Source organism: Podarcis cretensis, assembly GCF_951804945.1.
Source record: "Podarcis cretensis genome assembly, chromosome: 1".
Lineage (NCBI taxonomy): Eukaryota > Metazoa > Chordata > Lepidosauria > Squamata > Lacertidae > Podarcis > Podarcis cretensis.
This window is the reverse complement of record NC_137170.1, coordinates 72,496,050-73,072,765: the sequence shown is the minus strand read 5'-3', so window position 1 is coordinate 73,072,765 and position 576,716 is coordinate 72,496,050. Positions and strand designations below refer to the sequence as shown.

The 576,716-nt window shown below is 42.2% G+C and overlaps 6 protein-coding genes and 4 long non-coding RNA genes across 13 annotated transcripts; 6 read left to right on the top strand and 4 right to left on the bottom strand.

Moving 5' to 3' along the window:
• Positions 1-153,183: 153,183 nt before the first annotated feature.
• On the top strand, positions 153,184-548,630 carry PSMA1 (proteasome 20S subunit alpha 1). 2 transcript variants are annotated; one of them, XM_079966882.1, is made up of 10 exons: positions 153,184-153,187; positions 539,940-539,985; positions 540,743-540,844; positions 541,876-541,979; positions 542,671-542,759; positions 543,586-543,656; positions 544,702-544,831; positions 545,769-545,848; positions 547,028-547,132; positions 548,298-548,630. In XM_079966882.1, coding segments are annotated over exons 1-10 (786 nt in total). In that variant the 5' UTR covers positions 153,184-153,185; the 3' UTR covers positions 548,355-548,630. The 2 variants fall into 2 exon arrangements, with proteins under 2 accessions (XP_079823008.1, XP_079823007.1); XM_079966881.1 differs by lacking the exon at positions 153,184-153,187 and adding an exon at positions 537,558-537,851 and having other exon boundaries at positions 539,941-539,985.
• On the top strand, positions 261,796-264,750 carry LOC307211072. The gene is made up of 2 exons (XR_013836273.1): positions 261,796-262,597; positions 264,547-264,750. It is a non-coding gene; the product is annotated as an uncharacterized lncRNA (long non-coding RNA).
• On the bottom strand, positions 267,230-416,124 carry INSC (INSC spindle orientation adaptor protein). Of its 2 annotated transcripts, XM_079966447.1 has the most exons (14): positions 416,023-416,075; positions 412,690-412,740; positions 368,750-368,820; positions 330,526-330,871; positions 329,068-329,120; positions 328,624-328,747; positions 327,616-327,729; positions 320,819-320,944; positions 291,458-291,629; positions 283,851-284,029; positions 272,795-272,861; positions 272,539-272,694; positions 270,767-270,843; positions 267,230-267,917 (listed from the first exon to the last, which is right to left on the bottom strand). In XM_079966447.1, exons 3-14 carry the CDS (start codon positions 368,782-368,784, stop codon positions 267,789-267,791), a joined length of 1,578 nt encoding a protein of 525 aa, XP_079822573.1. In that variant the 5' UTR covers positions 368,785-368,820; positions 412,690-412,740; positions 416,023-416,075; the 3' UTR covers positions 267,230-267,788. The 2 variants fall into 2 exon arrangements, with proteins under 2 accessions (XP_079822573.1, XP_079822574.1); XM_079966448.1 differs by lacking the exon at positions 412,690-412,740 and having other exon boundaries at positions 416,023-416,124.
• On the bottom strand, positions 429,201-437,412 carry CALCB (calcitonin related polypeptide beta). Of its 2 annotated transcripts, XM_079985806.1 has the most exons (5): positions 437,338-437,412; positions 435,635-435,730; positions 434,968-435,090; positions 431,809-431,993; positions 429,201-429,676 (listed from the first exon to the last, which is right to left on the bottom strand). In XM_079985806.1, the coding sequence occupies exons 2-4, from the start codon at positions 435,718-435,720 to the stop codon at positions 431,834-431,836; spliced, it is 369 nt and encodes a 122-aa protein (XP_079841932.1). In that variant the 5' UTR covers positions 435,721-435,730; positions 437,338-437,412; the 3' UTR covers positions 429,201-429,676; positions 431,809-431,833. The 2 variants fall into 2 exon arrangements, with proteins under 2 accessions (XP_079841932.1, XP_079841931.1); XM_079985805.1 differs by lacking the exons at positions 429,201-429,676; positions 431,809-431,993 and adding an exon at positions 433,655-434,066.
• Positions 440,204-443,285, top strand: LOC307211539. Its single transcript, XR_013836515.1, has 3 exons — positions 440,204-440,283; positions 442,152-442,316; positions 443,032-443,285. It is a non-coding gene; the product is annotated as an uncharacterized lncRNA (long non-coding RNA).
• Positions 451,105-465,425, top strand: CYP2R1 (cytochrome P450 family 2 subfamily R member 1). The gene is made up of 6 exons (XM_079966444.1): positions 451,105-451,387; positions 456,112-456,253; positions 458,369-459,001; positions 459,851-460,180; positions 460,994-461,822; positions 462,195-465,425. Exons 1-5 carry the CDS (start codon positions 451,160-451,162, stop codon positions 461,170-461,172), a joined length of 1,512 nt encoding a protein of 503 aa, XP_079822570.1. The 5' UTR covers positions 451,105-451,159; the 3' UTR covers positions 461,173-461,822; positions 462,195-465,425.
• On the bottom strand, positions 473,841-528,441 carry PDE3B (phosphodiesterase 3B). The gene is made up of 16 exons (XM_079965972.1): positions 527,164-528,441; positions 497,980-498,030; positions 493,520-493,768; positions 492,876-493,015; positions 490,517-490,623; positions 488,826-489,030; positions 488,178-488,254; positions 486,150-486,250; positions 483,965-484,102; positions 482,356-482,467; positions 480,407-480,520; positions 478,859-479,058; positions 477,449-477,652; positions 476,516-476,677; positions 475,610-475,856; positions 473,841-474,964 (listed from the first exon to the last, which is right to left on the bottom strand). Exons 1-16 carry the CDS (start codon positions 528,190-528,192, stop codon positions 474,738-474,740), a joined length of 3,363 nt encoding a protein of 1,120 aa, XP_079822098.1. The 5' UTR covers positions 528,193-528,441; the 3' UTR covers positions 473,841-474,737.
• LOC307211076 lies at positions 530,011-531,720 on the top strand. The gene is made up of 2 exons (XR_013836274.1): positions 530,011-530,086; positions 530,787-531,720. It is a non-coding gene; the product is annotated as an uncharacterized lncRNA (long non-coding RNA).
• On the bottom strand, positions 532,045-537,447 carry LOC307211031. Its single transcript, XR_013836248.1, has 2 exons — positions 536,814-537,447; positions 532,045-536,775 (listed from the first exon to the last, which is right to left on the bottom strand). It is a non-coding gene; the product is annotated as an uncharacterized lncRNA (long non-coding RNA).
• Positions 548,631-551,133: 2,503 nt separating the features above from the next.
• Positions 551,134-574,415, top strand: COPB1 (COPI coat complex subunit beta 1). Its single transcript, XM_079966035.1, has 22 exons — positions 551,134-551,311; positions 555,437-555,587; positions 556,519-556,748; positions 557,058-557,227; positions 558,625-558,739; positions 559,748-559,840; positions 560,595-560,732; positions 561,466-561,585; positions 561,832-561,939; positions 562,115-562,261; positions 563,135-563,280; positions 565,432-565,528; positions 565,934-566,094; positions 567,660-567,780; positions 568,110-568,337; positions 568,466-568,645; positions 569,576-569,720; positions 569,813-569,932; positions 570,408-570,553; positions 571,095-571,184; positions 571,775-571,930; positions 574,085-574,415. Exons 2-22 carry the CDS (start codon positions 555,497-555,499, stop codon positions 574,142-574,144), a joined length of 2,862 nt encoding a protein of 953 aa, XP_079822161.1. The 5' UTR covers positions 551,134-551,311; positions 555,437-555,496; the 3' UTR covers positions 574,145-574,415.
• Positions 574,416-576,716: the final 2,301 nt, after the last annotated feature.

Here is a 576,716-nt window from a genome sequence, read left to right as displayed (position 1 = left end):
GGGTCCTCCTGCCCGCTGGGGCACTGCCCTTTCTGGACTCTTCCGACGCTGAGTCGCTTAGCTCCTCCCCCTGCCTCCTGCGGGCTTTAGGACCCGGTTCCCAATCCTCATTCTCTGCTGTCCCATGCTCCTGTACATTTGAACTTGCCTCTTGCGCCAACCCAGTGACCTTTCTCCTAACCGTTACACTACTTCGGTCACTGCTTCCCTCTTCCGGGATACTGGCCGGATCTGACCTCCCCTCCGTTGTCCGACTTTCTGATGGAGGCGTGGTCAGCCCTGCCTCATCTTCTCTCCCTGGTGGGGAATGCACTGGCCCCGATCCTTGGGACTCTTCCCCCCCACTCTGCTCTGGTGGGGAAGCTGGTCCTGATTTCCAACTACTGCTCTGGGAGTCCCTGCTGCCCCCTTGCTCCTGGGGCGTTCCCCTTGGGAACCCCCTACCCCTGGCCACTGGTGCCCCCTTCTGTGAATCTTCCGATTCGCTGGAGAGGCTCATGGAATCCCTCGGTCCACTGTCCTCTTCTCCTACGCTCCCCTCGGATTCTTCCCCTTCGCTCTCCATCTCCTCTCTTCCCTGTGCCTCTGCTCCTGAGCCCCTGACATCCATCCCCCCTCGAAGCCCCCCCTTCCCCCCTCCCCCTCTTCTGGCGTGGGTTCTGGGTGCTCCAGTGTTGTGGGGGTGAGTGCAGGATACAGTTCTTCCCCCATGGTGTGCCTCCAGCCGGTTAGATCCGGCCAGTCCTCAACGGGCTCGTCGACGTCGATCTCCTCAGCTTCCATCTCTCTGCCGGTGTGTTCGAACCCCGGATCCTCCCCCAACACGTCCATGACTCCCTCTCCCCCTGTCGCCTGGGGTGACGCTGCGTGTGCGGGCCCGCTCGGCAGTTCTCTGCGCCACCCCACTTCAGGTTGATCTTCCCACCAATAAGAGCCGCCTGTGCCAAACCCTGAGAGGGATCCCTCTGGGGAGCTAGTCTCCGGCGCCGTGTCCTCAGCTGAAGAGAAACCCCGGAACGTGCTAGCTGAAAGTGTGGGTGTGAAAAGATATTCGTCGAAATAATCCTCCGGCGTGGGCCTGTGTGGGAAAAGTGCGTGGAACTCGTCTTTGAGGTAGTGCTCCTCCACCGCATAGTACGGTACCCAGCTGTTGGCGCTGGCCGGGGTACCTTCCCTGGCGAGGAGATATTCAACCCCCTCTTCCCCCCAACTTGAGTCCAAAATCTCCGTGACCTCGTTCGTGGGTGCGTCTTTAAGCGGGCTAGGAGCTGTCCCTGGCGCCTGAAACCTGTGAGGTGCCTTGTAGGGCATGAGCACCGATCTATGAAAGACCGGGTGCATTCTGGATCCCTCCGGTAGTGTCAACCGGAAGGCCACTGGGTTGATCTGTGCCTCGACTTGGTAAGGGCCTAGCTGCTTGTGTCCGAGCTTCTTCTTAGCTAAGGATCTGGCCGGCACTGCCTGGGCTGCTAACCAGACCCAGTCCCCTACCCGTATGTCCTCCCCAAATCTCCTGTGTCTGTCTGCCTGCATCTTGTAAACGTGTTTAGCTAGCTCTAACTGCCTTCGGAGCTGTTCGTGGACCTCCTGTAACTCCGCTGCCAATGCCTCTGCTCCCTGCGGCTCCCCCTCCCCCTCTTTCTCTAAGCCCGGGAAGGTCCTGGGATGTCGCCCATTGTTGGCGAAAAACGGTGTCACCCCCGTGGACACGTGTTTCGTGTTGTTGTAGGCAAACTCGGCCAGCGGTAGGTAGTCCACCCAGGTCGAGGGCTGCTCGTTCGCGTAGCATCTCAGGTACTGCTGCATGATGGCGTTGACCCTCTCCGCTTGTCCGTTGGTCTGCGGGTGTCTTGCCGACGCTAGGTTGACCTTGACGTTCAGGATTCACATCAGCTTCTGCCAGAAACTCGAGATGAACTGGCGCCCCCGGTCGGACAGGATAGACCGTGGTAGGCCGTGCACCTTGAACACGTGGTCTATGAACAGCTTGGCTGTCTGTTCTGCTGTGGCCACCTTCGCGCAAGGAATGAAGTGCGCCATCTTGGTGAACATGTCGACTACCACGAGTACTGCTGTTTTGCCCCTCGAGCTGGGCAGATCAGTGACAAAGTCCAAGGCCACCCTCTCCCACGGTTTGAACGGGGTCTGTAGCGGTTCCAACAGTCCCGCCGGCGGTCTGTGTACTGGCTTGGCCCTTTGGCATGTGTCGCACCTAGTGACGTAATCCGCGACTTCTCCCCGCATCTTGGGCCACCAAAAGTCTCTGGCTACTAATTCCACCGTCTTGTCCTTGCCGAAATGTCCGGCGCTGGGTGCGCCGTGTAACTGTTGCAGTACTCTCACGTGGAGGTCGTCTCCCGGCACGTAGATGGCCCCTTTGCGGAGGAGCAGTCCGTCGCGTATCTGGAACTCGTCGTCCTTCGCTGTGCCGCTGCGCACTTCCTCCATCTTGGATCGTGCGAAGGAATCCGTTCGCAGCTCGCGACGTATTGCTTCCAGGTCCACGGTGGCCGAAGCGCATGCCCACGCCTTAGGTGCCAAAAATGTTTGGCCGCTACCGGTGCTGCTTCCTCCAGATACTGCGGCTTCCTGGATAGCGCATCAGCCATGATGTTGTTGTCCCCGGGGATATATTCTATCCTGAAGTCGAAATCCGCAAAGAACTCCGCCCAGCGGATGTGTCTCTGGTTCAGGAACCGCGCCGTGCACCAGTACTCCAGGTTCTTATGGTCCGTGCGAACTTGCACTGTGTGTTTGGCTCCGATGAGGAAGTGCCGCCATGCCTTGAAGGCTGCATGAATGGCCAGCAACTCTCTGTCCCAGATGGTGTAGTTCTGCTCCGACTTGCTGAGTTTCCTGGAGTAGAAAACGCACGGCCTCCAGTCCCCTTGCGGATCTTTCTGCAACAGGACTGCCCCCACGGCTCTGTCGGAGGCATCCGTCTCAACCCTCATGGGTTTGCTGGGGTTCACATGTAGCAGTTGTTCTTCGGAAGCGAAGATACACTTGAGTTTCTGAAAGGACTGCTCCGCCTGCTCCGTCCAGATGAACTTCTTCTTCTTGGAGCTGAGGGTGTCCGTGATGGCCGCCGTCTGCATAGCGAAACCCTTGATAAACTTGCGATAAAAGTTGGCAAAGCCGACAAACTTCTGGACCTCCTTCCGATTGCACGGGCTTTTCCAGTCCAGTACCAAGTGTACCTTGGCGCTGTCCATGGCGATTCCCTTGTCGGACAGCTTGTAGCCCAGGAAATCCACCTCCGTCATGTCGAACTGGCACTTCTCCAGTTTGGCGTAAAGTCTGTGCTCCCGTAGTCTCTGCAGGACTTCCTTGACATCTCTCTCGTGATCCTCTTGTGATTCCGAGAAGATCAGAATGTCGTCCAGGAAGCAGACGCACTTCTTGTAGAGGAGCCCCGCTAACACGTGATGCATGAAGGCTTGGAAGCAGTGGGAGCCATTTTGTAAACCGAACGGCATAACCCTATATTCATAGGTGCCCAAGGGCATAAACATGGCCGTCTTCCACGTCGCCCTCCCGCATGCGTATAAGATTGTACGCCCCTCGTAGATCCAACTTGGTGAAGATGCGTCCCTTCCTCACCGTCGCGAGCAAGTCGTCGATCTTGGGCATCGGGAAAGCCGTGGGCTTGGTTTTCGAATTTAAAATTCTGAAATCAACTACCAACCTCTTTTGGGGCGTGTCTTTTTTCTTCACGAAGAACACAGGACTGCCCCCCACTGCTTTGGATTCCCGGACGGCAGCTGAGTCTTTTTCCCATCCCAGCGCGTTGACCAATGCAAAAAAGCGGGAGTGATATTGTCTTACAGTGGCTTTGCCTTGTCTCAGTCCATGTATCTCTCTTCTGGCGACATCTACATCTACTGCTAATAAAAAACAAGCGTCCATCGCCTTAATAAAGGCATCCGCATTTCTGAGGGCTGGGTCATTATCTCGCCACAGATTGCGCAGCCACGCTTTTGCTTCTCCATGGAGATGAGTTAGTATGAAGCCCACTTTTTCCTCCTAATCTCTAAAGTCCTTCTGCAGTAACTTGAGCGCATAAACTACGTCTGCTCTGAAGTTAGGATACTGCTGCAGGCTCCCATCGAAATGAGACACGAGGCTGCCTCCCCTCTTTCCTAGACCAATCCCCTCTGGTCTGGCACCCGGTAGCCCCTGTTTGGTCAACATTTCCAGCCTGGTTTGCAGATCCCGGCAGGCAGCGGCTGCTTCATCTTCTCTCTTTCTGGATGCTAATATCTCCATGTTAAGCCTTGTCACTGCGTTTTGCAGGGCTGCCATTTGTTCTTTGGTCGTCATCCTGTCCTGCTTCCGTGAGCTCGCGAAGCACCAATCTTCGCCCCTCGCTGCGTCCACTCACGTTGCGAGGTATACAAGAGACGGGACTTACTGTCAGAGCTGCCTCTAGGTCCCAGCTCACAGAGGACCAACGCTAGGTTGTCGTAATGTACAAAAGTCTTTATTGAAGTTCAATTTCCATTTCAAAGCCGCAGCGCGCAGCCCTACATCTTAAACCCTAGATCGGCGAAGTCCCGTCTGAGTCTCCTCCCCTCTGACACCAGTTTAAGATCCTAGCCCTGCTCCACCTTTTCCGCTGCTCTCTCCTCTTCTGGGTCCTCCTGCCCGCTGGGGCACTGCCCTTTCTGGACTCTTCCGACGCTGAGTCGCTTAGCTCCTCCCCCTGCCTCCTGCGGGCTTTAGGACCCGGTTCCCAATCCTCATTCTCTGCTGTCCCACGCTCCTGTACATTTGAACTTGCCTCTTGCGCCAACCCAGTGACCTTTCTCCTAACCGTTACACTACTTCGGTCACTGCTTCCCTCTTCCGGGATACTGGCCGGATCTGACCTCCCCTCCGTTGTCCGACTTTCTGATGGAGGCGTGGTCAGCCCTGCCTCATCTTCTCTCCCTGGTGGGGAATGCACTGGCCCCGATCCTTGGGACTCTTCCCCCCCACTCTGCTCTGGTGGGGAAGCTGGTCCTGATTTCCAACTACTGCTCTGGGAGTCCCTGCTGCCCCCTTGCTCCTGGGGCGTTCCCCTTGGGAACCCCCTACCCCTGGCCACTGGCGCCCTCTTCTGTGAATCTTCCGATTCGCTGGAGAGGCTCATGGAATCCCTCGGTCCACTGTCCTCTTCTCCTACGCTCCCCTCGGATTCTTCCCCTTCGCTCTCCATCTCCTCTCTTCCCTGTGCCTCTGCTCCTGAGCCCCTGACAGTATGTAATTGACATGATCTTTTCCTCCCTCTTATTGCATAAGTAAATTCCTTGTAGTTAATGGGGAAGGAGTTAACTGTAACCCTTTCTCTCCTAACCTTTATTCTACAAGGAATTAACCCGGCATCATAAATTCATTACTGTCAACTGTTTTCACACTAGGAATTGATTCATAGTGTTGCAGGAAAATGCTGGCATGCATTGAACATGTAGCCACTTCGTCATAAGTCCCAGATCAGCCCACTTTCAGTGCTATGTGAACAAGTCCCCAAACCCTTCTCGTAGACATCTACACCCATCAGAATTATCTTTAAACGAATTCAAATGATACTCTATGGTTTGACTAATTTGGAGCATAACATCAGATTCTTTGGAATTCATGTTAGCAATACAGGGGTTTTTTCTTTACAAATTTTATTCTCAAATGCTTGCATTTATTACATGGAAATTGTTGACTATGGTGGTTCTGAGACAGAATGTATTTCCGATTACCAAGCATCCATTTATCCTGCTAATATTTCCTCGTAGCGAGTAAACATTAAGTTGAATGTAGATTCTTAAAAGGGAGGGGGGAGAGAAACAGAGTCATTAAAAAAGCATAAAGGATATGGCTTATTCTACTGGGGGGGGGGGAGAGATAGTAAATTTTTACAGAATATTGGAAGCGCTTTTCAGTCTCCAGTGCATAAATACAGGCGTGCATACACCATTCACGTCTTTTTCTCCCTGCCTAAAAATCCACAATTATGCTTCTGTATTAACTTAGCATTTAAACTCTATGTATTCAAGATGTGTCATCAGCTCTGCATGAGTATGCGGGCCACATCCTCGATCTCTCTTTCTCCCTCCAACTCTTTCTCTCTCCTGCCCTCATTATTTAGATTGTTGCCTGAGCTTGATGTAAAGCATTTCTGATCTCAGATGTTCTAATCAGGTGATAATCTTAGTTTTAACAGATGCAAGGTGATTCCCTCTAGCGAAAGGAGGATGAATCTAGATTTAGCTGCTTATCGCAACCTGCTAGAAAAGGAGCTGTCTACAGAATAAGATTTTGACATGTAATAAGAAGAGCAAAAAACAAAAACAAAAAAAACACCTTGGGAGCTCTTCAAGCTCTTGCTTTGACTATGTGTATACTAAAACTCACACCTGAGGGATACCAAAAGGAAAGCGTTCTTCTCAGATGAAAGGAAATGGAAGTAGCTCATTGCAAAGTCACTCATCCTGGAATAAGAATAATGTGTATTTACTGGTACATTGAGCTATTCAGTTCAAAACCCAGGAACATGGTGGATGGCGTTGACATTGAAATTAATGTAGCCTGACAACTGAAATCTATAATATTGATAAAACGTATGTATACTTGCAACTTATTGAAATAAATGGACTGCATTAGGGATTTTAGAGAGCAAATACTGACGGAGATGACCAAAGAGTCCACAAAAAAAAAACAACAACCAGATTTCATTAGCAAGGATATTATGCTTTTAATTTATCACTTGATCTTTTATTCTAGACGCAGATCAAGAGCAGTTTAATCAAAGGATCGTATTATTAAAATCACTCTTATTATGATTACTTTATTCCAAATATACACTGTTGGTAGAGCTAAAACTGAGAGGAAAATAAGGCGTCAGAAGAAATAAAATTAAGGAGCTATGGTGCTCTAAAACCGCTTTGTATAGTATAATGTATCACATACACTTCATTTTGCTCAAATCTGCATCGGTGACATATTGAAGATGCGCCTTTGTAAAATAGCCTGATAGGGCTTGTTGGATTACTGTCATGTCAAAGAATCACAAGAAGGTCTCAGTCAAAGATTCCATAAGTTAAGGATGCTGTAGGTGAGGAAATATAACTGGTTGAGATACTCCACTTGTGACAGATATCAGCATCCCTCTGGCAAGTTTCCTACCCCACAAGTGTATTATTTAATCAAACACTGCAAACAGGTGTAAAAACTGAAAGCCAGTGAGTGCAAGTAATATTTTATTGCCAGGTAAAAATCCCAATGCATTTTGAATGTGGCATTTCTTCCTCAGGGCAAAAGTTAAATTTAAGGCTGAACTGAAATGGCCCTCTTCAGTTTTTGCCATCGTTCACCAGAAAAGGGGAGGGGTAGGATATTTGACAGGGTGGATATGGTGTGCCTTTGGAATGGGGTTGAACTCATTGGTGTTGGTGGTGGCAACAGCACTTTCACCAATGACTCTTAAGTGATACTGAAGTGGTAGCACTGGGGGGGGGGGGTGTATATTGAGGGACTGCACAGAACAGGCAAAGCGCATTTCTGAGTGTGTGTGTGTTACGCGGGAGGCCAAGTTGCATTTTTAAAGGCATGGAGATGTGAGAAGGCAGCAAATGTTATCTTGCTTAAATGAATGGGTCATCTGCAAGAACATTTACTGTGATACATCAGAACCATATCAGAGCTTTCTCCTCATTATTACATTTTCCTGCAAAGCCATGTTAACAATCATAAGAAAAGTGCACACTCAAAGCCTCTGAAGGGTTTGGCACAAAGTCAAATCTGGTGTTGCCCTCCTTACGCTGGTTTTGTGGAATTCAAAAGCAAATTTTGACGTGGCCATTTGAGCAGACTGCAGCCAAACATATGGAGATACAAACTTTAGTGTAGGAGTGTTCAAACGTGCCCCGCAGCGGTAGTAGGAATGTGCCTACTGCCTTCACCTCCTGCACTGCGATGTGTCCAGTGGCCACAGCCCCCCGCAGTTGTCATTGTTAACAAGTGACACATATACAGTGGTACCTCGAGTTAAGAACTTAATTGGTTCTGGAGGTCCGTTCTTAACCTGAAACTGTTCTTAACCTGAGGTACCACTTTAGCTAATGGGGGCTCCCACTGCCACTGAATGATTTCTGTTCTCATCTTGAAGCAAAGTTCTTAACCCAAGGTACTATTTCTAGGTTAGCAGAGTCTATAACCCAAGGTACCACTGTATCTGTGTGCATCTGATAGTGAATCCAAGCCAATCAGAATTCACCAACGGTATTTGGAATTCTGATTGGCTAGCCTTAGGCACATAGGGATTTTCCACCTGATTAGAAATCCGAGCCAGTCAAGATTCCCAATAGTTGGAGAAGCCTACATACAGGGGTGCGTGTGTGTGTGTGTGTGCGTGTGTGTGTGTGTACAGCCTCTTTCTTATGGACACCAAATGTGTGGCTGTCAAGGACTGTGACCAGTGGGTACACTGGCATAGAAGGGGTGTGCCTAGCATGCACGTTTCCACTACTTCCACATGTGTTCATTGAACATGAGAATGGTTTCATTTGACTAAAGCCCCCTACCATACTTCTTTGTGATTCGGTCACAGGATTAGGTCACAAGTTCTCTTGCCACAGTTCGCCGGAAAGTTATTATAGGAAAACGAGTCCCGTTCTTTAGGAAATCTAAATATGGAGCAGATATGATCAAAATGCTTTAAAATATATACATTTTCCCCCAAAACAGAATACATTTGTTTTCATGTTAAAAACAGGGCCCTTTTTATAGGATAGGAACATGAATCCATTGGAAATTCAACATAAGCAGCAATATCCACAGATGCACATTTCTGATTTCCCTAGAATTGATGTAAAAGACCTTTCAACTTACAGTCTCTTTTGCGATGGATTCCAAAAGCAACCATGCACAGTAACATCAATATACTGTGGTACTAGAGGATGAAACCATGCATTTGTGACTGATGGACAAAAGAACATTCTGCTGAAGACTGTATGTATTAAAATTTTATGTGCATGAAGCTGAAGAACGAGGGATAAAACACGGTGTTGATGCAATAGATTTACTTGACAAGACAGCTGATCCCATTGTGGTACCATTAAGTGAATATGATGTTCACTGACTGTTAACATGGATAAAGAATTATTCTTTTATACAGAGCCATATGATAGAATCTGATAAAAATATTCATTACATAGAGCTATCTAGTTATCTACAGTACATTTTCTTTAATTCTCAGGGGCAGGGAAGTTCTTTCTTTCTTTTTCTTTCAAGATCCATGTTGTTTTTCTGGCCTCACTCAGATAACTGACAAATTTGCACAAACATGTACTTGATGGGCTTAATAAACAAATGCTAGTCACATTAACCCTTCATATTCCAGATGGAGAGCGCTATAGATATTCTCCTAAATGTTAGTGGTGATATTAAAAATACTGTGTAGCACAGTCCCATCTATCTGAAGGCCTAGAGGATATCCAATTGCTCAGGTAATCAAAAGTTTGGATCTACTGTTAAGGGTATCATGAGACTCTGTTAGTACAGCTCCTACAAGATGATTAGAATGAGTACACCAGATGGCACTGGGACTGAAAATTTCATGGCTCAATTTGAAACCTGCTGTGTTCTTACCTGCTCCTCCACTGCCATCTTTTTCAAGTCCTTGCAGTGATGTGGTCAAATGCATTCCTGTATTTAAGAATTTTAATGGGGTGGTTGACACTAGGAATGGACAAATCTGTCTAAATCCTGTTCATGTCACTTTTAGCCATTGGGAAGGTGGGGTTAAACATTTACTTTATTTATTATTAAATATTTGTTCTGTATAACCTTCCTGGGAGGTATGGCATGTCCCCACATCCTGTCACTCTCAGAGACATTCATTTGTGGGCTCCATCTTATTAGGCCTGCCTGACCACGACCTCCACACACCTATTGACTTTGCATGCAAATATATCATGTGTTTGTAGGCATTTTTCCTGCTTTTTATAGCATCTCAGTTCATGTTGACCAAAGCTACATCTGCACAAGTTGTTTGTACACGGACTCCATGTTCACAAACCCAAAAAACATGGGGTGTATGAAGACAGAGGGTAGAATCCCCCCATCTGTCTCTCCCTCTTCCCACACCCAAGAAGGAAATAAGCAGCAGAAGATTCTGTTCTGTTTTAGGACTTGCCTTTATTAGAACAATGCAGGAAGATGGAAAGGAAAAAGCAAACAAACCTAGGATTACATGGGTCGCCTTTTTGAAAGATCTAATTTACTGTGGCATTGTATTGGAAAATATCCAGTTTGGTACATTTCCTAGCTAACTGTGCATATCCTTCTTTTGTCATTTAGTGTCACAGCTTCCACATCCAGTCAATGTTTTGCACATGACATACTGTTCAGCTCTTATGATTAGACACATGGGACCAAAAGTGAAATGAAAACTAATATTATCTTGGTGGGTTGTTTTGAAGCCATTCCAACCGGGAGCAATAATTCTTACAGCATGGGATCTCTACGTTAAATACTATGTCAGTTGAAATTACTTCTGAGACTGGTAATTGACTATGCAATGTCACAAGTAAAGGAAGATTTCATTCTGCCTTATCCACTTAGAATTACAGCTCTCTGAACCCTTTTATGATTTTGCTCCCTTTGAAAATCAGTTTGTATAAGGCTGTCGTCCCTGAATATTGGGGAAGAAAAAAATGAGTGTGATATATTTTGCTGAACTTGCTGCAGGTTTGTGGGATTAGGATTCTGGCTACAGGGCTGGGTTTAAAATGGAACACTAAGATTAGAGAAATGATGCAAGATCAGAACTACAGTACATAACAGGGTGATTATTAGTCATCAAACACCTTGCTTTGGGACGCAGGGATCTGGGTTCAGATTAGTAACATAACATCACAGACTTGGTATGGCTCAAAAGAGTATTTAATCTAACCGCTTTAAGGCAGTTCCAACTACTCATTGCCTCCCTAATTAGAGGTGATTGAAACATATTGTGTTTGGGGAACAGTATTATACTGTTGTTGTTTGTAATAAGTGAGGTGGTGGAAAGGAAAAAAAATAAACAGAAGGAAGAGGGTGGGAGGGAGTAGAGGTACATAAATCCTGTGTCCTCTGCAATGGTAAAGGTAAAGAGACCCCTGACCGTTAGGTCCATTCGTGACCAACTCTGGGGTTGTGGTGCTCATCTCGCTTTATTGGCTGAGGGAGCTGGCGTACAGCTTCTGGGTCATGTGGCTAGCAGGACTAAGCCGCTTCTGGTGAACCAAAGCAGTGCACGGAAATGCCGTTTACCTTCCTGCTGCAGCGGTACCTATTTATCTACTTGCACTTTGACATGCTTTCGAACTGCTAGGTTGGCAGGAGCAGGGAGCGAGCAACGGGAGCTCACCCCGTCGCGGGGATTCAAACCGCCAACCTTCTTATTGGCACGTCCTAGGCTCTGTGGTTTAACCCACAGCGCCACCCATGTCCCATTCTGCAATGGTATTCCCCCCATATAGTATTGGACCTAGTTTGCTAAGCCATGGGCAGGCATGACCAAGCAAGCAGGCAGGTGCGCACATTAGAATTGGTGGCCGCTTCACTCCTGCCCCAGTCTTGCTGCTGCTGTAAAGCAAGTAAAGCTTTGCTACAGCAAGTAAAGCTTTGCTACAGCTTGGGATTTGTCTGGAGCAAGACAAATCATGAGTCCAGGATTGAATGCAACACTAAACCAAACCATGGCTTAGCACTGGGTAGTGCAGCAGCAGGTGAAGAGCAAAGCAGTTGTGTTTCTTCCTCTGTATATCTGCTAGTCTGCTCATTTATGCTTAGCCTTGGTTTTGCTTAGCATTGTGTGCATCCTAGGCTGGGTTTCAGACTCAGATCTCTGTCTATTGCAAGTAACATGTTTAGTTGGTTTGCAAATCGTGTGTAATACTTGCTAAGTCATTTCCAGGAAGAACTGAATTTAAAATTGATTTTTAAAAAACGATTTTAGATATTCTTGAAGAACTAGTAGGGTCTGAAATGCAGTAACCCACATTCTTGTCTACCCCACTACATTTGGGGGGCTTCAGTTTATAGCTCCTCTTTGGGTTTCCCGTTTTTGTTGCACCTCAGTTCCAGAAGAGACTGGGTGCAATGTTACAGATTGCAGTGCTACAGGTATTATATTTAGGGTGCAATATATTCTAGGCATGCTTTTAAGTAGGCATGCATAGGATTGCATCCAAGAAAGAAAGAAAAAAGACAAGTGGACATAAGCAATAGATGTCAACCCAACCTCACTGTCTTGGTTTTTCAATTTATCAAGTGGAGGATTGCTCCTAAAATGACAGGCCTTTTGAGAAATTCACTGTTCTTTTATAAAAACTTATAGCCATTGTTTTCTGTTTCATTAGCTTCTTGCGTAACAATGAGTTGCTTACTTCCTTTAACAATAGTATGCTTAACTTTTATTCTGTGAAGCTTCGTTTTCTGCCCAGGCTCTTGGCAAGCTTCGATCTTGCACAAATAAACACTCTTCAATGATTCCATGTGGATTTTAATGCTTCCAGTTTGTAACGTTACTTTCCCCATGCCGTGTGATTCAGTCACAAATGATCCAGCCTAGCTGCCTCACTGTGGGAATATCTCTTGGCTTCCATTCTCAGGACTTTGGTCAAGAACGTTTGCAATTCTATTTCCTCTGAGCTGGTAATACCACTCCAAGGGTGAAAATGAGTTACATCTGACATTCCTTGGCTTTTAGCACTGACATTAAAATAGCAATCTGGATAAAACCCTGAGTTGCAGCTTTTGTCATTTAAAATATAGATCATGGCATATATCCTGCTTAGGCCAAATTTTCTTGTGAGGTAAATAATGGCTTCATTCATTCTCTGCCCAGTCACACCAGCAACAAATTTGGCCCGAAGCGTTCCTCTTAATTGGATTGTATTTTATTAAACGCAAGAGACTTCTCAGTCATTTGGGTCACTTTGGCACAGAGTTGATGATGGGCTGTAATTAATTCCAACAGATTGTACATGGCATGAAGAAAATGATATCAAGTCATCATATGTCTTTCTTAAGTTAATGTCAGAGGCAGCAAATACGTTGACTCTTCTCTTTTGACTTTGGTCAGAAGTTAGGACAGCTTAAATAATTATATAACGGATGAGTTGGCTGATAAAGCTCTCCCAGAAGAGATCCTCCAGAAAATTCTGCTTTAGTCATGCCATGTTCAGAACAACTCCCATTTCCAGTCTGAAAAGTAGAAAAGCACAATTTCTCTTTAATGCATGTTCAGCTGAGACAGGATGAATATGAGCTGTGCAGTGAAAGAATAATGAGAAATACCCCCACGTCTTACTGGGTTGCCCCAGCCTCTCTGGGCAGCTACCAACATATATAACAACATAATAAAACATTAAACATTATACAGGATTGCCTTCAGATGCCTCGGGGGTCGGATGACTCCATACCCTCCAGTGAAAATGGGGACATCCAACCATACCCCCCCCCCAACATTTCTCCAATAAAAAAGGGATGTCCTAAGAAAAAGCAGGACATTCCGGGATCAAATAAAAAACCAGGAGGGCTTCTCTAAATCAGGGACATCCCTGGAGAATAGGGGCACTTGGAGGGTCTGCTGTTGCAGTGCCTCTCTTTGGTTCATAGTGTGGGAGAGCTATTCTTTACCATCCACCATTATCATCAGTGAAAGTCATCTCCCTTTTCTGCTATTGGTCCCTGAGGGGAAGCTGGAAACTCAGGCATCTGAGTGTAATTAGCACTTTCCCTTTCTAATCTAGAACACACTCCTTTCTAGAACATAAGCATAATAATAATAATAATAATAATAATAATAATAATAATAATAATAAAACCCCCGGTAATTTATATACCGCCCATCTGGCTGGGTTTCCTCAGCCACTCTAGGCGGCTCCCAACAGAATATTAAAAACATGATAAAACATCAAACATTAGAAACTTCCCTAAACAGAGCTGCCTTCAAATGTCTTCTAAAAGTTAGATAGTTGTTTATTTACTTGACATCTGGTGGGAGGGCATTCCACAGGGAGGGCGCCACTACCAAGAAGGCCCTCTGCCTGGTTCCCTGTAACTTGGCTTCTCTCAGTGATGGAACCGCCAGAAGGCCCTCGGCACTGGTCCTCAGTGTCCAGGCAGATGGATGGGGGGAAGATGCTCATTATTTCTTACCTCACAGTGGGACTTACCTTTGGTTACCTACTTACCTACCTGTGTCTTTGAAAAGCTATTCACATAGCTTAAGAAGAATTGCCCTTCCTTCCTTCCTTTTGACACAAACCTTTTCCTGTATGACTTCAAGTTAATTTCTGGACAATAGTTGGGAACAGCTGTCCAAAGTGTGAACTGTCATGCTCAGTAATATTTGCTTAACCTCATTTTCAGGACTCTGAATGAGGTACATTTAAAAAGAGAAGGAAGTTAGCCCCAGATGCATAACTGTGATTAATTGACACCAAAAAAAACCTTATTGGAAATATGCTCACTTTATTAAGAAGAGTTATCTAATCTTATCCTTTATTCTGTAGAATCACTCATGTGTGACCCATTACCATCCTACTAACACAAAATGGAGTACAAGTATCTGAGAATTATTCTTACCATATTGCTTACTGGAGTGTGGGAAAATAGGTAGAACGCGTATTTTCATATTTTAATCAGTTTAAGTTGTGATTTATTGACAAAGACAATATGCTTATGTATCTCTCTTTATATTATTTTTTTCGCTGCTGTAGACTAACACTGTGAACTCTCTGGAAGATGTCTTTGCTCCTGTGTCATATTCTTTTTCTTTAAAAACAAAAAACCACCAAAACCATAATTACTTTCATTTATCTGGAGCATCATCCAACCTGCTCAGGTTTTAAACTTGCAGACCATCCTTCATCAGACTTACTTAAAAGCAGTAGAACATCCCATAAAAACAAACCCAAGCATCATGCTTTGCCATTGTACCACTGGAAAATTAGAAAACCTTTTCCCCAGGCTAGTGCTCACATACATTCAAATCCTATCATCTCTTCTAACTTCTCCACTATTGTGTGACGTTTTGCTTGGTCCTAAGAAAAATATTGCCCCCTCTTTAGGATTTTTCATACAAACTAACACGGCTTCCTTTGCTTGTCAGCACTTGATGTCTATCATCTGAACATGTGAATCAGTTGCATTTGCAAATATGCTTGAGCTGACAATGGAACACATTGTTTTACGGGGAAGTCACTGCTTGTGGTCCCCCATGGCTCAGATATATGGCTTGTACTCACCAGGAGCTGGTGTGTTCAATATTGTGAGCTCAATTCTACAGAACTCTCTCCCAGTTGAGGTAAGACAGACCATCCCACTGTTGAACTTCTGGTATCTCCTGAAAATTTACTACTACTACTACTACTTCATTTAAACTGAGTTCTGATGTTATGGTTTTAACATATTTTCACTTTCATTATATTGAGTTTCTGTACACTGCTTAGAGACAATTGTAATTAAATGGGAGATAAACAGTTGGAATAATAAAAAAAAAAGTTTAACTTCCAATTGCTCAGGCTGCAATTCCATATCCATTTACATGGCTGTAAGCCTAACTGGGACTTAGTTCTCAGTAGACGTGTACAGGATTTTGTCATTCACAGAAACCACCACTTTTAGAACTGCAATCAGCAAATGATCCGTAGGCTCCTACACCTCAACTGAAATTGTGCAGTATTTTATGTGTGTAGTGCTGATGGGTGAATGGAGATTTATCTCTACTGGGAACTTGCCTCCCTAGTCCTTGATGTTAATATAGAAACCTGGATTGAGTTGCTGGAGAGACTAAAGACTCTCCAAGCAAGCGAGAGAGAAAGGAGTGTGATTTCAGAAGGAGTTAGAACGTTAATGGACAACACTTAAAACAGACTTTGGTGACATCATTAAGAAAACTGTACAACAATGAGCCTATTATAAGACGCTTGCACTGCACATTAAGGGGTCATATGTAAATAGATCTAATCAGTTACCATTTGCAAAGGAAATCTATCCTCAACCTATACAGAATGCATATAGCCCCAAATCATTCCCTAGACAGCACTTCTGTAGCTGTGTATGACAAGTAGGGGCCTGGAGTTGGAATGCAAGTTCCTGTCCATCTCAAAAGGGGCAGCCAGAGATTGCCTTGTCCTCCTTCCTGGTTTGCAGCCACATTACATCAGCACCCTTTCAACCTATTGAATCCTAACTGGTTCTCCTTGATGAAGGAACAAGCTTCCTATAGGTAAGAAAAAGTGGCAATTCAAAGAACTGTCAAATTAACTGTAGATGGATGAGAGACCATTTGGTGTAACAGCCCTAATTAGATTTAAGCAAACTGAGAGTGACTTGATCATTTGTGATGGAAGGAACAAATTTTAACAACAGAAGTAATTTGTCAGATTATCATTATATGCGACAAGATAATGCATAGAACAAATTGCCACTATTGCTTCTTAAAAAGCATTAAAACTGGTATGTTGAACCTTCTGGTAAACTTTGTGCAGTTGATTAGACTGTGCAAGTCTGGAAATAGCTAAAATTCTTCTCTCAAACTTGAGAACTAGCTCAGCTTATATTTGACCAGTATTTTGTTTAATAAATTAATAAATGGATAATTCCTGAGCCCACAATTCCAGCTAGGGTAAGTACAAACATGTGGTAAAACACACACCTTCTCTCCCCCCCCCCCCATTGCCTGAAAAAAGGCAAAGGTCACACACACACACCATACACTTAAAACACTCTTATACCACTTTAAAATTCATGGCTTCCCCCACAAATCCTGGGCACCTCTCCTCACAGGAACCAAGCCAGACACTGAGTGCAATGGGGGCCAACACGAGAAATGACCTTTGGGGTTGCAGCTCCCTGTCTGCAGAATGCTTTCCCCAAGGAAGCATGCCTGGTCCACCACTGTCTGTTCTTAGGTGCCGTGCAAAATCATTCTTATTTACCCAGACTTACTTTTTTTAATTGGGAGAATCGTTAGATATGTCCATGACCTTTGTTGTGCTCAGCGTTGAAGCGAGGTGGATCAGACTTGCTCCTTTTACATATATCGTGAGGTGAGTGTTGCAGTTTTTGTTCATTGCCCTTTTAATGTAATGTAAACGTATTTGCTATTTTATTTATTACTGTGTAAGTCGCTTTGAGGCACTTGAGTACAAAAACGATGAAAGCTGTTCACTACCTCCAGATTCAGGGGCAGCATACCTCTGAAAATCAGCTGCTAAAGAACTGCAGAGAATTCTTTTGCCCCCAAGTCCTTCTCGGGGGCCTTCCATAAGCAACTGGCTGTGGCTCACTGGGAATGCATCTGCTTTGCATGCAAAAGATCCCTGACTCAGCTTCTGGCATCCCCAGGAAGGGCTGGGAGAGACCCCTGTCTGTAACCCCAGAGAGCCTCTGGTAGTCAGTTTAGACCAGGCACCCCCAAACTCGGCCCTCCAGATGTTTTGGGACTACAACTCCCATCAGCTAACAGGACCAGTGGTCAGGGATGCTGGGAATTGTAGTCCCAAAACATCTGGAGGGGCGAGTTTGGGGGTGCCTGGTTTAGACAGTACTGAGCTGGATGCAGGAATGGTTTAACTCAGTTTAAGGCTTCCTATGTTCTTGTGGCTGGCCTTTCTTACATTCTTAACATCTGAGCTTCATTGTATAGCAACACTCACTGGGACATGTTGTAGAAAGCAGCTGCCTTTCCATGAGAACTACCATCCCTAGACACAAACATAAATACTAGACCTTTCATAGGGTAGAGGTAGGAATGGTTAGGAAAGTAATCACACTTGATCTTCTCCCTAACAGGGGTCTGCAACCTTTAAGACAAAAAGAGCCACTTGGACCCATTTCCGAAGGGAAAAAAAATTGGGAGCCGCAAAACTAGTCATTATAAAAATAACTTTTTTGTCACTTTTTTATTATTTCTTTGTTTGACCCCTCAGAATTACTCCTCCTCATAGAAATAAACGTTAAATTAACAAGTTACCTTTTTTGTTTGTGTGTTCTTCACTCCCCTTCAAAACAGTGACCAGCGTACATGCCCCCTTTCAATGCAGTGACCAGCGTACATGCCCCTTACAATGTAGTGGGCGGGCGGGAAGGTGACGTCGGGACGGTGCGTGACTGACGCACGCACCGCCCCCATGTGACGTCACAGCCAGTACAGCACCCGCCACAGTGGGGAGTGTCGGGGCGCACAATGCGCCTCCTCCCCTCGCTAGTATCCGCCCCGGAGCCGCGGCAAAGGTGTAAAAGAGCCACATGCGGCTCCGGAGCCGCGGGTTGCAGACCCCGGCCCTAGAAGAATGTTAAGACAGTTAAGGAACGTTTTCCACTATCATCAGTCCTTGCACACTTTGCAAGTGCTTCAAGTACTTGGTTGGGTTTTTAAAAGAAACTGCTCTCAAGACAGTGATTCAGTATGATCTGAACCATGAAACCACATCTCTCCCATCCCTCTTACTTGGCTGGATAATTGGAAAGTTAGGTCATTTAAAATGCCTTAATTCAAAAATAAATAATAACCATAGCAACAACATAACTCATCAAAACAGTCAAGAGTATGCCTGTCTTTTGTACTTTTCCTTATAGGAATTTTACGCTCAGTCTTCAGAAGCACTGCCTTACATTTTTCTGCCTTACATTTTTGTTTGCATTACCGTCTGACTGTATTTTAGCAACAGACTGTGGCAATGAGGGAACATCCATGAGGCTGAAGTGTCTTTGGTCTCCTTCAAGTGTTTTTGTGATTCATTTTGTGTCAATTGCTTTGATTCCCTTTCTAACAACTTGGCATGGGGTGATCTCATAGAACCAATTTATCAACATGGTTGCTGGAAATAGTGTGAGAAATAAAAAAATAAAAAAATCAGGCATAGCCAGCAACAAGTTTCCACAGGATCGTGTTCCATAAAGCTGCATGTAAGAAGTTTCCACAAGATTGGGGTCCAGCAGGAAGACAAGCACAGAGGGCAGGAGCAAGCTCAACATCTGAAGCCTAGAAAATATTTCCCCACAAACTGAAGCCACAGTGCATCCTAACATAGTGAGGCCACCCTTCCTTTGTAAGGTGGCCAACTTTTTATACAGCTTCTGCCTCTGGTTTGTTAACACTGGCTTGATCTACAGACATTAGTGTATGAAAGCGAGCTGCATAATGATTTCTGCGCATCAAGCTATCATTTAAAGACACAAAAACACACCCCAGACTGTCCAGGATAGGTTGTTGTTGTTTTGTTTCCTGGTCATTTGGCCACCTTGCTTGTTGTGTGCTCTCCAGGATTTGACTTAGGGCATGCAGAGCATGAATTGAGACACACATTATCTGAAGCTGGGGTTTAGTCTTTTACAGTCATACCTTGGTTTTTGAACAGCTTAGTTCTCGAACGGTTTGGCTCCTGAACATCTCAAACCCAGAAGTGATTGTCCCGGATTGCAAACTATTTTTGGAAGTTGAACGCTTCTGTGGCTTCCGATTGACTGCAGGAGCTTCCTGCAGCCAATAAGAAGCCACGCTTTGGTTTCCGAATGTTTTGGAAGTCGAACGGACTTCCGGAAAGGATTCTGTTCAACTTCCAAGGTACGACTGTACATTGCCCAAAACTGTGTGCTCTAAACCATTCTCTGGGCACAGAACAGAACAAGGATGCAACAGGCAGTATGAAGCCTCTTTATTGCCAGAGCAGTTGTAGAGATTAGGATTTGCCCCATCTGCATTTCCTTGACCATCAGAAGAGAGGTCCTGCTTGCTGCAGTCCAGACTCCAAAGATGTCTTAGATCCAGTTCCAGCCCCTGACTCTCCTTCGAGTTATAGCTGGCCTGACTCTGGCAATTCAAATGTTACCCAAACTGAATGTGTTCATGAGTAATATTAGCCCTACTCACATGTTACTCAGATATTGTGCATAAGCTTGTAGCACATGTAAAAATTGGAGTCTGCCACCACTCACTGGGATTATCAGAAATCTCTCCATTTGTGATTATCAGCATTTAACCCCAAGCCCCTGCATAAAAATTATGTCAACTGCAACAAACTTATGACATTCACAGCAGCTTCACCAATGTTTTTTGTTATTGATTTTTCCACTTTTTTGTTATTCCACTTTTTAATCATACCAAGAGGTGTAGAAAATTACAATTTGGCCAACTAAAAATAAACAAGTAGGACACAAATCTGGAAAACAATTCAGCATAGAAATGTCCTGAGGTTTAGAAGGCTGCAGTAGGAATAAAGCAAGATTCTTTTATTCCTTTTTTGACACAGTAAAGATGCACAAGGTGACTTTTAGCTACTAGTTTTGCACAGTGAGCAGTTCTTTCAAAAGCAACTGCACGTAGTGAGATCTGAGATTTACTACTTCCAGACAAAACATGCTACACCCAAAATTACTGAGTAAAAGGCATGTTGTGGTGAATTTACTGTATCAAAAATGAAAATGAACATCTGGCCTGAGAGAGCTGCCTTGGTGTTCTGCTCCATTATGGCTAATTCAGGCTGCAGGCCAAGAATATAGACTCTTGGCTAAATTCTGGTCTAGTCGGTCAAAAGAGAAAAGAAAAAGAAAGACCCATCTTCATTATTATCATAAACATCCTTGCTCCGAGCGCTTGCAGTAAGGCTATATATTTGGGCACAATTCTTCTGTTCTCCAAATTACAAATAATTGGAAATAATTGCCTGTCCAGCAGCAAATCGGGCCCTTCCTTAATGAGGGCACGCACTGCGGTGAGACCTGGAAACCAACACCCTGTTTTTGTGGGTGTGTACGATTGGTCAGCCACAACACCTGATTGGTAGGTCCCTCATAGCTGGGTGCAATTTGGCCAATGGGATGCAGTCCAAATGGTTCGAGGGACCTATTTATGCCCATGCACGTGACCCAGAGCTTCCTCTTTCAGTGCGTGCATTTGGAACACCCGCCCACCTCTCCCTACTTTTAAGGCTTTGCACTTGACCTTGCTATGCCATCGTATGTTGTCTGTCATTGGGACAGGGCACAGCAGGAATTTTCCCCACTTGGCTGATTGGCTGTTGCCATTTGGGTTTCACCTGCTGCATAGCAAATCGTCACAACTTGTAAGGTTGCGGATAGGCTCTGGTTCAGGTGATAGGGATGGGAGAACACTCTTACCATCCCTATGTGAGGGGTATTCCGTTAAAGGAATCCAGGGACTCGATGGTTTGGTCAACCCCTGAGAGGGGATTGTGCCCATGCCTGAGTCCAGGGGGACATTTGGGTGGCGGAGATAGCCTGTTCCCAACTTTCCACCTATCCAGGTGTTCACCCTTGGCTGACCTATGCTGGAACCCGGGGTCAGCGCTACCTGCATGGCAGGAAGCTATGCAACCATTCACTTTCTGTAATCAATAAAGTTGTGGTCTAAATTCTGCCAAAAACCAAAATTTGAGTCAAGTGTGAATTTATTTAGGGGGGAGGTTTCTGGGTCTGAACATGCAAATGATGGTTGTGACCTAGTAAAAATAAACCAAAGATGAACTGCTATGGTCACCTGAACCATACAGTGCACACTTCCATTCCTCCATTGGCATTTTGGACAGCTTTTGCATTCCGGTTCAGACTAATGACCACTGCCAGTTTCTATTGTTTACCTGTACTCATCAATTGCCTTCAGCTTACCAATAAGCACTTCCAATCTGTTAGATTCTGTTGGTTTCTAATGATCAACAGGGTTTGTTTATAATGATCAGATTAGCTTTTCTTTAATCATTGTCTATTGTTTCAACATGTGAGAGGATTTCACAGCTCATTGACTGTGCTGACTCGTAATCTGCATGGAGGAAACAATGTTGCAGCTCATCAAATGTAATCAGCTACTAATTGAAAGGAAATGAAATTTTACAATTATGTGGCACCTTTCAACCACACAGGATCACGTAGCCTTGCGAGAGCGGCATGCCAGAAGCACTTGACAATTTCCCAAGTGCTGTCACCTCAGGGGTGGAACTGAGGAGCTAATTTATACCAGCACATGCTGTTGAAAGTACAGCAAAGATGGGGAATGTAAAGCATGTTGCACGCACAAAAAGAAATCACAAGGACTTCAAACCTAATAACAACAACAACAATAGCTGTGCCCCCTGGTTCAGCCAGAACACTAGAAAGAGCAGTTATTTTCTATTTGGATACATTCCTTTTTGGGTTTTGTATTTCCATTACAGCAAAACAAGTTGGTTCCAAAAATTCTTCTCAAAATTTCCCCTTGCAAAAAAAATTATCTGTGGGATATTCTCGAACAATGCAAATGTTAATGGCCTATGGAAACCCAAAGATATTTTATTTGATTGTTGATATTTATCAGTATTTAATAGTTTTCATGAAATGATGCACAATATTTCCCCCCAATATACTCAATGGCACACCACTCTAGTGTCAAGCTAACTTTCAGCGAATAATTTCCATATCCCCCATGCATTGCTGAGGATTCTGCTGTTTTATGGTGCATATGGTGACATTGCTGGGATTCCATCACCTATTGTGAATTGAGAGATTTCTCTGAAGCACATCCAATATGCACATCCCATGGCAGTGCATCGCACAGACATATTTCATCTGACAGCATGGATAGACACCAAGAATTGATACGTAGCCATCAACTGCATATGAAATTTCATTGTTGAAATCTGACAAACTAACCGTCAAGAGTGACATTTGAATGGACATGTTGAAGTTGATATATCACACTTAAAATTTGAATGATGTAAATGAAGATGTTGCCAAACCCTGAATGTTTGTAAATATTCATATCAGTTCTTATTTCCATAAAATGTACAACCATTTTCCGGCGCAGATTCAGAAGAACAATTTCAAAGTCTTAATTATTCAAAAGCATAACTAAAATGCTTAATATTTAAAAATCTGTAAGTGGCAATCAAAAATACAACAAAAAACACTAAAATTATAAACAAGTGAGAGAGTTTCACAAGCAAAGGGCTTCTTTCCTGTAGCCACCTTTTTCGTTCCAGATTACAAGGGCGCCCAGAGAAAGGACTGTGAGGAAGAGCTTAGCATATGGGGAAGTAGATGGGGGATATATTCTTCCCAAGTATCCAAGCTTTAAAGATAAGCACCAGCCCTTTGAAAAGGGTCAAACCCACACAGCTAATTATGTCAATGGATTTCACCTGAGGTTGTTTTATAGAATCATTGTGAAAGAGTGAGGAGGTCATTTGGGTTCTCATAGCATGATGATCTTATGATTACCACCACCATAAGCAGAATACAACATTGTACAAAAGTCCAGTACAAACCAGAATAAAAGTGGCCAGACAAGGTTTTGCTGTGGTTTGGTGAATGTTTATTGAGCTGTGGCATGTGCTTGTATTGAGGCACTTTGTGAGAACCCTGATGCACCACTCTCACCTCCTGAAAAGTGTTGTACACAACCACTGCTTGTGAAGATTAATGAAGCTACTTGGATCTGGCCATTTGTAAAACAGGAGTTAAGAACAATTTCAGTCAAGAACCTGACAAACCATCAAAGGTAAATAATCTTTTAGGGGGCACTTTTTCTGTTTTACTTTGAGATTGCATTTTACTTATATCCTTAATTGAACAAGGTTTCAAGTTGAAGATTCAACACCAGATAGTCTTGAAAGAATCCATTTCCTCAGACTGAAAATGAACATAGATGCTGATGCTCAGTCATTTCCCTCAACATTCCAGCCAGTGTATGAGAAAAAAATAATATGGGTTAGTTTGCTAGGCAAAAGCACTCCGTTGCCTTTGACCTTGTCTACAAACTAAATTTCCAGAAACCCTTTTTATTCTGAGAATGCATTAACAATGAGTTCTGGTCTATATCATTCTGCAATGCAGCTCATCTTAAAACGGGAATGAAAACAAAATCCTTGATTCACACTGCCATTTTCTTTTTTGTTCCCATGGTCTTTGGTCTTGGTTAACAGCCTTATCAAAATAATGTTGGAATGTCACCAGCTTTGCTGGAAAGAAGTAATATCATATTCTTAGAAGAAGTCAGACATGGCTGTTTTACTCTTCCTTTATTGTTTGAAACTGGTACTTAGGCCTAATTGCCGGCTTGCTAAAAATATTGTTGGCAAATGTACAAATGGATTAATGACCTTCCCAAGATGATTGTGCAGCTCATGAAGACAGTCTTCTGCTACATTTGGGGGGGGGGGGTTGTAAAGAATGCACTCAAAATAGCTTGTTCTTTCGTACTAAATTATACAAAATATAACAAAAACCCTCTATATGTGTTTACACTCAATAATCACACCCTTCATTTGTTATTATTTTTGAATTTTAAAAACTCTCATATATAGGAGGAGAGAGACAAAGAGGAAGCAGTGGGGAACATTTTTCAACCTGAGCGTCATATTCCCTTCCAGCAGCCAGATGTCAGTTGTGGGAAGGGTGAAGGGAAAAAACTAGTGCAAATTTTACCTTTGTACATTAGGTTTGTTTCTACAGACATTCGCATAGCCCTCTATATTCCATCTGTGCAGGCAAGCAAGAAAGAGGCATTAACAGAGTCCAAGGATACATCCCAGACAGGCAAAAATACTGAAAGTATGAAGTGGCTCTGGAGGAGATGTGGCCTGGAAAAGGTCCTGAGGACCAGATAGAGAGCCCTGGAGAACCATATTCAGCCCCTGGTAGCTGAGCTTCCTTCCAGACATCCATCTGGAACAAAACTGAATATATCTGAGGGCACAACATGCTGGAAGGTGGAAAAGTGTGGGAGATGTAGGCAAAGGACTAAAATCATAGCAAACAATTTCAACCACATCTCCCAGCCTTTTGGTCTTCTATGAAACTCTCTGTGGCTGTTCTCTATCTGAATTATCTTGCTTGTCATTTTTCGGAATCCACACATAATAACAATAGCCACGAAAAAGAAAAACATCAGCTGTAATATGCTGAACAAGAGAGAAAAGGCACTAACTGTCTCTTCAAAATAGCAAAGATATAATGACAATCGCATTGCTGATTACTGAGGGTCCTAGACTCTCCATAAGGTGGGTCTAGTTTTTCAGGTTTTTAGTCTTCTGTTTTTATGCTTCCACTGGACCTCTGCCTGGATTCTGCTGTTATGGGAGCAGATGATCCAGTTATTTTGCTCTGCCTTCACCACTCTCTCCTATGTCACACTTATTTCATCCTGTCTCATAGGGCAGTTTTTTTCAGGCCTATATTTAAGCAATAAGACATGACAGGCTGCACATTTCTGGATGATTATTGTATGCCTTGGGTGGTGTTCTAAGGCAAGAAGCTGAAGGCTTTCCTTTAAGTGTCTTTTTTTGCTATTATGAAATGGAATTTATAAATCAAAATATAGGGGGGAAAGGAAGTCAACCCCCTGCACTTACAGGGCGTTATTGACATGGCCATGACATCACTGACAGTTAGTTAGAAAGCTCCACTTATATTCAGACTTTTAAAGCCATTTCATAATTTATAGTGCAACAAGGAAAAGAATTTTTGCCTTCAGAAATGTATACCAGCATTGCAGGGATTATCTCCAGAAGACACTTTAGTTAATTGATTTTCAAGAATTATCGTTTCATCTGAACACTACCTGGGATAAAGCTGGGACTCTCGGATGTGATATTTGAAACAGTTCAGAGTTTTAGCTGAGTTTCAGTGCAACTGAGTCAAGTAAGAAAGAGAATCCATAACATTGCACAATTACGGCCAGTGTATAACTGAGTCATCTGTCTAAACTACGCTGTGTAGGCTTCAGTGACTTTACTCCACACCCAATATATTTATTTTGGGGGATTTTAACATTTAGTTCTATTAAATAATTGGCAGTAAATATGTACAGCATTTGATGTTAATAAAAACCAGAGCAGTGCATTAATAAATGGCCGGATAAGGTTCCTCTCTCTTTCACTCTCTCTCACACTTGTTGGTTTCTTGCTGCACAAAAACAAAGCCATTTAATCATTGCCTTGTTTTGAAGTTTTGCCCTTCATCCTTTTCTTTGTTTATTCACCCTTATTCAGTTTAGGCATACATGGTAGTGTTGTGTTATTCTCCAGACCCCATCATTATGGAAGGGGAGAGCAGTAAAGTGAATTGATGTTAACTTTGATCCTCCAAGTTTGATCCTTTAAGCAAAAATAAGATACTTGGAAGATAAGAAGATCGCTCAACAGAGGTTTAGCGATGACTAATGGTTCCTCACTGGTCTGGCATATACCAGATATATACCAGTTTGACATAAAAACGCAAGTCTGTGCATATGCAGGTTTGTGTATGTTCAACTTGCTCCAAAAAGCATTTGCCACTTTCCAATGCAGCACACACACACAGAGCTTTCATGAACATGCATGTATAAAATATTTAAAAAGTTGAACTGCTCACTCTGGTTTAGGCATGTAATATTTTCATGCTGGAAATCTAGAATTATATTTGTGTGTGTAATTTTACCAAAGCTGATTATGCTTTGAGTAAAGCTAGATTTCTTACGGGCTTCTGCAACCATTACAGGATGCTTAAAAGGTAAAGGCAAAGGGACCCCTGACCATTAGGTCCAGTCGTGGCCGACTCTGGGGTTGCGGCGCTCATCTCGCTTTATTGGCTGAGGGAGCCGGCATACAGCTTCTGGGTCACGTGGCCAGCATGACTAAGCCGGTGAACCAGAGCAGCGCACAGAAACGCCGTTTACCTTCCCGCTGGAGCGGTACCTATTTTTCTACTTGCACTTTGATGTGCTTTCAAACTGCCAGGTTGACAGGAGCAGGGACCAAGCAACGGGAGCTCACCCCGTCATGGGGATTCAAACCGTTGACCTTCTGATCGGCAAGTCCTAGGTTCTGTGGTTTAACCCACAGCGCCACCCATGTCCCAGCTTACTTCCCCACAAAGCTAGATTTGTATGCAGGACAGCCATACGCATCCCACAGTGCCAACACTCACCAAGCCTATGGGTATTGGCTGTTCTGAAATGATCCAGAGTGGTCTAATAAATTTGCTAAAAAAGCTTTCGTTGTACTCTGAGCTGCATTTTAGAAAAACCTAACCGAACTCCCTGAGGTGAGACCAGTATTGCTGCTAGATGTGTGAATCCCCCCCACCACAGCACTGCTTGCTTGCTCTTTTTTTAACTATGTGAAACAATGGGAGCTTGTTTTCATATCTATGTGCACCCTTTAAAAAAAAAGTGCAAGGCCAGTCTCTCTCCCTCTCTCAGCAGTATCCCACTATTCAAGCAGGAAACTGACCCAACTATAGAATGCTTGAGCTGGTCTAGCCAATTTTGTAATTTCTTTTTATGAGACTTGGACAGGGGTGGGGAACCACAGGCCCAAGGGCTATATCAGACCCTTTAAGTGTCCCTATTTTCCAGGGACATTTCTGATTTAGAGAAGCCATCCCAGTTTCTGATTTGATCCCAGAATGTCCCACTTTTCCTTAGGTAAAGGTAAAGGTACCCCTGCCCGTACGGGCAGTCTTGACAGACTCTGGGGTTGTGCGCCCATCTCACTCAAGAGGCCGGGGGCCAGCGCTGTCTGGAGACACTTCCGGGTCACGTGGCCAGCGTGACATCGCTGCTCTGGCGAGCCAGAGCCGCACACGGAAACGCCGTTTACCTTCCCGCTGGTAAGCGGTCCCTATTTATCTACTTGCACCCGGAGGTGCTTTCGAACTGCTAGCTTGGCAGGCGCTGGGACCGAGCAGCGGGAGCGCACCCCGCCGCAGGGATTCGAACTGCCGACCTTTCGATCGGCAAGTCCTAGGCGCTGAGGCTTTAACCCACAGCGCCACCTGCGTCCTTTCCTTAGGACATCCCTATTTTTATTGGAGAAATGATGGAAGGTATGGAATTAGCCGACCCCCGAGCTGTCTGAAGGCAATCCTGTATAGGGAAGTTTCTTAAATGTTTTATTATGTTTTTATATATGTTGGAAGCCGCCCAGAGTGGCTAGGGAAACCCAGTAAGATGTCTAGGGTATAAATAGTAAAAGTATCATTGTGGAATGGAATGTCCCTAGTTTCATTGGAGAAATGTTGGAGGGTATGCTATACCTAACTCTCTCTCTCTCTCTCTCTCTTTCCAAGCCTTGGGACTCGTCATACCCATACCTTTTCACCTCACAGAATCTTTACTTTCTTCCTCAAATAACTGTAAGAGTGCAGTTCAAATCCCAATGACTGGTAGAGCTATAGTGAGTGGCAAGGCCACTGATCCACCCACAGCCCTGCTGCAGATGGTGACTGGGGCAGGAGGTGGGGTGAAGGAAGATCTCCACAGACGGTCTTTTTTTATTTCTATTCCCATTTCTTGCCTTGGACATTCAGTTAATTAAGACGAAGCCCATCATGAGAGGCTTCCTTAGAATATCCTGCTAATTTTCTGCTCATGGAAGAAATTCAGCACAGAGTGCTGTTGACAAATATACAATGCCTCTCCAAGCAGTCTAGGCAGCAGAATGTATAGGAAAACACTCCACTGCTTTTCAAAGGACTGCCTGAAATGAATGGTGTGCCAAAAGCGTGGGATAGAAAGATTTATTATCACTCAGAACATGGTGGTTAAATGTTTGGAGTGTTATAACTATTTAAAAGTACCCATTTCATAGGTAAACAGTCTGTAACATGATGGTTCCAAACCAAGGACTCTTGAAACTCTTATATGTCTACTCAGAAATAAGTCCTTGGTTCTGATTTAAAGGGGGCTTACTCTAAACGGTTGCAGTCTTAGGTGCTGGGCTGATACTTAAAGACTTGGGCTCACGGGATGAATGTGCAACAGCATATACTAATTTATATAAATACACACTTAGGCCAAATTTCAGAGAGAAGGGAAAACAAGCTCTGGCTGTTGCTGCCAAGATTTAACTCTGAATTATGGAGGGCCAATAGGTTCTGCTGGGCCCAGTAGACTGTAATGTGGATTGGGCTGTCTGCAAAAGAAGATGGTGCCTGGTTGGGTTCTTTGGAGCATGCCCAGTTGCCCCATAATCAAACTAAAGGGGGGAAAGGGACTTCTTCAGCTGCACCCTAACCATCTCCCTGCTATGATGCAATGCTATATTCTGAAGCAATTGAAAATTCAAGGACATAGCCAATGTTAATCATGACTCTGTCTCTTAAATGTTAGTCAAATGATATGATAACTGTTCTAGTCCAGAGAGGAAACCAAGCAGGCACACCAACTTTAGGAGGGAAAGGTGTCTTTGCCCCTCTCAATATTTGTTGGAAGGGTGCTGGGCCGTTTCGATGTTGAGGGAGCAGAGGAGGTTGAGTGCGGAGCCGAATGTGACACAGATTCACTGGCTGGCTCCTCTAGAGCACCTGGCCTCCTCCAAACACTGTGACTCCATGTACACATCATGCGTCGGACCCCCTCAATCTTGGGAGCAGTTTGGCGCTTCTGAAACGAAGGGAACCGCTGGATCAGTGTGAGTGGCAGAGTCCACAGAGGTGCTGGACTGGGGATGTATGTAATCCCACATGTTCAGTTTACAAAGGAAAGATGCCTTTTCAATTCAGCCCACCCAGACTAGCAGGTAGGTAGTGCTGTTTGAATCCTTCTGGGTAGCTTTACAGTTGTGTCCATTCTCTCTCAAATCCTTGATATGATAACTAAATGAAAATGTTAGAACTAATGGAAAATGTCGATCTAAATGTTTGATATATGACAGCTGGTATTTTGCAGTATTAGATCGTTGGCATAGGGCAGCAGTTAGCATTTGACAGCATTGATGGCAATACCTCTGATTTGCAACAGAATTTATTAAAACCAAAAGCCACCCACTAGACACTCAGCCCACCTGGGTCAGTAGGTTACAAGATTCCAGCAGAGCAATGGAAACCAGCAATCAATGAAACCTACACTGCATACTGGGTAGGCGGGTGAAGGCCAGGGAAGATTTGGGGGTCATGGTGGATAGCTCATTGAAGATGTTGACCCCATGTGAGACAGCTGTGAACAAGGCAAATTCCATGTTTGGGAACATTAGGAAAAGGATTGACAACAAAACATATCTTTCTATCTGGCCTACCCCTTGCCACCCAAAGCAGACTAGAAACATGGTTTCACTTGAAATCTGCTGTACCTGATAACACGAGTGTCAACAAGTTCTCATCTGGTTTTATGAGACAACTGCCAAGGTTTACATTCCATCTTTCAGGAGATCTATTCCATTCGTAGAGCCAACATCTTACAGAAACCTGGCAGCAATAGCTACTACATCTGCAGTGGTGATGTAACTTCTGCCGCACCACAGAAGACGTGTTAAGAGCCTTTCATTGAAAGATCTGTAGTGTTTTAGGCCACATGGTTTAATCTGAATCAAATGTTTTCATTGCTGGATTGCAGATTTTGAGGCTGAATTGCATACCCTAACAAAACAAAGCACCTTGAGAGTATGTAAATGGATCGTATTGTTTTCAGGATTTTCTCTGAAAGAGAGCTAAACTCATGCAATGAAAACACTGACTAAATCATGTGTAAAATGGGACCACCCAACATTTGTCTATGTTGATTTGGCAGGCAGCCTTATATTCCTCTACTGTAGGCTGGTCTTGGTAGGAATTTTATACCCAAGGCATGGGTGGGATAGAATCTTTCCTGTTTATTTAATCACATCCAGGGCTGAGTGGTGATCCATTTTGGCTCACTCTATTATTCCATCTAAAAGTAACTTACATGTGACACTCTAACAAATGTAAAGTGTTATTTAACCAGGCCTTTTCAATATTTAAATTATTCAGTCAGAAATTCTGACGTTTTCTCTAAAGAGGAAAAGAATTGGACTGGTGACAAAGCTTAAAGTGGACAATTTTTTTTGGTTTATCTGTAGATTTTGGTATTTTTTAAAAAATGAGTTTATGATGACATAATACAAATAAGAAAACACTAGATAGGTCCTTCAGCCCTCTTTCTTCTCATTATTCCACATAATCACCCAGCCATCCTGGCTCATGAATATATAAATCTCCAAGTCAAGAAAAAATAATTGGGATCAAAGGTTTCAATAAAGCAGTAGAATTCCCTGGGATTGACTGTTAGATTATTCTGAGGATTGTAGTTTGGAGGGAAATAGACAACTCTCATCCCATTTAATAAACTACAGTTCCCATAATTCTTTGGGGCATGAGATTATTGTGGCAGAGGGGCAGGGAACAATGGCAACACTTGTGACGGAACACACTACCTGAGGGCAGCACACTACCTGAGGGAGCACAGCTTAGTTTTCCGTGTCAGACAGGGTGTGTGTGTGTGTGCTGGTAATGTGCCATCTTTTGCTTCACTCAAGGGAAAAAAATGTATTGGCCAGCCTTAATGTTTGACTTCATTAAAAACTGGGTTCACCCATATCCTTTTAGGTCAATTATTTTCTCAACCAAATTTCCAGCTTCCACAGATTTCTCTTGTGTGAATTTTCTCATCATATAAATATGGACACCAAAATACTGCACATGTAAAACTTATCTTACATAATAGTGCACTTTGCATCCTGCAGCGGGGTTATCCAACGGCAATCGCCAATTCAAAATAGGAATTTAAAACATGCCATTCCTGATATCAAAAGCAAAACAACACATTTGCCGGCACACACAAGACAACATTCCTAGAAAGCCCCTCAATATACTGTGCCAAAAATGATTACACCATTCATTCTTATTCATTAATTAACACATCATTAAGCAAGTGTTGATGCCAAGAATTAGTGTGAGCTAAACATTTATTTTCTTTGAAAAGGGAAGGGAAAAAGGAACAAGTACAATTCCTTTGAATGAGACAGGAATGCATTTTGGTCAAAATGATATTAAGAGCCACCAAGCAAATCCATTGGCGTAAGACCATGCTACAATAAACTGACACAACAAACTGAATAGATGAATGGGAGAGATGGCGCGTGAGCTTTCCCCAACCTGGGGCCCTCCAGATGCTGTTGGACTACAACTCCCATCATCCTTCACCATCCACCATGCTGACATGGGCTGATGGGAGTTGGAGTCCAACAACAGATGAAAGCACTGGGCTGGGCAAAGCGGCCATATATGTTTTTCTTCTTTAGCATATATTAAAGCAAGAGCTAAGCTACAGCTAGTTAACTTGATTTTGTATTTGATGGAGAGTGTAGGAAAAAAGCACCTCTCATTCTTGGCAATTTTGGTTGTTGGTAATGCATTCTTTTTTGTTGTTTTGATGTTTTCATTTTAGCACCCTTCCCTCTTTCTTTCTTTCTTTCCCCTGCTATGGTTAGTGCTTCCCCCACCCCATCCAGTGACATCACACGGCAGCATCTGATGTAATACTATGATGGGTGCTCAAAGCCAGTCACAGCCAATCTGGCTAAATGCAAGAGAGGGCAAAATGAAGCCGAGGACTTTATATGAAGGTGTTTATAAAAAGTAAAACCATGCCATGGAGCAGCAGCAAGATACTCATAGATCTCTGAATAGCATCAAAAACATTCAGTTTGTTGCTTAGGACCATTTGGCTATATTAAAATTGTCATTTTGGAAGTGAATACTTCAACAATTAAATCCTCGCTAGAATTAGAAGGCATACAGCCTAACTGCCTTGCCCCGTCCACCAGCAATATAAACAAAAGCTGCGCTTGCAGCCTAACTCTAATTATTTAAAAATGCATTCATAGTGATAGACAAACAAAACAACTTTACAGCAGGGAGGGGTGTGTGATCCTGTTTCTCTTATCTAATTTCTCAGTAGCTTTCCCAGAGAGTAGCATTTGAAGACTATTCCACGGACCCACAATGGTTATGGGTCCCGCAAGGCACTATTTTGTCCTGAGTGCTTAGTCTGTCAAGTTATAAAAACTAAGGCTTCTATCCTATGCTTAAAGGTAAAGGTAAAGGGACCCCTGACCATTAGGTCCAGTCGTGACCGACTCTGGGGTTGTGGCGCTCATCTCTCTTTATTGGCCGAGGGAGCCGGCGTACAGCTTCCGGGTCATGTGGCCAGCATGACTAAGCCGCTTCTGGCGAACCAGAGCAGCACATGGAAACGCCAAATACCTTCCCGCCGGAGTGGTACCTATTTATCTACTTGCACTTTGACGTGCTTTCGAACTGCTAGGTTGGCAGAAGCAGGGACCGAGCAACAGGAGCTTACCCTGTTGTGGGGATTCGAACCACCGACCTTCTGATCAGCAAGTTCTAGGCTCTTTGGTTTAACCCACAGCGCCACCCTATGCTTACCAGGGAGCAAATCCCATTCATCCTAGTGAGTTTGACCTCTGATAGACATATATTGAAAAGGGAGCTTTGAGTAATGCTGAAAAGGGAGTTTGGAGTGCATGAATAGCTAATCCTTAGCAGCCATTATTACAAAGGGACAATTTTTGGCACATTTGAACACCCTAACAGCTGAACACCAAATACAGCATTCCATTGATTTAATTTATAGAATAATTTCACATAAAATGCCCCAATCTAGTGAACTGGGAGCACAGCAGAAGATTCCATGAGTTACCTCATTGTTGGGTGTGGTCTTCTTTCCTTGTGCAGGAAAATCCATTTTCTGCATCAGCTACTGCGGATCCTACAGGAGGTGATTATAGTCTGGAATCCAAGGTATTTTGCATCAGGGTATACAGATGATCCTTATATATACATAACTCTCTCTCTCTCTCTCTCTCTCTCTCTCTCTCTCTCTATCACACACACACACACACACACACACATTATTAGTGGTTAAAATCTGCACTGCTCTCTTTAGGCTGATACCGTCTTTTTCCAAGACATGTCCTCTTTTTCACAGGTAGACTCATCATAGTGATCCATAGTTAAAAGTAGAAGTTGGCAAATATGTCCTCTTTTTTGCTCTTCAAAATATTGCAGCCAAATGCCAGGGTGACTATGTTTCCTATTCTACAGAGGAGGGTCCTCTATTTGAAGGAATCCTCTAGTTTAAGTCTTGTCTGCTCCAAGTTCAGTTTAAAGATAAAGAACCATAAGAAGGAATAACAATTGCCCTTTAACTTTTAGTACTTGGAAAACAAACAAACCCAGAGTCTTCCCCACTATGCTAGGTTGTTTTGTAATTCTATTTAGATTAGAGTAATTATTTTTAACTTTATGCAAATCTATGTCTTCTTTTGTCCTCTTCTCTGACAGTGCCTAAGTTGGCCACTGTACTTTGCACATGAGTTACAGGCCATGGTCTACACTCCTCCCTAAATCTTCTGCAGGCAGCCTTAAGCCATTTCCATTCTGAACACAAGCATGCCCCTCTTGCAGAATGGATCTAGAGATCAACTTTTGTAGAAGCCAATGGGGAATAGAAAAGGCACATCCATCAGCTTCTGGGTTAGAGGTCTCAACACTAGCTATTTCTAACAGATCAGAGAGCTGGAGGAAGTGGGCTGAAGTTTCTCTCAACAGCACAGTGAAGTGGACAAAAGAAGTCAAAGAAGTTTCTCACTGCTGTTTCATGTCATGTAAAGTCACATGGCTTCCAAGAAAGAGACAAATTTTAAACAGAGAGAAAATTAAGAAATCTGCAGAGGGACAATGTTAAAGGGAAGATGAGGAATCCTGCCAACATGTCAGGGTGAGATTTATAACACAGAAACACATCCTGCTAGCATCTATTCTATTTCCTGTTACAAGCATAACCCTCTGCCTTTTGGACAACATCCTTTTTTTGGAATACATTCAGATCTGTGAATGGCCACTTCCCTCTGGTCTCTATGATGACATAAGAGAGCTTTGCATAATCATCATATCCATAAAACCTTTTCATGTCAACTGGACATTTAATAAGAACCACAGCCAAAAACCACCAACAGTGATGGTTCAGATTTCCATTGTAAAAATATTTACTGATCCCAATTACTTATTAGATGTCTTTTTATGAATGAGCAGTGTTATGTTACTATGATAAATTTGAGATAAGAAAACCACAAGCTCCTTGGCAGGAGAGCAGTATTTTATTTTCCCTATTAAAAAAATTGGAAACTTTGTGATTAGCTCAAGATTACCCAATGGACTTCAGAGTGGGGAATAAACACAGGCCTCTCCAGTCTAACCACTACACCACCCGGGCTCTCAAAGGCAACAGCTTTGGAGCATTAGTTATTAATTTATCCTACAGTGGGGAAATACTGTATTAAAAGGGAACGTAAGATGTGCTTTGCTCTGCCTGCACAGTCAGTGGCAGTAATGCTTCTAACTACCAGTTGCTGGAAACCACAGGAGGCGAGAAGGTTCGGGTGCTGCTTGTGGGCTTCCCATAGGCATCTGGGTGGCCATTGTGAGAGAAGGATGCTGGGCTAGATGGGCCATTGGCCTGATCCAGCAGGATCTTATGTTCTTATGCTCTGCAGTCTCAGGCAGAAACCTGTGTGGCGTAGTGGTTAAGAGCAGTAGACTCGTAATCTGGTGAACCGGGTTCGCGTCTCCGCTCCTCCACATGCAGTTGCTGGGTGACCTTGGGCCAGTCACACTTCTCTGAAGTCTCTCAGCCCCACTCACCTCACAGAGTGTTTGTTGTGGGGGAGGAAGGGAAAGGAGAATGTTAGCTGCTTTGAGACTCCTTCGGGTAGTGATAAAGCGGGATATCAAATCCAAACTCTTCTTCTTACCTGAGATCCTTTTAATCAGAGATGCCCCAGGAATGAACCTAGGAATTTCTCCATGGAAAGTAGGCAACCACCATCAGTATTTTTGAAATGCTGTTTTTAAGAGGCAGTGAAAAGGCTCCTTTTGAAAAGTTTCTTAGAAACAGAAGCTTCTTCTCGTCACTGCACAATATACACCTTATAGGCCTTTAAAAAAACAACAACAACCCTAGTTGTGCGAAATTACAAGGTTATTAAGCAAATATCTATGCCTGAATTTTCTGTTACTCATAGAACCTGCTTTAATTGTGGTATTTCCAGCAGATCTTTTTGTTCATTGGAATATTGGATTCCTGTGACCCATCATAGCATATATTTCACCTTGTGTTTGATCTCCCATTCACTTTTGCTGCAGAGGTTGACTGCAAAGATCAAAGATTTCTCTGTTTCCCCCTTCTATTTTCCCTGATGACAATTCCTGCACAAGAGTTTCTTTGTGAGAGAAAGTGGGAGGTGGAGAAACAAGTTCAGACAGGGGAACATTTGATCCCAAATTTGGGAGGCTAAGGCTGCAATCCCCTACACACTTACCTGAGAGTAAACCACTTTGCAGTTGGTGGGTTTCCTTTTTTCCTTCTTTTGTAAAATAATTAAGTGATTTGGAAGGCAGCTTGAGTAGCTGACACTTCCAGAAGAGTAGAATCCATAGTATAAAAATCAAAGTTTCAGTAAAATTGTGGGAATGGCAAAAATAATGAAAGATAAGAACAGGCTATCTTATGAACATAAAGAAAGTGCTAGTGTCCCCTGAAGTAGATCTACATGTTTGAATGAAATTTGTACAGGCACGCAGCAGTGGCTCATGGGAGCAGGGAAGAAGTGTTGTCTGGCCACCAGTGGCGCTGCATTCACTGGGGTGGACATGGGGTGGGGCAAATAGGATATGGGGAGCTCTGGGGTGCAGGGGCCCCAGAGGAGTGTGTGCACCTGTAGGGCCACTGTCACCAGCCCAGAGCACCTCCAACCTCATTATCACCACCTTGCCCCATCCCATCATTGGTGTGAAGAATGCAGAACTGCTGGTGCAAGGCTGCCACTGCCTCACCCACCCCATGAGCTGTGGGAATACTAAGGATAGTAGGAAAGTATATATTGGATAAGTAGTAAGTGATGTAGCAGAGCAGATTCCCCTCAATATAGCTGGAAGCTACTTTGCAGATTTGTTATAATCTCTTAGTTAAGATTATTCCTGGTGTCCCCTTTAATCCCTCTGAAAGAATAAAACAAGAGTAAAGTAACAAAAAGTTTCTGAGTAAAGTAACAAAAAGTTTACTCACATTTCAGTTCACGATTTGATCCCTGAAAGGCAGACTTTACTTGGTAGTTACACAAATAAACTATGAGTTCATCTCATATGGAGACTGAACTCATGCGCTGCTGGCTGAGAGCCAGCAGACAGCAAAATTACATTAATAGAACAAAATGGCTGCAGGAGAGCAGCATGGCAGCAAAAGTAGAACAAGACAAGTGATCAGGACAAATCTGCAAGTGAAGAAAATGGCTGCATGATTTGGTTCTTTTAAGGAGTGAGCCAGGGCCATGCCCATATCCCAGATCACATACAGGGGGAGGAAGCTCCAGACCAGTGGAACAGGAAGTTCCACTGACTGGATGTCCCCCTGCTTGTGCCCACTCTAGAGAAATAAGGACTGTTGCATTTGACTGCACCAATGGATTACATCCCACATGAGCCACCACTGCATGCAAGGAGATGAAAAGCAGGACGAGGAGATCCTTGTCTTATACCAACTGGATTGAGTGCATGATGGGTGGTTCAAAGCAAGGTCTCAGCTTGGTTCATCTGGAGTTGGAATTGTTCAACAGTATGTTTCAAGCTACAGATAGCAACTTCCAGAGAGCCAAATCCAGGAGAGAAATAAAGTTCTACTGGAATGGGCAGTGCTCCAAGCAAAACCAATGTTCGTTCAATGGGGTTCTGGGTTCATGAAATATCAAAGCAGTCAGGTGCTCCAAAAGGGGTGGCAACAGGACTTTATGGCCCAGTACACTGTAGAGGAATTGGACCCTCAGACCCACCCGAGAAAGAGGACACAGATTTGCATAATATTTGCATATGTTTTGTTGCACAGGAGCAGCTGGCCTGGCTGCACACCTATGGGACTGCAAGTTTAGCATTACTGGTGCCCTTGTGCTGCCCTGGCATTGCTGCTGCCCTACCCTGCTGCCAAGCAATCTCACTATGCCGTAGTGCTGCTGCTGTCCACACAGCATTGCCCAGCCCACCGCTCCTGTTCAATTGTGTTTTGCAAAAGCACTAAGAATAAAGAATCACGGTGGCCCTAGATCTTTTTTTCTTTACAATTTCCCTTACAAACAGAAGACATTTGGTAGCTCATTTCCACCACTTGATTTGTTCATCTAAATTATATGATCCTTGCAATTGGAATATGTGTTCATGCAGTCTCCTTCTTTTTAAATGAATGATTGCATCCTTCCAGGAGATTGATCAGATTGACAGCTGTTCAGCGCCAACCACCGCTGCACCATCAGGGACTCTCAGGCCATTCCTTGCAAGCTCATAGAATCAATGTTTGCCACACTTTGAACAGCAGTAAATTAAAAGGGGGGAAGTGTTAGAAATGTGAATGAAATGTAAAGTACACAACACTGCATATTTAAAGATCAAACTACACCACTGAAATTTTTGATGGTTCATGTGTTCCACATATTAAAATGCCATCATCATAGGCCATTTGTTTGTTTGTTTGATTGAGCTTCAAACTCATCCCATCCCTAGAGTCGGAGCAGATTACCATATAAACACGCACAATGAAATGACCAGTTGAAAATCACATTACATACACCCATTAAAAACTAGTGATGGAATACAATCTATATCTTTTCTAAATCGTCCAATATCATTTGCTGATGGCTTGCTTCTCAAAAGCTTTGCTAATGTAAACACAGCACCAACAAGTTGAAACAATTCACGGGGGGGGGGGGGATCTCTATTAAATAGTGTCAACATCAAAGGCAACAATAAGCAATTTTCTATAAAGCATGAACTGAGAAACCTTCTGAGCCAGTTAAAAACTGGCAATTATTGATATCATTTTGACATGAATTGTGGTGAGGAGGGCTGTTTGCGTGTGCTTTAATCTTCTAATATGCAATTTCTAACAAAACAAAACAATTTATGCTATTTTTTTTGTCTGAGTTTTTAAATACAACTGAACTGACATATGTATGAGATTGCCCTGTGAGGGGAAAAGAAGACCTCTGCACTTCACACATTCGGCCTCAATTAGAGAGTATTTGATACTTCTCTTTTGAATCACGGAGCTGGTAAGCATATTAATAGAATAGGCAGACATGGTTCAGCGGGTATTGAACTTGCATGTTCATTGCTTTAAGCATACAAACAGACTCATTTCGTGGCATTCTGGCTCCATGAAATCAATAGCTTGTCACTTTTAGGCGTCTCTAGGTACAATGCTTTATCCCAATGTATTCCTTAATACCTCACAGAACATATTCATGTCATCACTGTATTTTTTACAGAAACATTATGCCACTCCCCCACCCGTCCGGCAACTGTTCCTCAATGAAGCTGCTGATATCATAATGCTGCTACGCCAATCTGTGGTGTGACTGCTTTTGGAATATTGTGTTCAGTTCTGGTTGCCTCACCTCAGAAAGGATATTGTAGAGTTGGGAAGGCGTGACCAAAATGGTCAAGGGGGTGGAACGACTCCCTAGGAAGACAGCATTTTGGAATTCTTAGTTTAGAGAAAAGTTGACCAAGAGGTGACATTATAGGTAACCTATTCCAAGAAGTGTTGAAGGTTCTAAAATCAATCAGAAGCCAATGAAGGGGTGTGTGTGATAAGATAATGAACAAAATAAATGACCTGCAGAGTTAAGAATGGAGGAGAGAAGGTGACTCTGGGAAAGGGGCAAAGAAGAAAATTATAGTAGTCAAGCTGATAAAGTACAAGAGATAAAAAAGAGCATCTTTGCAGCAGGAAGAAATACAATTTTGCTTTTATCATCATCATCATCATCATCATCATTTCATTGCTATACCACTTTATATTTTTAAGAAAAAAACCTCAAAGCAGTTTACAACATACATTAGGACATCCAATAAAACAATGCAGAATAAATGCCAAATATAAAATATACATTCAAAGCAGGAATGCTTTAATAGGAAACAAAAATATTCTCTTAAATATTTCAAAAATAAATACATTACCAAGGAGGTCAACTACAGAATGCACATTTAACGCATTAACGTTAACAACAGCAAAAATTATCTTAAACATTTCAGAATAAAACATTATTAATTTGGCTGGCTTTACCCACTCTGGAGGGACTAGTATTAGTACTGGGGGGGGGGGGGAGAGATAACACCAAGAGAGAGACATGGAATGACCATGTGTTAAATTTCCCAACAGTCAATGGAGAAGAGAGAACAAAGAAGACTTGGACCCTCAAGCTGGATAGGGCAGCTCCAAAGTGGTCTGAGTTAAATCAGACTGTTTTAAATGCAAAAGGTCCCCCCCCTAAACTGAGTATTGGAGTTGATGCACATCCCTAGAATAGCCCCTTTGTGAAAGCTGCCAAAAATGCTTTTTACACATGCAAAAATTGCTACACTTTTGCATGCATACTAGCCTTATTGCATGGAGAACTCAAACATCACTGGTTGCCAGTGAGAGATGATTTCCAAACCCTTCTTCCTTGTAGCCCACCATGCAGATAAACTTTACATTTCTGTGCAAAGGACTCGTTTTGCATTTTCCTCCAATGTGTGGAAGGAGAGCGCCTTTCCTCTGGGTCCAGTAGCTCAGGGCTTTATTCCTATCCATTAACAAAGAACTCCGAACAGAAAAAGAGTTGAATGATTCCCAAAGTGTGTCAGAAGCCGAATTACACAATTCCATTTCAAGAAGCATTACATTTCCATTTAAGACTAGTAATTTGTGGCCAATTTAGGTTAGGAAGCAGCAGTAACTCAGCACTGTCTCAAAACATATTCTATTTTCAACTAGTTTCTTTTTGAGTCTCTTTGTGTAGTTACCTCCTCATTATATTTATGCTCACTAATTGAGTCTCTAAGGCTCTATGCTCTGATTTATTCACACAGGGAGGATGAATTGGAGTAACATGATCAAGTTTGACATGCAAGTGTCCCCAAATCCTATTATCATTTCCAACAACAAAACATCTGTTGTCTGTACTAGTCACATTCATGCACCCTGAGCTTGTAGGGCAGTGGCTGAAGAAGGAGCAAATTTGATCTATCTTTAGATTTAGATTTAGGGGAGCTAGTCTCAAACGTTTGTTGGGGGAGACCTAGGGGTTTTGGGGGGGGGAGTTACTTGTCCTGTCTGCACGCTTCTTATGATGGAGGACCACTGTAGCCAGCCCCAACGACACGTTCTCAAGATGGAGAGTGAGGGAACAGCTGCAGTCGCCTGCGGTTCCTGTACAATGTTTGCCATCTTGCCAAAGGTTGCAGGCAGCTTTACTTGCAGCAATTGCATGTTGATTGCCCTCTTAAAAGACAAAGTCCAGCAACTGGAGGAACGTGTGGCTACGCTCCAAAGAATTAGAGAGCTGGAGCTCTTCTTGGAAGCAACAGAGCACACCGTCTCCACCAAGGAGGAGACAGGGGACTCCCCTGAGAAGGAGGCTAGTTCACCAACACAGGAGCCAGATATATGGAGAAACGTGACTCAAAGAAGTAGGAGGCCCAGGGTTCGCTCTGATTGTTTAGAAATACACAATCGCTTTGAGGTCCTCTCCCCTAGAATGGAAGACGAAGAGCAGACTCCATTTGAGGATCTCTCCCTCGTTACAGTCGATCAGGTATATGAAGACGAGCAGCAAAGTCAGTCCTCAGGGAATGTGCAGGCGACCTTGGAACGGACAGATCATGGAAGAACCCCGACCAAACCTAAGAGGAGGCGTGTAGTGGTGATAGAGGATTCCCTACTGAGGGGAACAGAAGCAGTGATCTGTGGGCCTGACAAGATGTCTCGGGAAGTGTGCTGTCTCCCCCGGGCTAAGATCCAAGATGTAACTGAACGACTACAATGAATCATAAAACCCACTGACAAATACCCCTTCCTCTTGGTTCATGTGGGAACCAATGACACTGCAAGCAATAGCCTCCAGAAGATCAAAAGAGACTATGAGGCTCTGGGCAGGAAATTGAAGCAATTAAATGCACAAATTGTCATCTCATCTGTCCTCCCAGTTGAACGACGTGGCCCAGGGAGAGAGAGAAAAATAGTGGAAGTGAACAGCTGGCTTCGCAAATGGTGTAAACAGGAACGGTTTGGATTCTTAGATCACGGACTGCAGTTTCTTGAAGATGGACTTCTGGCAAGCGATGGGCTGCACCTCACAACGGTTGGGAGGAATGTTTTTGCCAAAAATCTCAGAAACCTCATCAGGAGGGCTTTAAACTGACTAATGTGGGGGAGGAAGACAGTGCTCCTGAAGGTAGGAGTCTATCAATTGATGAACATGATCATCCAAATGTCATAGACCAAATGGAGCAAACAGCACGCAAACCTAGTGGTGGGAGGGAAAAATCCTTAAATAAGAGACACGGGGGAATGATTAATGGACTTCAATGTCTGTACACTAATGCGCAAAGCATGGGTAATAAACAAGATGAGCTTGAGCTCTTGGTACAGCAAACTAAATATGACATAATAGGCATCACTGAAACCTGGTGGGATAAGTCCCACGACTGGAATGTAAAAATGGAGGGTTACAATCTCTTTCAGAGAAACAGACCAGACAAGAAAGGAGGAGGAGTGGCGTTATATGTCAGGGATGTGTATACCTGTGAAGAGATCCAAGATTTAGAACCTCAAAGCCAAAGTGAGAGCATTTGGGTCAAAATTAAGGGAGAGATGAATAACAGGGACCTCATTGTGGGAGTTTACTATAGATCCCCAAGCCAAACAGAGGACATAGATGATGCCTTCCTGGAACAGATGGCCAAGCATGCAAAAGGAAGGGAGATAGTAGTAATGGGGGACTTCAATTACCCGGATATTTGCTGGATGTCAAACTCAGCCAAGAGCATAAGGTCAAACAGATTCCTCACTGGCCTTGCAGACAACTTCATTGTCCAGAAAGTGGGAGAAGCAACAAGAGGAACAGCCATTTTAGATCTGGTCCTAACCAATGTTGATGACCTGGTTAGTGGGATAGAAGTGGAAGGATCATTAGGCATGAGTGATCATGCTCTTCTGAAGTTTACTATACAGCGGAAAGGAGCAGCCAAGCATACTAGGACTCAATTTCTTGACTTTAAGAAAGCCGACTTCATAAAACTTAGGGAAGTGCTCGGTGAGATCCCATGGACAGTAATACTAAAAGGAAAGGGAGTTCATGATGGCTGGGAGTTTGTTAAGAGGGAGATAGTAAAAGCACAACTTCAGGCAATACCAATGAGACGGAAACATGGAAGGTGCCTAAAGAAACCAGGGTGGCTATCTAAAGAACTTTTAACTGAGTTAAGATTAAAAAAGGATGTGTACAAAAAATGGAAAAGGGGGGAAACCACCAAAGAGGAATTCAAACAAATAGCCAGCACGTGTAGACACAAAGTCAGAAAAGCTAAAGCACAGAATGAACTCAGGCTTGCTAGAGAGGTTAAAAGCAACAAAAAAGGCTTTTATGGGTATGTTCGTAGCAAAAGGAAGAACAAAGAAACCGTGGGGTCACTCAGAGGAGAAGATGGTGAAATGCAAACAGGGAACACAGAAAGGGCTGAACTCCTCAATGCCTTCTTTGCCTCAGTCTTCTTCGATAAAGAAAACAATGCCCGACCTGAAGAATTTGGAGCAAATGATTCAGCAGAGGAAACACAGCCCAGAATAACTAAGGAGATAGTACAAGAATACTTGGCTAGTTTAGATGTATTCAAGTCTCCAGGGCCAGATGAACTGCATCCAAGAGTATTAAAAGAACTGGCAGATGTGATCTCAGAACCACTGGCAGTCATCTTTGAGAATTCCTGGAGAACAGGCGAAGTCCTGGCAGACTGGAGGAGGGCAAATGTTGTCCCTATTTTCAAAAAGGGGAAAAGAGAGGACCCAAATAATTACCGCCCAGTCAGTCTGACATCAATACCAGGGAAGATTCTGGAGCAGATCATTAAGCAAACAGTTTGTGAGCACCCAGAAAGGAATACTGTGATCACCAATAGTCAGCATGGATTTCTGAAAAATAAGTCGTGTCAGACTAACCTGATCTCGTTTTTTGACAGAATTACAAGCCTGGTAGATGAAGGGAACGCAGTGGATGTAGCCTACCTTGATTTCAGCAAGGCATTTGACAAGGTGCCCCATGATATTCTTGTAAAGAAGCTGGTAAAATGCGGTCTTGACTATGCTACCACTCAGTGGATTTGTAACTGGCTGACTGACCGAACCCAAAGGGTGCTCATCAATGGTTCCTCTTCATCCTGGAGAAGAGTGACTAGTGGGGTGCCACAGGGTTCTGTCTTGGGCCCGGTCTTATTCAACATCTTTATCAACGACTTGGATGATGGACTCAAGGGCATCCTGATCAAATTTGCAGATGACACCAAACTGGGAGGGGTGGCTAACACCCCAGAGGACAGGATCACACTTCAAAATGACCTTGACAGATTAGAGAACTGGGCCAAAACAAACAAGATGAATTTTAATAGGGAGAAATGTAAAGTATTACACTTGGGCAAAAAAAAATGAGAGGCACAAATACAAGATGGGTGACACCTGGCTTGAGAGCAGTACATGTGAAAAGGATCTAGGAGTCTTGGTTGACCACAAACTTGACATGAGCCAACAGTGTGACGCGGCAGCTAAAAAAGCCAATGCAATTCTGGGCTGCATCAATAGGAGTATTGCATCTAGATCAAGGGAAGTAATAGTGCCACTGTATTCTGCTCTGGTCAGACCTCACCTGGAGTACTGTGTCCAGTTTTGGGCACCACAGTTCAAGAAGGACACTGACAAACTGGAACGTGTCCAGAGGAGGGCAACCAAAATGGTCAAAGGCCTGGAAACGATGCCTTATGAGGAACGGCTAAGGGAGCTGGGCATGTTTAGCCTGGAGAAGAGGAGGTTAAGGGGTGATATGATAGCCATGTTCAAATATATAAAAGGATGTCACATAGAGGAGGGAGAAAGGTTGTTTTCTGCTGCTCCAGAGAAGCGGACACGGAGCAATGGTTCCAAACTACAAGAAAAAAGATTCCACCTAAACATTAGGAAGAACTTCCTGACAGTAAGAGCTGTTCGACAGTGGAATTTGCTGCCAAGGAGTGTGGTGGAGTCTCCTTCTTTGGAGGTCTTTAAGCAGAGGCTTGACAACCATATGTCAGGAGTGCTCTGATGGTGTTTCCTGGTTGGCAGGGGGTTGGACTCGATGGCCCTTGTGGTCTCTTCCAACTCTATGATTCTATGATTCTATGATTTGTTGCCTCAGATTTGAGCAGGATGCATTCCAAGCGGTTCACACATTCACATTCCTAAGCTGGTGACTGTAGCATCAAGTGCTGACTTGAATGTGTGAATGAGCCATCACAGGTCAAAACCCCTTCAATGATTTTTCATTGGGATTGTTCACCCATTCAGCTGTGAGTCAGCCAGATTTATGAAATGATTTGATGTATTTGGATATGTGATAGAAGACAGGTGGACTAAAATACTGATGAATTTCCATGGGATTTTTTTTTTTTTTTAAATTGCACCACTGATAACAGTATTGTGGTGAACTGAACTTAAGAATGGAAAAATAGTGGGCAGTTCCCATTCCCTCTATCTTAGTTTTATTAAATACAGGTATGAAGGGAGAGCCATTTAAAATGCATTTTAGTGTAGAGGCTCATCCCTTTCCACCAGCATTGCTGGAACTAAAACCACACATCCCTACCTTGCTCCCAGGGGCACCAATTCGAACATCCCCAAATTCTAAGGAGTCGAACTGTCTAATTAGAATGCTGTCTGGGACAGAAGTGTCCTACCAGCCATTATCTGCTGTCAATCAGCCCCCAGCCCAAGTGGCAGCTAGTTCACGAGGGCAAACAAGGCACCTCGCTAAAACCCTACCTGCCTGTAACCCCCTGTCAGCTTCCTCCACCTTAGTCTCAGTGTTGTTCTTATAGAACTCTGCAGGAAGGAAGAAGGGTGGGGGGAACCACACCAAGATTAGTTAGATTTGTTGGCCATTGGCTCTGGCTCCACCTGTTGGTCACTCTGCCTTCTGTCCTACTATTGCTAACAGGCACCAGCCAGCACAGGTCTGAGGTCTTTTGCCAGTTCTGAGTCTTAGCCTTGTGGTGGAACGGGCAGCAAAGTTCATAGAGCTTGCAAGAATTTCACTGTGACTACTGCTGGGCCTCGAGTGTGTTTCAGCAGCACACTTTCTGAGCATCAGGAGCTTTCTATCATTTGAAAGTATCTTTTTTGTATTTTTAGCGCTAAATCAACAAAGCTGTTACTGTCATTTTTTTTTCAGTCAGACCGTCATCTAGTGGGAATGCGAAATTATACTCAGCTGCAGACTATTGACACTCCCCTTAACAAGAATGGTTTTAATAAATCTTTACATTAGCCTCTGAGATAGAAAAAAAAATCTTTACCATGAAATATACAAGTATGTAAGTGTTTTATGAAAAGTTTTATTAACTTTACAAAAGAAGAATTGGCAGCGAACCATGAACATCCTGTACTTCTAACACGTGGTTATAAATTACATGTTCTTTCCAATAACATCTGAAAGAGAGACTGTAATTTAAATTTCAAAACCACTTGGCATACCTACTATATAGTGCTGACATGAAGTAAAGGGAGGATCTGGAGAGACTCAGACAAAGAGTGAAAATATAAAGACATCCTTAGCTGAAAAAGCTGCTGATGAATACAATTCCTTTCCAGCTGGACAGGGATCAAGTACTCGCTTGTCATATCATTCAATGCACTGTTCAATCAGGGATTCTTCCTTTCAACAAAAAGGAAACTTAAGTGCCGCTAATCATCCCTTGTACAACTTTATCTTGCAGATACCTTCTTTATGTCAGGAGATTTTTTTTCAATGACCAATTGCCAGCAGCCGAGGGATCAAACTTGTTATTAAGGGGGAGAAATGCAAACATGCATTTACCGACTTGGGACATGGGGAGGAGAGCACGATCGTATGCACAAGTGTCATATTGCTACTGATAGCTTGAAAATGTTTAGGATGATTATATATAAAAAAGTCCTCAGTCCTGGGGCCCCCAGAGGCTATGCTGAATAAATTATGACCATTGCTGGTTTGATCCACCAATATGGTTGGTTGGTGGGATGGGGCTGTGGGAGGTGGGAGAAGAGTCATAATTCAGAGCCCTGCCCCACCAGATAAGCAATAACTGGGGCAGCTTCAGAATGAATACACAATTCAAAAACATAGCAAGTCAGATCCTTGGTCCATCTAGCTGAGTGCTGCCTTCAGAGAGCTAGACAATAAGCTCAAGTGAGCTAGTCAAACACTGGCTACATGGACCAAGGATCGCACTGATGGGAAGCAGCTCTCCAAGATTTCAGTCTTTCCCAGCCTAGCCGTTGAACCCAGAACCTTTTGCACACAAAGTATGTGCATTTCCTCTGAGCTCTTCCCCATAAATGAATTGCTAAGATCCTTCCACATTGCAGGGGTGATCACATCCTCCACATGGCCCTCCTATGGAAAAAGGGAGGAATCCATAGCTTGCTTTTGTGCACAGATTGCTTTTCCTGGATTTGTGCGTTTGTGAAATGTGTAATTTCTGTTCCAGTCTGAAGAATTCCTTTTCTCTCCAAACCTTGATATTCAGGTTGCTTGAGTATCTGAATTCATTACTCCTAACCAAGGTAGTGTGGGAATGTTGAGGGTGGCAGGAAAGGATATATTGATTTTTAATATCCTTTCAAACTCACACTAGCAAGTTGCTTTATATAGCAGAGTTACATTCCCCTTCTTACACAGCAGAAAGCTGGTTGCAAACTCATGTGAGTCTTTTAAGACAACAAGCAACTCAATCTGGCTTGCCCAGATTGAGATATAATAATAATAATAATTTATTATTTATACCCCGCCCATCTGGCTGGGTTTCCCCAGAGGCTTCCAACAAAATATTAAAATACAATAGTCTATTAAACATTCAAAGCTTCCCTAAACAGGGCTGCCTTCAGATGTCTTCTAAAAGTCTGGTAGTTGTTTTTCTCTTTGACATCTGGTTGGAGGGAGTTCGACAGGGCGGGTGCCACTACCGAGAAGGCCCTCTGCCTGGTTCTCTGTAACTTGGCTTTTCACAGCGAGGGAACCGCCAGAAGGCCCTCAGCGCTGGACCTCAGTGTCTGGGCAGAATGATGGGGGTGGAAATGCTCCTTCAGGTATACTGAACCGAGGCCATTTATGTTCTATCATTCCTGGTAAGACCCCTTTGATCCCTCCTAAAACAATAAAGACACAACAGTCTTATTCATAAGTAACAAAAAGTAGTTTTATTCACGATCAGGCAGAGCACAGTGTGATTCCTAAAGGCAAGCTTTAGGTTTGAAGTTACAAACATGTACAAACAGGTTTACCCCATATAGGAGATAAGCTGGGGGACTGCTGGCTGGCTGGAAGCCAGTAGTACAGTCCAGGTGAATCAGGAAGTTCGTAGGACGAAAAAGAAGGACAAAGAGAGGGAGGTGGCTGCGTGACAACCTTTTACAAGGTCTGGAAAGGTCACGCCCACCTACCAGTCACATGCAAGGAAGGATGCACCAGCCAGGTGTAACAGGAAGTTTGACTGGCTGGACCAACATCCCCTGCATGACCACTCTAGCAAAACAATGTTGTACTTGACTGCTCCCAGTAGATTACATCTCACAGGTAGGTCAGTACAGTACTTGCGTCTGTGTACTTGATAATCCCCACATTTCAGATGCCTCCCTCCCCAGTATATGTTGTTTATGTCATTTTTCCAGTATTCAGTGCCATCATGTTAAGATCTGATATCACTGGACGTGAATGTGAATATGTTAATACATTGTATGTCTTTCAGTGGCAAGCCTATTGTTTTCCATACATTTTTTAAAAACCCTTAGAACATTTGGATATGTGGTCACAACTAAATCCAGCATTCGTGCTAGAATTCTGGAAAAGCATTTAACAGCCGGCTCATCTCTAACAAGGGAAGCTGGATAGAACTAGTTTTTCCACTTTGCAGTGCTATGTAAAAACCTAGCAGGCGATGCCAGCCCGTTTAGTGGCTAGAACTGAATGCGAAACCAGATAGAGAAAGCCAAACCACAAGACAGTCATGAAACACTGACATTCCTTAAGACCAGTAGCTAAAGCAAGAGAAACAGAAAAACCAATGGAGAACATGAAATAAACTTGGAAGGGAGGGAGGGAGGGAGGGAGAGAGAGATTTGGGGGGTGGGGATTGCAAGCATATGTACAGAGGACATCAAAAACGGAGTCATGCTATTTTAGAGGGAAGCACACTTGCAATCAGTGCCTAGCTTTTAGAGAACAAGACAAAACCTATAAGAACATGGTGGATTATAACTAGAGAAGATTGTGCTTACCGGTATATCAAAGTGCATTGGCAAGGAAATTTGCATTAGAATGGATATCTTCATGGAAATAGGATGCGCAAAGGTCCCATTTGACCAAATTCTCACCGGCTCACTCTAGTGTTCACATTATTCTGGTGAAATGGACAGCCTGGGTCCATGAGAACATAGGAAGCTGCCTTCTACTGGTTCATCTAGCTCAGTTTTACTGACACTGACTTAGCAGTGACTCTCCAGCATTTTAGGGAGTTCCTCCAAGCCCTACCTGGAGATGTCAGGGACTGAACCTGGAACCTTTTGCATGTGAAACATATACTCTACCACTGAGCTACGGCGCATCCCTCTAGCATGAGTTTCTCATGGTATTTCTTCTATGTTTAGCGGTAGTAGCTATATGGCTTGGTGCCCAGTGCCCATGTGGCTTTGACCAATTATAATTTGAAGTCTTGTGGTACCTTAAAGCCTGTTGGTTTTTATGGTGCCACCAGAATTTATGTTGTTTTCCTTGCAACAGATAAACATGGTGACAACTGTGGATCATATCTGATATATAATAAAGATATGAATGTCATCATGCTGCAGTTTATGGAGCTACCAACAGGTGGCACTGCAAACTACTGAACAATGAGAAACTAGGCTCTCAGAGCTGCTGGGCTATGCAGTAGCACTGGAGGGTGAGAAGGAGGAAACGAAATGGAGGCGGCTAGGTGAGTGCTCCAGGCTAACAAGTGGACAAGCAGCTGGCGAGTGAGCAGTCCAGGCAAACTGTGGAGTTTTAAAGAGGTCTAAAGGGAGGGCTGGGTTTTGCAAAGTATAATTGGAGGAGATGGATGGCTTTGGTGAGGAGGAAGCCAGTGTGGCATAATGGTTAGAGTGTTGGACTGTGACCTGAGAAGTCAGGGTTCAAAGCCCTACTTAGCCATGAAGCTCATTGGGTGACCTTGGGCTAGTCGCTACCTCTTAGCCTAACTTGCCTCCTCACAGGGTTGTTGTGGGAAGGGAGAGAGGAGGGGGAGAACCATGGCAACCACCTTGAGCTCCTTGGAAGAAAATGTTGTAGATAAATGGAATAAAATAAATAAATAATGAATGTCAGGTGGTTTGGGCAAGGAGTAAATGGAGTGGCTGGGTGGCTTTGCTAGAAAGGTGTTATACAGCTAGTTGGAGTTGGAGAGTGAAGTGAGCCGAGCTGCAGCCTCTAGTTGTTTACATTTTTAAAGTTTCATTTAAGGTCTTGGCCCCTGCTCCTTTTCTCGTAGCCCATTGCTTCTCTCATCCAACAATATGAACTAAGAGCAGAGTTTCATTCAACACTAATGTCCTCAGAAGATAATTTTCTGAGAGAAACTGTGGCAGAACTTGATCTCCTCAGAGTAGAAATATTCAGCTGTATTACTGAAACCAGAGCCTTGAAAGCAAAGTGTGGTGCTCTATCTAGGTAAAGTATTTGCCACGCCCATAAAAATCAACATTCCCTTCTTTGACCCCATTATGACCTCTGGTCAAACAGGTTCTGCAGGTTTTGTGTAGTGTTTGAAACCTGAAAAACCTATTCAACCAGTGATGATCACGAGACAAAACAAACGTTATGTGAGCAAAATTGTGCAACTGTGACTCAATTATATCACTTGCAGCTAGTTTTAAAGAGAATTAAGAAATGTTGATTTGTTTTGCCTTCCTTCTTTATGGCACTTTCTGTCTACCTGAGCTTTCAGTGGCAGGTCAATCATTTAGTTTGATTTGTTTCCCTCTTCCCCAGTATTTGAACACAAGCACAGAGGCCCCAGGGGTTGATCCTCGTGAGTCCTCCTTCATTGGGTGACTTTGTCATTCTCTCGTACTTAGTAGCACAGCTGCTGAGATCAAGCCTTTAATCAGCGAATGTTCCATTGCAATGTAATTTTGTGACCCATGTTAGGTGTTTTCCCTCTAGTTTGTCTCCTTTGCACAGAAAAGCAGCCAACGAAAATATCTGTATAATAATCCATAGATTCGGCATTATTTTAAAAACACATTAAAATAGTGTTAGGTTCAAGACATTCTCCTTGCCTTTTAAAAATCTTTCTATTTAAGAAAGAGGGGAAATGCTATTGGATGATATCCCAGAATATGCTGTGCATTCACCAAGTGAAGTATAAAAGAGATTATAAATATTTACTTATCATGCCACATCTGCTTGTCTCCAGCATCACTTGGAGAATCAGAAATGGCAAAACTGTAGTTGTGAATTTTTTAGCCAAGAGTTCTGTAATGGGACTGGCTGCACTTGGCAACTTATGTGCAAAGTTGTCCATTAAAGCAGGGCAGACTTTTCAATGGTTTGGGATTTCCAACCAATTGGGGGTGGGGAACTGAATCCAGTGGGTGGGCTGTATTGATAGTCACCCTTTCCTTCACAGGTCAACTCTGACAATTGGGTAGGATCACCTTCAAAGGAACTTGCTGTAACTGCTGATCTGTTGATCAGGGGTTACAGGAAGTCCACCTGAAGCCCATTTGGGGGGAGAAGCTGTTTGGATTCAAATCATTTCTCCTCTGCATTGCCATGTTTAAAAATAGAGCATTTCTCCATCTGTAGAAGAAGCACTTTGGATTCAAAATACCTCCCCCAAACAGAGTGTTATTTTCTCCTTTGCAAGGAAAAAATGCCCTGTTCGGTGGAAGCATTTTGAATGCAAAGTGATTCCTCCACCCTGCCTGATTGCACTAGGGAGTTCAACAGGTACAATAGAGAGTTCAACTTTAAGCTCCCAATTGTTCTTTCGTAGCTGTATCCATACCTGCCCCAAACCTGATGTCACATATAATGTCAGGTGTGCAAAGGTTGTGGGAAAGGGCATTTGAAAGATGAAGAAGTAAAGTCGGTTATGATACACTGGGCCAAGGATTTTGGGTATAATATACAGTTAAAAGATTGGGAAAAACTGTGGAAAGAAGGAATAAAATTTACAGCATGCAATGCTTTGAAAGAAAATGTGATGAAAATGATGTACAGATGGTATATTACACCAGTGAAATTAGCTAAAATGTATAAAACAAGTAATAAATGTTGGAAATGTAAAGAAAAAGAAGGATCTTTTTATCACATGTGGTGGAAATGTAAGAAAGTGAGAAGCTTCTGGGAAAGGATATATAATGAGATGTTGAAATATCCATTTATTAAAAAACCAGAAGCATCTTTACTTGGCATTGTAAGTGGGGGCATTAATAGACAGGACAATAAGCTGTTTTTATATGCAACAGCAGCAGCAAAAGTATTGTTGGCACAGAAATAGAAACAAGAAGAACTACCAACGAAGGAAGAATGGCAGATGAAATTAATGGACTATGCAGAATTAAACAAGATGACAGGAAGAATCTGAAACCTGCGGGACCAGAGATTCTCAGAGGACTGGAGTAAATACATGAATTATTTGAAAAGCAATTGTAATCAACAGATTACGCTAGTAGTTTTACAATAGGTTTACTTACATATCAATGCGGGCAGCAAATACAATAAAGTCATGTACAGAAAAACACTTACAATAATAATATTTATACTAATAGTTTTTTTTTAATTTATAGCCCACCCATCTGGCTAGATTGCTCCAGCCACTCTGTAACTTCTAAGTTACAGTAAAATAAAAGTTGGTAGTCTTAGCTAATATGGCTGAAAGCAGGAGTTTTAGCCATGCATGTCTAGTCAGCTTGGAGGCATGGCAGAAGGAGAGAGTCTTCTCATAGGCAGAAGGATATTCCTTTGTTTCAGAATTCCCGCCCAGAGGAGGCAAAGGAAGTGGCCACACACAGAGGGTCCTCTCTAGGAAGCTTAAGAACTCTCTGTGTTCTAGCCCTGTTCTTGTCTAGCAAAACATGCATTTGTGATTTGACTACAAACCCCTCACAGGTGGGCATGGTTTCCAAGGAATGGTTGCACTGCTGCAGGCAAAGCAGAATCACATGATCTGGGGTGTCAGAAAGAGCTATCTGGCCAAGACCTGTTTTGGAGTCCTCCCCACTACCATGTAAAATATGGAAATGGGAGGAAGTGTCACTGTTTCCTTCTGCATCAAGTCATTACGGTGGCCCTACCACAGTACAGCTGGCACTACAAACACAATATAGCTGAAGACTGTCCAGTGCTCAGTGCCATCATCAAGGGGCAAGCCATTCCTTGCAGTGGTCCTAGGACTGAGTGACAAAGTGCGGTAACTCCTAGGATTGGGACCTAAGTTTTATTTCTAAAAGAATAAATGAAATTCTAAAAGAATGTATGAAACCAGCTGGCTGTGAACGCTGCATGCACAGGCTATTCAGATCCACAGCTCCCTCATCCTACTTCCTGACTAGCTGGCTGGTGGAGTTCCAGATTCCTGGCTGTTGCCTTGCGCTTGGAGAACTGAACACCAAGAAATCCATTTGGTTCCTGCATTGCAGGAGGTCCGACTAGGTCCCTTCTATGGTTCTGTGATTTGCACATGGGATTCCCTACTCGGCTAGAGGTGTGCATGCTTAAGCCTGCTTGCGGAGCATGGGGCAGAGTGCAGCAACTGACTCAGGTGGCGGATGCTAGGGAACGGCATCCAGATGTTGGTGGAAGGAATTGTGTGGGCTACACAGCCTACATATGCACCCGGTAAGCCACTCTGCCACCCTTAGGATGATGCCGTCCCATTGCCACTTTTGCAATAAGGTTCAGCTGCTAATCTGATCAGTTTTTATATTGCAAATTTGTAGATGGAGGTGCCATCTTGCCTTACATCACAGGCAGGAAAACATCCCGGGCCTTTTGTGAATCTAAGACTGAATAATTCACATCGGTTTTAAGGATTTTGTGCTGATCTGTCTGTACATTAGCCCAGAATTGGAGCGGAGGGGAAAGAGAGAGATTGCCATTCATTTTTTCCTCATTGTCCTTGATGGAGAAGAGGGGGGTGAATCTTTGACCAAATAAATTATTTTTTGGTAGTTCAGAATAAGTGATACTCCCTACAAACTAGGACTTGCCCTTCTAGCAAATGTGTTAAAGGAAAATGGCATGTATATAACAAGTCTATGGAATTACAAGGGCATGATGCTAATCTTAACAGATAAGACTGTGCTATCGCATGGAGGGGGGAGAATAAAAGGGGTAAAGACAAGGAGGGACATGTATCACAATTTAAAACAAAACCCATAAAATTGCAGCAACATCACACTAATGTATTAGACAAGCAGAACCTCCAGCAAGTGACCTATGACAGTTATTATACAGAATGCCACACATAGCAGGTTATGAGAGTAGTTTGCTTAGCATAGACTGTGAAAATCTCTGTGAGAGACATGGGAAAACTTCAGAGTAATTCCGTTTTAGTATTTACATAATCACAAACCGTTCTTTTACTAACTATTCATGGACAATTAGCTGGAAACCAGCAGAAGTTTTCAGAAGGACTTAATGGCCCGGGAAGCAAGAATCTCTTATCCACACTAGCCATTGTTTCTGCAGTCCCATAGAATTGTAGAATTGTAGTGTTGGAAGAAACACCAAGGGTCATATAGTCCAGCCCCCTGCAATGCAGGAATCCTGCCCACAGCCATCCCTGGGCGGCCTTGAACCACCAACCTTCTGGTTAACAGCCAGATGCACTGACCCATTACACCACTTCATTTTAAGGACCTTAAGGACCACCTGTCCCAGGTCAATCACTGAGATCATCTAGGTGATCATCTAGGTTCCCGAAGGATCAGAAGCACATCACATATCAGGAGTCGTCGCTTTAGTGTAGTGAACTCCCTCCCATTAGAAATCAGAGAGGTGGGTGTGTGGAGCTAGTCCTCACTGCTGTGCCCTCATGTGCTATATCCCCCACATTTTGTAATGCCTAGAGAGGCCTTTTGTAGCTTTGTTATGTTGTAATTTGACTATCTACTGGAGGACTGTGGTTTGATTGGTTACCCTCTGGTTGATTCTAGAATTTGATGAAACATTTCACCATGTCATACTTACCAACCCGCTGCCTGCATTAAGGTACTCAACATAGCTCATGCATACCTTGTGTACACACTGGAAGTTGCTGGATCAGGGCATCGAACTATTCTAGCCTCCAATTAATTATTCCTGAATGCTTTTGTTGAAGTACAGGAGGCGGATGATCTTTCTCTCTGTCTCTGGGTTCCATCTCTTTTTTTTTTTATAAATTTTTTATTAGTTTTCCAATTTTTAAAAAACACAACAAGAACAACATACTAACAAACACATAAATTCATAATTTCTTAACCTTATTTTCATAAGCCTCTTTTCTCGGACTTCCCCATACCTTCCCCTTTTTGCATCCTTTTTTGTTTTTAACAATTATTCAACAACCCTTTTAACCAATTAAATTTAAATTCATTCTCCTTTTCAATTTCACCCTAAATCAAACAAAATTTACCGCTGTAATTCTACGTCTTCCTCTCCCTTAGCATTTTAGCACTCCTCAATTTTATAGTAGCTCTTAAGATATATTTTAAACTTCTTCCAGTCTTCTTCCACAGTCTCTTTCTCTTGGTCACGGATTCTGCCGGTCATTTCTGCCAATCCCATAAAGTCGATCACTTTCGCCTGCCATTCCTCCAGCGTGGGTAGCTCTTGTGTCTTCCAATATTTTGCTAGAAGAATCCTTGCTTCCGTAGTAGCGTACAAAAAAAAGTTTTTATCCTTCCTCGGCACCAATTGTTCTTCCCTTCATTCGGTGCATAAATTCCAAATATCAAAATTTTTTCTCCTTGAATTTGTATCTCAATTGCCAAGATTCTTCCATGTTCATCTTTAAAAATCAGTTTTGGAGCCAGTTTCTCTTTTGCATAAATCACCACTCCTCTTTTCTTAACTTTATCTGATGAAATAAATTCTTGTCCCAATCTTTTATTTATAAGTAATCTTCTGTGTGCCCTTGTCACGTGGGTTTCTTGTAAACAAATCAAATCCAATTGTTCTCTTTTCAAAATATGAAAAACCTCACGCCTTTTTCTGGGAAGGTTCAGTCCATTGCAGTTCCAGGTTAAAAACCGCAGAGACATTATTGGTTAGTTCCCTCCAGTCGCACCCTGCGACTGTTCTTCTTCCGTTGGTGATTTAAGTCCAAATGTCAGGTTCCCCAAGTCTGTGTCTGATGTCGAGTTTAACACTCCTTTCACCAGGTCCTCCTCGTATCTGTCCAAAAATTGTTCTTTATCTTGTACTGTTCTTATTTTAACTTTCTTTCCTTTAAAGTTAAAGGACAAACCCTGTGGATATTCCCACCTAAAGGGTATGTTGTTCTTCTTCAGCAGGTCAACCAAATTCTTAAAATAGGTTCTCACCTCCAGAATATATTTTGGGATATCCCTGTAGATTTGCACAGAGGCGTTTTCAATCTGGAGCGTCTTCTGATAATGCAAATTTAATATCTTGTCTCTTTCCTCTTTAGATCTCAATGTTATCAGGCAATCCCTTGGAATCTGGGTTCCATCTCACTCTACCTAGTGAAGAAACAGAATTCAGGGCATAATCATGAAAATGCAAATGAAAGGGGCAGAGATGTTCACCTAGGGGCTGAATCTACTTTTAATAGTTCCTGTTGAGCTCTATAGGAGACTAGTAGATGGGCTGCAATTCTGGACACAGTTGAAGTGGGCAAACATTTCTTCCATATTAATGGATGGCTGCTGCCCACCCCTGCATGGAAAGTAAATCACTGCACTTGGGTGGACTCTATGCACATATAAAAAACACTGTGAAAATGCTTTTTTAAAAAAATGTTTTGAAGAAGACATTGAATTTTGGGGGGTTTTTGAGCTCACTGTCGTCATCTGGTGTCACATTTGCGCTTTACAACAAATGTTGCGCTTTACAACACATTTAAAACGTTTTATTTGCAGCTGTGTAGCTGAGACACTGTTGCAGTGAAGAGGAATATATTTACGCATTTATTTCAGATGGACTTGAAAGTGCTTAACTGTTCTTGTATGTTGTACTGAGATAATGTAGGAAAGGGCTTTTTTATGACATCCATGGGCCTTTCTGTACATTTACGTCATTGGCTTTTGAAAAATGTTTTTTAAAAGTCTCTCTTGAATATGTTTGTACGGTATCAGATCCTTTTCTTTTACCTGAAACTGCGATTATGCTTCTCACATAGTGCTGGACACTGATTCCCTATTTTCTCAAGCATGTTACAAATGAAAGCCTAGTAGTGCCCAGGCCTTAGACACCTGTCATATCAAAGCAGCGACATTTGTCAGCAATAGAGAAAAACTTGAGCATGACTCCACCTCCTCTTGTTTGCAGAAGATGTCAAAACGAATGACAGGGAGCACAGAAAGGCAACAGTGACTGATAGGGCTGATATGAAAAATGCGGTGATAAAGCTTGAAAGCCATAGAAGAGCTCTTGTATATAATAGGTATTTTGAAACCTGAATTGGAACACAGCAATAGTGGAATAAATCAATTTCCTTGTTCCCTTTACAGTAAAATCTTCTGCTTCCAATTTTGGCCTTAAATGGCTTTTATATAGGAGGTAAACAAGGAGGGGGATTAACACACACACACACACACACACACACACACACACAGTACTTCAAATATAAAATGAAAAAAAAGAGAAATATTTGCAGGACAAAAAAAACCAAAACATGAAAACAACATCTGTGTCATACATATATATAAATATCAGTGTGGAGCTTTGATTCACATGTGATGTTCCAGTAGATACACTGACAGCATATTTCAATGACAGAAGAAGTTTCATATTTGTATCCCATTTCTCACTATGTGTGCATTGGAACATCCCCAGAACTTTGGATCAGATTGCCAAAGTATTTTACATCTTCATTTGCATCATGGGCATACCTCTAACAAACCAAGCACATCACTGCTTCATACACCTAGAGCCTAGAAGTGCCTTTTAATTCCAAGTGCTGTGCTGAAATTTCCTCCTGCATTTCTCCCCAAACCACTCTCCATCAATTAATGAGAAAAGAAAGTGCATTTGAAAATTATGTGTGTGTGTGTGTGGGCGGGGAATATAGGTGGAATTCTTATGAATATGCATTTTTCATCGCAGTCACCTTACTTTTGAGATAGATGGCTTAGGGGCTTTCTGAGTGTCCTCACTTTCAGTCACCACCATGGCAGAAGGAAACGTGAAAAATTGGAGGACTAGTTTTGGCACAGCCCTAAACTGTGAGTGAGAGATCTTCACTTCAAAAGGCAAACAACCAAGCACGAGTAGGGCAAGCCTACAGAATATCAACTTCTCCTTTTCTCTTTCTTTGTTTTCTCCCTCCCACTAACAGATGTGCACCTACTACTCATCCAAGAGGTGGAGGCTGGTGAGTGACGAGTCCGACGGGAGAGAAAGTGTGCAACCACTCACATGTTTCTCCTCAGTCCAAAGAAGACCTGTGTTGGTTGAGCACTGAGCAAGAAAAATGCCTAGTTATTATTTTCCAGATGCTGATTTAACCCTCCACAGATGGCCATGCACAATTCAGTGTATTAATACTAAAATAATAAAGCTCTGCATGACTTGGGGGGACACCTCTCCCTCTATCTGCTGACCCAGTCTTCGAGATATGCATGAGATGCCTCAACCAGAGCCAGGGCTTTTTCAGCTATGGCTGTGATCTGGTGGAACGCTCTGTCACAAGAGACTAGGGCCCTGCGGGACTTGACATCTTTCCGCAGGGCCTGCGAGACAGAGCTGTTCCACCAAGCCTTTGGCCAGGGCACAGCCTGACTCCCTCCTTTGACAATCTTCACAGAACTCTAGCCCAATGGTTGCCATCAATTTGAGTTGAATTAATTTTATAATGAAATGATTTTAGAATGTTGTATTATTTTATTGTTGTTAGCTGCCCTGAGCCCGGCTTGGGCTGGGGAGGGCAGGATATAAATAAAAAAATATTATTATTATTATTATTATTATTATTATTCTTCTTATTATCCTGTTGGTGGCCAATGCCCATGATGCAGTGACCTTTTTTGTAATAGTGCCGCAATTATGGAACACCCCCCCCCCTCTGAAGGGCACCAATCACCTTCTGTGTGCAGTTTTAATTGTCAGCTCAAAATGCTAAGGCAATGGATGATTGGGTGACTGTCCCTGGTTTCTGGGACACCTTGAACCAACCAGTTGTCTTTGTTATTGGGAGTTAATCATTCTTGCCTCTAAGGTATTTTCTTTGAATGATTTTATCGATATTAATTGTATGATATTGTTTTCATTATGCATTGTAAACCATGCTGTGATCTTTATTGATGAAAGACGGCCTGTAAATGGAATAAAGGAACAAACAAACAATTTAGAGAATGAAAAGCACTTTCTGAAAGCCCAGTTACTGCACACCATGAGATTTCAGATATTCCTTTCTAGAACATACTATGATTTTGAGTGGGGGTTCTTAGTTCCGGTTCAAAAACCTGACTACTTTTTGGCTATAGATCGTTGTTTTTTACTAAACGTCTTGGACTGGACACAAAAATGTTTCATCATGTTTTTCCTTTATTAGCAAGATGCAAACTAAGTTCAGAGTTCAGATAACAATCCCTATGATTTAGGCCTGAGAAAATAAGCTTCCTTTATCTTGTTTATGTCTGCTCTTTTCCATGAGGCTCGTCTGTTTTTTGACAATGTCAGGACAGGCAAATGTGTGGACAAGTCATATCTGATATCCTGGTTAATTCTATGAGGAAGGGGCAGAATGGAAGGATGAGAATGAAGCCAAGAGGAGGAATAACTTATTTATAGAACAATCCATTTATATTTGACCTTATTATGAACAGGGTTCATTTCTGAGAAATAGGATGAAAACATCAAATGTGACTTTGAGTATGTGAAGAGTGCCATGCCCTCCACACCACAGTCTGTCTCTGTAAGGGTTACAGGTTAGGTTAACATTTGTGATCTATTTTAAGGGTCTTAGTTAAGGGGTAAGAGCCACATAAAGGTTTGCGTGCATAGATTTCAACATCTGTAACTTTCTCATTGAAACCAGCAAAGTTTAAATGTGCTTCTCTTGGACTGGGACCTGCCCTAAAGGATGCAATGTAATGGAAACCAATGTATGTTTAATTGGAAACGAGTCCCACTATGTTGAATCATAGAATCTTAGCATTGGAAGTGACCTTGGTCCGCCTAGTCCAGCCCCCTGCAATGCAGTGATCTCAGCTAAAACATCCATGACAGATGGCTATCTAACCTCTGTTTAAAAACCTCCAAGGAAGGAGAGTCCACCACCTCTCGTAGGAGTCTGCTCCACTGCTGAACAGCTCTTACTGATAGAAAGTTTTTCCATATGTTTAGTCGGAATCTCCTTTTTTGCAACCTGAAGAGGAGGAGAAAACAAGCATGCTCCCTCCTCCATGTGACAGCCCTTAAGATATTTGAAGATGGCTATCATATCTCTTCTCAGTCTCCTCTTTTCCAGGCTAAACATACCCAGCTCCTTCATCTGCTCCTCGTAATACTTGGTTTCCAGACCCTTACTCATCTTGGTTGCCCTCCTCTGCACACATTCTAGCTTGTCAACATACTTCTTAAATTGTGGTGCCCAGAATCGGACACAGTATTCCTAGTGTGGTCTAAGGCAGAATAGAGTGGTACTATTACTTCCCTTGATCTGAACACTATACTTTTGCTGATGGAGCTTAAGATTGCATTAGCTTTTTTTTGCTGCTGCTGCATCACACTGTTGACCCATGTTAAGCTTGCGGTCCACCAAGACCCCTAGATCCTTTTCACATGTGCTGCTGGTAAGCCAGGTGTCCCCCAGCCTATATTTGTGCATCTGGTTCTTCCTGCCTACGTGCAGAACCTTACATTTGTCCCTATTAAAATTCATTTTGTTAGCTTGTACCCAGTGCTCCAACCTGTTAAGGTCATTTTGAATTCTGATTCCCCTCAATTCCTTCATTCAAGTCCTTTATAAAGATGGTGAACAACAATGGGCCCAGGACAGAACCCTGCAGCACCCCCACTTGCCATTTTTTCCAGGATGACAAGGAACCATTAATGAGTGCTCTTTGGGTTTGGTCAGACATTTCAATGCATTCTTGAAGCCTTAGTGAGGCCCACTTCACACTGCTGCATCAAACACTGTATAGAACTGTGGAACCCAAAGGTAGTGGGTGTGGCATTGGCCACATTTCTTCTTTCTACTCCCCATATCACTGAAATACATGTGCCAAACCCAAGTGCCAAATGTGTAAATTATAATGTACAAAGTAGCTCATTGATTTCAAAGACAAAGGACTGATGCCTTAATCTATGACTTCCTTACCTAACTTGGTCCAAATTTACTGGAAAGCAAACAGAGTGTTCTAAACTGCCAACATGAAGGAAACATAGATGCACACGTAAAATGCACACTTTGCTACTTCTGCTTCAGGGTTCTCTTTCATAAGCCTTCTGTTCTCAAAATACTCTTACAATAGCAACTGACATATGCTGTGGTTTGCAGATGTAGCAGCAGTAACACAGCTGGATATAATGTTATAGACATCTGGTGCCCAGATGTCTGATTCTGTAGTTGGTAACTAGCCAATGTTTTGTAGGGTTTTAGATGCTTCAGCTAGAAAGCACCAGAGAACAAGAATACAGGCCAGCAAACTTTCCCCTGTCAGTTCCATAAGACTCTGGACTCTGGAGTTGTGTGAAAGCACAAGTGCTGCTTGCTATCTCATGAAAACTCTTTGCTCTTTGAATTCCTTCCTGGTCTTGCAATAGTTTGCTCAGGAAGGACCTACTTTAAAATATATTGTTGACAAGAGAAAGCTAACAAGATTCTGTCTGGACCCCAACTCAGTTCTTCGCAAAACAGTCCAATTCAGTTTGGACCAATTCAGAGACCACTCAATTCAGCGTGAAGGTCCAAGTTTGCTTCAACTCCACCCCAATTTACACTTTGGAAATTTAAAATAACCACCTAGGTTTCCCTCCCTTTCCCAGGAATGGATGAAATATGCAGGCACAGTAGCTTCCCCCAAATGTATAAAGCTTACAAAACTATAGGCCAGGCTTCCTCAACCTCGCCCCTTCAGATGTTTTTGGCCTACAACTCCCATGATCCCTAGCTAACAGGACCAGTGGTCAGGGATGCTGAGAATTGTAGTCTCAAAACATCTGGAGGGCCAAGGTTGAGGAAGCCTGCTATAGGTAAATAGGTACAGGGGCATTTGTGCAGGATAAATCTTAAATATGTGCCCCCCCCCCAAAGAACCATCTGTAGTTTTTTTTTAAGTGGCCAGGATGCCTGAAGAGTTGCATGGATGATTTACTTGTCTCCTAGAGGAAAACAATGATATGGCTAGAGGCACCTCAGCATGCAGACTGTACCACAGATGTAGCCAGCCACTGAAAAGATCCTTTGTACAGGTTTTCATGCACTACTGAGATGTTTTTGTTTCATTAGATCATCTGCTAATTTCTGTCCTGTATAGCTTTGGCTTTTTAAATGGATGTGAATTGAAGTTTTATAAGTGCTACATATTTAAAAATAATAACATTTTTTATTTTTGTGTGTGCTCCTTTTAGTTATTTTTATTGCCATAGTCTTCAGGTGGGTTGTGTTACCTTTTTTAAAAAACAAACAAATAAGTGAGACAATAATAAGTTTCTGTACATTAGGATTCCCATTTTTGATGTGACAAAAGGGTACTGGAAATCCTCGTCCATTTTAGAGCTATGCCAAATCACCAAAATATTCCCAAGCAAACTCCCATATAATTCAAATTTGCTTGGAGAGGAAAGCCAGGTCATTAATATTCTCCTTATAAATGGCTTTTTGTTCTGAACATTGCCATCTATCTGTTGGATTTAAAAAGTTTGAGGTAAAAACCACCACCAAAGGGTGATAACCAACCAAGTCAGAGCAGATCTACTGAAATCAGTTGACTGCCGTGACTGAGTAACATTGGCTATCACTCAAAACAATGGTAGCAAATGTGGCCAGAATAAGGCGATACAGTTTCCTTAAAATCAATCAAGATTAAAACCACATTTAGAAAAACAAAATTTAGAATTCGAAAAGATCAGTTGGGATTCTGAATCTGTGAGAAATCTCGTTTCAGTCTGACCCTTCCATTTTCCTGCAAATGTTGCTCTCTGCTAATAAGGTGGAATGCTAGTGGAACGACCATGCCCTAAGCGACACAAGTATGCTGGCGCTTCTCTCTCTCTCTCTCTCTCTCTCTCTCTCTCTCTCTCTCTCTCTCTCTCTTGGCAAATTCTAGCTGCATGTCAGTGTTGATTTTCTGAGAACATTCTTGATTTGTGGTTTGGTATTTGCAAGTTTCCTGCTGCATGAGGAAATGACAGCTGATGAAAGGCTTCACATTTTGCCACTTTGCAATATCAGTGAGGTCAAATAAGGTAGCATTAGAAAGTAATCTGAAAGCCTGAACTGTTGGCCACATGTCTTGATTTTCATGGCTGCATGCGCGCATATATATATATATATATATACACACACACATACTGAGTTGCAAAAAATTGAGCCCAAATAAATGTAGCTTAATGGACTATATAATTTAATAGGTAGCATCGAAGGCTTTAAAGCAAATGTCAGGATGTTTTGCAGGACCTTACTTGTGACCTTTGAATGATTAGGACTGCCAAGACTTCAGGGGTCCCATTATAGTTGACATAGGAAGAGCTGATATTGGAGAGAGACAGAGAGAGCTCATGAAAAGTTGAGGTAAGTTCTGGGCATTAAGATAACTAATTATACTTTTTTCAGAAATATTTGGGAAGCTATTAGCTTCCTTGCCTTTGGCAACATTTTCTATTCTGTAACAAAATCTCGGTCAAGTTTTGCTTTCCGGCAGGAATCCTGGCAATCTATTCCTCGAGGCACTCCATTGATGCAGTCCAAATTCAGTGGGGCTGGTGCCGGCTGGGGTGCTTTGAGGACCCAGCTGAGACGAATCCAATTGTTACCATTGTAAATGAGAAGAAAATTCAGCACACTCTGTTTCAATTTTCACTCATGCTGCTTTTGTGCTCCAGGGCTAAAACATATTTAGTAGGTGGGAGAACATAGAGAAGGTCTCAGACTGACAGCACTGGAAACACCATTCCTCGATCAGACGGTGGAAAAATACAGCAAGGTAAAACTGTTAGATTTCTAATGATGGTCTGTTGACATATATTGAATCTGAATGGAAGACATTGGGGGGTTTTGTTTGCTTGCTTGCTTGCTTGCCTGAAAAAGCAGGGTGCCAAAATTCGGAGTACTTTTAAAACATTTCACAGAAGTTATTACTGAATTTCAAAGTTGGGGCTCCATATCCTTTTTGTGCTACAGTGACCAGAATTGCGTCCGTACCATATATTTGTGTAATGACATCAAGATATTGGCCATTTTATTTTCAGTCACTTCCCTAATGGGATCCCTAAGGTGGAATTCACCTCCCCCCACCCCCAGCTTCTGCACACTGGGTCAACATTGCTAACATAGCCATTGTGATAAAAGGTTATATTTGTTAAAATATAACACAGACAATCTGCAAATAAAACCAATCAACTAGAATTAGCCGAATCAAAATAGTCTAGGTAGGGAAGTTTTAAAATAAGGAGGGATATACTTATTCCTATCTCCTGGGCATGTAGCAAAGGATTGGATAATAATAATAATAATAATAATAATAATAATAAATTAATTATACCCTGCCCATCTGGCTGGGTTTCCCCAGCAACTCTGGGCAGCTCCCAACAGAATTAATGATGATGATGATGATGATGGTGATGATGATAATAATAATAATAAATGATAAAACATCAAACATTAAAAACCTCCCTAAACAGGGCTGCCTTCAGATGTCTTCTAAAAGTCAGATAGTTGTTTATTTCCTTGACACCTGCTGGGAGGGCATTCCACAGGGCGGGTGCCACTACCAAAAAGGCACTCTGCTTAGTTCCCTGTAATCTCACAGTGAGGGTATCGTCAGAAGGCCCTCAGCACTGGACCTGAGTGTCTGGGGTGAATGATGGGGGTGGAGATGCTCTTTCAGGTATACTGGGCCAAGGCCGTTTAGGGCTTTAAAAGTCATCACCAACACTTCCTCTTCCTTGCTATGGGAACTTTGGGTTTGTGGACCTGACAAGTACACTGTATCCCTACTGGTCAGCATTTCCTCTAGTACGCATGCCGACTCTAAAGGGCACCCCAAGTACCCTGAAGCCAAGGCAGCAGAAAGTGACCAAAGAGTGCTCTTAACCCAATAATGCCTCAGGTATTTGCCCAACTAGTTCTTAAAATTTTCTTTCCTGCCTGGGCTAAAAGCCAATTAACCACAATGTGAAAATGCCACTCCAAACACACAAGAATTCTCAGCAGTGTGAAGAGGAGTTCCAAAAACCAGTTGGGGGTTCCCCCCCACCCAATTCTTACTCACCTCAAGCAGGTAGCTAGCAGAAGCCCTCACTGCAAAGGCACAGCAATGAATAATAGTGGAGTTTATGTGACTTATAAAGCCTGGTCCTCACCTTTTCCTGACTGACCAGTCCACCCCCATGTGGCTATCCCTGCTTCTCCCTTGGGTAAGACCATTTGAACCTTCTTCTTGAAGGAGCCAGGATATGGCCAGTTCAACCCCAGTTAACAGCAAGAGTGGCATTTTCCTGAAGCGATCCACTCTGACTCCAAGGTCTCTTTCCTGATCCCTCACCTGGTTCAGACCCCATAAGCAAATATGTAAAGTTATTATTTTCTTGTCCCAATGTGCATCCTTGCTTACATTGTCTCACATTTGCCATTTTAATGCTCATTCACCCAGTTTGGAGATATCCTTGGAGATTTTGCTCTTACCACCTGGAACAATTTGTTCTGCACTTGTGTCTGTGTTTTCGCAAGTATATCAACTCTGTAGAGACGCATGACTGATTTCGAGTGACAATAGTGCCAATATTGCCATGATATGACATAAAGAGACACTTTAGGCTCTACTGGGGGATGCTCTCAAATGTTGTTGTTTTCAACTAAGAACTGGTGCTCCAACTTTGTCTTCTATTAAGTTGTTCTTTTTCTTTTCTCTGTGATGGTTGTTCCATATTTTCCCAACAGTAGTATAAAGTACAGCTGTTCTGTGCAAAACCAGTACACACACCATGGAGTACTTCAATGTAGTGTAAGTACTATATAACAGGAGTGGGAGAACTGCAACTCCCATTGTCCCTGACCACTGGCCATGTTGGCTGAGAACTAATGGGAGTCTGAGTCCAACAACATCAGCTGCCCCATCCCTGAGCACTGTAGCGGATTATTAGTCTTAGCTGCTCAATGCCATACTGGATATGTAAAGGGATGGGACACGACTGTGTGCATAAACATCTCCCAAGAATGTTTTAATTTTTTTTAAGTGAAGCTGTTGCATATATTTAAATACATGAAGCATTGAGCAGGCTTTGGGATTTTGACTGTAGCTGCTATCAGTCCACACTGGTAGACAGATGCAAAACGGTAAAGGTAAAGGACCCCTGGATGATTAAGTCCAGTCAAAGGTGACTATGGGGTTGCGGTGCTCATCTCGCTTTCAGGCCAAGGGAGATGGTGCTTGTCCACAGACAGCTTTCCGGGTCATGTGGCCAGCATGACTAAACTGCTTCTGGTGCAACGGAACATTGTGACGGAAACCAGAGCACACAGAAAAGCCGTTTACCTTCCTGCCACAGTGGTACCTATTTATCTACTTGCATTCATGTGCTTTCGAACTGCTAGGTTGGCAGGAGCTGGGACAGAGCAACGAGAGATCACCCCGTTGTGGGGATACGAACCACCGACCTTCTGATTGGCAAGCCCAAGAGGTTCAGTGGTTTAGACGACAGTGCCACCACCGTCCCAATGCATAGATGCATATACCATGCATGCAGTGGCAGGTGCAGATGGGCTTCTTTATTTGTTGGTGGTTTTGGACAGTAGGGAACTTATTTTAGAGATTTGTTACATGGTTCTTCTTCTGTGTTTTATACTGCAGTCCTATACCCACTTTATGTGGGAGTAACCTTCATCCATCTCAATTTAATTGGGTTCTGACTAGACATGCATACATTTGTTGAAGGGCTTTCCATCCACTAGATGTCTCCACTTATGGAAAAAGAAGGGAAGTAACATTCACTGATTTCGCCATTCCCCTAGAGCTCCCTGCACTACCCCAAATCTGCTCTAGAGTGTTGTGGGATTCTCTAGAAGAGCGTGGAATGTGACTTGAGGTGGGCCAGGGTCGGCCCTTTCAGGAGTTCAGCCTACATTCGAGTAGGACCCTGGCAGAGACACATGCCCGACTGGCATGTTCTCTCCCTCCTGGTCTATTGTTCAGGAGCTTCAATAGCTTTCTTCAGCCCAAACATCACAGTGACCGATGCCTACAGAGACCGGCACACTTAAGGATCCTCAGAGTCTTCGCAGCTTGCGTGACAGACCTCAGCAACTCAGCATTTTGGCTAATCTACTTTTATTTGCATATAAACACACACGGAGCACTGCAACATGGCTCCCTCTCTCTCTAGCATCAGACAGCAAAGAGAAAAGAACAAAGGACAATATCACGGAGCAGGAATTCTAACAGGTCCACCCACGAGGCAAGGTGAAGCAACCACCCCAGGTGGCAGAATCCACAGGGGCATCAGATCCAGCCTCCAAGGAGTGCACTGCTGGCTGCTGTCGCTCTTGCTTTACTGGCAGTGACAGCTGTGGTGCAGTCCTTGGAGGCCAGATCTGACACCTCCTTGGCAACACCACCCCTCGCCATGCCACTTCTATAGCAGCCTCTTGGTGAACAGGAAGCTCTGCTGCTCTCCTCCCAGCCTGTTCCCAATGTAGATCTTTATTCCCACCTTGTTCATGATATATAGATCTTCACTCACCCTTTCATCCCTGGCAGTGTGTGTGTGTGTGCCATTTTGTAGTTTGTCTCAGGTGCTAAACTGTATTGGGTCAGCCCTGGGTAGGGATACAGGGTGGTGGGGAAATCTGCAAAAAATAAATAAATGAAAAGTCCCCTCTTCTATCAGCAGAGGCACCTGCAAGATCAAAGACTCTGCCATGAATAGAAGGACTCCTTCCATTCATAAAAGTGAGCAACTGGATACAACCCACTGACAATAACAGACCTGCTCTCACCTGAGTTGTGTTGTGTTTTCTTTCTTTTCAGACAAAAAAAGACTCCACTTTTAGCCTTACTCTAATTAATGATTGTGATGATAGGGGAAGATGGGGAAAGGTACCATGGGGAGCAGTGTGTGTGTGTGTGTGTGTGTGTGCACACGCGCATCCTTCTGTTCTTTCAAAAAAAACTTTTGTGTCCATTTTTTACTAAAATGAGAAGCGGCATGCTCCTCTTTTGAGCTATTTGAGTCTCCAATTCATTTGAGAACTGTTCCTTTTAAAGATACAGAGAAACCTAGCAAAATACCAGATGTTTAATCAATACTCTTAACATTCTGAAAGTCTAGAGCATGGAAACAAAATGTCAATTGAATCACTCTGGAAAAGTAGATCTTTTGATTTCACCCATCCGCAATGCACCGTATTGACACTCAAGGAGCATTTACATTTTTGAAAAATGCAAACAGGTTGGCAGAGGGGGTTGCGGTCAATAAAGCCAAAGTATAGCTTGATGGCATGAAGAATAGAAGAAAGCTCACGCGTCTCTTCTGTTGTTTTCTATAGGGACATGGAAACCTGAAATAATTAATATATGGTTTTTGAAAAGCAAGGGGGAAAATACCTCAGCTCAGATTTTTCTGGGGCAGAATCCAGCCAAAGCCAATGATTATTTTGTAAAAGCTCAGCATTTTAAAGACCCATTTAATACCTATTTAAAATACCCTTTTTAAAAGACCCATTGGGAATTCAGCTGTGCCCCTCTGCTCAATTCTAATCTCTGTTGGAAGCTGCCCAGAGTGGGTGGGTAAACCCAGCCAGATGGGCAGACTATAAATACTAAATTTATTATTATTATTATTATTATTATTATTATTATTATTATTATTATTATCAATTCTCCTTCTTAAAACAGGTAGGTAGCCATGTTGGTCTGACGCAGTCGAAAAAATTAAAAAATTGTCCAGTAGACATGACAACAAACTACTTTTAGCTAAAATCTTAATTCAAAACATTTTTCTTCCTCTTTCATAATTCTAGAACCCAGGGCCAAGCAATGAAATGGAATGTTCGAAGATTCAGGACAGAGTATAAAAATTACTTTTTCACCCAGTGCATAGTTAAATTATGGAACTTGGGTAGCATGAAGAGAGGATTAGCCAACTTCCTGCAGGTTGGGGCTACCAATAGCCTTGATAGCTATGTTCTACCTCCACTGCTAGAGATAGTCTGGCTCTGAATATCAGTTGCTCAGAATCACAAGTGGGGAAAGAGCTGTTGCCTTCATGCCTTGCTTGCAAGATTCCAGTGCACTTATGGTTTATCATTGTGAGAAGCGGATGCTGCAGTAGGTGGACATTTGGTCTTATGTAGTGTCCTTGCAGAGAAGAGGAAGTGCATGAGGCCAAGGCTTGGGTATGGAATGCTAAACTAGAGATGAGGAACCTGTGCTACCACATGTTACTGGACCCAACTCCCATCATGCCTGACTCTTAGCCATGCTGTCTGGGGATGATGGTACCTGGGGTCCAAAAACATCTGGAGAACCATAGGTTCCCAATCCATGTGCTAAGCCCCACTTGAACATTACATTCAAATCCAGCTATCAACCAGATGGTGCCCTTAGTGTTTTATGCCTACGGTAAAATATAGTTCCAAAATACAATTGTCCTAGCAACTCATGCCATGGAAGAATTATGGCAAAATTATTACTTTTAATGCAATTCACCTTAAGTTGCTTAAACTCATAAAACAGATACTTCAATTTCTTTGGATGAGGCACAGGTCTGGTTTGGTTCTTATGCTTATTTTAGTCTTGTGCTGAAGAAAGAATCTTCTGTTATATGTATTTCAAGGTATAATAATAATAAAAATGTTCAAATCCTGGATATCTTGTTACCTATAATGGCAGCACAGCCCACAATGACTCAGAGTAGGGCTGGAGAACTCCAGTGTTCTCTGGGCCTGAGCTCTTCCTTTAACTATTTTTAATAACCGCTAAAACTGCAATTCCAATAGTTCTTCCTGTCTGTGTTTCTAAAAACACCCTACATCTCGAGCTTACCTTCATCTGCACAAATTGGTATGATCACGCACCTTAGAGAAATAAAAATGGAAATACCTTGAACAGACCACTGTCCATGTGTCCATTCTCATGCTCTCTTCCCCCATATGTATGGTGTAAATGGGTATCCCTCTCTGCACATACATAGTACTATATACGTATCCTCACTAATACCATATGTATTTTGACTCTATCCAAGAACCACTGTGCACCACAAGAAAACTAGGTTTGCAAAGGCTGCATTCACACAGTACATTTAAAGTGCCAAGATACAACTTGCTGGGAGGTGTACTGTATTTTTCGCCCCATAGGTCACACCTGGGTTTTTTTTTGGGGGGGGGATAAATAAAAAAAATTATCCCCCCCCCCCAGGCACGGGGCTGGCGCGGGGGAAGCCCAAGCTTCCCCCGACCCCAGCCCCCAGAACAGCCTGCTATTCGCAAGCCTAGGGAGCTGTGCCGGTCTCCCCAGGCTTGCGGAGAGCTGCGTGAATCCCAGGCATGCTCTTCAGCGCACACCAGGCTTCGGGATGCAGGCAGCTCTGCACAACCTTTGGGAGCCTGACGCAGCTTTGCGCCGGGCTCCCTAGGGTTGCGCAGAGCTTCCTGAAGCCTGCATTTGCCCCATAGGACGCACACACATTTCCCCTTCATTTTTGGAGGGGAAAAAGTGCATCCTATAGGGCGAAAAATATGGTAGTTTAAGGATGCTGAGAGTTGTTAGGAGACCTCTATTCTGATCCCAGAGCTACAATTCCCAGAGTTCCCTGTGAAGAGGGATTGACTGATAACTCACTCTGAAAATGGTTTACAAAGCCAGGGTCAGCCACCCTGGCATTTAGAAATAAAATACCTCTTGTTCTCCAGGAATCCAGGAAAAAAAAGAGAATGCAATGGGGGACCATTGCTAAGCCCCTTATGGGTTCCATTTGTTAGCATGATCACTTAAATAATGCAGATGGAATACAGAGAGAGAAAAAATCCTAAGAACACTTTACTGAAGAAACAGAACAAAAAGTATGTATTTTGAGACGAAAGAGAGGTTTTGTCATCAGGGCCTTCTTACCCATAGGCGCTAGGGGTTCAGGGTACCCAGGCGTCGGGCTCTCAGGGGCGCTAGACTGAGAGTCCGAGGCCTGAGAGTTGAGTCTGGGGAAGAGCCCGCCCATCGGTTGGAGTGCCGCGATGGGCTCTTCTGCTGCAGGAAGCTCTGTGCCGCGAGTTTGGGGGTGACTGAGCGAGCAAGATGCTGAAGCGGCTGGCCAGCTCCGCTCTCCTGCACGCCTGGGACTGGGTGATATGGAGGGGGGCACCGGGTGGATCTTTGCACCCCGGCACCGCATATGTTTAAGACAGCCCTGTTCACCATCCTGAAAGAGGCAATCAGCCAACCATAGAGAGGAAAAACTAGTTGGCAAACTAGACGAAGCTGGTAAAAGACACTCCTAGCCACAGACACTTGGGCCTCTAGTGATGAAGATGTATCCAGGAGTACGTATTCACAAAGGATCTTCTTGCTCCTTCAGAAGACGTGAGACCTGCGGGTATAGGGTGGTATATAAATTCTAATAACAATAATAAGGGGAATCCCATCCAGAACAGGTAACTTGCCAATTTCCCAAACATGAGAACCACCCACCCAAAGAGCCCCTGTCTTCACCGGACTTAGAAACAGTTTATTGGCCCTCACCCACTGCATCCTGACATCGGTCCAGAGTTTTCACAGCCTCTCTTGATTCAAATATTGCCAAAGTTATTCCCAGCATGACGCTGAGTTGACAGCACACAACTTTCCAGCACAAATAGAAGTTCTCCTGCTGCCCTTGGTGACTCTATAGATTAACTTCCTCCATGACCCTGTCTTGATTGCTCCCGACTCCTTCCATTCCAAGGGACTAATGACACGTGCCTGTGAGACACCAGGCCTAAAGAATAAGACGGAAGAGGATCCAAGAGTTTTCAACTCTGTACTGTTGGTTTTCAAAGATTCTCTACAACTTTTTCGCCTGCTGTGTTATGACAGGGTTTAGACTTTATATCCGTGCTTATAAGGCCTACAAAGAAAGAAAACAGAGCATCAGTCACCTGGTAATTATATAGCAACTGAAAGGCCATTTAGTTACTGTGGGATAAGCAATAGAATGATTAATAATCTAACCAATTACCATTCATTATAATATCTAATTTGGCATTTGATGAGCCACAGGGGTCTCGCCTGCCTCGTTACATGCCTAATGTTTAACAATTCTGCACCAGGTCTGTTCACACCTCTCCACCTCAACGTGTCATCTTCTAGTTTAAACACCTATTTTTAGGAAATAGCAGGATTGGTTTTTACAAAGGAGGTACAAATTATATAATGCCCTGTGGAAGTCATTTACACAGCTTCCATCTAATCTGACAGGTATATTATTGCCTCTTCCTGGGCACAACATTGCCTTAAAGGTAGAGTTTAAAAGTAAAAGAAATTCAGCCCCTGAAAAGCAATGAAGAATTCTGATCTCTCATAAGGCAGGGCAGTTCTGAAGTTCTGTGCTGTGCGTTGTTTCTTAAAAATCCAAACTGAACATTATCTGTTTGTTTTAGAAGCTGCACTAATAGTGTCTTAGTGAGCAAACAATGCTGTCAATTAGAGATCAAATGTGAGGGGGGAAATGTACAAAACTCATAGGTAGAGATACTGCTCACCGTGTTCCTGAGAGAAGAAAAATACCCTTTGGAGTTCTGAAGTAAGAAAATGAACTGACCCAGGCCCTGTGATTGCCATTGGTGGCCCTTATCCCTGTGCACACTTTCCAGGAGGCCAAGGGGCAGCAACATGAGAACAGGCCTTTGCAGTGGTGGCTCCCCACTAGTGAAATTCTCTTCCCAGGAAGGCACACACTTGGTACCATCTTTATCTATTTTAAGTGCCAGACATAGCATGCAGGAAACCCCCCTTTTTAAAAAAGAAAAAGAAAAAAGAGAAGTGTTTCTAACTCTTTAATTTTCTACCAGAGTGGAATGTAAGCTGCATGATGATTCCTTCTAAGAGAACAAAGCCTGCCAAATTTAAGAAATATAGGTGCAGCAGTGCTTTATCCTTCTGGGGTAGGAAACTAGAAACCATGCTCCTGCCCCCCTTTTTGCAGGGGCAATCAGTTTGAAAACTGGAGACATAAGAGAGGTAACTCCTGTTAAGAAACCTGACAATGTTCAGACAGATGGGTCCAGAGGCTGTCATACTACTACAGAGGTACCTCGGGTTACATACACTTCAGGTTACATGCGCTTCAGGTTACAGACTCCGCTAAACCAGAAATAGTGCTTCAGGTCAAGAACTTTGCTTCAGGATGAGAACAGAAATCGTGCTCCGGCGGGAGCGGGAGGCCCCATTAGCTAAAGTGGTGCTTCAGGTTAAGAACAGTTTCAGGTTAAGTACGGACCTCCGGAACGAATTAAGTACTTAACCCGAGGTACCACTGTAGATGATTTTACCTTTGTTATATATAATAAGCCTTTCCTGTAAGTGCCCTCTGTGAAGAAAGAGGGAAGGAACTGGAGACACAAATTGAATTACTATTCTATGTTGATGACATTGCCTACCAGGTGGGTACAATTCACATGGAATGGTGCCTTCAGTTGCATAAGCGCCATGTGTATATTCCAGTGAACACTTGGATCCACCACTCTGCCACTGACAGCTGACTCCAAGGTGAAGCTGGGACTAATCAGAGGACAGGACACCGTACCATAAAAAGATTTTCCAAATAACACATCTGTTAAAGGTGTGGCCCTTAGCAGCTGTAATTTCCCAGCATTTGGGACCTTGAATGAACATGGAAACCCCTTAACACACTTTAAATCCAATGGTTTTTGTTTCTTCGTTAAATGAATATTACCTTGGGGTAAAAACTTGTAAAGTCTGTTCTTTGTAAAGTGTTCTAGACATGGCTGATGAGTTAATATTCTTATTAAGCAATAATTACTCTATGTTTTATTTTCTGTTGGAAGCCACCCAGGGTGGCTGGGAGGCCCAGCCAGATGGACAGGGTATAAATAATAAATTATTGTTATTGTTATTATTGAAAACCAATGTTTAAGTCTTCAAAGCACCTCTAGGGCTGGATCTAGACACACCAAAGAAGCGTTTCAGTTTAAAGCGTTGTAAATTTAAGCAGGGAAAACACGTAGAGAAAAACGGAACTCCAAGTCGCCATCTGGTGGCAGAATGTTATATCGCACATACAACGCATATAAATCGCTTTTTCTTTACCAGTCGAGCTGAGTCCTAACTCAAGCTCCTGTGCAATGAACGGCCCTTGCCTGGCTGAGTGCTTTGGCGATCGTTTCCTCATTTTGGCTCCAGAACTGATACCAGGTGGTAGATGCAAGACTATGTGGTTGTGGTAATCAGTCAGATGATCAGAAGTTTTGCTAGACCTTCTTAAATGGAGTGTGCCTCTCTGAGGTACCATAGAAAGCAATTATGCCAGGCACTTAAGCAAATGGTCTGTTAATAACCAGGTAGAGGTGGTGATCTAGCATCCCAGAGCAGCTGGAAGAGTTCATTAACAAAGGGATAAATGAGTTGTCCATAAGCAGACACACTCTGGTATTCATACAATGCTTGCACCTGTTTGCACAAGATTGTTGCTACAATCTAGAAAAGTCCTTCAAAACCTTATAAGGCAACACAACTTTCCTCTTTATTTACACTTCAAGCTAGGTGTGTTATTTTCTTTTCACCTTTAATAGTCACAGAAGGGGACATGATGTTTTAGAAATTTAATTTTGATTTCTGATTCCTCCTATGTTCTTCTCAGCAATATGCTAAGCAGTACAGGAGTTCTAAACTTGCTGTTCTCTCTCTGAAAACAAAGCAACAGTCAACATCAGGATCCGGTAGAATCCTAGATTCCCAAACATGGGATTTGGCCAGATTGGGCTGAGGTAGTCACAGATTGCCCTGGGTCAGATCAAGTCCACCTGCAGTGATCCAGGGCTCTCGAAAGGGAGGGCAGTTTGGCAGTAGGAGGAGAGAAGGAGACACACAGCCACCCGGCATGTATCTGCCCTGACCCCACTATGAGTAGAATTTTGAACATACTTGAACAAGGAGCAAGTAAGGACTATCATGCCCCAGCCCTTGAGAACTTTGAAATGATATGAAGGACATTCTGGGAAAATAGAGTGACCACCATTTACTATTTTGGAAAAATAAAGGGAGTGCCACCATTCTACTCAATGCATGGCCAAAAATGAAATGCCCACATTGTACAGCTTGACATAGCAATGGTATGGCACATAGAAATAACAGAGAAGGAATGAGATGAGGAGCTTGTGGCTAGGGCAGAATGGCAGGCAGGTTGTGGCCATGAATGTGCAGAGAATCCCCTGCTTTTGTGCAATGCTACCTTTACTGTTAGGGACGCAGGTGACGCTGTGGGTTAAACCACAGAGCCTAGGACTTGCCGATCAGAAGGTCAGCGGTTCAAATCCCCGTGACGGGGTGAGCTCCCATTGCTCGGTGCCTGCTCCTGCCAACCTAGCAGTTCGAAAGCACGTCAAAGTGCAAGTAGATAAATAGGTACCACTGTGGCGGGAAGGTAAACAGCGTTTCCGTGCGCTGTTCTGGTTCGCCAGAAGCGGCTTAGTCATGCTGGCCACATGACCCGAAAGCTGTACGCCGGCTCCCTCGGCCAATAAAGCGAAATGAGCGCCACAACCCCAGAGTTGGTCACGACTGAACCTAATCGTCAGGGGTCCCTTTACCTTTTTACCTTTACTGTGCAAAAAACGACATCACAAAGCCTTTTCTTGTTGGGGGGAAACACAAGTCATATGTTCTAGAATTGTACTTCCAGAGCATTGCAGAGCACTTTATAAAGTAAGAAAAGCCTGAAATGCTGGATAATTTCAGAGACGTAGATCTGGTCTGTTAATATGCCAGGAAGAATGAGCAATTATGATTCCCCCCCCCCCATCTAAAGCAACATATGCTGTTTGCTGTCCTGTTCCGAACAGCTGTAGGTTAGATGCTGTTAAGATTAAGCCCCCTCTCTCCTCAATATTTCAAAATTGAAATTAAACTAAAATAACAGCACCTGCTGAACAAAACACTATTTCAAAATGTGTACTTGCACACAATTACTATGAAGACGCTGGCCACCATTGTTACCAGTCTATTCTTTTTGAATGGAAATGGCAGTGAAGTTTTTCCACGCAGCTGCAGCTCCTCAATTGTATAACTAGTGCTGGCCCCAAGCCAACCCTCAAGAACTCAAGTGGCACCAAAAGATACTATATTGATTTGCAATCGAACATAATAGGCCATCAGCTTAATTATTACTGAAGTGACAAGGTTCTGGATATTTCATATTTCTATTTCAGAGGCCTGGGAAAGATGAATGCAAATTTTTTAAATGCAGGCATTTGCCTTTCTTCAGAAAGGTAGAGCGCTCTTACTGTATTCAGAGGCTTTAAAAGACCAAAGGGACTGGCTATTCCTTGATCGCACGGTTACCCCTCTGTACAAATAGCTAAAAGCTACAAAACTCACTGCTCCCCGTGGCCAAGTGCCCTCTGACCCCTTTTAGTCAGTAAAAAGCAAACATGGATAATTAATTTCAATTGATTCCATAGCAGGGACTGTTTTATTCTAAAGAAACGATGATTTAATTGAGATGAAAGGAATCATTGGCACCTCTTTCCACTCTGAATATCAGCTGGGTCTACCAACGCTTCACACCAAAGGACGTTTCCCAGGGTTTTTCTTTGGCACATCAGAGACTACAAGCTGTCCAACTTAAAGGTGCCTTCCACTGTCATATCCTATGCCCTGCTATGTTGTTCTCTGTGTTGTTGTTGTTGTTGTGTTTTTAAGTTTGTGTTTTCCCATCTGTTGGAAACAATGGTAAAGATTGTGGGTGGCGAAATTTAGATCTGCTCTTGCACTATATAAATTTCTTCCGAGTTCAAGGGTGTGTCAGGAGACCCCTCTGGGTTTTTTGGATCCAAATCTCTTCCCAGTTCTCCCCCAGCCATGCCCCCTCACTACATCCCAGAGTCAGAACTTCAATGTCAGTTCTGCGAGGGTGTTGTTCGAGTAACAGCTAATCCCATTCACATTTACTCAGAAAGAAATCCCACTCTCTTCAATGGTACTTACTCCCAGTTAAGTGTGTGCAAGAATTCACATCTTCCCAAAGCAGTGAGTGAGCTTAACTGCAAGCTAATACGAATCAGCTCTCAGAAAGAGAATGCTTCTATACAAGGGTTGTTCTGGGCAATGCCAAGCTTTCTCCTTGGCACCGTGGTCATACAATTTATGGGTGCCAAGGCTGCCTTTAATTACCTTTGCAAACAGAAGCTTGTCTCTCTTATATAGAGTGCTGATTTGCATACTTGCATACTTTACAATTTCATAGCATATACCAGACACTTCCGATTTATGCAAGCTCAATACAGAGTCGATCATATTTATTTTCTAATTATATTGTACCAGACAAATCTATTTTAAAAGTTATCTATAACCAGCATCAGCCATATCATTGCTCCTTCTTTCTCTTACCCTATACTATTTTTATATTTGGTAGCATAATAGCAGCCCTGCTTAGGCCAGTATTATTCAGGGAGAATGGCAGAAATGAATATGAAATATGTTTTCTATGAATGATTATCTCCCACGTTAAATCTCAGTAAAACTCAATAACTGCACTTAGATGTCAGAAAAGGACCATTACTGTGGATTGTTTGCTCATATGAAAGGATTAAATATTGTTCTTGGGCAACCAAATCTCAGACCAACTTACCCTGTATTCACTGAATATGCTCATCTTTCCTGTTCCATAGTTCTTCCTCTCAGGTGATCCAAATAAGATCCCATCCCTTTATTGCTTTTTCTCTTAACTGCACCTGGAATTCGAGAGTCTTCCTACATGGGTCTTTCCCCTAATTACATAAACCATAGTTAATTATATATGCTGATTAGTTAGCATATATTAAGTTTCTAATTAATACAATGTATTGCCTTCATCCCCCCCCCCCCCGCCCCAATACAGCCACACATATAGATTTCTAGCCAGCAGCCGTGTGTTGGGGGATTCCATAAAAACCATGAAACTGTACAATGAGGGAAAAATGTTTCAGACCTGACTATTTAGTCTTCTATTGCAGAGAGGACAGATTTCCATAGCGTGGTTTTCATTTTTTGTATTCTACAGTACAAGCTGTTATAGTTAAACAAAAGAAGAAACAAAATGTTTTCATGGGAGACGTTTTAAATAATACCCTTAAAACTGGATTTCTGCCACAAACAGCAGCAGCAGAAATGAAAACTGCTCTTCAAGAGGGTCTCAGATGTTTCACCTCAGATCATAGGGGATGGGGAAACTTTTTGAGCCTGAGTGCTGCTGCACCAGGCAAAAACATTTCTGTTCTTCCCGGCCTTTGGCTAATTGATCTATTGCCCTCTAAGGTGGGTTATTGGTTTTTTTTTCTTGTTTGTTATAAGTCAGTGAGTGGCAGGACTCTAAAGAGTGTGTGGCAGACACAGGTGACCAGGGGAGTGACCCAGGAGAGGGGACCAATGATTTATGGGGTGTTACACTTCTTGTGGTCTAAACCACTGAGCCTAGGGTTTGCCAATTGGAAGGTTGGTGGTTCGAATCCCCGCGACAGGGTGAGCTCCTGTTGTTTGGTCCCAGCTCCTGCCCACCTAGCAGTTCAAAAGCACACCAGTGCAAGTAGATAAATAGGTACCTCTCTGGCGGGAAGGTAAACGGTGTTTCCATACGCTGCTTTGGTTCGCCAGAAGTGGCTTAGTCATGCTGGCCACATGACCCGGAAGCTGTTTGTGGACATACGCCGGCTCCCTCAGCCTATAGAGCGAGATGAGTGCCGCAACCCCAGAGTTGTCTGCGACTGGACCTAATGGTCAAGGGTACCTTTACCTTTACATTTACAGGCAGGAACCAAGAGAGGAGGGAGAGTCAGGGAAGTCCAAGGCAAGGGAAGGCATGCAGCACACGGCAGAAGAAGAAGGGATGGTTCAGGGTCTGTAGATTCCCCACCTTCCCCAGCCCCATTGTCTCCTAGAACCAGGAGTAGCTTGAAAAGGGAAGAGCAGTAATGGCATCTGTGCAGGAGAAGTCTCAGGTTGCAGGCAGGGTATGTAAGCCAGAGGAGAGCCCCACTGTTGCTGCAGCTGCTCCATAGGGCCCAGACCTGTGGACAGCTGCCTAGAGGCTAGAAGTATGTGAACATGTGTATCCAGAGCACCATGGAAGCTGCTGTGTTTCTCTTGCCAATAAAGAGTTAACTATTTCTCCCTTATCTAGGTTGGGCCATGACATTATATTATGTATATTTGTGTTTTTCTACTGTAAACAACCCTGTGATCCTCAGATGAAGGGTTGGCATATAAATAAATACAAACAAGCCTCGATATCTCCATTGGGTGGAACTGACCTCCTGATAGGATGGTATCCGCAAGAGGCCTTCACATGCAGAGCACGATAATCAATTTGGTATATAAGACAATCTTTTACATATCCTGTTCTTCAGCTCTGTAGGGTTTTATGGAACAACACCAGCACCTTGAACTCAGCCCGGTAGCTAATATGTAAATATGGGTTAACCAATTGCAGAGGAAAACACTTACAAACAAACCATGAATAATTTTCTTGTTTCACTTCTCCCCCCAAAGCATTTCTTTTCCCTTTTATCTCTCTTTCTTGCTGTCAATTAATTTACTACACAACAATACAACAAACCACATCCAGTTAGTTGCTCCAGGCAGAATCATCACAGCCGCACAATAAGAGTTTCAACGGATGCATAAATTAAAGAAAAGAAAAGAAAATTATTAATATGATTTCCAGTGGCTCTTGTTGGTACAGCAGCGGGGGTGTTTACTGTGTTGTTGCTGCATCATGCATCTACAAGTAACCCAGAGCTTTTGGGTTTGAGAGATGGGTAGCAGTGCCTCTTTTGGAAGAAACACGTGAGATCCATTGTACTACTGATATCCCCTAGTGAACTCATCTGGGTAATCAAAATGACACAGACATGAAGCCACCTTCTGTCTCTTTTATAAGGTAAAGGTAAAGGTACCCCTGCCCGTACGGGCCAGTCTTGACAGACTCTGGGGTTGTGCGCCCATCTCACTTAAGAGGCCAGGGGCCAGCGCTGTCTGGAGACACTTCCGGGTCACGTGGCCAGCGTGACATCGCTGCTCTGGCCAGAGCCAGAGCCAGAGCCGCACACGGAAACGCCGTTTACCTTCCCGCTGGTAAGCGGTCCCTATTTATCTACTTGCACCTGGAGGTGCTTTCGAACTGCTAGGTTGGCAGGCGCTGGGACCGAGCAGCGGGAGCGCACCCCGCCGCAGGGATTCGAACCGCCGACCTTTCGATCGGCAAGCCCTAGGCGCTGAGGCTTTAACCCACAGCGCCACCTGCGTCCCGGCTGTCTCTTTTATAGGCAGCACTTATTTCTTAGTACTTTCAAGAAATAAAAGATGGGTTGAAAACCTGGATAACCTCAAGAAAGATAAACAAGGCTTTGCATTCTTCCTGTGACCAAACAGCTTATGAAAATGATAAGTAACAATCTACAGGCTGGTGTGATCACTTGGGGAAAACATATTTGGAAAGGAACTACTATAGTTCATACCCTTATTTGCAAGTAAGTAGTGGCAGAAGGGGTGGCAAACCTGGGGAGCCCGTAGATGTTGACGAAGTCCAGTTCTCATGAGCCCCAGTCCATATGGCCAATGGTCAGAGATGATGGCACCTGCAGTCATGATGAAGCCATAGACTTCTTGAATGACCTAAGGCAAAATAATTGTGTCTTGGTTTTCAGTCTTTGCCAGCAAAATGGGAATGATCTCTACCTCGGAGGACTCATCTTTGTCAGGCCTTCAGGGGCTGAGTATAGTCATTTTAAAGGATACTGATCATTATGTCTTTATGTAATGTCTGATAATGCTTTTAATATCTTGCTTGTTAGGTTATACATGACCTTGTTTCTGCAAAGTGCCCCATGACCATATTTGGTGAAGGATGGTATAGAAATCTTTTAATAAATAAATAACTAAATATAAATGAGAAATCTGTTAGAAGTATCAGTTTATTTGTGTGTGTGTCCCCCACCCCCGGAGTGGAAAACATTTAATTAGGAGAGTCTAGGATTCAAACTGAGAGATTCTCGTACACTAGTACTAGAGGTCAGAATGAACAAAAGTCATATTGACTTCAGTGGATAATGTTTTCAGCAGTGTAAGGAAGCTGAAAGAAGTGGCCATTTAAATTAGGCACTAGCTGTTCTTTATACCTTCAAAATCAATATTTGGAAAGACTGGAAAATGATGAAGAAGAGGGGGAAGAAATGCTTTAACCACAGTCAGATCCACAGTATACTGGGAGCCAGAACAGTCTTGGGGCATTGACAAGAAATGTATGACCAGGAATCTTCAATAGAGGATTTTGGCATAGTGAGCTCTCTACAAAAACCAACAAAGAAGAATTGATAATATTCGATTGCACGATACTTTATAAAGGAAGAAATAGCAAGCACCTGCTCAAGTAATTTTGAAATTAGAAAAAGCATGCAAGGATAGAAATTGAGCAATTGTTCCTAAGTATATGAGAATCCAGCTGAACATTTTTTAAAAACAAAGAGAGGACCAAGATCAAGAAGAAAAGGCTTTTCTTTTTTCTTTCTTTCTTTTTTGTATAAAGGCAGATGAGAAGAATCCAAGAATCAAGGAAAATATGATGGCATATTATGGAGCCCAGATCTTAGATATATTTTGGATGTAATAAAATTATAACTTGGAAATATTTAAGAACTCTCTGAGCATTAAAAATGTCTGCCATGTATGTAATATCATCAATGCTACAGCAAAGGCTATGCCAAATTTTTGCTGCCCACCCCATTGTGGGTTTTTTTTTTCAGGCTAAAAGTGTTCTTTCAAGTGCAAAAAGCAGGCTGAAATCAGTTCCAATTTCTCAGTGTGTTTCATACCATTTCATAGTCATTGTTACCCATTCTCCTGCTGCTTTGGTCCCACGCTTTAAATTTTTAACACTTCTTAAAAACTTATTTCTGCACATACAAGAGTGAAAGAAGAGCGGCAGCTTTTTATGCAAGGACTGTTCTATGATTTTCAGTGACATTTAAAAATGCACCTCTTCACCCCAGACCTTTGGGAAGAAATGGATTCAGTAAGGTACAATAGATGAGGCCTCTCGGCTGTATTGATACCATTTTTTAAGTTATAGTTTTAATGTTGCTATATTTATTGTTGTAAATCCAAGCGTGGAATCCAAGTGTGGCATTCAATGAACTACCAGTAGTTGTGCATGGGCAAGGAGTACAGCTAGCACAATCCCCTCTTCTCCCCCAGTGTGTGTCCTATTGCACCCCCAAAACTGCTCTGGAGGCTTGGGAAAAACCACAAGATGGATTTAGAGGATATGTGAGAAGGAAGGGGGAAATTGTTCTGTTGCGCAAAGAGAAATCTTTCTACAGATGGAACCAGTGACAATGCTCTGTTGAACACAAGCCCAAGAGCCTTTGCACACGTACAACCATTCTCAAAGTTTCAAGAAGGATATTCCACCAGCCAGTTGTTGATGCAAGCAAACCTCTGATGACTTTTCTCATTACGAAAAAGAACAGACGGAGGAAGATGTGTGCAGGAGGAATGTCAGAATGTAAATATCTGTATCAATTGTTTTTCAAAACCAACAAGGAAATAGCATCATAAACACTCTTTCTTGGGTTTCCGTAGCTTGAGAGGCAACATATTAAAAAAGCCAAATATTTAGGGGTTGGGAAGCGGAGAGGGGAAGGTACAAGAACAAAAAGCAAAACATTTTGCAACACATCTAAAAAACACTCAAATCACAAATGTCAGGAGTGATTTTGGCTAAGGCTTTCTAATAGCATCGCTACGGTGGAACCTTTCTATACAACTGAAATTTCTGTTATCCTTCATTAATTGTGTCAAAGTCTCCTTAAACGAGCCAACCAAGTGGTTTGCAATTTCCAGGAAAATATCCCAGATGAAGCTGATATTTTTGTTGCCAAAAAATTATGAGCTGAACTGTACCTTAAGCACTGATTTGCCTGGTAGAGATGTGATATTGCTAATTGTCTAAAACCGTAGCAGCTGTGTAGCCATTTTAAGAACTCCAAAAAGGATTGAGATGATTGTAATTTTGAACAGCATTTTGACATCATTTCATATCGCCAATATTTATTTACTTACTTACTTACTTACTTACTTACTTTACTGCTTTAGAGCGCATACTCCTGGAAATTTTCTGCGAGAAATGTTCTGACCTTTCATTTTTATTTAACATCAACCGCTAAGTAGCACTTCGGGGCAATTGTACCACATCAGCTTTGTAATCATGAAGTGAAGTACTTTGGTCCAGAGCAATTCTTCGCTGCCAGGGTTTGTCCTTCAGCACTTGCTCACAGTTCAACGCTTGACTTAACAGTCCGCACAGAACCAGGTTCACACGGCCTATCTCTTCCCTTGACCACATTTTCTATGAGCCCAGGGATAAAGGGGAAAGTGGTCAAACCGGATCAGTAGCAGTTGGCAAGGTGGGTCAGAGAGGGGCTGTGCTGTTTACCTGGCTTCCCAATATTGGGGGCATTGCCAGTTACTGAGAGAAAAAGTGGGAGGGGTGAGATGATGGCGAGACTGGCATGATGTAGGGACATGGGTGGAGCCAATCTGCTGCTCCCGCCCACTGTGTCCATGACCATGCTGACCTCCCTGCCACCTAGTCCCTTTCCCTCTTAGTAACCAGCAGTGACCCCAGTACAGTGGTACCTCGGGTTACATACGCTTCAGGTTACATACGCTTCAGGTTACAGACTCCACTAACCCAGAAATAGTGCTTCAGGTCAAGAACTTTGCTTCAGGATGAAAACAGAAATCGCGCGGTGGCAACGGGAGGCCCCATTAGCTAAAGTGGTGCTTCAGGTAAAGAACAGTTTCAGGTTAAGTATGGACCTCCGGAACGAATTAAGTACTTAACCCAAGGTACCACTGTATTGGGAAGCCAAAGAAGCAGGGTAGCCATCTTCACCCTGCCCCACTGACTGATACTGAACCAGATTCGTATCAAGCTCTCTCTCTAGACAGGACTTCCCCACATCTGTAGATGAGGTGACGGAAACAAAGAGATTGTAGTTTGTCCTCCTACTTCCTCTTGAACAAGTAAGTAAAGCTAGCCAGAAACACACCCACATATATACACATATGTTTAAAGACAACATGAAAAGACAACTTATTTCCCTTTTTTCTCAGGTGTAGCTTTGCTCACTTTCCCCATTAAAAAACTAAAATTCCTTTCTAAATGTTTGGTAGGAAAGAGTTATAGCCAATGTAATGCTCACCAGGGTGCTCTCAGCACAAGGATTGCCACTAGTACAAAGTGTTAGTTTCTGTTCTTATCACTGTGCAACTGCTTGGAGTCACAGGACTCTGTTTACATTCCAGAGACCTTCCAGGCTGTTGGAGTCTCATGGGAAAGGAGATGGGATGGGATGTTAGTGGTTTCCTGATTCCTTTGTTCCTTTGTTCCTTTGTTTCAGTATCTTCTCTGCTTCCATAGAGAGAGGATGTATTTTCTGACTGCGTAGCTTAGAAATAAAACTCTTTACAATGTAGCCCAAACCTCTCGTCTCTTCCCTGTGCTGGGAACTCTGCTGGATGGAGAATGTGCCTTGGAGCCTCATCAAAGCCTCGAGGTCATTATACGTCGGGAAGCGATTCTGAAGGCTCGGCTGGAGGCAAATGAGGCTTTATCATCTTGGCCAAGCGGAGATGCTGATACAAAGGACTGCCTCCTCTCTCCCCCGACCCTGTTGAGACAAGTTTGATATCTTGTTTTACTAACTGGTGCCCTGCTTGCCGAATCATGGTTCTTCTCTGTATGTTTGTATCATTCTGAGATTTTATTTTCTATGATATTTCAGTTTTACTATGGCTTATGGTCAAAGAACTGATGAGTTCCATCAGTGGAAGACCTTGCAAGGACTTCCGTTTCTGCAGCCCCATCTCCTCCTACTGTGTGCCACCCGCATCCCCCCAAATTGGCTCAGAGGGTCATGAGAAACCCCAGGACAGAACACAAGAGATGGAGAGGGCAAATTGTTCTGCCTGGCAAGCTGAAATCATGTGGATAATACAGTGGTACCTTGAGTTAAGAACTTAATTTGTTCTGGAGGTCCATTCTTAACCAGAAATTGTTCTTAAAAGAGGTACCACTTTAGCTAATGGGGCCGCGCCGCTGCTGCCGCACTGCCAGCATGCGATTTCGGTTCTCACCCTGGGGCAAAGTTCACAACCTGAGGTAACTACTTCTGGGTTAACCCAGAAGTTAACTAACCCAGTTAGCTAACCCAGAAGTAGTTACCTCAGGTTGTGAACTTTGCCCCAGTGTGAGAACCGAAATCGCGTGCTGGCAGTGCGGCAGCAGCGGTGTGGCCCCATTAGCGAAAGCACGCCTCAGGTTAAGAACTATTTCAGGTTAAGAACGGATCTCTGGAACGAATTAAGTTCGTAACCTGAGGTACCTGAGGTAACACAGTGGTACCTTGGTTGTCAAGCTTAATCCATTCTAGGAGTCCGTTTGACTCCTGAAACCATTCGAAAACCAAGGCACTGCTTCTGATTGGCTGCAGGAGCTTCCTGCACTCAACCAGAAGCCGCGGAAGCCACTCACTTCAGGGTTTGCAGCATTCGGGAGCCGATTTGTTCGAGAGCCGTGCCGTTCGACCACCAAGGTACCACTGTAATACTTAGAGATTTTTTATTTATTTATTTATTTATTTATTTATTTATTTATTTATTTGGTAATAAGTAAATAGTACTGATAATATTAAGACAATGTGTTTGATGTACTTTGAAATACTCCAGCCTGTCATTTAAATGCTAAGTATTACCATGATCACAGCTCGCAACCTAGCATTGTGCTGTTCTCTTCCCATCCCACAATGCGTGGAATGAGCTAGGGCAGAAAAGGCAAAGAGGCATTTTTATTTTATTGTCCCTGTAGCACATACTCAGTAGAACTAGGAAGAAGAAGAGGGCAAAGCAGCTTCTGATACCTAGGAGTTGGAGAAGGCTTTTTCTTCTTTTCAACAGCTCACAAGAACGGTGTATTGGGGGGGGTATCATTCTAGCAATGACAAGGAACTAAAATATAGTGGCAATTTGCCTCGAATAACCCAAGTTGACACATAGAGAACAGTCAATTTTGAATTTGCAGGGATACTAAAAATATGCTGACATGAGTATCAACGTGGAAATTGCTTGATCAAAAATCAAGCCAGAAAGGCAAAAGTGTTTTCTAGTTGACATTCACCTGATCTTTCAATAAATAACATAGAAAGGAGATCATATATCATTGCCTTTTAATTTCCTCTTACTCTAATGCTCTTTTATACATCTTGTGGCTGACTCGGGCAGAGACCAGGCAGTGACATTCTAATAATTTGGATGTATATATTTTCTCAGATGTCAAAAATCATCTGAAAGTGTCAAGAGGAATAGGGGAAATGGTGTGAGACAATAAGAAGTGAAAAAGTATTCTAAGATGTAGCCTGCAATCACAGGCAGCTTTGTGGATGCCTGTGATTCAGATGAAGAGCAGAATAAAGGATTAATTGCATCGCTGAAATGACACTGTCTCGCATAAAGCAAACGGAAGCGCATGAAGGTATGAAAGAAAGGTAATATTGCCAACTTAGGGAGAAAGCAGTTTGAACACAGATGAGGGAACTTTCTCAGCCTGCAGAACAGGCAGGCTGCAGTTTGCATATGGACATGGGTTTCTACAAATGTAAGGATGAAACAACTAAGCATTAAATGCCTTCGGAAATATAGTTTGCTACTTCTACTTTTAAATATTTCCTTAGCACCACTTGTGTTAGCAGCTTGAGAGAACATGGGTTTTGCCCCCAGTCCTTCACAAAGATTTACATAAGTTTACAGAAAATGCATATATCATCCTGCAATATGATTTGGGCATGTGTCTCTTTGGCCATATGTATGTTGTTGTTGTTGTTTAGTCGTGTCCGACTCTTCGTGACCCCATGGACCAGAGCACGCCAGGCACTTCTGTCTTCCACTGCCTCCCGCAGTTTGGTCAAACTCATGTTCGTAGCTTCGAGAACACTGTCCAACCATCTCGTCCTCTGCCGTCCCCTTCTCCTTGTGCCCTCCATTTTTCCCAACATCAAGGTCTTTTCCAGGGAGTCTTCTCTTCTCATGAGGTGGCCAAAGTATTGGAGTCTCAGCTTCAGGATCTGTCCTTCCAGTGAGCACTCAGGGCTGATTTCCTTAAGAATGCATAGCTTTGATCTTCTTGCAGTCCATGGGACTCTCAAGAGTCTCCTCCAGCACCATAATTCAAAAGCATCAATTCTTTGGCGATCAGCCTTCTTTATGGTCCAGCTCTCACTTCCATACATCACTACTGGGAAAACCATAGCTTTAACTATACAGACCTTTGTTGCCATATGTATATGGGAGCTCAAAGTCAACAACGATTTCCTAGTATGTGTACTATGCAGCGAAGGAGAGAGAGAGAGAGAGAGAGAGAGAGAGAGAGGTATTTAAATACATAGCGATATATAGATATATGCAGGTGGGGAAGAATCATAGCTCAGTGGTAGACCACATGCTTCATTTTCTGATTGTCCATATCCAATCCTTGGCATCTCCATGACTGAAACTCTGAAGAATTGTTTCCAGTGAGTGTAGGCAATAGTGCACTAGATGAAGCAGTGGTTCGACACAGATCAAGGCTGCTTCCCATGCTCTTAATGTCTGCTTTCCCCTTGCATCCATATATTTCAACAGAGGACATTCAGGGAAGCTGAATGTTGGAAGATTTAGGACAGATAGACTCTGGAACTCGTTCCCATGGCAGGCACTGAGGACCATCAACTTGGATGGCTTTAAAAGAAATGAATACGGCCTCCATGGTAGGAGGAGATAATGCTTCTGAATACCAGGTGCTGGAAATCATAAGGGAGCGAGCTCTTGTGTTCGAATCCTGCTTGCAGGTTTCCCACAGGCATCTGACTGACCACTGTGAGAACTGGACTGGAGGGCCATTGACCTAATTTGGCAGGCTTTTCTAGTGTTCATTGCTGTTGTTTATTGTTTTGAACCTGCCTCAGTTATATTCTAAGTAGAAATCCAGAGTAGAAATTCGAGAAATCAATCAATGAATAAAGTACCTATTGTCACAGGAGTGTGCTGGTCAGTAATCACATGGTTCACAGATGGAGTTAACTCTTTATTAGCAAAAACATGAGCTCCACAGACTTGGTTGAGTGTCATGACTAATGAGCAGAACTGCTCATTTCCAGTGGTCTTCCTCCCTGAAAATCAGTTACCGAGACTGAAAGTCACCACTTCCTCAGGGCTTTCTCCCAACAATTGGAGACTGTGCCTCTGTGCAGCCAACCTCTGACCTTTTCATGCCTCTTCTGGTGCTGGGAGTTAAGGGGTTAGGCGAGCTTGATTCTTCATCTCTGCCTGTTGACATTCATCCTCCCACTTTCCTGCTTCAGCTTCTGCCTCGGATTCTTGACTACTCTCTGCCACAGACCCTCCCAGCTTACTAAGCCCTGTTTCAGCTTCTGACACCTCCTCTTCCCAGTCTTTTCCATCTGACCGCTCATTGTCATGCCACCACCAATCCCTGGGCTCTGAGCCTTCTTCCTTTGGTGGTTCCCCAGTTGGTTCCTCCCATCATTCATCTGTGTCCAGCCAGTCCATGACACCTATATTGTAAGACAATTTCAAACAGAGTATAAGCACCAAACCCCTCCTAGTATAAACGAACATTGTTTGAACTCAGTTATTGAGAGCCATGTTAGAACAGACTGAGGAAGAGTTATAGCTCAGCGCTAGAGCACATGTTTTGTATGTAGATGCTCCCAGGTCCAGTCCTTGGAATCTCCAACTAGGCCTGGAAAAATACCCTTCTTGAAATCAAGGAGAGCTGCTGCCAGTTGCTTTAGAGAATATTGAGCTTCCTGTATAATTGTAGTTCTGTGGACACTGTACATTTAAAGCACATTCAAAGCACACAAACACACACCCCTCAAACAATTTTGGGCAGTGTTGTTTGTTAAGGGTTCCTGGAAATTGTAACTCTGTGAGTGGTAACCTAAAGTGCCCAGGATTCTTTGAGGGGAAGGATGTGCCTTAAATATACAGTGCTTAGCAACCCATGTGGTCTATGGCCTGTCATATCGCCTCCCACACTGCGCTATGGCAGGACATCTTAAACATAGTATGTCCCTGGGGTACAATTGTATAAAGCATACTACAGTCAAAGAAATAATATTCTACAACATCTCTAACTAGCTTGTTCCATTAGTTAATTCCTATTTTGGTTATGAAGTTCTTCCTGTTTCTGAACATAAATCTACTTCCCTGTAGTGAAAAGAATTACCCTTTGTCATATAATCATTGAATAGGGTGAATGGTTGTTCTCCATTTGACTTCCTAGGGCTGTTAAAATAGTTGAAAACTGGCAACATATTCCCACATGTACAATTTTTCACCGTGGGGTAAATGCACATAGTTTCTAAGTGTGGTGATGTGAAGTTTGGGTTGTTTGGATCCAGCTGCCTACGCCACAATGCCACCCTTCAACTAATTTTATTGCCTTTCCCCTCACATATCAAAGGACTAGTTTGTAAACCCAAAGCAAGATCTACAATTTCAAGCATGATTCCTCAATTGCAAAATGCAGGCAAACGTTTAATATGCAGTGTATTGACTCCTCTACAAACAATTTCATGCTTTGTTTTCCAACTCTATTGCTACAATGGATAGCTTCATGAGGCATGAAGCAAATCTCTGGTGTTAAGTATTTATTATGTAGTCTCTTTTTCTAGTCCTTTGACCATCACAATATTTCTTTGATGTCCCTGTATTTTTACATTTCAAAGGCTAAGATAACAATGTGCTTTAAGACGACTGGAGGGGGGGATAAAAACAGGATGCATGTCTATAATATACTAAAAGGAAGCTGCATTCTACCACAATTTCTTCATATTAGTTCAGTTGTCTTCGTTTTGGATTTATTACACACACACACACACACACACACACACACACACACAAAATGAGAAACAAAAAGGCCATGCAAATCACAATCATTGAAACTGAAAGAGCAATATCCTTTTAGATCATCACTTGCATTTTTGGTGCTTTTCAGATCAATGAGATTGTGACAGTGTGAAGCAGCTCTTTTACTTCATTTTCAATCCTTTACAGCCACCATGATGAAAGGAATTCAGCAGACACAAGGGATTCTCTGCTTTCCATACAATACTTAAAAATGGACTTTCTTTGTGGAGCCTAACTTGAGACTGCAAGCAAAATAGGAGAAAACTAGGAACTAGGACATATAGTGGAGTCCCACATATACTGATACTTACCACACACACACACACACACACACACACACACACAATGTTCCATGTGTATGTGTGATGCAGTCCACATAAGCAGGCCTCCTGAAGCACTGAAACTTCCAAGTTCTAATCAGGTTCTAATGAGATCCTGGGTTGTTGTTGTGTACTCCTGTCACATACAAACCCCAGATGCAGACCCTTCAAGTGTCCCTGTTTTCCAGGGACAAGCCTGGATTTACAGAAGCTATTCTGGTTTCTGGTTTGATCCCGGAATGTCCCGCTTTTCCTTAGGACGTCCCCTATTTTCATTGCAGAAATGTTGGAGGGTTTGGAGCTATCCGACCCCCCAAGCCATCTGAAGGCAGCCCTGTATAGGGAAGTTTTTTACAAAAATATTTAATATTCTGTTATGGTTTTCTATATGTTGGAAGCCTCCCAGAGTGGCTGGGTCAACCCAGTCATAGGGGTTGAGTATACCGTAAATATGCAGATCTACACCCATGTTCCAACAGCAGCTCAATTTGGCATCATGGTGATGGGTACAGAGTGGCAAATCAATAAAGCGTTGGACGACATGTGCAGGACATGTCCAATACAGCTTAGTTTTAGACTTGTGGCATATTTCTGTAATATACCACATAAATATGGTAACCTTTGGTCCATGGCTGTAGTGCGCATTTTACTGTTGCTTTATTTCTGCTGAATTCCCTTCGCGGATTATGAGTTAACGAATAACGACTGTTGTGGTGACGCAAGAGACTTAAGCGCTGCTCAAGGCCTATACATTGCAGCCCTAGTTATGGCCTTGAACGTGTCAGTCCGGTGTTTTGTGAAGAGAGGGAGTGCACAGGGAATAAATCCAGCAGGGGCGCAGTCAGGCTGGTAGATGAGGAAAGGGAATTGTGTACACAGCATTTGCATGGGATGCCCGTTGCCCTGATCCACCTAGGGATGCAAGTGCAAAGGCCAGTTGTTATATTCCTATGTGTGTTTCAGTTTAACACGTTGTAAACTTTGTATGAGAAATTGGGTTGGCAAAAACGGAACTCCACAGCGCCATCTGGTGTCACAGCATTAAAATGCATATACAACACAGATAAAGTGCTTTTTCTTTGCCAATGTAGCTGACTCCCTGGAGATAAAAATGCCATTTAAGCAACATATAATGCTTACAGGAATCATGTTCATTTCAGTGTAAAACACTGCACAGAACTGATAGAATGCTTCATTATAGATTCCTTCCCCACTCCCTAATGGAAAAAACAAACAAACAACCACCACGTACCCCTGTGATTGTAACATAATCATATACACCTCAGGTTTATAGTTGATTCCTCGGATTTATAGTCTTCCTAGACTTCTTTTAAGTACTGGATTTTGTCAATAAAAGAAAAAAGCGTGTCCTTCCCAAATTCAAATATACCTTTTAATAATAGATTACAAGCAAAAGGCAAGGGGAATAGGCACAAAAGGAGAAACTGATCAGTCAAAGTTTTACCCTGACAAAACAAAGTTAAGGCAACAGGAATCGTACACAAGATTTAGAGCTCGATACAGAATATCCTCATGCCACAAAGCCCTTTGTTTCAAATGTTAATAATGATTCTGTTTTCTACAAAACACACCGTAGCAGTCAGGGGATTGAATGCTCAACGTAGTTAGAGAAAAGTTTGTATAACGAGCTTCCCTGCCCCCTCATAGTCCAAGGAATTGCATTAATAGCTACAAATTGTATTTCTAAACCAGGCCTATTATAAGAAGACCCAACAGCTCACGACAGCAGGTACTGTACTTTGATGGGTTTCACATAGTCCCTGAGTTATATCAGTCCTCATCCTACCAATAAGAAGAGGAACAGAGAGTTGGTCATTCCATTATGCTCTTCTTTCACACTGATATTCTGTTGCATTGCAACATCATAGTTCAAGTTCCAATGAAACTGCAAAATACAAAAATACAATGAAGCACCCAGAGCAGTATACAGTGGTACCTCAGGTTACATATGCTTCAGGTTACATGCACTTCAGGTTACAGACTCCGCTAACCCAGAAATCATGCTTCAGGTTAAGAACATTGCTTCAGGATGAGAACAGAAATCATACTCCGGCGGCGCAGTGGCAATAGGAAGCCCCATTAGCTAAAGTGGTGCTTCAGCTTAAGAAAAGTTTCAGGTTAAGAACGGACCTCCGGAACAAATTAAGTACCACTGTAATGGTTAGATTGTTGGATTATGACCTGAGAGAGGAGAGTTTGACTCCCCATGTAGACATGAAGCTCATCTCCAAGTAAGTGTATGTAAGTTTGCAGCCTTAGAGCTTTATAGGCCAAATTTATAAGCACATGCATGCTGAATAAAAAAACCAAAACAAAACAGAGCTTCCAATTAGGTTGCAAAGAGAACTGAGAATTCAGCACCAACATCCCAGCTCAGCTATCTACTCACTAAGACAAGTGAACCCCAGGAATGTTGGTATCTTGTTTTCATGTGTCAGATGGGAATCATGTGGTCTTTTTATTGAAACAACCATTAAAAGGGAGGTTATTCCACTGAATTGAATGGAAGCTGAACAAAATATGTTACTAAAGAGCACTACAGTGCTCCAGTTCTGGATGGTCTCCCATTCACTTTAATGGATATCATGCAGAGTAATTAATGGTTAAGGTCCGTATAGTTAAAGCTATGGTTTTCCCAGTAGTGATGTATGGAAGTGAGAGCTGGACCATAAAGAAGGCTGATCGCGAAAGAATTGATGCTTTTGAATTATGGTGCTGGAGGAGACTCTTGAGAGTCCCATGGACTGCAAGAAGATCAAAGCTATGCATTCTTAAGGAAATCAGCCCTGAGTGCTCACTGGAAGGACAGATCCTGAAGCTGAGACTCCAATACTTTGGCCACCTCATGAGAAGAGAAGACTCCCTGGAAAAGACCCTGATGTTGGGAAAGATGGAGGGCACAAGGAGAAGGGGACGACAGAGGACGAGATGGTTGGATAGTGTTCTCGAAGCTACCAGCATGAATTTTGACTAAACTGTGGGAGGCAGTGAAAGACAGAAGTGCCTGGCGTGCTCTGGTCCATGGGATCACGAAGAGTCGGACACGACTAAACGACTAAACAACAACAAATTAATGGTTGGTTATGACTAGAGAGAATGCAACTAGTGTAGGATCTCCGCTGTTCTATGCATGTGCCAGCCAACACATTACGCTGAGCAGTTGTTAACCCATTTAGACCATTTGACTGATCCTGACACAACAAAGAGAGCATGATTTCCTTCTTTCACAAATAGTTTTGGTTTTCAGAGGATTCTTGAAATGCAACTAGGCTTTCCTCTTCGGGCATGCAACATTTATTTATTTAGTAAAATACACACCACTTGATTGTAAAAGAAATCCCTATTATATATGTTGTATACCTCAACCACAATATTCATCTCTCTGTATCTGCTGCACTGGGAAGCAACCAGATCCTCTCTGTATCATTCTAATTCCGTTGTTTATTATTATTATTATTATTATTATTATTATTATTTGGATCAAAATAATTTTTGTTAAATCCACAGTTCCTCTGCCCCTGCACTGACTAATTGGGAATTTTTAAATGGCTTTTTGTGTTTTGTTTTCACAGAAGTGGATGGAATTTTCAGAAAAAAGAGCCCTACCAGAGTGCCTTAATTCTGCCAAATTGCAAGCAGATTCATCCAAGAATTTTTGTTCAGGGAACCTTTAAAACAGGTTTTTTTAAAGAAAGAAAAATACCCCAGCATGTTAATTTTCTGCCAGACTTGGAAGCAAGTTGCAGGCATGGTTGCCTCCCCTGAAGGGATGAAGCTTGCAAACTTTCTGAACGACAGACTGGAGTGGAATCTACACACACAAATTTATAAAAAAACCCTGTGAAAATGCTTTGTTTAAAAACGTTTTGAAAAATATTTTGAATTTGCCATAGCATACTGTCACCATCTAGTGTCACATTTGTATATTGCAATTTAAAATGTTTTATTTGCAGCTGTATAGCTGAGTCCATAGTTGTTCTCCTGCTAGGGCAGACTTTACCATTTTGAGGTGGGTGAAAAAAAAACTTGCCCTCTTCTAGTGTTTTGTGAATGGTCTGAAAACTGGTAACATTGGTGCAAGACCCCTGGGTACACTGGTAAGAATTTACTGGGAATGAGCAAGATATCTTGAAGTGTACTTAAAGGGAAAGCAGGCTTAGCTGAATTAGGGGAAATGTACCAGATCCATAGAAGGAAGGGAGAAAAACATCCATAAAAATATTAAGAGTACTGGTCAGCAAGAATTCCAATTATATAAATATATGAAAACTTTTGAATTTCCCCCCCTGTCTTTTTTGGTATATTGACCTTTTTTTTGTAGAGTAACAAAGAGCACTCTTCGAAAGGGCAGCCAAAGCTTCATGGGACACGAGGATCCATGATTTACTGAGCTGTGAAACAGAGTCATTCTTTTACGGCTATTATCTGGCTTCCACATTAGAAAGTTCTAAATAAGATGAAGCAGTCAGTTCTTGTAGCTAATGCAGGAAGAATGGGCCTGGCAAAACAAGAGAAAAAAATGCAATTGATGTTAATGGAAGCCAAACCAGAATTAATAAGTCATTTATGAAAGTTTTAAAAGTTCTGTTTCGTAAGTGATTTCTTCAGTATTGTGCCGGAGTGACTCATTCCTACGTGAAACCATTTTACTATAGTCTGAAAAGCACAATCCATTTCACTTTCATCAGCTGAACCTTGGAAGTGGCTGAAGGGGTACTCTATATTTGGCTCGTATATGCCACAAATTTACTGCTGTGTCTCTAGTTCCACTTCTGGAATGATCCCATCTTCCAGTAAGAAGTGAGTAGGTGGAAAGGATTCATATGTACGTCCCTTTACACTGAAGCAATGTGACTGGTATCTGCACTGCATTTGCACAGCTTAAATTGAAGCACAATAGTATGTGGCCCTGTACCTGAGCAACTGTGCCTGAGAACATGGTGAGTGGAGGTAGAAATGTGGCAAGACTGGTGATCATCTAGCAATCATCCAAGAATTGCTAACCCCATTGCCCTGAACACAGCACACACAAAACAACAAAAAGGCTACAACACTATTAGTTGCTGTTGACGTTAAATTAATTAAATTTATATACCAACCTTCACAGGGTGGTTTGCAATTTAAAAAACAAAATACAGTGGTACCTCAGGTTACATACACTTCAGGTTACAGACTCCGCTAACCCAGAAATAGTACCTCGGGTTAAGAACTTTGCTTCAGGATGAGAACAGAAATCGTGCAGCGGCGGTGCAGTGGCAGCAGGAGGCCCCATTAGCTAAAGTGGTGCTTCAGGTTAAGAACATAACATTGTCATAGTAAAATGCAGGGGGGAATACAACACCCCTACCACTTTAAAAGGCCATAAATTGATTAATGGCTGAAAGCCTGGTTGAAGAATTTTTGCCTGGCGCATAAAAGATAGGAGCCAGGTGAGCCACCTTAGGGAGAGCATTCCAGAAATGGAGGGCCATCACAGAAAAGGCCCCTCTGGACCTTCTGTGGAGGGGGCAAATGAAGAAGGGCCTCAGATGATAATCACAGAGACCTAGTTGGTTCACACGGGGAGAGGCAGTTCGTAGTGCATTGCTCTAGAGTAGGGGTAGCTAAGCCAAAACCTATGGCCTACACCTGTCATCTCCCCACCCCAGGTTCTTTTGCATCCTACAGAAAGGATGGCGGTTGATGAATGTGGACCTGCGTGTGCCAAATCACTGCCCTGCAATCACTGTTTGGCCATGATATTACAGTCAACTTCTGACTGGTACTGTTGCTAGCATATCCGGGATCTGAATGTTTCAGGGTGTTCTTCCCTCTTGAGAGAAAAGCACACCAAAATACCTGAGGGACCAATTCAGGTAAAGAATCACTGAAACAGAATTTTCTAGGGAGTCACACTAATTCCTTGACCGTTCATTTTTCCTGAGAGAAAAGCAAAGCATTATTTTAACCGGTCACCCCAATAAACCCACTAATTCCCCATTTTAACCTGCCTCATGGGTTCTTCTTCTTTCGATATTTTGCCGTCATTTATGTTATTTTATGCTGAAAGTTTTTAATGAAGGGAAGATTTGAACGAAGAGCACCAGTGTAAGAAGCTCGCGTCTACTTACTGGATTCCCTGTCTCTCCAGGGAGGACATGCAAGAGTCATCCTGTATTTTGCCAATAATGAAGACTCTGTAGATACTCTGTGTTATAAATAGAAACATTAACTTATAGCAGAGCTCGATTAAGAAGAATGCTTGGTATGCGGCAGCTGTCATAGAAACCCTTTGTTCTCTACTGTTATTATATTTATTTTACAGCTTTTTAAATGAATACATACAACAATCATAAAAATCAATGTGCAATAGAAGCCCGTCTCTGAAGAAAAAGAGGAGGAGTATCAGTTTCCTTCCTTTGCCATGCCTGGCAGTAAAAGTATCCATTATCTATTGGCTGGTAGGTATGCTATTTTGAGAGTTTAAATTAGTTTTTTTTTTTAAAAAAAAGGATGGATTGCCTCCAGGTGGCTATTTATTTATTTTGTATTAACCATGTTTTGCTGAAAGATTTGTTTAAATATCCTTTATGATGTTTATCTGAATTCCTTGGGCTGGCAGTCCATAAAGACAAGGTCCCACACTGCTGGTTACGTTGGCATAAGGTACAAGAAAAACATCTCACGGGTAAGCCCATAATCTCACATTAATTTCCTGTCTCACCCATCATAGTAATGTTTCATGCTAACTAGTTGCAAAAATAAAATACAGGTGTGTTTCAGCCAGCAGAGGCAGTTCCGAAGAGTCCAGGGAAAGAAGGCAGAACAAAACAACAGAACTAGCAACATGGATGGTGGTATTGGTGTGGAATGTATTATTACTAGAGCAGTCAAGTCCAACATTTTCCTGTTCCCTAGAATGGACACACAGGGGAATGCGGCTCCAGACAGGGAGGACCTCCTGTCATACCTGCTCTGGAGCTTCCTCTTCCTGTGTGTGACCAGGTAGATGGTTGTGACCCTAGTTGACCAGATGAAAGCACTGGCCACTTAACCATCTCTCTCTTGGACTTTTACTTTCTTACTCTTGGACTCTCCTGGCTCTTAGCTAGCACATGGCTCGACCTTCACAAGGGATGGAGCCCACAAGCAGAACATCAGAGATGTAGCTCAGACTTCTTTTCACTGTAACCACAAGATAAAGCCTGCTTTCAGATTACTGCTGTGAACTGAATGTGAGTAAAACTTTATTCTTACTTTTAAAGAACGCTCTGTTGTGTTACTTTTATTTTAAGAGGGAAATCAAGGGGAAACTTACCAGACACAATCCAGGCTGGATTGCTTAATTAAAGGATTCTAACAAATCATCAACTTTCTTCCAATAAGTTGCAAAGGGAATGTGCTCTGCTGTTTACTCACTAGCGTGAGTGGTGAGGGATAATATCTAAACAATATATCCTCTCCTACATTCCTTAACATTCCCACAATTGGATCCAGACATGCCCTTCCATTGTGAAAGGAGATGTTCCCTGATGGAGGGAGAAAGGTGATTTTCACAGAACCCTTGCCCTCTTCCCCTTGCACCCCCTAAAACGATCTCCCATGCTGATCAATGGGGTTTTAAGAATCCTTTAAATCTGCAGTTGTTTTTAAAGGCAAGCAATAGCAAGGAACAAAAGTGTTTTAAAAGGAGTCTTTTAATGTGTATTCACAAGAGTATCAGCTCCCAGCAATGAAAAAGAAAGCTCCCAGTGAAAAAGAAAGCATCAGCAATGCCCTTGGAAGTTGCAGTGAAGGAGCAGCAGATTGGATGGACCATGACCAGAAACAGGCACAAACACTGTGAAAAGACGGAAGGTATTTCATGGACCTTCTCACACCCTTCAAAACATCAATTTCCACAATGAAAATGGAACATCATGGGCATTTGGTGTAGCAGGATTACAAAGCATGGGAGACAGACGGAAACCTGCAGGGAAATTCCCATAGGGAAAAGCAGCAGTCTGCCAGCACCACCTTCTGGAATCTGCCATCCAGCTTGCAGTAGAACCACTCTAAAACAATGCCCCGACTTCCATTCCACAATGGTGGCTCAGAAAGATTCCATGGTCAATGGTATCAAAAGCGTCTGTGAGATCCAAGATACTTATCAGGCTCTTTTGGTCTCTTCCGAGGTCGTCCAAGAGGACAACCCAAACAATCTGCTTCCCAAGCCCTGATCAGAAGTCAGACTGAAATGGCACTAGATGAAAGTAGCAGTAGAGGGTCATGCCTGCCTGGATGTTCCCAGCCCCATTGACCACACATTTTCATGGACATTTGTGGAGGGGAAGCTTTCATAGACCAGATTCTCAACCCTAACTGTGCAAAGTTCTAGAATCTGGAGATTATTGGAGCACAGGAAGCTACCTTATATCCAGACAATCGGTCCATCTGACTCAGTATTGTCTACTCTGACTAAATGACCCTCTGGTGTTCCACACAGGGATCTTTTCCCACCCTATGTGGAGTTGCTGGAGATTGAGCCTGGAACTTTCTGCCTGCAAAGCAGATATGTTCTCCCACTGAGCTATCACCTTCCTGTCTATCCCCCATTTGAATGAGCATGGCAAATGATCACAGTCCAAGAGCACATTCCAGCCAGGCAAAACTACCTGCGGAGTGCCCACAGCAGGGCCAGTGAGGGGTGTGGGATGGGGGAAGGGTCCAAGGGCCCAACAGAGAGGCCACATCTGGCCCCTGGTTCTGAAGTTCCTTGTCCCCGATTTAAAGTGATGCTGTGTAGCAGCCCTTGCCAATCTCCCTCCAGATGTTGCTGTACTGCAAGTCTCATCAGCCCCACTAGCTGATGGGAGTTGTACTCCAAACATGTCTGGAGAACATAAGGATGCTGAATATGGGGGCGCAGGAACCATCATCCCATGACATGCTGTAGCACTGGGTTGATTTAATCTTTTTGCAAAAGTAGACTGATCCAGGTAAGGCAAAAATGTAAGAACACTGCTTCTATCAATCTACCTATCTGGAGCATGAGGGGGAGACAGAATCATAAAATCATAAACAAACTGTAGAGTTGCAAGGGACCATGAGGGTCATCGAGTCCAACCCCCTACAATGCAGAAATCTTTTGCCAATGATGGTTTACACCACCTAAACCAGTGGCCAAGAGTTTGGCCACAGCTTTGCAGGTTAACAAGGAATTAGTTCTTAATGATCCCCCCCCCCAATTATTTTATCTTGCCTTTCCAAAAACTCAGGGCAGCTTCCAGTCCGGCTTTCAAACACAATAAGATCATCATCCGAACGCCTTTCTTTGAACAACAGCCTTGTGAGAAAATTCCTGCATTTGTAGCTAAAATTTTTGGCTTGCCTAAAACAACCTAATAAGCATCTGCTTATTTCCCTCCAAACCTCCCCCCCCCCTCCCCACCGGACAGGTGCCAAGAAATCATTTGTTATATTGTTGCTGTAGCCGTTGTTATTCCCAAATGTGAAACATTTGAAGTGTGAATATTTTATGCTCCAAAATGCAGGCACAATACAAAGATAGGCTTCCTTGATTCAGCTTCATTCTTGCATTCCTTTAGAATCGCATAATGCTGTGAAAGAACATCCAGGGCTGTGTGCAGGTTTATAATTCCCCACCACCACCACCATCCAGCCATTCTTTATGCACACAACAAGGAGTGGAGAGAGATATGTTTCCCCTTGCTTTATCTTTTTTAAATACATCTCCAACCTGCACATACCCTCCCCCCCCCCCCCGCCCTGCACCCTTTCACTTAGTCATTTGGTACATGAATGTATTCTAAATGTTTTCACAGCTGCTTGGGAGGTGTTGATTCTTAGTGTCAACTCATTCACTCAGCTTAACATAATCACTCTCTTTTAATGGAACAGTTAACATGAAAATGATGTCTATCATTTTTGCTGCTGGGGGTCCAAATGTGGGAAGAGGGAGAGGTGACAGAGGCATAATTACTGGGCCCGACACTATTTCTTCCACTTTTTAAATTTTATTTGAGACATACGAAGCAGTGTTGTGCAACGTCAACAATCAAAAAACGGAAATGAAGGCAGCGTGAAGACCCAGGTGAGTAATTACCAGGAGGGTTGCAGCCCCAGAACCGCTTCCCAAGTGCTGGGGCTGACAAGGTGCAGATTGTTTTTATCCTCTGGTGTGAAGCATACTGATTTGCTGTTGATAGATCCAGGCGGCAATATTAATTAAAGCAGAAGCAGGAGCTAATTGAGCTGTTGACAATGCATTTGGGGAGTGTGGCACTGGGGGCGAAGTCTATCCTGTGTGGCACACAAAATACCAGCTAGTGCTATCAGTGCCTCTTGCTTTCAAAAACACACATCGTTGGGGATTTTATATTGATGCTTTAGCAGGGAGGGGCGAATAAATACCCTACAGAACCGGGTAACGAAAACCAAAACAAAACAAGCTCAAAGAATATTGATTGACTAAAGTTCTCAGTGTTTTCTATTTCTGGGCCAGGCAAGAAGACTATGCTATTTTTCGCATGTTATTTGGAAAGCAAGAGAAAAGCACCTCTTAAGGGTCCAAACTAGACAAGGTGCAAGGAGACCCAGGACTGGATCTTCCAGGGCTCCTTACAACACAACAACAACAACAACAACAACAACAACAACAACAACAACAACGTAGACACAAAGCCCCCTTGGGTTGGAGTTTCAGCACTGGGGCAGGGGCTCCTTCTCCCATGCAGGTGTGTGCTATGTGCAAAACCTGCAACAACCACCACCTATGGGTATCTTGGCCTCAAACCAACTTAGAGGTCTCTGAGCCATGAGTCCTGCCATGCTTTTGGAACTGAGTTTGGAACAGAAGGCTCTGAAGCAGCAGCAGGAGGAAGAAATAGGGTGTGTGCACACTGAATGGTGGTAAGAAGAAGGATCTTCCCTTTTTGCACTGACTTCAGCGATTTTGGAAGGAACAGAGATGCCAGCTCCCCCTCCCCCCACTTTCCTGTCTCCACCCCCATGGTCCAGGCTGGAAACTGAGGTCCAGCTCCGAGGGCCTTCTGGCGGTTCCTTCGCTCTGAGAAGTGAGGTTACAGGGAACCAAGCAGAAGGCCTTCTCGGTTGTGGTGCCTGCCCTGTGGAATGCCCTCCCATCAGATGTCAAGGAAATAAACAACTATCTGACTTTTAGAGGACATCTGAAGGCAGCCCTGTTTAGGGAAGAGTGGCTGTGGAGGCCCGACCAGATGGGCGGGGTATAAGTAATAAATTATTGTTGTTGTTGTTGTTGTTGTTGTTGTTGTTGTTGTTGTTGTTGTTATTATTATTATTATTATTATTATTATTCCTGTGGAGTGGAGAACCCCAGTGGAGGCTGGAGAGATCTTGGGCTCAGCTTACATCCCATCCCTCCAAATTTAGAAATCAGAAAACTACACATTATAATGCATTGTTCATTAATGTGTGCATCAGTTCCCTTGGAACTACTTCACATGAGTAGACAAAACTTTATATTAATAAAAAAGGAAGAAGCAGACAAAAGCAAACAGGTAGCACTTGAAACTCTGATGTCCAGATTATCTGCTTCAGTGTTATATATGCAAAAGCAACCTAGTTTCAGTATTGCAAAGCACAAAAGTTCCTCTCTTAAAACTTTGCACTCCATTGGAAGAAAAATAATAGTGTTAGGGAAAAGCTAATCCTGTGATTCTCCTGCAATAAGTTGGACCATTTCCAATGAAATCCCCCCCCCCCGGTTGCTATCTAGTCAAATAGCTACTGAGCTAGACATGATGTGGCCCCCTTGAATAAAATAAAAATCTCCCTGTTTAATTGAAAGCTCAACACCCTGGAATGAGCGGCTGAAACAAGACTGTGCATGTTAGTGTTTGAAGCAATGTGAAAAAGAGACTATCGACTGGCAACACACAGAAACCTCAAACAACAAAAGCAAAAAATGATGGCTGAGGACTTCTGGTAATAGATATGAGATCTTGTCAGAGGCGATGCAAATGAAATCTAGGCAGGAATGCAAAGAGAAAGAAATAATTTTACACCAGCAACCTGTAATAAGGTCTTTGATTATTAGTATTACACCTGTATGTATAGCCTTGAACCAGGATGCCTGAAATTCTGGGACAAGACTAATATAAAGTCAGAATTGTTGTAACTATCCTGTCCACTGAAGAAAGACAAAATAATTTGCTCTTACTCAGACCAACACTTGCCTTCAGTGGGGTGGAAATTCAATTCAGAAATACATCCAAGAGTTCTCAGAAAAGTCAAATGTGAAATTGTTGATCTTCTAGCAAAAATTATGCATCTTGTCCCACAGAGCAGTCTCCATAATTGAAGGCTGGAAAGTATCCAGTGTAACACCAATTTTTAAAAAGGAAATCAATGGGGCAGCTTGAAAATTACAGGCTGCTTAGCATGACATTTGTCCTGGGAAAACTGGTGAAAAGTCCTGTTAAAGATAAAATAACTAATCCTAGAGAAGAACAAGCCTTGCTGAAGCAGAGCCAGAATGGCTTCTGCAAGAGCAAAATCTTCTCACTAAGCTGTTAAGAGGACTTATAAAGTTTCAACAAACATATAGATTGAGGTGATCTAGTTGACATTGTGCACTTGGACTTTCAAAAGGCTTTAAACAAGGTACCTCAGCAAAGACTCCTGAATAAACCTAACTGCCATGGGATATGAAGAGAGGATCTGTTGTGGAACAGGAATTGGTTAAGTAACAGGAAGCAACACCAAGGATTGATATAGGGACATGCACTTTTAATAATGTTCAAAATAATCTGGATTTAGGGTTTAGGAGTGAGGGGGCCTTGTTTCCTGATGCTACTTAATTGTTCAGGGTCATTAAACTCCAAAACTGAGTGAATGTGCAGTAAAATGGCAAACACAATTCAGCATAAACGAGTGTAAAGTGACGCTTGTTGGGGCAGAAAGATCTTAATTTCATATGTAAGCTCTTAGGGTCTGAACTGGCAGTAACTGACCAGAAGACCTTGGGGCCATACTGGTTAGCTAGGATATGTCAACACAGTGTGTGGAAGCTATGAAGAAGGCAAGTTCCATGGTAGGAATCATTAGGAAATGAAAATAAAATAAAACTGCCAATATCGCAATGCTGTTATACAAATATAGGGTGTGACCGCATTTGGAATACTGTGTACAGCTCTGGTCACCTGATCTTAAAAAGAATATTGTTGAGGTGGGAAAGGTTCCAAAAAGGAGCAACTGTTAGGAACATGGCTGAATCGAACGCCTGGGAAGAGTCAGACTCTGGAGATGAAGGAATGCCAGTACAGAAGGAGCCAGAATCTGACTCTGGAGACGAGGGATTGCAGCCCCAGACAGGGCAGGAGTGGGTTAGCTCGACCCCCCTTCACCAAGAGTTCCCAGACTCAGATAGAGCAGTAGACTCGGACAGTGAGCAGGCAGGGGGAGGGGAGGAGATAGATGGCATTGAGGGAGTTGCTATGCAACCAGGAGAGAAACAGCGTTTAGAGGGCTTTTCTTTTGAGAACGAGCTGGGGGGTGGGAATTCCACCCACCTTCTCCCCAAACCAGAAGAGCTGAATGGGTTAAAATGCAATGAAAGTGCAAGAGAGGAAGGACTGGATTTGGTGCCCTTTGTGCTGTGACAGCGACGGAGACTCTGAGTGACCAACTCGTAGCTAAGAGCGGCAGGCTTGGAGCCGCTCTCTGTATGTTATGTTAGTTGAAAATAAACGTCCATAAAACTGCCAGAGACTCGTTAATTCTTACCGGAGCTTGCTTGCCTGCCTGAGGTCATTACAGCAACTAAAATGATCAAGAGGAGGTAAAGGTTGCAGTGTTTGAGACTTTTTCATTTAGAAGCGACACGATGAAAGTTTATAAAATTATGCAAGGGGATAGAGGAAAGCTGTTCTCCCTTTCTCATGGCATTAATGGACACCCAATGAAGCTGCATGTTGAAAGATTCAGGACAGATAAAAGAAAGCATTGGACGGGGGAGGCTATCAATGTCCACTGCCTCCATGGTCAGAGGAAGCAATGCTTCAGAATGCCAGTTGCTAGAAACTGCAGACGGTGGAGTGCTCTTGTTCTCAGGTCTGGCTTGTGGGTTTCCCATAGGCATCAGATTGGCCACTGTGAGAACAGGATGCTGGACCAGATGGGCCACTGGAAGTACTCAGCAGGCTCTTCTTATGTTCTTGGCTAAGTTGACTGGGTGGGAATTTTTGGCCAACAACATATGGGGACCCAGTGCTGAAGAACACTGCAATAAAGAGCCTGCTTAAGAATGCAGCTGCTGTCATCACATTTCCTTTCTTATGGAAGATAAAGGAAATTCCTGCACCCGCAAGGCTCTAGATTGCACCATTACTACAGTGGTACCTCGGTTTTCGAACGTAATCCGTTCCGGAAGACCATTGGAGTTCTTTTTTTTTTTTTTAATAATTTTTATTAACTGGCCAATCACATCAAATTAAATCACATCATATAAATTCCGAATTACAAAGCCAAATTTTTAAATTTTGTTGGGGGAACCCATACTTCAAGATCCAAAGGGGAATTCAGATCATCTTCTTATTACTGCGTTAATGTCCAAATCAGTCCCAATCAGTCCAAACAAAGTTCATAATTCTATCCAGTCTTATCTTGGTGTTGCCACATCATATCTTGTTCGTATAATTTCTCTTTTTCCTTTACGATCTCTTCTGTTAGTCTCCTTAAGCCGATAGCAAGTGTAATAATCCTGTGTGGATTTCCCGTTCCTCCACTAAGTCCAGATGGTTTCCATATATCTCCTTCATAGATAACATCACTTTTTCCATCGTAAATTTTGGCATTTGTCGCTCTTAAGTCCCACCGAGGAGTTGATTCACGATATGTAAACAACTCTATTTCTCTCTTTCTCCTCCCAGACCCAAGAGCTCCCACAATGCCTCACAAAATGGCGAACGGCATTTTTTCCTGACTGCGTCACTCCAAAACTCTTAGCTTTCCAGCTTCATCTTGAAACATTGCTTTGGATCGAAAGTTTATCTCCACACAGCCTTAAATCCACACCTTAAGTCCTTAATTTCTGACTCATTAGGGGAGGGGGATTCTTGTTAAGTCACATAAAAAGGTAGAGGCAGGTTTTTCCCCCCTCCCCCCTCAGTCATTACTGTATCTTGACTTTCTTCTCGTATTTTATTGTTCTCTTGTTATCAGAGATCTCTTCTGTCAGCAGTATTTACTCCCCTTTTTCCTTGATGTATGTGCAATTAATCATGTCCAAATTATTTCTTTTAAAGATCATTGCAACCAGCGGCGCGAATCGGGGACGGCGTCGAGGAGTGCCGAAAATCCCACAGGAGGGCTTTGTGCCTAGTGCCCCCACCCCCACAAATTCGGGGGTGGTATAGGGCACAGCAGGCAAGGGCCGTCCCCCCCATAATCCTGGGGGGGTTAAGGAGGCTAATTACCCCCATCATAGCCTCCAAATTACCTCGTGTGGGTCGGAGAGATGTTATTGTCAGCCATCTTCTGATGCGCCACCTAGTGGCCCCCCGACCATTAGAGTTCTGAAACGTTCAAAAACCGAAAACTCAATAGCCAACAGCTAGGCCTCAGGATCTTGCACTCAGCGGAAGCTGCGTGGCATGTTCAACTTCCAAGGTGTGTTCAAAAACCGAAGCATTTGGCATTACCTCGTTGCCTTCAGCTGGGCAATCACTTACAGCTGCTCCACTACCAGTTGGGTCAGGAGAGGCTGAGGCGGCCTCTGGGTCTAGTAACCCACCAACATCTCCCGAGCTGCAGAGACTGAGGTCTGAGAGAAGGAGAGACCTGAGTACTCGCAGGAGGAGTGCTCGCCTTCAGGTGAGACAGGGAGGTGAGTCACCAGGGGATCAGGACCGGCTGTTACCCAGACAGAGATAAAAGGCTGACGGACCCCACCCCAGGTTGCGGGAGCAACGTTGCTGTTTGCCAGAACCTGCCTGTGATCCTGTGCCTGACCTAGCCTGGTTTCCTGCGTCATGTCCTGCCTTGGCCCTGTTGGACTGACTCCTCGCAGAACCCTTGGATTTGGGACCGGACCTGGACTGCGTTACTTGGGTTACTCCCGGGTCCAGCACAGTTCAGAAGGCAAATCTAGAGAGGCGGGGGTACTGATACATTTAACTGGGTGTTAGAACTTACTTTCTTTTTGCAACCATATGACTTGCCATGTTAGTTCAGGAGTAAGGCAGAGGCATTTCATGTTTAAGTTCATCTGAAAGTGTATGTTTCTATAAACCCGTTCTGTAGTCTCACTTGAAGCAAGTCTGCTTTGATTTAAAGCCCGTATATTTAATCAATCCCATCACTGATTTTGTTTGAAGACCTGTTGAAGCAGAAGCCGTTGAAGTTATCACCAATATTTATTGCATGCTGAGTTTAAGATGTCACAGGGCTGGCTTAGCATGCTAGACGACTAGAATAGCATCTCTAGGGTGGTGATCTCATTTCAAGAAAGCTAACCAGAACCACAAAGGAGGAGCACATGTTTCCAAATCAAACTACAATCGACCCATTGTTCTCTTGGGAAGTCAATGTCTAGGAGGCTCTGACCTACCAATTTTGGTGGAACAGCTCGTCCATAGTTCATTCTAGCAAAGTGCTTGGATTTCAGATGCTTTGTGCTTTAATCTGAAATACATTTACATGGAACTGGCTGGAAATGGACAAAATGGCCTTAAAGCTATTTCACAAAAATATCACTCTAACATATTTGCCCACCACAAATTTACTCAGAAATTGGGGTAGCTCCAGTGGAAATTTCTCCAGCTCTTTTATACATTGTTTCAGTGATCCCAGGTTGATTCTGAATTTAAAAAGTACCTACTGCACCTTTCCTTCTCCAATTCAGAAAGGAAAATCTCATCTTTTACAATGCAAAGAAATAAACCTGCAGTAAACATAGCCACATGCACAATAGCAGCTGATCACATTTTGTTATTTAACCTTACCGTTTTCCTCACAACAGTGCTGATTTAGGAATGTGTGCCATTACACATGTGCAGAGTGCCACTGTCTTCTCACTTTAAAATATCAATTATTCTTTATATATCTGTGAACTGGGGAAGAGCTTATATTTAAGAAGGTCTAAGTATGATTTTCAAGCAAGATTGAGTCCGTGCCTCTTATATAGAAATTAAGCAACACATGTCACATTTTTTTGGAATACGTTTATTTCCACCTGAACATCCATTGACAAAAACTAAACAAACACAGAGAAACTGTTCTAGTTTCATACAGTTTTCCTCCCCAAATAATCATTTTAACTTTTCATTATCCAAAACAGTTATTTCTTTAAATGCAAAGAACAAAGTGTTCCAACCAAGAGACATACATTGTTTCATTGGAGCCATGACAGATCAAAGCACATCAGAACATATTTGCAATGTGTGGCTCAGTCCTGAAAGTGTTAAGTAATAATATAAATAGATAGTATTATAATGATGGAGGGACGAGGGTGGCGCTGTGAGTTAAACCACAGAGCCTAGGACTTGCCGATCAGAAGGTCGGTGGTTCGAATCCCCGCGACGGGGTGAGCTCCCATTGCTCGGTCCCTGCTCCTGCCAACCTAGCAGTTTGAAAGCACGTCAAAGTGCAAGTAGATAAATAGGTACCACTCTGGCGGGAAGGTAAATGGCGTTTCCGTGTACTGCTCTGGTTCGCCAGAAGCAGCTTAGTCATGCTGGCCACATGACCCGGAAGCTGTACGCCGGCTCCCTCAGCCAATAAAGCAAGATGAGCGCCGCAACCCCAGAGTCGGCCACGACTGGACCTAATGGTCAGGGGTCCCTTTACCTTTACTATAATGATGGTGCTCATGGGTGCTTCTTGTCCGGATGAGATAGTGGAAGGTTTAACTTCTGTTTGCACGTTGGAAAACTTCCATAACAAGATGTGGTCCTACATCAAGTCTTCTCATCTGTGGCTACACCTCTTCCCCACCACCTGGTTCATCATGCAGAAGTACTAACTCCTTGGCCTTTAATGCTGCCGGATTCTATTTTGAACCTGTGACATTTTGTTTCTTAGGAAACTCTTCTCCAGTGCCTAACTATTATATGCTTGTTAAAACTCTGACATTTCCATTTGGAAAAGCTATTTCAGTTTTTGTCATGATTTTGTTGAAGTCAGGGCTGCAAACAGAAAGAGCCGGGAAACGGCTTAGTATATTATGCCCATCACAGGGGGAGAGAAATGGATAATATTCATTTGAGTTGTCACTTGGTACAGCTTATAAATGTCAGTGATTAAGCAGCTTATAAATAGCTGGAGTTAATTAATACATTATACAATCTTTAAAATAACCTAAAGTGTATTTTAAAACAGTGGGATGGGATGGAGTATCCCTTCTGCAAATGGAATGGCTCCTTCCATTTGCAGTAAGGGCAAAAATCAAATAGAGACTTCCACTGGAGGAAGGGTGGAGCTGATATTTGTTGATTCCTGCTTCCTTGTGTAGGCCCACCGCCCACCATGCCAGCTCCAGCAACTTTTCAGGAGACTTCAGGATGAAGGAGGAAACACCTAAAATGGCCTCCTTCCTCTTCTGTCAGTGGAGTTCCACTAGTAGAGGATCCAGCCATTATATGAAACCAAATGTTTCAAGAAGCTGTGGTGCTTTGTTACAGTCATATATTTGTGTGTAGAATGTTTCAGAATGAAATGCTATATGCGGCCCGGTTAAAATGTTTGGCATGGTTTTACAAGTCTCTTCCTATCCTTGTTTTGTAAATGCGTGAAATAGGATATGGTCCAGCCACACTCAATGGTGTTCCATTTTGGCCTGGACTTCCACCTGGGGAATGGAACTTGCCTGCCTTCTCCTCTCTCCATGCCCCCTCCTGCACACACTCCAAATCTGCTCCATAGAGTTGGGGAACTCCAGAATAGATTCAGGGGAGTACATTGGGAGGAGATGGGGAGAAACAAACAGAAGCTGTTCCACAGACTGGTCAACTGCATTAGGTACAAACTTAGGGTTTTATTCTTGTATGTTTTAAAGGACCTCTTTACTTTAGTATGTTGTGAACTGTTATGATCTAGTAATAATCATCTGCCTGGAAAAACATGCAATACATTCTAGGCTTGAGGAGTTTTGAACTATACCAGCGGCATGTTTTCTGAGTGACATAGAGTAGGAACTGCAGTGCACAGGCATCAAAATGGTATGGCTCAGTCCCCATTCTTAAAATACTTGTGAAAAAGGTCATAGAGGAAGGAACTTAACCAGTGCTATTATGAACATTTTAGAAATTTTGTATTGTACATTGCTTTCATGTTTCTGTTTTTAATTGGTTTTATCTGCTTGTCTTTTATTTTGTTAAGTCACTTTGAGATTTTTTCCCCTTTTCCCTCCAATAATTTTTACTAAAGTTTGAAAGAAAATATTAAGGTTACTATCAAATATCCATTATTTTTCTTTTGTATAAAGCAGCTATTATTGTTAGCATCTGTCTGACTCAAGAGGCAATGAAAGTGTGATACATCTTGTGATCTCTTGCAAGCCACAATACAGACAAAGGATATAGCAGGCATACTAATAACTTTTGTTAATTATTTTAATATTGCAGCTCTTTCAACAAACATTCTCTTTAACAACTCGGTACTCATAAGAAGACCTATATGCATATGTAATCCACTTTTGTATATCTTGGCTCAAGTTTAGTACTGTTAATATATGATAGTAAACCATCTCAGGCTTACAGTGAAATAAACCTTTTGCCTATGTCATATCAGTGGCATTTTGTTTAAAACTTTTTTTAAAAGATAATGTGTAACAACATAAATCTAAAACGTATTGCAACTTCAAGAACCTGTTTACAATGTCTGCATTCCTGAAATGAAAAAGAACACAATTAGACTAAAGGAAGATACATGTTTTTGATAGCTAGACAACCAACTTACAGTATGTACATTCCAAACAATTCTGCCACAGTTAAAAGGTATTTATATTCTGATGCAGATAAAATTGAACGTGTCAACACTAATGCATTTTTCTAGGAGAATCACTACTTTCACAATAATTTCCATGGAAAATTTGTGTGCACATGCTGTAATAGACACATTTATAACATCAAAAGTGTTCAATTTTCTTTTCAATCATACCACCGTATGAATAGCTTTTCCTATTGAATTTAACAATAAGGCACATTACCAGAGTCTAAAGGATGGGATACTTCTGCTTGCTGTTATGAAAGTATGTCAGACAATATATAATATACCCCACAATAGATCTGGGTTAACGGCTCCTTTACATAGGTTTTCTTCCTAATATACTTGTGTCAGCAGAATGCCATTTTTATTTAAATTTGCCTGTGAGATCAACTACATTTCAATCTGTGGTTAACTCTCAACGTTATTAAAAGAGTATTCAAATGTTATTTAAAGGAGACCCAGGGCATTTGTATCAAGAAATTAACATAAAATGTTTCTCAGAAGAATAGATTTCAGTTCAGAATTAGCAGGCGTTTTTTTTCCTGCTCTTGACATCACTTTGGAAAACAAGGTTTTACAAATTATGGTTTTAAAACAAGGCTCTTCTGCAATTCAAACTGCAAATGGTGTACTCAGAAAGGTGCATTGCATAAGTCTCATTTTGCTTGTGGAAAGTGGAAATATAGCTCCCTCTTTGGTGGAGTCCTTCTACCTCTGTATGGGTTATGTCTACAATGGGCAAAAGAAGGGCAAGTCATATTTGACAGTGAATAAATCGTCTTTCCTTTCAGACAGGAAAATATGCTCTTCTCAAGTCTACCAGATATATATTATTATATCCTGCCTTCCCTCCAGGGAGGCCAAAGTGGTGTACATTGTTGTCCTCACCCCCACCACATTTCATCCTCATAATTTTGGAGATACACTACAGTGGCTGCTTCGTAATTTGGTTGAAGGTTAGGCAGAAATACAATGAGGGGACCACAGTGAGCATCATGGCTGAGTGGTGAGCTCCTCAGCCCTAGCCTAATACTCTTACCACTACACCACACTAGATAGAACCCCATTTCTCAACACTTTACAGGAGAATGAGGGAAGAACCAACATGGCCTTGTTCTTGTTCTGGTTGAAACCTGTTGGAACTGACCTACAGCTGTACTTCGGCTGTGTTCATTCTGGTGTGTTTTAAGTGACACTTCAGCACCAGCATAATAACAAAAAGCAGTGCTTGGGGGGGGGGAGAGCTATGATGGCCATGCCCTTCTGTCATCTGCAGAGAAGCTGGATTATGAGCCATAGAAGCTGTAAGCAAAGGGAAGGGAATCCAGCTGCAAGGAAATGGAGCATCTCTCTTGCTCAGAGGTTCCAGTAGTACCTGTTTTTCTCGACCTTGTGGCCTATTGTCTGACTGACTGAATTGTGACTAGCAATCTCTGAAGGGAAGCCTCCCCACAGAGGATCTTGCCATTACCTCTTTTTCTGTAATCCCCCCCCCCCTTTCAACTTAGGTTTGTTGTCGAGCCTGGCTGCTGAAAGTGGCTGTGGCTTCACAGAGGCATACATGAACTCAAAGGCAACCATTAGAGGCTTGATCCAGGACCTTTGAAGCCAATGAGAAATGGGCCACTAATTCAAACAGGGACTAAAGCTGGAGTAAATGTTCAATAGACTAAAAAGAAAGGGGGAGGATCGAGTTCATAAAGTGTACTTGGCGCACTCTCTCCCTTTGTGTGGCACTCATGGTGTATTTGCATTAGCTTCAGTTATTTCATTTTATTTTTGCCTTCTGGATGACCTTGCCGATCATTTCTGCCTTTGGAGGCAGAATAACTAACACAAAAAGCAACTTGATGGCATGCAGATTTTGTTTATAATGACAACCCTTTGCATTTATAGAACAAACTTCAAATGGTCAGAGCACTTCACATCCCATTTATCCCAGTAATCCTTACTGCAGCCTTTTAAGGCATATTAGTATTATCCTCATTTTGCAGAGAGAGGAGGCCAAAGAAGGAGTAGATGCAGCCCAAGAGCTGTCTGTTCCTCGCAGCACAGGAATTGACTGCATGTTTCCAGTAAGCAATGGCCTTCCTCTACTGTTGTATTCACTGGGAACCTGCTTCCAAAACTGGGAATCTACATTTAGCTAGGGAGACTGGAGTGGCTGGTGCAAAGGAGTGGTGTGTGTGCATGGTGCAGTCACCAGGTCTCATGGCAGTGACATCACTACTACGTACCAGGTTGGAACTGAGTTCTGATGAGTTCCAGCTGAACAAAGCCCTGTCTGGACGGTACCTCATTGTCAAGCCATGCCTTAACCCATTGTTTCTTATGGCAGTGAACGCCATAAATTATTTGTGTGTCACATGAAATTTTTTGTCTGCCCTCAGTCTCATTAGGAGACTGCTCCTTTTCTCCTAATTTATGGTGTTGGAAAGGGAGATGATTGACTGACTGATTGATGATAGACTTTCTACACCATGTACCATCTGATAAATCTCTCACATTCATTTTAGTTGTCTTTTTTATATATAAAAAAAACTGAAAATCCCAGATGCTTTAGCCTTTCCTCATAGGAGATGTTCTTAAGCCACTTGTGGTCATCCTTTTTTGACCAGAAACATACACAGTATTCCACATGCAACCAACTGCAGATTTGTATAATACTGACCTCTTTTTCATTCTTTCAGTTTGGATAGAGACTTCAGAGTCTGCTTGGGTTTTCACTATCTTGAATAAGTTTAATAAAGAAAAGGAATAGATTAACTTGCACTTGCACATGCCTAGTCTATGGCTTCCCAAGTCATTGTCAAATAATGTTATAGCAGCATGAATGAATGAATGAATTTATTAATACGGTCACAGACCAGCATCACACACACAATATCACAGATCATAAAAATATCAGAAATACAAGGGACAATATGAATATAACAAGGCTCTAAATATAAAAATTAAAATTAATTGTTAGCGTGTCCCCAGTAATTAACATTTAGGGGTTTGAACATTATGGGATACCACTTGCTTCTTGCGGTTGATTGCAGACGCACAAAATTTAGCTACATTTAATGTAGTCTTGGGATTCTTGTCCTCTAACAGTAGTTTTAAACTATGGTATTCCAATTCTTTCCTGGACTTTTGCAAAACAGGTGTAATAAAAGTCAAACGTATATCCTCATAAAGACAACAACGTAATAGTACATGTGAGGCAGTTTCAACTTCCAACGAACCACAAGGACAGACCTGTACTGTGTAAGGTTTACCCTCAAATCTGCCCTGAAGTAAGGCAGAAGGAAGAATGTTAAATCTGGCGAGGGTAAAAGAGCGTCTGTATTTGGGTACCTGAAGACCTGACAGATAGTTAGCTGGAGAGAAACCTCTTCCATAGTCCCTTATTGCCGGATGTTTGATCATTTCGCTCATGTGGCATTGTAATTCTACGTCCAGGATACGCTGGCGAATTGTAGTCCTAGCTTTCTCGAAGCCTGTCGCTATCAAAGTCTGCTGTGGGATCCCTAAGCTTTTCCAGCAGTGTAGCTTTCCATCTGGATTGGTAGGTGTCTAATAAGGTTAAAGGTGCCAGCCCAACCGGGAAGAAAATAAGCTTTAGCCAATAATGGATCTTCAATATCCACATCCGAGTACTGATAGGAATTTGACCAACCTCCAACCGGACCGCTATGTTGGATACACAAGAGGGGATCCCCAGCAGGCTGCGGAAAAACTTAGTTTGGAATGCCTCTAAAAGAGTAAGGTCTTTAAAGCTGCAGATCTGAGAACCATATAACAATTGTGATAGAATTTTGGCAGCAAAAACCTGGGAGGCTGCCGGTATGTATTGGCCCCCTTTCCCATAAAAGAATCTTATTAACGCTTTGGTAGATCTTTCTGCATTTGCAATAGAATTATTAATCTGAAAACGCCAGGCCCCTTTCCTGGAAGGTTACACCCAGGTATTTAAAGGTTGCTACCTGTTCTATTGAGCGATTGTCTATTCTCCATTTGTGCCTCCTCCTATTTTTAGAGAACACCATGACTTTAGATTTGTTATAGTTAATTGTTAGTTGTTCGATGCTACAGTATTTGGTAAAAGATCTTAAAAGTTTTCTTAATCCAACACAAGAAAAAGAAATTAAAACTGTGTCATCCGCATACAAAAGGACCGGGAGGGGCGTTATAGCAGCATATATTCATAGGTGAATCACAAAACACTTTGCATCCTCAGTAGACTTCCACATAATCTGGGTTTCTCAGTGCATCCATGCCAATAACAGGTAGCATAAACACAACAAAGAGTTGAGTAAATAAGTTCCCAGCTGAAAAAAGGCTGGGGACCACTGTTATAGTTTTACATGCAGTCGCAATACAGGAGCAAATGGAAGCAAAAGAGGTCTCTATGGGCCAAAAGATCAAAAGGACAAGGACAGAGGACCAGAAAAAGCACTATATTCATGGCACACGGTATATATGCCTCTCAGAGAGATGGTTTATGGAAGGGGGTTAGCTTAGACCTAAGGGTCAGATATAGAGCCCATAGACTTGAGTTCCTCACCCCGGGTTACATTATGAAACAATGGGTGTGATGAATGATACCAGAAACTGGATGGAGTCTTTGACTGGATGATGGCAGGAAGGAGGAAGGAAGGAAGAAGTTCCTCATATGCAGAAGTGTCCCAAGTTAGCTGGAGGGGATTTCAGGAACTCTCAATTCCTGGAGCTGTTCTTTTTTCCTATACTGAAACAGCAGCTGCAGTGCTTGGGATGTTCATTCTAAAAAGGTTCCAGTTCACCCCTTCCAAGAAGGAACTAATTCACAATTCAATTCACAATTCATTCATACGGGCCTTGGCATTCCCCCCACCTCCCAGCCTTCAGAATTTAATGTGAAGAAAGGTAGAAATGCTATACAATCTCTGTCCCAGCAGATTATATAGGAGACATGTTTGCCAACAAGATATTTGAGGTATCTGGGAGGGCAACATCCAACCATTATAAACATGAGATATTGAAGAAGAAGAAGAAGAAGAGTTTGGATTTGATATCCCGCCTTTCACTCCTCTTCAGGAGTCTCAAAGCGGCTAACATTCTCCTTTCCCTTCCTCCCCCATAACAAACACTCTGTGAGGTGAGTGGGGCTGAGAGACTTCAAAGAAGTGTGACTGGCCCAAGGTCACCCAGCAGCTGCATGTGGAGGAGTGGAGACACGAACCTGGTTCCCCAGATTACGAGACTACCGCTCTTAACCACTACACCACACATGCTCTACTTTATGTATCTATTATACTTGTGTATCTTTGAGGGTGTACTCTGTATACATTGTTGTTGTTGTTGTTGTTTTCTTTCTTGTTCCTGGGTCAGCACCGAACAGGTTTGGATCTGTATCAAAGGACCTTTTCTTTGTGTTTAGGAGAATCCTGCACTGTATTGCAGCCAAATGGGAACAGAACAGAGCTCCTCAGTTATCAGACTGTTTCAATAAAATACGGAATATATTATCTGAACTGACAAATGATAAATGGGTGTATAAAGATCAACAGTCAAGTAAGCTTATAGAGTGATGAAGTCTATTTGTAGTGTTTTGGAATGACACACTTCCGGTTACTATCCAACCCTATACATCCATTACTTTATTGTGCTTATTTTGTTCACCTTTTATTGCTTCTTTTTATTGCTTTACTTTTCTCTTGCATGTTTTTGCTTTTTCGCAGGTCAATTTGCTTTTTTTTTTTTTTAAGTATCCTGCATCTGCACACAGGATATAGTAGTAGCTGTTACACCATGGAGCTCTGCTTGTTTTCCAGCAAGCTACATGGTTTAGGGGCTGTGGAGAGGGTCTAAGTTCAGGATCATCTCTGAAACTGTGGGAGTTGTATGAGCAAGCAAACATGGGGTTCTGCTTGATTCCCGTGCATGCAGAAACCTAATAAGAAGTCAAATCAAATTTAAAATAATTTAAAGCATGCAAAACTCATTTTGCTTCTCCACAAGAGAGTCATCCTATGGAAAATGAGCAGGAATTAATAGGGAAAAATTGCTGTTGAGTGAAGAAAGTGGATTGAGGGTTTTTTTAAAAAAATAATATATATATATATAATCATTTTGTTATTCCCATAGCTGGAAAGCATGAAAGCTCCTGGTTGATTCTAAATTGGAGGTTCTTAAAGCACAAGCCCAATTGCCATGTTGCTGACTCGTCAAGTTTGCCTCTGCTATTGTTGGTCAGAGAGCAATCAATGAAATTGACAAATGGCACTGAATGCAAAGTCAGCCCTGTGGAGATTTAGATCAGGGAGATTTGTATACGAAAGAGTCAAAGGCGAAAATGTAGAAATAAAAAGCTCCTGACGGAGAAATGTATGCAAAAGCAAGCAATGAAAAGGAATGTGGTGGAGGACATCAAGGGCCAGCTGCATGACAGAAAGAAGCCCTTTCTCTGCTGCATTTTATGGGCTGTAATTTATGGCAGGTTAAACACACTAAAGCACATGATGACCTGCTTCAGTACTCAAGGGGAGCACGGAGAGAAAAACAGCATGCTTTTCAAGTTCTCACTGTATAGTACTTTAAGTCTGCTATAGGGCAGCGGTTACCAGATCACCATCTGTTTCTTTTATTATTATTATTTATTTGAGGTTTTATCCGATATGGCATGTGCAATAGGACTTCCCTTTCCTTTCCTCTCCCTTCTCCCTCATGTGCCCTCAAATACTGCTCTGGAGGATCCTGCAATCCTCTGGCACAGAGAATTTATAATCACAAAAACAAGGTGAAATATCTATCTTTCTATCTACCTACCTACCTATCTACACACACACACACACACAGAGAGAGAGAGAGAGAGAGAGAGAGAGAGAGAGGGAGGGAGGGAGGGAGGGAGAGTATCAAAAGCCAGGGTAAGAGAAGTGTATCTTCAGCATATAACAAAAGCTATACTTTTACAAAAGCAATGAAGGTGCCATGTACACCTCTGCGGTGAAGGAATTCCACAGCTAAGGGGCCACCACAGAGAATGCCCTGCAAGCACCCTTGGAGGGTAGAGATTCCCACGCAGTGGTTTGCAAAGCAGTTTAACTTATGAGTTGATACACATCCTCTTTTTCATGGGTAGAGTCGTCATAGCTATCCACCGTTAGTAGTTTTTGCTCTTCAAAATACATTTTCAGTTTTTCCACTGAAGACATTTAATCTTGAGCGGGGTGGGGGTGGGACTTGTCCAGATTCCCACAGAGTGCCTTTGCACATTACTACACACAGTAATGGGTGGCCAGATTGCACTCTTTAAATTGTCCTCCACAAGGAAAGCACTGCATAATATGCTACATGTAATATGCTTGATGGGGACGCAGGTGGCGCTGTGGGTTAAAGCCTCAGCGCCTAGGACTTGCCGATCGAAAGGTCGGCGGTTCGAATCCCTGCGGCGGGGTGCGCTCCCGCTGCTCGGTCCCAGCGCCTGCCAACCTAGCAGTTCGAAAGCACCTCCGGGTGCAAGTAGATAAATAGGGACCGCTTACCAGCGGGAAGGTAAACGGCGTTTCCGTGTGCAGCTCTGGCTCGCCAGAGCAGCGATGTCACGCTGGCCACGTGACCCGGAAGTGTCTCCGGACAGCGCTGGCCCCTGGCCTCTTAAGTGAGATGGGCGCACAACCCCAGAGTCTGTCAAGACTGGCCCGTACGGGCAGGGGTACCTTTACCTTTACCTTTAATATGCTACATGGCCCTCAGTAACTATGGGTAAGCATAATGGCTTTCTAAAAGGAGCAGTGTCTGGGCTCAGTACTGTTTTCAACCTGAACCTGTGTCTGTGTTGTTCTTAACAACTGGCTTGACTCTGCTTGCTGACTCTGTTTTGCAAGTACAAAACTCCACTTGAGACACAGGAACACCTATCCACCTGCAAAGGTAGGCAGCCTGTAATCACTCTGTTTTTCAAAGCTATATACGTAATTTCCTCTCTCTCCTCTTTTGAAACTTTCCTGTTCAGTTAATTGCTGGATCTGGTGGTCAAATATCCTTTCTGAGTTAGAAGCGGGGCACCCTAACCCAACACCATAGCCCATACCTTGCCTTCAGAGGCCTCTCTGTGTCCAGTCCCTGATAGCTTCAGTGTAAAAAAAAACTTTAGGAGGACACACACATGTTGGAATGCAGTGCTTGCTTTTTGTATTTGTCTCCCCTCACCCTCAACTCTAATAGGCAGTACGTTTCCAAGCACAATTCAAAGTGTTGATACTGACCTTTAAAGCCCTAAATGGCCTCGGTCCAGTATACCTAAAGGACCATCTCCACCCCCATCGTTCAACCCGGACACTGAGGTCCAGCTCCAAGGGCCTTCTGATGGTTTCCTCACTCCGAGAGGTGATGTTACAGGGAACCAGGCAGAGGGCCTTCTCGGTAGTGGTGCTCACCCCGTGGAACACTCTCCCATCAGATGTCGGGGAAATAAACAACTATCTGACTTTTAGAAGACATCTGAAGGCAGCCCTGTTTAGGGAAGTTTTTAATGTTTGACGTTTTATCATGTTTTTAATATTCTGTTGGGAGCCACCCAGAGTGGCTGTGGAAACCCAGCCAGATGGGCAGGGTATAAATATATTATTTATTTATATATTTGTTTATTTATTTGAACATAATATTTATTAGTTTTCCAACAATTTAAACACTACAAACAACAAAGATAAAAAAGCATAACACAAACACATTAAGCAAAACAGAACAAAAACAGTTTAAAACACATCAAACAATTTCAATATCTTATCTTTCATTCACTTATTTCAACGACCTCCTCACACCTCCCTTTTTGTATTCCACTTCTGTTAATTGTTTCAGCAATTCCTTTCCATCTTCCTCTGTTTTCTATCCTATAATTATCTTAACACATTCTAACCTTATTTTTTCCTTTAATACTCTATTAATCTGTTTATATTTGATTCCTTATAACCTTTCTACTGAAGCCATATAACTTCATTCTAACATTTTTCTAACATTCATTAATTTTACAGTATTTCTGTAAATAGTCTTTAAACTTTTTCCAGTCTTCTTCCACCGACTCTTCTCCCTGGTCTCGGATTCTGCCAGTCATTTCCGCCAGTTCCATATAGTCCATCAACTTCATCTGCCATTCTTCCCAGGTGGGTAAATCTTGTGTCTTCCAATACTTCGCGATGAGTATTCTTGCTGCTGTTGTTGCATACATAAAGAAAGTTCTGTCCTTCTTTGGCACCAGTTGGCCGACCATGCCCAGGAGAAAGGCCTCTGGTTTCTTCAGGAAGGTATATTTAAATACCTTTTTCATTTCATTATAAATCATCTCCCAGAATGTCTTAATCCTTGGGCATGTCCACCAAAGGTGAAAGAATGTACCTTCAATCTCATTACATTTCCAACATTTATTTTCGGGCAAATGATAAATTTTTGCAAGCTTGACTGGTGTCATGTACCACCTATAAATCATTTTCATTAAATTCTCTCTTAAGGCATTACATGCCATGAACTTGATACCTGTGGTCCATAACTGTTCCCAGTCAGCCATCATTATGTTATGTCCAACATCTTGTGCCCATTTAATCATAGCTGATTTCACCATTTCATCCTGAGTGTTCTATTTCAACAGCAAGTTATACATTCTTGATAAATTCTTGATTTTTGAATCTAACAATTCTGTCTCCAATTTTGATTTTTCCACCAGGAAACCAACTTTTTTGTCCAAATTGTATGCCTCCATTATTTGGTAATAATGGAGCCAATCTCGCACTTTATTTTTCAATTTTTCAAAACTCTGCAATTTTATTCTGTCTCCATTTTGTTCCAAAATTTCCCAATATTTCGGCCATTTGGCCTCCCTATTGAGTTTTTTCTGTGCCTTCGCTTCCATTGGTGACAACCATCTTGGGTTTTCTTTTCTAACAAATCCTTATATCTTATCCAAACATTAAACAATGGTTTTCTAACAATGTGATTTTTAAACGCTTTATGTGCTTTTACCTTATCATAGCACAAATATGCATGCCAGCCAAATGCATTATTGAAGCCTTCTAGATCCAACACGTCAGTGTTTTCAAGAAGCAGCCATTTTCTCAGCCAGCAAAAAGCAGCTGATTCATAATACAGTTTAAGGTCTGGCAGGGCAAATCCACCTCTTTCTTTGGCATCAGTTAATATCTTAAATTTTATTCGAGGCTTCTTGCCCTGCCAAACAAATCTGGAAATATCTTTCTGCCGCTTCTTGAAACAATCCATCTTATCCAAAATTTGCAATGTTTGAAACAAAAACAACATCCTTGGCAACACATTCATTTTTATCACAGCAATTCTGCCTAACAATGGTAACTTCAAATTTGTCCATATTTCTAAATCCTTTTTCACTTCAATCCAACATTTTTCATAATTATCCTTAAATAAATTCACATTTTTAGCAGTCATATTAACCCCTAAATATTTCACTTTCTTAACCAATGTTAATCCTGTCTCCTCCTGAAACTTCTCTCTCTCATTCACAGTTAAACTTTTCTCTAAAACCTTATTTTTCATCTTGTTCAACTTAAAACCTGCTACCTGTCCAAATTCTTGAATCAGTTCCAATACCCTTTTAGTACTAGATTCTGGCTCCTGTAATGTCAATACCAAATCATCAGCAAATGCTTTCAATTTGTACTGTTTAGCTCCCACTTGTATACCTTTAACCTCTTGGTCCTTTCTAATCATATTTAACAAAACCTCAAGGACCGATATAAAGAGCAATGGAGAAATTGGGCAACCTTGTCGTGTCCCTTTCTCAATCTTAAACTCTTCTGTCACTACATTGTTCACAATTAATTTTGCCTTTTGTTCTGAATAAATTGCACCTATACCATTTTCAAAACCTTGACCCCATCCCCTGTAGATTCTTCTTCATAAAACTCCAAGAGATGTTGTCAAAGGCTTTCTCTGCATCCACAAATATCAAGACTGCCTTAGTATTGATATTCACTTGTAGTTTTTCTAAAATATTAATTATATTCCTCATGTTGTCAGACAAATGTCTGCCTGGGAGAAAGCCCACTTGGTCTTTATGAATTTCTTCTACTAACACCTTTTTTAATCTTTTAGCCAAAATATCTGCAAAAATTTTGTAATCCACATTAAGCAGCGATATGGGGCGGTAATTCTTGAGCTGTGTCTTTTCAGTCTCTGTTTTCGGTATAAGTGTAATGTAAGCTTCCTTCCACGACTCTGGTGCCTTTCTCCCTTCCAAAATTTCATTGCAGACTTCCTTCAATGGTTGTATTAACCATTCTTTCAAAGATCTGTAATATTTTGAAGTCAAACCATCTGGTCCTGGAGATTTACCTAATTGCATGTTCTGGATGGCCCCTTCCACCTCCTGATCCGTTATTTTGTAATTCAACATTAGCTGTTTTTCCTGAGAGATTTTGTGTAGTCCATTTATTTTCAAAAATCGATCAATGTCCATTTCTTTCTGCTTCTCCTGTGTATAAAGTTGTTTGAAATACCTCTGAAAACACTTTCTGATCTCCACTGGGTTCTGTATATTATTTCCTTCCACTTCCAAATTCGTAATAGTATTGAGTTTTTGTCTTTTTTTCATTTGCATTTATTTATTTATTTATTTATTTATTTATTTATTTATTTATTTATTATTAGATGTGAGATCCACTAGGACTCTTCTTATGTTTCTATTGAAATCTACAGGGTCTATAAATGCTAAACTTCGGCAAGATGATGCGCTTTGTCAACTCATCCCCTCAGTTAATTCCTTTTCAGAGCAACTTTGTTTCATTGCTCTTAACTGCTTTGAAGAAGAGTTTCTAGTTCACTTGTGAGCAGCCCCGAGAGATGATGACGCTCCCACCCAAAGCACTTTCAACGCTGCACTACTAAAACAATCTGAACATCTTTGCATTGAGAAGATTTGTGATATCTTATGGGAATTTTGAAAGCAGGTAGCCAGGGCCAGAGGCACTCAACACAATGCGGCCTCCATGTTGAACAGAACGAACAACTTCAGGACACATGAAAAATGCAGCAAAAGAATGTACACTCTGCCTTCTTTCAAATCACAGCTTTGGCTCCTTTTGTCACTCTGGCTGGGTTCACTGTCATCATCACGGCGCAGACTTGGCAACCGGCAGGTGACAGAAACTGACATTAATGCAGTCAGCATTTGCTCTCCTTACAGAGGCAGCTGTCAAAAGCCATCACACATTAAGCCAAAGTACTAGTCGCCGCGAAGCTTTCCCAGCATTAACATTTAAGAATATTCCTTTGGAGAGTTTAAAGTAACTTCAGATTGTCACTTTGTGATAAAGAAAGAGACAGATGGGAAGTCAAAAGGATAGTGCTGTGGGTTGGAAGGGTAGTGAAAGCATTCTTTTTCTTTTTCTTTAAATCAAACATGTGGTCCCTGCCAGTCTTAATCCCCAGAAGTTCAAATTGCTTAACAATTTTGGGCAGATCCCTTTGAAATATTCCATATGTTGAGTTTATGTTGGTCCAATGACAATGTCTTTGTAGGGCATAGATGTCTGAAAAGAGGAAAGGACAAATCAGTCTATTTCCAGTCTGTTCCACCTCATTCCATCTCTAAATTTGGGGTGTGTTTTTTTAAACCCATAATTGCAAATCACTCCTGCCTACAAGGGATTTCCCATTCACTTCAGTGGTGTGCAGACGGCACCTCCATTGAAGTAAATGGAGAAGTTGATTGTGGGAGGGAGATTGTATGTCAGAGAGTAAACAGAACACTGGTTCTTCTGGATGATTAGCTCTAGGAAAGTTGCAAAGTGTCTTCAAATTTGATTAGGCCATGGCAATTTGGGTTGGTTATTTGTTTATTAAAGCCCTTAACGTACACTGTGCTTTCCAACGGTCCTACCTTGAGGAGCTTAGAATCTAAAATTCAATGGATGGTTGAATTCTGGTTTCAACAGAGGAAGGGAACAAACCAGCGGCATGGGGGAAATTGTGGTGATGAGGGGGATATGATCATTCCAGTTACTCTGATTTGGTTGAGGGCATCATACAGAAAAAGTGTATTTTGGAAGTGGAGGAAGAAAGCGGTTTCCAGTTATCCAGTTGCATACCACCTTTTGTTGTATGACCGCTATATAAAAATATTTCTTTTCCTCCTGCCCCTTTAGAGCTTTGTGTGTTATGGTGACTGGGAAATAAAATCTACAAAACTTGCTGCGTGAAATCCTTTGCCATCCTCTTCTACTCCCCGCCCACCCACTTGATGTCTAGGAGGAACCCTGTGAAACAGAAAGTACAAATCTGAGTGCTGATGTTATCCTACAGTATCCATGAATATCAAAAAGTGGTGACAATATATAGAGGGACAGGAAGACTATTAAATATCCATCATGCCACTTCAGATCAGGCCTAATGCAATCAGAAACACATGACTACATCAACTTATCTCCTTTGATCAAATGTGATTAAGTAAGTCATTAATTTTCAAGACAAATAAAATATGCAGGATCATTTTATTATAAATGTAAATGCCTGTCTTCTTAAATGATTTTTTTCTAAAGGAAACCCTTCTAATACAGAACTTTGTATGCTTCAGAGAACAGTTGTTTTAACATTGATTTTAATTTTAATGAAAGATTATGTATTTGTATGCATGTCTTCTTTCCTTTTTTCTCACACTGCTCATGTTGTCAAGCAAAATTTGTGCATCAGCTTGATCAAGATAATTTCATTATACCATTGTTACCATTATGACTTGGGCAATTAGTAGTTTATAAGAATAAATTTATAGCAATCAGTGATTGAGGCACATTTGCAGTAGTCAGGGTGTAATAAAGCCCAATCAATTTCTTTCATTTAATATGTAGGCTGTGACCCTAGTTTTGATGAGAACTCTTAGCTATTTCATCTTTAAATAAAAAAGAATGTCTGCAAGCAATTATAGTGGTGTGTTAATTAGATATTCCTTTTTATCTTTTATACTCCAGAATGCATTGCTAACGAAATCCTTGTTTTCTTTCTCATTCCCTTTCTCTCTTTCTCTCCGTAATAAACTGACATTGACTGGGTGTATTTTTGCTAAGACAATGGGCCAGATTTTTCATTTTTCTTTACAGTGGGGTAAATCTGAAGTAGTTCCATAGAAGTAATTGGCATTATTTGAGATTTACATGCACATAATTAACGGCAGAATCTACACCACCGGTTTCCCTTCTCTCACTCTTTTCTTTTTCTTATATTCATACATATATATATATAATATTAGTTGACTCGGGCACCATTCTAAAGCCTTCCCTCATGTTCTAGTCTACAAAGCACTCATAGGGTCTGCCCATTTGGCTGGTGTCATTAGCACAAAGGTAGATTTGGGTGTTGGCCAAGGGCACCCTGGGAAAATTCATGCTGCAAGGAATTCACTTGTTGGAAGAAACAACTCTCAAGATCAGTAGGGCTTCCAATGTTTTATTCTATGTGGAGAAAACAGACTGTGACTCAGTTGCACATCCTCTGGTTACATCCAAGACTAGACTTCTGTGATGAGCTCTGCATGGGTCTGCCTTTAAATACTGTTTAGAAACTTCAACTGCTAGGATTCTTGTGACAGCCAAGCATCCAGAGTATATCATGTCACACCAGCTGCGTTAGTCTAATTTAAAGTTCTGGTGGTGACCTTTAAGAATCTGCCTGGGATCCCAAAATAAGTCTCAGAGGCATTGCTTTCAGTCCATCACCCTGGTGGGTAGCAGAAATGGGGCCTTTTTCATGGTGGCCCCATTTTTTTGGAATTCTCTCCCTAAGGAGGTGTGCATTGCTTTATGGGGATTTTTTTCGGGGGGGGGGTGTAGTTTGGATTTGGGATAGGATTGCTTATATGTGTTTGATTCACGTAATTTTTTAAAAGAATTATTCTAAACTATGTTGGGAGGGTAATTTTTATAAATAAACCAATAACAGAATGGTGACACAGGGGCAAATGTACTAAAACAAGATCCAGGAGAAATTTATAGTCATGTTTGCATTTAAATGATGTTAAAATTATAGTTTTTTCCCTTCTTCCCCCCATCTAGAGCTAAATTTCTGGATGGACACTAAAAAGTAGAAAATGACACCTCTTTTGGAATCTGTGTTTGGAAGCTACTGCTTTATCACATCACTGGCCTTGTTCCTTGCTCTTCTGACAATCCTGATTGTGTGTGAGCTTCACGTTGTACCCAACAAGTAAATGTAGGGTAGCCGTTTACTCCGGGTCAGTGAATACGTGGCAAAACAGAGTTGAAAATAGCTTACTTTTGACAAGGGAAAAATGTTTTATTGACTTAATTAATTTATTCAGTTTATATCCAGTCTTTCCTCCCAAAGGGAGCATGCTTGACTAAAGGCTGATGCTTGGGAGTTGAAATTAGCAGAAAGGAGGTTGGGATATCTTCTCACTCGTACTACCAAAGATATCAAGGAATCATCTGGGCAATGGATAAATATACCTCTCCACACTTCCTTCTTATCCCTTCCATATAAATTAATTTTGGTTTGATATCCTTATGGGCAGAGCTTTTTCTGGGTAATAATAATAATTATAATTATAATTATAATTATTATTATTATTATTATTATTATTATTTATTTATACCCCACCCATCTGGCCAGGTTTCCCCAGCCACTCTGGGCAGCTCCCAACAGAATTAATGATGATGATGATGATGATGATGATGATGATAATGTGATAAAACATAAGACATTAAAAGCTTCCCTAAACAGGGCTGCCTTCAGATGTCTTCTAAAAGTCAGATAGTTGTTTATTTCCTTGACTTCTGATGGGAGGGCATTCCACAGAGCGGGCACCACTACCGAGAAGGCTCTCTGCCTGGTTCCCTGCAACTTCACTTCTCGCAGTGAGGTGCCAGAAGGCCCTTGGCACTGGACCTCCGTGTCTGGGCTGAATGATGAGGGTGGAGACGCTCCTTCAGGTATTCTGGGCTGAGGCCATTTAGGGCTCCAAAGGTCAGCACCAACACTTTGAATTGTGCTCAGAAATGTACTGGGAGCCAATGTAGGTCTTTCAGGACCAGTGTTATATGGTTATATACTCAAGGGTACGCAGCAGTACTGGCACCTTTTTTTCTAGAAGAAAAGCACTACTTATGTGCAGCAAGAATCAAGGACTCGTGAATATGTAGTTTAACTCACATAATCCATCTGAGATTGAACATCTGCTGGTGTGACATTTTTTAGAAACTCATTTGTAGTAACAGAGTCTCGACATCTTCTGGTAGCTTAGAGGGCAGTGCTTAGACCAAACTGGAACTAGTCTGAAGGTAGTAAAGATTTTAATCTCACAGTCCGATACTTGTTTACTCAGAAGTAAATCCTGCTATGGGGTTACAGCTCTGTGTTTTGAAGAAGGTAGGATGATTCGTTGATATCATATTTATTTATTAAATGTTTACCTATCTGCCGCAAGAAGCTTGTTGTATGGGCTATTGGTAGCTCAGTGCATGGAGGAAAGGAAGTTACTTCATGGTAGAACATCTCCTTTCCATGGAGAAGGACCAAGTTTCAGTCCCCAGCAGGTAGAGGTAGATCTGGGAATGTCTCCTTCCTGCAATCCTGTAGGGATGCTGCCAGTCAGTGTAGACAATACTGAGCTAGATGGACCAATGGTCTGATTTAGTGTAAGAAAGCTTCCTATGTTCCTCAGTTTCCACAGTAGTGCTATTGTGCTATACCCAAAGGCTGTGGCTCTGTTTTCTTCAGAGCAGGAACATAAACATCTCTCAACATGGATACAAGGCTTAAACCTATGCTTTGTTCATGCTCCACAGCAGAAGACAAAATCCTTCATCTTTCTAAGTGTGATCCCAGATGTTGGCCAAGAACTCTGGGAACTCGAAGAACAAAAAGGATAGGCCATCCAGACTTGCACAAGTGCTAATGCAATGGAGCACCCTCTCTATTGCAACCCCCCCCCATAAGGCAGCTCTGAGTATTCTTAGCAGAAAATGTCTCAGCCTGATTTCCTCCAGTTAACCAAACATGCACACACACACTACGAATCTCTACCCCCCCCACGCCATTATGTTTCAGAAGGTGCCCAGGCCTTCAGGGGCAGTATTTGGGGAGTCCAAGGGGATGCTGTGAGGATGCAGGAGTAGAAAAGTCAATGCCACACAAGTGACCTTCTGGTTATGCCTATATCTTGTAATGTGCAAATGGAGTTGGAATCTCTCAAAACAATGCGACCAGAACAATATCATGAGAACCACATCCTAGTTCCTTTGGAGCCCTTTCTGCCAACCTTCCCACAAATAAAGTACTCTGGTCATCACAACCGCAGGTTTGAATTTACACTAACTGTAAGAACAACTTGTAGTCTGGTTATAAATGCTTTAAAAACAATTCAAAGATTGGGCGGCTCATTGGGATGCTGACAGCTCAGGTCTGTTTTTAAAGGCAGGATTTCAATAAATACCTTTGCATGGTGTTGTTATGCGATTGCTGGAGGTTATTGATTTAAATCATTCCTCTCTCCCCCCCCCCCGCCGCCCGAAGACAGGAGGAAACAAAACCAGCTTTCCCATTGTCACAGTGATTTTGTGCATTGATGTGGTAGAGCAACTTTCCATGTGGAACACTGCAAAGCAGTCACCACCACTTAATGGAAATGGAATGCTTTAAGAAATTGCATGCATAAAAAAGTATCTAGGTGTTTAAATCTCTGGTCAAATGAGACAATTTATAATGCTAACAAACTTAATTCCAGAACAAGCCGTATCACAATTGGACCTGCCACCCAACTCCAAGTAGCTGTCCCTCATGATTCATTATGATCCAGCCTGCTTGACACGTGGACACAGTAGGGCGAGTGAGTCGGGAGAAGGGAGATAACAGAGATAAATCTAAATTCATTCTGGAAGCAGTCACACTCAATGACATATTCACTGACTTCTTCAACAGCTCATTTGATAATGTTCTTTCTGCACTATTCATTTTTCTGAAAGATGAAAGCTGGCTGAAGATCTCATCTGCTCACTGATGCAGGAAGAGGATTTGAAATTAACACAAAATAAAAAGAGAGAGAGAGAGAGAGCAAGGGGAGGGGGAGGGGGGCAAAGCAAGCACTTTCTGATTAACAGTGTCTTGGTCCTGACTTGGAAGGCTAAGAATCCTACTTATCAGGTCACCTTTAATTAGATATGCATTATAACTCCATAGCGGAATAGCTGCGCCTGGCAGAATTGTGTTTGGGAAGTGGGGAAGCGCATTCATCATGATAATTAATTGCTGGAAGAACAGAAACATTGTTTTCCATCTTGGTCTGTACTAGGACGTATATGTGTATATGTTTTTGATTAATGTGCTCCGAAAGCCTTAATCGAGGAGGTTAACAATGCAATTACATGAAAATTGTACAATGTATCAGTAATTGTGGGCACTTACCCTTGTAGAAAGAGAAGGATGGTGGCATTATTAAACAATGGACCAGTCAGAATGATGCACTTCAGTATATGGAAGCAAGAGGCCATAGCTCCCTATGTCCCTGAGTGGTCAGAAGTTCAGAGTAGTCTTCACAGTGCCTGCTTTGTTTGGTGGTGATATGGCTGCAGATTGATGCTGCATTTGTGCGAACCAGTTATGCGTGGATGTATAAATCGAAACGACATTGCAGAGAGTGCAGAACCAAATGTACAAGCAGTGTCAGCTCAAAAGCAATCTCAGCACCACAGAATCCACATCTTTGATCACTAAATGCTGACCATCCACTTCTCTTAGCATTCAGCCAGTCAAGGCAAAGCTGGTTTCAATGTCACTTTTCAAGGTGGGTGGAGCTTCCCAGATAACTCTTAAGGGATGATAGCAAAAGGCAGCCCCAAGTGCCAATTAATCAAGCACTGGCAGAACCTCCTCTGTTACCAAGGCCTGAAGGGACTGTGGTTATGTGGTTCTGCATGTAGAAGGCCCCAGGTTTAGCTGCTTACTTCTCCTGTTAAAAGTTTGAAGGTTTCAGGTGAGAAGGAGAACTGCCATCAGAGTAACCAAACCCAGGCTATATTGACAATGATTACTTATTGCATTTATGTCTCATCTTTCCTCCAAGAAGCTCAAGGAAGCATAGTTCTCCCCTTCCCCTTTATCCTTATAACCGTCTTGTGAGGCAGCAGGTAGGATGGGCTGAGACCTAGGGACTAGCCCATGATCACTCAATTAACTTCTTGGTGAGATGAGGATTGCAGCCTGGGACCTTCTCAATGCTAGTCTCTTCATGCTGACTCTCCATGATGGAATATGATACAAGGCAGTTTCTTATATTCCTAGGTTCTAAAAAGCTCAGAATGGCACGCCTCAAACAGAAGAAGAACCAGCTCTCCAGTGGTACCTGCTTGGGCTGATCCCACAAGTATTTACAGGGGGTGGCCAGGACAAGCATATCTCTTCCATTAAAGCAGGGAATGGAAAACCTCTTGCTCTTCAGGTATGCTTAATTATAACTCCCATTAAACCCCTTTTATTAGCCATGCTGCTTAAAGAATCTTATACCAGGCATTCATTTATAATATTAAGTTAGGGATATGCACATAACTGCAACTATATGGTTCTCATGGGAGCACAGGCTCTAAACATGCAAAAATCTTCGTTGGCTTGTTTATTATTGCAGGGTCTTCAAGTGTCCCTCTTTTCCAGGGACAGTCCCAGATTTACAGAAGCCATCCCGGTTTCTGATTTGATTCCAGGATATCCCAGTTTTCCTTAGAACATCCCTATTTTCATCGTTGAAATTTTGGAGGGTATGGAATAGGATGTCCCCGTTTTTTCAGCCAGAACATGCTGGAACACAGTTCTGGCACCTCTCAATTGTGCACCATTGCCATTATAACAGAACAACATTCATGGTGAGTTCCATTATCTCTTCTTCAAGACAAATAGCACTGGATGTCCCTATTTCCATCAGAGAAATGTTAGAGGGGACATCTCTATTTTCATCGGAGAAATGTTGGAGGGTATGTTATTGCAAGATTTTTTACCCTGCTCCTCAGCCAATATGGCTCCCCGTGTGGCCTACATAAGATCAATCACAAACAAGAACATGCTTACCCAAAGTTTTACAAGCCAAAAGGCAACTAGTATTCATTCAGGTCATGTGCTATGTTTGGAATAAGAGTGTGTGTGTAGCACAAGGGCACATATATTCAAAGGATCATGGTAGGCTCTGGGAGACAAATCATTCCTATTCAGGGACAGCAAATACATTGAGATTAATAGGCCTAGGCACATTGTACTGTGCAGGGAACTGCAGCCTTTGAATCCTGTTGTTCATGGACCTATCTGCTACACAGGTATAAAGTCCCAACAGATTTCCTTCAAGCATATCAAGTTTTTACTTGTCCATGCACTAGATTGCACTGTTCCAGCTTTTGTATTCTCTTCCTAGATAAGGCAGGAAACCATGTCTTGCATTGCTCAATTGCACAGATGCCACTGCTGTGGAAACTACCCTTCATGTGCCAATAATAAAGACATTCCATTGATGTACAGGAAGTAACAGCAGTGCAAAGCAGCATTACTTTTTAATTTTTTCCATTAAAAATCTAATATGAATACCTGAAACACTGCTTCAATGCATAATGTATTTCCCTACCAAGACAGTCAAGATATTCCCTTTCCTCCTCAGCTTGCTCAACTGCTGTTAAGTTATTTTCATGAAGCTGACAGCTTATTGTCTGAGAAGTACAAAAGAACATTTTGCAGCTGAAGCCAGCACACACAAACAAACAAAAAAACACCACTCTGCAATTGCTGCTTGTCTGCTTTTAAAACTGAGATGAGGACCATCTCATTCTGTTCAAATATGCTCAAAACCCCTGAAACAAACTTGACGTCCTGAAAAAGTGACTTTTACCATTTGGTAGGCTGCATTCAGAAAAGGATAAACAATTTACTTCTCGTAAAATGCTGATAAGGAACATTAACTGAGGAAAGGAGCATGGTTCAGAGGTAAGATCATCTGCCTTGTCCCTGATGTCTCCTGGTAGGATTGGGAAACCCTGGAGAGCAGTTGCCAAGCTATGTAGATAGTCCTAAACTAGATGTGCCTGTGGTCTGATGCTGTACAAGGGGCCAGATTCAACTAAGCCAGTGCACTATATCAGTCAGAAAAATTGCACAGGCAGTAAAACTTGGCTTGGTTAGAAAGTGATGAAAGTTCCTAAATTATTAGTATAGGAACTCAAGAATGGCTGGTGAGAGCTGGTGAGAGCTATGTGGTCTGAGCTGGAGCAACCACCTCAAACCTCTTCACAAATTGAGCTTCTCAGGTAGACTGAGAGAGAGATTACCTAGTTCTTCCCTAGGGGGAGTGGACATAGCTAAGCCTGGCAGGACGGCTTAGTCTATGGTATTAACCCCTCCATGCATTAATTAGTTTCAAGCATGTTGGATTTGCATGTGAAGACCCCCAAAACCACCCCCAAAATAAATACACAATAGACACAGAAATTTAGTTTTTGGCAATAATTTGGCCACAACTTTATTGAATTACAGCATGCAAGTGGTTGCCTAGGCATTGGTTCCCTACTACCTGACCCTGCACCGTGGCAGGGCAGGACTGAGAACTGGACTCCACCAGAGGTCAGTAAGGGAAAACATACTGGGGGAGCATGGAGTTGAGTGCAGGCCCTAACCCCTGAAAGGGGATTGGACAAAAGCAAGGCGAGTCCCTGGATTCCTTTTAACGGAATTCTCTAGCAGCAGCAATGGAGGGACAGGCACAGCCAACCAACCACTTCCCCTCCAAAAACATTGAACCAATGCCTAACCACCAACTTTACAAAGTTGTGATGATTTGCTACGCAGTAGGCAAAAACCAAATGGCAACACACAATCAGCAAAATGGCAAAATTCCTACCTGGCCCCTGCTCCAAAACAGACAACCCCTAGACAGGCATAGCAAGGCCAAAGAACAGCCCTAATTATAGGGTGGGAGGGCAGGTGATCCGATGCACGTCGCAAGAAAGAGAAAGCTGCTAGTGATGTGCAGCAGCTTAAATAGCCCCTCAGTAGCCAATAGATGACCCAACAGGCCAAATTTCTGCCCCAGCAATCGAGGGGCAACCAATGGGGAGTTGTGGCTATCCAAACGGTCCTCCCCACAACAGGGAGGCAGTTTAGGTGATGTCACCGCAACACTGGTTGGTTATCCCACAAGAGCTCTGTACATGTCCATCATTGTACCCGTAAAGTCTCTTTGTGTGTTGGCTAAATATGATGAAGGTGGGAGGTGTATGGCCACAGCGTGCATCATCTGAACCCCATTTTGGGGTGTTTAAAACGTCACGTTCATTTTTCCAGAAATCCTTATTACAGCCTATTAAGGTAGGCCAGGAGTTTCATCATCCTAATGCTTGTAACAGAGATAGCTTGTTCCCCACCTCTGTTCTGGTGGCCAGCACTCTGCAGCCTTTCTGAATGCCCACATTTCCTGAAAACCCCCACTGTGTCCTTAGCAGGGTTATCTTACAAATTGAAATCAGTAGAATGCAAGCACAATCTGAAGGGCAGCATACAACTAACTCATCTCTCAATGCAAGGATTTCCACTTGTGCAACAGAACTTGCCTTCCCTCCCTTCTCCACCTGTGCCCTCCTCACCCTCCCCAAATCTGCTTCAGGGGATTGGGGGAACCGCCAGGACAGATTTCGGGGGTTCATGTGGGATAGAATGGGGAGGAAAGTTCTGTTGTGCAAGCAGAAACCCTTCTGCTGACCAGAAGTTACTAAACACTACTTTGAATACTTCCCGAAATCTTTTTTATGAAGAAATTATTAACTGCCTTGAGAAGGAGGCAGAAAAATTGAAGCCTCTTTCAGAGGGGAATAAAAGTTTGGGGAAACTGAAGGTCAGATTTCAGCAAAGTACTCATTCATACTGCTTACTATTCTTCACAATGGCAAGGGGCAATTTACCTCAGAATCATGTCCCCAGCCCTCACTTAGGTGTGGATCATTTGCCATTCCTCCTTTCAGATTCTATTAGGAAGTGTTTACAGTCAGAGACAAATCCAAAGCATGGAGTTATCCAAACCAGTTTAACCCATTTGCAACAGAGAGCACAACTTCATTAATACTTCGAGCACTTTAAATCAATATTTAGACATTTAATAATTGTGCTCATTTTACTTGAATATATTAGTGAAGCTGCGTGGAACTATTAGAACTCCCTCTGATTAACATACTTGAATCAGCAAAAGGTGGCAATTAAATAAAAATCTACTTGCTTCTTGGTCTACCATAAAAATTTACATAATTTAGCAATTATTTTATCATTTTGAATATATATTAAGAGTGGGTTTTGAACATTTTAATTGTGGCCTATATTCTGCCTAGTTTAATGCTGGGTGACTTTGGAATATGCTTGGAGTCAAAATGTTAAAAAAAAATATTTCTGGCAGTTTCAAATTTGTAAACTTTGAATCATTTATCTGCGAAAGGTGGCCATAAAACAGCGATTATATGATCATTCACTCATTAAAACATATTTTAAAACCACATTATAATTTTTAAGCTTTGTGGAAGCAGAATATTTATTCAAAGTTCTAAATATATATCTATAGCTGGAGTAGCATTGTAGAATGAGATTTCTTGCTGCAAACAGCTTTACATTTCCTTTTTTATATAATATACATATATAGATAAAAGCACAGTCATATGAACTTTTGCTCAGAACGTATTTATCTGCTGTGCTCAATGGGGCTTTACTTCTAGGAAAGTGTTCATAGGTTGGTAATCTTAGGTTGGTTAGAATCCCTTAGCAGGTGAAAGGAAACTTAGTGCTCATCAACTTTAACCCTCTGCTCCAGTGCTCTGTTGGGGTAACTGGGGAACCACCAACCTCAGTCTCTAGTCCTCACCTGCCTGTCTTCTTACAACTAGTCCAGAGGGTGGTCAGCTTCTTCCTTCTCCTTAATCTCAATGTTGCCCTTGTTAGTCACCTTAGTCTGGCATAGGCTCTGGCCCCACCTACTGTTGGCCTCCTTGCCTTCTGCCCCACAAGTCCAAATGGGCATCAGCCACTCTGGCCTGTTCAGTGCAGGATGCAAATACTGTCTAGCCTCCAATTCACCATCGAACAACTCAGATTATGTAAGTGAGCAAGTTTTTCAGGAAGGAAACAGTGGGCCCTTCCACATGTCCTTTTATTGCATATTCATGGTGATTTGTGATCAAGATGCTATCAGGGTGTTTTCACAATATCTCACTTTTCATACTGTCTGTGCCTGCGCTGCAAACACTGTGGGATGCTCACACTGCTTTGCTTCCAATCAGTGCATATCAGTAACTTCCTGCTAAAATTCCATGACTTCTTATACCACCAATGCCCTGGGGTGTCCGGCTTTTACTGTCCTGCTATAGCCCCTTCTGACAGCAATAAAAACTCAGGACTCGATGCCTAAAGGACCACCTTGCCCTATATATGAACCTGCCCTGAGCTGAACCTGCCCAGACCCTGAGCTCATCTTCTGAGACTCTTTTCTGCGTCCCACCTCTGAGGGTGGTCTGGAGCTTGTTGAAGAGAGAATGGGTCTGATCTGTTGCAGAATGGACCTTACCTATTCCCAGAATGCTCTCTCCAGTGAGGTCCATCTGGCATCAGTCTTGCCATCTTCCTGGCACCATGAAAAGATAGTGTAATATGATACTGTCTTGTTAAATCTGTTAACATGTTTGTGATTTTAATATTGCAGGAGCCTTTTTAAAAAAAAAAAAAAAACTTGGCTGTAAACTGCTTTGGAACTTTTGAAGTGGAAAGCCCTACCTAAATTTAATAAACCTAACCTAACACAGATCGTGAAGGGCAGATCGTGAAGCTGAGGCTCCAATACTTTGGCCACCTCATGAGAAGAGAAGACTCCCTGGAAAAGACCCTGATGTTGGGAAAGATTGAGGGCACAAGAGGAAGGGGATGACAGAGGACAAGATGGTTAGACAGTGCTCTTGAAGCTGCCAACATGAGTTTGACCAAACTGCAGGAGGCGGTGGAAGACAGGAGTGCCTGGCGTGCTCTGGTCCATGGGGTCACGAAGAGTCGGACACGACTAAACGACTAAACAACAACAACCTAACACTGTTCAGGCTAGAAAAGATTGCTGCAGACTACAGAACATTATTAGGCAGAATGACCATATGCCCTACTTTACAGAGGAAAGCCATATTATCAAAAGGCTGCCAGAGGACAGTTTTCTATTTAAAGGACTGTCCAATCCTAGCCTGGTTCACAGAACCATCAGAAAGGGTAACTGTGGGTGGGCAACTTCAAGTTGCCCACCAACAGCTAACACCTAGACAGTAGACTGAGCAGGCACACAGATCACCTGGAGGCAATCTTTCCCGCTATGGTAGGTAATGGATTTCTATGCAAATTATAGTAATTAAATTTGCATCTATACATATAAATTAACATATGCAAATATTCTGCAACTTGGTGCCATCTTTTTCGGGGTGATATGTCAGCAGCCATCCTTTTATTAGGACCCCCAATACACACACACTATTAAGTCTGTTGCTGGTACTATAAAGCTATATGGCCATTTCTGTGTTCTGTAAAGTTGTAACATCAAGAGGCTGGGGCTGACCTTGGCAGTATATTAGAGCTTTTGCATAGCATTTATAAGGTGGAAGCATCTCAGCTTCAAAAAAATGTTCTGTAAAGATATACAGTATGCATGATGAGACAGAGGCCCACTTTGTAGCTGCAGCTCCAGGAAATTAAGCCATTTGAAACATAATTTAATTTCATTGGGAAGAAATATACCATCAGACCTTTGCAGGATTTGTTATCACAGATAAAAAAAAAGTTATAAAATGTTGGGCTGTAATGAAACCTGTTATATCACAGGTTGAAGCCTCTAAATATGAATTTGCTGTTATTTATTTAAGATGCAAAGCCTTTGCATATGCATCAAAGTCCTGAGCTCTGTAAAACTGTGCCGGTTGAGATGGAACTCTTGAAGTTGGGCTGTTTATAAATAAACAATTTCAACACAGTGTTCACAGCCAGGAAGCAGTGACTAAAACTGGTCAGAGACCTCTGGCAGCTATTATGGTTAAGCATTTACTCAAATATTTAACAGTTGCTCCCAGTTGCCAAAGGCAAGGAAAAGGGGGTGGGAATGAGAGAGATTCTCCCCTTTGCCATCTCTTAATACTAGGATCAAATGAAATAGATTAGCAGAAGTTTCGGGACAAAAGGAAGTTCCGTCTTCAGGGAGCTCATAATTAACATACAGAGTTAGTAATTTAAGACACAGTGAAGTCATTAGTCACTTTCCATGCCACAGAAATAGCTCCCACAAAGTAGTCAGAGTTGGTCACTTCCTGTTCAACAGTTGACATCATGCTTTGTCCAGATTCAGAAGATCAAGGATACTCAAAACTCCAAGAACTGGTTTGGAGGAAGGCCATAAAGATAAATGACTGTAATGGTTCAATCCCATATATGTATACTCAGAAGTAAATGTAATTGTTTTCATTGGAGCTTATCCTGAATTAGCCCATTAGTCTGTCTAGTTTAGTCTTGTCTACACTGACTGGCAGCTGCCCTTCAGGGTATCAGATAGCGGTCTTTTCCTGTCATACCTAGAGATGCAGTTAAGGGCTAAACCTGGGACCTTTTTGTGTGCAAAGTGTGTGTTCAATCACTGAGCTACAGCCTTTCACTATTTGTTCATGTATTACTTATTTCAAAATTAAATTATATACACATTCATAGTTGGGCCTTCTTCTGTAGAAAACGTAACAGCAGCCTAGATGTTTTCTAAAAAGGAGTAAAACCCCTGGTAGTTCAATCTGTTGACAACTATTAGCAATGATGGCTAAATGGAAACTCCATGTTCCGAAGTAGCATGAGCCTAAGCACTAAAGTTGTTGTCATCGTACTTGCCCGTGAGGCAATGGGTGGAATTCAATGTCACCTGACACCTCCCTCCAGAGCTACTTTTGGGGAACACATGGACAAGAGGCTGGAAAGCCCCATAGCACAGGCAGAAGGACTTCCACTGATGGGGGTTTGTTAGGTGAGTACCGCCCCTTGTGGAACACAATGGCCAGGTCTATGTATAGCTTGCCCTTTGAGCAAACTAGAGAGTTTACGTTTTCACTCAGGTCTGATCACGGCCAACATACCCTCCAATACTTTGAAGCCAAAATCTGGGACGCCAGCTTCCTGGATGCCATCTTCCCATTTTTTATCATGAGAGCACGGCAACCATTTTGGTTTCCATGATATCATGTGATTTTGTGGCGTGGTTTCTGCCCCCTCCTCAAAAAGTGCTTTTTCAGGAATAGCATCCTAAAACCTGCATTTTGGGGCACTGCATGAGATTGCTTCAAAAAACAAGGTCACAGCAATCAAAGTGGTCACTGTGCTCTCATGATAAAAAGCAGGATTTCCCAGTTTTGGGGGGACACTTGTGGGTGTGATAGGCTAAGGACTGGAAGCCATAACACACCAAGGCAAGGGCAAAGCCTGCTGCTGTCAACTGGCTACCTTGAGTGTAGAGTAACCAGCAGAAGCAGGGATCCAGCCTTAGGGTGAAGATGGAAAAAGAAATTCCACCCAAATAGTGACCACAGGAAAGGAACTCAGTAGATTGTGATGATGACTTGGCATATAGAATAGAGAGGGGGAGAGAGAGACTTCATTAGCTTAGTCTGAAACAGGAAGAATTAAAGTCTCTCCCAAGCTGTGATAAAGGAAGTACAGACTGCAAAGGGAATACGAAAATGCCTTGTGAAATTAAACAGTGCTTCTCTCCCCCACCATCACCAACGCCCATATCCTTGACAAGAGAGGAAGTCAATGAAAATGATAGACTGATGTTCAAGGAACATAACTTGATTATTCTAGCAGCCGTGAAAAAAGAAAATGTTGCAAATAATTTATCAGGATACTGGAGAATAAAAAAAAAGTGTAAAAGAAAAGCCCATGACAATATATGCTGTATATTTTGGCATGATAAGTCACTTTGGATAGCAGATAATTTATCCAGCTGTGCGATACATCTCATTAAAGAAGCAACCAGGAAAAGTAACTTCTGATTTGCAGCGTGAAGCTCCATCTATCAAAGAACACCCCCCTCCCTGGTTTCCTGTAACCTAGGAGGCTTATTTGGAGACACCTTGTAAAACGGTGTATTATTCTGCACTACAAAATACATTGTTAACTGAACAACAGGATCATTCAGAGTGCACTTTAATCAATGCAACAAAGAGGGACACTTTTTGTTTTCTGCAAGGTGGAGGAGAGCACTGCATGATCAGGTGTGTGCATTTAATGTGTTTTGTCAGATAAGATCAAGATGTTGACACGATCCTGCCTTTTCAATGCCTCATTAATATGATGGATTGGAAAGGGTTGCACAATAGCGAAATGAGATGCAATAAACCAATGGCATGGGGTTTTGATGAGACATGAGATGGGGTGGGGGGGACATATTGACTACATAGAAATAGAATACCTTAGGCATGAAATGCATGATTTCTTTTCAAGGTCAACACTCTTGCCCAATCCAGCGCAGCAATTTGGTGGGAGACAAATTTAAAGTAATCACTTTACATGTGTGTGCATTCTGGATAGCCATGAGTGAAGCAACAGGCTTACTGATATTTCTGCTATGCTCAGGATACACTATGACCCAGTCTTATGCATTGCAGTTGTAGGGATGTCCCATATTATTTTATTAGTAAATAATGTTTGTGGTATGTTTCCCCATTGCTCTCTGTGCTTTTCCAATGTCAATTGTAAGAAAACATTCCCAGTCTTGGGATCAATTCCCACTTTTCTAATCTATTTTCATGGAGTTATGCATGGACCTACGCTATTGAGACAGTCTTGTCTACATAAGCATGCTTGTGGTTTGCCCTGTGGATTTAGATATTATCTGGAGAAACCTCAGATTCCTCAGAGCTTATTGACGATCCTCAATGAGAAGATCCAAAATGGCAAAGAGTAATCATTCAAAAAATAAAAAGTTCTCACCACTCTTCCACTCCCTCTGCAGTCTGTAGGGGAGTATTGCATGTGTTCAAGGGTATAAACTCGTGTGGTCAATGCCCTCCTTGAACTGGATTTCCTAGACTAGACACGGGTGGCGCTGTGGTCTAAACCACTGAACTTCTTGGGCTTGCCAATCATAAGTTTGATGGTTTGAATCCCCATCACGGGGTGAGCTCCCATTGCTCTGTCGCAGCTCCTGCCAACCTAGCAGTACGAAAGCACGCCAGTGCAAGTAGATAAATAGGTACCCCTGCGGTGGGAAGGTAAACGGCATTTCCATGTGCTCTAGTTTCCATCACGGTGGTCTGTTGCACCAGAAGTTTAGTAGTTTAGTAATGCTGGTCACATGACCCGGAAAGCTGTTTGTGGACAAATGTCAGCTCCCTTGGCCTGAAAGCGAATAGAGCGCCACAACTCCATAGTTGCCTTTGACTGGACTTAACCGTCCAGGGGTCCTTTGCCTTTTACCTTACCTAGACTAGAATAACACATCCAGAACCTTCTTCAACATAATCAGGCTCCTCATACACACCATCTTCAGTTGAACTGAAGGCATATGAGAGCACATGTCCTGCAGGTACATTTGAGGAGTTTGATCTTGGGAGGAAGTGGTGGGACTGAATTTCATGTAAAGCACACAAATTTGATACAAATCACATATTGATTTGAACTAACTAGTCAGGTTTTTGGGGGGCAGCAGCCTTCTAGTGTGGATTGAAAGCATGCCCCATATTTAATTAAATGTGATTTTTCAAAATGCAGCTTGGACATATGCTTGATGGTGCATGAAGGATGCATTACTCAAAATACATATTCCAAAGAAGTATCTTTGGAAAGCGATGGCACTACTCCTTACACAGTGACCTGTCTGAGCTGTAATGGCAACTCTCTTGCTCCATAGACATTAGAGCAAGTCTAGAAACAAATTTATAGCCCTGGTCTAACTGAGACACCCTGTGGCTGCCCTGTCAAAGGGGCTTCAGCAATGAAAAGCTTCCACATCATAACATTTGCTGCTAGTCACATGCCTCATGTTGGCGGATTGCATTTCTCTTCTCTGACTCAGTTACACACTGAGAACAAAATACTTGAAACAAATAAGACTTCCAGCTCCTCAATTTGTGCATATGGCGTACAGCTTTGCTTCCTTATATGGCTTGCTTTTTGTTACAGATCAAGCTTTGCAGGGAAAGTGCAATTGAAGCTTCCATTATGTTCAAAAAAATCAAGACTTTCAGTTATGAAACATAGAACATATAATTAACTTTATTGAGCAGAACAAAGCATTTTATAAAAACTCACTCAAACTGAATTAATATAAGGATACTTAGCATAATGTGTATAGTTTAAATTACTGCCTACTAATCATCAGGCAGTTGAGTGGTAAAGTTGTTAGACTTTCAATTTGCAAACAGTATCAAAGAAAAGCCCTGCTTTACTTGTTGATGATTTAATAGCAGATAGCACTGACTGGTCTGTCTGGCATCATTTTTGACCGAATGATATGCTTCTCTATCCTGTAGAATCACAGAATCATAGATCCAGTCCGGGATTCTGAGTGCAAACAAACATCCAAACCCAGGGTGAACATGCAGCAGCTTTGCCAAAATCCTAACAGTGCTGGATTCAATTTTCAATAATTTTTGTAATCTATGCCCATAGGGCCCAGGCTTCGGCCTGTGATGTTACCAGAAACTACCAAGGCAATTTCTGTGAGTGCGCAGCAGTGTGTCAATGGTTAGTGGATCACTCTACTCCTTTGGAGAGGCCTGGGTTCAAATCCCACTGACTGCAGTTAATTGGTTTCTCTTACTACCTCTAAGGGACGCAGGTGGCGCTGTGGGTTAAACCACAGAGCCTAGGACTTGCTGATCAGAAGGTTGGCGGTTTGAATCCCCGTGATGGGGTGAGCTCCTGTTGCTCGGTCCCTGCTCCTGCCAACCTACCAGTTTGAAAGCACGTCCAAGTGCAAGTAGATAAATAGGTACCACTCCGGTGGGAAGGTAAACGGAGTTTCCGTGTGCTGCTCTGGTTCACCAGAAGCGGCTTAGTTATGCTGGCCACATGACCCAGAAGCTATACGCTGGCTCCCTCGGCCAATAAAGCGAGATGAGCGCCGCAACCCCAGAGTCGGTCACGACTGGACCTTAATGGTCAGGGGTCCCTTTACCTTTTTTACTACCTCTACATTTTTCCATTTAAAGTATTAAGTACTTAATTCAATTAACCCTTTAATTAATTCTTGTTACTTCTGACAGGCAAATGCATTATAAAAGGCAGGTCAAGCTGAAGGGAGAGGGAAAGTGTGTTCTCCTTCATGGAGAGCACGTGTTGCGGTGGGGGCTGCCAGGACACTCCAAAGTTGGGAGGCGGGCTAATTGATCGTTGGCCACTGATGCGATTGGGGCTTCCCTTGTTGTTGGGAAGAAGTTAATGTTGCCATTTATTGATTGACAGCCAGAAATAGTAAAACTCCTTGCACGAGGCTAGGGCTTTCTCTTTTCGCCAGTGCATTGGATTGCCCGTCCCTCCCTCCCTAGAATAGGGTTGTTTGCTTTGACCTTGCTATGCCTGTCATGAGGTCGTCTGCTTTGGAGCGGGGGCCTGGTAGGAATTTTGTCCATCTGGCTGATTGGCTGGGGCCATTTGGTTTTTGCCTACTGCGTAGCAAATCGTCACAACTTGTAAGGTTCGCGGTTAGGCATTGGTTTATGGTTTGGTTGGTTGAGGGGCATGGATTGGCTGTGCCTGCCCCTCTAATGCTGCTGCTGCAAGGGATTCCGTTAAAGGAATTGGGAGCTAACTATTGCTTGTCCACTCTGTCAAGGGGGCTCGGGCCATAGCAATGAGCTCCTGGTTGCATTTGGGGTGAGGGCAGGTTCCCTGCTCCGCGTAACCCCCAAGTGTATTCCCCCATTCTGACTTTCGCATCGTGCGGAATGTCAGACTGTCCCCCATGGTGGGGGCAGCTAGTCGCAACCAATGCCTACGCAACCACTCACAAATTTGTATTTTAATAAAGTTGTGGCCAAAATTATGCCAAAAATCTTAAACAAAAATTTCTGTGTGATGTGTGAGTTATTGGGGTGGACCTGGGGACCTTGACACGCAATGACAATTTTTTTTTACAATTTGTCAGGATCAGAATTTGAATACAGACCATACATTCATAATGCTATACTCCAGACTACTGACCTATTAGGATGATGTTACAGAGGCCTATTGGCCATGGTCTGGAGGCAATGCAGGTGAACAAGGATAATTATTGATGCAACCCTACACCTACTCACCTGTAAGTAACTTCCATCAAAATTAATTGGACTTACAGTGGTACCTCGGGTTAAGAACTTAATTAATTCCAGAGGTCCGTTCTTAACCTGAAACTGTTCTTAACATGAGGTACCACTTTAGCTAATGGGGCCTCCTGCTGCTGCCGCACTGCCAGTGTGTGATTTATGTTCTCATCCTGAAGCAAAGTTCTTAACCCAAGGTACTATTTCTGGGTTAGCAGAGTCTGTAACCTGAAGCGTCTGTAACCTGAAGTGTCTGTAACCCGAGGTACCACTGTACTACCAAATAGGCATGTATCAGATTGTGCTGGAAGTGTTGTGAGCAGAACTGCAGATGATTTAGATTCAAGAGACTATTGATCCATTTTACTGAAACTGCAACTGAAATCAACACTGGTAGTGACACATGCTGATTTTTTTCTCGTGAGGTTATTTGGAAAAGTTGCACTTCTGCTACATAGCCTTTTGCATGAGTGCATTTTAGCTGCTGCATCGCTAGTACTTTTTGCATTGTTGATGGAGCGCCACTAAAAAGAAGATTATTATGAGTTATTTGCATTGGGGCAAAACGAGGTTGAATAGTGATGGATCACCCAATTGTAGTGATGGATCGCAGATGGATCACCCAGTTGGACTTCTGCAATTAGTTTCAGTTCCAAACTATCTGGAAGATATGTCTATGTTATTGGATTTTTTTGGCCTTTAAAAATAAATAATGTATATGAACACACACACCCTAAAAAAATCCCATAAAACGTTCACAGCATTGTTTAACTTTAAAGCATGGCTTTAAAAATTATGGAGTCAAGGCTGTCTGTTGTGATGTGCTGCTCACACATTTTAAGCAGCAGACAATCAATGAGCACAGTTGCAATTCTTTTGTTGCTGTGGCAGTCATGGGGCAATGAATGTTCCATGTTATTTTGCTTGTTACATTTATGTAAGGAGCAATTTACATGGAGAACATTACTGTATCTGTCATGTTCCATCCAGAGGCACTGATGCAGAACCGCTTGGAGACAGGCCGCAAAGCACTATTGATGCCCATGGCAGAAGAGAGTCAGATACCATGAAACGCTAATGGCGTTAACGACAGAATTCCTCACTTTACCTCAGTAGGAAGAGAGTGTTTAGAAGGATGACTTGTTAATAATGGGAGAGAGATTTCAGTGCTCTGAAATGGTGAGAGTGGTTATGGTAGCAATCATGACCTGTCTTTGGAAAGGTCTAAAGGTTTAGACCAAAGGTCAAATGCTTTAGGCTACCGGAGGGTTAGGGTAGACAACATGGTGCCCTCCAGACATTGCCCTCCAGAGCAGCTAATGGTGAATGTAGGTGGGAGATGGACAGCTGGAGGACACCATGTTGACTACCCCTGGGCTAGACTGTCAAGGAGAAGGGCTCTATTATTATTATTATTATTATTATTATTATTATTATTATTTATTAAATTTGTATACCACTCTACATCCTTAGAACACAGGGCAGTTCACAACATAAAGATTCAAAATGAGAACACAAAATACATGATAAAGAACAAGAAGAACAAAACAAACCAACAACAAACCCTCTACTCCCACAAACACATATAAAAGGCCATAGAATGTTAATGAGCCAAAGGCCTGGTTATAGGGAAATGTTTTCACCTGACGCTTAAAGAGATGTAATGAAGGTGTCAGGTGAGCCTCCCTGGGAAAAGCATGCCACAAATGGGGAGCCACTGCAGAAAAGGCCTATTCTCATCTTGCCACCATCCGGACCTCTCATGAAGGGGGCACATGAAGAAGGGCCTCAGAGGATGATCACAGGATCTGGTTTGGTTCATATGGGGAGAGGCGGTCCTTGAGGTATTGTGTTTGGGAGCCATATAAGGCTTTATAGGTCAAAACTAGCACTTTTAATTGGGTCCAGAAGCTAATTGGCAGACAGTACATTCGGGCCAGGATCAGTGTAATATGCTCAAACCATCTTGCCCCAAGGAGCAAATTGGCTGCCAAATTCTGCACCTCCTGAAGCTTCCAAACCGTCTTCATGGGCAGCCACACATAGAACATGTTGAGGTAATCTAACCTAGAGGTCACCAGAGCATAGACAACAGAAGTTAGCCTATCCCTGTCCAGATACGGGTGCAGCTGGGCCACCAGCCGAAGCTGATGGAAGCATTGAGGCCAACAGAACCTCAAGTGACAGCAACAGATCCAGAAGTTTCCTCAACTACATACCCACTCCTTCAGAGGGAGCGTAACCCTCTTCTGAAAGTTTCTGAGCTATGAATTCCTTACTGATATGTGCTACAGAAACTGCACCCCCCCCCCGAAGAGGCTGGGTTACATGGAAAAATACACTTCCCTGAGAAATGGCTCTTGAGAAACCAGAACTTGAACAGCCCTTTCTCAATAATATAGGCGAGACAAGGAGCTTGTGCCAAGAACTTGACTGATTACTTTAAATCCATGCTATTAGTCACTATGGCTATGCTCTGCCTGTATAGTCAGAGGCAGTAATGTTTATGAATACCAGTTGTTGGAAACAGGAGGGGAGAGGGCTCGTGTTTCTGGGTCCTGTTTGAGAGTTTCCTACAGGCATCTGGGCGGCCACTGTGAGAACAGGGGAGAGCATTGTTTTGTCTATGTGTCATATATTTTTGTGTTTTGATATCATCAACTGCCCTGTGAACCTTAGATGAAGCGTAGTATAGACATTTAATTAATAATAAATTAATAAAGAATGATAATGCTGGGCTTGATGAGCCATTGGCTTGATCCCTCAGACTCTAATGTTACTATGTGGCCTTCCAGATGTTTCTGTGCTGCAGCTGCCATCATTGGCCACAGCCACATTTTGGTTCTGAAGCTGGAATGCTGCCTCAATGAAACAGCCTTGTGAAAAACCATTGTTTTGCATGACTGGCCTTCTGTTTTGGGTTTTGTGGTTTTTTTAGGTTTTACTTTACTTTTTCGAACGGGCAAGTTTTGATGGCAAAATCCAAACCCATGAAGCTTCTGCTCAGTCAAGATCCAAACGGCCTCTGGCAATTTGTGAAAACCCTAAAGCTCAGCATTGCTTTTTTTTTTTTATTAGGCATGAGACAATAATTCTTCAATGTCTTTCATTTGGTTATCAATCAACGCTATGTAGGGAGACTGATGTAATAATTAGCTCAACATAAACAGCGCTCGGTGGTGGTTGTTTTTTGCTAGTCTTTCACTAACATTCTATATTTTATTACATTTGTTCAACGGCTAGCTCATGGGGGCCTGATCCCCCAGCTGAGACCTCTAGACACTAATGCAATTAAAGCAGAGTAGAGGAAGGAGGGGGGCTTTAATGTTTACACATCAAAGGGAAAATGAACTTCCAAGCCTGAACTGAATCAGAAAAGACAACTGTTCTATGGATCCTGTCCTTTCAGGTAATTGCCTCCTGCACTCCACAAAGACTTTGAATAAAATAAACATTTCTGCATTTAATATCAACATCTGCCTGAATATTTGTGACAAATCAGTATGTTGTAAATTATGTATTTTCTGGCATACGTTCTCAGCTGATTGCCATATTTCCGTGTTATCTCTGTGAGGATTTCAGTTCCTCTTTTACATTCTCGCATCGTCTTTCTCACTGTAAACATATATTTTGATCTATTTAATTATTCCATTATCAGATATCATATACAGTAGCTGCCCCTTGTAAACTTCGGGGATTGTGCTTAACCCATGTATATTTTCAAGAAGAGACCACTATAGCTTGGATATATATTCCTTTTCCTCTGAAAAAAGAAATTGTGGTTTTAACCACTAATCACCACTAATGGAAGATGCACTTTGCTATTCCTGACTACAATGACATGAAAAATTTCCAAGGGAAGTCAATATTAGATCAATTTAAGAAAGGCACTCAGGAGGGTGTAAAAGGCACCCAACAGGGTTTTATTGTGTAGTACTTTAAGTACCATGGTTGACCAGGGAGCATTTAAAGCTATTTTCCTTTGACCTATGAAGACTTTTAAGTGGAGAAAGAGAACTTTGCAACAGGTACAGTCTTTCTACATTAATTTTCTGATGCATCGTATCATTCCAGAGGACATCAGGACAAATGTTTAAAGTTAATGGAGGGCATGCTGTGGTGATGTGTATCACACTGGAAAGAAGCAGCCGAGGGATGGCACTTCCTAGAAATTACAGCAGTTAGGCAGATATATTCCACCTAGGTCTTATACAACCATAGAACATCCACAAGGGTGTGCAGAAATAGTCAGGGCAAACTTCAGAGACTAGCATCTATACAGAAGATAGGCCCTTTCATCTAATTGCAAAGTTTCCCTTCACTAAAAACAACTCTTTAAATATTTGCTTTGATGAACTCTGGAAAGACACAGTGCACGAGAAATGTGTACTTCTGTCTCCTCTTACTTATTTAGTATCTGACTTCACATTATATCATATGGAATGTGGGAAGGTGACTGGTCCCAACAGTTTTTCATCTGGCTTGGAAAACTGTTTGGTGGGAAAATATAAAACCCCTTCCAGTAGTGACTGGCGTGGTTGGGTAGAGCTGCCTTCCCAACACCGGCAGTGCTGCAGTTTGCCTAGCCAAGGCTGGGCTGGGAGAAGGTGGTTGTGTGGTTAGGGCATCACAGATGAACTCAGGCCAGTGTGTCTGCACAGCCCCAACCCTGGGACCACTCTTCCCTGCCCCATTCAAATGCGCAGCACACTGGTCTCAGGAAAGTGGCTGCTACTGCCCTCTCCAAGTGTGCTTGATGCAAGTTAAGTAACTATGTGAGGGAGGAAAGTGGGGACAAGTGCCCCACCTCCACACCCACCCTGTGACTCTTCTGGCCATGCTCCACATGTTGGCTGGACAAACTTCTGAACCAGAGTGTCTGCTGTACTCATGGAAGCTTCCTATACATTTTAGATCCTGGATTTTCCACTTCACAAGTTAAGACAGTGATAGGAGACAAACATGCTGGTCCATGCTACCCTCCCTAAGTCTTATTAAAAGAACTATAAAGTGCTGACAGTTCGTTCAACAACTTCAATCCTAAAAAAAAGCTCAACAACTTTGCATGCATGTTCACTTCATCAAATCTGGCGCTCTTTGAAAAAGTTTGGGTACCCTGATTTAGCCTGTTGGAAGGAAACAGAGAGACAGAGCCTCAAGCACAAGAATGAAGGTCTCTTGTCCCAGTGCATTTCAAAAAATACTTCTTCCTCAGGGGTGCTTAGATGCCTCCAGGTTTAGTGCTACATGAACACCCCCTGGAATATATGATTCACCCATCGTCCCTTTCCTCATCTCTTCTGGAGCATCTCCAAGGAGAATAATGGAAGCATTTACTTCGCTTTGCAAATAGCTACAACATTTTTGCAATAGTAGTGTTTTGCGGGACGCAGGTGGCGCTGTGGGTTAAAGCCTCAGCGCCTAGGACTTGCCGATCGAAAGGTCGGCGGTTCGAATCCCTGCGGCGGGGTGCGCTCCCGCTGCTCGGTCCCAGCGCCTGCCAACCTAGCAGTTCGAAAGCACCCTCGGGTGCAAGTAGATAAATAGGGACCGCTTACCAGCGGGAAGGTAAACGGCGTTTCCGTGTGCGGCTCTGGCTCTGGCCAGAGCAGCGATGTCACGCTGGCCACGTGACCCGGAAGTGTCTCCGGACAGCGCTGGCCCCTGGCCTCTTAAGTGAGATGGGCGCACAACCCCAGAGTCTGTCAAGACTGGCCCGTACGGGCAGGGGTACCTTTACCTTTACCTTAGTGTTTTGCAGTGTGATCATATGTGTGTCTATTCAGAAACAAGCCCAACCAGTTAAATAGTACAGTCGTACCTTGGAAGTCGAACAGAATCTGTTCCAGAAGTCCATTCAAGTTCCAAAACATTCAGAAACCAAAGTGCGGCTTCTGATTGGCCGCAGGAAGCTCCTGCAGCCAACTGGAAGCTGCGGAAGCTCCACTGGAAATTTGGGTTCCAAAGAACATTCGCCAGCTGGAACACTCACGTCCAGGTTTGCGACATTCATGAGCCAAAACGGCCGAGTACCAAGGCTTTCAGGATCCAAGGTACAACTGTACTTGCATGTAAATGTGTATGAGATTATAGCCTAAGAATGTTCATGGTCTTTGCAGTATTATTCCCACACAGTAGATGTAGAGCTATCCTCATTGCTAATCGTGACTTTTCTTTCTTCCTCAAAACAGGACTTGTAAGACACCTTTAAAGAGGATTTTTGTTCAGATTTTGCCCTGCCCTACAAACCCTATTTAAATCAAACAAATATTGTTTCTTTATATTGATTTTCCTCTTATAATAATTCCACCCTGCTATGCTATTCTGGTTGCTTCTGAGTAGGTGCCATAAGCTCCACAGGTTTGCAGACAATATTAATTTCTCCCTCGGGGACGTTTGATTTGCATTAAGAGGAACAATGCTTACGTAGCTTTCTCTGGGGCTCTAAGTAAATGGGAGCATTTATGGCAAATGATGCCATCAGCTCAGTTTTTAAGTAGATCCACCTGTGCAGCAATGTCCACATAAGGGACAATGGCCTGTTAACAGCAGCAATAAGCCCATTCATTCACGCAGGCTGTGCAGAATGGAACAGTTGGCCGAGTGCATTCAGAAGAACATAGTTTAAATAGGAGCAATATCAATAATTGCAGGTCAGGCATCACAAATCTGGTGTGGCAACAGGGCTCCCTCCATTAGCATGTCAGCACAGGTTGTTATTCATTAGCATATTTCATCGAGGGAAACAAGGAAGGGATGTAGACTGGCTCCATTGATTCTATGTGTTGCTGCTGGGGGTAAATTATTTCATTGGATAAATAAATGAAGGCTTTGTTCCTTGGGAGTTAAGTTCCATTGAGCTCCTTGGGACTGGATTCTGAGCCGATAGGCATAGGATAATAATAATAATAATAATAATTTTTTATTTATACCCCGCCCTCCCCAGCCAAGGCCGGGCTCAGAGCGGCTTACAAGCAATAATAACAAAAACAAGATGAATGATTACAAACTTAAAAACAAAAATAAAATACAACATTAAAATAATGGAACATTAAAATATTAAAATGTAGCCTCATCGCAGGAGGAGAAGGAAAAGAAAAAGAGAGAGAGAGAGAGAGGGAAGGAGGGAATCAAATTGGCTCCAAGCCAAAGGCCAGGCGGAACAACTCTGTCTTACAGGCCCTGCGGAAAGAAATCAGATCCTGCAGGGCCCTGGTCTCATGAGGCAGAGCGTTCCACCAGGCCGGAGCCAGAGTTGAAAAGGCCCTGGCTCTGGTCGAAGCCAATCTAACTTCCTTAGGGCCCGGGACCACTAGGGTGTTGTTATTTATGGACCTTGAGGCTCTCCATGGGGCATACCAGGAGAGGCGGTCCCGTAGGTACGTGGGTCCTAGGCCGTGAAGGGCTTTAAAGGTCAAAAGCAGCACCTTAAATCTGACCCTGTACTCCACCGGGAGCCAGTGCAGCTTGAAAAGCACTGGGTGAATATGCTCCCATGGCAGAGACCCCGTGAGGAGCCTCGCTGGCTGCAGCATTCTGTACCCGCTGGAGTTTCTGGGACATCTTCAAGGGCAGCCCCGCGTAGAGCGAATTACAGTAGTCAAGCCTGGAGATGACCGTCGCATGGATCACTGTGGCCAAGTCAGGGCGGGAAAGGTAAGGGACCAACTGCTTGATGCGGCGAAGGTGGAAAAATGTCGCCTTGGCTGTTGCTGTAACCTGCGCCTCAATGGAAAGGGAGGCATCAAGGATTACACCCACACTCTTAACGGAAGGCAATGGCACTAATTGGGCCCCCGCAAGAGAAGGGAGTTGGTCCCTTATCCCCATGCCATCCCAACCTAGCCATAGGACCTCTGTCTTCGAAGGATTTAGTTTCAATCGGCTCCCACGAAACCATCCAGCCACAGCTTCCAAGCATCTGGTCAGTGTATTCGGGGTCGAGTCGGTGTGGCCATCCATCAGCAGATAGAGCTGAGTGTCATCAGCATATTGGTGACAGCCCAGCCCAAAGCTCTGGATAATCTGGGCAAGGGGGCGCATAAAGATGTTAAAAAGCATCAGGGAGAGAATTGCGCCCTGCGGCACTCCACACACCAAGGAGTGGCGCGATGACATTTCCCTCCCTAGTGCCACCCTCTGTCCCCGACCAGAGATAAAAGAGCACAACCAGTTACGGGCTATGCCCTGTATCCCCACGTCTGCGAGGCGGTGGTCCAGAAGATCATGATCGACCATGTCAAAGGCTGCTGACAAATCTAAAAGGATCAGCAGTCCTGACCCGCCTCGATCCAGTTGTCTATGGAGATCATCTGTTAGGGCAACCAGAGCCGTCTCCATCCCAAAACCAGGACGGAAACCGGACTGAAATGGATCTAATGCCGATGTTTCCTCCAGAAACCTACCAAGCTGTTCAGCAACCGCTCTCTCAATTACCTTACCCAGGTATGGAAGATTTGAAACTGGGCGGTAATTGGATAGGTCTAAGGGATCTAATGAAGTTTTTTTTTAAGAGTGGACACACCACTGCTTCCTTCAGTTCCCCTGGGAATGTCCCCGTGTCAAGGGACAAATTGATAATTTCAACCAGGGGGGTCCGCGCAACATCTGGACACTCCCTAATCAGCCAAGACGGGCACGGATCAAGGAGGCAGGTGGTGGGCCTACCAACTTGGAGGAATCTATCCACATCAGTAGGGAGTATCTGATCGAAATGGTCCAACACTGGACCTGAAGTCAGTCGAGGGGCCTCCAGTTCAGTCACTGTATCTAAATTGGCAGGGAGGTCATGGCGGAGCAATAGGACTTTCTCCGCAAAAAAACTCGCAAATGCCTCACAGCTGTGGGTCGAATTTGTGCTTAAATTTGGTTGTCCTCCTAAGGACGTCATTGACCTAATTATTCTAAAAAGTTGTGCCGGGCGAGAGCTAGCGGATGCAATGGAAGCTGCAAAGTAAGATTTCTTAGCAGCTTTCATAGCCATCTCATAGGCTTTCATAAGATGGTGATATCTATGTCTGATAAATCCATGATATTTAAAAGTAAACAAATACCCCAGCCAGTATAGTTTTTAAACAGAACAACCTGCTATATTGAAAAGAATGTGTTCCTTGCAGTCACTCTCACTGAAACCCAATGGATGGGCAAATGATTTAGCTGCAGCCAGAGAAATTGTGGGCCTCTGAGTTGACTGTGAAGAAGTGCAAGCCTTATTTTGCCCACAAGACAACAAAGTTATTTTTGAAATACCCCCTGCTGTATTATGACCTCTTAAAATGTCAGCAATGAACAGCAATTCTCTGACATCTGTTTCGATGATGCATTTCTTCCTTTTAGGCAATGTGTATGTGGCCACCTTATGCTTAGGTAAATTTCTCAAATAACTGAGAAGGAGCACGCCTAGAGCTCTTGGGGTGTTGGGGATGATAAGGTAAAGAAGATGAGTCAGAAATTAGAAGGAAGAAGCTGCTGAGCACATTTCTAGGCCTGGGCGTGTATAATGGTTGCAAATGCACAGAAGGCTTGGGAAAGTTGAAGGCGTCTCTCACATTGCAATGAGCTTTGGATTCAGCAGAAATAGACCTTATCTAACCTGCATTGTGGGGTAAGATAACACCCCACCAAACCAATTCTGGGTCCTCTTGCTTATGCAGAGGATTTGGGTGTGGGTAAATGGTGACTACAAATAATTTCTGGCTCATAGATCCAAGTCAGTATTTGTGTATCCCGGTACATTTCAATTTGCATCTAGTTCTGAAATTAAATCAATGAAGATCCCCCCCCCCCTTTACAAACACCTTCTTGCCGTTTTTAGAAGTTAAGCTATTTTTTGCCTGGCTTGAGTGTGAAGGATTTCCAGCTAACATATGGCAGCATAGCATTGCAGAGATATTTGTTATTCCCTTAATGCTCCAACAGAAAATCTCTTTTAAAGGCCTACACTAAGCACATGACATAACTATCACATGTTTAATGCAGGCAAAAGGCTTGAAGAGTACTATTGGGGGAAACCTACAACTCTCCATTTTATGTACATATTTCCATTTAAAGGAAATCTTATTATACACTCAAGGAGGCTAGACAAGCAATGAAAATGCACCAGCCGACATTACGCATCAATCGTACAAATTATTAAATTTTTTATTTAAAATCATCTCCTCCAACAACCTCAGGAGGGACTAAGCTTTCAGTGGTAAGTGTTTGATTTTGGATTTCTTTTTCCTCCCTTCAAAATATTATTCCTATTCAAACTAACTTCCGAATTTTTTTCTTCTAAAAATTGTAAGGAAAAGTATGATCCAAATAATGTGAGACAAACTGAGGGACTCTCTTACCTGAATGCAATCGAGAGGTCAAACCAAAGCTGAAGAAGAACCAAGAAATGGTCTGAATTTTTATATTTTCATGAACTTGAAAAAAAACCTGAACAATCTTTGTTGATCCTGAACTTGAAACTTCTGGTCCATGGGAGTGGGGACTACTTATTGTGTTCCCCAAGGTGATCTCAGTGATTGGCTGGAGACTTATGGAGTAAGGTAGTCCTTAAGGTGTCTTGGGCCTAAGTTGCTCAGGACTTTGTAAACTAATGGAATCTTGAACCTGGCCTAGTAGTAGATGGGAAGCTATTTCTCCAGTTTTCTGCTGCCTTCCTGACTGCCCACCTGGGAACATAGGATGCTGCTCCTAAACTGACTCAGACCATTGGCCCATCTTCTTTTCCAGATCTACCTGGAGATGTCAGAGATTTTATCTGGGATCTTCTGCATGCAAAGCAGATGCTCTACCACTAAGCTATAACCCTTCCTCCTTTCCTGACTGGAAATATTCCTCGTGGAAGGAGTTACCTGATGATGCCTTCCCCCTGGGTTTTCACTGAAGTGCAGGTACCCAGGAAGGATACAGCATGCAAACCACAGGTGATTTATAGAATGAAAGGAAACTCACAAATGCCCCACGACCTCCTTAAAAGCCAGTTGTGTAAGTGCAACTGAAACCCTGTGCCTATGAACATTTCATCATAACCCTTTGCCCCGCCAATAAACATTTCACCAATTTCCTCGTTCTCATTTGGAAGGTTTTGAATGCAATTTCTTTTCCTCAATGCTTTTCTCTTTCTACAGTCCTACAGAATCAGTGCAAGTCCACCCTGATTTGTACCTGCGTTCATTTGCAAAAATATTGGGGGCTCATCCTGCTTCCACCGATTTGTTGAATCTTTAGTGAGTTCAGCGAGAGCAGCCAGATAGGATACATAAATGACAGGGATGAAGCTAGCTGTTACAGGCTTGCTGACAACTACGGTTGTTGAAAAAACTAAATAATTCAGAATGATCCCCATCATGTATTGATTGAGCATAAAAATTATTGCGAGCAAAAAGTGTTTTGCGAGGGGAGGGAATATAATATGCATGGAGCAAAAAAAAACCACCAAAAGTTCTTTGTCATTCATTTTTTCCTCACCTCTAGCCCAAAGCTTTGTCTTCAGGGTTAGAGTGAGATTCATTCTCCTGCAGGTAAGTCTGCTGAAAATTCTAGCCTGGGGCTATACTTTTTTGCTTTGTATTTAATGCTGTTTGAAGCTACTTGAGTGAAACTTGTGAAATCCCTAGTATCACAGGAGAGGTTTGTGTTTTCCACTTAACCCCTGAGTTCTAACTGGTGTTCACAAATGGTCTGAAAGACCTGCTGTATGTATCTGTTCCCACATGCTAGGGAAGATCACTTCACCCACTGTAGACCTGAGGTACTCTCAGTTGCAAGCCGTCCTTCACTCTGAATATCTCTTTGGCCATATATAGAAAACTCAAAACTATGACCGACTTTTGTGGAAATTAAAGTCTGTTCAAGGAACTATTTTTTTCACACTTGCTGTCAGGAAGGAAAGAAAGAAACAAGCTAACTGTGAATCAGCTGTTAATGTCAAAGAGAAGAGTAAAAATTGCAAGGCAGGTTGCATTTTTAGCCGAGAGGCTTTGGGGCATGGGGAAGGGGCTTATTTACACAGACAAGACTAAGAGAGGGTCATCAACAATCAAGAAATGAACGTGATAGCTACATTCACCAAACGTTAAACCTGGAAATTAATATATATTTTAGCACTCATAAAACAAATGTAATTTCCAAGATTACTCCGCGCGCTGAATCTACTTGGCATTCTCTACAGCTTCTTTGCTGCTGTAAGATTCGCATCGTATAGCTTTTGGCAGTCCCAGCAGAGTAAGCTCTTTCCACTAACAAAATACAAAATGCAAAATTAATAAAAGGACCCTTTGAAACTGACAAATGTGCCTGAGGCAAACTATCTGCCCAGCAGCTGGTTAAATTTTAATCAGTTATTTTTTTTCTTCCCCCTAGTCCTGTATATCTTTTGTATAGAGCTCCCTTGCTTGAGTGTGGCCAAAGTTTGTTTAAAAAAAAAACATTGGTGGGTGAATCCCAATGTCTCTCTCCCACACTCCTTTCTGTTATCTCTCCCTCCACTACGTACATGAGCTGAGAGCTATTATGATTATGATTCAAAATTAAACAATGACTTCAGACTACACAGAAGCAGTACAATTACTTATTACAGTGGTACCTCGGGTTACAGACACTTCAGGTTACAGACTCCGCTAACCCAGAAATAGTACCTCGGGTTAAGAACTTTGCTTCAGGATGAGAACAGAAATTGTGTGGTAGCAGCATGGCAGCAGTGGGAGGCCCTATTAGCTAAAGTGGTTCCTCAGGTTAAGAACAGTTTCAGGTTAAGAACAGACCTCAGAACGAATTAAGTTCTTAACCCGAGGTACGACTGTATTTGTTTTAACTTGAAGAAGGGGGCAAGTCCTTTTGTCCTGGCAGAGCCTGCTGGTGCCTGCTTGGCCCTCCCTGTCATCTCCCACAAACAGGTTTACCTGGCAGCGGCATATGAAACTGGAAAACTGACCGCCATGTTAGAATTCCAGACCCAGGCACCACCTTGGAGCATCCAGTATCACTATGTCAGACTTTCTGGTTCATTTGTGGGCAATGCAACACGGCAGGAAAGTTTCCAGACCCAAACACTGCTACCAGGTAAACCTGTCAGTCAAGGAGGGCCCAGCCAGTGGTAGTGCCCTCAAGTATAGTGCTCTTGGAGAGGGGCCCTAAACCTGAAGAGGCAGGACTTTACAAATAAAGTAGAAAGGTAGGGGATAAATAAGAAGGCATGTAAGAAGGAATTGTTTTCCATTCCACCCTGTATTTGTCACACGCAGCATTGTTTCCATTCTGCTACAGTTCATTTCCCACCAAGAACTGTGAAATTTGTATAGCTTTTCACTGTGACTTAATTACGTAAGTTACATGATTAATTACATAAGTTACATTGTCATTATCTTATTCTACCCCATTCATTTCCTGTGCAAAGGAAACACAAGGCAAATGGGGTAAGTAATCAATTACATATCGTTTTCAGACTGAAAGCAATATCAAGGGTGAATACCGAATCACTGCATTGATTTCTGTTTGACATGGGACAAACAAGCAAACATTGGCAACTTCTGCTCCCATTTCTGTTTTTGTTAAAATTCTCTGACATCCCTAGGTATAATTATTTAAAACAAAACAAAAAGAGTCTCACCTTCTTTGTTCTTTGCACTTGTTCCTGTGTTTCTACTGGGCTTCTTTGGAAGAAAGGGCAGGTTAGAAATTTAATAAATAAAACAAATAATTTCTGACATGCCTTCTTATTATATAAAGGTACCAACAACTTTTTAACATCAGCATCACCCTCTTATAACCTGCTCTGTCTCACAATTTAGACACATAAGAGCAGTCATAAAGACATACAGTGGTACCTCAGGTTACAGACGCTTCAGGTTACAGACACTTCAGGTTACAGACTCTACTAACCCAGAAATAGTACCTCGGGTTAAGAATTTTGCTTCAGGATGAGAACAGAAATCACGCAGCAGCAGTGGGAGGCCCCATTAGCTAAAGTGGTGCTTCAGGTTAAGAACAGTTTCAGGTTAAGAATGGACCTCCAGAACGAATTAAGTTCTTAACCCGAGGTACCACTGTACTTGAAACGTGAACACTTTCCGAATGAGCAATACAACCTGATCTATAAGAAAAAGAAAACCATTTTCTGAGTGTCATTTCTTTGTTGCAATGAAATAGAATTTTTTTTATTGTTATCTAGTCAGTATAACACAGTATTCAAATGATAAAAAGGAAGAAAACACAAAGTATTTCAACATCTTCTTAAATGTAGATTTTCTGTTGCCTTCCTAAGGTGGTGGGGGGAGGGGGCAACATGTCAAGTTTAGAGTTCAATTGTACACATGATTACTCAGAAATAAACCTAATTCAGTTCAGTGGGGCTTACTCTCATGTAGAGATGAATGAATCTGACAATTTCAGTTTTTCTTAGTTTCCATTTTCCCCCCATATTAAGTTCAGCATGTCCCATTTCTGCATTGGTTTGTGAATTTTTTAAAGTTCACATGAAAAATCATATACATTTATTTCTGCAGGCAAATTATTCATACCTAATGCATTTTTGTGCTATTTCCACTACTACCTGCATATACAATTTGTGATCACTTTCCCCCATGGGCATTTGCACTGGAGTCCTGCATCGCCGAAGAATTGATGCTTTTGAATTATGGTGCTGGAGGAGACTCTTGAGAGTCCCATGGACCGCAAGAAGATCAAACGTATCCATTCTTAAGGAAATCAGCCCTGAGTGCTCACTGGAAGGACAGATCGTGAAGCTGAGGCTTCAATACTTTGGCCACCTCATGAGAAGAGAAGACTCCCTGGAAAAGACCCTGATGTTGGGAAAGATGGAGGGCACAAGGAGAAGGGGACAACAGAGGACAAGATGGTTGGACAGTGTTCTCGAAGCTACAAACATGAGTCTGACCAAACTGCGGGAGGCAGTGGAAGACAGGAGTGCCTGGCGTGCTCTGGTCCATGGGGTCACGAAGAGTGGGACACGACTAAATGACTAAACAACAACAACCTGCATCGCAAAATTCAGAGAAGAGTAAATAATGAACGATAGTTTCATTCCAGTTTGTGCATTGGTTACAAAAGAACAAATTAAGTAAGTTTGTATTAAAGTGTGAACCAAATGAATTTCTCCCCAGTCAGTACTCTCAGCCAAATATGTAGGGGTGCCCTATAGTGTGATCATATGCAGCTTGACTGTTTATTCCAAGGTAAGTGTGGTTAGATATCAAGTTTTTCTGACCCCACTTTCAAAGCTGAATTCCAGTGTCTGAAGGAGAGGGGGCTGCATGCCATTGCTCCCAGGCCTATGTTGTATAGGACAAAAAAGCTAATAGTTCCTATGAACTTTGATGTGTCAAATCTGAATTGCCCCAGGAACAGGTCCTTGAATCACCCAGACAAAACTGTTTGATAGGGAGAAAGAGTAAGTACCACCACCAACCTTTGTGACTTTAACCAATAATGCCAACGCTTGCAAAGAGTGGATGCAGGTGGTGGAAGACATGGATGAAGTCAGGTCTAGAGCAGAACTTTTGATCAGGAACAGGATACATCTGAAATTAGGAAAGCAAGTGAGAATTCTAATAAGTGAACACAAGCTGAAAGGTTTCACAAAACCTTGAACCTCACCTGGCCAGCAGAAATGGTCCTATCTTTTTCAGCAATCAGGAGCAGCCAAAGAACCCAAACTGATCAAAACTACAAATTTAACCATGTTCACTACTCTCACGTTGCTCACTATCTGCTATTTTCTTGCAAATACGCATGGTATATTATTGTTGTTTCATTGGTTATATGCCAAATACAAAAAAGTCTTGCAGCAACTTGCAGTATAAAATTACTTTACATTTCTAATAGCAACAGACAGAAACCCCGCCAACTTCCGGTCACAGTAACCAATAAATTGTATTTATTTACATTTATAAACCATTTAATATTTTTTTTTTTAAAAAATCTCTAAGCCGTGTACAACATAAAAACAGTAAACCATATATCTGAAACAAAAATATAATATAAAATCAATGAAGCATCACTATAAAGGCATTTTGTTGTTGTTTAGTCGTTTAGTCGTGTCCGACTCTTCGTGACCCCATGGACCAGAGAACGCCAGGCACGCCTGTCCTCCACTGCCAGAGATCCAAATAAGAACAGGAATTTGGGCTTTTCCTGCAAATGACAACAGGGTCCAGCTAAAACACACATGGAGATAATGAAAGGTTCTAACACTCCAATGCTTGGGAGAAAGGGAAAGTCTTTGGCACTGAAAAGCAGTCAATGTCATGTGTACTAATAATTAATAATACACACAGAAACTAATTTATTTCCTCCTTGGGGTTGGGGGGAGACCTAGCCTCTCAATCTGCTCCTAGGAGTTGTAGAATCTGATGCTAGCAAAAAGGGTCTTTTGTCTAACTTGATGAGGTACATTAAATTAACCGTGGCAGGGCCAGCTCTAGATTTAAGGACATACACAAACACATGGCAAAGTGCCATCTAATGCATCTATTTGCACGCCTCCTTTTTGCAGCACTCCAGGGTAAACTTAAAATGGTGGGCAATTCACAGCCACCTGTTGCAAGGTAAAGCTGAGCAGAGTGAATGGGCATGTAGGGTCCAGTCCACAAGCACCACTAGCTCCTTGCACCTGCCTGAAGATGCCCTGACCTGACCCCTGGTATGCAGATCTAGGTTGGGGCAGGGCCAGATTTAGGTTTGATGAGGCCCTAAGCTATTGAAGGTAATGGGGCCCTTTATATGTCCAGCTGTCCTTTGTCAACAACAAATTGTCGCTTTTTTGTGTTGCACATATGCTATATGGTAATTTATGGACCTAATTGGTATCTAAAGCCATTTGCACATAACAAAATATGTCTTTTATCAAATTAATTGTTGAACTGAAATACAATTAAGAAGAAGTATATTAATAGTGAAATTTTTGGAGGGGCCCGAAGAGAGTGGAGCCCTGAGCTGCAGCTTGTTTAGCTTATACGTAAATCCAGCACTGGGTTGGGGGAGTTGTTGGTACATGCATTTTAGAATAAATAAAAGGATTGTTCTTTCTAAAAGCAACATATATTTAAGTCTTCTTTATAATAATGAGTTTTATTAGGGTTTATAAAGAGAAATACAAAGCTTAATATTAAATATATTTTTTATCCAAACTAAAACATTAATCTAAATAAAATAAAAACAAAGAGGGAAAGAGAGAGGGGGGTATTAAAAGAGAGGGGGGAAAGTTCAGGAACTAAAGAACATCTCTCTAAGTCCTGAAGAATACCTTCTTCTGAGTTCAGAAGAAGAATTGAGATGCTGTTGACCTATTATCTCCCTTTCCCATCCATGTGCTGGTTCAATTCTGTATCCAAAGAAGGAATGGTAAACCTGTACGGATGGCAGTTTAGTGCAGGCTCTCCCCCCCCCCCTTTTTTTTTTTTTTTTGTCTCAGAACAGTTACTTTGAAAGACAAATAGTATCTGGAATTACCCTGGTCATGGTATTCGTTCAGGCTCTGTTTACTGAAAATGTCCCATTTAATTTGCCGTCTTATTCTACCACCCATTCATTCTCAAGAAGTTTTCTTATGGTATGATCATCTTATTAGTTGAGACCTCATGTCCCCTTGGAACTGGAGTGATATCAGTGCAGTTCCTTGCGAATCCGAGGGGTCATGAAGGTGTGCCATCTTTACTAGAGCAAAGGCTGCCTTTGCTTAATGTAACGACTTCATTATCTGAAAACCACATTTTGATTAGGAAGGGAGATATATCTGCAAGGATTCTGGAGCTGCCAATTTAGCTGAGCAGCCCCCAGCCCAATACAACAAATTCATGAGGAGACTTGGTACTGGTAATTGGTTTATTAGACTTGGCTGACTTGTGTATGTTTACCCTAATGTTTTCACAGCAGCAATGAGCAAGCTTGTTTCAAAATAGGATATTTCTATATAATGCTGTGCCTGAGGCGTTACAATAAGCCCAGAACGCCCCAGGCAGGACACAACTACACCTCCACATATACACACATCCAGCTTCAGGTGGAAATACTTACTACTATTCGCCTTGAGTAACCACACGTCTTTGTCTAAATTACCCTAATAAGATGGCCCATAAAATCTCACTGTATAGTTTATTCACCAAGAAGAATGTTCTTAATGTCTGATCTTTATAGCTATAGTTCTGGGCTCACTTTCAATAAAAAATTTTATTAATTACAGATTGTAAACATCAACAATTAATTCCTTTAAGCTAGAGATTCAGGGAAATATGACTAATTCTTATTCACCATAATTACAATAGTAGAATGAGAATAAATCTAACCGACAAACTTTAGTGCTACGCCAAAAATGTCTTCCACACATTTTTTTGTTATCATTCTCCATCAATTAATGATAAAAGGAACTGTATTATCAAAGAGAAGAGCAGATTATGGTGGAAATGTCATGGCCAAGGGGTTTTGTGAGTAGGGATATTAGATAATTTAAATGGGGGTGGGAGTGGAAATTGCCATTGTTTGCTTATTTATAATGAAAACCGTTTCTCAAATTTGGGGTGGGGAGGGCTTATGGCCTCAGTGGCACCCAACCTTCAAGCTTCTGCACAGAAACCTTAATTATGTGTCCCTGCTTCTATCTTGCCTTGCCGATTTGTGATCCTTGGGTTTTCTTGCCCAGTGCCCCCTGTGAATGTTTCAGCAAAGCCTTCTGCTTAACCCAAATTCCCAGTTACAGTCTTTTATGATTGCTTGCCTCCTGTCTGTCTGTCCTGTTTTTCTTGGCTTTACCAAGACTTTGACCCTTAATCATGTAAATTTTGGACTTCCGGGTCGGCGCCATCGCCGAATGGCGGACTCCCTCCGAGCTCCGGAGGGAGTCGGCTGGGTAGGGGTCGGGTCCTGCCGTGCCGGCGACGCGGGGACCCTCAAAAACCATGGGCGGAGATGCCCATGGACTTGGTGACTCGGCGGGCACAGTTTGCGCCCCCCGACCCGCGAAGGAGCCTTTTTAAAGGCTGCAGAGCGGGTGACGGGGGGGTGTGGTGCTGTGAGTCCAATGCTTCCCCTGCCCAGCAAAGCCGCATGCCATTCGGCGGAGAGCAACGACTTCTTCTTTGAAAATTTCGGATTTGGACTAAAAGGAACAACCCGTGAGTAAATTGATTGGACTTAAAAGGGAAATTTGATCTTTGAATTTGGAGCGAGCGGGGGGAGTGCAAAAAGGAAGTCCGCCCCCGCCCCCCGTTGTAGATGGCTCAACGCAAGGATTTGACAACTAAGATTGAGAGATGAACTTGTTTACCTGAAAAAAATTTTTAACTTCACGAAGGGAAATTACAATAATTGTGCTGGAGGAGAAGACTGATTTGTGGGAACTAAAATGCAACCCCCCCCCCCCCCGGGAACCGGGAACGATCCGCTATGAGAGACTGGTGAAGAGACACAGAAACTTTGACAGCTGTCAAAGTAGCTGTCAAAGCAGGAAAATAAAAGAGAACTTTGTTACGATGGCTTTGCTGGTTAGATTTGTTACAATTTGGACATAAATTATTGGAAATAAAGGCAACAAGTTATTTGACTTTTGGGTCTGATTTTGAAAGAAATTAAGTTACCATATTCCCTCTAGAGGGAGGCTGGGACATTGCAACAGTAGCAGCAAGTGGAAAAATACTATGAATTTGAGCAGGATCTGTTATCTCTTGGGAAAGCTGCAAAAACGAAGCATTATTTTGTCTACAGAGGTTTCTATACTAAAGGAGACAATGGATTTATCTATTGAAGAAAGGAAGGGACTTGACGCAAGTTATGTTCCTGAATAACAAAAGCCTCTGTGGAGAACAAGACGTTTCTGAATTAGAAGGTTTCTGCAGCAGAACAGGAAAAAGCAACCTGAGGAATAAGAGCTGGACCAAATTTGAAGCCGGAGTATTTGGAACATCCAGACTTTAAAAGGACCAAGAAATAGAATTTAAGTTAGACTCTTAAACATAGAGGTCTGGATGGAAGAACAATGACTTTTTCTGAGAGTTTTTTCGAGATTGGACTTTCTGAAATTAAAAGCTATCAAAAGACGGCAAAGTGGAGTTGAGATATAGACGTGGATACACCAGGCTGGCAGTAGACAATGGATGAACTTTGGGGATTGGAACCGGGGAATGGGGGGGGGGGGGAGATTTGGAATCCAAAGGCTGTAAAATTATATATTATTTCTTTCTTTTCTTTTTTCATGTTTGTTGTTTGAAAATAGGGGAATTCATGGAAGGGAAATGGGGTCGATCTTAGGGAATTATATAAAATATAAGGAGAAATGGTTCATTAAGATAAATAAGATAAATTAATTTGGAATAAATGGGTTATTTAAAATTACAAATAAGGTTTTAAAATTTGGGGTAAGAATCTGTGGAATCAATTTAAGGGAAATGGAATACAAGAGGGGGAGGGGGGGGAGTCCGGGAAAGATGCCACTGAAAACAAGTGTAAATCATATTTGTTTTTTCTTTCTTTCTTGCTATCTTTCCTTTTTATTCTGGAAAATTTTTAATAAATATTATTAAAAAAAAATCATGTAAATTTTGTAAATAATGCTTTTGTCCAGGCTGGTCCTGGCAGTGAGTAACTAGCCATCTGAATACTGCCATGCAATCAAGCACTTTCTCATTCCTTATTGCTCAACTCAACTATCTCCCCTCCCCAGAAAGGTGTTGGTTGCCATTTGTTCTGCACCTTGAAATGCTGATGGCTTTTGAAGAGCACTAATCCTTATGTCAAATGAATGGGAGCTTGTTTCAAAGGAATTAAATAATTTCAGAGAAGGGGATTGAAACGGCTTGAAAAGTATAATGATAGGCTTGATGGCTATGCGAATTATCCTGTATTATAACCAGAGGTTGAACAGCTACAAACCAGACATCCCCTATGAGATCTGGAAGTTTTGTGATCAGATAATTATGCAAAAGATGGTTAGGTTAATGCATTCACTTAAGCTAACTGATGATTTATCTGAGGAGTGTGGTGATCCTGAACACACACACAGGTGAATACAATAAATGAGTGTCTTGATTAAGCAAATGTATAAAAGGTAAAATTATAGAGAAAGTAAATACAGAGGTGCTGATAGGAGTGATCCCATGAGGGATCTATCAAGATGTTTTATGCTGCAAATCACAATAATTGTTTCTGAGCAAGTTCCTGGGGCGGGGGGGGGGAGTGAGTGGGGAGGGGGAAGCAAAGTGTCTCCTGGACTTCACAGACCCTGCGCATGCTGCTTCTCTCATTTGCGAGCGAAAATTCGGACAATTGCAGAAGTTGCTTTAATATCTTCATAAAAGGTGTCTGTGTGAGAATCATTCTTATAGAGAATGGAGTTTGTAGAAAATGATAACCCTGACTATAAAGCTAAACTTCTAGAGGCCATAGTTAAATGGCAGGAGTCACAGGTATTACCCGTTAAAAGGCTATCGGGTAGAATATTCTGGCTGGTTTGGGCCTCCTCCTAGACACTGGATCCGAAAATCGACTTGGGGCACACCTGGCTTGCTTGGATGTGCTAAGTGGAATATTTTGCCTTCATTAATGGCAGACACACACCCCACCCATACCATGTTACAAATAGCTTTTGAAGCATAAAATAGTGTCCATGGGCAGCAAGAGGCAAATCTGATGTTCAAGAAATATAAACCCATAACAAGTCCTTGGGAATATGGAATTAGTCACATAGTTATTTGAGCATATCCCAGAATGCACTTACTGCATTTGAAAATATATACTGAATTGGCACCACACTGGATATATATGGTGGATTTTAGTACTTGTACTAACTGTGCCTTGAATAATGGGAGCCTTGTTGTATCTTAGCTTAGATTTGTTCTTAATTGTGTATGCATGGATAAGGCCTTGGTCTATCTAGCCCAGTGATGGCTCCTTAGAATGTCTCCATTGTTGTGGGTTGAGGTTGTTCCCAGGATTGCTGGCTGAGATTCTGTGGTCTTTGGGCTGAAGCACTGTCTGGTATTCAACTAAATCATTATGTGAACAGAATGACTCCCACTTATGCCATGTGACTTCCTCTCCACCACATACCCTGAGTTATCCCCAAATCAGCTCTAGAGCATGGGGGGGGGGACCCGGAACATATTTAGCAGGTGTGCAAAGTGAGGAGAGGGAGGGGAGTCTGGTTGTGCAAACAGAAGTCATTCTGCTTGTGCATGGAGCTGGTTAGTGCTATGTTGAATACAGCCCATTGTTTCTGAGATTAAATGCCTCAGAAGACCAGGACAGGCACAATTTGACCTTAAATTACAATTGTGTTATAGCAAATTAGATGAAGTATCTGCTTTGACTCACCACACAAGACAAAGTAGGACAGCTTAACTGCCTATTTCTCCATATTTAATATTTTCCAAACTTAAATCCTCACTACAGTAATGCTGTTGTATTTTTTTTAGCCTCATTACTCCCACCCCCACCCCCAAAATTACTCTACTCAATATTTTACTTTGCTTGCCTTTTACATCTTGTGTGTAAATAGTTCAGGCATAAATACCAATAGCAGATAAAATTAGTAATATAGTAATTTAAATGCAGGGAGCATTAAAAATGAAAATCAAAGAATACAGCACAGCCTTAATCTTTAAACTGTAGTGGTTTTTATCCAAGTTTGCCTCGGTAGGCGCCGCGACAGTGCCTAAGAGATGTATATATTCACATTCAGCAAAGTACTGGAGGTTTTTAAATATATATATAATTTTGCCAGAAACCATAGACATTTATTTTTATTAGCATATCTGAGGTATACATCCCTTTAGTCACCAACTTTTGCCTGTAATGCAAAAGAGACAGGTATTTAAGGAACAATCTAAAAGTATAATTATGGAAAATTTGCATCCCTTTCATGCTTTTTCTTTTGTAAAATAAGGCAGCAACTGCCATGGCATGAATGACTGCCAGGAACCCAACTCTGCCCTGTCTCTCATTATATATATATCAAGACTTGCATTCCAATACAGAGTGTAGCATGCTGAAGCCCACCAAATTCAATAGACTTCAGATACTGAGTTCTGTGCTGGATTGTGGCCAGGCTGTGAGGTCAGTTATAACCCATGCTGTGAGTGTCTCCTAAGGGAGTTTTGTCTCGTGAGTTGCTGAAGAAAGATACAAGTGTGTGAAATTTACAACTAATCCAGAATGCGGCAGCGAGACTGGTGACTGGGAGTGGTCGCCGAGACCATATAACACCGGTCCTGAAAGACCTACATAGGCTCCCAGTACGTTTCCGAGCACAATTCAAAGTGTTGGTGCTGACCTTTAAAGCCCTAAACAGCCTCGGCCCAGTATACCTAAAGGAGCATCTCCACCCCCATTGTTCAGCCCAGACACTGAGGTCCAACTCTGAGGGCCTTCTGGCACTTCCCTCCCTTCAAGAAGCTACAGGAAAACTAGGCAGAGGGCCTTTTTGGTAGTGGCACTTACCCTGTGGAACACCCTCCCATCAGATGTCAAGGAAATAAACAATGATATGACTTTTAGAAGACATCTGAATGGAGCCCTGTTTCAGGAAGCTTTTAATGTTTAATGTTGTTGTTCTTTTTCCTGTATTTTTGTTGGAAGCTGCCCAGAGTGGCTGGGGAAACCCAGTCAGATGGGCAGGGTATAAATTATTATTATTATTATTATTATTATTATTATTATTATTATTATTATACAAGCAGCAGCATTGTAGGGATCATATTGTGGGAGTGTTTAATGGGTTCTTCATCTAAGCCTCACCTCTGCTACACATATAAAGCAGAATCACACCACTTTTAAAAAAGTAATGGTTTCCCCCTAGAACCTTTAGGGTGCAGCTCTGTGAGGAGAAGATGGGTCTCAAAACAACTCTCAGCACCCTTAATATGCTAAAGTTCCCAGGATATACACGGCTTGAAATACTAAATGAAAATACAAACAAGTGTGAAAGAATAGCAGCCACCCTAACATGTTTTCCTGAGTCCTAGATTTATGAAAGGGTTTCTGCATCAGGGACACGTGACGTCCAAAAATATATATATAACCTCATTTCTCCCAATTAAAACAAGTGTACATTTTATCCCTTATATATACATACTTACAATATTAAAAATATAAATATATTTATATTAAAGGGGGCACTTTACAAAATGTAAGCATCGTTTTTCGATTTGTAAACCTCTGCTGCACCACGGGTCCTTTCCTTTGGGATCGCTTGTTTTTCCTCTAGTCTTTTGAATCTTTTAAAGCTTCTCTCATTATTTTTGTTGTCTGAAGTTGGGCAATAATGTTACTGTGATTAATTAAGCAAAAAGACATGGAAAGGGGGGTGGGGTAATCATCAGATAATAAAGCCCTTTGGGTTTTGCAATGCATGAGGTGCAACCAGGACCCTTTATCCCCAGAGGTCTGATTATCTCCAGGAAAACTACACCTCCCTGTACTTGCTGTACAGTTATTATGGAATATCTTTACACTTTATAAAGTAAATTACTTTAATCACTGAAAATTGCCAGTGTTGTGAGGTTTCAGCTGTGAGGTTCACAGAGCTTAATCTGCCCATTTCAAGTCTGAAATAACCAATAATTGTTCAAATAAAAGCAGGGATAAACCATTATTTAAATGGTGGGATCATCCCTTCAGAGTGGCAAGGACACCTTTTGAACATCTGGTGACATGGGACTCTGATTTAACAATAACTCCCAGAGTTACAAACCATACTGTTACCCTTCCAGGAAATCCTTTTCATGTTCATGTTTATTAAGGCAACTCAATGCATGTTCATTCACCAATATTTGTTTAAGAGGACAATGAAGCATTTTTGATAGCTTGTAAGTAGAGGTGTGAAAACAATTTTAACTGGCAGAAAACGAAACATAGACTTCTATGGACTGGGTCTGTCTTCCAACTGCACAATACATTAGCTATGTATGTGAATCAGGTTTGTGTGATGGAGAGGTTGACCTGATGGACTGATTCACAAATGCATGAACATCTCTTCAGCTCTTGCTATTTGATGCCTGAACATTGGATTACTCTTAGCCAGATGTTCAGGTATCTCTATCAAAAAGTGTAGTGTCTCAGCTGAGCTCCAGTTATATGATAGCTCTATCTCTGGTGCTTAATTTTGATGGATGATTCACCCATGCAAGCCTATAGTCTTTAAATTATGTACAGGCATACCAGGAATTGGTATATGTCTTTTAGATAAGAGGCCTGTTATGACATCTGTGGCTTGTGCTGTGCCCAGGGCTTTTTTCAGCTGGAACCCGCTGGAACTCAGTTCCAGCACCTTCCAGGTGGGCACCATTGCCATTATAAAAGAACAAGGGAGGAATTCATGGTTAGTTCTAGCACCTCATTTCCTAGAAAAAGACCACAGTGCCTGACATGTTGTTGTTTAGTCGTTTAGTCATATCCGACTCTTTGTGACCCCATGGACCAGAGCACGCCAGGCACTCCTGTCTTCCACTGCCTCCTGCAGTTTGGTCAAACTCATGCTGGTAGCTTCAAGAACACTGTCCAACCATCTTGTCCTCTGTCATCCCCTTCTCCTTGTGCCCTCCATCTTCCCCAACATCAGGGTCTTTTCCACGGTGTCTTCTCTTCTCATGAGGTGGCCAAAGTATTGGAGCCTCAGCTTCACGATCTGTCCTTCCAGTGAGTGCTCAGGGCTGATTTCCTTAAGAATGGATAGGTTTGATCTTCTTGCAATCCATGGGACTCTCAAGAGTCTCCTCCAGCACCATAATTCAAAAGCATCAATTCTTTGGCAATCAGTCTTCTTTATGGTCCAGCTCTCACTTCCATACATTACTACTGGGGAAATCATAGCTTTAACTATACGGGCCTTTGTTGGCCAGGTGAAACATTAAATAGGAAGAGGAGCGAGATCCAATATTTTCTTACCATGTCAGTTCATGGAGGGGCAAAGGGGATCAACCCTACCACACCTTTATTCAAATCCAAAGTATTGGAAAAATCCATGTTGACATGCCAGATGAGCTCTGTTTCCTCCAAGGACAGTACTTTGACCCAGAGTTGCCCTTCCACAAAGAGAATGGCTTCTTCCATTCATGGCAGTCCAGCAAAGACTCCCACAGGCTTTGTTTTGATTCTCCTTTCCTTTTAAAGCCCCTAGCACTACTTCTGGTGCTGTTCCAGAGAGGACACCAACCTTACAGAGCAGTTTTTCAGGGGGCTTTTCTGACATTGGGCTGGTCCAAAATGACCTGAAAATGGTTTGGGTCCAAAGCCTTTTCAGCCACTCAGCACTTCTGCAGCCCAATGCTTGCACATGTGCGAAACAATATACCTGCATCTGACAGACAAGAAGAAAAATATGTGGGCCAGAATTTCTCCCGTGGCACAGTTCTAAAGCACTTCAGTTGGCTTAGACATCCTCTGGAATAGCTGGCTGGAAATTGTTGAACACTGCTTTCCTCACTTAAGCTTGTGCTCCTCAGGCAGGAGGGAAACCCAAGCAAAAATAGCACACTGCAACCTTAGGAGGAAGCAATGAAACTTCCTCCCACCACCAGCAGTAACTCTTTGTGCAGCTGCTACACCAGCCCACCACACAAAGGGCATGGAAGCCACTCAGTGCACATTCAAACTGGGTAGAGATTTAGACCACCTCAGGAACTGGCCTAAATCCTTCCCAGTAATTTCCCTCTGATTGTTCCAAATGAGACAGAAACTATTTTAAAAGGGGTGTGAGGAGGGAAAAGGAAGGAGGAACGCAATACGTCTGCCCTGCTCTGCCAGGGAGACAACCTTTACAGCAGATACAATGAATAGTTTAATAGAGAAAAGGGACTTGCACTTGGTTTAACTTGAACTTTAAGCAGGAGATTGGTTCAGGAGAGAAATGTACAAGAGCTCTGAATTGTGAAGATTTGGGAGAGAGGGAGGGAGGAGTGATGCACTTCACGTCACATCTCAAAGAAGAAAAGAAAACGTGTGTATTTGTTTTGCATCACTGTAGTAACCTTGTGAGCAAAGCCCATTAAGGGGCTAATTGAGGGCCAAAAGAGTCGTTAATGTTAATGTGCAATTTCTGTAAAAAAGGAAATGCACCAGCTTGGGTGTGTGATAATCATCAGGATCACAGCAGAAACCCCACCCCCCACCCCAAAAGCAAATAGCAGTAGGGAAAGAAGGGGTTAATTCTCCATCCACAATGGCTGCCAGCATAGCAATGATGATCACACCCCTCAGCTAATGCTATTTGCAATTTTCAAAATTTGCATGTTAGATGTGAATATGCATTAATGTAGCAAGTAGTTTGGCCCTGAATCAGTCACTCATGCCTCATATGCACCAGGAAAGAAATTGAAGTATAGAGGGTCAAAGGTAAGCCGGTTCTTTCTTATAAGAATGGAAGGCTGCTTTCTACACACACACACACACACACACACACACACACACACACACGTGTGTATATCTGGAAATTAAACTCCTATAGCTCCACATGCGAGATGCAGTACTAAGATGCACAAAAGATTAGAACAAGATCCCCAAGACAGAAAATTAATAGCTTCATTTGAAAAGACAGTATTTAATGTATGTACCATTTTAACTGACATGTCAAAGTGGGAGAGTCCACTTAGTGACAGAAAAATTATACCCTGCAGAGAGGTGAAAAGCCAAATCTACTAGGAGGAGAAACATGGCGTGGGATGCCATCAATCCTACTTTTAAAAGAAATGTTTAAAATTGTTGCACCTTGCTTGAAGGATAAACTCTAAATATGGTTTTAGATAGAGTGTGCTATCAACAGTCCTCAGAAGAAATCTGAGTTATTGTGCCAGAGGCAATTAACCCTGAGTAATGTGAATTTGTAGCAACCTGAAATGACAACCTGATAGAGGAGGCGATGCTATTTTTCGGGAGGGGGGGCAGAAAAAAAAGATATCGTTTGCTACTGCTCAGGCTTTCAACCAAAGCTTGAAAGCTCCCCGCAGTAATTTGTTTACCAAGTTGACTAATGAGAAGAGTTAATCAAAAGAGTTTTCTTAGGAGAAATATGACCAGTAGCCTAAGCTCGAATAGTACTACATAGATCAGCCACAGCATATGTTTCTGGAAGGATTCCAAGCAGAAATATTGAATTTGATTACAAGGCAAAGGGTAACGATGTTCAGGGGCATTTTGTAGGAAGGTAAACATAGATTCTTCTTTTTAAAAAAGCAAATTATAAAAGTATTCTGTGGCATCCTTTCCAAACAAAATGAAAGATTAAACGAATCTTAGAAGGGTTGGACTTGGGCACTTCTGTTGATGTTATGTGGCACACAATTGAAAGAAATGAAAAAAACACCTGGGAAGTCGGGCTCTCAGGTGGAAGAGGGAAGGTGTCTTTTGATACACAGCAAACAAATGCTTTTCAAAAGCTAATGGCATGATCTTACACATGTTTTGTGAGTCAAGGACCCACCACCCGCATAGGATTATAATAAGACACAAAGACACATTATTTTAGGTTAATGGGCAAAATTAGGCCACAACTTTATTGGTTATAGCATGTGAGTAGTATTGGCTTAGGCACTGGATAAAACAGTAATACAGTGGTACCTCGGGTTAAGAACTTAATTCATTCTGGAGGTCCATTCTTAACCTGAAACTGTTCTTAACCCAAAGCACCACTTTAGCTAATGGGGCCTCCCACTGCCGCTGTGCCGCCACCGCCCAATTTTTGTTCTCATCCTGAAGCAAAGTTCTTAACACGAGGTACTATTTCTGGGTTAGTGGAGTCTGTAACCTGAAGTGTCTGTAACCCAAGGTACCACTGTACATGACTCCACCCCGCTCAGCAGGGAGTCCTTTCAGGGATAACAACCAGTGGGAGGAGCTTATTGATGCAAATACAACTGGAAGCTTCCCCATGATGTCACCAGGGGTCGTGCCATGGCCCTAGCCACCAGCAGGGCATCGGACAGGATCCACGACCGCTGGATTCCTTTAACGGAATACAGTGGTACCTTGGGTTACATACGCTTCAGGTTACATACGCTTCAGGTTACAGACTCCACTAACCCAGAAATAGTGCTTCAGGTTAAGAACTTTGCTTCAGGATGAGAACAGAAATCGTGCTCCGGCGGCAACGGGAGGCCCCATTAGCTAAAGTGGTGCTTCAGGTTAAGAACAGTTTCAGGTTAAGAACAGACCTCCAGAACGAATTAAGTACTTAACCCGAGGTACCACTGTACCCCAAAGAGGAGGGGTAGATGATGGCCCATACCCAATCCTCCAACACAGCACACATATTCCAATGGGGGAGAAAGCGCTGCCGCGGCTTCTTAAATGCAGCTTACCCTGCCCACCAGCCGGTCCTATTGACCGGCTGAAAGGCTTGGCCACAGCAGCAGAGGCACTCAGAATCAGGGAGCCGAATACGCCTCCCTGCCACTGCGGGAAGCTGCTCCCACTCACAACTTCTCCCCTCTGGGAGGAGGAGAGGCTTTCTCAGACATAAATCCCTCTGTGTTTAGTGGGGCTTACTCACAGGTAAGTAGGATTAGGATTGCAGCCTAAATGACAAACTACACTAATAGCACAATCCAATATATGTCTACTCAGAAGAAAACCCCATAGAGTTCAATGGTACTTACTGCCATGAAAGTGAGCACAGGAATGAAGCCTTAGAAGGAAAAGTTCGTAATTTTTTTGGTGAAGAGCTCAGATGAATTGGAGCTAAATCATATACAGTGGTACTTTGGGTTAAGTACTTAATTCATTCCGGAGGTCCGTTCTTAACCTGAAACTGTTCTTAACCTGAAGCACCACTTTAGCTAATGGGGCCTCCTGCTGCCGCCACACCGCCGGAGCACAATTTCTGTTCTTATCTTGAAGCAAAGTTCTTAACCCGAGGTACTATTTCTGGGTTAGCGGAGTCTGTAACCTGAAGCGTATGTAACCTGAGGTACCACTGTAAAGTAAGACTGGATCACAGAGAAAGGTGATCCCTGGTCCTAAATGATGTTACTTAATGTCAAGCTAGAAAATACGTTAAATGTTATTACAGTGGTACCTTGGTTCTCGAACTTAATTCATTCCGGGAGTCCGTTCGATTCTTGAAACCGCTTGAAAACCAAGGCATGGCTTCCAATTGGCTGCAGGAGCTTCCTGCACTCAATCGGAAGCTGCAGAAGCCGCGTCAGATGTTCGGCTTCCGAAAAACGTTCGCAAACTGGAACACGTTCTTCTAGGTTTGCAGCATTCAGGAGCCGATTTGTTCGACAACTAAGGTACCACTGTACTGGGAGCAGGGAAGATTAGCCCTCCCGACTGACAGCTCTTTTAAGAAGACATGAACACAGCCATTTCACGTGTGCTCTGTCATTTTAGGAACAATTGATTGGGTCCAGTGTCCATTCTGTGAAAAGGTGCCAAAGTGAGATGGAGAAGAGGCACCCACTGGAGGAAGACAGCTTTTGCTGATTCCCCTTTCAGCTCCTCCGCTCACAGTGTCCTTCCCCAAACATCCAGAGCAGTTTTTTGGGGAGCCCCGGGGCTTGCAGGGGAAAGAAGGCATCTGCAAAAATCACCTTCCAACCCAATTCCTCTAGCAAAAGCATCCCATAAGCAGAGCTCTGCTCACGGGAACTCTGGAACCAAGCAATGTGTCATGCTCAGAAGCAAGTATTCCAATATATTAAATTATGTGGGGGGGGGGGGAATGACTAATTAATATTACCGCTGAACAACCCCATAGCATGTTCTAAGGATGGCACAGAGAGAAGATAGTTAGTGACTTGGCAATAGCTACCAGGAAGACAGATTGATTAAACCATGATTTATATTTCTTATAGGAAATGACACATGTACGTTCTAGATATCAAATGAGCGGCACATCTGATGAAGAAACTGAACTCATATATCATTCATGCAGAGATATCTTAAACAGCTACAGTAAATATGATCAAAGTATATAATTGTAAATTAGGTTAAATATCTTATGAAAGGGTTTGGGAGATAAGCAAAATCTATAAGCTAAATCTGTAGTTACCTAAAACGATGGAGATCTTTTGAGGTACCAAACTTTTAAAACCTCTTGTGCTTCAAAACCTACCATTTTCAAAAACCAAGCAGAGAGCTTTGAAGGCATAAAAATCTTGAGGCTTTCAGCATATTTTATTTCATGGAAGAATAAATTGCCTAAAATTATGAAAAGCGCAACGAACGGAATTACAGAACATAGGGCAAAATGCATCCATGTGTTTGTCCAGATATTGTAATAATTAATAATCATGGGGGATTTTATAGTTTTTGTTATTTCATTTTCTTAGCTTGTTCACTTTTGAAACAATAATCAGAAACAGAGACAATATTCCCATTTTGAAGTTTGGGAACTAAGGGTGAAAAAGTAACTGAATATGCAGCCATTCGCATGCAGGGCTGGTATGAGTGTTTTCCACTGAACATGTCCCCAAAAGGAGATGGAGGAATCTTCCTCAGACATTGAAAGGTAGTGTGGTGTAGCAGTTAGAGCATTGGACTAGCACTTGGGAGATGAGAGTTCAAACCCCCAACCTGCCATGAAGCTCAGTACTGTCCACATTCAACTGAGCTTGTATGGCTAATGAAGGCTTTGTTGTTTAGTTGTTTAGTTGTGTACGACTCTTTGTGACCCCATGGACCAGAGCACGCCAGGCACTCCTGTATTCCACTGCCTCCCGCAGTTTGGTCAAACTCATGCTGGTAGCTTCAAGAACACTATCCAACCATCTCGTCCTCTGTCATCCCCTTCTCCTTGTGCCCCCCATCTTTCCCAACATCAGGGTCTTTTCCACGGTGTCTTCTCTTCTCATGAGGTGGCCAAAGTATTGGAGCCTCAGCTTCAGGATCTGTCCTTCCAGTGAGCACTCAGGGCTGATTTCCTTAAGAATGGATAGGTTTGATCTTCTTGCAGTTTATGGGACTCTCAAGAGTCTCCTCCAGCACCATAATTCAAAAGCATCAATTCTTCAGCTATCAGCCTTCTTTATGGTCCAGCTCTCGCTTCCATACATCACTACTGGGAAAACCATAGTTTTAACTAAGCAAACAGCTGCAGTTTCATTCCCATTTCTTTTGGAATTCTCTGATAGTCTTATCCCCAAGGCAAGTTTACAACACCTGATAACATTCTTTCATAATGTTTTATCTATATCTCAGAGGGTTATTTTTCAATCCTGTTCCATTTCATAAAAACAAACTGTTCTTCCTTTATTTACTTATATGTTTTTAACCTGTTTTCAGAAAGGATTAACAGGGGAAATATATAGAAACCCCATTCCAACTGCAGGTGACCTTGGTCAGAATCTTTGCACTGATAATATCCGCTCACCTGGGACTTCAGGGGAGTGGGGGTGGCCGTTGCTGCATGGCGCAGCTGTGGTGGGTTCAGGGAGGCTGCCATCTTTCCAGGCACAGCCGGGGGAGGGGTGACTGGCAATGCCCACCTTGGGCCATGTCAGACCCACAGGTGACGGTGGGCAGTGCCCGCTCAGCCGATCAGAGTCTGGGTCTTGGGGCTGTGAACAGCCCACACCTCAGCTTATTTAAGGGGGTGGCCAGGTGTCGGCTACCCTCTTAGACAATCATTGTGGGATTTTTCAACCCAATCACTCAGTCTTCAGGGACCTATCCAGAGAGGGGAAGTGGGCATGTTGCTTATGGACCTTGCTATGATTAATTTGGTCACTGTATTTTCAGGGCTAGGGAGGAATTTTCTCCTCCAAGCAAACTGGCCGGTTTGTACGTTTTTGCTCGCCTCGTAGCAACCGTCACAACTTTGGCAGGTTAAGCATTGGGCTGCATCCTTCATCACAGGGCTACCCCATTGGAGGGGTCCCAAAGAGGTGACTCTGTCCAGGAGTCCACTGGTGGACTAACGGGTGACTACATCTCTCCCAATGGCAGCCTGTGTGGGGTTGTGGCATCTAATCCATTGTGGGGACGACTCTCCAGCACAAGTTTGACCCCCGCCAGGTTCCTATCTGGTAGCAGGTAAGCTGCTTGGTGGAGGATGCATGCCCAATGCCTTAGCCAAAACCTACTCTTTCCTGTAATCAATAAGGTTGTGGCCTAATTCAACCCAATACCAGTCTCCTGTGTTATTCTTGTGGCACTGCCTTCCCCTACCAAGGCCATTAAGCACCTGTGCCAGCAATCAGCTTTTTCAGTAAGGCCAGTAGCTGAAACATAGAGTGAAAAATGCAGGCCTACACAGGCTCATTATACATTTCACTATTCTGTTGTGGTCATATGTGGTGACATGACACATAACACAGGTTATGACACTTCTAAATACAGCCTACTTACCCACTCCTAATTCTGAGGAGTCATTATTGGAAAAGCAATTGATATAAATATCTGAAAATAAATTATAATTCAGGTTCCCCTGCTTGTAATTAATATTTTCACTACCAAAGCTTTTATAAATTGAAAGGCCATGGAACAAGAATTATTTTACATCTGTGGCTTATAAATGTTACTACCAATACATTATGTATATCATTCTTTAAATGCCATATCCAAATGCATTTTTGTGACTGATCTTAATTTTGCATATGCTTTTAAAGTAGCATTCATTAAAAAATAATCTTGGTAAATTGATGGCAGGACCATCTTTCATTTCATCAATCAACTATCCAAAACCTTTTGTGACAATTTCTTGCACATCACTTAACTACAGTGAGGAAATTATTGTTTTATTCTCTGTTGGAAACTACCCTAAAATACGAAAAACATTAAAAACTTATAAAAAGGGATTTGCTGCGATGTCTCCCAAGCTGCCATTTAAAGTCACTGGAACAAAGTTTGAGAGGGAGTTTATTGTGGGAATTCAGTGGCTCTTCCCTTATGGTACAAGCATCATTTCTGATTTGTGCAGGATCTGGAAACTGAGAGTACAATGGATGAGATCAAATGCTACCATTCCCATCACATGACAGCTCTTGAAGCAGCAAATGCTTTAACTAATGGAAGAGGGGGGCATCCCCTTTCCCTTGAAGCCCTCTGAACCATAGCACTCCCAGAGCATTGTGGGAAAGGGGGAAACAGAGGAAGTTTGTGGAGGCATTATCAGTGGAACAATTGCGCATGTGGAATGGCAGCACTGGGTTTTACTTTTTTAACAAAAAGGTTTTGTGGGTAAAATGACCTATACATACAAGAATAATACAAGGTTGTTATCATGCTGTAGTTCACATGGTTGCAGACAGATGGCGCTGTGAACTACAGCATGACAACAAGCAATGAATGGGCAGTCTAGGCGAGTCATGGAGAGATATTCAAAACAGGTCAGGACAACTTCATTGCAGCCCTCCCCACCACCACCACCCCTTGCTGGCTTCTCTTTCTACCAGCCCCCAGGGCTCTGCTCTCAGGATCCAGATCTCTAGGCCAGCCATCACTGCTTATGGCTGTCTTCCTCTTTCCCACACTGCTTTTCCTCGCACCACCTTCCACAAACCAACTCTTCATCATTCTTTTAACTATTATATCAAATTAGTTAATCACTAATGGTTATATCTTTTAACTATTATATCAAATCAAAGTTGTCACTAACAAGACCAATTGTCCAAATATCTCCAACACTATTATCTGAGTAACCCAAGAATAGGATTTATTAATGGGTTCCCGAGTAGAGGCCTGCCCTTGAGGTGGGTGATAACACAATACATAAAAATGACAATCACTTTTGTTTACATGCCAAAAGAATAGAGACATTTCTACAAGGGCATTAATTTAGTTACAAACTAGTCTTGTTTCCATTATAATTTTCTGTTTGCCAAACCTGGTACACGAGGAACATTGTCTTTACATAGAGCAAAGCTTTGTAGCTAGGAACATTGTTTTATGTTCTACTGGACAGAATGTATAAAGTGTACATGTTTAACAGCCAATGTTCTCTACCTTTTGTTTAGCTGAAAATGTTGGATGAAATGCACTTTTTTTCTTAGCTTACAGCAACTATTACTTTATAGGCCAGTTCTTCCATACTGAAAGAAAATGCATTAGTGAAGCCGAATGATTTAATGCAAAACAGCAAATGTCCCATAACCTTTCACTTTCAAATGTGAATTAAGCTGAAATTCTATCATGCCACATAACTTACATTGTTTTATAGTCTAGTTTAGATATTATGAATTCCTGGATTTATAGCCTAAAAAAGGTTTCAGCTGACAACTGCATGAAATATACAACACACACACACACGCGCGCACACACACACTTTTGCTTTTTGTATTCAATATTCCATATTCCAAGAGTTTGCTAGTGCATCTAGAGCAGTGGCACCTCATACAAAGTTTTGGTTGGCTTTGCTTGTGACTTTATCAGACACATTTGTAGCCCTCTCCATTCCAACAACATTCATGATTTGTGCTCCTGTGGTTTGAGAACAATAAATCTTAATATAATGGAGTCAACTATATTACTTCTAATTGAAGACAATCTTGATTGCAGCCGAAGGGCACCATTAATACTCCGAAGAAATGACTAAGATTTCGGCATTTGAAAATTGTAACAGAAAATAGAACTAATTAGCACTAATTTGACTCGAAGATTAAAGACGATTCCTTTTTTAATTTTTAATTGAAGATAAACTCTCAGAACAAAGAAAGAATAATAAGTACTTTTTCCATCTGAAAGGCATTAAAAAAAACTTTTGCATTATCACATTAATATGGGACTATGGGAATCCTGACCCCATTAAAGATCAAATAATAAGCATTTAATTATTGACAGCAAATACATTTTTAATCATGATACATGGGTTTTGCTGTATAAAGAGACAGACAACAAAGTACCTCTGACCCAGAATTTCTTTCAGGAGCCCACGCCACTGTATAATCTATAGCCTAATTTTAAATGGAAAGGTTCACAAAGGGACATGTCATTTTTCTTTCTTCTGTACTACAGATTGAGATACCGTAAGTATAGTGTCTGTGAAAATGCTCCCAAGAAGTACCCCAGTTCTTTCTTAATCATGCACTTAAGCTAAATAATACATTGAATGTGTCATAACCAGGAGGACAGTCATGATAAAAAGTGATTTAACCCCTTTTTACTCTACAAAATAATACTTTCTTTTCTTTACCTTGGGACTAGTTGTCATTTATAATTTCTGACCCAGGAAGACATAATGGATTTACAATGAAACCCTGATGCTTTTCCAAGGAACATGGAGATGCAGAAAATAAGCACCCATTACATTAGTAGACAAAAAAAGAAGTACTCTCCTCAGAACTCTAGAGCTTCATTCTGATGTTGGCAAATAAATGCAATGTTTGTATGGGTTCTGAAAGCATTTTGGGGAGGGGGAGTGCTAATCACAGTGATTGAAGATAAAAGAAGAAGAACTTATTCTGAACCTTCTGCTCGGTGACATGAAGACAAGGAATGTGGGGTGTTGTTGTTTATCCCAGAGAGAGAGAATTTTTCTGCCCTGTAGGGTGATGGACAGAACCACACAACTGTTAAATTCAGCAGTCACGACTAGACACAAGACTGGCCGAAAACATTTTGCTGCCTGAGACAAAATTCCATGTATAAAATCCAGCTGGACTGGCAGCTGACAGGACAGCATGCTCCAGCACACCTGAGCATGATAGACTAACTTATGGGGTACACAATAAGTCACATGCCATGCCCAGCTTTGTCCTTCAACACTTCACCACCATGCCCCCAACCTTAGTGTTTGCTGCCTGAGGCAGCTGCCTCACTCTGCCTAATAATCATGCTGGCCCTGTAGCCAAATAACTACTTTGTCCAGTGAATCAACAACTTCTGTTAGTGAAACCAACTTGGACCAACAGATCTTGGACCAACAGATCTCCCACAAGCTTTGAATTTAGGCTGAAAGAGGCAGAATAAGTGATATGCTTTGTGTTTCCTGCCCATACACTACCACATGATTCTCTGTTTCTCAGAACTACTACTTTTTAATGTATCCAATACTTTGGCCACCTCATGAGAAGAGGAAAAGACCCTGATGTTGGGAAAGATGGAGGGCACAAGGAGAACGGGACAGCAGAGGACGAGATGGTTGGACACTGTTCTCGAAGCTACAAACATGAGTTTGACCAAACTGCGGGAGGCAGTAGAAGACAGGAGTGCCTGGCGTGCTCTGGTGCATGGGGTCACAAAGAGTCGGACACGACTAAACGACTAAACAACAACAATATATTAATGGGCTGCTTTTTTTAATAAAGGAGATCCTGTGTACCAAATATTAGATCCTACACAGTAAACATTTTCAAGTTATGGGAACAGGCAGAACTTAGCCTCAGACAAAACTCAGCAGTCCTGCAACCTGATTTCATTAGGGTTGGGGAAAAGTGGCCTCCCAAAATCCCACAAGCATTTTGTGGGGGAGGAATTTTGCCAAATATTTGGAGTGGAGGTCAAATTCTCCAACAGTCCCCCTCCCAATAAATTATTGTTCTTCTTTGTCTTCTTCTTTTTAATTAGGAAACTTATCTTCTGAGAATTTCACACTTAAGTTGAAGGGAAACCTGCTGTTCATTCATATTGGTAGATGAAGGAACAATGAGCTACAACAGGAAGATTAGGCCAAGGCCATATCTTCCTTTAATGTTGTTAAAATATTTAGCATTAAATAAAAATAAAACTGGATCCACAGTTTGGTCCAAAATTCATGGGTGGTGAAATTGTGGAGGCCATTACATCAAATATCTTTACTGTATGAAGAATGGAGGTTTTCTAGCAGGAAGAGCTCAAAAACAGAAAGGTGGCCAGAAATTATATTTTCTGAGGAATTTTGGCTCAGCCCTTGTTTTCATCATTTGAGTCCCTGCAACAATTAATAGTGCTAAGTCCAAATCCCTTCATCCAAACAATCCATTCCTCTTTGCTAGAATTCATCATTACATGAGCACAATTTGTTCATACAGTTTGTATATGATTTGGGTATACTGTACACAATTTGCGTATGGAGCTGTCAGAGTTATATTGCTGACAGTATGCTGAATTGCTGTGGTACATGTCTGTTTCATCAGGTCATACTTCAACAGCAAACATGTGCAGTGTTTATAATATGAAATTTACTATTTTGATGTGCACCCACATATGCAAACCATGTGTTTTTAAAGCAGCACTGCATCATGGACTTCATCACAAAAATGCAAAATCAGCTTTGCTATAGCAAGAAAACAAAACTCCTCAGATAATCATGAAGCAGAAGCAACAAAAGACTGCAGATTTTGTATAGACTACTAAAATTTTCAAAGTAATGTTGGGGTGGGGGGGGTATCTAGAAACAGAACTGCAATATTTGACCTAATTTCTGCTGTTGTCATATTTTGGTGAATGCAAAAGGCATAAATGCCTTTGCATAAAGATTCCTCCCAGTCCTATCTGTTCAAGCTGCTTCTACCCTTAGGGCATTTTTGTACAGATATTTTGTTTTGTTTTGTAGTTATGAAGTGCTGATTCAATACATTCAGTCCCTGCAAACCACACAGAAGTAGGCTTGAATTTCAGATTCTAGCCTCATAGAACTGGGTCTGGAGCTGGGAGGAGACTTACAAGGATCTTTGGCAGGTTTGGACTGGTTTTGTCAGCTTTCTCCAACCTAAAGCTAAACATCCTGGACTGGGATCTATGGATAATAACAACATCAAACTGATAAAACCATATGCCCTTCCAGTATCCCCATAGGCTCCATAGTAATATTCTGTTGTCTGCAGGGTAATCCAGAAGGACATGCAAGGTCAGTGTGGATTGTAGAGGACAGATGGGAAAGATCAGGCAAAACCATGCACAACTTCTTCCCACACTGATCAAGGCAAGTGCCCCCATATGCTGAGGGTAAAGCTCAGAGAACCCTAAGGGCATAGTATAACCCTTAAGTATATAGCACAAATGATCAAATCAATGTAAAAATTGTTTGCATTTTTTTCTGCCAGTGAAATAGAAGGCATAGCACTGTGTAAATGGCAGGAGTATTGTAAAGTCTGTCATATATTACAAAACACAATAAACATACATTGAAACTCTATAGACTTTCATTCGGGGTGACAGATGACATGAGCTAACCGAGTCCCTGTGGTAACTGACAAAATATTTTGACTTGACTTGCAGCCAGTATAAAAGTTTGTTCTACTACTGTGGAGAAGCTGCAGAAGGAATTATTTCTAAGAGAATATTGGAAACAATTTTTCACTGTAGTGTAAAACTTGCACACACACACACACACACACACACACACATACACACACATCTCAAATCACACCTGGATTCTCATTTTGAAGCCCGTATTTGGTCCTAAATATCTTAGTTAAGGCATGAGTAAGTGCTCTAAAACCACACTGTCTAAAGTGGTTCTCTCCTTGAATACTGGAAAATGAGGAAGCTGCCTTATTCTGAGTAAGACCTTTAGTCTATCTATCTCAGTATTGTCTACAATGACTGCCAATGGTTCTCCTAGATTTCTGATGGTAGTTCGTCCCAGCTCTACCGGGAGATGTACAGGACAGATATGTCTGGGTAGGTGAGGCATGGGCTGACTCAAAACATGCCAGAGGCAATGGGCTTTCCCCCACCCCATGTACAAAAGCCAATCAGACAAGGGTCTGGCAATATTTGGAGAGCACTAGACCTTCCAAGTATCCCTATTTCCATGGGACAGTCCTAGATTTACTTTCTGGTTTCTGCTTTTCCTTGTTGTTGTTTAGTCGTTTAGTTGTGTCCGACTCTTCGTGACCCCATGGACGAGCACGCCAGGCACTCCTGTCTTCCACTGCCTCCCTCAGTTTGGTCAAAAACACTTCGAGAACAGTGTCCAACCATCTCGTCCTCTGTCATCCCCTTCTCCTTGTGCCCTCAATCTTGCCCAACATCAGGGTCTTTTCCAGAAAGTCTTCTCTTCTCATGAGGTGGCCAAAGTATTGGAGCCTCAGCTTCACAATCTGTCCTTCCAGTGAGCACTCAGGGCTGATTTCCTTCAGAATGGATAGGTTTGATCTTCTTGCAATCCATGGGACTCTCAAGAGTCTCCTCAAGGACCATAATTCAAAAGCATCAATTCTTTGGAGATCAGCCTTCTTTATGGTCCAGCTCTCACTTTTCCTGGTCCTGCTTTTCCTTAGGACATCCCTATTTTTATCGGTTGTTGGAGGGTATGGAATAGGGCATCCCCATTTTTATCAGAGAAATGTTGGAGGGTGTGTCAGGTTGGGAAAGGCTGCTATATAATAAACCTGAGGGATATAGTGTATCTCTACTTTGCTTTATGTAAAGCACCAAGCAGCAGACGTTAAGGAAAGCAGCAACAGTAACTGAGTGAGTTTGTTTAACCAAATAATCCCTTTTGGCCAGTGGTTTTCAGTAAGCAGTTTAGGAATCCATTTCCAGACATCCTCATACTGTATATTAAAACACAAGTCTTTATATATATATACTTCTGATTCCATGTATTCCAAGTAAATCAGTATTCATTTAAAGCATTTCAAGAAAATCAGAATTAAATTTAACATATAACCTGCCCTTACCACCCCCATGGAAAGCCCAGTGGAATTAGAAGGTAGACTTTCATTTGGCCTATACTAAATAAAAGCCTTCACAGTGAGGTCTCCTCTTAGTTTGCTGTGCATTATCCTATCTCTGCTCTGTGTTTGGTGATGTCCTCTATTATTAAATGAGCAGAACCACCATTTTCTTCCGGTTAGTTAAAAGAATCACAGAAAGAGTTTCTTTGAGAAAACAAAGGAATGATTATTTAAGAATGTTCATTTAATAACACACTGCACCCTTTACTTCTGCCTGATGGTTTAATTATTACTAACTCAGTGCAGTTCATTAGGGACCTATTGTACTGCTGTTGGCAAAACAGTAATGTCACTGCATGTTAAATAATTAAAAAGAGTAAAAACAAACATTTTGTTTTGCACCCTGAATTTATAAATTGCTGCAGCGTGTGCATCCCTTTAATCAATAAGTGCTCATCTACTTTGTTTTGCAAAGACTACGTACAAACTATCATCTTCATATTTTTTAAAAATGCGGGTAGGTTTTACTTTTTTATGTAATTGCACTAGAAAGGGTTGCATTTTTGTTTTTTCTGTATATTTTTGTAAAATGAAAAACAATAGAAGGCTAAAGAAGCTGAAATAGGCTCTTCTATATTGGTGTTCCCCATCAGATCTAGAATGGTAGAAGATAAATCTGGGTTTAGACCAACCTGATATTGAACCAAATCAAATAATACCTCCCCCCTCCCAAGGGGAAATGGTATCAAAGAGAAGTACGGACAATACTGCATCCTAAAACTTGCTAAAAAATAATGCCTAAGCCTGCCCTTGGTGATAGTCGTGGAATTCTACAGCACCCTACCTAAGGAGGTAGGTGTTTCTGTTGGTCCACTTAGCTCAGAGTACAGAGAGTCTCACTCAGTAAACAATAAAAGAGGCTGCAACTTGATCAGTTGGGATTCAAATCAGTAGCTTTATTAATTGAGATATGTGGCCCTTAGTGATGAACCACTCCTGGTTACGATGGAAGAATATTAGGTCAATTTTTCATAGCTTCATTATCCATTGAGGGAGATCATCTTGACCTAACCTGGCCACAAATACTTTCAAATCAGGCTTGGGTCTGTGTGTGAGGACAGCTCTCCTAGCCTTGGGCTAGGTATTTCTTGGCTTGTATTCCCTTCTTCTCAGTTCCTACTGTCTGATCCCAATTCTCACTAACTGGCTCTTTGTCTCAGCTCAGACCTCTGGCTCTGATTACCCCTGGGACTGGTCACTTTCTATCTTTGGACTATCTGCCTCAACTGCTCCTGAAGTCAGCTCCAGTTCTCTTCTTAGGCAGGCTGCCTGCCCTGTTCTGCTCCAGACTTTGGCTTGTAACTATCTTTGGCTCTATGATGGACTTCCTGTGAATTTGCACCAAAGCCCTATCTTCTTGGTTCATGTTTCAGACCATTTGTTCTCAGTTCTCAATGACCCAGAGAAGCTAAGAGATGCTAAACAAATACACTGAACAGCCTAACAAGTATTGAAAGTAACTTCAGAATTTCAGATTCAACATTCCCCAAAGCTGCTGGATTTGGGCTCATCTGAACCCTCAATCCCACAGAGCCACTAAGCAGATCTTTTTCTTTCTTTCTGTTTTCTTCTAATTGAAGAAGGAAAGTAGTATAAATCATGGTCAGGGACCCTTAGGCCCAGGGGACATTCCTCAGGTTACATTTTCTCCTCAGCCATACCCTTCTTTTCAGGCCGCACCCCTCATTGGTCCTTACTTTGTACTCTCTTTGAGTGTTTTTGACTGGCTGGAATCTGTCATTGAGTTCTGAAAATTATGTTTGTTCGCCTGGATACAGAGGTGGGGGGAGGGTTGAACACTTGGGAACAAACCTGCTGAGCAACAGTACAACTTGCATTTCTTGATCTGCCTACTTTTGCCTTTGGGCTCACACATCACTGGCATGTGGTCCTTGGGAGGATAGCTGAAAGGGAATGCCACCCTCAGATGAAAAAAATTACGAGCATGTGCTTAAACTTTTCCCATGGAAAAAATAAGCACATATACACTGAAAGCACACAAACAATTGTTTACCTTGATTGGATTGGCCATTCAGGGGCTTGGAAGAAGTCCCTTCAGTCAGCTACATTGGGAGGGGAGAAGGGAGATAAATGCAGTAACTGGTATCTGAATACGGTAACAAAACTTTTTAAAGTGTTGGCTCTAGAAGTGGCAGTGCCATTCAGGCTCTGCTTCAGATGGCAATCTGTTGCTTCTTCAGCATATCTTTGCCGATTTACTCCTCCCTCCCCCCACCCCCAAAAAGAAAATGAGATGCATTTGGAATTTTGATCAGTAATGCAACTTATCACTAAAGTCAACACCAACACTCCAAACAGAGGCAAAATATAGCCTTTGATGTGCCCAGCCTATAACATGGTTATATAACACAGAGTAATTATGCAGTTGTACGGATGCTGTGCACAGAAGCTCACAGCTTGACCTGCATCTGGCAATTATTTTGCAAAGTTTTCCAACTCCACTACATCATCTAAAGCAACATTAACACTCTTAAAAGAGAGAGAGATTTTGAAAGCCATCTGTTTTTTGCTAATGTGGCCTTAAGTCTTAATTTTGCTGCTGCAAAGTGGAGTTATGTCAGAAGTGTTTTATTAAAAGCCATGGCTTGCTAAATCCTGCCCCTTGCTAATTAAAAGCATGAGTCTGAAGCATTCCTCTCATGTGCTGCCCACTGCAGAAGCAGCAAGCACTAACTTTGCAATTGTATGATACTGAGCGGATCTTTCATCTACAAAGGAATGAATATTATTTTGCGGACATTGCTTTCCTTCTTTTTCTTTTTTCTTTTCAAATCCCATCTAGCCAGGAACATTGAAAAGGAATTTAAAAGTTCAGAAACATCTGTTTATTCAGAAGTCAAAATGAGCCATCTAGAAGAATCCTCCAAAGGCTGCAGAGGTCAGGCAAGTAATAATAATAATATAATAATAATTTATTATTTATACCCCGCCCATCTGGCTAGGTTTCCCCAGCCACTCTGGGCGGCTTTCAACAAAATATTAAAATACAGTAGTCTGTCAAACATTAAAAGCTTTCCTAAACAGGGCTGCCTTCAGATGTCTTCTAAAAGTCTGGTAGTTGTTGTTCTCTTTGACATCTAGTGAGAGGGCATTCCACAGGGCGGGCGCCAGTACCAAGAAGGCCCTCTGCCTGGTTCCCTGTAACTTGGCTTCTTGCAGTGAGGGAACCGCCAGAAGGCCCTCGGAGGTGGACCTCAGTTCCCGGGCAGAACGATGGGGATGGAGATGTTCCTTCAGGTATACTGGGCTGAGGCCATTTAGGGCTTTAAAGGTCAGCACCAACACTTTGAATTGTGCTCAGAAATATACCGGTACATAGTAACCAAAATGGGTAGGTGGAAGGAAGATGTTGAAACTTTCTTCCATCCAGACTTAGAGCAAACCTTTCTTTCAAGGAACCTAGAGAGGTTCCTCCACTGATTTCCATCATCACAGGAAGCCTTGAAGGAATGTTAGGCAGAGAGGTATCTGGCCCCAGGGCACCCGGTAAGATGCATGGCTGAGTCAACATTTAAGTCTTAACCACTAAATCCCACAGGCTTTGTATTTTTTCAGGATAGAATCCAAAATCAGAAATGAGTGGCTTGGGAGTGGAGATAACAGCCTGGGGAAAGTAATGGGCAGAGGAAGAATAGGGCACAAGGGAAAGACCAAGCTGGAGATGGGGTGCAGACCTGTCAATCTGTTAGTGAAGAACTTCTTCAGAGGCTGTGCTCCAGGTTCCCTTGCTGCCTGAATCATGATGGGAGAAAACCCAGGACAGGGCACCAAAGCTTTTAAACTATTTTTAGGGCACACCTTGTTTTTGTAATTTTCAGTTTTTACTTTGTTTTTAATATTGTGTAAAATTATGTTTTAATATTAATGTTGTGTTTTGTTGTATCCTGCCCTGGGACCTTAGTGTGAAGTGTGGGTACTAAGTTGTAACAACAACAACAACTCCAAATTTTTGTTCTGTCTCCACTGACAGAAGAAGACTCAGCTGTTTTGAAAGACTTCCATTTCCTGAGTGAAAGATTGCTTTCCCTTTGCTGTTGTGTTAAGATCTCTTTCTATATACAGTGTATAGGTTTTAATTGTGCTTTGTTGCTTATCAGACTGTTTAAGTTCACTATTAGTTGTTTTTAACTGTTGCTGGTCATTTTAATATTGTGAGCTTCCCTGAGGGTACGTTTATTTTATTAAAGTAATTAATAATTTGAAGACACAGGCCACCATCATGTGTGCGTCTGTGACACATATTCAGACAGTGGTAGACACTATAGACAATATTTAAAACCTAGCCTGCAATCCTAAAACAATTTAATCCTGAAAAATGTATTTGAACTAAACAGACCTGCTTGGAGAATTCCTCCAGCACATTTAGAAACTCTTTCACCTCTGAAAGTAGGATGATATGTCTATGTAGAGCAGACAGCAATTTATGGAGAACAATAGAGGTACGTTCAATTAGCAGTGATTTAAGATGCTTCAGAACCAGATTAAGAGTGTGAGACCTTTCATCACTATGATAAATTAAAACAATATTTCACTGCATGATAGTTAAAAGGCAATGTGTACAATTTTTTCACTGATTTCTAACTTCCAGTTCACGTGCACACATATTTCTGCCATTGATTTTCTCCATCAAGATAACCCTTGGGCACATATGTGTCTGCAACCACACGGCAAAAGTACGCTTTTCACAATACAGTGGTACCTCGGGTAACATATGCTTCAGGTTACAGACTCCGCTAACCCAGAAATAGTACCTTGGGTTAAGAACTTTGCTTCAGGATGAGAACAGAAATCGTACTCTGGCGGCGCGATGGCAGCGGCAGGCCCCATTAGCTAAAGTGGTGCTTCAGGTTAAGAACAGTTTCAGGTTAGGAACGGACCTCTGGAATGAATTAAGTACTTAACCCTAGGTACCACTGCAATAGATTTTGCAGGATAAGGCACGGCAGTGCTTTTGGTGCAGCTGAAATTGCTGGTCATCACTGTAGAGCTTATCTGCTTTCCTCCTCTGTAACTGAGTACATACCATGAATTCAAACCACATAGCTCCCCCCAGAAGAATCCTGCAAACTGTAGTTTGGTAAGGGTGCTGGGAGTTATAGATCTGTGGGGGTTAAACTACAGTTCTCCGGAATCTTTGGGAACTTTAAATGTGCTTTCAATGAATGGTGGCCACACAGCCTCAATCCTATGGTATGTGGGTAGGTCCAGTTTACAAGGTGGCATTCTCTGTGTCATGGTGTGCTCAGGGAGAGTGTGCATGTATGGGGTCCAAAACAACTGCATGAACTGGTCCTTTTTGCACAATAGTACAGTGGTATCTCGTGTGACGCTGTGGACTAAACCACAGAGCTTAGGGCTTGCCAATCGGAAGGTCGGTGGTTCAAATCCCCGCAATGGGGTATGCTCCCGTTGCTCGGTTCCAGCTCCTGCTAACCTAGCAGTTCGAAAGCACGTCAAAGTGCAAGTATATAAATAGCGGGAAGGTAAACGGCATTTCCATGCACTGCTCTCGTTCGCCAGAAGCAGCTTTGTCATGCTGGCCACAGAAAAACTGTCTGCGGACAATCGTCGGCTCCCTCAGCCAGTAAAGCAAGATGAGCGCCGCAACCCCAGAGTTGTTCGCGACTGGACTTAACCATCAGGTGTCCTTTACCTTTACCTTTTTACCTCGGGTTACAAACTTAATTTGTTCCGGAGGTCCATTCTTAACCTGAAACCGTTCTTAACCTGAGGTACCACTTTAGCTAATGGGGCCTCCTGCTGCCACTGCGCCGCCGCCGCGTGATTTCTGCTCTCATCCTGAGGTAAAGTCCTTAACCCGAGTTACTATTTCTGGGTTAGCAGAGTCTGTATCCGAAAGTGTTTGTAAGCCGAGGTGTTTGTAACCCGAGGTACCACTGTATATGCACAATACTTGCACACATTTTCACAGGTATCAGGAAAAAAGAGAGGAAAAGCATAAATTGAAGACATGCCAAAGTTTTAAAATAAAGCAATCATACTGATAAAGCAATCCCCTTTATTTGAAGTTAAAGAGCAGCAGCACCAATTTTTAAATGGTTGCATTTCCTGCTTCAGCTCATGTGTGAATAGATCAGCCTGAGCAGGTAAAAAGAGGTTTAAATCTGGCCTGATGAAGTAAAAGCAAGTTAAATGTCAATGAAGTCAAACTAGCCATAAGTATAAACATTGAACCCTTTAGCAAGGCATAGATCTTCTTTAGTTTATATTTATCATTCACAGGAGTGTTTTATAGTCCTGCATAGAGGTTGCCATAAAACAACGTTTTAAGGATCTCTCTCCCATATTTCAGCCATAAATGTCTTACCGATCTGAGAGGTAAAACTACCAAGGTTCAATATTAACAAGTTTATTACAGATGACCTCACCATTGTGTTCCCTATAAAGAAAAAATATTACAAAGCATTAACATATTTTGAGCCTTATATTAATGGAGATCATATCTGGATGTAAATTTCTTTACTTGCAGCGTAATTATTTTTCTATGATAATTTGGTTGACAACGCCATTAGCGGACATCAGACCAAAAAAAACGTCAATGACATGTAATGCCAAGAGAGTGAATTTTCCAGTCGGGCATGCTGTTTGCAAATATAAATCCATCTACTGCCAAGTTTGCAACCAGAAATTTTGCAGTGAATTTAGTATGTCCAGGAACTGGGAAATAAAGTAACACTTGTCAATGTACAAAAAGCACAACACAATAAATCCCTCTAGTCCCAAAGGCCCTTTCTTATTATTAAATGGAAATCTTAAATTTAACCTGCATATCTGCTGGCCTATAAAAGACCTTTTATTATGCAGATTTAGCATTAGTCTTAAAATTTTAAAGCTAATGCTAAATTTGCATATTTTTTCACTTTAGGAATTTTCTTAATGATTTCAAATTAAAAGAACTATTTTGTTTTTATCATGAGCATCGGCTGTCTTGAGCACCTGTTCTGACAAATAGAGCATCAAATTTAAAATTAAATGCAATCCATCGGCTCAAAGAGCTGCATCCAGATGCTGACCAGGGCTAGTCATAGGTAGCATACAACTCCCTTGCTACAGCTCCGCTGGCTACTAGACTGTTTCCGGGCACAGTTCAAAGTGCTGGTTATAACTTACCAAGCCTTACACAGCTTAGCTTCAAGCTATTTGAAAGACCATATTCCCTCATGTGAACCTGCCTGGGCTTTGCAGTCTTTGGGGGAAGCTTTTCTCTCGGTTCTGCCAGACTCACAGTCATGCTTGGTAGGGACATGGGAGAAGACCTTCTCAGTGGCTGCTCCCAGACTTTGGAACTCACTCCCTCGAGAAGCTAGGTGGCTTCCTCCTTGATGCCCTTCTTCGGGCAGATGAAGACTTCCTTGTTCTGGGAACTGACTTTCTATGAAAGGGTTGCCACTGTGCTGTTTTTATTGAACTTATTGATATGGCTTTAATAGATTTTGTATATGTACATAGTTTTAATTCTATCAACATATGTTTTGAAATGGTTGTTTTTTCTATGTTTTTAGCAGGTCTTATTTTTATCTGGAGTCCTGTCAGGGGAAAAGGTAGGGCATCAATATGTTAATGTATAAATATGTCTGTGCTCTGGTAATCTCTAAGTTAGATTACTGGAATCCGTTATACGTGGGGCTGTCTCTGAAGACGGTTTGGAAACTTCACCTGGTGCAGAATTCAGTGACCAGGTTGCTCAGTGGGGCAAGACTGTTTGAGCATATTACACCCATCCTGGCCCAACTGCAATGGCTACCTATTAGTTTCTGGGCCCAATTCAGAGTGCTGGTTTTTACCTATAAGGCCTTAAATGGCTCGGGATCGCAGTACCTCAAGGACCGCCTCTCCCCATTTTTGTCACCAGGCAAAAATGTTCCTCTTCAAACAGGTCTTGGGCTGATTAACATTCCACATCCTTTTAAATATGTTTATGGGAGAGGGAGTTATGGGTTCGTTTTGTTTTGTTTTTTCTTACTATGTATTTGGTGTTTTATATTGAATTTTGATGCTATACAAAATAAATAATCAATCAATCAGGACCTGAGTGCAGCAGCAGTCTCCCCACTTGTGCTTCCTAGCCTCCAACAATGGAATCATTCTTTCCTTAGCAGGTAAATGGACCATTGGACACTAGGAATAGCTCAGAAACCTTTCCCCAACCAACAAAGAATACAACCAAATCAGCCTGTGTCCTGCTAAGCCCCCACATTTCCTTGAGAACAGCCTCTCTCATAGTAACATTTTCCACAGTGTCTCCACCCCCCTCACCCACAACAAGAGCTGACAGAAAGGCATTATTGGTCATTGCTTTGCCACTTGAGAACTCTAAAGAGCCCCTCCTAACCCCAACAAGCCAACACATTTTCCTAAAGCAGGAAATAGAAACGGCTATTTAATCCAACGTCAGATTTCCCACCCACCTACCCCACTACTCAAATATTCTAGGCCCTGTTTGCACAGATGAGGCAGGCCTCACAAGGTAAAAATTATGCTGTTCCCCCTTTTAGTCATTACTATAATTCAAACGAGGAATGCAGAAAATCATGTTTCAAGATGTTACATTTTTATGCTTGCGTGCATGAAAGACGTCCTGAAAAGATAGGCACGATACGGCGCTGCTAGGCTCTTATTATTCACCTTCATAGAGGCTTCTTCTTCTTTTTTTCTTTTTGGGTACATTGTGCTCATCACAGCTCAATAGTACCTGACAAACATAATGCTAGTTTTCAGCGAGCACAAGCTTGTGATGTTAATAAGGAACTATGTGTGGATGTGCTTTTTAAACACTACCATGCAAAGAATGAGCTGTTTTCAGCTAACATTGAGCTGCTAATGATTTTAATGAGAGTGCCTTCTGGATTCATATTTTTTTCATAAAATACATCACACTAAAACAAAAATCAATGAGAAACATTAATTAGGGCCTTTTTAGACGCCTTCTGTGGCGTTGTTTCTCTTTTGAGAAGCACCAGATGAAGAATGCTGTGCTTTATTTAAGCTAAGTTGTTTGACATTTAGATGAGAGAGGAAAAAAAGGGGGGGAGAAATACTAACAAACACAGGAACAATTTTTGACAGCTCTTTGTCATGCAAGAAAGAAAAAAGGAGGCCGACTGCGAGATGCTACTTTGAAGCCCTGGAAATTTGTAATGAAAAATTTAAGATACAAGAGAGGAAGAAAGATGAGCTATTCATTTGGTTCTGCATATATTAACACTTGTAATTCAAACTAAAGGTTTGCTATGTGTTTTTGTAATTTTGACTCTAATAAATATCTTGGAGAATTGCTTTGATATTCCAAGTTCACGCATGTAGCTTGCATCCATTAAGAAAACGGGTAACAATCATCATCAGGCCTCTTAGTACTAATGAGAAGGTCATTGCTCTTTAATTATCACAGACATGAAGCTGAAATATTTCAAAGGCTTTGCGGATTACTCTGGCTATGGCAAGGCTGTGTATCTGTTTATAAGGCTCCCTCCTCCCTCCCTTGTGCCCTCCCTCTCCCAACTAACCTCCTCCTCTTCCCCAACACAGAGTTCTTCCATTCCAAAGCCCTCTGCTCCTATGTACATTTCATTTTCAGGTTAAGTCTGTTGTTCCTTGCACGCTGGATTCATCAGGGAAATTTAGACGAGTGGTTGTTAGCAGGGGGCAGCACAGAGTGGAAGAAGGGTGAAAGGACAGAGAGGTAGAGGGGATGTGAGAATGGCAAAATGCTCCTCATCAGTGGGCGCTGGGAAATAAATATCACAAGGTTATGTGGTCTTATTTCCCTCAGCAGGAGTGTTATCCGAGAAACAGAGTGATGGTGTCTTGTAGGGAAATGCTTGCAAATTAAAATGTGGGTTCTCTTGCATCTAATCCCAATGTTTACAGCTCCATTAGGAGGAAGGGAGTTAATGCAGGCAGGGGGAGAGGAGCTGGAAGCAGTAAGAGATGCTACAAAACTCCTGGCTGATTTACCACACAGAAGCATGGAAATGTGTGGGGTGTTATATCGCAGGGAGCAAACTTTTTCTGGAAGTAACATGTTGCAATGGCAGGTTTAAATAATGTGGATTGCCTTTGTAGGCAAAAGGCCATTAAAAGTTTCACATCCAGACAGGTAGTTTTTCCCACCCCCTGCAAAGCTGTAACAGTCACCATAACTTCTTCATGATATAATTTGAGACAGGAGAATTAAGAACATGACTTTACTTTGAGTTTCAGTCTTGACCACTGGCCATGCTGGTGAGGAATGATGGGAATTGTAGTCCAATAATATCTAGGAACCCTAGGTTGAGAAAGGCTGGTCTATGTCATTGTGGTACTGACTTTTATCTTCCATCACGTAATGATTTCCAGCATTCATTCTGGGTGACTGTCTCTGTCAGCAGTTGGACTGTGAAAGCTCAGCATTTTCCATCTTTCCTGCTCTGCCACACTCCATGCTGCAGTCCCAACAGATCAAGTCAGTGTTTTTTCCTTAATGCCTTTCGTAAAGGACGTAGAATCATAGAATCTTGGAAGGGACCCCAGGGGTCATCTAGTCCAACCCCCTGCAGTGCAGGACTCTCAGCTAAAGCATCCATGACAGATGGCCATCCAACCTCTGTTTAAAAACCTCCAAGGAAGGAGAGTCCATCACCTCTCATGGGAGTCTGTTCCACTGCTGAACAGCTCTTACTGACAGAAAGTTTTTCCGAATGTTTAGTCAGAATCTCCTTTCTTGCAACTTAAAGCCATTGGTTCGAGTCTTACCCTCCAGAGCAGGAGAAAATAAGCATGCTCCTTCCTCCATGTGACAGCCCTTAATATATTTGAAGATGGCTATCATATCTCCTGTCAGTCTCCTCTTTTCCAGGCTAAACATACTCAGCTCCTTCAAGCGCTCCTCATAAGGCTTAGTTTCAAGACCCTTGATCATCTTGGTTGTCCTCTCTGCACGCGTTCCAGCTTGTCAACATCCTTCTTAAATTGTGGTGCCCAGAATTTGACACAGCATTCGAAGTGTGGTCTAAGGCAGAATAGAGTAGTACTATTACTTCCCTTGATCTGGACACTATACTTCTGTTGATGCAGCTTAAGATAGCATTAGCCTTTTTTTTTTTTTTTGCTGCTGCTACTGCTGCATCAAACTGTTGACTCATGTTAAGCTTGTGGTCCACCAAGACCCCTAGATCCTTTTAACATGTACTGCTAGTAAGCCAGGTGTTCCCCATCCTATATTTGTGCATTTGGTTCTTCCTGCCTAAGTGCAGAACCTTACATTTGCCCCTATTCATTTTGTTAGCTTGCGTCCAGTTCTCCAATCTGTTAAGGTCATTTTGAATTCTGATTCTGTCTCCTGCAGCATTTGCTACCCCTCCCAGTTTGGTGTCATCTGCAAATTTGATGAGCATCCCCTCAATTCCTTCATCCAAGTCATTTACAAAGACATTGAGCAACAACGTGGCAGAACCCTGCGGCACCCCACTTGTCAATTTTTTCCAGGATGACGAGGAACCATTAATGAGTACTCTTTGGGTTTGGTAAGTCAACCAGCTACAAATCCACTTAACAGTTACCTCATTCAGCTCACATTTTACCAGCTTCCTCATGAAAATGTCATGGGGGACTTTGTCAAAAGCCTTACTGAAATCAAGATACACTATGTCCACAGCATTTCCCTGATCCACAAAGTTTATAATTCCATCAAAAATAGAAATAAGATTGGTCTGGCATGACTTATTTTTCAGAAACCCATGCTGGGTTTTAGTAATCACAGCATCCTTTTCTAAATGCTCACAGACCGACTGTTGAATTATCTGTTCTAGGACCTTCCCTGGTATCGGTGTCAAGCTCCTTCAGCTTTTTGAAATTGGCCTTCTTAAAGTCCAGAGTGTGTGGCCAACTACACTCAGTATTCCCTTGCCTCTGTTATCCTGAAACCCAGGAGAACATGATCATGTCCTCTCAAGTTCTTGAACACTTCCACTTAGTCGATCAGTTCCTCCCTATTGGTGAGGACCAAGTCCAAGATAGATGATCCCCTTGTTGGTTCTTCCACCTTCTGGGAAATGAAATTGTCAGCAATACAATGGAGGAATTGTCATATCTTACACTCTTGGCAAAGTTTGACTCCCAACAGATGTCGGGGAAGTTGAAGTCCCTGATGATTACTATTTCACTCCTTTTTGAATGTTTGGTAATCTGCTCTAGTAAGACATCATCCAAGTCTTCCATCTGGCTTGGTTTATAGCAGACACCCACAATAAGGTCACTGTTGTCTCCTACAATTTTTACCCATATACTCTCAATCTGCTTTTCATGCTCCAGTTCATGGATTTCTTCACAAGTGTAAAGGTAAAGGTAAAGGTACCCCTGCCCGTACGGGCCAGTCTTGACAGACTCTGGGGTTGTGCGCCCATCTCACTTAAGAGGCCAGGGGCCAGCGCTGTCCGGAGACACTTCCGGGTCACGTGGCCAGCATGACATCGCTGCTCTGGCCAGAGCCAGAGCCGCACACGGAAACGCCGTTTACCTTCCCGCTGGTAAGCGGTCCCTATTTATCTACTTGCACCCGGAGGTGCTTTCGAACTGCTAGGTTGGCAGGCGCTGGGACCGAGCAGCGGGAGCGCACCCCGCCGCAGGGATTCGAACCGCCGACCTTTCGATCGGCAAGTCCTAGGCGCTGAGGCTTTAACCCACAGTGCCACCTGCGTCCCTTTCACAAGTGTACACATACTTTATATACAATGCTACTCCTCCTCCCTTCCTGTTTGGCCTATTCCTTTTGAACATATTATACTCCTCAGTTGCTACATTCTAGTCATGAGTCTCATCCCACCAAGTTTCAGTAATGCATACCAGGTCATATTTGTCATCCTGTATTAAAAGCTCCAGTTCATCTTTTTGTTTCCCATACTCTGTGCATTTGTGCATAGACATGTCTATGCATGATGTACTATTAGAAGACAACAACAACAATTATTATTATTATTATTATTATTATTATTATTGTTATTATTATTTATACCCCACCCATCTGACTGGCTGGGCAGCTCCCAACAGAATATTAAAAACACGATAAAACATCAAACATTAAAAACTTCCCTAAATGATCTAAATCTAGATCATCTATTCCATCCGATTAGAATGGGGACTCCCTTCTTTGAAAAGAGATTTTTATTTGATTGGCCAAAAACTAGAGCAGTTTTCAGCTAACTGAAATGCGAATAATTGCTTCCTTTGACACTGACATACTACCGGGGGGGGGGGGGATAAAATAGAGTGATTATTATTATAAATAGGGTATTCCAATGTAACTAATAATTGAGAAAGATTCCCCTCTTATTAGGATTAAATAAATTACATAGAACCATCAGCACATTCCTGCTTGACACTTTTGCTCATAATACTCTGGCAAAGTTAATTGCTCTAAAGTAAACTTGCCTCTTTCTCAATTTTACATGTTCTTCATTGCCACCTCTTCTACCTAAAATATTCTCCTAAAACAAGCACCATCTTTCTTATTTCAAATCCTTATCAAATCACATTTTCTCCTCACACGAGTCTCTTACAGCTTCTTTCTGTAGACCTTCTACCCAAAAACATGTAGCTTCCTAGGAAGGAAGGGCAGGGGTTGTGAACTCAATGGGTTTTATGTAGGACTGCCATTCAAAAATGTCTGGACGCTGCAGATTGACCACTGACTGGAACCATTTATTAGGAGGTGACTCGCTTGTTGCAACATCTTCACCAGCCTCCCAGTCTGTTTCTGAGCCCAATCCCAAGCCCTGTGAAGCGCCATACAACTTGGGACTGGGATGTTCTCCCTTCTCACAAATGACCATGTATTAAGATCTTTAACTGTGATTCCTGCAGTTCTATGACTCTATGAATCTCTCCCCTACAGAGGTTTTCTTATGTGTCTGTCCTGCAAACAAATGTGGTATGTTTGGGATGCATGGATATTTTTGCATGGCATGCTAAAAAATCTGATGGCCCTCCATTCATGTATGAATATTTTCTTTCTTTGCAGGCATTTGTCTTGCAGAATAGTTAATTCCAGTCACCCAGATGTGTTTGTTTAAAATGTGTAGTTTTTAAAGGTTTTTTAATAATAATAATAATAATAATAATAATAATAATAATAATTAATAATAATAATCAGGTGCCTCTGCCACTTTTCTTTGAGTTTAGATATTGTTTTTAATTGCATGCTATTTATTTAATGATTTTTTGCATGCTATCTCTCACCCTCATCTTCCTTACAGAAGATGAAGATAAAATGAAGGGGGGAACTGTGTGTATCACATTGAACAACTTGGCAGAAAGCTGGGATATAAATGCAAAAAGAAATAAATAAAGGGTTTTCTTTTTCTTTAATCCTCAAGCATTATCTTGTAAGCAAAGACCAAATTTCTTGCCCAACTCTAATTCAGGGATGGCAAACATCTCTCAGCCCAAGGGCTGTAGGTTAAATAACAGTCACACAAAAGTCAAAGTGTTCTAAAAACATTCACTCTCTCCATCTTCCATCCAGGAGAGCAAGAAGCATTACCCATCATAAGGACACATATCAATCAAGCAAATGCCTTCAGGGAGGGTACAGAACAGGGGCAGTGAGAGGTGTGTTACAGGTGAGTCCTGAGGGCCAAATGGAGAGATCTAGGGGGTACATTTGCCCTCAAGGTCCCAGGCTTCTCACACCTGCTGCAATTAATGCTATGAATCACTGAAACATTTGAGCGCTCTGTTGTTTTTTTTAATTGAGCAGAGCCTGGGACTGAAGAAGCCATGCATTCTATGCAAACTAAAATATATTTATATACCAAAAGAACAGCAAGAGGCAGCTAAGCTTTTAGCATAAGGTTACCAGGTTTTTTTCAATGAATCTGGGGACACTTTTCAACTTCAATGGATTTTGTATGGGGACTGATTTGTAAATCTGGGGACTGTCCCCGGGAAACGGGGACGTCTGGTAATCTTACTTTAGCATGACTAGAAATCATTATTATTCTTCATACGCCATACTTATTGGACCCTTTTCTGTTGAAAGCCCTTAAAACAGTGTACAAAAGTAAAACACAAATCACGACAAATACTATTTAAAAAACCAATTAAAGAGCAACTGAGCTCAGGCTGTAACTCTTGGAGTTACAACTGACATGGAATAAAAATTTACTCCCATTTCCAGCAATTCTATGCGTGTCTCCAGTGGTACTATTTAGAGAACTGCTGCTGCTGTGTTTCTGTGTGTTTTTCCTTCTGTGGTGTTTTTTCTTCTTCTTTTCTTTACAAACTTTGGGGAAAAGATACAATGGGAGATATTATTCATTGCCTTGGACAGTTATTTACATATGCCTGTGCAAAGCTAAACACACAGAGAATGTGTCCAGTCTGTTCAAGGGAGTATAGGATAGTAATGAGGATAAAGAAATATTGTTCCACCCAGGAGATTAAGCTAACATATAAGAAAAATATCAATAAAGGCCGCATATTAAAGGAAGTGGTCTTGAAGTAGAGAGCTGCATCAAGAGATTCCAAAGGCTGCATTCACACAGCAGTTTTTATCTCCGTTTCCCCAACATTTCTGAGCTTTCAGATGATGTAAAAACTAATTCCATGGTATAATATAAAGCCTTTCCACCTCCCAGGAGGGGAGGGGTTGTGATCGGGAGATGATTCCCGCATCATGCATGGGGGGCTCCGCCCCCTGCTTCAACTCCAGGGCTGGCACCACACCCCTCCCCAGTTGGGCACCCAATAGGGAAGCTCGATGGGGGTGTGGCTTGCTGCTCAAATGCAGCCGCGCCAGCGAATCCCAACATTGCACACACATTTTCTTCGAGTCACCCACCCTCCACTCCCTTTAGATTAGCTGTTCCTGAGACTTTGCTATGGACCTCTGGTTGGTCGCCCTGTTTAACCAGGGGGCCTGGTAGGAGTTTTTTCCAATTGGCTAAATTGGCCCGGCCTCTTGGTTTTTTTCGCCTACCTCATAGCAACCGTCACAACCTTCGTGGTATTTGGCGGTTAGGCATTGGAATGTGTTGTTGGTGTTTCGGGTGGCAAGGTGTGGCCATCGCCTTCCCCGACAATTTTGGGTATTCCGCTAAAGGAATCCGGCGGTCGTGGATCCTGTCCGATGCCCGTGTGGCGGGGGGGCCATGGACGACCCTCGGTGACATCAGGAAGAGAGCCTATAGTTGGATTAGCATCAACAGGCTTCCCCTACTGGTGGTTAACCCCTCCTCAGACTCACCCCTCTACGAGTGGGTGGAGTCTAATGGTCCAATGCCTAAGCCAATACCTTCTCACATGCTGTAATCAATAAAGTTGTGGCCTTTACCTTACCGATTAACCTTACATTCTGTGTCCACGTGTCTTTATTCCCCAAGCAGGGATCGGGTCCTCGAATCACAACACAAATTTAGCACTCATTTCTGTGTTACTTGCTTCCAGAAAAGGAAAAAAAAATGCTTGCAAATAACAGACATAAGCACTAAAACTCATGCTATTTTCCACTATATTTCTGGAAGTGGTTTTTTACATTTTGTGAAAGTTCAGATATAATGCAGAAATTAACAGGGAAACGTCAGGGAAACAGTATAAAACTGCAGTGTGAATTCAGCCTAAGGCACCTGAGGACAAATCTGTGACCTTTGATTTGCCAGACTCAATTGGTTATCTTCTCTATTATTCACTATCCTCCTTCATTTGCTCAATGTTGGCTGAATTTATGTGCTCCAGCTGGATATACTTGACAAACAGGATTACATGTGCATAAAACTGTTGCTGTGCATGTTCCTTAAGCTCATATTGGTTTTTAGCTGAAGGAATATGGACTTAAGCTGTTGTATATCAGGCCCTCCACTCCACCTCTGCCTTGTCCTTTTCAAGCTTGAAAATAAGTGGTTGGGCCGCTTGCTTTGGCATATAATTCTCAGCCAATTAGGTAGCACGTTCCTATAGGTGACATTGTGAATCAATAAATATTCATGGGGAAGACCAAGCAATGATAGGCACACTTACTTGTGAATAAAGTTTCAATGAACTCAGTGGGGTTACTTCAGAGTAGACATGGAAGGTCTGGGGTTGCATGGAATGGCAACTGTAGCATGGTTTTCGCTTGAGAAATTACTAGCAATTAGTATCATAAGATATATGTATCAGACATGTTTGAAATTCGAGATATGGTAGCCTTTATGAAGAATCTTGTTAAAATGTTTTCCTTTTCTCTTCAGCCCCTCATTGAAGTGTATTTTTAATTATGCATCATCACCCATACATAAATTCATTTACGTATATTAATTTTTGCTCCACTTAGCAGAGTGGTCACTTAATTAAATGTCTTCAGTTGTTTTAATGAAATGGGCTGGGCGGGGGAGAGGGTGGGAGGAAAGCTGAGTTTAAACAGACTCTTCTAATGTTGTACATTTAAGCATACTATTTGTTGCCTTTATTTTAGCCCATTTGTAACACTGATACCAGGACATTTGTGAGTGTGAAATTAAAAAGTAATATCCTTTTCTAAAGGCTCTAGACTGTTTAGCGGATTTTTAAATGAAATCAAAATTATACAGATTTTTCATTCTGATAATTTTACCAATTCACTAATTCTTTAATCTTTACAGGTCATTGAACACTTTCCCATTAATGAGAAGTAGTTAAGAAGGAATTTTACAGTTTTTCTCCCCCCCCCCCTTCTTCCCTTCTCTTATCCCCCCCTTCCTTTTTTGAAAAATGTTGCATATCATTTGCAAATTAGAAAGAACTTGTTCCATTTATGGTACATTTATTTAAAATAATCGAAAGCATGAGATCTGGCTGAACACTATGTGCAATGACGCTTTAAAACAAATTACCATTTATTTATAAGCAAGAAATAGAGTTTTTAAAAGCACACAGACTGCGTTTCATTATTAATGGTATTCTCCATGCAAAACTGATCTCTTTCACTGTGATGACGCTAAGAAGAAAAATAAAAACATTCTCCTTATAGAAAAAGTAACTAGAAGAAACCACAAGGATAACTTTCTGCACCTCCAAATGGCAAAGTAAAGGGTCGGAAGCAGATGTTCCCTTACTCTGATGGAGGAGTCTCGGCACTGATAGAATGTTCTACCATCGGAAGGTAAAATATCCATTCTATCAGAAGCAGGAAACTTTGAATCCAACTCAGTATGTATTTATTTAAAAACTACTCTTCAAAATTAATTCTAAAGTTGAATATATCAATGATAAGGCATAGTATTCAACGAAGTTTTCATTAGCATGACTAAGTTAGGCCCATTTGGTAACAAGGCTAAAACAGATTTGAAAAAGCTGTAACAATTTTTAAAGATCTGGAGAAGTATAATAGGTCTTCCCTTGTTCAAAAATTCTGAAAGAAAATTTTAGGCTCCCATGCAGAAAATAGAAAAACAGGACAGCCACTGTAACTTTCTTTAAAATGCTACCAGTTCCACATGCAAGGCCAGCTAAACAGGCCCAGCTGAGAGGTCTCACATACATGGATAGACCTGATCCAGTAGACATCCTGTAACTGGACTTTGAAAGAACTCTTTACAGAGTCTCTCACCAAAGGCTCCTAAGAAAATGTAGGTGTCATAGGATTAAAGATTGTTTGAGTTAGTATGTTGCTTTTCGACAATGAGATTTGCCCAGAGTGGCTTACAATAAACATTGACTTATCAAAAGTAAAAAGCATTATAGAGGGTGAGGAAAATCAGTTTACAAAATATATCAATAGGTTCAAATAGCACAAAAAGTAGCACAAAAAATTAGCAAGCATAGGATAAATTCAATATGGCAAAGAAGCAATCTATATTCATGAATACAAATAGAAAAGGAAATGAACACACAATACGGTTCTTCTTGTGAATGGGCACCAGATTAAACATCAGGAAGCAGGGAGTAAGAATAATAATAATAATAATTTATTTCTTATACCCTGCCCATCTGACTGCCACTCTGGGCAGCTTCCAACAAAAATACAGGAAAAAGAACAACAACATGAAACATGAAAAGCTTCCTGAAGCAGGACTGCCTTCACATGTTTTCCAAAGGTTATATATTTACTCATCTCCTTGACATCTGATGGGAGGGCATGCCGCAAGGTCAGTGCCACTACTGAGAAGGCCTGGTTCCCGAGGGGCCACTAGGGGCGCATCACGAGGTAATTTGGAGGCTGTGATGGGAGTAAATAGCCTCCCTACCCCCCCAAGGATTGTGTGGGGGGGACTGCCCTTGCCTGCTGTGCCCTATACCACCCCCGAATTTGTGGGGATGGGGGCACTAGGCACAATGCCCTCATGTGGGATTTCGGCGCTCCTGGACGCCGTCTCTGATCTGCGCCACTAGCTGCAAGAACTTCAAAAGAAACAATTTGGATGAAGCGAATGCACATATTTCAAGGAAGGAGGGGGAGTAAAGACTGCTAACAGAAGAGATCTCTGATAAAACAAGACGAGTCGGAGGAACAAGTATAAATCATGAGAAGATACGCCAAGACTCAGTATGGCAAAGGGACTGATGGGGGAGGGGGGGAAACTTTCCATCCTTTCCTTTATGTGATTAAACAAGAATCCCCCCCTCACAAGTCAGAAATATCATTTTAAGGACTTAAGCTGTGGATTTAAGGCTGTGTGGAGATAAACTTTCGAACCAAAGCATGTTTTAAGAAGAGCGTGGAATGTATAAGGGCTTTGGAATGATGCAGTTAAAAATACCGTCGCCATATTGGGAAGTTCTGTCGGAGGACTTAAGTATGGGAGGAGAAATAGAGAAATAGAGCTGTTTTCTGTCGGAGGACTTAAGTATGGGAGGAGAAATAGAGAAATAGAGCTGTTTTTATATTGTGGGTGAAACTCCTCAGAGGGACTTAAGAACGACAGTTCTGTAATTAATGATGGAAAGAGCAATGTTATTTATGAAGGCGATGATATATGGAAACCATCTCGATTTGAGGATTGGAAGAACGGAAAAATTCACACAGGATTATTACTGGTGTTTATCGGCTTAAGGAGACTATCAGAAGAGATCATAAAGAAAAAAGAGAAAATATATGAACAAGATGTGACTGGATAGAATTATGAACTTTGTTTGGACTGATTTGGACATTAACGCAGTAGCAAGAAGATGATCAGAATCCCCCTTCAGATCTTGAAATATGGGTCCCCTCAACAAAATTTAAAATTCGGCTTTGTAATTCGGAATTTATGTGGTGTGATTTGATTTGATTTGATTGGCCGGTTAATAAAAATTATTTAAAAGAGAAGGCCTGGTTCCCTGTAGTTTCATTTCTCGCAGTGAGGGAACCACCAGAAGGCCCTCCAAACTGGACCTCAGTGTCCAAGCTGAATGATAGGGATGGAAACACTCCTTCAAGTATACAGGACCAAAGCCATGTAGGGCTTTAAAGGTCAGCACCAGCACTTTGAATTGTGCTCAGAAACATTTACTGGGAGCCAATGTAAATGGACAGTTCTCATGAGGCAGGGATGAAAGAAGTGGTGTCTCCCAAGGATTTGTATTGCGACTGGAACTTGTTAACTTGTTCATGAATGATCTGGAGTTCAGGGTGAACAGTGAGTCGATCAGATCCACAGACACCAAACTATTCAGGGAAGTAGAAACAAAAAGATATTTCATTAAGCTCCAAAAGGATGTCTCTAAAGTGGATCATTGGGCAATGCAATATAAGTGTAAAGGGATACACAGTGAGGTAAATAATGTTCTTAATTTCACATCGATGGTGATGGGGGTCTGAACTGGCAGTCACTGACAGGGAAAAATATTCTGAGGTTATGGGGAATAGCTCATTCAAAACATCAAGCGTGCAGCAGATATAGAATTGCAGATGGTTTTCTAGCTTTTGGACAAAGATGACTTTGCCACACCACTCCATGCTCTGGTAACTTCCAGATTAGATGATCGTAATGTGCTCTACATGGGACTGTCCTTGAAGAGGACTCAAAAACTCCAACTGGTCCAAAATGCAGCGGCCATATATTACTGGCTGTCATTGCCTTTAGAGCTCATAAAACCCCTGTTCTAAAACAGCTGCATTGGTTGCCGATTTGTTTCCAGGCCCATTTCAAGGTGCTCACATTAGTGTTTAAAGCTCTCAATTACTTAAGCTCCGGATATCTGAGAGACTGCCTCCTTGCTTACAGAGCCTCTTGGATGCTAAGATCAGTAGAGGGAGGACTTTGGTAGTTCTGCTGCCCTCCAAAGTTTGGAGGGGTTGCCCAAGAGAGGACATTATCTGTGGTAGCCTCTACATTGCAGAATTCTCTCCCCACAGACACATGCCTTATACTTTCACTTTACAGTTTGTGGTGAATGCTGAAGATGCTCATGTTTAGCCTGACCTTGGGCACTTGAGATATATATTTTTAGGACACACAATACTTTTGTGATTGTAAGTTGTTTTAAATTTTTTAAATGCTCCTTTTAAACTGTGGTAATCCACCCTGGGATCTGCTTGTGAGGGGGATAATTAATTTATTAACATTAATAATAATAATCCTTATGAAGGACTCCAGCACCCAGGATAACTGTTTCCAGGATTCCTGATTGGTAGGCTCCTACTGTTGCCATAATCAAACTGGCAGACGGAGGGAAGGAATCGGGGCATTACAAAACAACTTCCCAATTCTCCATTCTCACTCCCACCATCACCAAGTATGTTTTATGGGAAGAGGTAACTGTGATAGCAGGTGATAGCAGTGTGAAGCACACTAGCTGAACCCTAATACTCAGCTGAATTTGGGCTCAAGTAATAAAAAGTTGGAGATGGAGCTAAACCAGCTTGCCATTGTGAGCGCCTGCCGCTGCTGCCACCAATTATGAAGTTCAACACCTTCATTAGCATGCAGTCCCCTGGTGTTCACATCTGGTAAGTTGTGCCCTAGTTTTCATCATTTGCTAAGGTTTTGACCTTGGTTCACATCTCTTTGGCATTTGAAAATATCAAGATTTCATTTGAAGAATGTTGGAACCACCTCTTTGTTGTATATTTTACCTGCCATATAGGCTTATCCTTTTTAGCAAAGAAATATCTGTTGAACAGAAAAGACACAGATACAATGTGATTCTTTAGTTCATTTTAAAGTGAGCTCATGGCATTTGTAAAATAATAATATCAACAACAACAACACCATTTCTTTGAGGCATTTAAGGATCTTGTCATAACAGCTTCTGAAGGGTTTAGTCCAAAGCTTGTAGGTAGCATGCAAACTAAAGTCTCAGGAGTTCATACCAAATGTATCAGCTGAAATGGAAAGAACAAGGCAGTTGCTTTCTCTGTCCCAGTGAGCATGTTATCTGGAGGCCCTGTGAATATTATGTGTTCAACATTCTATGAAAGAATGAACAGGAAAAGCTTTCAAAATGAAGTCAGTTGTAAATGCATACCATTTCTCAAACTTAAACTGAACATTCCCATAAACTGAGCTTCTCCCTTACAAAAAGAAAATAATGCAGGAGAACTACAACTTTTCAAATAACCAGGTGTGCACTTGTATTTGAATTGTTTTAAAGATGTATTACATTTTTGTTTTGTTTTGTTTTATCACTTGTTTGTCATCCTGGGCTCATTTGGGAGGAAGGACTAGATATAAATTTAATAAATAAATAGCTGTGTTAAAATCTAGAGTTGTGAAATGTACATTAAGGGGCATATCTATACCCCGACATGGCGATTTGAACTGCTGACCTTCTGATTGGCAAGTCCTAGGCTCTGTGGTTTAACTAGTTTATTTCTTTGGTGATCACTCATAGCTGAGTAAGATTGTCTTCCATGAACTTGGTCTTAATGGTGAGTCCATAAGTGACTGTGGAGACCAATTCTGCATCCACACACCCTTTCACAGTGGGGTTTTCATGTGGGAGTTGATCATGGTGAGGGTTTGCCAAACATGCCTTCCTCTTAGCTCGTTTCTCCTTTTTGCCCTGAGTTCATGCTTCTTCAAAGTCCATGACACCTTTGGTAAAGCCTGTTCTTTAGTTGGAGTGCTTGCAGGCCAGTGTTTCCCATTTGTCAGTGTTTATACTACATTTTTAAAGATTTGCCTTGAGAGAATTTTTAAACCTCTCTCTCTCTTTTTTTACCACCGACATTATGCTTTCCATTTTTAAGTTTGGAATAGAGTAGTTGCTATGGAAGTTGACAATCAGATATCTGAACAACATGACCTGTCCATCAATATAGATATAGCACAACAGGCTTGTGAAGAGCTACTTGCTCAGTAACCTATGGTGAGCAAGAATTTTGCCTAGGAGACCATGTGTGGAAGTTATCAGGGGAGAGTTGGCTCCTTGTTCTTTGAGGCCATTAGTGTGTCACATGTAACCAGCACAGGTATGTGCAGGAAGACAGATGGCTAACTCTTCTGAATTTTTTTGCAAAATGATAGCCTGGACATTTCATCTTCTACCTAAAAGCTTCTAACTTTCAACCACAGGTAAATAATGAGTGAAAGGTGAGTTGTATGTCCCATACAATGCTGTAGTATTCCAAATAGCACCACGGTTTCACAAAGTGACAATAAAGCATCATACTCCAGCATACTTGCTGGTGGAGGAGAGAATATCAAAAACAAACATTACGCACATTCTTGCCCACATGGCCAACCATAAAGGCCAATTCAATGAACAAATAAATAAACAACTATCTGACTTTTAGAAGACATCTGAAGGCAGCCCTGTTTAGGGAAGTTTTTAATGTTAGATGTAAAGTTGTTTTTAATATTCTGTTGGGAGCCACCCAGAGTGGCTGGGGAAACTCAGTCAGATGGGCAGGGTATTAATAATAATAATAATAATAATAATAATAATAATAAGTAGTAGTAGTAGTAGTAGTAGTAGTAGTAAATTTTAGTCAATCAATCCTGCAAATATTTACTCAGCTGCTTCATTAAATTTCCATGTGAACAAAAACAATGCTAGCATTAAAATAAAGGCCATCATTATCTGTAAAATAAAGAAGTGTTGCAGCATTTAGCACGTAGCCTGCAACCAGAATTTCCAGAGTCCTGTGTAGGGATCCTGAATACTATATTCATCAAGAAAGGACAGCACAATGCCCAGCACCTGCCCTCCTAATAGTAGCGTTGCTACCACTCCTTGAAGAGTGAGATGGTGGGGAGGTGGGTGCTGCTTGGATGTCCTCACAAGAGGGCTGGATTAGCTCCACTGGTGTGCCTGCACAGCGACAACCTTCCCACTGCCTCCCTCTCCTGATAAGCAGTAGTGATGTCACAGCCCATGGGGGGGGGAGGCAGATGCGCAGTGATGACCCTTCCCACCTGCTGCTTTTGGATGTCGGTTGTTTCCCAGGCAGTCTGTGCTTCCTAGTACAACTTCCTGCCCCTTCATTTGAGTATTTCGTCAGGAGAAAGTTCATAGTGAGGGTTAAAAGTGGAGGTTTCAGCTGGAAAAAAATAATTTATGTAACTCATTGCCACATTGACAGCCATGGGGCATAAAAAAAAAAATAGGTAAAGGACCCCAGTCATGTGGCGCTCATCTCGCTTTACTGGCCGAGGGAATTGCCGTTTGTCCACAGACAGTTTTTCCAGGTCATGTGGCCAGCATGACTAAGCCACTTCTGGTGAAAGCAGAGCAGCGCACGGAATCGCTGATTACCTTCCCGCCACAGCAGGACCTATTTATCTACTTGCACTTTGACGTGCTTTCCAGAACTGCTAGATGGGCAGGAGCAGGGACCGAGCAACTGGAGCTTACCCAGGGATTCGAACCGCTGACCTTCTGATTGGCAAGCCCAAGGTTCAGTGGTTTACACCACAGCGCCACCCGCGTCCCCGCCATGGGGCTTAGATGGTTTCAAAATGGCATTATAGAGGTTCATAGAGAACCAAGCCTGTACAAAAGTGGATCCTCGAAAACTGGGCACATTATTGCTTTGAATACCATGTAGTGGAGAGAATGCAGTTGCCTTCGTGCCTCTTCCTGTGAGCTTTTCAAAAGCATCTGTATAGACACTGTTGTGGATAGAATGCTGGGCTCTTGGTCTATTGATCATCCAGCAGGGCTCTTCTTAAGAAGATCAATGAAGAAACACTGAATTGGGATGGGAGGATGAGGTCAACATTGGCCTTGACCCTGATGGTGATGTCAACAAGCCATGGAGAAGGAAGTCTATTTCATCACTCAGGTAGCAACAGGTGTCCTTTTAAAATCAAACTAGATGTGGCATTCAACATGCATGTTTAGGGTTCTTCTCTTTTTAAAAACGAACAGCAGCTGTGGGTGGCCCGGATCTAGACCAGGGCTTCTGTATACTGGAAGTGAGTTAGCCCTTTCTCTCAGACCTTTTCCTACTGAAAACGATCCCTCCCACCCCTCAGGCTGCTATTCTGCTCCTGAGGTGGCAATTTGCAGCATGGTATGGAGTCTCTGCTTTCAAAATTCTTCCTCGGAATAAGAGCTAAGTTTTTAAAAATGCACATGCTGTTTATGCCATAAGATCCAGGTTTTCAGGGGACCTGCTATAGCTGAATTGTTTGAAAAGACATATGGTATCCCAAGTTTAACAGATAGTTGAATCTCAAGGGGGAACAATTGTTCATTCATCTGGACCAAGTGACATTCTTTATGCAAGAATAATTCCTGATTAAAGGGTGAGTTTTAATGGAAACTAATTAGGCAACCTCTTTAGCCTGGGCATAATGATCAAATGAGCTGTCACCCAGTACCTGATACAATGATCTCACTTGGTACAAGATTTTATTCCTTAGCAATTACACTCCCACATTGCACTCCATGTGTTTATTGCCTGGAGCACACATGTCAAATTAAAGAGCAGCTTATGCACCTGATATTTAATTATTGCCTAGTACTACAGACAACTGGGAAATGTCAAAGCGAGCAGTCCTCCATAGGAGCTTATAAAACTGATATCTTCTTTGGCAAATTAAAAAAAGAAACAGAGAGATAAAATATGTATAGGGCAATTCAGTTGTTGCACAATTTTGCCGTTACAAAATATGGCTCCCTAAATCTTAAATAATTTACTATTGCGATAAATACAGAAGGTTCTGTCGTGGCAGAGGAGCATGGCAAAATGAGCTCATCTATTTCTATTAAAAGGCAGCCATGCCTAGTTAAAGGCTTTTACAAAACACGGTCACATCCGAGTTATTTGTGTCTCGTTCATGAGACTAAAGAACAAGTAGGATCTGGGTTATTCAAACAGGTACAGAGTCATACGCAAGTGTTACAAGGAGCAGCTGCATGCCAGACAAAATACTTTGGCACTTCCATTATGCTGCATTACCTTAAAAGCATCCTTAGCTAATTGGAAGTGGTCCTAAATTCCTTCAAAATCAAATCACTGCTTTAATTCCAGTTATAATACATCTAAAATGAAAACCTACAGGGATTTTTTTTTTAAAAAAAGCAATTCCAGAAAATGAAGGCATATTAATGGGAAAAGAAAGTTTTATAGCTAGGCAGAAATCGGAAAAAAGTTAAGAAGGTGAGAAAAAAATCTTAAGCTAGCCAGTTTTGGAATGTCATCTGATTTTATTTTATTTTCATTTCTAAAAATGCATTCAGTGAAAGCATTCCTTTAAACTTACTGCCCAGCAAAAGAACACCCAAAGAGGAATCCGTTGGTGTCCTGAAAAAGGAAAAGTTGTGCGAGTGCATCTTGGACAAATCCTATTCCAAAAAAGGAATTTAATTACCCGTCATCTTAATTGCACAGTCTAATACTAAAAAGGCTTAATAAGAGTGCTTTTGTATTTACAAAACTGCACAGCTTGTGAAAGAACCCTCAAAACATTTGGCAGGAATCCCAGTCGAGGTATGACTGACTAGAACCTCTAATGACTACAACATGTAAACAAGTGTTTTGTTTTAACTGATAATCATTAACTTCCAGTGTCAGACTTATCCCACAAGGTTTTGTTCACTGTTTCACCAGACTGCTTTACAAAGGCATCTGGGGCTAGGGGAAAAAGCAGGAGGGGGGGGGAACCCGCAGAGTATAACTAACACTCTCTCTCTCTCTCTCTCTCTCTCTCTCTCTCACACACACACACACACACACACCTGCAGAGTGCTATGAAGTGTTGTCACCCTTAAACTAAAATGGCAGTAGGCAAACGAAAAGGGTCATGAGGTAAAATTATTGTAACAAGGAACAAGATGCCTTGATGATTCCTGCAATTCTCCGATGGGTCCACTCGCTGCTTGATGTAGGCAATTGTGTAAATATGCTAGCTCCCCTGTACTAGCATTTTTTAAAACAGCAGCAGCAGCAAAACTGGTTTTTAGACACCCAGCCTTATGCGCGTTTGTTGTTGAGCAATAGAAAGAGACTGAAAAGCAAATTGTTTTCCCCAAAGTGGCAAGCACGTTGAAACAACTGACAGCTATGAAGACTATAAGAAGTCTCTAAACACTGGATTTAAAAAAGGAAAGGGACAGTCAGGGGCTATGAGAGTGATACCGTAACAGCTTGTTAAGATGTCACTGATACACACACACACACCCTACTTCTATGGTGTCTGACTAAGGGCATAAATTGAGCTTCACTAATTTGTCATGATTGAGGATTGGGCCCAGAATTTTAAAACAGGGAGAGGGAGAATTCATCCATTCAATGGACATGAATTAAACACAGAAAGAAAGAAAGAAAGAAAGAGAGAGAGAGAGAGAGAGAGAGAGAGAGAGAGAGAAATGCGGGTAAATTCACCATCATTGCAACAAGGGATAATATGCAAGGCATTTTCACAAAACAGGCTTAAAGCAGATTTTGCTTTAATCCAGTTTGTAATGTCAGCTGAAAAACTTCATTGGCCAAAATGCTGATTAGAACTTAAGAGCCTGCTGGAAGAGGCCAATGGCCCATCGAGTCCAGCATCCTGTTCTCACAGTGGCCCCCAGATACCAGTGGGAAGTGCACATGCAGGACCAGGGTGCAACAGCACTCTGCCCACCTGCCATTCCCAGCAGCCAGCAGCCAGAGGCATTTTGACTCTGACAGTGGAGGTAGAATACAGCCGGTGTAGCTAGCAGCCATTGATTTGTATTACTGACCCCTCTCATCTGCTTTCTCTTCCACGTGGCCAGATGTAAACATAAATATCACAAAAGTGGTTTGAAGACACACGATTTAAGGCTTGTGCATGGAAACATCCTAGTGGTAGATTCTTCCCCACAATCTAAAAATATTTCTCACTAAACCATCATTAAGGCTGTAATCCTAAACATGCTTAATACTGCACTGTGAAAAAAACCCAGTGGAACTTACATCTGATGAAACATGCAAATGATTACTCAGCAAGAAAGCACATTTCCCCAGAATTATTGTTTTCTTTTCTATTGGTATATAAATAGATGTTTCTCCAACAATGGCTCTTAGAAGTTCATCATTTCACTGAATTAACCTCTTTCACTATCTGCAGCAGGTTGGATAATACATTTTGATACAGACAGATTTTAGTTGCACAGTAGCGAGCAACGAAGTTCAAAAAAACCCCAACTTTGTTAAACTATTCTGGGTCAGCTCTGACTTGGTTGAAGCACTGCTTTGAATTCTTACATATAGAAAGGAGGTTTTGAAATAGGATAAATAAATAAGTAATGTGGCTTGTCCAATTTAATGGAATTGGCATTTCATCCCTACATAATAAGGTCAGTAATAAACTCAGCATGTTTACTTGTTAATGAAGTACACCAGATTTTAGTACCCAGTGTAAAAATCTATTTCATGCTTGGTGAGATTTGGTTGCTAAAATAAGTTGTTGTTTTTTCCAGGTACCCAAATCAGGAAGATGAGTTCTAAAAGAATTCTCTGCAGTGACTTTTCTATTGCATGAAAGGGTTTATTCATGCTACTCATACTCTTTGATATAACTCCTTGGGACCGGGATAGCAGAGGAATGAAGAATGCTGGATCCATCATTTTAAATGCCTTTAAAAAAATTAAACGACTGATCTAGCAAGTCTTCGATTGTTTAGTTTTATTTTAAGCAACTGCCACATATTAGTAATTTCCTCCCAGCTGTGCTGCATGTAAAATGGAATTTGTGTCTTTATGCAACATATAGGAAAGGTCAACAACTGACCATTATGCTGCACGTAAATATCATGCTCTAACATTGTTCATAATCATTGACCATAAACATGGTCAATGATTATTAACAATGTTCCAACATGATGTAACACTGAGACATTTGCATTAAATAGTCAGATTGTAATTACACGGCGAAAAGGAAAATTCACTGAAAGAGTTCTGCAGTGGCAAAATGCAAATGGGAGGCAATTAAATTACTAAAGTTTTGTTTTCTTTTTTTAAGAGGAAGCAGGAGGAGGTTAGCTGTTTCTCGATGTTAGTAGCCTGGCTTCTGGTGACATCAGAGTATAGAGAGACAGGATAGATCTTGAAGAAAAAGCTTTTACCTTGCCGGCTGTCCTTGTAACAGAAGTTCTTATATTTGTATTAAATGTTTGGTTGCATGGTCTTGCTGGTTTTCAGTGTTCTGGAATGCATTGGAAGAGTATCCTTTGAATAAAAGTGTGTAGATAGGCATGTTGGAATTATTTGTATCATGCAAAACAAAAACAAAAAACACCACTTCAGCTGCAGTTCTTACCACACTTACTTAGGAGCAAGTCCCAATGAATTCAATGGGACTTGCATCTGAGGAGACCTGTTTAGGACTGCAGCTTTAAAATCAAAGTACAGTGGGTGGCAGAAGGCTAGACAGCAATCGCTTCCTGTATTGCTACAAATATTTATGTAGTTCTTGGCAAAGGTGCATCATTTTAGCTGCATAGGACTGGTCTGATCAAATTCAGTGGAAATGAGTAAGATGAGAAGTGTGAATTCACACTGTTTGGATGTGGTGAATCCCTTCATTTTCTGTCTTCTTTTTCACTTTTTTAAAAGGACTTGCGTATTTAGAGAAAAATCTTTACACGATGAATTTATTTAAAGCTGTAAAATTGCTTTAAAGGATCAGATAGGAGAAGAAGGACCAAACGGCTAGACAGAATTTGACAGTTAAATAATTGCACTGAGGCAGGGCAAGAGGTAGCAAACCCAAACAAGTATGGCAAAAGTTTTCTTTGTATTAAAAATTATCCATCGGTAGTCAGAATACACTTTGGTGGGGTTATTCCTATGAAGAACAAAAACTGGTGGCTATCTTTGTCTCTTTGTGATTAAAGTAATGATGTATATTCATTTTCTTAGATAACACATTTGTCCCAAAAGAAAATGTTATTCATACGGGTGCTGTTCCATACTTAGAATCAAAGTCTTTTAAATTATTTCAAGCTGTCAATATGCAATCAGAGCTGTTAGGACACATTTTTAATCCTCTTCTAACAGCATTATACAGATGACAAAATGGAGCATACATCCATCTCTCCCTCTTCCCTCTGAATTCCCTACAATTGGCTTTTCCAAGCAAGTAAATTTTGTAACTCCAATTTACAACATAGGACTGTCAGATTATTTCGAAAGATTTGTTTGATTAACAAAACATAATATATGAACAGAAGATTCAGAGATGGTTTTAACTTTAAACTTTAAAATGTTGTCTTTCAACCTCTTTGCAGACTCGTGAAAAAGTAACTGAATTTTAAAAGGATGCATTATTTCCTCTTAAATGTATCTGAGCTATTATTATTATTATTATTATTATTACTCAAAGCGGTAGCTGATTTTCAGTAAGCTTTGGCATTTAATGCATATACGTGTACAATAAAAACCTACAGAACAAAAGTCTTAGCACGGATGTTAAGTGGCCCAATTAATTAAGCTACTGTAGCACAACTTGATTATATATATATATATATATATATTTTAAAGAGAGCCGTATCCTAGGGGCACAAAAACATTTTGGGTCAGGCTAATCACATTTAAAAAATAAGCCAAAATGAGACAGAGCCATTCTTTATCATAAGCACTACAAAATTATTTTTATATATAAAAAAGAATCACACAACTATTTGAACTAGTTGCTGGGTCTATTTGCACTGCAAATTATTTCAGGACACATTTGAAATCTTATTTCATTCCCTATATAGAAAATGAAACCATTATCTTCTGCTGAATATTCTGATTGCCTGGCACCACCCAATGGCAACAATCAGAAATGCAGATAGAAATTGTTGCAAAACTAGAGAATTTATCTAACAAACTGGTAAGTAATGGCCTTTGAATTTGGAAGCATAATTCCTAATCTATATCAGTCAAGACCAACCACTTTTGGATAGCTTTGTTTTTTTCAGGTGACTTCGCACAGATTTCAGGGATCAGATAACGGATTATGACTGTGGCCCCAAGCAACTAGAAACTAATGTACATGTGTTCTGCGGTATGTCTGCAAAGATACAATTAAAAATCATACAATATCTAGCATAGTGCATTACAATTTCTGTAACTGGCGGAAAAATAATTAACAGGACCCTCAGCAATTTTCAAGTGGTCCATGGGAGAAAAAAGGCAAGGGAACCACTGTCCGATATGGGAAGAAGACCTAGTTTCCAAGACCATTACAGGAAGAAGAAGAAAAGCATGCATACTACATCTCTTTACCCTAAGCAGCAATCACAAATTAATTAATAAGAATTACCTGGATATAAGGAGTGACTATGAAATGGAGGCAGTGAGAGATTTTACTTTCTTGGGCTCCATGATCACTGCAGATGGTGACAGCAGCCACGAAATTAAAAGACGCCTGCTCCTTGGGAGAAAGGCGATGGCAAACCTAGACAGCATCTTAAAAAGTAGAGACATCACCTTACCAACAAAAGTCCGTATAGTTAAAGCCATGGTTTTCCCAGTAATGATGTATGGAAGTGAGAGCTGGACCATAAAGAAGTCTGATCGCCGAAGAATTGATGCTTTTGAACTATGGTGCTGGAGGAGACTCTTGAGAGTCTCATGGACTGCAAGAAGATCAAACGTATCCATTCTTAAGGAAATCAGCCCTGAGTGTTCACTGGAAGGGCAGATCGTGAAGCTGAGGCTCCAATACTCTGGCCACCTCATGAGAAGAGAAGACTCCCTGGAAAAGACCCTGATGTTGGGAAAGATGGAGGGCACAAGGAGAAGGGGACGACAGAGGACAAGATGGTTGGACAGTGTTCTCGAAGCTACAAACATGAGTCTGACCAAACTGCAGGAGGCAGTGGAAGACAGGAGTGCCTGGCGTGCTCTGGTCCATGGGGTCACGAAGAGTCGGACACGACTAAACGACTAAACAACAACATGAAATCACTCATTTCGCAGTTTGCGTTAGTATGCCTAAGAAGTGGATGGAAGGTAGATTTAAGGGTGGTGGGAAAACGAGACCCTCTTATATTGCTCTGTGTACTTTTTACAAGGATGGTTCCAAAGGATAAGAACAGCACAAACAACCCAAGGGAGGGAATTGTAATGTATCCAGGGTTTTTGTTAATGTTAATGAAACTTGCCAGTCTGCAGTCTTAGCAACCAAGTCCTACAAAACCCCTTATACAGCACGCAACACTTCCTACCGAAGAACTGAGTGCATCCACTCACATCACGTTGTGGTCCACACTGTGAATAAGACATTCTTTTTTCTTTTAATCTATATTTCAATATGAGACTAATATAACTCTACTGAGTAAAGCAGGGCACTGGGATACAAACCCTCAGTCGCTTTATTGAATGAACGGAAAGCAAAGCACATCTCAGTTCCCTTTAGCAGTGATCTCGAGAGGCATCCACGACCAATGTGAGTGCTTTTCTTGCAAGGGCACTAGCTAAGAGACGCAAATCAGTCACTCAGCCTAACAAATTTAGCATGAACTAGGTCTGCATATAGATATAGATATACGATGGATGAGTTGATCAATGGCAGCAGATCCAGGTGAATCACAGAAACTGTGAGGGTGCGCTGCACTCAAGGCCATCTTTGCCATTCCTGTCCATACTTAGGTGTTGCCAAACTGTGTTTTTTTTCCTGCACAGGCAATGACTGTGTTTGCATATTAATAATAATAATAATAATAATAATAATAATAATTTTTTATACCCCGCCCATCTGGCTGGGTCTCCCCAGCCATTCTAGGCGGCTCCCAACAGAATTGAAAGCACAATGAAACATCAAACATTAAAAAACCTCCCTAAACAGGGCTCCCTTCATATGTCTTCTTAAAGTCAGATAGTTGTTTATTGCCTTGACATCTGATGGGAGGGCGTTCCACAGGGCAGGTGCCACTACTGAGAAAGCCCTCTGCCTGGTTTCCTGCAACCTCACTTCTCGCAGGAAGGGAACCAGCAGAAGGCCCTCAGAGCTGGACCTCAGTGTCTGAGCTGAACGATGGGGCTGGAGACGCTTCTTCAGTTTTAGTGAGCTCCAGGCCCCACCCCTATCCTATTCTCTCTGTTCTATCCTCTCTGTTCTCCATTGTGGCTCCAAAGAGGAGCTTGGAAGTCTTTGCTTAACTTCAGTTTGTCTGGCATCCGAACTAACAAAGTGTACTTAATGTTAACTATGGTTTGCTTACAACAAGCCAGCTTGAACAAGCCATTGTCCCCTCCATATACTTTCTCCATGCCAAGTATGATTTTATACATCTCTAACATACATTTCTGTTATACATCATTTAAACATCTCTGCTCCGGAGATTAGGACTCAAACCAATGGATTCAAGTTACAAGAAAGGAGATGCCAACTAAACATCGGAAAGATCGTAAGAGCTGTTCGACAGTGGAATGGGCTCCCTCAGGAAGTTGTGGACACTCTTTCACTGGAGGTTTTTAAGCAGAGGTTGAATAGCCATCTGTCATGGATGCTTTAGTTGAGACTCCTGCATTGCAGGGCCTTGAACTAGATGGCCATCGGGGTCCCTTGCAGCTCTACAATTCTATGATTTTATCATGTTCCCTTCATGTCTCCCTTTCCAAACTAAAAAGCTCCAAACATTGTGACTTCCCATCACAGGGGAATTTCTCCAGTATGGTGCCAGTGTGGTGTAGTGATTAAGAGCGGTAGTCTCGTAATCTGGTGAACCAGGTTTGATTCCCTGCTCCTCCACATGCAGCTGCTGGGTGACCTTGGGCCAGTCACACTTCTTTGAAGTCTCTCAGCCCCACTCACCTCACAGAGTGTTTGTTGTGGGGGAGGAAGGGAAAGGAGAATGTGAGCCACTTGGAGACTCCTTAGGGTAGTGATAAAGCGGGATATCAAATCCAAACCCTTCTTCTTCTCCAGTCCAATGATGATGACAATGATGTTTAATCAATTTTAATTCCCACCATATATTACATACATTCATTATATATACAAAGCAAGTAGTAGATTTAAAGAATACAGCACATATCATGTAAGCAATTCATTAGTAATTAAAAATAAATCGTATTGGCATCTAATGAAGATGCTGATTTTTATAACTTTATCCTTCTTTCTAGTTCCTGTCACAGCTAGCATATTTCTAGTTATTTAAAATATTGTCTAACTGTTTGCTCATCAAAACATATCAAAGTCATACTGAGCATTAGGGAGATCATGACTTCTCGAGCAATGTGATATAAAAGGAGACCATATTTCCATGAATTTGTTCTGTTCAATACCTGTTTCTCTTGACCTTACCTAAAATGCTACATCTGAAATTACCGGTAGTGCTAATTCCCAGAGCTTATTTATCCAGCCATTGGAGACTTGGGGAGTTTAAGTTTTTGAGCATACAGCAATTGTGTTGCTACTATCATGCAAAATGTTAGTTCTGTATGGTCATAACTTGTTAAGTGAGGCATATCATTCCATAACAAATGAAAAAGTTTCACTTCTATATCCTCTTGTACTGTTTCAGATAGTGCTTTTGTGATTATATTCCAATATGTTTGTGTTAAAAGAACATGTTCACCACATATGGAAGTAAGTACCTCAATCCTTCCTGTATTGCCAGCACATTGCTGAGTAATTTTTCTTAATAGTATTAATTATATAACACCTTGTCATAACTTTATAACTGCTTTTGCTTATTGCTTGACTTTAAAATATATTATGCGCTGTTTCCCACAGATTCTCCCAGACTTCCATAGAAATATTGTTACCAATATTGTGAGCCAACTTTATCATATAATCTTTAACTTGTTCTGATTCACAGTTGCATTTTAATAGCAGGTGATACATTCTAAATAATCAGTACTTTCCTTTTTTATTATTACTTCTTTAATTTGGTTAATTTTCTTACTCTTCTGTTTTCATTTAAATATTTAAAAGCCTCAAATAGCTGAAATATTATCTCTTATCTGAAAATATTCAAAGCAGTTTACATTTTCCAGATATAACTTGTTCCTTGATATTGCATTATTAAGCGTTTTTTTCCATTTTCTGATGAGTAAGTTACTGTTTCTTTGGTCAGTAATTTATAAAATTGTACATAATTCAGGGGGGATGTTGATGGACTTAATAACCTTTATTGTGGTCCCATTTTAAAGACATTTGGGTACTTTAAAAATTGCTTTTTCATTGTTGCTTTTCTGTACCTCCTGTCTGCTCACAACATTTTGTGTACTGTTAGTTTAATAATTTAATTTCGATTTGTGAAATAGACAATGAGACTTCATCTAGGATCCATTCAACCAGAGGATTTGTGTACCTTGTTGCTCAGAATTATTTTAGATTAGGATCAGAGAGACCACCTCTTACTCTCTCGTTGTATAAAATGTTTGCTGTAATTCTTGTTTTTTATTATTTAATATTTTTATTTATTTATTAAATTTATATATTGCCCTTCATCTGAGGATCACAATGTGCTTTACAATATAGCAGTACAAAAATGCATGGCATAGTAACAAACCAAAAATAACACACACACACACAGTTGAACCACATTTGCCATTTCCTTCCCTACTTATTCATTTTGGGCAGATGCTTCTGGAGAACTTCGCAATCTCTTTTTGTTTTTACTACCCTGAGTAATTTTGCATTATCACCAACATACATGGCCATTTCATAGCTAATCCCCACACCCAGATTATTTATGGGCATCTTAAATAAGAAAGGAACCAATACAGATCCTTGAGCTGCTCGCCTACTCTCTGCTTTCTTCTCTTTAACCACTCATGAGCAGAATTGCTCTCATTTCCTATGATTGCCAAACATATTCAGAAGTCCTATTCAGAAGCCTTTTGCAAACCTAGTTCCACAATTGCACCACCTCTATTCACGACACACTCAAAGAACTCTAAAAGCTTAGTTAGATAGGACTTTCTTTAGTGGAAGCCATGCTCCATCTTCTGTATGCTTGTTCTCAGTGCTGGATTTACGTATAAGTTAAACAAGCTATAGCTTAGGGCCCTACTCTCTTGGGGGCACCCAAAAAATGTAAAGGAAAAAGCCAACTGGATGTACATTTCCAAAATATAAAAACAAATAAAATAAAACCTACATACAGCAATGGTGTTTTGTGTTCTGTAGGCTCCTATGATGTAAGTAGTGGACCCCACCTGCTAGCCTGCTCCCTAAAATATCTCTGGTTTGCTCATCTCAATATATAGGGTGCCTACATCCTGTGTGGACTGGTTGCATGGCAACGTGCGCAGATGGCTTTAGATGTCTATTAGGTCCATAACTTACCATATAGCATATATTCAACACAAAAAACAGCAACAATTTGTTGTTCACAAAAGACAGCTGGACATATCAAGGGCCCCATTACCTTCAGAAGCTTAGGGCCTCATCAAACTTAAATCCAGCCCTGCTTGTTCTCCTATATGCTTGGTAATTTTATGTTAAATAATATTTAATAATGGGAAACCCAACCAGATGGGTGGCGTATATTATTATTATTATTATTATTATTATTATTATTATTCCCATCCATTTCCCCAGAACAGACATTAAGCTGAGCAGCCTGCAATTTACTAGATCTCCTCCAGATCACTTAAAAATAAATAGTGTTATGCTGGCCACTTTCCAGTCCTCAGTTATAGATGCTGATTGGAAACAAACTTTTTCTCCTCAGAATATGAACAATTCCACACTTGGAGAGGTGGGTGCCAGCTGGACCCAGTAATTTTGTTTGCTTTTAATTTGCTCTTATCTTCAATAATGCTTTCCACCCATTTTCTCAGAGCAGATGACCTGAACAGTTCATCCCTATCCCTCTTTAAATATCGTCGTTAGACTCTTAACTTCTCGATCCTCTTGTTGTTGTTTAGTCGTTTAGTCGTGTCCGACTCTTCGTGACCCTATGGACCAGAGCACACCAGGCACTCCTGTCTTCCACTGCCTCCCGCAGTTTGGTCAAACTCATGCTGGTAGCTTCGGGAACACTATCCAGCCATCTCGTCCTCTTTCGTCCCCTTCTCCTTGCGCCCTCCATCTTTCCCAACATCAGGGTATTTTCCAGGGAGTCTTCTCTTCTCATGAGGTGGCCAAAATATTGGAGCCTCGGCTTCAGGATCTGTCCTTCCAGTGAGCAGTCAGGGCTGATTTAGGGAGGCTCATATTAAAAATGACAGTGTAAGCATAGGTGAAAATATCTCTGAGCGAGTGCAGGGTGCACTTCACACGCCAACCTTGACTAACTACATATTCCCACACATCAGGGATTAGGGGGAAAGCCTGCCGGGTGGGTAGTTGTTTCAGATATGTTTGAGCTGTCATGTAACACATTTGTCTTTAAAAGAAGAAGAAGAAGAAGAAGAAGAAGAAGAAGAAGAAGAAGAGGAAGAAGCATCTTGTTTCCATTCAGTTATCACCGTATACAGGAGGGGTTGGCAGGGAGGCACAGCCATCCTAACCTGGCTTCCTGACACCACAGTCACTGTGGGAGGGTGAGGGATGAGACAGGGAGGTATATGCTGCTCAAGCGCACCAGCAGGCGCACCAGATGAGCTTAGCTGGTGCCTCCATGCCGCACCAATCTCTTCCACCTTGCACCTCTCTCTCTCTCTCTCTCTCTCTCTCTCTCTCTCTCTCTCTAATCTGCAGCCACACCAATACCAAGATTTCTGGTAGGCTTCTGTTGACACCATCCCTACCTGTTTCTTTCACAGTATATTCTTTCACAGTGGTACCTTGGTTCTTAAACTTAATCCTATTGTGGAAGTCCTTTCCAAAAGCAAAGCGTTCCAACACCAAGGTGCACTTTCCCATAGAAAGTAATGCAGAATGGATTAATCCGTTCCAGACTTTTAAAAACAACCCCTAAAACAGCAATAAACAATGTACTGCAGTCACACAATCAATCAGTAGCTGAACTGGGTTCCACGCAGTCACAAAAACAAAACAAAACAAGAGCCACAAAAAAGCAAAACAAATATCAAAAACAAACAGACGTTAGTGTAACACTCAAAACGAAGCACATTCAGCTTCCAAAAAAAAGTTCGCAAACCAGAACACTTACTTCTGGGTTTGCAGTGTTTGGGTTCCAAGTTGTTTGAGTACCAAGGCTTTTGAGAACCAAGGTACCACCGTAGTTTTCAAACTTAGTACTGCAGACTCTGATTTCCGATTAGTCACAAGCCACACCTTTCCTTTGCCTTTTTAAAGGCCTGCTTCTCCTTATGTCACATTGTTCCCTGTTTTGCCATGCAAACTACCCACAACCCACCAGTGAGACTTCATGCAACATCTGGAAGCCACTAAATGTATGAGGAAGATCATGTTTCAATATGGGTTCCATTAATTCAACTAATTTCTTATTTAAGCATTCCGTTTCCAGCTACTGCAAAAACCTTTCAACTCTACATGTCTCCGAATGACTATTTAAAAGCTTTTTATTTACCCTCTATGGTGTGTTTTTTTAAAAAATGTGTTAATTAAAGTAATCTCTTTTATACTTATTAAAAATAAATTACTGCACATTTTAACATTTTCCTCCCTGCAAATTTTCTTCTTAATTAGTTATTTAAACTGTGCTGAAAGTCCCAAGCCAATACATTTCAATATTCATTTTTCCATTTCAATTTTTTGAACAAGGGAACAGTTCCCCTCTTTTAGCCTGAAATTTTTATTTTGAAAAAAAGAAGACGCAAATACCCAGTATAAATGATGGAGGATGCACCAGAGTACCAATGAGTATCTATGGTTGTTATTTTTTTACTTTCCCACTTTAGCTTTTAATGCAGGACAAAGCAAAATTACAAATCAATGCAGAAAATGCCATTAGTCTGGGGAAAGAACGTAACATTTTTTGCTTTCCCCAAGCTACAGATTGTAATCACAGTTCAGAGGTATGGGCATCTATCCAGACATAAGTCATACTGAACTCAATAGGGCTTACTCCCAGGTAAGTATTATTAGTTTACTTTACTGAATTTTGTAAATCTCCATTTATAAAAAAAAGAAAAAGAAAACTTTAGGCATATAAGAGCAGATTAAAAAAAACACACATTTTAAACAAGATAATGCTATGAAATAGTATTAAAATTTATTATTGTTATTGATTTGTTATTGTTATTATTTACCCACTCTTCACCCTAAGGTCCCAGCGTGCGTAAGTTAAAACTCAGTTACAAAAAATGCAACTGCAAAAAGAACATGCAATAAAAAGTAATAAAATTCAAAGAATTGCTGATATTATATTTAAATTTCCAGTCGTTCTCCATTAGAAATCTCCAAGGCCGCTTTCTAAAAAGAAATTTCCCATATCAAAACTGTACCGAACATGGGACAAAACATTAGGGTCAATCAACTTTTAATAAGATATAGAAACGACCATCTCATCCTCTCAAATGTCTGGAACTGCATCTTGACCTGGTTGTGAAAGATGACAAAATTGACACCACACGAGCCCCACTGGGGGTGGAGGGGGGGAACTACTGAAAAGGCCCTCTCCTTTGTCACCACCATCCAAATCTCACAACTCTGTTGTGCAAGCAGGATGCCACAACTGGATACCAACTTGTGAGTGCACAGGTACAAAATGTGTGCCTTGATATTACTCAAGATATTACTCAAGAAAGAAGGAAGGTGTCATGAGGGGGCTTTTTAGCAGCAGTCACACATCTTCTATAATCTTTTGTTCAAGTGATGATGAATGAAAGACCTGTGGTTTAGCCCTATGTATCCCAACAGGGAAAGATGAAGAGGTCACAAGACAGAAAGCTGGAATAAGAATCACAAAGAGAGCATAGAAATTGCTTTATACTGAGTTAGACTGATAGTCCATTGAGCTCAGCATTGCCTACAATAACTAGCAGGGCTTCTTTGGGTTTTAAGCATAAGTTTTCTTTTCCAACCCTAGCTGGAAATACCAGGGATTGAACCTCAAACTTTTTGTATGCAAAGCACATGCTTTTCCATTGAGCACCAATAAGCCACAACCTGTTCCCCATAGAGTCCCCTCCCCTGGCAATCACCCTCATCACATCTTACATCAACACAATTTATCCCGACTCACATTGTTTGGTTATTAGTCTGAATGTGATACCTATGTCATAAGAACAGGATCATTATCAACTGAGTTGAATTAGGGGGTGATGTGGGACCCCTAATAATTGGAATCTAAGGCCTCCATGCTGGAAATATGCTATGTGTGCATCCCAGACCCGAAAAGATGAAATGGGAAATCCCACGTTTATTTTAACTAATCCCAATAGCTTGTTCTCAGATGTGATCTACTTTCTCATAATGTTACATGCTGATGTTGCATGCAAAAAATAGTATTAATTATTATACCCCCAGGATCCCCAAACATGGATATGGTCCCTCTTGCATGAGAGAAAGTACAAACAAATACAAAGTGCATACATTAAAGTATGCAAAGAGAAAAGGATTCATACACTATATACTCTATATGCAAATCCTCCAATTGCAGCTAATTATAGTGCTGGAAAGCAGGACCAAGAAATCTCTACAATCATGCCCCTTCCCGGTGGGAATAGGGAATAAAAAAAGGCATTTCTTTCGCAAAAGAATAAAAGTTTGAATTAATATTTTTATGTAAATGAGCTTCACTTTTCATGTGTTATGTGTCTCTCCTTGGAATGAATATACACACATACACCATATTTTATACGTCTCTGATTAAAATTAGATGACAGGCTGGGATGCACTTCCAAACATGTCACCCACGTACAAAAGAACAAAAGTTATCGCATGCTTTCCCTGTTCTTCTCCTACAGCAACTTTTGCAATAACAAAAGTGTTAATAAATTCAGTTCATTTTGTAAGAACTTCCAGGGCATTCAGAAACCGTCATAATTCAGGAGGCAGCTGCATAGAAACAAAGCCTTGACAATATTTAATTGAGGCTTTTTTTAAAAAAAACAAAAACTGCTAATAATGGTGACTGTATTGTTGGGATACTGTACTATCTGTATGTATTTCATGGCTGAGATCCAAACAGTTCCGTGCACAAGCAGAAAACACTTCTCTGCATGCTCTGTGGGAGGAAGAATGCCAATTTTCTTCTCCAGCTGCATCCCCTCACCCTGTATTGAATGCTGCTCAGGAGAGTCCTGCAACCTTATGGAACAGCTGGGGGGGACGACAAATGAGAGGCTGTGATGGGAATGGGTGGTAAAGCCATAGCATGCATCCATGCGATGAATTGTGCCCTTTAGGTCCCATTCCTTGCTTTGAGGCTGCAGTGCTAGACATGCTTATACAAGAGCAAAATGGGACTTACTTCTGAGGAAAGATGCTTCAAATTGCTCTGTATTACAACCCCCACCCACCCACCCCCACACCTGCTTGTTTCCATTTTCAATATACATATTTTTCTAAGTACTGTCTGCCCCAGCTGCAAAATAATGTCTCTCCTATATCAGGTGCGATAACTCTCCAACAGTTTGGCTTTCCCCCCAAAGCTGCATTCCTCCATTGTCTCCCCAGACAGATGGGTGCCAACAAAGTGTACATCCCATGGATTTTAATCTAACTTTCTGGTAACTTTCTGGTAGCCCATTATGTTTCTGTGATTTGGTGTGTTATAGAAGCCTAACTCATCTTATGGCATGATGTAAAACATTTTTATGTACAGTGGTACCTTAGTTTTTGAACGTAATTCATTCTGGAAGATGGTTCGAATTCCAAAACATTCAAAAACCGAAAACTCAGTACGGAAAACTCAAAATGGAAACCACCTCGGGTTTTCGACATTCCAATTTCTGAAACATTCGTCAACAGAGACGTTCAAAAACCAAGGTACCACTGTACAGTAAATTAGTGGGAAAAAATAAAAGAACAAGGGGATCCTTAAGCAAAGGGAGATAGTTGGAACCTTGGATTACAAGGAAGTCAAAGATGCTTTAAAGGAGGATAAGCAGACTGTAGAGAAGCTGAATGAATTCTACACACCTATCTTCACTAGGGTAGGTGTAGGCCAGATCCTTGTAACTGAACTAATGTTGCAGAATTTAGGCAAATGATGGTGACGGGAGACAAAGTTCTAGGACTCAATGACAAATTAACAATGAACAAAACTCCGGGTTCTGATTTTATCCACTGGCTACTGCTGAAATGAACTCAAATGTGAAATTGCTCGTCTTCTAACAAAAACACTTTAACTTGTTCATAAGGTCAGCCTCCATAAGTAACAACTGGGAACTGGCCAAAGTAGCACACTTTTTTTTTAAAGGATCCAGAAAGGTTCCAGGAAATTACAGGGCAGTTAATATCTGTTCAAAAAAAAAAAAGTGGTGGGAAGCTTTATTAAAGATAGAATTAACAAGCATATGGAAGAACAAGTCTTGCTGAAGAAGAAGCATGGCTCTGCAAATGTAAGTCCTATCTCACTAACCCTTTGAGAGTGTCAATCAGCATGTGGATGGGGGGGGTGAAATAGGCACTTTGCGCTTAGTTGTTCAAAAAGCTCTCAATAAAGTTTTTTCAGATTAAATTAGCAGACAGTTCTTTAACCACCAATTGCTGAAGGTCAGAGATTAGAAATAAATGGATAGCTATCACAAGTGTGTCGCCCGAGCATTTGTTTGGGGACTAGGGATGGAAGAGAAATTTGATCCCATTCATATTTAAAGACAGACTTACCTAACGTGTACAAAAATGCTAATGTAAATTGTGCATATAAAGGCATACATTAGTGAAGATAACAAAATGCTATATTAGGGGGAATGGTTTGCCAAAATACATATAAAATCAAACTGCATGCAAAATTCATGAGGATTATTTAAACTAAAATTTGCAAATTGCTGCAGAAATATGGAGAGCTAAATTTAAAATTAGAAAATGAGGGAACTGAAATTTTGTTGTATCCCAGTAAATTCCACTCATAATAGATACCCTACATTTAACAGTCCTAAAGTCATCATGTCCATTAACTTCAATAGGACTACACGTAGAATGACTAACATTGGTTCCAACTCCATTTATTTTAAAGATTTGGGATTGAATGGAATTGTGGCCTACCATTTTCAGGGGGCCTTTGGATCCAGAAGATGCCTCTAATAAAGGAAAAGGAGAAGAGACAATGTCATTGACACCCCTTTCCCCTGTTGCCACCCAGAATCTCCACTATATTAGACTCTTCCATGACTACAAGAACTTCTTTTCATAGAAGGGGACCATTCAGTGGCAGTTGTTTGGGCAGTGCAGGCAGGATACCATTGCTCATTTGCCTGACAAACATTAAGTATTGTTGCTAGTTACTGAGAGAGGGGAGGAACATGGCAGCAGGACCATTGGATTGGTGGTGCTGGCAACTTTGCACCTGTCCTTCTCAGGGACCAGCAGTGATACCGTCTGCAGTGGCACAACAACCGCTACTGGGACCATTGCACATAATCTTCCATCCTTATAATGGTCTAATCAAGAGTTAACCTCTTTCAAAAGGAATATTTTAACACATTTTTCTGGGTATGGATGAAATTTAGGAATGAAAACTTCACTGCTCCTCTTAAATTCACAATCTCTTATTTTCTCCATCAGAATAAACTATAGCATTGGAGATTACAATAATACACTGAACTGCCACCATAATACACTGAACTGCCACCCAGAATTTTGAACTGAATTGCTCCAGAGCTTGTGAAATATGGCTACAGACAGCAGTAACAAATGTACAAATTAGCATCCTCCTATATAGCTCGCGCCCAGAGTCTATGGCCAGACATGCTGGATAGGAAAATGGATGTACCATATAATTGGCAACATAATGCCTATGGCATTCAATTCCATTTAGCCTGCAGGCTTCTAAAAGTATGGGGCAATGCTAGCTGATTATGGAAGACAGTATTAAGATATGAATTGCCAAAGAGAGCAAGGTTTTGACATGTGTATTAGGTTTATTTTATGTGAACAAACTGATTTACTGGTCACAACATCATCTTGTGCGCAACAGACTGATTCATTAATGTTACTTTGGGTAACTATAACTTTAAGTACTTTGTATGTCAGACCTATGACAAGGGGCTGCATTCTAAAGGTCAGCTATTGTGCTGTGAAGAGGCTGGAGTACTAATTGGAAAGATGCCCTCCCTTTCTTTACCACTGGCTAAGATTCATTCCTGGAGTTTATAACATGTTGCAAGCCTCTAGAAGCATCCTGGCTTTCTTGGATAATTAAACCTGGAAGAAATAATGCACCCTAAAGTTGTTTCGAGAAACGGTCTTGTGTTTTAAAGCATCTCTGTTTTCTTTCGAGAGAATTCTACATTTCTATGATTCTTTGTTCTCTAGTCTCTAGAGTAGATTCTATCCATATCTTCAGTTAAAGAGGTTTCACAATTAGCTTTCCTTACTTCTGGGTCACATTCTTTGGCATTTTAAAACCCTCATATCCATCAGACATATAATTTGCAAGCTCCTTATATTTTAAAGGTGAATTGCTGATACTGAAAAAATTATCTACTTTAAGCTGCTTTGAATCAGACTGTAAACATTGATTCGAACCATTTCTTGCATGCTTCTTTGGGTCCATTATTAAACCCAAACTTCACTCCAGCTTGGACCCAAGAAAAGGTGGGAGTTGGGGGAGATTCTCCTTATATTCCAGTTTTCTTTTTTCACAGTGTCAATCTAAATCTGACTTAGACTAACAACAAATGTATACCCTTCTCTTGCATCAAGCTACTTGCCCCTTTGCTCTTGCCCTTCTTCTCATGCCTCCTGCAAGCTGTGGGGCTAAGACGGTGGCATAGCATGGGTTGCTAGTGCCGGGGTTGAATGGAGGGAGTGGGTGGGTGGGAGGGAAATGGAGACAGTATGTATGTACATCCAACTGCCTAATGGTGTCAGCATCACCCAGGAGATCACAGCTGTAGAGATAAGCAAGGAAGAATCATTCCGTTCTCTGGAGAGGCCACTTCCTGGTTCGCATGGAGAAGCTGTATTCAGCAGAGAAGCTGGGTGTTGACATTTCCTGCATCTAACAATTTTGTGCCTGGGCAACCGCCCTTGTGCCCCCTGCACACTACACCACTGGGCTGAGATACCTGTGAGAAACTGTACACTGTGTGAATAAGTACTTCCCTTTGTCTATCCTGCATCTGCCAATTTTCATCAGATGACCCCAGAGTCTAGTAATATAGAAAAGATCCTAAAAATGAGAAATCAAACTAGTTCCAAAGGTATGTAGTAGCTGGGGTGTAAGCCAAGTCAGAAAAGTGGAGGCTGTAAGATCACTAAAGTGAGGATTAATGAAAGCAAATGAATTATTTCTGACAGAATGGTTTGATGTTCAGAGTTTGGGGAAGAACTTATACAACTGATGCATGTGGTTTTCACTGCATGGATGCTCAGCTGGATTTGGGAGCAGGGTTCCATTTTTAGACATCCCTCCACTCTGCACAGGAACATCTGATCCTGATTTATTTTTTGCTAGGAATCAGCCTCACACAACACAACATTAGGCCCTATAGGAAACAGAGGCAAACAGCAAAGAAAGGCATATAGTGACAGAATGTAGGACCAGAATGGCAAGATGCAAGTACCAGAACATAGTATCTATTTATGAAAAATAATAATATATTTAATAAAATCATTTACGTGTACCCTTTCTGCTTACAAAAACACCCGAGAAAGTTTACAAAGGGTTGGGGTGGGGAACCCTAGTAATGCAAACTTGTACTTAGGGATGCCTATTGAAAGTGAGACTATCAAGGTGTTTTTCTTCTGGTCCATGTAAGCCCCATCACAGACTCTTTCTATAAATGCTTTTCACATTAGTTCACGTGTTCCATCTAATTATCTCTCTATAGTCTATACAGTGGTACCTCAGGTTACATACGCTTCATGTTACATACGCTTCATGTTACATACGCTTCAGGTTACAGACTCCGCTAACCCAGAAATAGTGCTTCAGGTTAAGCACTTTGCTTCAGGATGAGAACAGAAATCGTGCTCTGGCGGTGCGGCAGCAGCGGGAGGCCCCATTAGCTAAAGTGGTGCTTCAGGTTAAGAACAGTTTCAGGTTAAGTACAGACCTCTGGAACGAATTAAGTACTTAACCTGAGGTACCACTGTACTATACTTTTGCAAGAAAAATGGTTGGCACACTGTAGTTTGCATGACTGCTGATAGATGGTCAATGCCACCTGCAGCAGATGATAACAGGAGGTGGGCAAGCAAGCAAGAGGAGCAGTGGTGGGCAGTCCAGGTGAGCTGTTGACGATGGACTGATGTTTAAAGGAGATGGTTAAAGCGGTCTTTAGAGAGCAGTTTGGCACCCCACTCTCAGAAGCATCCCCCCTCCACTAAACATCGCTGGAGCAGTGTATAGAGGAGCACTTTGGCAAACCTGCTTTCTAAAGCACTCAGCCGCTCTCTAAAGCACTCAGCCCTCCTGCTAAACATCTTCCTGGTAGGAAAGGGTCTGGGTGAGATGTGAGGAACATTGGGGGGGGGGGAGCTGTGAAGGAAGCAGATTGGGGTTTGGGTTGAGCTGAGGAAGGAGTTTGGGGCCAAGCTGGGTAGGGTGGGGTAGGGATGGGGGTTTCATCAGATGTAAATGAAGGGGTGGGGGTTTGGTGAGGTTGGTGAGCAGAACAAGCAGGTGCAGCAGCCCCTAGTACATTATAGATTTTTAACATGCACACATTATGCATAAATGGATATATCAATTGCTCTGCAATGTATGTTATTTCCATATTCACTAATTCTCTAATTTCCCCTGTTCTAACTGGTGCCTTGTTGCTTTTCTTTTTTCTGAAGTGTTGTTTGTTGATTTTGTATAAGTTTTATAACTTATATAAATTTTATATAAGTATAAGAGAGCCAGTGTGGTGTAGTGATTAAGAGTGGTGGTTGCGTAATCTGGTGAACCGGATTCGATTCCCTGCTCCTCCACATGCAGCTGCTGGGTGACTTTGGGTCACACTTCTTTGAAGTCTCTCAGGCCCACTCACCTCACAGAGTGTTTGTTGTGGGGGAGGAAGGGAAAGGAAATTTTTAACCACTTTGAGACTCCTTACATAGTGATAAAGCGGGATATCAAATCCAAACTCCTCCTCCTCCTCCTCCTCCTCCTCCTCCTCCTCCTCCTCTTTTTCTGCAAAAGGCACGGGGGGGGGGAAATCTACATACATATAAAAACCGTTTTGAAAATGCTTTTTTGAAAAAGCATTTTTAAAAATACATCGAATTTCCTGTAAGGCTCACCATCGCCATCTAGTGTCACATTGTATATTGCATTTAAAACACACTAAAAAAAGTTTTATTTGCAGCTGTATAGCTGAGTCTGGGGGCTGAAATCCTAGCTATTTCCACTCAGAAGTATGTCCCATTTAATTCAAATAGGCTTACTCTGAAGTAAGCGGGATAGAATTGCAACCTTACTTCACTTCTTACAGTGAAATGTATAAACAAACAAAATGTATTGTTTAGTATTGTTCTTTTCACATGTAAAACAATGAAAAGAACCAATAACCAAAACTACAAAACTGAACATTAGATCAAACTTACTGTAGATCATAGCATTAGCTCTCCTGATTTTTTTTAAAAAAGAGAAGTATCTGCACTATCCAAATTTATCCATGAGTGGGTAAACCAAATGTCTCTAGCTTGTGCTAGGAAGACAAACTACGTTTTTTTTGGGGGGGGGGATATCGGGGAATGAAAAACAAAGTAAATGTTACATGAAATGAACAGCTGTCCACAAAGAAAAGGCAAGCAACCACACTACCAAAAGTGCAGAGCAAAACAAGACCACCAAATTGTGGTACAAAAAATATCACCCTCATGGATTCAGTTCAAATGATGAAAGACCCTGTACAGATGTTACTTTCCATCGAGAAATTAAAAACCCTGTAACTGCCAGTTGCTTTCCTGAAAATTCTCAATGTTCTATGTGGTGTCTAAGTTTACAATAGAGGAGAGACCCTGAAAATTATTGAGGTCAGTGACATGGGTCCCTGTGCCATCAAAGAACCATTAGTTTCATTTTGATATTGTAGTCAATCTTTGAATCGATCTCCAGATATTGAGACTCACATCCATGATACATGATCTTGTGGAGCTTATAGTTTGGTTTCTATAAATCATCTAGACTTTTTGCTCCGTGGGTATTTTTATCCAGCAAACCCCCTCTCGTTTTGTAAATCATTGTGGTCTGGATTGTATAAATTGATCTGAAGTGGGGATTGCAGGTACATGGATGGGCCTGTCTCACAGCAAGCCACTTGTCTTGGTACCTTTGTTCATTCAACCTAAATGATCCTATAGGTATTATAGGTAAATGACTGTAGCACAATGATACAGCATGTGTCAGGGACCGTGCTGCGGAGGGCTGCACTGAGGAGGAATGGTGGGAGCCAGCCCCTCCCCTCCCCCTCCCCCTGCTCCTGCTCAGGATCCTGAATCTTTCCAGGAGCAAGAGGACAGTATAGATTTGGAACAGTGGTTTGCAGAGGGACATAGTTCAGAAGGCAGAAGCTGGGATATGTTGGATGGTGAACAGCTAGGAGAAGAAACACTGGAAGGGAGAGGGTCAACAGATTCACAGTCTCTAGACAGCATTCCTCCACCGCCCTCCCCAAAGTCGAGAAGGGCTCAGAAAGTGGCAGAACAGAAAGCACAGAGGGGACAAGCTCAGAGTATGAAATGTAGAAGTGACGTAGGTTCATAGGGACCGAAGGGGGTAGGGTCTTTAATTGGGAGCACCGCCATTACTAGGAGATGTGTTCTCTCTCTGTGATTATTAAAGTTTCTAACCGGTAAGAAGACTCCTTTTCCTTTGTTCTGCTTATCTACGGCCACGGGGGAGGAAGCCGATTCCCCAAAGCCTGACAACATGCTTTGTATCATTATCATCATCATTTGTTAGTCACTTGTTACATTTGTTCATCCAAGCAGCTTACAACTTACCGGTATTTAAAAACATACACATAGATAAAATGCATTATAATATCGACCCATTCATACAAAAAGGCATGCAATTTATTTATTATTATTTTTAAAAAATCCAAACACCCTTCCTCCCTAACATTCCCAGAAAACTTTGGCAGCACACTAACTGCAAAAACAACATCATCACACAGTCTACCCAAAGCTTAGAAAAAGATGTATGTTTTTACCTAGCACCGCAAAGGTGTCAGAAAAGGTGCCAGGTGGACCTCACTAGAGAGAGGACTCCACAGATGGGGAGCCACAACTGAATGCTGCTCTCCATGCAAAAAAAATCCCAGGTTCAGTCCTCAGCATTTGCAGTTAGGCTGGGAAGATTCCTGCATCAATGTAGACAATCCTGAGCTACAAGGACTGACGGTCTGACTAACTCACTTCCCTGTGTTCCTCTGCCCTGTGGGTACAAATTGAAATGCCACATACTTGTAATTTGAAGGGTGATGGAATAAAATCAAGGCGTCTTGAGGAAATACACTATGCTTTTTTTAAAGTGGCAAATAAAGCAGAAATTTTCATTAAGATGCATAATGTAGTACATTCTGTAAATTAGAAAAATTAAGACTGGTGTATGGCTGGAGGCTTTAGAAAATGTACACCATTAATATTTTAAATTATGCAGTCGCTTCAAGCTCTTTCTCCATCTTTTCCTCTGTAAGCCTGATACAAAACTTTCATTAAAAATAAACTTCAACCAACATCTTTGCAAATAACTTGCAAGCTAGCTTTGTACAACACATGCTCCCCCCCCCCCAAAAAAAAAGCTGCTCTGTTTGCTAACTGGATGAAGAGAAGTTTGGATATGACTAGCACTATAATGAGGTTGAATGAGCTTCCTTTCCAAAGGTGCAGCTACTGGGTAAGACAGAAGAGAGCCATGATTGGATCACCTATTGTTCGTTTGTTTTTAAAATTATAAGCAGCCTCAGGAGATCCAGGTTGGATCAGGGCCACAGTATTGGGGGAAGGGGCTTAGCCCTTCTGTTGCACCATTTTCCCAACAGAAATTTCCGCCAAAGCTTCTGCTTCTGTTGTTGACTGCATGTGTAAATGCTGAAGGGACAAAAGAAAAGGTGGAAGTCCTTTATCCAACCAACGCATCCCTTGAACCAATCTGGTCTGAGGGTCCTGAAGGACATGTGGACACCCACCTACACCTACTATCAACAGGTCTGATAGAAGAAGAAGAGGAGGAGGAGGAGTTTGGATTTGATATCCCGCTTTATCACTACCTGAAGGAGTCTCAAAGCGGCTAACATTCTCCTTTCCCTTCCTCCCCCACAACAAACACTCTGTGAGGTGAGTGGGGCTGAGAGACTTCAGAGAAGTGTGACTGGCCCAAGGTCACCCAGCAGCTGCATGTGGAGGAGCGGAGAAACAAACCTGGTTCACCAAATTACGAGTCCACCGCTCTTAACCACTACACCACACTGGCTGGATTCTACATCACATTGGGAGCCCCTGCCAGTAGATCAGGCTCCCTGATGCAGAGGTTACCACTGCAATATCAGCAATGGCATGCATGGAGTGGGGTGGAACTGCCCTCCTGACACCAGCATCACTGCTGCTTTATCTACAAGCTCCACCCCAAGCTTGTTCAGGTATGCAGCAGTGATGCTGGTGTTGGGAGTGTGATTCTGCTTCACCACATGCATTTCTGCTGTCCAACAGGTGAAGGGCAATGAAGGTGAGGGACAGGAGAATGGCAGAAGGGGTGGGGCCAATGAGTGTGACCTCACATGCCCTTCATGTGGTTCTAACTACATGGGTGAGGAGGTTAATGACTGAACAGGGCTATAATGTCAACATTATTATGAGACCAGGACCCCATCTGCACTATACATTTTAGGCTGTAAAATACCACTTTAAACAGCCATGGCTTCTCGTGATGAATCCTGGGAATGGTAGCTTATTAAGGGTGCAGAGAGACCTCCTACTCCCCTCACAGAGCTACATTTCTGAGTGGTCTAACAATCCTGCTCCCAGGGAACATTGGGAAATGTAGCTCTGTGAGGGGAAATAGCAGTCTCCTAACAATTCTCAACGTACTTAACGAACTACATTTCCCAGTAGTCTTTGGATGAAACCATAACTATTTAAAGTGATATGCTAGTGCTTTAAACACATAGTATACTAGCGACTCAGCTAGACTGTTAAAGAAAAAGCCGTTTCTATGCGTTGTATATGCGATATAACATTGTGCCACAAGATGGTGACATAGAGTCCCGTTTTTCTCTACCTGTTTTCCCTGTTTAAATTTACAACCCTTTGAACAGAAACGCTTCTTTGATGTGTCTAGATCCAGCCTAGGTATGCTGTGGACTGCTAGATTTCCATAATACTTCTAAATATAGGTACAACCAGACCATGTTCAGTCAGATAACAATGTCCTTGCTAGTTGGTCACTCAAAATCTGTGCAGACAAGGCCTTAGTATTTACCTCCAGAATATGTTTCACTGCCTAGTGTTTTTGACTAAGTTACTAAAGGCTCTCTTTAAAGAAAGCCTATACTGGGCCTTTTACTTTCAGGGATATCCCTAATCTTCAATGCCTGCATTCCAAAGAGAACACCCAGAGCTACATCATGGCTATTCTTACCAAACGTTTCATTTGTAAGCCCTAATTTGCCTGGCAAACTCCCTCAGGTTTTCACTTTGTTTCTTTGCGGTGACTTTCTGAGCTGTCATTTTTCAATTTTCTCTTTGGATGTTGGTTTCACTGGAGTTTTTCCTTCTCTCTGGCTTTTTTCCTGCGGAAAACATTGAGTGCTGCCATGCAAGAAGTAAAAGAGAAATCACGCCCACCGTAACTATACTGGTATTGTAGCTGAATCCTGTTTTTATATTTAGAGGCCACAGAATGTGACTGCCTCCTAAATCCGCTTCATCAGAAGAACTCAGAACATTCTGTTCTTTTTCAGTGCCACTTAGAAAAGTCCCAGTTTGGAATAAGGTTACGCTCCAGGAAAGCATTTCAGCATTATGTCTGTCAACAAGAGGGTGGGGGAAACCAATTTTAAAAATCCAAGATGCATTCCTGTTGTAGTTGGGTAGCATGTCCCAAAATCTCTAGGATAGGAGAGGGGTGCCATGAAGAGGGGAATCTGGAAAGTTCTTTGGAAATGGACTCCACAGAGCCCGCCTTAAAGGGGTAGTGCAGAGCTGTTCCTTAGACCTTTGTGTCACCTCTGCAGGAAGGAGTTCTCTAATTCACACAACAATTTCTCAAAATTCCAAATGTGCTCACTGACCCAAAAAACCTGGTGACCCCTGTGCCAGGATATCGTTGCATTTGACTAATCTGTTGGGAGGCTGCCTTCCTGTCCAGTAGATGTGGCTGCTTTGTGTCTCTCGTGGAGTTCCCACTTCCATGCAAGGTCGCATGTAAAGTGGTCAAAAGAATGCCTATAGCGGCTTACTTCAGAAATGTAAAATATAGACGAAATCTAATCTTATAATTTTGAAGTCCATATGGAATGCCTGAATAAGATTTCGCACTGCTCATTTTGTAGGCTGATGTCTTTACAGAGCTGGGAGTCTCCAGCCAAAGCTGCCTTTGCCCACCAGAGAACCTAGAGATGGACACCAAAATTGTGGCATCCTCTCTCTCCTCCTTAAGGCTCTGCTAACTGCACACATATAGGCAAGTTGTTAAGACTTTTGTTGTCGCCCTGGCTGTGCTTAGTTCTTTGGAGACTCCTGTGTTTTATCTGCATTTCATAGTTTTGGGCTGCTTTGCTATTTGGACTGCTTTGGTTAATGTTTTGTTCTACTATCACATACTTTCTGGTTTTAACTAATTTATTTTATATAAACATGGGCACATTGTATAGAAATGCATTCTTTCATTTGAAAAATAAAGACAGAAAACTGCTAGAGAAGCAGGTGCGTTGCAAGGCTCCTTTATGTTGCCCTGCAAATGTGTCAGGTTCATCCCTAGGGAACCCTCAGTGGGAATCAAAGGATAGTTCAATATTTATGCCCAATTAATCCCTGGATTCTTTCCTGAAATTGCCAGCAACTTAGATGAACAATTAGCAATATGATTCCCCCTCCAGTAGGAAATGGCACCATTTAGACCCTGATCTCGGTGCTAGATCCTGCAGGGGTTTCCCATGTGAAAGTAATTCAGCAGTTCTCATTTCATCTGCATTATTATATGACAACTGCCATGTTTAGGCCACCATCAATTCTGATAAGCACCTACTTCAGCCAATGTAACCTTTTAGAGAGAAAGTCTGGACTTTGGTGTAGGTAAAAAAGGTAAAGGTACCCCTGCCCGTACGGGCCAGTCTTGACAGACTCTGGGGTTGTGCGCCCATCTCACTTAAGAGGCCAGGGGCCAGCGCTGTCCGGAGACACTTCCGGGTCACGTGGCCAGTGTGACATCGCTGCTCTGGCCAGAGCCAGAGCCAGAGCCGCACACGGAAACGCCGTTTACCTTCCCGCTGGTAAGCGGTCCCTATTTATCTACTTGCACCCGGAGGTGCTTTCGAACTGCTAGGTTGGCAGGCGCTGGGACCGAGCAGCGGGAGCGCACCCCGCCGCAGGGATTCGAACCGCCGACCTTTCGATCGGCAAGCCCTAGGCGTTGAGGCTTTAACCCACAGCGCCACCTGCGTCCTTTGGTGTAGGTACGGATAGCTAAAATTGAGAACTAGAGTTGTAGCTCAGAGGCAGACCATCTGTTCTGCATGTGAATGGCTCTAGGTTCAATTCCAACAGAAATTTTTTTTTTCCTCTGTTTTTCAGTGATTTCCAGGATCACTTACACAATTGAGGGGTGACTGTGATAATTAAAAATCCACCCTCGTTCAAGGAAAGCAGACTTTCGTGGGATTAAATGACTGGCATACTTTTTGTGCATACAAAAAGTTGTAAAATAAACAAAATAGTGTATCTGAAAGCTGGGAAATTTAAAGTTAGTGTGGAGCTTGTTTTCTCAACAATTCAGTTTTAATCTTGTATCACAACAATACCATTAAAAAAAAAATACAGGTTTAGAAACAGAGTAAGAACACTGAAGCTGAAAAACAGAGGAAAAGTCCAAATATCTAACTCTAGTACAAAACACAAAGTTATAATTTTTAACTGGTCATGTGTCATGTTGCTGTGCAGGCTGTGTTGATTTCCAGGATCACTTACACAATTGAGGGGTGACTGTGATAATTAAAAATCCACCCTCGTTCAAGGAAAGCAGACTTTCGTGGGCTTTTCCAGATGAAGCTTTTGTTGTTGTCAGCAACTGTTCTGAGGAGGACTGCAGTGAGGAGGAATGGTGGGAGCCACCCACTCCCCCGGATCCTGAATCTTCCCAGGAGCAGGAGGACAGTACAGACTGGGAACAGTGGTTTGCAGAGGGACATAGTTCAGAAGGCAGAAGCTGGGAAATACTGGATGGGGAACAGCTAGGAGAAGAAGCACTGGGAGAGAGAGAATTAACAGATTCACAGTCTCTGGACAGCATCCCCACCCCCACTCCCAAGGACATGGAGAGCTCAGTGTTAGAACAGAAAGCACAGAGGGTACAAGCTCAGATTACAAGACGTAGGAGTGATGTAGAGTAATAGGGATGGAGGGAGGGTAAGCCTTAGTTAGGAGCACCTCCATTCTAGGGAGATGCTTTCTTTTGTCTCTCACTGTGTTTATTAAAGAAACTAACTGGTAAGACTTTCCTTATGTTTGATCTGCTCATTTACTGCCAAAGGGAAGGAAGTCGACCCCCCAAAGCCTGACAGTTGTGTACTTGTCCTGCATTATGCACTGGGTTTTTCAGTGGGTTGTATATTTATTTTTTTCTTGCTTTTAAAACAAGCAGTTAATCTTAAACGGGGGCTGTCATTGTCATGTCAAAAATTAAGATGACAATTTTGTTTTGTTTTTTGTTTTTTTTTTAAATGTGGCGGATGCGCCCATCTGCTGAACTTCGGCTTTTTACATTCTTGCAGGTGTACATTATTACCCAAAGAGAATCGATTATTGTTGGAATCCAGACCTGTGGTCTTAGTAATTGGTACTTTTATCTTGCAAAGATTCCATGTTTATTGCTTATGAAAGAACCCACATTTCATCTTTCTGAATGGGTTATATAGGTCAATCCATCATTTATTTATTTTTTTCAATAAGAATTTATTAATTTTTAAAATTGTTACAAATCAAACCAAATCATTTAATTTAATACAATTTCTTAAAATCAGGTTTCCTTCTCCTGTTGCAAACATATATCCATCACTTCCTCCCATAGTTGCTGCATTTCTTATTTAGGGTCCAGTTGCCATCCCTCACTTGTCTCTACACCATTCTTGCAGCTAACCGCTTTTTCCTCCTTCTAAACAGAACCTATGTTACATTATTATATTTTATATTTATACATAAATATAAAATCCATTTCACGTGTGTAGTCTTTCATATACATTGTTGTTCCAGACCTGGTGTGCTGGGAGAATTAATTACTATCTTCCATTGTTCAGTTCTTTGCTGTGTTTATCTGGATGGTACAAGGCAATCCATCATTTTTCATCTCATTGTTAACGACACTTGAAATACAGTTGCTCTCTGAACCTGCCTTACACTCTCACAACATCCACATGTTGTGCTGCATTGAAAGGATTGTTTATGTGGAGGCTATTTAAAGCCTTTCAGAACACTGAAATGATTTTACAAATTCTATGCATCGCTATGTATAATAATGCCTTGTGACATGGCAATCACCAACAGAAAGCAGCAAAAGTTTAAAAGACAAATGCTTGAATACTCAGCTGATCACTGGACTTGTTTAAAACAATTTACACTAATGTAAGTGCACTGATGTCAAAGGCATATGGAGGGCATAAACCATGCATTAGCAATGTCAGCTCTACCATTACCTCAGTTGTGTGTCAAAATAAAATCCTGATATCTTAACAGTTACAGTTACAAGTGTTGCAGCTCCGAAATTTATTTGTGATATACTGGTTATATAAATTGCATTTGCACTTATGACCATCATTGTCTTTACAATAATTTGAGAGGTAAGTACCATGCATTCATTTCTAATGCACTTTACATTATCATGAAAGCACATAATGTCTGTGTTACTGAACCCTGTGACTGGATACCCTGTAGTGATTTAATGACTTCACATAAGATATAGCACATGATGGAAGAAGACATGTTTTTACCTCCCTTTCCATTATAGGTGATCTGCCTGAAGCAACTGAAAGTGTAACTCATTAACTCATGAACAACTGTAAACCGAATGGCCTTGCTCACACTAAGCAAGGCCTTGTGCAGACATAACTCTTACCATTGGGGCTGGTGGGGCAGAAGGCAAGGAGCCTAACAGTAGGTGGAGCAGAACCAACTGTGTTCAAACATATAACCAACCAATTATATGTTTCCCCCCACAACCTCCTCCTTGCTGAGCTCTACAAGGACAACCCAGTCACAAAGGAGAAGGACAGTGCCAGCCCAGGGCTGGTTGTAACGAAGGAGGTAGGCAAGTGAAAGCTGGCTGAGAGCAGATTGAGTTTGATGTGGCAATGCCCCATTTGTCCTAATGGGCCAGCCTCCACTGCTCTTAGCCATGGTTAGCTCTAGCCATGGTTTAGTGCCTATACACTGGTTAAGATCCACAGTGTTCAGTGAAAACATGATTCACATTGTCAAGTAAGTTTTTGTTTCCTTGGAGGATCTGCATTAGGGATGTACATATGACAGCTCTTTCTTGGGACTGAATAATAGAGCAAATCAGGGTAATTCAGTAGTATCTGAACCCTGAACTGAATCATAACATCAATAATCTTCAGATAAATCAGATTGGGTCCCCTGCAAAGCTGTTTCTGTTCTTTTTAGTGCTAATATAGTTATGTGTTTTCCTATGTACTGTCTCTATGTTTCTCTAGATCCATGGGCTTTCCAAGAAGCGAGGCTGTCCAAAGGTTGCCTGCAGAGCACTGAAGAGTTATGGATTATTATTTTTTAATTAAAACACAGCAGTAGATGATTTTTTTAAAAGTTAAAAGCTTCATTTAATTTTTACCCACTCCAATGTTGCTTTGGTTTAATAACAAACAAACTCCAGTGCTCTTCAGAACTCCATGGGCAGCATTCTAGATACACTCACATTGCAAGTCCTGTCAGGTGCCTGTAAAGCCTTTGGAGTGCACAAACAGCCACCAGAAAGAAAAGCTGATGTGAAGCTCCATGGTTTGAAGAAATACAAGCAAAAATACACAGGAATCAGCAGCCTCTGAATTATTCTAAAACAAGAGCCAATCTGCCACTCCCTCCCCCTCAAAGTGAATTATAGAGGAAGGTGGATCCCTTTTACTTCCTTCACCCTGTGAAAGAAAAACCCTGGACCTATTTACCTGCAATCAACCAACCATGGAGCTGCTCCTGTATCTTTAAATTTCATCCACTTTGGAACTTCCGGAGGCGGCGCGAACGGCAATGGCAGTCCTCTTCCTTTAGTGAGGAGGAAGCTCCGCAGAAACTGGGTCGTCCGCTACGGCGAAGCGGAGACCCACATCGGAAACCCACAGGCAGCAAGAGCCTGTGGTCCTGAGACTCGGCGGGCGGCAGAAGCGGTCCCCGAAACGCTGAAGGAACCCTGTAAGGGGCTCCGGAACGTGGAGGGGGTAGCGGCGCTGTGAGTCGTTTCGCAATCTACAGAGTGAAGCCGCACTGCTGCTGCCAGTGAGCGCTGACCTTTCTTCCTGGAAATTTTGGACTCGGGAAAGCAACAACCCGTGAGTAAAGAAGGACTTTAAATAATTTGAGACTAAATTAATGAATTTGGCTGAAAGCGGAGCGACGCAAAACAGGAAGTCCGTCTTCCGCTGTCATTGAACTTCAAAGCAAAGAGCTGGAGGAGTGGAGGCTTTAAAAGAATCTTCAGCCTAATTGATTTGAGCACCCAGTGAACTTTTTTTAAAACAAAATAAGGACTTTAAGTATTGGACTATCCGATTTTTATTTGCAATGTGATACCTTTCTTCTATTGGAATTACAATTTGGATGAGAAACCCAGGTGCTGGAGCTGCCTGAGTAACTTGAGCTGTCAGTTCTGCGGATCTGGCTACTGTGTATTAGAACTTGCAACAATCTGAGGGTTTGGACTTGCTACTTTGAAACATCAATTGAAGTACCAGTATGCACTGTTTGATACAATGTGGTTGTTAATACCAACTCTGCTTAAAATCTGCTATTGAAGGTCCTTTGACATTAAACTTGATTCTAGTAAATTTATTAGAATTGGATTCTTCCCTCGAGACATTTCAAGCTCCCCCTAGAGGATTTGGGATTTACAGCAGTGACATTATTTTACTTTCCTTTTCCCCGACCTCCTGTTTTGTTTTTCTCTGGGCCGTTGCTTTCTCGTGGGAACAACTCAGCTTGACTTTGACTTTTAGATAATTTTGGAATGAGGGGCACAAGAAGGAGGGGAAGAACTAGACAAGCAACTTTGACAACTTTAACCTCAGTCTCGCAGGCACGTAGATCATCTGTACCCACTTTGCCTTCAGAGGAAGAAGCTGCTGCTCTGTCAAGGGCAGGAGAGGGAGAAACTGAACAGTTACAATTGGAAGATATGGCCTCAGGAGCAAATGCTTCTATTCTAGAGAAAATCTTTGAAAAATTGGAATCTTTGGACAAGAGAGGGGAATCTCTGGACAAGAAAGTTGATGAACAAACAGCCAAAATTGATCAAAATACAGAAAGCCTAAATAGATTAACTGGACAAGTATCACAGAACGCACAGGCAATTGGGCAGTTGACGGAGGCCACATTAGAAAATCGGAAACTGGCTGAGGACACTAGTAAAAAACTAGAAAATTTTGAACAAGAGGTAAGACCAATCTGCAAACAAGTAGGTGAACATCAGACTTATCTATCTATGATTGAACTGCGGAACCGGGAGAGTAATTTAAGGATAAGGTCAATACCAGAAGTGGAAGAAGGCAATCTAGCTGAGTTTCTGACTAAAGAATTTTCCAAGTTCTGGAATTTAGAGGAAAAGGACTTTAAAATTGTGTCTGCTTTCAGGCTTGGAAGACTTGTAAAGAAAGAAAAGCCCAGAGACTGTTTGATAATATTGAGATCAAAGGAGGAAAGGGATAAGATTTTGGGCTTACATTACGGAAAGTCACTGGACATTTTGGATAGAAGAATTGAGTTATATAAAGATATTCCTAAACAACTGTTGGACCTTAGATCCGCCTACCTTGAACTGGTTAAACTGCTTAGGAGCAACTCAATTATCTTTAGGTGGGAATTTCCCCAAGGATTATCTTTTAACTTCAGAGGGAAGGTTAAGATTAGAACACTGGAAGATAGAGACAAATTTCTGACCACATACGGAGAGGACCTTCAAAAAGGAATTGAACTACCTTTTGGGCCTGGAGCACCGGCGGTACTGGCACCCTTGGAATCTGAAGACTTAGCGAACAAGATACCACCCCTGGAAAAATAACCAGATTATTTCAGGATGTCTCTGCAACTTCTGAGCTGGAATATAAATGGCTGTAATATTCCGGAAAAAAGGAGGAAAATATTTCATATATTAAAAAAAGAACAATTGGACATTATTTGCCTGCAAGAAACACATGTGACTAGGCTCCATAGAAAAGTGCTAATAAACAAAAGACTGGGCCAGGAATTTATATCTTCGGACAGAGTAAAGAAGAGAGGTGTGGTCATTTATGCAAAAGAGAGCCTGTCACCTAAACTCCTATTCAAAGATGAACATGGAAGAATTCTGGCAATTGAGATACAACATCAAGGAGAGAAATTTTTGATATTAGGAATCTATGCGCCAAATGAAGGGAAATCGGAATTTTATAAGAAGTTGCACGAGACCATGCTGGACTATTTGGACTATAACAACATCATTTTAATGGGAGATATGAACGGGGTCGTATCAACCAACATGGATAAGTCACAAAGCCAAAATGTTACAAAAGATGGCAGACTACCAAAGACTTTCTTTGAAATGACAGACAATATGGACTTAATTGACATTTGGAGAACGAAGAACCCCTTGGGAAGAGAGGGAACATTTTTCTCTGAAGCCCAGCTGACTTGGACAAGAATCGACCAAATATGGATAACTAGAGGTCTGGCACCTAAGGTCAGAAAGGTGGAAATCTGCCCAAAGACCTGCTCCGACCATAATGCAATGAAGATGGACATGACACTACTACCAACCGGTTCCTTTAGATGGAAGATGAATGACAATTTATTCAGAGATCAGGAGATTGTTGAGAAGGCCCAAAAAGCCTTGAAGGACTATTTTGAGATAAACATGAACACTACGGTGGAAAAAAGAACTATCTGGGACGCAAGTAAGGCTGTAATGAGGGGGTTATTGATACAACAGAATGCTGTAAAGAAAAGGAGACAAAATGAGAGGAAAGACAAGATTTTGGAGAAAATTAAAGAATTGGAGAAGAAGTTAAGATCAAATCCGAAGTCACAGCCGACTCTGAGAGAAATCAAACTTCATCAAGCACAATATTCTAAATTGATAAACCAGGAAATAGAGTGGAAGATTAAATTAATGAAACAAAAAACTTTTGAATCGGCAAATAAATGTGGGAAACTGCTAGCTTGGCAGTTGAAGAGGAGACAAAAACTAAATACAGTTACAAATTTAGAAATTGAAGGAAGAAATATTCAGAACCCTGTGGAGATCAGAAAGTGCTTCCAGAGATATTTCAAAAGATTATATACTCAAGGGCCGCAAGATGAGGTTGAGATTAAACAATTTTTGGAAAAAAATGGACTAACAAAATTGTCACAAGAAAATAGATCAATCCTGAATTGCAAAATAATACGACAAGAGATTGAACAAGCCATTCAGAACATGCAATTGGGCAAATCCCCAGGGCCAGATGGGCTGACCTCCAAGTACTACAAGACATTAAAAGACTATCTGATACAACCACTGATGGAGGTCAGCAATGAAATTATGGAGGGGAAGAAGGCGCCAGAATCATGGAAAGAAGCTTTTATCACATTGATACCAAAATCGGAAGCTGAAAAGACACAACTTAAGAACTATCGTCCCATCTCCCTTTTAAATGTGGATTACAAAATATTCACAGACGTTTTGGCAAGTAGATTTAAAAAAGTATTAAATGAAGTAATTCATAAAGACCAGGCAGGCTTTCTCCCAGGTAGACACTTGTTTGCTAACACAAGGAATATCATTGACATTTTGGAACTTTTGCAAACAGACATAAATACAAAAGCAGTGTTAATTTTTACAGACGCGGAGAAGGCCTTTGACAATATCTCTTGGACATTTATGAAGGGAAATTTAAAAGAAATGGGAGTGGGACGGGGTTTTGAGAATGGGATTGATGCTATATATTCAGAACAAAAAGCTAAATTGATAGTTAACAATGTGGTTACAGAAGAGTTTAAAATTGAAAAAGGAACACGACAAGGCTGCCCCATTTCCCCTTTGCTATTTATTTCGGTTCTGGAGGTGCTCTTGAACATGATTAGAGGGGACCGGTTGGTGGAAGGAATCCAGGTCGGAGCGAAACAATACAAACTTAAAGCTTTTGCAGATGACCTAGTTTTGACTCTGCAGGAGCCAGAATCTAGTACGAAAAGAGTGTTACAATTGATTCAAGACTTTGGTCGGGTGGCGGGATTCAAATTAAACAAACAGAAAACTAAGGTGCTGGGGAAAAATCTGACAGATACAGAGTCAGAACGGTTTCAGAGAGAGACAGAACTAACTGTGGTTAAAAAAGTAAACTACCTAGGGGTAAACATAACAGCAAAAAATCTGAGTCTTTTCAAGGATAATTATGAAAAATGTTGGTCAGAAATTAAGAGAGACTTAGATAGTTGGACAAAATTGAAACTTTCTTTGCTAGGCCGAATTGCTGCTATCAAGATGAATGTATTGCCAAAAATGTTGTTTTTGTTTCAAACATTACAGATTGTGGACAAGACGGAGTGCTTCCGGAAGTGGCAGAGAGATATTTCTAAGTTTGTCTGGCAGGGCAAAAAGCCCAGAATTAAGTTTAAGATATTAACTGATGCGAAAGAAAGAGGGGGCTTTGCCCTGCCAGACCTAAAGTTGTACTATGAGGCCGCAGCTTTCTGCTGGCTAAAAGATTGGCTACTTCTCGAAGACACTGACGTACTGGATCTGGAAGGTTTTAACAATGCTTTTGGTTGGCATGCATATTTATGGTATGACAAGGTTAAGATCAATAAGGCCTTTAGGAACCATATTGTCAGAAAAGCAGTGTTTAATGTCTGGACAAAATATAAAGACTTACTGGAAAATAAAACTCCAAGGTGGCTTTAAGGCCCGAAAAAGACCCAATATGGAGGCCAAATGGCCAAAATATTGGGAAATATTAGAAAAAGATGGAGACAATTGGAAATTGCAGAGTTTGGAGAAAATTAAGGACAAAGTGCGAGACTGGTTACATTACGCTCAGATTAATGAAGTTTTTAAAAATGACAAAAAGTTAGGGTTCCAGGTGGAGAAATCGAAATTGGAAACAGAACTGTTAGAACCTAAGACTAAGATACTTTCAAGAATGTACAACTTGCTGTTAAAATGGAATACACAAGATGAAATGGTTAAATCGGCCATGATAAAGTGGGCACAGGATATAGGGCATAATATCATGTTTGAGGACTGGGAAAGGTTGTGGACCAACGGGCTGAACTTCACTGCATGTAATGCTTTGAAGGAAAATGTAATGAAAATGATATATAGATGGTACATGACCCCAGTTAAACTTGCCAAAATATACCATTTGTCTGATAACAAATGTTGGAAATGTAAAGAAAATGATGGAACATTCTTTCACCTCTGGTGGACTTGCCCGAGAGTGAAGGCCTTTTGGGAAATGATATATAATGAGTTGAAAAAGGTATTTAAGTATACCTTTACTAAGAAACCAGAGGCCTTCCTTTTGGGTATTGTCGACCAGAAGGTGTTAAAGAAGGACCGAACATTTTTTATGTATGCAACAACGGCAGCAAGGATACTCATCGCTAAGCACTGGAAAACTCAAGATCTACCTACACTGGAAGAGTGGCAGATGCAACTGATAGACTATATGGAACTAGCTGAGATGACCGGCAGAATCCGAGACCTGGGAGAAGAGAAGGTTGAAGAAGATTGGAAGAAATTTAAGAATTACTTAAAAAGCATTGTAATCTGGTTGAATGTTAAGATGGAGGCTAGATCATAAATAATTGGCCACCACTAAATTAGATGCAATTAGGATGATAAGTGAGATTGAGGGAAAATCTTAAACCTTTGGGAGAACCATTAGATTATATTCTAAATGAATGGGACATAAGAATTTAAACAGGATGATAAATTGCGGGCAAGAATTGACAAAGATGCAAGTGGGAGCGGAAGACGTGAGGAAGTCCAAAGAAGTTCAGAAATTATGTTATGATATATGTTATATTGTTTATTATATTTGTATTTATGTTTAAAAATCTTAATAAAAATTGATTAAAAAAAAAATTTTCATCCACTTTGGCCAAAAGTGGGGGGTTTTTGGTTTTGATTTTTTTAAAAATTGTTTATATATTTTGCATTACAGCGAATAGGGGAGCATGGCACTTTTGGTTTTAGGGGAGCGAATAGGGGAGCATGGCACTTTTGGATCAAGAGCCAAAATCACAGGTGTAAGTGCAAAGAGCAACTCAGAAACAGATTAGAATTTTTGAAAACACATAGATACAAAGTGATTCTTGGAGCCTGTGCACAGCTCTAGTTTTTATAGGGAGAGACCAGGGGCTTATTTCTCACCTTGCAAGCACAGGGACTGGAGAGCCTGAGAAAGTGCCTTAGCCATCAAGATCAAAAGCAGAGCCAGATGGGTCAGTCCAATGACCCATCTAGTCCAGCATCATGTTCTCATAGTGGCCAGCTAGACTAGTTTAACGTAACTATAATGCTTAACAACAGCTGGATTTAAACCCTGGATTTAAAACTCACTTCAGATCATGATTTCAGATTCTGATCTTTGGTCAATTGCTAGTCATGGTTTAGATATTTAATTCCTATGTAATAATGATGTCTGCATATAGCCCAACTTGACATTCTACTTTTAGGTAAATGCTCCATTATAATGTAGTATTTGTTGGTTTCTATTTCCCTCACTGAGCAGCAACTGCAGTCACAAGACATTGTTTTGCATTCCACAGTCCAAGTTACTGTTGGATTCCCACGGGAATGGGAGACTGGATGTGATGTACACTGGTTTCCTGTTTTTCAGTGTTCTCTCGGTTTCTTTGTTAGAGAGACAGTTGCTTCTCTGCTCTCACAGAGGCAAGATGCATGTTTGTATTCTCTCGGCATAGAGTGTAAATAAAGTTAAAGAATGTAGCACATACTGCTTATCCATCTGCTGTGTGGACTACTCTGCTTGGGCTCAAGATAAGACGAGCCTGTATCAGCTTCAGATGGGCCGAAGCTGGTCAAAATCTCACAGTATTCAGTGGGACTTACTCCTAAGTAGCAGCATGTATGTCATGCCACATTTACTCCCAGGTAAGTATGGATGGGATTACAGCCTAGCAGTGTAATTCTATACATGTCTATTCAAAAGAAAGCTTCATTTAGTTCAATGAAGCTCTATATAGGATTGCTGCCTCAAAGTACAACTACTAGACATGGCAATATGACCAAAAATACAGGTATAGCAGCAAGAACATAATATTATTACAGAACAATCCCACCTTTTCCATTCATATATCACCTACCCAGGTGGTATGCAGCAGTAGCTATTGCCTTATCTCCTTGTTTTTGATATATTAGGCTTAGGGAGCAAACATATACCCCACACTTTCTAGAGTGTCAGGTGGGTGGAATAACCCATGGGAATCCGACAATAACTAAGTAGGGTTTTGAACATTGGTGCCAGCTGTTCCTTGCCAAAGGATGCATACTGTGATTCTAAACAAGATGCATTTCTTCCACATCTGGCTAGGAAAAAGCTCTGTGGTGGAGGGGGTTTGACATTATCAACCTTTTTAGTATGCAACAAAATATTTTAAGCATCTGACTTTTAATAAGTTAATCCATTCATTGTTTGGAGCTGTGCAAAGTGACATAAAAGCACAATGAAGCCTAATTAGACTTGTTCTGTGAAAGTTAATTTGTCAAACCCAGAAGCATAGTTCAGAGATAAATGCTAATATTTGAAAGTCAAATTAAAGTTGAAAAGGTTTGTAATAACAGTTAATTAACTCTTGTTTTGTTTTTGTCTCAAAAAACTTGAACCAACTGAAATACCGCTCGGTTCATCTTTAACATTTTGGATCACAAAGATAAAAATTCAAAGCTTTGAGAGAAGCCTTTGATGTCGGTATTCTCCACAGATTAGATATTATTTTAAGATCTCTTTGTTTAAAAATTCATTTTTATTATCCCTGCATGAAATGCATGGCAATTCCCCAAATAACTAACCATCAGGGCAATTAACATCTTCGATCGACACCATATTCCTGATAATTAATACAGACTTTGTACCTCCCCTGTGATAGCTGCAAGGGTTTGATTTTTCAGAGCAACTGTTCATTTACAGCATCAGTTTCATCCTAATGAAAATGGATTGTGAAACTTTAATGAACAAGACTTTGCTGTCATTATAATAAAGACTTTGAAACAACACGAAGACCTACATAGCAAGCATCTGACGACATGCATGCTGCTACTGTATATCAAGCCAATTAAGCCATACAATGAATATTTACACTGGTGTGCAGTCTTCTCTCACAATGTGACACAAGATAAACTCATAAAAGTGAGCATTCCATCCCACCCCGACAGTATCTGACATTAGGGTTTAATAAACTAGCGTCTGTAGAGCGATGGGACTTGATCTGCCCTTCTTTCTGAGGTAAACAATTTCCTTTCTTTTTTTAGCCAGAAAATCCAATTTACATACTGTACGTATGTTGCTTGTTATGAGAGGTTGGGGGGGGGGGGGAGCTCAACAACAATGGGGCGCTATACATCTACTGTTCGATGTCTGCCTCGAGTAGCAGGTATTTATAAAATCAAGTAATTACAAAAGACATCTGCCAAGGTTCATAAGCTTGTTACCAAAAGGGGTATTTATCCATTGGCATGGTGTAAAGTAAATAATTGATTTGTTCTGAGGCAGACAACTCCAGTGGGAAAGGCTTTGTTTTGTCAGCACTTCTGCACAAGCCAGCTGCAGAAAGTGGTTCTTTAAGCCCCGACTTCACAACGTCTTCGGGATATTTTGATGGTGATATCATCAAAAAATAATGCTCAAGAATCTCTTTCCACAATAAATGCTGCCTCACAGCCAGCTTAATTCCTATAAAGATCTGAATCAGGGCGGCAGGGAGGACAGGACAGTGTGAAGACTCTAGGCCCATCTCCTCTTACTTACTTTTTTGATACAAATATCTTTAAGCCTCTCATTCACATAAAATATTGAGGCAATGTACAACAGTAATATGTACAGGTGCAATAAAACACAATAAAACCAATACAAAATCATTGTTTAAAAAAATTAAGCAATAGCATAGGCCTGTCAGCATAAAAACGCCTTGCTGGAAGTTAATAGTGAGGATGTCTGCTGAATCTCTGCTGGAAGATTATTGCACATTATGGGACCAGTGACACTAAATGCCTGACTTCTTGTTGAAGGCAGTCGGGATTCTGAAAGACTGAGACGGGGGAGCAAATAACAGTGCTCCTCCAGATGATCTCAGTGCCCAAGCTGGGATAGAAAGGGTCAGGCGAGCCTTAAGATATCCTGGACCCAAGTTTTTCATGGATCTATACAATACAATAACCTTGAACCTGGCCCAGTACCATATGGGCAGTCAGTGCAGATGTTTTAGCAGAGGTGACACATGCTGTTGACCATCTTCCCCTATCAGCAGTCTAGCCACTGCATTCTGCACCAGTTAGACCTTCTAGATCAGGCCCAATGGCAGCCACACACAAAGCAGCAGTCCCGTCTAGAGGTGTCCAATGCATGGATTACAGTGGCCATATTCCTGATCCAAACATGGCCATTGGTGGCACACCAAACAAAGCTGGTAAAAAGCAATCCATGCAGCCAGCAAGATTCTCCAACTTGTATGTTTATGTCCACATAAGGCTATACCAATGAGAACTGTGAGAAGTGTTAATTTACTTAACTAATTAGCAAATTGTATACTACTTAAAACATTTAAGTTACTTCACTAATTTCTTCATATTAGTGGGACCTTGGGATTCCTTTCAACTCTACAATTCTATGATTCTTTGATTCTGTGAAATGCATGTTACCCCCATATGTTTGCCTTTCAGTAAACATTATTTGGAGAACAGCATCACAAAATTTGAAGAAGTGTGAATTTTGAAAGATTGATGTGTTTCAGTTCTTGTATTGTTTCAGAAAGGGCGAATTTGAGAAATTCAGTCTTAAACGTGAACTGGAATTCTGTCCTATCCCTGGTCTGCATATCGGAGAAGAAACAAATGCAAGTCAGGAACTGAGCTGGAAGTATTCAATTTTCCCCTGCACTTCCACCCCCCCTTTTCCTTTTTGCTGAAAAATGCCCCCCTTTTCTTTAATTTATTTTTTAAAGTATATATACGTGTGTGTGTGTGTGTGTGTGTGTGTGTGTGTGTGTGTGTGGCACTCCTAACAAATATTTCAACCACATTTTGAATGGCACTTACTCTGTACAGATTTCAAGTTGTTTCCCTAGAAGGTCTCCACTATAGGCAGTGCATGTTAGCCAATAAGGTAAAAGGTAAAGGACCCCTGGACGGTTCAGTCCAGTCTACTATGAGGTTGCAGGGCTCATCTCATTTCCAGGCTGAGGAAGCCGGCGTCTGTCCACAGACAGCTTTCTGGGTCATGTGACCAGCATGACTAAACCACTTCTGGAGCAACGGAACACCGTGACGGAAACCAGAGCACATGGAAACACTGTTTACCTTCCCACCCACAAACTGCTAGGTTGCCAGAAGCTGGGACAGAGCAACAGGAGCTTACCCCATCACAGGGATTTGAACCACAAACCTTCTGATCGGCAAGCCCAAAAGTTTGGTTTAGACCACAGCACCACCCGTGTCCCCTATACACCCAATCAGTTTACACAAGGTGGTAGAGCCCTACAGAAGACACTTCAGAAGGCACTACAGAAGACAGTTCAATGCCCCTTTGTTGTCCTGACTCTGTGGCTGCTGATACTGGTACTTCTGGCATGCTCTTTCTACTGCAAGCAGTTTTTCCTTCAGCATTTATTTTTATTATTAAATTTCTATACTGCCCTTCATGCAAAGATCATGGGGCAGTTCACTATATAAAAACACAAAAATAAATTCATTCAGTAAAAGTTTGCTTGCATCATAGGCTGCAATAAGGTTATCCATGGCGTGTGAAAACACAGAACATTGAAGTTGTTATCCAGACAGATTTTGGGCTGCTTGTACTGAATAAATATATAAGCATGTTCACTCTAATCCCAGTCCCTAAACCACTGACATAAATGTTTAATAGATTTGTACCAAGGGTAGACTCTTGTACATGATTGAAGTGGCATGTATTAAGCTGCTAGGAGTCACACAGTTTGCAGTCCTCCAACTACTTACTCTTAAATAATCACATTGGCCTTATTCACAATACAGACACACCAAGTGTTAGCCAATGAGTTTACTTTGGCACCAACATTGCCCGTGAAATTTATGTTTAACAGATGCATAAAGTCCATTATACACATATTTTGGAACTGACATCAGCTTAGCCAGTGAGACTGGCTGACTCCCTGAAAATACAATTACATAATAAAAGAGTTCAGAATTTTGCTGATTGTATTTGCCATTTCTAGGAAATTACTGTGTACCTAATAGAGTTTGTTGCCTCTGTTATTTAACATTTCATTTGGTTAATGTTATTAAAGTGTGCAAGTTAAACTATTAGAAAATTAGAACAATTTCCTTTCAGATTACAGCCAGTGTTATGGTAAGCGCCATAATGGACTGGGGTGCTGTCAGATCAACACAGCTAAACATTCCACCTGCAAAAATGACCTCATTGTCTGTGGGTTGCGATCCTGCCCACCCTTCACCAGACCAAGAAACCAGACGCTGAGGCTAGTCTTGAACCTGCTGGCTGCACTTCTGCTGCCAAGAAAAATTAAAGTGTATGGAGTCTTTCCCTTATTTTTAGAACATATGCAGGATCAAGTCACTGAAAAATAACTGGGCCAAGAGGTTGGTGAAGCAGAAGGTGCTAAAATCAGGAGAATGAAGGAAGGAGTAACATTCACTTGTCTCTTGAGCTATAGTCCATCTTTGTGACCTTTCCTAAAGGAGCATCACTAGGGAATTTTGCAAATTGAAAACGCTATATGTCCAGTGTTTTCAGCCTGTTTTGATTGATTGATTGATTGATTGACTGACTGACTGACTGACTGAATTCTGAGTTAGAGAGGCAAAGAATTGTGAGGTAGAAGGCCTGTTGAAATCAGTGGGACCTTGAGCACTTTACATTGGCTACACCGTGCTCAGTGTTTCAGCACTGAGAACTACCAGGACTTTATGAAGAAGAGCCAGCTTATCAACATGCAAAGAGATAATGCAGAATGGAGGCGCATTGGTGTGTTGGTTTGTGATACTACAAAGGCATTCAGCTCTGCTTCCTTAGACCATATTGCTTGGGGTATTTCTCTCTCTACATTCCTTAAGAGAAGACTTTTGGGGAGAGCTCTCTTTGAAACAAAAGGCGGGACAAATTGCTCAGCAGATGTGCATTGAAACCAGGGCCAGCCTTCCCTGCACCAGCTAGGCTGTAAGCTACCCTGCTGCCCTTAGGAACAACAGTGCAGGATGCTGTCTTACTGCCAGTGTCAAAATAAGATTCAGTTGCCAGTCTGGTCACCTTTTTATTTTACCTGGAATAAAGGTGAGGAGGCACCATCTTATCCTTTGCCTCAGGCAGTAAAATGTCTTGGGCTGGCCCTTATTGAAATATAGCCATAAAGATGGGCTGACAAGTGCTTAATAATAATAATAATAATAATAATAATAATATAATATTATTATTTACGGTATACCCCACCCATCTGGCTGGGTTTCCCCAGCCACTCTGGGCAGCTTCCAACAAAGTATTAAAATACAGTGGTCTGTTAGATTACCGTATTTTTCGCTCTATAACACGCACCTGACCATAACACGCACATCGTTTTTAGAGGAGGAAAACAAGGGAAAAAACATTCTGAATGAAACAGTGGATGTATCATTTTTGTGCTTCATGCTGTGGCCACAGACATGTGATCTGATGGTGAATTTGGGGTGACCCAATGCAAAAATCCTGAGAATCCCTGTGGATCCATGCTTTGTAACCACGTTTTTGCACCATTGCAGCCCCAGGCAACAGTGGGTGCGTGATTTTTGGGGGGCAGGCTGTAGCCATGGACATGCTATGTGCTCTGATGGTGAATTTGGGCTGACCCAATGCAAAGATCCTGAGGATCCATGTGGATCCATGTTTTGTAACCACGTTTTTGCACCATTGCAGCCCCAGGAAACAGTGGGTGCGTGATTTTGGGGGGGCAGGCTGTAACCATGGACATGCTATGTGCTCTGATGGTGAATTTGGGGTGACCCAATGCAAAGATCCTGAGGATCCATGTGGATCCATGTTTTGTAACCACGTTTTTGCACCATTGCAGCCCCAGGCAACAGTGAGTGCGTGATTTTGGGGGGGCAGGCTGTAACCATGGACATGCTATGTGATCTGATGGTGAATTTGGGGTGACTGAATGCAAAGATCCTGAGGATCCATGTAGATCCATGCTTTTTAACCACGTTTTTGACCATTGCAGCCCCAGGCAACAGTGGGTGTGTGGTTTTTGGGGGGCAGGCTGTAGCCATGGACATGTTATGTGATCTGATGGTGAATTTGGGCTGACCCAATGCAAAGATCCTGAGGATCCATGTGGATCCATGCTTTTTAATCACATTTTAAGTGGGGAGGGAAGGAAAAACACAGAAGGGACAAGGAGCAGGAGAGGGTTGTGCAGAGAAGCAGCTGGCTAAGAATGCAGGAGAGGGGTAGGGAGGAAAGGAAGGCAAAAGTTTTCCCTCACCTACCCACCCAAGCCAGCCAGCTCGCGCGCGCGCGCGCTCTCTCTCCCTTCTGCATGTTTTCAGCTTTCCCCTCTGCTTGCCTGGAGGGGAGGGGCTTTCCCTGCTCTTTGTTCCGTTTGAGCAAACACAGCAAGGAAACAGAGATGGGTGGGCAGTAAGACCCTGAGGCAGAATGCCGGAAAGCAGCCGCTTCCTCTTTTCAAGTTTCCCTCCTAGGAGACGTGCGATTTGATTTTTGCCTGATTTTTTTTGCCTCCCCTTGCACTATTTGGCTCCAGGGACCACACATTCGCTCAATAACACGCACAGACATTTCCCCTTCCCTTTTAGGAGAAAAAATCTGCGTGTTATAGAAGGAAAAATACGGTAAATTAAAAGCTTCCCTAAACAGGGCTGCCTTCAGATGCCTTCTAAAATTCTGGTAGTTGTTTTTCTCTTTGACATCTGGTGGGAGGGCATTCCACGGGGCAGGTGCCACTACCAAGAAGGCCCTCTGCCTGGTTCCCTGTAACTTGGCTTCTTGCAGTGAGGGAACCGCCAGAAGGCCCTTTCTGCTGGACCTCAGTGTCCGGGCAGAATAATGGGGGTGGAGATGCTCCTTCAGATATACTGGACCAAGGCCATTTAGGGATTTAAAGGTCAGCACCAACATTTTGAATTGTGCTTGGAAACGTACTGGGAGCCAATGTAGATCTTTCTTTTCCCCTTTGGCCCTCTTGCTTCCATCTCCTCATTGTCCCCATTTCAGTATTTCTTCTCTTGGATCAATCATTAGCTGAATCCTCTGCTTTAGGATGAGAGGGCTCAAATAGTTTGCAATGTGGGCATTGATCTGTATGAGGATGTGTGGGTCTTGGTCCACCTTTTCTGGGCTGTGAACAATCTGTGACAGCCGAAAAGAAGTTAAATGAAATTGATGGGTAGATGGAAACTGGTTAGCCCTGCAAATTTGAAACACAATGCTGCAACGGCTGGCTGGAGGAACAAAATTAGTTTGCAAGATTAAAACATATTAATACAACTCAGAAACTGTCATGTCAGAGATTCTAACTCTAATGCTGGATGACAGCCAAATAATTCCAGTTCTGAACAGAATGTAGCACATCATGCTTGCAGTCTGCTTCACATCACATCACCCAGAATCCTCCTCTCAGGGTATAAAATACTAGAATCAGAATTTTCTTTTATTATTTTTTTGCAAGACAAAAATGACTGAGTGCAAACAAAAAGGCTGGCATAAGTTATTGAACGTATATCACTGAACTATTGTTAAGGGTTTCTGGACAGTATCATATGACCAGCATGAAGAAGGACTGCAGCCCAGTCTTAGGTCGTGTGTTTTGCATACAGAAGATCCCAGGTACAATTTCTGCATCTCCAGGTAGGGCTGGAAAACACTCCAATCTGAAGTGCTAGAAAATTGCCCCCAATCCATGTAGAGACTGTAGACAATAGTGAAGTAGATGAACCAATGGTCTGACCTGGTATAAAGCAGCTTCCTATGACTGCATGGCAAGGGATTTAAATAGCTATCCCAGAGGGCCAAACATGGAAGGAAAACAGAAGAGCACAAGTTAGCATGGGAGGAGAGATGAAAATGATTGTGTGCTTCCTATTCTCTTTCTGATGAACCCTCTAAAAGTATAGAACTCCATCTTACCATAGGCTAACTAGTGTATTATACTTGTATCAAGTATATAGATGTATCGAGAAATACATTTACTCTAACCATCGCTGTATCTTCCTCCTACGTTCCGCTCTCCCGTCCCTCCATTTAGATCAGAGGTAGCTAACCTGTGGCCCCCCAGATGTTGCTGGACTACAGCTCCCATCATGCTTGACCATGCTGGCTGGGGCTGATAAGAGTTGTTGTCCAACGACATCTGGAGTGATACAGGTTTGCCAGCCCTGATTTAATAGGCTTGCCTCTTTTACTGCACTTACCACTGCAAGTGCAAAGATTCCTCAAACTCTAGATGTCAGCCAAAAGACACTGAGCAAGCTGACTTGTAAATGCAAAGTGAAATGTTTTACATTTCCAGTAGATGTCAGCACATCTCCCTCAATGAGCACTTCCCTGCTTACATTGTGAAATTATAATTTTTGATTCTTTCTTTTTAAAAGACTGAAGCTGTGCAAATGAAAGCTTTCCTGTTCATCCAAATAAAGCCATTTTTTAATAGGCATCTTTATTGCCTAGAAAGATTTTTAAAGTCTTCATGCAGAACAGACTTCTTGAAACAAGGGAAGTGAGTGACCACATTCTCATCTGAGCTCTTTGGAGACCCTTAAGTGGAAGACTGGAGTTAACCTGCAGTAACTTGGCTCAGCCTCACTTTACATTTGCAAAAATTGTAGGCTGAAGGAACTACAGTGGTACCTTGGTTCTCAAATGCCTTGGAACTCAAACACTGGAAGCCCGGAAGTAAGTGTTCTGGTTTCTGAACTTTTTTAAGAAGCTGAAAGTGCTCTGTTTTGAGTGTTACACTTCCGATTTGAGTGCCACACTTCCATTTTGAGTGTTACACTGAGGTATGTCTGTTTTTGCTATTTATTTTGCATTTTTGTTTTTGCGGCTCTTTTTTGTTTTGTTTTTGTGACTGTGTGGAACCCAGTTCAGCTACTGATTGATTGATTGTGTGACTACAGTACATTGTTTATTACTTTCATCTAATAATAATAATAATAATAATAATAATAATAATAATAATAATTTTTTATTTATACCCCACCCTCCCCAGCCAAGGCTGGGCTCAGAGCGGCTTACAAGCAATAATAAAAACAAGTTGAATGATTACAACTTAAAAACAAAATTAAAATACATTAAAATATTACAACATTAAAATAAAATGTAGCCTCAACGCAGGAGGAGAAGGAAAGAAAAAAAGAAAGAGAGGGAGGGAATCAAATTGGCTCCAAGCCAAAGGCCAGGCGAAACAACTCTGTCTTACAGGCCCTGCGGAAAGAAATCAGATCCTACAGGGCCCTGGTCTCATGAGGCGGAGCGTTCCACCAGGCCGGAGCCAGAGTTGAAAAGGCCCTGGCTCTGGTCGAAGCCAATCTAACTTCCTTAGCGCCCGGGACCACTAGGGTGTTGCTATTTATGGACATTTATTTATGCTATTTATGCCCCCTCCGTGGGGGGCGGTCTTGTAGGTACGAGGGTCCTAGGCCGTGAAGGGCTTTAAAGGTCAAAAGCAGCACCTTAAATCTGACCCTGTACTCCACCGGGAGCCAGTGCAGCTTGAAAAGCACTGGGTGAATATGCTCCCATGGCAGAGACCCCGTGAGGAGCCTCGCTGCAGCATTCTGCACCCGCTGGAGTTTCTGGGACAGCTTCAAGGGCAGCCCCGTGTAGAGCAAATTACAGTAGTCAAGCCTGGAGATGACCATCGCATGGATCACTGTGGCCAGGTCGGGGCGGGAAAGGTAAGGGACCAACTGCTTGATGCGGCGAAGGTGGAAAAATGTCGCCTTGGCTGTTGCTGTAACCTGCGCCTCCATGGAAAGGGAGGCATCAAGGATTACACCCAAACTCTTAACGGAAGGCAATGGCACTAATTGGGCCCCCGCAAGAGAAGGGAGTTGGTCCCTCATCCCCATGCCATCCTTACCCAGCCATAGGACCTCTGTCTTTGAAGGATTTAGTTTCAATCGGCTCCCACGAAACCATCTAGCCACAGCTTTCAAGCATCTGGTCAGTGTGTTCGGGGCCGAGTCAGCGTGGCCATCCATCAGCAGATAGAGCTGAGTGTCATCAGATACTGGTGACAGCCCAGCCCAAAGCTCCGGATAATCCATTATCTAATGGATCAATGGCCTTGTTAGATAGTAAAATCCACATTAAATTGCTGTTTTAGGGATTGTTTTTTAAAGTCTGGAACGGATTAATCCATTTTACATTACTTTCTATGGGAAAGCGCACCTTGGTTTTGGAATAATTTGGTTTTTGAATGGACCTCCAGAACAGATTAAGTTTGAGAACCAAGGTACCACTGTATGCCACAATTAACTGGGTGCACACCAGTGCTTTTTTCCTAGACAAAAAGGTGCTGGTACTGTGTAGCGAACAGAGGCCTAGTCTGGCTCTCTCTCTGGCAGGTGCACACTCCGCCCTGTGGCCATTATTACCCACCAAAGCAGCTTCACTGCTGAGTCCTGGGTGGACAGAGCCATAACAAGACTCGAAAGGGAGAGGAGAGGAGGAGCTTATCTTCACGGCATGCCAGCTGCACCCACCCCTGCCCTGCTCTGGGATTGAAGTTACGAACATGGCACTAGCTGCCTTGGCAGGGTAGAAGTTTCTGCATCAGGGGACGCACCTTTGATTTACCCAGCCAAGGTGCCCCAATGGACAGGCGAGTGCCAACCTGTCAGGGACTGGGCAGAGGAGGAATGGTGGAGACTGCCTCCCTAGCCTGACCCTTCCAAAGAAGAAGACAGTTCAGAATTACAACAGGGGTTTGAGGGAGGTCACAGCTCAGAGGCAGATGAGGGGGAAAGCTGGGAGATAATGGGAGAGGAGGTAGAAGAAGCACCAGAGGGGGGACAGCTGATGGACTTAGTATCTTTAGAAGCATTCCAGACCCTCCCTCCCCAGAACCTGGCAGGCATTGAAAGTAGGAGAGCAAAGAGCTCAAAGGCAGAGGGCACTTCTCAGCTCCCGTAGTGATGACGCATAATGGGAGAGAGGAAGGGGGTGGAGTACTCACTTGGAGTAACACTATTACTCCAAGAGGCGGCATTTCTAGGCCTCTCTCTGTGAATATTGAATAAAAAGCATTGGTAAGAACTTTCCTTGTCTTATCCATTCCTGGCAACCTACCATGGGGGATTGGATCCTTTGACGCCTGACACAACCCGAAGTCCTGACCCCCATGAATGAATTATAGTTGGGGACACACACACAAACAAATCCTACACAGCCAGTCCCTGACATTTAAGCAGTGCTTTTTTTCTAGAAAAAAAATTGCTGGTACCGCATACCATTGAGTACCACCAGAAAAAAGCACTGGTGTCCATACCCTTGTGTATGAAGAGTCAATTGATCAAATAAAATAGCAATATAATCAAGTGATCAGCATCAATTCATTAATACAATCCTACTCTTGCAATACTGTTTCTTCAAAATATTCTTGACTTTGTAATATTTGCTAGTATGTTCTCTCTCTCTCTCTCTCTCTCTCTCTCTCTCACACACACACACACACACACACACACACTTAGCATGTCCCCATTGCTGGCTTCATCACCGTCTCTGTGTTCGAGAGACAAATGTCTCCAGCAGGGCAGCTTTCTGTGGTCCTGTTTGCTCCATGGAAGCTCAGGTTCTACATCGTGCAGGGAGCCTTTGTGAGTAGAAAAGTCTCCCTGCTTCAGAAGTTCAGCTCCCAACATGTGGAAGAAGATGACGAAGCCAGTGGATAAAATATAATGGAGGGTGTGCTCCCTGCTCTACTTCTCACATGATGGGAAACACTGTCAAACAGAGCTATTGTATGTAGGAATTGCTATGAATATTTTTCCCTATACCATAAATTCTGTGGGTAATGGAAAGCTCCTTCATCTAGCCCCAAAATGGAAAACAAGCGAGGTCCCAACTAAAAAGGGTGGCAACTTAAGAATATGCACAACTCACAGACTTAACTTATAGAATAAGAGAAAAAGAAGAACATACGTTTAAAGAATATTGGAAAACGTTTATTGAATATATGGGAAAGAATTGTGTACAGCTGAAAACAGAAATTCAACAGTGTAAACAGGTTTTGATGGAAGCAATAATGGAATACTGAATGGTATAGTTTTTGTAAAATACGCAGGGATTTATGATATGGAAAATGAACCATGGAAAGAGATGAAGAGAAGTCATTGATATCTTAAGGATGTAAAATGAGTATTTTAAATTTTAAAACAGAAAACTTAATAAAAATTATATACAGAAAAGAAAGAAAGCTCCTTCATCCAATGGACACTTCCACCAACAGAATGGGGAGGAAGTCGATTTTTGCCCGTTCCTCCTCCCTCAGCAGTCTCCTCCTACCACCTCTCATGCTGTTCTAAAGCAGACCCCCAACCCTCTGGAGCAGATACAGGAAGCTGCAGAGAGTTTCTGCAGACAATCAGCAAAATCCCCTCCCTTCCTGTTCCACTGATAGAAGCCTCTCTCAGATCAGACACTTCCGTCATCAGAAGCGACATATTTGGATACAATCGGCAAACTCTTCCTCTAACTGTGCGGGGCTTCAGATTATTCCATGCATATTAAGAGTGGTGCTGCAACATCCAGAGCCAAAATGAGGCAGAAGATTAACCACGTTGCCTTTGAGGTATGGTGTGGATAGAGGCTCAAAGCTTGAAATGGACGGTCTAGGTTCAAATTCTTTGTCAGCCATGAAACTCGCCTGGCAGCTTGAGGTCAGTCAGTCTCTCAGATAACTTACTCAGATAACAGGTTTGTCATGAGGTTAAAGTGTGAGGGGAATGATTGTATCCCACTTCAAAGAAGGCTCGGATAAAATGTAGCAATAAAATAGAAGGAATCAAGAACAGTTCTGATCAGGGCCACCGTGCTCAAAAGTTCACGTGAAGTAAAATAAAATTTAAAAAGCTTATATCTCAGCACCTTTAAATTAAAAATCATTTTCAAGCACAGGTACAAAATTAAAGGTTGTTTCCTCCTTGAACTCTCCAGGCAGTTTATTAAATCAACTGAAAGGATGGCACACTAGGGAAACAATGAAAGCAGCCAGCCCTGAGAAAATTGGTTAATTATTCACCTGAAGGGTTCCCAGAGACATGCATGCAACATAGCTTTTGTTTTGGTTTTTGAAAGAAATAAGCTAATAACTCCCCTTTACCTGGAAGAGGGGGGAAACCTTAATTCTTTGTCCAGCTTAGCTGCTGTGCTGTGATTTTAAGTAAAGTGTCTACTATGAATAAACAGAAAGTAAAGAAGATGTCTGTCACAAAGGTCGAAGACACGATGGCTCTGAAATGGGCAAGAGCAGTAAATCGTGCAGAGGAGAAGAAGTATGCCGAGAAGATCAAAGTCCTCCAAAAAGCAGCGTGTCTAAGCTCCTACGAAATGGACCGAGAAAAAGCCACACTTCTGAAGTTTCTGGAAAAAGTTCAGATGACTACAGGGCACCTAAACAAAGACACTCCCTTATTAAATTCACACGCAGGAGCACAAAACAACCCGTCATCCAAATAACTCCAGACCTACTGGATACTGTAGCTTCTGCTGAAATTATTTCTTTGGTGATTGGAGAAGTTTCAACCAGATTATTTGCTGTGTAGAAATGCTAGACTGCATTCCTTGAAGAATATGGAATTATTAAGATAGTGAATTCTGCCTTGGACATCAGCACCAATCTAAATAACTCCGTTTGAATAAACCATGGAACATCCTGGAAAAGGCGAAACATGAACTCTGCTTTAAAATATCTGCCTGAAATTTGTAATCTCTGCAAAACTGATGAATTATCTCAAATTCCTGAGCACATCACTAAAATCAGGGCTTTATTTCAACCAGAACTCACCGCAACTCAGTTCCAACACTTCTTAGGTGGGCAGCATTACCGTTATAAGAGAACAAGGGAGACTTTCATGGTGAGTTCCGGCACCTCTTTTTTCTAAAAAAATAGCACCGACTAAAACCTTTTCAAAAGAACACTTCAAGTGCTTTGAGGGGAGAGAGATTTAAAAAGCAAAAGCAACAACAGCAATGTAAGTTTTTCTTTGCCTTTGAGAGTCATTTTGATCCCCCAAACAAGACTGCTGGTAGGATAAGCAAAAAAGTTTCCTGTTTCCAGTCACCAAAATTCAGCAGAAATATTATCAGAATTCCGGATTTCTGGAAGATGACCAGGAAGAATTGGGACTATGCAAATTGCACCCATCAGGTGTTTCTCAATACAAAGCTTGCTACCTTCTCAAGCTGTAACCCTATGATCGCTTACTAAGGAGTAAGGCCCATGCAACTCAATGCGACTTACTTCTGAGGATGCTCATACTATGAAGATATATCAAAGGAGTGTGACCGGGTCAGGAATTAAAAACAAAACTTCTAACATACTCTTCTGATTCAGCCCCCTTCTCCGGGCTGTCAATATTCTTAACTATAGATGTTTCATGTGGGGTGGGGTGTGTGTGTGTGTGTGTGTGTGTGTGTGTGTGTGTGTGTAAGGGAAATATTAGCAAGACCAAATGTTTGTACCAGATTATTGAAAACAAAAAAACAGGTTTTAACAGTTTTCACTAGAATTGTATGTATTTTGCCAAGGCATACTAACCTGACAGAAACAGATGCTTACGGCTTTTTTTTTTAAGAGGGTATTATGCTGAGGAAAGGGCAGAAACCTTGCCAAATTTCACCTAGATTTCGGGACAAGGGCAAATTACATTCAAATGCTAAATTATATGTAAACCTGTATCCATATCACCTCACGGTGTAGCCTTATAGGGTTTTCATGTTTTTTATCTGAAAAAAGGCAGTTTAAAGAATGATGATGATACTGATAACAAAAACAGTTTGTTAGAATGTGCATGCCACATTTCACTTAGAGAAGAAAATACTAAGGCAGTTCACAAACAACTAAAAGTCACCAGCTGTTTAATTTTATTTATTCGGTTTAATTTCACTCTGACCCAAACTGGTATATCTGAACATATGTTTATCTGAGCCAGTTCCTTATGTGGATTCTTTTCATTTTCTTTTCACGACATGTTTCCACCTTTGGTTAATAGTTTCATTATTCCAGTTCTATATATAATCAGTTTCTTACATTTTCCTTTTCTAATCTAATAGAGTTTCCCATCAGTAGAACATAACCTTTTAGTGCCAAACACCTTGAGTGTTACAAAAAGATGTAGTTAAAACTGTAGCAATTATTAAGGAGGCATTGAAATACTGAGCCAAAACACAAAGGTCTTGCCAGTAGGAGACATGATACATCATGGAAGATATAACAATATTCTCTGTACTGCTGTCAAAATATCTTTTAAAATCTCATGTCTTAGCGTCATGTACACCCACCCACACCAATTAATATCAAAGGTAAGATGGGTGGGGACCAGAAAGAGATCATCCATTTGTGGAATTCACTTCCCAGAGAGGCCTGTCTGGTGACTCCATCAATATCCTTGCAGTGTAGGCAAAGATGCATTTTTGCTCCCAGACTTTTAAATGTACAGTGGTACCTCGGTTTAAGAACAGCCCTGTTTACAAACTATTCATTATAAGAACTCTGCAAAACCAGAAGTAGTGTTCCGGTTAGCGAACTTTACATCAGTCCATGAATGGAAGCCAGAAGGTGGAAGGGCACTGGCAGCAGGATGCCTCATTAGGGAAAGCGCACCTCTGTTTGAGAACGACTTTGGTTTAAGAACGGACTTCCGGAATGGATTAAATTTGTAAACCGAGGTACCATTGTATACCCACTTACCTCCATGGCTTTTTACTTCTGAGTAGACATGTATAGGATTGCGCTGCTAATGTCTTTGTTTTTGTAATATTCTATATGTCTATTTTAACTTGTGCTTATAAACCATTTGAGCAGCTTTGCTGACATCACAGAAACACGATCAGTCTCCAGTGAACCTCACCCCAAAGAAACTAAACCCAAGAGATGTGCGAGACCTGTGAAACCTCTCGTTACTCAAAGACTGGAATGCGTTTAGCAGTATATTCATTCCCTCTGTGTTGTGCATTAATATAATCGAAACAGCTTGGCTTGTGGAATAAAGCTCTTTTGAAACATTGAGACTTAACTCCAGACAAACCTGTTCAGGAACAAGAGAACATTTTACACTTATTTAAATCGTCAGAAGAAGGTCAGAATTGGACCACTGATGTACCATCTCCTGGATTCCAGTTTGTATGTTAAAAAAGATTTACTTCAGATGAGTATTTGACTAAGGATTCTCAATGCAAATAATCTTTAATAATATTGGAGACAAAAACAAATATAAATAGTAGAATTGGTAGATGCAAATATATGTCAGAGAAAATTATTATTATTATTATTATTATTATTATTATTATTATTATTATCATCATCATCATTATCATCATCATCATTTTTTGAAGTAAACGTGATTTTACAATTCCCATATTCAGCACATATGCCAGTGTGTGCAGAAGACTCTCTATCATACCTATAGTTTAGGCCAGGCTAGTTCAATGCTTAAATACATGCCTAAAGCATTACCTATAACCTGACAGGAAATCGCTGATATGAAAATGTTTCTGGCAAGTCTGCCACTCAGAAAACAAGAGCCTAACTAAGTGCCTGGCACTTTGCCACCAATTCTTCTAAACACTGAGGTTGCAATAGTTCTCCCACTTATGCATGCATAATTCCCACTGGCCTCTGATGCTGACTACAGGATAGGCATCTAAGGCCCCCATCTGCACTACTTTAAAGCTGTATCATGCCACTTGAAATGGTCATGGCCTCCCCCAAACAATCCTGGGAAGTCTAGTCGGTTAAGGATTCTGACATTTGCTGGGATACCCCCTATTCCCTTCAAAGATCTACAACTCTGAGTGGTTTAACCATCAATCCCTTTTTCCTAGGGAACTCTGGGAGTATAACTGTGAGGGGAATAGGAATCCTCCTAACAACTCTCAACACCCTTAAAAACACTTCTCTTCTAAAAAAAAAAACTTCTCTTCTCAGGATTCTTTGCTGGAAGCCATGATTGTCTAAAGTGGTATTGTACTGGTATAGCGCAGATGTGGCATTAGATTCGTAATTTAAGTCGACACACAGTTCTACTGAAGTCAAAGTTTCTTTTCTTATTAAGTGAGGGGGGAAGGTTTAAATGGAAGTGCAAGAAATTTTCAGCACAGCACTTGTTCTCGCAAATAACTTTACCAGCATTTAGTCATCACTGCACTCAAAGAATCACATTTGTATACAGCATGACTGATCCTTCATTTTCTAACGAAATTTATGTTAACATTCACCTTTGGATATAAAGCTTTTCGTTTTCCATCATCACATGTTGCAACTGACTTAAATAAGAGCAGGACTGCACTCAATAGCTTACATTGTAGTCTTCTTTGTTTCCATTTCATATATTAATATAGTTAATACTATATATTAATATAGTAAATCAGCTAACACTGTAGATATATAAAGTTGTGGTTGTTGGTTGTTGTTGTTTTTTAAAAAAGAAACGGTAAACATTTTAACCAGAAGCCACAGATTTTCCACCCAAATGTATTATTGGTGAAGATTCTACTCCAGTCTTAATATTAAAACGTCATGATTAATATCTGGTCTTCTGCTTTGCGGTGTTACTCATATACAGAAACCCCAACTGACATGGTTTTAAATGAAAGGCAACTCTAGAACAGGTCACTTATGAGCAGATGCATTATTTAACCCTTTCTCCTGATGGTTTTCCCACTCCAAATCCACCCCCATACACTGCCTGTCATTGCTCACAGTCCAGTTTCCCACTTACAAGAATAAACACGCATATTGAACTGGGTGAAGGGGAACGTGGTTGGATGGTAGATAGAAAAACAGCTACTGTGGGGCAGTGGGGGGGGGAGAATCATGACCTCCACTCTCAAAAGCACTCTGCTTTTCATTTCTGGAAGGTGGAAGGAAGGCTGTTGGGGCTTCCATACATGATTCTGTGCAATTAGTAGTTTGCCAGTTAGGGAAATATAAAATGGCTACTCACTACACATCAACAACTAACATAGATCACCCTGCATGTGTCTGTATACTTATCCAGCACCATGTGGTCCTCCTGTGGACTTGCTTTCCATCCAGCCAAAGTTTAGATCATTAATAACTTGATGGCTAGGATCCCTTCTGGGAAGAGGAAACTGACTGTGTATTGGAGGCATGTTTTGACCCCCTATTCTGTGCAATGACCTGCATACTGCTGTACAAATCAGGGGGGGGGGTTTGAGAAGAGCACTCTGTGCTCATCTCCTTCCCTGAGCAGAAATGGCAAAATCATGAAGGATAAGGCTAGTAGCCACAATGGCTATGTATTACCTTCGGTGTAAACTGAAAATGTGCCCGGTACAGCCCTTACTTGCCAGGGGACAATTGGGAGTCCCCCATTGCTATTTTGTGGTCATGCCTTTTCTGGTCCCATATATGACAGCAGTTGTGGGGCAGGTAAGCAATAAACTTGAGGAAAACAGGTTGGGGGGCCTAATCTGGTCCACGGCTGCTGATGTAGAAGGTGTAGAAAAGGGCAAGCAAATAATCAAGGAGCTGGAACAACTCCCCTATGACACAATTCAACATTTGGGGCCTTCTCAGTTGGGGGGGAGGTGAGTAAAGAGAGGCATGATAGGGGTGCATTAAATTATGTGAGGTGTAAAGGAAGTGGATAGAGAGATGTTTCTTTCCCTCTCTCATAATACCTTGGCTTATCCAAGTAATGTGAATGGGGTAGCTGAAGTATGAAATGTGCTCCCACAAGAGGTTAGACAAATTTATGGCGCCTAAGGTTCTCAGTGGGAACTACCTCTGATATTGGAGGCAGGATGCATTGGAATATCAGTTTACAAATGGGGAGAGGGCTGTTGTACTTGTATCTGCTTGCCGGCTTCTCACAGACATCTGGTTGGCCACTGTAAGAACGGGATACTGGACTAGACAGATCTTTTGTCTGACCCAGCAGGTCTCTTTTTATGTGCCTAATGGCCTCATTTTTTCCCTATGCTGATTTTTTAGCACTTGAAATAAATTAATCATAAATAACATTTTAGCTACGTTGCCCTATGTAACACTATTTCCTATTTTGGGTTATATTTGTGGTTTGTTCATACAAAGCTTTCTTCCATGTTGGTACAGAGCAGGAAGGAATCCACAAGCCTGGGCTTGACCAACTGCTGGAAATCTGACTCTTGAAGGCCATCAGGGCTGATAACAGCAAGTCGCCGCAAGGCTGCCTGAAATAAAAATGTGACAATACGGTTTTAGAATAAAAATCTGCCTTCATGCAATGCTAGAGAAACATCACATGTTCAGAATCACTACTGAGCTGAGGTTCGGCAGAAATTCCCTTGACCATTAACTGATTGACACTATCATAGTGATGTTATTGATTCAGTACAGTTACTTATTTGTATACTTGAAAAGCAGCTGAGACTCATACTGTGTGTGTGTGTGTGTGTGTGTGTGTGTGTGTGTGGCCACATACCCCAAATAGCAAATCAACATTCTAGAATTGATTTACATGTATGAGGTATCAGAATGGGCAACATTATTAAACGACAGCATTCCTGTCGACAAAAGTTTCATCATTTATGTTCCCATGTTAGTTTATGTGTGCCTAATTAAGCTGATGCTTCCAGATGCTCCAATCATAAGGATATCTGCAATCTGTAACATTTAGGTTGTGATGTCATGTACTTCTGTGGGAGTAATCTCCATCAAACTCAGAATAGGCATGTATAGGACTGTGGTACTAAAAACACATACCTTTTTCTCTCTTTTTGTAAAAGCTGTAATATGGGTGCTTGAAAAGAAAGCTAAACTAAACCAGGAGTGGACTTTGGTAATATGGTGCCCTGAGCAAGGACAAAATTTGTCCAACCCTGCCCCCTCAAAATATTTCTTATTTTCTCAATAATTCCTTCTGGTACAGTTGCTTTCTTAATGGATCTTCTCAATGGGCTCTCCAGTGCACTATGTCATAGTTGCGGCAACTCACTTGCCCATCTGACTGTGGCCTAACTTTGAGTAGGTGCCTATATAAATATAGGTATCATCATCATCATCATCATCATCATCATTTTGTGCCTGCCTCGGTTCGGTGCCCTGTGTGGGAAGACTGTCCACCGTGCCCAAATACGTTGCTGAACCAACCTTGCTAACAAATTGCTTTTGATGGTGCATGGAACAACATTAGACTAAGTCCCATTCAGGCTTCTATTGAGTGAGGTTGTGCATACTGACCCTGACTCTTTGTCCCTTGCTTTGATTTTGTGGCTTAATTTTGGTAGGGGAATCTGCTAGTTTCCACCAAATAAACTAAACTGAATCTATTCTTTAAAAGGACTGCTTAAAACAAAGCTCTCTGAAAGCATCCCTTCCTGAAGACCCTGAAATCCCTTTGCTGGCAAAAGGCACATTCATTTCTATGGGGTTTGTGCCAGTGAAGCACTTTGAGGGTCAGTCTTCATTTTGCTCTCAAGTCCTGCAAAGATTTATAGTGTGACCTCAGGCAAGCCACTTCATCTCCCTACTTAAAACTGTTCAGACTTAAAATTGACATAGGAATTGTCTCTGCCCAGTACTTAGCATACAGCTGCTTCCACCCTGATTGGTGTCTGTAAGCATTACCATTATTTCAAAGAGTAAATCACATGATTTCCAACCATTTGGGGACAGAAATATGAGTGCAAAACTCAGCTGCACAAAGAAATATTGTCCACTTATCAACATTTAAAAAAGTGCCTATTATGGGAATTATTTTATTGTGTCATCAGATGGGAGGTCACAAAATTCTGAGCATTGCTTATGGCAACATGATAATCTTTTTATATATATATATATATAAAATCTTAATTCTTATAAGCTAACTGCCTCTGCAATGAAAATAAAAAATGATTCCAGACTAACAAGCCTCAGTACATTGTAACATTGAAATCCCTATTTCTGGTAACATGCTGGAGGCAAATTTGTACACAACACAGTGGTATCAGGAACAGAAGAGACCTAGATCATAGTAAAGCTTGTATATGCTTGCTTACTTACTGGCAAGAGTGCGCCTATTAGACTGTTGTGAATTGCAGAGAGGCGGCAGGCTGCTTGCTGAGACCCTTCTAACCCCTGGGTCCAGCAAGTGTTAAAATATAGGAAGATGTTTGCCTGGGTGGTGGGCCATTAAGGAGAACAATTCTTTAAAAACAATTAAACTGTTCTTTTAAAAAAATCATTAAACAATTCCCATTGCCACTAACCTGTAAAAAGTGCATATTAACAGCATTTAAAAAAATAAAATACATTGTCTAAACTTGCAACAAATCAGTAAACAGACCCCAAAAGCACAAACCCGCAACACCATACAGTTGCCTGCCTGGTTCTTTGTTCTTGGGTTTCACAAAGTTCTCAGTTCAAGTAAATCAACAGCTACAATGGAAGGGTTCACAGCATTGACACTCCAAGAGGGTCTTGCTTCTTCCATAGCCACAGCTGTTGGGGTGTTAATGTTTGCTCACTGTTTAAGCACATACTTTGCAAATTAAATAGATAATAATAATGAAGAATTTTGTACACCACCCTTTCTCCGTGGATCTCACAACCACAGGATGGTTCACAAATCTGCAAAGCCAGAGTTACTTTATCTCATACAATGCTATGCAGGTTATCTACTTTAGTGGTCTTTAGTAGTAGCACCCTTTAAATAAACTAAATAACCAAACCAGATGATCCCTTAAGGGCACAGGACCTCTGAAGGCCTCCTGCCAAAAGAGACTTCTCCACTTCAACAAAGGAAGCAACACCTCAAAAGGAAAGTATGTTTGGGGTGGCCTCTTTCATACAGATGAACTGGGGAAAATATATATTTAGTATTCTATGTATATCAACTCACAAAGTGTGGATTTTGGCATGGAACAAGAGGATTTTGAAGCAATATTTCTCCAGAAATTTATACTAACCGGCAACAAAAGGAAGCTCTAATATGCTCTTTAGATATGAGAGAGACTACAAAACACATCCTACTGTGCTGAATATATTTTCAGTGTATAGAAAGCCCATGGGAAAGCTAAAGGCAAAAATTAGATGCACTTACCAAACATGCAACAAGAACAGAATCACTGTTATTTCTTTTGGTAGGAGACCTGCAAAGTTCTATGAGGCGTGGAATACCTATATATTTTGAAAAGAACGTTGAAAAGTGAGTAATTTCAAATCTCCACAATTCTCAACATTGCATCAGTGTGATATACTTTCCAGATTTATCCATTTCAGTGAAAATGATGATGAATTCAGACAAAAGTGATGCTAGAAAACAAGAAAGGAACTTCCCTTGTGTGTATTATAAAGAGCTGAAATGTGACGTATCAGTTTAACAGCGAACTGTAGAAGCATCACTCAGAAAGCACTCACAGTTCTGTTTTCACAACCAGGGAGTCTCTAATTTTGGGAATGTCCCCTTAGTTCTCTCTATCATTATTCTATTAGAAAAGGTATAGAATCGTCCCCCTGCCCTCCCCCTTTTCCCACATCTGGAAGACCCCACTGGTGTCACTGAATGACTGTAGAGCAAGGGTAGTAATTTCTGCCTGAGAGTCAAATGTGGCCTCCACCATCTCTATATGGTCCTCAGGACTCTGAACAGGACACACCCCTCCATAAACCGCACCATTTTTGGCACCCAGCACCCTCCTCTGGTGTTTTTACCAGGCCAGAATGTGTCCTTGAACTGAGATATCTCTTGCTTTTCTGCATGGAAGATGGAGAACGGTGTGGCCAAACCCACTTTCACAACACCCACCATTGCTATGGAGCCTCCAGACGGAAACATAGTCCTCGGATTGAAAAAGATTTCCCACTTTCCCCGCCTCTTACTGTTTTCTGAAAAATACTGTAAAAATAATCACCTGTGTTTTGGAGGACTAACAAAGTCCCATATAAGGTGTTTTGTTTGGAAAGCTGAAAATGCTTTAAAAGGAAATGCTGTCATAGTAAGATTCAAAAATGAAGAAAAATGGATATATGCACCACCTGTGATCATGGAAATCATTTAACAGTTGTGCACATGTCAGGTCCCTGCTCAGGGCCAATTGAAGATGTGCAACTTTCACTGTCTGCAGGATTAAGCTTTTTGAACAGTGTTGCAACCTGTTTTGTTCATTTGGGTTAGCAGGCAAAAAAGAAAAAAGCTAATTCTGCAACAGTTGTGTGAATTGCCCTTTGCAATTTGTGCTTCTTTTTGCCTTCACAACCAGACTTTTTTCCATGCAAACTAAACATCCATTGAAGTACAGTGGTACATTGGTTTGCATATGTCCTGGTTTGCATACATTTTGGATTACAAACACGTCAAACCCGGAAGTGCGTGTCCTAGTTTGCAACCTTTTTTTGGATTACAACCCTTTTTTTTTTTTGGACTACAAACAGAAAAAATTTGGAGGCCCCATTGGTGAAAGTGCGCCTTGGGTTACAACCTGTTTTAGTTTACAAATGGACCTCCGGAACGGATTCTGGTTGTAAACCAAGGTACCACTGTAGTCAGGTAAACTGACCCCTGCAGTTGTAATGCAGTGAGCAACATGGGAGGGGAGATCTGTACAGTACTGCTGAAGACATACAGGTGGTGTAGACTGGTTCAGAATTGAGTCCATACAGAAGGATGGAAATTCTGTATGGATGGGGGGGAAAGAAGCCTAAACAGTAGCAAATGGACTGGCCCTCTGATGTAGCAAAGCTGATAAGAGGGTATACAGAGAGCAGATAAGTGAGACCACTTTGACAATCAAAGCAGCTGCTTCCTCACTTTAACGGATGCAGCATTTTGCATATTTTATATAGTGCCAGCATGTTAAGCATTAAAATTCTTACAACTAAGGTTTATGGCTGCATGTGCCACTTCGGGATCACGACTCAGCCGGGCGAGCGTAACCGCGGCTTTTTGCTGAACTCGTTCACAAGCAGCTACTTCTGGTGAATTCCCAGATGACGATTTCTCAAACAGCATTTCCATTAAAACTTGAACACCTACAAAGGAGTGAAACACTGTTGATAAGCATCCCAGGCTATAGTGAGAATATTCAGGACAAAAAGCAGAATTAAAAAGGATGCAGCATAGTTTGCATACCATTTCCTTGGATTATTTCTGAGGCACACTGGTCCAGGACAGACATGTTTGCTAATATCGTCACAACCTAAATTAAAGAGAAACAACCACTTGAAATATTACATTTCACAATTCTTACCATCACCATGCATTTAAGACATGTCCTTCTAAGCTGCCAATTAAGTATCAGCACCTTCGATTTTCTGAGGTATCTTTTATTGCCACCTTTTCACAGTAGCTCAAGGGAAGCCAGATCATTATTTCGGCCTCCCAACAGTGCTCTGTATTAGCTGAAGCTTCCATAGCAAACCCCACAGAGAGCACATTGTAGTAATCCAGCCTAAAGAAACCAGTGCTTGAACTGCTGTGACCAAGCACTCCAGTTCAGAAATGGTTGTAACTGTTATACCAGTTGCAGTTGGTAAAAGATGTTTCTAGCCACTGAGACAACCTGGGCCTCCAGTAACAGAACTGCAACAGAAGCACTTCCTGGCTGCAATCCTGCTCCTTTACAGGGAGTGCAACCCCATTCAGGGTAGGCAACTGACAAGCTTCTTGGACATGTGGACCATTCTGTCTTGCCAGGATTCAAGCTCAGCTTGTTTTTCCTCAACCATCTCATCATTGTGTCTAGGCACTGGTCCAAGGCCTGCACAGCCTCTCCCAGTTTAAGTATTATGGAGAAACAGAGCTTAGTGTTATCAGCATACTGACAGCACCTTATACTACATTGTATAATGTAGTATAAACACTGACAACTGGGAAGCACTGGCCTGCGAGTGCTCCAATTGGAGAACAGCCTTTACCAAAGGTGTCATGGGTTTTGAAGACACTCAAACTCAGGATGAAAGGGAGAAATGCTTGGCAAACCCTCACCATGATCAACTCCTGCCTGGAAACCTATGTCCCCCCTGTGGAAGGACGTGTGGATCCAGAATTAGCCTCCACAGTCACTTACGGACTCACTGTTAAAACCGTGTTTATGGAAGACAATCTTATTTGGCTACGAGTGATAGCCAAAGAAGAAGAAGAAGATAGCACCTTGCCTAATGACCTGTCCCAGATGCTCCATTAATGTTAAATAGCATTGGAGATATGATAGTGTCCTGTGGTACCCATAGTGTAACTGTCAGGGGTCTGAAAAATGCCCTCCAAATGCGACACTGTGGACATGATCCTGGAGGTAGGACTGGGACCATTGCAATGCAGTGCCCCCCAATTCCCATTCCTTGAAGCCAGTCCAGGAGGATACCATGGTCAATGGTATCAAAAGCCAAAGAGAGATCAAGAAGCAGGAGAAAGGTTGCACTTCCCTTGTCCTGCTCTCTGCAAAGGTCATCCATCCATGCAATCAAGGTGACTCAGTCCCATGGCCACTGCTGAACCCACACTGGAATGGATCTAAATAATCGGTGTCATCCAAGACATGGCAGTCTCACCACAATTCTGTCCACCACTTCGCCCAAAAAAGTATTTGTTGCTGGTTGATAGTTGCTTCAACTCAAGGGGTCCATGGCTGCACCACCACCTCTTTCAAGGCAGCAGGAACCTTCCCCTAACACAATGAAATATTAACCATCCTCTAGACTTAACCATTCATATACCTCCTGCTTGATTTGATAAGTAGGAGAGACTGGAGTCAAGATGGCATGTGGTCAGATGCGTGGCTACCAGCGTCTTGTCCACATCAGTTGATTCTGTCAACTGATACCAATGCCACACTACATCATATTTGAGGCACTGGGCACTTTGGCTGGAGTTGTAACAACTGCAGTGTCAATATCACTCCAAAGTTATCCTCCAAGTGTATAGGCAGCTAGTCACAGCAGGTCTTCAAAAGCTCCAGAGGTCCCTACCCCATAGTGGGAGTCAGTAACCTAACTCGTGATTCCATTGCTAGCATGACTACCATGAGTTGTGGTTGTACAGGTCTGCTCTAGAGGAGCAGGAGTACAACTAATAGGTGAAAATGGTAGAAAAGTTAATTTTGAGAACATCAGGGAAGATAATCCTAATGGTAAGAGCTGTTAACCAATGGAGGTATTGCCCCCCCCCACTGGAAGATAGCCTTCTGCCAGAGATGCTTCAGTTCCATCCTGCATTGCAGATCCTGTACTGAACACAGAGCTGAACCAGATGATCACTGAGGTATCGTCTATGAGTTGTATTCAAATAACTCATACTCACAGTAGACCCCTTGAGATCAATGGCTAACTACAGTATGTTCCTTGGTTTCAGTGGGTCCAGCATGAGTATGAGTTAATTGGACACCACATCAACTGATGCCTTGCATCACAGATACAGAGCTATGAACCAAACTTTGATCATCACCTCTCAACACAAAAGTCCAGCAAGAAGGAATGTGGCACTTCTGTGTTTTATGCAGTGCACTGCTGCGCTAAAAATAATAATAATGCTAAACTAAGGAGGTGGCTTGCAAACTAGAAAGTGTGAGAATTGTACATAATGAAATGTACAGAAACACAAGAGCATTTGTTGGGGCTCAGGCGATGCTATTGTAGGGCAAATGCACATGTTTGGATAACATAGCTTGAGGCCCTACCCTGTGTATTCAAACAAACAAACCTCACTGATAGAGTTAAGGAAGCCAAGTTGCCATCAATTTGGCTCTCACTAGGTCATTATAGTAACAAAGGATATTTGTTTTGGGTTGTGTGTCACAAAGGTCTCCTGCTTCCTTCAGCAGTGCCACAGTGTCATCTCTCTGAATAAACAGGCCCACTTAGGATGCAAATGACTTGATGAAATGCCAATAGTGACAGGCAGAAAAAATGGGAACTCAAGACACATCTATGTGTTGATTCAATGTTAATTATTAACAGTGTTTCAGGCATGTGTTCCTTCATTCTAAATGATATCCTGTTAAAGAAAATTACTTGCTCCATGGAGAGGCTGCACCCCATGAAGCTTTCTAAGCAAAAGATGAAGAATTCAATTAAGGACAATTTGAATACATGCCAATTATTCCACTCCTTCAAGTTATTTGATTGAATCTTAGAAATGTGTTTGTGTGTGTGTGTGTGTGTGTGTTTGTATCTTTTGACTGATAAATTTATATCAGCTCAATGACTCCAGTTGCCCCTTATCTAATTATCCCAAAGAATTTCTTTATATGTGCAAGACAAACAGTGACCATCATGGTGGTGGGAATTTAATTCAATACCAAAATTATTTAAATTCTAAGAAGACCACCATAATGTACAGATTGGGCAAATTACCCCCCTACATACATGAGACTTATTCAGTACAAAACCTCATTTAATTAAAACCACAAACCTAAGACTTAGCATATTCAATCAAACCAGTGGTCTGTAACCCCCAGAATTCCGTGTCCAAACATAACAGTCATGAGTTACCAGGTTGAGGCAATCCTAGACTTGCCTAATATTCATAATGCCTGGAAATCAGTAACTTGCAACGTAGGTTCCAACTTTACAGTCTAATAGTTCCTTAGAATTCCTTATCTGGTCGGAACATTTTAACTGCATTGTGCTTAACAACCATTAGTAGTTTTGCTGGTGACAGCAGACACAGTACATACAGTGAGAAACAGAGGCAGGGAGGGATAAGATAAGATAAAATAAGATAAGAGGCAATACAAACTGGCAGAAAAACAAATAGGCAAGTGCTTTGATTCATCTTCATGGAATGACTTGTAATAATTGCACAATAGTTGTGCGATAAACAGAAGTGCAAAAATTCCAGCAATCTAGTATCCTAGGACAACCATATTATTAAGTCCAGGGTGTGGGACAGTGAAAAGAACAAAATGTTCTTCCTTCCATGCTGCAGCATTTTTTAAACAACAGCAGCATAGGAAGCTAGTTTACACTGAGCCTTAGACCATCTAGATCAGTACTGCCTACACTGAGTAACAGCAGCTCTCTAAGGGTCAGGTGGGAATCTCTCCTGGCCCCACCTGAAAATGCTGGGGACTCAACTTGAGACATTCTACATGCAGGGTAGCTGCTCAACCGCTGAGCTACAGACTTTCCCTGCAAATAACCACTTCAAAGAGGTGATCTGCAAATACTACCTTTGCTTGCACTGTGCACATTTAGCTCTCTTGTGTTATCTTTGTTAGCATTTGCAGAAAGGGGAGGAGCAAGATGAAGGGGTGGGCCTTGAGAATATGCTGCCCTGCGCAGAGCCAACATTTGACGTCTTCCCCCAGCCCTCACAGTCCTGGCTTAAGCCAGACTTTGGGAAGGAAGCAAGAGGCTCTGCGATCCTAAATGCACACATGGGAGCAAGTCCCAATGAACTCAATGGGACTTACATTGAGTAGACACATAGAGGATTGCACTATAATACCGCCTTGGAGAATCTGGGGGAAGAAAGCTTAATTTTGTAGAGAAGAAAATTTGGCAATGACATATAATGGAATTTCCCCCCTCGCTATGCTCTCACCTTTTTAAGAATTTAGTGCCCTCGTTTTCTGATGGTCAGCATCTCATACAGCAGAGCTGGGAGTCATTATGCTAATTAAATCTTTAATAGTCATAAGAAAACAGCTTTTCATGAGCTTTATTACTGTCACTAACAAGGATGGGGGGAAATGAATCTTAAAACAAAAGTTCCTGTGTTCATTTCACTAGGTGGCAAAGTACATAAATATGGAGGTGCTAAAATGAGTGGTTAATTATCATCTAGCTAAGCAAAATTGCTTCCCGCTATGTTTTATTTCACTTCAGTTAATTGCATAAAGTCCAGTTAAGGAAGACTTGCAATGCTTCGTCCAACCTTCCTATCATAGATATGAGGGTTTGGGGAGACTGGGAAAGCAGTTACTGATCTTAACATGTAAATTATAGAAAGACAAAGGGTTCCATCTGAGACAGGAAAAATGTTTCTATGCGCTATGTGGTCCTTGACTCCAGGTGGTGACCCAATCAAGTCAGCAAAATTAGTTCAGAGGCTTCCATTATACAATGTTGATATGCATCCTTCAAAAAACAAATAAATAGGAAAATATGTCATAGATTATAAAAAAAACCTTAATGCATCCTTTTTGCATCATCAACGTTTGACTTCAGTTATCATGTTTGAATATAATGCAGGATTATGACAGGGTTTTTGATAGTTTGTGGGGGGTTTTAGAAGACACTGGAAGCAAAGTAAAACATTTACTTTACCTGAAAAATGTGTCGAAGATGAAAAACCCTGTTCCCAAGCTTTCTGGTGCCCTAATCCTATAATTCACTCTGAACAACTCCAAATGTCAGCCTGTATGATTTATATTGATTGAACTGTGGTTGTAAGTTATTTTTAATGTGTTAGTGTGCAGCTACCTTTCTGGTTTCCTTTATTTCATGACAGGAGGGGAATGCAATTGTTACTGGGACTGCAGCATGCAGGAAAGCTTATTTCTTCCTTCACCGGTTGCCATCAGGATGAAAATCCCATTCCCACACCTCCAAGGGAAAGACAAAAGTTCCCAGTGAGGTGTGTCCCCCCCCATACTAGTAAATTATTAAAGAAAAGAGTACGCTCTGCATTCAGCGCAACATTTAGCTAGGTCTTCAGAGTAACACTTTTTCTATGCTGCTCCTGCACATCTGGACCAGGGTATTTGATACCATGGCATCCTCAGAAAGATGGTTCCTCTGCATTGGTTTGTCATGTATGTTTTGCAGCTGTCTGAAGGTTCTTTCAGAAGTTACCCTCCAGGCATTCCAATAATGAATGGGAGAAGGAGGAGAGGAGCTGCATGCTCTGGCCACACCAGCCCTACTTTTGTGCACTGAGAAGAAAGTCTGGAGGGGAAATATGCACATTCACTTCACCCATCTACCAGGAATTCCAGTCGTGCAGGGTTCTGAATCCCATGGAGGGACCTACATGCATCCCATCAAATCTGTGTAGCCATCACTTTTAGTTCTTCTGCCCCCTATGCAAAGGTCTGGGAGTGGAAACAACAGGGGAAGGGAAATTGGGACTGGGCCAGCATGTGGGGGGGGGCCTTACCCCCCCATACCCATTCTTGGAGCAGAAGAAGAATAACTTCTGCCATTTGTCTTGACTCAATTCTTATGTCCTGAAAACGCTTAACTCCTTGTAAACAAAACAGGGATGTATATAGCATAGATCAACACTTTTATTTAGAATATGGAAATAAATTATTATGGATTCACAGACAAAAGTCATTAGATAGCTCCACCCTAAATGTGTTGCTAGAGTTCATAAAAGCCCATCTCCAAAACTCTGCCCTGCTCTTATTTTTACACCCATTACTGGCAATTGTGCCACTTGTTTAATTTCCTAAGTATTTTGAGAAATTTAATTATTGCAATTCATCATATTCAGCTTTGTTAACAGAGACAAAACGATTACCTCACCTCTTGCTATATAAGCAATGCTTCCAAAGTTGTTTTCTAAATGTGTGCTCAGTCACTTCGTAAATGACTGTGTCACACATGCCAGGATGTATTGTGCAAAAGGCTCCAGAGAAACAAAGACGACTTTAGCCAATAGATACGCTGTGATGTACGCAGAAAAGAAAGAAAAGAAAAAAGAATCTGCTTCTGGGCCCCATTCAAGCTGCTGGTGTGTTGTCCCAGAAAGCCATAAATTGATTGAGCCCTAAATAAATATCAGGTTTGGAACCCACTTTGTAAAGGGGGCCACTTTGGTCTGGAGCCACGGAACGGCATTGCGTTGCCTCACTTCATTTTCTGACGCTTTGGATGTCTCCCCATTAACTAGAATGGAAAACTCAACAAACAGCTATAACTTCTTTTTTTAGTTTTGGCAAGCACCAAGTGCCTATAACTTCTCCAATTTTTTCCCCCAAAACTGGATGACGTCTGGGGTAGCGGGAGATGAAGCTTGCCAAATTTCAGATAGATAGGTGCAGCAGGGTGGTTTATGCAAGGACAGCCTTTTAAAGTTTACATTTTTTTTAAAAAAAAGGAAGATCTTCCCTTTTACACAAGTTGCTGGGAATGACAAGAGGCCCTGCCTGTGGGCTACCCATAGGCATCTGATGGACCACTGTGAGAAGAGGGTGCTGGACTAGATGGGCTTTGACCTGATGCAGTGGGTCTCTTCCTATGTTCTCCCATCCCTTGCTTTTCTGGACAATCTGTTGTGTATTTTTTTGGAGCAATGCTTGGTGCACGCTTTACCTTGATGCTGGTAAAGCCCTCAGAGAACCAGTACCCTTCTCTTTTGGGCAGAAAGGGTGTTTCACTCCTACTTGCTCTTTGTTTCAGAGAGAAACTTGGCTCAGCCCTGAGGCTTTCTTTTAAGAACCATTGTGCTTTGAGCTATCAGCGGCAGTAGGCAGCAGCAGCAGTCTTCCACTGGTATAGGTGTCACCCTCCTATTCCACTCTCTGCTCCGAACTGAGGTGCCCAGAGGCACCTAAATCTGCCCTCATTAAGTACTGGTGTGCTTTCTGGTGGAACAGGTAGGGGATGTGTCCTGCATCCCTTGGCCTACAAGGGAGTCCATGGCCAGGTTTGGCCAGACTGGTCCTACATTACCTGGAAACACTTAGCTAGTTGCAACCCAGTCATTACCCTATAAACAATGTGTGTGTGTGTGTGTGTTCAACCATCATGTATTAACTGGCTCAAAATGACTGGATATAGAAGATGGGAGACCAGTCTTCAAAAATCTACCAAAAGTACTTACTTCACAATGAGCGTTTCAAGTCTATATAACAGAAAGCATATAGCAGTGAATGGTGTGGCAAGACCCAATGTTTTGGCATTGATGGAGTTCAAGGGATGTGATGCTAATCAGTGCCAGGTTGGGAAATCCTTGTGTAAGCAGCTCAGACTTTGTTAAAGATATATTTATTGTTAAAATGTGTATGCCACCATATACCCATAGATCTCAGGGTGTTTCACAACATAAATATATACAACTAGGGAGGTCGAGGTGTTCTCAATGCTTTTTCCATGACTTGCAAACATTGGAACATTTTTTAAGAAGCATTGTAATACCTTCTTTTTCAGGCAGGAGCAGCCAGGCATGGGGAACCACCATAGAGTCTGCCTCCCCACAGCATAGTCATTGCTACTCATTGGGAGGGTGCAAAGCAGAGTGGTGTTGGATTGGTGCAGGCCCACCAGCAGGCCTAAGCAGTACTGCTTAGGCCTGCTGAAGGACACCATGAACAGGCACATGAGAAGAAAAGTGAATTGAAATGGACTTAAATCCACGTGTCCTTATTTGTGGCACAGGCTGTGAAACACTAGACCGACCGACCTAATCCACCCACCACCTGGATGCCTCCTGAAGTGAACAACTTGCATGTGTCAGAGAAAATTATCTTACAAAAGTCAGCAATGATGCCACAAAAAAGAAAGAAAACACAAATTGCAGTACATTTTCTATTAGGAAAATTGCTTTATTTAAATTTATCATCTTTGTAGAAGCCATCATTGCTGTGTTTGAGGAAATACTGGATAACATTTGATCTCAATTAAATTATCTCTCTTCCATTTTTGGCAAGATGACTCACTGGATAAAAACGTCATTTCTATCCATTTGCTCTTTTAATCATTTAACTTACAATATATTTGGAGTCTGGCATGGCTAATCCATCCATTTTACTGAATGGAGCGATTTGGTCTTTCAAAGAGAATGCTTATTCGTGTGGGTTTTTTTATAAATATATATATATATATATATATATATATATATATATATATATATATATGAATAAAGAATCACATTCTTAGCAAATAGGGGTCATATAGGTGACTGAACATATTTCCTACACCATACTGGAGGTGATTAAATTATTCCAGGACCAGTTCTTGTCCCAAGCTAGCTGGGTTCTTTGAAGGCCAAACCAGGCAAGATTTCTCCCATGCAATTAGCAGTTGCATGAATAGCTTTAAAAAAGCAAATAGAAGCTGCAAGACGGCAGCAGTCAAGTCAAATGCTTTAACCCTTTGGCACCTGCTGAGGTTCCACCTTGGATAAGCCGCTGCCCCCTCACCTATTTTCACAGAAAGAAAAGCTCCCATTTGCACCAATGGAAGCAAATTGCAGGTGAGGGGGAGAATGATCTCAATCAGGCCTGCAGCAAGGACAGAGGGTTCAACCCCTTCTTTTCCTCCCACCAGCATCCCAGTCTAGATTGGGGGCTCCGTGCCTGCTGTATATTTTTACAAATCATTCACATAGTTGCTACCACGTATGTGGTAGAATGAGTATTTGTAGCTACCCAGGACCTGACCCCGCAAATTACCTCCTTTCTTGCAAAATACTTCAGCATTACATAAGAACAAAAGGAACGCCTGCTTGATCAGACCAATTTCCTGTGCAAAACCTGCAAGCAAGTCCTGATCACCAGAGAATCCTCCCCTCCTGCATTTCTCAGTAACTATTCAGAAGCATCACTACCTCTGTCCGTGGAGGCAGATCAGAGATATTATGGCTAGTGGCCACTGAAAGGCTTATTCTTCACGAATTCCTATAACCCTCTTTTAAAGCCATCTAAGTTGGTGGCCATCTAAGAGGGACGCAGGTGGCGCTGTGGGTTAAACCACAGAGCCTAGAACTTGCTGATCAGAAGGTCGGCGGTTCGAATCCCCGCGACGGGGTGAGCTCCCGTTGCTTGGTCCCAGCTCCTGCCAACCTAGCAGTTTGAAAGCACCTCAAAGTGCAAGTAGATAAATAGGTACTGCTCCAGCAGGAAGGTAAACAGCGTTTCTGTGCGCTGCTCTGATTCGCCAGAAGCGGCTTAGTCATGCTGGCCACATGACCTGGAAGCTGTACGCCAGCTCCCTCGGCCAATAAAGCGAGATGAGAGCCGCAACCCCAGAGTCGGTCACGACTGGACCTAAGGGTCAGGGGTCCCTTTACCTTTAAGTTGGTGGCCATCAGTGTCATGAACCACTTGTTCTAACTCTAAATATCTCTATATAACTCAAAATATCTCTAGATTTCTGTGGCCCTCGAGAAATTCCTAGACTCCAGCTCCCATCGGCCCCAGCCAGCATGGAAGCCACAGGGCGGCAGAGTGCTCTAATGCTCAAGTCCTACTTATGGGTTTCCCATGGGCATCTGATTGACCACTATGAGAACAGAATGGGCCTGATCCAGCACTTATACTATGTTCTTATGGCCATTGGTTGGGCATGAAGGCAGTTCCAGGCCAGAACAATCTGAAGGGCCGCACGTTCTCCATCCCTGACCTAAAGGATAGTTTGCACTGTGGTAGTGTAATATTTCACACACAGTGTCATGGAGCTTTATAGGAGCAGGGTAGACCACTGCTCAAAAGAAACATGGATGCTGTTTTACTTTTTCATAGCTATACAGCCATAGTAATTTCTCTCATTCCATTTACAGTGCTTCATTTTAAAAAAGAAAGAAGTGGGGCCTTTAAGGAAGAGAATAATTCCAGAGCTGCTGGCTTGATGATTGCCAGCAGAGACTGTAAACTGCTGGCTTCTTGAGCCAGAGTGCAATGATGGTTGTTAATTAAGCTTCCGTAGCATTGACGTCAATGACAGTCATTCATTAAGCTTCAGTGGGGTTTTGTTCAGACTTGTGGGGTTTTGCTGGAACTCACTGGTACTCATTTGAGCTACTCTTTAAGCCCAGAACTATATGCTCTAAAACAGGCGGATGAGTTGCCAGAATCATTTGCCTCAAAACTTTTAAAGGATTATAAAGACTTGCAGATAATGTATAACAGGTCAGAAAGAGAGAATTGTATACATCCTAAATATACAATTTGGAATGGAAGCTTAGAGGAAGGTCCTATCCACTCCCAAGCTATCACAATTTTGCTATAGCAAACCCATGTCCCCACTTTTTAAATAAAGGCTGTTTCAATGAGTATTTTTACATGGTGTCTGAAATCTTTGCAGAGTTACAGCTGATTGTCACATGTTCTCTAAGCCTGCCATGTGGGATGTTATTACACAGAAGTGGGATTTGCTGATGACCATCAAGGAGTTGCAACACAGTAGATACATCACTTAGCCATGGCCCTGAAAACATTGCTCAGAAGAAAATGTGAGCCTCAGGTTGAAAAAGGTTTCCCCACCCCTGTTCTATAGCAATATATAAATGTGTATTCACTTACCTGATCTCGGGAATAGGGACTATCCACTCTCTGTTTGTCACCACAAGCTGCTATGAGAATATTCATTGCATCCAGCTGAAGCAACATCTCACATGCTATTGTATCAAAAAAAGTAATGTTGGCAAGTGCTGCTGAAGCCAGCAGGAAAACCTCTCCAGAGGTGGCCTCTTGGCACAGTTCTAGATATATACAAAACAAGGTGATGAAAATATTAAATTAGAACCACTGGATTATCCAAACAAATTTCTGCTAATGTTTATTAAACTAGCTAGGAGGATCAGGTACGGATTTTCTTTTAGCTTTGCTTTGCATTCCCCTAACCTTTTAGTTTCCACCTTGGTAACCTGATTTACCCTCCGGTGAAACCCAAAGCATCCCTATGTGTACAGCTAATCACTTCTCTCAGTTTACTTTGTGTGTATGAAATTGAAACTGGCCACTCAGCTTTCGTGCAATACTGGTAAGGATGAAATCAAGAGAAAGTTAAATCAAAATGCACTTAAATCAGGAGTAGCCTAAGTGGTGTTTTCTAGATGTTGCTAGACTAGTGGACTACAACTCCCATCATCCCTGACTGTTGGCCATGCTGGATGGGCTGATGGAAGTTGTAATTCAATACCACCTAGAACAGAGTTTCCCAAACTTGGGGCTCCAGCTGTTGTTAGACTACCACTCTCATCATCCCTAGCTAGCAGAACCAGTGGTCAGGGATGATGGGAATTGTAGTCCAAAAACCTTTGGAGACCCAAGTTTGGAAACCCTGATCTAGAAGGTACCACATTCCCTACCCCTGCTTCAAATGCTTGTCTGTGCCTGTAAGTTGCGCTGGTTTCTGTGGAACTTACCGTACCTTTACCTGTGGATTGCATCCTTACACTCCAGTCCAGTGAGGGTTTCTTTTATGGCTACAGAGTTTCCCTTCAACAATTTACATTTTTTTTTTCAATAGAGAGGCCTGATCTATGTCCACAAAATGTGCAAGCTGATGGAGTCCCCCAATTAAAACAAATGGAAAAGCCTGAATAGTCAAGAGCTGCATGCTTGTTATCAGAGCATGCACCAAACTCTCAGGACACAATTAAGTCTCTTAAGTGCCACAGTCTACTTTCTCTTCCCCCTTGTTGTTGTCGTTTAGTCGTGTCTGACTCTTCGTGACCCCATGGACCAGAGCACGCCAGGCACTCCTGTCTTCCACTGCCTCCCACAGTTTGGTCAAACTCATGCTGGTAGCTTCGAAGACACTATCCAACCATCTCATCCTCTGTCGTCCCCTTCTCCTTGTGCCCTCCATCTTTCCCAACATCAGGGAGTCTTCTTCTCATGAGGTGGCCAAAGTACTGGAGCCTCAGCTTCAGGATCTGTCCTTCCAGTGAGCACTCAGGGCTGATTTCCTTAAGAATGGATACGTTTGATCTTCTTGCAGTCCATGGGACTCTCAAGAGTCTCCTCCAGCACCATAATTCAAAAGCATCAATTCTTTGGCGATCAGCCTTCTTTATGGTCCAGCTCTCACTTCCATACATCACTACTGGGAAAACCATAGCTTTTACTATACGGACCTTTGTTGGCAAGGTGATGTCTCTACTTTTTAAGATGCTGTCTAGGTTTGTCATTGCTTTCCTCCCAAGAAGCAGGCGTCTCTTAATTTCGTGGCTGCTGTCACCATCTGCAGTGATCATGGAGCCCAAGAAAGTAAAATCTCTCACTGCCTCCATTTCTTCCCCTTCTATTTGCCAGGAGGTGATGGGACCAGTGGCCATGATCTTCGTTTTTTTGATGTTGAGCTTCAGACCACATTTTGCGCTCTCCTCTTTCACCCTCAATAAAAGGTTCTTTAATTCCTCCTCACTTTCTGCCATCAAGGTTGTGTCATCTGCATATCTGAGGTTGTTGATATTTCTTCCAGCAATCTTAATTCTGGCTAGGGATTCATCCAGCCCAGCCTTTCGCATGATGAATTCTGCATATAAGTTAAATAAGCAGGGAGACAAAATACAGCCTTGTCGTACTCCTTTCCCAATTTTGAACCAATCAGTTGTTCCATATCCAGTTCTAAATGTAGCTTCTTGTCCCACATAGAGATTTCTCAGGAGACAGATGAGGTGATCAGGCACTCCCATTTCTTTAAGAACTTGCCCTAGATTGCTGTGGTCGACACAGTCAAAGGCTTTTGCATAGTCAATGAAGCAGAAGTAGATGTCTTTCTGGAACTCTCTAGCTTTCTCCATAATCCAGCGCATGTTTGCAATTTGGTCTCTGGTTCCTCTGCCTCTTCTAAATCCAGCTTGCACTTCTGGGAGTTCTCGGTCCACATACTGCTTGAGCCTTCCTTGTAGAATTTTAAGCATAACCTTGCTAGCGTGTGAAATGAGTGAAATTGTGCGGTAGTTGGAGCATTCTTTGGCACTGCCCTTCTTTGGGATTGGGATGTAGACTGATCTTCTCCAATCCTCTGGCCACTGCTGAGTTTTCCAAACTTGCTGGCATATTGAGTGTAGCACCTTAACAGCATCATCTTTTAAAATTTTAAATAGTTCAGCTGGAATACCATCACTTCCACTGGCCTTTTACAGATAGGTAGCCGTGTTGGTCTGCCATAGTCAAAACAAAAAAAATTCCTTCCAGTAGCACCTTAAAGACCAACTAAGTTAGTTCTTGGTATGAGCTTTCGTGTGCATGCACACTTCTTCAGATATCTGAAGAAGTATCTGAAGAAGTGTGCATGCACACGAAAGCTCATACCAAGAACTAACTTAGTTGGTCTTTAAGGTGCTACTGGAAGGAATTTTTTTTGTTTCCACTGGCCTTGTTATTTGCAGTGCTTTTTAAGGCCCATTTGACTTCACTCTCCAGGATGTCTGGCTCAAGGTCAGCAACCACACTACCTGGGGTGTATGAGACATCCATATCTTTCTGGTATAATTCCTCTGTGTATTCTTGCCACCTCTTCTTGATGTCTTCTGCTTCTGTTAGGTCCTTACCACTTTTGTCCTTTATTATGGTAATCTTTGTACGAAATGTTCCTTTCATATCTCCAATTTTCTTGAACAGATCTCTGGTTCTTCCCATTCTGTTGTTTTCCTCTATTTCTTTGCATTGCTCGTTTAAGAAGGCCTTCTTGTCTCTCCTTGCTATTTTTTGGAAATCTGCATTCAATTTCCTGTATCTTTCTCTATCTCCTTCGCATTTTGCTTGCCTTCTCTCCCCCGCTATTTGTAAGGCCTCATTGGACAGCCACTTTGCTTTCTTGCATTTCCTTTTCATTGGGATGGTTTTCGCTGCTGCCTCCTGTATAATGTTACGAGCCTCCATCCATAGTTCTTCAGGCACTCTGTCCAGCAAATCTAAATCCTTAAACCTGTTCCTCACTTCCACTGTGTATTCATAAGGGATTTGATTTAGATTGTATCTTACCGGCCCAGTGGTTTTTCCTACTTTCTTCAGTTTAAGCTTGAATTTTGCTATAAGAAGCTGATGATCTGAGCCACAGTCTGCTCCAGGTCTTGTTTTTGCTGTCTGTATAGAGCTTCTCCATCTTTGGCTCTTCCCCCTACCCATCCCTAAAATTATTGTGGCCACTTATATGGAATTTGATTCAAATAAATCACATGCTTGTCCAGCGTTGAAAGCTTTTTGCTCTAAAAATCTGCCCTGCAGATTTCCTTTTGTTTAACATAACACTTATCACTAAAAGATTACAACATCACCCCAGAAATCATCCACTATTTAGCAAACACATTGCATTATCATTTTCTGAATTGCTTATTAATATTTATTCTAGAAGCATTTCTATTTGTATTGCCACAGATAGGAAGATAAATCATGAGCTAAAGTCTCTGTGAGCAGACTTCATTAGTGGCTCTGGGTTACTACACTTAGCAGCCTGCATTGGATGTTGTTCAAGATGATGTTATAATACTAAATAAAATGTGATTGTATGGACAGATGGGTAAAACTAATTGGTCTGTAAGAGTGTAATTCTGCAATTTATCTTACTATCGTTACAGCCATGCATTTGGGATCTAATCCTTTCCCCCACCCTCCCTGGAAATTCTCTTAAAAATGCTGCAGACACAGCTATTGTTATCATAACCTTTTAAGTGCCTTTTAATTCCTGTTGCACATTTCTTTTAACTCACCCAGCAATTGGATTTCACCACAGTTTAAAGATTAAATATATGAGTAAAGTAATTTAATTGTTCAAGCTATAAATATGATAGAGAAACTGGTGGTTGATTGGTGGAAATGTTTATCTACCCCCCCCCCCTCCAGATAAGTTGCAGCCTTTTCTGTCTATCTTGCCACATCTGTCTAAATCAGGTGTTGCTTGGATGGGAACAGGGCTGGATTTAGGTGTGATGAGACCCTAAGCTACTGAAGGTGATGGGGCCCTTTATATGTCCAGCTGTCCTTTGTCAACAACAAATTGTCACTGTTTTTTGTGTTGAATATATGCTATATGGTAATTTATGGACCTAAAAGCTATATAAAGCCATTTGCACATAAGAAAATACGTATTTTATCAAAGTAATTGTTGAACTGAAATACAATTAAGAAGTTGCTGTATGTAGGTTTTATTTTATTTGTTTTTTATCTTATATTTTGGAAATGTACACCCAGGGTTTTTTTACTTTAAATTTTTTTGGGGGGGCCCAAGAGAGTGGGGCCCTAAACTATAGCTTGTTTAGCTTATATGTAAATCCAACACTGGGTGGGAACAACAGAAAAATATCTAAATCTCTCTCCATCATAATCCTGCCTGCAATACCTCATCCTCCAGCGTGGCTACAACTGACATGTTTAAACTATGTGTTCTTTATAGCCAGCAGCATCTCTGGTTGGAAATTCTGAGGTTAATGGAAACATAGGGAGTATGCCTGTTGTGCTATCTGAGCATTATATGCCCACAAATCCTCAGACACAAAACTCCACGAATTCAATGATATACAAGATGCTGCCTTATATACTTTTGACATAAGGTAAAGGTAAAGGGACCCCTGACCATTAGGTCCAGTCGTGACTGACTCTGGGGTTGCACGCTCATCTCGCTTTATTGGCCGAGGGAGCCGGCGTACAGCTTCCGGGTCATGTGGCCAGCAGGACTAAGCTGCTTGTGGCGAACCAGAGCAGCGCACGGAAATGCCATTTACCTTCCCGCTGGAGCGGTACCTATTTATCTACTTGCACTATGCTTTCGAACTGCTAGGTTGGCAGGAGCAGGGACCAAGCAACGGGAGCTCACCCCGTCGTGGGGATTCGAACCGCCAACCTTAGGCTCTGTGGTTTAACCCACAGCACCACCCACGTCCCACCACCTTTGACATAGTCACCACCTAATGGCCAGTTTCAAAGTGTTCAAACGTGATGAGTGCATAATGTCCTCCTTTTTATCTTGCACTACAAAAAAACCTGCTATTGTTACTAATGAATTTGAAATTTCTACAAAAGCACACAATACAGGACGGGGGGGGGGGGGAGAAGACAACAAGAGTGCAGCCTAAAGAGAAAACAAACTAACAAGCAAAATGGACAGTAGTCAGGCCACTATCGAGAGAAAATGACATTAATGAGATTAACAGAGTAATTATCTATTCATGGGGTGTCCGGCTGATGGGTCCTCGGTATCAACGTAAGTGCTGTTCTGCCAGTGAAGAGGACCTTTTTTGCTGGGAAAGCACACATGGCCTGTAGACTACTGGAAAGCACTGCATGCATAGATGTACTGCCAGGGGGCAGGGCGCAGAATGAGTTGCATACTAGGGAGTAGGGTGGATAAAAATCAATGGTTTTTTTAAAAAAAATTCAAATAAATCAGATTTCTTTTATTTAAATCAGGTTTTTTTAAAATTTAAATCAGATTTTTTAAATTTAAAAATTGTTTAACCACATCAGTTAACAAACATGGATATATATGCTCAGTGTTTGTTTTTTTTCTGGGGGGGACGCAGGGGTACACATACCCCTAAACATTTTGTGAATCTTTCTACTTTTGTCCATTTACTGTATTTATTTTTCCCGATTTGAAATATAAAATGGTGGTTTTCTTGAGTCAAAATGAGAGTACCCCTAAACATTTTTTTTTTAGAAAAAAGCACTGTATATACTATAATGTTATTGTTTTAGTTAAATAAATTGTTTAAATTGTATTAAGGAAATGATTGTTTTTCTACTTCCAATACAGTACAACAGAAAAGATGTCCAAATATAAACAGTTAACTTGTCAAACCTCACAATAATTTCATAATTATCTGTCTATGCATATCTAATTGTATAGCCAAATCAGTAATTTTTTATATAACTGTAAAAACTACTCTGAAACTTTCTTATTCCAAAAACGAAACCTTCATCTGGTTGTAAATATTAAGATTATACCAGCAAGAATGATTCTTTTTGTAAAAAAAAAAAAAGATTTAAATCAAGTCTTACTGACTAGTGATTTAACTCGATTTGATTTAAATCAAGGGAGTGGTGCAAGGGAGTGGTGCCTTATAGGGTTCCACCACTCACCGCACATTTAAAGCACACACAAGAATAATGTAGTTTACCTTTCACATAGCTACATTTCCCAGCACTCTTAACAATCTACACTTCTCGGGATTCCTTGGGTGGGGGTCTGCTTTAAAAGTATGGTGCGTACGCAACCATACATATCTAAGAGTGTCCTGTATACACCTAGGAGCAAGTCCCATTGGACCCGGTGAGACTTGCTTCTGAGTATAGGTACAGAGGATTGTGCTCTTAATACAGGGCTGACTCACCTATGAGGCAGACGGAAGCAGCCGCCTCAGGTGGCAGAATCCCATGGGGCAGCATTCTCTTGTGTGCCCCACCCATCCTGCCACTGCTGCAAAATCTCGCCAGGAGATCTCTTGAGAACTCCCTGAAAGCCACCTCCAGGGACAGCAGGCAGGTGGGGACAGCACCTTTCCACTTTGCCTCTGTTAAGAGTTTAAATTACAAACAGATAAGCCTGCCCTGGCTGGCAGAATAAGCCAGTACTTTCATTCTTTAAAATTGCAGAAGCAGCAGGCTAGGAAGCAATAGTTGAGTCAAATCCAAAGGTCTCTATTTTTCTGGCAGCCTGGACTTGAGGGAGCCTTGCTAGCTAGCTCCTACTGAAGACTGGAAAACTGAAGTAGTCGACATTCCTTAGCCAAAAGTCTAGATTATCTATTTATAGGAATTTGAAACTGATATAATACCAAGCCCTAATTCAAGATACAGTAGTAGGAAGGTGAAACAAAGGGCAATATGCACCATGGCATCTTCAGGGAGGAAGACAAAAAAGAACACTGACACCTGGTATAACAAAAGATAAAACTTCCACATTTATATGCATTTCCCACAATTTAACCCTTAACTGTCCAAGCCTCCGTGACAGCACCATGGAATTAAATTCTTATAATCAGTTTCAAAATCAACATCCCTTAAGTTTGTTGCATTCTTTTCCAGAAATTTTACATTTGATCTCTGACACTCTACTTACGATTGAAATTACCAAGGCAAATGGTAAAATTGCAAATTAGGTCTATGGAAGCAGGTTCCTTTTCCCTAGTTGCTCATAACCAGCTTGTACAGAGTAATGTGAAGCAGTCAGGTATACATACTAAGAAGGGCTGTGACAATCTCTTCCATGTTCTCCAGGAAACTGCTGAGATGATGAGTGATGGTGAGTTGAGGAGATGTAATCTGAGCTATTACTGCTGCTGCCTCTGCATGGGTAGCTTGGGAATGGGTATTGTCCGTAAGGATGTCAGCTAAGCATAATATTCCATCAACCTAGGAAGAGGAAAAGGTAACAAAGCTATCCACAGTATGTTCTAACAACAAAAATAAGTGTGACATTTCTTTGGGGAAAGCCTCCTTCCTTCCTGAAAGCATACGAAATGAGAGAAATCTGTCAGAAACAATGTTTTCAACATGAAGAGCACAGCTTGAGAGGGCAATAATACAATAATTGTGAATAAAAGGTCATAACATCACTTTGGCAGAAGGCAAGTACACCAGTTAAATCTCCCATTTATCCCTGTCTCTCAGCACAAACTGCACACAACTAAGACATCATAGGGACCCTGTACAGGTAAGAATCAGGTCTATCCCAACTACTACTCTGAGCTTGCTGCTTAATTGGGGCTGGAAATAGATATATAAGACCAATACTAGCTCATTCTACTTACCCACCCAGTTCTGAGGAAGGCATTCTCTCCACACACAAACCAAACAGAGAAGAGTATTCTTATTTACTAGCAAGAATTTTCCACATCAACCAGCAGCAAGGTTGATAAGGAAGAATCTGGCATGATCAGGAATGCCCTTCAAGTCCTATTCAGGCATTCAACGCACAAAAGGATTGCAGAGATGAGGACCACACTTCATCACACTATGCCCACTCCAACACCCCACACTGGCCCTTCTTTAACACTGCAGGTTCAGAAACAGTTTATCAAACATGAGGTCTCAGGGCAGGGCTGTCCCAGCCATTAGGACTCACAATTGCATTTCACAGGAACTGCCTATGCATGTTGGCAGGCCGCCCCTCTTCCAAACATGCTTGAGAAGGGTCCTGAATGGAATGGAACAGTGGGTGGGTATATAAGTAAGCAGAGCCCCACTCTCCTGTTTCATGTGCTGAACACCTGAATAGGCCTTCAGTTATACGTTTAACTAAAAATGGATGAGCTCTTCAAAAGGTTGCCATGCAGTAACTTGAAAATACCTGGGATAATTTATCCTTTTTTGAGGATCTCAGATAATTTCTGAGGCCTCTGAAAATATGTACTTATGGTGTCCATCTCCCACATTCTTGGACTTGGCCCCTATAAAAATCTCACCCCACCCTAGGGGCCATTAGAAAACTCCCAGGGTGTGGGAGGGACCTATTCCCCACCCGCCCTTAGCAAGCCATGTGCCCCCTCCCCTTACCCTCAGGGATCCTGCAGGGCTTTCTTCCTGAAGCAAGGTAACAGAGCTGCTTCATGTATTTGAATGAAATCCAATTATGAGTGAGTGGGAACTTAGTCTTTTGCACCTGAAATTTCACCTCTGCAGTCTCCAACTGCAAACTAATGCCACTCCATTAAATTTCCCTTGGAATGTGGGGAAGATATCAGTTCAGATTGTATCAATTCAGGTTCTAATCTAATCTAATAGCAGAGAAGAATTTGGGAGATGTCAAAAGCCCATTTCACCTGTGAGGTGGCTTTAACAAGCCCTTAAAAGTTTTGAACTGGCTCAGGAGAACTTCACCTGCATCTCTATTCTCAACACTGATTTCCCCCTCCCCCACCCGCCGCATCTCCATCTTCCTTTGGCACAAAGTTCCATTATGAGCTCTTCATCACACAGCATTCAGTGCGTATGTTCAAAGTGTCTCCTCAGTCCTTGTCAATATTTAATGTTCTGTCATTCATCTCCTTAAATTGTTTGTTTAAAGCTTTTGTTGCTCTCATTTCAGTTATTTATTAATACACAATGCCAAGTTATCTTAATTAAATGTCCCTAGCCGGACATAAATTAAAGCATTTGGTTTCTGCTGTCAATAAGAACATGGTATGAGAAACACTATCAGGCTTATGAAAGGAAGTGTTTTTATCTTGGAGATAGTTATGAATACACAGAAGATAAATATATCACTGGGATATTTATTTTACAGAATACAAATAATGTTCAGCATGGGGTGTTCAGAAATGAAAAAGAAAGGATGTTTCCAGCATTCATTTTTGGAGGGACAAGATTTCAACATCCATCTACTTACCACAAGAGATGTTTCTCTAGTCATGGCAAGACTGGAGGTCAAAGCCAGCCTTTCACATAATTCATTTTGCTCCAATGTATATTTTAAAAATTCTGACATTACAAAATATTGTGTCCTCGCAGGCTGATTTATGATCAGCAAATATACACGCTTAGATACTATAATCATAAAAAGGGCCTGGTTTTGTCACCTTGGAGTCACCTTTGAAGTGCCAAAATTGATTCTGGGCCTAAAATGGATGCTCAAGGGCAAGTCAATAACTTGTATTTTTAAAAGGGTGCCGAATAAATTGTACTGTTTGTCAATTGGGAAAACTATAGTTGTTGGGTAGCATGCATGTTTCATTAATTGTGAATCTCCAGGCCTCGCCACTCATCCCTCGAGACTTGCCCAAGGCTGCTTCCCTCAGCAGCACTGCTCCATGCTCTTCTTGCTTTTGCCTTACTAAAATGTGTCCTTTTTCCTTTCCATTTTCAAAACTTTATTATAAAGTTGAAATAACAGTCCAATAAGAACTGTGATAATGACTCAGCTTTCCAGCTGGAGGATGGAGAAGTGTGTATATATACTTCCAACTGGAATGTAGCCTAGTGTACAAAGGTAAAAGCCATACCTATTGTCCCAGCCACTTTTATCTTGGGGGCCCTCCCCTACCCCTGACATGTGGCCTCCTATGAGGTTTGTCACAAAGGAATGTGGCCCTTGGACTGAAAAGGGTTCTCTACTCTGATGTAGACAGTGCTAAGCTAGATGGACAAATGTTGTGCCACAATATAAGGCAACTTCCTTTATTCCTAGGGAAGACATGCCATTGTGGACTAGGACAAAATACAGTTGTAGAACTAGGTCAGCCCTGTATAATTTAAGACCCAACAAACTGTAGATCAGTCCACCAGACATGCCTTGCAGCCCACTAGCAACTTGAGAATCTCCCTACTTTTGTAGTTCTAGGCAGATTGCAAATACAGGCAATCTACTGAAGCCTAGTGGACTACCATACATGCCGTATAGAGACGGATGAGTCAATCTGTTGATGATCTGGGCCACTTTTGCATGCATTCGCCTGTAGGTCCATTGTTGCATTTCATTTCTGTGTTAGAATGAACCATTTTATGAATATGTGAACCAAAATGGAGCAGAGACATAAGCAGTGGAGGTGCAGGACTAAACCAAGGCATCTTGCCTCCTGAGGCCGAGCAGCAAACAGCACTTCCTTCAAATCAAGATACCTAGTACAGGTGTGCAGTGACCAGAAGGTTCTGTTCAAACCCCAATTCAGAGTTCAGAAAATAGGCCATCTAAGTTTGAGGCACTTTATACAATTCCTAATTCAGCTCAGGGTCTGTCCAAAGACAATTAATTTCTTTTCTCCCTCCCCTACCCCATTCACTATTGCAAAACCAACTTTTTCCCTTCTGAAGCCCATATATATATTGTCAGAGCTGCCTCCAGGTCCCAGCTCACAGAGGACCAACGCTAGGCTGTAGTTATGTACAAAAGTCTTTATTGAGATTCAGTCTCCATTTTAAAGCCGCAGCGTGCAGCTCTACGTCTCGACCTTAGACCGGCGAAGTCCTGTCTGAGTCTCCTCCCCCTCCACACCAGTTTAAGACTCTCGCTTTGCTCCACCTCTTCCTAAATTCCTTTCTCCTCTGGGCCCTCCTGCCCGCTAGGGTCTCATCCTTCCTGGACTCCTCTGACGCTGACCCTGACGATTCTTGCCCCTCCTTCCGGCGGGCTTTAGGACCTGGTTCCCTATCCGGGCTACCTTCTGTGCCGCTCGCCTGTACCTTTGAACTTGGCGCGCGCGCCCAGCCTGCAACTTTCCTCTTAACCGTTAACTCGCTCTCCGATGGAGGCGTGGTCCACCCTGACTCATCTTCTCTCGCTGGTGGTGCATATGTGGGCTCTGACACCTGGGACTCCTCCCCCCCACTACGCTCTGGTGGGGAAGCTGGTCCTGATTTGCAACTGCTGCTCTGGGAGTCCCCGCTGGCCCCTTGCTTCTGGGGTGTCCCCCTTGGGTCGCCCCTTGTCCTGCCCATCGGCGCCCCCTTCTGTGAATCTTCCGATTCGCTGGAGAGGCTCATGGAATCTATCGAGCTGCTGTCATATTCTCCTACGCTGCCCTCGGATTGCTCCCCCTCGCTTTCCATCTCCTCTCCTCCCTGCGCTCCCGCTGAGTCCCTGACATCCATCCCCCCCTCGAAGCCCCCCCTTCCCCCCTCCCCCTCTTCTGGCGTGGGTTCCGGGTGCTCCAATGCTATGGGGGTGCCTGCCGGATACCGGTCTTCCCCCCTGGCATGCTGCCAGTCCGTGACGGGTACATCGACGTCGCTCTCCTCCGCTTCCATCTCGTTGCCGGCGTGCTCGAAACCAGGATCCTCCCCCAACCCGTCCATGCCCCCTTGTTCCCCCATTTCCTCTGGGTAGTCTGCGTGCCAGGGCCCTCTGAGCAGTCTCCTGCGCCACTCCTCCTCGGGTTGAGTGTCCCACCAATAAGAGCGCTCCGCACCCAAGTCTGAGACCGACCCCTCCGGCGAGGTAGTCTCTGGAACCGTCTCCTCAGCCGAGGAGAACCCCTGAATTTACTGGCTGAGAGTGTGGGGGTGAAAAGATATTCATCAAAATAATCCTCCGGCATGGGCCTGTGTGGGAAGAGTGCGTGGAACTCGTCTTTGAGGTAGTGCTCCTCCACCGCATAGTACGGCACCCAGCTGTTGGCGCTGGCCGGGGCACCTTCCCTTGCGATGAGATATTCGACGCCCTCTTCCCCCCATCTCGAGTCCAAAATCTCCGTCACCTCGTTGAGTGGCCCCGCCCTCGGCGACCCCCCTGTCATGGGTGCATCTCTAAGCGGACTGGGAGCTGTTCCTGGCTCCTGAAACCTGTGAGGTGCCTTGTAGGGCGTTAGCACCGATCTATGAAAGACCGGGTGCATTCTGGAACCCTCCGGTAGTGTCAAACGGAAAGCCACTGGGTTGATCTGTGCCTCGACTAGGTAAGGGCCCAACTGCTTGTGTCCTAGCTTCTTCTTAGCTAAGGATCTGGCCGGCACTGCCTGGGCCGCTAACCAGACCCAGTCCCCTACCCGTATGTCCTCCCCCACTCTTCTGTGTTTGTCTGCTTGCATCTTGTATACGTGTTTTGCTAGGTCTAACTGTCTACGGAGCTGTTCATGGACCTCCTGTAACTCCTCTGCCAATGCCTCTGCTCCCTGTGGCTCCCCCTCCCCCTCTTTCTCTAAGCCCGGGAAGGTCCTGGGATGTCGCCCGTGGTTGGCAAAAAACGGTGTCACCCCCGTGGACACGTGTTGTGTGTTGTTGTAGGCAAACTCGGCCAGGGGCAGATAGTCCACCCAGGTCGAGGGCTGCTGGTTGGCGTAACATCTCAGGTACTGCTGCATGACGGCGTTGACCCTCTCCGCTTGTCCGTTGGTCTGCGGGTGTCTTGCCGACGCTAGGTTGACCTTGACGTTCAGGATTCCCATCAGCTTCCGCCAGAAACTCGAGATGAACTGGCGCCCCCTGTCGGACAGGATAGACCGTGGCAGGCCGTGCACCTTGAACACGTGGTCTATGAACAGCTTGGCTGTCTGTTCCGCTGTGGCCACCTTCGCGCAAGGAATGAAGTGCGCCATCTTGGTGAACATGTCGACTACCACGAGTACTGCTGTTTTGCCCCTCGAGCTGGGCAGGTCAGTGACAAAGTCCAAGGCTACCCTCTCCCACGGTTCGGACGGGGTCTGTAGCGGTTCTAACAGTCCCGCCGGCGGTCTGTGTACTGGCTTGGCCCTTTGGCAGGTGTCGCACCTCGTGACGTAATCCGCGACTTCTCCCCGCATCTTGGGCCACCAAAAGTCTCTGGCTACTAATTCCACTGTCTTTTCCTTGCCGAAATGTCCGGCGCTGGGTGCGTCGTGTAGCTGTTGCAGTACTGTCGCGCGGAGTTCATCTCCCGGTACGTAGATGGCCCCCTTGCGGAGGAGCAGTCCGTCGCGTATCTGGAACTCGTCGTCCTTTGCCGTGCCGCTGCGCACCTCCTCCATCTTGGAGCGCGCGAAGGAATCTGTTCGCAGCTCGCGCCGTATCGCTTCCAGGTCTACTGTGGCAGAAGCGCATGCCCACGCCTTGGGTGCGAAAATGTGTTTGGCCGCTACCGGTGCTGCTTCCTCCAGATACTGCGGCTTCCTGGATAGCGCATCAGCCATGACGTTGTTGTCTCCGGGGATATATTCTATCCTGAAGTCGAAATCCGCAAAGAACTCCGCCCAGCGGATGTGTCTCTGGTTCAGGAACCGCGCCGTGCGCCAGTACTCCAGGTTCTTATGGTCCGTGCGAACTTGCACCGTGTGTTTGGCTCCGATGAGGAAGTGCCGCCACGCCTTGAATGCTGCATGAATGGCCAGCAACTCTCTGTCCCAGATGGTGTAGTTCTGCTCCGACTTGCTGAGTTTCCTGGAGTAGAAAGCACACGGCCTCCAATCCCCTTGCGGGTCTCGCTGCAACAGGACTGCCCCCACGGCCCTGTCGGAGGCATCCGTCTCCACCCTCATGGGCTTGCTGGGGTTCACATGCAGCAGTTGTTCCTCGGAAGCAAAAAGACGCTTGAGTTTCTGAAAGGACTGCTCCGCCTGCTCCGTCCAGATGAACTTCTTCTTCTTGGAGTTGAGGGTGTCCGTGATGGCCGCCGTCTGCATAGCGAAACCCTTGATGAACTTGCGATAAAAGTTAGCAAAGCCGACAAACCTCTGGACCTCCTTCCGATTGCGCGGGCTCTTCCAGTCCAGTACTGATCGTACCTTGGCACTGTCCATGGCGATTCCCTTGTCGGACAGCTTGTAGCCCAGGAAATCCACCTCCGTCATGTCGAACTGGCATTTCTCCAGCTTGGCGTAAAGCCTGTGCTCCCGTAGTCTTTGCAGGACTTCCTTGACATCTCCCTCGTGAGCCTCCTGCGATTCCGAGAAGATCAGAATGTCGTCCAGGAAGCAGACACACTTCTTGTAGAGGAGCCCCGCTAACACGTGATGCATGAATGCTTGGAAGCAGTGGGAGCCATTTTGTAAACCGAAGGGCATAACCCTATACTCATAGGTGCCCAAGGGCGTGAACATGGCCGTCTTCCACTCGTCGCCCTCCCGCATGCGTATAAGATTGTACGCCCCTCGTAGATCCAGCTTGGTGAAGATGCGTCCCTTCCTCACCGTCGCGAGCAAGTCGTCGATCTTGGGCATCGGGAAAGCCGTGGGCTTGGTTTTCGAATTTAAAATTCTGAAATCAACTACAAGCCTCTTCTGGGGCGTGTCCTTCTTCTTCACAAAGAACACAGGACTGCCCCCCACTGCTTTGGATTCTCGGATGAATCCCCGCTTCAAATTGTGATCTATGAACTCCCTGAGCTCTTGCAGTTCGTCTTCAGACATGGAGTACAGTTTTCCGGTCGGCAGCGTTGCCCCCGGCAGGAGGTCAATCTTGCAGTCGTAGGGTCTGTGGGGAGGCAGCTTGTCCGCTTCCTTCTCGCAGAAGACCTCCAAAAACGCCTTGTACTTGTCGGGTACCGCTTGCAGCATGCCCAGTTGTAGCTGTGGGTCATCCTCTTGCCCCTCGTCCTCCTGGTTAGTCATGATGCAATGTTCTGCGCAGTAGGAGGAGCAGAAGGTCAATTTACGCTGGTACCATGCCAATGCCGGGCTGTGCCTGTCCAACCAGCTCATGCCCAACACTATGGGCGTGTCTGACAGTTGGGTGACGTTGAAGCTGATGACTTCGCGGTGATTTCCAATGCGCATCACCATTGGCGGCATTTGCTGTACCACCTGTCCCCCCAGCAATTCTCTTCCATCGACTGTCACTACTTTCAGGGGCATCGTGGCAGGCAGGAGCGCTATGCTATGTTGCTTGATGAAATCCACCCCCATAAAGTCTGCATTGCTACCAGAGTCAATGGTAATAGGCACTTCCATGGTGAGCCCATTGGGAAGCTGGAGTGTTGCGGTGAGCTGCACCACTGGTTTGGGCGGGAGGGGGTCTGTGGGCTGTAAGATTCCTGGGGACTGCTTTACTGATTCGTCTGGCTGGGCCCCAGCGGCTCTGCTTCCAGCCAGACTTCGTCGTTTCCCTGCTGCGGTTCCCTCTGCTGAGCTGCTTCTGTTACTTTTGCTGAGGCTGCATTGTGCTTGTGGAGCCTCTGGGGGCACTCTTTTGCCATATGCTGAGCACTTTCGCAGATGTAACACTTCCTGTTCCCTCTAGGAGGCTTCACCTTGGCTGCTCCTGGTGTGAGGGCTCTGGTCGCTGACTGAGCCTTGGCACCACCTATCTCCATCGGCTCCTCTCCCCCTCCCAGTGGAGGCGTGGATTGAGCGCGCGCTGAGTCTCTGGGAAAGAAAGGAGGTGCCCTTGCTGGCGTGCGTCCCCAACGCCCTTCATCTTTGCTCCAGGGACGTTCTTCCAGCCGCACCCCAATCGTCAGCGCCTTCTGGACCACTTCTTGAGTGCTCCGTGGCCTCTCCCCCCTTGCGATTTCGTCTTTCACAGCCCCGTTGAGCCCCTCCCAGAACAGGTCCCTGACGGACGCTGAGTCCTTTTCCCATCCCAGCGCGTTGACCAATGCAAAAAAGCGGGAATGATATTGCCTTACAGTGGCTCTGCCTTGTTTCAGACCGTGAATCTCTCTTCTAGCGACATCCACATCTATCTCTGATAAAAAACAAGCGTCCATCGCCTTAATGAAGGCTTTTGCGTTTTGGAGGGCTGGATCATTATCTCTCCACAGATTGCGCAACCACGCTTTAGCTTCTCCATGGAGATGCGTTAGTATGAAGCCTACTTTCTCCTGCTCATCTCTAAAGTCCTTCTCCAGCAACTTTAGCGCAAAAACTACGTCTGCTCTGAAGTTAGGATATTGCTGCAGACTCCCATCGAAATGCGACACCAGGCTCCCCCCTCTCTTCCCGAGCCCGATCCCTTCGGATTTGGCTGCCGGTGGCCCCTGTTTAGTCAACATTTCCAACCTGTTTTGCAGATCCTTGCAGACAGCATCTGATTCCTCTTCTCTCCTCCTTGCCGCTCGTATTTCTGCGTTAAGTTGTACCACTGCTTCTTGCAAAGCTGCCAGTCGTTCTTCTGTAGTCATCTTGTGCTGCTTTTGTGAGCTCGCGAAGCACCAATCTTCGCCCCTCGCTGCGTCCTCTCACGTTGCGAGGTTCTTTGAAATTTGAGACAGGACTTACTGTCAGAGCTGCCTCCAGGTCCCAGCTCACAGAGGACCAACGCTAGGCTGTAGTTATGTACAAAAGTCTTTATTGAGATTCAGTCTCCATTTTAAAGCCGCAGCGTGCAGCTCTACGTCTCGACCTTAGACCGGCGAAGTCCTGTCTGAGTCTCCTCCCCCTCCACACCAGTTTAAGACTCTCGCTTTGCTCCACCTCTTCCTAAATTCCTTTCTCCTCTGGGCCCTCCTGCCCGCTAGGGTCTCATCCTTCCTGGACTCCTCTGACGCTGACCCTGACGATTCTTGCCCCTCCTTCCGGCGGGCTTTAGGACCTGGTTCCCTATCCGGGCTACCTTCTGTGCCGCTCGCCTGTACCTTTGAACTTGGCGCGCGCGCCCAGCCTGCAACTTTCCTCTTAACCGTTAACTCGCTCTCCGATGGAGGCGTGGTCCACCCTGACTCATCTTCTCTCGCTGGTGGTGCATATGTGGGCTCTGACACCTGGGACTCCTCCCCCCCACTACGCTCTGGTGGGGAAGCTGGTCCTGATTTGCAACTGCTGCTCTGGGAGTCCCCGCTGGCCCCTTGCTTCTGGGGTGTCCCCCTTGGGTCGCCCCTTGTCCTGCCCATCGGCGCCCCCTTCTGTGAATCTTCCGATTCGCTGGAGAGGCTCATGGAATCTATCGAGCTGCTGTCATATTCTCCTACGCTGCCCTCGGATTGCTCCCCCTCGCTTTCCATCTCCTCTCCTCCCTGCGCTCCCGCTGAGTCCCTGACATATATATTGCTTTTGACAGAAGTGGATGAAATATGCAGACATGCTAACTCCTTGAGTGGTTAACACCTGCCAAATTAGTTCTATTAGCTTTTGTGCTGGACACTTTAAAAAAGATTCACTTTCTGAGTAAAATTATTCCCTCTGACTACAAGATTGTTCTGTCAAGAAGCGATGGAGCTTCCTCACCCCTTCTCCACCCCTGGTGTTTTGTGTTGTGTTGTTGTGTTGTGTTGTGGAAACATCTATAACTTTTTAATTTTGGAGCAGAAACAGATGGAATCTGTAGGGGAAGTTTTCCCTTCCAAGAGCATGATTTCTTCCACATTTCAGAAGGATCACTGCAGGGTTTTCCCTGCAAGGGCAACTGTTGCCCTTTTGGTTGGGTAAGAAAGGGGATCATTTAAGTGTTTTGTGAGCAATTAGTCTGAAAATTGCAGACATCGGGGAGCTGCCCCCAGGTAAGGGACCTGCAACTTTCATTCCCTCTAGTTACAAATTTGATGTCTCAGACACAGCAGAGCTTTCCCTCTCACTCTGCTGTTTGCTTTCCATTTCCATCCCATCCTACCCTGGTATTATGGAGTTATGATAAGCTTAGAGACATTATTTTTGCTTTCAGTACATGCTTGTCTACAGTATTTTTCAAAATGTCTGGATTGCCAAAGTGCCACAAAGCACTTCAGGGATCCCTGCTTCAACTTGTGCCACTCATGCAAATCTCATGTTGCCATTGCTAAGCAAAATGTTAGCCCACTTAGCCTTGATATTTGTATTCTGTTGTGATCCAATGTACATTGTACTCAAGGCTAGCCAAGCTATACTGGCACCTGAGGCAGAGAATCCCACAAGTACCAGTATCCCTCCCTACTTAAATAACTATTAAAATTACTAATAATTTCCTGCCCTTTCACAACACCAAAAACATACTGGGCAACTGCCTCACTCTGCCTAATGGTAGAGATGGTCCTGGCAAGAAGCAACAAATAGCAACAGGGGCCAACACCTCCAAAACCCTCCTGCACTCTTCAGACACAAATTCCTGCCTTTATCTAGTCTGATTGCTCCACCTCAAGATGCAGGTAGTGTCACCATTGCAGGGGCTGGCCCAGCAATAAGAAAAAGGGGGGAAATAGTAGAGAAATGACGGCACGCCCTTAGAACCAAATGGATCAGTGGCTTGTTCAAATCATGGATGAATAAAGTAGTGCAAAGGCTGCCAAGAAACAAATTAGTCTCAGAATAAATGGGTTTATCCTGGATACCCAGGGGATACTGTTGAAGGCTCTGGCTCGCAGGTAAAGAGGCACACTGGGGGAAATAATCATTTAGGAGAAATGGCTATGTATTCTATGCCATTAAAAATGAAGACAAGAGAACAGTATCTTTTATGCAGGGGAAACTGATAAAACAACGATTTCACTGGTGATGTTTCAGGATTTTATTGCAGAGGCAAAACCCCTTAATACTTGCTAACGTCACCCCTGGGAAGGTCAATTTTGTGGGTAGGGGGGCTGGTCATAGCCTAGGAACCCTGACTTGAAACATGCACAATTGCTAATGTTGCTGATAGAGCAATGGCAATCAGTGGCGTAGCATGGGGGTGCAGATACACCCCTGAACTACAATTTGGACTCATCACAATTTAGAAGTAGCTATGCCCTACTTCCCAGTGTTATAGATATCACTCCTTCACCAATCATTTCAGATACATTTTTTATGTTCTTAGGAGTCTAGTTTATTATAAGATTTAGATCTCTTTATTCAACATTCCTGGCTGTTTTACATATCAGTAAGATATCAATAACACAACAATCTCTTTCAATCATTCAGGGAGATTTCCTTTGAGGTGACAGATTTGCTGACATGCTGCATTTGGAAATTAGGACTTTGTTTAATAGTAAGAATGGATCTAAGAGAATGGACCTTCACTTGGCTACCTAGCAATAAATCAATGCTTCTGGTCCATCCATAACAACTTGCTTTAGGATGCTTTCCCTCTTCCTTATTACAATGATGCAATAAACTAAGGTGTACTTTATACTATTTTGGCCTGATCCTGAAGTGGGGGGGGGGGAGGGAACTCTACTAGGCCACAACCATTTATAAGTGTCCAATAATAAATTTAAAGAGGACAGGAGAACAATCTAATAAAAGCACTTTAACATCCAAAAAGAAATTGCTGTTCAAAGCATTTATATAATTAGCTTTCACACTGAAAGGAACTTTGGACCGCTGCCCTGCTTTCTGTTTAATTCTGGGGAAGTAATCAGCTAAAATGTCAAGCATGTCCAGTGCTTTGGCAAGATGAGAGAATGGGTCAGCTGGATAATACAAACAAAAGAACTCTATGAATTCAACAGGATGGTACAGAGACTCGGCATTTGAGGAATATGATGTAGGCAAAAACCTTGACTGTAATGCTAGTAATGTTGGTGATTGAAAAATACCAAAGGCTTCCAGTTAAGAGGGCCCTCTCTGATGCAGTGGAGTGACAGGTACGAGGTTTGGAACATGATCCAACCCACATCAGTCCTGTGTGACTTTGCCTCCCCAGCATCTCTGACAGAAATGCCCCCTCCCCCCGGTAGCCACCCAACTTACACCAATGTTGCTGCATCTAACTCAGATGAGGATGAGGCCAGGCAGAGTTGATGAGTTCAGGGCTGTTGGCATAGTGAGCCATGCAATGGGATTGTATTGTAAAGAGGACTGATGCACAGTAGGGTGGCATTGAGATCGGGGCTGCTTGGGTACACCAGCAGAACCAATCTGTCATTCCTACCAGTGTCCCTGTTTATCTGTGACCTAAAAAGGAAGTCCTGGCCCACACCCGCCCAGCTGAGCTTCTGCATTGTCAATTTGAAAACAGGTGTTTGTCTTACATCGTTTGGAATGAAGATATATGCAAATATTTTATCTATCCTTGAGCAGGGGTGGAGGAAGGGGGTGCGGTGGGGGCGGCTCACCCCAGGTGTTAACACTGAGGGGGGTGACAAAATGCCAGGCGGCATGCACCGTGGGGCCTGCAGCATGCCCAAGCCACGCGTCTCTCCTGGAAGTGACATGGTGGCTTGGCCGCCCGCAGGATCCGCGCTGCCCCAAACGGTCCACCTGCCGGCTCCCTCTCAGCTGTAGGGCGGCTAAGTAGGCAGGCAGATTCCTCGGAGGCCCCATGGAGTATCCTGCCCCAGCTCGCCCTGCCCCATGGCGGCTGACCCCGCCCCTGGGCGCAGGGCACACACACCGCCCCAGGCGCCCAATTGGCTTGCTCCGCCACTGTCACACACACACACACACAGAGAGAGAGAGAGAGAGAGAGAGAGAGAGCTTGTGTTCCTTTTTGTTCTCTTCCTTTGGACAAGCCTTCCATTTTTCTGAAGGAAGCCTTTTTGCTTATTATAGCTTCCTTAACTCTGCCCATTAACCATGCTGGCATCATCACGGCCTTGGTGGTATCCTTCCTGTTATGTGGTTTATATTCTAGCTGAGAATTTATTGTTTAGATTATGAGAAACCTACACACAAACTGGAGAGATTTGAATGCCTTTCCACTCAACCCTTTCCACTCAATTTCTGAGAAATTTCCTCTTTGGAAGAGGATTAAAATATATTCATGGAGGATAATTCAATCAATGGTAAGTAGAAATGACACCTAATGGAATCTCCAGGTTCAGAGGCATATATTCATCAATAGCAGTTGCTGGAAGGAAAGAGCAGGTACAGTCTTTTGCCTTCATGTACTATGTATCAACTATCCAGAAGCATCTTGCTAGTAACCATAGAACCCTGGATGCTGAACATTTGATCTAGCCTAGCAAAATATACTTTTGCAGAGCTTTGTGTTGTTTTAAAACTTTGCAAATCCTGCTTAACCAAAGTCAACAAATGCACAAGTGCATATACAGAGCCACACTGGTCTTATGTCACTTTCAACTCTCTAGAGAAACCATTGTCTGACAGCCTTGTGGGTGACTGATGTACACTGCATTGTCCTGTATTAATATGACAACTTGCTCACAAATATGTCTAATAGTTAAATCTGTGAGTACCACATTTGGGATCCTACAGGCTAGAGGGTGTGAGTCTTTTTAAATAATAAATAAGGCTTTGCTTTATATTCCACGTCTGAATTCAAAACATGATGGTACACCACAAATCAACAGAGGAAGCCGCAATCAGAAAAAAAAACCTGCCAGGTAACCCATAATAATGATGGACCTAAAACCTGGGACTCAACAAAAGTCAAACAGTAGCACTTCCCACGTAGTTCTCATTTTTATTTACCCTGAGGGATGACAGTCAGGTTAGGCTTATGTATAGCATGGTACCCTTAAAAATGAATTGTGTTCACTAAAAATATATATTCTGATCCTGTAGTTTTAAATAAATAATGTCACCAACACTCAGTAGCATGAGGCTGTATCATCCAACACCTGGCACTTAAGTCTTTCCAAAGAAGGTTATTATTTCAATGCAGCTGATTGTATTTATTTTGTGAGATTTAACTTTGAAACCCTTTGAGTAAAATACCACATTTCATACTCAATGAGTGCCTTTTGCTGTGTCCCTTGTCAAGAATGGGAAGAGGGGGGAATACACACTCAAACTAACAGAGGACTCTCTTGGCAAATTATGATTAATGAGAATAGAGAGGAAACCAACTATGCTACAACTGAAGAAGAAAACATGAATGATCAACAGGTGAAAAAGTGTTCCCATTTGGCTCCCGGGGAAAGCAACTACATTTTCTCCAGAAACCCAGAACATAACTTCATCCTTCAGAAACCCAGAACATAACAGCATTCCAGATTTTGAGAGTAAAGGTATTCAATTTACGTTTAGATCTGTAACACATAATTTGACCTCTGTGAATTGTTTTCATGTACGCTGACATGTGACAGGTGCTTCTCCAGTTGTGGGCTGCCCTATACAGTGAGGTGTGGCTGTGTCCTCATTACTAACTTTCAGAAGAGAGTTAAAAACTCTGTGAGGCATTTGATGGCAGAAATATACTATCCCTGGCAATCTGAAAATTATTAACTGTGAGGATATTATGGATGTCCCTTCCTTCTCTTCCCTCCCAACTGCAGTCAAGTAAGTGGGTGGGATGGAGAGGGAGTTGGACAAATTGTGTGCAGTTGCATGGCTAGAGAAGGGAAAAGTGAAATTCTTCTCTGGCTCAGATTTTAAAGTGAGTCAGGGGAGAATGTGGAGGTTGCCATGTTTACCATATATTGAGCTGAACATTATGAGCCTCCAAGTCTTGTATTTCCAAGCCAGGAAATATGAGCCCCAACAATCTCTCAAAAGGGAGAGACATAAGGAGCTAACTCAACTTTAAACCAGGCAGTCGTAACACACTCAAAGAATCATGGAAACTGTAGTTTGTTTAAAGTGCTAGAAATTATAGTTCTGTGAATGGGAAAATACAGTTTTTGGGGGAAATCACATGCTTTGGATGTATGTCAAATATATGGTGTGATTCTGCACAAAGTCTCTAGTTCTACATTGGTACAGTTTTCGTGCTTAATTGGGTGGGGGGGTTTATGCCACAGCATGCAATGGTTAAAGAGAGGTTGCTTATTTGTTTATTTTTCACCTGTGTCACTTTTCAGTTATCAACTGCATCTCTTGACCATTATCCTACAAATACATGCATTGATCTCTGGATATATATCCTTAACCCTCAACAACTCTCAGTCTAGTCTAGTTAAAGGAATTCAATACCCAAACATCAATTAGGCAAGGTAACAAAGTATTTGATAAGAATTAGTTTCAAAAGAAAACTACCTAAAGTAATTTAGGAAAACATTTAATACAATATACTAGACTATATTCCTGCAACACTTAAATGGCTTGGGTATACTGTCCTATATGAACAAATAAGTCAGGCCTAGCATAAAGCAGCTCCCTAACAGTCAAAGTCAGGCAGCACAACTCTGTGTAGGCCTATATATATATATATGCATGAAGAATAGCTGTTGAAGTCCACATATCCACTGGATGTCACTGTTACACAGTCCTGTAATTTGGATGCTACAAGAAATAATTGGCAGGCACAAGAATCTGAATTTTAAGTTGAGGTTTTTCTACTGAATTTTCAATCACTGTTCTGAGAGCTTCATTTCATGGCCCCATCTATTAGCAAGAGTTCCTTGAATGGAATTAAGGGCATTGTGAAATTTGTTACAGAGATTTGGTTTGCAGCTTTTAGCCTCCTCTGTTCATCTTCCTCCTCCTCCTCCCAGATGTTCTAATGAGAGGGTGAAAATAATTGGATATACTAGCAGTTGCCCCAGATGCCATCTTACTAGGCATTCTTCAGAGACTCCAGATAAGACAGCCTCTCTCATGGACTGAGACATGTGGAAATGTATTTTACAAATGCTTTGACCTCCCTGAATGGATTTAACGTAAAATCCTTAGAGCCAATTTGGATGTCCCGTTGGTTCTCTTTGGTTCTGAAATAGGAATGCTTCCTGTAGTTATGGGAGACCAGTATTTTACTTGAATCAGTGAACTAGAAGAGAGGTGGCCAACATGGTACTCCACAGATGTTGCCAGTCCCCATCAGCCACAACCAGCATGACCAAGGCTGATAAGACATTGGCTGCTCCTGGGCAAGAATTCTAAACATGAAAGTTTCTGCCACATGTAAATATGATAGAAATACATCAGAAACAGAGAAACTGCCTAATCTGTCTAAAAGCACTATTCTCTGTCTACTGAGGTAGAGGCCTCCTGGCTTTGTAAAACTGTTGCTCTTGTGTCTTGTGGTCTAAACAAATTTTCTATATATTAATACTGAGGAAGGGAGGTGATGTGTGTACATATCTTAGCTTTCTTTCAAATTGACTTTTGGTTTTGAAAGTGTGGGGAGGGTGATGTGTAACAAGAGGGCAGTTAAAATTCCCCAAAGATTTCAGATCTTCCCTTACATTGACAGTGGCAGCGTCCTTTATTTCTTACAATACTTTAACAACAACACCACCACCACATGGGGGCTGCTATCTTTCCCCATAGAGGCCACCTCAGAATTAGGCTACATCACAATGTAGCAGCATTCCAGCAGCATTATGGGGCAGGGGGTGGTGGCTGCAGGCCTGTAGCTACCAGCACAGGAACCTGCCTTATACTGAGTCAGACTAGTGGCAGTGGTTCTTTGGGATTTCAGAAGGAGTTTTTCCCAGCCCTACCTGGAGATGCTGGAAATTGAACCTGGGTCCTTCTGTATGCCAAGCAGATTGATGGTCTACCACTGAGTTCTGCCGCCGCCTTTCGCAAGCACCAGTGACTGCGTGTAGAATATGCACAGAAGCAAAACATATGAGAGAAGATCATGCGTGACCAAACTCAAGAAAGGGGATACATTTGTGTAAGGTGTTAGGTTTCAGTTGCCCCTCTGTGGCTGAAGATTTTTCTGATAAATCACCAAGTCAGCAGTATGCTTTGTAGTGAGAGACAAAGCCAGCATGTCAGCAAGTCTACTTCATTATAGTAGTGTGTTTGGCTCCAGTACAGAATATGCTTTGGCAAGGATATTTTGTGCCAACTGAGACTGCTTTTTCTTTATGAACTATTTCAATCAGTCCTGAAACACGACGACTGCTATTGGCCAGTGCCTCTAAATGTGGAGAAGCCAGATTCATAATCCTTCACAAGCTCTGCATACCTTCCTCGTAGCCCTGTGTGCAAATGCGTGCACCATTCTTGTGTGCTGCTTAAACCAGTAAGGCACCTTTGCTAATACACTCACTGCAGCCCTTTTTGCTGCTTATTAGGCACATCCTGATGTTAAAAGAATGCACACCTGGCAGGGGTAGCTGGCTCGGCCCACTCACCATATATGCATTCTGTCTCATGCGTGCAACACATAGGGTGGAAATCACCTAACAAACCCAGTCAGTAGAAGCACTATGCAAGGGCTCCTGCTTGCTCAATGGAGCTTTCCACCCTCCTTTTTCTCTGCACCCCTTAAACTGGCTTAGGGGGAAAGCTCCCAGAATGATGCATGGAGAGGAGAGGGCAGGTGGTTCCATCTGGTAAGCTGATAATTCTCATGCAGATGCAATGTTTGCAATAGCATGAGGCTGAAGTTCATCTACTACTTGCACACACAACTGGCCACTCTGGTTTTGCAGAGCTCCCAGTTTCATGGAGAGCTGCGTTGTGCAAATAAGAAAGTTGCAGACATGCAATGGAGTGTATTGCAAGGGGTGATGCTTGCCATAATGCAGCAAGCCCTACCCCCCCCCATGCCCACATATATGAAGAGGGTGCCAGTTAGGGTCATGTGTGATGTTGGGGAAGCAGGATTGGGTGTGTGTGTGTAGTGCTTAGCTTTATCTTGGATACATGTTAAGTTTAAGTCATAGGTAGGGACGTGGGTGGCGCTGTGGGTTAAACCACAGAGCCTAGGACTTGCCGATCAGAAGGTCAGCGGTTTGAATCCCCGCGACGGGGTGAGCTCCTGTTGCTCGGTCCCAGCTCCTGCCAACCTAGCAGTTCGAAAGCACGTCAAAGTGCAAGTAGATAAATAGGTACCGCTCCAGCAGGAAGGTAAACGGCATTTCCATGCACTGCTCTGGTTTGTCAGAAGCTGCTTAGTCATGCTGGCCACATGACCTCGGCCAATAAAGCGAGATGAGCTTTATGGCCCCAGAGTCAGTCACGACTGGACCTAATGGTCAGGGGTCCCTTTACCTTTATGGATCTTTTAAGTCAGCCAAAGTTTTTTTGGTCAAGAGTGTTTTGTGTTCCAGGTTGTGGTGACTTCCAGAAGACTTTGGAAGGCTGATCCACATAGTAATCTCAGGATGGCTGCTCTTTGCTTTAAAATACAGTCGTACCTTGGAAGTCGAATGGAATCCGTTCCGGAAGTCCGTTCAACTTCCAAAACGTTCGGAAACCAAAGCGCGGCTTCTGAATGGCTGCAGTAAGCTCCTGCAGCCAATTGGAAGCCACAGAAGCCCTGTTGGATGCTCAGGTTCCAAAGAACATCATAAACCAGAACACTAACTTCTGGGTTTACGGTGTTCAGGAGCCAAAATGTTCAACTCGCAAGGCGTTTGGGATCCAAGGTACAACTGTAATGATATTATTTCAGCTCACTTATTAGAGCTGAAATCTTTCAAGCAGTTGAAGGCCATCTGGAGTGTTTTAGGGAGCCATGTTAGTGCTGTTCCACATGCAGAGAGATAGAACCATGAGCCAAACAGCATGTGTATCTGTGGAGGATTCTTCAGTACATCTGTGGAAAACTCTGCTGGTGTAGATGCCCTATGGGTATGTTGGGGACAGGTGTGAATCTGCAGGATCCCAAGCTCCCTTGTTCATTAGACATGTGGACAAAAATTGCCCCACACTATGTCTGCTCTGGGTCCAGCATTGAGTCAACAGGAAACAAAAAGAAAAATTCTGCCCCCACATCTCCTGCCCTGGCCACAGCAGAGCCATGGATATGGTGGTTACATTGCTACAAAATCTCTCTCCTTACCACCTTATACCAATGACAGGAGTGTTCTGTCTATGATACATTTTCCCCCTTCTTTTTTAGGGTGGCAGGATATAAATATAATAATAATAATTGTAATTGTTTTGCTGATTACTCTTAGTTGTGAGGAATATTCTTAGGGTTATACATATTTTTATTATGAAAAATGTAACAATTCAAACTGAGAGATGTCCTGTTGAGCTGGGTCTCTCACCTAACTGGCACTAAGAAAAAGAAATGAATAGAGTATTTTTAAAAATAAAAAGATATATTTTCCTTCTTGTCTTATTCTCTCTGAGCTTCCAGCACGGTCTGTCTGAAGGGGGAAGGCAGCATTTAAGCCTTACTTTTCTAAATCTCATCACTGATTTTCATTAAGCACTGCCCTGAGTTTAAAAGCTGAGCAAGCTTTTCCTCTCTCTTCAGAAAAGTCAGCTTGCTTGCCAGGTGGGTTTCCCTGAGCTATAATAAAACAAAGTTAGCATTAGTCACATTGGAGATGATTTCTCACATGCTGATTGCGGACCTGGTTATTGCCTCCACTTACAAATCCCTAAATAACATCAAAAGCATCATCAGGTGACCGTAGACTATTTTTCATTCACAATAGTCAGTTCTCATTCTCTTGTAATGGTGGGCTTTTCAGCCATAAATCTAGTACTAATTCCAATTCTTCAAAATGAAATATTTAGCTGAGGTCTAAATGCTAAAGTCTTTCATATAGTACCAGTGGATTTTGGATTCCTTCCCTTCACCATCACCGAAATACAGTTTCCCAAACAGGATTTAGGGAAAACACAGTTCCGCAAAAGGTCACTCCTTAAGACTTTGTTTCTATTCTCTTAAACACAATAGTTCATGTTAGAGTTTGTCCCTTCCGCATAGGAACTTCCCGTTGGCCTCCAAAAGAACCCCCTCCCCAAAAGTAGATCCAGGTCAGGAAAACTTTATTTGTACCTCATTCTTCAAAAAGATTACCAGCTTTCCAGCAAATTTCCATGTCAGAAACTTGTATTCGAGTTGCAGTAGACCTGGTTTTGATCTTAACAGGCTACCTGTTGCACAGTGAATGTAGCCCTTGAGCAACACGATTCAGTCAGGGGCCAACCTTGGTAATATGGCACCCTGAAAAAGGACAAAATTTGGTCCCCACCCCCACCCCATGTCTTATTTTCACACTGATTCCTTTTGGTACAGTTGCTTTTATATGGATCTTCTCAGTAGGTGCCTGTATAAATTTAGGTATTAGCAGTAGTTGTAGTAGTAGTAATATTTTGTGTCCCCTCAGCTCAGTGACCTGTGTGGAAGAACTGTCAGCACTGCCCAAAATCTGGTGCTGATTCAGGCCCTGTGAAGAGAATGCTTGGTTTAGATTCAGTAGACAAAGTTAAATAGTACACTCCATTATCTCTTGCTCTCTTTTACTGGTGGTTGATAGATGAGATTTAGAGAATGTGATCTTTTCAAATGGATTGATTCCAACAGATGCACAAGCCACCAGGCTAGCAGGTAAATGCCTCAAACAAGTTCAAGTTCACCTTGGAGGTGGTACTGAAGCCTTTGGATGCTTAAGGATCTCGACATAGCCTTTCCTTTTAGAACAGAAACATAATAAAGAGCAGCAATGGTCTTGGAGCCTCACCAGGCCTCCACCTCTGCAGACTACACCTTCAGTAGCACTTTAACCAAAACTTGTATCAAAATACTGCAATCGCAAATAATACAAGCTCTGTAGTTTGGTCGATTTAGATATTATTCCAGACCTTTGTGTACCCTTGTAAATCTGTAGTGCTTTTTTGAACTCTGCTGTGTGTTCATACTGGTGATTTACAGTGAGGCCACGCAAATTGTGCTGGAGCCCCAAAGCAAGAACTCACATACACTTTGATCCTCCCCAATACTTGCAGCTCACAGTGGCTTGGCAAGTAAGCCAGGGTTTAGCTTAGAATGGCATTCCTCAGGAGCCTAAACATTCATTCTGAACCCCTACTGTGGCACAGCATTATGTGCAAATGCAGCCTCTGTGTGCAGGTGGATTTGCTTTCAGGGCTCCTGGCTGCACATTTAGTTCTGCACCTTGAAAATCTGTGATGGTTTTATCAAGTCTGCTATGTGTTCTTCTTGGAAGCTCTCATTATGCCTGGTATTTCAATGTTTAACCATGACCTTTGCATATTTTTGATGACATTTTAAGCCTTCCTCACCAAACCATCTCTGGTAAATTCACTTAAGCCCATATATTTGTTTAATTTAATATATTTATGGACACAGAATTAACCTGTGCTTCCATGGACAGCTATGAGTCCAAAATGACCCTAAGGCTGTGCCCCTGGTCCTTCAGGGGCACAATTGCCCCATTCAGGACCAGGGAGTCCCCCACATCTGCCTGCCCCCTGTCCCGCCCAAAATAGTACTTCTGTTTTGTCAGGATTCATCCTCAATCCATTAACTGTCATCCATCTTCCAACCACCTCCAGACACTCACACAGGACATTCACCGCCCTCACTGGTTCTGATTTAATGTGCCAAAACACAGCATATTTCCCACTACTAGTTAATTGAAGAAGCCTCTGGGGCCTTTAACATTATCTGATTGTGCCACATCATCCAGTTCTGAAACAAACAGCTTTCAGAAGGAACAAAAACCATAGCCATCATCCTCAAATCTTAAATGCCTCAATATGTTTTGGTCATTTGGGATCCTTCAGTCCCACTCTTCATTTGCAGTTATCATCCACGTAATACTGAACAAAGGAGACTGTGAGATTCGTTCACCAGCTGTAGATGGTAATCAGTGTCTGATGATCAACTAAGATGGCCCAGGCTTGGTTAATGATACCACCATGAAAGAAAATATGACCTTAGTTGTAATTTAATGGTTGTTATGTCACCTCTTACTGTTATTTATAACAGCCCCAGCTTGAATATTTGATAGTGAGGAAGATCTTCAGTAATTCTATATGCAGTTATGTGTAATGACTAATGATCATCAGTACCAACTGTTCAAGCCAAAAAAACCCAGTCAGAGGTGACATTTTACCAAACACACAGAATTTTAAAGAATCATCTATTGATATCTCTTTTGTCTTCAATATTTTGTATGGGTGGAAATGTTCAATATACTTGGTACAGGAGCAAATGAATTCTGTCTTTCTGACAGCCTTGTGGGAATGCAAAGAAAGAGAAATTGATTTTCCTAGTCCAGCTTTATATACCATTTTCCTGCTATAAAGAGAAGTTTCTTTATTAAGAAGGTTTGTCAGAATAATTCTTATGGCTTTTAGCTCTCTAACCATCACTGCATACTTCTTCCATCTTAAACCACAACCAGAATTTTAAACTGGGAAATATCAAACTACTGGAGCAAATTGCCTCAACTTTTGATATTTTAAACAGAAATGGTATTTAGCAACTTGGGATATTTTATGTATTTAAAACTGGCTTTTACTTATCCTGAGCATTAAATGGCAGTTACAAAACTTCACAATATAAAAAAACTTCTGTGCCCTATACTCAAGCTGTGTACATGGGGCACTTTACTCTGCATCCAATGTTCTCCCACTGCTATTTTTTGAGGCTGCATGCACAAGACATTAGTCAACATCAATCCAGAAGTTTCTTGAGATATGCTGCTGTTCCTTGCATTTTTTCTCAAAGCAACTTCAATCCAAGTAGAAGTCTTAAGCCACATTCACCTAGTGAAGCTAGGTGTGTATATCTGAGTGTGTATATCGCTGGATTATCACCTTGTCGTGGCGAGTGGGCTTGCACGTTCCTATGACACTTGTGAGTCAAGCCATTGGGAGTCTCGTAATCCCAGCAGGGTCACTCAAGGTGGTGAGGTCAAAGGGGAGGAGCTAGACAAAGAATGACCCAAAAAGTCCTCAACAGCAGAACAAGTGGAAGATAACAAGCAGTATGTTACAATGGCTGTGAAGGCAGAAGAAGGCTGCAGCAGATAAGAATCTACCGGTCGTCGTGATTACTCATGCCATCGGAATAGAGCCTTACTGCAAAGCCTGTGTGTTGGTCAGTGTGCACTGATCTACACACATAAAACAAATTCACGCACAGGCGTCTTCCAAAGAAGAAAAAAGAAGTAGTATCTGAAACAGCCATTGAACATGCACATTGAGCACAAATCTGCAGCTGGCATCTTTATAAATAGGAGTTCCAGGGGCGTGCTGCAGGGGTGGGGAAACTAAACAGGTAATGTGCATCAGGTGAAGACACCCCCCTCCCCTCTCTAATGTGTACAGCAATGAACAAAGCACAGTGGTGGGAAATAACTTCAGTGTGTTTTATGCTGCTAATGAGTATATAGCCACTGAACGCAGTGGGATATGCTTCTGCCTAGACATGCATAGGATTGCTCACACAAAACCACCCACCCACATTTTTGGGTTTATCACAAAAATCCACTCACAATTCATTAATCCCTGCCTTCTCAAGAGCAATCCGTTCCCAGCTCCTCCAACCAGAAGTGCGCCCAACCAGATTTTTTTTTACTCTTGGCCTCCCATCCAAAATGTCTCTCCTCCTGAAAATCATTGTCATAATGCCCTCAGAAACTATTCCTACACTTAATCCATTTAAAACAAACAATAGACAGTTCCCTCCCATAATAAACTGTGTCCTACCACCCCAAAATGGCTGGACAACCTAAGAAGATTCACAGCATAAATAATTTGCCGTTCCTCTTCTCTAATCGCAGTCTGTATTAATGATACTAGATACTAGATGCAAGAGCAAATAATGCCATTATCAGCCTTTCTGCAGCACACACACAATCTCTCCTATCCATTTCTATACAAATTAATGGGTTCTAGCTATCTGGCTCTTCATGACATTTCAAAACAAATATGTTTTGTTCAATGGCAATACCTGCATGGCTAGCTGAATAATGATTTCCACGGTGGCATGCTGCAGCTTCTTTAATTATTGAAAAGACCATGGTCAGGGGTCAGGGCAATGGGAATTGTAGCCCCAACAACATCTGTGGGGCGCCATGTTGGCCCTCCCTGTTTGAATGCATTGTCTCCTGTCCTATAAAGTATAGCTGCTAATTTATATTGCAGCAACTGGTATTCATTACTGGCTTGGTACTGCATTCCTCTTAAACTAATTAGATATTATTTCTGACTTAAGAAATTGTCAGTTAAGCCCTACTGGCACCATCCAGGGTCTGTCATGGGTCTATAATTCTCTGGAGAGTTGCCCTAATTTTAGTAATAGGCTTATTGCTTATCTTGATCCCACCTGTCAAAGAGTATTAGAAGACTACATCCTTTATTCAAAAATAGCTGCTTTCTTAGAATATGAAAAGGCACGGGGCAGGATTCTGTGTGGTAATCAGTTCTTAGCTAATCAATTTAGGGCTGCCTCTGGTGCTCTCCAGTTCAGCACTAAGCTAGAAAACAGGGCAACTTTGCCCAACAGCAATGCAGACATTTGTGGCTTGCTATTCACACACAGGGCTGGGACGCGGGTGGCGCTGTGAGTTAAACCACAGAGCCTAGGACTTGCCAATCAGAAGGTCGGCAGTTCGAATCCCCACGACGGGGTGAGCTCCCATTACTTGGTCCCTGCTCCTGCCAACCTAGCAGTTTGAAAGCACGTCAAAGTGCAAGTAGATAAATAGGTACCGCTCCGGCGGGAAGGTAAACGGCGCTGCTCTGGTTCGCCAAAAGTGGCTTAGTCATGCTGGCCACATGACCCGGAAGCTGTACGCCGGCTCCCTCGGCCAATAAAGCAAGATGAGCACCGCAACCCCAGAGTCGGTCACGACTGGACCTAATGATCAGGGGTCCCTTTACCTTTATTCACAAACAACCCAAGGCAACTAGTGACAGCTCTGTGTGGACTGAGCACATGGCTGAAGGCAGTCCTGTGTGTGGTGTTTTAGCATACTCAAACTATGACTGAAAGAATATGTTAAACACCTCAAAATTGGAACCACCTTCCTTATGTATCTGCTTTCTACAGGGATTAAAACAATGGGAGCTTTCTTATGGTATAGTGGATCTAATGCTGGTCGTTGACCAGAGACAGTCTTGAGGTCAGGCTCCTGTTAAACCATGTTTTGGGCACAAACTACATGTAGTGTTAACTACGGTATGTGGTTTGCCCAGGTTCTCCCAATAACGGTGAAATCCTTAAGAAGAGCCAGAGAATTAAGAGGTCGCTCTCCTGCCATTCTTCCAATTTAAGTTTCTGCTCAATAGCTAACATCCAGTGATGAATACAGGACCAGCATGAGTCCACATTGCCAGCTTTCCATGCTCAGTGCTGGGCTGTCCCGGGAAATTATGCCTGCTATTCCTAGGACGAATCTCACATTTTCATTATGGCCCACAGTGCCCAATTTGCACTGCAGGGAGTTGCAGTCTAGTTACTATCTATTACCTACAGACCAAACTCTTTCTTTCTGTTACATTTGTGCTTATTAGCATATTTTCAAAGAACATTTGGAAGTTCCTCCTTGAACAGAACATCTGAATCATAGAGGGGACACCAACAAAAAATGTTTTGACCAAACTAGTGACATTTGTCAGTCAGAGATGGGGAGGATAAGGTCTGTTAAAGTTCTCGAGGGGTGTGTGCTGACACTCCTTTTAATTTCTCTTGCTACAGGAAGTTCACGAACACTATATTTACAATAAAAAGCCCACAAAATCTTTCATTATTGGAAGCATTTCTGTTGGCTCAAGCACATTGGTGTTCTTCCACTTGAGGAACTTGCACAGGATGTTTCTGTTATCTGTTGAAATTGTAATCTCTTCAGGGAGTGTGCCACACCAAGTTACCACAGCACAGCACTAAATATTCCATTAAGTGATGCAGCCTGTTTTATCATTTTGAATGGACTTGTAGAAACATTAGTGGCTTAGAAAATCAAAAAGGTCATTTTGACCAGTGTGAGCTTAATTTCATTGCTTTGTCCCCAACTCTAATTTCACAAATCTGTTTGCCATTTAAAGTGATGTTTCTGAAGTCTAATGCACCATTAGGTTTCATATAATGTACTGGGGAACAAATTAACACAGCATAATTATACAAAGGAAAAATACAACAGCAGCCTTTTTAAAAAGTAGGAAGGGAGGTGGCTGCTAATCTCTTCCCGAAAGATGGTCACTTGTATTCAGTTTATGCTTCTGAGAATTTTCACAAGGTTGTTCTACAATGAGTGAAAATAGCAGGCAAAAGTGCATTGTATAGGGGAAACTGCTGTGTGAGAATATGCATATTAACAGAATTTGACACTAAAATGCTGGTAAATGTTCATGATGACTTTTAAAAAAAAAACAATCCACAAACTGATCTGGAATTGAGGAGAAATGAACTTAAGACCTGAAAAAATGAGAAATAGAGAGAAAGCAAAATTGACATATCCCCTAATACAGCACAAGACACCATGCCTCTCTTCACCATTTGTATATTTTAACTTTTTGTCTCCTTTATGGCATTGCACTTAGATGTGATTCTACACAAAGCAGACACACAACACCCCTGTTCTCCCATTTTCTTCTTTGAAAAAGAACAAGTTTGTGGAATAGGGGAAAGGGTTGTTCTGCCATTATTGCTGCAGAGAGAAAGCCAGATAGCACCAGAGGTTCATATTGGTTCACCTCAAACAACCTTTGCTGTATGCAAGAATGCAGAAACTACAGCCAACCAATTGCAAAAGCACTGATAGAAACCACCTACATGGTTAACACAAGATGCATCTCCATAGGATTTGTGCCACAGGTACCTGCCAACAGTATCCCCAGTATTGATAATCTGCTTTTCCAGGGAAATGCTGCTCAAGAAGATCTTATAAATTCCTTTCATTTAAAAATATCACCATCCTAAGCTTATTACAAATGTAGCAGAGAAAGACTTGGGATCTCTTTGCATGAACTCAGCTACAATATGAAAGAAAGAAAAAATATATTCATGGACAATTGGCTTACAGTTCTCACTTACGCTGCAGATGTCCCACCATTATTTGCTTCCCTTCAGGACACTCAATTACAAGACATGTCATTGTTAAGTACAAATGAAATCATTTATCATTAAGCTGAAGAGGCGCATTATTCAAACGTGCAAGATGTGCTTTATGAAATGCGATGTATGAGGTCATGATTTAGTGACTGTAATAGTGCTCATTTTCCCAAGTTTAAAAATGGGAAGGGAGGCTATGAGCAATTCAAGTCGTAAGTGGTGGCATTTTCATGTTTACTGCAAGGGTTTGTCGAATAGCTACCTTTGAGAGTTAAAATTAGCCTGAGTAGTACATTGCTGAAAACCTCTTTCAGATCTTCAGCTGTTATATTTGTCTCAGAACCGGTGCTAATTTACCCCTTATGTGTCACCATCCCTGAAGTGTTGACAGGAAAAATGACACGAATCTATTCAGAACTCTCCACATTTCAGTGAATTGGGGGAGGTACTGGACGGAGCACAAATTTATAAACCAAGTCATATAACCAATTCAGAAATAATTGCTTCATGTACTTCTTTCCAGGCAACTCTATATTTACTTTCTCTATGCAAAACTGTATATACTTAGGGTGGAATTCAGCGTTGCACTAATGCGATTGTCACACAAGCATAAACATTTCTGCTTGCCAAATAGAGCAATATCTTCTCTGCTCCTTCTACTGGTTCTCCTGACCGTGCTGAGTATTCATAGCAATTTTCATACATTGTGAGAGCCAGCATATGGAGTGGTTAGAACAGCAATGGAGAACCTCCAGCCTGCTAGGTCTCGCCTGTCACTGACAGTGTTAGAAACTCAGATATATAAACTAGGTGCCACGTGGCTCCTTAAACCAGGGTTACAATCACCAAAACGGAATGTCTAGTTGTCCTTTTGGGGCCAGACAGCTCAAAAGTCATATTTTTCAATACATATTTTTCTTGTGTGGAATCAAGCAAGATCCAAGGATTCCCAGGCATGCACCTCCAGACGGTGGAGACCTCAGACACCATCCTGGTACATGGGCATCTTCACTTGGTCGCAAGTGGCCAAGAGCACCTGGCAAATTTAAATGCTGGCCACGCTACACTCACTGCCTCTGTATGCTGAGAAAGGATGTAGAGATGAAATGTAGTGACAATGGGGGGGTGAGTGGATGGGCTTTGGCCCCACCCACTTTTGATATTGTCCCTGCCTGGGACATTTTCCCTTGGGGGACTGGGGACCAGGGAGATCCGTGTTCAAATCTCCACTAAGCCTTGAAGCCCACCTTCGGCTAGTCATCACATGCTTATTGCAAGTATAAAATGGGTGGAGAAAGAGCCAATTTACCACCCCTGAGCTCTTTGGAGAAAAGCCAGGAAAAATATGTGATAGGTATATATTATCTTAGCAATTCTTGGAACTACTCTGTAGGGTAGATCAGATTCATAATGAAGGCAAGATTTAATCCAAAGGCTTCCCAATTCACAGCCCAGTTTTGCTTAGCTGCTACGCTACAGTGTTCTACTACAAACGAAAGGAAGGGAGGATCCAAAAACATCCAGCAGAGGCTGTTTGCTACTTGCTTTATCTCAGGATTGACTGGCAAAACTGGTCACTTAATAAAAGTGCTATCTGCATCCATTAAAATAAATGGGTGCAATATTTGCAACCAGTACATCGAGCAAAAGTCCCTTTCTGGAAAGAATAAATACTTTCCCTGACTTGGATTGTACAAAGTCCTAAGGAGAATAGCACAGACAGAGTGCTAAGATAATCATACCTTTTCCAGCTGTTGGATTCCTTCCTCCACACAGCAGACAGATGCCAATGTCCTGAGTGTCTGAGGATATAGGCACCTGAAGCAATCCTGACGGCAGATCTTAAAAAGAGCAACAATGCCCCCTTCCTGTTGAAAAAAAATCGGGAAACCAGTTGGAATAAATTACCATGCAGTCCAATGCAGTCTTATTTCAGGACAAACTATTACTCTTTTCATAATTTCTTCTATGTACATACCAGCAGCTCAGCAGAACCAAGCTTCTATTGAGAACACATATCTTTTAAATTTAAATTTGTTGCACATATGGTGAGTAACCATTAGAATTTCCAATTTCAAGAGCACTATATTCTCCTGAAATATTAAAATGAAAACTGTTCGTTTTGCACTTCAACTAAAAGTAAGAACACACACACAAATTATGCGTAATTATCCACATTTCTGCTTCCCTGTCTGTAATTACTATTTTCAAATAAGTGTAAATCCTACCCCCCAAGACAATGTTAGCTTTTCTGAGTGTCTTGAATTAGTTCATGAGCAAAGTGTTTGCTTTCATAGGCTCCTTGCCAGAATCCAGACCCAAGTTCAGAGGCAATTGCCCCAGGACCACAGTATCTAATGGAATAATAAAATGACAGGCCAATGCAGAAATAAACTTAGTTCTGTTTAGCCTTGCTGAAATTCTGGACACCACAAATTTCAATTCTGATTCGAGTGAAAATTATCTGCAGATAAGTTTGCTTAAAATCCTCGGCTTGAGTGGTTTTGCAGTTTCATGAAATTCTTCCTTTTCCCTATTACATTTGCATTACACAGCAATAAGACAATTCAGAAAGCTTTATTGGCAATAGAACAGCCCAAGGAAAGCAAATGAAATTCCATTGATTTATGGAATGAAAATGAAAGGCAAAAGCTGCTCTTGGATAGCCCTATTATTTCCCTGGGAGCTAATGCAGAACAGTGGCCCAAGGGTTGCCATCAACCTTTTCTTTGATTCTACATAAAAAGAATACAGTCCAAGAGTTTAATTTAACGTAGGAAAATATACTTATTCATTAAATTTGCATTCTGCCTTTTCATCAAGCGGTTCTCCAATGTTGCACTTAGTAAGTAAATGGATATGAATGTGTATTTAACCTGGTGGTAAGTAGGAACTGTATCCACTTTTTCATAACAAAATCTGACTATATCTTACTCCATTTGCATACCATGGAAAATGCTAATGTTCCAGAAGTGCATGCAATTGAATGAGCCTTGCATTCACCATCAGATGTCCTCCTTGAAGGAGGGCTCTCTCGGTGGTTGTTCACACACCTTCAGGAAGGCTAGCCTGGTGCCTGTGGTTTTCCAGGCACCAGACAAAGAACCTTTAATCACCCAAGGCCACAGGCATGTTGCTATTGCTTGATTTCACTAATAGTATTAATCTATTCTGCTGTGTTCTGCTTACAATTGACAGGAGATACTTGAGCTTCTCCCTGACATTTCCCAGATTGTTCTTGAGGAGGGGAGGAATCAGCACGCCTAGCTGCTCATCACCACTGTGGAAGGTCAGTGGGACAATCATCTGTCATCAAAATCCTACTACACAGGCACTGTGCACCACGTCTTGCATCACATAAGGGCCATAGCATCCAGGGCTGGGAAAGACTTCTGCCTGAAACCCTGGAGGACTGTTGCCATTCATTGTAGACTTTAAAAAAGGGAGCGGGTGGCATTGTGGTCACTACAGACAATGTGCATGTGTTACCCTCATGCTGCTTTGAAATGTCGGCACTAGAAAGCAGCATCCATGGCCAAGCCTTCACCCAGCCAAGGTGGAGAGTTAGGTTGCTTCCTCTAAACACCATTTCTCCAAAATTTAATTGTCAGAAGAATTGCCCTTCCCTCAAAGACCAATTATTTCCCCACGACCGCCACTCCTCTACAAGTTTATTTTAAACTTTCCTTCACTATTTAAATAGAGCTGGCTCGAATCATCCCTCACCATTGGCTGATGTGAGTTGCAATCAAACAACTTCCAGAGGGCCACATGTTAGCCCCCCCCCCTCCCGGTTTAAAACATCCTTGGAAGGGAGAAAATTGGCCTCGGAGTCACACTTCTTCAGAGGCCCATTCTACCACTTCATCTGTGTATATTTTTTTACCTCAGAGTGGCCCTCATTGCACATGAAAACTTCACCTGCCATTTTTGGGCATGTCCCCTGAGCTTTTCAGCTACACTAAAATCAGCTTTCCAGCAAAGAAATGAAATATCAGAATGTGACATAGTTTTATAAATGTTTGCACACATGACTAAAAAACAATTACACTGCACTTATCCTAAATCAAAGGCAATATGTACTGTGCAGAGTTTGTCACTGCACGTTTAAAAGCCAGGGCGGTTGATCAGTTTACAGAATGGCAGCAGGACCATCAGGACTGAAGGGCTATCTTTCTTCTCTACAGCCTTATTAAGTGGGAACTTTAAATGGATGACACTGCTAAGTCCCTGCTGACACTAGTGCATTAGCTGGAAACAACTGTGTGACAAAAAGGCTGCACGGCCGCATGCTTTCATCTACCACTGACAGAAAGTGAACTATCAGCGTACTTTCAGCAAAAAGCAAAATATATTAACTGCATAATATCATTTGCAGCTTAACGCGTCCACTGAGAGAGGCGATGCCAGGTTCAGCACCAAATGGTCCCTGCATCTTCAGTTGCCTTAGTCCGCAAGGGAGACCAGAATGCCTCCATGGAATAGGAAACCTTTAGTTTATAAAAAAGTAAGGGAGAACATGAGAAAGAGGTGCAAAATTATGCACAGTGCAAAAAGATAATAGACAAAGGTTTTTCTCCCTCTTTCATAGTACTAGAACCTGGGGTCATCTAGTGAAGCTGAGTGAATTAAGTATTTCTTCAGACAGTTCATAGTTAAACTGTAGCATCTACTGCCACATAATGAAGTGATGGCCACCAACTTGGATGGCTTTAAAAGGGGACTGGGCAAATTCCTGGGGGATGATGATGATGATGATGATGATGATGATGATTTATATCCCATCCATCTGGTTGGGTTTCCCCAGCCACTCTGGGCGGCTCCCAACAGAATATTAAAAACATGATAAAACATCAAACATTAAAAACTTCCCTTAACAGGGTTGCCTTCAGATGTCTTCTAAAAGTCAGATAGTTGTTTATTCCCTTGACATCTGATGGGAGGGTGTTCCACAGGGCAGGCGCCACTACCGAGAAGGCCCTCTGCCTGGTTCCCTGTAACCTCACTTCTCACAGTAGAGGAACCAGCAGAAGGCCCTTGGCGCTGGATCTCAGTGTCAGGGCTGAACAATGGGGATGGAGACACTCCTTCAGGATATCAGTGGCTATTAGTCATGAGAGCTACATGACATGCAGTATTGGAGGCAGAATGTCTCTGAGTACCAGTTGATGGGTACCACAAGTGGGAGGATGCTACTGCACTCATGTCCCACCTGAGAGCTTCCCAGAGGCATCAACTTGGCCACTGTGGGAAAGAAAATGTTGGTCTGGTCCAGTAGGGCCTTTCTTGTTCTTGTGTTTCAGGCAGAGCATGCAAGCCGATGTGATGTAGAACCTAGGATTAGAATTGACAACTGGAGCTCTGCACTCTAAAGTAACGCCTCTTTGCCTTTCATTTCTGTCTCTCTCCCTGATAGAAGGTAAAGCCAGTTTATCATAAAACAGCTGGTTCAAAGAGAAAGCTATTTGGGTACAGTGGGTTGCCATGCAGCTTGGGCAATTTTCTCCATATGCTGCACAGGTCGCACATTGCATAGGCAGCTGAAGGGGGAGACTGGAAGAGGTTCAAAGGAGACTGGCAATGTGGTTTGTTTGTTTTTTTAATAAAGAAACAAATAAATGAAAAATAAAGGTTGCGGGAGACAAAGCAGATGGTTTAACAACTTCAAGAAACTGAACATGTTTAATCTAAGAGGGAAAGGATTAAAGGAAGAAGGCTGCAGGAGCTTTTCAAACATTCTGGCTCCTGAGCGTTAAATGCTGGACTCAACCCTTTATTTACCACAGGATGAAAAACCTGGTGTGATCGAAGGGCATTCTAAATATCAGAGCTATAGGGCTGAGAAACATTTTAATGGAATTCCACTCAACCTCCTTTATTAAAACAGCATTAATTTTCATGGTGTAGCCTGTAATAATAAAAGGATGAATCTGTTCCGTGGAGGTGTGTGCAAGAAAGAGAGAAACTGCCTAATTTAAGGTCCCCCTTCTGCATCCTCCAGCCATTTGAAAACTGATGCTTTATTTTATTCTTATTTTTTTTAAAAAACAACCCTAATAGTTATCCAGTTCTTAAGTCTTGACTCCAATGTCACTGGTATGGTGAGCAAGTCGTAAATCATGCCCTCACTGCCTCTTTGATGGGCTCAGTAGATCTCCTTTGGAGAAAACTGTTTACAGGAATCTTAACCATGTTTCTGTGTTTGTTTATCTGTCTGTCTGTCTGTCTGTCTGTTTGGTCTTGCCTTATTCTTAACTGTGACAAACACTGAAATAATTTAGAAATAATTTGCTTTAATAGAGCCCATTTTCTACAAGTCCAACAAACCATCCTTAAGATTAATAACCCCGCTTAACTGAGGTCTTATTGTGATGGCAAAGCTTTAAAAAGACAGATTGTTTTTGCAAACGCAGTAAGATTTATCGGTCTGGAATCTGACAGTCCAAAAGGCAGAGCCTAACAGATAAACCGTGATAGAGAATTTTCTCTTCAAATCTTCTGGTCAATGTGTACAATTTAATGTATTGAAGCACTATATGTATGCCCTGCTTTTCTTTTCCCACACAAAATGAGAGAAATATAAAATACAGATGGGAAAGAGGAGTCCAGTGGAAGGGGCTTTGATTTCCTCTGCCATGTGGCTCTATAGATGAAAGACTAGAACTCTGGGTTATTGAGTAATGGACCAAATGAAGCCCTTTGTTACATAACCCACAAGTCACTTAATTATCAGGATACCAGAATGGCCAATGACTTGCCCTCATGGGTTCCTCAGAGCATTTAGCTGCCTACATGGACAGGAGCCCCTCTGGTTTGGGCAGATTATGCTCCATGCCTTCATTAACTATGGTTTCTCTGGTGTGGTTATTTGCTTGGATCATACAGCTTCTGTTCACACAAGTACCAAGCTAACATGGAGAGATACCCATCAATTTTGGGATCATAATGGTAGGCACACTTCCAAAGCAGCTTGTAATTTGGGTTTTAGGTGAATTTCTTTTTTACAATTAGAATAACTTCAGAAAGGATTATTGTGTCAACAGTTATTAGCTGTAGTAACTTAATGGAAACTCCAGGTTTGGGGAGTAATATAGCTGATGAGGATGATGAAGTAGTCAAACAACAAGCGATGGCTCTCAGCATTATGCTTGTGAGCCTGACCCATATCAGAGACAGAATGCTGGGCTAAATTAAATGTTGACCTAAGCCAAAGAGACCATTCTTATGCTTGTAGGCTGAGAACACAATCCTAGAGGCTAAATAGCTCTTAGCCATTTATTTGCTGCTCTTAAAGCTGCTTCTTATTTTTGACTGTTCTTGACACTCTCTTTTATCTTATTTTGTACTGTATTGATTTTGTGTAAGCTGCCTTGTGTACTTTTTGTAGAAAAGTAGGATGTGAATTCAGCAACAATAACCAAAACAATATACAACAATAATTCAAGGAACTCACAGTATTATTCCATGCAAATGTATTCAAATGGAAAATCCACAGTGCTCAATGGGGCTTATTTTCCCATAAATGCACATAGGATTTCAGTCTGTTTCATCTAACAGATTGGCTATGTCAAATATAATATATTATATTTACTTCTCTTTGTTACCGCTCCATGAAATCTGGTATAACTATGAAGAACCCCAACACAATGCCTAAGCATCAAGTTCATTTTTTCATTGAAACCATTCAATCAAGGTGACTGACAGCCCAAACAACTTCTTGTCAACTGACCTTTTGAAATTAAAAAGATGTGAAGAGGCAATCGATTGAAGTAATAGAAAGTTCCCTGAATTCAAATGATTATTTTTTAATAGAAAAAACTTGTTTTGAAAGAATCTTGTATCTCTGTAAAATTAAGACCACATCTTCTGGTGACAAATGATTCTGCCATTTATTTATTAATTATTACATCACAATTTTATCCCATCTTTCCTCTGTAGCTCAAAGCAGAATACATGGCCCATATTCCATTTTGTCTTAACAACAACCCTATAATGTAGTTGAAACATACAAAAAAAATTTAAAAATGTCCAGTAGCACCTTAGAGACCAACTAAGTTTGTTCTTGGTATAAGCTTTCATGTGCATGCTCATTTCTTCAGATACCTTAATGTAGGTTAGGTTGAGAGCTAGCAGTTCTTGCCCATGGAACTCTCATTCTAGTGAAGCCCATCTGACTGCTTCACTGAGTTCACTCTGCAAAACAGCAACTGTAGCAGGAGCCCAAGGCAGGATGATCGGTGGTGCCTTGGGCTCCTGCTACTGTTACATTGCTAGGCTGGCTTGCTAAACAGCTGCTTTGGTTATTGTGGTTTCAATATTGCAATTGTTTTACAATTGTTTTGACAATATTTATCTTGGCAAATATGAGAACCCATTTGAACTGACTTGTGGACATTTTTTTTTAGCTAGAGCATGAATAGATAGATTGAGATAGAGCTTCAGAAACACTGATTTTCTCTTAGAATACAGAATAGCTTTCCTGATCATTTCATGTTACAAGACACCTACAAAAGAACACATGAGTACAAGGGGGGCTTACCTTAGCAATGATGCGGCACAGGTGAGAGCCTTCCTGGGTAAGACTGAACAAGTTGCTGGTAGCTGACTCAGCAGAATACAGATTATCTGATGTGTCTATTTCTCTCACCAGGTTCTGGGCAACAAAGACAAGCATAAATTTCATTTACTTCCCCATATACGTGCAAACAGGGTGATGTCTAGGGCTTGGCTTCTTGGTTTCTTGTGAATTTAGTTAGCTTAAAGCTTTGTGTTGAAACTGCAGAGTTTTTGTTTAGGGGAAAGTGCCCTTACAGTGGTACCTTGGTTCTCAAATGCCTTGGTACTCAGACAACTTGGAACCGAAACACTGCAAACCTGGAAGTAAGTAAGTAACCTGGTTTGCGAACTTTTTTCAGAAGCTGAACGTGCTCCATTTCGAGTGTTATGCTTCCATTTTGAGTGCAACACTTCCGTTTTGAGTGTTACACTGAGGTCTGTCTGTTTTTGCTATTTATTTTGCGGCTCTTTTTGTTTTGTTTTTGTGACTGTGTGGAACCCAGTTCAGCTATTGATTGATTGATTATTGTGTGACTGCAGTACATTGTTTATTGCTTTCATTTTATAGATCAATGGTTGTGTTAGATAGTAAAATTCATGTTAAATTGCTGTTTTAGGAGTTGTTTTTAAAAATCTGGAACAAATTAATCCATTTTGCATGACTTTCGATGAGAAAGCATACCTTGGTTTTGGAACGCTTTGGTTTTGGAACAGACTTCCGGAAGGGATTAAGTTTGAGAACCAAGGTACCACTGTATAAGAGCACAAGGGAGGCATTCATGGTGAGTTCTGGCACCTCTTTTTCTAGAAAAAAAAAGGCCCTGGGAAAAGCCAAACTGCATTTCCAAACCCAAAAATGAGAACATCAGTGATGAGTCCCAGGAGACCTCAGAGGCTGCATGATACATTCATGGGATGAAAACAAAGCAAATACTTTAATACTTCCAAACATTTTCCTTATTGTTACATATAGTTAAGAATATTCACTAACCTTTATTTCATGTGTTAAAGCTAGTTCTATCAATTGGCCAAAATACTGTGCAACTGTGGTTAGAGCATCATTAATACAAGATTTCATAGACTTTAATATCTGCTCATCTTCAATCTGGATGCACCTGAAAGGAAATGTAAGAAAAATAGTGCAATTGTCCCTGTGGTGCTTTAGCCATCATGTGAACAGAAGCTAAGCCTTAATCAAGACGTGAGGCCAAACAGTAAGGCACCAATTTAAGATGATGACCCAAAGCGCCAGTTCACTTCTGTTAAGAAATAGGCTAAAACACAGAAATGTAGAACCCCACCATGTAGAACCACCATTTCACTACTAACAAAAAAAAAATAATTGCCTGCATCAGAGCCAACAGATTACAAGCACTAATTGAGAGTATAAAGTGATCCATTTATTTCACTGGGCAAAACAATTGTTTTATATTACCTTTCAGTAACTGTTGTAAGTTCAGAACATTTTTCCACTAGCATTTTTTCATACTGCAGATGAAAGAGAACAGAGATGTGTTGTTTTAGTGTTATAGTTTGTCTTTGCTTTATGGGAAATGATAGAATTCTAATTACATTGCTTTAAACAGAACCAAAGGATGAATTTTAATTTAAAGTATTTTTAAAGTAAATTTAATTGATTGTGGCCTAGAGGGGCGATTTAGAGCAGGAAATCAATGGGGAAAGAAGTAGAAGTTTTAAAGACTTTCCTCCCACCAGCCCCCTGTTTCTCTGCTCTAAGCACCCTCATCTCAAAGTGGCTTTTCTCTAAAACTGGGGTGGGGAATCTGTGGCTTTCTAGATGCTTCTGGAGGGCATCTTCCATCATCCCTGTCCATAGGCCATACTGGTCAAGGCCGATGGGATTTGGAGTCTGACAACATATGGAGGGCCACAGACTTCCCCACCCCTGCTCTCAAATAGAGGTTGATTAAGCATGTCCATGTAACATTAGTCTGGCATTTAAAGATGCTAACTTGAGAACAATTCTAAGAGGTGGAAATTGAGCTGCACCCAATCAGCTGGGTTTTGAGGAGAGTACATAGAGTGTGTTTTGAATGCAGAAGGTTCCAGGTTCAGTCCTTGACATTGCCAATCTAAAACATTCAACTAATGAGCCCTACAAGCAGAAACCCATGTAACGACACTCGAGCAATTGGGTTTGCCCCCTTTCTCTTCCCCGTGTGTCCCCTATAGCCCCCCCCTTTGGCTCTGGGAGACTCAGGGAAACCCCTGAAACAGCAGGGAGGGGGACAAGGAGAGGGCAGGCCATTCCATTCGGCAAACAGAAATGCTTGTGGGAGCCAGTGTGGTGTAGTGGTTAAGAGCAGTAGATTCGTAATCTGGTGAACCGGGTTCGTGTCTCCGCTCCTCCACATGCAGCTGCTGGGTGACCTTGAGCTAGTCACACTTCTTTGAAGTCTCTCAGCCCCACTCACCTCACAGAGTGTTTGTTGTGGGGGAGGAAGGGAAAGGAGAATGTTAGCCGCTTTGAGACTCCTTTGGGTAGTGATAAAGCGGTATATCAAATCCAAACTCTTCTTCTTCTCTTCTCTTGTGCTGATGAAGCTATCTGTTCAACGCTACACTGAATTCCTCACATAGGTAGGAAGTGATGTCAAGGACTGTTACCTTGGAAAGCAATATGCCTGTCAGAGCTATTGAGCTAGATGGGGAAATAGTCTGAGCAAGTATAGGCAGCTTGATAGGTTTCCCATTATTACATGATGTGTCTATTTCCAAAACCCAAGAGGATGAATTGGTAATATGTTTAGAATAAGTTTTATTCAAAACGAAACCAAAACATGCATGTAAAGTTTTCTATGGGGTCTTTCCTTTAAAAACAAACAACATTTATCTCAGCATTCTGGATGCTGTCATTTCACAGTAATCCTACCTGATGCATTTCTTCCCAAGAATTCCTCTTGAATGTATTGTATTCATTTATCATTGAACGGACATGGCAGTTGACTCTTACTGTCATGCTGTGGACCCTCTGCCACCTGTTCTTCTCTAGTTTTTGAACGATCCTGGTTAGCTCAGTGCTTATAATCCAAGCTCTTTTCAGCAACAACTGCAAGTTATCACAAGCGCTGTGTTCCGATGACAGAGAAAATTCACTTTGGGCATCTTCTTCTAGGCTGATTGGTTTCGACTGAAGAATACACATGCATTCACAATCAGTCATGAGCTTCAAGTCTTCCATCCACCGTTGAACAGAGTCTACCTGGATTAAATGCATACTGAAAAGAAGGGCGGGGGAGAGGAAAATACTACATATTAGTATACTAGCTCCTATCTAGTAAATCTGGCGCAGAGCTTCTACATTTCAGGCACAAGATTTAGGCACAAAAAGTATATTGAAAAAGTATATGAATACCGGCTGAATGCTAGACATTCTAAGGTTGATTTCATAAGCATTAATTTTCCAGATTCTATCAAATATCCACGTTTCTAACAGCGGGCGGGCAGATGTATTGGCGAGTCAAAATTTAGGGTTTGATAGAGACAGCCATTTCCTGTTTTTTGTCCCCAAGATACTATATACTGCCTCCATTTAGAGATTATATTTTATCCATAATCATGGCTAATAGCCATGATTATGGATAAATAGACCATTTATCTCAGTTTGAGAAAAAGGCAACAGAATCTACTTTGTTCCAGCTAATCCACTTTATGAACTACAGCTACACATGGTTTTTAATTTGTCTGCATGCATAAACTGCACAGTAATGTCCATTCCTGCAGTAGCTGACATTTGGCTGAATGATATGTGCCTGTTTAACACAAAATACCCACAAAATTCCTGAGATTATGTTACATATTATATGCACATAAAATATGCACATTAGCCATAGATTTCCCATTCATGGTGGCCTATGCAACTCTGCTTAAAGGTTTGGTCTTGAGTACCTGCTCCCCATTCCACTCCCTAGCAAGTTAGTAGCTTGTTTTCACTGTGATTATTTAACACGCCAGTCACACTTTTATATAAGACTGGTGTCAGATTCTAAACATTTATTTGGATATCAGTCACAATGATTTAAGTTGATTGCAAGTCTAAGTATGTATAACGAGGATTAGAACCCCAGAGCTATTTCATATCACGATTTCCTATGCAGCAACTCAGATTGACTTGTTCAGTAATTTGGGGGTGATGAACTAATCTTGTGAACATTGGACACATGTCCAGACCTTATTGTTTACAGACGACACAAGAATAAGCACACTGCCAGTTATGCTCAACGGAGAGGTGCTGCATCGTCTGTTACTACAGAGGAGCCATACAGAGAAGTGTACTGACCTTGCTGTGAAGGGATTATTCGCAAATTTAATCCGAAAGTACCTTTGATCTGCGAGCCAAAATTATGACTCTAGGAGGATTCCTTGAGGTATCCAGCAACTTTCCTCGGCTAGCTCCAAAAGTAACAAGAGTTACCTTAAACTCAATCTATGACCAATATTCTTCCTTATTATGGATTGTAGTTTTCATGTGCTGTAGTCTTCAAAACTGTAATTTGATTAGTTATGCTTTGTGCCTGTTGTATTTTCATACTGTAATAGCTTCTTTCATTCATACTCTTGTTTTCAAGATTCTGATTTGTTTTAGAGGATTCACTTATTTTTCCTGGGTTGCATCCAATGGTGGCTTTGCCTTGGCAAGAAACATTTCAACTTGCACAAGTCATTTTGCCATTCCCTCTCTAACCAGTTTGACCCTGAGTTGCTCCTAAGGATTACTGGGCCTTCTAGAATAGAACGGGGTATGGCCAAGAGGACTGCAGTAGTTTGGTGAGGCTGGCAGCATTTGGGTGCCCTGGGGTGCACAAGTAAAAACATTTCCCCCTAAAGCAAAGCCATTATTTGATGCAACCCCTTATTGATGCAACCCCTTATTTGAATATATATATATATAATCATGGAACATAAAATCCAGCCCTCATAATAGATTTCATAAGTGCATTTTGTATTCAGTACAGTGGTACGTCGGGTTACTAACTTAATTCGTTCCGGAGGTCTGTTCTTAACCTCAAACCGTTCTTAACCTGAGGTACCACTTTAGCTAGTGGAGCCTCCCACTGGCACACAATTTCTGTCCTCATCCTGAGGTAAAGTCCTTAACCCGAGGTACTGTTTCCGGGTTAGCGGAGTCTGTAACCCAAAGTGTTTCTAACCCAAGGTGTTTTTAATCCAAGATACCACTGAATTAGCCTGGCTACATATAAAACAACCATACTAGGTGTATTTTATAGTCCAGAGTGGAATCTTAAGAACAGCGGCTACTTTGCCTTTCAAGGTGCACAACATCTCCAAACAAGCTGCAAATATATAGCTCTAAGCACCGCTATATTACTTCTTTATTATTCTACATTTATTCCCTGGTTTCAGTTAAAATTAAAATCAATAACTGGACCAGCAGAGAGAAACCTTTACAGGCAGGAAAACAGCTTAACTGATTTTCCTGAGATTAATAGAAGTATTAGAATGGCAATCATTCTGAGCCCACACTAACAGCTATAGAAATGGCACTGCCTTTCCTGTTGCTCTTAGAGATGCTCTTGGTTCAGACCCTAATTAGATTTCAGGAATCGATGCTGGGAGTGTTGCAAAAAAAGGGGGAGGGGGATATTTTCTGACCTGTACCATGAACATTCATGCTGAATGTTTTGGGTATATGTTCGGTAGTTCTAGAACTTGGATGAAAACTATAGGTACAGGCCATTTGTCTTAAGCTTGAATTGTTGCTGGGCATGCATCTTTCAGCAAATGTAACATCTAAAGGAGTCTCAGGGTACTATAGTAAGAGTTGTGTGTGTTGGAAATAAGAACCGCCTTGTAGGGCAGGGGACAAGAGAATTAGATTGTGAGCTTTCACCTTTCACTTACAAGGTTTAATTCATCTAATAGATTTTATCCTGCCTTTCAGTGTATCTCCACTATCCAATCGTCCAAGGCAGTTCATGAGTAGAATCCTGGGTTTGAAATACAAATGCACATTTATGCAAAAATTAGAGCACAAGCTTTGAAAGTAGAGGGTTCTGGGTTTAATGCTCAGCTTTTTCAGATAGGGATGGGAAAGACTCCTGCCTGAAGAGCAACTATATACAGTACCAAGTGACATGGACCATTGATCGGATTCAGTATAGGACAGCTTCATAAGCTGATATGAATTCACATGTCTTCAATATTATGTTTTCCAATATTCTATAATGCTGTGGGGTTTGTGTCAAAATATTTCTCTAAATTACATGAAGAACAGCATTATAAAAAAGCTATGAGAATTATAAATATCTTAGCATTGTAAGTGTTTTAGACCTATAGATAGATGATAGATGATAGGTAGATAGGTAGATAGATAGATATGGATAGATGATAGATGATAGATAGATAGATGATAGATGATAGATGATAGATAGATAGATGATAGATGATAGATAGATAGATAGATAGATAGATAGATAGATAGATGATAGATATAGATGATAGATAGATAGATAGATAGATAGATAGATAGATGATAGATAGATAGATGATAGATATAGATGATAGATAGATAGATTAGATGATAGATAGATAGATAGATAGATAGATAGATAGATAGATGATAGATAGATATAGATAGATAGATGATAGATAGATGATAGATAGATAGATGATAGATAGATAGATGATAGATATAGATGATAGATAGATAGATTAGATGATAGATAGATAGATAGATAGATAGATAGATAGATAGATAGATGATAGATAGATATAGATAGATAGATGATAGATAGATAGATGATAGATAGATAGATGATAGATAGATAGATGATAGATAGATAGATTAGATAGATAGATAGATAGATAGATAGATAGATAGATAGATAGATGATAGATAGATGATAGATAGATGATAGATAGATAGATAGATAGATAGATAGATAGATAGATAATTGATAGATAGATGGATGGACATTTGTGTAACTGTCTAGAGATGAGCTGTTTGTGTGTATCAAACCCTGCACAGACCTAACAGCAGGTTGAACATGTCAATCTCTGACAAAACTGATCATCTCTTTAGTGGGAAGAAAAACTTTCAGAAGAGCAGATGGCTGGTGCTATTAAAGCTGACATTTCGTTGCTGGCAGTGTCAGAAACAATTCTGCTCATCCCCCAGTGGCAAATGCAGAGAGACATCTTCAACGTGTGCAGTTACTGGTCCAGCCAGGCACACACCATCCTTTCTAGAGACAAATGCATTGTATTGTAAAGCCTTCAAAATTTGAGAGTTTCCCGTTTATGCCAAGCAGTCCGGTCCAAAACACTTTAGATAATAAAGTAAAATACATGGCTAAACAAAGTCAGTCACATTTCAGGTGAAGTAAAGTACTATTGATTTTCAATGTGATGAGCTCCTAAGTATTGTCATTTCTTAGAATGATTTAGGCTAAAACTCTGAACTCACATACTCTTAAAATATATACAGTAGAGTACAAATGAAATAAGTGAGACTAATCCACGTGAATGGCTTGAGGACTTGCATTTTTCTTCTATTTTGCTTTTACAGCAATTCAGAAAAATACATGAAAAACATAAACAGAGTCACTACGGATTTAAGGCACCCACAGAAAACCAGCTACTTGATCAAAAGCCAGACAGAAGAGCCAGGTCTTACAACTCAGGATTAGATTTCAATCATTAATCCAGTTTTGTACACAGTCACACTGAAGGTGACTTGAGCAAATGTAATTAGGTACACAACATCCATCTTGGACTCATGAAGACCTGATTCATAAACCATAATGCTTGCAATTAAGCCTGATCTCTTCCATTAAAGACAGCAAGGCTTAGTTGGCTTGTGGGTAATAGCTCAGGTTTAATTGGTATGAATCTTGTGCCATAAATTACTTAGAATATGCATGTGATGCATAAGCCAAAACTGACTTCTCTTCTGTCCTTGGTTACAACCCTACAGTTATGAAAATCACTGTTCTGAAAATCTAAGATTCTACATTATTTTGAATGGATCTAGGCCAGCGCTAGTCACACATTAGTTGTATTTAGATGTCACAATAAACCATGGTTATAATGAAGGTTGCAAGCATTGCCTCCCCCAGGTTTGCACTTATTTCTCCTCTTCTGGCTTGTCTACAAGGAATTTGGAAGTTTGGGGTTCCATTTTTCATTAGCAAGAGCTTGTCATCTCTTTCCAGTGAAACAAACTATGTTTATTCTTAATGTGTTTGAAAGAAGCCAGCTTCAAACAATGGCTTGTTTCAATGAACCAGAGTTAAGATTAACCAAAGTTTAAGGTTTGACTGACATGTGAGAAGTGAATGTTTCTAATCTCCTCACAACTTTACTAGAGGAGGGTGGGGAGCATAGTAGCCTGGGAGTGGGGGAGAGGCTAAACTAATTCCCATCACAATAAACCATAATTTATCATGATATCCAAACACAGCCATTCTGTACAGCTAAAGATGAATCTAGGGTCCTTTCTCAGGTGTGTTCATTCTTTTCAAACCATAATGTTGAGGAATCACAGGGCTCCTATCCAGCCCATAGAAAAAAGTATGAAAACTTATGTAAAGAGAGCTCTGCATACTCTCTCTCTCTCTATCTCTCTCTTTCTCTCTCTCTGACCTAAATTAACTATGGAGAACCTGAGAAACACACATGGTTCAAATTGAAAAACACTCTCTCTACTTTCTTCATTCGGGCCTTTATATTCTTGACGTGTTTTTTTAAAAGCCACAAATATCTGTGACAAACATGGTTTAATCGCATTTGACCATATGCCCTAACCAAAATTACATGCTTTCCCAACAGTCTAAAATAATGCTTACAGAGCGCTACAGGAGCCAGTGGGAAAGTCTTCCAAATCTGGGGTGAGTAATAGACAGCCCAAACCTATATTAATTCACAGTATGGACCCTCTTAAATGTGTCTACACATTTACCTTTCCATTTTAACTATACACACACATCAATAAGTATTTGCACAGCAGGCAACTAATTAAAGAAATTGTAGTCATCCTGTCCAGCAGAAATTATAGAAAATGAATTGCCTTGAGACAGGTCATTTAAACAAAACAAAACAAAACAAAACAAATCCCTTCTGATTATTCAATCCATTTTTATATATATGATACCATAACCCCATTTCAGTTGAGGACCACTTTATGCTACACATGCTCTGCTTCATTTGCCTTTTATAACCCATAAGCATCCTATACTAGAGTATTTTGTGAGTAGAATTTATGCTAGTGATCAGAATTTAGCAGGTGCTCACCACTTGCATCATCATCATCATCATCATAATTTATTATTTATACCCCACCCATCTGGCTGGGCTTCCCAGCATCCGAACTGTGCTCCGAAAATGTTTGTATAAGAGCATAGTTGTGCTGTCTCCTTGGTGCGGTATCCTACGATCCAGCATAGGATTCAGATAAAAGGGAGAAAGCAACAATTTCCCACCCTAGAAAAGGGTGGAAGTCCATGGAGATGGGGCACACAGCAGTTACTTGTGGGAAAAGCAAATTTCCACCAAAAAGCACTGGATCCACTTTCCTACTGCAGTTAAGAGCAGCATAAATGCCATAGTCCACAATGCCTGTCAACAATGATAGATAAGGTAGATCGGTGAGCCACAGGTGATATTTAATGCTGTTAGAAGAAGTGTGTGCTAGCTTTGAAAGAATTAGGTGCAAGATGGGTAGACATTATATCTGAAACACGTATTCTAAGACATTTCAGCTCATCATTACAAAGTAGAAGAGAATATGGATTCATTTCAGTGACACGTTAAATGTCATTTCAGCTGGGGTCATTTCTTACCCTCAAAAAGCTATATAAAAGAATGCATAGCAAATAAATGAAAATGAGGGCTAATGGATTGTTGCTAGCATGACACAGAAAAGCAATATTTTTAGAAGGAATATGAAGGAGTAAGCACTCGCTAGAGAACATGTAGTCGTTCTGATAAGTGTGCTTAGTTTTTCATGAGCATTCATCCCGATTGGTGTTTGGGGAGGTCATGTGATAAACAGCATTCATCCCAATCTGCAATGTTTATACATTTTCCCGCCAAAATAATTTCTTCATCCCACACTTTTCAGTACAGATTGGTGCAGTGTAGATCAGAGCTTGTTTTTCCAGCTGATGCTCACCAGAGCTCAACTCCAACACCTCTCAGGTAGGCGCCATTGCCATTCCAAGAGAATAAGGGAGACGTTCATTGTGAACTCCAGCACCTCTCTTTCTAGAAAAATAGTACTGGTGTAGATGCACTGGCAAAACCAATCCAGCAGTCCAGTCAGTGCATCCGCACCATGTCATTTTCCACATCAACTTGCCCCTCTTGTCCCATAAGCAGCAGCAGCAACACACCTGCCACAAAGCCAGTGTTGGGGCTCCACTCCACTTCTAGAGATATGGGGACAAAGAGCGGGGAAGGGAGGGCAAAGCCATGGAAGGCTTTGAAGGTAAATACGAGGAGTCTGTGCTCCATTCAGGATCAGACAGAAAACTAATGTGGGGATTTCAGGAAGGGTGCTATTGTCTGCGTGATGAGAATGGTAAGGCATTAACCTTGGAGCTTTGTCAGTTTGTGCTAATTCTATTAAAAGCATAACACATTAAAGTTACCACTGTTAGAATCTCAGAATATATACAACGGTATGGCATATTGACAAAAAGGCCATTTATCCCGACGTAACAATGGGGGGAAATAGCTACATATAAAAGCAGCAGTAAAAATAATTCAGGAGAAAAGCACATATCCTTCTGCCAGCCAAAGGTATTCTAGCTTAGGTAATTGAAAAAATATATATCTGCCCTACCTATGAATAACTGTGACTGGCCACACAGTAGCTTGTGGCTGCACCCTTTGCCAAGCCAGCTTTGCGATGTGTGTTTTGTGCAATCCTGATTTTAAAAATCAACTAAATATCAAGTGCATGGATGGAATAATGCCCATGAATTAATGTCACCAGCAGCAACAAATGCTAAATTGGTTGTGCTAAGTTGCATCAAAAGAGTGTTTTTCACTAACCCACTTTGCGCTCAGCCATTTGGACACAATGACAATTCCTGTGGAAGCCTACTACAACCTACAGTTTGCAGTCACAGCAGCATCCTACCCACCTAGCCGGTCTGGAGCAGTGCAGGATTACGTAGTTGCCAGTGGAGCAAATTTTGGTTCCCATTCCTAAATTGGTCAAAGGATGAAAGGTTCCACACACTGAGAGGCACACACCTCTTCTGCATGATTACATTAACTGGCTTCAAGGCGGGCTTCATATAGGTTGACTTTTTTTTCACTCTGTATGAGTTAGGTCACAACAGACAGATTCTGTGTAAGCTACGAAAAAGCAGTGGTAGGGAGCCTCTGACCTGTAGGCTTTGCCAGACCTACCCATTTGGCCTGTGAGGCTGTTCTGACCAAGTGTCACCCACCTGCCACACATAATGGGACATGGATGGCGCTGCGGTCTAAACCACTGAGCCTCTTGGGCTTGCTAATCAGAAGGCCAGCGGTTTTAATACACGTGACAGAGTGAGCTCCCATTGCTCTGTCCCAGCTCCTGCCAACCTAGCAGTTCGAAAGCACGTGAGTGCAAGTAGATTAATAGGTACCACTGCAGCGGGAAGGTAAACAGCATTTCTGTGCACTCCGGCACTCATCCTGGTGTCCCATTGTGCCAGAAAGGGTTTAGTCATGCTGGCCACATGACCTGGAAAGCTGTCTGTGGACAAACGCTGGCTCCCTTGGCCTGAAAGCAAGATGAGAGCTATAAGCCCATAGTCGCCTTTGAATGGACTTAACCATCTTTTCTCGCCTGCTTCTTGGGAGAAAAGCAATGACAAACCTAGGCAGCATCTTAAAAAGCAGAGACATCGCCTTGCCAACAAAGATCTGTATAGTTAAAGCTATGGTTTTCCCAATAGTGATGTATGGAAGTGAGAGCTGGACCATAAAGAAGGCTGATCACCGAAGAATTGATGCTTTTGAATTATGGTGCTGGAGGAGACTCTTGAGAGTCCCATGGATTGCAAGAAGATCAAACCTATCCATTTTTAAGGAAATCAGCCCTGAGTGCTCACTGGAAGGGCAGATCCTGAAGCTGAGACTCCAATACTTTGGCGACCTCATGAGAAGAGAAGACTCCCTGGAAAAGACCCTGATGTTGGGAAAGATGGAGGGCACAAGGAGAAGGGAACAACAGAGGACGAGATGGTTGGATAGTGTTCTCGAAGCTACTAGCATGAGTTTGACCAAACTGCAAGAGGCAGTGGAAGACAGGGGTGCCGGTGCTCTGGTCCATGGGGTCACGAAGAGTTGGACACAACTAAACAACTAAACAACAACAACAACCATCTTTTCTGACCAAGCCTCACCCACCTGCCACACACACTACAGGTGTGGTGCAGGTAAGGGTGTGGTGGTGCCAGAAAGGAAAGACATGGAGGACAGTGGTGAACATTTTGAGAGATTTTGAGAGGTTGCAGTTGTGAGGGGATTGTTACTAAAGCCAACCTACTCAGGTTGGTGGACTAGGGATCTCCTCTTTGGCCCTGATGACCTAATTGCCTCTTTTCTTCTTTCCGGGGTGTGAGGTGCCCAATGGCTCTGTGGTGGTAAAAATGGCATTTGACTGCAGAAACTCACCTATATTTCCAAAAATGTTACTAGTGGGTCTGTAAATTTATGCAAAAGGTTAACTGATGGCATTGGGTCATTTCTCTCAGTGTCTCGTTTTTCCAGTCTTCAGTTCAATTGTATCAATTAAAAAAAACTGAAAATTAAAATTCATCAGAATTTTAGTGCAAATTTTCCTAATATTTCACCTGATATAAACATTTTAAGCAAATATACCCAATGTAATGCACATATATATTTCACATTTACATCCATTTTTATCCACACTTTTTGGAGAACTATATCAAAAAATTCAGAGTTTTATTGGTGTCTGAAGCACATCATTGTTAAACCTGCAGATGTTAGAAGAATGAATCTCTCTCCATGTAATTCCTTATAACTGACATAGGTGGCTATAAAAATTAAGTTTTTCAGAAAATTATTGTTGATTTCACTCCACCGGCATCGATTGTATTGATCATTATAATTGTACAGATGTAGGTTAGATGCAGCAGTACAGAGTTAATTTTTCTTGAATAAATCATCTTCATTGTCACCAGTGGTGACAAATTTATAAGTTATGAATATGCACTTATTATTACAAAGCCTGGATATCTACAGGGTTAATGAAGTGTTGCACCAACACTTCGGAGTATCTGATGATTAAGAAGTCCAGAGTTGTTGACAGAATATTTATTCAGTTGATTGATATATATATAATCTAAAAACATGGTCAAAACAAAGAAGAAGAAGAAGAAGAAGAAGAAGAAGAAGAAGAAGAAGAAGAAGAAGAAGAAGAAGAAGAAGAAGCAATTATAAGGCATGCATGAGGGGCACCAATTCCACAATGAAACCCATCTGGAAGCAACCAAAAGAGAATAAGGTTTAGACTGCATTGTGATTAAAGCAATGTTTTCACCAAATAGTTTGATCCTGTTGAGTATCTTCTACCTGCTTCCAGTACCTGTGCAATCATACAGAACCATTTCATTTATAGGAACAATACTTTCACATACTTCCATCATGAATACTTGTGTAAATGTTGGTACAGCTGTTTTACTGGGATTTCTTTTCAAAGGAAAAGAATACAAATAGTCTTGCCGTGATACGCTTGTTGCAAACCAGTTTTTCTAACCCTGGAGCATAGTTTACAGGAATAGTCCGGAAGTCTTTTATTTATTTATTTTTAAAAGTGTGATTTTCCAAATCTGCTGTGGAGAGGCTTATGTCAGATAGAAGCTACAAGTCAGAGTCAGCAGTTCAGCAGGTTCATCTTTGAATTCTTTCAGCACTCTTGGGTGAACGCCAAGCAGTCCTGGTGACTTATTGCTGTTTAATCAATTAGCTACACTGAAACATTTCTTCCACCGAAATGTTAATGTGTGACAGCTTTTCGGATATGCTACCACAAGACAATAAATAATTCAAGGGTGGGTATTTCTCCAGTATCCTCTGTCCAAGGAGGATAGACAGATGTGGAAAATTCATTAACCTTTTACACAGCAGTTTTCATGATCCAAGAGCTTGTCACTTATAGTGGCCCAGTTATCCTTCAAAATACCTGAGAAGCTACACTGTCCTTATACCTGAAATACTGATGTTGTAGTAGCACAACTTGTCTAAACGGTTCTGCAAACAAAGCTCTGGACCCCTCCTTTGCGAGGGTATATTTTCCCTTTACGGTGTCCTTCCTTTGTTTTTTGATGTCATCATTCCCAGAAATACAAGGTAGAATCCAACAGAAGACCAGAATTGGGGGGAACAGGGGACTATTTGAATGAGGAATCATGAGAAGCCCGAGACATTTTGGCACCTGAGACAAGCCACCAATTGGTGCTCACCCTAATCTCACCCTGCCAGGAAGAAGGGATAAGTGAATATCTACCTCAGAAACAAGAGAGGAATAAAGATCTACATTGGGATTTGCTGCCTCTGTGGATCCTGCCACCTAAGGTGGTCACCTAATCTAGCCTCATGGGTAGGCTGGTCCTGCCCTTTTTGCTAATGGATGCCTTTTTGTCAATGGAACGAAGACTACTAAATTCTACCTAGAAGACCAATTATTCCTCTCCAACATTCACTAACCAGGTGCCTTCACTGACTGATATATCCACCTAACTACGTACGCAATGTAAGCCATAAAACACCAGAGAACTAGTCTCACGAAATCCTGTAACTTAACTTCTGCTAGCAGGATTCATTTTGCAAGTCACCTGGCTCCATAGCTGTATGAATAAGCTAATCACATAAGTTGTTTTGAAATGCATGAATCAGCCAAAAAAAACCCACCCCAAAACACCAATACTTTGCTAACCCTGATCTTACCAACACTTGCAATTTTATCTAGTCTGTGGTGACATCATGTTTTGAAAGGTTAAATCTCAAAAGGAATCGAAATTATGGAAACTCAGAGAATGAGAGGAGGTGTCTAAACAGGTAGCACCAGACAGATAATTAACTGATTCAAGAATATGAAGTCACCCTACTCATTTCTTGTCACTGAATGAGAATGGAGATCATTCACTTCCCAGTGAACTTCTAAATACAAATTAGGCACTCAGTATTCCAAGGCATTTTTTTTAAAAAATGAACGTTTTCCAGAAAGGGAACACAGAGAACAAAAATAAGCCAAGTGTCCTGCGATGATTGTTGCTTTGGGCTCAAATAAAGTTCCATATTATTATACATGAAAACAACCTTTGGAATTAGAAAACTGAAACAGCAGTGGATGCTATTGTCTTTGCCACAATAGCAATATCATCCTCTCAGGCTTGAGGATGTAACCCCTGACACTAAATATTAACAAGCAGATAGTTTTTCTTCAGGAGCCAATTTGCAATAGAAAATAAATATTAGAATAAAAATATTGTTCAAAATATATATGTCTCCCTGTTTTACTCTAAGGAAATATGCACATTTAAAATATCTAGATTTTTTTCCCTAGAGTATAAAAATTTCTGTATTATCTTGCCCTTTTTGTAGAAACAAAGAGAGAGACTTCCTGGCCCATTAAATTGTAAATGAGAAGTTTATAGGCCTGCAAACAAATAAATAAGCAAATAAACTGGCTGGGGTTATGATTAATGTGTGAAACTCAGGAGCTTTACACCTCAGATGTGAACATAATAGCAGCAAAAATCCAGCCCTTAAAACTCAAATTATCAAACTAAAAACAGCAGCAAAACCAACAATCATCTCTTCATGCTCTGTTTCTTCCTGTGAGATATTATAGTTGGCTAATGTTTTCTAATATTGCTTCCTGTCCTGAACCCTGCGGGTAGAATGCACAGACACAGCTGTATTAATGAGTAAAAAGATCTAACCATTTAAAGAGCTTGGAAGAGCTGGTTTTCACATCTAACAATCTGAAAAGTGAACTAGCCCAGCTAGCTTCCAGAAAAGAAAATGTCTGTACTGTTGTCCTTTCTGCTCTCTAGCCCCTTAAGTGAACCAGCTTCCCCTGACCAAGTGACACATTGTGCAAGATTTGCTTCCAATTTGTCTTAACACCTTAGCTTAAAATGATGGTGGGTCCAAATGTTTAGACTTGAAACCACAGAAGTACATATTCTCATTCAGTCACAACATCCTGCTATCAGAATATAATACATAGGCTGTCAGGATACGCAGAACTGATTGTTTTGCCTGGACTTCAGTGTTTCCTGACAGACTTTTGTCTTGCGAGGATGTATTTTTAATGAGAGCAGGAAGCTACTTTTGAAAGGTGAGCACCTTCTAGAGAAAAGCAATAACAAGAATACAAAAGAACTCAGGACTCCAGACACCTGCCCTTTTTTGGCACCCTCAGTTTACAAGCAGTTTTGCTTAAAGTCTGTGGAAGCAGTGAGAAGGCTGGTATGTAGAAAAACTTGGGGGCTTGACTATTGTAACAGGGATTCTCTTCAGTGGCAGAAAAAGAGCAGGAGAGGAGATCTGTAGTTTAGGGTCTTCCATAAGTTTTGTTTTGCTAATAATTAGCTCCAGTGAGCTGCTCTAAAGATGATGGAGGTGTTGGTTTGGGATACCTGTCCTCTCATGTCAATTCCCTGATGTAACGCAAGCCCCTACCCTGACATTGAGAAAAACAGCATCAGAGTGGCACACAAACTCAGATTCTGTGTGGTTATAGCAGTGGCAGGGCAGCAAGGTGGGATGGTTAGGTTAGACTCCATTATGTCTTCGTGATCAGAAGTGGAAAGGTTAAGCTTCTGACATTTCAACCTTGATCATAACGGGTAAATCCACAAATAACTTTTTACATTGTTGAAGGAAATTTGCTGATTTGCATGCCAAGAGCCCGCGGCCCGCAGTTCCCTAGTGGCTAACAAACACACAGACATGAGCATTTAGGTTTATGGGTTCAAATAGGCCACAGTTTTATTGGTTACAGGTGTGAGCGGTTTGGCTTAGGCATTGGGTGAAGCCAGGCTGTATCTCGACTCCCGCCCATCTGAAGGGAGTCCACCTAAGGGTAAACCACCAATAGGGGGAGCCCTATGATTAACATCAAATAGGGGCAACCCAAGAGGACCCCGTTGGGATTGTGGCATGGCACTAGCCCACGTCCAGGCATAGGACAGGATCCACACCCATGGATCCCTTTAACGAATATCCTTAATGAGGAAGGGCAGGCGGAAGTTACAGCCAAACAAAGGCTTACCCAATGCCTAACCTCACAAAGTTGTGCCGATTGCTACAAGGTAGGCAAAAAGCAAATGGCTAGTACCAATTTGCCAAGTGGAAAAAAATCCTACGTGGCCCCAACAATATGGCAGCAAACATTTGTCCATAGCAAGGTTGTGTCAGAGCAAAGCATGAAAAACAGGGTGGGTGCGTTGGGAGATCTGGAGAAAGGGCGAGAGAAGGGGGCCTTCCAGAAATATTATTGTATGCCACAGTAGCTGCAAGAATATTAATCGCTATGAATTGGAAAGGAGAGAAACTTCTGACTAAACTGGAGTGCCAAAGTAAACTGCTAGAATACGCCGAGTTGGCAAAAATGTCAGAGAAACTGAGAGGTCATACTGATCAAACATTTATTAGAAAATGGGAAATGTACAAAAAAAATATCTTAAGGACTATTGTAATAATATGACATCAGTGGCAGGCCTCGTATGACTTCTGTGGCATGATGGATAATTATAAGAGAATATATTACTGATGAAAATTAACAAAAAGAAAAAAGAAAAAAAACAGTGAGCTAGATAGATTAAGTGGTGGATGCATGATGGGGTGACGTTAGAAGTCGTTAGAAATGCAAGAAGAACTTATTGTGATAAGATGTAACAAATATTACCATTTTCTTGTCTTTTTTCTGGATAAACCCTTTGTTCGTTGTTTCCTTTTAATTTCAATAAAGCTTTAATAAAAAATAAAAAAGGAGGAGGGCCCTCCGGCCACACCACAGTTTAATTTCCTGTAGCCATACCCCCTACCGGGGCTGATTGGCCATTGGGCCACATTGGGCATGGCCCCACCCACTGCTGGTGGTGCAGCCGGGACGGCCACAAGATTGCCCACTGAAAAAGGTGAATGGACATAGCAGCCAAAGTCTGCTTGCCAAAGTCCAGGGAACAGTGTGAACAGGTTTCTGTCCTTTAAAGCCAGAATTAAAGGGGGGGGTGAAACAGGTGTTTTGTTTCATTTTGGAAATTCACATGAACATTGTATACAGGATAGAGGAAAGTTACATGCAAAATTTCAGCAAGATAATCACAGTGGTTAGGTTAAGGGAATGGAAAAAATACTACTTGAGACTCCCTTTGTTTATCTTCTGCTCAAAATGGGACTAAATTCACAGAAAGTGCAAAGCTGATTAGAACTTAAATAGGTAAAGATAAAGGTAAAGGGCCCCTGGACGGTTAAGTCCAGTCAAAGGTGACCATGGGGTGCAGCACTCATCTTGCTTCAGGCTGAGGGACCTGGTGTTTGTCCACAGACAGTTTTCCGGGTCATGTGGCCAGCATGACTAAACCACTTCTTGCACAACGGGACACTGTGACGAGTGCCAGAGTGCACGGAAATGCCCTTTACCTAGCTTTCCAACTGCTAGATTGGCAGAAGCTGGGACAGAGCAATGGGAGCTCACCCCATCACATGGATTCAAATTGCTGACCTTCTGATCGGCAAGCCCAAGAGGCTCAGTGGTTTAGACCACGGCACCACCTGTTCCTAGAACAGAAATAAATATGGCCATGCGGCAGAGTGATTTGAGCCATCCTGTTCCATCTCAAGAGAACAGTATATTCAGTGGTTATATTTGTAAGTATATGTATATCAGTACAGGTTTCTCAGCTTAAATGTCTACATCTATGCAAAAACAGAAGACAAGAAGCATTTCTTTGTCATTACAAAATCCTATGCATTTCTTGCTACACCACTCCTGTTAATATAGGCTAATATACACAACAGAAACGACAATGTAATCTTGTGCCTCATTAAGTTAATAGGAGAAAACATGCATAGGATCGCAGTCTGAAAGACCTAACAGACGCCAAATACTTAACAGACCTAACAGACACCCAATAATTTGCTGAGGCAAAAAAAATGGGTCAGTAACATACTAGGCCACTAGCCTATTTGTCAGAAGCTAAGAGCAAATTCACTGACAGAGCTGTGAAGTCGTTCTGCCAGTTCTCTTTTTATCTTGCTTGTTAGATGTGACTGAACAATTGGTTTTTAAGACCTGCTCTTCCATCTCTAGACAGCAGAGAAGCAAATTAAGGTAATTAAATGAGGAGGTAAATAGGAATGAAGGACAACAAATAAGACAGAAATCTGAGCATGTGGTGAAAAGCAGCTTCAGAATAAGTAATAGGAAGAAGTTATTTGCAAAGAAAGAGTGCACACATTGAAAATATATATAATATGAACAATCGTCTACTGATTTGACAGATTAACTGGTGAAAAGAAGCTCCGTGAGCTAGCTAGGTGATGGGGAGAAGGATGTAGTCAATAATAAGGCATGGATCATGGATTAAAAAGGTCCACACATTATATTTTTCACACACAGCTCAGATTCTGGTCAGATTCACCCTCTCTAACTTTGTAAAAAAAAAGATCAAGAATATTATAAACATTTCAGTATATTATTTATTTATTTCATAAAATCTATACACCGCTTGATTGTAAAAACAACTACTACTACTTCAAAGTGGTTTACAAAAAATGAAAGAATAAAATTATAAATAATAATAATTAAAAACAATAACTTAAAACTTTCCAAAAATTAAAATCAACAATAAACTAAAAACAGATTAAAACTTGCCTCAGTGTTCTAAGTATCTGGGTGTGTATGTCTAAACAAAATTGTATATTATTGCACACAAATAACAATATTCCACATCTGGGAACTTCTTCGATGTCACAAATGGTCAATGCTGCAGGGAGGCACAGTAGCTCATCTAAAACCATCCAGTGACATAAGCAAATGTACTATTAGATTCCCATTAAAAAACAATTTCATCAACCCACGAGGCTACCAGGAGTATGTAGCCAAGGAGTTGCTCTTCAGAGGTAAGCTTCCCATCCACAAATGGAAAAATTCTCATCTCATGACATCTAGATATCAGCTTAAAATATTTCTGGCTACCAGGACACTTAAGGACTTCAATTTGTACTACTGTTTTAATGAGAGTGGTGGTTTTAATGTGTATCATTTTAAGCTTCCATCATAAAGCTCTTCAAGAATCTGTACTGAAAACCAGATACAGATCTCTTCAGTAAGTCAATAAGGTACATAGGCATATAACAATGCTTCAGGGTTTTAATAGCAAATAAGAAGATGAAGCACAACAGAAGTCTTTGCTAGAATTTGTATTCATGACCAAACAGTCCCAAACAAAGCATTTAATAGACAACAAAGCCAGAAGCATCTGTGTCAGGTAAGTGCATCACCATCAATATTCAACACAAACCAATAATGAAAAATCCCACGCAAAGCACGACCCCATGCAAATGGGATAATAACTCAGTGGCAAAACACTGCTCTTAAAATAGCACTCAGAGGAAGAAAACAAATAAGGGTGTTCACATTTAAACACCTGTTCAACTTCCGGAGACTTCCGGAAAGATGTCAACAACCTGAAGCAGACCTGAAAGAAATTTGAAGCAAGGAGAAATTATATGCAACATAAAAATAGTTACCAGGGTCAGTTTGAAACTGATGGGGTGCTTCCAGAACAAGGGCTTAATTTGTCAGTGGGTCATTGAGATATTGCAAGTGAGTTGTTGACAACGGTGTTGGGTTCAGTTGTCTTTGTATACTGCCAGATTCCACACACACACACAAAAAAGGAAATCAAATTAAATTTAGAGAGGGGAAATACAAGCTGGCATTTTGATGCTAATGATGTTGTGCAAAAACTTGCAGGCAGGTAAAAGGTAAAGGACCCCTAGACAGCAAAGTCCAGTCAAATTCCATTATGGGGTGTGGTGCTCATCTCTGCATTCAGCCAAGGGAGCCAGCATTTGTCCACAGACAGCTTTCCAGGTCATGTGGCCAGCATGACTAAACTGCTTCAGGCACACGGAGGACTGTGATGAGTGCCAAAGGGCACGGAAACGCCATTTACCTTCCCATCGTACCTATGTATCTACTTATTCATATTTTTAAAGAATACAATTGTCTAAATTACAGATAAATTATTGAAGCTGAAAAACTGTTACATTAGTCACATCTCATAAAACACAACAAAAGAAGTGTTTAAACTACCTGTGGCAATACTTTTTGGTTGTTTTTGTACGGAAGATCAATACAGTTAAAACACAAATAGTTCAATATTAATTGGAATTTAAATAACACTAGCTAAATCATCCCCTTCATGGATCACTGCCTTGCCGTGGCGAAGGGGCTTGAAGAACTCAGAGAAGCTATGAACTATGCCGAGCAGGGCACCCAAGATGAACAGGTCATAGTGGAGAGTTTTGACCAAACGTGATCCACCTGGAGGAGGAACCGGCAAGCCACTCCAGTATCCCTGCCAAGAAAACTCCATGGACAAAGACAACAGGCATATAAAAGTTATGACGCTGGAAGATGAGCCCCTCAGGTCGGAAGGCGTCCAACATGCTACTGGGGAAGAGCGGAGGGCGAGTACAAGTAGATCCAGAGCTGATGAAGCGGCTGGGCCAAAGCCGAAAGGACGCTCAGTTGCGGATATGCCTGGAAGCGAAAGGAAAGTCCAATGCTGTAAAGAAAAATATTGCATAGGAACCTGGAATGTAAGAACCATGAACATGGGTAAGTTGGAGGTGGTCAAAAATGAGATGGCAAGAATAAATATTGACATCCTGGGCATCAGTGAACTAAAATGGACGGGAATGGGTGAATTCAGTTCGGATGACCATCATATCTACTACTGTGGGCAAGAAACCCGTAAAAGAAATGGAGTGGCCCTCATAGTCAACAAAAGAGTGGCAAAAGCTGTACTGGGATGCAATCTCAAAAATAATAGAATGATCTCGATACAAATCCAAGGCAGACCTTTTAACATCACAGTAATCCAAGTTTATGCACCAACTACTGGTGCTGAAGAAACTGAAATTGACCAATTCTATGAAGACTTACAACACCTTATAGAAGTGACACCAAAGAAGGATGTTCTTCTCATTATAGGGGATTGGAATGCTAAAGTAGGGAGTCAAGAGATAAAAGGAACAACTGGCAAGTTTGGCCTTGGAGATCAAAACGAAGCAGGGCAAAGGCTAATAGAGTTCTGTCAAGAGAACAAGCTGGTCATCACAAACACGCTTTTCCAACAACACAAGAGACGACTCTACACATGGACATCACCAGATGGGCAGCATCGAAATCAGATTGATTATATTCTCTGCAGCCAAAGATGGAGAAGCTCTATACAGTCAGCAAAAACAAGACCTGGAGCTGACTGTGGCTCAGATCATCAGCTTCTTATAGCAAAATTCAAGCTTAAACTGAAGAAAGTAGGAAAAACCACTGGGCCGGTAAGATACAATCTAAGTCAAATCCCTTATGAATACACAGTGGAAGTGAGGAACAGGTTTAAGGATTTAGATTTGGTGGACAGAGTGCCTGAAGAACTATGGATGGAGGCTCGTAACATTATACAGGAGGCAGCAACGAAAACCATCCCAATGAAAAGGAAATGCAAGAAAGCAAAGTGGCTGTCCAATGAGGCCTTACAAATAGTGGGGGAGAGAAGGCAAGCAAAATGCAAGGGAGATCGTGAAACATACAGGAAATTGAATGCAGATTTCCAAAGAATAGCAAGGAGAGACAAGAAGACCTTCTTAAACAAGCAATGCAAAGAAATAGAGGAAAGCAATAGAATGGGAAGAACCAGAGATCTGTTCAAGAAAATTGGAGATATGAAAGGAACATTTCGTACAAAGATTTCCATAATAAAGGACAAAAGTGGAAAGGACCTAACAGAAGCAGAAGACATCAAGAAGAGGTGGCAAGAATACACAGAGGAATTATACCAGAAAGAAACGGATGTCTCATATACCCCAGGTAGTGTGGTTGCTGACCTTGAGCCAGACATCCTGGAGAGTGAAGTCAAATGGGCCTTAGAAAGCACTGCAAATAACAAGGCCAGTGGAAGTGATGGTATTCCAGCTGAACTATTTAAAATTTTAAAAGATGATGCTGTTAAGGTGCTACACTCAATATGCCAGCAAGTTTGGAAAACTCAGCAGTGGCCAGAAGATTGGAGAAGATCAGTCTACATCCCAATCCCAAAGAAGGGCAGTGCCAAAGAATGCTCCAACTATCGCACAATTGCACTAATTTCTCACGCTAGCAAGGTTATGCTTAAAATTCTACAAGGAAGGCTCAAGCAGTATGTGGACCGAGAACTCCCAGAAGTGCAAGCTGGATTTAGAAGAGGCAGAGGAACCAGAGACCAAATTGCAAACATGCGCTGGATTATGGAGAAAGCTAGAGAGTTCCAGAAAGACATTTACTTCTGCTTCATTGACTATGCAAAAGCCTTTGACTGTGTCGACCATGGCAAACTATGGCAAGTTCTTAAAGAAATGGGAGTGCCTGATCACCTCATCTGTCTCCTGAGAAATCTCTATGTGAGACAAGAAGCTACAGTTAGAACTGGATATGGAACAACTGACTGGTTCAAAATTGGGAAAGGAGTACGACAAGGCTGCATTTTGTCTCCCTGCTTATTTAACTTATATGCAGAATTCATCATGCGAAAGGCTGGGCTGGATGAATCCCTTGTTGATTTGCAGTGTCCAAGTGCACAGCGGAATGATGAGGAATACGTGCCAACATGCTCTATATTGCTTTATTTACATTTCAAAGCTGGTAGATTACAGAAATGCATCTTGCCTCTGCCGGAGCAGAAAATGCATCCTCTCTCCTCTGAAGCACGGAGAGAATCACACTGAGAGAACAGTGAAAAACAGGAAACCAGTGTACGTCACATCCAGTCTCCCTTTCCCGTGGGAAACACAACAGCAATGCTGTCTGTGGAATGTAAACACCTGTCTCGTGACAAGCCTTTCGCTGCACGGTGAAGAGAGCAGAAACCAACATCCTCCCCCTTTCTGTGAACATCACTGGGCAGCGTGTTCATACAATATCAGTACAAACCCAACTTCTGCACATAGGTACAGTGTTGATCCCTTGATACAATCTTGGACAATACATCAGCAGGAATTTCATTACCTGGCATATAGGACACCGTTACGAGTCCCTTCTGAATATGTTCCCTAGCATGTTGCAACTTCAATTGCAAGTGCTTCGTGCTTTGCTTACAACCTTCAGAATTCAGCAAAGCCAAACATGCTTTGTTGTCCTGGTAAACCTGGATTGGACATTTGACAGGAATTTTCATGTCTTTGCACAATTGTAACAACCATTCACAATCCTTAAGTGAATAAGACAGTGCATTCAGTTCAGCTTCACAAGTAATTAAGCTAACTGTTGTTTGCTTCTTGCATGACCAATCAAATAGACCCTGATTGTACATATAGCAAACTCCAGACGTGCTTTTCCTGTCTGTTGTGTCACTTCCAAAACTTGCATCTGCAAATATCTCAAGACCACCAGACTTCTGATTGTTAAATCTCAGTCTGTAATGCATAGTGCCTTTCAAATACCGCGCTATGCGTTTCAGAGCTTTCCAATCCTTAACAGTAGGATTGTTGACTTGTCTGCTTAGCAAATTACAGCTAACAGCAATGTCTGGTCTTGAACATCTGGCAATGAAGTTTAGCTTGCCTAGCACACTTCTGTACAGTGTAGTGTCAGAAAATGCTTCTTCAGTGTCATCTACCTGATAACCTGTTATCATTGGTGTGTCTACAGGGTTAGCATCCATCAGGTTTAATTTGCCTAACACATCAGCAATTTTCCGTGACTGGTGTACTAGAATGTTACCATCTTGATCTCTCTCTATTTCCAGAGATAGATAGTTGTTTACCTCACCAAGATCTTTCATGTCAAAGTGTTCTTTCAGTTGAGCTAGGGCGTTATTGTACATTGTGATATCTTTCCAAAAGAATAATAAATCATCAACATAAAACAAACAATACAGTTTCTTTTGCCCCTCCTCTTTGACAAATACACAAGGATCAGCTTTCCCTTGCTTAAAACCTAGAGAAAACAATACTTCAGTGAGTTTTGTGTGCCAACACCGTGCACTTTGTTTGAGACCATAAAGGGATTTTTTCAGAGCACAAACAAATCCCTGCTTTACCTGTACGCCATCAGGTGGAAGCATATAAAGTGATTCATCTAGAGATCCGTACAGAAAAGCTGTATTTACATCATGGTGACTAATGTGTAGATTCTCCTCTGCAGCTAGCTTGAGCATAAGCCTAATGCTCTCATACCTCACTGTGGGTGAGTAGGTCTCGTGATAGTCTTCACCTGGTACCTGTGCAAAACCTCTGGCTACCAATCTGGCTTTGTGTCTGACTATCTTGCCATTTTGATCAGTCTTCGCTTTGAAGACCCATTTGCTTCCAAGTAGTTTCATTCCTGGAACTACTGCAACAAGTTCCCATGTTTTGTTCCTTTCCAAGGAATCAAGCTCAGCCTTCATGGCATTTAACCATGGTTCAGCTTCCTTTGAATCCAAATCCTGGATTTCTTGGAAACTTGAAGGTTCAAATACCTTCTTGGAGCTTTTAACAGCTGTTACTGCTATCTTGGCAAACTCATCAGCAAATCTCTTTGGAGGTCTACCTTTTGTGGCTCTTTGTGACCTGCGAATTAGCCTTAAGTCTTCAACACTCTCCTCTTCCTTCTTAGGAGAAAAGTGACCTATTGTGAACAATGGTTCCTCCAATTCTTGATCAGAGCTTTCAGAGGGTCGCATAGAGGCTTTCGCACTCTTGAAATCCTCTGAATCACCCGATTCAGTTTCAGACTCAGAATCAGAACTTTCATCAGTGGGTGTGGGTTGCTGTGGTTGCTTTTGACTATCCTCAGTCTCATCACTGTCATCAGGGTAACATTGGAAAATTCCCACATTCTCCCCCCACTTGGCATTGTACTCAACACTTCTTGTGAGCTTAATGGTCTTAGAGTCAGTCATCCTTATTCTGTAAGAACCTTTCTCATAACCTAGAAAGATACCATGCAAACCACGCTTGTCTAACTTGGAGTTTTGTGGTGAGTGAACCCACATGTCAGAACCAAAAATTCTCATGTGTTTGATGTATGGCTTTTTGCCAAACATCTTCTCATAGGGGGTACAACCAATCGCTGAAGATAACCTGTGATTATAACTGTAAGTGAAACATGAGAGAGCTTCGGCCCAATAACTCTCTGGAAGATTGGCATCATGCAGCAAGGTTTTTAACCCTTGAAGCAATGTTTGATTTGCCCTCTCGCAAAGTCCATTCTGCCATGGCGAGCGAGGACTAGACAAATTGTGTTGAATTCCTTTCTCAGTCAGAAAAGCTTCAAACTGCTGAGAAGTGAATTCCCCCCCGCGATCAGTGAAAAGAATTTTTATTTTCTTACCATGCACATTTTCCAACCAAGCACAGAATTCCTTGAACCTTGGAAAAGCCTCTGATTTCTGCTTGAGATTGTACACATAAATATACCTGGAAAATGCATCAGTGAGAACCATGAAGTACCTATTTCCTCCCAAAGAGGGCGCTAGTGGTCCAACCAAATCAGCATGAACAATTTGGTATGGTTCTGTAGCTTGCCTACTAGACACCTTACCTTTCGCAGCCATTATCACCTTGTTTGCTGCGCATGCCTTGCACTTCATGTGGTACCTCCAGGGTTTAATAGTCATACCTTCAACCAAGGCAGGCATTTTAGATACTGCCTCAAAATTCAAATGACAAAATTTTCGGTGAAAATCATGAATACATTCTGCATGCAAACTTTTGTTAGAACCTGCAATGCAACAAGTGTCATCCTGCACAACATCATCATAATACAAAACATATAAACGATCAACATATTCAGCATACAACACATAATCATTTTTCTTTGTGATGATGCACCTTTTGTTCTTAAAGGAAACGTCAATTTTCCGCTCATTTAGCTGTCCAACGCTGAGCAGATTATGTTTGGCATCTGGAACATAAAGTACATTCTGTATCGATAAGTCCAAACTGTGAAGAACAACAGTTCCGTAGCCTTTACTGGGAATTGTGTGGTCATCCGCTTGGTGAATCGCACCTTCCTGCGGTGTAAAAGACACGAACAGTCGCTTATCGTTGCACATGTGGTGGGTTGCCGCTGAATCAACAACGAAGAAAGATCTAGACGTCTTCTGGACCTCTGCAACTTTTGGAATGAAGCGTGAGACCATTGCTTTGTGCTGCGTTGTCCTGGACACCGGACCTTTGCCTTTGCCTCGGCCTTTTCCACGTGATGAGCTTTCGCTGCGCTGCTCTGTCTTGGCCCTGGGATATTTGCATTCCCTCTTCATATGGCCTAGACGTCCACACGAGTAGCATTTCACTGCCTTCAAAGCTTTGGCGCCATCTGGTGGTTCCACTGCACTATGGGATGACGTCTGTGAAGATTCCCCCTTTCCCATGCAGCCAGCACCCCGGCGATCTGCTTCATTCTGAATCACGGCAGTATCACAAGCTACTCTGAGCTGAGCATGTGGCTGATTGGCATCAGATTCCCCACTTGCATCAGCCAGCCTTCTGCAGCTAGCCATCTTATGCAGCTTGTTAAAATAAAACATAGTAGATCCAGCTTCTGTCCTCAAGTGAGCCTCTCTCAAAGCATCCCAAATTTCTCTGGCTGAAGTCTTATCACGCAATAGACAGAGCTCTTCTGGAGATACTATCAATGTAAGAGTTCCCCTTGCTTTGGAATCTTTAGCTTCCCATGCATCTGTAATTGGAGCTGGGGGGGTGTCTGTAATAACTTCAAACAGACCCTCTTTCCGCAGAATAGCCTCTGCATAGAGAACCCAGTCCGCATAGTTCTTCTTATTGAGCTTGGGAATCCCACAAGCATCCTGAAGGGCCATCATGACTCTGGCTTTAGCCTTCTGCGTCATCTCTGCTGCTTTAAACAAGCTGCTTTATACAAGCTGCGTCTCTGCTGCTTCAAGCCTCAATCCAAAGGCAAGTTCAAAAGTGCTTTCTCTCTGCTGCCTTAAATAGTGCTGCGTCACTATTCTCTGCAGCTGCTTCAGCCCAAAAGCACATTCTAAAAGTTACTTTCGATTTCCCCAGCATAGCCTCCGATCCTTTTATCCGTTGCCTGTGTCCGGCAAACGGCCATAAAAGTTCAAAGTCCAGCCATAAAGCCATTAAATAGATGCTGGCAGGCTGCCCGGAGCAGTAGCACATACCTCATCAATCATCTTGACGCGCAGAGCAGATAGCGTCCGATCCGTCCCTTTGCATTCCGATCCTTTTGCCGGCATCAGATGACTGCGTCTGTCTGGGCCCATAACCAAAAATGTTGATTTGCAGTGTCCAAGTGCACAGCGGAATGATGAGGAATACGTGCCAACATGCTCTATATTGCTTTATTTACATTTCAAAGCTGGTAGATTACAGAAATGCATCTTGCCTCTGCCGGAGCAGAAAATGCATCCTCTCTCCTCTGAAGCACGGAGAGAATCACACTGAGAGAACAGTGAAAAACAGGAAACCAGTGTACGTCACATCCAGTCTCCCTTTCCCGTGGGAAACACAACAGCAATGCTGTCTGTGGAATGTAAACACCTGTCTCGTGACAAGCCTTTCGCTGCACGGTGAAGAGAGCAGAAACCAACATCCCTAGCCGGAATTAAGATTGCCGGAAGAAATATCAACAACCTCAGATATGCAGATGACACAACCTTGATGGCAGAAAGTGAGGAGGAATTAAAGAACCTTTTATTGAGAGTGAAAGAGGAGAGTGCAAAATATGGTCTGAAGCTCAACATCAAAAAAACGAAGATCATGGCTACTGGTCCCATCACCTCCTGGCAAATAGAAGGGGAAGAAATGGAGGCAGTGAGAGATTTTACTTTCTTGGGCTCCATGATCACTGCAGATGGTGACAGCAGCCACGAAATTAAAAGACGCCTGCTTCTTGGGAGAAGGGCAATGACAGGCCTAGACAGCATCTTGAGAAGTAGAGACATCACCTTGCCAACAAAGGTCCGTATAGTTAAAGCTATGGTTTTCCCAGTAGTGATGTATGGAAGTGAGAGCTGGACCATAAAGAAGGCTGATCGCCGAAGAATTGATGCTTTTGAATTATGGTGCTGGAGGAGACTCTTGAGAGTCCCATGGACTGCAAGAAGATCAAACCTCTCCATTCTGAAGGAAATCAGCCCTGAGTGCTCACTGGAAGGACAGATTGTGAAGCTGAGGCTCCAGTACTTTGGCCACCTCATGAGAAGAGAAGACTCCCTGGAGAAGACCCTGATGTTGGGAAAGATGGAAGGCACAAGGAGAAGGGGGCGACAGAGGACGAGATGGTTGGATAGTGTTTTCGAGGTTACCAGCATGAGTCTGACCAAGCTGCGGGGGGCAGTGGAGAACAGGAGTGCCTGGCGTTCTCTGGTCCATGGGGTCACGAAGAGTCGGACACGACTAAACGACTAAACAACAACAACAACAAGCTAAATCATATGACGTAAATAAAACTAGTTAAAAGTATGGAGTAAAGAAGCTTACAAATGATTTAGCCCCCTTTGCTGCTCCCTTTTTGGGATTTCCCAATGACTGCTGACCCTTACTTCAATTTTTGTCCATTTAAGGAGCCAGTTCCATTGAAAAAGGCATAACTATTAATTATTTGAGGGATTTATCCCCCAGCTCTTCAATAAAAATTCCCTGGGCAGCTGAAATGCAATGCAATGAAAAGGTAGGGTTAATTCAAGTTCTCGACTTGGCTTCAGTGAGTTTTAGGAACCAAGATGTGCATTTGCAGGGTGAGGGCAATATGTCTTTGAAGAACTTGATCAAAAGAAATGTGGAATTAGGTACATACTTGGACAGGTTGTACTAAAACACACTAAATCATACCAAGTATTCCATAATCGTTTGGGTATCGAGTCTGCTCTGCGCATCTGGTCTGCATCTCTCTTCCTGACAGTCCTGTGTCTGTTTTCCCACTGCCTCTGCCTGCCAGCCCTCTGTGTCTGTTCTGCTTAGTATATCTACTCATTCTGTCTGTGTTCCAGTCCAGCGTCTATGTCGCCTATCTACTTTTGACTGCCCTGTGTCCCCTGCCCTGCATGTGGGTATCTGTCTTCTTGAATCTGTCCAATTCTCTGTCTCCCTGTCCAACCCCTTTCCACATGCACTACCCTCACCTGTCCACTCACTCACTCTGCCTGCACATTGGATGCCTCCTGCCGGGGTTAGACTTTGGAAAAATGGCATCCTGAGTGAGGGCAGTATTTGGAGCACATACCCCATTTCTCCCTTGCCGATGAAGGCCCGTATAGTTAAAGCTATGGTTTTCCCAGTAGTGATGTATGGGAGTGAGAGCTGGGCCATAAAGAAGGCTGATTGCCAAAGAATTGATGCTTTTGAATTATGGTGCTGGAGGAGACTCTTGAGTGCAGTGGCGTAGCGTGGGTTGTCAGCACCCGGGGCAAGGCAAGTAATTTGCACCCCCTAACCCTGGATTTGCGCCCCCTAACCCTATCCCTAACCCTAACCCCCAGATGTTGCGCCTGGTGCGGCCGGCACCCCCTGCACCCCCCACGCTACGCCACTGCTTGAGTGTCCCATGGACTGGAAGAAGATCAAACCTATCCATTCTTAAGGAAATCAGATCGTGAAGCTGAGGCTTCAATACTTTGGCCACCTCATGAGAAGAGAAGACTCCCTGGAAAAGACCCTGATGTTGGGAAAGATTGAGGGCACAAGCAGAAGGGGATGACAGAGGACGAGATGGCTGGACAGTGTTCTCGAAGCTACGAACATGAGTTTGACCAAGCTGTGGGAGGCAGTGGAAGACAGGAGTGCCTGGCGTGCTCTAGTCCATGGGGTCATGAAGAGTCGGACACGACTAAACGACTAAACAACAACAACAACAACAACAACAACACCCCGTTTCTTATTTTCACTGGAATTTCTTTTGGAACACTTGGTACTGATTACTAAATACTTCTTTCCAAGTCGTGACTTGCCATGTGCTGCCCCAAGACCCACTTATCAAATGCCCCTCAGTTCAGCGCCTGTATGAGGGACCTTGACTGCACTGCCCTAAATCTGGCACTGATCCTGCCTGCCTGCCTGCCTGCCTGCCTGCCTGTGCATTCCACCTGCATGCTGCATTTGTCTTTCCAGTATATCTTACTGAAAATTGTCTCCTTCTTGCTGCAGTTTGGGGTGGTGGGCTGCTTGCACATTGTGGAAAATAGGTCTCGATTGGAGGCCTGGAAAAACTGCCTGCACTGGCATCCTATTCGCTGTGCCTGCCTATCTCCCTTCTGTCTGCTCATTGCCTCTGTGTAAGTCTGCTAACTATTCAACATGTCTGTCTGGCCAGTGCCTGTCCTGCACACCTTCCCACTTCATGCCTGCCTGCCTGTCTTTACCATGTCTTTCCAATCTGCACTGTGCCAGCCCTGTATCTTTCTGCCCTGTGGTCTGCCCACTCTGCCTCTGCTGTACCATGGCTGGATCTACACTGACCTGTTAAACTTTATTAGAATGTTATTAACAACGGCATACTTGTAAATTAAAGCATTTCTTACCTTTGTTTTTTCTGTCAGAATGCTGTCTCCCTACTGCTGGTTACACCTTCTGGTGTCACATGTTAATAATGCATTATTAACATTAAAAGTGGGGCATCATATGTTATGAAAACCATTCCTTAACGTCAAAAACCCTAAGTGTAGATCTGCCCAATGTGTCAGTGCCTGCTTTGCATTCATTGGCCCACCTGCTGGCTGGGTCTGGGTCTCTCCTCTGGGTCTGCCTGCCTCCCCTGTGCATTTGCCCATGAAGAGACACCAAATTTCACTAAGCTCAACTTTCACATTAGGATTTTCTGCACGTTTAAACAGATGGGGGTGAAGGAGCAAGACTTTCTAAGTCTTGAGAGGGTTGTGGATTCTCTCCAGTGCCTGGTATGTGCAGAACCTATTAGTCTAAAGGCAGCCCCAGTTACAAAGCAGAAAGATTCCTTTAGAAAGAAAGGGCATTAAGTGAATTTATCAGTTCATGAAGCCATACAACTGCCAGAAAAAGGCCATACATCTTCCTCACAAACACTAAAAATGTGCAAACATGCACACATGGAAGACACATTGAATCACAAAAGAAGTTTTGTTACCTGCAACAAATGCTGGGGTTTGTTTTTTTTTAATAAAAAATAACTATTTCTCTCCCTGCACTAATGAGACTGAATACAGCTCTGGCCCACGATGACCTCCTTTGCAGTTTTATTTCATTACAGAAAGTGTTGCTATCCATTGCATCAGAAGGGAGTGATACAAGGGGCAAACTATTCAACTGTCTTGGTTCCTTCCTATCTCAAAAGGTCCAATTATATTCGGACCTCTGAAGGAAGGAGAGCCAAGGCGTGGGAAAGAGAAAGAGCTCCTTTTGAAGAGCTTTGACTGCAAGAAGACAACCTCCCCTGTTCTTTTTATAGATCGACTGTTCCCTGCTAGTTGCAGGTCTATTGTACAGCAGTGCTCCACACCTCTGTCTGGTGGGTAAAGAACTTTAACTCGGCGCATCCTTCCTGAGTCTATGTTATTCTGTGGCCATTGGGTAACATTTTGTAAATATCTATAACAAAGTCATGGAGAAGCTTTGAGATTTTCCATAAAGGAACAATGAAGGCTGCTATTATAGAAACCAGCCAAATATCCCTGGACTGAAAGGGACAGAAGGGTATTGAACTCCTTTGTTGCCTGACACTATGCAGTTTGCTCCATGGAGTTCCCTCCATATGGAATGCAGATAGGAAGGCACATCTACACACAAACCATGATTTCAGATGGCCTACATGCTTGGTCCACTTTATTCAGATGTTATGTTGCAGGCAAAACACAACACACACTTCTGCATGTTTCTTGCATGACCTTCTATCTCAGTTTGGAACTCACGTCAGCATTCTGGTTACATATTAAAGTTCCTGTAACCTGCCCTACACTTGTCCTTTCTCAGGGACTGCCTTCATTCACCATTAACTATTAAACTACCATTATGTTATACTTCATCAAACAAAACTTCACACTTCCGGAAAAGCTCTGATCTGACCACCCTCAAATATCTATCCTGCTATTCAGACTTTGACCCAGAGTTACGTGCACTATGCTCTTGTGTATTTTGCTAAGTGTTCCAGTATGAGGGCCAGCTCTACTCCAGAGACAGCAACCTGCCCTCTGGAAGAACAGAGTTACTGTCAGAAAACGTTCCCTTACAACAGGAATGGGCTGTTCTCCAGAAGCTACTAGGAGCTGCCCAAGGGAGGTAACAGCGGCCATGGAGAGGCCATGGAAAGGCCATGGAATGCTCCCTCACTGACACTGCTGCTCAGGACAAGAACCAGCTCATCCCCCTCCCTGAGCTCAGCGGCAGCAACAGTGGCAGGGGAAATAGGGACATTCCGGAATCAAATCAGAAGCTGGGTTGGCTTTTGTAATTCTGGGACTCTCCCTGGAAAATCGGGACACTTGGAGGATATGAGCTACTGTATATGTGCTAAGCAGCCTGGTATGCACCACTAGCCTGACACCGTCCGGTGTAGTAGAGAACGACTCTGTCCCATTTCCAATGTTTAAAAAAGATTCAGCTTCCAGTTCAGTTAGTTCTTATATGTGGCATGGAAGAGAGGATGGTGTCATCTTGTCCTTTGCCTCAAGCAGCAAAATGTAAGGAAAATAAAAATACTTCCAAAGTGTTGTACTCCAAAAGACCCATTACTTTTTACTCCAAGAGCCATACTACAACTGCTGTAACATCTGCCAGCAGTAATTTATGCACTTAGATTGAACATTAACACACTCATGTTTACAGTATAAATCTGAGGTAACAACAAAAACCCAGATGGGCACTAAAAAGAAATATTAACAGAATCAAGTACTCGTTCCTAAAAACAATGTGAAACAATACATAAAGCTTTCAGTATTAACCCAGAGCAATGAAAGCTTTCTTAAATATGGTTTTCTTAGAACCAGGGGTCAAATAGATGTTAATTTATAGGGCAAAAGGTTTAAACAGCTTCCTTACATATATAAATTATCAGACCATTCCAAGCAGTATTCTGGAAAGCTGTACCAGGCTATAAATATGCATGAGGTGACCTTATGTGGATTGTTCCTTCTGATAACTTAAGGGTTCGGTTAAAGCTAACAAAGTAAAGGAAAACAGTAGAACAAAGGGAGGAAAGGTTGCAATGTGTTTAAGGCACACGGAATCAGGAAACGAGCATTTATTTCAGGACTTGAGATAGATTTGCTCTCTGGTTTCTATCAGCTCACAAATAGCCATTGATTTTGAACTTGAAGGACTTCATTCTGGGCTAGGAGACCTATTGTCCTCCAAATATTTTAGGGACTCCAACTTCCACCAGCCTCTGCCAGCAGGCTCATGGGAGTTGTAATCCAGCAATGTCAGGAGGGCACCACATGCTCATTAACATTCTCTGATGAGGCCCTTCTCCACCTTCTTTGGCTTGCTAGATTCAGGAAGTGGGGAAGAACTGACATTTCTGTGGTGGCATCAGTTTAATGTGGTGACACCCTCCCTAGTTCTGGGTCCCTTGCACCAACACTTAATGCCATTCTGCCCCCGAGTAAAGAAACTTTTTATTTTCCCAGGCTTTTAATTAAAAACCAGTCTGTTCATATACTCATGCTTTAATGTTGCCAATCTTATTTTCTAGTGTTTATTGAAACTTTACCCGGATCTCTGTTTCTGCTACTGCTTCAGTGGTCTAGCTCCTTCTTAAGTGTGTGGTTGCCTATAGTGCATATTTTATGCTTTCTTTTTTCCTGCTATTGCCAACATTTTTTAAGAAAAAATGGTAGGCACAAATCTGTTAGATATATAAATAAGGTTAGACAGACACAACCACTGAAATAATACAACTGATTTTGAAGAGTTTGCCTTTTCATGAAAAGTCTTCTAACTATTTAAAAAGCAAAGGTCTGGATTCATCGAACCTGGCACACTAGCCAAAATCAAGGCAAGGGCTCCTGCTGGCACAACAGGGAACTCCCTTTCCTCCTCCATCATTGCCCACATGCCTCCCCCAAACCTACTCTGGTGGGTCAGGAGAACCCAAAAACAGGGCAAGGTAGAGGGGAGGGAGGATTGTTTCATCTGGTGAGCAGACATGTGTGTCCTGATTGAATTATCAGAAGCGTATGACATTGAATTCCTCCTACATTCTGGATAGGCTTGGCTCAACGAAAATGTTTTAAGCAAGTGCCAAAAAGAGTACAGTGAAGGTTCCTGTCAACAGGCAGGGATTTCCAAAGTGTAGGTACTGTCATACTACAATACCAATTTCTTACAAATGTGGCATGGGTATTATGTGGCACCTGTTAACAGTGCCACTTCCACAGATCCAAATGGTCAAGTGGAGATACACGGGGTAACGCGATCTCATAAGTAAACAGGCCCCAAATGGTTAAGGGCTTTATCTACTTGAACTTGGCCCTCACTCCTGTCAGCCATCATCCTGCAGCATTCTGCACTAACTGCAGTTTCTGTATCATCAAAGCAAGCCAATCTTGAGGTCAACAGTGCCTGAACTACAGTGGTCAAACTCTCCTAGAGCAAACAGAATTTTTCCATCACCATGGAGAAATCAACAGAAACGACTCCTTTTGCCAAATCATTCTTGCTTAAGGATGATCTGAAGTCCTCCTGTCTCAGCTTTGTTGTTCAGTGTGTGCTAACCATATCAACCCAAAAGCAGGACCATATGCTATGCCTTCTAATGATTTTGTGGCCAGATTTTCCAGAAACGTGGAGTCATGGGCAATTGAAACACAACTTGAATGCAACCAACCCATTCTACATATTTCCCATGGTAGGGAAATATTTTTCCAAAGTCACTAATTTGATAAAGCTGCATATTAAAGTTATTCCACTACAGTACTGAGATAATGGCATCTATCCATTTTTCTTTGTTCACATAAAGGTATTTCAAGATTAAATCAGATTTTACAAGAGAGCTCTGCGATCTCATTGTTCCTTACAATCAGGTTGTACAGCGAGACACTACAAATATAATGAAATTACATGGGCTTAAGTATAGTAAAGTGAGCAGCATACATAATAGGGCTCCTGTCATTCAGACCATCCATTATCGGGAATTCCTAATTTTAATTTTAAAGCGGGGGTGGGAGAATCCTCATTTTGATAATTTATTATGTTCCTCCTGTAGTACAATGTAACTTGTGTTCACACACGTATTTATCGCTGGAACAAAAAACTTATTTCTTGATTGTGTTGTTACAAAGAAGTGCTGTGTCTCTTGTATACTGATTAACATCAACACCAACGCCCCTGCCCTGCTGTCAAACTGCAGCTCCCGTCACAGATATTTTTTTCCCCCTTCTGGAAATTCCAGAGATTTTCCATTCTGGACAAAAGCATATTGCAAATTAATCAAGAGTAAAAATAAAGAAGGGGGGAGTTAATGTGCACTTTCATTTCAAAATGCTTATTGGCCCAGTCACATGTATCACTTGCATTGTTATAAGTCAGAAATGCGAAGTGAGGTTTTGCCACAATACGTTCTTCCCCTGACCCACCCCTGGCTCGCTAGCTTTTTTTTCCTTTCAACCATATGTCAATTACAGTTCATAGGTCTGACAGTACAGTACAAAGCCAGCGCTAGGCAGAAATACCCAAGGGACTCCCTGCACAACAGCGTAGAGGGGAAGGGAAAACAGATCCATAATACACGATAAAAATAACAGCTGGTAATTCCTATGCATGTAAACCATAGCTGTGTTGGGAGAAAGGGCCTTCATCCATTGAGGAAGGTCATCTCAGTAACAAAACACACATTTTGCAAGCAAAGGGCCCTGAGTTCAACTCCTGACATTCCCAGAAATGATCTTTGAAAACTTGGAGAGCCATTGCTAGTCAGTGAACACAACACTTCATTTTATTTCATTTCATTTTACCTTACAGTTTGCAGAATAAAGAGTTATTTCAAATGCAATAAAACAGACCAAAGGCCAAATATAGTTTTTTCTAGAGTGAGAGGGACATTCTTAGAATTGCTTTTTGGCAAATTGGCAATGTGTGGGGCTGAGGGGAACAGATGCTAAGTGCAATAACGGTAATGCCTTATTTTATACTCAGACCCTGAATCAGGAGTAACAAGTATGCTCGGATTGTATGAGGTTCAAATGATGGGGAAGGAGGGGGGTCATTCAGTTAGAGAGACCGATGACCTCCAAGTCTCCAGCTATGCAAAATCTAAAGTTTCACTCAGCTTCTGTTCCTTTGTGAAGAGGATCTTCATGACAAATTGCAAAGTATGTACATAAAAAGGGGGCTTCCTGCCATGCATAAGCCTTTTAGAAGACATAAAGGTAAAGGGACCCCTGACCATTAGGTCCAGTCGTGACCGACTCTGGTGTTGCTGCGCTCATCTCACTTTATTGGCCGAGGGAGCCGGCTGACAGCTTCCGGGTCATGTGGCCAGCATGACAAACCTGCTTCTGGCGAACCAGAGCAGTGCGCGAAAATGCCGTTTACCTTCCCGCAGGAGCGGTACCTATTTATCTACTTGCACTTTGACATGCTTTCAAACTGCTAGGTTGGCAGGAGCAGGGACCGAGCAACGGGAGCTCACCCCGTCACGGGGATTCGAACCACCGACCTTCTGATCGGCAAGTCCTAGGCTCTGTGGTTTAACCCACAGCGCCACCTGCGTCCCTTAGAAGACATAGAATTCTCCAAATTGCATGTATGTTCTGTTTTGCTAATTCAGCCTTTTCTGACTAATTTGAATAATAGGTGGACCAATCTTTGAATAAGAACAGGGCTTTCTTTTTAATCAGGAACCAACATGACCTCTTTGTGTTAACTTTAAAGAAAAACATTACAATTTTTTCCATCAATGCTATATGACTCTACGCAGACTGAGTAAAATTTACACCATCTGTGGCGCAAAGTGTTGGAGATGTGAACATTTGAAGCCAAATAGGGAACATATTCAGTGGACCTGTCCAATAACTAAAATGTTTTGGGAAGAGGTAGTGAAGATAATATCATTAATAACATCTTACATTTCCCCACACTTAGACCCAGAAATAAAACATGAGGAGTTAACATCAAATATAATATTAGGTGCTCACATGCTTTTTACACAAAAACAGAAAAAATAGGCCGCCACAAACTCTGGAACATACACTCCATAGAGAAGCCACCTTTCAGAAAGATAATTTTTGTATGGTTTTTTTTTAAAAAAAAATGATATTTTATTAGATTTTAACAAGAAAAAAGTTACAAAACAATGAGAAAAAGAAAAAACATAGAAAAAATACAAAAAAAAGTTTGACATAGAAAAAGAAAAAGAAAAAATAAAAATCCCTCTTTTCAAGTTCTTACCATTCATTTACTTATTTTCCTGACTTCCTCTCACCTCCCTTTTTTGTATTCCATTTAAAAATTGGTTCAGCAAATTCATACCCTCTTAATTTACTCTTAGTTATTTATCCTCTTATGTTATAACTTCAGATTTTCATCTAATATCAATCCATTCTTACAAGTTCTTATTTTGCCTTATTACTAGAACCGCTTCATTTCATTTCAACATCAATAACATTTAAAAGTTTTACAGTTCAATTTACCTTTAATTTCTTTAACCTTATCTTACCTTCAAAAAATTAAAATTTCAAAATTTAAACCATATTTAAACTTAACTCCTTCAAACCTATTCTGCTAAAGCCAATTAATTCCTTTCCGGCACATTTTAATATTTCATTAGTGTTACACTAGTTCCAAAAGTAAAATAATTTACAAAAAGGAAATTCTCATTCTAGTTTTATCCAACGTCCCTTCTTCCTGGTTTCGGTTAATGTCAGTCCTTACACCATTGTGTCCTGTCAATCAGTCGGGTGTTCTAATATCTGAGGCTCTCAGGTCCCTTCTATGCCCCCTCTGCAGGCTTTCTTGTTCTTGTTTATATTTGCCCACATCCTTGTCCCTTGTTGGATTCTTGCATATTTTCTTCCCTTTCTCCTTGGGGAGTGAATCTCCGGGGGGGTTCCATATGGTAATATTCTCCATTTTCTTTTGTCAGATTGTCCCATTCCCCACATCCAAAAAATAGTTGTTCCGAAAATAATCATCAACTTGTTTCACAATCCCACCAGAGTTAAAGGCTTCCTTAACTCCAAAATTTTGCAGGTGTTCTCCGAGTTCAGTTTTCCAATGTTGCAGCTTTTGGTCATGCGGGATTTTGAGTCTCTGTATCTTTTGAGGTGCAATCGCAACCTCTTCCATCTTCCTCTGCCCTTGAGATTGCCTTATTAAAACAATTTCCTGAATTGGTTGTTGTAAAGTTTCTTTAACTTCGTTTCCTGTCAGTTCATCTTTACTGGCTGCAGCAGATAATAGATCCATCTTTTGGTTCATTAAAGTCACTTTCTCATCCAGCTGCTGCAGCACAGCATTTATTTTGCCAAGGGCAAGTAAGACTTCCTCCCTGTTCATTTCTGTCAAGGTCAAATAGCTGGTCGCACGGTCTGATTTTCTTGTTGTGTCTTCCCTGTAATTTGCAACAAACACGCAAGCTAGCTCCCTCTAGGGGATACAATTACTATTTAATGTCCATTTTTAAAGTTTATCCAACAAAGAGAAATTTACTTTCGATTTTCAAATACTTTGTTTCCTTTCGATATAATGCAGACAAGCAGAAGGCAGCATTAGAATTATTTTATTTCTCCTTTAATTCTATCTGTCAAAAGTTTTTCCGTTTTCAATTAATAAACATCACCGACAATTTCTGTCCTGACATCCCGTCCCCAGGTTCGGGACGATGGAGGCTTGTATTCTTTCACTCTCTCTGCAGGATTGAAAGATCAAAATTTCTTCCCCCCTTTTCTCCTGCTGTCAAGGAGGGTTTTGGTAGTTGTAAATGCAGGAAATTTCAATCTTAAGATCAATTTTCCCGGCTTTTTAGCTTGTAGGATCTTTGCTTCAGTCTATTTACAAAAAGCGGAAGGCGGACTTCCTGTTTACACCTTACCGCTTCGGTGCCAAATTCAAAGTTGTTCCTTTGATCAAAGGGATAATTCCTTTGATCTCCCGATCTTTCAGTTGTCCTACTCACAGGTTGTTGTTTAAAAGCCGAATTGTCACAGGAAAGAGGACAGCGCTCTCCGACATCAGCTATGCAGCTTCGCTCCGCAGAAATAGCGATTGACTCTCAGCACCGCGCCAAACCCCGTCTCGCTCCGGAGCCCTTTGCAGGGTTCCTTCACCAATCGGGGGGCGCAAAAGTTACCCACCAAGTTCCACGGTCGCAAGCTTCACCCTCCTGCGGTTTTCTGCGGGGCTTCTCCCTCTAGTCTAGAGGGAATCCGCCATTGTCGGTGGCGCCGCCTCCAGAAGTTGATAATTTTTGTATGTTTTGATGCTTGTATCAAATATATTTTTAATATGTAGTACCTGTCAGGAGGTCCTACACACGAGTAGGAGTCCGGCAGAGACACATGCCCAATTGGCACGTTCTCTCCCTCCTGGTGGGTCGTTTGGGAGATTCAGAAGTTTTCTCTAGCCCAAACATCACAGCGACTGATACCAAGAGGCATCAGCACACTTCAGGATCAGCAGAGTATAGACAGTCAGCGTACAGACTCAGTAGCGCAGCTTTTGACTATACTACATTTATTTACATATACACACTCAGAGCATCTTGACTCAGCTCCTTCCTCTTCAGCATCAGACAGCAAAGAGAAAGAGCAAAGGACAAAAATACTACATCATGGAAACATAGTAATAAAAACATCCTGTCTCCATCACTTCCCACAATGTGGAATGAAAACATACACCGCCATGTGATAAAAAACAATCCCATGACTGCAACACGGGAAAAGAATCCTAACAGTACTTACCGCTGAACTGGGTAAGCTAGGAAAGCCATACTCATCTCAACTCATCTGCATGCTTCTCCACAGACCCAAATCTAAAAAGGAAGGGGAAAAATATTTTTCAAAGAAGTTTGAAATCAGGCTAAATTTTTCTAGGGAAAAAATGCTGAGTTTTATTTTACGAATTTCTCAACAAGTTCCCAGGCCACCTTCCAAAAAATTAAAAGTAAATTAATCAAAGATACAGATGTGAATTCAAGAGTAATTTTAAAATAATGTTGGAAGAAACTCTCAGGAACTGTTTCTGGAACAGCAGAGAACACACACCCAAAAAAAAATATTTATTCATTTGCAATGCTATAGGAAACCTAATCTGGAGTCAAAGTGACACACCTGCTAAGACCCATCATTCTAGCAGGTGAGTGCTTTTAAAGTGGGAAGATAAAGTCGTTCCTAACTTCATTATAATATCTGCAATACAGCAGGACAGGGTAAAGGTTCCTGACAGCCCTCATCAGAAGGGCATATTCTTTCTTCCAGTTGAGTATGGCACATGATTGACCATACCCTCCAACATTTTCAGTCCCTAAAGGGGTGTGCCTTCTGGTCTGGCACTCTGGCACTCATCAGCAGGGCTGCACCAAAGCTCTGGCTCGCCCCTGCTGACTCGCACCAGAGTGAATGTCCCAAAGGATGTACTGGGATCCAGACAGAAGCCGTGATTGGCTTCTGTGATCTGGGATGTCCCACTTAAAATGGGACACTTGGGGGATTGACTTGGATTGACTCTGCAATCATTCTCCTGTTGCACTAAGAACCCATTAGTGCAAAAGCATACCAGTGCAAGTAGATAAATAGGCACTGCTGCAGTGGAAAGGTAAATGGTGTTTCTGTGGGCTCTATCACTCATCACAGTGTTCTATGCACCAGAAGTGGTTTAGTCATGCTGGCCACATGACCTAGAAAGCTGTCTGTGGACAAACACCAGGTCCCTCAGCCTGAAAGTGAGATGAACGCCACACCCCATAGTCGCCTTTGACTGGACCTAACCGTCCAGGGGTCCTTTACTTTTACCTTTATTGCACCAAGATCTCTATCACCTAGCACCTTCCCTTTTGATAACCAGCAGCAACACTTGAAGCTGGGAAACCAGTTGAGCACTGCTGCTCTATTGACCACTACTGTCTCTGGATTTCACTTGAAATGTCTCCTGTATTGCTATGATGATTGCCTCTACTTAGGAAACATTGCTTAAGTCCATGTATTCCAGTGGATATACTCCAAGTATGACTAATGTTGGATATCACACCTTAACCAGAAGAAAAGACAGAAATGTAGAGACAAGAGGAGTGTATTAATGCTTATGACTGCAGAAACAATGTCTAATTTTCTTCTGAGATGTTGAGAGAAGAGTAATGGGGGTCTTCAAACAGAAATATGCCCCTTGTACCTCTTGACATCATAATAATGGTCACTAGTTTAGAACGGTTTACATTATATAAAGTTGGCAAGTAAAATTGCTCCAAATGTGGCCCCCAACACAATGACCTTGTTGTTAATATTTTCCTTCCTTTATTCCAAGGTCTGCATATGAGAACCCACAAATGTTCTCTAAATGTGACCAATATACTTACTCATTTAGCCACTCATTCATATAATAACATGGTTTGTTTGGAAATGTTCTCTTTTTTCCTGGAAGCAATATGCCTACTTATAAAAGATGCATCTCTAACAAAGAAATAATACTGAAAATTGAATGTAATAGTGCCATCTGAACAGCTCTTGTGGTTTAAAATTACATCAAGGGACACTTTGCCAGTCAGGGAGTGTCCCATTTCATAGTTCGACATTTCAGAAAGTGTTCAAGTTTTGTCCAACTTTTTTTTTTTAATGAATCTGTCTTCTAAAGTCATTTGTTAAGCAGGAAACTGAAATATCTAAGACTTCTATCATTTATCACTTTGCTCCCTCCAGAATGTGTGTGTGTCAGAAACCAAATTCATTCATCGAGATAGGGCTCCACTGTTGGAGGCAGTACACCTGCTTGCAAGTTTCTGGGCATCTAGTTGCCCAGAGTAAGAACAGGATGTTGGACTAGATCCAGCAGGGATCTTCTTATGTTCTTAAATCAGGGAGGGAAGGAAGTGCAAGGAGGGCGGCAGCTGATGGTATTATTCAGTTGCATTGTGATTTAGTTGACTACTTTTTGTATGTTTTTTTTTCATTTTGATAAGCCATTGCAAATGTTTGATTGCTCTAAACTTCTTGGGTTATCAAACGTGCTCTGAATTGTATACTTCAGGGAATCCAGCGTTTCTTTACATCCATCCTATTTTTTTTAACCAAAAATGACTAGGGGGGAAAAAACATTATGAAATTGCTAGGAGAAGTGGACATCTCATTCTGCATAATTAACCACAAAGTAGCAAATTGCACAAGTAGCAAACAGCTTGCTTTTAAAACACAGGAACTTGCATTTTAAAAAGGAGCATTTCATCTTTTTATTGGATGTTCAATAATCACTATAAACTGCTAATGTAGTCGGTCATAAGGAAACCTGAATATGACACTTTTTTCTGCCTACACATCCATTAGACAACAGCCTAATGAATTTTCCTCTTTCTAGTAAGTTTCACATGCACTCTCTCAGTAATATGAGTTCTTAGATTAAAAGCAGCTTCCCCTCACCCCAAATTTATTATTTTCAAATATGCTTCTGTTTTGTCATGAATGTATGTTTATCTGGGTGACCTACATATGCAAACATTATTTGCTCCCACCTTAAGAAGGAAGAGAGACCCTGGTTCCCATGCCCACATGTGATTAATTACTTCATGAGAAAGGTGTCCTTTCCACCCTGGACCAGTAGTCATCAGTGGGACAGGGCAGGGTGAAGTGGCATTGCTCACCTGGCTTCTCAACACAGAGATTACTGCCAGTAACCAAGAGGGAGAGGGGCAAGGAGGTTGGCACTATTCCATTGGTACCAATTAAATAAAATTCAGTTTTCAGTCAGGTTGTTTTCTGCATCTGGCACTGGGAAGAGCACCATCTTTTCCTTCATCCTAGGCAGCAAAATGCTTTGGTCCAACCCAGCTTAGAGTGGTACAGACCTGAGGTCCTGACACTGAAGTCCAGCTCAGAGGGCCTTCTGGTGGTTCCCTCTCTGCGAGAAGTGAGGTTACAGGGAACCAGGCAGAGACCCTTCTTGGCAGTGGCACCCGCCCTGTGAAATGCCCTCCCATCAGATGTCAAGGAAATAAACAACTATCTGACTTTTAGAAGACATCTGAAGGCAGCCCTGTTTAGGGATGTTTTTACTGCTTGGTGTTTTATTGTATTTTAAATATTTTGTTGGAAGCTGCCCAGAGTGGCTGGGGAAACCCAGCCAGATGGGTGGGGTACAAATAAATTAGTTGTTGTTGTTGTTGTTGTTGTTGTTGTTGTTGTTGTTGTTATGGGACTACTATCAAGTGAGTTACTTAGCATCCAAAGCTTACAACTCAACAAGCATTTTTGTGTGTGAATTAATCTGAAAGGTTTTCTCACAATCAAGCAGTATGTAAATTTTGTTAAATAAACCATTAAGATGGTTTATTTAATGCTAGGGCCCATTTAAGATTCTTGCGTTTTTTCATCAACCTTATAGATGCCCCGAACACCCTATTGGCTAAACAAGCCTTTGTATCATTACAATATAATTCCACTTGGCATAAAAGTCTATCCAGATACAACTTACCAGAGTTTAATACTCTCAAATTGTGGAGTCCTGATAAAGTTCAGGAATGGATCTTTGAAAAAGACGCCTCTTTGGACTCCACCAAGATAAAAAATTCTGGGTTTTCCTACTGGTTCCCACGAGTAAAAGCAGTTAAAATCTGTGCCAACTACTTGGTGGAGATCACTGATCCCACCCTTCGGAGAGTTTTCACCATGGCACAGTTTCAAACATTGCCAACTGCTTATCTGACCGGTAGATACACAAAAACCCCAGTTGAACATCGTTTATGTCCTTGCCTTATGAAAATTAAAGAGGATCTTATACATTATTTCCTCTATTGCCCCATTTACTCGGGCTTTAGAGACGCATTGCTGCAAATTATACCTATCTCTATAACCAGTCCTGAAGATAGAGTAAAATTTTTGTTAGTTGATGCAAACCCACGCATTACCCATGTGGTAGCGGTCTTTGTGATGAAGGCCATGAAAGCCAGGGAAAGATTTATGAACGACAATGTAAAGACCCCTTCATCGTCTGTTTGACTCGCTGTTCGTTTTCCTTTTCTACTTTGTGGGAAGAAGGTTTTGTTGGCATAGTATGTAATGAATTTTAATATTTTTTAACTACTGATTTTAGTGTTGATTTTTGTGCACAGGCATGGTCCTCACAATAAACGGATTTGATTGATTGATTGATAAATAAACCATTAAGAATCATGGGATAATCAAGGAGAGTAGTACCACCACTGCATTTTATAAACTGCAACTAAAACATGAATGTATATTAAGCATTATGGATTGACCAAAAAACTATGACTGTGTAGAAAACAAAACACATTTCCTGAATGCCACGGTCCCTCTTCCAATACATCATCACATTCTCCACATGGAGGGAGCTAAAAACCCATCTACATCCCAGGCCTCCTAATACCTGGAAGCAGTTTCCCACTTTGGCTGTCCTAATCGCATGTTAACAATGCCATCGTTTACAGCCCCCAGAACTCTGTGGTGCTGACATGCAGGCTGTCCACTTAGCTTGAGGTCAGAACTGAGGTAAATAGATTACAAGTACTATGCACACACACATAAACACACACACACACACACACACACTTTCTCAGTGCCTCCACTGGGCAATGTAATGTTTGAATCTGCAGGTGTCAGGACATACTGTTAAAAACCCGGTGGAAAGCAATAGTCGTTTGCCTCATTAAAACTGGGGCTTGCAGTGATAATTTGGTATCAACCGAGCTAAAGGTAAAGGTAAAGGTACCCCTGCCCGTACGGGCCAGTCTTGACAGACTCTGGGGTTGTGCGCCCATCTCACTTAAGAGGCCAGGGGCCAGCGCTGTCCGGAGACACTTCCGGGTCACGTGGCCAGCGTGACATCGCTGCTCTGGCGAGCCAGAGCCGCACACGGAAACGCCGTTTACCTTCCCGCTGGTAAGCGGTCCCTATTTATCTATTTGCACCCGGAGGTGCTTTCGAACTGCTAGGTTGGCAGGCGCTGGGACCGAGCAGCGGGAGCGCACCCCGCCGCAGGGATTCGAACCGCTGACCTTTCGATCGGCAAGTCCTAGGCGCTGAGGCTTTAACCCACAGCGCCACCTGCGTCCCTCATCAACCGAGCTAGAGTTATATAAATGCATCACTGTCTATTTATTTATCTATCTACACACACACACACACACACACTATACTTTGTTCAGCATTCTTAAAAACAAACCCCTAACTAGGCTATAGTCAGCATCCTCTAAAAAAATCTCATGTTAAAAGGCAGTTTGTTCAGGGCTTTTCGAAAGAGGTGATAAATGCTAGTTCAGTTCAATGCACAGCTTGCAGATACTGGAAACATCTCAAAGTGTGTCCCAATAAACAATGGTGGCATTTAACATTATTTGAAAGCTGTCACTAGTATTTCTCATCCCACAGATGATTAAACCCGATTACTGCTTTTGACATTAACCTGAACATTTCAAAACCAGCACTGAAGTGATCAGAAAACATCTTCACTGCTGAAAAAAGTAGCATGGGAAAACAGACAAATGGAAAAGTCTTAGAGCAATTATCTCTCACAAAAGAGTAAACAGGATGGGGTTTATTATTATTATTCCATAATAATTTTGCACAATCTTTGCTTTTATTTTCTCATGCTCTTTCCCCTGAAGAAGAAAGTAGGAGAACTTGGCCAATGGGCAGTACTTGTACATTAACAAGGGAAAGACTTAAGCAATAGGTGGAGAAAATCACAGACCTCTGCTAGCTAGTCAACATGTCAGCTTAATACAAAGGAGCCACCATTCAGAGAAGCAGATTTAATGACAAATTCAGGACAGCTTTACCAAGAAGCCCCAGTGAAAGCCTGGGGCTCTTTCAAAGTGAGAGGCTCACAATCTCAAAACCCTACTCCATTTCCTAGAAAGTGAAAATGACATCTCTCCTCATCAACAGTTTTCCCATCTGCCAATCCTTTATGAGAGCTTATCACATGTTACTAAAATGTACTTAAGAGATACAGAGGAGGGTTGTACATGATTAAGAAATATCTGCACTTCTCTCACATCAGTTAATCTCTGCTATGTGATACCTTAAAGCAGCCCCTGGTCTCTTGTTGATTCGTCACAAATTCTCATAAAAGCAGTCCTGGAAGCTGCTGCCATCACTTTTAGTCCCTTTTAGTGTTGTCAACCAATCAAAATGGTCAACCAATCCAAGAATATCTACCTGATTAACCAATGACTGATTCATTTAAAAAAAAAAACAAGCATGGCTGTTGTGGTTGTTTAAACTCAGTACAAATGCCATCCTCAAATACTGAAGAGAACCAAAATTGCCACTGATTGTTAAAAGGAAAGCTCAGCATTCATTTTCTTTTCCACTCCTTTAAGTTTACACCTGAACTTAAATAACCTCAAATTATAAAGCAAGTGTGTTCTTAAATTGCGTACCATCAATTAAAATTGGCAACAGCCAACTAAAATGTATTTTGTTTCTGGAATACATTTCTATTCTACCCTTCATCAAAACAGATTTCAGATTAGGGTACAATGTTATGGATTATAAATTAATTAAAACCTAATACAATGCAATAAAGTACTAAGATTAGCAATTATAACAAGAGACAGTAGACAAAATAGTAAAACAGACTAATTACACAAATTAAAATGCTTTAAGCTAAATAAAAATGTCTTAACTTTAGGTTATTGGTACAGTAAGATCCGTATAGTTAAAGGTATGGTTTTCCCAGTAGTGATGTATGGAAGTGAGAGCTGGACCATAAAGAAGGCTGATCGCTGAAGAATTGATGCTTTTGAATTATGGTGCTGGAGGAGACTCTTGAGAGTCCCATGGACTGCAAAAAGATCAAACCTATCCATTCTTAAGGAAATCAGCCCTGAGTGCTCACTGGAAAGACAGATTGTGAAGCTGAGGCTCCAATACTTTGGCCACCTCATGAGAAGAGAAGACTCCCTGAAAAAGACCCTGATGTTGGGAAAGATTGAGGGCACAAGGAGAAGGGGACGACAGAGGACGAGATGGTTGGATAGTGTTCTCGAAGCTACCAGCATGAGTTTGACCAAACTGTGGGAGGCAGTGGAAGACAGGAGTGCCTGGCATGCTCTGGTCCATGGGGTCACAAAGAATCGAACACGACTAAACAACAACAACAACAACAACAGTAATGTGTGGCAGGTAGCTTTCTTGGATAAAGTTTCGGACAAACTAAAGATTGAAAGAGTCAATGGATTAAATCACACCTCAAAATTGCCAGATAAATGACCCTCTCTCTCAGCTGTCTAAATGTTGCTAAATAGCATATGATTCCATGCAGGTTTCTAGAGTAAAGCTATGATTATATACATCCCAGTTAACATCTGTGGCCCCATGTTTAAGCACCAGAATGAAACTTCTGGGATAGAAAAAGAAAAAGAAGCTGTGATATTAAAAAAAAATGAGAGAAAAACACTAATCACTACTGGTACCACTAACAAGCTGCTACAACACAAAATGGATGAGTTTAGGAGGGGGGGAACCAGTAGTTTTATTATCTATCTCTGCATAGATAACTTCATAATCTTGCTCCAAGGCATGCAGAACTCCCAGAGTCTTGTCCTGGTCAAGGTACTTGGGATGTGCAATTGTAGAGCGCCAGCTACTCAGGCAAGGCTTTTCCCAGTGCAGCTACAAGTATGCTGAAAGCCTGGGGAAGTAAAGGCAGGAAAGAGGCAACACTAAGGTCCTGCACAGATGACAAATCTGTGTGTGATCAACATGGAGTGACAGACGATCAGTGCAGGCCAAAAGCGTTTTGCTGCCTGCCTGAAACAGAGCCCAAACAGCTCCCACATTCTTGCTAGGACCAACACTGTAAAATGTGTTCCTGCATCATATACACACCAACTCCTGACCATATATCCTGATTGCAATTAGGGGAGCCTTGGCCAACTCAGTTTCACAATAACAGTTATAAATGAAAGTATCTGCTTTGCCACTTTAAACCATGCCACCTATCCTATGGTGATCCTTTTCCAACGATGCTACAAAGTTACTCCAACCAACCAAGTCGTTCTAGCTACTTGGAGCCTCTCCAGCTTGATTTATAATTGGTATAAAAGCACTCACCAGACTTTTTCTACTCCTGAAGAAGGGCAACCAAAAACTTGCATTTACTTTTTGTGTTTTAATATTAGGATTAGATCAATAGCACCCAAATTGTTGCTGTTCTGTGTGCAAAGAAATTGCATAGCATTTTATTGATTCCAGGGAGGTGGGGGGGGGGGGAGTTATGGCTGCAAGAAAAGCAGACTGCGTCCTTACTGCAGTGATAAATATAAATCAGTTGAAATACTCAGCCACCTAGCAGTCCATTAAGACAGCAGAAAACGAGAAAATTCTTCCTTTAATTAAAATGTCCAGAGAACATAAGAAAATAGTAAGCATTACTCATGGTAGAACTTCAGGATTGACTCATCCAATCAATGCAAGAGCAGCATATAAGAAGAATCTCAAAAGTTTTAAAGGACAAATAAAATTTACCCGGAGTCTTGAATTTCAGAGCATCTCTTGGCCATATTATATTTCATTTTCAGTCATATTGCATTTCCCTTTTGTGCATCCACAATCTTGTTACAAGTAGCCATGTATCTTATATCTAGATTTATTACCTTTCTGCATTTACTCCATTAATTCATCATTAAAAAAAAAAAATCATTTTACTACTTGTGCAGAGTCTGATATTTAGTAGATGTTTCTGCGTCTCAGTGACACTAGAAATACATGAACAACTGTTCTCAATAAATTTGACATAGGAGGTTTTTCTTTTAAAAAATGAATCAATACGAGGGCAGTTCAGACTTCTAAGCAGCCATTTGCCTTATGGTGAAAAAAAATAATATTCAGGCAACTGAAAGCCTTTTTTCCAGGGCACAAAGGTAGATACAGACAATTTAACAGGTTAAAGGAGGCTACTAAAAATATTTGTAGACTTTACCTGCTGATACAGTGTGCTCCTCTTTTGGCAGATACATGAGCATTAGCCCGACTTATAGGAGGTGGATGGTCTAAGCCAGGAGTAGCAAATGTGGTGTCCTAAAGATGTGCTGGACTACAGATTTCATATTTATTGCCCAGCCTCCATGTTGGCTAGCGTGGATGCAACCACAGTCCACAACATCCCAAGGGACCAAGTTGACTACCCCTCTTATAAGCAGTAGCCCATTATTGCCACCTGATGGCTCAGCTGTGCCCACAGAATTCAAGCAGGGTCAAAAACATTCTCCATCTCAAGCCTCCTCTTTAGAATTACAGCTATAGGGAAGCCAACAGGAAGCCTTTGGAGAGATGTTAGCAGGTACTGAATGATGTCCTCAATGGAAAACCATTTCACACTGAGTGTCCCTTTAAATCTACTTCTGGAGGTGGTGAATGAGAAGCTTTTTATTTATTTACTTAAGCCTTGAGCTGAACTTCCAAGCAGAAGTTTCCTTGGTCCCAAACTGTGCTTGCAATTTTGAAAAGGTAAGTAAATTGGCTAGTGCTTTGCGCTGAGCTAATATATAAGCCTTAGTTAATACAAGGCAGCCTCTCTGCTATATACAAATGCAGGCCGAAATTGGGCAATTTAGCAAGGCCAGATGTCCAGGCTATTTTATTACCTGCTCATCTCCACTTTTGTCCCCAGAGAATTCAGCCAATATTACTCAGCACAAGCACTGCTTGCAGGCACTCCAGGGAGGGCTGGCTAATTAAATGAGGGGGATCCGAAACACAGCTACACCTATCAATTGTATTATTATATTCATTAAAAACAAAGCTTGGGATAGAAATGCCATATTTTATGTGAATTCTTGATTCTTTTTTTCCCCCTTGCAGACTGAATATGTAATTTACAAGAAAGGGGACTTGAAGCCTTAAGTGCTTATGGGCTTTATTCAGCTTGCTGTATTGATGGTCCCATTAAGATGATTCCATTTTAGACCCTCAAACGCATTAAAGCCATGACTTACTCACATCCATTTGGCTAATGATACTCTACTCCTCTGAAAGTAAATGACAGCTATTTACAGTAAATTATTCAATTAGATAGGGAGAGAAGTGCTGTGTTCATTTTATATTGTTTGACGTGGCAAAAATAGAGGTGTGCAAGCATGTAGGTGGGGCATTTTAATCTTACAGAATCAATTGTTTAATCTACAGCTGGAGAGTAAATAAAGATACTTCCACGTGTGACTGTCAGCATCGAATTACCATAGCAAATATTGCATTAGATGCTGAAGTGTTATAGGGTCTGTTTGTTTGTCCTTTAATTCTAACCCCACAACCCCACAAATAAAAGAGGTTTTCGTAGCTTTCGCCAGCTATTACTTAATTAAAAACACATTTTCGAATCCTGTAGCTCATGTCAAATGAAAAGGCCGGGGCATGTTGGAGAAAACGGTGGAAGTTTTATTTGGCTCGTGAACCAGAGATCAGAGAAAGTTATTCCAAAGCCATTAGATCAAGGTAGGAAAGTCATGGAGGAAGGGGATAGAATCAAATTACAAGAGTGATTCTTTAAACTGTGGCCTGCTGATGACCACAGGTCATGGCTTGCTTTCAGAAAGTCTGCAAGAGCACAAATCAAGATAACGGGGAAATGCTGAAGCAACAGTTCTCCTTAGTAGGTAATATGATATTGGGTGAAATTAAAGCTTCAGAACTCAGCCCACAAAGCAAATCTATGGTGATATTATAAATACCAAGGCCACCATTAGCTCATATGCATCAGTAATCAAGTTAAAGGTGGGGTACCAATGACTTTCTGATGAAATTACAACCATCCTAGCTACCATGGGTGTTGAGGCTCTCTGCACTAACATTCTCCCCAAAGGTGGATCTCAAGCCATCAGGGATATCATGAGCCCAACAGCACGTCTAGTCACAAATTTTTGTCACTTTGTACTTAACCACAAGTCATTAGGAGGTTCAATGTTACCAGCTGTGAACTCAGTTGGGACAAAGGATGTTTATGATGCTATGTGTATTAACTGGCTCACCAATGCCAGATTAACTACTGTACTTGCCGTATTTCATATCCCCCTGACCTCACTGCTTACAACCCCACTCAAAGAAGCCGTGTGTGTGTGTGTGTGTGTGTGTGTGTGTTATTTGTGACTCAGGAAAAGACTTCATGAATGCAAAAGAGTAAACTCTAGTCCATGAAAGCTTATGCCGTAATAAATTTCTTAGTCTTCAAGGTGACACAAACTCTTCATTTGTTTTGGTGAAACATAGTAACACAGCTAAACCTCTGTGAAATAATACTATTGTCACACTTGGGCCTCTCTTTATTGGTTTCACACTGGTTTAACCAGCATGCATTTCCCTAGGCAATCCTAGGAACTGTAAATTTTACAAAGGCATTGACAATTTTTAGAGCTCACACCAATACCACCTTATCAGAACTCTCAGCTAATGTTGCCTGGGCAGAAGGAAATACTTCTAAACCAATTCAGGTCTATACTGTATGTTGTAAGCAGCTGTACCTGGTGCTGATGCTAAGGATGGCACAGTTATAGCCTAGGAAATCCTTGTTTCTGCTAACCGGCATATGCTTCATTTAGTAGACATATGACTAAATATTGTGAAGACATATATTTTTGTCCCAGCTTTCACTGAGCACCTTGTTATTTCTGATATCCAATTTTTACCTGTTCTCTCTCTCTCCCTCTCTCTCTCTCTCTCTATATATATATAATGATAATTTGGGGGGGGGGGGTGTTTTTATACCACTTACAGACATTTAAATACTAAATGGTTTAGAAATGTTTTTAAATAAATAAATATCTCAATGTATTCAGCCTTGGGACACTTTCTCAATGGGTTGGCTCATTTCAATGCTCCACTGCTTTCAGCTATATATATTTGCTAAGAATCTAGCCCTTTTTCAAAGAAGTTTAAGAAGTAAACTTTCTTGTTTCAAGAGTTATTTGACTAGACCTTTGTGGAATGGACTGTTTTCTTTCAGTCTCTTTAAAACAGATTTTTCCCTCAGCATTTCTCTTCGTACAATATCTTCCTTGTTCTCTTTACCGTCATCAGATTAACCATATCCAATATCTGCTGACCTTTCTTTAGCTTAGTAGGAAGTGGCTCACTGTTAGCTTTCTGATATTTGATGATCTTCTAAAACTCCCTTCAGCTTACATTTTACATCAAGCTACCTGCCAGCAAAAATTGCATTGGCTCTGGACCAAATTAGAAAACCACTCTACATCTAGTAGCATTTTCACATCAATGAATGTGTTTGGAGTGCTATAGAGGAAACACTAACTGGGATGGGTGGAATGACTAAATGAAATTCAGACCGGTACTCAAACTCATATTTCATTAATTTAAAACGCAGCAAACAATTGGCATCTTGTATTTAAATCATGATATTAAAATGAGAGCTACTGAGGACAACGTAAGATCTATACCATAGGCTTAGAGCTCAGCCAGTGCACATTTAAGTTACGTTGCTTTCCTCAAAGAATCCTGGGAACTGTTGTTCATTAAGGGTGATGGGAACTGCAGTTTTGTGGGGAGAATACTAATTCCTAAGATTCATTGGAGGAAGTGAGTTGAATGTGCTTCAAATGTATGGCGGGGACTGGCATATAATATTTGCTTCTGCTGAAATAGGATCCTAGGGTTGGCTTTGTACATTACACACAACATGTACAAAAGAGCCTTGGCCAAACTAGCTAGATAAAAAATGGGACCAAGCTTTGATAGTTCTGTAGAAGAGGGGATTTCTGCAGATATAATCTGTCATGCAAGCTGCACCTGCTGAAATTCCCTCTTCTACATACCCATTAAAAGTGCAGACATCCTGAGTTTCTGGAACATATACTTGCTCTGTCATTCCAAAGAACACAGATGTGGCTCTGTGAAAAGGGATTAAGAGTCTGCCTTAAGCTTTGACTTTATTGAGTGTGAATCTGTTATTGTCCCTTTAAGAGAAGTCAAAGGGATCTCTGAGGAAAGGAGAGGAACACAGGTTCCAGGATATGTTAAGAGTTCAGAAAGCGTCTGGCAGATTTTGTAGGCCTTTTCTGAGTTTGATAATGTTTTTAACATTAAAAGTTCGATTCTCTCCATCTCTCTGCTCTGGTGTGCAGCGCAGACATGTACATGTTGCAGGTTTATTGGACTCTGTAAAATCCTCTGCATGCATCCATAAAAATGTAAAGTCTATAAAGCCTTAAGAAGAATGCCTTTTCCTCAGCTAATTTAAGATCCTTCCAAGACTAATACTTCCATTATACCTATGTTCGGCAGTTTCCACTTCTCCATTGTGAGATTAGTTTTTTTCATAATAGCTTAGCAACTTCTGCATTAGACAGTTCTAAAGTATAAATAGAAATAGAGAGATATTTTAACTAACATACTCAAAAAATGTAGAAGATGGGGGAGAAATCCTAAACACATACTTAAGTGGCATTAAACACACTGGGACTTGCATCTGAGTAAGCATGCAGATGATTTGCATTGTCACTTTCTATATCACCTTTAAAAATTTTTGAAAGGCTCTATTCCTGTTCATTATTTCTCAGAAATTGCATTGTTCCAATATCATTCTCTTCCGAGATTATCCCTGGTGGCAAGATAAAGGAATTTTCCAGCCTCATGGGATATTAATGGCATGAGGTTTCTTCCACGTATTGAAACAGTATGAATCTGGTATAAGAGAGTAGACTTTACCTGATACAATCATGGAGATGCTTACTAAGAAGAGCAGCAAAGTCATTTATTAGAAGTACATAACTTAGCTAAACAAGTTTCAAGTTCTAAGCTAAACTAACCAAGCTGGAGATAGCAAAGGTGGTCATGCTTGTCCCCTTTGTACTTCTGGATGTGTCTCAAGAAGACCTCACTGCTCTGAAAGAAAAGCGTGGAAGGGAGGCAGAAGTTGGAGAGAGGATGCAGCCTGACAATCAGTTTAAGATCAAAGGATATAGAGGCAAGCACAGAGAGCAGAGGTACAGATGTAGTCTAGGGATCTGGTGATCCCCTACTCTATCTGTTCTAACCCCATGCAAACCCCTTTCTGCAAGCTGAGTTGCACCTAAACTTCCAAACCCACAGTGTTTCTTTTATTTAAAAAAATACATATATATTTTTTTGCTGCAAGCAAGAGGTGATGTATAAAAATATACCTCCCTCTCTTTTTTGTTACTGCATTCAAAATATTCCCAAGTAGTCAGGGTGTGTGATCTTCCCTTATTACATTCCCTGTTACATAACATTACTTAGAATGCGTCTCATCCTTGGACATTTCCACTTGGACCTTGGACATGTCCATCCTTGGACATTTCCTCTGTCCTGAATTAGTCAGGACTCTGCCGCAGATAACATCACATTACTACTCTCTTACAGAAAGCTTCACACCATGCAGCACAGAGAGAAAAATATAGGTTTATAATTTCTAAACAGACTTCACTCATTGGAGCTTTAGGAGTCAAACTAATAATTACATTAGCTATGTTTCTGTGCCTTCAAGTGAAGTGGCTTAAAAAAAAAAAAAATTGCCAAGAAGGGGGAATGCTATCTGGGTTGACATGCACACACACCACTGCCCCATACAATTTTCATTAGAAAAAAAACTCCCTTTGGTTTTAGTGTTTCCCTCCAATCTAGATTGGGACGATCACCAGGGGCAACACCCCTACTAAGACTACAGTACCAATCAGAATTGGAGTCCGCACACTAGCAATTTGTGTGGGGGGTTTTAAGACAAACACCAAAATCCTGCACTTAAAAGCAGTCAATGTAACAACTAGTTTGGCCCCAAGTCTCTTTCCTGTTGTTGAATGTAGTTAAAGTTTAAAGTTTTATTTTTCATGAGGCATTAATAAATTGTTCCTTTGCAGTGAATTAATGAAGGAAAAAATGGCAAGGTTCCTATTTCTACATAGTGAGAGGTCCCTGAGCCCATCACACTGACTGTCTCTACTGAGGTCATCACTCTCATTTGCAAAATAGCTCATTTTTGCTGTTCTTGGTTGCCAAATAAAATGCAGACAAAATACCATCAATGTGGGGAAGAGAGACAAGAAGGAAGAGAATCTGGATACAGAATGGACTGAAATGTAAGTAGCTCTCCTCACTGAAAAGAATGTACTTCACAGAGACTTGCTGTCCTCTACACATGTACCTGAGCCACTTTCAGAAACTGGAGTAGTGTCTACAAAGTGTCAGCCACAGCTCCTTAGTAGGCAGATGACAGCTAGTACAACTAGGCACATTTTGTTTTTTCATTTTACTCTTCTCTCAGAGTGCCTGACAAATATCCTTTCCTGATACATAAAACATAGAGCATGCATCAGTGTTTTTATATATGCTGGAAGCCACCCAGAGTGGCTGGGGCAGCCCAGTCAGATGGGCAGGGTACAAGTAAATTTTTGTTGTTGTTTGTTTGTTGTTGTTGTTGTTGTTGTTTTACTCACAGACATCAACACTCAGCCCGGAAGCTGCCAACAATTTCTACACACACTGAAAATTCTGGTCAGTAGGCATGAGGAAATGGCAAGGGTGTGTGTGTTTATTTTTAAAAAAAATCAGTCAGAGAAGGTCTGATTAATGAGAGACTGAAATGAGAAAAGATGGAGGAAGAGACTCTATATTGTCCTGAAATTGCAAAGGTGCTGGGAAAAGTTTCCTTCCTCTTCCCTACATTCTTTGCTTACTTAGTTACTTCCTGGTTTGAAGCAAGCCATAGCTTGCCAATCAATGCGTCTCAACCAACAAGTTATGGTTTGCACTTGTCCTCTAGGATCAAACCCTAGTTTGAAATCTTGGTTTGAGGTTAAGCACCAAACATCATCTGCTGGTTGGGATGCAATAACAAACTATGGTTTAAAGGTAAAGGTAAAGAGACCCCTGACCATTAGGTCCAGTCATGGCCAACTCTGGGGCTGCGGCGCTCATCTCGTTTTATTGGCCAAGGGAACCGGCGTACAGCTTCTGGGTCATGTGGCCAGCATGACTAAGCCACTTCTGGCGAACCAGAGCAGCGCACGGAAACACCGTTTACCTTCCAACTGGAGCGGTACCTATTTATCTACTTGCACTTTGATGTGCTTTCGAACTGCTAGGTTGGCAGGAGCAGGGACCAAGCAACGGGAGCTCACCCCGTTGCGGGGATTCGAACCGCCGACCTTCTGATCGGCAAGTCCTAGGCTCTGTGGTTTAAGCGCCACCCAAATCAGGTGGGAAGGGCGGGAATCACTAATTCTCAATACACAAGAGAAAGGAGTGTATAAGCATGAGTTTTATTCCAGGCATGTTTACACAGTGGCAAACCATAGTTTGGCACTACATCTGGACCAAGCCTGGGTGTTTTTGATCACTAGTTTCTTTAAAATAAAATACAAGAAGCAATGTGTAAAAAAGTGTTTTTCAAAACCTTTTTAAGCCCATTAACTTATGAACATTTAAAAACCAGTAATGGAAAACATCAAGAGTTCCAAGAACTAATACTATACAATTTTTTCTGAAAATTAGTTACTTTGTTTTTAACATATACAGTAATTTAACTCTCACTAGGGACGCAGGTGGCGCTGTGGGTAAAAGCCTCAGTGCCTAGGGCTTGCCGATCGAAAGGTCGGCGGTTCGAATCCCTGCGGCGGGGTGCGCTCCCGTCGTTCGGTCCCAGCGCCTGCCAACCTAGCAGTTCGAAAGCACCCCCGGGTGCAAGTAGATAAATAGGGACCGCTTACAAGCGGGAAGGTAAACGGCGTTTCCGTGTGCGGCTTTGGCTCTGGCCATAGCAGCGATGTCACGCTGGCCACGTGACCCGGAAGTGTCTCCGGACAGCGCTGGCCCCCGGCCTCATGAGTGAGATGGGCGCACCAACCCCAGAGTCTGGCAAGACTGGCCCTTACGGGCAGGGGTACCTTTACCTTTACCTTTATGTATATTCTACAATCTAAGCTATTCCGACATTTCCGCCAACTCCCTAGAAAGCATCTGCTTATACCCTTCCTTTCACTGGAACATACAACCTCAGGCTTGTGTACATCCATGAATTCAAGTACAATTGTTTATATCAGTGACTATTTAGCCAAACAATTACTGTATTACAAAGCAGGGAAGGAAGTTATGAAGGCTTTCATATGGTTACCATTTCCAAGGAAACCACTTCCTTATACTAAATTGCTCCATGTACTTGTCTAATTTTGCACTGGGCATAGGAAACTGTTAATGGGCAGAAAGGGAATTGACTCAGACCAGGAGCAAAGCTTCCATATTTATTTATTTATTTTACATTTTTATTGACATGTTAGACGCTACTCCTAAAACTGGGTTTCAAATATATACCAATTTTTTTTAACACCTGCATGGCAAAAACATTTAGAAAGTGAAGCTTCTGGGAAAAGCTTCACCTGATATAATGCTATTAAGGTTACAGAGTCCCACATCATACCACTGGAAGATACAACCTAAGGGGTATATTACAAAGAACAATTAGACAGTTTCCTTTTGTATGTCTAGCTGGCCAGTAAATAGAGGAGCACATAAGAGAATATTACTGGAAAGAGCTGTGCATGTAAGCATCTTTGGCACATGATTTTAAGTGCCACAACAGCAGCAGGACCACAGCTGTCATAAAAAGGGCTTCACAGCCAAAGAACATAATTATGCTGATCAATTTATTCAGAATGATTAAGGTTCTTATTAATGCAATTTTTCATGACGGGAGGTTTGCTTGCCATAATGGACTGAGCAAGACTGTTCCAGACCTTAAGAAACCATTAAAGTAGGAACATCTTGTCTGCTCAAGAAATCACAAAAGCAAGTGTCCATGTGTGGGTAGGTTTCAACAGCAGTTACATTTTCTGGTAAAGTGCGGACATTTTGACGTGAGAGAAAATTTGAAACTAGGCATAAGTTCCCAAGGAAAGGAACTGAGTTTACATTGCACTTGAGAGACAGTCATGAAAACAAGGACTCTGTAAAGAAGAGTTAACAAAGAGACAATGATGAAATGGAATGTGATCATCTCAAAGCAATATTGGGCCATGATAATCAGTCAGCAGGTGTCACTCATTGTGTTGGGGTAAAGGATGTCCCAAACCAGGTCAGATTTATTAATATGGGACCTCAGCAAAGAAGTCAGTTTCTAGAGAAGAGACATTAGACATATTGAGAGGTGACACCTTAGTCATCTGGTCCACAAGTCACATTCAACCAAAACAAAGGAGAATAAAACCCAACCTCCAGAATGCAATATAAGCAATCAATTGCAACACAAGCAAACCAAGCAGAAATGGTGTGAGCCACTACTGCTAAAATATTCTGAAACAATACTATGGCACTTTAAGACAAGGACTGAATTCAGACTGTATGTCCATATACGGTACATAATGTATCAGTAAACGCATGTGACAAACAATGGTCTATACCACTTCCCACTGAAGTTTCCCCAAAAGCACAAGAGATCGGAAGGAATTCAACACCACACTCAGATGACTGTTCTGTCACGTCAAGTAGTTTTACTTGCCAGATGGAACAATTCCCCTCTCCTCCCAGCCCCCCTCAACTGTTCCAGGAGTTCTCCTGGCCCCCGCCCCCAGGTAATTTCAAGGGATGTAGGAGGGTTGAGCGCGGGCAAATCCCATTGTACAAGCAGAGGTCCTTGTGCAGGACTTCCATTCATTAGCTGAATTCTGCCCTTGTTTTATTAAGTTTTGTCTTTTTAAAAAATGCAGAGTATCAGTTCTGGCTGATAATTATCAATACTGCAGCAGAAAAATTGGGAAAACTTAACTCTTTCATTCCCTGCTGAGATCCTGGGGAAAAATCACTTCTTGGAAAGTGCAGTTTTTATTGGAAGGAAATTCTTCATTGGCACCAACAGAGGATTTCCCTTAAAGTGCCAGCATTCAGGATCTCAGCAGTAGAAAAAATGTTTAACTCCCTTCCACCACCTCCAATTCCAATAGCACATTTTATATCCTATCTAGTTTGGCCCCAATCTCCATCTTTGGTCAAAACTGATATGTCCCACATGCCAAAACCTTTGCTTCTAGCCTCCCTCTCTGTCATTACAGCTTTATTGTTGGCTGCCTCAAACATGACGATTTCCAAACACAACTTGTATTTCAGTGCAGTAGAATCTACGCTAGGATAATCATGGGACAATTGCAAATCACAGACATGCTTCCTCACTCCCCACTACACTGAAGTACTGCTCACTTTTCCTAAAACTTCATTCTGTCCATTTCCATATTGCATTAGGAGGGGGATGATTCATGACTACAATGAAAAGGGCAGATACCATATCATTTGCTAAACCTCTCCAGAGTGTTCTGTGGATCTATATGGGGATTTATGCCTTCCCAGCATCCCAAAGGCAAGCATATGTCAGTCTTGTGTTACACAGCAGATTTTAATATTTCGTCCTCACAGGTCACGCGAATAACAAAGGCCTTCTGAAATATTCATTTTGTATGGTGCCTGGCATGTAGATCCCTTCTTCAATAATGTATGTCATGAGAAAAGTTTACAAAAGGAATAAAGAGTGGAGGAGTAGATGAGACAAATATGACTGGCAACTGCTGACAGGATAGAAAAGCACAGCCACATACTTTTCCTGGCACAATTATACATCCTTTATTAAGGTCTGCGGTTTGTCACAACACTCTATTTGAGTACCTATTGTTTCAAAGAAAGAGAATTGGTCGGGGGGGGGCATTCAATGCTAATTGTACTTTCCTTCAGCACTTGAAGTATGAAGACTGGGTTTTACAGCCAAGTTTAAAACTTGTATCTTCTGCCTCTCCAATTGACCTTAATCTTAGAACTGCTTTTCAAAATAATACTAGCTACAGCAGCAGCATAACATATATACATTGCATTTCATATTTTCTACACCAAAAACACTTAAGCCAAAGTACCTGCATACAGGAAATGCACATGGGGTAACATATAACGGCAACGCTAACATTAAAAAGTAGAGAGCAACACAATGTGGAGAAACAGATCAAAGAAAAAATCAATCCCCACACACATTGACAAATCTCAAGAGGAAGGGGATATGCAATGCCTATGGCATTCAAAATAATTGAGTGCATCTGACATGTCAGGAAAAATTTCCACCACCTCAACAGGATCAACCCACAGAGAAGTGAGATCCTGGCAAGCAAATTGGAACTGCTTTTGGTATGTTGCGTTTTTTTGCCGGACTTCTCTTGTTTTCACATGACATATAAAAATACCCACATATTCCCTGGACTTCTCACTAGAAGGAAACAGTTGACAGCGAAGGATTGCACAAGGGTCTATGTACAAAAGTGTCAGTGTTGTATGAAAAAGTGGGAGTGACACGACAACTTACAAACACTTGCTTGTACACTGCACTGCACAAGACATTGGGGAGAGAGGTGATTTTTTTTCCCCCAGTATACAAGCTGTTTGGCAAACAGGTCTCTTGATAGTTAGGCATAATAGAACTGAGCATGCAAAAAGATGCAATATGTAAAATGTTTATTATATTTCTTTCTTCCTTGAGCTATGGGAAGAGGTGGAACAGAAAATGAAGTTAAACCTCACGGCATGCAAGGAATCTGTGCCAGTAGTATATCCTTTAGAGGAGGGGTCGGCAACTGTTTTGGGCCTGGCGGCACATTTGCAAATGGGAGAGGCTAGCATGGGCCCCACATGTGCATTGCAGCTCTTCCACCACCAGAATAGCTCCCACATTACAATTAGGCTTGAAAAAAGCTTACTATCGGCTAAAGTTGGCTCCAAGCCTAATTTCAGAAGGAGGTGGGGTGGGTTTGGGACACCCATGAGCACTAGGAAAGGCCTCTTTGAGTGTGTGTGTGCCCACCAGCACTATACTGTTGATCCATCCTCTAGTGGAAGCAGGGAAGGAAAGTATGCATTTTTCTGTGCCAAGGTCACAGATTCCCGAGTCGATTTGTCATTTATATGTAATAAACTCCTATAGGAGTGACAGTGGAACATAATAGCAGGTGCAAAGTTTATTGCAACTGGAATGGATGATGGAAATATCCCATCTTCATGTCTAGTCAGTTCAGTACATCGTGGACATGGGATAAAGCCAAGCTACTCATCATTGACCAACACACCACAGGCTGCTAGAGTTTTGAATGGGCAGGAAGTCCCAGGAGAACCTGGAATGTGTAGCTCCACCTACATTCCAAAGGGGGGATGGTATGGAATGGCATGTTAGAGATATTGAATGGAATCTTTGATATGGACCTTGTGTAGAAATAAATTCTCTCCATCACAAGAATGTTTTACTACAGAACAGGCTTAATACTAATTCCAGTAAGATAAATGCTACAAAATAATAAAGTAACATTTCAAGCAAGCAAATGCAATGGGGTCCAGTCCTTTATGTAGTTCAGTAAACATTCTCCTCTCTGATCCCAAGATCCTAGGCTTGTTTATCACTGCAGAACTTGTATGCAACTGCTGCTGCTAGCCAGCTAACTCCAAAACACACACAGGCTTCTCAAGTTTCAGCTTCCTGCTGTGAGAGCTCTGCAGCTCCTGTTTACAGAGATGAGTCATCAGGTAGCTTATCTCAGTGTAATGGGAAAATACCAACCTTCTATGACGCTTTTGCCAGAGTGGAACCTTTTTGCCTAAGGTAAATTTCCCATTACAATATTTTAAATACAGTGCATTCAAACACAACATTTTATGTACATATAGCTTTAACAATGTAAACCACTGCAATATAGATCACAGAAACACCACCGAAATTTCCCTGGCCCCACAAATCTTCTTTGCGAAATCACACTGTCAACATCCTCTCTTAACTGAGGAAAGCGGGAAGCCTTTTAAATGGCACCCCTGCTCTGAATGTTGGCCTGTTTGTTTTTTAAAGTCAACTAAAACTAATTACACATTTCACATTAGGCTTCAGTGGCTTTAGGACAGTAGACAAAAACAAACAATTAGCAATGAATAATTTACTTGGAGCTTATCTTTGTGTGTTCCTTCCTTTCAGGTGTTGAGTACCATGACTCTCAGTTGAGGTTTGAAGAGTGGCTTAGATTGGGGCACTCATTTATATATGGCTATTGGTGGCACTGTGGTCTAAACCACAGAGCCTAGGGCAGGGGTAGGCACCCTAAGGTCCGGGGGCCGGATGTGGCCCAATCGCCTTCTCAATCCGGCCCACAGACTGTCTGGGAATCAGTGTGTTTTTACATGAGTGGTGTTATGTACTGAAGTTCTCACCCTGGGCCAGCAGGGGGATACTGTAGATAGTTATGCAAATGAAGGATCGAAAGTGACGTTCAGTGATTGGATAGTTTTAGAAAGTTGCTACAGTTACATTGTTCTGGAGCTCTATATAAGCAGGCTGACTGAGCTCTTCAGTTCAGTTCTGTTCTGGCCTCTGGGGAAAAAAAGAGCTGTTTGAAGAATCGCTGTGTCGTCTGATATGTTTGACCACAACTTAACAAGTAGAATGTGTCCTTTTATTTAAAATGCATCTCTGGGTTATTTGTGGGGCCTGCCTGACGTTTTTACATGAGTAGAATGTGTGCTTTTATTTAAAATGCATCTCTGGGTTATTTGTGGGGCCTGCCTGACATTTTTACATGAGTAGAATGTGTGCTTTTATTTAAAATCCATCTCTGGGTTATTTGTGGGGCATAGAAATTCGTTCATTATTTTTTTTCCAAAATACAGCCCAGCCCACCACATGGTCTGAGGGATGGTGGACTGGCCCACGGCTGAAAAAGGTTGCTGACCCCTGGCCTAGGGCTTGCCGATCAGAAGGTCAGCGGTTTCATCCCCATGACAGGATGAGCTCCCGTTGCTCGGTTCCTGCTCCTGCCAACCTAGTAGTTCGAAAGCACATCTAAGTGCAAGTAAATAAATAGGTACCACTCCTACGGGAAGGTAAACAGTGTTTCCGTGCACTGCTCTGGTTCACCAGAAGCAGCTTAGTCATGCTGGCCACATGACCTGGAAGCTGTATGCCAGCTCCTTTGGCCAATAAAGCGAGATGAGCGCCGTAACCCCAGAGTCGGTCATGACTGGACCTAATGGTCAGGGGTCCCTTTACCTTTACCTTTACTGGTAAGCAAAGGCTCAGTTCTGAAGGCACAGGCCAGGATACAGTGCATACTGTCAACTTGACCAAGCACTTACACATATGCACCAGAGCATTATGTTTGAAGTTATTTTTGGAACCACTGGTTCCTTATCTCACTGCAACTGCTCATTGGAAATTATTGAATCCTTTAGGAACATAGGAAGCTGCATACAAAAGTATGCTGGCATGCCTCCATCATCTGTGCTGTGGTTTCATTTTGCGTCTCTGTGTATTTCACCATCCATTCTGGTTTTAAAAAAACCAAGCAAATCTCACATCATAGCTGGATATTTACTCTGAGAGCTGAACTAACTTGGGCACACAGAAATAACTCCAAAGCTCACATTTATACCTGCTATAGCTAAAATATCTCCTTTTTCTCAGTCTGACAGCTTACAATATGATATGGTTAATACTAGTTCTCAATACAATGGGAGGCTGGGAGCAAGGTATTGAGAGTGAGCAGCCAAATTGCAAAGGATGGATGTTGGGAATATGATAGCACTTCTAAGTGTGTGTCTGCATGTGCAAATGAGCACACACAAAACCACCAATAACCGACCTATTGGTATACCATGAACACTGAAACATTATTGAGGGGGGAAAATAAGAACTATTGTAGCATCCACATATGATGGAGAACATTATGCCATTGTTGAAGCATTGGATCCCAGCCTAAAAGCAATTTAAAAGCTTGGTTATGCCCAGTGGGATGTTTGTCCTTTATTCTTTGAAAGTCATACATGCCATATAACAAACAACTTTTGAAACTTCCCTCTGTTTCAAAACCAACCAGCTGTGCAGCTTAAATTGGAGGGTTGTGGGGTTTAGGACCCCTGACCATTAGGTCCAGTTGTGACCGACTCTGGGGTTGTGGCACTCATCTCGCTTTACTGGCCAAGGGAGCCGGCGTACAGCTTCCGGTCATGTGGCCAGCATGACTAAGCCGCTTCTGGCGAAACCAGAGCAGTGCAAGGAAACGCCATTTCCGTTGTGGGGTTTACTGTTTGGGAAAAACATACACCTAATATAATACTTCTGTGATTCTTTAAATGCAAGACATAATAAGTTTCCAATTAACTAAAAACTTTTTCAACACAAGTGCATATTTACATAACGCGTTTGTGGGAAATGAGATGCTTTATCTTCCCAACAGGACAAACTATTGAGAAGATATTCCTACTGAGAAGATACAGCACATTATCTAACACATAGAGGCAGGATCATTAGCTGCTCAAAGTCAACATCTCTCCACCCATTTGACATGCATCAAATGAGTATCTGGTCCCTTATTATGTAATGGCCAAGTTATCATAAATGTGCAAGCATAAGTAGAATCTGTATGACTTACTATATCAGTAACACAAGGTTAATTAAGAGACGCACATGCAGGCAGTAAAAATTGAATCTAATCTAAAAATAGCTGAGCTATTGACATGAAATCACTTTAAATCATCCATTTAAAAAGAGCCTGCTGTGCAAATGCAAAACATGCCTGTATCAGAAAACAGCCAGAAATGCCCCCGATCAAGGCCCAGACTGAACACATAGTTCAAGGAAGAAACCAGATGGATGAATCCAAGCAATTATTCTGCTTATTGAAAGTGGACATGGGATCAGCCAGGGTCAGTCAGGATCAAAAGCTGGAATATTAAGTTAGAGCAGAAGAACTCAGGGGTCAAGGATCAAAGATCTAGCGCAGAGCAGCTGAGAACAATATACCCAGATGGCATACATGAATTTGCAATACAGCATCCTCGATCCGTTTAGTCCATTGCAACAATGCAACAGAACAATCAAAACTAAAGAAAAAAAATCAATTCAACAAAGGCAATGGAGACTGCCCCTAACATTGGACTCAAATAAAGCATGGGTGTCTATAAAGGCCATTGAAAGCAGTTCTCTTTATGTGGACCTATGCCACTCAGATGTTTGATGCAACAAGTGGATTCCAAGGGTCTCTAAGATGATTTGGAGAAAGATCCTACAGACCTGCGGGTTTTGAGGAGAACCGGGGAACAATACCTCCAACAAGGGATTGAAGACTTAGAGTGGAACAAAGTTTGGGGTTGTTAATGAGTTAATGTTGCTCTCCACGCATGGACAGGAAATGATGTTTAAAACTATATTGTTGGCATTCTGCTCTAGTGAAATTGTCTTGCAGCTAAAAGAGCCTGTCTCTGGTTCTGCCAGCATTGCAGAGCATGCCACAAAGCATTTTAGCACTTTTGATGGAAATGTCCTTGTGTGGTAAGCTCCTGGTAGGAAGTATTCTCAGAAATTAACACTATACTGTGTAACTAAACAAGCCATTTTGCCTAATCCCACCCTGACTTTGCTAAATATCTGAAATGAACCCAACAGAAATCTTAAAAAGTAATGAGTTCCAAGACTTGTAATCATGCATCTTGGAAAAAATCTTTGAAGGGGCAATGATAAAGACGTGGCACAATAAACTCTGATTTCTTGCCAATTCTGAAAACACAACACATGAGCTTCAGCTAGCTAGCAGGCAAACCAAATAAGACCCATTCTATGGTGAATGTATAGGTTTTGCTATGTATGTAAACCACAAAAACACAGGAAGAACAGCCCTGACAAAATATTTGAAACTTGTGAAACACTTGAAAGTCCCCTCCTCCCCTTTTCTCCCACTTGTGCATCTTTCGTACTAAAGAAACCACTTAAATGAAGCAATTGTCTTAAATGTTCTGTCATTCTATTGTTCTGTCATTGTAATTTGAGTTATGTTGAGATTTATAGGCATGTCTACCATCCTCTGTTTTTTAAAAAATAAAATAAAAGTTAGCTCCATATATTTGATTACACAAGCTCTAACCTCCTTTGCCCATGTTGTAAATGCTGGTTTCGAAACACCAATATAAATGTAACCTGATCCAAGACTCAAAAATCTATTTTATCAATGTTTTTTAAGCCATCTATATTTCAAGAAATTCATTGCAAAATTTAAGTTGGAATCTTACTGCTAAAGTTAATGTATAGTCTCTACTTTGGCCTAAAAATCTTTCAGAATACCACAAAAAAAAAACCTTTGCCTCCAGTTACTGAGAATGGAAGAGAGTTGTTGTTTGTCAAACTTATTCTTGACTTTAAGGCATATAGCCACGAGTGTTTGAGAATCTGGAACTAGCAGTAATGTTATTACCAACAGAATGGCTGAAAGACAAATACTATGTCAGCTGTTGTGAGCCTGCATAAGGTTAAGCAAACTGATGATTCTGAGGGATTGAGAATGACAACTTATTAGCAAAGCTGTACTTTATAATCAAGTGGAAGAGAAAATTACTTCCTAAGCACACATCATACACATAGCAGGTTGGTGGGGAGGGCTTGTTGCTAAACCATATTTAACAAAAGAGGCAACATGGCTTTAAAATCAGCCTTCCCCCTCCTCCTAATTAAATGGACCAAGCCTACATCAAAGCTCAGGAAATCCTCTTGTGCCCTTCCTTGCACAACTACCTAGTAGAGTAGGCCAGCTGTATCTTAACTAACCAGTTTCTCCTGCCACAACTTCCCTCCCCAGGGATCACAGCACCAATACTCCCACAGTGTGAACCCAAGCGACCAAGGAATACGAGAGATTTCAAGAATCGGTGAGATTGGCAAGCACACACTTCAGACCCCAGGAACCAAATTAAGGCATTTTATTAAGAATAGAAGGAAGAAGGCAAATGAACAGAGCAGGTTAAGAATAAAAAGAGCTTTCTGGGCCAAGTCTATCAGCTCTTAAGCTATTTACTTACAACAAAGCATTTAAAAATAAAGCTGCAAGGATGGTCAGTTGTAGGTTTTCTGCTGGTCAGAAAAGGATGAAAGGAACCTGAGGGTGGGTGGGACAGGTATAAAGGCTGCATACAGCAGCTCATTTTTAAGGGCTCCCTTTCCCACGTTGATTTGAGTGACACCAAGCTCCTTTGGACCAATCGAAGTCCAGAACTTGTTTGGCAGGTAAAGGAGATTGACACCTTTTGGGAGTGGGTTGATGCTAGATGCTTAGTGGAAAACATCACTGGGAGTTTTCCAGATTGCACCTTTCCTGTGGTTTGTGGCTTCAGGCACTGACTGAGTACCCGTCAGTATCATTCAACGAAAATGGAGGGCAAGAAAACCTTCTTTTTTATTAACAAGCCCTACAGTGCACGTTGAAATACACATCCACACATAACATGACCAGAAAAAAATCAACGTCCATTTTTCTGTCAACTCTTATTAAATCTACTTGGCTTAAAATCCCCATGTTTCACAGAGTCATCATCTTCCCCAGGTAGCTTCTCACAAAGATTGATGTGACTTTTGTACATTCCTTTCTAAATCTCTCAGCAAAAGGCACAGGGATTTGCAAACCCCTGGACATTTTATATGATATCTATGTTTTGTTCCAGATCTTCCACATCTAAATCCATCTGTAAATATCCCAAGTTCTCTGCCGTACAGAAACCTCTAGAAAAATAGCATGTCAAAAGCCAAAGGATGGCAAAACATCTTACTTTGTATGCTAAGCACCTTATGCAGATTGCTTGCCGTTTAAGAAATTAAAGAGCAAAGTCGTGACCTGATGAAAAGAGATTATTCTTCAAATGCTTTCAGGTGCCACCATTTTTGCAATTTTATGCTTTGCAAGTTCCCTGAAGTCACGCTGTGGGTGGAGAGGGCAGTCATGAAACAGAACACGACACAATCATGCATCTTGTCAATATTGTGCAAAAGAAGAGTTAACCACAAATAAGCCCAAATTCTGTATGCGTGTGTGCTGTTAAATTGGAGCAAGGGAAATGGAGATGTTTCTCTCTAAAAATGAGACTCCAATATTCTGGCAAACTCAAATTGTCTTCAAAAGAAATAAATCCAAAGTTGACTTGAAGACTAAGGGTACTTCCACACAGCAGTTTACTGTGGACTCAGTGCAGCACATGCTTGGAAGGTTTGTGCCATATCCACATAATGGGATTAACACGTCTCTCTGCTGTGAGAGGACTGCTGAAGTTGTATTGTGTTGGGGCAGGAGCCATAGGCGTCAACAGTCATCTCTGTTGTTTTACAGTGGCGGAGCAAGCCGATCGGGAGTCTGGGTCGGTGCGCGTGCCTTGCGCCCAGGGGTGGGGCCAGTCAGGGCAGGACGCTCCACGGGGCCTCCCAGGAGTCTGCCTGCCTCCTCCCACTCAGCCGCTTACAGCTGAGGGGGAGGCAGTGGGCAGACCGTTTGGGGCAGCGCAGAACCTGCGGGCACCCAAGCCACAGCGACACTCCCAGGAGAGGCACGTGGCTTGGGCGTGCTGCAGGCCCACGGTGAGTGCCGCTCAGCATTTTGTCACCCTACCTCTGTGGTGATACCCAGGGCAGACCACCCCACCACCCCCCTTCCTCTGCCCCTGCTTTGACAAATACCAGCCTTAGCCCAGAAACAACTGTCTTTCACATGTGCTTTCATGGGAGATCTTTTAAGATCAAAACCTAAACTAGGATAGACTAAACTGGTAGCGGATCCAGACTTCTTTGTTCTTTGTAATTCAGAACTGAAACATAGCTGCCCTTTGAAATTCTCACTCCTCCAAATTTTGCAACGCTGTCGTCCAGCCCAGTGATGTGCAGCAAAATGTATATACTGAATGTGCATAAAAATTTATAAAGTACCGTAGTGAAAATAGCAATCAAAATGCATAATATGTGGGGAAATTGCTTTACAAATATGTGTATATTAAGAGATTTACATACAAAAATGCGGAATTTCCATTACTGTTGGTTTTTTAACAAATAAAATTGCAAACAGCTGTGGAAATGTGGAGAACTGAGGGTAATATTGGAAAAATGAGTGACTGAAATTGACCTGCTTTTCCACCGGAAGGCGTTCAGAACTTGACAGACAAAACCCGGGGGCTGCAGGCGCAATCCCAGATTCCTCCCTCACACGACTGGCATCACGGAAGCATAACACATGAACAAGGCTAATGAGAATCTGAGTTCTACTTAGAGAATCTCTACTTACGGGAATGGAGAGAGGAAAAGAGAACAAAAAAATGTACCAATTACCCAGGTGGATGTATGTCTAGTGAGGAAGAGCACAGACAAAGCCCCCTTCAGCACTTGCCTTTTAACAGAATTTTCATCTAGGCTGCAGATGTCACAGTTCCTCATTTGCATTGTTAAGAACGCGAGGTGGTTTATTTATTTTTTTATTTTAGAGCCCTGAACTTTAACCTTTTCAAAAAAAAAAAAAAAATCGTATTAGGTTTGAACGGAAGAACAGGATATCTTATTCTCACTTATTTCAATGCATCTTTAGTCCCAGATAATTGAAGAGTGGATCTGAGGTGGAAAATAGTTTTGCGGCGTTTAAAACTAGAAAGTGTTGCGTCCTCATAGAACCCCTTTCATCAATGTGATTACATAAACGGATGCTCAAATCCCCAAAGATGCAGAACAATTTATTTATATAGTGTCAATTGCTTCATCCCCCTGCCACTGCCACTGCCGCCGCCACGAATATAGATTAAAGAAATCCAGTGTTTCTATTTTCAAATGCAATTGGCTGGAGTCTACCTTTGCTAAATAGGACATCAGTGCATGGGCTAATATTTACATTATTTTAACTCTGTAGGCTGTTACTTTGCCACACAGTTTATGAACCTGGCTTTTAACAAGAGATTTGTGGAGAAAGGAAAATAATCCAGAGGCATCTGATTGGCCACTGTGAGAACAGGATGCTGGACTTGATGGGCCAAAGCTCTTATGATTAGAAGAAATGAATTCTAGAAGCATACTTGCTAGTCAGGGAGCAAGTACTGGCAGCTGATGCTTCTCCTGGATGACCTAGGAACATAGGAAGTGGTCATAGGACAGAGTCAGACCATTTGTACAGTACTATGCACACTTACTGATGTTGGTTCTTTGAGGTTTCATAGTGGGCTCTTCCCCAGCCTTATCTGGAGATGTCAGTCATTGTACCTAGGACATTTTCACATGCAAAGCTTGCACTCTACAACTCCCATCATATTGCCATACCAATCACTTCCTCCACATAGTGGATACCTGGCTCTTTAGTTAGACTTACACATCTTACAAACCTAGACATGAATTATATGTTTCTTTTTTTAAAAAAAAAATATTTATTAAGGTTTTTTAAATACAAAATGCAAAAATAATAAACAATATAACATGTATCATAACATATTTTCAAAGCTTCTTTGGACTCCCTCACGTCTCCCGCTCCCACTTACATCATTATAAACTTTTACCAGCAATTTATCATCTTGTTTACATTCTTAAATCCCGTTCATTTAATTTAGTCTAATAGTTCTCCTAAAGGTTTATGTTTCCCTCCATCACACTTGTCATCCAGATTACATCTATTTTAGTGGTGCTCAATTATTTATAGTCTGGCATCCTTCTTAACATTCAACCAAATTACAATATTTTTGTAAATAAATTCTAAATTTCTTCCAGTCTTCTTCAACCCTTTCCTCTCCCAGGTCTCGGATTCTGCCGGTCATCTCAGCCAGTTCCATATAGTCTATCAAGTTGCATCTGCCATTCTTCCAGTGTGGGTAGATCTCGAGTTTTCCAATGCTTGGCGATGAGTATCCTTGCTGCTGTTGTTGCATACAGGAAAAAAGTTCTGTCCTTCTTTATCACCCTCTGGCCAACAATACCCAGGAGAACAGCTTCTGGTTTCTTAGGGAAAGTATACTTAAATACCTTTTTCAACTCATTATATATCATTTCCCAGAAGGCCTTCACTCTAGGGCACGTCCACCAGAGGTGAAAGAATGTTCCTTCATTCCCTTTACATTTCCAGCATTTGTTATCAGACAAATGGTATATTTTGGCAAGTTTAACTGGGGTCATGTACCATCTATATATCATTTTCATTACATTTTCCTTCAAAGCATTACATGCAGTGAAGTTCAACCCAGTGGTCCACAACCTTTCCCAGTCCTCAAACATGATATTGTACCCAATGTCCTGTGCCCACTTTATCATAGCCGATTTAACCATTTCATCTTGTGTATTCCATTTTAACAGCAAGTTATACATTCTTGAAAGTACCTTAGTCTTAGGCTCTAACAGTTCTGTTTCCAATTTTGATTTCTCCACCTGGAACCCTAACTTTTTGTCATTTTTGAAAACTTCTTTAATCTGAGTGTAATGTAGCCAGTCTCGCACTTTAGCCTTCATTTTCTCCAAACTCTGCAATTTCCAATTGTCTCCATCTTTTTCTAAAATTTCCCAATATTTTGGCCATTTGGCCTCCATATTGGGTCTTTTTCGGGCCTTAGCTTCCAGAGGTGATAGCCACCTTGGAGTTTTATTTTCCAATAAGTCTTTATATTTTGTCCAGACATTAAACACTGCTTTTCTGACAATATGGTTTTTAAAGGCCTTATTGATTTTAACCTTATCATACCATAAGTATGCATGCCAACCAAAAGCATTGTTAAAACCTTCCAAATCCAATACATCAGTGTCTTCGAGAAGTAGCCAGTCTTTTAGCCAGCAGAAAGCTGCGGCCTCATAGTACAACTTTAAGTCCGGCAGGGCGAAGCCCCCTCTCTCTTTCGCATCAGTTAATATCTTAAACTTAATTCTGGGCTTTTCGCCCTGCCAGACAAATTTAGAGATATCTCTCTGCCACTTCCGGAAGCACTCCGTCTTGTCCACAATCTGTAGTGTTTGAAACAAAAACAACATTTTTGGCAATACATTCATCTTGATAGCAGCAATTCGGCCTAGCAAAGAAAGTTTCAATTTTGTCCAACTATCTAAGTCTCTCTTAATTTCTGACCAACATTTTTCATAATTATCCTTAAATAGACTCAGATTTTTTGCTGTTATGTTTACCCCTAGGTACTTTACTTTTTTAACCACATTTAATTCTGTCTCTCTCTGAAACCGTTCCGACTCTGTAACTGTCAATTTTTTTTTCCAATACCTTGGTTTTCTGTTTGTTTAGTTTGAATCCCGCCACCCGACCAAAGTCTTGAATCAATTGTAATACTCTTTTCGTACTAGATTCTGGCTCCTGCAGGGTCAAAACTAGGTCATCTGCAAAAGCTTTAAGCTTATATTGTTTCGCTCCGACCTGAATTCCTTCCACCAACCTGTCCCCTCTAATCATATTCAGGAGCACTTCCAGAACCAAAATGAACAGCAAAGGGGAAATAGGGCAGCCTTGTCATGTTCCTTTTTCAATTTTAAACTCTTCTGTAACCCCATTGTTAACTATCAGTTTAGCCTTTTGTTCTGAATATATTGCATCAATCCCATTCTCAAAACCCCGTCCCACTCCCATTTCTTTTAAGTTTCCCTTCATAAATTTCCAGGAGATATTGTCAAAGGCCTTCTCCGCATCTATGAAAATTAACACTGCTTTTGTATTTATGTCTGTTTGCAAAAGTTCCAAAATGTCAATAATATTCCTTGTGTTAGCAAACAGGTGTCTACCTGGGAGAAAGCCCGCCTGGTCCTTGTGAATTACTTCATTTAAAACTTTTTTAAATCTACTTGCCATAATATCTGCAAAAATTTTGTAATCCACGTTTAGAAGAGAGATGGGACGATAGTTCTTAAGTTGTGTCTTTTCAGCTTCTGATTTTGGTATCAATGTGATAAAAGCTTCCTTCCACGATTCTGGCGCCCTCTTCCCCTCCATAATTTCATTGCTAACATCCATCAGTGGTTGTATCAAATAGTCTTTTAATGTCTTATAATACTTGGAGGTCAGCCCATCTGGTCCTGGAGATTTGCCCAATTTCATATTTTGAATGGCTTGCTCCATCTCTTGTCGTGTTATTTTACAGTTCAGGATTGATCTATTTTCTTGTGACAATTTTGGCAGTCCATTTTTTTCCAAAAATTGTTTAATCTCATTCTCATCTTGCGGCCCTTGGGTATATAATTTTTTGAAATATCTCTGGAAGCACTTTCTAATATCCACAGGGTTCTGAATGTTTCTTCCTTCAATCTCTAAATTTGTAACTGTATTTAGTTTTTGTCTCCTCTTCAACTGCCAAGCTAGCAGTTTTCCACATTTGTTCGCCGATTCAAAGGTTTTTTGTTTCATTAATTTAATCTTCCACTCTATTTCCTGGTTTATCAATTTAGAATATTGTGCTTGATGAAGCTTAATTTCTCTCAGCGTCGGCTGTGACTTCGGGTTTGATCTTAGCTTCTTTTCTAATTCTTTAATTTTCTCCAGAATTTTATCTTTCCTCTCATTTTGTGTCCTTTTCTTTACAGCATTCTGTTGTATCAAGAACCCCCTCATCACTGCCTTGCTTGCGTCCCAGATGGTTCTTTTTTCCACCGTAGTATTCAAGTTTATCTCAAAATAGTCCTTTAGAGCTTTTTGGGCCTTCTTAATAATCTCCTGATCTCTAAACAAATTGTCATTCATCTTCCATCTAAAGGAGCCGGTTGGTATTAGTGTCAAGTCCATCTTTACTGCATTATGGTCGGAGCAGGTCTTTGGGCAGATTTCCACCTTCTTGACCTTGGTGCCAGACCTCTAGATATCCATATTTGGTCGATTCTTGTCCAAGTCAGTTGGGCTTCAGAGAAAAATGTTCCCTCTCTTCCCAAGGGGTTTTTTGTCCTCCAAATATCAATCAAATCCATATTGTCTATCATTTCAAAAAAGGTCTTTGGTAGTCTGCTGTCTTTTGTAACATTTTGGCTTTGTGACTTATCCATGTTGGTTGATACGACCCCGTTCATATCTCCCATCAAAATGATGTTGTTGTAGTCCAGATAATCCAGCATAGTCTCATGCAACTTCTTGTAAAATTCCGATTTCCCCTCATTCGGCGCATAGATTCCTAATATCAAAAGTTTCTCTCCTTGATGTTGTATCTCAATTGCTAAAATTCTTCCATGTTCGTCTTTAAATAGGAATTTGGGTGACAGGCTCTCTTTTGCATATATGACCACACCTCTCTTCTTTACTTTGTCCGAAGATATAAATTCCTGGCCCAATCTTTTGTTTATTAACACTTTTCTATGGAGCCTAGTCACATGTGTTTCTTGCAAGCAAATAATGTCCAATTGTTCTTTTTTCAATATATGAAATATTTTCCTCCTTTTTTCCGGGATGTTACAGCCATTTATATTCCAGCTCAGAAGTTGCAGAGACATCCTGAAATAATCTGATTATTTTTCCGGGGGTAGTATCTTATTCGCAGAATCTTCAGGTTCCAAGGGTGCCGGTACCGCCGGTGCTCCAGGCCCAAAGGGTAGTTCAATTCCTTTTTGAAGGTCCTCTCCGTATGTAGTCAGAAATTTGTCTCTATCTTCCAGTGTTCTAATTTTAACCTTCTTCCCTCTGAAAGTAAAAGATAATCCTTGGGGAAATTCCCACCTAAAGATAATTGAGTTGCTCCTGAGCAATTTAACCAATTCAAGATAGGCGGATCTAAGGTCCAACAGTTGTTTAGGAATGTCTTTATAAAGTTCAATTCTTCTATCCAAAATGTCCAGTGACTTCTTGTAGTGTAGGCCCAAAATCTTATCCCTTTCCTCCTTTGATCTCAATATTATCAAACAGTCTCTGGGCTTTTCTTTCTTTACAAGTCTTCCAAGCCTGTAAGCTGACACAATTTTAAAGTCCTTTTCCTCTAAATTCCAGAACTTGGTGAATTCTTTAGTCAGAAACTCAGCTAAGTTGCCTTCTTCCACTTCTGGTATCGACCTTATCCTTAAATTGGTCTCCCGATTCCGCAGTTCTATCATAGATAGATAGGTCTGATGTTCACCTACTTGTTTACAGAGTGGTCTTACCTCTTGTTCTAAATTTTCTAATTTTTGAGTAGTGTCCTCAGCCAATTTCCGATTTTCTACTGTGGCCTCCGTCAACTGCCCAATTGCTTGTACGTTCTGTGATACTTGTCCAGTTAATCTATTTAGACATTCTGTGTTTTGATCAATTTTGGCTGTTTGTTCATCACATGAATTATATGTTTCATTTTGCTAGAACAAGTATGATACTTAAACATTGAATGCTAGAATAGGTAAAATATATAAACTTTGAATTTATTTCACCAGTGTTTCTATTACATTTAATGTTTCCGAGTATCTTGAAAGAAATTGCTTTGATGCTACAGTTATCAATGCAAAAGAGATCTCTTGCATAGTGTATTTAGGAAATGAATAAACTACCTTGCAGAGACTCGCATGCCTATTATGAATTGAGCCACTTTTTCATTTAATGTGTTCCAGAATCCATCGGAACTAGCATTCTGCTGACTCCTTTTGCCTGAAGTTAATCATCACAAGAAGAATTGCATCTAGATACAGTTAACTGTCAAATCAACATAATATAATCAAATCAAATTTACTAAAGCATTCCAAAGATATGTTGACTTCCCAAGCAGCCAAGGTTAGATTGGATTCTTCTAGTTAAAAACTAAATTTAGCCTTAATCCAGAACAGATTTAACCAAAGGGCTTAATTGTTGAAGAAAGGGTACAGAAAATTAATCCATAATTTTATATTGCATTCCTTATTTTTTCTCCAGATCACAGTATCTACTTTTTTTGTATCCAGGATGGTCAACATGCATCCCATGGGCTCTTTTCAATAGCAGCCACAGCTCAATGGTAGAGCAAATAATTTGTATACAGAAGGTGGACCGTTGTCCAACTCAATACAAGGCGGCTTTCCATGTCCTAGCTGCAAAGAATCAGCTGACTCTGTTCATAGATGTAATGAAGTCCCACTGATGTGCAAGACTATATTCATACTATCTCTACCATATCTCCCTAATCTAGCCTATTTGCATGGTTTGGTAGCTTATTGACAAATTCAGAAGGTTGTGTTTTATTATATTCCCATTAAATCCTTAATCAAATTTTCACAAATTTTATTTTAAATCCCGTACCAAATCAGAGAGGGTGGGTGGAAGACTACACCTATACACACACACACACACACACACACACACACACACACACACACCCTTCGTGTTTTAAATCATATGCAATTGTTTCTCAGAAGCACCTATGTCTCTGATTATTAAGGTATAAGGAAAGTATTGACAAGAAATGGTCTTGGTACATCCTGCCTTTTTGGCCATTTATTTTAGAATATATCACTTTGCCCCTCCTGTGCAGAAACTGACACCCTGTTTATACCATGAAAGAGCTTCCTTTTATACTTTATAATCCTGAAAAAGAACATTTAACTAAGTGAAACCAGTGAAATGTAGTCAGATGTATGAAGCACATTAAAAAATAAGAAATAAACAGAAACCCAAACAGAAACCACTAATGTCTGCCGGCACTGTTGCCAGTTAAAAACAATGCATTCAATAGCAGTATTGAGCCCCAAAGAGAAGAACCGAGACCTAAATGAACAAACAGTCTGGAGTTACATGTTCTTGCAATGTTCATAACAGGCTATTTTCCCCCCAGGACTTGAATTCACAGCAAGCTTCTTATGTGCTGCAGTCAAGGTCTTATAGCTCTAAGAATTTCACAGCCTGCAACAGGCATTTCAAGTGGACCATGCAGTGTTCATCTGATCACATTTCAGTGCAAACAGCTAAATAAAGAATGAGAAGTCTTATATAAGTCAGTGTTCACTGAAGACACTTACGTCCATAGCTTTGAATCCATTTTATCTGCTCTCAGTCGCATCAAAGCAAAAAATACTTTTCTATTGTCCTCATTCTTCTAGGGGGGAAAAAACATTTTCTATTTGCCAATTTAACAGATGAAACATTTATTTTCCAGTTGGTGTAAAGTAACAGCAAGCTTATTAGACCCGATACTGATCCTCCCTGGAGAGTTCCAGTGAGCCAGTCACAAAAGGTGCAGGTCAGAGAAACGAAGGAATTAAAAGACGGCAGGCAGGAAAGAGAGAGAAAGTGGTTAAACCAAGCCACACACGCTTATCCTTTTGTTTGATGGGCTTGTAAAGGGAAAATATCAGTGGTTCTTATTGATTCCTTTCCCAGTTTTTAGCTGTTTTGTACAAATTTATTATGTGCTCATCTGAAGGCACACATTGCAAACCACATAAGCTTTTGCAAGTTTACATCTTGTGGTTTTGCCCCTTCCTAATTTTTGAAAGTGGTTTATAAGAAGAAATAAGGGGTATGTGTTGTTATCTTTTGTTGAAACAGGGGTTAAACATCTTTTTGCCATTTTTCTTTCATTCTTTCCTATTCACACAGTTTGGAGACCTTCACAGACTGCTTGGGTTTTCATCGCCCTGAATACTATTATATCCCCTGCAAACTTGGGCACCCCACTCCTGATTCCAATTCATTTATGAACAGATCTTTGGGAGACCTCACTGCTTATCACCTAGCAACTATGCCATAACAGGCATATTTATAAAATTTAGGCTACAATCCTTTATCCATGACAGTAAGCTTCATATCTAAGTAGACATGTAAGAACATAAGACTACAAGGTGAGCATGCTGGATCTAGCCCAACATCCTCTTCTCACAGTGACCAACCAGATGCCTGTAAGCTGGGCATGAACCCAACAGCACTCTGCCTACCTGCAAGTCCCAGAAACTGGGATTCAGAGGTTTGATGCCTCTGATGATGGAGATAGAAAATAGCCATTGTGGCTAGTATCTACTGAATTTGTCAAATCCAGTGGGAGCGAGCTTTAAAGGTAAAGGTAAAGGGACCCCTGACCATTAGGTTCAGTCGTGGCCGACTCTGGGGTTGCGGCACTCATCTCGCTTTATTGGCCGAGGGAGCCGGCGTACAGCTTCCAGGTCATGTGGCCAGCATGACTAAGCCGCTTCTGGCGAACCAGAGCAGCACACAGAAACGCCGTTTACCTTCCCACCGGAGCGGTACCTATTTATCTACTTGCACTTTGACATGCTTTCGAACTGCTAGGTTGGCAGGAGCAGAGACCGAGCAATGGGAGCTCACCCCGTCGCGGGGATTCGAACCACCAACCTTCTGATCGGCAAGTCCTAGGCTCTGTTGTTTAACCCACAGCACCACCCACATCCCTATGGGAGCAAGCTTTAGGTTTTATTAAATTATTTTGTTACTAACATCCTTTCAGTGGTCAAGCCCAGGATACGGTTCATGTTGTTCCCAGGTGGTCACTCATTGAGGCACTAACTAGATTGTGCTATTACAGTAGAACTTCCTCCCAGGTAAGCATGGCTGGGAACGGCTCACCTTTCTATCCTCTGGCACGGCAGATCAATAATCCGCTTGCTTTCCAGTCTGTCGCAGTGTGTCTGTGCCACAGTAATTTGAGGGGAGAAGTGAAAGGGTCAACCAGAAGGGAAGGGTCAGGTCAGAAAAGACAGCTGATGAAGGATGCTTGCTTCTTGTGGAATCTAGAGCAAAGGTCACTCAAAGCAGGCAAGCTGTAATTCACAAGCAAGTAGCTTGCTGCTGACACCAAATTGTTCAGGGTCATTAGAACAAAAAAGGAACTGTAAAAGCATCACTCCAAACTAGGTGAATGGGCTGTGAAATGGCAAAGGCAATTCAGGGCTGATCCACACTTCCTTTCGCCCTGCCACTTTCCCCTGGGAAAACCCAACTGTTTAGCACTGAATTGGAACAAACAGCAACTGGGTTTTCTGCAGGTTGCCATTTCTTCTGATTTAGCACCAAAGAGCAGATTTTCCAGGAGAAAGCAGCAGGACAAAGGCAAAACCACTCAGACCCATGCCTAGAAAGTGTGGGGCAGCATGCTCTTCTGTTGTTTAGGGAATTTAAGTGTTGCATTATGTCTACCCACAGTGTACACACCACTTACCATTCTTTATTGCTGTAGATTATCTTACATAATACTATACATTTTGAGTAAAAATTTGCCTTTAAAAGTAAGTCATTCCAAAAAAATAAAATGCTTCATAGTTTTTTCACTTCATTCCACAGATTCTTGATTTTTCTCTTATTATTTTTTTATTCCTTGGGGAGAAATGGAGAGAACTTTCCCCCACAAGCCTTCCCAGGTCCCACCTCCCTAGGCTTTCATATGTCTTCTTACCTTCAGTTCACATCAATATTCATATCTGACCTGAGGCTTCTATGTGGTGGAGAACTGGCACTCTCCAATCCAATGTACCAATGTACCCTGCAAATGAAAACATATGACCGGGGCAGAGCCAGCCCAAGACATTTTGACATCTGAGGTGAACTACAAAATGATGCCTCCCTCCCTGCCAGAGAAGAAGGGGTGAATGAAGATCTACATTGGGGGGGGGGGTGTAAATATCTACATTGGGATCGGCTGCCCCTGAGGTTTCTGCCGCGTGAGGTGATGACCTCACTTTGCCTCATAGGTGGGCCAGCCATGACTGGCGACCTTCAGACAAGTGTCTGATAATGTGGAGGCCTGTTCATGTGATATCTCTCTGAAAGAGAGGGACGGAATTGCTAATGGGTCCTTTGTGGACTAGCTATTCTTTGAAGACTAACTCATACGTCATTATATCAAAGCCTGGGAACCTGTGGCCCTTCAGATGTTGCTGGACCCCAACTACCATCAGCCCTGACCACTAGCACTGCTGGAAGTTAAAGTTCCCCATCCCTGCATTGCATCACCACTGTTCCATTACCACACAAATTCCCTAAGTATCATATGAACAAGAGCTCTGTAAAGACATGGTCTTCACTTAGGGCAGACAGCAAGTCAAGCTCTCAGTGACTTTTCTCATTTATGTATCTCTCTTTGTTTCTTTCCATAATTATAAGGAATGGAGGAACAGTTTTCCTAAACAGAGGACAGGCTATATCAATCAATGCCCATGGCTTGTTATTGTACAGGTTGCCATATGTTGCCATGGAAACATACAATGGAATGTTTTCAGCTCAAATCTCAATTTCACTTTTGTTACCAACAACAAAACTCTCCACACAATTCAACACCAAAGACTCCATTAGGATTTTTTTGTTTACTGCCATGTTTAGATTTTACACCACGATTCATTTCTATTCTTTTGCAACCTATTCTCTGGGCACTCCAAAACAATACAGTGATTATTTCTCATTTAAATTTGAGCTGTCTAGTAACAAATTAAATTATGCACTCATGATAGATGCACACTAAAGTCATGATGGTTTCTAGGTCATGACAAGTATACGAGGCTCGGAGTTGTTAATTTCAGCATCTGGATTTTATACTGAAGTAGATGTGTTAGTGGGACGCAGGTGGCGCTGTGGGTTAAAGCCTCAGCGCCTAGGGCTTGCCGATCGAAAGGTCGGCGGTTCGAATCCCTGCGGCGGGGTGCGCTCCCGCTGCTCGGTCCCAGCGCCTGCCAACCTAGCAGTTCGAAAGCACCTCCGGGTGCAAGTAGATAAATAGGGACCGCTTACCAGCAGGAAGGTAAACGGCGTTTCCGTGTGCGGCTCTGGCTCTGGCTCTGGCTCTGGCTCTGGCCAGAGCAGCGATGTCACGCTGGCCACGTGACCCGGAAGTGTCTCCGGACAGCGCTGGCCCCTGGCCTCTTAAGTGAGATGGGTGCACAACCCCAGAGTCTGTCAAGACTGGCCCGTATGGGCAGGGGTACCTTTACCTTTACCTTTAATGTGCTACTGGACATTTTTTTATTTTTCTATATATTTCAATTTTATCCATGTGTATACATTTTTGTACCCATTACCTAGCTAGAGAAATGTTCTACAGAATTTGTGCAAATTGTGAAGGGTCTGTCTTATAATTCACACATAGATTTGAGAAGTGTGGATTATGTAGTTTCTTGTTAAAACACAAACAAGATTGAACTCTCCTCCCCCACACACACACATTCCTAATTTACATAGGTAAAAAAGGAAGGTAGGTAAAGGACCCCTAGAAGATTCAATCAAAGGCGACTATGAGGTGCGGCACTCATCTCACTGAGAGACACATTTACAACTTATTCATACTGAGAAGTTATGCTATGTATAAATTATCTGAACAGCTATAAAAAAATTGTAATAAGGAAGAGATAGAGGTTTTCGAAAGTATGGTAGTGCTTACCGATGGTCCCTAGGCAAACCAAGTAAAGTCACTGGCCCTGATCACATGCAACACTCAGTGACAAACCATTACAGTGGTACCTTAGGTTAAGTACTTAATTCGTTCCGGAGGTCCGTACTTAACCTGAAACTGTTCTTAACCTGAAGCACCACTTTAGCTAATGGGGCCTCCTGTTGTTGCCGCGCCGCCACAGCCCGATTTCTGTTCTCATCCTGAAGCAAAGTTCTTAACCTGACGCACTATTTCTGGGTTAGAGGAGTCTTTAACCTGAAGCGTATGTAACCTGAGGTACCACTGTACTTAACATGAATTCCCAGACATGCAGCTTCCCAGCGAGAAGATCGTGGCTGTTTTGCACCTTCTCCAATCCTACTGCTGCCACATTGCTGTGAGATAAAGCCATGGTTTGGCATTACATTTGATCCTGGAGCAAGATAAACCATGAGTTCATACATAAACCATGACTTGGGATCACAGCCATGTGAAGTTGTAGTAGGAGCAGAGGTGGTAAAAGAAGCCACGATCTCTCCAGTGACCTGAGCATTTGTTTCCTTGCCCTAGTGTTATATCCAAACTTGGTCTAGCTAACTTTTTATCTGGTAAGAATTCTTCAAAGGAATGGTAGTTATATATGGCCCACATGTAGATTCAAAGGGCTCCTCATGCCACTCTTGGCATCTGGTTTACTGCTAAACTTGGCTAAGGAATAAAGAACTGGAAAGATATAGCACCGCTATAGATATTACAAAGAGAGCGCCACAAAAATGTATAGATGTGGGTGTTTTGTGTTATTTGTAATAACTTTTCTACACAACCATGTCTCATTTTCACACATAGCCATTCAACCATCTTTAACACACACACACACAAACTGCTCATCCCTCCCGGTCACAAACTACTGGAGCCTATTGCACGATAGGTGCTCCTCATGCATGTACACTTTGCAGCATCAACACCATGTTGTCAGCATCTAAATGCCAGTCCACGTCTCCCCCACTGCCCCATTTTAATTCAGATTTATCCATTCCACAGAAAATCTAATAAGCAAAAAACACCCCACCTGTTACAAATGACCCATCTGCAATACCTGAATGACCCATCAATAGTAGTAAGGATTATTAGGCCTATTAATAGCAGTAAGACTTAGTATTAAAGTATTAACAGTACAAAAAGCACCCTGACACACACACTCTTCACAAATATACACACCCCATACACACACGGCTTGTTTACTTCTTTAAGTTGACAGAAAAAGGGGAGGGCCTCTGAAAACTACCAGGGGTGAGAGGGAAACATGTTTGGGAGCCAAACATTTTGCCACATGAGAAGAACAGCATTCTTCTGTTTGAGCAACCAAACTGGAACTTGGCTTTTTCTTCAGTACTAGCAACAACATGTCCTCTGAGGACATTAGGGTAACTTAAGGAGTGCAGAGCAGGCTATGTGGCAGACGTACATCTTTTCCTCAACATCTCAATTACTGCCTGCTCCCCTGGCAAGTTTCTGGTGGTAGATACAGCTGCTTCACTCTGTCCTTTTCCTCTGCTCCCTTTAGGCCAGCTGTGGGGAATCTGTGAGTTTCCAGCGGTTGCTGGACTACAACTCCCATCACTCCTGATCCTTGGTCATGCTGGCTGGGGCTGCTGGAAATTGAAGTCCAATAACATCTGGAGAGTCACAGGTAACTCATCCCTGCTCTGGGCCATAGTCACCATTCTGCAATTGCAACTTCAAAGCGGAGACACAATCTTGATTCCTATTAATGCGTATAGGACTGAACTCATTACCCTTTTTCTCTTTCACACGAATAATCAGTACTACTCTTCTGATTCATTCAAGGAATCCCCTGCTTGTTTAAAGCATAAAACGCCAGCAGCTTCTGGAATATGGCATATATACAACTTCAAAAAACTTCCCCCCTCAACAATGGAATGTGGTTGTTTTCTTTCCAGTAACATTACACCGAAATAAATGAAGAAGCAACCATATATGAAAACATCAGTATTGTATAGATAAATCGCCTACAAAAGTTTTAAGAAACCTCATGACCATATATACAAAGATAGACAGGACATAATGCTCAACAGCATTTGGAAAAGATTATCAGAATTAACTAAACCTATTCGGTAAAATGAAGCAAATTTACCAGAAGGATTGATATCCTGGTGGGCATTAATGCAGTCTCACAGGCACATTAGAAGACTGTGAATGTTGATGCATCAATGTAATATTCTTTTGTTTTCATTTTTCATTCTATAACTCACCAGTGAATATCATTTTTTTTTATTTTTTGCTTTGTTATCTTCATTTACCAACTAGTTTTGTAATTCTTCTTATGCATACAGTTTCTGGCTAAAACGCAGGCAGATGCAGAAAGTAAACGGAATCGCTGTAAAGTAGAAGACTCCAGGGAATGCACATTCAAAACTTTTTCATAACTATTTTCCATGCTTCTTTCTGCTGCTTGCTTGCATATAAAGCAGAGTTATCATTGAAATGATCTAAAGAACAATTGAGAGGTCTGTTTTTATGACAACTGTTAGAGAGTGAACAATTTTAGTGCCAAGATCACTAGTGGTATTTGATATTCTATCCAGCTGCATATAAAATAACAACTTTAAGGAACTAAGATAGTCACACCACTCAAAACCAAAGAAGTAAATACTCACTCGTTCATATGACGAAGTGCTCCAAGAATATGGGGAAGTCAAGAAGAAAATCTGACCGAATGATGATAAGTCACAGAAAGTTAGACAAAAGGAACAGTCAACACCAGAGGCTAACCAGTATAAATCCTCTCTTCCTTCCCTTGCTTGTATACTCTTAAAAACTAAATGCAGTGCATTGAAGAAGGGAAACCCACTTTTCAGCAAAGACTATAGCCTTCTGTCAGTCAAACACTGCATAGTTTCAACTAGGCATCTATCCAAAAAGACATGGAATTATTCTATTTTTGTCTCCCATTGCAGTAGAAACATTTTTACAGATTTGTGGCAAGGGCTTGAAGTTTTATGGTGGTCAGCTGGAGGAGGAGAAGCATAATTAAAGGCCCTGGTGAGGTTATACTAGCCCAGAGAAAAGGAGCTGAGCACATTCAAAGAGCAAGATAAACATAGATGCTTTTTTTCCCAGTGGCCTGTAATGGAGGAAGCATCACACACAAATAAAAATGCCAGATGCACTATACAGGAAAAATCTGTAAGTGCAGTTTAATCACAAAAATGTTTAAAAACTGTCAAGATTCTTTTTTTTTTCCTGAAATGAAATTTTGGACTTTTTATATTTAAAAAAAGACATAGCACAAATACATTTACCATCTGGAGAATGTCACAGGTGTTTCCTTCAAAAGCAAATCTTATTTTGCTCATCTTTTGGCACTATACCCACCTTCTAAGGAGTTTCACTGAACACAATGGGACTTATTTCTGAGTAGATATGTATAGGTTTGCACCGTCAATAGTCTTCTCCAAATGTATCGTTATGTGAACAAGCAGCATGCTGTCACATCCTGCTGAAAAGTTCCCAGTTCACTCTTCCCTTGCTTCTGCTCTTGACTACTGCTCATGGCTTGCTGGGAGAGCATGTCTACATGTCACACGCAGTCAGCCTCCAGGTGCTTTCTTCCTCAGCACAGCGGCAGCAGGATTGGCAGAGGAGTTAATTCCTAGAACCATCGAGTTGGAAAGGGACCTGAGGATCATCTAGTCCAAACCCCTGCAGTGCAGGAATATGCAGCTGTCCTATATGGGGATCAAACCTGTAACCTTGGCATTCTCAGCACCACGCTCCAACCAACTGAGCCATCCAACTGGGAGCTTTTGAAAGCAGTGTATAGATGTTGCTGGACTCCAATTCCCATCAGACCCAACCGGCATGACCAATGGTCAGTGATGGCAGGAGTTGAAGTCCAACAACATCGGCAAGACCACAGGTTCCCCATCCCTTCCTTAAAGCATGGAAGCAGGCCCTTAGGCACTTAGAAGGCGAGAAACCAGGTCACGAGCAAAGCAGGGTAACCTATCATCTAAGTTTCTCTGTTTTTCCAGGGATGGTTCCCATTTTAATAAATAATAATAATATTTATGATTTATACCCCGCCCATCTGGCTGGGTTCCCCCAGCCACTCTGGGCGGCTTCCAACAGAATATGAAAATACAATAGTCTATTAAACATTAAAAGCTTCCCTAAAAAGGGCTGCCTTCTGATTGCTATCCTAACCGCCCCCCCCCCCCAAAAAAAACACCTTTTGTTTCTATTTGGTCTTTTAAACTAGTCTCTTTTATTCCCGTTCCTCTCTGGAGTCTACTTGGTCTGTTTGGTTGCTTTTCTGCTAGGGGACGTTGCTTGCATTGTTACTCCTTAGTACTATTCTACCTCCCTGCTGGAATAGGCCAATGGCCCATCGAGTCCAGCCCCCTGTTCTCACAGGAGCCTACCAGATAACTATGGGAAGCCTGCAAGCAAGACCTGAGTGCAACAGCATTCTCCATACTTGTGAGTATCAGCAACTAGTATTCAGAGGCTGACTATCTCTGACAGTGTAGACAAAATATAGCCATTGTGGCTAGTCTTGAAAAAAGGTAAAGGTAAAGGACCCCTGACAGTTAAGTCCAGTCGCAAACAACTCTGGGGTTACGGCACTCAACTCGCTTTACTGGCCGAGGGAGCCGACGTTTGTCTGCAGACAGTTTTTCCGGGTCAGCATAACTAAGCTGCTTCTTGATAAAGCAGAGCAGCACACGGAAACGCCGTTTACCTTCCCGCCAGAGCGGTACCTATTTATCTACTTGCACTTTGACGTGTTTTCGAACTGCTAGGTTGGCAGGAGAAGGAACCAAGCAATAGGAGCTCACCCCGTCATGGGGATTCGAACTGCCGACCTTTCTATTGGCAAGCCCAAGGCTCAGTGGTTTTACACCACAGCGCCACCCATGTCCCTGGCTCGCCTTATTGCCCATTAATTTGTACAATCCATCCAAGTTATTCCAGTTTCTTCGTGGACGAAATCAGGCCAGTTCTAAGTTCAGCCTAAGTGAGCAGGGAAATGTTTAAGCATCTGCAAAAACAAATGTACATACCATATTTACTCCATATTCAGTAAATACTTGGGTTATGCCACCAGGCAACCCAAAGCAAGCCATATGCAGCCACTGCTTCCACTGTTCCGTCATACTCCTCCGATATATATAGTTTAGCCCCCATTAATATCCTCTCATTGCACACCATTTGAGAAGTCTGAAAAGGCAGCCTTGGGATATGATCACAATTTGCACTGCATGTATCTCACTAGACTAGCAGCACTGAAGAGAACATTGTCCGTTGAAAAGAATTGTCAGCAAAAGAGATCATATCTTTTTCAGACAGCAGAGTTTTCCCTCCCCAATACTTTTCCCCCTCTTTATTTCTCAGCTCAGATCTTTGCATATCTTTCTTGATGCCCAAGAAAACAGCATAATGGGAAACCCACACAGGAAATATCCCAAAAATATGCATGCGAGGAAGCCACGAGAAACTGAGATGCACACTCAACTCTCTGCGCTGGAAAGGTGTGCCTCTGTTTCTTTATCTGGAACAAGATTTATTTTCAATTGGATTCAAAACTACATTTGTTTTTTGCTGCTTTTGAAAGAAGTAAATGATCCCACATGTGGAAATTCTATGCTTCCAACATGAAATGCAGACAGGGCACACCCAATGTTGTTTTTTCCCCCTAAAAGCAAGAAAAACCTACGCTTAAGAAAAGTGAACGGTATATATAATTAAGCAAGCCAATATGAATGCATCAAACAGCATTTTCTTTTCTTAGCTTAGTAATTGTCCCTTAAAAACTAAACTATCTCTCTACAGGATGTTAGTCTGGTAAATTACAGGTTTTGGCTGAAGTCTCTCTATTTCTCAGAGAACAGAAGGATTCGTTGCAAGATCCCAGCAAAGACAGAGTAGACTACACAGCTGACCCTGCTGCTTAAAGTTTCATCTTTTGAAAAACTCTATATACTTACAGTTTCTCACTTTCTTAGATTTCTGAAGAACAAACTGCTCAGTTAGATTTTCTCTAAACTAGCCTGGAGGAATAAATCACCACTGCAATCCCTTTTGTAACCACTTGGATCTATTCTTTGTCTCCTCTTTCTCCTCCCCTCACGTGGCTTTCCTGCAAACTTCCGCTCTTTCCTGGATGGGAGCATTTACTAGAAGTTGATTTAAAGAAACAGTCACCCTAGGCAGAAAGCAAAGGACATCTTCTTCCATCTACCCCCGCATGCTCAGATTCATTAAAAGAGAATTAGCAGAAAGGCCTTAAGGATCAAGGCAAACAATAAGAGTGAGTGAGTGAGTGAGTGAGTGAGTGAGTGAGTGAGTGCATGGAAGAAGAACAGGTGTTCTGACTTGAATTAAACTGATTTCAAATAAGTCTTTTCTAGAAGCTGGAAACAGGGACTGGACCTGCGAAAGAAAGAAAGAAAGAAAGAAAGATCTGTGCAGCAACAGATTGATTCTTGATCTCTTTTTCACAGAACTATTCCCTGAAGGGATCCTACAGACAGAATGGGAAATTTCCTACACAGTGGCCTACTTTGCTGCCTCCGTTGCATCCTTATTGTGCCGTCCAGCAGAACTTTTCTGGGCAATGCAGGGTCTTTTTCCATCTGGCCGGAAGGAGGGGCAGAACCTATAGTATTTTGCTGTGACTCCACTGTTACAGCTGTTGAATCTCAAGGGGTGTCCAGAACACTGTCTAGTCTTGATATGTTGGATGAGTTTCCGTTGGTAAGGCTTGAGGACCTAGGTGTTCCCTAACAACCTCTTTCCCTACCCTGGGCTGCAGCTCCTTCCCTGCATCATTCATTCTATTATCATTAGGTTAAGCACCGTTTCCCTTTTGGGAGAAAATAGAGGCAAAGTAGGTGCTGAAGTAGTTCCACCATCTCTCTGTCACTCAATAGCATGTCTCCACCTTCTCCACACAGGGGACCTACTACTTCCTTGTTCTTCCTCTTGCTTTGAACATAGCCAAAGAACCTTTTATTATTATTTGTAACCTCTCTTGCAAGCCTCAGCTCATTCTGAGCTGGCCTTCTCCCTGCAAGTAGTGGCTGCTCATTTATACTCTCCCATTGTGATTTGCCCTTTCTTCCATTTCTTATACATGCCCCTTTTAAATTAGAAAGCTCCATATGCAGCCACCTCAGTTTCTTTAGATGCCTCCCACTTTTCTTCCTTTCTGGAATTGTTTGCCTTTGTGCCTTCAATATCTCTCCTTTGAGAAACTCCCATCCATCATGAAAGCCCTTCTCTTTGAGTATTTCTGGCCATGTGATCTCACCCAGTAGTTTGTTTCACTTCTCCCGCACCCAGAAACTACACTGACTGCTCTATGGTTTCAAGTGCAACAGTTGGGGATGGGGGAATGGAAGTAGCTATAACACGAATGAGCTTTCTTTCAGGCTCTTTCCTTTGACTTGTAAAAAGAAGGCATTGTTACTGGTGATCATGCTCATATTTATTTGTCTGAGATACTGATAATGCCTCCAAGGGCTTCTCATAAGTCTAGACATGTGTCTCAGTATGAATGTTGTGCAGAATATTAAGGTTCTGGGGTCCATCCATCTGCTCAAAGATATAATGAACTCTTCACTCAGCAAACCCTGTAATTATTCTCAGGATAGCTCTGAGGGCACCAGGCATGTATCATGAAGAAAAGGTTTCATTATCTCCTTAGCTTGTGAATAGGATCATTTTACGAGCATCCTCTGGGGAACGATTTCTTATATTGTTCATAGCCCCTTGGGGCAATTCATTTTTTAAAAAAAAAATTCTCTAGGATTGCAAGCTGACCAAGGCTTGGCCTGCTCCAGTGACTTTTCAGCATTATCTATCAGCATTATCTAAGCTGATCTATTGATCTATGTGTAAAGATCAAGCTGTTATCAAAGGCACAGCAGCAGAGGTCTGTAAAAAAACAAGTTGCCAACCTAACCTTTTTACAAACCCTATAAAGCAGAACTGCTAATGACAGCCTCCCTCTCTGAGCAGATGCACAAGAGGTGTTCCAACTGCCGCTACTACCTCTGCTGAGCCTTGGCAGAACAGGCTGAACTATATATATATTGTTTGAAAATGAAGTGTGATATCCAAAGACTTGCAAGGGGTCCGTGCAAGAGATATGCACTAACCCAGTTATTTTATCTTAGGTTGTGTTTGTGCTCTTTCTGCTCTTTTTTCACACCCTGAAAGTCAGCATATAAAGTATGTGTGCAAGTGTGTCTCATCTAAATATACATTTTAATGCTTCAGAAGCACTGTTATTCAAAATTATGTAGATTTGATAGATTAATTGGTCAAACAATGAAACTAGTATGTTTGATCAGTTACTGTTTCTTTAATCGCATGACAGCCCTGCTGTTCATGTGGTAATAATGATATATTATTATTTCTGAAGTGCTTTTCAAACAAAGCACATTATAATGAATAAAATTAAAGACAAGCCCTCTCAAATTCTAGTCTAATAATTGCTGCATGTAAGTGCGCTTGGGAACAGGTAGAGATCTAATGCGATCAGAATATTTTGTGTTGCATTACTGTTGCCATCAAGTGTATTCAACAGAACTTATTTCCTAGCCATTACTGCATAATTTAGAAGCAAATGAATTATTCAATAAAACAATACACTATTTAGTCTGGCATTATTTGCTGTCAACATCACACATTAGATTCTGCTGATAGCTTCTCCTTTTCTCACATAAACAATATTTGGACATCATTGCAGCAACTGAGGAGAAGGCTAGGCTTAGCAAGTGCTTCTAATATTAGAACTGAAGTTTAGAAGCTGCCTGTTGCAGCTGTAAATTCATCAGGGGAAGCTTCCCTCCTCCTTGTTTTGCCCTAGTGGGGAACATGTGATCCTTCAGTTGTAGTGAGATCCCATCAGCCTCAGCCATCACCGCTAATGGTCAGAAATACAGTAATAGGTAAAGGTAAAGGTACCCCTCACTTAAGAGGCCAGGGGCCAGCACTGTCCGGAGACACTTCCGGGTCACGTGGCCAGCGTGACATCGCTGCTCTGGTGAGCCAGAGCCGCACACGGAAACGCCGTTTACCTTCCTGCTGGTAAGCGGTCCCTATTTATCTACTTGCACCCGGAGGTGCTTTCGAACTGCTAGGTTGGCAGGCGCTGGGACCGAGCAGCGGGAGCGCACCCCGCCGCAGGGATTCGAACCGCCGACCTTTCGATCAGCAAGTCCTAGGCGCTGAGGCTTTAACCCACAGCGCCACCTGCGTCCCTACAGTAATAGGAGTTCCCATCAAAAAGCAGAATGTATCTCCATGCCAGAGAGAAACTAACCTGTTGAATTTCTGAAAGCAGCACAGCTTTGAAGGCACAGATTTCTTTTTTAAGACCTATGCAAGAGTAGTGAAAATATCCATGCTCATCATGGGATTCCATGTTTTTTCTGGTTTATTTCAACAGAAAAATACTCTGCTTGTACAATTTTTTGATACTTTATCTGGGTATACATTTGCATCTTACTTGCCCAATTTGTACTATGTTTGTGAAGTACATCTCTATCTTATGAGGGAAATGTTCTCCTACAATACTGTACCTTCACAGAAGAAAGCTATGTTATTCAAGAGATAAGGAACACCAGTGCTATTTTTCTAGAAAAAGAGGTGCCGGAACACACCATGAACGCCTCCCTCATTCTCTTAGAATGACAATGGTGCCCCTCTGGGAGGTGCTAGAACTGAGTTCCAGTTGGGAAAAAAGCCCTGAGGAACATCAATGCCATGGGATGCATTTAGTCCTCTGGAATTCCATGACTGGTCATCAGAACTCTTCCCAGGCCACACCAATAACCACCCCTGATTTTGCACCCTCCTTGAATGCTTTTCACTGGCTGGGCTGTGTCATTGAACTCTGACAATGCTTCTGAATTGGGTGGAGGATAGCCCTTAGAACTAAACCAATGAAACATTTCCAGTGTAACAATGAAACAGACCCCCAAACGTACACTCTTGAGAAGATCAGTCTGGTCAAAAACATTTTCCATGAATACTTCCAAGAGCAATTGCCCTCCCCTTCCAAAAATCCCAAGATCCCAGTTGGCTAGGCCGCTGCACCCTCAATTCCCTGATGGACCTATCTGAGCATAGCTGTCAACTATTTAAAGGGAAATTCCCTTATTCCGAATAGGATTCCTCGCAAGAAAAGGGAAAAGTTGACAGCTATGTATCTGAGAAGGGCGGGAAATGTCTATTAGACCAGGTGTGGGGGAAGTTTGGCATTCTGGATGTTGCTGAATTAGAGCTCCCATCCTTGCTGGCCACTGGCCACGCTTGCTAGGACTGATGGGGGTTGTATTTCAGCAACATTCAGTGGGCCAAAGTTTCCCACCTGTATGAGACTAAGAAAAAGACAGGTGGCCTGGTGCTGCTTCTCCTTTCTAGAGTGCTTTTTAAAAAATGTCCCATGCTAAGGGGTGGGGGGAACAGATGGACTGCTGGCTGTTTCTCTCCGACTTCCAAGCCTCCTATTTGTCCCTGGACCATTGCTCCTGAAAACTCCATTCAGCCCTGAAAAAAGCTGAACAGATTGGTAGCAACTGCAACCCCCTCCATTCCCATTAAGGCAACCCACAGAGGGAGGGGCTTTGTACGGAAGGGTCATGATGGCTCAGTGGTAGAGCAACTGCTTTGCGTGTACCCATGTTCAATTCCTGGCATCTCCAGGTAGGGCTGGGGGAGACCCTGGTCTGAAATCCTGGAGAGCTGCGGCCAATCACTGTAGACAATATTGCACTAAATGGACCAATGAGTTTGACCTAAAGCAAGCTCAGCTGTGAGGGATCCATGCTGGGGCAGAAGAAGGGCACAAGGCAGGATCTGGCATCTTCTTCCTCCAATTGCCCCACTCAAACCCCACATTGTGAATAACTATATGTCTGTACTTGTAATTTAGAATCTCTATTATATTCATGGACCACATCAAAACATTGCTGCTTCTGCTGCTGCTTCTGCTGCTGCTGTCGTTACTTTCACCAATTACATATGAAAAGCTCGTTAAGATTCTGGAAAGGATTTCAATGCCTTCTTCTATGGAAAAGGATATAATCAGTCTGAACAGTGCCCTATTGTGTTACAGCATGAATGACGTATTGTATAAGATGAGAAAACGACTGTAAACAGCCATCTCATATTTTTAAGTGGTAAATGCTGCACTCGTACATTCTATGTCTCCTATGCCCTCTAGCTTCAAAAACTTGCATTTTTCACTCCTTAACTTGAAAGTGTTTACAGTACTTCACTGCTATTTTTTATGGGATTGTTGTCTAGAGATACAGAGCAGGGAAACTGTCTCACTTTGCTTCAATGTACAGTTATAGAACTGCAAGTAATTCAAACATGCATCAGTTGAAGTGGTACAGCCCTCTCAGGAGATGGTTACTATTGGTCTGGAGGAAGATTTGATGCAAAGTGCCCATGTCAAAAATTCCCTCTGGGTGGGAAACTTGAGCGTCAAGGAAAAAACTCCTTTGTTATAAAGAGAGAGAAAGGATAGCTTCCCGTGTAAAATTGGACCATGTCAGCTAACACAATTTTTAATTAGCTCTATCTGTGATTTACAGTATTGTTTTTATATCTTCCAACTCTTTTTGTCAGGGAGATAAGGTAAAGGTAAAGGGACCCCTGGCCATTAGGTCCAGTCGTGACCAACTCTGGGGTTGCGGCGCTCATCTCGCTTTATTGGCCGAGGAAGCCGGCGTACAGCTTCCGGGTCATGTGGCCAGCATGACTAAGCCGCTTCTGGCAAACCAGAGCAGCACACAAAAACACCGTTTACCTTCCCGCCGGAGTGGTACCTATTTAGCTACTTGCACTTTGACATGCTTTCGAACTGCTAGGTTGGCAGGAGCAGGGACCGAGCAACGGGAGCTCATCCTGTCGCGGGGATTCGAACCGCGACCTTCTGATCGGCAAGTCCTAGGCTCTGTGACATTTTTCACAATTGGGGAGTTGCTTTGGTATTGATTATAAATCAGAATTTCTTCTATTCTATTTGAATCAATGAATTGTATCTAAGGGAGTCGATAGATCTATGGTCCATTGTTACCGTATAATTCACCAACCTTCCATAGTGTAAAGATGAAATGTGACACCAAAGTGGGGAAGTGTCTTTGATAAATACACAATTTTGTTTGGCTTCTGGGATCAGCAACTGTATAATGGATGTATTAGCTATTTGATTACATGTGATTGGTTTCATGAGTGTTTTGTATATTTGAGGTGTTTTTGCAGATGCATACTATTCCCTAAAATAATGACACTTGTATTTTATTTATATATTTTATTTAAACTATTTCTATCCCACCTATTAATTTATTATGTCTGACTAATCCTATTTTTCAACTGTTTTTGCATACACTAGTTACAGATAGGTAGCCGTGTTGGTCTGCCATAGTCAAAACAAAAAAAATTCCTTCCAGTAGCACCTTAAAGACCAACTAAGTTAGTTCTTGGTATGAGCTTTCGTGTGCATGCACACTTCTTCAGATACACTGAAACAGAAGTTTCCAGACCCTTCTATATAGTGAGAAGGTGGGGAGGGGTATTACTCAGAAGGGTGGTGGGAATGGGTGATTGGCAGATAGCTGTGATGAGCCTGTTGACGACTCTTAACGACTCTTATCTGAAGAAGTGTGCATGCACACGAAAGCTCATACCAAGAACTAACTTAGTTGGTCTTTAAGGTGCTACTGGAAGGAATTTTTTTTGTTTTGTTTTTGCATAGTCATCTCTCTAAAGTCTCCCCCCTCCCCATGAATTAATGAAGCTTAAGTGGATCTATATTACTTTTTAATCCTATCTTCTGCACTATCTAGAAAAGAGTACATTATGAATAGTTACACTGCTCCACTAACATGAAAGTTAATGTATTAGTAAGTATTTATAAAGGATATGCATTGCAAAAGGTTTGGAAACAAAACAAAAGATCAGAACATTATTTAATTTCATTAGGATCCCAATTTCTTCAAAAGGGTTCAAGGCAGATAAGAACTGTGCAACTCTTTGGCATTAAAAAGAAACAAGATAACAATTAAATGTCAATTGCAATCAGTCTGGAATAAGACACAAACAATTCAATTCCCCTGTAAATTTGGTTAAAAAAGAAAGATAGGCACAGCACTATCTTCACAGAAATGGAACCTGGTCCAAAAGATTAAACAAAGGCTTAATCAATTTAAACAATTAGGAGTGTCCTTGTTTGAAAATGCTTAATAGTTACATACAATAACTTCACTGTTCGCAAACTATTTTTGTTTGCTCACAGGAGATAACAGGAATCCAAATATGTTATGCTGTGGTGGGGGGATATCGTGAGGGAGGGAAACTGCTTCATGGACCATCATTCACAGAAATGTTGAAAGGAAACATCTAGGTGCATTCAGAATATCTGCTGAGATGCTCAGAAGGTCCACCTCCAGGTATATGCAACATATGGAAAGAGAAGGGAAGATATGGAGGGGGAAATAGGAGCCACACACCTTCCATCTCTGGCCTCCTCACACTTCCAGGTCCCACCTCCAATGTCCACACATTCAGTGCAACATCAGAAAGGGAGAAACAATACACACAGAGATGTGGTCGCATACCCCATAATATGATTGGGTATCCTGCACAATCAGGGTTTCCGACTGCATGGAAAACCTATACATATACAACTGCATTTGTATGTGCTCCCTTTCAGACATCACACCAAACATGCAGAGATGATGAAGCACATGTGCATTAGGGGCTGGGTCACAGGGCTACTTGCCCCTCTGCACAGCAGATATGTGAGTGGTCAGAAATCTTCTGAACATCCATGAAACAGTACTGACCTTGGGGTAGTGAAGCCTATAATACTGAGAGACTGAGCTGACATCACCGCATGAAACATGTCTGAACATTCCAAGTTTTCAGGAAGCAACCCCGCTTTTGTGAGGGAAGGGAAAGTCGTCAGTTTGGCTGGGATTAAATTTCATACAGGTCATACAGCTTTGTAGGGCAGCCAGAAGAAAAATATCTGATGAGGGAGGGAAGATAATGGAAGGGAAGATAAAATAGAACGCCAGGAGTAAGTGAATAAGGTGTGGGGGGAAGCAATGTTTTGAGATATATCACCAGGCAAAAGGCCTTTTCAGCAGTGGTGCCTGCCATGTATAATGCCCTTCCATCAGATGTCAAAGAGATAAATAATTATATGACCTTCTGTAGAAATCTGATGGTAGCCCTGTATCAGGAAGCTTTTAATGTGTGGTGTTCTGTTGTGTTTTTTGTATATTCTGTTAGAAGCCACCCAGAATGACTGGGGCAACCCAACCAGATGGTGGGGTACAGAAAATAAACTCTTGTTGTTGATGATGATGATGATGATGATGATGATGATTTTGGCAGAAACTGTACTCCACATATGAGTTCTTTATTCTCCAGTGAGAGCCAGGACAACAGGCTTCCTTCACTTAGTAAAGAGGTGGATGGGCCACAGCTGGGCATCCTGCATTGTCAGGGCATGACTCCTTCTCAGAATCATAGAATTGTAGAGTTTGAAGGGACCCTGTGGGTCATCTAGTCCATCCCCCAGCAATGTAGGAATATGCAGCTGTCCAATATGGGGATCATCCTGCAATCTTGGTGTTATCAACACCACACTCTAACCAACTGAGCTATCCTCCTTTGCATTCCTGCTGATCCAGCCATGTCTTCTAATAAGCAGAACCTGGATGGAACTTAAGGAGTCACAGAGTAATGTGCTATGGCCACAGCACACCTCCCTACTTACTCTCTCCCCCACATTGTATTGCCATCAGGGCAGGATGCTGTGTTAATGCCCTCCTAACACACCAGTCAGGGCACATGCCCTCCCCTTACCCCCTCTCTCGATCTGGGCCTGGTTTTGCAGAAGTGCTACTAATACTTACAGCTCAAACAAAAATAAATGTGAGCTACTGGAGAGCTGCCTTTCTGAAATCCAGGTCAGTAATATATTCTCAGCAAAATCTGCCACCCTGTAAGTGAAACCCTGACCCCATTAAGGCAACGGCAAAACATCCATGGATTTCAGAGAGCTGCAATTTTCACCTTGTGGCCATGGTAATTATCTATGTTCATGCAGGAAAGAATAAAAAGTATACATAGCCTTACATTATCTAAATAGATTCTTTAAAAAAATATATAAAAATTACCCACTCCACATGCAGACATTCCATCTGCTAATTATACATGACCGTGTTGGATGTGATCGCTAAAACCAGAATTTACTGCTGTCTGCTAAATTTTGCTTTTGGCAAGGTTCTGTGACAGAAACAATAGCATTAGCCCTGCTTAGTTCTTGCATAGAAAGCTAGGAAGGCTTTCACAAAGATAAGTTCAATTCATCCAATGAGAGATAAGCAAAGAGACGCAAATAATGAGAATTACCGGACAAAGTGGATGAAGGTGGGTCCTTGAGTTAATTATGTGAGCAGCATCATATTGCATAACAGATGCTAGCTTCTCTCCCACATCTGCTTTACCATCAGAGCGCTACACTAAGACCATCTGATGTGATTCTGTGAGTCAAAACATGCTTAAATTTACATCAGTTGTCCTATATAATGAGGGTTGTTTGGGTGCTGCATATTAGAATCACCTAGAACAGCCTTCCTCAACCTGGTGCCCTAAAATATGTTGAGGGACTGCAACTCCCATCAGCCCCAGCCAGCATGGCCAATAATTAAGGATGCTGAGACAGGATATGCTGGACTAGATGGGCTGCTGGCCAGATCCGGCAAGCTTTTCTTCTGTTGTGTGAAGGTCTACTAAGTGCGCACTTGTGAAGAGGCCCATGGTCTGGAGCATGGAAGGCAGGTTGAGAGTATAGGGGTAAAAATTGTAGGACAGGAAAACCACAGTGACCTTACTGTGGGTGTCTGCCATAGGCCTCCAAGCCAGACGGAAGACTTGGATGATGCCTTCCTAGAGCAGATTAGCAAACATTCAAAAGAAAAGAAAGATATAGTAGTCATGGAAATCTTCAACTTCCCCAATATCTGTTGGAACAAGAATGTAAAGTCCAAGAAATTCCTCAATTGCCTCACTGACAATTTTATTTCCCAGAAGGTGGAGTGGGGGGGGGGGAATAAGGGGGTCATCTATCTTGGATCTGGACCTCACCAACAGGGAGGAAATGACTGATGAAGTGGGAGAACTGGGAACCTTGAAAGGAAGTTTCCATGTCTTCCTGGGTTTCATGATAGAGAGGCAAGGGAAAGCTGAGTGCAGTTGGACCTGCACTCTGGTCTTTAAGAAGCCTGATTTCAAAAAACTTAAGGACTATGGGTGAGATCCCATGGTCAGAAATATTCAATGATAAGTGAGTCCAAGATGGATAGGAGTTTCTGAAAGGTGAAAAGGTACAAATGTAGGCGATTCCAAAAAGAAAGAAAAGTAGGAGGCAAAGTGTGGCTGCATAAGTTGCTTACAGATGAGTGGAGGTTTAGGACGGGCATGTATAAGAAATGGAAGAAAGGGGAAATCACAATGGAGGGGATGAACAAGTAGCCAGCAGCTGCAGGGAGAAGGTCAGGTGGGCCAAAGCTCAGAATGAGCTCAGACTTGCAAAAGAGGTTACAAATAATGATAAAGGTTTCTTCAGCTATGTTCAAAGCAAGAGGACGAACAAATAAGTAGTAGGACCTCTGAGTGGAGAAGACGATGAAATGCTATTGGGTGAAAGAGAGAAGGCAGAACTGCTCAACACCTACTTTGCCTCTGTCTTCACCCAAAAGGAAAGCAGTGCCCAACCTGGTGATAACAGAATAAAGGATGTAAGGAGAGAGCTACAGCCCAAGATAGGAAAAGATATGGTAAGGGAACACCTAACTACTTTAAATGAATTCAAATCTCCAGGGCCGGATGAGCTGCATCCAAGGGTTCTAAAAGAGCTCGCGGGTGTAATTTCAGAGCCTTTGTCTATTATCTTTGAGAATTTTTGGAGAACAGGTGAAGTCCCTACAGACTCGGAGGTGGGTAAATGTTGTCCCCATCTTCAAAAAGGGGGGAAAGGAAGACCCGGGTAATTACCGACTGGTGGGCTTGACATCTATACCAGGGAAGGTCCTAGAACAGATAATTTAATGGCTGTTCTATGAGCACTAACAAAATGATGCTTTACTAAGACCCAGCATGTGTTTCTCAAAAAACAAAGAAGAGTCTCATGCTGTGGACATAGTGTATCTTGATTTCAGTAGGCATTTGACGAAGTCCCCCATTATATTCTTGCAGAGAAGCTGGTAAAATGTTGGCTGGATGAGGTAACTGTTTGGTGCATTTGTAACTGGTTGAGTGACCAAACCCAAGGAGTGCTCACTAATGGTGCCTGACTATCATGGGGGGAAATGACAAGTGGGGTGCAGCAGGATTCTGTCCTGGGCCTGTTATTTTGTTCAATGTTTTTATAAACAACTTGAATTAAGGAACTGAGAGGATCCTCATCAAACTGGAGGTTTTAAGCAGAGGTTGGATGGCCATCTGTCATGGATGCTTTAGCTGAGATCCCTCCATTGCAGGGAGTTGTACTAGAGTCACTCGATGACCATTGAGTCCCCTTCCAACTCTACAGTTATATGATTCTATGATTCCGTAATGGTCTGCCCTGAGTTGACGGAGCTGGCTTTAGAATCAGCTTTCAATTGCAGTGAACTACACAGCATTAATCTGACATTCAGTATTTTTAAAAGCAGGGGGTTCATTTTCTTTCTATAAAACACTTTGTTTTAAATATAGCTTTAGCCAAGTTTTCTGGTGATCATTTTCCCAGTTTCCCACTCCTAACCAGAAAACCTCTTTCCAGGAAAAGACTCAAAGTGACAGCCTGGTCAAATTGATTTCAAAGGCGACTCGTATTTCAGAGCCTTACAGTCTGAAATGGCTTCTCTGTGTATTCAGCATCTTTGTTACAGCAGATGCAGAGCTGGCCCACCTATGAGGCAAGGTGAGGTTTCTGCCTCTGGCAGCAGGATCCAAAGGGGCAGTGGAATCTGGCCTACAAGGAATGTGCTACCCACTGCTGTTGCCGTCTGGCACCAATGGTTGAGGCGAGCTCTTTAGAGGCCAGACCTGCTGCCTCCTCAGCACCTCCCCTGGATGCCACCTCTACAGCAGCCTTTCTGCAAATAGGAGGTGTTGCTGGTTTCCTCCCACCCTTGCTCCCAGTGTAGATCTTTATCGCCCACCCCTTTGTTCCTGATTTAGATCTTCGTTCATTCTTTCTTCCCTGGCTGGGAGGCATCATTTTGGGGTTTGCCTTGGATGCCAGCCCTGAGCAGATGGATGTCTTCTGTTTTGTGCTTCCTTATGATACCCTCGCAGCATGTTTACTCACAAATCTCTTTTGCCAAGTTCACTGTGTGCTAAGGATTGAAGTTTAAATATACTTAGAGCTCAGTCCTATACATGTCTACATGGAATTCACTGAATTGAGTGGATTTGCATCCTGGTAAGCATGCCTAGGATTGTAGCCTAAAACTACCCAAAAGCTAGGAATGCATGTTTTCTGCAATCCTTGATAAACCGGCAGATTCTCCATCTACATCAATCAGCCTTTGTGATCCTGGTGCTGCCACCCCCAAGTTTTGGACTACAGGCTACAGCATGGAGATTGATGAGGATTGGTCCAAAACATCTAGAAAGCAGCTGACTCGGAAAGGCTGATGTACATCCTCACTCTCAGTAACAAAGGGAAATACTGCATGGAGAGAAAAACATTAATTTCTCCATCTTATCTATAAGAATGTAGACTCTGACTTGCTGTAGCACACAATGGTCATAGCCATGACTAGGGTTCCATTGCGCTGGGAGCAGACACGGAACCAAAAAAAATTGGCTTTACATATGAGGGTGTCTGCAAACAACGGATTTATTGGTTTTGAACATTCAAATTGTTGCTTTCTGTTCATATTCTATAGCATCAGACATTAGATAGAACATCCAAGTGCCGTGCTGAAATTTAGCAAAGCTCTGTTGAATCTGATATTCAACAGTGACCACTGCCAAGAGTATCAAATATCTGCATAGTAAATTAGCAATAAAGAAAATGTTTAAATGAAAGATCAGTTTCTCAATCCATGTGTATCTAAAATACTTTTTTTAATCTTGCATAAATTCACAAATGATACAATATTGTAAGTGTATTTTTTTAAACATACTGTACAATCATGTCAGTTAACTGTTTTACATCAAGGCACAGCACACCATATCTTACAGATATACCTTGATAGGCAGCAATTTAGTGTAATCCCCGAGATTTGGCAGTATTGCCAAGATAAATAGCATGGGTCATATTTCACAGATATGCTAGAAGATAAATAAGTAAATAAATAGATGCTGTCACATTTTATTTGAAATAGAACTGCATATAAAAAGAATATACAATAATTTAATTTGAATAATTATCTTGAGATATATATATCTCTTATATATATAACAGAAGTGCTTCAATTTAATTTCAAAACAAAAACATTTCTTCAATATTAGAAGGATGCAAAAATGAGTCTTTTATTCGGCCATCTTGATTTATGGAAGAAAGTTGCTTTCAAGAGAAATTAAAAGGCGTTTGCTGCTCAGTTTCATGGCAATCTGAAAGAAATCAAATTAGATGTTACACAAATTTGATAGAGCAATCCTATGGAGAGGAGAGTGATCTTTGATGGAGCGACCTACGCCCTACCACGTAGCTTTTCTTTTCCTGCTATTTCGGGGGGGGGGGGTTGGGGAGAGAATGAGGGAAAGCCTTTCTTGGCACACACACCAAACCCCCTGTGCCAGGCCCCAATGCCAGTACAGCAGCATTTGTGGTGGCACTTTTTTTCCACTGCATCACATAGACATCTGGCAATGCTGGGAATTCAGGGAAGCCCAAGGCATCTTGGCCCTTTTCTCAGGGAGCATTGGACTGCTTCCCAACATTTTCTGTTTCCACATACCTGAGCATCCCAGAAATGACCCCCTGAGTAATTAGGACACTGGGTAACTGATTGCCACACCTCATACAATGGTTGTTGGGTTTAAAAAAAACCCAAAAAAACCATCAAAGGGGTTTGTTTTAGGAAGCGTTTGCTTGAAAGGTATTAGGGCAGTTATGATATGCCTACGGATGACCAGATTCATGTTTCAGCATTTAAATTAGAAAAAAATACATTTAAAATGTACTCTCTCACAAGTCATCTATTCAGATTGGTGAGATATTAGAACCTCAGGCGACCTAAATGATGGAGAAAACAAGGTGATCCACTTCTACAATATCTGAGCCATCTCAGGAGCCGCCTTGACAAAAGTGAGTCAAATGGCTCAGAATTTGTTTGGATGGCCTGAGAGCAACACTGTATTCTTACTACTTTTCTGCACTGATGCCAACTCACCCCATGCTATTATGCTAGAGGAGAATCTTAAGTCAAGGCCAGGGATCTAGAGTGTCCATTCCTCACCCTTTAACTTGGAAGGAAAATCTGGAAGCATTCCAGGAGAAACAGAGCTAGCCGGCAGTGCCAGTTCAACATCCATTTCAACCCAGTGGGGAAATCTCCATGCAGAAATATAAAATGCTGTGATAACAGCACAAGGAGGCAGCACCTTAAACACTGGTTTAGGAAAGCAAATCTAAACATACAGAAGCAACAGGTGCTTTCTCTCTTTTCTTAGCTATTGCTGATTTTAATTCCTATTTTGAATGCTTTTATATACTTGTTTTTAACTGTTTTAAGCAAGAATTTTAATGTCCCATATTCTATATTTTTTAAACTACTTACAAATTGTTTTAACAATCAAGTTGTATGCACTTTTTGTTAAATAAATAAAATAAAATAAGGGGGAAGTGGTGGGATCCTGAAGCTTTCTCCAAAACCTAACTAACTCCAGAGGTATGTGGAAAGACTAGAGTACAGGGAAGTGAGACAAGAGTATGGAGTCTCACCACCATCTTGACCTCTAAAAGAAAATCCCACCGCTCCCATGACATTTCACACATTTCATTCACTAATCATTAAATGGCAGTAGTTGGGCAGACTAAATGCATGGCAAGTAACACAAGGATTCTAAATGAAACCCCAGAATGCCTGCATTACATGGTAAGATGTACAAATAATTCATTCGGTTTTATGGTTGTTTAATATTTGGCTTCCATGAAGCATCCATTACTTGGCCAATAAATTTCAGTTCTTGTAGCTGAACCATTTCAGCTCCAGTCCTAACCCCCACTGTATACAGTGAGGCTTCCTTTTGAATAGGAATGCATATGATTGCACTGTTAATATCAAATGCAACCATGAAGATCTAGTTCTGCTATGTTTATTCCAACTAAATAAAGGTGGAAAAATGACCATCTACATACTTTCTCCCTAATATCCTCCTGAATTTGTAAAAAAAAAACCAAAAACCCACAAGTAATTTATTGATGAGAGGGGATGGTTTTTTTAAAGCAGAGATGGAGAACCTGAAGTCTTTCAGAAGTTGCTGAACTACAGCTTTGATCATCCCCAGCTAGCATGGCCAATGGTCAAGGGGTTACAGGAGCTGGAGACCGACAAACTTTAGGGGGACACAGGCTTCCTATCCTTTCTTTAAAAGTAGCAGGTGAAATCCTGTTCTTGATTGAGATTTTGCTTTTCATGCTCAATGAGGTCCAGAATTCAGATGACATCCAGCCAAGCACTGAAATTTATATAAATCAGTAAGACATTGATATTGCTGAAATATGTCTGTAATGCACTTACCATATTCCAGGGGTCATTCAGCAGATTACATCTGAACATTTCTTCTTCGCCTGCCAAAACCTTTTGATCCAACGTTGGTGGGTACAAAGTTGTTCTTGCCCACTCCTCCTGACCTACTCAGGAAGTCTGCCAAACGATGGGTCACACAGGTGGCTGTGTTGCATGCCCTCTTCTGAGTTGTCACGCTGTTTTCCGAAAGAAAGAATTCAGATCTGAGAAACAGAGCACATCTTTCAGCAACACCACGTTTTATAAGCAAAATCCTGGAAAATGCCTGAGAAGATAAAATTGTGCTGGTACTTTATATCCATATTTAAAAGATTTCTATATTTGGTTTGCTCAGGCTTGAAGCAATGGACTTCTGCAGTGCTATAATGACAGACTGCATTTCAAAGAGACCTTGACATTTGCTCTATGGCTTCCCAGATATTTCTAACCATCAGAGATTGTAATCCTCAGCCTGATCGCTCAGAAGTAATGTTTTTGGATTCAACAGATGTTGTCTGTAGTCAGGCAATGCAGTGGGCAGATGACTGCCCCTGAAAATGCAGTTAGACCTGCTTAATCAGAAGTGAAGCACATTATCTCAGTGCTAACCAGGAAGCAAGTATGGCTAGCCTTGCAATCCTTATAATGGAATCCTATGCCCATCTGTTCAGAAGGAGGCCCCTCTGACTACAATGGGTCTTACTCCCAAGCAAATGAGTATAAGCTTGCTGCCTTGGTGCACTGGAATTCAGCCAAAAGGCAAATCATAGCATACTGGCACAATGATGCAAATGCCATCTGTTGGGAGAGTAAGGGTGTGAGAAAGATGCCTTCACTTCCTGTTTGTGGGCTTCCCAGAGACATCTGATTGGCCACAACAGGAAACAGGATGCTAAACTAGATGGGCTGTTCTCATGTTCTCAACCTTGCAAAACCAATCACTTTTAAGTTCCACTGATTTCAGTGGAAAAATAAGTACTGCCAGGGCTTAACTTTGTCTGGATTACACTCAGTATAAAAAATAATAATTGGGATGTTTAAATTACAAGCAGACACACCTTGTAAATCAAGGCAGACTGTACAATGTAACCACAAGGGATACTGAAGAAGGCCCCATTCTCCGCATGTTGCCAGCCAATATAAATTACTCCTGTACCTTACATAGCTTCATGCAAAATCAATGAACAATGAAATAGAAATAAAGTATTAAAGTTCTTACCTGGATGATTTCAATCAGAATATAACTTTGGTAACTGGCTAACGTTTCTAATATTTGCAAACTACGTATTGTACTGCTACAAAGAGTATAATGGGTGACTGACTATATATATATATATATATATAGTCAGTGTGAAGTTTCCCACTGACTTCACTGGAGAAAAATTGTCACCCTGCGTATTCATCCTGCACTGAGCAAATATCTTGCATTTTTAAAAGACTTTGTATTTAAGCATGAATCCAAAGCAGTCACCCTGAGCTGAACACCATTAAAACCATGCCCAGAAAAGCCATCTTTTTATTTTTATTTTTAACTGATTTGCACCATTCATAAAATAGACCTAATCCTTATAGAAAAATAGGTTTATTGAACAGTTGCATGGTCAGGCATGAAAGAAACATTTATTTATTTAATTTACAATGCGTAGCCAGAAATCAAAGGATTATTATTTGTAAAATAAACATCTAAGAAAATCAGTTGAAAATTCGAGGCAATGCTAGTCCTTACTCATTTTAATTTGGCATGTTCTATTCCCCAGTTTCAGCCAAGTCCCCTCCCCCCAATATATGTGTTATATTCTTAACAGCTGCAACCCTAAGGATGTCTACTCAGAAGTCAGTCCTATTTGACTAAATGGAATTTACTCACAGGTGTGTGTATGTGTGTGTGTGTGTGTGTGTGTGTGTGTATAGGATTGCAGCCTGAATTTCCTAACTTGAAGTTGTTTCACTTCACATTCTCACTCAAAAATAGATTCAAAAGAACATAGCAAAATTAGCAATCAAGGTTAGATCCACATGCATCAAAAAAGAGGAGGAAAAAATATAAGAGGAAGAGGAGATGAGAGCCAATCTAGTTGTTTCCGAGGGCTTCCTCATAGTTTGCATAGCGTTCGTTTTCCAGGTCATTCAGCACATTCCTTTTCTTGCCAGGAGTTCCAGCCCCGACGTCAGTACGAGGGTAAGTTTGCAATTTGTGCAATTCTTGAGACAGTTTGCCCAATACACAAGTGCTCAGGTTGGCACAGCGTTTGGAAATAGGTCTATCCAAGCTGCAGGGGGGAAAAACATGCCGAACAAAGTAACAGAAAACCATGCGTAGTCATCATGCCTTGTTATATCCCATCCCCACCCCTAGCCCAGACTCAACGAAAACCACAGCAGGAGACCAAACGACCAACAAATAGGCATTTAAAAAACAACAAGACAATCTCGACGCAGTGCCGGTGCAACAAGGTCCATGCAAAAGGGCTCTGTCGGAAGGAGGATCGGGCTGTAGTAAATGGCAAGTGATTAATCGCTCGCTTGCTTGGGATGCTGACAGTTAGCGATCCCGGCGGGACGCGAGGAGGGACAGTTCAAGATCATCCGGCATGCATGGTGAGTCTCATTCATCAGCATGCTTTGCAACCGGAGCTCATTAGGGAAGTGCAGGTGCAATTGCAAGACTCGGCCTGGAGAGGGAAGGGGGGCGCTGCGTGCACTTGGAAGGCCGCCTCGCCTCTTCTCGACGGCATGCACTGACTCGGGCGCGCGCAGAAGCTTGAGTTGTGATGAGAAGAACTCTGTGCATTTCTCACGGGGGGGGGGTGTGGAATAAAGCCAAGACGTACCTCTTGCTGCCCCACTTTACTCTAACCCCCTTTCTTTCAACTTGCAAGGCCTCTCTTTTTTTTACGAGAAGAAAAAGTAACTCAAGAAGAAGTAACCCAAAAGAGAGCAAGTTAAGAAAAGAGCAATCTGAAAACCCCAGTTCATGGCTATCAGAGTGGGATCATCAGGATGGCGGGACCCGTCTCGCAGGACCTGGGTCTGCACATCCCAGGGAGGAGAAGAGGTCCCATCAGCTGATCTGCCAGGAAAGAGCCCGCACTCCCAGAGAGCCCCCCCCCGCCCCGATCCCCGCTGCGACCACCCCTTCCTACCTCCCCGTCGACCTGTCGCTCTCCTTACCTGTTCCCTTCGCTCGCCCGCTCCAGCTCTTCCCCCAGGTATTCCTTCACCAGCGCGCTCAACAACCGCCGGGCTTCGTAGTCGCCCATGCTCCCTCGGTCTGTGACAGGCTCCAAGCCAGGTCTGTGGAGAGGGAGCGAGGGGGGAGAGCTCAAGGCCAGCGGCGCTCTCTCAAAGGGAGGGGTGCTCAAGGGGGCGGGGGCGGGAGGGTCCTTTTTCCAACCCAACTCATCGATCTGCTTGGGGGGGGAGGGATCACAGTACCGCACACGTGTAACTCGTCCATACACACGAGACCACACTCGCTGAGCTTGTTAACTGGGCGTAAATGGCCCTCCCGTTTTCTTCTTTAACGAACACAGACGAGTGCCCGTTTCACCACGCGCTGAAAGGCGTGGGAGGTGGGGGAAGCCTTTTTTCTTCCCTGCATCACCCCCACCCACCCCACTAGGCTAATCCGTGTCAAGGGATCTTGCCCAAGCGGGCAATCGCGCGCACTCGCGTCCCTCGGCGCCAAGCCTTCCGTTGCCCGCCCCCTCTGCAGAACCGGCCGCGTTTCCTTTCCAAATGCCGCCCCAGTCGCTTTTCTGGCGATCGCCAAGCCAAAGAGGCGTTCAAGAGAAGTCTCTGCATGCAGACCCTTGTCCTCCCGCTTGCTGCCTCTTACCTTAGCGGGACTGCCCGGGAGCTGTCCATCAGGCACACCACCAAAGCATAGACAGCCAGGAAGGAGCACATCTTCACCATGGCCATAGCGTTGTCTCTGCAAAATCAACAGGACTGCCGTTCAGAGAGGGGCCATTTCCCACGCTTTGCATCTTTCCGGATCCCATCCATAGCTGTCAACTTTTCCCTTTTCTTGAGAGTAATCCTATTCGGAATAAGGGAATTTCCCTTTTAAAAAAAGGAAAACGTTGACAGCTATGATCCCATCCTAACGCTGGAATCCTGCGCAAACTCACTTGGGAAGAAGCCCCCCACTGGATTACGGCCAGCTCTGCGTTAGCATGCGTAATAGGATCGAGGTTCTAAGGATGCTTTAATTTCCTAGGTTTTTTTTTAAAGGGGGGGAAGGGTCATGGGATCATGTGCTATTTGCATCTAGGTCCCCACCCCAATTTGGTAGGATTTGTGTGTGTTTTATTTTCGAAGTGTTATCTTCAAAGAATGTCTATGTCGCCAATGCTCAGGTAGGAAGAAAATTGGAAAATTTCGCAGAGTTGATATATAGCTGGAGGACAGAAGGCAACCAGGTCAACTTCATCAACAGATGGGGACCAATACTATGAAATCGTTGATAATATTCACATGCTGGGAATCGTGTCGAGCGCCAAAGATCAAAGGAAAACGAATAAAATGCGGCCAGATCTGCATTTATAACTGCATGTAGAAATTTTGTGTATTTTGTTTTAAATTGAAAAGAAGGGTGGGGAGGCATAATTCTTTGCGCTGAAATAAATGATTACTTGAAAAATCTGGGGGGGGGGTGTCCTCATTTAAATAAATAGCCCTGTTACGGAAATGAGGATTTTAAAATTGTTTCTGAAAAACAAAATCCAGGAATTATAAGGAATATAATACATTTGCATACGCAATACTTTTGTTTAAAGAGCTCTGTGGCATCTTAAAGGAAAGTAATATATTATGCCAGGAGTTGTGTCTCTAGTGTCCAGATGAGTTCATTACGGTGAAATCCTATATATAGCTACTCCCACTGAATTCAATGGAGACATCTTCCTAGTAAATGGGTATAGAGATGCAGCCCTACTCATTTTGTAAAACGGTTCCTCTCCCCCCTCCCTGCCACGCCTCTGGGTCCAACACCTTCCTGCACCTGATGGAAGCAGGCAGTTCCCTTTTATTGCTCAGACTGCAATAAAATAGTTTGAAGGTGCCACGAGATTCTTCTTTGCTGCAGCAGAGTTACTCTCGGGGGCGGTCATACCCAGAGGAGCATTCCCAATTACACGAAATTAGGTTTCTTGAAGGCATCTCCCACGTGCCATTTTTGCACGACTCTTACTGATAAAATACTCAGAATTAAACGGGCAGCCTCTAGTCTACACGAACGAAAGGGGGATTTTCACCTTGCAGAAAGGGAAATGGTTTTAAACTGCCGTTCTGCAACCTATGCGTTTCTCTGTGCTCACGCCTTTTCCGAAGCAAGTGACTAATAAATAATACCTGTCAAAGCATATCTAGGGAAAAAGCCGTTCTGCTCAAGAATCCAAGGAGAGAAGCACGAGACGCCACAAGACCCAGCATCAGCCTAACATCCTCCGAACTTGAGGAGTTGCAAGTTCTCCGCCACTGAGAAGCCTTTTCAGCACTCCCTGGACTGGAAAGTCAATAACAGGAGAACGCACTTACCTTCAGATGCAAAGCTTATTGAGGAAAGCGTAGTGCAGGTGGCGGCCTCGGTGTGCGTTTCCCAGTCGTGATGGTCTTCCGTGCCCAACGACCCCCTTTTATATCTACCGCCAGGGCAAAAGTGTGTAGGCGTTCGACGAGCTGCCCGCCAGCCAATCAGCACCTCGGTTGTCAACTATAAAACCAATCCACGCTTGACCACGAAACCCCAGCTCCCGAATTACGTCATCCTCCAGTCACTGAGTATTCCATTCACAAAAAAAATTGCCAGTCATTTAGGCACATCTGATAGGTTTATTTGCATTGAGGTCATCGGACGAAGAGAGAGAGAGAAAGGGGGGGTACGCGGGGAGGGGGGAGCGGGACATATCAGACGATTAATGAAATGTAAGGGAAATCGTCTCGAGTCATTAATAATATCCAGGCCACCCCATACTCTCATCCCTACAAAATCTACCGTATCTTTTTAATGAACAAACCCAAAGGGCAGGTTATTTACTTATTAGAGGCGACATCTACTGCAAAAAATGCTGCATTGCAGAAAATGGAAGTTGGCAGCTTTCCTTTTTAAAAACTTCTTTGTATATTAGAATGGCCATAGTGGTGCTATAGTGGATGTGTAGAGAATTCGGCTCTCGACGTTTATTACGGAGTTGGCATCCATCCCTGAATAAGCGCAAGGCTCTCTCTTCACCAAAACCCAGAGAGCATTTCTCTGGGGAACACTTTTACAATGCACAGTCCTTTTTTATCCCACACATTAAACAATGTGCATCTCAATCCTATGCATGTTTACTCGGAAGTAAGTCTCTTAGTGCTCAACGGATCTCACCCCCAGCTAAGTGTACATGGGATTGCAAACCTTATTTGCAATTGCGATCCGAAGCACAGGGAGGGGATATTTAGGATTACACATAAAGGCCACACCGTTCCTATACCTGTGAACGTGACAGTGACATATCGCCTAACCTGCTTCTCAGAATACCCTAGAGAGCCTTTATAAACCCTTTATAAAGGTTGACATCCCATGTGAAGCTACTTAAGAGTAAGACCTCAGTGGTGACTTACTTCTGAGGAAGCATCGGTAGAATCCTGCTGCCCCTGTATATTTCCCCCAGACACCGAATTTAACAAAGCTGCGTTTCCTGTGTAAAATGCTTAAGGTCTGGTCACTTTGGCAAGGGCCGGGGGCCCTAACGAAGAAGCCTGCGGGTCGATGGGAGGGATCAACGAAACTCCATTCAAACACCAAGTCAGGGGAGTCACTCGTGTTACCTTCAGGTTAATTTTTGCACAAGCATCAAAGAAAGCTGAGGTGCTGAAACCTTTGAACACCCTGCCCCCGGTATCTAAATCACACTAGGCAGAAAACCAGAGGCAGCCTGGTGATCCATAACCCCACTCCAACCATTGAATAAATGGGGATTGAATCAGTGGGGGAGGGGGTGCCCTGGTGCAAAAGCAGACCCTTTACCTGTTTCTCACGGGGAAGATAGGGGCTATTCTCCGTATTTCTGAATAAGGATCATGATAAGTGTATGTATTGAGTTATACAGAGGTACCTCGGGTTAAGTACTTAATTCGTTCCGGAGGTCTGTTCTTAACCTGAAACTGTTCATAACCTGAAGCACCACTTTAGCTAATGGGGCCTCCTGCTGCTGCTGCGCCGCCGCCGCACGATTTCTGTTCTCATTCTGAAGCAAAGTTCTTAACCGAGATACTATTTCTGGGTTAGCGGAGTCTGTAACCTGAAGCGTATGTAACCCGAGGTACCACTGTATATTTAAGATCTCTGCATTGTGGAGATCCGCCGCCAGCACTTCGAGCGCGTTTGCCTTGCTCGCTGCAGCAGGTCCCCCTAGAGAGGGGGGTGCAGTGCGGACGGGAGGCGCGCTGCTGCCTTGGCGCCCCGGAGGGCAGCGCTGCCCCGCGCAGGGACGGGCTCAGGGCGTCCCGAGCCAGTCAGCCCGGAGTCTGCCGGAGAGGACCGAGCGCCGCTCGCCTGCTCTCTCTGCCCAATGCAACCCTGGTGCCAAGAAAGAGCCCCCGGCGTGGCATCGCGGGGGGGGGGCGCAGCTCCCCGCGCCTCTTGCTGCAGGAGGGGGCAGCGGACAGGCCGTCGGACCACACGCACGCCAACCCCCCTCCTCCCGCCCGCCGGGGTGTGTGCCTGTTCCCGGCTTGAAGTGGTCACGTTCCGCCCGGCAGGGCTCCAGCTGCTCGGCGGCACCGCGGGCACTTGGAGCGCCAAGCGCCGCGTCGGCAGCGGAGGTGGAGGAGGAGCGGCAGGGGGCGAGGAGCGACAAGGGGCGAATCCATCACTCTCCAGGGGACTCTTAGTCATGGCCTGGCTGCCGCCGAGTCGTGCCTGGCGCGGGGACACCTGCTCCTCCCGGCAGGATGTTTGGGTTCCCGAGAGGCGCTAGACATAACAATAACAAGCCACCTTCGCGAGGAAGCCGGAGGGGGAGGGGTGTGTGTACTTTTCCCCCTTCGAGGGGTGTCCTTTTTTTCTCGAGAGGGAAATCTCGTAATCCGCGGGAGATCCGTCTCTCATCGGAAGCCGGATAGTTACAGATCGCCTCGTCTCCTCTTTGCGCCTACACAGCAAAGCTTGCGTGGCAGCTTCACTGGAGAATCAAACTGCGTTTCCTCCCCGCCCCCACCCCCTGTAGGATTAAGAGGATTCCTGGTTTCTCAATCTTCCTTTGGCAACAAGAGAAGTCCCGGCTCGGTCTCGAATTTGCTACGGGCACGTGGGGGCGGGGTCTAAAGAGGGCGGGGGAGGGAAGGTTGTTGGGTAGCTTGTTTGCAGTAGCTGAAGTCCAGAGCACGTCCGATTTCTCTTCCCCTCGTCTTTCATAAAAGCTTAGCGGGGCCTCCCCGGTGTCCTCGGGGCCAGCGCGGGTCTCTCTCTGCTTGGCGCCAGGATGATCCCACGTGCAGGTGAACCTGGGATCGGGGAAAGGGGGCGCGCAGGCGGCTTTAGAGGCGGCTGGTGCTCAAACAGCCCGGTGTCTGGTTAGTCCCCACCGGGGAGATTCCTGAGCTCTAGAAACCTTTCCTTGCCTTTCAACGCTTTCCGTTCTCATTTGTGGCTGGGGGAGCCGATACAGGCTGGGCAGCAGCAAATAGCTAAGGTGTGGGGCAAGGATCGTCCCCGAGCATCAATCTAAAATAGGGCGGGGAGGAGAGCCTTTCTCCACAGCCACCCTGGCCTCCTGCCACGCTATATCTATCCCCCCAGTCCAGACCCAGCCGGGTAATTTTTTTTCCAGAGGGTGATGACCAAAAGGACTTTCAAAGAGTAATGCTGGATCCGGCCAGCGGCCCATCTAGTTCTGCATCCTGGTCTCCCAGTGGCCAAGCTGGATGCCCGTGGGAAACCCGTGTGCCGGACCCCAGAGCGCTCTCCCCTCCTGGGGGCCAAGGGATGGATGGGGAAAGGCAAATGGCCACCGCGAAAAAAATCTGTGGCTGCCACAGCCCTGCCAAGGAGGATGTGGAAATGCCCTCCTCCTGGTTAAAGCGAAGGGTTGAGCGCCCGTTCCCCGCTCTGCCGCTATTCAGACATGATTCCAAAGTGAGTGCCACTCTTAACAGGAGAGCGGATCCTATTCTCTTGTTAATTTTATCACCGGCGGTCCATGCGAAACCACCCGTGAAAAAGCAAAGAGAAATTCCAATAGATATATTTTTATTTTAAAAGAAAAGAATGCTTTTAGGTTTAGAGCAAGATCAGATTGCGGGTGGGAAGGATGAAACATCACACCTGTAACGTTATGGTCCTTCTCTGCAATGTATGGCACCGAGTAGGCGCTCAGTCCTCTGCTTGGGAACGAATTAGTGAAGCGGTTTCTAGTGGAAATTTCTAGATGTCCAGCCGTTAGAATAAAGAAGAGCGTGCCCAGTATTTACTCCGGAGTAGTCTCATTGGATAGATGGGTTATGATCGTCGAAGGCTGCGAGTACAATTTCTTGGGAGTTAAGTCCTGCTGAACCGATTACTGTACAGTATTAACAGCTTCTGAACAAACGCACATAGGATCGCGCTGCCCATTACGTAGGCGACCGCTTGAGGCACGCTTTTTTGAGAGAAGTCTCATTGAGCAGTGAGGTCTACCTCTGAGCAAACACGCTCGTTTCCCAATTCATTGGATTTGGAAATAGGAAGGAAACAAACATTTGGCACCTGTGTGGTCAGCCTGGAAAGACTAATAAAACAGAAGTCTCCAGTTGGCAAAATGTAAAAAGAGAATATTTTAAAAGCTCTATATGAGAGCCCCCAATTTCCCCTTACTCTTTCGGGGGCTCCGGTGCCTTTAAAACTTGATTGACAAACAGAAACCCAGCAGGTTAATACTTCCTACCATTTCATGTGCTGAGCTTCAATATGCAAACTTCCCTGGCTGTTTCTGGCCAAAGGAAATCGGTCCTTTGATCTCTGACGTCACAGCGCAACCCTAGCCCTGTTTACTCAGAAGCATGTCCTATTGAATCCAGTGCGGGATTACTCTCCAGGCGTGTGGGGATAGGACTGCAGCCTAAACTGGCAAAGTAAAATATGGTGAAGGATCGCAGCTCAGTGGCACGGCATCTGCTTGGCATGCAGAAAGTCCCAGGTTCAGCCCACAGCGGCAGCGAGGAGACACTCCTCGCCTGAAACGCTGCTGCTTGTCCGTGTAGAGAAAACTGTGCTGAATGGACCGTTGTGCTGCTGTGTGGAATCGTCTGGCAGTTCCCCCGTTGAAGGTCTGAGGGCTGCAGGCACAGCAGAATCACAGGAAACTTTAACTCATTTCCTCTCTTAAAAGGGCTTTATTTCTTCTTCCATTCATTCATTCATTCATTCATCCGTCTCGTCTGAATCAACAAACACCCTGTTTAGACACGGGATTCAATATTCCCGCACCAAGCTCAGAGCAAGCAGAAAGCAGTCGGGTGCTGACCAATCCAGGACCTGCCTGATTTCCTATAATGTTAGTATATGATTTTCAGGCACAGGGTCGACAGCCTGGAGGTGGGTAAAGCTACTGTTTAGAATCCCACATAAAATGTCCAAAGGAGCGTCAAATTTGATCTCAGGTAGTGGTTGGAGGGTGAAGGGGTCTAGAGACAACCCCCCTAAATCTCTGACCTGCACAGGGATTGGGTCAGAGCAGTAGTAAGGAGTTGCAGTTGTCTTGGGGGGGGACACAGGATTGCTGGGTCTGAAAGAAATCTTAAAGCAATGTTGTAGGAAGAGTTAGTTGCGCTTTTCACAGAATCATAGAACTGGAAAGGATTCCCCAGGGTCATCTAGTCCAACCCCTGCAATGCAGGAATTTTCACACACACACACACACTTTAAGGAAGGAGGGTGGGGAAATTGGGGAAAGAACAACTTGTGTGCTTGCTATTGAAAGAATCTGTGGAATACTCCTCAAACCAAGATGCTCTTGAGCCACAAGGGTTGAGAACTGCTGGGTCCTTGTGAGGGTGACCAGTCCTCAGAAAGGAGCAACAATGTCTAGCGCTTTAATGGGATGGGGATGTTACAGATGCCCTGGTAGTGTGGCTAGTTGTTCAGCAAGTGATGGACCTGGGGGCTGAGGTCTAGGGCCTCACAGACAGCGGCATATGATGGAAGCAGATGCAAACAGGCCCTGCTCACCACAGCATCTTTCCTTTCCCCTTTTCCTTTTAAACTTGCAGGGAGGACATGGCCAGCTGGACATGTATGTGGCCCTCCTCCAGATGTTGCTGAACTACAAAAACAAATTTAGACAAGACTTATAAAATATATTGAAATAAACAGGGTTTGGAGTCTTTCAAAACTTGGTTCAGAATGTCTCACCAAAAAATGAATTCCCCCATGATTCACAGCCATTAAGAAAATTAGTGTCACTGTGGGCTCATTCTAGCTTAATACCTCTGGGACAAGTGAACTGTTCCTTTAGCCAACACTTTTTTCCTAAAAACTGAAAGAGTTAAAGAAGCCAGCTGTCTTTTATAGCAACTGGCTGCTTTGCAATCAAAATGAGTCAAGGAGCATGCGAATGCTCTGGGTTAATCCCAATTTCCTGCTCAGCCGCAGCCAACAAATGTTTTGGGCCAACTCTGATGACATCAGTTAGGGCAGATCTACTCCACAAATTAAAGCATATCTAATGCATATTTAAAGTGAGTGCCTTATCCCAAATAAGCCTGGTAACTGTAGTTTGTTAAGGGCTCTGTGAACTGTAGTTATGTGAGTTGGAAACTACAGTTCCCAAGATCCTTGGGGTGGGGGGTCATGTGCTTTAAATGTATGGTGTGGATCTGCCCTTAAAAGGTAAAGGTAAAGGTACCCCTGCCCGTACGGGCCAGTCTTGACAGACTCTGGGGTTGTGCGCCCATCTCACTTAAGAGGCCAGGGGCCAGCGCTGTCCGGAGACACTTCCGGGTCACGTGGCCAGCGTGACATCGCTGCTCTGGCCAGAGCCAGAGCCAGAGCCACACACGGAAACGCCGTTTACCTTCCCGCTGGTAAGCGGTCCCTATTTATCTACTTGCACCCGGAGGTGCTTTCGAACTGCTAGGTTGGCAGGCGCTGGGACCGAGCAGCGGGAGCGCACCCCGCCGCAGGGATCCTTAGTCTGTTGAGAATAGCAACCCACAAATTGCTGGATTAAAACTCCCATTATTCCTTTCCACTGGCCATGCTGGCTGGCGTGGATGGGAATTGGAGTTCCAACAGCATCTGCAGTGTTTCCCAACCTTATGCCTCCAGCTGTTTTTGAACTACAACTCCCATCATTCCTGACTAGCAAGACCAGTGGCAAGGGATGATGGGAATTGTAGTCCAAAAACAGCTGGAGGCACAAGGTTGGGAAACACTGATCTAGAGGACCATAGGTTGACCTGATGAAAGAGTTTACATAGGGACTACATCTCAAGGGGTGCCTCTGACCCAAAGCCTTAGGGTTCTTGGACATATTCAGGTGTACAGTTTGACCCATCTCATCACTAATGTGACAACTTTTTGCTCCAAGTTATGATTTGTTGACAATGAGTTAGAGTGATGATCTACCCGCAAAAGTCCAGGTAAGGAGAGGAGAGTTCTTTCTGATCTAGGAGTATCATCAAGGTAACAAGCCAGAGAATTCAGATGGGAGAAGTTTGTTCTGTCTCCTCCCCCTCAGTCACTATGATCCCTTCTGCTATTCTGTTGGGCTCACCTGGAGCTCCCACCACCCACCTCATTTTCTGCATCCATCTTTGTTTCCTGACTTCACCACTTATATGAGATTTCCTAGAGCAGGTGGAAGTGCCAGGTGGATTTGTGTTTACAAGAATAAAAAAAAATGCATTTCTGGAAAAAATGTGTTGACTATATTATATCTGTTAAGCAATGAATTATTCTGTCTCTAAGCGCAGTAACTGTAATTACAGTAATTTAGCCATAAATGTAGATAAATACAGGTAGGCATGCTTGTCCATAAGAATAAATCCAACAGTAAAAAAAGCGTAGTGCATTTTATTAGGACCAGAACACTGTCACGAAGTAGTGAGCAAGTTTCCCCAGAATCTTCTTCAGTCTGGAAAATGTAATTATAAATATAATAATGACTTATTACGACACAGCAAAATTAAGCAACATGGTTGGTTGAACTGACTCAGCTTACAGGATCATTTCCCTTTCTTTTTTTGTTTTGCTTGAAAAGGGGTGGTTGTTTTCCATTTAGTAGTTGAGAAATTTAAGACGAGCAATTTTGGTGAGCAATATTTGTTGAATCCTCTTTCCCTCCTCTATCACTGTGGCTATAGTTAGGGTATCTGTTACAATACCAAAAAAAAAAACCCACCTAAAATTGTGTTCTATCTGCCTCACCTAAATCACCCTGAAATCAGCTGAGATATGGACCAATTATCTAGTTATCCCTTTATTTATTATTACAGTTCTATCCTGCATTTCCTCCAAAGAGCTCAGCTTTGTATACATAGTTCCCACCTCCCTATTTTATACTCACAACAACCCTGTGAGGTAAGTAAGGCTGAAAGACTATGAATGACCCAGGATCACCCAGTGACTTTCATGGCTGACTGGGGATTTGAACCCTCCTAGGCTCCTAGACTACCATACAACACTCTAACCATTACACCAAACTGGAACTTCTCCTGCTTCTTGTACAATGTTGCCTAAGCTGTCACTGTGCCATAAATGCCTTAAACCTACCAACAGCTATTTAATTTCCTACATTTTTATTCTCCACTTTGCCCAACATTTCCTCCATGGGCATGTGGACAGTGTTGTCAACACAGTCCCTGATTGATTGCCACAGGCTGTGCTTCTGCTGTTTCTGTCATTTTAATGAGGTTTTTTTTTCTCTATTTCTCCCCTCTTTACCTGAGCACATACAGTGGTACCTCGGGTTAAGTACTTAATTCATTCCGGAGGTCCGTTTTTAACCTGAAACTGTTCTTAACCTGAGGTACCACTTCCTGCTGCCGCTGTGCCACTGCTGCATGATTTCTGTTCTCATCCTGAAGCAAAGTTCTTAACCCGAGGTAATATTTCTGGGTTAGCAGAGTCTGTAACCTGAAGTGTATGTAACCTGAAGCGTATGTAACCCGAGGTACCACTGTATAGGAAACAGTAGCCATTTTCCTGGTGTTGTGTTGAAGTACCTTCCCACCGGTAGAAGGTAGAGTATAGAATTGTTCCGTTCAAAAAGTAAACCCTCATTGAAAGATCATCTCATTTAATGTACATTTGGCTCTTTATTTACTTAATATAAAACTCACACGGATTTAAAGGATTTGAAAAAATTGTTCCCCTGGAAGGAGGGGGGTGGGCTCATGACAGCACAAGACTCTAGCCAATCAGTGCATTGGGAAGTGCTGTGCAATGGACTCCAACAGGTGGGTGAGACAACCTGTCAACCATCTAATGCAGGCATCCCCAAACTCAGCCCTCCAGCTGTCTTGGGACCACAACTCCCATCATCCCTAGCTAACAGGACCAGTGGTCAGGGATGATGGGAATTGTAGTCCCAAAACAGCTGGAGGGTCGAGTTTGGGGATGGCTGATCTAATGTCATGCTGACACCAGGTGACTGACAAGTGAATTGTCCCACCACCCATCAAAGTTGGCCCATGGTGGGGGGAAAGGCCAAGAAGGTCCAACAATGTTTCTTCTTTGAGGCTGCTATGTAAAATGGTAGAAGGAGGTGATAGATCCAGCACCACAATCAGTTCCCTGGCACTGGTTGTTCCTGTATAGAACACCATGTCTGTATTTCTTCAGTAGAAATTTATGACCTCACTGAAAATGTGCTAACTTTCCTAACATAAATTTAGATAAGCATCTCATGATACACCCATGAATTCATAGATGCCTTCATAATTTCTCATTTAGATTTATTTGCAGATGGAGGAGGATGTTCCCTCGTTTGAACCGTCTCAATTGCTTCACACTACCATGGAAATATTTTTCCATCAGTTATTTTCAAAGCATATAAAAGGAACTCATTTTTGTAGGTTTGTGTGGGCACACAAATTTAATAGGATGTTAAATGGAGGCTGTCCTTAAATTCAGTAGTATACCCTGCCTGTCGTGCAGATGTGACATGATTTGGTCAAGCCAGTCTAAACCATACATGAATTACATAGTCTTTCAAATTACAGAATCTGGAGTGGAAGCTGTAAGTGGACTGCTCTGTAAATGATTTGGAAGCACAATGTTCCTGCTTTGAACATGAGGCTCAATTATCACGAGATAGATTTATATCCCCATATCTTTTGTACGCCAGCTGGAGAAGGCTGTGCTATGGAAGATAGCATGCATCTCTCTCTCTCTCTCTCTCTCTCTCTCTCTCTCTCTCTCTCTCTGTGTGTGTGTGTGTGTGTGTGTGTGTGTATTTGTATATGGGGAAATTTTGCTCCAATATACATTACTTTACATTTGCTTGCATTGAATTGCATTTCCCATTTTACTACCCATTCATTTACTACCCATTTGGAGAGGTCCTTTCTTTTAATGACCCTGAAAAAATTGGTCCCATTAGGAAACTTGGGACCTCACTGCCCACCCCTAACTCCAGATCAGTTATGAACAAGTTAAAAAGCACAGATCTCAAAAATAATATACATAAATAATAATAATAACAAAAAGGTTAAAAAGTAATAAAAAGAAAGTATGACAAAAAAATGATTCCAAGATTTTTGCATGTACCGTTCAGAAATTTCAAAGGGGATTGCCATGTTGCAGCAAAAAGTTCTTGCCAACAAAACATTTTAATTAAGATAATAGTAAGTATTTCTGATAGTATCAACATGACTTATGATTAATCTTCCAGATAAAATCTTCTTGGCACCTCATCTACTGAAAGTCTTATGAAACAGAGTCTCATACTCCAAATGAAAAATTAGCATGCTTATTCAACATGTTTTTCCTTAAAGGGAAAAGGAAAAGAAGTTTCTCTAAAGTTTTTTTTTTTAATTGCAGATTTATGTAACATTTTGTTACGGCTGTTCTAAACTAACTATTACTGTGCTGAAAGCTGTCCTCCAGTTTCCTGAACATTTTCTTTCACTATAAAAGAGGCATTTTAATTGATTGATTGATTGATTGATTGATTGATTGATTGATTGATTTTGCCTCATTCTCAAGGCAGTTGAGATTTTTTTCATTATTCCTTTAGTTTTGTACTTAATTGATTTGTAAAAAAAACAAAGACGAAAACAAACCTGGGTGGTGGTAGGAATGCTCTGGAGGAATTTATCTTGAAGTCAGCAGAGCTTTTGACAAACTTTTCCAAAATATTTTGATTAGCAAACTGGTTAAGTGCATGCTAATGATGATATCACCTGGTGGATTCATAAATGGTTAGAAAACTGTACACAAAGAGTGCTCATCAAACTGGAACAAGGTAAGGAATGAGATGCTGCAAGGCTCTGTCCAAGGACCAGTACTCTTCAACCTTTTGTATCAATAACTTTGATGAAGGGGTGGAAGGAATCCTTATCAAATTTGTTGATGATGCAAAACTGGGAGGGATAGTAAATGCCTTAGAAGACAGGAATTGTATTCAAAATTACCTGAAGAGCATGGGAAACTGGGCTGCCAATAAAATAAATTCAGCAGAAACGCCAAAGTTCTGCATTTAGGACTAAAAATAAAATGCATAGGTATAGGATGGAGGGCCGGCCCCAGATATTGGCACCTGAGGCAAATAAAAAATTGGCATTCTCCCAACTGTAGCTTGTGAAGGGTGCTTTTAAAAATACAGCTGGGGCTCCTCACCCCCGCATCCAAATGCTGATCTTCACTCCTTGCTTGTTTCTGATCCTGATCTTCACTCCTCTCTCGTCTCTGAATGTCCCTCTCCCTGAGAGAGAAAAACGTGCTGGCTGTGAACCAGTTCCCTTGAGCGCCTTTTCCATCACCCACCTCTCTCTTGCAGCAGCACACAGTGGGGGGTGGCAGGCACAGACATGCCACCCATCACAGCCCTCCAGAGTCTGCTACCTAAGACGGTTGCCTCACCTTGCCTCATGAGCAGGCCGGCCCTGGCTTGGCAATAGTACACGTGGAAACAAAACAAAAGCAAGCCGAACATGAGCCAAAGAAGTGTGATGTGGCTGTGAGGAAGAGGACGAAGATATTATTTTAGGTTGTAGCAATAAAGGCTTCCAAGCTGCAGGAAACAATAGTTCCACTTTATGTTGCACTAGTCAGACGTCATCAGTACAATCTCCAATTCTGGGTAGACAAATTGGAATGAGTTCAAAAGACACCAAAGATAATTGGAGATGTGGATCATAATACCTATGAGGAGGCTGTAGGAACTGTGTGTGTTTAGGCTAGAGAAGACTGGAGGGAAGAACATGACAGCACTCCTCAAAGACCTGAAGAGCTGTCACTTAGGCGAAAGACATAATCTCTGATCCTCAGGGCAGTTCACAACAGTAGTGTAACTAGGGTGGTGCAAGTGATGTCTGAGCACCAAGTGAAAGATGGGTGGGAGGAGATTCACCACTGCCTACAGAACGCAACTTAAAATCATTATTAAAGCATGAAATCTGACACATTCAAAGATGATTTTCACATTTATTTAGTTATGTGAAAATCAAAATTACCCACATGTAATTATTAAAACCATTATAAACAGTTAAGATTAGTTTCGATCATCCCTTGTGACAAATTTAATTTTTTTATAACAAAATATGAAAACTTTATATATGAAATGTGTTCAATTATTGTTCAGTTATGGAGGGCAGGGCTAAATCTAATGAGCTTAAGTTACAGGAGGGTAGATTGATGAGTCAGCCTAAGGAGATGCTTGTTGACAGAAAGAGCAGTTGTACAATGGAAGGGCTCTCTCTATCTGCAAACATTCAGTCAGATGCTGGACAGCCTTCTGTTGGCCACAGGAAACTGCAGGGGATCGCTCAAAATCAGACAGAGGAACCTTCATTTATCTTAGGATCCAAGCCAATGTTCTTCGTTGGGGTCTGTTCACACATTCTGTTGTTTATGATCAAGCCTGCAGTAAACTGAAGAAGTACATTTATATGTGAAACAGCCCTTTTCATACCAACTGGTCTTGGTGTCAATTCTACCACAAGGTAGTAGCAACCATGATTCAGGTGGTGAGCCACTACTTGCAAATAACTCACCACATACTGGGAACTGCTTATCATCATCATTTTTAATTTGTATACCGTCTTTCTATCTTACAATACTGAAGGCGGTTTACAAGCTGAAGAAACAAAAACTGTACATCTTACAATAATCTAATGCAATACAAAAATGTGATAAGAAAGCATAACTTTAAAATAGGTAACCTGTATCAAAAAAGTAACATTCAACAATCATTAGGATAGCATTAAATAATAACAACATATAAAAGTTAAACAGAAATCCACTCAGCAGATACAATAAATAATTTCTAAACTATAATAAATAAAACAACAGCTAGCCACAGTACATAAAATAATACAATACAAATTGAGAAGCAGAGACTAGAGGGTGGAGCAAGGCAGATGGAAGGAGGCCTGGGCTGATGGAGTCTCTGCCCTCACAGTTCTTCCTTCAGGAACAGCTTCCATGAAGTAAGTTAAAATGCTCTCCAAGTGACAGCCACTGCTTTGTTGTGGCATCAACTACACACACACTGAAAACTGAAAGAACAAGGAGTTTCAGGTTTGACAACTGGAAATGCTACAAAATTATTTTTTAAAAAAAGAGCATAGAAATGAGTTGTTCTTTTAACCTTTGCTGTGAGGATGGGGCAGCCAGCGGAAAGAGCTTAGCGCGGAAAGGACGAGCTTTTACCGGGAATTCTCAGGCTTTCGGAAACGGGGAAATCCCTGCCTCTTTCCGAATGCCCCCCCCCCCGCTGCTGCCCCTGACCTGAATTTCCCCGCCCCTATTCAAAGTTTGCAGCAATTGCTGCCTGTTATGCAAGGAAGAGCCGCTGCTTATGATGAAGCAAGCTTGTGTGGGGAGATAACCGCGAGTCTTGGCGGGGCGGGTGGGGAAGCCGCGGCGGGAGTTGCAGCTGCTCCCGTGGGAACTCCCGACCCCCCAGCATCCCACTCGCGAACTGTCCCCAGGCGCAACTCCAGAACAAGCGCGGCGCGAGAGGAGGGGCCGGGGGAAAAAGAGCGCGAGGTGGCGCGGAGGCTCCACCAATCAGGCTCGGCTTCGCCTGACGAGCGCTGCCGGCGTCCTATAAGAAGACGCGGACAAGCGGGCCGAGGGATGTTGTTGTTTCTGCGTGTTTGGAGAAAGAGGAGAAAGGGAGCGCGAGAGCAGAGCCCGCGACTGGCTGGCTGGGGCCGGCAGGAGCGGGAAATGTGGTCCGGGGTCCCGGGGGTGGGCTCGGTCGCCGCGGCGGCTGTGGGCGCCGGCGTCCTCGTGCTGCTGTTGCTGCCGCTGGTGGTGAGGCAGCTGCTGAAGCAGAGGCGGCCGGTGGGCTTCCCGCCCGGCCCGCCGGGGCTGCCTCTCATTGGCAACATCCACTCGCTGGCCTCGGAGCAGCCGCACGTCTACATGAAGAGGCAGAGCCAGCTCTACGGGCAGGTACTGCAGCCCCGGGGACGGGGGGGGGGTGAGGGTCCCGAGGAGGAGCTGGCCCTGGGGAGACCAAGCCCCCCTCGGTCTAATTCTTAGACATTTGCCACTTCCAAGACCCCTCCGTTAAGTTGTAAGACGAGGCTTTTCCGATTCATGTGAATAACTTCAAGCCCGGATCTGAACTCTTTCCACATCTTCACTTTCAGATCTGGGTTCAAGTTTCGCTTCCTCTCTGCCCAACGCTGTGCTTTCCTGCGCTTGCAAGACAACCGTATCAGTGTCTACTCTAGAGTTGGAAGGGGCATGTAATCTCCTGGCTGAGACCTGAAGGGTCATCTAGTCCAACCCCCTGCGATGCAGGAATCTCAACCCCGGCCCGATCCCATTTGAAACCAGACCGGACCCTGCTTAGCTTTGCTAGTGTGCTAGTTGTTCTGTTGCTAGAAGTTGAGCCCCATTCAGTTAAATGAGCTTCCTCTCGGGCAAGAGAATGCAGTTCTACACCCACTTAACCTAGGAGTAAATCCTGTTAAACCTAAAGCTTATTTCTGAGGGTTTCACTGTTAGCCTAGTGGCCAACTTGCAAGAGTAGTTGTTGGAGGCTGACCTCAGTTAGGAAAGCACTTTACAAACAAAAGAATTATATAAGACTCACCTTGTAAGTGAGGAAGGCATAAAGGCTTCGTTACATCGACCAGCTTTTATGTCAGGAAGGTTTAGGAGGCTATTCTGAACTTAGTTACTTGGGATTAAGTATCGCTGAAATCAACAGGACTTTATTTTAAAGTCATTTTACGTTTTGGCTGTTGCATATTTGAACTGCAGTAACAGGATGTGGTTTATTATTTGCCATTTTGTATTGAGTCTTGTTGTGTTTGGCACAGAATTCTGAAAATATATAAAGTTTGTAGTACTGTACAATCATGAGACTTGTTTGCATCATAGTTATTATTAAATACCATATTGTAAAGGTGTGCACCTGCTTTTTTCAGAAAGCTGCCTAACTTGTCCACCAAGCATACCAGTGCAGTATGTTGCTAATACTATCTGTTAATACAGCTCCAAGTTCAACATTAAAAAATAAAAAACTTGCTTTACATAAACCCTGTGACCCTTGTCAAAGTGGGCTGAACTTTGTGTCTCAACTCTGCTAGATATTTAAGATGCTACAGGAATCTTTGTTTCTATTTTACATGTTGGACTATAGTACCAAACTAACTCCACCTCAAAACTGCTTAGGTTTAATATGTGAGTTAGAGGGCTTTCTTATTTAAATTTCTAAGAGAATGTGGCAAGTTTTTAAAAACTGTTATAGAACAGGGGAAGGAAGTCATCAGTAAAATGAACATGTCTTCCCTTTGCGGGGTAACACTGAACTTGGGTCACTCTCAATTTGAGCCTCATCCTGCATGCCATCCAGATTACTAAGCACATTGCCAACATACACCATGAAGCTGCAGCCAATGAGGACTCTTAACATACGTTCCTGATGTTAGGGGACTTAAGCCTGTTTGCCTTTCATATTTATCGAGCGGAGCACCAGCACAGCCACAACTCAGAGTTAAATATACTTTCACAAGAAATGGCAAAGTCGTTACTTTAGTTGTCTGCTGCTGCATAGTGATGACATGCTGGTCTGTATACAGAATAGCACCCAACACTCCTGCTCCATGAATGGAACTTTCTTCTCCTTTTCCTGGCAACACCCTGCATGCCCTCAAAATCAGCTTCAGAGGTTGGAAAACTCCGCTGATGCTGCTTTGGAGACAACCAATAATCTGCCACCTTTTCGTCTTTAAAAATTCTCTCCAGGACAGCTAGAAAACCTTGATAAAAAACATTTACAACAAATTAAAATGTATCAACAGCTGCTAGAAGCATAAACTCAGTTGGAATGTTGACAGTTTACTATCCTACAGGCTCGTTGCCAATTTCTGTAAAGAAAGGACATGTTTTTAATACTCTTTGGAATACAAGATGTTTTCTACTGCAGGGATGCAAAGAGGACAGTCACAGTGCCTTGAGTTTCTTGTGAAAAAATATCATTACTCATAGGAACAGGAAAAGGAGTGACCACTAGGACATTTCTCCTTAAAAGTTTCCCTTTAATTGTTTGTTTGTTTGGTGATCATATCAATCATAATGAGTCACAAATAGAAATATTTTCCTTTAGCTTATGAAAAGGAACATTTGCTGACAAAAACTGGAAACCAAAATCAGAATTTTAAGCTTTATGCAATTTTTTATTAATTGCAAAAATAATGATTCCATATTCATCTATTTGATCAGTACAGAAAAATGATAAAATATACTTTCTTGTATGGTATACAATTAAACCATGGTTTCCCACTATGTGAATAAGCCTGCATAATTCTTCTCCTTCACATACCACAGAACTAACCACAGTTCCCTGTGGCGTCTTAAATGTGGCTTGTCTGGACCAGCCAAGTATTTAACAACTTGCCTGGTAACCTTAAGTGAGCAGGAATTCCATGCAAGCAAGAGGTTTGGCTCACTCTTAATCTCAGGGTCGTGGGTTTGAGCCTCACGTTGGACAAAAGATTCCTGCACTGCAGCGGGTTGGACTAGATGACCCTTGTGGTCCCTTCTTACTCTAGATCTGTGATTTGATGATTCTAAGTCTGGCAGAGGCAGGACAGATTGCTCCATGCCTCCTCCAATAGTCTACTGCAGGCATAGGCAAACTCGGCCCTCCAGATGTTTTGGGACTACAATTCCCATCATCCCTGACCACTGGTCCTGTTAGCCAAGGATTGTGGGAGTTGTAGTCCCAAAACATCTGGAGGGCCGAGTTTGCCTATGCCTGGTCTACTGCTAGCAATGGCAGAAGGAGCAAGGATCAACCTGTCCCCCCTGCTTGTAGAAGATTTTTTTTTTTAAAGTAGCTAGTATTCGAATCCCTGCGGCGGGGTGCGCTCCCGCTGCTCGGTCCCAGCGCCTGCCAACCTAGCAGTTCGAAAGCACCTCCGGGTGCAAGTAGATAAATAGGGACCGCTTACCAGCGGGAAGGTAAACGGCGTTTCCGTGTGCGGCTCTGGCTCGCCAGATGCGGCTTTGTCACGCTGGCCACGTGACCCGGAAGTGTCTCCGGACAGCGCTGGCCCCTGGCCTCTTAAGTGAGATGGGTGCACAACCCCAGAGTCTGTCAAGACTGGCCCGTACGGGCAGGGGTACCTTTACCTTTACCTTTTATGGAAACATGGACTAGGTGTGCATGCTAGTAATTTCTGAACTTATTTACAAAACTGTTTTAAACTCTGGTTAGTGAAAGCAAGTTTGGATAAAAATGTGGTTTCAGACCGTGCTTGCTCACTACAGTGGAACCTTGTGTTACATACTGTCCTCCATGCGAACGCTGTGGGTTACAAGCTCCGCTAACCCGGAAGTAGATGCCCCTTGTTGCGAACTTAGCCCTGGGATGTGAGCGAAAGTCGCGTGGCGGCAGCGGGAAGCGCCATTAGCAAAACCATGCCTCATGTTACGAGCGGTTTCGGCTTAAAAACAGATCTCTAGAACGAATTAAGTTTGTAAGTGGAGGTACCACTGTATAGCTTAAATTAAACAACTGTTTTCTGGTTTGGATGTCTTCTAAAGATAGTGAGGCACCTGTTGCGTAATCTTAACAGTCAGAAGCATGCCTTTTACTGCAGAGTTTATTTCATCTTCTGCTCAGGGACACTTTGTTCATGACGTGTCATTCCTGCTGCCACAGAAACATATTGCCCATTTATGTTTATCTCTTGTGACAGGTAATGCATTCACTTTAAGAATGATGCAGACAATGTTCCTCCTGCAATGTTCCTCCTGACAGTAAGCCTAGCCAAGATGTTGGACTGGAAAGATATATTATTGATGTTGTATTTTGACATACAGTGGTACCTCGGGTTACATACGCTTCAGGTTAAATACGCTTCAGGTTACAGACTCCGCTAACCCAGAAATACGTAGTACCTTGGGTTAAGAACTTTGCTTCAGGATAAGAACAGAAATAGTGCTCCGGCGGTGCGGCGGCAGCAGGAGGTCCCATTAGCTAAAGTGGTGCTTCAGGTTAAGAACAGTTTCAGGTTAAGAACGGACCTCCAGAATGAATTAAGTACTTAACCTGAGGTACCACTTTATAGGAGGGGACGCGGGTGGCGCTGTGGGTTAAACCACAGAGCCTAGGACTTGCCGATCAGAAGGTCGGCGGTTCGAATCCCCGCAACGGAGTGAGCTCCCGTTGCTCAGTCCCTGCTCCTGCCTACCTAGCAGTTCGAAAGCACATCAAAGTGCAAGTAGATAAATAGGTACCGCTCCGGCGGGAAGGTAAACGGCATTTCCATGCGCTGCTCTGGTTCGCCAGAAGCGGCTTAGTCATGCTGGCCACATGACCTGGAAGCTGTACGCCGGCTCCCTCGGCCAATAAAGCGAGATGAGTGCCGCAACCCCAGAGTCGGTCACGACTGGACCTAATGGTCAGGGGTCCCTTTACCTTACCACTGTATAACCGTCTATGAATGAAGGCAAACTGCGATATTGTTATGCAACTGTAATCTTTCTACATAGCACATGTAGCATATTTGTGAGCATCATGTGGTGTTAGAAGCATACCTGTTGTGCTGCCCATGGACCAAACAAGAACATTTCTAAAGAAAAAGAAACTAGTATTTCTCTCTCTGCCCACCCCCCACCCCAATTCTTGAAAGTAACATGTAATCTTTTTTTTAAAGGTATTTAGCCTTGATCTTGGAGGGATATCAACTATTGTCCTGAATGGCTATGATGCAGTGAAAGAATGCCTTGTTCAGCAGAGTGAGATTTTTGCAGACAGGCCATCTCTTCCTTTGTTCAAGAAGCTGACAAAAATGGGAGGTATGTTTTGTTGTTATTGTTTTAATAGAGGCTTATTAGTGTATTGGGTATATGCTTTTAAAAAAGGTGCCTGCGATTCTGTCTTCTTACTAACTTTAAAGAAACAACCCTGAGAGCATTTTTCATTTGTATGTGCTTTCTGACTTGGTCTGCAAAATTCCTCAAGCTCTGTTCCAAAGGGCAACATTGGGAAATCAAACTTGAAGCTGGCTGTTGATGTGCACTGTTGGAACTGTTGTCCTTTAGCCAGGAAGAATAAGATGGCTTCATACTTAGGCAGGCTATATTTCTGATCATTCCATCCCTTGAAGCCCCCCCCCCCAACTTTACCCACCTCATAGGCTCTTTCAGTAAACATTACAGCAAGAGTGCACTGGAGTAGTACTGTGTAAGAGAAAGGGATTGCAGGAGGGTTATTATTGCTGCCTCCAGTGCACTTCTGTATCTTCCTAAGACTGTTTATTAGCTTATGATACTCTGTTTACATGTATTTGCATGTAATGCTTAGTGTACTCTGCAAACTAGATTGGGAGACCAAGATGCATAGCTAAGTAATACAGTGGTACCTCTAGTTGTGTTCCGCTCTTGTTATGGACTTTCAGTTTACGAACCTGGCAAACCCGGAAGTGTTTACTTCCGGGTTCGCCGCATGCACAGAAGCGATCTGCGCGCTTCACACATGCGCAAAAGCACTCGATTACACATGCACGGAAGAGGCGTTCTAGTTGCAGACTTTTCGGGGTGCGAACGGCACCCTGAAATAGATTAAGTCTGCAACTAGAGATACCACTGTACTCTGACAAAGAAGCACCTTCATGTGGTAGCACGCAGTTACGGCAGTTGTGTTTGAAAATCATTGCTTGTATATGTTCAGTGCTGTAGACAGTGTTAAGAGCTGAAAACATACCCTTTAAAAAGTAAAAATGAAATATATCTTGGACACTAAAATGGAAAGCACCCCAAATTACTAAGTGCTTGAAACACTTCAAGGTCATGAAAGCTCCAGAGATTGAGTTTAGTTTATTTTGGGCATGAGAGCATTGGAGAATTAATGTGTCCTTGTAAAACCTTATTTACAATCAGAGTTGGAAGGGACCCTGAGGATCATCTACTCCAAACCCCTGCAATGCAGGAATATGCAACTGTCTCTTATGGGGATCGAACCTGCAATCTTGGCATTGTTAGCACCGTACTCTAACCAACTGAGTTATCCAGCTAGCAGGCAACTTAGTCACTAGTCCTGCATCAAGTTCTCAAAGATACTAACTGCACCCTAAGGGATACGTTTTAGCCAACCCTATTAATAAAAAATATATATAAATTAAAATATTTTTTAAAAAAAAGGTTTTGGAAGATTTTAAAAATTGCATGTAAATCTATTTATCTGTCTTCTGTAATTTTACGGCAATTCAGTTCCTCAGGCATAATCTAAATTAAAAATGTCTTTAAACAAGTTTTGTCACTGTAACTCAAGCTGCTTTTCTATGTCACACTCTGTTTCAAAAGCTGTTTACCTTGTGGGATAGGTGAGAAGGTATACTGGTTTGCTGTTAAGAAACACTCTCCTCCCACACACGCACACACAAAATCTTGGATGTACAGAAATAGTTGGTTGATCTTTATATCTTTGCCTAGCACTACCTATCTTGGTGCCTGCCCCCCCCCCCGCTTGACTTTTTGTATTTGTAAATAAGCCTTTCCCCCCGCTTGTCCTTTTGTATTTGTAAATAAGCATCTATTACATAAATCACCAGTATACACTTTACAAGGAAACTGGCTTAGCAAAAGGCTACCTTGAAACTTCAGGGAAGTGGAAAAGGCAAATTTGCATTAAAAACAACATTTTTACACATTCAGTTCGAAAAGTGCTATAAACAGCTTGCATTTTGAGTAGGTATAATGTTGCATGCACTTAAAAACATAGGACATAATTCTAAAGTCATTAACTATAGAAAGATAACAGTAAAACTAATTCACTATGATGAACTGAGGATACCATTTTTGTTTGTACGTGTGTGTAACTATGTGTGTGTAGCTGCAGATCATAGAAAGATCATATAGATGAAAGAGGAAGTAAGATCCTGGGTTAAGCATATTGACGCTCGTATATTTCAGGTTTATTGAACTCAAGTTATGGCAGAGGTTGGACAGAGCATCGCAAGCTGGCTGTAACAAGCTTCCGTATTTTTGGATATGGTCAAAAGTCCTTCGAAAGCAAAATATCAGAAGAATCAGTCATTTTCCTTGAGGCCATTGATACCTATAAGGGCAAGCCTTTTGATCTGAAATACTTGATAACAAATGCAGTTTCAAATATTACTAACTTGATTCTTTTTGGAGAACGGTTTACATACGAAGACACTGAATTTCAGCATATGATGGACATATTTAGTGAAAACATTGAACTGGCAGCTAGTTCTTCTGCATTTTTGTACAATGCTTTTCCATGGATTGGTGCCTTGCCCTTTGGAAAGCATCAGCAACTCTTTAAAAATGCATCTGAAGTCTATACTTTTCTACTCCACCTTATTGAGCGTTTCTCACAAAATAGGAAACCTCAGTCACCAAGGCATTTTATAGATGCATATTTTGATGAGATGGACAAAAATAAAAATGACCCCGAGTCTACATTTACAACAGAAAACTTAATTTTCTCTGCTGGAGAAATAATAATTGCTGGAACAGAAACTACAACAAATGTTCTAAGATGGGCAGTGTTGTTCATGGCTCTTTATCCTAATATTCAAGGTAAGTTATGCCATATGCCGTGATGTGTTTTGTTTCTATGATTAAGAATGTGCAGTCCAAGCAGGGTATAACAGCACTTGTTAAATCTTTACGCGATCTGAATACATTAGGTTGAAACTTCCCACTGGAAGTTGTATCCCTTGAGCAGAGTTTGTTCAGGATGTGTCTGCTGATGGAAAAGGGGCATATTTCCCAACTTATCCTTCCCAGTTACTGACTCCATGCTGTTCTAGAGGATTCCGCAAGACTCCAGAGTAGATTTTAGCAGGGAAAATAGGGGAGGGAAACTGACAAAAAAATGCTGCATCTATTCAGCTAGCTGTATTAGAGTACAGCCGTACCTTGGAAGTCGAACGGAATCCATTCCAGAAATCCGTTTGACTTCCAAAACGTTTGAAAACCAAAGCCAATCGGAAGAAGCCACGGGAGCCCTGTCGGACCTTCAGGTTCCAAAAGAACGTTCAAAAACCAGAACAATCGCCTCAGGGTTTGTGATGTTCGGGAGCCAAAACGTCCAAGTTCCAGGGCATTCAGGATACAAGGTACGACTGCATTTGGTTCAAAGGTCACATCTGACATCATAAAGTATTCTTATACCACTTCAACAGTCATGATTTCCCCCAAAGAATGCTGAAAATTGTAGTTACCCCTCACAGACCTACAGTTCGTAGCACCCTTAACAAACTACAATTTCCAGGATTCTCCATGACTAGTGGATGTGGCTAATGTACACAAAATCAGTGGGGCTACAAATATATTTAAAGGTTTCATAGTTAAATGTAGAATGAACGTGTCTACTTATTTTTGCCAATCAGTTACTCAATAAACTAAAAGCTTTTTCTCCAACAGGGCAAGTTCATAAAGAAATCGATTTAATTATTGGGCCAAACAAAACACCTTGCCTAGAAGAAAAGTGTAAAATGCCATACACTGAGGCAGTACTGCATGAAATTTTAAGATTCTGTAACGTAGCTCCACTAGGTATTTTCCATGCGACTTCTAAGGATACAGTTGTACGTGGCTATTCTATCCCTCAAGGCACTACAGTCATTACAAATCTCTACTCTGTACACTTTGATGAAAAGTACTGGAGTAACCCGGAAATGTTTTGTCCTGAGAGGTTTTTGGACAGCTCTGGACAATTTGTCAAGAAAGAAGCATTCATTCCATTTTCACTAGGTAAGTGTACGTACTTAACCAAAAATCTAGAAGCAACAAATTTATGACTAGAGCCAAAATGGTTAGCATGCTATATCTACCAACCAAATGTTCTAAAGGCTTTGACATCATAAACTAATTCATTTTAAACTTCAGTTGTTAATCATCAACTAAGCCAACTATTTTAATACAAAGGTTGTAATGAAACCAAGGCAGCGAAATCGTGAGCTTAGACTCAGGCTTAACTGAGTGTCGTAACAGTTCTTGTCTGATTACTGTACATGAAACAACCCACTTCCAGTTTAGAAAGATTTTTTAAAATGGTATAGGCTGGTGGAATCTTGGCAACAGCAGCCTTATCAGGCTCTAAAGATTTCACTATCCTGCTTATCTGAGGGGGAAATAACATGTGGATCTTGCACTGTGCTGGTAGGACAGTGTGTTCTTAACAGGAAAGAACTGCTCTCTGAAATGTTTGGACATCAGCCATTAGTTTTCTCATACTTGGGCTTATATGTAGTTTATGCAGAATTGATTTATGAAAATCATATGTTCAAAAGAATTAAATGATGCCATCAGGTTTTTAACAAATTGGTAGTAAAGTAACTTGATCACCATGTTTTTCCAAATTGTCCCTCTTTCGCTGCCTTAATTTTAGAATGGTGCCTAAACCTTTAACAGCATGGATTAATTAATGGCTTACCAGAATAGGATTTGATTTTTAAGAAATGCAGTAGTTTATTATCATAATGGCACTTGTACTTTTTGATAAACAATAAAAAACCCTTAGCTCTTTTAAAATACTATTTTCCTTTCTTTCTTTTTTCTCTTCAGGGCGAAGGCACTGTTTAGGCGAACAGTTGGCCAGAATGGAAATGTTTTTATTTTTCACCTCATTGCTTCAACAATTTCATCTGCATTTTCCTAGTGGTTGGACTCCCAACCTTAAGCCAAAGTTAGGCATGACTCTGCAACCCCATCCATACCTTATTTGTGCAGAAAGGCGCTACTGAAGACACACCTAGTGCCAACAGTTCAAAGTGTGAGGCCTTGGGGCCAGAGGCATGGAAATATCATGAGAAGTAATGTTTTTGTTCCACGCTTTCCTGACTCAAATGCCCAAATCGTTCCCTGTGTTGTTGTTTTTTTAAATGCCTGTTGTCCATCTTAAAAATCCTTCAATGGTGTGTAAGGACATTGAGAGAGAGGGTTTTTGAGGGCAGGTGATGGAGAATGAGTAGAAGGTGCTCCACCGTATTCTAATGTGTGGTGAATGGGATACAAGTGTAAGAATGGCCTGCTGGATCAGGCCAGTGGCTCATCTAGTCCGGCATCTTGTTCACACAGTGGCCAACCAGATGCCTGTGGGAAACCAGGGAGAAGACGCAAGAGCCGTCTCTTCTCCCATGGCTTCCAGTAACTGCTGTTCAGAAGCATTGCTGCCTCCAACTGCAGAGGCAGCAGCCATTGACAGCTCCCTCCTACATGAATTTGTCAATCCTCTTTTGACGCCATCCAAGTTGATGGTCATCACTGCCTCTGGAGCGAGCAAGTTCCATAGTTTGACTGTCGTAAATATTCCAACAGTTATCTTCATAGGGTGTCCACAAGTTCTAGTGTTATGAGAGAGGGAGAAAAACTATAATTTTCCCTCTGGGTAGCAGTTATAGCATGGGACACGGGTGGTGCTGTGGGTCAAACCACTGAGCCTAGGACTTGCCAATCAGAAGGTTGGCAGTTCGAATTCCCGCAACAGGGTGAGCTCCCATTGCTTGGTCCCTGCTCCAGCCAACCTAGCAGTTTGAAAGCACGTCAAAGTGCAAGTAGATAAATAGGTACCGTTCCGGCAGGAAGGTAAACGGCGTTTCCGTGTGCTGCTCTCGTTCGCCAGAAGCGGCTTAGTCATGCTGGCCACATGACCTGGAAGCTGTACGCCGGCTCCCTCGGCCAATAAAGCAAGATGAGCGCCGCAACCCCAGAGTCGGCCACGACTGGGCCTAATGGTCAGGGGTCCCTTTACCTTTACCTTTAGAAGTTATAGCCTAGCAAAAACTTTTCTGTACGTCAAGCTCACCCATTTTTTTTTAAAAAAAGGCTTTCAAGCCACTTTTTCACTCCACCCTCTCATTAGTACTTATCCTCCAACTTGTACATAAGGCCACACAACAGTCGTCTGTAGCACAGAGTATTCCATGAGTCTGGGATTCTCGTTGGCTCAAAGGAGGACAGTGGGGAAGATGCATGTACACAAAACCCTAGGAAGATGCCACCTGCGTGAGACACTCCATTCTGAAGCTCTGGCAAAAGCCTTAAGGTGACTTTGCCTACACTACCTAGTGGCGCCTAGAGCACTGATGCATTACAGAATGTAAATCCCTAGCTGTAAGCTGGGTAATTTCTGGTTCAGGTATCCTTTCAGCAATTCCTTTAGTGCTGAAACAGTTGCATCACTTTTTATTTAAAACACACTGGTTTGGCAATGAAGGGTGGAGTTTAGAGTTTAATTACACTAAGGCAGACATGTCCAAAGTATGTTTCGGGGGCCTAATCCAGCCCGCCGGTCGGTTTAATCTGGCCCCTGTGGCAGTTTATTTCCTGGGGTTAAATCCTAAAAAAAACCCCTCAAAAACTCAGCCCTTTGGTTGGCCCTCACAGCCCTTCACTTCATCAAATCTGGCCCTCTTTGAAAAAAGTTTGGACACCACTGCACTAAAGGCATGCAGGGCAGGGAGACCCTTGAAGGCAGCCTTTTAGTAGCAGACACAGGATAGAAGGGAAAACACACACACCAAAGCAACAGAATGTGAGATGAGGAAGTGGAGATTCACTGCATTCCCCACATGCCCTTTTAAGTGTAACCCATCTTAACAGGTGAACATCCATTTACTCAATATGCAGGTAACTAGTTTGGCCCTAAACGAACCACTACCCTATCTGCTACACTTTTATTTGTATTTCACCCTCCAATATAGGGCAAATAATGCTTGCTTTGCCTTTTACATGGCTGTTGAAAAGATTGCTGAGGCAATAGTAATGAAGTGTTGTATTATATAAGTGCTTTAATTGAGAGCGGGTGTGGTGTAGTCATGGTTGAGAGAGTAAACTAACAAGAAGCTTGTTCCTACAGCCGTGAAGAAAATAATTCTGACCTACTTTCATAGTTGTACAGTTTATTAAGATATTATATGTGATTACAGATGCTGTTGGTAGAGCCTAAAACGATGCCTTTTGAATTACTGTATCAAGTTGTCCACACTTATAATAGGATTCTTTCCTCTTCTTTTTAAAAAACTTGGAAATACTTTGCAGGTCCAATTTACTTAAGGGTGTCTTGCCACATACCTGCTTATTTGCACTTCTGCAAATGCCACCTGAGGTCTTTTCCTCAGTTGTGGGGAGCTGTTCAGTTAGTGTGGCAGCACCTGTGTTTTTAGAGGCCTGCTGAAAGCTTTGTTTTGGCAAAACAACACAGCAATTCAATTACTATTCAATTACCTATAGTTGTTTTTATACGGGTTTTTTTTTCATATTTTATCTCTCGATGGTTTTGTGGCATTTTAAAAAAATTATATTGTGGATTTTAGCTGAGTTACCTACAATTTTATTGTACACAGCTTGGACCTCCTTAAGTGTTTGTTTTTAGGTTTTTTAAAGTATATTCTAAATAAATATTTATTTGTAGATTGGCCTGGCCATTAGTCAGTATGGTAACTTTTTGGTTTGCTTATTATATTTGTTATTTTAAGCAGCTGGGTAGCACAGACACAGGATTTATTTTTTATTTTTTAAAAGAAAGTCACTTTCAGCCTGCAGAGCCTCCAAGGAGAGGGAAACGGAGAGAGATTCCACTGTTAAACAGAGTACATGTTCATACTTAACCCCACCCCACCCTCACTGAGAAGAGAAAGAACAGAAGCAGCAGACATTTTTATGTCTACATCTCTATTAATCTGCAAAATGTCCTTGCTTCCGCAAAAGCCTCCAGGTCTACTTCATTCAGAACAATAACTATTAAACATATCTGAAAGATGCCATATGTCCAACTTAACAGCTTCTTGGAAGGCAGCCATAGCAGAGAGAGGGCACGAGAACTTGGAATGTTCTTTACTACACTGTTTCCTCCAAAACACAAAATGAAAGCTTTTTATTATGTTCATTGTGACAGTTGGGATTTGAAAAAACCAGGCTCCTGTCCTGGATAAACAAGAACCCTCTCCAAAAAGGTGAAATGGACTGGGGGCTAGAACAGGTTGAGCTGCTACTGTGAGAGGAAACAACCAATGAGTCCATTAATTCCTATGGTGGCAAAAGGTAAGAACCAAGGGGGGCATTATGCTATCCTTTCCCTTGGTGTTTCCCCTCGTTTTGTAAGCAGAATTTCAGAAGCAGTGGCTTCTGGATTTCTGTAGCACAGACTCAGCTTTTAAAAGGCAGGCCTTGTGACAAGAAGAAACATTTTGGCTAGCTTCCACGCAATAGCTTTACTGTGCCAGCACTTTCCCCTGAGCAAGTTGGACCCATTAAAATAATGGATCACATTAATAGAACAAACATTAATGTTCAGATAACTATTCTCATGACCAACACAAAGAGCCTCTTAGATATAACTGCCCCCCTTCACACACTCGACACGATCATTTATGAAAGGTAATGGAAAGCAAGTCACCATGTTCACAATTTCACATGTTGCTATAAATAAAGTTAAATGTTTATCCCCACATGACTCAGTAAGGACAATATATAATAGCTGACTACTGGCTTCCTACCAGAAAGAAATGTTGACTCCTTAAAAGTAGGAATGAAGAATTGACCATGTGTCTGTAACGCAATTAACTGTTCATTGCATCCAAAAGATGTCACCCTCCCCATCCGTCCCACTTGCCGTGCCACATACAATAGTAATTGTGGTTAAAAATGCACCTACAATAATATTGACATTAAAAAAGAAAGGTCTTATTACATTATGATTACCTGATGGGCCAAGCTACAGTATTCTAAAGTCAAATAGACTGCTTCACACAGTGGTGGGGTCTCCTCCATTAGAGGTTTTTAAGCAGGGCCAATTGGGTGGTGTGTGTGTGTGTGTTTGTGTCAGGACAGTCATTTGGTTCAGGACCTCAAGCTCGAAGGAGGGCTCAGATTTAGACACTTGTTAATTTTTTGGCATTTGATAAGCTTTACAACTTCAGACCAAAATGTGACACACTCGGCTAGAAAAGCCAACATTTTTTTTGTTAGATTAAAAATAGAATTGTGTCTCACTGTGTTTTTGGCGCCTTGTTTTGTTCATTGGTCTTGTCAGCCTGAGGACCTGGCTGGATGGCCACCTCTCAAGGTCATATTTTCTGCATTGGCAGCTGGTAGGACCAGATGACCTTTGAGGCCCCTTCTAACACTATGATTCTGTGTCCTTTCCCCACCCCGAGAAGAGTTACAAAGAACATAGCAGTTGTGCCACCAACAGGGATGCATAGTGAGATTCCACACTGAATTGCTTATGCTCAAAGCTGTGCAAGCTTTATTCACTTCAGCAAGACGGATTATGCCTCTGCAGTACTTTGGTGTGAGTCACGCTAGTCATTTACCTACCCTGTACCTAACAATGAGTCATAAGAGAGCAAGGTAATTTTTATTTCATACTATCAATATTTCAGATCTGCAACTGGAGTAAAGAAGATTTACAAACAAACGGGAAGGCATTGCCAGAATCTGTAGAACTGTAAGGTGGCTACAAAAAGTGACGAGAGTGGCCATCCATATAACAAACGGCAATGAAAATTGGGAAAACCATTGGCATCAATATTTTTCCCAAGCAAAAACAAAGGGTTTTGATTTAAGCCCCAACTCCTGTAACTAGTCCAGCTTCTCTTGGTTGGCTTTGATTACTCATAATACATATGGAACCATAGAATTGTAGAGTTGGAAGGGACCATGAGGGCCATCTAGTTCAACCTCCTGCAACGCAGGAATCTTTAACCCAACATGGGGCTCAAAAACTCAACCCTGAGATTAAGAGTCTCATACTCTTCCATCTGAGCTATCCCCCAGGATGTTATGTTCATTAAAAGAACTGAAGTCTGAACAGGAGTGTCATTTTTCTCTTTCACAGCCCAATTTTCCTCCTGACATCAATTAAAGGGTTTTGAGAAACCAGGCTCTGTAGATGTTAAAAATGCACTACTATAAAACTAGCATTATGACATTACTACAGGATCTTAGAGTATGAAAAAAGCAGATCCTACTTGACAAGAAGTAATCTACAATAATAGTAATAATTAATAAATTTATATGCTGCCCCATCTGACTGGCTTCCAACAAATTAAAACACTCTGTGACATCAAACATAAAAAACTTCCCTCAACAGGGTTGCCTTCATATGTTTTCTAAAAGTCAGATAGTTGTTTATTTCCTTGACATCTGATGGGAGGGCATTCCACGGGGTGAAAAGGCCCTTTACAACATCCTTTATAACACAACTTCTGATTAAATCCAAAGCTCCCCCCCCTGGATTTCTACATTGGAACTGCAAGTGTTCTTAGGAGTAATACCAGACGGTACTCTTGGTACCTTGAGCCACTGAAGAATGGCCAGAGAAGCAGGGCCTTTTCAATGGTAGCACTCTTGTTATGGTATTTCCTGTCCAGAAAAGCTCACTGAGATCCTTTCCTGCTAGCCTTCGAGAGACTGAAGTTTGCATTTTAAATATAGAATGCTGAATGATTTGGATGCTCTTTTTATTGGTTTTGTATTTTAGCTTTTGCTGTTCATCTTTATTTTTCTTCTTTACCTGGGTTTTCTTATTTAGATGGCTATGCTAAGTGGCTTTTTATAGCTTCGATAGCCATATTATTATTATTATTATTATTATTATTATTTATTATTATTCTATACTGCCCTTCATCTGAAGATCACAGGGCAGTTTGCAATCTAAAAATACAAAAATGCAAATCAAAATAACAAACAAACAAAAATGATGTAAGAGATAAGAGAGGAAATAAATCAATACTTCAAAATAATTGAGCAGGTATTCGGAACAGGGTGTGTGAGAAAAGATCACTGGTGAGAATGGGAAGTTTTAGGGGGGTGCATATTCAAGTGCTATGCATGCAAATTAAAAGAGCAAGTATTGTGTGTTTCCAGTTACTTGATTATCCCTTCAATAGCCAGCTATGTGCACATCATCACTTTTCTTTTAAGTTCGGAGCAATCTGGGGAAACTTGGTTGATCGCTCGATGGACGAAGTTCTGTTTCCTTCAAACTGAGGCATGTGTTTCTCCAGTCCACTAAATAAAAGACAAAGCAGCCTGGAGATTCTAGTTTAAGATTTTGGTACAATGCACACGGATTCAGCAACTGCAAGACATACCTTGGGATCCACCTTGTTTTTTTATGATAATGAAGCAAAGTAAATGTTCTTCCTGATCTCATCTAGCACAGCAAGTGATTCTGAGGATAGTGCTGATCAGCGGGGATGAGTCAAATGTCTGAGTCATTCTGTCTCTTGGCTGAATCCCTAGAACACAGGGAAATCACAAGGTGAGTGGTAGGGGGACTGTCTAAAACATTATATACTGGGCTGTGGAACTGGTGGTTTTTTGTTTTTGTTTTTTAGAGCTTATTGCGCTCAATGGTTCTCATATTTATTCCTGCATAAGTTAAAGATTCTTCCCTCGTGGTGGTTTTTTTTCCTTGAGAAAGATTAGGCAGAGTAAAACCTTGCCTGAGAAATACCTGAATTTGAAATATTATTTCTTATGTGCTCTATTAACAAAGCACAGTAATAGGGGAAATGACTCTCATTTTCATTTTTTAGGCCTGTAATTTTTCTAGATGGTAAGGGGGAAAGTCCAGGAACAAACACCTTATTCTACTAGCAGATCATCAGAAATGGTTGCACATGTAGCAACCAGTACACCCTACAGCGATGCTACCATATTTAAACAGGTCTGGAAGCGAACACTAAGGAACAAATGTGGGTGTACAACAGTGAGCAGCAGCCAACATTACTACTATCTCAAAGCACAACTGAGTGGCATAATTGCTGAGGAACTTAGGAGCACACATTTTCAATGGTGAGCTTCAAAAACACTGCTCATTCTGCAAGCGCTCTTCTATCTACATACCACCGTTTTGTGAACATCTTGCTAACATATCCGCAGCTACAGCAGAAATAAATTTTTGGAAAAGACAATGAAATTCCAAAACTTGAAGTTCAAAACAATATAAATTTCAATGTCATTTTAAAAAGCAAATTATCTAAATGTGTAATCACGTGGGATTCAATTGATGCCCTTGTGCTCTGTGGCAAGAGATGGGGATTACTACTTTGCAATAACAAAACCCAATGCCTGCTTCAATGGTACTCCTAAACCTTGCATACACTGTGGCATATTTTAGAAATGATCTTTTCACAGGATATGACCAGAATTGGGACAGGTTCTATGTGTTTTGGGGGGCTTCTAATCATTAACTCATTCATGGTTGTTGTTGTTTTTAATAGGCAAACAAATAACTTCAGTACAGATTTAAAAGAAAATGACTTCCAAAATAAAACAAAATCTAAAATAAGAACATAAGGAGACCCCTGATGGATCAGACTGAAGGCCTGTCTAATGCAGTATTCTGTTTCTGGCAATGGGCACCCAGGGACCTATGGGAAACCTGCAAGCAGGACTTAGACAACGGTACTGTTGTTCTTTCAACATTCAGAGGCATGGAAGTAGTGTAGGAGATTCCCTATCACTATCCCTGTGATCATTCATAGCCTGAGGCAGGTCCTTCTTCAAAGGGAACAAATCTCCCTTCTCTTGATACCTTGCGTCTCCATGGAAGAGATTGATGGATGCACCTTCTCCTCAGAGGAGGTCTGCTCTGTCACAAGAGGGCTTGGCCTCAAATCCTTCCTCATCCTCCACTGTCTGGAAAGGGTTTCCTGCCTCATCAAGTCTGGGCACATCTGGGGGAAAGGAAGGGGACTTCCTCAAGCAGCCTCTTATGCATAGCCTCCTCCCCTTCAGAGTCCTCATTCCCATCTTCTGGTGCCCTCTGGCAGCCCGCCATTTCCCCAGGTCAACTTGGCATCTGCCACCTGCCAAGCTTCTTCTGCAAAGAGGTCACTTAAAGAGCCTACCTGAGGAATGTGATGAAAAAGAACCAAGGCTCCCTGTGGCGATCACACAGGGTCCCCGGACGTTTGACGGTGCATTGATCCCTGTGCCACCACTGTGATTGCTTCCCCGCTGCCACCAACCCGTTTCTCTCGGGTACACACGGAGTCCAGACAGTTGTTAACATTAAATCAAATAAGCAACCATTAACAAGGTTATGGTTTCAGATAATTTTTCTTGTCACTTTCTTAATCTTAGTTTCTTTACCGGCCTATACCTTCCTAATAACTTCTAACTGATTATCCCAACTGTCTGTCTGACTCCTCCTAACAGTTTCTATCACTCTCTCACATCAAAACTAGACCAACCCACAAACTTATCATCCCTCTTCCTTCTCCAACTCCCAGCTGACTTCCCAACAACTCCAACTCTAACTCCTCCCCTTGGTTTCCCACTGGCCAATCACACTAATTTAACCCTTTCCTTATGACCCACCTAGGAGGGCAAACGCCACACTCCCCACCTCTCATAATAAGCAGGGAAAGAGCCTTTAAAAAGCTGAGCTGACAGGTGCCAACAACAGCAAGCTTCTTGCAACTTGTTCCTCTTCCAAGAGCAGGGGATCCAGTTCCTTTTCCAGCACCAGTAGTCCAAGATGGGATCTTCTGTGAAGTTGCCCAGCCTTGCCGATTCTTTGTGAGTAAATGTGAAGGAGGAGTGTAGAGAATAGGCTACGGTAAGTTCAGTTTTAGAGCTACAGGGTTTGGTTTTATTTTTGTATTCTGTTTGGACCTCTGCCAGCTTTTCTCCTACCTTTATTCTGAATAATTTGGCTCTTTGCCAGCCTCAGAGCTTTAGAATCCCCATGTGCCGAAATGGTTGGCATTTGGGCTATTGGGAGTTTAGGATTGGACTGTGAGTAACCAGCGTACTCTTCTGAGGTCTGAGAAAGTGTGGGCTGCTGCTACTAAACCACAAAGGCCCAGGTTGAACGAAGGAGCGCTGGGCCACTTTTAATAAGTCATTGTGTTAATGTGCCTCAGCAGTAACTACAGGAGAGTAAGACCCACTGGGAGCAGTGCAGGTCTGTTGTGCTACATATGTCACCCTCTTCTCACTGCCAACACACTCCTAGGGCTCAGGAGGAACCATGGTATGAAAAAAATAAAATAATAAATAAAATAAAATTTTCCAGCTGCGATGTTCAGAAGCTTTTCAGCACTAAGGAACATCCAGAGGTGTTACCCGCATTTTGACTACATGTATTGATTATATTAAAAGCCCTCCTTATAACAAATGTTCAGATATAAAATCTGCTTGAGTATGGTGTACATATTTGGTTATTATTCTAATTAATCTTTTAGCAAGTGAGGCAGCAGTGATATTAGAGACCTGCTTCAGAAGAGAGATCAGTCAGCAGAAAGTAGTCTTATATATCAAAGTAATGTTAGCATCATTCAGTGAATCGTAAAGTTAAAAAGGCCATCAGCATTTATTAAAGAAAGGTATCTGTGGGATGAAAAGTGACTAAAATCTGAAAGTGTCTTGCTAAATACTGTGAGGTCACCATCTGAACCTGGTAGTTTATAAAGTTTCTGTTTTTGAGAAATATGTTATTAAACATGTCTAAGGGTGTTTAATGGGACGCAGGTGGCGCTGTGGGTTAAAGCCTCAGCGCCTAGGACTTGCCGATTGAAAGGTCGGCGGTTCGAATCCCTGCGGCGGGGTGTGCTCCCGCTGCTCGGTCCCAGCGCCTGCCAACCTAGCAGTTCGAAAGCACCTCCGGGTGCAAGTAGATAAATAGGGACCGCTTACCAGCGGGAAGGTAAACGGCGTTTCCGTGTGCGGCTCTGGCTCGCCAGAGCAGCGATGTCACACTGGCCACGTGACCCGGAAGTGTCTCCGGACAGCGCTGGCCCCTGGCCTCTTAAGTGAGATGGGCGCACAACCCCAGAGTCTGTCAAGACTGGCCCGTACGGGCAGGGGTACCTTTACCTTTACCTTTAAGGGTGTTTAATAATGGTCCATCTTCCTGAGCGGCACCTGATCCAGTGCTCAGAGTTGCTCTGATCTGATCCAAGGTGATCCAGAGTCATCCTGACCCAGAGTCACACTTCAAACCTATTTGAGGCCTGCACAATCATGTGTCCTTCTCCTCCCCACCAACTGTTTAATCATGGGTTTATACCCTAATTAGAAATGGTGAGTGGCAGGAGATGCTGGTCTCTTCCTCTTTCCTTGCCAGACCAACACTGCCCTTGCGACAGTCCCAGATCACTCTGGGTGGACCCACCCTAGGGCTGCCGCAACCTGATCTGACCAACTCCTAGATAGAACCAAATGTGGTTTGATGTCCAAGCCTCAGACAGATCCAGTTCACAGCTGTAATATCTAACATTCTAATTTATCAAAAGCTTTTTTAATTGTGCAGGACACACCTATTCAGTCTCAGAAGCAGGTCCCACTATGTTAACAGAAGAAAGGGCTAGTGGGAAGCATGCCAGGTTGGGTGCAGCTGCTTGAAAGGGACCCTATGTTTTCTGGATGCTTGAGACCACCCTGAGCATTTTCAAGGAAAGGCTGCTCCCAGTTTGGCTCTGAATGCACAAGGCTTATCCGGGGCTTTGAGCATGCAGCTATCAATCCCCAATCTTCCACCCACCTTTGGAGCTGGGGTGGTGGCAGGGATTGCCACACATCTGCCAGGGAATGTCTGCCCACCTCTGTAGCTCCAGAGGTGGGATGCAGGCTGGCTTTTTCACACAGCTAATGAAAGCCTCCAATTTCTTTTTCCAAGCACACACCCTTGATATTTTTAAACCCTTCTGATTCTTTCCTTTTTTGCTTTTTAAGAAAAGGATAAAAATCCTAATGATACTTACAGCCCTCTTGCCATACCCATAGATAGCAAGTCCAAATGTCCTTTTTATTTATATCATGCACTTTATGTAGGACTACAGAAAAAGTTTTTGATCATTAATCTCTGTTTTATTGGAGGAGTTTGCACTGTTTTAAAACATGCCCTTTTCCAGCACAGTGCTCTAGGAATTCACTAAAGCTGGCTTTCATTCTGACTGAACTCAGCTCTGAAAAACAGAAATGATTATAAATGCAGGTTGAGCTATATTAATTGTTATTAGAGGGTGAGCTGGCATTATATTTCAATAGTTTGGAAAGGCTGAGCAAAATCTATCTAGAGTGCAATTCAGTTATCACTTACGCTTAAGTGTTCTGACAATTTTTGTCTTCCAATATAAAGACCTGAAAGTTTATGTTGGTGTTAAGGTATTCTTATTACAAGGTTGGTCTTGCCCTTAGAGAAGGCAGAGAAACATATTCACACTTTTGGGGGGGGGTGCAATGGGTCTTGCACTGATTTTGAATCTGATTAACAGAATTAAGGCAGGGTGTGCAGGGCCACTAATGTTAGAGAGTTTTGCTAGTGATTTTTAATAGATGCAGAATTTTAGTAAACATAATTATTGTTATTTATTAGATTTATATACTGCCCTTCATCATTAAATCTCAGGGTGGTTCACAGAATCTTGTTTGGATATGAAATTTAAGATTTCAAATAGCGCTATTGCCCAGCCAACAGTAAAGTTAGTTGATTGGCAGCGTAATGCAAGCCCCGCCCTCTTGCCCTGGGCTGCAGGGGATGGGGCTGGATTGGACAGAGCAGCCCTTCCGGCCATTGCCTGCATAGTGCTGTCATCACTCCGATATGTGGATTCCACTTCCAACTGCTGAACAGGTGGGGTAGATGTGGTAGTGGCAGGCTTGCCACCAGCAAAAAGCCACAAAATGGTTTTTTTTTCTGATGGCAGGAAGAGGCTGAGCTGCCCCAGAACCTAGGCCCAATCTGGGCTTGAGCACTGTACCAACTCCAGGCTTTTAGTGACCTGTAATCTGCCCACCCACCCACTGGTGGTTGTTCCAATCCAGGCAGAAAGGATTGCAACCTAAACATCTGAGTTTTAATTGAGTAATTGACTCTGCATAGATTTGCTTGTAAGCAAAACCAATTATTTTGAGATAGATATTATATGGTTTGCTTCTAGACACACAGCAGGCAAAGGAACATCAAATCTCGTATTGTGTACTCTGGCTGACAGAAGCTCTCCTGGTTCTCAGGTAGACATCTCTCTGCTTCACCTGTTCCTTTTTATGTGAAAGTGCCAAAGCTAGAACCATTTGTATAGAAAAGAATGTGCTTTATGGCTGAGCTACTGTCCCTTCCCATCATTTCAGAAGAATGTTAATGTTTCTTCCAAAAAGAGTACAAGCTAAGTGGGCTTTAATCAGGCACACAGTTCAAGGACTTACGGCCCAATGCAATATGGGCTGTATGTAAAGTGAAACTAAAATGAGCAGACAACAGATAACCTGGGCATGTGACTGGACTTCAATTACTATTGTATTTTCATTATTTTTTTAATCTAATGTGTGGTTACTGCAAGCAGGAATATTTACCGTGTGCTTGTTATTTTGCAAAGTGAAGAACAACAATTGTTTATAGAAAACCATCTTTTAATTCTTCAAAGGTTTACATACAAAGAAAAAGTAGACTCTTTTTTAAATGAACACCTAGCATTAGCACAATATTGTAAATATAAAATCTGTTGTGTCATGTTTCTAAACATGAATCCTGAGTAAGAGTGGAACATATTTATAATATTATTGACTAAAAGAATACAGTCCCTTCATTATCAAAAGTGAGATAGCGTTTGTGTTCTATTACAGAACAATGAAAACAAGGCAACAGGTGTTTATTTAGCAAACTAGCCTGGATATTCACTGCAAACCTGAACATTTTCAAAATAAAATAAAATGGCAGGTTGTGCACCACAGTAAAAAGCATCAAATTGATGCACATGGGATTAAATTTTAACCACAAAATCCAGAATTAATCTATTCTGGTTGCAGTCATCTAATGGTTAAATCAATCCAAGAAAACTTAATTAATAAAACAATTGCAAATCAAACAGGTGTAAACTGTAACATTCATACTGACAGATAAGAAACAGTGATTTTTGAATCCACATTAAAAATAAAATACAAATTCCAAAACATGTATTAGTATTAAGCCCAATTACTGGTAGGTCCTATAAACAAAATACTTCTGGTGACTTTGTAAAATAAGGCAGCTAAATTTTTTTTCTCAAAAATGGTATATACTACTTTAATATTAAGAAGCTGTTTTCAGTAAGACAGCAAAACAAAGTATTTGAACACCAACTTGGGCATAAGATCTTTGCATTATGGAATGCAATATTCAACCTTTGAATAAAGTTTTCAAATTCCATGTGGTAAAAGTGCATAGGAGTGGGATACTGTTAAGAGAAAATATGTCCTTTCACAGTATTCAAATCTCTCTTACAGTTATGTTCACTGTGTCAGTCTAAAGTCAGCATTATGTGAAATAATACATTATTTCTGAAGCAGTACTGTACATCATTCTGAAGGCTTTTTAAAACGTTTTTTCTGCTCCTTGATGTCGTTCCTCTTCTTCATCTGCTTCTTCAATAACCTGAATTTCATCTGCTTGACATAAGGATGTGTTCTCTGACTGTTTACTCTCTTCTGATTTATTTAGTTCTTCTTCTTCAACTACTTTCTTCCATACTTTATGATTTTCATTCAAATGGTGTATCAGCTGACAAAATATTCGCTGCCTGCTTTTTCTTCTCTGTAGTTCTGCAAAAGAGGGAAATGCCACTTTTCAAAAGAGAGCTAAACAAGTATGAAACACTTTCCTTATGCTTAGGAAAGTGGTATACTGAACCAACCTGAATGGCTATGAATACACCTTTGTCAGGCATTCTAGCTGATTAAACAGGGAACAGGATGCCCTTAAAGGAGAATGGTCTGTGTGCTCAGAATGATGATGAAAGATGAGCTTTGTGAGATGGCAGGAAGAAAGGACCTGGGGGGTAAAGGGAACTTGTAATTGGAAATGGGAATATGAAGGAATTTGGTGCAATGTTTGAATGAGCAGCACAGATCCAAGGGGATTCTGCTGGTCAAATGGGGCTTTCCCTTTCACCTGCAGCCTCACGTGCACCCCCAAGATATGTTCCAGAGGGTCAGGGGACTCTATCAAACAGATTGCTGGTGTTCAGGGAGGAAGAGAAGATGGGGAAAGTTCACTCAAGCAGCTTTGAACTTTACCCTTTATAGATACTTGTAATGGTGATATTTTACTATGATATCTGGATCATACAACAATTTATTTATATGCCTCCCATCTGCTACTCTAAGGCAGCTTCCAACAAATGTAAAAAGTTAACTAGATCCAAATCCATTTAAAATTCTGTATGTAGTTTAAGTATTTAGACTTACTTGTGCTTAAATCTTCCATCTCATCGTCTTCACTGTCCAACTCTTCTTCATCATAATCTTCAGAGCTTTCCATATCATCTTCTTTTTCATCAATCCACTGGCCTGGAAGCAAGCCAGCTGCATCGTAAGAGTTACAGAGAGGACCAACAATATGAGTAATAAAAGATTCTTGTAGTTTTGCAAGTTGAGGAGAACGTCTATCCATAAAAGGGCTAATGGGTAATCCCAGACTTGCCTCTTCATCTCCCTGTAAATTCATAAATACAAACACTTAGAAAAGCTTGGGTATCAGTGCAAAGTTTGGTAACTGGAGCACATAAAACAAAAACAAACAGCCAATATTTCAATAAGGAGTTGTGTTACATTTGTTCTAGTCTTATAGAGCATCACAAAGAACACATTATCAGCAGATATTTCCTTATGAAACTACACTGTAATCACACTTTCTAAGCAGCAGTCATGGAATATATAAAGCTGATTTGTGCCATGCCCAGCATGTAAATACAATATTTAAATAAGTATTGCTACAATCTACAGCTGCCATATGCTGATAGCCAGTAATCATTGGTCATGAAAACAGACTTTTGCATGATGATACAACTGGATACAGTTGTACTTTTCCTACTAAGCTATAGTTATGCCGTAGTATAGTTAGAAGCTAAGATATGAAAGCTAGGAGCTAAATGGCACCTTAAACTTCGGTTATGGGCACAACAATGGAAAGCCCAGGGGTGCTGTTTTATAACAATACAAAGCTGAAAATGAATGAACAGCAGCTAAAATATTATGTTCATTTTCAACATGGTTTAGTCCTTCCCCTGCCCACCCCCCTAATAATCTTAAGAGGGTCTCCAGTTTTCAAAGAGTAGGTGGAATCTTTCAAAAATTCTGATTTCCCAGGCCTACCTGCTCATAAAATTCATTGACAATGCCCTCTGTCCATTTCAAGTGCAGATCTCTAACTTTTGCTGGACCATTGATATCTGCAAGCTTGATGCATATCTGACACACTAATAAACGGTCACTCTCATTACTCCATTCTATACCATGACTGTTTACATCATTAGCCTGTTTGGAAGAAAAAACAGTTTTTAGTATTTTGGTTTACTAACATCCACAGTCTATTTCTTTCATTAGATTCAGTGGACTTGGCATTCATCATATAAGGAAGAGCATTATTTATTTTATACATTGTGCAGCACAATCAATACTATTCATGACTCCCAGTTCAATGGGTCTTCCTCTCCAGTAAGTGTATGGAAAATAGCAGCTTTAGGCTGCTGTTGTAGACACACTTGCCTGGGAGAATAATCTTCCCTCATGTACCTACCTGACTGCTTGATCTGCAGTTTTACAAGTGCCATATAATGTTTGTTCCATATCTATGAGGAATTAATATTTCAGTATGGCATCCATGCTTTGGAATTTCTGGCCTACGAATACTATTGTTATAGTACTGCATGCTTGCTAAAAAAATTTATTTCAGCAAATGAATGCAAATGTAAATTCTGTTAAGCTTATCTGCATGTTGTTGATAATTATTATAATTCTGTACATCACTTAAAAAGATTTTTTTTGACTTAGTGGTTAAAAAAACTTACCACATTTTTCCGTGTATAGGACACCCCCATGTATAAGACACCCCCTATTTTGGGGGACTCAAAATTAAGAAAACATCCCCCCAGCATTACCCGTGTATAAGACGAGCCCCAATTTTAAACCTATTGTTTTTTGGGGGGGAAACCCTATACACAAAAAAATAATACGGTAGCTAAATACGTAAAGTTTTAATCATTATGGTATATAGCCTGCATGCAGGCATAAACTTGGGCTACAAACCTTGGCATTAAATTCAGCAAGAAAATCGAAATGTTTCTTAAGATCTGTAGCAAGAATTGCTTCGATCACTAAAAATCGCAATCGCTTGAATTGTACATGATCAAGATTAGGCAAAAAGTTATATTCTGGCAGAGATAAGAAGAGGCTCCATGCAGACGCAGCATGATGATTTTCCAGAACTGATCTGTCGTTGTACAGCACAGCCTGCAAAATTAATACACATCCTTTAAAAATTGACATTTCACAAAAATGTATAGACCAAATAAAATTTCTGACTCCAGAGATAATTCAGATCAAAGATAATGTACAAGCAGGTCCATGTTTTACAATTAATCTGCTGGCAGTTTGTTGTACCTGAAAATATTGGGAGGAACTGTGGTTGTGATATTTCCTCCAAATGTTTTTAAAATATTTAAACAGACAAACGAAATAACCAAAGGATGGCCCTATAAATCAGTTATCCAGTATTACAAAATCAAATCCTAGCCGGGTATTTCCAAAAGCTGATATGATGAGGTTTCCTGCCTCAAGCAACAGGAGGAACAATATTACGCACTTGGTAGTGTCCTGGTGCCCACTAGGGAAAATCCCATTCCAGGCATTTCGCCCTATAGGACGCACCGTCCCATAAGGCGCACCTAGTTTTTTGGGGGGGAAATAAAGGGGAAAAAATTTATTTCCCCCCCAGCCCAAGCTTCCCCTGACCCCAGCCCCCAGAACAGGCAACTCTCTGCAAGCCCTGGGAGCCCGGCACTGGTCTCCCGCGCCTTGCGGAGAGCCGCGTGAAGTCTGGGCACGCTGAGCGCAGCGCGCCCAGCCTTTGGCATGCAGGCAACTCTCCGCAAGCCGCGGGAGCCCAGCGCTCCCATGGCTTGCAGAGATCTGCACACCAACCCCTCTCACTCTCCAGGCTTCAGCGAATGCCTGCATTCGCCCCATAGGACACACACACATTTCCCCTTCATTTTTGGAGGGGGAAAAGTGCATCCTATGGGGCAAAAAATACGGTATATTGTAGGGTTTATCAGTTTTATTTATGTTATGTATTACATTTATAACTTTTCTTATGTTTGAATACAATTTTCATTTATGAAGCCTGCTTGGCTATTCAGAATGGAATTTCCTATTACAATGTTTAACTTTGTTGCTATTACATCCAGCTATGTTTTAAAATCCTGTTATAAAAGTGCAGTAAGACTATATAATTGGAACACTGATGAGGTATGTGTATTACTATTAATCTTGTTTGTTCTGATGTGTTTGGAAATATATGATTTTGCATGATTTCCTTTAGCACAGTACCCATATATCAAACACATTTAAAAGCCAGCAAATATTAATGCATGTGTCTGCTAAATTTCAGGAATTGAATTGAATACCAGAAACATTCCAGAAGACAAAACATCCTACCTGAGGAGCATTTGTAGCTACCAGAAAAGCATTTGTACGGCCAGGATGATCATAATCATGCATAGCTGCTGCAATATAAAGAGCCATTAATTCTAAGGCTGGAATATTTGAGGCTAAGCATCCATAATTTTCATCAACCATAGCACAACTCCTGGAGGAAATAAAGGCAACTCGGTCAGCTGAAATATCATCTTCTGTATCTGGGGAAAAAACAGACATGAACTTACATTTTAAGAATATTCAGCGATAGCATCTTCATAAATATTTATGTTAAACCCTTCAATGAACAGATTTCACTGTGTTGAGTTTAAATTTTAAAATATAATCTTTAAAAAGTAAAAAAACCCAGAAAGTTGGTAATGACTATTCTTCAAGAGAAATAAATCACGTGTTACGTATTTCTGGATTTTGAAGCCCTTGAAAGTGAAGTCTACCACTCAATAGCCAGAGAAATCATATTTAAAGAGAACAAATTGTAATGAATATTTATATATGTCAACAAAAATTGTATTGTACAGTTGTCATTTAAAATGTGTTAAAATGCCTAGTGAACAAAATCAGATGATGATATTATAAGCAGGGTGTGGCAAATGCCTAATTCACGCATATCATTCACTATTAACTATCTTAACTTCAGGTGTACATTTACAAAAATGAAATGGTATTTTTCTGAACGATTTTTTAAAAATGTTATTTCCAAAAATCATTTTCTCTGTTTATAAATAAAATACTTCTCAATTCCACTATTCCACTGCACAAAAAGAATGACTTCATTTTCTGTTCAATGTTAGTGAAATCTGTACAAATTTCAAGCAGGTACAATGAAGATTCAAGCTGTATTTCTTGCATCTGAATGATCCCGTGCAATTGCGATGCATCAGAAATAGATACTTCCTTCTAAGACACACATGCGATTCAAGTGCCCCCCACCCCAAAGATATTCTGATGCTTTTATTATATAAAGAATACATATTTTTTTTAAAAAAAATTGCCTTATTATCACTATCTCTATTGTGTAAAACGAAGGCTAAACAATTTCCTTTAAGTCATACTGGGTTAAACTTAACAGAACATTTTAAGATGAGTATATATTAATTAAAGTAAGACCTTGAATGTTCAGGACTATTTCATTTTTACATTGGAATAATTAGGAAAAGCTCTAATTAAGTTAAATAGTTTAGCCTTAGGTATTTTTAGTCTGAGATGTTTCATTTCTTAATTAAATAAAGAAATATTAGCCTAATGTATTTTAGTTGCTAGAAACATGCTGACCACTGCAGGAAGATATAGGTCTCATTCTGGATAAGAGATCTAAGTGAAACAGTTTCCTTGGCTAGGAAGCAAAGCATGTCAGCAATTATTCAATCAATTATCCTAAAACCAGACACACAGTGCTTGTAAATGACATAGACTGTTAGTTCTATCTTTCAACTATGAAATCTACAAGTAATAAGAGAAAGAAATAGGAGACATTTCCTCCACCTCAAATATATTCATTTTATATTATGGTGGGGGGATCTCTGTGGAAGACCAAACGAAGTCACATACCAATGTCCGCTCCAGTTATAGAATCACTATATAGTTGCTGAAATCCAGGAATTGGTCTTGTTGTAAGATACCAAACAGCATGAAGAACATCTGTTGCATGTATTCGATTGTGATCTAAAATAAGATTTTTTAATTAAATCCAAATGTTATCATAATATAAACTAAACATACCATCTGTAACCTGCTAGCAGTGAAGCACTTGGAACACAGGATGGAAGAGGGGGAAAATGACTTAGGAATTTAGACTGACAGCTTCTGTAGATCAAAGGTGCAAATCTGAGCCCCATATAATAACTGTGCTAGGGGTTTAGATTTAAACATTTTAAGTGCTGATGGTATTTTCCTTTCGTATGGAAAAGCGTGTCAGAATCTTGGCACTCTGAGATGCTTTTTCCTTTGCATATTTCTGATGTGCTCCCCATGACCCTGTTGACTGAAAAGTAAGGCCAAGGTATTTAAAGACTTTTAACTTGTTAGATCAACTTGATTATCCATATAGCATCTATGGACCCTATAGTTTCTTGAAAACACTATGACTTTAGTTTTCTTGTAATTAACAGCCAGTTCATACACTTCCTTACTGGTGGGTTAAAAAATCTGGCCCTTTGACAGCATTGCCTGCACACAGGACTTCTTCCTTTTATATGGGGCTTTCAGACATCCTCCCCACCCTCTGCCCCATTTGAGGCAACTGGGACAGATGATTGACAGATTAATGGCCCCATGCACCCTCCCCCAGGGGAGATAAGGATCTGGCCTACAGGCCAGAAAGGTCCCCCACCCTCTAATGACAGTACGGGGGGGGGGGGGGAGTGACAAATGTGTCAACATTATAAAGGTACTCAAACCCCACAATTAAGTACCAAAAAAAGCTCAGCATGGAGTGTATTAGCTGCTACAAAACAGCTATTTGAGCTATTTCTCAAAGTATCTTCCACACAAGTTTTTCAATAATATTTCAACAATGTTGCAGACAAGCATAATGGCATGGTAGAGTAAAGGAAGGGTTAAAGAAGAAGGTAAGAGTTGTTTCAAAATTAAAGTTTGTCTGCAATAAGAGAAATAGATATGTGAATGCTTAAGGTGGCTGTTGATAATTCTGTCAGAAATCCCCCAGCATTCTACCACCAAGAAAACTAAAATTCCTAAAATTCCTTGAATGGGAGGACAGTGTTTGAAACTCCCATTGTTCTAGGCACATTTGCGGCAGGGAATTTCATTAGGGTGAGCAGTTTTTGAGCTCTGGGCACAGTACTGTGCCTAAGATTTCAGATTAAAACTGCAGAGTGGAAGAAAAGGAGGACCTTTTTCTGCCTCCCCACTTCCAGCTACTCTCTGAAGACTGAAGAAGAGACCCTCTTAAGAATATTAAGCGGGTGGGCAAGGGAAAGTCTAGACCATGTGAAAAATGTACATAATATTTTAGCTGCAGTTCATTCATTTTCAGATTTGTATTCATATTATAAAATAGCGCGCCTAGACATTCTATTGTTGCACCCATAAGGTGCCATTTAGCTTCTAGCTGTCATATCTTGGTTTCTAACACTGTGGGAGGGGGGAGTTTATTTAGATGGGTTTGAATACTGATGGTGCATGTGAGAAAGAATAAAGAATAAAAATTAAAAGATAGTCCAAGTTATTTAAAAGTTTCAGCATTAAACTTTGTACAAGACTGATTAATATCTCCTTGTATTTGCGAAGCTAGCAAATGATTTACACGCATACAGTTCATTTTATCCATTTTTGTTATCACAGTATTAGCAATTTAAATCTATTTATTGTTATTATTCCATAACGTATTAAAAACATTAATAAAAGAAACCCAGCCTTCATTATCATAGTATTACATCGCAGCATTAGATATTTGAAAATAGGATTAACATGATAAACTACACAGTGTGGCTTAAAGGAAAAAAATAATAATCCTAATGTTGTAAGGTATTACTTACAGGGAATGTCTCGATAACCATTTTCTAGTGCCTGAAAGTAGTTCATGAATTGCCGAGTTGGAATTTTGAAAATTTCGAATAAACCAGTGTCTTGAAACAATGTGAATGCAACCTGAATGCAGAATATAATTATTTTCATTGTAAGGAAAGTTAATGTACAGTTATTTATACTTCATTTTTTAGGTTTTACATTTTGTCTTTTAAAAGAAAACTAGATTTTTTAAATTAATAATTAAATATGAGGCTCAAATATATTGAATACTAAGAACGTTAGGATGTATAATATAAATAAACAATGAAGTGGATAAAGCTGTTAGGTCTGCATCCCAAAAAGTATAAGCACTAGCAGAGCAGGTTTTCTCATTCACTCCTCAACATAGCAAACCCCTCTTCCTCAAAAGCTGCTCCTGAGGGTGAAGAGCCTCTTTAGAATATGGGGTGTGGTATAGGGAAAGGATCAGTGGTTCTCCTTATGCAAGCAGATCAAGCTATGGATATCTTAAGTTAAAACCTAATGCAGTTTACTAACCAATTATTGAGGTTTCCTAACCAAAGAGGTTTAGTTATTAATTAGTAAAAACCATCTAATTCCTGCTCTCTAAAAGAATTCTGTGTATAATTCACAAGAATGTGTGATATTTATTAGGCTTACATGCAACTATTTATATTTTAAACATTGCGTTGAATCTCCTTTGGCAGCTCCCACTCCATTTTCTAAGCTCCTGACTACAGTATGGCACAACATCTACATGAACATTAATAAAGTTCACTGCTGACCAGAGCTCTCTTAAGGCAATCTGGAGCTGTGACTAGGAAGTATATGGTGATGGGAGAAAAGCAGAGATGAATCTGTTTGCTCTGCCATCCCTTTGTTTCATTCTGCATCCACTACATCGTTGGTAAAAGTTTCAGTGATGCAGAGTGCTTTCGATCAGCTTGGGCTGGGGGCCTAGCTATGCCCCTATCTCAGTGGTGTCCAAACTTTTTTCAAAGATTCGATGAAGTGAAGGGCTGTGGGGGCCGACCAAAGGGCCAACTGAAGTTGTTGACTTTTGTTAGGAATGAAGTTATTGAGCTTTTTTTAGGATTTTACCCCAGAAAACAAACTGCCACAGGGGCCGGATTAAACCGATCGGCAGGCCAGATTAGGCCCCCGAAACGGACTTTGGACATGCCTGCCCTATCTGGACAGGCTAGCCTAACTTCTGTTAACTATGCTCTGGTAACCTTTAGATTCCTCCACATGTGATTTCTTCCTTGTATGTTCTTTCTTCTTGTATGTTGCTTTGATGTAATTTTTTGAAAACAGTGCCAAACAAACAAATAAATAAATCTCGTCTTCACAAGTATAGGAAGCTGAATGTTTACTATACACAGTTCCAGAATGCATGAAGAGGGCTCTCTACTTTCTTTTTTAATCAAGGCTTAAAAGTAGGGTTGCTACGGGACAGGTTTGTCCCTCCCCGCTTTGGGGTATTCCAAAGTTCTCTAACTGCAAAACAACATTTCCTACATTGAACATGTAAGCTTAGAAAAATAGCATAATTCTATTACAAAGCCTAGAAGGTGTTCGTGTGTAACATATGACATATATCTAGGAACAACCAACCTGACTAAGGATTCTTCCAGATTTGTCTCCCATTTTTTCAACAAGATCAAATATTTGGAAATTCCAATTGTTTATCTTCTCCATTAATGAATCATGGTCTTCTGTTAGAATCAGTTCTAATGAAGGAGCTGTGTCCATCTGTATAAGAAAAGTATAACATATAAAAATACTAATTTATTATATGCATTTAGTTTTATATTATAAGTCCACAATCTTCTGAGGCTAGTTAATGTAATCACTTTGCATATGATTGGACATTGCTAAACTTGATCAGACTAGGTAAGATAGTGTATACAAAATAGGATTTATTTAGCAACTTGTATATCCCACCTATCTTCCATCATCCAAGGGAGAATACATGTGGTGCCCATATGAACAACCATGCAGGCACTGACCAAATCCAGACCGGCCTAGATTCAGCAAGGTGGTTGCCTCCTGATACTCTGGGACAAATTTATGTAATCTGAAGCACTGGGTTTTTAACAACCACAGAATGATTACTTGCTGTGCAGGAGCAACTGCCCAAGATCTCTGGCTCAAAAAAACATTTAACGTCACATCAGAATAATGAACATGAGCCAAATCTGTGGTATCTAAAATAATTTCAGGAATTGCTCTATTATCATAATCCATAAAACTCTGTTAGCCTTACTTTCCCAGCAGAATCCCTAAAATATTCGCTAGTCTGCCCCATTCATTCAAGCAGCTATTCTGACTGCCAAATTGGGCTTAGAGGAGACTTTAGCACAACACAAAACTGTAGTAACTCTTGAGCACTATTTGGCAGCTAACATCTACTCTTGGCTGTTCAAGAACCTGTGGACATAGTACTTTATATTTTTATTTGGCTTCTCTCTTGTTTCGTTTTCTATACCCTCATGCTCATATCCATGATTCAGACACCACTGCCAAATGAGGACTAACTGTCCAGCAGTGATCTTTGCCTATGTTAGCAATGCTAGGGCAAAGACTAATATGTTACAAGAACTAGTACTTCTTTCAGATACTGATATTTGTGTAAAACAACATCATTAATGATTTTATGGGAAGATAACTATCATATACTTAAAAGGAAATTGTACTTCTTGATCATGTTGACTTCTGGTATGAGTGTATCTCTATTTCCACTCGCCTCAGCTTAAACTGGAAGGTGAGATGGATGTGGAGCTAAGTCTTCCCTTTTCCCTTGCTACATACAATCCTCCCTAATGGGCACAGGTTAGAAAGGGGGGGACTGTACCACAGCAGGCCCTATAGGAACCTCATGAACACAGCTGTCTTCCTGTCACCATCCTGGGTTTCTGCTGGAGCAGAACTGTGGAGAATGGCCAAAAAAAAAGTATTTGCTCCATCAACAAAACATAAGCAGATAATATACTATTGCTGTAGAAAAGTGCCTATACGGGGCATCAGTGATATAATATGTGTAGAGTTTGGAAGAGCTCAGAGATCTAACAATAATTGTTGATAAAATCAGGAGGAGGAGGAGGAGGAGGAGAAGAAGAAGAAGCAGAAGCAGGAAGAAGAAGAAGAAGAAGAAGAAGAAGAAGAAGAAGAAGAAGAAGAAGAAGAAGAAGATTTTATACCCCACCTATCCCCCTAACGGGACTCAAGTCAGCTTACATATGAAAACAAGAATCACTTAAAACATAGAAAAACCAACCATTAAATTACAGTTAAACACTGGCAGAATTAACACTATACAGAATCAAAGAATTGTAGAGTTGAAAGGGACTGCACGGGTAATCTACTCCAACCCGTTGCAGTGCAGGAATCTCAACACACAGTCCCCCATCCAATGTGAAACCATACTGGACCCTGGTTAGCAGTTTTATTGCTGCATAAAATATGTTTAAAACAAACCAAGTATTATAATAAAAACAGCAGGTCTCAACCATGATTTTGGTTGTGCCTGGTGATCACTTGGAGAAGTCATATCTCCACCTGTTGGGTATTGGAATGTAGAAAATAAAAAGCTACTTTATGTTCTGAATCCTATATTTATCATGCACTTAACCCATGTTTTTATGAAGTTTTCACATTTTGAAAGTTAATTCTAGACCTGTTCAGAAAATTGTATGTGAAGCATTGATGTTATAAAACAAATTAAATATAGCACGTTGCAATAAAATAGTACATCTCTATTAAAAACATCACTACGGTATTACTGCAATGATATGCTTACATTAGTTTGATCCATTTGATGACTATGATTTTCTGTATCATCCTGCTTTTTCTCTATAAGGTGAACAGAGTCTTTTGAAATATAATTATTTGCATCTTCACCTTAAGAAATGTAAACAATACAGTGAAATGTAAACAATACAGTGAGTTTAATGTAAGTATGAAACAAAAATTTCATAATGCTTTATTTGATTTTTTTATGGGAAGCAGCTCATAGATGCGATCAAATGAATTTTAAAAATTGTTCTTATTAAGTCTCAACCACAGTTTAAAGACCAGCTTCATCAGTTCCTCCCTGAACTCCCAGCTATAGGAGCTATTCCATTAGCCTATAGGAGAGAGTGAGAGATCCACTCTATGTGCTCTGCTGAAAGACTGGCAACTTTAGGCTCCTGCAGGTGGCGCTGTGGGTTAAAGCCTCAGCGCCTAGGGCTTGCCGATCGAAAGGTCGGCGGTTCGAATCCCTGTGGCGGGGTGCGCTCCCGCTGCTCGGTCCCAGCGCCTGCCAACCTAGCAGTTCGAAAGCACCTCCGGGTGCAAGTAGATAAATAGGGACCGCTTACCAGCGGGAAGGTAAACGGCGTTTCCGTGTGCGGCTCTGGCTCTGGCCAGAGCAGCGATGTCACGCTGGCCACGTGACCCGGAAGTGTCTCCGGACAGCGCTGGCCCCTGGCCTCTTAAGTGAGATGGGCGCACAACCCCAGAGTCTGTCAAGACTGGCCCGTACGGGCAGGGGTACCTTTACCTTTACTCCTTGGAATACTTCCATTCCAGCTTTTCATTACAAATATTCTATAGCTAAGTTTGCTTTTCTCTTCATCCTTCCCAATGCCACTCCCTTTAGTTTCATGCTTTTAGATTGTAAGCATGCTACAAGCACTTGGCTTGCCATTTTTTTAAAAAAATTATTAATTATATCATAACAATATATAGCAAACACCATTACATGTCAAACATCCTTGCTTCTGATACAAGAAAACAAGTGAAAGAAAAAAGAAAAAAAGGATATGACATATGAAAATGGGAGAGGGACAACATAACAAAAACTCCGTAATACCATGAATAAATAAAAAGGAAAAATATAATCATTTACTTTGTCATTCTAGAAATATGGAAATAATGACATTTGTAAGTTGCTCTGGGAACTTCTTTTGACTAAAGAGCAAGATAAAAATGCTTTGAAGAACTACATAAAATGGTTTTCTTACTTCAGACATGTGTAGCTGTACTTATTTACCGTATTTTTGGCCCTATAGGACGCACTTTTTCCCCTCCAAAAATGAAGGGGAAATGTGTGTGCGTCCTATGGGGCGAATGCAGGCTTTCGCTGAAGCCTGGCGAGCGAGGGGGGTTGCGCACCGACCACTCTCGCTCTCCAGGCTTCAGGAAGCTATCAGCTAGCCGTGGGAGACCCAGCTCTCCCAGGGCTAGCGGAGAGCTTGCCTGCACCCAGAAGCTTGGGGCGCGCTGAGCTCCGCACGCCCCAAGCTTCGGGATTAGCGCAGCGCTCCGCTAGCCGTGGGAAAGCCGCGCGGCTCTCCCACAGCTAATGGAGACCTTGCTGGCAGCCAGAAGCTTGGGGCGCGCTGAGCTCCGCACGCCCCAAGCTTCGGGATTAGCGCAGTGCTCCGCTAGCCTTGGGAGAGCCACGCGAAGTTGTGCGGTTTTCCCAAGGCTAGCGGAGACCTTGCCGGCACCCAGAAGCTTGGGGCGCGCTGAGCTCCACACGCCCCAAGCTTCAGGATTAGCGCAGAGCACCTGGGGGGGGAAATAATTTTTTCCCCTTTATTTCCCCCCCAAAAAACTAGGTGCATACTATGGACCGGTGCGTCCTATGGGGCGAAAAATACGGTAAGTATGGCTAAAGTTGTGGCAAACTAGATAAGAATATTTGCACACAATTTTCATATCTGTTTGAAGTCAAGTTCACTATTTCAACACATCTGGAATATTTACTCTCATTGCAAGTCCATTTTTTGGGGGGGGGAATGAAACAAATATAAATTATAGGTGTAATTTATAATCCCACCTGATTTTTGACTCTGATGTTCTGTAGCAGATTCAGATAATGAGGCTGCAACAGACTTGAATATCTGTCGTCCGCAACTTAAGAAAAATAAAGCAGTTATTTCTAATTTCTATTAACTATTTCTGAATACTTTTCTTAAGTCTTGTGTACACAAACATCCATTAAACCACTGATAGAATATCACTGAAGCAGCTTGTATACAGTGTTCACAATCATGCAATTTTAGCTGTATCCAAGAAGAAGGCTTCGAGGTCCAAGACTCTTTACTACTATTTTTTTTCCAAGTGTCAGCGCCCCACACAGATTCACAGATAGTATATAGGTACAAATGTCTACAAAACAGGAAGTTTCATAAAGAGCAGTCATGCAATCTTTTCTCTTACAGCTAGCTGCTAATATATAGGATCATCATGATGGAAAGATTATTTAAGCAGGAGGAAAAACAGCCCCAAAATGCAAAATATTGAGAGCGGGGAGAGCACAACTCAAGTATTCAGATAAAAGAGTACTTAAGAAGCAATTAGGAAATAATGGCCCCTCTCAGTCTTCTACCAAAGAAATATCCAAGACAGAATATGATAAGAAATTTTATTCTGATGTTGGTATTCACACACATGAATCACTGATTAAATAAAAAGAGAGCATTACCTACTACATGTATAATGTGAAGATGTTCTAAGTTGTTGCTGATAATCTGAAGGACTAACTGTGTATCCCACAGATTTATGCATATTAACGGTTGACTTAGTAAGGAAATCAGCAGTATCAGGAAATTCTACAGGTGACCGGTGGTACACACTTGACAGAAATCCATTACTTGATGAGGCCACAGGACTTAGATTTGGAGAAGTTCCTAAAGGAAACAGAGGCATAAAATGTTGGAAGTCATAAATATATCTTAAAGTGCAGCTTGTGCATATTTAAGAACAGTGCCTTAAATTTTCCAGAAAATAAAAGATGACAGACAAAAATGAAAATGTATCTTATCTCATAGCTCTTGCAAATAACAGAATCACACATACACTGGAAGTAATATGCTGCAAAATCTCTCCGTTGGCTATTGCTTAACAAAAAAACTTAGATTCTCTTCTTATATGGGTGAAGCAGATGTCTATGAGAAGCCCAAATGCAGGACACGTTTCCTGCTTCTAATCACCAGCAACTGGTATTCAAAGCCTTATCCTCCATGAATCAGACTACCGTAATTCACCTTTAAAGCTGCTCAAGCTGGTGGCCATCACATCTTGCGGTAAAAAAGTTTGTAGCTGAATTGTGCACTGTGTAAAATAGCATGTATTTAGTCTGCACTGCATCTTCTGACATTCATTCAATAACCCCTGGTTCTAGTACAGTAAGAGAGAAAACTTACACCAGGCATAATTTATACACCTCTATCATGTCTTCTCTTACTAGCCCTTCTTGCTAAACTAAAAAAGCACAAACACTGCAACCTTCTTTCTTAGATGGATTACTCCAGTTCCTTGATAATTTTGATTGCAGTTTTCTGCACCTTTTCCAGCTCTACAATATAATTTTTGAGGAGTGGTAACCAGAACGGTAAGCAGAATTTCAACTTTGGCTGCTCTATTGATTTGTAGTTGCTTGCTACACAACGTGGGCCTGGTATGCAATTGGTAACATAGGTTTCTGGATAACTGTCATTTGTAATATGCAGGACAGATATTATACAAGTGAGACCTTCAACAAAATGTTGCAGTGTGAAGTCTTCTTGTTCAGAGTTCCAGCCAATCGGCCATGCCCTTTTCTCTAGTACTACATTCCTCTCCCCACTCTCATCCAATGTTTTGCCCTCTCACCTTCCCAACACAATCAGCATTCCATGTTGACTGCTAATTCCTAACTTTGTTGTTGGAGGGGCTGTTTTCCCATTCACGGTATTTTGCATACTTCTGCAAACCTTGGGGTTTTACCAAACATGCGGATACCTCCCTCTTGTTCATGAGCAGTGACATTTGGCTACACAAGAATGGGCACTTGAATAATTTTATCTATTGATATTTATTTATTAAATTTCTATACCACTCTTCATCTGAGGATCACAAGGCGGTTTATAATATTATGAGTTTGCTATTAGTTTAGATGATGATATCCAGTGTCTCCAAGTCATTTGTAAAACATGTAATATCATATATGAACAAGCAACTAGGTAGATGCTTAATGATAGCATGCTTATGAAAATCTTAACAAAATGAAATAATCTTATGTGAGATATATAGTGCTGTTATTTTTAAAAAATCAAATTGCTCCAGATACACTTTCACAAATTATCTGTCACAAAATATAAATAATTCTAAAGTAGTAATATGCTTTCATCCTACCAGCTCGTCTGGAGCCTGTATTATGAGTCAGGGTCACTGAAGATGATCTTTGTTTTGGTATTGTCAACAGGTTCATGTTGAAAGGCCCATTTGGATAAGATCCTTGGCTAATTCAAAACAGAAGAAAGTATTATTATACTCAATAAAAGGTAGGTACACATATTTTAATCTTCTAATTAAAATGTAAACAATCAAAGCAAAATTAGAGTTAAATGCACCCTGTGAACAAGAATCTCTAGGTGCAAGTACATAATCAACAGCTATAATAAAGAGCACTTAAAATTAGGAAGCCTTCAAAAAATTAGTGATCTTAACCTGCATAAGTCTTCTTTAAAAACATACTTAAAATTTTGAACAGAAAGATTGCCAAGTATCTAAGATGGCAATCACATAAACCTGAAATGTCAGATACATTGAAAACATTGTCATCCAGCTCTCCAGAGTTACCAGGAGTGATACTCTGGTAAAAGAATGCTCCAACTAGAATAAAGTTTTATTATCCTTTATCTAAAGGATTTAACATGAGCAACACCAGAACTTAATGCCACTTTTAGCAGGTCATCCCAGAAAAATGTGAAATACAGTGGTGCCTCGCAAGACGAAATTAATCCGTTCCGCGAGTCTCTTCGACTTGCGGTTTTTTCGTATTGCGAAGCACAGCTATTAGCGGCTTAGCGGCTATTAACGGCTTAGCAGCTTAGTGGCTATTAACGGCTTAGCGGCTTTAAGAAAAAGGAAACAAACTTGCAAGAACTTGCAAGACGTTTCGTCTTGCGAAGCAAGCCCATAGGGAAATTCGTCTTGCGGAACGACTCAAAAAAAGGGAAAACTCTTTCGTCTAGCGAGTTTTTCGTTTTGCGAGGCATTCGTCTTGCGGGGCACCACTGTATGACATTAACATATTTGCATCAGCTTCCTCCTGCTAAAGAAGATTATTTTAATCTGCAGTAGCACTCTTTCAGAAAAGAAATGGGCAGAACAGTCCAAACACCTGATCTACTGTTTTGGAAGGAGTTTAGATGGAGCAGAAATGTCATTGAGAGTACTCAGTGGAAACCCCAAGATGGAACACTTTGGGGAAAGGGCTGGCACAGCATCTACTGGACCCTGAGTCAGCCCTGCTACCTACATGATGGCAACAGGCCTAATCCAGTAAATGGCTATTTCCCCCCTCCCATTTCAACCCTGCACCTTCCTCCCTGGTCAATGCTAGCAGTGCTGCTGTGGATGTGGCACTCCATCAAGCCCCTCCAGTGCCAACCAGGGTTTAGAACTACAGTCTAAATTGTTCTTTCAGTTGAAAAATCTTGTGAATAGGTCATTCCACTGCATATTTAGCAAGATCTTGATCAATGCTATTGGTGCTTTATTCAAATGTAATGCTACATAGCATTAAGGAAATATACTTTTAATTTCTATGCTCAGTACTTTTCACCTTTGATAACTGACTATAAACTGACACTTATGTTGCTAAAGCATGCCACCTGCTGTTTGAAAGCTTGAAGATACATACACAGCACAATATTTAATATCCATGATGTCTAATCCCGGAAGCATTTAGAGCCTGCTATTTTATTTTCTAGGTGGAGAAAGCAATTTTTAAATACATTTTGCATAAACCTCAAACAGCAATTTCCTTCCCTTATTTTTTTTATTTATAAAAATATTTATAGACCATCCCTCATATAAAATACCAGGGTGGTGTAGAACAAAATTTGTAAGTGCAAAAAACAAAACAAAACAAAAAACCATAAAAATAATACAGAATGATCAATGAAGAAAAGAACTTCTCCTATACAGTATATTTGGTTCTCAAGGTTAGGAACAAATTATTATCTGCTGTAATATTTGAAAAAAGTGTAAAAACTGATCTAGTTACTAACTACAATACCAAACAAGCAGAAAACCAATAAATCTGTGATGATTAATAAACATAGAGCAGTGTGTTATTGTCAGCCACTTCTGTTATATTACTTTCCTATGTTTCAGCCCAAGAGAGAGATGGATGGGTGGATCTTCTTTCACTATCTCATAAATGGTGATTATACAGAATGTTACAATTTATCTTTCATCGTAATTTCCTTTAGAATCTTAAGTTCAGAATTAGAGGTTGTCATCAAATATTAACTGCATATCCAAGTGCCATACTTCAAATATCCTGGATGAACAAAGCTATACAAGCATACTTTATTAGTTTTAAACATTTGATTGCAGCACTTACGGAAGATTAATTCAATTCAAAATATTTTATCTGAAAAACATCTTGTCTGTCCTTCTTCCGATCCCAACTCAACTTTTAATTTCAGCACTTAAAAAATACCTCATAATACTGTGAATTCTATAGTGATAAAATATTTACCTTGAAGAATTATACTCATGATGCAATCTTTTGCCATTATTGCGTTCCCACCTAGAAGATGGTTCCATGGGCAGTGAGACCAAAGTTCCTGAACTCCGCCTTAACTGTGGTGTTGGTAAGCTATTTCGGCTATTTAGCCCCTGTTGAACAAGTTGATAAAGTTTACATTTTTCTGATAAAATAGCTCTCTTCCATACTTCTGTGGTAATATACACTTTTACTAAATATAAGTATTGCTCAGTTTAAATTAAGTGTATTAAGCTATATTATAACCGGCTGAACTGATTTAACTTTAAACAGCTATATAGAAAAATAACAGCTGAATCCTTGATAAGTGTCTAGCTCTTTTGTACCATTTGTATTGCTACCTATGTTTCCTGAAGGAACGGTTCGCAATAATAATAATAATTCTATAGTATAATGAACTTTTGGTAGTGTAGCCTCTGACACTGCTTGGCTGAGCTGGAAGAATACATAATATTGTTCAGTGTCTCAATAAATTAATTTTTTTGTAACCTAGCATCTAAAAAGAATAGAAATTTGTCAGGTTGGATAGAATTAACTATAATTCACACTAGAAGAATAGGAAAATTACCATATGGGGGAAATTGCACTTAGAGGTATTCTGATATATATATATTGACCTTATGCAGTTTACGGTCCCCTCTTTCAGATGAGTCTTCCATTTCTGGACAGGGATAAAAGCCCGGAAAGGGGGTAAACATGTTAGCCTTTGGCCTGCATGAGCCTGCAAAAGCGCTTATCAAGCTATTGATGTTTCGGAGGGAAGAAATCACATGTGGAGGAAGGACTGGATCATTCAGAAGGTCAGTCATCATGTTGCGAGTCTCATTTAGTACAGAAAAATCAACTCCGGTTCCACTGCAAGCATTCTAGAACAGAGAATCATGCTGTTAGCTATCAACAACAAAAGGCTTTTGTTATTGTAAGGTCAATTTATCAAAATATTAAAAGAAATTGAGATGTGAATTTCAGTAAGATGCACATTAAACTGAATAATAATGCTCATCTAGGTATTCAGTAATATTAAATTAATTAATACAGACCCTTTGATGTAAGGTCATTTATTTACAATTTAGCAGAAAAATAATTTCAAATTGTACCATTTATTCCTTTCTCCACACAGATTGAAGAAAGGGTGAATAACCTGCAGTTTCCATGCAATACATGCAGGCTTATTACTTAAAAGAGTTAACAAATCTCCTGCTGTTCTTTGTTGAAATAATACCAGACTCTGAGCCTTCTTTCCTTGGGGGCTCCCCAGCTGGTTCTTCCCAACATTCCTCTGAGTCCAACCAGTTTGTGACAAGGGGGTACTACCTCTAGCACTGAACTGTCTGTGCAGTTCTACTTGGAGTCTCTCTTTCGCCTTTTCAAACTGAGTCTTTATGTCTAGGAGGAAAAAAAGAGCCCAAGCCTGATGCTTCCATAGTGTCTCTCTGGTGCAAAATTGCAGAACTGCATTACAGAGGGAGAGTGAAAGAGAAAGAACAGGAGCAGGCAAGCCAAGCACAACTGCCTCTACAAAGTCCATCAAGCCTAGAGTACAGCTTTCAGAAGTGCAGAATACAGAAGTGTTTCCTTCCTATTTCTGAAAAAGAAAGGGGTAGAAGAGAGGCAGCCCCACCACGTAGCCTTTCAAAAAGAGCCATTTTAAAGCCGGGCTCTATGCAGAAGGCAGAGTACATAGCGGTTTCACTTTCTGGAGGGGAAGGCTCAACCTCTCTAAATGCTATGACTGAGTTGGTTAGAGGGACAGAATACAGGAAGGAAACAGCTAGTATAGCAAACACAGAGTGGCTAGCTTGATTTGCATTCTTTCTCATCTCTTCTTCAATCTAATCCACACCACAGGTGGCTAGAATAAAGTCAGAAAAACACACTCAAATCCAGCCAGCCTTCAAGACAGCAGAGCAGAGATCATCTCCTTTCCAGAATAAAGAGAGGAAAGCCACAAATAACTATGGTAGCCAAAAGAGGTAGGGCTCCTCTTTTGTGTAAAAGAGGGAATTGGGGTGCATCAGGTGTTAGGGGAGAGGTAGTACCTCTGGTGGGGGACACATTATTCCTTCTGGGATAGTTTGTCCACCTTTGGTCCCTACTCTGCACTCAGCTCTCACCTGTGGCTCCTAAAACCTGCCAGAATGCAAAAGTAGCCACACCCTGGGAAATGGCTTTGAATGGCAGCTAAACCAGGTGAGAGGAGATTATGGTTCTCAAACCATCGGTGAGATAGGGGCTTCCCCTACATGCAAAGACAGGCTCCAGCAGATTGAGTGGACAAGACCAATAGTGGGTCCAATGGTCAAAAAGGCAGTTTCTGCATGTGCTGTAGAGGAAGAGAGGGGCAGATGAGACCCGGCAACCTGGGAAGAAAACCCATTTAGGAACAGGAAAACTTTGATCCTAAACCTCTGCTGCCTTGGGGGACACCTTTGGAAGAAATGGCTAAGGAGTAAACCCTGTCCAAATTCAGAATCCCTAAGACGGTTGGGTGGCACATTGTACACCCCATTCCAGCAATTCCTGCAGCCAAACTATTTCTTTTTTTCTTTTTTCTTTTTTGAGATTTTCAGTTAAACAGAAAACAAACCAAAACAAACAGTCAAAAACTAAAACAAACACTCTTAACAATCATTCTTTGGTACCATCATCTTATTTACATTGTGTTGGATCACGCCTTGACTTCCTTCCTATCCCGTTGCGGTTTTCTTGGTATACTTCTACTCTTACAATTTCTGTTCCAATTATGTACACGTCACAAGATTTATGTTAAGCCTACTGTAGTTTTTAAATTTCTACAATTACTTTCAATATATGTCACAAATTTACTCCATTCTTCAATAAACTTTGTACCTTCTATTTCTAAATGTCTTGCTTTCCTTTCCTTTGGACCACATCAACAAGGCCTTTCCGTCTGAGCAGCCCAGGACCTCCATACACACTGCCCAGGCTTGTGCCCAAGGGAGGTCACTTTGGTGCTGCTAACTCAGAGGTTTTACTTCACCCCCAGAGGCGCACTCCACTGTTTCTTGAGACAGATGGTTGCAAGAAGAGCACGAAGAGGGAATTTCAACATTTGTTCTGGGTTGTCCTTCCTCCTATTCCAGGGAGGGAGGAAGAATCAGCCCCATGCTCTAATCTGGGGGGGGGGTGAAATTATTTTAAGTAAAGTTCTACTCTGAAGGATGTATATTGGGATCCTCTCTCTCCCTTCTAAGAAGGCGAGTGTTCACAAAAATGAGTTGTCTGGCTGGTTGCCCAGAGGGAATTTTCATTCACCCCAGGCTCCCAGATGAATGGTTATTTGCTAGCCTGGTCTAAGGCTCTCCAACTCTCTATATTCCTTTTGTTGTTCATTATGTTCTCCTGGATGGAGAAGATGCAGATAGGACTCAATATTCCCTTTTTCTAATGTACGATTATGCCCATTGTAGGCCTGCCTATGTGCATCCCTACATGATCCTGAAACTACAAACTAATGATTGCCTTGACGTTTGCTTCTGGGGAAAACTAAAGATACAGACTGATTTTTCTTTTAAATCTTAGTACAGTACTAGTTCTGCCTCTTTAAACATTTTAAACATTACATAATTATTATGGTGAAACAGCTGGCCTACGTACATCACCTTAATGCCCTGCCTTATGAGTGTGGGATGACAGTTCTTAATTCAACTGTTCTTCAGGTCTCTGATCAGGATCAAAGGTTGCAGCCAAACCCTGGAATTAGGGACTAATTAACAAGTGAGTTTACCTTATTCTGGGCCTATAGTCTATAAATATTCACTCCCATCTTTGTGTTCGAAGCGGGGGAAAAGTAAAACGACACACCAGATATGTGCATGGATCTCTCAACACACACACACATGGGGTTGGAGACAATTTATTGGATCAGAGATGTGGTCCTGGGTGAGAGGAGTGTAATAACTTCTATAACATAACATATTTTATTCCTAGTACATTAATTCCTTGTGAGTTAAATGTAATATCTCTATTGGACAAATGCAAAGCCCACCTGCGTCAAATGTTGTGAGAGGCAAGAGAGCATTACCATCTCACACCAGACACTGAATGTAAATAGGCTAGGACAAACCCAGACCTGCCCTGGGAAGCCCAGACTTATCTGGCTATATATCATATACGAATAACCATTTCTAAATCAGTTTATGCCATCACATCTATTTCATAGCCAAGTTTCCTACAACATACAGCCAAGTCCTGTGTCAGGGGCCTTTAGTACAATTTGCAGAAGCTCTACTCTACTGCCAAGTTAGAAGAGAGACTTTGATTTCTGAGTCAAAACTCCTGGTTTCTTTGGCATGGATCTTATGCACCTCCTTAAAATATAGCTTACCTGCTTATTGCTTGGGCAAGTATATGACAAAAGAACTCTCCTGCTCTTTTTATTTGAATGCAAACCTATGCTGCTTTCAAGAAAAGCTGCACCTGCTGAAATCCTGCTCAGCAATTAGAGATGTAGGAACCCTGTTCTCTTTTGCATTTGGTAATCCTAGGGGAGATTATAACTTGAGGCTGGATGCTAGGCCTAGGTGAAAAAGGGAAGGACCAACACATTTTCTGGATTGTCAGAAATGTCTGCACATTCTGGAAGAGAGAGAGACTGTAACGGTCAATGTACTTAGAAGAATAATAACAGAAGAAAGAGATAAGAGAGTTTTATGATGAGTGCCTGGAAGAGTTGACATAAATAAATCACAAAAATGCTTCTACATGAAATAGCAGAGGTGAGAACAGATAAAATGAGAATGCAGAGCAAATTCAGAGATGCAGTTCAAGCAGCCTTGCCAGAGGAAGTGCAGGAACTATAGCAGTTCAGTTTAGAGGCTCCAGCTACACCTAATAACCAATGTGAAACTTTTGAAAGTCAGTGTAAAATCACTGTTTAGAGAATCACCACACCAGTTTCTTGGTTTGGATGGAGCAGTAAATTATGGCTTGCTCAATCCAGGAAGTTATTAATTAATTGGAACACATGAGGGGGGAGAGAGGGGAGGGGAGAGGTATGCTACCCAAAGACTTGATTGTGCAATATCATATACTGGTTATATTTAGATATACTGACCTGATAATGAGGTTTATACCACTGCTTTAAGTCCCAGTCCCAAAGGATCATCTGTAAGACAACAAAACAGGAAGTTATAAACAAACAATAAATATTTTGCAAATAGAACACTTGTTACTATCTATCTATTATTTATTTCAAAATGACTAGATTAACAGTATAGCATTCAGTTGCTGTAGTTACATTCCAATAAGCATACCAAGTGAAAAAGGAACTGTACGTAATGCACTTAAATCTGCTTAGCAGTTATTGAAACTTAATTATGTACTAGTAGCAGTATTATTATTCCTCTTCTTGTGAGTTTCCCTATTTAATGTGCCAAACCAAGCTTTCAAGTATCAGAATACAAATTGTAGCTATAATTAAGATACTTCTAACCCATCAAAAGATACAGGCCTCAATTTAGCAAGAGGCAATCACCTTAGGACACTTCCAAGAAGCTGCTGCATGAGGGGGGAAATCCCCTGCATCCTGCAGCCCTGGGAAGAGAATCCAAGCACTGTGCTCATAAAGTTCCCTCATCTATTTGCCCATACTGAAGGAAACAGTCCAGAATGTCTTCCTCAAACTGGATAAAGGAAAACTACCTAAATCGACGTACACAGCTCCTTTCAAACTTCTGCTGCATGGATTATTTGATTTCATATACCGGTAATACTTAATTACTTAAAATTCCAAACTATATTAAAAATTACAGTATAAATTGTTGACAAAAATGTCAACATTAGTGCACTTGGATTTTAAAAAAACATTTAGTGCTAATAATCACTAGTCAGGTGAAGAGAATATATCTCACTTTAAAATACAAGTCATTCCACTATGATTTAGCTTAGACAAGTTAAGATACGACTCAAAATCAAATGAAGGAAAACTCTAGTTGAATGTAACTGAACACTGGTGAGGGCTCATCATCATGCCTACCTAGTGGCAGTGAAGGCAGCAAATAAGGCATACTTTGCTGCCTCCAATGCATTCTCATTTGAGTTGTCCAACAGAGCCTTTCCAGGTATTGTGGAACCTTTTATAGTCTGGCCTGAAGGAGATGACAGAACAGATGGTAGCTCCCTGTGAGTTGTTTGCAAAGCTTTTTGAGGATCAAATTGCTTGCATCCACTGGGACCCTGACTCCACTGTTACAGCAGATGAATCTTGAGAGGTGCCCAGAGCACTGTCTAGTCCTGTTATGTTGGATGAGTTTCAATTAGTAAGGCTCAAGGATGTGTTCAGAAATATTCTTTTAACATTTTACAACATTCCACAAGGTGGCACTCAAATCTAAAATCTTAAGAGAAGCATTTTTTAATGCAGAGCAGCAGAGGCAAATTGCAGATTCAATGCACAGTACTGAGTATCATTCACTATTGTAACATTAGTAAAGGACCCCCCTAGACGGTTAAGTCCAGTCAAAGGCGACTATGGGGTTGCAGTGCTCATCTCGCTTTCAGGCCAAGAGACCCATCGTTTGTCCACAGACAGCTTTCCAGGTCATGTGGCCAGCATGACTAAACCACTTCTAGCGCAATGGAACACCGTGACGGAAACCAGAGCGCATGGAAACACTGTTTACCTTCCCGCCACAGTGGTACCTATTCATTTACTTGCACTGGTGTGCTTTTGAACTGCTAGGTAGGCAGGAGCTGGGACAGAGCAACAGGAGCTCACCCCATTGTGCTGATTCGAACCACCGACCTTCTGATCGGCAAGTCCAAGAGTCTGCCTTTGACTGTATGGAAAGCATTTTATTTTTTTAGGTTATAGATACTGAGCAAGATACAAATAGGTCCAGCAATGTTGCATGCCATTCAGCAAAATTTTTGCTCCTTCTACCTCCTTCATACAAACTAATAATATGGACTCCATGCCAATGAAGATTACATGGGAACAAAGCCCTGAGATATTTTGATGAAGGGTGGTATATAATTCTAATAAATAAAATAAATGAATAAAAGCAAGATCCCTTGTCACCATTATTGTTTGTTGGAATCCACACCAGAGGCATTAAGATCCAATCCACTTCATGTGGCAGCCCTGCAAAAGTCTTGCAGAAGAACGTTTAAAGAAAAGATGCTGAGGCTGCTGCTGACCTGAGTGAACTGAAATACTAACAGGCGGAGTAAAATGCAAACATGCATAGATTAATGAAATACAGGCTTTAAGCCATCAAGCTGACTTTGGAACCTTTTTCCCTAAGGAGAAAGGGTGGAAAGAAAGTGTGTTATGGAGAGCCAGTTTAACTTAACGTTGACCAGTGATTTTGCCTTCCATTGCTGGAGGATGCTACAACCCATTTGAGGACATCTCTCTGACATCAGTGAACTTCATTATCAAAGGCACTTGGTACAAGTGTGAAGTTGTAGCACTCTAGATCAGTGAAATGTCAGAGATGAGACCTCAGCTCTCTGTAAGGTCTTCCATGTGTGCTAGATTACTTGGGGAAAGGGGAAGGCTAGCAGCAACCACAAATAATGGGGACTCTCCCACAGACAATTTTTTTGGGGGAGGGGACACTGGGAGGCACACCCTGTTTGCACAAATGCAAACACTTGCACAAGGCATGCACTGACAGAACTTGTTAGTTGAATCCTGCCCTCTTTCCTCAACAGGACAATTTAAGACAATAAAATGGTCTGGGAGATAAAAGGGATGATAACAATTATATTATAAACTTCTTTAAACTAAAAAAATAAGCCTAAATGCCTACTTCTTACGTGCTACACAAAGGAGGCTGAGCTGGGCAGAGAGCAGAGCTCTGTCCCAGGTGTGGTGGTATCTCTGGAGCTCTACCCAAGAGGTAGATGGATTTCTCACTCTTAGGTCCTGGAATGCCTCTCTCAAGCAGTCAAGGTAAAGGTAAAGGGACCCCTGACGGTTAAGTCCAGTCATGAACGACTCTGGGGTTGCAGCACTCATCTTGCTTTACAGGCCAAGGGAGCCAGAGTTTGTCTGCTCCGCAGACAGTTTTTCTGGGTGATGTGGCCAGCAGGGCTAAGCCACTTCTGGCGCAACAGAACACCAACACCAGAGCAGTGCACGAAAACGCTGTTTACCTTCCCGCTGAAGCGGTACCTATTAATCTACTTGCACTTTTTGGCATGCTTTCGAACTGCTAGGTTGGCAGGAGCTGGAACTGAGCAACGGGAGCTCACCCAGTCGTGGGGATTCGAACTGCCAACCTTTTGATCGGCAACTCCAGGGCTCGGTTGTTTAGACCACAGCGCCACACGTGTACCACCAACTATTTCCCTATTTTGTTCTCCCTGATCTCTTAGCACACCAATTAGTAATCATTTGTTCCTAATTTAATTTGTATTCTCTTCTGAATTTCACTGGTGTAGGATATGTATTCTCAATGTTACAGAGGGTCTTTTAAAAAAAGATATAGTATATACGAGTAGTTATGTACGAGGAGACTTGTGACAGGGAAGAGAGGCAAAAACATTAGGGCTTGCTGATCAGGAGGTTGGCGGTTTGAATCCCCGTGATAGGGTGAGCTCCCGTTGCTCGGTTCCTGCTCCTGCCAACCTAGCAGTTTGAAAGCACATCAAAAGTGCAAGTAGATAAATAGGTACCGCTCCGGCGGGAAGGTAAACGGCATTTCCGTGCGCTGCTCTGGTTCGCCAGAAGCGGCTTAGTCATGCTGGCCACATGACCCGGAAGCTGTATGCCGGCTCCCTCGGCCAATAAAGCGAGATGAGCGCCGCAACCCCAGACTCAGTCACGACTGGACCTAATGGTCAGGGGTCTCTTTACTTTTTATGTATAGTTACTCAAAATGAAGGATGGGGGAAGAATTTGCTTTTTCCACTTTTCACAACAGTACAACCTAATCAGATGCTCCCAAGATTCCTTGAAGATTAGAATGCAACTCCTAGTTGGATGAAACACTTTTCTAGATTTTAACACAGTTTTGGTGCACACATAAATTTTTATTTTACATAAAATATACGCATAAAATGCCTATTTTTTTATTAATGCACTGAAAGCATATTTTATGTTAACAGTACAATCAAAATGCATACAATACAATTAAGGAACCCTTGAGTATTTACAAGAATGAAGTGTGACAGAATTAGGCTGCTCAGTTCATCCCTACTCAAAGGTGACATGTAGTTTAGGTGTGTTACCCAATAACTATAATTTCTCAAGGCTGCTGTCTACATACAACTAAATATTTGGAAATGGTTCGGATCTCCCATGAATGGAATCATCATGGTTTGTTGTTGTTGTTTAGTCATTTCGTTGTGTCCGACTCTTCGTGACCCAATGGACCAGAGCACACCAGGCACTGCTGTCTTTCACTGCCTCCCGCAGTTTGGTCAGACTCATGTTTGTAGCTTCGAGAACACTGTCCAACCATCTTGTCCTCTGTCATCCCCTTCTCCTTGTGCCCTCAATCTTTCCCAACATCAGGGTCTTTTCCAGGGAGTCTTCTCTTCTCATGAGGTGGCCAAAGTATTGGAGCCTCAGCTTCACAATCTGTCCTTCCAGTGAGCACTCAGGGCTAATTTCCTTAAGAATGGATGCGTTTGATCTTCTTGCAGTCCATAGGACTCTCAAGAGTCTCCTCCAGCACCATAATTCAAAAGCATCAATTCTTCGGCGATCAACCTTCTTTATGGTCCAGCTCTCACTTCCATACATCACTACTGGATCATCATGGTTACTCAACTGAAATACTCAACTGGAGATTTGATCAGCATTTGCTCCACTGAGATAAATCACATTCTAAATTAGAGTAAAAATGTCATCTAAAATATGGTATAGCTGACTTAAGTATGTTTGAAAATAGGTACTAAAACCAGAGACATGCAGTTATGGTGAATGTATTAGTAAAATAACAGATGGATCATATACATTTTTTCACAAATAAGGCAACACTTGCAAGATAAGCATAAGTTTGTAACATTAACAATGTGGAACCCTAATAATAACCTGATTGTTATTAGCAGATCAAATAAGCTAGCATTTTAATGTAAAAAGTATGGGCTATGAAAAACACAAATAAAAGTATTTTGCTACATTATTTTTTCCATCTTCAAGACTAGGAATAGTTTGGGTATTTTATTGATTAAAACATGATTTGTACTTGCTAGCAGCATCTGTTTGACACTGGTTAGGCACTAACTCAGTAAATAAATATTTCCATAGCAACTTAGCACAAAATTAACTAAACAAAGATACTAACACCATAGCAACTTGAAATCAGAAATCTTTTTCAACATACTTTTGAGAAGAAGAGAGGCAACAAGAAGATTGTTGTATTGTTACCCATAATTTTATGAAGACTTTCTACCTTTTAAGGACACAAAGCTTTTAAGCTACTATGAAATATTTCCTTCTCTAGCTTTTATAACATGCACAGTTGCAAAGGAAAAAGGCAGAGTGTTGGGTCTGACAGTTGTGCTGCCATTTCTGCAAAGCCAATTGGGCAATTCCAGAAACTGGCTAAAATTATTTTAATTGTCTGACCTATTGTAAGTAAGTAAGACTGGCTAGTGAACTGGTATTTTATGAACTGGAACACTGCTTCCATTTATTCTAGAAACAAAAGGCTGGGAATCAATAGCAAAGAAGTAGGATTGTTTTCAGATAAAGTTACCCTGAGATAGAGGAAATAAGCTCAAATGTGTCTATGATGGATTTTAGAAACGGTAATACTTTCATGCATTGTGTAGACAGGGAAATTTGGGGGGGGGACTGTAAGGAAAACCTTTATATTTGCAGAAACGAAGGATCAGCCTTTGTGTTTTTCTCCTTCTCTAGTGGCTTGTTTGCAATCAGAAACTTGCTAAACAGGTGAAAGAGGGTCACTTGAACATCTGCTAACTCCTCCCACATTCCATCTACCAGTCGTAGGCAACGATGGATGGCTTCCTTCCCTGTGCACATTTTACCGTCTAGCTTGATAAAGAGTTCTGGGAACTCAAAAGCTTACATTCCATTTTGTAACATTTTGGTTGGCCTAATAAAGAAGATATTGCTTCAGTAAGGATTTTGGAATTTCTAACAGAAACGGCTGCCTCCTAGTGCTCAGAAGCAGGAAAGCATACAGACTGATTATAGCTCCTGAAAGGATTCTAAATGTAACTAAGTGTATGTTAAGTGATTCTGTCACTACCATTAATGAAATGCAGATTCAACTTTTTTTTTAAAAAAAAGAAACAGTAGCAATGTTTATGTTTACAGATTTTTTAAATTTTTAACAGAAGCAGGTCATCTAAGCAAAAGAGATGCCAATGGTGCAGCCTGGGAAAGAAGCCAGTCTGGCTCATATACAACGGTATATCCAAAAAAAGCATTAATAAATTACCCAACAATACCCAAATTACGCAAACATTTTAGGTCTGGAGCTCCAGACAGGATCTAGATATTATGACAAGACGGTTCTTCTAGAAATAACACTTATAAAAATAACAGCTGAAGGGGAGTCTCAAGAAAATTGATTAAATAATTAAATAAAATTAGAAACTTAGAAAGCATACATACTTCCTTTTCTCTAACATTCACAGACACAACATATAGATATCACCCTCCCTCCATTACACACATACCACAAATACACCTCTCCTTCTCTTACACAAATCACACATGCATACCTCTCTCAATCAATCAATCAATCAATCAATCAATCGCACACACTACTTTAGGAACTTCACCCCCAATTTAGAAAAGCTCCTCACTGGGGTACCCACCACAAGGTCCACCTTGCTGGTTAACAATAGTATCCTGAGTGTACAGGATGCTGTTCCTTCCTTCCCCCACTTTTTTTAAAAGTAAGCCTCAGAATAAGGAAGAAGAGGTGGCTTGGCAGAGATGCCGGTACTGCATTTGGGAGAGGTCTACCAGAAAAAATGCCCTGGATTTGACAATGTTTAATAATTTCAAAAGATGGATTTATAAAATAGCCACTTTTTTGGGGGGGTGGATTTTGTTCCATTTGCTTTGTTAGAAAAGAAAGTCATGCATAGATTCAATACCTTGTATACCTATTAACTTAAACGTAGATATTTTCTAGACATTTTTTGTTGTTGTTTAGTCGTGTCCGACTCTTCGTGACCCCATGGACCAGAGCACGCCAGGCACTCCTGTCTTCCACTGCCTCCCGCAGCTTGGTCAAACTCATGTTGGTAGCTTCGAGAACACTATCCAACCATCTCATCCTCTGTCGTCCCCTTCTCCTTGTGCCCTCAATCTTTCCCAACATCAGGGTCTTTTCCAGGGAGTCTTCTCTTCTCATGAGGTGGCCAAAGTATTGGAGCCTCAGCTTCAGGATCTGTTCTTCCAGTGAGCACTCAGGGCTGATTTCCTTAAGAATGGATAGGTTTGATTGTCTTGCAGTCCATGGGACTCTCAAAGTCTCCTCCAGCTGTTCATCTAAACACTTTGCTTTATGGGACATCACAAGAACCCTGCTGAATCAGACCACAGGTCTATCAAGTCCAGCATCTTGTTTCTAACAGGGCCAGAAAGCCTACAAGCAAGACACAAAACAGTAACCCTTCCCACTACACCCAACAATTGATATTTAGAGACAGTATTTTTCTGAACCTGGAGGTTCCATTTAGCTACTGCAGCTAATGGCTACCGATAAATTATCTATGGATGATAGGGCTCTGAATGTTAAAACCACAACACTTGGGAGCCTGCATCACTTACTCCATGTGTCAAAGCCTGCATCACTTACTCCAAGTGGCATTGACTAGTAGTCCACAAATACAGAAAAAAATCAAACATGTTAATTTCCCCTGGAATTGAAAAGCAGTCTCCACAGCTGTGTGCTGAAGGCATTTCTCCCATTGCTTGCCCTCTCAATAACAATCTTAAAACCACAGTAATTTTCTGTCACTATCTCACCAAGCGTATTGGTCCATATTTAAAGTTGACAATTCTATGATTCTCTGACCCATACATTGAAGGAAAAGATACTGAATGTAAAATTACAAATACCCACAGATGAAAACATAACTGTCAGCGGACAGATTGATTCTCACACATTATAAAGCACAAATAAATTCTTCCTTTCCCAACCTCCTGAGAAATTGCTTTGCAATAATGTAAAAAAAAAATCTGGGTGGAAAAAGATTTAATTTCAACCAGACCCTTCTGTAAATTTCATAACTGGTTCCAATAAAAATGTGGAATAACAATATTGGTGGTGATGAGAAGGGAATTTATGGAATGGTACAGAAATAGGAGAACATGAGAAAGTAGGAGGGTGGCAGAAAAAAGGAAAAGAGAGCTGGGAAACACAGAAAAATATAGAATGACAAACAGCAGTCAATTTAAGGCTGCTATTCTATGAACCTCTAAGGTTGCAATTCTATACCTGGAAGTAAGTCCCACTGAATTTAAAGGTGCTAATTTCTGAGTATATATGTGCAGAATTGCAATGTAAGGAAGCATGTATTTCAATTAAAATATTATAACTGCTGGTCCATTTTTTAAAACAAACATACATGAAATGTCATGTCAAGTAAAGCAACTGAAGAAATTTCTTACAATGACATCAGAGATGAGCTACAATTTCATAAATGAAGCCCATGTTTTAACAACAGAGAGCCGAAATCAGGATGATGGTCAAATGCTGATTGGCTCACAATTAGAATCTTTAGGATACAGTCCCATGACTCCATGAAGATGAAGAAATCTATTGAGACAGAAGCTTTGTGTTATGTATTGAAGTTCTCACCCTGGCCACCAGGAGTATTGTGTATGTAGTTTTCACTCAGGTCCACGTCAGTTATTTTAGGCGGGAAACCCTGGGTTGTTGTTGCTACATTGTTGACAGCTGGCTGCCTATAAAAGCAGGCCGGCTGAGCTGTTTGCTGTCCAGTTCTGTCCAGCTTACAAATAAAGAGCTGCTTTGGAAGAATCGCTGTGTCGTCTGCTATGTCTACCCACTATTCAACACTGGCGACGAAGGTGGGATCAATGGAAATCAGAGCACAGCCAGATGCGGCCATCCTCTGAACTGAGCTGAATCACTGAGCTGAATCACAGAGCAAAATCACTGAGCAAAATCACTGGACAGAACCAATTCAGAGCTGACTGTTCTGGCTAGAGCACTGTGTTCCATCCATCGCCCTTCACGCCGGCATCGGAATCATGGCTTCACTTGTGCCTCTACTGCCGTTCGCGCCAGCCTCTGAATCATGGTACTCCTACCTCGCTCAGTTTGACTGCTACCTCCAAGCCAACGAGCTGACAGCAGTATCGAAGGAACGGAAGTGGGGCCTATTCCTCAGCCTCTGTGGGCCTGAGGTGTTTGAGACGGCCCGAGCATTGGTTGCGCTTGAAGCAGTCCAGGCAACACCATGGGACACGATCCAAGAGAAGCTCCGCAACCACTATGTGCCAAAGCCGTCCAAGATTGCTGCCCGCCATGCGTTTTACCACTGGAACCAGGCAGAGGGGGAGTCAATCAACAACTACACCACCGCCCTGCGACAGGCTGCAATGCACTGCGAGTTCCGAGACTTAGACGATGCCCTGATGGATCGAATCATCTGCGGGGTCCGGGACATCCATCTGCAACGGCGTCTCCTAGCCAAGCCAGACCTCACGCTACAGAAAGCCATCGAGGAGGCTGTGGCCTCAGAAGCTGCTGAACGCTCCGCCCAGGAGATCCACAAGTCCAGCAGCCCGCGTCTTGCTAGGAAGCCAGTTCCAGTGCATCACGAAGAGGCCAGCAGTGATGAGGCATCCTCCAGTGAAGACGATGACGTGCACCAGACAAAGCAGGAGCGCAGGAAGTTCCAACAGAAGTCCAAGGGCCAACCGGAATGTGCCGGCTGCGGAGGCAACCATTCCCGTGCCAAGTGTCGATTCAGAGACGCCATCTGTCGGAAGTGTACCAGAAGGGGCCACATCGCTAAGGTCTGCCGATCGGCTCCGTCTGACACCACCCCTTCACCGACTCACAAGTCCAAGTCTTCACTCCAGTCTGCCAAGGTAAGCTGTTTTGCTCTCACCAACTGCCGCTGCCCGTCTGGAACCATGATTGGCCAAACCGACTCGCCTACGCGACGCAAGCTGAACGTCACCGTGCTCATTGAAGGAGCTCCATGTGACATGGAGATCGACACCGGGTCTGCCCTGTCCATCGTGTCTTGGAGCACCATCAAAAGACCAGAGTGTCCAAAAGGCAACTCGACTCTCACTGCATACACCTGAGAGACTACCAGGGAAACGACATTCCCATGGTAGGCGTTGGCCGGTTCCGGATCGCCTTCAAGGATTTTTCAGGCCTGCTCCGGCTGGTGGTGGTTGAAGGTCAGCGGCCAAGCCTCCTAGGGCTAGACTGGTTTGATGCCCTTGGCCTGGAAGTCACCGGCATCAACTGCATCTCTAACGCAGAGACTGAGGGTCTGGTCAAAGACTTTGTTGAGGTTTTTGACGGCACTTTGGGGCAATATACAGGTACGTCCATCTCCTTTAGCCTTGATCCACAAGTCGCCCCCATCAAGCTAAAGCCACGCCGAGTTCCCTTTGCTCTCAAGGCTAAGGTGGATGAACAACTGGACAAGCTGATCGCCCAAGGAGTTTTGGAGCCGGTTGACCACGCCAAGTGGGAAATCCCCATTGTCACGCCTGTCAAGCCAGACGGGTCGGTGAGAATCTGCGCTGACTACAAGTGCACGATCAACAAGGCACTTCAGCAGCACGCTTATCCGGTTCCTGTTGTCCAACACCTGCTACATTCCCTGGGTGAGGGTAAGGTCTTCGCTAAGCTGGACCTTGCCCAAGCCTATCAACAACTGCCCGTCAATGATGCCACTGCTGAAGCCCAGACCATTGTCACCCACCGAGGGGCATTCGGTTGCCACCAGTTGCAGTTCGGGGTGAGTGTGGCTCCTGGCATCTTCCAAAGCCTTATGGAGCATCTCCTGCAAGGGCTTCCGGGCATGGTACCATATTTTGATGACGTCTTGGTGTCCGCAGACTCACACCAGCAGCTGTTCGAGCGCCTCCGTGCCGTGCTGACCAGATTCCAAGAGGCCGGGCTCAAGGTAAAGAGGGAGAAGTGCCAGATCGCCATTCCACAGGTAGAGTTCCTGGGCTATCTTATCAACACCTCCAGCCTTCACCCGACCACATCCAAGATCCACACTATCCAGCAGGCCCCCATCCCAAAGAACAAGACGGAGTTGCAGGCATTCCTGGGGCTGCTGAACTTTTATAACATGTTCCTGCCCCACAAAGCCACGGTGGCTGAGCCTCTTCACCAACTCCTCAGCACAAAGATGCCTTGGTCCTGGGGTCATCGGGAGATGGCGGCCTTCAACGCGGTCAAGGCTCTCCTTTCATCGGACAGTGTGCTGGTACAGTACAGTGAATCCAGGCCGCTGGTCCTTGCCTGCGACGCCTCACCTTTTGGCATCGGCGCTGTCCTTAGTCACCGTTTTCCAGACGGAAGAGAAGCACCGCTCGCCAACTTTTCCAGGACGCTATCTCCGACGGAACGGAATTACAGCCAGCTCGACAAGGAGGCACTGGCACTTGTGGCTGGAGTGAAGAGGTTCCATGAATACCTCTATGGCAGGACTTTTGACCTCATCACTGACCACAAGCCGCTCCTGGGCCTCCTCGCCGGTGATCGTCCAACTCCACCGGTCCTCTCGCCGCGCATGCTGCGATGGACTGTTTTCCTGGCTGCCTACCACTACCGACTCGTCCATCGCCCGGGGAAATCGATGGGCCATGCCGACGCCCTCAACCGTTGCCCTCTTCCAGCGTTTGTGGAAGACCCAGCTCCAGCTTCATCGCTCCTCCTGATTGAGGATCTTTTGGCAGCGCCTGTATCGGCTGCCACTGTGGCCTCCGCATCTGCCCAGGATCGCACCATCAGCCATGTGCTCAACTGGGAGTGGAGGGGGTGGCCACAAGGGCCTTTTGCATCAGAGTTCCAGCCCTTCACAACCAGACAACATGAACTCTCGGCTCATCGCGGCTGTCTGCTGTGGGGAGACCACGTCATGATTCCTCAAAGACTCCGTCAACGCGTCCTGGAGGCTCTGCACGTTGGCCACCCGGGAATTGTCAAAATGAAGGCGTTGGCTCGGTGTTACGTCTGGTGGCCTAACATGGACGATGCCATCACTGCCTGGGTGTCCACCTGTCAAGCGTGCCAAGAATTGAGGCCTGCACCACCGGCAGCTAAGGGACACTCCTGGGAGACGCCAAAGACACCCTGGTCAAGGGTGCACATTGATCTGGCCGGCCCCTTTCACGGCCGGACCTTTATGGTAGTGGTGGATGCCTATTCCAAATGGCTGGAGGTGGCCCTGATGGCCTCCACCACTACCGAGGCCATCATCCGGGTGCTGCGAGGCCTGTTTGCGACGCATGGGTGTCCTGATGTCCTTGTCTCCGACAATGGACCACAGTTCACGTCAGGCACTTTTGAGCAGTATCTTTTGGGACTGGCCATCTGCCATGCCCTAACGGCACCATTTCATCCATCCAGCAACGGGCAAGCGGAGAGAATGGTGCGCTTGGCAAAAGAGACACTAGCGCGCCTGGACCGGGGAGACTGGCACGAGCGGGTCGCCGAATACTTGTTCGTGCAACACATCACCCCCTCATGTGGCCACAGGGCGGAGTCCTGCTGAACTGCTTATGGGCCACCGCCTCAGGTCACTGCTCGACCGGCTGCACCCGGACTTTGCCGTGGCCGAACCCCCAGGCTGTGCCAACACGACACGATCATTTGTTCCAGGAAACCAGGTCTTTGCCCGGAACTAGGTGGGGGACATTCCTTGGGTGCCAGCCACAGTAGTGGGAGTCACTGGACCTCGCTCGTACCAGGTAGCACTCGAAGACGGACGCTTGTGGCGCCGGCACATAGACCAGCTTAGGCGCAGGGCTGGAGACTTGGACACTACCGTGGTGCCCCCAACTGTGCTCGTGGCTCCAGAAGAGACACTTACAGATGGCGAGGCTCCACCTACACCTCCCTCACAAATTGCCAGCGTGGAGCCGAACTGAGCCGTTTCAGAGGGTCTGCCAGACTTACCACAGGCTCAGACCACTCCACTTGCGGAGGCTCCACCCACAGCAGCGGATCCAGGGGATTTGGTTTCAACGCCACCTAGGGTCGCACCACAGCCTCAGCAAGAATTGTGTGGCCCCCCGGACTTGGCTACCAGTCCCCGGCGGTCTGGCAGAGTTTCCAAGTGCCCAACTTATTTAAAGGACTATGTTGTTGGACATGTATCACTGTTGGTCTAAGTATGGGAAATGTAACCGATATGCTTTTGTGCCTAATTGAACCATTACGTGTAGTGCTGTATATAAGGAAAGAATTACGATTGTAACTAACTCCTGGCCACCAGGAGTATTGTGTATGTAGTTTTCACTCAGGTCCACGTCAGTTATTTTAGGCGGGAAACCCTGGGTTGTTGTTGCTACATTGTTGACAGCTGGCTGCCTATAAAAGCAGGCGGGCTGAGCTATTTGCTGTCCAGTTCTGTCCAGCTTACAAATAAAGAGCTGCTTTGGAAGAATCGCTGTGTCGTCTGCTATGTCTACCCACTATTCAACACTTTGTCTGAAATGCTCATGTTACAAAGATTTATAATGGATAAGTTTTTTAAAAAGGACTACATTCTTTCCTAATATCATACAATAGCCAAATGTGAAACTTGTAATACTTTTGTCTCTTTCCAGATTAATTAGATTTCTGAATTTTTTTACATAACCCTAACAGCTCTACTAAAAAAAACAGCGTCTAAGCATTTACCGGACTCATTTGCTTGATCAGGTGACATTAATCAGCTCTAGACAAATCACAGGATCATGTAAAGAATGAAGTTTTGCATTTCAAAAGGCTATCTGGAACAAGAGGTGAACTGAAACCAGATCTGTAGTAGCTAGCCATTTACTGAATGATGTGGCTTCATAATAATTAAAACCTATCAGAATTAGCTCACTAAGCCTACTGAAAACGCAACTAAAAGCAAGGAAAGACAGCAAGTTTTTTCAGATGTCAAGTTATAATGTATGATATTTCTTTCCTGCTTTCACTCATAACAGTTTTGGTATTTGTCTAAGATTCTTTTTTTTTAATGTGACAAGCATGTTTTAAAATTCCATACAACTGCAGAAGTGTTTCTGTAGTAAAGGAAGTGGCCTTTTCAGTATCATTATAAAGAGAGAACATGGTTTCATCACAAAAAGCAGCAGCACCATGTAAAGATCAAAGAGCGGTAATGCGGGAGAAGGCTTTCTCTGCGGTGGCCCCAAGTTGTGGAAGGTTCTCCCTTTTGAGGAGCATCTGGCACATCTTTCAATGCTTTTCCACAGCGGATCAAGATACATTTTTTGGTCAATGTTTTGAAGGGGGAGGATGAGATCTGGAAGTCTCCAACTGCCCACTCAAAGTGTATCTCAAATTCCTCTTTGTCAGTTTAAAGTAAAGTAAGCCCGCAACTGTGCACATTTAACTTGTGTGCATTCAGCTTTACACACATGGCAATCAATCAATCAATCAATCAATCAATCGGGGATGGAAAGGGGGGAGTGTTTTGGGGGAAATGACTTTGGCAGTCCTACCCATCATTGAACCCTATGGGTTTTGACTATACAGGATTTTGTATATTATAGGTATTTACAATGTGCATGCACTTAGTTATTTGGTGTATTTAATAATAATAATAATAATAATAATAATAATAATAATAATAATAATAATTTATTTATACCCCGCCCATCTGGCTGGGCCTCCCCAGCCACTCTGGGCGGCTTCCATGGAAACCAAAAATACAATAAAATATCACACATTAAAAACTTCCCTGAACAGGGCTGCCTTAAGATGTCTTCTGAATGTCAGGTAGTTGTTTATCGCTTTGACATCTCGTGGGAGGGCATTCCACAGGGCGGGTGCCACTACCAAGAAGGCCCTCTGCCTGGTTCCCTGTAGCTTTGCTTCTCGCAATGAGGGAACCGTCAGAAGGCCCTCGGCGCTGGACCTCAGCGTCCGGGCAGAACGATGGGGGAGGAGACACTCCTTCAAGTATACTGGACTGAGGCCGTTTATTTACTGTGCGCTCTTGAGATTTAATAATGCTTAATTTAAATCAATAAATAAAGTTGAACTAGCAAAAAATGTTTGTTTCCAAAATTCTATTTCATTTAACAATGAGAGACTGAGAGAGAAACATACTCAAATATTATTCCCCCCCCCCAAAAAAAAGTAGAAAGTGTCACTACTCAGCATGACAAGTTGCAGGAGCAGATCTAGTCAGTCTCCACAGATAATCACCCAAGCTTTCTAGTACACCTCCAGCTGACACCAGCAGTTCTCAGAAACTTTCAATGCAAAATTTATATTTGTACAAATGAAAGAAGAGTCAGATTTGGCTACAGTTTGATAAAAAAAATACAAAAACATGAATACTTTAAAAGCTTTTTCCTAAGTAGTTAAACTGTGTTTAAATGTTTCACAGCAACTTTTCTAATATTAATAATACAAAGAACTGGGTCTCCATTTTCTAAGTCTTTAAAAAAAAACCCCAAAAAACCCAGCCATTTTCTTTTAGCTCCTCATTTACCATTTACTGAAAAACCAGCAATACTTGTTATAGTGCTGGGTCTGAACAACTTCCACATATACACACTTTTCCTCCAACAAACAGTCTCCACAGTCAGCACAGTAATGCTTCTAAATACCAGATGCTAGAAACCAAAGAGCAGTGTGCTCTTGTGCACAGGTCCAGCTTGTGTTTCCTTACAGGTTTCTGGTTGGTCACTGTGAGAACAGGATGCTAGACTAGATGGGCTACTGGCCTGATCTAGCAGACTCATCTTATAGCAAAGTTCTCTTTTATAGCAGGGACCTTGAATCTGGATCCATCAGTTCCATTATTAATGTAAGCAGAGTGCTTCCTAGATAGGCCACCTTTAGTTTCTTCCATCATTCTGAACATAGGATGTGCTGGTGGAAAAAGAAGTCCTGTTTCTATACTTACTATTTCTGTACCTATGCATAAACGATTAGTTTTTCAGTTGTAACGCTTGCCCACATGCTACAGTACAGCTGGGTGGTTCAGACAAATTCAAACCTATGCTACATACAACCTTATAAGTTCAAATAAGTAGATATTTATGTCAAGACTGCAATCCTAGACACATTTACTAGGCAGTAAGCACCTCACTACACAGTGGGACATTAATTTTGCATAAAGATATATGTAATTGCACCATCAGACTATGAATTTGCATTTTAAAAATGCAAATATGGACTTTCCCATTTTCATACCACAGCAATGTATAATTTATTTCAACATGAAAAATGTATCAAACTATATGCAAATTAGAACTAGTAACAATATGTATTTTCAATATAGTATTTTAAACTGCTTTTTAATTTTTTTATGGTTTCAACAAAAAGTCTTAATAATAGATCTAAAAACGGATCAGAAAAAAACTTTCCTTTAATAAAATAATAACTTAGTTTTCATTATTAATGGGTATAAAATTCTATCATGTTTTTAATATTTATTTTATTACCATTTCCCAAAAAAGCTATATCTTCAGAACTGCAACAGTACCACCAGCCTTTTCTTTGTTACAGTCAAGTTCAGCTTACTACACTATCAAAAATAAAAGCACTGTAAGCTAATTGCTGGGTGGAATGACGCAAACAGTTTCCTAGACAACAGCCCATACTGAAGTGCCAGCCCTAGCATTTCCTCATCTGTTTGCACTCACACCAGCAGTCTGACAGTAAAGTCACTACATCCTGTTTTACTCAAAAGACACTGAAATGCAGAATTTAACCCCTGACTATCATTTTAAAAGTTCTCATAGATTCTTTCATACCAGTATTTTGATGTTCCTATTTATTTTTTCATTACATCAAATTAAAACTTTTCTTCAAAACATAACTAAACAAAACTATGCATATATTTGAAAAGACATCTCTAACCACAAGAACAAATGTGAAAATATGGAAAAGAAATATCTACTGGGAGACAAAGAAAATCAAATAATTTTAAAGTTAACACAAACCAATGACTACAAATTTGCTCTAAATTATAAATAAAACTTCCTCTAAAGGAAATAATTGCTATTGCTAGAAGAGGGATCTTTCCCTCACATTGTAATGGCTCATACCCCTAACCTCCTCTTTTCAGTCTTTACCTAGTACCTCTTGCATGCACATCTAAGTTTAATAAATAACAAAATGAGTCACATTTTAGTGAAAATAAGCATAAAAATCAAATATATATGTGATACCCAGCTGATGCCATTTGAAGTCATTAATAAATAGTTTGCCTGCAAGAAATGACTCCAGGTAACCAGAAAGTCAAGCATTCACAAAAGTGTGTTCTTTCTGTTTTGCAAATCAAAACTGACTAACATAGGTACTGGAGAGCAAGCAAGTTAAAAAAAAATCAAGCCCATACATACATACACACCTCACTATCTTCAAGAGGTAAGACTTCTTAAACATCTATGACTGCTAACTGAGTTGTAAGGCAGCAGGGGCTTGAAAAATATACAATATGACACTGCAGAGTAGCAATTTCAGTTGTAGCACTATCCAGTTTCACAGGGTTGTAAAGTTTACTGATCCGAGTAAGCATAAACCTGCTACCTGCTTTTCACATATGTGCATGTCCTGGTACACTTGGAGAATATATTCTCTCTTCCATGTGGCAGCCCTTGAGAAATTTGCAAATGGCTATCATATCTCCTCTCAATCTCCTCTTTTTCAGGCTAAACATACCCAGCTTCTTCAACCGCTCCTCATAATACTTGGTTTCCAGACCCTTGATCATCTTGGTTGCCCTCTTCTGCACACGTTCCAGTTTTTCAACATCCTTCCCAAACTGTGGTGCCCAGAATTGGACACAGTATTTCAGGTGTGGTCTTTCCAAGGCAGAATAGAGTGGTACTATTACTTCCCTTGATCTGAACACTATACTTTTGTTGATGCAGCCCAGAATAGCCTAGAATTGGCCTTTTTTGCATTAGCCACTCATAAACTGAGAATGTCCCACTTCTGCCCAACCAAATTTTTTTTTTTAGCATTAGCCTTTCTTGCCCCAGGCCACCCTACTCCTGCTCCGTGCTTTCCCTGAGTGCTTCTGCTTGACTGAAAGGTGTCCTTGACTGTAATAATGTCTTTTGCTTGCCTGGATAGAGGATTAAGTAATTGTATGGGTGGGACAGTGTAGAAACCTATAACGGTTGCAATGCTAAATACAGTCTACGGTATGGAGGAAAGAGTTACATTCATTTATTCACCTATTTTTGCCTCTTATCCCCTACATATCGCTTGCATGTGGGCTGTGGAAGGCTCCCCATGACGGAATGTGGACCTTGGGTTGAAAAAGAATAGCTTTTTATACAGGATAGCTCTACAAACCAAAATGACATAGGCAATTTTCAGACCACCATTCTTTCAGACAGCAGTAGTGCATATGGGCCTTTATAGCAACGGCTGCTACAGTAAGGATGCAATCCAAGATTCAATATTGAAGTAGGGATATCCCAGGATGCACCGTACCCACTTTTTCTCTAGCTCAAATGAACCATAATGGAAGTGAGAAAAACCCAAACTATTAGCTATTCTATGGAATGGGCAAAGAATTCAAACAGAAGAGTCCTGTTGGTTCAGACCAAATCCCTATCTAGTCCACCATACTGTTCTCACAGTGGCCAACCAAATGCTTATGGGAGGCTTGCAAGACAAGCTCCATCAGGCTCTTCCCTCAACTGTCATCTACAGTAGCCATTCCATCAGGCTACAGAAAAGAGAGATAAGACTGCAAGGCCTCTCCATCTGCTCTACTAAAAGACCAACAACATTTGGCTTCTGTCCTTGAATATTTCCATTCCAGCTGGTCATTAAAAGAATTCTGCAACTAAGAATTAGTGTTTCAATTTGCTTTTTTCTTCCTCCCTGACAAACTCTTTTCCTTTTGTGTTATGTCTTTTAGATTATAAATCTGAGGACAGAGACCGTCTTATCACTGACATTTTTCAGCCACTCTAGTAACATTTTTTTAAAAGAGTGGGATAAAAATGCCACAAATAAATAAATAATTTTCAATCTTTGGGTTAGTGCCATATGGGGCTACTTCTAAAGAGCATTAGCATGCTGCTGAGTCATTGGAGATGGCAGCATTCTGTTTTCACCTTGCTGACTGTAAAAGACATAAAAATTAATTGAGAACATATCTGCAGGGCCGGAGGAAGGGGTGTATGGTGGGTGCAGTCCACCCCGGGTGTCACCGCTGAGAGGGGTGACAAAATGTCGGGCGGCACTCGCCACAGGGCCTGCAGCACGCCAGAGCCACGCATCTCTCCTGGGAGAGAAGCAGTGGCTTGGGCACACGCAGGCTCTGCAATGCCCAAACAGTCCACCCACTGCCTCCCGCCCCCCCCCCCAGCTGTAGGGCAGCTGAGTTGGAGGAGGCAGGCAAACTCTGGAAGCCCCGCAGTATGCCCCGCCCCTACGGGCAGCTTGCCCCGCCCCTGGGTACTCCGCCCCAGGCGCCTGAGCGGATTCCTCCGCTGCTGCATTTTTATACTACATTTCTGGCTTGTGGGAAACTAATTTGTTTCAGCATGGAGAAAGAAAAGTTTAGTATGGGATTAATTCAAAGGAAAACTCTGAAAATTGGATAGCACATGCTGCTTTACGTAAGCCATAATCCACACACTATTTAAAATGTAAAATACTGTTGCAGTGTTACATCTAGGACTCCTTTTAGAAAGGTTCAGTTAATTTCACGATGATCCAGTTAGCTTGTACAATGCCACAATTCCTTTTTATTGGCAACAGAGCAACACCACTCATCTTCTGGAATTTGAGGGGTGGGGGACAGAGCAAACTTAAGCCCCAGCTACAGAGCAGGAGGGCAGAGGGAAGCAGAAGAGCAGCCACATTGTCCCACATCCTGCTGCTTGCACCAGCCAGGGCAGAAGATGGAGGTATTTTCTTTTATTCCCACCCCCACCGCCTCACTCCACTTGTATCAGCTACAGGGGAATGGCAAGGCTTTGAACCCACCAGCACCAAAGCCACATGCCCTGTGCTGTAATATCCCGTCAGGGCCCTTTTGGAAGAGAACAGTGGCAATGGGAAGGTTCTGAGGGTTCTGCAGAGCCATCCCCACTGGTGGAGTTCTGATGGAGAGTTACCTCTACCTTATCCTCGGTCCCTCCAGTGGCAAGATAAAGGGTTAGGATTGCACTTTAAGTTCTTAGCAAGCAATAAATACAGGCTACGAACAAGAACTATGTCTTCTATTTAGACAGCAAAAGGCTGGCATTTCAAGTTCAAGATACTTAAACAAACAAATTGTTGTACATCGTGGTAACTAGCATTGGTCCAGGACCTGGGAAACCAGGGTTCAAATCTGCACTCTGCCATGAAGCTCACTGGGTGACCATGAGCATATATATATATATATATATATATATATATATATAGTAGAACCTCAGTTTATGAACTTAATCCATTCCTGAAGTCCATTAGATCGAATCCGTTCTTAAACTGAGGCGCGCTTTCCCTAATGAAGCCTCCCGCCACCAGTGCCCTTCCACCATTCCAATTCCATTCTTAGACTGAGGTAAAGTTTGCAAACTGTGACACTACTTCTGGTTTTGCAGAGTTCGTAAACCGAATCGTCCGTAAACAGGACTGTTCTTAAACCGAGGCACCACTGTATATGTTTATAAATACATACCGTATTTTTCGCCCTATAAGACGCACCTTTTCGCCTCCAAAAATGAAGGGGAAATGTGTGTGTGTCCTATGGGGCGAATGCAGGATTTCGCTGAAGCCTGGAGAGCGAGAGGGGTCGGTGCGCACCGACCCCTCTTGCTCTCCAGGCTTCGCGCACCTCTCCGCAAGCAGCGGGAGCCCAGCGCTGGGCTCCCGCTGCTTGCGGAGAGTTTCCTGCATGCTGAAGCCTGCCCGCGCTGAGCTCAGCACGTCCAGGCTTCGCGGACCTCTCAGCAAGCAGCGGGAGCCAGCGCTGGGCTCCCACGGCTTGCAGAGAGCTGCCTGTTTGGGGGCTGGGGTTCCCCCGCCCCAGCCCCGCACCTGGGGAGGAAATAATTTTTTTTCCTTTATTTCCCCCCCAAAAAACTAGGTGCGCCTTATGGGACGGTGCGTCCTATAGGGTGAAAAATACGGTACTTACATATGCAGGCTCCAGTCAAACAAGAGTTTGTGAAGCTACCATCAACCAGATGTATATTGTCCCTGTCTAATGCCTATCCATTGACTAAAGGAAGCTAATCAGTCTTCAGAGAGGAGTTACCGTATTTTTCGCTCCATGAGGCACACCAGACCATAAGGCACACCTAGTTTTTAGGGAGGGAAATCAAGAAAAAAAAATCTCATTTTACCCCCCCAGCCCCAAAGAGCAAAGAAGGCTGGAGAGGATGCGTGCGGCTTTGGCTTTGCTTTTAGCCACGGGGCTGGGGTGGTGGAAGCCCAAGCTTCCCCTGACCCCAGCCCCCAGAACATGTCCAGGAGTGGCAGCAAAGTTGCGCACAACCTTGCCCCGGCTCCCGGAGCTTGCGGGGCTGGGTGCGGGGGAAGCCCGAGCTTCCCCTGACCCCAGAACATGTCCGGGAGCAGCGGCGAGGTTGCGAAGCCTTTGGAGCGCAGCACGAGTTCCCGCTGCACTCCAAAGGCTTCAGGCGGCTATCCATGAAGCCTGGAGAGTGAGAGGGGTTGGTGCTCACCAACCCCTCTCGCTTTCCAGGCTTCAGCAAAAGCAACGCGTAGCCTCCGGAGCGTGGAGGGAGCACTCCCTCTGCGCTTTGGAGGCTTCGCGTTGATATCGCTGAAGCCAAGGAGCCTGCATTCACTCCATAGGATGCACACACATTTCCCCTTAATTTTTGGAGGGGAAAAAGTGTGTCCTATAGAGCGAAAAATACTGTAAATATAAACTCTTCTGTGACCCTTGAGGCCTTTTTGGGCATCCCTTGGCAACATTTGATGCCTCCTCCAGCCCTTGCCTGCCTTCCCAAAGTTAGGCACTGGGCTTTGAGGAGGTGCTCAACCTATAGTTCTCTCAACTCCTTCCTAAAGCCTAATTAGTGCTTTCCCAGCTTTGGAAAATAGGTGGGAGGGCTCTAGGGCCCTGTCAGAGCCTGTCATGACAAATACCAGTGCAGCTTTGGGATGGCGGGAGGGCTTGGGGGAACTCCAATTTTGGCCTCGCCCCCCCCTGCCCCCCCCCACAGTACACGACAAGGCAGTGTGCAGGCCCATGCTGAAATACACTTGCAGCCTACTTGGTATGAAAAGTTGGACCGCCCTGCTCTAGAATCTTTAACTGAAATGCACTTCATTGCTAAGCGGAAGTTTCCCCAAGCTTAAGTGCATGAACTGCCTTTCATATCTTTTCTAGCCCTGATTAGCTTTCACATGCCCTGCCTCTGCAATATTGATCAGCTATATTTCTAAAGGGGTGTGGACACCTTGGTATATGATGGATGACTTTCCTATTAAAGGGTGGGACACAAATCTCCTGGGAAATTAAATTCACTCTCTTCTAGAATAATCTCACTTCCTAATGCTTACCCGAACTACATCTGTAGCTGAAACTGTTCCCAGCCAGGGATAGCCTCCCCAGGCAGCATGAGTCTGATGGTGTATGAAAGTTATGAAAAAGGCTTGAACAAAGACTAAAAAAACACACACTAGAACTAAGAAAGTATTTTGTATCTTGTCCCTTCTGTATCCTAGATACCAGCAAGGGGAGGGGGGTGTTAACATTTTTTTGAAACAGGTTAATTCCTTTTATACTTGAAAGATCGTATTACTCTGATTTCCTTAAAATAAATGTTTATTTAACAGAAATATTGTGGCATTGATTTAACTCAATTTCTAACCAGACTGTGGATAAGATGTAGATATTCAGAGTCTGCCCTTTATAAAGAAACCACTGTGTCTGCCTAAAAAGGATCCCATCTCCATTGTACAGAAGTTGACAAGGCAGTTAATCCCTTCCTTGCCTATAAATTAAGAAAAAGTGCTGCCCGGATGCAAAAATATCTCCAAATTCACACCTCTCCCTTTCCCCACTTTTCTGTATTGACAAGTGTTAGGTGCCCCTTAGCAGTCATGGGGAGTTTGACAGCATTAACCCTCAGGGGCTCCTGATTGGTAAAATTCCCATGACCTGCTAGTCTTTTCCCCTCCTGGTTACACTGGAAGAAGGGGAACAATTTATTGTTATGTCATCTCTCATGGAAATCAGGAGAGGTTCTTGCTACGAGCAAGTACCATGTTGATATTGTGTATTTTATCACTTATTAAATTTGTATAGCGCCCTTCATCTGAAAATCACATGGAAGTGATCACAGGCGAGCCTCCCTGGGAAGAGCATTCCACAAACAGGGAGGCACTGCAAGGAGACACACGAAGAAAGGCCTCAGGGTCCAGGTCAATTCAGGAGGTCCTTCAGATATTGTGGTCCTGAGCCATTTAAGGCTTTATAGGTCAAAACTAGCGCTTTGAATTGGTCTCCAAAACTAATTGGCAACCAGTGCAGTTGAGCCAGGATTGGTGCAATATGCTCAAACAGTCTTGCCCCAGGGAACAACCTGGCGCTGAATTCTGACCAGCTGAAATACATTGCAGTAATCTAATCCAGAGGTTACCAGAGCATAGATGACAGAAGTTAGACTATCCCTGTCAAGACATCAGCACAGTGAGGCCCCACCAGGCTAAAGCTGATGGAAGGCACTCCTTGCCAACGAGGCCACTTGCACCTCAAGAGAAAGCGAAGAATCCAGAAGTGCCTCCAAGCTATGTACCTGCTCCTTCAGAGGAAGTGTAACCCCATCAAGAGCAGGCCACCTCCCATCCCTCTGCTCTAGGGAACCACCCACTAATAGTGCCTCAATCTTATCTGGATTGAGCTTCAGTTTGTTGGCTCTCACTCAATCCATTACTGAGGCAAAACAATGGCCAGCACATCCACTGCCACACCTCCAGATATAAAAGAGAAGTAGAGCTGGGTATCATCAGCATATTGCTCACAACATACTCCAAAACTCGGAATAACCCCACTCAGAGGTTTCATGTAGATATTAAACAGCACAGGAAATAAAAATGAGCCCTGATGAGCCCCACACTGAAGGCTCCACAGGGCTGAAGAGCATTCCCCAAGCATCACCGTCTGGAAACAATAACACTGGTCAACAACAAATTTGTTGTCTGCGTTTTTTTAGTTGATTTAGGACGAATCTGATGCGCTGAATCCACGCTTGTGTGGAGCATTTTAGAAGAAGTTGGTGGGGGTAAAATGCCATGTCGAATAATTGTTTTCATAGAATCATAGAGTTGGAAGAGACCACAAGGGCCATTGAGTCCAACATTTGATTGGAAATGATTATTTTAATGACAAGAAGTATTCAAGTCCGATAGTTCTGGGTGATTATGTCGAAAAGGGATCAGTTTGAAGTCATAAAACCTCGAAATCTTCCATAAATTGGTGCAGCAAAGCATAAAGTTGGGGGATCAAAACTAAGTTAATCCTGATCTTCAATCAGCACGTGGTCCTGTAGCTCATTGTGATGAAATTCCAGTGCCTATCTTTGGAGAACTTCCTGACATTAGTGACGAAGATGCCTCCAGTGTTGAAGGACATGAAGAAGAAGAAGTGGTTCTTGAAGATGATGCTCCACATCCATTTTCCCAAAAGGAGTTGAATGATCTAGTTCGCGACCTCAGCTTGTCAAAGGACTCTGCCGAACTGTTGGCATCCAGATTGAAGGGAAAAAACCTCCTCTCTTTCAGAAGCACCTGGATCTGGTCAGTGACCACCCACTCAAGAACTTTCCCCAAGAAGGGGAGACTGGAATAATTACAGCAAATTACAAATGCTACATGTTCTTTTGATGTGAGAGAAGAAGCACAATTCATGAATGAGATGTGCTTCCTGTTTTGCCACGATTAGTGTGACATTAAAAAAGGAACTTGCACTGGGGAGATAAACAAGTAATTTCCTCATCTGAAACTTGCACACCTCTTCCATACAGGTTCCTTTCCAAACATTACACCATTTCTGTATCAGGGAAATGTACACAGTTGCTCTTACCACAGTACATCATGTATCTACAGTGGTACCTTGGTTCCAGAATGGCTTAGTTGCTGAACAAATCAGCTTCTGAATGCTGCAAACCCGGAAGTACTGTATTTTTCCATGTATAAGACGATGCTTTTTGCTAAAAAAAAATTAGGCAAAAATTGGGTGTCATCTTATACATGGATAGTGAATGAAGAGAGGGGATGTGTGATTAATGGCAGCAGCAAGCAGGATATTGGCAGCAGCGATTGGGTCGGTGATTGGTGGCTGTGGCTGTGGTAACTGGGCAGGTGATTGGCAGCTGTGGCAAGGCGGGAAGGTGATTGGCGGCTGCAACAAGTGGGTGAGTGTGCTGTTGGTGGTGGCAAGCGGGCAGAGAATTGGCGGCTGCGGACAGATGTGCAATTTGTAGTGGCTGTGGCAAGCGATCAGCAGTGGCAGGCAGGCGGGTGAGCGACTGGCAGAAGTGACCTCCCCCACCCTCCCAAAAAGCTAAACAACTTAATTTCTTAATTTTGGGTTAAAAAAAATAAGGGTCGTCTTATACATGGAAAAATATGGTAAGTGTTCCTGTTTGCAAACGTTTTTCAGAAGCCGAACGTGTGACATGGCTTCCGCTTGAGTGCAGGAAGCTCCTGCAGCCAATCGGAATCTGCTCCTTGGTTTTCGAACGGTTTTGGGAGTCGAATGAGAACCAAGGCTCCACTGTAGTCTAATACAGCAAACAAATACTTTTTAGTGCAAACTTCCAGTGTTCAAGAAACTTACAAATAATTTAATGGGCACATTCGTGCCCAAATTCGTGTATATAATATGTATTTGTTTCCATCTTGTTTGATCTGTGCTTTGGAACTGGCACCACAGAATTACACCATAATAATGTATCAATTGTGCAATTTTAAAGTAAATTTCTAAATCTAAAATTGTACTGAGGGACAGACTGACTTTCTTGCATTTCCACCACACTCCCTCAATGAAAGAATTTGATTTGTTCTGTGTTTTCTGAAAGTGAAAATTCAAGTGCTATACGTATGAAACCAATTCTTTAAATGCTCAAATAAATTAACTCTTAGACAGCAGCTCCTTGCCCATTTATTTGACAGTAAGCCCCAATGAACTTAATGTGATTTATTCTGTGCAGATACGTACAGGAATAAGCACACAGTGAACTGCTTTAAAAAGTATAATAATAATAATTTAATATTTATACCCCGCCCATCTGGCTGGGTTTCCCCAGCTGCTCTAGGTGGCTTCCAACCAAATATTAAAAACACAATACAGCATTAAACATTAAAAACTTCCCTAAACAGGGCTGCCTTCAGATTTCTTTTAAAAGTAAGATAGTTGCTTATTTCCTTTGACATCTGATGAGAAGGCGTTCCACAGGGCAGGCACCACTACTGAGAAGGCCCTATGCCTGATTCCCTGTAACCTTACTTCTTGCAGTGAGGGAACAAACAGAAGGCCCTCAGGGCTGGACCTCAGTGTCCGGGCTGAATGATGGGAGTGGTATACAGGACCGAGGTCGTTTAGGGCTTTAAAGGTCAGCACCAACACTTTAAATTATGCTCAAAAACATACTTGGAGCCAATGCAGGTCTCTCAGGACCGGTGTTATATGGTCTCGGCTAGAAAGCTAGGAAGAGATATTTGCACCATTAAGATAGATCATATGTATATAATATAATATACTGTATTATTAAATGTATTTTTTAAACTTGCTTGAATCTCTCTGCAGAAAGAAGGGAGTGTACTTTAAAAAACTACATAAAATTAGTTTAGTACAAACTTCTGGCATAATAAGGCCATGATCTGAATACTAAGGTAATGGGCTACATTGTGGGTTAAAGCCTCAGCGCCTAGGACTTGCCGATCGAAAGGTCGGCGGTTCGAATCCCTGCGGCGGGGTGCGCTCCCGCTGCTCGGTCCCAGCGCCTGCCAACCTAGCAGTTCGAAAGCACCTCCGGGTGCAAGTAGATAAATAGGGACCGCTTACCAGCGGGAAGGTAAACGGCGTTTCCGTGTGCGGCTCTGGCTCGCCAGAGCAGCGATGTCACGCTGGCCACGTGACCCGGAAGTGTCTCCGGACAGCGCTGGCCCCTGGCCTCTTGAGTGAGATGGGCGCACAACCCCAGAGTCTGTCAAGACTGGCCCATATGGGCAGGGGTACCTTTACCTTTACCTTTTAAGAGTTACTAACTGATATACAACACCTATTAACTCCTTTTGAGCAATATGAATTGGCTTTTTAATGTTTAAAGAAAAAAGCTAAAGAAAAAGGTGTGGAAATTAAAATATTTATGTTCCTCTATTTGCAATGTTTTACGCTATTATTTATACTGTATACATTACATTATTTACTATATTTATTAGTAGGCTACTTCAAACATCTGACTACAAAACTATTTCTGAAGGCCTACTAATAATCCTATGCTCTATAACAAAGATGATACTTTCAGTTAATTTCTACTTTATTTAAAATAAAAATGCAATGTAAATTTCCTTTATCATAGTAAATATGAACAAAAAGTTTTAGAAAACTAAGCAGTAAATCTTAGACTGTGTTCAAGAACAGCTTGCTGGAGACACACAGAGCTTAAGATTTTAATCAAAAAATACAATCACATTACAATAAAACAAACTAAGCAGCCATACAGTACGTTTCTAAGTTCCAGCATATCCATATGCTTTTTCACTTCACACAAAACCTCAGTATATAAAAGCTTGGTGTCTGAGAACTAGACAGCCCAACCATATATTGTATATGTTTACTCAGAAACCAGTCCTACTGATTTCAATAGTGCTTACTCCCACTACTGTATTTGTGCATAGAATTGCAGCCTTAGGATACACATTGATAATAAGTTTCTTGATGCAACATAAGGTGGAGCCAGTTCAATAGAAACTCCTCAGATGCTTTCTAATTTGTTACTGGCCAATTTTTGTGTGATAGTCAATTTTTCCAGTTAGGAGGAAATCCCATACTAGCTGTCAACTCTAAAGTTTTTCCAGCATCTGACTATTTCTATTTGGGGTATTCACTTTGCTGATGCAAGATAATGTATTATGCACAAGGTAAATTACAGAAGAATAGAAAAAAATGTGCCCACTAAAAATCCCTTCAAGCACAATTCCTGCTGACAAAGATGGCTTGATTCAATCACACATACACACTACATATGCCAGTTGTTTCCTATGACAGTACAGCCAGTAAATGCTTTGTCTCACTTCTGAGCTGAATTTCAGCTTTTCATACAACAAATGCTACTAGCTTAACATATTGAAACCCTATTCTCTAATGTTGATACAGGATTCGCAGTATTCTTTCCTCAGCCTTGTTTCTTGGCACCATATGAAACCGTTATTAGTCCTCTATGTTATCAGAGCATAACAGGTTGCCTCTCAAATTCTGTTAAAATGCTCCTTTGTTTTTTTAGTAAGTGAAGCTTGCCCAGTTTGCTGGATTTCAATGGATCAAACGATAAGCAATGCTGCACGAAAAACTCTGAACAAACATCCTCTTCAATGGCAAAAGAATTCTGTTTGCATGTTCACGCTTTCCCCCATCCTTCTCCATGGCACTACCTGGCTAATTCCAAAAGCTCCATGGTTGCGTGGAAATTCAGTCTGGAAATTCATACTAACTTTGCAACTGAAAAGTCTTTCTTGCTGTAGAAGTTACTGACCCAAAATACATCACTTCACAATTTTTGCAGTCCTGTTACAAAGTCCTAATAAGGTTTCATTTTTATGTTCCTATGTAACCGAGCATGGAGCATGCAAGTTTTCAAAAGGGGTAGAATATCAGGAAGCACAACAAATAGTCATGTAGCACCTCAAAAGTCAATTATATCAGGGCCTACAGGACTCTTGTTGTTTTTCCTTCAGCAGCTCCCTCTCTGAAAGTTTATACCAGGAGACTAGAGTTCTAAGTACAGACCAAATTGGAATGTTCAGTTTCACCCCGGATTTAAGATAAACCTAAAGCATCAAAATAGTGGCCTGAGCGCCTAGCAAGCAAACTGCGATCTTCTTTCTCCAGCGTCCCTGGCTGAGGCCAAAGTTTTCTGTTAGAGAAAAGTTACCCTTCACCTCCCTATAGGAGGAAGGCTTACCTGCTCTCTGGAAATGCAAGGCAACGAGGGTCTCCTGAACGTTTTGCAGCTCCCATAGTAACTGGTGGACGTTTCCCCCAAAGACACGCAGCTGGATCTCCTCCGGGGTCGGATCACGGGCACTTTCTCCTCTGCTGCGCCGCTCGGCGACTTGGGGTAAGGAGACTGGCGGTGGTCGTGCGGCGGCGGCGGCTGGGGCTCCCGCGCGGGCGAGCAACAGCAGCAGGAGGCGAAGGCGCAGCGCGGTCCGCCCAGCAGCGCCAGCAGGCACCCCACCACTCCGACGGCGCCGGACAGCAGGGGCCTAAGGGCCGGGGCCAGAGAGCCCAGGCTGGAGAGCGACAGCAGCCACACGAGGGCAGAGAAAGCCAACAGCAGGAGTCTCCTGCGGTGCCCGAGGCTGCGCTGCGCGAGGGTCAGCCCGGCCACGGTGCTCAGCGTGGCCAGCAGCCGGCCCGCCAGCACCTGCAGCTGGGCCGTCGGGGGGTCGGGGGCGCCCTGCTCAGCCGCCGCCTCCTCTCGGCGGGGGAAGAGCAGCGCCGCCAAGTCCCCCGCTTGGCAGCACAGCGGCAGCGCCAGGAGCCACCGGGGGCCGCCGGGCTCGTCCCGGGCCAGGTAGCAGGTGAGGAAGAAGAAAGCGCAGGCGAGGGTGAAGAGCGGGCTCAGGCACTGGCCCAGTCCCGCCAGCGGCAACAGCAGCGCCCCCGGAGCCGCCGCCGCCGCCGCCGCCGCCCTCCTCTCGCCCTCGCTCCAGGCGAGCCAGAACGAGAGCAGCAGCGCCGCCGAAGCGGCAGCCAGGGCGCCCAGCCCCACGGAGAGGGAGCGCCGCGGGCAAGCGGCCCGGAGCAGCGAGACAGAGCCGAGCGGCGGGCTCTGCGGCAGCGGGGTGGCGTGGCCCTTCACGTAGCCGTTCCTCAGGCTGGGCTCCGCGCCGGCCGGGGCAGGAGGAGGCGGGCTGGCAAGTTTGTTGTTATGCCTGTGAGGAGCGAGGGGGGAGCAGGAGGGAGAGGCTTCTTTCTCTTCCCTCATGGTGGTCGCGCGGGAAAAGCGGGGAGGAGGCCGTCAGCTTCTCTTCCCTCCGGGCTTTGCCTCGCTCATCGTCGTTGAAAGAAAGGCACGCGGAGCGAGGCGGCAGCGGCGAGCGGAGCCCCGGCGACGGCGACGGCAGAGGCTGAGAGTCCGGACTCGGAGCATGGTGGGTAAAAGGGGGGAGGAGGGAGAGAGAGAGAGAGAGGGAAAGGTAAAAGTATCTCTTTCTCCCTCGCTCGCTGCGCTCCCTCAGAGGGAACTCGCGGTCGCCTCCCAGAGCTCAACGGCTGCAACGGTCCGTTCGCGCGCGCTTCCACGCTCTGAGAAATAACGACTTTCAGGAGGGTCCGGTGTGGCGAACGAAGTTTTGCCCCGCCGCCGCATGAAGTCACGTGGCAGTAGGCGCAGCAAGCACCGACGAAGTAGAAAATCCGCCGCGCGCCCCCGCCCCCCACCCGCTCAAGGATAGTTGGATCCTAACGGTCGGAGGTGGGGGGCGGCGGGAAGCCGAACAGCGCACGAACTCGGACCATATCGGCAGTAAAGCTGCAGTTCTGGCCCTGCTTACTGGGGAGTAAGCCCCGCTGATTTCCGTAGGACTTGCTTCTGGGGGCCAGCATGAGGCAAAGTGAGGCGACCGCAGTTTCCACGGGAGCAGCAGACCCGGGAGGGAATGGCAGGGGCTGCCCTCTGGGGTCTCCTGGTCTATCTGCACCCACCTGGCATGGTTCAGAGTGGGACCCTTCTCCCTCCCTGCCCCATGACGGCCTTTGATCCCCCTTTCAACTGACTGGTGGGGTTGATATGATTTTCCACCTTGGATCCTGATGTAGATCTTCACTCAAACCCCTTCTTTCCTGGTCTGGTGGGCGGTGGGCACCATTCTGTGGTTCATCTCAGATGCCAAAAAGATTTGGGCTGGACGTGCTGAGTAGAAATGGATAGGCATGTGCAGTTCATCCCACTGAGTTCAGTGGGGCATAGATCCAGGGTAAATGAGTACAGAATTGCAGTTCAAATGTCAGGGATGTAACACTTTTCGTCTCAAACCTTCACATTGGATGCTTCTCTGTTTCACCTTTCCTTTTTAACATGCAACTTTTATTAGCTTAATATTTTTGTCTCTTAAAGTGTTGGCAGTGGAACAAATAGAAGTTCTTACTATGAAAAACAATTGATTAAAATGGATTTTAGATTAGGCCCCCATTAAAACAGCATTTTAGACACAGCCGGTAAAAGGTCATTTTCACCATTTCATTCCATCTTCAGGTCTAATCTAAAGCCCAATAAATTATCAGGATTCAAGAATGGGTAGGGCTATGCAACAAGTCTAGGGGTCATTCGCCATAAAAATAATTTCCATCTAATTGTAATGATACATGCACCTTACACGTTCCATATGTTATCCTCCCATTTTATGCATTCTGCGCTTTCCCTTGTAGGAAATTAGTGCTATGCATTTCACAGCGCTGTGCAATCCCCCTGCACAAGAACCACCAGGTGGGCCTTATCCATTCAGCTTAAGACTTAGACAAGTTGGTATGTGAGGAGGTGTTTTTCTTTTTTTAAGGTTTGGGGGTCCCTGGCCATTCATGACTTTAAGCAGAAATGTAAGCTCCTTGAATTGGGCCTAGAAAAATGTTAACCAGTGTAATCATTTTGGAATGGGAATTGTGTGTTCAGACTGCTCCTCAATAGCACTGTGGCTGCCATATTTTGCATTAGTCTGTTTTTCAGGATCAGCAACAAGAACAAGCCCTTGAATGCTGTTACAAAGGGGATCGGCTTCCTGATGAGGACAGTGAAAGATATATGAATGATGGTGACACTCACCCTCTCTCCAATCTGTGCTGATGTTGGATTGAGTACCCTTGAGTGCAAAGCTGGGTCAAAGGTAAATCACCCAGGTCTCTGCAAGTCATACCAGGCTGGTCCTTTATTGATGTTTTCTTCAGGACTAACCCGGTATTTATCAATAACACTGTCAGAGAATGAGTAACTAACATGGCTACTCCATATCTGTGAGCTGGGGATCAGCTGACACTGGATAATGGCTTTATAATAACTAGCAGAGGCAGATTTAGGGCAGCGTGACTGGTTACTCCACAAAGGGGTGCCTTCCCTTCTTCCCAAAGCTCTGGACTTTAGGAAGGAGGTGTGAGGGCTCCTAGAGTCTTCTTGCCTCCTTCCCAAAGCCTTGTTAGCACTTGACCAACTTTGGGAAGGAGGTGTCAGGGCTCTATGACCTGCCAGAGCCTCACGACTCCTTCCCAAAGACCTGCAGGTCCCTTATATGCATTGGCAGGGGGCAGGTGCTACATTTTGGCCTTGCACAGGGCACCATATTACTAAGGTAAACTCCAGTAGCTAGAAGATTACTAAGGTCAGCCCCTTTTTACAAGATCTGAATAGTTTCTCCCCAGACCATATCTGCCCATACTCACAGAGATTATAGCTCCTTGTTCCACCCAGCTACTTCCCTTCCCTAGGCACGTAAACCAACATGTTCTAAAGATGGGGACTCAAAAGACCATTATCTTAATGCTCTTAATGATATTCCCAATTTGAACAAGATGTTATTTTCACTTCTGCAGGTAAATTGACCCTACCAGGGAGCTCAGCTACACTACCTTCTCACAAAGACAAAAATGAGACAATGTTAAAAACAAAAACACCCTCAATATCCACCTAGCAACAAATTTTGCAGTTCCACCCCTATGGGTATAAAATACAAACTACAAACATTTTAGTAGCACAACTCATCTTCTCTCATGCTTTAGCTGTAAAATACAGCCTATGTACCATTTAACAGCAGTGTTAAAAGTTGAAATACATAGATTTTTTAGGTTTTTATGAAGTTCAGCGACAGTATTCCTAAAGAACATAAACAGTGCATAAATTCTTCCCCCAAACTGCCCATGCTTAAAACTTGATTCTGTTGATACACACCCCATTTGTAAAGCAACCCAGAATTCCTGCAATTTTAGCATCCAAGGTCTGCCAAAGCATAGACATAACTCTTCTATTTTGTGTCCATAGTATACTGCAAGAAATCCTCTCCTAAACTCACCTCTGTGTGTCAGTTTGAGACTGGACACAGTGCCATTATCCCACTTACGAAAACAATCCTGATCATTTGGTGTCAGTCACCCAAGTCACACATCTAGCTGGCACTCATGATATTCAGCTGAAAATGTCTCCAGAATCAACAGCCATACAAGTTTTCAGGAAGGGCACTGTGCCAATCTCTTTATGTAAACTGCCTGGTACACCTAGTACCTAGGCAGCCATGGTGAAACACATAGAATATAACTGTTGGAAGGCACAAAATATTTTTGGAACCCCTCCTACAAATGCCCATTCCAGAGAGGACACTCTGGCCCCCTTTCCATTTGTAAAGGTAGCTCAGAATATCTTGCTCCTGGACTATCTTTGAGTGGCCACTATTGGGAAATGTTAGTTTTGATTTATATAACCATTCAATACTTAATCTCATCCCGGGGGGGGGGGGCTCGAGCAGCATTCAGACAGTCCTGGGAAATAGCTGACATGGTGGGGGGGATTATTTCATACTTATCTGCTTTCCATTTTATAACCCCACTTCTTCCACCAGCTCTATATTCACTTTGGGTGAGAATGATAATCCAAGGCTGCAAATTTAGATGGTGGTGCCTTCAGGCCATTAGCTTTTATATATATACAGAAGCCAGCAGACAAGTGGTTCTCACCTTACTCTGAATTCTCTGCAACCCCCCCCCCCCTTATCTCTAGCCCTTGCCGGAATATAGAATGAATCCCAAGGGGATTACTCTTACAAGGTGACCTTTTATTTACACACACACACACACACACACACACACACACAACACTACCTTTTAAAAGGAATTCTCTCAAAACTTTAATCTAGTCAAAACTGTTAAAAACAAGTCAATAGTTACAAACAGTAGGAACTAATATATTGAACCAGTACAATCTTCATTACAATACATGGCAGGAAAATAATGTTCTTAAGGTTGAAGAAAGAACAATGAGAAGACTATGAACACCTCCCAAGTAACAGGATTCCACGACTGATGGACCACTGCTAAAAAGATTGTGGATATATTGTATTGCCTATTTTTTTTCATCTTTTTAATAGCTTAATGTATATATTTCTATATGCTTTAGCACATCCTGAACATTTGGGGTGGAATAGGCTTGAAATGTAAGTAAAAATTGAATAATGTTTGCATTATATATATTATTATTTCACCACTTTTATATACTGCTTGATTGTAAAGTGTTTCACAAAAAGAGTAAGACAATAAAACTGACAGAATATGCATGTGCATTCAACTGTCTAATGGTATTTGATCACCCAGGAGATTGCAGCTGCAGAGATAAGAAAAGAAGAGTCATTCCATTGTCAGGAGAGGTCACTTCCTGGTTCTCATGGAGAAGCCGTTTTCAACAGAGCCCATCAATGGAAGCGCGCAGTTGTATTGAGGAAGCATCAGGTGTTAAAATTTTGTATCCCTAACAATTTTGTGCCCAGGGCAACTGCCCCTGTGAGCCCACCCTGCCACGCTACACCACTGCTTCCAACTCTACAATTATTTGATTCTATGAAATCGTATATCATCTATGAGCTATGAATGGTGACTTACCGAAGGCTCAGTACTGTAATGCTATTTCTGTTGCAGGTCTGGGACTACAAATGCAGAGGAATTGTCAATCACTAGTATTCCCCACTAGTGGGGTCTGGTTGCCTTGAGGGGTCTCAAGTTCTACAGGACTGTTGTAGACATTTTACCATTGCCTACATGGAACCAATGTTCCATGGACATAGACAAAAATCAAATACACTGTTTTCAGAAATGTCTTTACACCAGTGAAATCTCTAATAATGTAGGCATCGTGCATTATGTACTGTCTGAAGTCAGGAATCTGTCAAAACAATTGCAGAGGAAGGATGTTTCATTGCCAGAAGCTGTCTCGCTGTTGTCAAGGCAGGATCATATTTCTGCTTCCAAAGCAGATGGTCTTGGAGCAGAGGTGACTAAGATGGCGCTGCCAAAGAAAATGTTTGCTGTACATAATGTTGAACTGAATTAACACAAAGCGGTTGCAGCCAATGCGTTATTCGGCAGGTTGGCAAACTGTAAATAAATGTGAACGATGTCAACAGGACTCCCAAAACTAACATTCACTCTGAAAAATATTATGAAATACAATAACTTGGCTGGGTATATTGTACCAAAGTCATTTCCTGTATTGTAAATCAGAAGTTAAGTAGTACCACAGACTTCATACATCTACAGCTATCATCTTATGCATATAGCTGTTTCTTATCAATGGCAGATACATTTTAATCATCATCCAAACAGTCTCCCAGGTGCCTTCTCCAGTGTTTTAAAATGTCATTCTTTAGTGGATGGTGGCATACAAAAATTCAGAACTGTAGCCAGATAAGCTAGGATGATTAAATTTTCTATACTTAACATTTTGTCTACAATTATATTTGCTGAGCAACATGAGAGTGGGGAGAGGGCTGTTGCACTCATGCCATGCTTGTGTGCATCCCATAGGCATCTGAGAACAGGATGCTGAACTAGATAGCCCTTTAATCTGATCCAATGCAGCTTGTTTTAAATTCCCAAGGCAGATAAGAAAAACACTGACTTTACTGCAGTCTTTGTAAAAATGTTTTTTTCATGGCCCATGCTCTTCTGCTATTTGCACTACACCTTGGCTTGGATCCTACAAACATTTCTGCTTACCATTTTCATTTATTTGAAGTGCATTGATGTGTTTCAGAGAACTGCTACAAGGAACTGAGCTATGCATACTCCACTGTAGAAGCATAACTAAAATATTGATGGGCCTCATAATTCTATATCTTGGGAAGAAAAATAGGATTATTGATCATGATCCAGGCATGCTTCCTTGCTAAAAACGTATTTTGTGCATGTAGTTCCATAAGAGCCTGCTGAATGAGGCCAATGGCCCATCTAGTCCAGCATCCTGTTCTCACAGTGGCCAACCAGAAGCTGCTGGGAAACCACAAGCAGAATTTAAGCACAAGACCTTTATCTAGCTATCTGAGCTAGATTTGCAAAATGAGCTCCGAAAAGCCGCTCTGCTCCCATTCCTTTCACAGCAACATGATCTGAAGAAATCAGGTGAGGTTTTTCACAGCAGGGTGGTTGCTCAATTAAAATCGGCAACACTTTTTCTGAGCATTAGTTCAATTTTCATAATAGATGTTTCAAAGTGAAAACCAATACCATAATTATACAAAAAAACACAAAAATGAAGCCATAAGATAGTTTGAGAAATGCTTATTGGTATTTCAGTAATAAGTATATTCTTGGAAACAATATAAAGTTCTAAGAAATGGCTTTTCACATTTCATGCAATGGCAAGTTTTCAACTTACTGTAGAGTAAAATCTAGATGTATTAAATCATTTGGGTTTTTTGAATGTGACATACTGTGCATACTTTATCATTATGTAAGTTTAACCACAACCTTTTCAAAGTTTGTTTTTGTAAATTAGTCCAATCCTATGCATGTTTTTATTGATGGGTCTTGAATCTGAACCTGTTTTCTTCTGAGTTTAAGACAAAGTAAAAGCATATTATTGCTTCCATCAGTGCAGTCCTATTCCTGTTTACCTAGCAGAAAGACCCATTGAGTTCAAGAAGGCTTAAGGTAAGAATGTATAGGATTGCCCCCTAACTCCCTTTTCCCTTGAAAAAGGTTGCAATCCTATACATATCTAGATATAAGCATCACTGAACCCAGTGGGCCTTCTGCTGCAAGGCTACAGCCTAAATTAATTGATTTCACTGGGACTTATTTCCAAGTTAAACCACAGAGGGTTGGGCTTTATAGTTCTGATCACCTGATGCTGACAAGCCTGTTCAGGTCTAATGCATATTGTGATAAATCACAGAAGGACTCCAAGGCAGAGGGGGAGAGAGATCTTGGCAGCAATAACATTTTAAAAGTAAAAAAGGACTTTAATGTTATTTGACTTTTTAAATGGTTGCTAAAGAACAACATGAAAAGAACATTATTTACATTTTGATCTTTGCAAAGGTCAAATGTTCTATTACAGAGTTACCAAATGAAAAGAGCTGAGGAAACAAATTTAAGAATGAAAGCAACTCTTTGTTTCACAGCAGCTAGACCATCTGCTGGGCTTCCTTAGATGGCTTTTGGTACAGAGGATGCAGTTTGGGTGGTTGCTGCTTGACAACTAAAGAGAAAAATGGATGAGTAAACACAACTGGCAAACAAGATATGAAAAACAGAAAAGATTATTTGCTGAACAAGGCTGCCAACTCTGAGAGTGAATATACAAAGGCATAATGAAAATAATAGATTAAATAAATAGCAATTGAAGCAGTAGTTCCCATCTAGTCGTATAGTAGGGAATTACAAGGGTAAAAAGACACAAGCCTCACATATAGCAAAAGGGACTCCAGACAAATTTGTATTAATGATAAGTTTCCATATCAGAACTTTTCTTTTGCGTTGGCAGTCAAAATATATTGTAAACCACATGATCCTCGGCTGAAGGGAAGTATGGGAATTTAATAAATAAACAAAACAAATAATTTAATAAATAAACAAAACAAATATAGCAATGAGCTAATAATATCCTTGATCACAACAGCCAAAAATGTAGCAAAACCTCTTTATACATAAGGCAAAAATGTAACAAAAATGCTTATACTTAGGGACATAGCTTGTGACAACTAGGATCTGTTACTATTCTGTGAAGATGAGCAAGAATAATACTTGTGCAGAAGAGAGGATTTCAGCAAGTGTAACTTGCATAACAAGGTACCTTTTCTACTCAGACTATTTAAAAGGGCAGGAATCCTGTCCTCTTTCAACAGGTCTCCTACCCTGAAGTGATGAGATAGTACCTTTCAAACGTGAGAGCACAGAAAAAAAGAATTATGTGCCCATTCTTCCTCATACCCCCAAACGAGTGACTATGTGCTACGGCAAAAAGGAAGGATATAACAGATGCATGTATCTTTCTTCACAAGAAGACCTTGAGAAGGGTGCGCAGACAGGAGGTAGGAATGAGGGATGTGCACACATCCCAGGGCCCATATTTTCTCTCATTAGATATGATTCAGACTGTTATTCGTAAGATAGTAGTAGTAGAAAAATCCTGCTGTCCAGGTGTAAAAATGTTGTTGGGTGAATTTTGGTGAATCAGGATGTAACAATCATCAATCCTTACAGATGATCAACACAGACCAATAGCATGATTTATTCACTACACTGGCATACTACTTAGAATGAGGCATGTGCAACTTCCTTCTGGGAAGTTAGTACTTCAGTGTAGCAACAGAAGGGGTAACTGAGATGCATACAGCAGAATTAAAGTATGATGTCCTGTATGTGACCTTGATGTAATTTCAGCGCCAGGCAAAGGCCTTGATATTTTCCCTGGGCTGCTTAAGCTTCTGTAAATTGCTTTGACTTGAACTTGTTGCCCCATCTCATTTGTTTTGGCCCCACCCATCAACAGAGTGCACTTGCCTTCCTGCAAGGTTGGCCTAATGCAGGTACCCCCAAACTCGGCCCTCCAGATGTTTTGGGACTACAATTCCCAACATCCCTGACCATTGGTGCTGTTAGCTAGGGGTGATGGGAGTTGTAGTCCCAAAACATCTGGAGGGCCACGTTTGGGGGTGCCTGGCCTAATGCCTTGCTCTGGACTCTCTGTGCTGCCAAGAGTGCCACCTGATTGCCTCTATAATTCCACAGCTTTTATGTTTACCAGTCTTTACCAACCTGGTGCCCTCCAGACATTTTGGATTACAATTCCCACCAACTCGCCCAGTTGTGTCAATCTAGGTTGCAGTCCCACACTAATTTACCTGGGACTAAATCTCATTAAGGGATGCAGGTGGCGCTGTGGGTTAAACCACAGAGCCTAGGACTTGCCGATCATAAGGTCGGCGGTTCAAATCCCCGTGAGTCCCTGCTCCTGCCAACCTAGCAGTTCAAAAGCACATCAAAGTGCAAGTAGATAAATAGGTACCGCTCCGGTGGGAAGGTAAACGGCGTTTCCGTGCGCTGCTCTGGTTTGCCAGAAGCGGCTGAGTCATGCTGGCCACATGACCCGGAAGCTGTACGCCGGCTCCCTCGGCCAATAAAGCAAGATGAGCGCCGCAACCCCAGAGTCGGTCACGACTGGATCTAACAGTCAGGGGTCCCTTTACCTTTACTAAATCTCATTAAATTCAAGGGGACTTACTTTTGAGGAGACTCATATAGTATTGCATTGTTAGTATTTTAAAAGGGGGAAAACAACAGTAGCTAAAGGATGGGGCAGGTCGCTATTATTATTATTACGTATACTTTCATTAAATGTGTATACCGCCCTTCACCCGAAGATCTCAGGTCGGCTCACAGCGCGAAGCGGCGAGTACCCAGTGCGCACGCGCCGACCTTCCGCCGTTCCAGAGGGAGGAGCCGTCCTGGCCTTTGGATCGGGGGTTTAGCGATCGGCTGCGATTCCTCGCCAGAGACGGAAGGAAGTCCCGAAGCCCGCACTCGACGCTCGCCGAGCTATCGATCTCCTTTTTTTCCAAAGCCACCCTCGCCGGTGCAGCCGCTCGTGGTGGTGTTCGGGAAGTAGCCGACATGGTGAGACGGGTGGGGATCGGGAGCCGGCGGGTGGGAGGGAGGGAGAGCCAGAAGGAGCCCGGGGAGAGATCGCGGGAGGCTGCGTCTCCCTCGTCCGAGTAGGTGGGTGAGTCAGCACATCGGAGTGGTGGTTGTGTCTGGGCCCAGGTTGTGCCTCTTCTCCTGCTGCCTTCAGGAGCCTGAAGCCTCCCAGCGCTGCCTCCGCATCTCTTTGGCTGATCCCTCCGCCTTCTCCCTAAATCAAACTTTCCTGCGATCCCAAATCTTCTTTTCGCGCCTCTAAGTCCCTTCCGCAAGAAAGGGGCAGCAGCAGCATCAATCCCTCCCGCACCGTTTGTTCAGATTTTTTTTTCCATAAAAGAAGAAGATAATCCACCTTTCTCTAAGATGCAGGGACTATTATGGCTTCCCCAACGCCTCAACCCGATAATAATCTCAAATTCTCTCATCCTTAACCGAAAGCGAAACTCCTTTCTCATCCCTTCGAAATCGCAGGCTTGTCAGGCAAGATAAAATGTCTGACAAGAAACTGGTTGCCGTCCAGTTTTTCTGTATAACCTCCAGAGGAAGCATATGTCCAGTTTGCACAAAGAGCGAATCATTCACCGTCGCTCAATGATGCAGCAGTTTATTCTGCTTCATGACTCCATTGTTCTCCTCTATATGACTTCGGGGTGGCGGGGGAGGACTTTTCTCAGGGTGAAAGTTGGAACAGGCATGTGGCTGTATCAAATATCTTCGAGCCCCGGTGGTGCCAGTTTCCAGTTTTACTTCTTCCGGGTATTCTATGAGCAAGAGACAGGTACTTCAGCATGATTTCTTGAATTAAATATAGGCCTTCATGTAGCCCTCACATGCACCTTCATATAAACAAATTTTAATTTGCAAATTTCTTGCTTAGAATGCATCTTAGAATTTTCTTGATCCCCACTAAAATAGCAGAAAAGTGTTCTGCTAAAATTTCATTCATGTAGGAGTTTCAAATTTGGTTTAAAAATGCCAAAGTTTCAATGTCTTGTAAACCCTGAATGCAGCCCTTCAAAGAGAAGTGAAACCATTTGATTCAACATGGCTAGTGTGGGGCAGTTAATGCTGTAGAAAGCTGTTATTCTGCAGTTGTCTAGTAGTGTGTTGATTCATGCTTTGATCAACCAAAAAAGGCATGATGTTGCTCTTACTGTAATCAAAAGCAAAACTTACCTTGATTTTAAGGAAGCAGGATTGTAGTGTTCAGACTTCGGACTTGTTTCTGTGCAGCATGTTCAGTATTGGGTTGCTAATCACAAATCATTTCTTTAAAGCTCCTCTCCTTAAAAATGTTCTTCTTACCCCTAATCCATGATAACATGATTAGGCCATGTGCCTATGCTACTTACTGCACTGTTTGCAATAACTTTGAGCAATTCTAATCTCTTTCTTTCCCATACCTTACCTTATTTCTCCCTTCCTCCCTATGCCTAGCTTTGCATTCTGAGCTTCTTAACAAACCTTAATAATTGTGAAGTGCCACATTTAAACAAACAAACTTTCTTCAGTCTTCTCTTGAAAGTAAAATTTGTCCCAGCCTGTATATTTTTGTGGCTACTGGCTGTACCTTCACTGCCATAGGTAATATGTCTTTGAACAGTTTCTGGGCATCACAAGTGGGCAGAGTGCTGTTGCACTCAGGTGTTGCTTGTGTGCTTCCCGTAGGCAAGTGGTAGACTCGTAATCTGGTGAACTGGGTTCGATTCCCCGCTCCTCCACATGCAGCTGCTGGGTGACCATGGGCTAGTCACACTTCTTTGAAGTCTCTCAGCCCCACTCACCTCACATAGTGTTTGTTGTGAGGGAGGAAGGGAAAGGAGAATGTTAGCCTCTTTGAGACTCCTTCGGGTAGTGATAAAGCGGGATATCAAATCCAAACTCTTCTTCTTCTTCTTCATCAGGTTGGCCACTGTGAGAACAGGATGCTAGAGTAGATGGGCCTTTGGCCTGAACCAACACGGCTGTTCTTATGTCTTACTTTAAAATGTTTTAAAGCATAATGTTGTACCTTTGTAGCTGATAATGCTACTCACGTTAATAGATTCTATTTTGTGCACTTTAGTTTCGCAACCAGTATGACAATGATGTCACCGTTTGGAGCCCTCAGGTATTATTATTATTATTATTATTATTATTATTAATTTTATTTATTATTTTTCTCAACTCATTGCAGTGATTTGTACCTAACTTTAATAGCCAAAGGAATATGCTAGTAAACAGTTTTCCATATGTGTTTGTTTGATTGATTGCCTAGACATTGCGGAAAGTGCAATCATTTTTTTTTAAGGGAAAGTTGTAGGAACTAGTGTGTACACAGTTATACCAATTCCTGTTTTGTGTGTATGCATGTGCTGTTTGTGAATGAACAACAGAGATCCTTGCCAAATGGATGGTAATTCTTCAGGTATTTTATATTTAACTTGGTGTGAAAAGTATTTAGGGTTGCTTGGTCAGAACGTAATTGTATCAATGTGCCAAACACTGTCCTGTGAAGCCATTAACTCCACTTGAACATAAAAAGGCATTTGTTATATTCCATTGGCTGGTAAACTATGGAATTATAAAAGGCATATATATATTTGGGGTGAAATATAACTGGCAGCCCAAAGTAAAAAGACTTCCTGGGAAGGTTGTGGTGCTGGGAGAGAATGCACATACAAGCCAAGCTGCAGCGCTTCACTATGTTAGTTCAGAAGTTCCTTGTACACACTTGGTGTGTATTTTTCTCTCTCTCTGTCTCTTTAACCTTCCCAGTTGCAATGGTGCCAGAAGGTTGCTTATTGCAGTATGCAATCTGATCAATGTACTTCTGGAGTCAGCACATTTTAAAAGAGGAACATTTTAATCTGTGTTTTTTTCTTTAGGGGCGAATTCACCAAATTGAATATGCAATGGAGGCTGTGAAGCAAGGCTCTGCAACTGTTGGACTAAAATCAAAGAACCATGCTGTTCTAGTTGCTTTAAAGGTAAACATTAGGGTAAAGCTTGGAGTTAATCCCTCACCCCCTTTAAAATGAGAAGAGGATGCATGCAATTCTTTCCTACTATAATAATATGTCAGTGGTAAGAGGGACTATTGTATAGGGCAAGTATCTCTGGAAGTGTGGGTTTGAATCCCACCGCTGCCAAGCATCCTTGTAGCTGGTAGAGCTCAGTTGGTAGAGCAAGAAACTTAATTTCATGGTCGTGGGTTTGAGCACCACATTGGGGAAAAGATTCCTGCATTGCAGAGGGTTGGGCTAGATAATTCTTGTGATCCTGTCCAACTCTACAATGCTATGATTCTATAATATATCTGAACCCATCTATTATACAGTTGTAAGCCTAATTACCATGAAGTAAATTACTGCATTCTAAACGCTCTGGAAATAATAGAACATAATGGTGCTTTTTCCTTTGCTAGATACACTACCCACCATTAATCATTGCTGAGCTGCTGCCAGATAGACAGTACAAGCAGCGATGGTTTTAGGCATGTCTGATATGTGCACGACTGTGCCAAACCTGGAAGTGATTAGAAAACGTCACAAAAGTGGGGCGGGGCAGAATGGTATGTTTGCAGACTTTTTCAGTCATGCTTCAGATATACATGATTTCACTAAAATGTGCTGTGCCTCACAATGTAACCCCAACATAAATGGGGAGTTGCCTATACTGAGCTATCTAGAAGAGTGGTTCCCAGTTGGCGAAGTACTGCAGACCCCGTTTTTCAAAAGCCAAGCCATGGACCCACTACTTTTGAAAATTTTGATATGTCTATGGTAATTTTTGTTATGTGAATGATGCAACAGACCCCCTGGGTGGGTTATGCAGACCTGGGGTCCGTGGACCACCAATTGGGAACTACTGGTCTGGACCAATCATCTGGCAGTGTACCGCATCTTCATGTGTTCATAAGAAGGGATGGATAAAAGACTCTCCATTCAGTTGTTACTATAACCATACTTGTCATTGTCAAAACGTTTGTGTGACTCACAACTATTTTTTCTGTGTTTAGAGGGCACAGTCTGAGCTGGCAGCTCATCAGAAAAAAATCTTATATGTTGACAACCATATCGGTATTTCAATTGCTGGGCTTACTGCTGATGCAAGACTTCTATGGTAATTTTGCAAATTGGTTTATTTCATATATAGGGCACAGAGATAAAATTACACATATTTTAGTGCATTTCAAATATTTATATGCCTCCTTTTAAGAGTACATGAAATTGCATGTAAACCCCAGTGGTAGCATTGACTGGAATTAAAGCAAATTTATAAACACATTGTCTGGGATTCAGCTAAAGGTAGCCAGTATTGTGAGGGTGCGGGGGAAGGGGCTGAGATGGGCGGAACAGTGACTTGCTAGGCAATGTTGTGCATGTCTACTCAGAAGTAAGTGCCATTGAGTTCAGTGGTGTTTGTTCCCAAGTAAGTGAATATAGGATTGCAGCCTGAATAAATACAATTTCTTATTATTCTATTATATTTATCCATTGCTTTTCACATGCAGAAGAATGTCCCAAAGTGATTTGCAGCATAACTAACATGAAAACCTTGTATAAAACACAGTGGCTAAACATACTCTGTCCAGTAACTTCTTGGCAGAGGTGAGATTTGAGCACTGCTTGCTGCTGTGACTCCCAAGCAATATAATTCTAGCTGAACAGCTTGTCTAAGCTGGTGCCCTCTAGATGGGGCTACTGCATGGCACTCCAGTAATCATAACAAGGATCAAAGCTACACCTAGAATGAAACCTGTGCATAACAAGCCATCTACTGGTGTATTTTTGTTTCTCTTTGAATCCTGCAGCAATTTCATGCGCCAGGAGTGTCTGGATTCTAGATTTGTATTTGACAGACCTCTTCCAGTGTCTCGACTAGTATCTCTGATTGGAAGCAGTATCCTTTTGTTGTGATTGTTATCATGAGACGCTCATAGTTGTCAAGACTATGCTCTGCTCTTGACAAATGTTCTTACTACTTCAATAAGTGTATTGACTTGTGTAAGAACTAAACTAGTGCAGGTCATTGGAGACCCTTTGCTTTAATATTAAAGGTGCTGGATCCACTGATCCCTGGAAAATTTCAGCCACAGATGGTAGTGGTAAAAACCAAATGATAAAGTTGAAGAGTTGTATTCAGCAGTGTTACTTAGCTGATGGTAAGGCTTCTATCACCAAAACTGGGAGGGAAGTAATTTTCTGCAGCTCCAGCCCACCCAACACCCCCCAAATTCTGCTCTAGAGGATTGGGAGGTCCTCCAGAGCAGATAGGGAGGGAGAATATATCTGAAAATTGATTATCTTCTGCTATCAGAGGTCTTAATATCCACTGAGTGAGTATAACTCGGAATGTTTGAATGGTTCTGCACGTTCATGTTACTTGAGCAGTAAGTGATAACTTTTGTGTATTTGCCACAATAAATCAACATATGTTGAATATTTCAACATATGTTGAATATTTGTGTTGAGTATTCACAGGCATTTGGTTTAGTGGGGGGTTTCTCTGCTCAGCTGTTTTGTGGGTTGTGTTTAATTGAAATGTGTGTTGCTGATGGTTTTAATAGCTTTCCTTTTAAATGCTATCTGCTTTTAGCATTACTAGTACTTCTATTCTCTCTGTTTGTAAGCCTTAAGCTCCCCTTGAGGGTGGAAAAGTAGGATAGAAATGTTTTTATAACTGAAATATACATGCTGTTTAAGACATATTCCTCAGCTTGTCCAAGAAACGCAGATACCAACACAACGGTATGGCAGAAGGCCATATGGTGTCGGACTTCTCATTGCAGGCTATGATGTAAGGCTGCTTTTCATACTTGTCTATCACATATTCCTTGGATGATACATTATTCTAAAGTATAATGAGAGTTTTTTATGCTAGAAGAAGCATGATACTATATTAGCAGCATGGCAGTAAACAGTGGGTTCTGTCCAAGGGCTGTCCTCCTGTGAGCACAAAACCTTTTGATCTAGTGGAGGTGTCCACTAATGGGAAGTGATTTTTGCTGATTGCCCCTCTTCCCCCCCGCCCCATTCTATACTGTCACAGGCCATAACCTCCAGAATACTTTTGGGGGGGATGGAGGAGGGGGAATAGGCAAAACCCACTTCTTCACCGCTTGTGGAATGCTCTCCCCCGGGAGGTTCACCTGGTGCCTTCATTATACACCTTTAGGCACCAGGTGAAAACGTTTCTCTTTAACCAGGTCTTTGGCCGGTTGACATTCAATGCCCTTTTAATTGTGTTGTGGAAGGGAGGCTTATTGGTTTGCTTTTGTTCTTGTTTTTATTCTGCTTTTTATACAGTTGTACCTTGGATCCCAAACACCTCGGTGCTTGGACGTTTTGGTTCCTGAACACCGCAAACCTGGAAGTGAGTGCTTCGGTTTGTGAACGTTCTTTGGAACCCGAACGTCCGACGGGGCTTCTGAAAGCTTTCGTTTTTGAACATTTTGGAAGTCAAACAGACTTTCGGAACAGATTCCGTTCGACTTCCAAGGTATGACTGTATTGTAATTTTATGTTGTGAACCACCCTGTGATCTACAGGTATAGGGTGGTATACAAATTTATTTAAGAATAAGAAGACTCCACTGCTGCAGTAACAATACAAGGAGAATCAGTTGTATTTCATCCTATATGCAAGGCATGAAACATATGGTATAGTATTAGCACCATATTATTTTAGGCCTTTGGTCAGGAAACCTGAAAATTGAAAATTGTATATGTACCCATATATGTTAATTACAGATTTTATATGTTGCATTCTTCTGAAATAAAATAGAATGGAAATATCTTTATGCTATTTCATGGTAAATAAATAATGTCCCTTTGTTTTACTAGGATATGGGTCCCCATATCTTCCAGACCTGTCCTTCTGCAAATTATTTTGACTGCAAAGCAATGTCCATTGGAGCTAGGTCCCAGTCAGCTCGAACTTACTTGGAGCGACACATGACCGAATTTGCTGACTGTAAGTGTTTGGTCTGCTCTATCTGATTTGTAGTACAGTGGTACCTTGGGTTACATACGCTTCAGGTTACAGACTCCGCTAACCCAGAAATAGTACCTCGGGTTAAGAACTTTGCTTCAGAATGAGAACAGAAATCGTGCTCCGGCGGTGCGGCAGCAGTAGGAGGCCCCATTAGCTAAAGTGGTGCTTCAGGTTAAGAACAGTTTCAGGTTAAGAACAGACCTCCAGAACGAATTAAGTACTTAACCCGAGGTACCACTGTACAGTCAAACCTAGGCTCCCAAACGCCTCCGTTACTGTACATTTTGGATCCTGAACACCAAAAACCCGGAAGTGTTTGTTTTTGAACGTTTTTCAGAAGCTGAAGGTCCGATGCGGCTTCTGCTTGAGTGCAGGAAGCTCCTGCAGCCAATCGGAAGCTGCGCCTCAGTTGTTGAACATTTCGGAAGCCGAACGGGCTTCTGGAATGGATTAAGTTCGACAGCCGGGGTTTGACTGTGTGATGTTTTGCACATATTGCTCTACCCCTTTCTCTCACGTACATGTTGTGTTCCTGGTTTATTGGTGAGCAGACTTTGACTGGTAATCACAGAGATGGGGAGGGAGAGAGTGCTTTGAAACTTCCCCTTCCCTGCAGGAGAAATACAGTGGTACCTCTGGTTGTGAACGGGATCCGTTCCGGAGGTCCGGACACATCCTGAGAAATTCGCAACTGGAGGACTGCTTCTGCGCATGTGCGCAGCACGGTTTAGCGCTTCTGTGCATGCACGCAGCACATAGAGCGCTTCTGCGCATGCGCACGTGACAAAACCCGGAAAAATACTTCCAGGTTTGCCACATTTGCATCCCGAAGATTACGTATTCAGAGGGATACGTAAGCAGAGGTACAACTGTACTGTGCTTCTGAACTGGTCATAACTGAAAACATATTTTACAGGTAATCTGAATGAGCTAGTTAAGCATGGACTGCGTGCCTTGAGAGAGACTCTTCCTGCAGAACAGGATCTGACTACTAAGGCAAGTGCTGGAACCTTTTTTTATTTGTGGTCTGTTCTGTGATTTTGGAGCGTGAGTAACACTAGCAAAGCACAATACAGAAGGGGGACGAATCCTATCATTTGTGTAAGTGGAAGCCAAAATTCACAACTGAAGAGTTGTAGTGAAGATTAATCAGGTAAAAAGATACAAAAGAACCCTTGTACCAGTGAACCAAGAACTCCTGAACTGTATCATTAGCTTAAGCAACTTGGCTACATTTGAACAGCACTTGCATGCATCACTTTTATACATGTTTGTGCAAACACTGGAAATGTGCTTACTGACTTATAAATAGCAGGTGATAGCCAAGTAAGTCATTTGCCAGTGATTCAAGTGGGTCTGCTCTGAATATGTCTAATATTGGATATTGACCAGCACTAGCAAGGAGAAACTTGTATGCATAATAACACTAGTTCTGATTATCTGGATAGCTTGAATAACAGCAGGCCTATGTGAAATTCTGGGGTTTGGGGCCAAAGTAATAAAGGCAATGTTTGAGCTGCTGCAAGAATTCTTGGATGAGCAGGTTTTTCTGGACCTATTCCAGTCAAATACATACGTATGTGATCAAAGGCTTAGGTATACTGGGGAATGTCCTGTATGTACCTGCCACTTTTGTATCTACTCCATGGTGGTGTTCCATATCCTGTCATTTTACTGATTTGTGAGGCCACAAGGGTGCAGGACTGCTCCTTCATAGCAATTCATACATTGTGAGATGCTTTGCCAGCTAAGGTGCACTTGCTTCACCTATGCTGGCTTCTCATCATGATTAAAATCAGGCATCCCTAAACTCAGCCTTCCAGCTGTTTTGGGACTACAACTCCCATCATCCCTGGCTAACAGGACCAGTGGTCAGGGATTATGGGAATTGTAGTCCCAAAACAGCTGGAGGGCCGAGTATGGGGATGCCTGATTAAAATGAACAGGAGATGTTGCTTGGTGTCTATCATGGAGGTGACTAATCTTTTGCTTTAATGGGCAGGATTTATCTAACCAGCCTCATCAGCAGAAGCCCTACACAAAGACTTCTGCACAGGCACAATGTTGGGAAAGAATGGTCTAAATCCTCCTGACTTCCCTTTGAATCGATGTACGTAACCTGTGCTGCAGAAAGACAGTGGCACCTTTCTTAGTTTTCCAATTATCATTTAACAGAATGTTTCCATTGGGATTGTTGGTAAAGACATGGAGTTCACTATTTATGATGATGATGATGTAGCACCATTCCTAGAAGGACTTGAAGAAAGACCCCAGAGAAAGGTACGCAAATTTAATACAACACATTGAATTTACATATACAGTAACATTTTGTAAAATACCTGATTTTAGTGTTCTATAAGCTATGGTTTTGCTACTACTATTTTCTTTTATCTCAAAAGGTTTTTGGGGCTATCCACCTCACCCCACCTCAATTGTAATGAACCTGTCCACATTCTGCAATCTTCCGCTGAGGCATTTCTCTAGTTTCCCTGTCTGAAGGAGTAGTGATTGGAGAGAGGACCTTTCGGGGTTGTGAAACCCCTTCTGTGGAAAGCTGCCCCCAGTGTAGTTCTCTTGAGATCTGCTTTTTGTCCTTTCGGCACTAGAAAAAGGCATTATTTTAAATTAACAACCCTGTTCCAATATTTAACCTCTGGAGAAATGAGACTCCTATACTTTGCTAACGTTTAACTGTCTTAATTGTCCTAATTATATTACAAATTGTTAATAGGTAATTATTTTATTGGTCCTGCAGGAGACATCTACTAATGAAAGGCAACAACTTTTGCTGATTTCTCCTCCCAATCTACCACCCCAGCAGCCCTCAAAATCTGTTCTGAACAGATTCTAACTCTCTAGAATATATTTTCTGACAGCTGCAAGAGGGGGAATCAACAAAAATAGTCCCTTCAGATGCCATGGCACTAAAGATAAGCTGGATATCACAAAGTATTTTTAAGGAAGTTGTCCTGTAAATGGAGACAATGAGAGGACACTTAATAGGCTCCAGTATGAAATTATTTGGTACAACCATCATTGGGTTTTTCAGTCACAGAATCATGTTTATCTAAAAAGTTTTTTATGTTGGACACTCTTATCTATATTGGAACTTCAGAACCATTTTTTAAATAAGAGGAACAAATTACAGTTAAAGCCGGCATGTATAGTATGACTGCTGTCAGGCTTGGGAACTAAATGGGAATTATATTAAAGTTGCAAAGATTTGATTAAAAAAGATATATCATGGCCTAATTTGATTTTGATTCTATGCAATTATTTAGTGCAGAATTGTGGAATATTGAAAATCAGAATTGACTTGTCCTCTAAAATTAAATATTGGTGGGGTTTTATATTTGTAAGATTTTGTTCTATAATTTGCTACCAGTGACAATTAAAACTGACATAATTTTAACTATATTTAATATTTTTATTTTACCTTTTCAAGACTGCTCAACCTGCTGAAGAAACTGCAGAAAAGGCTGAAGAACCAATGGAGCACTAATCATTGTGCATGCACTTCAGACACAGGAATGCCAGAGCATGCATTTGTATTCTGTTAACATAACTCTGAGATAAATGCATATTGTAGTGATACATTCTAGTGAGTTGGTCTACAAAAATGTATTGCCAAAAATCCTAAACTGGCAGCAAAGAATTAATAACTGACCACTGCTCTTGAGATGTCATTTTCTAGAAACTATGGAATATTGTTTTATATGAAAAAGCTTGTTTTCCTGTCATAAAGGCGTTGATTAAATAAACCTGTTTCTTGAAACAACTTGCTCTGGTTTTTATTTTTTAATTCTGTAAATCAGGAAAAGCAAAATCATCATCACTGCTTCTTGAGGGAGAAAGTTCCATAGTTAAAACTATGCACTGTGTGAAGAAGTACTTTCTTTTCTCTGTCCTGAATTGTCTAACATTCAGTTTCATTGGATGGCCCTGAGTTCTAGTGTTATGAGGCGGGGAAGGACTTTTTTCTATCCTCTATCTACATGCCTGAGACCTGCGGGTATAGGTAAAGGGACCCCTGACCATTAGGTCCAGTCGTGGCTGACTCTGGAGTTGCAGCGCTCATCTTGCTTTATCGGCCGAGGGAGCCGGCGTACAGCTTCCGGGTCATGTGGCCAGCATGACTAAGCCGCTTCTGGCAAACCAGAGCAGCGCACGGAAACGCCATTTACCTTCTCTCCGGAGCGGTACCTATTTATCTACTTGCACTTTGATGTGCTTTCGAACTGCTAGGTTGGCAGGAGCAGGGACCAAGCAACGGTATATAACAGTATATAAAATCAATAAATAATAATAATAATGCTATGCATAATCACCTCAATACTGCAACCTTTCCTCAGAGGAGTTGCAACACCCCCTTGATCGTTTTCGTTGCCCTTTTCTGACCATTGAGATGTGATCAGAACCAGGGGTTGGCAACCTAAGGCCCATGCGCCACAAGCGGCCCATGAAGGTCGTTTAACCAGCCCATGGACCTCTGCCACCTGCTTGGGGACCGTGCAGCCCGTTTGGTTGGCTCCTGTACACTGCGCTAAACTGGCACGGAGCAGAGTGGGGACCGCCTTCCGCGATGCTTGCCGGCTTCCCATTGGCTGCAGGAAGCTCCTGCAACCAATGGGAAGCTGTGCATGCCTCTGCGCCAGAAGGAGCGCTGGAAATAGTGTTTGCACGTGCGTGCGCGCACTCTGGCCCACTGCGGCATCCTCGGGACTGTGAAGCGGCCCAAGCCATAAAAACTTTGCCGACCCCTTATACACAGTATATATACCAAATGCAGTCACACCATAGATTTGAATAATTGCATTATGATATTGGCAGTTTATTGTCAAATCCTTTCCTAATGATCCCTAGCTTGGAATTTGCCTTCTTCACAGCTGCCACACGCTGGGCCATTCATGGAACTATTCTCTTTGACTCCAAGGTCTTGCTGCTTATCAGTCACCACCAGTTCAGACTCCATGAGCATATATAAGAAATTAAGATTGTGTTTGACGCACATCACTTTAAATTTGTTTACACTGAATTTCACTTGTCCATTTACCGCCCAGTCACTCAGTTCAGAGAGGTCTTTTTGGAGCTTTTCACAATCTCTTTAACATCTCTGAACAGTATCATTGGGAAACACCACACTACTCGCCCTTAACTCTATATAATTTATGAACCATTCTATGATTCTACAAAAATAAAAAGCACAGGTTTTGAATAGGATACTAGATGCGTGTCTGTCTGGAAGTAATCCTACTGAATTGAATGTGGCCTATGCTAGCAAGCATTTTAGGATTGCAACCTAAGGCTATTGTCAGGATTTTCTTTTCCAGTTCAAAGGCAGCACCCCCTCCCTGAGCCAGTATGCCAGTGTTGGATGGGGCAACTGATGTGAATTTTGCCTTTGTACCCTAGCCTAGTTTCCACACCCTCACACAACCTGTCAGGCAAGCAAGAAGCACAGTCAGAGTTCAGGGACCCATTCCAGCTACCACAAACAAGGCTGAGCAAAGACTGATAAGGGGCGTTCCTTGGGGTGAAGGATACACGCAGGGCCGGATTTAGGTGTGAGGAGGCCCTAAGCTACTGAAGGTAATGGGGCCCTTTAGATGTCCAGCTGTCCTTTGTCAACAACAAATTGCCGCTGTTTTTTTCTGTTGAATATATGCCATATGGTAACTTATGGACCTAATAGGTATCTAAAACCATTTGCCCATAACGAACAGGAGCCTACACAACACAACCCACTGTTGCTGTATGTAGGTTATATTTTATTTGCTTTTTATCTTATATTTTGGAAATGTACATCCAGTCCCCCCCCCCTTTAATTTTTTTGGGCCCCCCAAGAGAGTGGGGCCCTAAGTTATAGCTTGTTTAGCTTATACGTAAATCCGGCACTGGTACACGGTCTGGGAAAGAGGCCCACGGCCGAGATGGAGATGGGCTGCATTTGACCCCTGGTCCTGAAGTTTCCCATCCATGGCTTAGAAAGAAACGGGCGCCTGAAACCCGAAAGCCCTATCGTGGGGCCACTGAATGTCACGCAGTGTAACGGCTCCTCCGCCACTGGTGCGGACGGCGCCCACGCCCTGCTCCCAGGAGCGGGTGGAGAAGCAGCATCGGCCAGCGCAGGCTGGACTCCAACCCGGACCCGGCGACCCGGCGTGAGGCGGAAGAGGCCGCGCTTCAGCTCCCCGCCTCCGGCGAACGCGCGTTATGCGAGCGGCGGAGGAGGCGTGTCCCGTCCGGGCCGCCGTACTATCGATGTGGCCCTGCGCGCCGAGTACTTCCACGTCAGCTGCAGGAGGCAGCGGCGACGCCGGGAGGAGCCAGGAAGGCGGGGAGGACCCGCTACGGCCCGCTACCGAAGCGACGAGACGGCGGCCGCGCAGCCTCAGCGCCCGTTTTCCGAGGCCGCAGCGGGAACCGCCAGCGAGGGGAAGCGACCCGGAGCCGCGGGAGGTTAGTAGCAGCGGGGCACCCGAGCGGGCGAGGAAAGGGATGCCGGGGAGGCGCGGAGCGTCGGGGCCCGCCGAGTTTCCTTCAGCGTCGCCGTGAGGCGGAGAAGGACCTTCCCTGTCGTCTCCAGCCTCCCGCTGGAACAACGTGCGCCCTCACGGGAGGCTCAGGCGTCAAAGCCCTCGACTGGGCCTAATGCCGAGCGGGCACCGTCGCCGAGCCAAGATGGGGGAGGCAGAAGGGCGCCTCTTTGTCACTCGGGGGTCGGTCAGGAGCCTCAGGTCGCGAGTCTGGCTCTGCCTTCCCAGGGCGGGCGGGGGGATTTCCCCCTGGATTACACGGGCGCAAGAGGGGCGCGTCTTCCTGCTGGGTCGGTGGGCGGCGAGTGGCTTGGAAACACCCGGGTTCAGTTCTTTGCCAGGTCGCTTAGTCCGGAGATTAATGAAAAACCGGCGGAATGGGAGAAGTTGGAAGTTTGATTTCAACTTTAAAAAAGAGAATCTTGGCAGAGAATCTTGGCCCCGAAAGCTGTTTCGTTGGCTCTGGCGTGCAGAGGCATCCTCCTTCCTTGGATCAGTCAGGGATAGGCAAACTCTGCCCTCCAGATGTTTTTTGGAACTACAACTCCCATCATCCCTAGCCTACAAGGCCAGTGGTCAGGGATGATGGGAAATGTAGTCTCAAAACATCTGGAGGGCAGAGTTTGCCTATGCCTGGATCAGATCAAGAACCTGCCGCTAGTCCAACAACCTGCTTCTCCTGGTGTCCAGCTAGGTGCCTCTTGGAAGCCCACAAACAGGACATGAGGGCACCAGCCCTCTCCCGTTGTGGTTTGCCAGGAGCTGGCATTGAGCAGCACGCTGCCCTTGAACATGGAGGTTCCATTTTTTGGCCATGGGTGAGAACTACTGATTGACCTATCCATGTACATTTATGTAATCGTGAGTTTCATAGAAGAGGGTCTGTGTTTCTTGGTTAAAAATATGAGGACAATTTTCTGCAATAACACGTGTGTGTGTTTGTTTTTAACTATCTGACCCAGTGATTTCAGTTGAGGGAGTGATTTGTTTTTTCACCAATTGGTCACTCTAAGAAGTCCTTTCCTTTTAAAATTCTGAATCCACTACCAATCAATTTCACTGAGTCAGTCTTTGTTATAGGAGAAGGCGTAAAAATAAAAAAAAATTCTATTCTTTTTATGCAATGCATACTCTTATAAGTCTCTGTTATATGCCATCCTATTAATTTCTTTTGTTTTTAAGTTTAAACCTAATCTTGTAGGGAAATTGCTTAAATTCCCTGATAGCCTTGTTTCCCCTTTTCTGCACCTTTTCTAGCTCTGTGAGGACCACTTTCAAGTGGGTGGGACGGGGGATGACCAGAACTGAACAGAGTATTCTGGAGATGGCTACACTGTGGATTTATTGCACAGGTCACTTCGTCATCAGTTCTGTACCTAATAATCCCTAGCATGGAATTATCCCTTACTGATGTGATGCACATGATTGATGTTTTCATTAGTGATTCACCATGATTTCAAGCTCCCCTGTCTGGTTGCTTCCCATCAATGTATGCTGTATTGGTGTATATATGAATCTAGATTTTTTTATCCCTCCTATGGTATATCACCTTAAATCTATTTACACTAAATCTCATTTGACATCTTGTGCAAATGCATTCACTGCATTTGGAGAAGTTCTTTTGCTACACCTCAAAACTTGTTTGAGCTACCACCATGTGAAATCATTTGGTCAACTGCAAACTTGGCTACTTTTCCTGCTAGCCCTGCTCTCCAGATTGTTTATGAACAAATATCACAATACAGAACCTTGTGTGTTTTCATACTGCATTTCATTTTGAGAACAATCTATACCTATCCTACACTTACTATTTTTGAAGGAATTACCCATCCGCAAGGGTACCTTTTCTCCAATTCCATGACTGCTAAGTTTATTTATGAGCTTTTAGTGAGGGACTTTGTCAAAAGGTTGTTTTCCCACTGGCTATAACTTGGGGTTTGGCATTTGACTGCTCAATGAATAATATCTCAGTGCTCATGAACCCGTCAAAGGTTAAGCATGAATTTTATTCTAGCACTGAAATTTATAAAGCACTTGGTGCTTTATTTTGATGATACAGTATCCACTTATTTTAGTGACTATACAGCCAGCTATGTTTTCTTAGGACGTTATTGTGTATGTATTCTTTACTAGAAGGGTTTGTAATAATATAGTTAAGCATCTGGAATGTCTAAATAACAATTTTGAGAACTGGATACTGTATATTGCTACTGCTTTTTTAAAAAAAACTTTCTACTCAGATGTTCTATTGCATTTTGGCTCCAATCTCATACACACCTGGAAGTACATCCCTCTGAATCTAATGGGGCAGTATTACTGCTGAATAGACATATATGAGACTGCAGCTTTGGTACATGTGAGCATTCTGATGAGGTTATTCTAGATTTGTAAATCAGCCCACAAAAGTTACTAACCTCACTTGTATGGCATTCCTGGATTAATGTGGCCAGCAGGAGAGTTGTTAAATACAAGCAGGCATAGGCAAACTTGGCCCTCCAGATGTTTTGAGACTACAACTCCCATAATCCCTAGCTAACAGGACCAGTGGTCAGGGATGATGGGAGTTGTAATCCCAAAGCATCAGGAGGGCTGAGTTTGCCTATGCCTGAATATAAGGCTGCACTGTTCCCCTTGAAATATGGTTGCATATATTTGCACATTTGTTGCATTATTTTCAATAGAGTACATTGTCCTGCAGCCCTCAGTCCAGTAGACAAAATACAGACTTGAAGATATTTGGGGATTTTTTATGACAACGTATGGACTACAGTGGGCCGCGGGTGGCGCTGTGGGTTAAACCACGGTGCCTAGGACTTGCTGATCGGAAGGTCGGCGGTTCGAATCCCCGCGACGCAGTGAGCTTCCGTTGTTCGGTCCCAGCTCCTGTCAACCTAGCAGTTCGAAAGCACCTCAAAAAGTGTGAGTAGATAAATACTGTATTTTTCGCACCATACGGCGCACCGGACGATAGGGCGCACCTAGTTTTGGGAGGCGGAAAACAAGAAAAAATTATTCTGAACCCCAGAAGCCAGAACAGCAAGAGGGATCTGGCTTCTGGGATACCGTGTGGCTGTTCTGGCTTCTGGGGTAACCGCATCAAGCCTCTTCAGGGCAGCGGGATGAAGGCTCCCCCTGCCCAAAGAGGCTGCGCAGGGCTAAAGCAGAAGCCAGGACAGACGCGTCACTGAAGGAGCACTGCGCCTTCTCTCTCTCTGCCCAGCGCCCCTCCTTCACAGGAGAGGTGCTGCGCAGAGAGGGAGAAGGGGCATCGCCCTTCAGCGAACCTGGAGAAGGAACAGAAGGAGACCCTTCTGCCGCCCCAAGCCTCGCGCGCCCGGCGGGACCTCCCGCCGGGCGCGCAAGGCTTGCAGACACTCACCCAAGTACGGGGAGCCCTCCGGAGGGCTCCGTGTGCTTTGGGCAACAGGCTGCCGCCCCAAGCCTCGCGCGCCTGGCGGGACCTACCGCCGGGCGCGCAAGGCTTGCAGACACTCGCCCGAAGCACGGGGAGCCCTCCCGCCGGGCGCGCAAGGCTTGTGGACACTCGCTGGGGCTGCAGGCTGCTGCCCGCAAGCCTTGTGAGCTCACGGGAACTCCCGCTGGGCTTGCAAGGCTTGCGGATAGCTTCCTGAAGCCTGGAGAGCGAGAGGGGTCGGTGCACACCGATGCCTCTCGCTCTCCAGGCTTCAGCGAAAGCCTGCATTCGCACCATAGGACGCACACACATTTCCCCTTCATTTTTGGAGGGGAAAAAGTGCGTCCTATGGAGCGAAAAATACAGTAGGGACCGCTCTCCGGCGGGGAGCGGGAAGGTAACGGCGTTTCCGTGTGCTGCTCTGGTCCGCCAGAAGCGGCTTATTCACGCTGGCCACGTGACCCGGAAGCTGTCTGCAGACAAGCGCCGGCTCCCGGCCTCTTGAGCGAGATGAGCACGCAACCCCAGAGTCGGTCACGACTGGACCTGATGGTCAGGGGTACCTTTACCTTTTTATGGACTACAGTAGAAGCATATTTATCAATTAACTGCATTATTGGGATTCTTTTCCAGAGTTTGTGAGACATCTTTAAAAAAAATCTTGCATTGAGAGAACTTTGATAAAGAGACAAAATGACGGCTGCAGAAAATGTGTGCTATACATTAATCATTGTTCCAATGGACTCGGAGCCACCATCTGAAATGAGCTTAAAGAATGACTTGGGTATGTTATGCTTTCTGGACCATACTTTTATAGTTGTATGTGAATTTATTTCAAATATTCTATTGCCTGTTCTGCTGCCATGGCAATCAGAGAAGTGGTGGGAAAGAAAAAAATGAAATGAAAATATTTTAAACATTAAATGCTGTAAAACAGCCTGTAAAAAGTGAAATAAACTAATTTAAGCATATAGTAGCAGCTAAAATGGTTAACAGACCACACATTAGTGTGAGGAAATACATATGGTCTCACGGGCAAAACATGGGAAGTGGAGTAAGCATGTTGCAGAGCAAACAGTGATGAATGACAAGTTAAATTTCAGTTCCTTCTGCACTCTGTGGCAGCTCTACTGAAAAAGTGGAGTGCAGCAAAAGTGCAGGCATTGCTGAGTAAGTGTGTGTGTGTGTGTGTTCTATTGCATGCAACTCTTGTGCGATATAGCCACTGCATAGAGGAGCCACCATATGGGAACTTTTCAAGCATTCTTTTGTGTGGGGGTTGTATGTAAGAATTTTGCCTAAATTGAATTGTCAGTAATGTGAGGCACATGTAAACCCAATAGTGTCTACCCAGAAATCCTTCCCCTTCTTCTTTACTTGTGTGTTCTTTTGGTTGGACTAGTACACAGTAAGAAAGCTGTCACCAAATTGTTGCCTTCCAGGTATTTTGGATTCTAGCTCCAGTCAGCACCAGCCAGCATGGGTCATACTGGCTAGGGCTTACATCTGGAGGGCACCAGGTTAGCAAAGGCTATGGTTTACTATGCCAAAGTGTAGAAATCTCTATAGTGATTATCATGTAATAAAATGTAGCAGTAGCAGGATAAAGAACAAGAAATTCAGAATGATAGTATGTAATGCAACAACATTAAAAAAATGTTCTGCTATCATAGTTTGTGGTTAATGTAACTTACGCAGTTTCTTTTGTCTAACAGAAAAAGGAGATGTGAAATCTAAGACAGAGGCCTTGAAGAAAGTAATCATAATGATTTTAAATGGTGAAAAGCTGCCAGGACTTTTGATGACTATTATTCGGTTTGTGCTGCCACTTCAGGACCACACCATCAAAAAACTGCTTTTAGTATTTTGGGAGATTGTTCCCAAGACCACTCCAGATGGTAGACTGTTGCAAGAAATGATCCTTGTTTGTGATGCCTACAGAAAGGTTAATCTTTTATTTATTCTACTTGCAGCATAGAATCGTAATATGTAATCAACATAATTTGTAATCAACCATCCTAATGCTATGTATCCTGCTTTGTAAGTGGAACATGTTTTTGTCTTGTTCTTTTGGACCAAGATGTGGTTTTATTGTAAAAATGACTCAGCTTTTGATTATTTTTGCCTTTCTCCAGATTTAGTTGATTTTTATTTTGTCCAGATTTAGTAGACTTAGTTGATGTAAGGAGACCAGAATGCAATTGTACCTCATTTCCAAATACATACCTATATCATATTGATTTTGATGTTTCAGGATCTTCAACATCCAAACGAGTTCATCAGAGGATCCACTCTCCGTTTCCTTTGCAAGCTTAAGGAAGCAGAATTGCTGGAACCATTGATGCCAGCTATTCGTGCATGTCTGGAACATCGTCATAGCTATGTGCGCAGGAATGCAGTCCTTGCAATCTACACTATTTACAGGTAATTTTTGCAAATTTACTAAAGTCCCAGCTGTCAGACTAGGAACATAGCTATGCTGTATCTTTGGTGGGGAGGGAGAAAGGTGACAACCTAAAATGATGCTCATCATTTTAACACTTCATATTTCCCCCTTCTTAATGCATTAAAGCTGTTTAGTAATTATATAATGCTCAAATAAAATTAAGCTTGATCATCACCTGTTAAAAACACCGACTTAAAATCTTATTTCAATAAATGCTTGAAGAATTCATAATTCATATCTGTTGTGGTTTTTATATTATTGTGGAGTCTACATCCCAATTCAGTTGCTACTTCTAGCAGAGAAATATTTCTAAATACTTTTTGGTTTGGTTTATTTGCCTTTACTAAACTGTTCACGCATGCTGCATGGGAGTGTTACTTATGAAAGGACTTTATCAGTTTTGTTGTGCTGAACTTAAATCAAGTATGGAAAGTAGTCCTGTTTCTTTGACCCTAATGGATGAAATCCAGTGTTGCACCAATGAATGCAGTGTGATCTCTCCTCCTCCCTGTAGCTCTCAGCAGATTTTGGAGGAACACAGGAGGGAGGAGAGGAAGGGAAAGTAATGTTTGCATGAGTGGAAGTCCATTGCACAAGTGGGATGCCACAGTTGTCTTCCAATCTGTCCAGAAGCCCCTTTACAAGTACACACAGACCTGCAGTGCTAGGGGTATAGCACACTGGGTTCTGGTGAAAAACAGTTAATGACCATAATTTTAATAGTTTTTTATGCGGGATACTTGTGAGCCAGTCTATCATTCAAATTAATTAAGAAATGGCATTGAGCCATTGTGAGAAATTGGGAGCATTTAACTTCATTTTCAGAAATACTTATTTTAAGTTTACTTTTTGGTCCAAGCTAATGTAAACCAGGCTAAAATAAAATCATAAGTCTTAACACAACTGTTCGTAGCTTGCTAAATAAACTGAGGCTGCAATCCATGGAACTCCTTTCTATGTGGCTTTTTTCTTTGCAGCAGATTATAGTTTTGAAACTCTTCAATTTGGTTTGTCAAGCAGTGCATAAGGAAAGGTTTGAAGCCATCGTGATTGTTAGGAGTTTTGTGCGTAGCCCAGGAATTGCAGCCAAGTTATAATTACAATGTTACAGATTTACCCTGTTAGTAGTCTTCTATATTTACAAGCTCACAGGAAAGGTAAATAATTGTAACCCTGCAGAAATGGCATCGGATAAAAGAATTGAAAGAACTTTACCTATTTTGGGGTATCTTGCTGTTTTTTTAATATAAAGAGTGAGCGCAGAACAATTATTCTTTAACTTTTCTTCAAAAGGCTACAACATCTACATTTTGTATAAATTCAATTGCATTATTGAGCGTTACATTTGTAATCTTTATCTCTGTTCTTTTAAAAGAAACTTTGAGCATCTTATACCTGATGCCCCTGAACTGATCCATGATTTTCTGGTGAATGAGAAAGATGCAAGTTGCAAAAGAAATGCCTTCATGATGCTTATTCATGCTGATCAGGTAAAAATAAATGTCCCCCCTCACCCTTCTTGGTTTTGATGATGATGATGATGATGATGATGATGATGATGATTTATTATTATTATTAATTTGTACCCTTTCCATCTGGCTGGGTTTCCCCAGCCACTCTGGGTGGCTTCCAACAAAATATTAAAATACAATAGTCTGTCAAACATTAAAAGCTTCCCTAAACAGGGCTGCCTTCAGATGTCTTCTAAAATTCTGGTAGTTGTTTTTCTTTTTGACATCTGGTGGGAGGGTGTTCCATAGGGCGGGTGCCACTACCGAGAAGGCATCTGCCTGGTTCCCTTTAACTTGGCTTCTTGCAACGAGGGAACCTCCAGAAGGCCCTCGGTGCTGGACCTCAGTGTCTGGGTAGAGCAATGGGGGTGGAGACACTCCTTCAGGTATACTGGACCGAGGCCATTTAGGGCTTTAAAGGTCAGCACCAACACTTTGAATTTGTGTTTTAATTTAAGAGGCATATCCCTGCCTTGCCTTCACTCATCCAGCTTTATCACCCCAAGCTGTCTAAATGTTTCCTGCTTCATCAAACAACTGCACCCTTTCTCCCTTCCTGCCCCTTATGCTTGGAAACATCTCCCAGAATGCCTTTTGTGATGCCATCTCTCTCTTTTTCTTCAAATTCCTCTTCAAAACACAGGTTTTCAATGATCCCTTTGGCACTGTCTCCTACTCCCAGTATGCCTAAGTATGTGTAACTTCATTATACGCATTATCTTCCAGGCTTGCCCACCTCCATTTCCTTCTGTTGTCTCCTTTTTGTCTTTTTCTAGATTGTAAGCCTCTTGAGCCTATTATTTTATTAAAGTGTCATCCATGTACAAAGATAGCAACATATGACTAAAAATAAAACTACCTGCTGTAATTTGGAGTGTCCCTGGTAAACTGAAAGGATATAAAATGTAAAAATGAATACATAGTACTTGGATTATAATGAAAAATGGCAAAACTCAAATGTGAAAATTATTTTGTTTATTTCTGAAGGATCGTGCTTTGGATTACTTGAGTACCTGTATTGACCAAGTCCAGACATTTGGTGATATTCTACAACTTGTTATTGTGGAACTGATCTATAAGGTACAGGAAAGAAATAATTTTCAACTTTCATTGGGAAAGAAATTGTTTCTAAAAAAAAATTAAATGAGCCTCAGCTCATTTGTTGCAAACACTGGGAAAATGGAAGTTAAGGACTAACAAATGTGTTAGTAACTGAGAGTTCTCTCCAGCTAGGTTTTGCTCTGAGTAGATCCATTGAAACTAATGAATCTAAGTTAGTCATGCCCATTCATTTTAGTAGGTCTACAATAGACCTTTACAACCTTTGCAGTTTTGTGTGCCAGATTCCACATCATTGGATGGAAAGATGATAGGCTGGATGCAAGTGCAATCAGAAGGCACTTGCACTGACACAATAGGATTCTGTGATTTCTGATAAAACTCATTTCCATCTGTAGTCACCCACGGTGAATACGAGGGTCTCCCAACTCACAGAAGTGATTTTTGGAAGCTGTAGCAAGGAGGAGAGGACAAAAAAGCAATGTTCCAAAATCAGAGTTATTGTAGTTTGTCAGATTCAAACTGGTGTATTTTTAGAAACAAATGTTGTTTGAATAAGACTTCTGTATCAGAGATATTCTTTATTTTGGTACTGCTAATGTTTGTATGGGTAGTATGTTTGTTCAGGTTTCCTCTGGTGTTTGACAACCAGTGTAGTAACAAGAGAACTAAGCAGTTGAGGGTTTTGTTGTTGTTGTTGTTTTTTAAAAAGAGATAATCCATTCCTCCTTCAGCAAGAGAATATTGCTTCTGCATCTTTCATTTCCAAATCTAGGTTTGCCATGCTAATCCATCAGAAAGAGCTCGGTTTATTCGTTGTATCTACAATTTACTGCAATCGTCGAGCCCTGCAGTAAAATATGAAGCAGCAGGAACATTAGTTACACTTTCCAGTGCACCAACAGCAATCAAGGTACTGCAGCGTATTGTGACACATCAAAACATTTTTTTAAGTGTCTTGGACATCAGTATACATTTGGTACTAAGGCATTTTAAGGCTTGTGAATTGGAACAGCAGGTAAAGTTTAGGAGTGTCTCACCAAGGTACTGCTTTGTTCATTGATTATTGGCACGTGAATATGAACATCAGATGAACCATTATCCAATTTATAATTTAAAGAAAGCATTTTGAGCATACTGTGTGATCAGAGACAAAGTGACCATTTTGCAGTTCCATGATGTTACACTAAGTCAGGAACAGGCCAAGTTAGAAGAACGCCACTTCAAACTGTATGTTGTCCAAAAGTACCATGGTAATGGAACACTCCAGTATCTTATTCTTCAGCTGAGGGATAGTATAGCATCGTATTTGCATACTGCCCACCCCCAGAAATTGATGCAAAGGTTGAGCTGCATTTTGCACTTGAAATATACATACAATTGTTTTCTGAATGTGTACACCATATTTCATCCAGATGCCTAAGATTTAATGGAAAATATAACTGCAACTACCAGAGAATGCCAAACAGGCAAATCAATTCAAGTGCTCAGAATTATTGTGCAGGCTTGCCCATCTTCCTTAGTTTGTAACATTTCCTGTTGATTTAGAAAAACTTGTGTTCTTGCACCTAATTTGTTTGTCAACTTCTTTTCCTATATCACAAATTGGAATGCTTTAAGCATTTTTATTTTTCTTTTAACTGAAGGCAGCAGCTCAGTGCTATATTGACCTTATTATTAAAGAAAGTGACAACAATGTGAAGCTCATTGTGTTGGACCGCTTAATTGAACTCAAGGATCACCCAGCCCATGAAAGAGTACTGCAGGTAGGCATAGTTTTCCCAAATTCAAAGCTGTACAACCAAAATGTATGTTGTATGTTAAAACTGTGTTATGCATTTTTGGTTTTTTTATATCTTAATCCTCCCTGTGATCCTTGGATGAAGGGTGGTATAGAGATTAAATAAATAAAGTAAAATATAAATATAAATTTATATAAATATAAATATAAACAGCACATTGCACAGAAATGAAATAGCCCATGCCTACAAACAAAGTGTACTTTATTTCAGGATCTAGTAATGGACATACTAAGAGTTCTGAGTACACCAGACTTGGAAGTGCGCAAGAAGACCTTACAGTTGGCTCTCGATCTTGTATCTTCCAGAAATGTAGAAGAGGTAAAACACATGTTCCTTTCCCCCACAGTTGAATCCTATACCTGTTAATGTTTAAGTAAAGTCTCTCTTAATTCACCTTAGCTTACTTTTGAGTAACTACATAATACTTTAGCTTTAATTTTTTGACCTTTTTAAAAAAAATGTAATTGTTGTTTTGTGCTTTGCTTTTGTCTAGCTGGTGATTGTTTTGAAGAAAGAAGTAATTAAAACAAATAATGTGACAGAGCATGAAGATACTGATAAATACAGACAGTTGCTTGTTCGGACATTACATTCCTGTAGCGTTCGGTTCCCTGATATGGCTGCAAATGTCATTCCTGTGGTAAGCAACTCATTCAACATTTTGCTTCCTGTTCCACAAATTTTGTTACACTTGCAATAATTGTTTAATATTTAATAGTCGCTTACCTTCTCAGCTACTTTTCTTGTAGCCCTGATTGGTCCCCCCCCCCCTTTTATAAGTTTATTCTTGTTCCCAGTTTGTTGTTTTCTATTAGTTAAAGCACACACATTGTTATAAATTCTCATAATTTCGTTATGTGAGAAGAGGTTCTTATTTTTATGGAATTGTAGTTGGAAGGACAAACTGTATTACTGCCAGAAAGTAACAAGACAACATTGTAGATGTTTAAACAAGAATTTGTCATCTTTATTTTGAATTATAAAAGCTTCAGAACAACTTTATTGAGTTAGAAAGCACTGAGTTCCCTAGGATTTCTGGCCAAAGTTTACTAAAGTTTTTAGAAAGAATTCAATATCATGCTGTTCTGATAGTTCTGTCAGTGCAAGCAATATGGCTTGCCAGATGGAATTATCCCCCTTTTCTCCCACCATGTTGTTCCAAGGGTTCCCTGACCCCAACCCCTGAGCCAGTTGCGTGGGGAGGAATTGGGGGGGGCGGGAGCCCATTGCAGAAGCAGACGTCTTTGCACAGGGCTTCTGCTGAAGGGACTCATTTGTTGAATATCACTCCATATGATATGGGCAGCTATTGGCCTCTATGCATGCAAAGCGGCTGTTAAATTGTACCTAACTGCCACCTTGTTCCGTGCACTGTCTCTTACAGAAATAGTTGAGCCTAAAGCACTCTTGTACATGTACAGTCAATCCAAATCCTGTTAACTTCTAGTTCTTGATTTGGCTAATGGGGTGCTGATGTCTTTCAAGCTGTGTGACTTGCTCATTATTATCCTAGTTGATGGAGTTCCTCAGTGATTATAATGAAGCTGCAGCTGCTGATGTCTTGGAGTTTGTGCGTGAAGCCATCCAGCGTTTTGATAATCTCAGACTACTTATTGTGGAGAAGATGCTGGAAGTGTTCCACTGTATTAAATCTGTCAAGTAAGTTTAACATATGCCTCAAGTAGACACTGCTCACCACCTGGATTTAAAGGTTTAGGTGCTTCTAAGTCAGGGGTCGGCAACCTAAGGCCCATGGGCTACAAGCAGCCCAGAGGGCTCGTTTAACTGGCCCACGAGCCGCCCACTTGGCGAGTCCCCATGCGCTGTGCTAAACCAACACGGCACGGGGACTTGCTTCTGTGGCACCAGAAATCACGTCGCGCAGACGCTGATGCCGGAAATCATGGGCATGTGCTCTCGCGATCTGGTCTATGGAGGGATCTCCACTGGAGTGAACCAGCCCAGGCAAGGTAAACCTTGCCGACCCCTGCTCTAAGTTGTTAAAATAGAAGCGAGTTAAGGAAACCGATGTGGGCGCATAGGACTTCGGCTAAAATGCTTAATAAGGATTCATTTTATTGCCTTCAAATTTTTGTGTGCCTCTGAACAGATGTGAAAATAAATCGTATGTCTGCTACACTGCCAAAAATGAAGTGTTCTTACTCTCACAAGACTTACTTGTGTTGCCTTTATAAATCTGAAGTGATTGGGCAGTTAAATTAATCTGTTTCCATTACATACATCTGCAGCAGCATGTGATTGTTTCTAAATAAATTATTGGGTGGGATTGACAGATAACAAGCCGCACCAGTAGAAGCCTTGTGTGAGGACGTCTGCTAGCACAACAGGGATTTTCTCCTCCTACTTCCACCACACCTCCCAACCGTGGCTTGGAGTGGAGGGCAGGAGAGCCCCCAGGGACAGTACCATTCTATATGGGAAGCTGCAATGCCTGTGCCGATGGAAATCTGTCCAAATTTTACCTTACTGATGCGGTCGTACTTTGGATCCCAAACACCCTGGAACTTGGACGTTTTGTAGCTCCCGAACACTACAAACCTGGAAGTGATTGTTCCAGTTTGTGAATGTTCTTTTGGAACCTGAACATCCGACGGGACTTCTGCAGCTTCTGATTGGCTGCAGGAGCTTCCTGCAGCCAGTCAGAAGCCACAATTTGGTTTTCGAAAGTTTTGGAAGTCGAACGGACTTCCGGAACGGATTCCGTTCGACTTCCAAGGTACGACTGTACTCGGTAATCCTGCCCCTCAAATTTCAAAAGCAGCTTGGGTTGCTGGGAGAGAAACATCAGTAGGTTAATTGTTTTAGTACGTGTTTTCTCAGCATGCAGGGGAAGTGATATTAAAAGGTTACTCATGCTGCAGTCCTGCTCACACGTTCATTGTGTTCAGTAGACCAGTGTAACTTAAAGGTAAAGGTAAAGGTACCCCTGCCCGTACGGGCCAGTCTTGACAGACTCTGGGGTTGTGCGCCCATCTCACTTAAGAGGCCAGGGGCCAGCGCTGTCCGGAGACACTTCCGGGTCACGTGGCCAGCGTGACATCGCTGCTCTGGTGAGCCAGAGCCGCACACGGAAACGCCGTTTACCTTCCCGCTGGTAAGCGGTCCCTATTTATCTACTTGCACCCGGAGGTGCTTTCGAACTGCTAGGTTGGCAGGCGCTGGGACCGAGCAGCGGGAGCGCACCCCGCCGCAGGGATTCGAACCGCCGACCTTTCGATCGGCAAGCCCTAGGCGCTGAGGCTTTAACCCACAGTGTAACTTAATTGTGAGTAAATATATATAGTTTTGTGCCAACATTTCATCTTCTTGGCCTTTCTGACAGCCCCTTCACATGTCTTTTGTTTTCCCACTTCCTCTCACCTTCCTGCCTCCTCCATGAGTGGATGCCTTCTGCCAGATAAAAGCCCTTGCATTCACAATAATTCCCCAAAAGACAGGTGATTAGACTTTTGCCTTTGTTAGCAGTGGCTTATATCCCATGAGTTTTACTGTTCCTGCAATATTTTTCTGCCACTGGAAAATAAATCTAGAGTGGTAACTGAAAGAGTGAAGGAGCTAGGAGGATGCTCTTCCACTCGTCTCCTTTACCTTTGGCAGTTCATATATCTGGTAAGCAGATCAATAGACAACTGAGCCTCTGCTAAGCAAATACTAATAATTTTTGTAGGCTACTTAATCCTTTTGAGCCGGAATGACTGATGTGCCCATGAAATGTATGAGGGTGCAGTTTGAATCGATTATCTGTGTAAAATTGCAAGGCTGATTTATTTATTTATTTGTGCTTTTTAGAATTTATCGCGGAGCCCTCTGGATCCTTGGAGAATACTGTAGCACAAAGGAAGATATACAGAGCGTAATGACAGAAGTCCGTAGATCACTGGGAGAGGTAGGTGTCTGTATTGTTAATCAAAACACATTTTTCTGTTTTTATACATTTCAGGGGGGAAATAAGCCTTTGAAAACCACAGGATTTTAAAATTGGTTACATTTGGTGGTTTCTTGAGGATGTACTGTACAAATGAAAAACAATACCATGTTAATACCAACTTGTAGTTTCTGCTGAACAAATTAATCAAAGATTAATCGTATTGAAATAATTCATCATTTCATTAATAGTTAATGGAACAGAGAGTACTTTAATGGAAGGAGAGAAATTAATATATGGAGGTGCGTACAGGAGGAGATTGGTTAAATTTATTTTCTTTGGGGCATCTGAGAGAATATAGCCCCATATTCCAGGCTGAAGTTTATGCTGTTAATTTTTTTATCAGTCACATTGTTAATCTTTCAGATCCCAATAGTAGATTCTGAAATCAAGAAAGAAGCTGGTGAGATGAAGCCTGAGGAGGAAATTACTGTGGGTCCAGCCCAAAAACTGGTTACTGAAATGGGAACGTATGCTACACAGAGTGCTCTTAGCAGTTCCAGACCTGCCAAAAAAGAAGAAGACAGGTGATTTGGCTTTTGCCTTTGTTAGTAGTGGATGATTTACAACTGGTGCTATTGTGTGAGTGCAAGGGCTTTAGATCTGGCAGGAGGTGTCCACTCACGTAAGATGTGCAGAGCTGATTTTCCCCTGATTTCCCCATTAACTCTACAGCTGCCACCCCCAATTTTTTTAGATGGGAGATGGGGTCCAAGGAACTTTGTGGGGAGAGAGAATTGAAGGAAATCCCCACTACTACTCTGCATAGATGGTGCAACAGCAGCAGGAGCACTAGTGGGATTTAAATATTTATATATATAAACCTATCTTTAAAAATAAATAAATCAATGTTTACACAAGTCTGCCAATGTGATACATTTTATTATACAAAAATGTATACCTTGTTTCTCCCTTCCAGAAAGGAGTTGCTTGTAATGACTTGCCAAATATGAAAATATGTATAAAACACAGTTGCCAGACTAAAGCTGCCTTAAAGGGCAAGAACACAAAGAATCCAAATGATATATAATGCTTGATGCAATTCTTTCTGTTCCTGTAATCTCTCTAATCGTCTCAACTTTCCAGTAATGATGCTTGAACAGACTGCAGCAGTTATTGTCTGTGAATATTGGACAGAAGAGGGTGGTGTGCCTTTACTGCCATATGGTCAGAGCCGAGTATATTGTTTCAAGTTTTTAAGAAACAAAACTCAAGAGTACAGAATTCCTTGGAGATTTTTTCTCTCTCTTAGCAAGCAGCCAGGAGTTGGAAAGCACATCATTGGCAGGAGACACTGAGTTCAGACGGGATATCTGCACGTTGGCAGCGAGTCCTGCTGAGTCATTAGAGAAGAGAATCTTGTTGCTGTGGCCCAGGGCATAGACACAAAGCAAAGAGTTGTTTGCAGCTTGGGTAAAGCTGCTTACAAAAAAATAACCGCCCCCCCCCCAAAACAAGCAGCCCACCAAGTACTTACAGTCCCAGCCAGTAATGTGGGGCGGAATTTTTATCCAACATGGAACATTATTGGCCATTCTGTTCTTCTGTATGGAAGGGAAAAATTGAAAATGCATCATTTCATAAAATTAATTAGTAACTTAATAGATGAGTATGTATCAGTCAACCTGCATGGCTCACTCCCACCATTCCCCCCCCCCTTTTCTGTGTACTTGTGTATTTTGAGGGTTTATTATGGGTGGGATGATAGGTAGTCTGTTACATCAGGTGCAGCCAGTGTGGTGCCCTCCAGATGTTTTGGACTAAAAGTCACATCACCCCTGATCAGTGACCTTGCTGCCAGGGGCTGCCGGGAGTTGTAGTCCAACATCTTGAGGGCACCACAATAACTTTTCCTTCTTTTATATTGTTTTGTATAAAAAAGTATTGTAAATATTTAAACATATATAGCTTACAAGCCCACAGGGCACTTTGATTTAGATGTTCAGGCTATCTTTTCTTTTGCCTCCTGATTTCAAAACATTTAGGTACAGTAAGATGAGTTCTTTTGTTTCTGAAGTCTGTCATATAGGTCACATGGCTAAGCAATATGTTGGGTGCTGTTTCTAAATTGCCCTTTTCTCTTTTTTGGTAGGCCTCCACTGAGAGGGTTTTTGCTGGATGGGGATTTCTTTGTCGCAGCCTCCCTCGCCACAACTCTGACCAAGATTGCATTACGTTATGTGATGCTGGTTCAAGAAAAAAAGAAGCAAAATGTACGTTATATTTCTTTGAATTGTGCTTAAGGGATTCCTGCCTCTGATACTTGGTGAGAGGACAGCCATCTCTCTTAGTTACTTGAAGATCACACCTTTTGGACAGTCTCTTTACACTCAAGGCACCTTCACTGCTTTTACAGCTTGCTTTGTTTGAAGGTGTATTACTTAGTTTCAAGCTAACAAATTGCTGCTGTCAGCTTCAGATATAATCTGTGTCCCCCGTTTTTGATTGGGTTTTGCATGTTATTTTTAAGAGGGAGTGTTCAGTTTTTGGAATTCAAAAGGAAATGCACATCCTAATATTCTCCTCTTTCCCCCTCCTTCAGTCTTTTGTAGCTGAGGCGATGTTGCTCATGGCTACTATCCTCCATTTGGGAAAGTCATCTCTTCCCAAGAAACCAATAACGGATGATGACGTGGATCGGATTTCTCTCTGCCTGAAGGTCCTCTCAGAATGTTCCCCGCTAATGAATGACATCTTCAACAAGGAGTGCAGGCAGTCCCTTTCTCACATGTTGTCTGCTAAGCTGGAAGAAGAGAAGCTCTCGCAGAAGGTGAGAGCTCAAAATTGCCCGTGTAACTGTAATGGTTTGTAGGCCTCTGACAAAAAGGCCAGGTAACAGAGAGTTGTTCCTTGTGTGTATGTTATATCTCAACTCATCCCTATTCCTCTTTACCACAGAAAGAGTCTGAGAAGAGAAGTGTGACAGTTCAGCCAGATGATCCCATTTCCTTTATGCAACTCACTGCTAAAAATGAAATGAGCTCAAAGGAAGATCAGTTTCAGCTGAGTCTTCTAGCAGCTATGGGGAACACACAAAGGAAAGAAGCTGCAGATCCACTGGCATCCAAGCTCAACAAGGTGATGTCAAATATCCGTTTTCCCAGGCGGTCCTTAGGACTGAAGCAAAAGAAATCCTTTCACTTTCCATGTTGTTGTTTTTTTAAGTATTAAAAAATGGGCAGGATTCAGCTTTTGACTCCCATAATCAGAAGCCCGCACAAAGGCTTCCACTTGAGCCAACAGTGCTTTCCCCCAGTATACCCTTGGGGGGTTGTCAGGTGAACCTTCAGAATAGGGCACAGCTGAAATGCATGCCCTGGTGGAACAAATAACGAAGTGCAGCACTGAATTAGTCCCATAATTACAATTGACACAGTGCTGGCATACTCTTGTCACTTTCCCCTGCAGCAAACCAATTAGGCAGTTAATGCTTCATTTACCCTTGCATTGGCTTGTGATATTAGAAAACGTATTGAAAAGTCTTGTAAGTTGCATTCTTACAGCAGTTAGTCCTGTAGGGATTCTTGCTGCTTTTTTAAACAAGCAGAGGAAAGCCTTGAGAAAAATCTGTGCAGCTCGGGGGCCTTGCTGTGGTTGAAGAGAATGGAACAGACAAGATAAGTTGTTTTTACTGGGCAAAACGCAGAAATGACATTAGTTCATTAGAGTGTCTTATTTAACATATCTCCGAAGTGTACAGTTTACAGAAAGATATGGATGCCAGAGAGGGTAGCTGTGTTCTGGTATTAATAATTGGAAATGGTTTGGGATATGGAAGATCTTAAATCTCCTTATGGACCTAAATGGAAGAGAATAGTGTAAGGGAATAATGCAGTTTTCAGTAGTGATGCTTCATTTTCAATAATGTATGCCAGCTTTTTGTTAAGACGTTAACCGCACAATCCTATACCTCTCTGATCAGAAGTGAGTCACATTGAATTTCAACAGTGAGGATAGGATTTAAGTGAGGATAGGATTGCAGCCTAACTCTCTATTTATGTTTGGCAGGTGACTCAGTTGACAGGATTCTCGGATCCAGTCTATGCAGAAGCGTATGTTCATGTCAACCAATATGATATTGTATTGGATGTGCTCGTGGTAAACCAGACCAGTGATACTTTGCAGAATTGCACACTAGAATTAGCTACATTAGGTAAACAATTACAGATATAACAATTATGTAAAATGCTTTACTGGTAATAGTTTTCCCCCTGGATAACTTCTATGCATCCTCTCTTTAAACAGGTGATCTGAAGCTTGTGGAAAAACCATCTCCTCTGACACTTGCTCCACATGATTTTGCCAATATTAAGGCTAATGTGAAAGTTGCTTCCACCGAGAATGGAATAATTTTTGGTAATATCGGTAAGTATTCTGTATTATCTGCTATAGATTTTGGAATATTGTTTGTCTGTCTGTCTCTTCTCTATTCATTTGGACACCTTCTAAGATACTGTGACCAAATTTTGCATGATGTTTTCTGAGATCAAGGAACAGATTTTTGTCTTATGTTTGGATACAGCTGAACCCCATTTTGAATCAAGATGGTGGACCTTACCTTTTAAAGCCGCACTGATTGTTTGCTTAGAATTACTGAGCAATACTGGGTACAAGTCTGATAGTATACAGTAACTAAGGAGTCTTAAAAGTGTGTTTCTTTGATTCTATTTTATAAGAATGTGACTGTATTTATTTTACAAACTTAGCTTTAGGAAAACGCTATTTTGAAAGAGATGTCTCCATTCTGAATTGGAAGGAGTATGAGTTTCATTCAACCTTTAAATATGTTGCAAGTTATGTAATGCTCTCCATTCTCCTAATCTCTCTCTTTCTCTTTTAGTGTATGATGTTTCTGGAGCAGCTAGTGACAGAAACTGTGTTGTCCTCAGTGACATCCATATTGACATCATGGATTACATTCAGCCTGCTACTTGTACTGATGCTGAGTTCCGTCAGATGTGGGCAGAATTTGAATGGGAAAACAAAGTGAGCTCTCAATACCCTTTATTTATCCACATTTTAAAATAGAATATTATTAAGAAACCATACAGGTGTGGGCATGGGAGATATGCTTTGTTTGTTTTGGTCCCTTGGAAGCAGCTTTCTAGGGAACATATGCAGCTATTTGCAGGAGCATAAGAGCCCAAGTATACATGCAGAACGCCGCATGCCGGTCTTTGCATCTGAGCTACTGTGCTGCTTTCAGAAAAACTACCACTCTGGCTCAGGTGCACCTCCCATGGCAATACACTTTTTCTTGGGCTAAAATTTGTTTCAAATACAGGCTTTTGAGTTGTGCAGGACCCTTTCAGATATACGGCAAATGTGTGCTGTTTTGTTTCGTTTGGTCACATTAAATAGAATAGGGTGTATTATCTTATCCTTCTGAACTTGTTACGAGGTAGAACAGCCCCTGTTTCCATGTTAGATTAACAGCCTTCCACATAGATCTTATCAGCCTTGAGTGAATTTAACTTCTGTAGGTTCTTGGTACGATGATTGTCCTTGTATTTATTTATTTTTCAAGGTCACTGTGAATACGAATATAATAGATCTGAATGAATATTTGCAACATATATTAAAGTCAACTAATATGAAGTGCCTTACTCCAGAAAAGGTAATACCTTTTGCTAATAAATTATAACTCTGATCTCAAATCACAAATAAAACCACTTTCATTGAATTTAAATCTGTTCTGTTACCCAGACACATTGGCTTGGATCCTGACTTCCCTTCTGTGAATGAATTGGGTTACATTCATGGAGTGGGGCTTTCCCACCTCCCTTTCCATCAGCAGCCCTCTATAATCCCCCCCCCCCCGGATAATTTTCTTCCAAGGTTTGGGAGACGTTTGGGTTATGTTGCTAAGAGCTACAAATGAAAGGATATTTGGCACAAATGGAAGATCAACTTAGGATCCAAGCGATTATATGATTCTCTTTGTCTTTTGGGTTTAGAAACTGAAGGGTTTTTTTAAGTGTAATTTAGCTCCACATTGAGTACATGCATTTATTATTATTGAATTATTATAATAATCACCATCTGCCTTGAATCCCTTATGGGGCGCAGGAGGTGTGGGTGGGTGGGTGGGTGGGTGTGCCTATGAGTAAATATGTAGTTTAAGATGCTGTGTAGTGATGAGTTAATTTCAAAAAAGAAATAAATAAAATGCCCTTGTAAAAGGTGTATAAAATATTGTCTTTCTAGGCACTTTCTGGTTACTGTGGCTTCATGGCAGCCAATCTGTATGCACGGTCCATATTTGGAGAAGATGCCCTTGCAAATGTCAGCATTGAAAAGCCCATTCATCTTGGGCCTGATGCTCCAGTCACCGGACACATAAGAATTCGTGCAAAAAGTCAGGTAATTATATTTTATATGTCTCCTCAAATAGTCAACTCCCAAACTGATGTTGCAAGTTTGAAATTTACAAATTAATATTATCTAATTGGTAAGTGGGTTAATGTCTTTCTGTGTAAGGATATCTAGGTAGAGTGGGCAACCGTATCCTGGAATAGAGTTACAGATGAATTTCTAAGTAAACATTTGAGACATAAATCTCTATTTAGCAGGAAGGTGTCTGAAATAGTTGTTGTAAATGATGCTTTTCTAGGTGTGTGAGAAATTCTTGGACCTGTAAATACCATCGCAGTCTACTGGAAAATGTGCTCATGAAACTGAGGCGACTCTCAGAAGTGCAATGCAAGGAGCACCAGACTTGGCTGACATTCTAGTAGGTATCCAGTCCCTTCATGGACATACTAGAATGTCAACAAAGTCTACTACTAACAATGGCTCCTTGCATTGCACCAGAAGCTGTTTTCGATAGAAACTGCATTTTCCACAGAAAAAAGTTCCTGTATGTCTCAACTATGTATGGAAGAAGCAGTGTCAGCGACAGAAGTGGCACTTTTTTGCCTCCAGCACATACTATTTAGTTCTGTGGGGGGATTTGAGTTTGAGCATCTTATCGCTAAGAAATCTCAGAATGAGATGAAACGCTCAAGATTGCACCAAAAACTTAGGCAAGCAGAAGAACACTTATGCAATAAAGTTTCCTCACTGCAGTTCCCCATGCCACTGCCACCTCCCCTCAAAAAAAAGAAAAGGAAAAAAAAAGAGATTTCTGCTGGGGAGTTGTGAAATGAGGAAGGAATCCAGGGGGGAAAAAAGATAAAAGCAGTTTGCAGGAGGATTCACATGCATGTTGCAGGGATGGAGAACCGCTAGCTCTCCAGATGGTCCTGGACCTCCAGATGGTCCTGGACCATCTGGATGGTCAGAGCCGATGGGAGCTGTAGTCCAACATAGAAATCTGCCTTCTACTTAGGCTCAGTATTGTCTACATTGACTGGCAGTGGCTCCCCAGGGATTGAGGCAGGAGTCTCTCTGAGCCCCACCTGGAGATGCTTCAGTACTGAGGTTTTCTGCATGCAGAGCAGATGCTCTTCCACCAAGCTCTCTTCCTTTTCCAAGGACCACGTCTTTCTGGGGAGCACAGTTTCCCCATCTCTGCCTTAATGCATACAGTGGTATTAAAAGCAGTGATGGAAAGCTATCTGCCCACACTGCTTGATGAAAATAACCACCACAATAATCTTTTGTAGTATGCAAAATACGGGCCAGAATGGGATAGGAAACCTCTTTTCCAGAGCTAAGAGCTGTCTTCCCTTCTCACTTCAGGAGCAGAATAGAATAGAATAGAGCCAGTGTGGTGTAGTGGTTAAGAGCGGTAGACTCGTAATCTGGGGAACCGGGTTTGCGTCTCCGCTCCTCCACATGCAGCTGCTGGGTGACCTTGAGCCAGTCACACTTCTTTGAAGTCTTTCAGCCCCACTCACATCACAGAGTGTTTGTTGTGGGGGAGGAAGGGAAAGGAGAATGTTAGCCACTTTGAGACTCCTTAAAAAAGGAGTGAAAGGCGGGATATCAAATCCAAACTCCTCCTCCTCCTCCTCTTCCTCCTCCTCCTTCTTCTTCTTCTTCTTCTTCTTCTATTGTATCAATATCACAAAGGTCTGCCCATCTCACTCTTCATGATGTTATAATGCCTGACATATAGGAGGGAATCTGCTGAATAATATGGTCCTTACTGAAAGGGAATGGAAATGTGGGTATTTGCTCTCAATCAAAATATAGGAATTGAATTATTACTGGGTATTTTCCCACTAAACTTGCCTTTGAGACCCCCTTTCCCCTCTCCTCCAATATAGCTTCTCTATGTAATACATTCCTCCTTTAATTATGACACTCGCTGCTGCTGTCCTGGCAGTGTTTAATTTGATGAAAGATTGAAGTAGCCAATGCTGATTTAGGTTTCCCTCTGTATCAAGGGTTGCCTGCAGCATAGCTATTTCAGCATTCTATTAGAAAACAGACCTAACCTTAGAAACACTGCTTTGAACTGTGAATGACAGCTATTTCTGGCTGGATATATAAATAGAGAGAAAATTGTTTCTATTGCATGTTAATAATTAATATAGACATGTACCCATTAATCTCTCATCTCTTTTACAGGGAATGGCTCTCAGTCTTGGTGACAAAATCAATCTCTCTCAGAAGAAAACTAATCTATAAATGTAAGATTCTTTTGATTATTTGCAGTTAAATGCTTGGAATTTCGCTTGTTGGATTCAGAACATCTTGTATTCTTCTATGTTCTTTGGTTGTAGAAGCTGATCTTCTTGTGCTGAATGCATTCCAGCAAATAATTTGTAGGTTTTACTTATCACTCCAAGATCATTGTTGATAAAACTCTAAATCTACATTTCTTTCTCTCTCAAATGTCTAGAAGTAATGTTGTCTTCTCTATGTACTATTTCAAATAAAATAAACAAATTCTCTGCTAGTCTGGCTCTTCTGGTGTGTACTTTAATCTGCATTGTTTTTCTCAGAGATGGGGAATATTTTTTTGACCTGAGAACCATATTCCCTCTCAGTCAACCTTCCAGGAGCCACATGTCAGCAGTGCACTGGCCATGGTATGGCGGATATGTACTATAGCCTCTCAGTTAACTAAAAAGTACTCAGAAGGCAAACATATCCTGGTATCTTTTAGAGTCCTAAGTGGTCCACACTGTGGTGAGCTTTCTTAAGTCAACAACGTGCTGTTATCAGATGCATGCAGCGAGCTGAGAAGGAACACATGAAAAGTGGGGGGGGGGGGGCAAAATGATCAAGATTGTTCCCTACTTAAGGACAGTTGCTTCCTTCCTTCCTGGGACATGTTGGTTTACTGATGCAATATCAAGCTGTGATCAGTGTGATTATTGGGTGCTGATAACAGAAACAGTAATTTGTGCAGAACATTTTGGGCTCCACATGTTTTGAATTCAGTGTGCTACCTTTGAGCAGAAAGAGGATGGAGGGGACCAGCGGCAGACAAGGTGCTAACAAGTCTAATGCAGCAGGTTTGAGGGGGCAACGGACTTAGTCCAAGCACTGCACCAGATTATTTGTTTTAATTGATTTTAAAATTATCATTTAAAATTGTTGTAGTCTGCTGAAGGGCGGGTAAGAAATTAATAAAAATCACCAACACTCTGCTTCAAAGCATCTTAATCTGGCTAATAGAAGCCTTGTACCCAGCATTGCATTCTAAGAAACAAAAAAATTCCGGGCAGTTTTGAAATCGGTACTTGAGGCCAAAATGTCAGTGTGGGGTATTTCTTTAGGTTCTTAATTCTAGGTGTACATTCCTTGAAGGTACTTCCTGTGCAGCCTTATCTGGTTCCCATTGGAATCTATGCCTTGTCTCAGTGTTAGGCTCTTATGACATTTTATCAGATCACTTCCAACATATTAAAAACAAACTGATAAACACTCTCCTGCAAGTGCATACCAGAAATTTGTTGTGTTCCTCCAGATATGCCGGGACATCTCACATTATAGACAAGTGCACCTGGCTTTTTATGCCACCTCCTTCATAAGTGACAGCTCAGAATTTTCCTCCCCCCCCCCCCCGTACTCTTCCTTACACATATTCTCACTTTGGAATGTTCGTGAGATCTTAAATACTAAAATGCAAATGTTGCCATAGGAACGTTGTCGCTTTTAGAAAGGATAATTATGATGTGTCGGAGTACCAAATAAATCTGTTCTGTCAGCAGGCTGGCATGAGGAGCAGATGAAGGCATTCATCTGTGAGTCAGTAAGGTCCATTTATTTATGGAAACGAATGCATCAACAGTGTGAGATGTGATTTGTAAGTTAAGGAAGGAATGAAGAATTGCCTCTGAACTAATCAGTGCCTTGCCACCTGTAGAGATTTGGGGGGGGGGGGGGACTCACCAAGTGTTGTCGTTAAGGGTTCTTTGCAGGATCAAAGAACCCAGTATGCCAGTAAAATAAAGAGAGGTGGAAGATTAGATAAGATACCTGGGTGTTGTTCATATTGATGTTCTCTGTTTCCAAATAATTGACATCACCAGTGGTTATTAATTTTTGTTCTGTAACTAAAACAACTGTTCTGACTTGCTTGTTCTTGGTGAACTATACAGAAACTTTGCAAGTCTATTTATGTATTTATTGTTCAAAAGGTTTATGTTAAACTGCTTTATGTTTACAATCCTCCCCCAGAAAAAAACCCCCAGAGGTTGAATCCAGTGAAATGCTAACCTCTAAGAGCACCAGTTATAGGGTGGGATGCATTTCATGCCTGTCACAACCAGTTGTTTTATTTAGGATGTCTAAGAATGGAATGGATCGCCGAAGAATTGATGCTTTTGAATTATGGTGCTGGGGGAGACTCTTGAGAGTCCCATGGACTGCAAGAAGATCAAACATATCCATTCTTAAGGAAATCAGCCCTGAGTGCTCCCTGGAAGGACAGATCCTGAAGCTGAGGCTCCAATACTTTGGCCACCTCATGAGAAGAGAAGACTCCCTGGAAAAGACCCTGATGTTGGGAAAGATGGAGGGCACAAGGAGAAGGGGACAACAGAGGACGAGATGGCTGGACAGTGTTCTCGAAGCTACTAACATGAGTTTGACGAAACTGTGGGAGGCAGTGGAAGACAGGAGTGCCTGGCATGCTCTGGTCCATGGGGTCATGAAGAGTCAGACACGACTAAACGACTAAACAACAAAGAATGGAATCCTTCCTTTCATTGAGATTTATATGATGGCCCACAACACAAGGTTCACCATG

Bases quoted from the DNA above. Each gene is read 5' to 3' on its own strand.
- PSMA1 (XM_079966881.1), top strand. From the start codon at position 537,573: ATGTGTATACCGCCCTTCACCCGAAGATCTCAGGTCGGCTCACAGCGC. The intron at 543,657-544,701 runs GTAAGGCTGCTT...TTGTTTTACTAG, and splicing joins TTCTCATTGCAGGCTATGAT to GATATGGGTCCCCATATCTT. The intron at 545,849-547,027 runs GCAAGTGCTGGA...ATCATTTAACAG, and splicing joins AACAGGATCTGACTACTAAG to AATGTTTCCATTGGGATTGT.
- CALCB (XM_079985805.1), bottom strand. From the start codon at position 435,720: ATGGCCATGGTGAAGATGTGCTCCTTCCTGGCTGTCTATGCTTTGGTG. The intron at 435,091-435,634 runs GTAAGAGGCAGC...CCCTCTCCACAG, and splicing joins TCCCGGGCAGTCCCGCTAAG to ACCTGGCTTGGAGCCTGTCA. The intron at 434,067-434,967 runs GTAAGGAGAGCG...TCCCCCCTGCAG, and splicing joins CGGGCGAGCGAAGGGAACAG to CTTGGATAGACCTATTTCCA.
- CYP2R1 (XM_079966444.1), top strand. From the start codon at position 451,160: ATGTGGTCCGGGGTCCCGGGGGTGGGCTCGGTCGCCGCGGCGGCTGTG. The intron at 459,002-459,850 runs GTAAGTTATGCC...TTTCTCCAACAG, and splicing joins TCTTTATCCTAATATTCAAG to GGCAAGTTCATAAAGAAATC. The intron at 460,181-460,993 runs GTAAGTGTACGT...TTTTCTCTTCAG, and splicing joins ATTCATTCCATTTTCACTAG to GGCGAAGGCACTGTTTAGGC.
- PDE3B (XM_079965972.1), bottom strand. From the start codon at position 528,192: ATGAGGGAAGAGAAAGAAGCCTCTCCCTCCTGCTCCCCCCTCGCTCCT. The intron at 493,769-497,979 runs GTCAGTATATCT...TCTCTGTTCTAG, and splicing joins GGTATAAACCTCATTATCAG to AATGCTTGCAGTGGAACCGG. The intron at 486,251-488,177 runs GTGGGATTATAA...ACATTTCTTAAG, and splicing joins ACATCAGAGTCAAAAATCAG to GTGAAGATGCAAATAATTAT.
- INSC (XM_079966448.1), bottom strand. From the start codon at position 368,784: ATGAGTATGGCTTTCCTAGCTTACCCAGTTCAGCG. The intron at 320,945-327,615 runs GTAAGCCCCCCT...TTTTTTCAACAG, and splicing joins TGTGCCGCATCATTGCTAAG to GAAGGGGGCATTGTTGCTCT. The intron at 291,630-320,818 runs GTATGATTATCT...TCCTCTTCCTAG, and splicing joins GAATCCAACAGCTGGAAAAG to GTTGATGGAATATTATGCTT.
- COPB1 (XM_079966035.1), top strand. From the start codon at position 555,497: ATGACGGCTGCAGAAAATGTGTGCTATACATTAATCATTGTTCCAATG. The intron at 556,749-557,057 runs GTTAATCTTTTA...TTGATGTTTCAG, and splicing joins TTTGTGATGCCTACAGAAAG to GATCTTCAACATCCAAACGA. The intron at 566,095-567,659 runs GTGATTTGGCTT...CTTTTTTGGTAG, and splicing joins GCCAAAAAAGAAGAAGACAG to GCCTCCACTGAGAGGGTTTT.